This window comes from Pieris napi, chromosome 23, assembly GCF_905475465.1.
Source record: "Pieris napi chromosome 23, ilPieNapi1.2, whole genome shotgun sequence".
In the NCBI taxonomy this organism is placed as follows: Eukaryota; Metazoa; Arthropoda; class Insecta; order Lepidoptera; family Pieridae; genus Pieris; species Pieris napi.
The window spans coordinates 4,956,317-5,533,032 of record NC_062256.1 but is presented as its reverse complement, the minus strand read 5'-3'; the positions used below and the strand labels follow the sequence as shown (position 1 = coordinate 5,533,032).

Sequence of the window (576,716 nt, the reverse complement as noted above, 5' to 3'; positions counted from 1 at the left end):
TTGCCGGCCTTTTAAGAATTGTTACTACCCTAAGTCGAATTGGTTCGGAAATACTTCAGTGGGCAGCTGGTTGTGGAACGACGGACGTCGAGGTGATACGGATGGTATGTTGTATTTTGCCTTGACGTCCCATAATGAAACTCAGGTACAGGTATTAGTCCGAACAACTCCTCTGAACACTCTCCATAGTAAATGCGGTAGAAGATGCAGAGTGACCCCACATCTCTACGCAAAGCCTTGGGATCAAATGTGTCTGCGTCTGAATACAAATATAAAGCCTTAATACTAATAAGCGAATTCTTTCAGGCAAGTAATATTTAAAGGCCGATTTACATTATTATCATTAGTGTTTAGGAGAGTGCTTTAGGATAGTACTTTAGTTGAAACATGTAAACGCTACTTGCTTTAGTAAACGCTACGCTAAAGAACTTGCCTTTCACGTTGTACTAAAGCACTCTCCTAAACACTAAGATAATGTAAATCGGCCTTAAGAATATGTATGAAATCTCGCCCTTGGCCGTTTCGGTCTCGGGCTTTGATAAAGATACCTTAAAGTCATAGTTCGTTATCGCCGCGCCAATATAATTTCATGCAAGCTTATATGAATACTAAATTTCTTGTGCCTTTACAGTCTGTCATTATCCTGTCCAACAAAGAAATCGTTCACTTCCGATGTCGAGACGACTGCTGACATGGTCACGCAATCAGTTGCTATACACACTTTAGAAGCCGATGTATTATATTGAAATGTTCCGTCTGCCAAAACCAACCTAGGAGTTAAGGCACCTCTCATTCGAATTCTTTGCGAATATAACAGCATTAACACTTATCCAGCCCTGCGATTCTGTAACTCACTTTTTCTCATTCTGAAAAGGTGAGAGCTTGTAGTTTATTGTTTATTAGAATGCCAAATCATCAAATGACTGCTTTTCGACTGATTTGAGAGCGACCGCCGATGCGAAAACCGCTGTGTGAGTTCGAAAAGTGAGTTACAGAATCGCAGGGCAGAGCTTGATCAAAAATCCAAAATCCACTTTTTATCATATTTGGATACTACATTGACTAAATATTACGGCTACATTAAAAATCCATGTGTTTTACATTTCAATTTAATCAGTCGGTAAAGTGACGGATTTGATAGAAGCATGTAATATAATGCTATTATTTTTATTCAAAACCTCTTGTTTGCTTATATGCCAATTTTCATAATAACAGAATATGAAATAAAATAGTTATGACAAAAACTAACATGAATCTATTATTTTGAAATGGCTGCCCTGTAAAGTTAACTATTTGTCAGATCCGTCACTATTCTACGACTATGACGATTAATATTTAATAACCTCAAAATATCGAATGATAGTGTGTGTTAAAACTTATAAATCTGCCAGAATTTATCACATCATGTGAAAATGACGTCAACTATCCTAAATAGCTAAACTAAACATGAGATTTGCACGAGTTATTTCCTTGTCCCTGTTAAATGAAGTATAATATAAACTCTAATTTTCGAGCTACACAAAATAATAGGTATTAATTTGTCTGTTTTTATTATATATTCATTAGTTTTTGCGTCATCTTAAGAAATACGTAATTTAAACCGAGATTATCAATTAACTAAATATTCATAAAATATTAAAATATATTCTTTGTTCTTATCTGTATCGAATCATAAAATAAATAATTGTGAAATTCTTTTGAGGCTTACGCTTATCAATAAGGTAATTCTATGCTAAACGTGAATAAATAATCAAGGTTATATGTGAGAAATTATGTTGCGTAAGAAGATAAAGTGATCGTACCGACTGTTCAAATAATGCGTATTCCGTAAGTGTAATGGAGATAACATATCTATTACAAAAACGTTCTTCAAACAGCGCACACACCTGTTAAATATTTTCAGTGTGATTTGCCGATTTTTCCTGTGAAGATTGACAAAGCATGTAGAGAAAAGCGTTGTCATATATTTTTATAAATCATTTATTTATCGCCATTTTGTTTTGAAGTAGCGATGTCTTATCTTCAGTTTCTGCTACTACATAATTTGTAATAGATTATTCGTATTTAATAAAAGTAAAAACTAAATTATCAATTTTATTTAAAAAGAAAGTCTTACAACATAACATAAACTTAATTTCGGAACCTTGCCTAAAGGGGCTCCTTTTAATAATATATTTTAGTTTATATTTTAAGGTTAGTTATTATTTTTTTTGTGTTTATAAGCTAGGTTAAATTATGAATCTTTATATTTGATTGTTATAATTAAAGAAATTCATGGCGTTCTATGGATTCCTATCTCTATTTATGTATTTGGGAATAAAGGATTATTTTCAAACTAAAATAGAATAGATAATTATAGGATTTTGATGAGCAACCCCCAGGCGAGCTTAGCGCAGTGGAGTGTCACATGACAAAGCAACCCTCGGATTGATAAAAACTCGGTTTAAAAATGCACCCGTTTACGCGTTGGGTTCACATGCTTAACCTTATGAAACCTGTGCAAGGAATGTTCAACGAATTGTAGGTAATTAACAAAAAACTAACATAAAAACTGTGGAAATTGGATCATGTGAAGACGCGAAACCTTATCTTTTGATTTTACTCATAGTCATTAAGCAATATTGTTTTAATGAATTCTTGTTAAAACTTAATTCGTAATAACAACATCTTCACTTCCTATTCTAAAAACATTTAGATTTTTCGGCATCTCTGACGACACCAAAGATGATCTCATAGGTTATTTTCATATCATAACCGGCCGTCATTTTGAATATTGTGACATGTTATACCAAATACCTACTAGCGTCGTAAAAAGTGTATCGTCAAGGGGCTCGCTTGGTATGTCCCAATCGGGCCATGTGCGCTCGCTCCCACGCGTAGCCGACACACAAGTGTGCGCCAGCGCAACGACAGTCAACAAACTACGTATAACGCCACCGAATGCCGATGTGTGAGTGAACTGCTACTTCCTGGTACAACGCGAGATGCTTTATTTAAATCTTCCCTTTGTGTGCGTATATATTATTTATATCTACAAGAATATTATTACATTAACGACATGTGTGCGTCTTTTAATCTTCATTGTACTTCCTGATTATGTGCGAGTGTGTGTTGGCCACTTGTTTGAATGTTAGGGCGACTATCTCAGCGAGAGACGTGTGGCGTCCGATTACTTGCGTTTGATGGGGTTGCATTTTTGTTTTTTTCATATCGATAAATTGTATTCCTGAGTCGGGATAGCTCGGTGTCGACCTCAGTTGTAAAACAAAGAGCTCATGTTTACATTCTCACTGGCAACAGGAAACGTCAACCGTTATACGTATCAAGCATAGTGTTCTTGGTAAGAAACAATACCAGTTCCGCTGTTGTTTGCAAAACTGGCAATTTCAGGAAGTGAACGCACTTTGATCGATTCGTTTTACTTTTAAATTTCGAACAGTGTTTGCCAATTGTAATTGCGTTGCTGCGGTTTGCTTACAGATAATGCAAATCAATTTATAATATTATTCTGAAATAAAAAATTTAATGTAGATTGTCAAATGGCTTATGATATTTACGGTCCGTACTTATTTCTTAGTTTGATGCTCCTAGATGACAAATATCGTCCCTGCCTTGTACAGCTGGATATTAATTTTAATAAATATGTAATAGATGTCGATATATGTATATCGCGGACTTTTTTGTAGGTTGTGTTGTCTTCTATAAAACTCTACATCACTTTGCTCTATTGTTTATAGTTTGTTCAGCGTACGCGATTTTATTTTTACACCAAGATTGACACTATGGTAGTTGTCAAATGAATCCATAGACATAGACATAATCTCTGACGTTTTTGATAATATTCTATAGCCTATGTTTATCAGGGATAATGTAGGATTCTAATATGAAATTTTGGAGCCCCTTCAAAGCAAACAAAATACTATCCTCTTTATATTACTTTTATTCATACTTTTACTAAACTTAAACGCTCTGTTGTATCTAACCTAATATCGACAGTCTCCCTGCCCTAAGCACGACAAGTGGACAGATGCGGCTATAAGCAGTAGTTTGCACAATTCAGAATTGGGAGGGTCCCTCTCGGAGGGAGGCATATTCCACTGCAAATCCCTCCTGTCGTTCACATCTGTCGCCATCGTGGATTAGATACAAGCGTCATTAATTGATTTGTATGAAGGGGTAGTGAATAGCGATTTCTTTTATCGAACCGCGCATATGTCCGTTTCAAATTTTACTAGAAGTAATAACAGCCTTTCGATTCTGTATCTCACTTTTCGAACTCACACAGTGGTTTTGTGAGAGAAAAGTGAGTTACAGAATCGCAAGGCAGAACTCTCTTATTCACCGCTAAGTAATAATAAGGTAAGTATTAAAAAAAAAATCAGTGGCGCTACAACCTCTTTGGATCTGGGCCTCAGATTTCTGAATCTGTTTAATGATCATTTTTTAAATCTAATAGGCAAGTTGGTGATCAGCCTTCAGTTCCTGACACACGACTTTTTGGGTCTAAGACATGTCGGTTGTCACGATGTGTTCCTTCATCGTTCGAGCGAATGTTAAATGCGCACACAGAAAGAAAGTCCATTTGTGCACAGCCGGAGATCTAACCTACGACCTCAGGGATGGGAGTCGCATGCTCAAGGTCACTGCTCCAAGGTCAAGAATTAATTGTTTTAATTTTTAACTTTAAACTGAATTTGTGAGGCTCAACTCTGAGGACGTGCGGACCCAAAACAGGATTTGCACCAGTTCTTTCTATGACCGCAAAAAACACTTGGATAGAAATATGAATTGGCTAAGCCGGGTATGCCTTATGCCTATGTAACATACGTAATTTTTAATATTAAAAACTTAATTGTTTACTTAAGGAACTGAAATGATTGGTTTTAGGAAGAAATTACTAGGAAATTGTTAACGAAATACAGTAAGTAAATTTTCAAAATATATAGTGAAAAAAATCCAAATAATTTTAATACATTTTCGAATAGCCCCAAACTAATTAACAATAATCCCCCTGTGGGGCGTGGGCCCCACGACACGAGCTGATCAGTCTTTTAAGAAATAATAAAACAGATGCAGAAAACGATCTGACACTGGAAGTACCACAATTCAAGGTTTAAAGTGTTCACTACGTTCGTATGTGAAAAAAACAGGAAATATATAGTATTGTCTTTGATTAACATAACTCATAACATTAAAAGAAAAACGCTTTTTACCGGATTAAAGTTATGTAAAAAATATATTAGTATTTAGTTATGTAGGAAATATATTTTTATATATAAAATATAAGTAAATAGGGAAGTAAAAAATACTGTAACAAGTTGTAATTATCTGTGTTATGTAATCGTATTGTTTGTATTGAACATGTATTGGATATAGATGTAGCGTTTCTACAGTTTCGCAGTCCATTGGTTGTTACAATGCTGTAATCGCCGACGTAAATAATAGTATAATGCAATTACGTGGCGGTTACGCAGTGTTCTCGACAGGATCTCCACGTTGTGCGGCTTCGCACAGATTTAGATTAGCAGCATCTAAAAACGTACATACAAAGTAATTAACTAGCAAGGAACGTTTTCGAACAATTCAAATTGGGGCGCAATGCTTACAACTAACAATATATTACGCAGAATATTGTTCACAATATTGGTATCTCGCAGAACTAAAGTAGATTCTGTAACCGTTCTCCGTTATTAGTAGTCCTTACTAAAGCCAGCCTGGCTCCTTCCAGAAGCTTAGAAAATTACTGGTCACTTTGCAAGCTTCACAGAGCGATCTCACTGCTGCGAGGATTGCCGCTGAAGAAGGACTACGTGACTTATTCCTATGCGCTGAAACAGCCTCTGAACAAGGAACTGTCTGTCGCGCCAAGGACAGTGAGATATTTATTAAGGAGACAGTGGCCCGTAATTTTTCTGTTGAGGATGACACTAGCGGCTTTACTACTGGCAGTGCCATTGTGGATCGACTGCAGTCAGAGTTTTGCGACCATCGATGGTGTTGGAGTTCTGTGGACTCCACAACCCTGAGTTAAACATATCTAAATTGAAGTATGGAGAAAATAGCCTTATGAAATATTTGCTGGACTTAAAAACATCTCACCATTAGAGGTATATAGGTAGAATAAGTCGTGGTATCGTCGGTTGTCTGACATGGGCAGCAAGAAGGTCCCACCTAGCCACAGATAGCCACATAAAATTAATTGTTCTGTCTTGCCCAAATTGTATAATTTCTTTCGTTTAATTCATAACACACTATCAGGATCCTTTCTTCTCGAAGCTAGCTGGAAATCTGTGAAAGGAACTTTTTAATTCTTTGCGTTCATCCTGAGATGCGTGGGAATCGCTATCACCCCCTCATTAAAATACCGATACAGGTGTTGAATCACTTCAAACTCTTACCCTTTACAAGGTCAGGTAGAGGTTTCTTTGAGCTTTCTGTTTTCGTTATAACTTAATTCATCGGTGTTAATAGATTTTGAAATAAATTATATAAAATATGGTATCATCATTATGTATTAAATATGGTATATATTTTTTTTAAAGACAATTCACACCAATTGACCTAGTCCCATGCTAAGCTGGTGAAGCTTGTGTTATGGGTACTAGGCAACGGATATACATACATATTATAGATAGATATACAATATACATATAAATACATATTTAAACACCCAAGACCTAAGAACAACACCAAATGCTCATCACATCGATGTTCGCCTCAGCCGGGGATCGAACCCAGGACCCATGGATTCGCAGTCAGGGGTACTAACCACTAGACCAATGAGTCGTCAATTCAATTTCAAAACCACGTGTTGTGAATTTCTGACACATTTCAGAAATAAAGGAATGTTTTAGTAATAGGAAAATTTACATTGTTTACAGTGCTTATCTTTCATGCGGCATTCAAAAAATCCCGAATTGGGGTTTCAGAAAGTAGAATTATCATTGATGAATTTGAATATTAAACACTCAACAGCGTTCTGGGAAAAATAGCGCAGACATTTTTCAGAAACTGAGCACCTGTTCTCACCAGGGTGCGTCTTTGAACATGGCTGTTACTTAGAATCGCTAGGGGGTATACTCATAAAAAGTCATTTAATTTCTTATTCATTAAGTAACAGAAAGTTATTAATATGAACAACGGATAACCCATCGATTTAGTAGACACGGCTAGTGTTACTTTACCTGATCAATTGCGGTTAGTTATAAATCTCTCATCAATAACCGAACACAATTTTACATTTCTAAGATTCATTATGATATTATGTCTTATCAAAGTATTTAATGATAGGTCCCATTAGTGCAAATGTTTCCGGTAACGGTGTGTTAAGTATAAAAATGACGAGGTTTTTAGATCTCATTTTTATGTATAAACGATGTGAATACATCTCACATCACCCGTGAAACCTTTAATGTGAAAGGGTGTAGTCATTAGGAAGATTGCGAGGGCGCATGGTTCGCGTTGATACATTGTCACGCCGTCACCTCCAACCAAAACCTTTATGCTCTTGCTTAACAGGAAGTTACAAAGCAACGGGGTTAAACAAAAGTCCAACATGGAAGGTAACCATTACTGTGATTACTATCGTGTTTGCGACATCTTTTGATATCTTAAATCCTTTGTGAGGAAGATATTGTTGATGGTCTCACTCGCAATACGGAATTGTTCGTATCTAAATACGATAAATATGCTTACGAAATGACAAATTGTCGGTTCCGCGGTTTTTGTTGCGTTCCTCGTTCCTGATTACGTCAATTGTATAAAAAAAATAACCTCTGGTTATTTGTATTTAACCGAGATTTAATTATTTTTTTGGTTTTACACAAATAAGGCTTTTTTACATTCACATAAACGACGTTTCGAGATATATAACTCGATTATTAAACTATTAAATAAATAGAGTAATAACTTTTTAATATCTTAAATTTAGTAGCTAAAGAAATTGTTAACTAGACAACGCTGTTATGCATATAAACACTCTTCAATATACATCTTTGGTAAACATTAAAAATAGTTTAACAAGATACTGTTTTACAATAGTACCTATAGTTAAAGTACCGCTTAACTGGTTGTAACACAGGTCAAGCCAAGATGGTATGAGCAGGAAGTGAAGTGAGGAAAACGATCTGGCGTAACTCAAGGTCGCCAACGTGACGAGCTCTGTCCATCCAGCAAACACATACAAACAGCGCTCGTAATTACTTAAGTATTTTTAGCATTGTACACAAGATGCATTTAAGGGTCTATTAATGTTTTAATATCGAATTTTTCGTGCAAATCTTTTGACGTGATAACGTCTTTAAAATCGTTTTAGTCGGGTGACATGTTCAGAAACTTGTGTCACACCAAAACCTCACGAGCGCGATCGCAGGTATAACGAGAGAGAGACGGACCGATCTCCCGTCTCATCTCGAGCGCTGCCAGTCATTCCGTGAAACTTGTCACGCGGAATCCTCACGAGCGGAGGCTGGCATAGCGTTCGAGTGAGTGGACCGATCTTCCGTCTCGTTATCACGTAAACATCTCGATCGTAAACCTACTTTACAAACAACCAATATTTTTTTTGGAATATTGGACTTTAATTCACAAATTCAGAAAGAAACAAAACCTTTTATTCCACAGGTATGTAAACACAAGTAAGGTATATGCATTAGCTGTCCCTTGCAGAGGTAGATTCGCTCAGATATTGCTCCATCGTCACCAAATGGCGATGACGAAAGGAAGGAAGTATAGAAAAATAATTATTGACTAATGCTTAAAATGTTTAGGATAAATCACAAGAACAATACTTAAAGATGAGATCACTAATGGATAAGTCAAAGTACTAGTCCCACGCAAGCCATGTAAGTTTTCACGATTAACTGCAATATATCGAAACGTAAAATATGTTACCACAGATTTGCCCTTTCCTAGTGTAATAATTACGCAATTCAAAAAGAATTGACATTTTATGTCAGTTATAAAATTGTGGATGTCAATCAATGTGCTTGTTTATAATTTCTCTTATATTGTGAGGTACTATCTCTATTGAGTCTCTAAGATAGCTCCTGCGGATTGCAGACAGTCCGAAATGGCACCGCCAGTAGTATACCCGCGATTGAAAAGCGATTTCTAAGCCTCAACAGAATTAATCTGAAAATATTGACAAAAGGGACAATTATGGACCACTGTCCTTTAATAAACATCTCTTTGTCCTTGGCGAGACAGTTAGTCTCTTGTGCAGAGGCTGTTTTAGCGGCAGTTTCTTGCAGAAGGATCAGTCACCCACGTAGTCCTAGAATGCATGGCTGTGGCTTCCCAACGATCAGAAATCCTTAGGGCAGTGAGGTTGCTCCGTGAAGCTTCCGAAGTGCCCATGAAGCTTCTGAGAGCTTCTAGAAGGAGCTAGGCTACTATACTGTACTATACTGTACTATACTGTACTATACTGTACTATACTGTACTATACTGTACTATACTGTACTATACTGTACTATACTGTATTATACTGTACTATACTTTACTATACTGTACTATACTGTTCTATACTGTACTATACTTTACTATACTGTACTATACTGTTCTATACTGTACTATACTGTACGATACTGTACTATACTGTACTATACTGTACTATACTGTACTATACTATACTGTACTGTACTACACTGTACTATACTATACAATAGTTCCTATTTGTGAAAAGTCGTTAACGAGAAGATATTAACATCGCTATGGTATTTAAGCAACAATGTTACTAAAGACACACAAATCATATATCGGTACTATGCAATTATATGCCGGAAATGAATATACACATTTTGACTAGTCGGTTCGTTTTAAATCGTGTAACGTACAGTTGTTTAACAAACAAATAACAAATAATTGGTAAGAATTTTTATTAGCTTTAAGTTTTTATATCCTCCCCCCTATTGGGCCTCCCCCCTATTGGGCTCGGTCCTGAGCTGGCCTCCATCTCTTCGACAGACCATTTGCCCATCTTATTATGTGATGTTCCCTCATCCTTTTGCCTTCTCTTGGATACCCTTCCAATACATCTTTTGCCCATTTCTATTTTTTACATGTGGTGATTACTTCTTATCAAATAATGTTGTTAAAAATATAAAGTATGGTTGGGAATCGAGTTTGGAACTCGAGGTATTCTTTTCCAAAAATTTAGTAAGGAAACGCTTTAAAATGTTAATAGGAGTACAAACGGGTGTTTATTATATTTATTAAGGACTACACATTTGGTTTTTCCACTGCAAACAAATCTAGTGTTATAGATGAAACCATGCTACCCAATCCGAAATACAGAGCCAAGTTTGTGGGTTTAAAATACAAAAGAAAAATATCTGAACGTTTCATTAAAAATGCGGTTTAAAGATTATAATTTATCACATTCTTTGAACATCCCTTTGTATGGTGATTTTTTTGCATCGATCAATTACAACGCCCAGCCCACTTATAAAATGCATTACCAGTTTTGAGATATCTTCTACTTAACATAAAAGTGTGCAATCCGCACGCTTATTCTATTGAAGGGCAGGTAACGTTCGCTCATAATAGAAGTGAATTTCATTCGGTCTAAAATATTAACTTTCGCACAAAAGGAAACATTATATTTCCAGGATAAAGCACATCTTCACTTCCGAACAATAGGTTGAATGAAAAACGAAGTGGTAAACAGTGGTCCCCTCACTGAGATCGAGGCGCTATTGTGATCCGCAAAAACAACCTTTCTGTTTGCATCTGAAAGACCTGTGCGCCTCACTTTATGGAAAGTATAACTTGAAATTTATTTGCACATATGTGAACTAAAACACCATATACAAATATAAAGAAATTTAGACGTTTTAACATAATATTTTATCTAGTCCAGTCATTACGAGATACATACAATATTAGAATAAAAAACATGGTTACATATAAAAAAAAAACTACTGCTACTTTTTAGATTGCTACTGTGCTACTTTTTTAGATTTAAGCTTCAGACTTGTGTAACTGTTAAGTGATTATTTGTTTTTATAGGCAAGTAGGGGATCAGCCTTTTGTGCCTGATATCGATTAGGTCTCAGGCATGCCTGACACACGTCGGTTTCCTCACGATGTTTTCCTTCACCGTTCGAGCTAATATTAAATGCGCACATAGAAAGAAAGTCCATTGGGGCACAGCCGGGGATCGAACCTACGACCTCAGGTATGAGAGTCGCACGCTGAAGCTACTAGGCCAACACTGCTCTAACAGTCAACTAAACTAGTCTATTTTAACAAAAATAATCCTTCCTATTTCTGAGTGTAGTTTTATCTTTTAAATCAAAGTATAAGGCAGATTTCATTTTTACAAAGCTTTTCCGAAACCCTAGAGAACCTACCGTTCAATATTAATTCTAAAACTAACCGAGCAAACAAACTAAATATCTTTAGCACTTCCTTAGAATTACGTAAACAAGTATTTCATTTAAAATAACAAAGCCTACATATTTTCAAACCCCGAAAGATTATGTTGAAAGATATTCGTAGAAATTACCCAAACTGTACTCTAATAGGATATTACCATTCATTTTTCGAGAGCAATTGTGAAAAGAGGAAATAAAAGACTCGAGTACCTTTGTGGGAATTTCATTATTTGTAACACAAAGTGCGCTAGCTTTTTGTTTATTGTCCTATGTAGACGCCGGCGTCTTATATACAAAGAATATGGCTTAAAGATAAATACAGCGGGGATTGCAAATGGGTATTATTAATAATTGCAATAGACAAAAGATTGATGCAGTTTCGTTTTTATACGTGCAAATTTTCATAAAGCATAGTATTACTAGATAGGATAACACCAATGCCGTCCATATACACACCTATCAGATAATTATCAAAAACAGCGTAAAAGAACCTAATCAGAAACGGAAACAGAATATCTAAGATACGCGGTCTGCAAATGGGTATTATTAATAATTGCAATGAATAGTAGATTAATGTGGTTTAGTTTTTCGAAGCTTGCTGCTATCCTAAAACCTCAAAAACATGGATAATTTTTGCATTATAGACGTGCTAATTTTCGTCTTTTCTTAAACCATACATAGTATTATAGGATAACACCTTATCATAAACAACAGCGTAACAGAACCTAATCAGAAACGGAAATAGAATATCCACGAGATAATCAATTGCAATCAACGAATACTGATATTTTTTGGAGATAACTGTTTAAACGATTACAAGGCGATATATCATCCATCAGATATGAGAATGAGCGCCTCCTTTAAGTTAACATTTGCCGACGTATTGTCTGCTCGCTCCACCTCATCCCAAAGGATTCCTGATCATTATAATTCCGGGCACATTTCCATAAAAATCATTCCCGATCGTTATCTCATGAACAGGTCGGATATTTTTTCAAGTGCATCATTTATTATCTTTAGAGGAACAAAAAATGTAAGGGTCCAAAGCGCCGCGCGGTCCTTTCTAGGAATGAGTCTCGGAATTGTTTGACACTCGTCTGTGAGATATAGAGCGAGTGGACGTCGCATTTCGACGAATCCGGACTTCCACTTAGGTAAGGACAGTGAGGTGTGAATCTATAATGATTATCAACGACCACTATACTCTGTATACATATTTAAGAGTATCGAAGCGTAAAGAAAAAAGTCCCAGACAATAGATCTGATAAAAAGTGATGCACCCTTGGATAATCTAAACCGTGGAATACTGGAAGGATTGCAAAGGCTTTTCGCCAACTGAGCGACGTTAATCGATCTATAACCGTCATTGCACAATTTCCCACAGAGTCTCAAAGGTAAACTTTTGTGTTAGAACACAATGCCAGGGCAAGAGTCAGGTAGAGCGCCTCGCGCCGCGGGGGTCCGTCGCAGAAGTTTTATATTTCCGTTTCTTTGTTAGGGCCCAATTAATAATTTTCCTGACTGACCGGGCTCATTGTCACGTCACCTACTCTCTGCTCCATGCTGTCTGACAAGATTGACTCTCGTCAATTGTTCACTTTTATGAACTTCTTTTAGTCTTGAATGGAGTTACGGTTAATTCAGGATCATTACTGGCTCTATTGTACGCAATTGTCAGATATCTTTGTGTACAGTTCATGTTTGTAGTGAGAAAACAGGAATAAACAAATGACAATCAGCCAACAGCAGTAATTACATTTAACTTAAAGTTTTTGTGTTTTTTGTGTAGTTGATTTTCCGGCGGTTGTTTTCTGGCGTCGGTACTTCCTGTTTGGAAATAAATCTAATATATGCATAGTTTTTGTTGAGTCATTTACGACTTGGCGGTCTGACGATTCGCGTTACAAGAAAATATTCAAATTAACCTAAACTTATCAGTATTTTAGTTGATACAGTTAAAGACGAATACATATAAATTAATAATGTTTTGTTACGATTGTTTAATTGTATACATTACAGTTACAAGGACAGAACATTTGAGGGTCATTTATTACAAGAATATATATATAGTATTGTCTTTTATTGACATAACTTTCTCACATTTGATAATAAAACAATTTTTTACCGGGTTGAAGTTAAGACTACATACGCTTTGACCAACCGAAAGTACTTGCGACAGAAAAAAGATTCTTCCCAAGATTGGTACGCGAAGCCATTGAAATAAAAAAACACCCCAATTTCAATAGAGAAGACAGCCTAAAATTGTCAAACACCATCCATCCAATAATATCCGAATTAAAATCTCAAGACAAATAATCCGCGAAAATAGAGGACACCGTGAGCCATTTCTGCCAAAACCCTCCATATTTAAGTCGATACCAACTCCGGGGAAACAAATACAGATAATGCAAATTTTTCTACAGCTGTGATACTTTTTGACATTCAACACCTTTTGTCTTCAGTCACCGTGACCACGTACGCTGTAAAGCACGCAAAACGTCGGTTAAATTTAAAATTATGAAAAATTATTGTAAATACATAACTTCAATCCGGTAAAAAATTGTTTTATTATAGAATATATATATATTCTTTGATTTCTAACAATATGTCGTCATATAAACAGCTCTCAACCGTTCAATATATTTAAGACATCACTTAAGCTAATACGACACGACATGTTTAAAGATAATAAAAATTTATTTCCTATATTGTTTGGCGAAGTTGATCATATATTCACATATATACAAAGAATGAATATATAATTTACTTAAACAATTAAACACAGTGAAATATCATTGCAAAATTGCATCATCTGATTATTATGCTAAATTATTTAGGTATTTATTAACAAGAGCACATTCTCTGGACTTGCTCTTCATAGACTGCGTTAGTATGAATGACTCTGTGTTCAAGACATTCGGTGATATCAGAATTGATTCGGCCGGGAATCAAACCCAGGCCTTTGGGTTATTTTTCTTGCTGTCTTTTTTTGTTACGGAGACGGTTTAGTTCACATAAGAAATCGTAAATTTTCTGATATAATTTCATTGATGAAACACCGTTTTCAAAACGGAATTGCGCATTCAATTAGATTAAATATTTTCTATCGAACATACATATTTAAATTAGTAAATATATATGTAGATTTCCTCAAACATAATAATTATGAGCCATAAGGTTTTATTTCTTTATCTTGTGTATTCTTATAACCTTATAAACTAAGGGTCGATTCGACCAAACAAGAGTAAATCTTAATCTTAGAATAAATCGTCAGTTAATCGAGAGTAAATCAATTTTACGTTTTACCAACTATAAATTCTAAGAATAGTGGGCTTATTCGGGAATTGCTACTATACCGCCGTTTCGCACGGAATAACAGCTATTCCTAGAATAATTTAATGGCGTCAGTCAGTCCAATCATTTGATTTCTGTCATTTCACAAATATGTATTCTGTGTTTTAATTTCAAGTCAACGCAACGCACTAAATTAATAGTCTGGCATTGTATAATGAAACGTTTAAACAATTTATTATTTATATTAAGCTTTTATTCCGTGCGAAACGGCGGTAAAGTAGCAATTCCCGAATAAGTCCACTATTCTTAGAATTTGTTGTTGGTAAAACGTAAAATTGATTTACTCTCGATTAACTAACGATTTATTCTAAGATTAAGATTTACTCTAGTTTGGTCGAATCGACCCTAAGTATTGTTATAGCATTTCCGAGGCATTATTTTCCTTTACTTCACCCTTCTGGAATCAGTCCTTGGCTTTTATAAGATTTTATGATTTTGAGGCAATTCGGGAATGCAAATCCGATGATTTGTTTTCCCTCCGTAACAGTCCGCCGCATCCAAGAGCATAGTTCCGAGGTATAATTGCAAATCTATGCAGATCTTCAAAATATGTTTTAAATATCCATAATAGTTTTTAGTTTATTACAGTGGCGCTACAACCTCTTTAGGTCTGGGCCTCAGACTTCTGAATCTGTTTTATGATCATTTTTCAATCTAATAGGCAGATCAGCCGCCTGTGCCAGACACACGCCGTCAACTTTTTTTGGGTCTAAGACATGTCGGTTTCCTTACGATGTTTTCCTTCACCGTTTGAGCGAATGTTAAGCCGGTTGCAGACCGAAAACTAAGCTATGCCAAGGCTAAACTAAGCTATGCCAAGCAAGCTAGGCTAAGCTAAGCTGGAAATAAATAGCGTACACACCAACAGCTAAGCCAAAGGTGAGTCAGTGTTAGTGCGTACAACAAAGAACACTGGACAGCACTGGCGAAGGATGTGCAAAGGGTGTGCGGAGTAGCGGGAGGGGCTTAGCTTAGCTCGTGTAGCTGCGAATCGGCATACACAACTAACTTAGCTTCGCATATTTTAGTTAGCTCACATAGCTTAGTTAGCATAGTTTGCGGTCTGCACACAAGTATGGAAAACTGCGTCAGCTATGCGCGCTAAGCTAAACTAACTTAGCTTAGCTCTTGGTCTGCAACCCATATTAAATACGCACATAGAAAGAAAGTACATTGGTGCACAGCCGGGGATGGAACCTACGACCTCAGGGATGAGGGAACACATGCAATTATACATATTTAAATAAAACATATTAAAGGGCATGTATATGTCATCAGTGCTCAGTCCTGTAAGGACGTCTATGTAAATTAGAGTTTATATATGAAAGTTTTATTTGTATAATATTTTCCTAACATTTGTTGGCACAAAGATAGTCTGCTATGCGCGGATTGCGGAGCTATAGTGCGTGGGCGCACTTCCTGGCGCGACGATTGTATGTTATATGTCGACTGCGCCCGCGAATCATGACTGATGAATATAAATATAACACGACACGTGCGCATAATTGTTTATATTTAATTTTCCATATAATAAAGTTTAATAACGATTTAATTATAATTTTTTTATTAGTATATTATTATTTTGTGAATAAAATACCTTTTTTATAAGACCTAAGAGATTTTTATACTTAGTTTTAATAAGCTAGTACGGTTCCTGGGTCATCGGCGTGCTTTAAAAATTAGAGGATTTTAGTTTTACTCTATATTCACCACTCGCGTACATTAGAATATGAGTGATATAATGAAATGTTAATTACTATGTAACGAATGAATGCAATGTAACAGTTGAAGAGAGTGCGTCTGCGTATACTCTCGGGGCGTAACTCCGACTAAACTGAGAAAGCCTTAGATGGAATCTTTGGTTTGAAGCTCGCGTTAGACAAGCGCCCGCTTCAAATGACGGGAGTAGTTGTTAGTAGTACTTCTAAGCGCTATCTTAAATCACTCTGAGTAAGTTTCGGAATTGCCACCTAGCGCTATGAAAAACGTATTAGATTTTTACATATAGGAGTCATGATGATTATAAGAGCTTTTTGTTGGGTAGTTATCTAATATATAAAATTCTCGTGTCGCGGTGTTTGTGGTTAAACTCCTCCGAAACGGCTTGACCGATTCTCATGAAATTTTGTGTACATATTGGGTATAACTGAGAATCGGACAATATCTACTTTTCATCCCCCTAAATGTTAAGGGTAGTCCACCCCTAATTTTTATTTTTTAATTTTTAGATAAATTTTTATTTATGATACAGCATTAAAAAATACATACAACCCCTAATTTTCACCCCTCTACGATCAACCCATATTTTTTATTATAAATGATATACATGGCAAAACGTTTGCCGGATCAGCTAGTGTACCTACTATCAACCCCTATTTTTTACTATATTGTACTACTACTATTACTATTGTACCTACTACTATTGTACCTACTATTAATTTATTTATATTACCTCCTAATGTTAGAATTTCATTTAAGTCAAAAAGTATTTTTGCACTGTCACTCATCCCTCGAATCCCGAATACAATGAACCGATCTTTATCACATGACAGGTAATCCAAACACGGGTTAGAAATTTTAAATTGGTGGACGTTATCAGTTTATCACATTTCTTCGATAAAACGAGTAGGCCTGTTAATTTGATTACTCAGTGATAAGTTAATAATTGGCGTTTTAACGATCCCAATTAGGATATAATTCTTCAAACCATTTAGAAGAGTAGCTGGCCCTATATGGCTACGTAAAGCTAGAAACAGAGAAGAGTGGAAGCCCTTAGAGGAGGCCTATGTCCAAGGACAGGCTGTATAACAGAAACCAACCGGCTTGCCCATTAATTATTAGTATTTAAATTTTATAAGAAAAAATCCGCAAAAATCGAGGACACCATGAGCCATTTATGCCGAAACCATACATCTTTTAGTCGATACCAACTCCGGGGAAATAAATACAGATAACACAACTTTTTCACAGCTGTGATACTTTTTGACATTCAACACCTTTTGTCTTCAGTCACCGTGACCACGCACGCTGTAAAGCACGCGAAACGTCGGTTAAATTTAAAATTAAGAAAAATAATTGTTAATTTATAATAAAACATAACTTCAAATCCGTTAAAAAGGGGTTTTCTATGTCTAAAAGTTATGTCAATAAAAGACAATACTATTTTGTAAGGTTTTTACTTTTAGGTTTACTGTTCTATAAGTATAAGTGATGTATCTTATATTCCATAGCAAAACTTAAAATGAAATTAACATTGAAATAAAATAATATTAATATTATATGTGGACATGAGTCTCTTTCTTCTCGACACCGACTGTACGCTGTGCAGGTTTTAATCAACCTTCTTTCAAGGTCTTTAGAGCGTTTTAATCTTGATTTCCTGGAGTGATATAAGTAGTAATGTCAAGGGGGTTTATATCCATTTAAATGACTATAGACCAGTGCAGATAGCCTTTAAAATAAATAAAAAGTGAAAAAAATCACAGTAGGATGAAACCCATTAGAAAAGGAGGGGAATATGACCAAAATGAAAGGAAAAATAAATTACGGTCGATCTGAGGTCGGGAAGGGGTAGGGGGGGAGTTTTAAGGGTAAAAAACGGTTTATCTCGATTTCCGGCAAAACTAAAAGTCCTATCGAAGAAAGTTAAATGGCAAAGTTTGAGGTAATAAAAAGATCTAGAACTTTTGTATTCACACATTTTTCACATTACGTCAAAATTTATGTGAAAAATTCAAAAAACCAAGTTTTTGGTTTTTTATTTTTATCTTTAACAAAAATAATTTTTTTTTAACGAAATTTGGTGAAAACTTACCTTTCTATGTCCCAAATACACTGTAATTTATTTGATTAAAAATATTTATTTGTTCACCTTATTTTGAATTAATATCGAAAAAACATCCTAATTTTCAATCGAAAATTCTGACGTCAAAATTTCAGCTTTTTTCAAAAAGTTGGTGTTCTTTCAGTTTGTTGAAATCTCTACTTTCCTATGGTAAAAAAATATATATATCTTACCATAGTAAATCTTCTCATAAAACGCAAAAAATCGTATGCAGTAACGCCCAGACCCGTCATCCCCTTCCCTACTTCTCTATGAATCTTCTTTAAATTATAATCAGATGCCTATTTATTACTATTTTAAGATAACTTATATATACCTGAGTGACCTAAAAAAAAATTTAACCTTTAGATGGGCTAAAATTTTCGTATTTCATAGAGAAGTAAGGAAGGGGATGACAGGTCTGGGCGTTACTGCATACGATTTTTTGCGTTTTCTAAAAAGATTTACTATGGCAATATATATATATTTTTTTACCATAGGAAAGTAGAGATTTCAACGAACTGAAAGCACACCAACTTTTTGAAAAAAGCTGAAATTTTGACGTCAGAATTTTCGATTGAAAATTAGGATGTTTTTTCGATATTAATTCAAAATAAGGTGAACAAATAAATATTTTTAATCAAATAAATTACAGTGTATTTGGGACATAGAAAGGTAAGTTTTCACCAAATTTCGTTAAAAAAAAATTATTTTTGTTAAAGATAAAAATAAAAAACCAAAAACTTGGTTTTTTGAATTTTTCACATAAATTTTGACGTAATGTGAAAAATGTGTGAATACAAAAGTTCTAGATCTTTTTATTACCTCAAACTTTGCCATTTAACTTTCTTCGATAGGACTTTTAGTTTTGCCGGAAATCGAGATAAACCGTTTTTTACCCTTAAAACTCCCCCCCCCTCCCTTCCCGACCTTAGATCGACCGTAATTTATTTTTCCTTTCATTTTGATCATATTCCCCTCCTTTTCTAATGGGTTTCATCCTACTGTAATTTTATTTGGTTTCAAAAATTATCGGCACTGGTCTACTAGTACTTGCGTCAACAATGTTTATTTTTAACAAAAGTTCTCCTTACACTAGTATAAACATTTTAAGGTTTTTTTATTGTTTTTTTATTGGGTTTAGTTTTAATATAGCGTTTATCACCGATACTTTTGTCTATACTCACCGTTCGTTGATTTTCCTTGGTTTTCAATTCAACATCTAGGTAAATTTTAAAAGATATATTGTTGATGTGCATTCAAGATTTGTAATTACATATTTTCCTCCTTTTTTTAATACTTATTCTTAAGTTTATAACGCTAAAGGGTACATCACTATCGCAATTATTCACTGTTTTTGCTGATTAATATATAATTAGATGCGGTATTCACCCAGTTAGCTTTTATCTTGAGCATGGAGCCGCGACATTTTTCACGGAAAATTGCCTTCCAGCCTGCTTGCTAAGTGTCACCGACATAGCGGTACCACTTGCACTCCACTTGCGATTTTAATTGCGTCTATTGCGGTTGTTATACTATACATTTTTATATTGTTAATTTTATTAAAAATTATTGTTAGATATCTCACCAAAACACAGTCGGATTAGCTAATATAGTAAATGTTTGCCAATCATATTTTCTTCATGAACTATGGTTCTTATAATGAAGTATTGCATTACTTGTTATAATTCATTATTCATAAACAGATCTTATACAAAAAATTAAATTGTATTAAAATAAAACATGTTACAATTCTTAAAGAAATATTCTGCAAATATCTACAGGCTAATTAAAGCGATAATCACTCATTTGTAATATTTTCAGTCATTTGCTGAAACTCCTAAGCATTTTCCTCGGTCTACGATGTTAGAAGCCCAGCTTATACGTAGTTTTATTTTGATAATTGGGGCATATTTATCTCGCGAGACACGTAACACGAATGTGTATGTTTTTTATTTATGTATCTTTTTAGTACATATCTAAGAGAGAAAATGTCACTGGACAGATAGGAGAGTAGATCGAGAAAAAAACAGTTTCGTAGCATCTAGTAAACAATTTACAATCAGTTAATTATTTTATAAATACATTGAAATCTCTGATGTACAGAATATCCTAAATCCGTATCAATATTTTCCGCTATTTCTCTGAATACAGTACATGGATGAGACATGCGTTTTTCTAAGGTGTACGTCGCGTCGGATCCGGGTCAGGCGCGTCACGTAACGGGCTCGTTGATAACGGGAGGCTAGGTCGCGCAGCGGGATGAGCACCCGGAAGTGGGATTCTGAGCCTAAACTCTAAGCATTACAAATTGAATCCCGAGCCCTTTCGCAGTGTCCATGCAGCGGTGTCACTTAACATCCGATGAGGGGTCTGTTTGCCCCCTGTTTTATAAAAAGAACTAGCTGACCCGGTAAACGTTGTTTTGCCGTGTTTATTATTTCTAGGAAACATTTTTGTAGTTCAATAAAAATAACTATCTAATACTATAATAAAAAATAGGGGTTGATCGTAGAGGGGTAAAAATTAAGGCTTGTATGTATGTATGTATGCTTGTATCATAAAAAAATAAAAATAAAATTAGGGGTGGACCACCCTTAGCATTTAGGGGGATGATAAATAGATGACCGTTTCGCAGACCTAACCGATATGCACATAAAATTTCACGAAAATCGGTCGAGCCATTTCGGAGGAGTTTAATTACAAACGCCGTGACACGTGAATTTTATATATTAGAAAATAAACAGCCCTAACAGTGATACTTCTGAGTCAAAGCCGTAATTCAAATCCTCGGACAGGTTTCTAGCAATGAATTGTTCAAATGGTGGTGGAAAAGTGAGAAAGCCATCACATCTTAGACCTAAAAGGTTGTACCAGGCATAGAAAATATCCATGCACAGAAATTTGAAGCTAATATGGTGGCGCCACTAATAATAGCTGAGTGATGAAGAAGTCATAAAAGAATTAACTCTTATATTTCCATACGTAATTATCTATCTTGTTATGTTGGTTACGATACGTTATGTTATTATATCACACTGCATATTACGAGCATAATGTTCTTGGGCATAATTGTTGTATGTAAACAGCAATTACTATGAATATTTTATTTTTTTTATCTTAAAAGCTTAACGAAACATACAGACACTTAAAGAGAACACACAACGTACAAGTGTGCACAACATTTAAAGATAAACATTTTAATGATAAAAGTGACGAGAAATGATACAATAAAAATAAAATTTAAAATTTAATATATTTCCCTTGGTCCGTGGGGTCCTAGCGCTATAAGGCTTTTTGAGGAAATAGCAAAAAGGTTAGTCGACATCACAGGAGACCGAAGAGCTGGCAGCTACCTCGGACAAAGAATTAATAGCTATTAAAAGGGGTAACGCTGCCAGTATGTTCGGAACCTTGCCTAAAGGGACTCCTTTTTATAATATATGTTAGTTATTATATTTTAAGGTAATAACTAATATTGTTTTTTATTATATTAATTTATGTTAGCAGTGTTATGTTATTTTTATCTTAAAGATTAAATATATTTCTTCTTTATATTAAATTTTTTAATTACAATAGTAATGTTCTATTGCCATGTCATGTTCCCAGTTTTATAGTGTTCAGGTACGCAGAGCTATATATAACCGGGACATTACCCAGAGAGGGTGTTATGATATTTCCCATAAATCGTTAGTATAGTATAGTAGTGTTTTTTTATTTTCAGTCTCATAATCGCTTACAAACTCGCCTGCAAACTGCGAATCCCATGTTTATTCAATTATTCAAGTTCACCACATTATTAATAATGTTAATATCTACTGTATATGTTGCAAGCTTTCTAAAATATATAACAATTATTATGGTAAACATTCCATAAAATATAATACAATCAAATTATCAAAAGAACAGCGGATTAGGTATGAGATAGGCACTTGCAATGGGTTTTTTTTAAAATTGATTATTGACACCGAAAATCCAGCTCCGGATAATTACTGTTTAAAATTAAATCAGTGGCGCTACAACCTCTTTAGGTCTTGGCCTCAGATTTCGGAATCTGTTCCATGATCATGTTTAAATCTAATAGGCAAGTAGGTGATCAACCTTCAGTGCCTGACACACGCCGTCGACTTTTTGGGTCTAAGACATGTCGGTTTCCTCACGATGTTTTTCCTTCACCGTTCGAGCAAATGTTAAATGCGCACATAGAAAGAAAGTCCATTGGTGCACAGCCGGGGATCGAACCTACGACCTCAGGTATGAGAGTCGCACGCTGAAGCCACTAGGCCAACACTGCTCTCTGCATAATTACTGTTTATTCCGTTATATTTGCGAAGAATTCGAATAAGAGGTGCCTGAATTCCTAGGTTGGAATTTGGAAAACTCTGTTGATTTTAAATTTTGGGAATTAACAAGAGACGACGATGTTGAGTTCCTACCACGCAATCCCAAGGTTATTTAGAAATTACGCAAATACGCAGTAAGTTTTAATCGAGAGAATTAACGGGTAGTATTTGTTGCTTGATGATTTTAACGTTAATTTGGATATAAATCATTTAAATGTTTTTAATATGTATATCGTTTAAACCTTGTAATTAAGCGACCTTTGTTGTTGTAATACGCGTCAATAGGTAATTACGGTTTCAATACATTTTAATATATCCGCTCTGAAAGTGATAATTAAAATAAAATGTAGTAATAAAAAATAGTTTTGAATTGAATTTTATCAAGCCTTATACACTAATAAATAATATATATCTTTATTTGGTTATTAATTTTAATAAAAAGTTTAAACCTAACCTGAAATTTTACTCGGAATATTTTAACAAAAACTTATCTTAAATTTTTTTAAATCTTGAATATAATTTTAGTCTTCTTTACTCTCGAGTTTAAATTAAGTATAAGTTCTCATATGTAACTCTTTGTGTGTATTTTACTATAATGTTCAAGTCTCACATATATTAATTTTTGTAAACTTTTCCGTTATCAAGTTTGCTTGAAAGATTAATTTAGTATGACCTGTTTCACGTAACTATTATTCATATAAATTAAACACTGAATGTTGTTATTTATAAGAAAAATATTAATAAATATAATTAAAAAAAAAAAATTGGTTGTTTGTAAAGGCCCATTTGGTGATATAAGTTTTTGGGAAGTAAGGAATTAATGAAGATAACAATTTTTTCAAATTTTAAATTACATCTATCGCTTTATTCACACTTTTGATGATAAATTTCGGGTGTAAAATGACAAGTTTACTTATTCGACTATGATATACATTTTTCTTCATACATTCACGGAATGACTGGCAGCGCTCGAGATGAGACGGGAGATCGGTCCGTCTCTCTCTCGTTATACCTGCGATCGTGCTCGTGAGGTTTTGGTGTGACACAAGTTTCTGAACATGTCACCCGACTAAAACGATTTTAAAGACGTTATCACGTCAAAACTCGTTAAAAAGGGAAATATATGTAAATTTATTTCATTTATTTAATGTATTTAAAATTAATTCTTACACAATCCATGACCCTTTGCGCAATTGTACATTATGTTATCTGTGAAACTACCGGTTCCGGTTAGTTCCATGTCCGGAGTACATTTTGTATCAACAGAGATTTCCGGTTTTTCGCTGTTTCCGCTGTATAGTAAATTGTCAGTAACAAGATCTACTGTAACTTTATAATTCAGTTTATACCAGTTTGTTATTTAGTACCTATAAACCTAGTTTAATTCTTTACATCTTTGATGTAATTTGTTTTCTAAGATACGAACGACTTGGTGTTTATTTTCTTTGTTGTTATTGTTGAATGTTTAAGAAAAAACATTTTGTATATAAATATTACTATGCAACAAAGTGTTAACTTGTGATAACCCTGAGATTATGATTTCACTCCAGTGTGCAATTGTGGAGTTTTCTTGCGTAGCGTGAGAAAACCGAAATGTCTTAGAAACAAAAATGGTCGATATTCGTCAGTACCTACACCGTTATAGGGCCATTGGACTGTCATTATTTTAAATTGGGTATTTAAAATGTGGGTACAATTTATCTATGAGATGCGATGTTTGCCCTTTTTGGGCATTCCGTAGGCTCGTTTGCCCCTCTGTCCAATAATAAAAACATAGAAGTGTCAGGTTTAGTAAGCCAGTCTATCCTTTGTTTATTTATGAAATATTTAAAACTCAACTTAGAAGTGCGACTCTTATCACTGAGGTTGTCGGTTGATCCCCATCTGTACCAATGGTCTTTCTGCATATGTCCGCATTTAAGACTCTTTCGTACGGTGCAGGAAAGCATTACGAAGAAGCCGGTATGCCTCAGACCCAAAAAAGTCAACAGCGTATCACGTACAGAGGGCTGATCGCCTGTCTGTGAAGAAAATCACGTATCAGATTCAGAAATATGGGGCCCAGACGTAGAAGATCGTATTGCCACTGTTTTTTTAACATAGACGTTAGACATTTGACAATTGACAATTGACAATTTCTGACGTCATTTAGATCCCAAAAAGTCAAGGCTTGTTGAAATGAAACTTCTTTAGAATCGTTGTGATTTCAAACCGGATGCAACGGAAAAAGCGACAGTAAAAAGAGACAGACGCATAAATTCGTAGGATTTAGCGTGGGAGATGAGAAGAATTGTGCAGTGTATAAACTTAAAATTGGCGTGTATTTGATCATTTTCTGAATTAAAAACACATAGATGTGCAAAAAATTAAATAAGTAATAATCACCGAATTTCAAACTTCCATTATTTTAGTTTTTATTAAATTAAAGATTGATATTGATATTAAACTTATAAATGAAAATTTAACATAGTCCTACATTTAGTTAGTGAAAAAAGTATAATTTACATATTATTCATTATAAAAACTTTGTTTTTGATGGTTTCACATTGCACACATGAGTTTTTTTTTATTTTAAAAGCGTTAATTCAAATAGTAAAAGTTATTAAGTAATGCGTAGCTCGTGGCGTTATATTGATGGAACGGTTTCACAGGCGCGGGGCGAGGGCCGTAGAAGAAAGCAAGTTCACTGCCACGGCCGGCGGTGCGACAACCTTACTTGCTTACCTTCGCGGCGATGTCATTAAAAATCTAGCGTCGAGTAAAATGTATACATCAATTAGGTGATGGCCGTTCGCGTAAGATCACGTCTTATGAAGGCCGGAACAAAATGCTACTGTTTTAGCTACCTAATTTAAAGTCGTTAAATACAGTGTTGTCTCTTTCTATAGTTAATGGTTATGTAAGATTCCTGATGAAACAAATATTGATTGAGCTCTTCCTTACACGTATCGTAAACGATTGAATCTGAAAAACAGTAGGTACATTAGTCTAATTCTGAAAACATTAATTCCTGTTATATTTATTTTTCCTGTACTGTTCGGAAAACTTTTGACGTTGGTATAAACAAATGTTAACAGTCTGCTAGTTTCGGGCAGACTAGCAGCCGACAGAGTGGCCTTGAGTTATTGCCAGAAAATTCCGAAGCGAATGGATCGTGGACATCCTACGTGTTGCGTAAGGCTGAATCATTGGACAGTAATGCAATGAGCAAACCAAAGTCATCGCAGTCATGTGAATCAGCGCGACCGGAAGCAGCGCCATGTTGTTTCGACGCCATGTTTACTTGCGCACCGGAAGTTGCGCGCGCGCCGATCGTCTTTAAGTTTCCATCGGAACACGAGACGGAAACATTTAGTTATTTTCAGTTACGTTTTTCCGCTTGGTGATGCAGACGATGTTAATCATACGGCGGTTTGGTTTATTTTTGGCAACGCCTCGAAACATTTATAAAATTATAAATTTGAACATAGGTGCTTGCGTAATTTTCTCTTGGGAGAGATTCTTTGTATTTTTAATTTTATAATAATAATAAAGCCCGTTTTATTTCCAATCATGACATAAACAAATTATAATATATAGCTTAGACTATTTTAGTTTTTACATTTTTTTTTTTTCTTTTGCTTGTTCCTATATCCTAGCTACCTTCAGTATCGGAACTACTTCAGACTTCGGAGCCCCTTCAGGGGTAAAGGCCTCCTCCACTATAATTTTATAACAACGACTAAAAATAACAAAAAAAAATCTCTTTATAAAACTACTAGTAGACTCGGCCAAGCGTTGCTGTGGCTAAGATTTTTGTTATATTACATAGTAGTAAACTATTCAAGAGAAAAGGCAGGAGAACATCAATCCACCATGCTTTTTTGGTGGTTATGCCATTAAATTGTAGCTTATGTGAAACGTTGGTTATTTTGATAAGGATCAATACCTAGGTACGAATAAAGAGCCTTTTCTAGCGGTGGTATTTTAATAAAAAAATAATAATAAAAGGACGCTTATTGTGACGTAACTATAAAAGATAGAGACATGCTGTCGCGACATTTTTTATAGATAGTGATGTGTCCTGAACCTTGGGTTAGATTATTCAAGTTTTAGTAAGCATCCCTATTTTTTTGTGAAAATGAAACATAGCCTATATCACTCGGGAATAGTGTAGCTTGCCAACGGTGAAAGAATTTTTGAAATCGGTCCAGTAGTTTCGGAGCCTATTCATTTCAAACAAACAAAAAATCAAACCTTTCCTCTTTATAATATTAGTATAGAAATCAGTTTCACTCTTTTGTCTCTTTCCGGCTAATTGTAGTTACATTGTATTGAATAGAGAAGATAATTTAGAATTAAGTACTTTATTAATACAGTGTCAATTACGGTCATTTAGAAGTGTGGACAATAACGTTTAGATGTTCAGTTCTTGGCTCAGCTCAATTCTGCTCAGTTCTTGCTTGATTATCCAAGTGACGATGATGAGTTGAGTGATATAGGTTTGCTTATATGGTTAATACATTTCGGCGTGTGAATTGCTTGAATAACAATCGTGACCGAACGGATCTGTAATGTAAAAATGGAATCCACGATTACACGGGCCAAGTGACAATTGAATTATATAATCGCTTGCCAAAGAATTTGCGAAATTATACATGAACGGATTATTTCTAAATATAGGATTGTTATTGTTTTAACAAATTTCTTATCAATAATGATTTCAATATTTGTGTCAACATAAATGTGGATACTTGTGTTTAGCTATTTATTCAAAGGGGGAACGCTGCCAGTATCTTCGGGACCTTGCCTAAAGAGATTACTTTTATTAATATATTTTATTATTATATGTTTCCCTTTTAATACAATTAGTAAATATAGTATTATATAATATAGTAATATAGTTTTCAACTGTTTATATCCGGTAATATTATGGAATATTTAATCCTTGTTATTTATGAAAAGTCAATACAATATTTTAATTACATTATTATAATTATGTAATTATTATAATACCTATCTCTTTTCATCATAACTTAAACAATCATGACAGGAAGAGACGTACGTACTTTGAAAAAAATCATTATATTAAATACTTATATAATTTAATTATGAAAGTACATATAAATGATAACTTACGAAGGAAAATTTATACTGGTGACTTGAAAAGAAAAGATTTACATTATATTTTTACTTTCAACTATAAGTGAAATTTGTAAATAATTCTTTACTTATTAGTAGCTTATATAATATAGTGTTACTTAATATGAGATAAAATCACCATCTTATACCACACTGAAACTAGTTACTTAGTTAAATTTAATTTACAAATCAGATAGGTGTCAGTTAGTCTACGTTATTGTTATTTCCATTAGTTCGTGTTCTGCAGTACCCCTTTTGAGTAATGGTGCTTCCTGAACTTTCCATTTGGATCTGTTCTTTGCTTTCACCATCCATTTCTCTCCAGACTACTTTATGCTGTCGTCAGCCCATCACTTTTGTGGTCTACCCATGTTTCTCTCCAGGACTTGGGCAGTATAGTTGCGGAAAAACGTTTCTAAGTATTTTTCGAAAAGTTCATGCGAGAACTGTCCCGAAAAGACGCCTTTCCTAAATCGCGTGCGTACACACTAATGGTAAAATACAGTCGGGATTTAAGACTATGGCTTCCGTATGTCAAGCAAAATGAGTGGCGCTACAACCTTTAAGGTCTGGGCCTTAGATTTCTGATCATTTGTTTCATAGGTGATCAGCATTCTCTGCCTGACACACGCCTACTTTTGGATCTAAGGATCTAATTTCCTCACGATATTATCCTTCACTGTACGAGTGTTAAATGCGCACATTGACAGGCCATTCACGAATTGAACCAAACAAGTAAGATTGAAGTTCGAATTGCAAAATGATGGTCAAACATGTCATTCCTTACTATGATTTTCGTTCCTTTAACTGCACGCCGACGTTTTGATTTGAGGCAAGTTTTCCTTTACCATACGATCGAGTGTTAAAAGCACATGTAGGCAGAAAGAACTACGACCTCAGGAAGTCGCACGCTGAAGCCATTAGCCCAACACTGCTTCTATGGTTTGACAAATTCAATATAAAGTTAACATTCGGAATTTTCCCATTAGCGCTAAGTCTCACTCAGAATCCACGCGAACTATTGCTGTTCGTTTGTCTCGCTAAAACTCGAGAATGGTTGGAGCAATTGGCTTATTTTGATGATGAAATATTTGTGGAAGGTCTAAACGGTGACAACATGTATTGTATATAATAAAAATAATAAAAAAACATAAATAATGTAATTTTCCAATACAAAATAGGAATCCTTCCTTAGGTCCACGTAAATATTATCGCCGTTATGCGAATGGGAAAGAAAAAATAACGCAAATTTTCATTTTCTTCTTACCATATACCTACAGCATTCTAATATCGAATGCTTGAAGCATAAAAATATTTGTGGAAGTTTAGGGAAGGTTTAGGCTGGGGTATACAAAAACATAAATAGTTAAATTTTCCGATACAATTCGTATTTAGCTTCAAAACATTTGATGTCTTTTGTTTTTTTGAAATAAAAAATTATATATATTAATCTTCTGCTGCATATTTGTAATGTAACTCCTCCTCAAGGAGGATAATGAGATTAATAGAGGACAAATCTTTGTTTTTAATTTATGTTATTAATATTAATTACTTAAAATGTCACATGGGACATGGTGTAATGGTTGCAGCTCCTTACAAACATTTTGTAAAACAAAAAAAAATGGCGATTAAAAAGAGTGGCGGAGAGTTTATTGCCAGTTCTTCTCTCCCGTTCTACGCCCTTGATTTGAGAACTGGCAGTAAATGTAAAATTAGAAGCATTAATATGTATTTCTTAACTGATGAGTCATAAGTCTAAATTATGTTACCTATATGATTAAATGATTTTTTTGCTTAAATTTAATGCATTGAGCGATTTTGTTGAATTTTTTAATAGTTAAGTGGATTCGAAAATAGTTTGGAAACAATTAGATCATAATATTTAAGACGAGTGAGACACATCTCAAGTTAGCAATATAAAGATGACATCATACGCTCAGCAATCATAGAGAATTTGACGACGTTGATTTTAAGCCGAGAGTGGTGGAATGTTGTCGGACGGGGTCGATGTGGCGGGAGTTGGACAAAGCCTTTGGAACTGGTTTCGCTTCCTGTACGTCTCGGATGTCCTGCGGCTTCCTGCCCGCACGACGCCACGCAACGGGTTAAATGTAGCTAGGGCTGCCCTGCGATTCTGTAACTCACTTTTCAGACAGCAGTCAGAAAGCAGTCATTTTATGACCGCCGATGCGAAAACCGCTGTGTGAGTTCGAAAAGTGAGTTACACAATCGCAGGGCTGGTCAGATTTTAAATCTCAAGAGTGACCAGTGAGTAAATACGATAATAAAGGCATTGTGAGCATTGAACATTATTAACGATAGTAATATAATATAAATATATAGATAGTATGTAAGTTTTATTGATTACAATCATGTATACAGTATTTAAAATTTTCTTCACCTACAAAGTAGTAATAAAAATTATTAAGACGAAAATCAAAACTTGACTTTACTTGACCTATAATGCTGGCAGCATTTCGCTGTATTGCGATACTTATTCGTTGGGCCAGGAAATCACCAGCTCTGGGGTCACCGGTACTATCTACCAGGTGCCAACTTAAATCTTTAATAAGCGCCTGTGCACTTGAACCCCACGGCCCAAGAGTCTCTACTCCAAACGGAAGAAAAAAAATAAAATCGAAGTTGGAGGGAAGTCTTATTTGTGCCGTCTATTATTTTCTGCCTACCCTGCGGCTCTGCTTTTCTTAATATATAGTGATATATGGTAATAATATCTTTGAGATTTATGTACACGGTAAGACTTTTTACGGCTTTGAAAAAAGTTTTTTTATAAAACAAACGGGCAGCACTTAATACCGCCGCCGCTCATGGACTATGTTTTTGTGTTGTGCAATGAAGTGTGAATAATAAAAATAATTTACAGCTGGAGAAAAGTACTCTTTACGAGTATGGCTTAAATATGTCATATTTAGAAGAGATTGCGTGCGATAGAGGCAGGCAATTGCCTATTTAATTAATGAAACACAAACATCTCTAGTCGTAAAGTATTTCCGAACCAATTCGACTTAGGGTCCTTCAAGAAAGGAGCAACAGACAACGTACTTAAGAGTCTTCTAGTAATGTACAAAAATATACGAACAGTATCAAATACCAACATTCTGCCCGTTTTGCCTATATATACAGAAAATCTAATATGTATTAATGTGTGGGCCCCTTTTAAGTAAATACAAACTATAACTTATATGGAAATATATCGTTTGTTTGTGTAATGTTTATAATACCAGTAATTAAATCTTCCACATCTAACTTTATTACCATATTACCATTCTCGTCTTGAGTACCTTCTGTCATATCTAAAACTATAGAAAAATGGTTTTTGAACTTGATTAACATGCAATAGGCAATGTTGTCTTATCACACTTTGTTTTTAAATCTCCGTTAAAACTAAGTTATATTTTTTTTCGAAGTTGTAAACCCTACAACAGGACACGCACGATTGAGGACATTCTCTCATTTTGTTTTTGTTGTGCTGCGGTCAGCGTAATATAAGATGGGTCGCTCGATGTCTTAAGTCTCAACTATTATATTATTTACAAACTGATATGTGTTGTTTCATATAAACAATGACAGCCATTGTACAATCAACTTAATTCTTCCTTAAATATTTACAGTAAAAACGTAGAATACCTGATTCTAGCTTAGAAAAAAACGTTAATTACGATGCAACAACATTTGTTATCCATAGTCATTTGACGGACTTTAAATTGAATTCTTTCACACACGTTTAATTCACATATCCTTACAAATATTCACACACCCACAACCACTCATGCTTAAGTTATATTTTGTTTTGTTTAGTTTAGTCATAGTATGTCACCTCTTTGTATATTTTCTGACCGCGATGGAAGGCTGATAACCTGTTACCAAAGGACTTCTATAGTCCTTTTATAGACCTCCTCTCACTACGTGATTACCAGCAGCATATAAATCCGTAAAATGCAATATTGTGAAGAGGCAAAATGTATTATTATTATAATTCCTATACACAAAAATTGGATAAGTAGAAAATTGTGTCGGTCACTTAAAATAACAAAATGGACTGGACCTACTGGAAAGAGATGTATAGGACGACGAAAGATAGAATGGACAGATGAGGTTATAGAACTAGCGGGGACAAACTGGGTGAATGTTGCTCAAGACAAAGAGAAATGGAAAATTATGGAGGAGGGTTTTACCCTAAAAGGGGCCATACAAATATCTTTAGTCTTAGTTTTATACTACTGATGTATTTGTCTGGTAGAAATTGGTTCAAGAAGCATATACATATTAACGTTAAAATAAGTTGCTAACAAAAGTCTTGCTTTTAAAATATTATTATTAGAACATAAAAACAGATTATGGTAGCAATCATATTCATGATTTATTAAGCTATTTAGTAGTGATTTAAATAGATTCACCCAAGGTTTGGTGGAAACTTTGGACCTGTTTTGTACACAAATTATTATTGAAATTAAGCTAAATTACTATTATTTAATCGGATGAGGCCCGTTAATAATGTTTCCTGTTGTATTAAAAAATAAAAATAAATCAGTGGCGCTACAACCTCTTTAGGTCTGAATCTGTTTCATGATCATTTTAAATGTAATAGGCAAGTAGGTGATCAGCCTCCTGTGCCTGACGCACGCCGACTTTTTGGGTCTAAGACATGTCGGTTTCCTCACGATGTTTTCCTTCACCGTTCGAGCAAATGTTAAATGCGCACATAGAAAGAAAGTCGGGGATCGAATCTACGACCTCAGGTATGAGAGTCGCACGCTGAAGCCACTAGGTCAACACTGCTCACTGCCAACACTCCTGTTGTATTATTAAATATAAATTTCATTACATCCACACTATTACTAACCGTGACTACAATTATCGCAAAAATTCAAAGCACGTGCAAACAGGTAACGATTACAAAATAAAAACATTATTTATTATGAAACAGTTGTTATTGGAATTCGTTATTTATGCAAGCGAAGCAAACAAAGATCAAGTAGAGTGAACGTTTTCCTACAACGCTTAAAGAACGCTTTATTATTAGTAATATCTTTTCGTCTGTTTCATAATAAAGTGAAACGATAAAGTAAGGCGATATTTGGATTAGGATGAAACGAAACGAAACTTTGCACTAAAGATGACATTTGAATGTCAAGAATGTCTAATACATTCTTGACTAGTTTATGAATGTCAGCCTTAAAGCGGCCACTGACGATACGTCCATTAATCCGAATGGAGTAGTCGTCGTCCAAAATCGTCCCATGAATGGTAAAAAAGTATTCCATTTGGATGGACGTCAGGCAGCTCTGGATTTCCAAAAGGATTGAAATCCATGCGTCCAGGCCAAATGGACGTCATCCGTGGCCGTCCGTCAATGGCAGAAACGTGCGCCACGCCATATGGAAGCAGTCCGAATTGTCCGTGAATGGGCGAAACGGCGTCCATTTTTTTTGAAGTTTTTGTTTCAGTTTATGTTTTGATGTCGATGGTGGTGCATGTGCTGTGTATTTGTCAAGCGTTATAATTTTTTTTTATTATGTCTTTGTCCGCGCGTGACTTTGTGTTGGAAATAATAGAAAAATATAAAAGTATTTCTATTTTTAAAGAAATATATTTATATTATCAAATACATAAAAATATTTCTTTGTTAACCAATCCTTCATCCACCTTCTCTTAGGTTTTCTTTTTATTTTTAATAAAATACACACGACTGCTGCCACCAGTAAAGTATTTTTATCCATAGTATTATTTATTTCCGTTCCGTACGATTGCAAAGTTCGAAGTGACGCCATGCATCCAAATGGAAGTATTGTGAATGGTACCGTATCTCGATAAATTTCCATTTGGAGTGCATCCAAAAGGAAGTCTACTAAATGGACGTATCGTCAGTGGCCGCTTTAAGACATCGGTTTCCTCACGATGCTTCAGACAACCATAATAACCCACAAAAACATATACCCACTGGTCAAGCAAAGAATTTAAGTCTACACTTCGGAATTGAGAGTTAATTAACGATGACATGATTACAAATTTGTGATTTTTTCCACAGGAATCGACTCCCGGTGGTCTTTCCTGGGAAATACCACCTCTATTTGTGTAATAAGAAGGTATATTCCCGGCCGGTAATGCAAATTTGACAATGTCAAGAACAATTTCACTTGTTCTAAATACCAAGACAATCCAAGCCAGCAGTTATCATCTACCCACTAATTAATTGAAAAATTAATGATTAAAATATTAAATATTTGGACCATAAGTTTGACAACTAAAAAAAATAGCTATATTATGACATTCTGTTGATGTTCTTATTATATGACCTTATGAAATTAATATGACATTTGCATGCCTATTTTTATATGGCTCATTGTGCGGATTTTTATAATTGATCTATCTAAATGTACCACTTTTTGCAAAAAAAATATTTATTATTATTATTAAAATGGGCTGCGATTGCCCCTGAATCCTATAAAAAACAAATACGAAAAAAAAAACAGATCCAACGGTCCTTTACATAACAAAATATAACCACGACTTAAGGTGCCAAGAGTACCAATTCTTAATAGACCGGCAACGCATTCGCGATGTCACCTAACACCAGATGAGCCTGTCAGTTTGCTGTTCTATAAAAATAATTATATACATATAAACACACATTAAATAGAAGGTATACATATATCATATAAAAAAGAATATGATCTTAGCAGTTTAAGTTCCGTGTTTGCTAAAACAATGCGTTGGTACTTCCTCGTCCACGTTCGTTTTTCACACAAGGCTATTGTCAAGGTCTCGGGCTTTCTACAATTGCACAGCGCATATTTCGCGATGTTCTTCAAGCTTCAGAGATGTACAGATAAACATATTATGTAGGTTTTATTGCGGCTTGGTGGACGTTAAAACATTTTGGAAATATAGCCTATGTGATTGAGTATTTTAAATTAAAACGAAGTTTCATTGTTACAATTTTTTTTTTTTAATCTATGGATTTTGTTTTTTTTTGTTTTAAATTCAGAGCAGTGTTGGCCTAGTGGCTTCAGCGTGCGACTCTCATACGTGAGGTCGTAGGTTCGATCCCTGGCTGTGCACCAATGGATTTACTTTCTATGTGCGCATTTAACATTTGCTCGAACGGTGAAGGAAAACATCGTGAGGAACCCGACATGTCTTAGACCCAAAAAGTCGACGGTCACGCCACTGATTTTTTTATTAAATATCATATTAAAACAGTATTTTTTATTTCTATTTATTAATTTTTTATTTATTATTATTATGTAGGTTAAGAATATTGTAAACACTATAGACTTGTGCGTTGGAATTACATTTCTAATATTTATAACAGCTTTTATAAAAAAACAAAACCAAAAGTATGTATTAACAAAGAATTGCCATATGTAAACTATGATACTTATAAATGTTGGTGTATCTACGTACATATGTGTTTCTGTGTATGTGTTTGTTGTTTTTTTTTCATTTATAGAAAATAACTATTTATGTATCTCGCTGCTGCGTGCTCTCCACGAACATCACGTAAATAATGTAAGTTTATTGTGTTTATCTGCAAATTTATTGCAAAACTAAAAATAAATATTCTTGATTGCTCCGAGCTGTAAACGGGTATATAACGTGTTCGATTTCTGGTCATAGTATTAATTATACAGTAATTGTACTACTGCTAAGACGTATGCCGGACACCGACAAAGGCGCGCTACCTATTACTAACAGCTATTATCTAGATGATCGAAGGTAGAGAGAGACCCCCAAAGATACGTCCTTACATAGATTTAAGGGCTTTCTTAAAGAATAGGTAGAATTCACGACTCATTGGTCTAGTGGTTAGTATCTCTGACTGCGAATCCATGGGTCCCGGCTTCGATCCCTGGCTGAGACGAACATCGATGTGCTGAGCATTTGGTGTTGTGCTTAGGTCTTGGGTGTTTAAATATGTATTTATATGTCTATCTATCTATAATATGTATGTATATCCGTTGCCTAGTACCCATAACACAAGCTTCACCAGCTTAGCATGGGACTAGGTAGATTGGTGTGAATTGTCCTTTTAAAAAAAAAAAAATACAGCGACCCCCGAAGGCTCTTAAGATTTTCTTGATTGCTTTTTAGTGACAAACAATAACAAGTACCAATTAATCATGTTCAAAGTTCACGCACCATTGTTATATAAAAAAAGTGTTAAATGATTCCTGTTCTAATGATAATTAAACGTAGCATCCGCAATTGCATCACGCATGAGAAAAACAACGGACCAATGGAAAATGAATGGAAACGATGCCGGACGTCGTTCTTCACACAATTAAAGCTCCCTTCGCAATCTCATTATTGGCATTGCTGGCTTATTATCGATCCTTTGATCGCAATTGCAAAATCAAAATACACCGCAAAAATTCAGTTGGGGGTTTGAAAAGTTTCCAATGTGTATACAATGTTCTCTAAAGTCACGATGATTGTCGTTCTTAAAACGTATTTTAGAACTATGTAGTACCAAAAGGTACACTACCACAGCCTTGCGATTCTGTAACTCACTTTTCGAACTCACACAGCGGCTTTCGCAGCGGCCGTCGCGCTCAAATCAGTCGAAGCTCAAAGTGAGTTACAGAATCGCAGGGCTGGGATCAAACTTTTTAAATTTGTTTTGATTTTGATTTTAATTATTACTTTGTAGGTTAAGAAAATTGTAAATGCTATATACTTGATTGTAAATAAACAATTTTAACACTTAGAAATTCTATTACCAACCAAATAAGTAGTGTTATATGTTATTATGAGTTTGAGTTTTTGTTTATTACTTATGCACTTCTTGTACTTTACCCTCTGTAGGTGATTCTTTTTTATTGCTCCATATTAGGGTTGCCTGGAATAAATCGCTTGTTAGCGATAAGGCCGCTCGTTGCCTAATAACTTATGTAACCTGCTTTTTGATATGTATGTTTTTGTATAAGGTAACGAAGTGTAAATAAATAAATAAGTATCGCAGACCGCAGTACAGCGAGGAAATGCTACTAGCGTTAAGGGTACACTACCACAGTGACCAAACTTTTTAAATTAATTTTAATTTTATTTTTATTAATTTTTAATTATTTTTATTATTACTACGAAGGTTAAGAAAATAGTAAATACTGTATATTTGTTTGTTATGCACTGCCAGCAGCAAACCCGCTAGTGACAAAGCGACTTCTAAGCCTCAATATAATTAATCTCAAAAAAGTGATTAAGTGAATTACCACTGTCTCTATAATACACATTTCTTTGTCCTTGGCGCGTTAGACAGTCCTTCGCGCAGAGCAAACGCTTACCCACGTTGTCCTGGAACGCGTGGTTGTGGCTACCCAACGAACAGAAATCCTAGGAGCAGTGAGGTCACACCGTGAAGCCTGCGCAGGAATTTTCTGAACTTCTGGAAGGAGCTAGGCTGGCTTAAAAGTGCTGACGGCTCATTGGTCTAGTGGTTAGTACTCCTGACTGCGAATCCATGGGTCCCGGGTTCGATCCCCGGCTGAGACAAACATCGATGTGATGAGCATTTGGTGTTGTGCTTAGGTCTTGGGTGTTAAATATGTATTTATATGTCTATCTATCTATAATATGTATGTATATCCGTTACCTAATACCCATAACACAAGCTTCACCAGCTTAGCATGGGACTAGGACAATTGGTGTGAATTGTCCAATCATAAAAAAAAAAGTTTCATCTAAAAGCTTATTTAATAAATTTTAATAAAATTGTTAAATAGCCAGGACTTTACGCATAACGGACCAAATGGGCGCCTAAGTGCGGAAAATGATGGACTCATTACACTAAATACATACCTACATACATTCAAGAATTACCAAATTTTCAGTGACAATGCATTTCGCCAATGCATAGCCCATGGGCGTCGGTATCACTTCACCATCAGGTCTCTCTGTTTTTTCGTGGTTTATAAAAATCGAAAAAGCACTGAATCGTGCGATTTGCAACTGGTATATTTCATAATAACCCTGCCGTGAGTCCGTGCACTTCCTTGTATTGCAACTTACGAGCTTGTATGAGAGACGTAATGTAATTAATAACCGGTTGCAATGTTTATTGTCGAGAGGACAATCTTCGAACCTGTAAGCATTTACAAAAAAACACCGCTACGTGTGGTATAGAATTCATATTAAAACCTTTATTTGGATTTATTTTTAATTAGAAAATGTACCTTGCATAGTTGATATCGAAAGGTTGACATAGTTTAAAATTCTATATTCAAATTAAATTTATGTTTCATAAAGATATCACGTACTCATGTGTAAAAATATAGTACATGCATCTATATGTTTATTTATATATCTATCTATCTATACATAATATATAAATAAAAATAAATCGCAAAATATGTTGCTAAGCGCAAAACTCGAAGACGGCTGGACCATTTCGAGTTTTTTTACTTGTTACTTGAACACTCAAAAGAAACAGAAGAATATAAAAAAAACTAAAAACTTAATTTTATTTATTGCTAAGGAATTTTATTCTGGAAAAGTGAACAGTCTCCATTGGGTAGCATAGTAAAATATGCCATATGTTGGTATGTAGCTAATAAAAATAGTATGTAAATAAATCATATCAAGGTGAAAAGAAATTCGCGGGGGCAGCTATCATAGAAATAATTTAACGACAATTCAGAGTCAGAATTTTCACCCCCCTACGATCAACCTCTATTCTTTATTTGTTAGTTAAGAACTTATAACTTGAACTCCGAGGTTAATTTAGAGAAAAATCACAGAAAAACCTTAAAAGTTTTCATTCCGGAAAAGCGAACATTCACTGGTGTAAAAATGTTCCACGTTGGTATGTACTAAAAAGGCTAAGTAAAATCACATTAAGGAGAAACGAAGTTCGCGGGGGCAGCTATATAAAATGTAATTCAGTAAAATATATAGGCCTATTTAACCAGGTCCGTTGTCGTCACGTGAAATACCAGCGCCAGAAAGTGGTGTTGTGAAGTGTAACCATCCGACCGGAACGAGGTAAGAGCCGTGATACATTTGATTTGTAATTATAGTCATTATAAAATATCTATTTGTAACAGACACGCCGAAGTGTAAAAGAAAAACTTATTCTTTTGCGTGCCATCTTCAATTTCTAAATATGAAAAGTGAGAGTGATTTATTAATTAATTATATTATATAAAATGATGTTATAGACCACAAGCCCATGAACAAAAAATACCTGTGAAATGACCCAACCTGAATTACGCTTAGAAGGCTGTTACTATATCTGAAAATAGCTATGAGCACTATGCCGTCATTTCTGAGCGGTACATGTGAGTACGTGAGTGAATGGACTTTCTCAGGTACAATGGGGGAATTTCGACTAATTATTAATGTACGGCTTTGTTATAAGTGTATAGATGATTAAAAATAAATGTCGAAAAACCTAGTGCCGTACAAAAGTGATGGTGCCGGAAGTCGGTGCAAATTTTTAATTCGACGCCAGTTGCAGAAGCAATATAGGTCATTTATTACTGTACGGCATTTGTGTGATTCCTTTTGGACACATATACAGATACTTTACCCGTAAACGCCGTACATAATCCCAGCGGAGCGGTCGAAAGCCAAGGGTCGCAACATATGTCTGATTAGCATATAGGTGATGATGATATGAAACAACCTAAAATTAAATGATCTTGAGAGTACTTCACAAATAGATAACATTTTCCAGCATGCCGTACATTTTTTGTGGAACACATAGGTGTATGGGGTAAATTACTTTCCTCAGAAAAGAGTCATTTTCCGGTGACTTTTATCTGTACGGCAATAATACAGGTTATTAATACTTTAGACAATCTTCAATAAAAGATAAATGCCGTACACTTTCGATAGTCCGCTACCACCGCCTACCAATACAGGGCGTCCCAAAGTTATGGGAAATGAAGGGAAAGTACCTTAAATATCGTAGATAGGGTATTTTACTAAAAGAAGACTTTATGTTATTTTTAAAAGTTATTAATTCTGCATTCAAAGATTTTTTAAAAATTTCTTGCCTCGTCTGGGAATCGAACCGACTTAAATGTAAAAAAAACACCCCTACTTTTATGATGCCAATCGAAAGAATGGCCAAAAACTAATAACTCTTCTTAAGTAACATAGTATTTTAAAAGAAAGTAACAGCGTGAATATATCTTTTTAATCAAATTAAAAACATGATCTATCGTATTTGGCCTAAAAAAATCCCCTACGAGTCTGTTACTTTAGAAAAGTTATTAGGTTTTGGCCATTCTTTCGATTAGCATCATAAAAGTAGGGGTGTTTTTTTTTTAATTTAAGCCGGTTCGATTTCCAGACGAGGCAAGTAGTTTTTTAAAAATCTTTGAATGCAGAATTACTAACTTTTAAAAATAACATAAAGTCTTCTTTTAGTAAAATACCCTATCTGCGATATTTAAGGTACTTTCCCTTCATGTCTCATAACTTTGGGACGTCCTGTATTATATTTTTATTTTTGTTAAAAATATTTTTCCTTTACCTCTGCTGGTACGATAAGGCTGTAAATATACTTTACAGCATTATGGTAGTATACTCAGATATGTACAGTTATTAATGACCTTAAGGGACACCTCAAACGTCGTCGAAGTTTTTATCAGCTGTAAAGAATAATCTGGAGTAAAATGTACGGCATCTGGTTTTATTTGTTTATTTATATTTGTTACATATAAAATAACAATAATCTTTGAAAATATTACTCCCCATATTACTCTAGGAGCATTTAAAAAGTCATTTAAATTTCGGAAATTTCATATATTTTTTATCATAATATTTTTATTTGTTACCATTTATAATGAACGGCTATAATGTACAACGGTAATATTTAGTAACATTATGTAAAAAAACAAGTTGCCGTACATTATTCTCTGATCTTACAGCAGTAAGAACTTGGTAAATCCTGAAATTTCGATAAATATTTAATTACACAAATATTAACTATAATATTTGGACGGCATAATTATAAAACATTATTGTCCGTGATAAATAATATTTTGAACATGTTGCCGTACATTTTACATTGACCTTAGGGTATATGGGTGTAGGGGTAGGGTTCCGACCCTTGGCTTTCGACCGCTCCGCTGGGAATATGTACGGCGTTTACGGGTAAAGTATCTGTATATGTGTCCAAAAGGAATCACACAAATGCCGTACAGTAATAAATGACCTATATTGCTTCTGCAACTGGCGTCGAATTAAAAATTTGCACCGACTTCCGGCACCATCACTTTTGTACGGCACTAGGTTTTTCGACATTTATTTTTAATCATCTATACACTTATAACAAAGCCGTACATTAATAATTAGTCGAAATTCCCCCATTGTACCTGAGAAAGTCCATTCACTCACGTACTCACATGTACCGCTCAGAAATGACGGCATAGTGCTCAGAGCTATTTTCAGATATAGTAACAGCCTTCTAAGCGTAATTCAGGTTGGGTCATTTCACAGGTATTTTTTGTTCATGGGCTTGTGGTCTATTAATATATCTTTCTTTTTTTTGTTTTTGTGTCTAGAATGTTCTTCATCTTACTATATTTTAGAATGTCAATGTTTCGAGTACTACAATATACTATTACTGTTAGCATATTATACCTATAATATATATTTATGTTATTAAAATTATTAATGTTTTATCATATATCATTTTTCAGGAAACAAGTTTAAAACCCTTGGTATCTTAAATTAATTAACATTGTTTTTATAATAAAATAATTATACATACATATATTTTTTTTATGTAACAAGAGGCAAACAGGCTCTTGTTACATAAAAAAAGGAGGCTTATATGTTGTTAAATGACACCGCCGCCCATAGACACTCACATTACCAGAAGGCTCGCACTTGCCTTGCCGGCCTTTTAATAATTGGTACGCTCTCATATGCTCTACATTTCCTTTGTTGGTAATCATCATGTATACTTTAATTGTGGATGTAGTGCTTCTGAAAAATGGCTTGATGCCATGACCAAACGATTGCCGATTCTTTAATCAATTTTGTCATGCGTCTTATCAAAGTACTCGTAGTATTGTTTTATCGCTTACTTGTTTGTTTGGTCAAATTTTTCATACACTTTATGATGTGATACGAAATTCGCGACTTACACAAATTTTAGAACAGATTCTTATTATGATTATTATATATTTAACTTCAGCCTTGCGATTGCTTATAAAGATATAGAGATATTGTAATAGATTAGTTAAATTTCTAAAAGATAACCACACTGGACGCACTGAATTCGCAAAGCTAAAATGGCGATTTAAACTATGTTTATCACTAATTATCTACGATTCGAAGCTACTTAATACCTGATAAGCGTAAACGTTATCGAAAGATATTAGTGATTGTAGACAAATGCGTTGGATTTGTAATATCCTGTTCACGTGAACGGAAATCAATGACTTATTCATATATTAAAATGCCTTAAATTGGTTACGCATGTCCAAAGGCACCTGCTCTGTCGCCCAGTCATTTCGGAGATCCGCCAGCGGTCGAGCCGTTTTGTATACTATCGACTTTTTGGTCTAAGGCCGGTCATCACTATGTTTTCCTTCACCGTAGGAGCGAGATTTAAATAGACATAGACGGTAGAAAGTCCATTGGTGCACAGCCGGGGGTCGAAACTACGAGAGGATGAGAGTCAAAGTATGAATTAGCGATGCAACTCTGGTTCTCAATCGGTTCGTATTACGATAGCATGGTCGGCCCAAAGAGCCTTTGGGACTTCCGCTATTCAGTAGTTTACATAAATTATTGTTTTTTGAAGTGAACTTCTTTAGGCGCATGAGGGTAAAAAAAATAAATCCATAAAATTTTTTACGGAACGTCACGAAGATGTGTAGCTTTTTTGACGAAAGGGAGAGAGCGATTGGCACCGATTGAGAGAGAGTGAGAACGGTGAATTACCTTATAGAAATTAAATTTTTAAAATTAAAATTTCGTAAAGATAATTTATGAAATATTGAACTCAAATGAAAATTAAAATGCCACGTTTACTACGAAGAAACAAATTTTTATTTTTTATTTTTTATTATTTGTATTAATTTTCGACACTTAATATTTTAATGACAATTAAATTCCTAACACCCTTTTTCCCTCTAAGTCTCGGAAATCTAATGTTTTAGATTTATATAAATATGAAAAAGAGTTAAAAATTAGTTTGTCAAAGAAGTTTCACTTCTGACATGTGTACTTTGTACGCACGCACTTTTTAATAACTATAAAAAAGGACCACAACGTTCTTTGGCGCAATTAGAGGCCGGGATTCGCTTAATATTTCCATTTCCATTCGCCATTCGAAAAGAGCGTTAAGACACCTCGGGGCGTCGACTGATGCACGCGATTGTCTCCTCGTCCCGAGAGGAAAACTGTAATTTAATTGTAATCTTTATACGTGATCACGTTATAAGTTAAGAGACACGCTACCACTGCTCCATATTTACACGTTTTCTAAGATCTGTCATAATTACTATCTAGAGAATGAAATCACATTCGCTTTTAACGAAGCTAACAAACGAACTATTATAGAAAACTTCTAACGGTGATTTATTCTGAATTATTTGAGGCAAAGTCTTTAACTTGCGGCTTTTGGTCTTAAACATTTTATTTATTTATAAGTAATCTTACAACTAACATACATATTTTTTTTTATGGCTCTGGCACGATTTGTGCATTAGCCAGCGTCAAGTATAGGATTGTTTTATAATTCGTGCTTGTCTTTAGAAATTCGACCGTGTCCTCCATGTACGGTTTAGGCACTCGCCCGGTAGCGCACAACCCTCCCAAAGGCCGAGAACAAATTTAAATTAATTTAAAAACTTGCCCTCGAACCGGGAATCGAACCCGGTACCCCTCATCTAGCTGCCACTTAATAAGACCGCTAGGCTATGAGGCCCCTAACATACATATTATTAAACAAAACACTTAGACAAATTATACAAAGCCAAAACAGATTACATTGATACAATTGAACAACAGAACAACTATGTATCAGAAAACAATTAAGTACATCACTAGACAAAAAGAAAACTGAAATTTAACATTAAAGAAATGACAGTTAATACTTAATATTTCACAGAAAAAACTAAATTGTTACTGCTAAACAAAGTCAAAGTCTTCTAGTAAACTATTATTATGTATTTCATTGACTATTACAGATATACCAGCAGTATTAAGTCACCTTCTATTGGGTTTGCCATCACTGGTGTACAGATCCAAGACCTAACTTTAAGGACCCTAAAAATTGGTTCGGTAATACTTCAATTTGCAGCTGGTTTAACAATCGCCGGTAAAGGTGTGTGTTTGTCTCTTAACTTCAGATGAAAGGTCGTACGGTAATGGGAAGATTCAGAAGCGAAACTAAGGTATAAGTCAAAACCTATTGACATTGACGGGAGTGACCATAGGTAAACACGACTCTGAGTGGTTTGTCAAGAGACAGTTGACAGGAAAAACAAGGCAAAACTTTTTCCTTCTTATTTTACTTTTAGTTGGCGTCGCGATAAACGATTTATAACATTACACACGTTACTAACACATGTAATAAAATCCAATTTTGTTAGTTTTAATGGATTCCTTTATGGATATGTACATAGATTAGATTCAAATTCGAGATTTACCCCGTACTATTCTATATGTTAAATAAATAATAGTTTAAAAAAACTAAAAAACACGCTTTTAAATCACATCAAACTAAAAAGTGAAAAATAATTCCTAATTTAGGCTGAAAATGGTAATAAACAAAAAATACTGGTATTATTGTGAAAAAGCGTGGGTTGCTCGATAGACGAAAAATATGGCACAGAGCTATTATTTATTTTTTATTTTTTTCATTTTTTTTTCGGATTATTGCATTGTCATCGATCTTTGACAGGTGCGCAAAGTTTAAATTAAATCTGTCCGTTAAAAGGGGTCAAAATCGAGTCCGAAGGAGTCAGTTACATACATACATACATACATACATACATACAGGTGAAGCTAATATAAAGCGTGTAAAAAAGTAGTAATATTTGACACCCACATTTGATTTCTTCTTTTAAATGTAAATTTGATACTTCTTTTTATAGTGCTATCTCCATGATGGCGATCATCATGTCCACTTTAATAATGAATTAATGCTTTGACCAAACGATTGCCGATTCTATAACCAAGATGTGCACCTACGGCGAGGTCTCTTTGCTGTGCATGATTAGTTGAAGGAGCTTGTGAAACTGAAACTTACACAAATGAAAGAATAATATAATATATAATAAATTGAGTTTTACATATTATAAATTTCCTTTAACATATTATATAAGAAACATATGACATTCTCTCGTTACAAATAAAAACAAATAATTATAGGAAACTTTTTATAATATATGGCTTATATTCGCAGGAAAACGTATCAGACCTGATTCCTTGAACATTGACGCAATATGCAATAACAAGAAATGCAAAATTACCTATTTAAATGTTTTTAATAAAACTTATGTTTCTTCGCACACAAATTCATTCATTAATTATGTGGCTATTTTATTGGTACATTGGGCATAGAAATGCATTCAGAAACGCGCTATTGATCATGATTAGATGTCCATAGCTCCTTAGTCTTCTTGTATCCTACCTTTACAGTACGTTATTTGAAGTCTAGTGAAATCTCAATAAATCTATAAAACAACCAGCATTGAGTATTCTACCAATTTTTAAAAAGCCGGTAACGCACGATCTGGGAATGAGAGTGTCGATGGGCAATCGTCACTTAACAGCGGGTGAGCCTCCTGCCTATTTGCCCATTTAAAAAAAATGTGTGCGTGTACTAGGTTGTGTTATTTTTCGAAAAAATGATCTACTATATGCAACTTTACAGAAATTGGTTAAATAAAGTTAAATTAGATAAAGTTTAACAAAAGGCTTTTATTATAATAGACATGAAAACAAATAATACAATTATTATTTAATTTTACCTTATTACCTACTACTAAGATTATTACAGAATTTCATTTATTGTATTTGAATTATTACTATCATTGTTATCGTTATTATATATTTTTGTTATTAATGGCTTCGAATCTCTTCGGATCAACCGTGGTAGGGACAAGAAAAAGATGGCGCGTAACCGAAAAATGTGACGGTAATTTTTTTTTCCAACGCCGATAAAGAAGTTTGACTTCAAAAAGCAACATGGCGCGTAGCCGAAAATCGTGACGATTTGCTACAAAATTTCTCCCATACGTCGATAGAAAAGTTTCACTTCAAAAAGTTGTATGGATTCAGAAAGAACCTCTACGGACAGCAGATTTTTCCGTTTACCCTATATAACATTTGCACGTATGTAAAGTGTAACAACGGCAAGTTAAGATCTCTCAATTTATTGGGTCGTAAACTAGAAATTTAATTATACAACAACTTTAATTATTGTCATCTCGCTAGGATCACACCGCTAGGTCTTAGGTTACATTACTTATGGATACTAAAAGTTCAATAAACTGTTAATGTACACAGATTACACGTTGTTAAACGTTTGTTTGACGTGATAAGAATTTTTCTAGTAAATTGTAGTTCAACTGTTGCTCTCTTATACTGGCTAAAGTTTCCGAAAAATTCCTGAGGAGACCTTGAGGTCAGAGTTTATTCAGTATTATCGCTAAGTATGACTCGCGGGGTCACGTTTTTGATACATGGAAGTCATTTACGTCACCAGGAACAAGTGTTAATTGCGCACATCGAAATAAATTCCGTTGGACAAAATAGTGATTCGAACGCTCTACCTCTGGATTGAGGTCAAACCAGCTCTGCTACTAAATTACAGTAGAGGTATTTTGATGATAGCACCATACTTTAAAACTATCTTAGTTACTGGGTACAAAGTTCGTATAGATTACGCTTTTGAGGTATTTAGTGCGAATGTAAAGTTTACGGAAGGAAATGTTTTCTTTATCTTAGAATTTTTGAAGTTATACTACTTTTAGTGCGTTAGGGAAAATTTATGAGAGTAAATTTTTACGATGCGCGTGCACACCGTCACATAAAACCGACACCCTGAAGTTAGCTATAGTCAACATTTTAGTTTTTTGAAGTAATACTTCTTTTGGCGCGTTAGGGAAAAATGATGAGAGTCAATTTTTTCTATTGTTATTGTCGTTTTTTCTACAAACGTAGCAAAAGATAAAAAATTTGGAAAGATTTTTATCTTATTACGCCAAAGAAGTACAACTTCTAACGCGTGTACGTAAGAACACACACGTTTTTTTTATTCAACAGTGGGCTCACCTGCCAAAAATCCCGTTACCGGCCTTTCAAGAATTGATTCTCGAGTAAATAATAATTCCTAACATTTATTTTTCCTAACTTTCGTCAGTATTGACAATAGGTTTTCTGAAGACAAACAACCAGTGGCGGTACCACATTTTTAAGGCCTCGCCCTCAGATTGCTGTATCTGTTTCGCGATCATATTTCTATTAGGCATGTAGGTGATCAGCCTTCTGTGCCTGACACACGCCGTTGACTTTAAGTATCTAACTAAGACTTCCCGTTAAGTGTTAGATGGGCACATAGACAAGTGTTGAGAACAAAGCCGGGGAACCTACAAAGTCAGGAATGATAGTAGCACGTAACCACCATGTAAAAACTGCTCATTGTTATTATGATTATAAACCATTTTACTATATTAATAATTCATTAATAATGATATTTTTTATCAAGCTGTTTTATGTCTGTCCAGTTGACTATCAAACAATATTGTTTACACACGTAAGAGTATGAAGTTATATCGATCATCCGTTAGTGAACGTAGCTGATAAGCGTTATCAGCTGTCCCGGAAATTGAGCTTTGACGTCACTGAAATTGGTTAAGCGTTATTTGCTATTTCGGAGGAAAATTCATTATAACATAGGTCTTTCCTTGAACTTTCTGGTTAAGAATAATCGATCTTGCACACCTCGAAGACAAATGACGTTTTGTAAATATGTGTTGTATGTAATAATTTAATTATGGATAAAATGCTGTGCAGTTCTCTCGGACGTATTTTCATTCTTACCGAATATTTTTAACAAATTGCATACACTAGTCATGAGGAGTGCGGCCATATATAACAGAACAATTTGAGAAGCATACATTTTATATAATTACTGCAATTTTAAATCCAGGTTTTGATGGGATTTGAAGTATAAATTTAAAAAAAAAACATTCGTTTTCTTTTATATATATTGATGACATCAGAGGTTTAGCTGGGACAATAAAGCGAAACTGTGCCTTACAAAAATACAAAAATCTTAAAACGAAAAATATTTTTTAATAAAAATTTGAGCTATTTTATTTCAACTTATTAGATATTCTATCCTATCCTGTCTGCGTAAGTAGATGATCGGGACTTCTACTAATAATCGTGCTATGCAATAATGTAATCTCGCGTTTACAATAAATAAACATGACCAAAGGTTGTTTCACAAATCGAGGCTTTTATTACGCTTATGAATAAGACCATTACTATTTTTAACAATCAATTTTAATTGCATTTAATTTTAATTGAAACCCACTATCTATATTTTCCGGTTAAAAATATAAACACAAAACGGAAACGTAGCTAACGACAGGAAGGAAAATGAAAAGTATTTTCCTTTTCCGTTAAACAATAGTATTTATAGGTATCGTGTATTGACCTCGAGTTTTGATAAGTCCGTAAGAAGAAATTAATAGATTTGGTACATCAGTGCCTATCAGTCACTGTCTAAATGTCTATAAGAAAACTGCGTAAATTCACCACATTCACAAAAAAAAAAAAAAAACAAAACAAACATAAAAAACGGCCAGAAATCTGAAGTTAAACATAAAGCGTTTAAGCTTATAAGCGAAGTATTCCAGGCAAGCATAACAATATACATTTATATATAATAAGGGGCGAACGAGGTAGAGGCTGGATTTGACAACCGCAGATCCCTCGCAGCATCTAGGCATCAGTGTCTTCGATCCTGATATGTCACATACCACTAATAATAAAAAAAACTTGTGAGATTTTTAAACCCTATTCGTTTCTTAAAATAAATAAAATTTGTTCTGAATTTTGTTTCTTATATTTCTGATATAAGATCCAGCTTCTTTTACGAGATAAACAAATAATCAGCCTTCCGTCTCCTGAAACATGTAGAAATAATGTTCCTTGAGATGATTTCACTAAGAGTAAGTTTAAATAAAACTTTAATGGATAAAAGCGTGTTTATTACATACATAACAAATGCTGACATTTGTACATTTGCTGAAAATGTGTTTACTAGGATAAACCAAAGATGTAAGCTACTGTCTATTGTATATACAGAAAGATAGTGTCTATCTGACATACTACATTTGGGTTGAAAACGCTTAGCTTCTTTCCTATAGATTGTGTTTTTGTGTTACTATTATTATTGTACAGACTATTATTACGATTGGAAAGTTCAGCGTCAGTTTTATTTCACATAAGTAATTTTCGAACCGAAAATCGTAATAGAAAATGGAAAATAAAACCTTTCATTGGCAGGTGCAAAAACTCAAGGAAATAAACACAATAGGTATTTTCTTGTATGTACTTTATCGGTCGCGAGATAAGCTACAACCTTGGGTATTAGTCATGCAACTTGGAAATTGTAGATAAACAATAGTCACCTTCGATTTAAAAAATTGAATCAAAAATTGATTACAACTTCCTTTTATTATAATAGAGCAGTGTGGGCCTAGTGGTTTGAGCCGGTGCTTCTCAACCAAATAAGCGGGCGGGTCGGGCGTTCGAATAACGGCTATGTACCAATGGTTTCTTACTATGTGCGCAATGAACACTCGATTGCCTAGATATAAACATCGTCAGCATGTGTCAGGCGCAGAAGGCTATACAAAAACAAATGATCAAAACTATATATCTATCTTCTATATATATAAAAGAAAGTCGTGTTTGTTACAACACTTATAACTCGAGATCGGCTGGAGCGATGTTAGTTATGTCTTTTTTGATGGATTTTTCTCCACTCCGAATAGCAGAATAAGTAATAAAATATCGGATAAGTTATCGAATAACAATAAATAAATAAATTAACTTTACGAATGCACACGGCATGTGGTGACATTTGTTGACAAAACTACGCATCATTTTACGTCGAATTCGTGTCACTTCAAGAAATTCCGAACTTGAGGTAAATGAGGAGATGCATAACCAGGCTTTGATCTTGATCGAAAACATGTGTTACCTCATCAAAAAATTTTGTAAAGCAGAACATGCAGTATCGCAATATTGGCGATAGAGAGAAGAGGCCTAATGTGTAAAACTGCCATTCTTCTTTTGCAATGGCAAGCAATAAAACATTTCTCTATTTGCAAAAAAAGTTATCACCTTAATGAAATCCTAAAATAAGTTTAACTAAAGTAACAACGATATTATTATTAAGGCGGAACGAAGTTAGCCGGGTCAGCTAGTACTTGTATATAATAATGTAATAAATAATAATGTATATACTTTGTTTTTTGTATATATAGATGAAACTGTGCTTTGTTTATGTTGGAATGTGTATTTCGTTTTTGGCTTTTGTGTACAATGTAATTGTTTGGATATTGTTTAGTGAGTAGCTGTAGGAATACTGTTGAGCAAATTAAAAAAAAAACAGATACAACATTCCTAGACCAAGAATTAGAGATAACGCCACTTTTTTTAAATGTAATAGTAATCCAATGGCGCCACAATTCTGTATGGGACTAAGACTCCGTATTTGTTTCTTTGTTTATTTATTTTATAGACAAGTAGGTGATCAGCCTTCTGTGCCTAAACAGCTTACCAGCAGGTGTTAATGCACGAACTCAGGAATCAGAGAAGACGAGTTAAACCTCAAAGGCCTGCAACGCACCCACTAAAAACTGCACAGACTGCCCTTTTTGGTCGTCCCGCAAGCTCGTTTGCCCCCCCTATTTTATGAAAAAAAAACCCACTACGCCATCATAATACTCCCTTTTAATATGTAATCAATATATTTATCAGCGAATTTGATATCAGCTACAGACGAAAATTATAATTTATTTGCAATTATTGTACTTGTATATATTGATTGTATCTTTGTCCGTCTCGCTGTAGGTGACCGTGCACTTAGTGCGTTCAAGTAGTTACTTCTATTTGTTCTAAAGCAAAAAAAAAATAGTGAAACATATCAGACCTATGTCTGTTCTAGGTAGGGCATCGAAACTCGGTCCAATTTTGAAAACCCGGGTTTTCGGGTCTAAGAGTAATCAAAACCCGGGTACCCGGTTTTTTCGAGCATTTCGGTCTTTTTATTGTTTTTTTTTTAAATGCACTAATCTGCGTTTATATATCGATTTCCTACAATGAATACAAAATATAAAGGATGAGGAAGAATTGCAGTCATTTTCTTAATAATTAGGTCTTTATATAATTACCTAAAATACTAAGTAAAAAGTAGTTATGCATTTGACACATTATTTAAGACGACCTCTGACCATCTGACCACTTTAGAAAAAAAGAGAGGAACGCTCTCGCTGTCGCGTACCGCCATTCTCGAAGAGTGCTATTTCTACCCTCACAGTAAGGAAATCGTCTGATGGACAAGCTGATCCAGTTTCAGGAGCATTATTATCAGTAGCAACAGCTTGACTTAACTGTCTGTTCAGTTCCTCTTCATTTGACAAAGTAGACAACTGAATATCAATTTCCCGCAGGTCTTGGTCTGGCGCTGGCAAATTTTCAAGAGGTATATTTTATTTTTTGGTTGTGCGTTTAATCAGATTAACAATTTCGTTTAGCATTTCATTACCTGTAGGCCGATAAAACAGTTTTATCTTCATTTTGAATGTTCTCAAAATATTTACCCGGATTTGTCAAGTAGGTGCTGTAGTGTGGCTGCTTGAGTTAGTATTTTTTTTGGGTATCGTTTGCCAAATGCAGTTGCCATTTTGTTACTTAGTGGTGTCTTCATTTCATCCATTTTCTTCGATGCAAATTTTAGGGAAACATCAGCCGTAAGTAATGTTGCATCGCGTCGACATAGCGCCTCGACTACAGTTTTAATAACATCCAATATTTTTGGATCTCATCTTTATTTCTGCAGTCATCATCAGTAAATACAATATCTGTTTTTAAATCAATTAAAGCTTTTATTTTAAAAAAATCATCACCGGCAACAACCCGCACAACGCGCGACGAGCTTCGCTACACCCTCCCCTCTCCACTGCTCCACACTTCACTCTATTCATGTCCTGAGATGGACGCGCGGAACGCGAATTTAACTTGCAATTGCTTGTTTGTTGGTAGGAACGTAGCAACGAAGCTACTTTTTACGTAATAAAGAACAATTTATCAAAGCATCTTTTTATTCCATTTACTTATTATTGAATTCGAAGTGGCTTAAACTAAATAAATAACAATAACAAAATTATTTTAAAAAAACCCGAAAAACCCGAGTTTTAAAAATTAAACCCGGTTTTTTTTGTAATCCTCAGAACCGGGAAAACCCGGGTTTTTTCGGTCCGGGTAAACCCGGGCTCGATGCCCTAGTTCTAGGCATCAGTTAGCTCCTTGACTTAGTCGTATCGCGCATGGCTTATATCTTAAGATATCTTGATTCACATCACAAACAATATCACAAAGTACACAATATATGTAGATTTCCTACTTCCAAGAGCAGTTTCTATGTGTAAGATTTTTTATATAGAACAGGAGGCCGAAGGCTCATGAGATGTTAAGCGATATTACCACCCCTTGGATACTCATACTGTAAGAGTTCTCGCATGTGCGTTGCCGGCCTTCAAGAATTGGTACGATCTTTTTTCAAGTAATAGAAGTAGTTAGTAGTAGTAGAAGTCGAATTGGTACGGAAATAATTCAGTGGAATTCGGTAAAAATACAATTGTCTTGAGCAAGGCAATGGCAAAAGGCTTGAAAACCTACTGATGAAGTATAAGTACAATATTTAGGAAAAGGAAAATATACTTCATTGATGCTTAAACATAAGATTTTAGACATAAAAGATTATATTAGATTTATTTTTTATGTTTTAAAGCGATTCAAATTTACGATACTGTAAGAAAAAACATATTTTATAAGTATTTTCTAGTACAATATGGAGCCATCAATGGTTAAGTATGAAATATCTATTATAATATCCCTATTTCCATATCATGTGTTCATAGTTGACAATACAGAAGCGTTTACAGGGTGTTACAATATAAAAATGTTATTATAAATATAGCAACAATAGTTTTCTTTTGAACCTGACACTTGAAATTGATGGTTTAAGTCATCCTTATCTTTTAATAAACAACTCAGAGTATGGCTGATAGTGTGACATTCCATTAAATTTACTTTTCATAAAACTATTTCAAATATTTTAAAAATCTAATCCAAGCTATTTAGACAATCTTCAAATTATGATAATTACCTAACATTAAGTCTTAAATTAACTTTCATTTAAATAGATTGCATTTGTTTTTTAGTTCATATTCTTTAATAGCCGTCGTCGAGCCTTTGGTTGTATGTTTTTTGTTTCAAAAATCGAACCTGTGCCATTGTAATAATGTTCAAATTTAAATGCACGGTCTCGCACATTTATTATATATTTTTTGAGTTAAGTTCTGTGGCGGTTGTTCGAGGGATGTTCTAATAAATGAAACACTTTATTTGTAACTAGGTGTCAACTGGCCTAAATTTTTTAAAACATGAGCTTATAACTAACATAAAATTTGCGTTCGTGGGGTTGCGACCCTAGACTAACAAAAAACTAACTCATTTATGGGTTCTTAAATCACACATGTGTTACCTATAAAGAATATAAGTGTAGTCGACCTTTCGGATATTAGACATTATCGGAAACGAGAATGTTATATTACAATAAATGAATGTATGAAAACCTAAAGGGATAGCAAAACTGACGTTTTACAATTTATTGTCTTCAAGTGTACGATGATCGTTAACATTTGCGCTCCAAATTATGAACTGAAATATATATATATATATGTAACATAAGTAATGTTAGATGAAATGAAATGAATTGAAATGAAAACTAGTTACATAACTCGTGATAGTTTTCATTTAAAAGATCCAATGCTTGTTATCTTGCAACACTCCATATAATGATAATTTATTTATTTACACGTGCGAGGAAACACACGACTCGGACGCTATCGGATATTAAAATTACACTTTATCGGCTATTGTTAATTCGTATTACATAAAATATATAACATAGTTATACAATATACGTAATTTTGATATATTTTATGCATTTTTGAAATTAATATGTTATGTCTAAAATGGTTTATGTTAACGTAAAGTGATATTAGAAAGATTTGTATGATTATATATGGGTATAACATACACACCACATATGCTGCTCTCGTCATCCAACCAACTTAAATGCGTTCAAAGTATATGTAAAATATAAATACATATATATATAAACTACGAAATCTAAGATAACACATGTAAAAATCCTTTTCGCGCAATCGCAGTTTTTCAGCGGTAGCCCATTTAAGTGTCCCTAAAGCTAGATTAATATAATATATATTATAAACAAAAATGATTCGCAATGTATGTTGCTAAGCGCAAAACTCGAAGACGGCTGGACCAATTTGAGTACGTTTTTCCTCAGAAGACAGAAAAATAGCCCGGAAAACCTCTAAAACCCAGTTCTAATTTCGAAAAAGCGAATGGTCTCTATGGAATAGACAGCATAGCAAAATTATTCCATGTGATGGTATGTAGCTATTAAAAAGGTAGGCTTGGTAAAACAATCGTAGTTAGGCGAAACGAAATGCGCGAAAATAGTAGTATTTTGAATTTGGAACTTCAATTATTCTAAGACGGAACGGGAACATAGAGTTAGTTATTCGTGACGACATCTTGTTTAAACGGAAGGGTGACAAGTGACAACTGAGACCGCTGACCGCGCTCAATTGAGACAATTGCGAAAAGAAATCAAGCTCCTGTGGGCTAGTTGAGCTTAATTTGTAGACAGCTGTTCTACTAATTTTAAACGTGGCGTCATCTATAAGGAGGTAATTGTAATAAGAGTTTCATAATAAAATAGTGCCTTCATACATGCGTTTAGATGTTGACAACTATGATAATTTTAAAAGGAGTTTTTGAAGTTATACTTCTTTAGGCGCTTTATGAAAAATTGATGAGAGTGAAATTTTACGATGCGCGCGCACCGTTACACAAAATTATCAGTATGAAGTTGCCCACGGAAGATGCTACGGCATTGGATATAATTTAAAAACAACATTCGAATAATAATAGAATTTATGTTACACTTAATGTAAGAGAATAATAATAAATATTTATTTCTTTAGTTTTTCAAATGTAAACTGAACTTTATTGACTATAATGACTCCTTTTCCAGTCTTTGACTATTTAATTGTAATTAATTATTTGCATGAAATCAAAAACTATTTTTAATAATGCCAAAGAAGTATAACTTCTTACGCGCGTACATAAGTACACGCACCCTTTTTATGTACTGTCTTTACAAGTACCTTTGCCTTTATATATGTTTATTATTTCACAGTACAGACTGTAATAGCGGGATTTGGAGGAGGCTTTCGCCAAAAAAGTAAGATGATAGAAATATAAATGTATTTAAAGTATCTGAAATGAATGGCTGCTATTGGAACGAAGTTCCTTATCGCGCGTTGTGAAAGGGGGCTAGACGGAAAAAATTCTTACGAAAAGTTGTCACGACACTTTTTTGCTATTTGCTATTGTAATACACCGGTTCTCGTCCGATCACCGAAGTTAAGCAACGTCGGGCGAGGTCAGTACTTGGATGGGTGACCGCCTGAGAACACCTCGTGATGTTGGCTTTTTTTTTATGATACCAATTAACATATAAATTAATCGAAAGGAATTTCGTTCCATCCGGGTGTCCCTCGACACCGCTAAAGTTTTATTTATTATTATTGTCTCTGTCGTTACATAAGCGGTTTATCGGGCATAACTTTTTATTTTTTATGCAAATACATTTAACTACACATAATAATACTTGTGAACCTGGTTAATGTTAGATATCCGGTGAAACTATTAGCTAGGCAACGAGGTTTATCCACTCATTTAGGCATTAGTAATTTAATATGAAATTACTGCTAAAATTTTATTTGCAAATTTTTCGTCACTTTGTAAAAGATTTTTTATTAGTACTAAGTTTTTGTTATTTTTTTTGAAAACCTTGTCAGCGTTGACTTACATGGTTATACGCTTAAAGTCTTATGTATAACGAAATATACGAACCTAGCCTGAAGGTAAAGCTAAAACAAAGGACGAAACGTGAGCGCGTTTCGTTTCGCTGTGATTGGTCAACAGCGTATAGTCCAATCAAATGACCAAATCGACGCCCGTCAAGCTTACCAATTCTCTAATAGGCTTGCAACATGCTTGACAGTCTAGCAGTGTCCATGGGCGTTATCACAGGGAGTTTCTGTGGTATAGTGTAAAGAAAATAAGACACGCGATCCATATTACTGTGGATCTGGACATCCATAGTTGCTCACCTCTGACTTTGAGAGCGATTTTCGTTTAGTGTTTGTTTAAATTTTATTATTGTTTTGATTAATTAATTTTATTACTTCTTGTATGCTATGTTTGCCAGTAAGTGCTTGACACACTGTATTTTATTTTTCTTCTGTCAATTAGTGTATTAATCTTTTATAAATAAACTAGCCGTTTCGCGCCCGCTTTGCTGGACGAATTTTATTTTTTTTCATATTTTTATTATTCTTCTTTTTAACTTCCCGCTAAGAAAATTGAAATATTTCGAAAATCGAGTTTTTAACAGATGTTGACGTTTTGCGGTTCTAGGAAGCCTCTTTTGTTTTTATTAGCGGGAAAATTTTTCATAAAAGTAAAACAGAAATAAAAAAATGAAGGAACGTTGAAATTAAAAAAAATAAATAGCCATAAACCATCTAGGAAAAATTTCGCATCGAATGGTGGTAGTTTCATGTCGATACGATCAGTGGTTTAAGCGTGAAAGAGCCTCAAACGAACACCATTTTCTTTTTATATATATAGATAGCCAATCAAATGAATTGCGTCGTTTATTCATAATAGCTTACTTGTTATTTTCAATACATGCAGACTTCCAGCTATTTTGAATGTTTTGTATAGACGGCAGATGTTCGTATCGATGACGCTAGCATCGCTCAAAGCGGAAGGGTGGCGGTGGTTCAATTGGCACAATTGGATATAATTGTGGGCGGAATGTCCGGGCGCAGCGACTCGCTAACACGTACTTGTTATCGAATTGATTCGATTTTTAAATTATTACTTTGTGTTTTATACGGGACGTCGTCTATTAAGATACGAAGCTATCTATTAAGACTAGATAATTTTGGATATACAATGTCAAAGTTATATGGAAATTACTAAGAATTTAATAATTGTCTAATTTATTGAAAATTTCATTTGTATGTTATGGTAATTCAACGAAAATGTTTTAATTTTCCGGTTCATTTCAGTCAGTTCGATGTCATACATAATCTTTTATATCGAATTTTATTCAAGTAATAACGAGATAGATTTTATTTTTTATACGTATTGTTACGGAGACGGATTGAATGAAATGTTGTCTCGACTTTTCCACAACTTAGAGACGTTTTCAGCTAGCTAAAATGTGGTTTCTTACCGTTTTTAGGACAACATGTATTTTAAGTGCATTTAAATTCCACTGATAATTTTTTAAAATAAACCATTGAAGAGATCTGCGACGTATTCACTCCCTTGTGATATGGTTGCATTGGTTTAAAGAGCGCTACAACCAGCAGCTAATGTTAATTCCTTTGTATAAGGTCAAATTCTAGCATTGCAGCATTGAACCCAACTTAAAGCCAAATTAATATTAGATGTTCATGTACCAAGATTGTCATTTGTTGCTATCAGCCACGTCATTATCAATGTACAATTTTCTTAGTCATGTAATACTATCCACGTTTCATTTGCGATTAATTTGTAATTGTTATCGTCTTAATATTAAGCACGTCATATACTGGTTTTACACGTGATATATATATCTTATATATAAAAGTCACAATGTTAGTTACCATACTCCTCCGAAACGGCTTGACCGATTTTTATCATTTTTTTTTGCATATTCAGTAGGTCTGAGGATCTTTCAGTGAAAAGAGGTGTCCCCCCAAAAAAAAATTATTCTTTAGAATAATTGTTTTTATTGTTTTATCATACAGCATATAAAAATACATACAACCCCTAATTTTGTCCCCTCTACGGTCAACCCTTATTTTTTATTATTGTGAATTATTATTAGGTATAATAGTTATTTTTATTAGGTAAACTAAAATAATATTTCCTAGAAATAATATACATGGTAAAACGGCGTGTGCCGGATCAGTTAGTATATATATAGACAGACAATTGTTTTCGGCTCTTACTTTAAGTGTAACACAGTTTTACTAGTGATCCTTTTTTTAAATCAGTTATCTGTGCTTTAACCTACTAGACTGTCCTGAGCCCCTACTCTGTAACTTCCAATTGTGACAGCCATACTATACTGTTCCTGACTTTGTATGCACGTTCTATGTAATTCTCTTCTATATCTGTAGCTGATGTCGTATCTTGGGTTGGAGATAGTAAGGACCCTGCTGCTGCAGGCCATTTACTATTATGTGGGATTGCGGTCAAACTTCTCAATGGTTTTATTATATAAAAGTAATAAGTACTAATATAAAAAAAAACTTATCTTTGTCATCGGAATTACTGCTTCGAAGTATCAAGATATGCCATATAAAAATGTGTTTATTATTATTTAGAAAAATAATACCAAAGACTTCGGTTTCTGACACCAACGTTGTCATAGTTTAACTGATTTCCTTTACTGGACAAGTGTCAATTAAAAAAAAAATGAACTCAGATTTATGAACCGCAACACAAATGAAATATGTAGTTATTATAGTCCAGTCAAATTATGGCTAAAAACGGGTTAAATAAACATGAGCGAACACAGTTTGGGGATTTTGAGGATCGATAGGGGGGTGTATTCTGAGCATAAATTCCAATTTGAGGGGTTGTACTGAGGTCAGCTCAAGGTCATTTCGATGGAAACGCGTTTAATTCGTTATCTCGAGAATGGTTAGTATTAGGCGAAAAATTGTAGAGACCTTTTCTTTTCCTAACTAAATTTACTAACTTTTTTATAAGAAACTTTTTTTTATAACATTAATATTTTTCAAGTTATTACTCCCGCAAGGCAGAAATTTTACTTTTTTTTCAATTTTTCGTCGTTTTCTCCCCAACCATTTAATTTTATTAAATTTTACCGATCATGGAAGTGTAGATCTTTTAATTATGAACAATTTTGTTCTTAAACTTTTTTCCGTAATGCCAATACCTTCGGAGTTATAGATTACTTTACCGAGCGAAATCCGCGCCACTGTCGCAATATAAAAAGGTCAATCGATTAAACTATTTAAAAATTAGGTATTTAATTTAGGTAAATTTAAGTAAATTAACAATTAAAACTGTTTCACACATTTATTTATAGAAAAATAGGTTATAAAATTCGGAATATTAAGCACCCGAGGTCGATGGAAGTGATTCGTGAATATTCGTGGTCCTGACGGTATCGGGGCATACGTCGTCCTAAATTATCCGGAGCTGGTTTCAATGACATCGCTATCGGCTAATAATTACTGATTTATTATCATTATTAATCATATATTAAGATTAATAATTTACTGAGATCGATTGCGTGCAAATGCAAAACCAAATGCGGCAAAGCGTGCGAATGCAGAAAGGCCGGCCTCTTTTGCTCAGTGATTTGCACCAATTGCCAAGAGAACTATTGTTCGAATGTCGCGAACGTTATCGACGATGATGATCTTGACGCAATGGACGAGGATGACGTATGCCCCGATACCGTCCGGACCACGAATATTTAAATTGACCTTTTTATATTGCGACAGTGGCGCGGATTTCGCTCGGTAAAGTAATCTATAACTCCGAAGGTATTGGCATTACGGAAAAAAGTTTAAGAACAAAATTGTTCATAATTAAAAGATCTACACTTCCATGATCGGTAAAATTTAATAAAATTAAATGGTTGGGGAGAAAACGACGAAAAATTGAAAAAAAAGTAAAATTTCTGCCTTGCGGGAGTAATAACTTGAAAAATATTAATGTTATAAAAAAAAGTTTCTTATAAAAAAGTTAGTAAATTTAGTTAGGAAAAGAAAAGGTCTCTACAATTTTTCGCCTAATACTAACCATTCTCGAGATAACGAATTAAACGCGTTTCCATCGAAATGACCTTGAGCTGACCTCAGTACAACCCCTCAAATTGGAATTTATGCTCAGAATACACCCCCCTATCGATCCTCAAAATCCCCAAACTGTGTTCGCTCATGTTTATTTATTTCGTAATTTGACTGGAGTATTATGTAAATATAAATATTAGATTATATATTTTATATACGGTTTAAATTACTTTGAGTAAGATGCAATAGCTTTTTCTTCCTTAATACTAAATCAAGTGTAACAAGTCAAATCCGAATCCAGGAACTCACGATTAAGTAAACCTTTCACCTCTGTACCGTTGATAAGAAATGGCCGATATGTGTACCAGAAACTATTATTATGTAATGCGGAATTAAAACAATCTAGTGTTGTACAAATTAAAGTCTCAAATGTCAGATTTTCTTCCTACATTCTTAACTAGTGTCTTGAAGTTTCATCCCGTTTTGAGACCAGATAGATGCGCCGGCCATTATTAAATTGCGGAGTTGTTTTAAATATATTTATCCTAAGATAGAATCAAATGATAAAGAAGAATTTAAAGTTTGATGCTTATATGAATATAGTATTTATTAGTAATATTTATAAAACCAGTTGCGCCATTGTTTAATTATCATAAAAAGTTTTGGAGTTAACCCTAATAGATTTTCTTTCTTGGACGCTTTTAGGAAATATTTTATTTTTTAATTACAGTGAAAGAATTTTTATATTATTCCCATAAATTATACAGTTATTTCTTAATTAATAATATTTGTTTATATCACTCAAATTTAAAAAAAAATGAAAAAGAAGTCAAAGCCGCTTAGGCCCTTTAGTTCTGATTTAATGTACTAGATTTATGCCGATTTAAAAAAAAAAACACCTTCTACATTTCCATGCGTTTGTATTCTATTCAATCCACATTATGATGATATAGCCTACTTTTTGGTGAAACGTAATAACGAAATTGTGGTTGGTCCTTTATAATATATAAATATATACCAATGGCGCTACAACCTTTTAGGTCTGGGCCTCAGATTTCTGTATCTGATCATTTCTAATAACTCAGTAGGTGATCAATCTTCTGTGCCTGACACATCGTCGACTTTTTGGGTCTAAGGCATGCCGGTTTTCTTACGAAGTGTTCCTTCAACGAGCGAGTTTTAAATGCGCACATATACAGAAGGTGATGCAGCCGGGGCTCGAACCTACGACCCCAGGGATGAGAGTCCCACGTAGAAACCACTAGGCCAACCACTACTCTTTAACGGTTTGACCTTTACTGATTCTTTTGAGAGTGAGAGACAGAGTACCGGATTAAGTAAAATCCAAGCAAATACAGTTATAATTAAAATAAATATAAATTAAAGCAATAAACCGCATATAATATAGTATATTTTATTAAATAAGATTACATTTTGCACCAAAACATTTAGTCATTCGGAAAATGTAATCTTATCATCTGTGACGTATTGAAGCTATTTGCCAATCTATAATCTGCTTAAGGAATTATAAATTATCAACTTCCTATTTAACTCTATCATTAACCTGTGTTAACCTTGAACTATGCTTGAAACAACTGGCGGTTTTAACACAAACTTCACTATAGTCACGTATACGTCGATACGATATACATAATTTACTACTCGAGTAGTAAACTATGTATAATGTATATATATAGTACGTTGTATTCTATTAGTTTAACTATACGAATGTTCGTATGGGATTAGGTCAATTTCTATTTAATATTAATGATATTAGTATGCAATTTATTGGTCTTGCTAGATAAAAGTGATGGCTCATTGGTCTAGTGGCTAGTACCCCTGACTGCGAATCGATGGGTCCCGGGTTCGATCCCCGGCTGAGACAAACATCGATGTGATGAGCATTTGGTGTTGTGCTTAGGTCTTGGGTGTTTAAATATGTATTTATATATCTATCTTTCTATAATATGTATGTATATCCGTTGCCTAGTACCCATAACACAAGCTTCACCAGCTTAGCATGGGACTAGGTCAATTGGTGTGAATTGTCCATTGTCCAATCATAAAAAAAAAGTAATCTCATGTATATGATCTTTGTGTTTAATATTTGAGCAAATAAATATAAAAATCTTCAAATCTGGTTACATTCATACTATTTTTTTTAATAACAGTCAAATGAGGTTGGATAAGAAAAAGAAGAATATATCAGATTTGACGTTCAGTGTTTAAGTAACATTATTCTCAGGGGCCTCATAGCCTAGCGGTCTTATTAAGTGGCAGCTAGGTGGGGGGGGGGGGGGGGGGGGGGGGGGGGGGGGTGTGTGTGTACCGGGTTCGATTCCCGGTTCGAGGGCAAACTTTAAGTTATAAATTTGTTCTCGGCCTTTGGGAGGGTTGTGCGGTACCGGGCGAGTGCCTAAACCGTACATGGAGGACACGGTCGAATTTCTAAAGACAAGCACGAATTATAAAAATCCTATACTTGACGCTGGCTGCACAAATCGCGCCAGAGCCATTAAATGTAGTTTCAAACACTTTGTTATTGGAGGAAATTTTTGACAACAAATAAAGGCGATTTTGTACCACATTACTCGTACATAATATTTTAAATTCGTCATCTCATTCTAGTGTCATTTAAAAATTGAAGCAGGATGCTAAATAGTCAGTAAATAATGCATGTTCGAGTCACGAGCGTACGCAAGCGCAGGGCGACGCGGAAGTATGTTGACTTCCGCGTGCCGCCATCTTGGTTTGCGAGATTCACGCCGTGTTGGACGTCCGATAAATGTGCTAGAACTCGTTATAGCTATATGTATGTATTTGTGTCGTTATAACTTATATTACACTAATATACTTTAATGGTTATACATATTTTAACGTAAGCGACGTCTTACAAGCTTGTTTAATAACTTTATTTCCAAGGGTATGATTTTATATGAAAAAATTGTTTACCAGTATCCCTAAGGGTTTTTATAAGACCCCCATAGTGAAATTTAGGATCACAAAGATTTTGTAATATCAAGTCTGAATTAGGTCGGAACAATAATATTACCGATGTTCATTACTAAATAGATAAATACTAGCCGTTTCGCGCCCGCTTTGCTGGACGAATTAAAATAAATTTTATGTTTCATTATTTTATTTTTTTTCATATTTTTATTATTCTTCTTTTTAACTTCCCGCTAAGAAAATTGAAATATTTCGAAAATCGAGTTTTTAACAGATGTTGACGTTTAGAGGTTCTAGGAAGCCTCCCCGAATGTTTCCGCGGTGAAGTCCGTATGGATAAATTTTCATAAAAGTAAAACAGCAATAAAAAAATGAAGGAACGTTGGAATTTAATAAATAAATAGCCATAAACCATCTAGGAAAAATTGAAAAAGAATGGTGGTAGTTTCATGTCGATACGATCAGTGGTTTAGGCGTGATTGAGCCTCAAACGAAGACCATTTTCATTATATATATATAGATTTTCATTCGATATTACACGATTACATTAGAATTAACGATCACTGTAATTTAAATTAATTTATGCAATCGATGAACTAAGTGTTTAACATAAATCGTAATTCTCGCAATAGACGTGTTGGGTTCATAGTAGACATCGTAAGTCCCCACTCCCCGATAGGGTATGGGGCATGTTTATTAATAGGATAGTTACGTCTTTGTGTCTATTAATCTAGGAAATCTAACGGTAATCATGACGACATTCACCTAAGTTGAGGAACTAAATTAAGAGGTACTATGAATTAGTGTAGCTTGTAATGTCTATAATTAATTTGAGTTTATAATAAACTAGCGGCCCGCCCCGGCGTCGCACGGGTGCAATGCTGACACTAAATTCAAAGTGCTATAAGGGCAGTGTTGCCAGTTGGTCTCGGCGACGTACTAAGACTAATTTGATTTCCTCCTAGAAATCCCCTAGGATGCCTTCAAATACAAATAATTATAATTATTGTGTACTGTTATTACTGAATTTTCATGATATTTTAGAATTTGTATTTAATTTTAATCATATCGTTCTTTGACAGCTCAAACGAATATACAATTAGTAAGGTTATCCATAAGAGATAGACATATACCATCATGGAGTTTTCTGTAGACCTTTTTAATGTTAACTTAGTACATTATTTTGATAAATCTCGTAGGGTTCAGCCTGCGTTTGCAATGTAAGCGGAAAAAATGTAATAATTTACATTACATTAGAAACCTCAAAAATAACAGTATATCTCCACTATTTAATGGATGTTATTATACAATTAAACCTTCCTCTTCAATTACTCTATCTATTAAAAAAACCGCATCAAAATCCGTTGCGTAGTTTTGAAGATTTAAGCATACATAGGGATAAAGGGACAGAAAAAGCGACTTTGTTTTATACTATGTAGTGATATTTTGGGTTTTATAAAAAACCGTACATAGGGTTCGTGGATTCATCCTTAGCCACCGAACTAAATGAACTGATGTGACTGATCTATACCTAATTACCGTGATTCATGTGTCCTTTTTTAGTAAAGTATTTTTGTTCTTGTTTTAGGTTTGCCTAAATATGTATAATGTACTTTTGACTTCTTGCTTAACTTATCTAATTTTATTTTTTATGGTTGTCTGGAAGAGATCGCTCGAAAGCGACAAGGCCACCAGTTTCCCTGCCTTTCATTTAATTATGTCAATTGTATAATTGTGCAATGAAGTGTAAATAAATAAAGGTTTCATACGCCGACAGTGTTTAATACGCCAAATTCTTAGAGTTACTGAACGATGTGTCTCGTGGAGTCAGAATTAGCCACTACACTCTCTTACTCGTTAGGGAATACGAAACTGACTGAACAAAAAGAGATGACCCGCATTTAAGACCGGTCGTACAAGATCGGCTGCGCACGCGTTTATTACGTGTTGGAAGATGAGGTTATGCAGACAAATGCTCCAGTAACGGAATGCCGATGTGAATTTTCTCGTCCTAAAAGCGTGTGTTTTGCCGATTTGCACGCAACATTACGATTGTGTTGGGTAACTGATTGTGATTTTTCTAGAGTACGTCCTCGATTTGTTTCGTCACAATAATAAACAGTTTAGACTGAGATAGTGTGGCCTATGACTCTTATACAAACCGTCCCAAAGTTATGGGACATGAAGGAAAAGTACCTTATATATCGTAGATAGGGTATTTTACTGAAAGAAGACTTTGTTATTTTAAAACATTTAATTCTGAATTCAAAGATTTTCTAAAAATTACTGCCTCGTCTGGGGATCGAACCGACTTAAATGTAAAAAAATAACACCCCTACTCTAATTATGCCAATGGAAAAAATTAAACTTATAATAGTACTTTAAAAGAAAGGAACAGCGTGAAATTAATCATTTTAATCAAATTAAAAATATTATCTATCGTATTTGGTCTAAAGAAAATAAAAAACAATAAACATTACAAATATGTACTAGGAAGCTGCCTGTCTGGATACATCTAATATATAAAATTCTCGTGTCACAATGTCCGTTTCCATACTCCTCCAAAAACGCTCGATTGATTCTTATGAAATTTTTTATGCATATTCAATAAGTCTGGGAATCGGCTACTATCTATCTTTCAAACTCCTAAGTGATAAAGGGTGTCCATGCCAAAAAAAAAATGTTTTTTTTCTACGATCAACCCCTATTTTATAGTTATTTTCATTCAACTAAAAAAATGTTTCCTAGTAATAATATACATTGCAAAACAACGTTTGTCGGGTCAGCTAGTCTATAGGAAAACGTGTGATCAGCCTAACAGAAATACTTTTTTCACCAGGAATACATTTTCAGCTTAAACGCCATTTGCGTGCACTATATTCTCGGTAGACGGTCGATATCTTGTAATCATTATTCATACTATTATAGCATATTACGGGTGATTTCATAACAGTTGCTAGTCAATCTAGTCTTAGGTAATTCGTTAACTTCCGATAAAGGTAAAGATCGAATTAGAATCATAAGTTAGGTAACTCAACACGCATGCGTAACGATTTAGTAACAATATCTTGGTAAAATTATTTTATATGACCATCAAATCGCTGGGCAAATTATGCGTAAATGTTCGTACATACATGAAATTTAAGCGGATTTTTTTTCTAAATCGCCAGTTGTCCGTGCTCTTTAGATAGTGTGTTGTGGTCAGTGATGTATTGGTAAAATAAGAAGTAAGGAATATAATAGAATAGAAAGATGTTTATTTCCCTAGTTCTTATGTTACATTATGTCCACAGGTCGATGGTGTATTCGGCCTGTGAGTGTGTCAGCTACTTACAGACTACCTATGTTTGTCTCAGAGAGATAATGGTAGGGGAGCCCAAGAGGGGATTTCGGGATTTGCTAAAGCGCGGCAGATTAATATATAGGGGGATACCTTGTACCCGGTTAAGTACCTCCACAAAATATGAGGCCCATATATAAGGCCGCACGTGAAGGAGACAGGATCAGTTTAGTAAAAAAAAATTGACCATCAGAAATTCCCGAGCGCGTCAGATTAAGGTAGGGTGAGTTAATTACATCCTAAAAAGTGTATATTCCACTAATCTGACAATTTGAGAGTGACGGAAAAAAAGGGGAGGGCAACAAAGTTGTAAAAAAAAAACGTCATCTCGACATTCTCGAGCGTAGCTAATTTTTTTTTTTATTTTGAAGGAAATAATTCAAGAATAATGAAAAATATATAATCTGACGATTTCCGCAAGCCGAAATAACAAAAATTCGTCGATAAAGTTAAATGCGTGTAGCTGCGTGATGCCTACATTTCCTTAAACCGATCGGAATCTACTAAACGGCGTTCTAAATATTTCCCTCAAAATTACATTTCCTGTGAATTTGAACCGATTCGGACCGATAGATTTTGAGAAATTTTGAAAAATCTTAAAAAAATAAGAAATATTTTTTTTAAAGTGGTTTCTTTATCGATCAACTTCAAAAACTAATCCACCTTTGAGCTTAAAAAACCACGTCGATCGCCACCAAGCTGGTCAAAAGCGGTTGATTCGTTCGAGAGATATCGTACACGAAAGAAACCCGAAAAAGTGTTTTTTCGGGATTACTCTGAAATTTGTGGTTCGATCAATTAAAATTGCAAAATGACTTATGAGGATGATAAAATTGCGTCGAATGCCGCCAACCGCGTGAAAATTGCTTGATCCATTCAAAAGTTATTGCGGTTTGAAAATTCCAAAAATAGTGTTCTATGAAACTTCTATCAGACTTTCGAGCTTGGAGAGCTCAAATGCATAGAAATGTTATTTCTTTGAACTCAGCGAGCTCAAAATATCAATTTTAAGCGCCCAGGAATGGAATTAGCGGGAAGTTGCAGGGATGGCCCTTTAGGTGAACCGTTTTTCTATTTTTTTTTGTCAGATCAGGCGAATCCCTCTAGATAATCGTCAGATTATGAGACAGTACGTTTAGAACATAAAGATGAACCACATATATCTTAATCTGACGCGCTTGAGTATTTCAAAATTGCGATTTTTTTTTGCAAATTAAGAAAATGGCTGTGGGTTTGCGTCCCATCGAAATCGTCAGATTAGTGAATGAGAGCTTTTTTTTGGTGCACTTAACACTCCCTTAGAAAATCTGACGCGCTCGATAAAAATTTTTTTTTTTTAATTTTCAACCCTTAAATACAACCACCCGCATCATGCAAACGATCAGATTAACATACGTACATTATTAAAAATACGTAGGGCATAGATGCTATCAATATCTGACGCGCTCGAGGATGTCCATGCAACAGTTTTTTTTTACATATTTAACTATCTATAGCCGCTTCCCCCACCGATGAAAAGGAATTTATCATATAACATTTTTTTCTTCTTTTTATCTAAGCTTTGCATCCCAATAGGTCTCTACGACGCTCGAGTAAATCCCCATTTAGCATCGTGGGCTCCCCTACCATAAGTGTCGTGCAGTGTGTGCTATGAGCTTGTTAAATTGTAGGTACAGAATAAATTTATAATGTTGTTATAAATTTATTTAAGAAGTAAGGGAACGCATATTGGGAGCAAAAAAAGGCATATTTTCAGCAAACTACTTTTTTCCATGTAAGTTTTTATTTTTCTTATTCTTATTAACGAACACAAAAAAAGATGAAAATCAGAAAGATATTATTATTGTGTAGTACACTTGTGGTGTACTTCAAAATTTCTACTAAAAAAGTACTGAAACGCGTTCCGGTTCTGAAAAAAGGTAAGGGAAATCACAAATACACCACTGGTTGTCGTGGCTTGTGACTGGTTGGTGGCTGGTTGTAAAGAAGTACGTTAGATTAATTGTCATGGATGTTGGGTTAGTGGGAAAGACCAAGCAATAACTGCGTAATCCCTGCAACAGCACTTCCTGAAGGTGGCGCAAGCCAACGAATGTCGGCCGTCGTGCATTTCGCGTAAGTTTCGTAATTCGTTGCGTGGTACGACCGGCCGGCTCGCCTGGCCCGCAGGAAGTAAAAGTTCGAAGGTAAGAAAGTAGGTCTCCGCAATTGGCAGCGAGCCTGCATACTGATGTCTACGGTATAAATAGGCTAGTGGGCACCTGCGCCTGTCCAACAGGAGGTGAAAAATGACATACCTGCTTAACAGGTAAAGTAAAGTTATTATTTGGCTTAACCTTTCGCTATTTGTGGATAGATTGTTTAATGTTCCGCGTAACGCAACACGCACTGTATTCCAGTTTTCATTTTATTCATTTACATTTAATATGTGTCTTTTTATGCGGTATTTTATATCCGTTAACAAAAAACAGCCTCTTATTTTTTACATAGTTTGTATTGTAAGCAAATAATCATTCAAATAAATAAAATAAATCAGTGGCGCTACAACCTCTTTAGGTCTGGACTTCAGATTTCTGAATCTGTTTCATGATCATTTTTCAATCTAATAGGCAAGAAGGTGATCAGCCTCCTGTTCCTGACACCCGCCGACTTTTTGGGTCTAATTTATGTCGGTTTCTTCACGATGTTTTTCACCGTTCGAGCGAATGTTAAATGCGTACATGGAAAGAAAGTCCATTGGTGCACAACCGGGGATCGAACCTACGACCTTAGGGACGAGAGTCGCTGAAGCCACTAGGCCAACGCTGCTCTTCAGGCAAATAATAATTATAAGTATTTAAATGTTATACGAATAAAATACAACCTAACGATTGCGTACTTATGTACTGAGAGTACTTCGCTTACGAATAGCAGACCAAGAATAGAAATATCCTTCGATACCCCGTGTCGTCATCAATTGTTTTTGCCCGCAAACCGCTGACACATTTCTGCACATTTGCTGCCTGCCAAAATATTATTCCTTTAACATTCACTCGGGCATCGAAATGGGTTACCTTTTACGCGTTAGGCTAAACCACCTATTAAATAAATAAAAATAAATCAGCGGCGCTACAACCTCTTTAGGTCTTGGCCACAGATTTCTGAATCTCTTTCATGATCATTTTTAAATCTTATAGGCAAGTAGGTGATCAGCCTTCAGTGCTGACACACCGTCGACTTTTTGGGTCTAAGACATGTCGGTTTCCTCACGATGTTTTCCTTCACCGTTCGAGCAAATGTTAAATGCGCACATAGAAAGTCCATTGGTGCACAGCCGGGGAACCGACCTCAGGTATGAGAGTCGCACGCTGAAGCCACTAGGCGAACACTGCTCTCCACACCACCTTTTAGATCATCAAAAAAACTTTGCCTATGTTTATTGTAAAATGAACACTTGTTAACACTATAGACCATATGTGCGTTTGTTACGCACGTATCGCATGACATAAGAGGTGTAAGCTGGCCCAATCCGCATTATTATTCTTTATTACAGTTTGGCGCCACGAACTAGGTCACGCGTCGCAACAAGAGATGGTCTAACTAATTGTTTGCGCAATTTAAACACATGCTGGTGTTAGCAAGTTAGAGCCGGGATTGACAAAAACTGATTAAAATTTCTTTCCGGTTGTGCACAAATAATTACTTTCTAGAAGTGGACTTCTAAGCACGGCTAGAAGATAAATATTTTCCTTAAATGTCCCGTTACAAGGCGCGTCGTTCTTTTGAATTAAATTCCTAAGAGATATTATTGTGACTGTTATTACTTGGCCAGTGACACGAGATGCGCAGGCGTCATGTTATCGTCCTACTAATAGTAAATGCCAAACCTTCCTTTCATTTAAACCAAATTACGTGCTAATATGTCTTAATTAGTGTTAAAATGTTACAGGAAATAATTATCTAACGATCAATTTTTTTTGATATAATCTTTTGCAACGTTCGACAGGAAAGAATGTAATCCTGATGGTTGAAGAAATTGGGAGCTCGCCGCAATAGAGGAAGTGTTGGGTATCTGATGAGCAAGACTTACGACATCCCGACAGCCTTATGAAACCTCTATATGAAATACCGCTTGTGAAAGATGCTTAGAAATGTAATTAACAATGGGATTTAAGTTATGATTTGCTTCTCAAGCGTATTTCAGAAAGGTCTTGTTATGTAACGACCACTGTAAATTAATTATTACTCAAGAAAACGCGCGAAAACCTAATTATTATATCTCTTTTAAGTTGATATTATTGTATATACTCTGTGGATTACAGTGAGCCATAATCGTTTCTCATTCGAAGTTATGAAATCGAAAGAGACACGTAACGTCACTGAGACTTGCAACATCATGTCAAAATTGACAATTGACATCAGGGAGCTTAGTCAAGATGCCCTAACAGTAGTGTGTGTAGAAATCAGAAAACTATATTTCTATGAATATGACAGTTTGTATCGACAAATACATTAAAGCATCTTGACTAATCCCCCTGTTTCTAATAACCTAAAGAGTAAAATATCTGCGTGCGGCGGATAAAATACTGTCTTAAATAACAATCGAAAATACGTTCATAGTAAAATACTTTTTACCCCTTTCAGACTGGAATTTACAAAAATCCATCCACGGTTCAACATGAAATGCTTAATTTCAAATAACAATTTTCTTTTTTTAGGCTCTGCGTAATGAATCAATGTGGGTTTAAAAAAAAAAAAAAAAGAAGTGAAAGAGTATTGAGACTAGTAGTAGTTTAAGAATGTAGTCAGTTTAGTAATTTTGTGTCTTCTAAAGATGTTTCGAATAAATTAATAACTTAATACCATAAAAGTCAAAACAAAACACTCGCTGTGTAACTGTTGGAGAACATTGCTTGGGTACATTCTCAGAAGGAAAATACATATGCGGATCTCTAAACTAGGAAATTCGCTGACATCAAAGGAAACCGGAAACGCGGTAAGGGTTAGACCGGAGACGAGGCCCGTTTCCGGCGGAAGTGCGGCGCCAGGAAGGTGGGTAGATAGAGAAAATAAATAAATCGACGCCATATTGCCGGACGACAATCAATAATTCCGTTTTGCATGTTATATAGCTTCCACCTCCTGTTTGTTACATTTCTTTGAACATTGCAGACACAACTCCACGCGGAAAACATAAATTTCACGTAAACAAGTTGTCGTTAAGACTATTTTCCGAAAAAACAAATTCTGCCACTTAAACTTTCGTAATAAATGGAAAGTAAAATAGTTTTTAAATATTAATAGATTATGTATTAAAACTTAGTGAAGTTCCTGTAAATCACACGGTGTCGAGTTACATAAATAACTTAAAAAAGGACCAGACTTTTTAAAATTATTTTAGTTTGCTATTTATATATTTTTAATTAGGTCAACTTAATTCTTAAGAATATTATAAATACTCTACATTTGTGTGTTATTAAATAATGTATATAAATTACTTTAATGATTTTTTATTAAAATCTTTTACACAATCATTTTTAGTTATCAAAGTATTAAAGCGATCTTATCTCTAATTTATCTCTTCCCTGTTAAGAGAAAATTTAAAAATATAAATATTTAAATATAATGAAACATTTAACATGAGCCGTAATGATTATGAATGCGGAAGCGGAAATATATATATAATAAACCGAACTACGGTTTGAAAAGTAATAATAAGGATCCATAATATGTCGTTTGGTTTAAACAGAGTTTTTGCTCAAGAAAGATAATATTTTGTATTTTGACCACGCACATACTAAGATTTTGATCTTTCTCATAACTTTTCTTACTCTTTCAATTATTCGTATTCAATCGTAGTAAATATACAAACATGAAATACAATTTAAAAAATTTCATGAATGACTTGATTTTTTTTCATAGAACAGCCCTGCGATTCTGTAACTCACTTTTCGAACTCACACAGCGGTTTTCGCATCGGCGGTCGCTCTCAAATCAGTCGTAAAGCAGTCATTTTATGATTTGGCATTCTGATAAACAATAAAATACAAGCTCCCACCTTTTCAGCCTGAAAACCGCTGTGTCAGTTCGAAAAGTGAGTTACAGAATCGCAGGGCAGGAGTCAAACTGGCAGGAGGCTCATCTGATGCTAAGTGATACGGCCTGCCGCCCATGTACATCTCTCAAAGCCAGAGGGCTCGCGAGTGCCAGCCTTTTGAATTGGTGCTCTTTTATTCAACCACTTGAAGTTGAATTTGTTTGGACATACTTGAGTGGTTAACTTGGGTTCTCACAGTGGTGGTGCGTGGAAATAATAACGGTCAGTTTGACGTGGTAGTAATAACTTTGGTACACGTGGAACTTCGTATTTTGCATCGGCGTCCGATGATGTATCGCAGCTGCAGGTTTCCGAACAACTCCTCTGAACACTCTCCATGGTAAATGCGGGAGAAGGTACAGAGAAACCCCACATCTCTATACAACGCCAAGAGATCAAGCTGCTCGGAAAGTGGCTGGTTGTCGACTATTCGAATCGCTGAATACAGTTGCATACAGAATATTAAACAGCGATTTAAATATTTTAAACGTTAATGAAAAATAAATATATTATTACGTCTTTCATTTAAGTTTTTAATGTAAAATTGCCGGCCGGTCTGAAATTAATTCTTTATTAGTTGTTCTGTATGTTATGATTTTGTTAAGCCTGAGATCTAAGGCGCGTGGTTTCACTGTCGTTACTAGAATATCAAATGCAAAAAGACGTTTTCAATTCGAATTTCGATTCTAATGGTATTCTTCAGCTTACATGACTAAACTTCATTAAAATCTTTCAAGCCCCGAGTACATCTATATATCCCCAAATACATTTTGTCACTTAATTAAAAAAAGTAAAAAAAAAACTTTATTTGACTCAAAAACATTACATTTTGTACTTAAATTTAAAAGATTGTAATAGGTTACGAATCGTTGAGATACAATATTCATTTTGGTTAACCTTATACATAACATAATATAATACTTCTATGAGCACTAGCATTTAAACTAGGCCTAGCCTGTATCTTAAACGGTTAATTTGTTTGACATTAGATGTTTATTAATTTTTATGAATGTCTCTTCTCCTCTTGTGACCGTGTACATAGGTTTTAAATAATACATCAAAAAATAATTAAATATTACCATAATTCAATTCACGCGTATTATTTGCACGTACTCGTAAGTATACAAACGTACCTACGTCAGCCGTGCGATTCTGTTAATCCGTGAGTTCACCTCGCACTAATAATCCCTTCCATTTTTGGAACCTCATGGTATTCTGTTAAGCAATGACATTACGTCTTGATAAGCGGAGGGAGCTTGTAGTTTATTGTTTATCAGAATGCCAAATCGTAAAATGACTTCACGACTGATTTGAGCGCGACCGCCGCTGCGAAAACCGCTGTGAGAGTTCGAAAGTGAGTTACAGAATTGCAAGGCAGACAATAAAATTTTATTAAAGAAATCGAGCTTAGAACGTAAATTTCGTTAGGTGCCCATTTTTTAGCAAAAGAGAATCTATATGTCGCTACTAAATATAATTTACACCGATACACATCCAACCTATGTTTGAAAATTAATGTATTAATATTTTTATAATGGTTTTAAGTGCGATGTTTATGTTAACGAGGAAGGAAACAAGTTGATATTTGGCTCAAGACGTGAACAACTGGTTTTGCAAGTGGTATTCCGAAAACGAGATGGCTCTGGACTTTCCGGACCTTTTTTGCTTGTCTCTTGTATATTATATTTTGCTAACTGACTTTTTGTATATTTTCTTAAATATTTGACATACACGGAATTTCTTATGCAATGAGATTAAAATTATTTAAAATACTATTATATTTATATTTATAACAACTCAGTAAGATTAGCTTTTAAGTTTTTAGTTTGTTCTTAATATTTTTTTTGTATATAACATTTGGTTCTGCACTTCTCGCACGCATCATGTTTCTTTTTTAGTTTTTCTCTTTAACTAGGGTTGCCTGGAAGAGATCGCTTATTACCGATAAGGCCGCCCGTTGCAATCCTTATAATTTTTATGTATTGTGTTTCTTTTATTTTTATTGCAACGAAGTGTAAATAAATAAAAATCTTCCACATATATTAATAATAATAATAATAAAAGCCCTTTATTTGCTGACCTTTTTAACTTACATGCTATTCTTATTTTACATTAAAATTCTTAAATCTAATTTACATAGCGCAAATAATAATTTATTAGCAACCACTTTGGTCAGATTGTCTGTCGACATAGGCCTCCCCCAATCGTTTCCACATCTCTCTATCCTTGGCAGACCTTTTCCATCCTTTTGGTAGATCGTCCTCCCATATTTTAATTTGACCTCCTCGTTTTTTCCCGTTCCTCGGATACAACTCTATTACATCTTTAGTCCATTTTTCTTTGTTAGTCCTCATTATATGTCCCGTCCATTTAAGCTTTCTTATTTTTTGTAGCACGTCACTGACGTTTGTTCTTTTTCTTATTTTTTTAGCTGTACATCGATCCGGTAGTTTTATATTTACTATAATTATTTGAAAAATCTTCCACATATATTAAATAATTATAAAAATTATAAAAACAATAAAGTTATCCAGGTATCGTTGAACATGCTTTGAAACATGCTTTGCTTAAAAAAAATTAAAACGAATTAAAACAATTGTTATAAAATCGTCCTTAAATTATTATTATAACAACCTTGTGCCTTTTAAATAATTTGCTGTCACATCTAATTAGTCTATATAATGCGATTATGTTTCAATAAATGCTTTTTTTACTAGGAAAACCAGAGTCTAAACATGTTTTGTTTAAAAAACATAATTAAAACAATTGTTATAAAATCGTTCTTAAATTATTATTATTACATACAATCTTGTGCCTTTTAAATAATTGTCAAAGCTTATAGACCACAAGCCCATGAACAAAAAATACCTGTGAAATGACCCAACCTGAATTACGCTTAGAAGGCTGTTACTATATCTGAAAATAGCTCTGAGCACTATGCCGTCATTTCTGAGCGGTACATGTGAGTACGTGAGTGAATGGACTTTCTCAGGTACAATGGGGGAATTTCGACTATTTATTAATGTACGGCTTTGTTATAAGTGTATAGATGATTAAAAATAAATGTCGAAAAACCTAGTGCCGTACAAAAGTGATGGTGCCGGAAGTCGGTGCAAATTTTTAATTCGACGACAGTTGCAGAAGCAATATAGGTCATTTATTACTGTACGGCATTTGTGTGATTCCTTTTGGACACATATACAGATACTTTATCCGTAAACGCCGTACATATTCCCAGAGGAGCGGTCGAAAGCCAAGGGTCGCAACATATGTCTGATTAGCATATAGGTGATGATGATATGAAACAACATAAAATTAAATGATCTTGAGAGTACTTCACAAATAGATAACATTTTCCAGCATGCCGTACATTTTTTGTGGAACACATAGGTGTATGGGGTAAATTACTTTCCTCAGAAAAGAGTCATTTTCCGGTGACTTTTATCTGTACGGCAATAACACAGGTTATTAATACTTTAGACAATCTTCAATAAAAGATAAATGCCGTACACTTTCGATAGTCCGCTACCACCGCCTACCAATACAGGGCGTCCCAAAGTTATGGGAAATGAAGGGAAAGTACCTTAAATATCGTAGATAGGGTATTTTACTAAAAGAAGACTTTATGTTATTTTTAAAAGTTATTAATTCTGCATTCAAAGATTTTTTAAAAATTACTTGCCTCGTCTGGCAATCGAACCGACTTAAATGTAAAAAAAAACACCCCTACTTTTATGATGCCAATCGAAAGAATGGCCAAAAACTAATAACACTTCTTAAGTAACATAGTATTTTAAAAGAAAGGAACAGCGTGAATATATCTTTTTAATCAAATTAAAAACATTATCTATCGTATTCGGCCTAAAAAAATCCCCTACGAGTCTGTTACTTTAGAAAAGTTTTTAGGTTTTGGCCATTCTTTCGATTGGCATCATAAAAGTAGGGGTGTTTTTTTTTTAATTTAAGCCGGTTCGATTTCCAGACGAGGCAAGTAGTTTTTAAAAAATCTTTGAATGCAGAATTACTAACTTTTAAAAATAACATAAAGTCTTCTTTTAGTAAAATACCCTATCTGCGATATTTAAGGTACTTTCCCTTCATGTCTCATAACTTTGGGACGCCCTGTATTATATTTTTATTTTTGTTAAAAATATTTTTCCTTTACCTCTCTCTGCTGGTACGATAAGGCTGTAAATATACTTTACAGCCTTATGGTAGTATACTCAGATATGTACAGTTATTAATGACCTTAAGGGACACCTCAAACGTCGTCGAAGTTTTTATCAGCTGTAAAGAATAATCTGGAGTAAAATGTACGGCATCTGGTTTTTTATGTTTATTTATATTTGTTACATATAAAATAACAATAATCTTTGAAAATATTACTCCCCATATTACTCTAGGAGCATTTGAAAAGTCATCTAAATTTCGGAAATTTCATATATTTTTTATCATAATATTTTTATTTGTTACCATTTATAATGAACGGCTATAATGTACAACGGTAATATTTAGTAACATTATGTAAAAAAACAAGTTGCCGTACATTATTCTCTGATCTTACAGCAGTAAGAACTTGGTAAATCCTGAAATTTCGATAAATATTTAATTACACAAATATTAACTATAATATTTGGACGGCATAATTATAAAACATTATTGTCCGTGTTAAATAATATTTTGAACATGTTGCCGTACATTTTACAATGACCTTAGGGTATATGGGTGTAGGGGTAGGGTTCCGACCCTTGGCTTTCGACCGCTCCGCTGGAAATATGTACGGCGTTTACGGGTAAAGTATCTGTATATGTGTCCAAAAGGAATCACACAAATGCCGTACAGTAATAAATGACCTATATTGCTTCTGCAACTGTCGTCGAATTAAAAATTTGCACCGACTTCCGGCACCATCACTTTTGTACGGCACTAGGTTTTTCGACATTTATTTTTAATCATCTATACACTTATAACAAAGCCGTACATTAATAATTAGTCGAAATTCCCCCATTGTACCTGAGAAAGTCCATTCACTCACGTACTCACATGTACCGCTCAGAAATGACGGCATAGTGCTCAGAGCTATTTTCAGACATAGTAACAGCCTTCTAAGCGTAATTCAGGTTGGGTCATTTCACAGGTATTTTTTGTTCATGGGCTTGAGGTCTATTACGCAAACTAAAGATATCATCTAGACCATGACATTGGCAATGTGAATCATTACAATTCGAACTCAATTAATTTCTTGCGTAGGTATTTCTTTTTGCGAATTAAACCTTTGCAATGGCTTCCTCCTTTCAAAATGATTGAAAAAGGATGTCTTTAATTACGATAAAAGGTTTAGTTTTTATACATTTAGGGTCTGTTTTACAATGTACGGATAAGTTCTACATAAGTTCCAAATTAGCTATTTATTACTTATTGGTAGGATAAACACTATTGTTGCGTTTCACGACTGTCAGATAGCGCTATTCGTCACATAAAGTCCATCATAAGTTATAAGTCCGATGAATGTCAAATAGCACAATTTATCTTTCAAATAATTTATGTGTTGCATAGCTATTTGGTACTATATCCATACATTGTGAAACAGACCCGTAGGCTATTAACGTTGTTTTAAAAAATATTAATGAAAATGTTGTGATAAAACTCAGCAGTATTTTTTTTATATCACTTTTTAAGTATTTATTCAAAGGTTTAGAAAACGCCTGTTTAAGATGTCGCTGTAACAAACTTATAAATTTTCATTCTTCTAAAAATGATTCGTTTTTTAGTTTTTTTTACTTTACCATATTATAGTTAACTTCAGCTTTAACATAGCTCCTAGCAAAATAATTCAAACTTAAAAAAAAAACTTGCTAAAAAATTAAACCTTGCTAAAAAATACGGACATTCCTAAAACTTTTCATCCTTTATTTAACTTAAAGAGTTATGTTTTAATTTTATTAAAACATGATGTACCTATTACTATGTAATAATTATAAGACTTGATTACTAGTACCTATAATGAAGTGGCCAGATGAACTTAAATATTTTAACGATATGACTCTATGATGGTTCTAGGTTAGGGCTCTTTCAGAGCCTGTCAATAAACAAGACTTAAAAAAGATGTCTCTGGTTTACGCACACACATTTAAATAATTTCTTAAACGCGAATTTATATAATTTTTAGCTATTGCATAGATTTTATCGCGGGCTTTGAGCGTGGCGACCAAATCAAGAAATTCCGTAACGAAAATAACCTAACACACGATGACGTATAGGTGCGGCCAATACGCGTTAGAGCGGGACAGAACGCATACTGCGTATTCACATCTCTCTGACGAGAACGGTGACGTAGCGTAAGCGCTTAGTCTGGTAGAGTGCTAGATTGAATTAATACCAAAGAAAAAAATAGTGCATAAATAAACAATAAATAAATAATTATAATTGCATGAGTTGATAAAAATGCTATGCAATAGCTTTACCGTGGCAGTCCCCGAGTGCCACACGTTTTTTTTTACATATTAACGTTTCCATACACGTTAACGTCCTCAACAATCGCGGTCAGAATCTCGGCCTGATTATAGTATATGTTAAATTGTTGTGTTTATAAGTTCATAGGACACCCAGGAAGATAATGAAATCAAGAAAATAAATAGCATGTGCACACAGCGTGAACGTCCAATTGGTTGAGATTGCACGTTTCCGCTCCGGATACTTCCTTTGATAACCAAGAAGTACATCGCTTAACGGTCAATGTACTCACATTGTATCGTGAAAAACTGTCCGATCTAAAGACATTCGGTCGTGGGAATCACTCATCAATGGCGAAACTAGCCGTTTTTTGGATGCATTGTGCTTGCTAATTACTTGATCGAATATCATATACATATACTAATATAATCTTCTATCATACCTATATACTACATAATTTTGCTAGTTCAACTGAAGATAACCCGAGTAAGGGGAAATCAAGGTATGCTATTGCTAAAAACATTCAATGATCTTCAGGTTTAAACACCCTCACGGCGTTGTTTGAGCCCTTACAGATACCGGCAAACATCTTGAACAAATGTCCTTGCCTGCGCATAAGCGATTTTTAGGTATCACTTGGGGGGCGACGGGCGGTGGTGCGCGGCGGCGGGAGAGAGACATGTTGATTGTGTGATCGGTAAATCAGTTGTCACTCTTTACACAATCATCTCACAGTCATTCTTTCCCTCACTCCCTTGTTTAATGCTCAAGAAGTTTGCCGGTATCTGTACCTATGTTTAAATCCAAATTAAAGCTGTCGAAAAACGCTTTTTACCGGATTAAAGTTATGTATTATTATTATAAATTTACAACTATTTGACATAATTTTAAATTTATCCGACGTTTCGCGTGCTTTACAGCGTGCGTGGTCACGGTGACTGAAGACAAAAGATGTTGAATGTCAAAAGGTATCACAGCTGCAGAGAAAGTTGCCTTATCTGTATTTGTTTCCCCGGAGTTGGTATCGACTAAAAGATGGAGGGTTTTGGCAAAAATGGCTCACGGTGTCCTCTATTTTCGCGGATTGTTTTTCTTTTTGAGATTTTAATTTGGATATTATTGGATCCCAGGTGTTTGACAATTTTAGGCCGTCTTCTCTATTGAAATTGGGGTGTTTTTTGATTTCAATGGCTTCGCGTACCAATCTTGGGAAGAATCTTTTCTCTTTCGCAAGTACTTTCGGTTGGTCAAAGCGTATGTAGTGATTAGGCCTATCTAGTATGTGTTCACAGACTGCTGATTTTGTGTGTCGTCTATGTCTTATGTCTGCAATGTGTTCTTTGAGTCTGCTGGACATATTGCGTTTAGTTTGCCCTATGTAAGACAGGCCACAGTCGCAATCCAGTTTGTATATACCTGCATCTTGCAATGGGGTGTTACTTTTGATTGGTCTTAGGAATTGCTGAATCTTCTTGTGCGGCTTGAAAATTGTATGAATAGAAGCTCGTTTTAGGATCCGGCAAATTCTATCTGTAACTCCCTTTACATATGGCAAGTAGGCTGGCTGGCGGGGAACTGTTTGTGTCTTGTTTTTGTTTTTGTGATGTAGCCGGGGGATGCGCAGCTTGTTTCGGTGTAGCACCTGTTTGACATGCTGTAGTTCCTCCTCGAGGTGGGCATCATCACAAAGACGCTGGGCTCTCTGAAACAAACATTTACCGACAGAACAGTTGTGAAGGGTGGTGGTGGGATTCACCATTAAGGTACCTATCTGTGTGGGTTTCCTTCCTGTGTATTGTGTGACCTAGTGTGCCATCTGCTTTGCGTATAATTAAAATGTCTAAAAAGGGCAGACAGTTGTTGTTTTCTTGTTCAACAGTAAATTTAATGTTCTTGTGTATTGAATTTAAATGTGCTAGAAATGCAGATATTTTGTCATTGGGGAGTACTACAAATGTGTCATCGACATATCTCTTGTACAGTCGAGGTTTAACCGGGGCATTGGCTAGAGCTCTCTCCTCAAAGTCCTCCATGAAGATGTCAGCGACTATAGGTGACACTGGAGAACCCATGGCTACTCCATCAACCTGCACATAGAACTCATCTTTCCACATTAAGTATCCTGATGTGAGACAGTGTTTTACAATATCTACATAATCTGGTGACATGTTCTGTTCCCTAAGTCTTTTTGCAATGATATCTAGGCAGTCATTTAGTGGTAAGTTTGTAAATAGTGACTCAATGTCAAAACTCACCATGGTTTCATTGTGGAGTAATTTTAGATCTCTCAATGTTTCCACAAAATGGTAAGAGTCCTTAACATGAGCACTAGTGTGCCCCCTGAGAGGGGATAATATTGACACTAAGTGTTTGGCTAATTTGTATGTGGGTGAGTCGATATGACTGACTATGGGTCTTAAAGGATTGTTGTGTTTATGTATTTTTGGCAATCCATATTAATCCGGTAAAAAGCGTTTTTCTTTAAATGTGTAAAAGTTATGTAAATCAAAGACAATACTATTAAAGCTGTCGGTTCTCGTGATACTCCGTTTTAGGTTGTAGGCTTAACGTCCAGTCAATTTCCGACTTGGTCTGGAGTGTCGTATTTTGTTGATACTTTTCAATCTTTAAATATGTAAAAAGGCTCCAACACCCGCTTCATGGGAGTGGGTGACTAGAGAGTCGTAAAGCAATTTATCATCTATGCATATGTCTTAATTACCCGTCGAGGCCAAAAAGAAACATATTTGTACTATAACAAGGAATAAGTGGTTAGTGATAAGTTAATGTTATATTATAGGGTATATAACTACTTTTCGTCCCAAGTCGGTAATGATTATATACTAAATATAGCACACAGGCATCAGCCCTAATTCTATATTATTCACGTGTTACAAAAAGAAATAATAACGTTTAAGTCGATAAAGATTCCAATCAGAAATAAACATACTTATCGCGAAATAATCGCAGTGGACATTTTAAAACGGTTCTATATTGCACCGCTCAGACGATCCATTAATAAGGTTAGAGTAACCACGATTTATGATATTCGGAGATAATCAAATAGCTATTTAGCTGCTATTCATTATGGTGTTCGTTGCCGTGTTTTTTTTTCATATTTGAAGTATAAAACTATTTTTTTACAAATATAAACGCAATGGTTGTTACGTAAATGGGATTCTTATTTTACCCCTTATTTTTATTACCTCTTGCCTCTTGTTAATATGTTAGTTTTATTTTATAATTTGTCTCTGCACTAAAATTCAAAAGTGTACTTGGTTACCTACTTGAATAAAGATATTTTGAGTTTGAGTTTGACTAAGATATCATTTAACAATAGCCTATCTTAAGACTAATAAGTAATTAAAGCCGTACTTAATTTACTAAAAAAGATATTTAACATAATGAAAGTGTTACACTATTTACATTAAGAGGAAGACATTCTGTTATTATATCAGTAAAGTAAAAACGTTTTTAAACATATAAGGTTAATGCCCCTTGTATGTAGATATTTATATATAGAAATTTAATGATTATCACATTAATAAATACGTAAACTTTGGTTGGCGGACCTCCGTCATTCCCATTCGTGTATCTTGATACTTAAATTAAAAACTTAATTACACCTTTAGGTAAAAATTTATCGATTCGAAATCTTCTTTGATTTTGAATATGACAGTGTCAAGAAATTTTTCATTCTTTTATATATACAAAGACAGACTATAATCATAGCTGAAAAGGTTGCAAGCGTTGTGCTATTAATAGTTACCAACAAAAACTAACTACACATATACGGTTAGAAACATAAAAGGCATCAACTAAATGTAGAAGGTCTATTAAGCACTTGGCGCTACTTAAAAAAAACCCGTATAAACAAATACTCTTATCGACTAAAAAGTTGATTTTCCTATAGCAAGCTGTTCGATGATTTGCAGATGCTAAGCGATTGTTACGACATTTTGTTTCAATATGTCAAGTGAAGCTTCGCGTGGTTGCAGTTCCATACAATTTCCTTAAACTTTAACTTAAACGAAAACTTGGCGATTAAAAAGAGTGGCAGAGAGTTTCTTGGCAGTTCTCGCCCACTCTATGATTTGGTAACACTTGAAGTGGGATGTTCTCGCTGTGCAGTAGGAGAGTTGTTGATTGGAGGGATTCAGGAGGAAAAATAAGATCATAAGCAAACAATATTTCGTACAAGAGATTTACTACGAGAGTTTTCGCAAAAGTAACAGTATGAAACAGTAAATAACAATCGTTACTAAGGTCATATTAAATATGAAATATAATATATTTTGATTAATACCTGCAGCTGAGTTTCATTATCGGACGTCGAGGCAGAATACGAAATTCCATCCGTATCACCTTGACGTCCGTCGTTCCACAACTGACCGTTTTTAAGGCAGTTTCTGCCGCGCACCACTATGTCGAACCAGCTGTTCACTGAAGTATTTCTTCCTAACCATTTCAAACTTAGGGTTCTTCAAGAAAAGAGCAAACCAATTCTTAAAAGGCCGGCAACGCACATGCGAGCCCTCTGAGTGAATGTGAGTGTCTATGGGCTATCACTTAACATCAGATTATCCTCCAGTTAATGTAAATTTTGGTATTCATTCCAATATAGGCTTATGCAAGTACAATTGTTTTTATAGCATCTAAGAATATGTGCATATTTTAGTATCTCAAATTTGATTGCAATTGTAATATCATTTTGCACCTAATTTATAAAGGCTAAAGAATGTCAAATGGTCACCCTACATAAAGGAAATAGCTGAGAGTATCGAGGTGCGAGGCGGGCAGGCGTCGAGCGGAAGTGGCGGCCGTTCCCACGACACTCGTCCGTTACTTCACCTCGCTGCATGTCTTGCAGTGCGTGCCATCACTCCCCTCGTTTGCCTATTCCGGAATGGATGACCAATATTAGCTCTCCAAAGAACAAAAAAATCCTTTATGGCATTGTTTTATAAATTTTTGTATGTAAAATTCAGTATCGAATGCTTATGGTATACTACATCAAATGCTATACCATGAACCTAAAGGTGTTAATTCTCGATATCCGTACTGGAGCAGTATGGGCCTCTGATGATTTAAACTCAAAAAGTCGAGGGCATGTGGCGATTAAAGAAGGCTGATCAAGAAACAGATATAGTAATCTAAGGCCCATTGGTGTACAGCAGGGTATTGAACATACGACCTCAGAGATAAGAGGCACATGTTGAGGCCAACACTGCTGGCCTAGTGGATTCCTTTCTACTTAAATATTCATATCAGCCTTTCTAAGGGCCCTCAGAAAGCCGCTGAAGTTGATGGAGCACTTAAATAATAAAAACTTTATTCATGACAAAGGTTGAGACCAAATTCATACATCGCTACTCCACACACTACTCACTAGGGACTCAATGTGCTGTGGGTAACTAAATAACAATTCGTCAGTGGTACAAGGTACATTTTTAAAACATTTTTTTTAAAGTAAGTTTAGTGTTACAACTAATCAAACACAAGTCTTATAAGTATGTGTAAATGTGTGAATGGGTGTGTGTGTGCGCATGTATTTGAGAGTAGCCAAGAGCAGCAAGCGTGCGCTGTGTCTGTGTTAGTTTTTGGCACCTCAGAGTAATGCTAAGATACGTAGTAACTCTTCTGTGTTTGTATCTGGATAGTTTGACTATCTCAGAATCCATAGATTGGGAAATTTTATTAAACAGGGGCCCCTTAATGCAAAGAAACGTTGGCTAAACACAAACGTTTTGGCGCCGGGACTACATTTTTTTTAATGATTGGACAATTCACACCAATTGACCTAGTCCCATGCTAAGCCGGTGAAGCTTGTGTTATGGGTACTAGGCAACGGATATACATACATATTATAGATAGATAGACATTTTTAAACACCCAAGACGCACAACACCAAATGCTCATCACATCGATGTTTGTCTCAGCCGGGGATTCGCAGTCAGGGGTACTAACCACTAGACCAATGAGCCGTCATCATCCTGCATCGTCTACATCCCTGGTACCTTTAAATATCTTCCCGACACTCACCTTGGAACACAGATACACTAGTTACTTCTTTTCAGACGAATGAGTAACGTACTCACAATATGAGATTCAAAACTACGTGTTAGAGATCGAAAAAATTCCTAGTCTTTACAAAACCACCCAGCTACGAGGCAATAACCCTATTCAAAACTGAAAGCCGTGCGTCAAATATTAGGTCGGCGTCGGTTTGGCATTGTTATGATCTAGTTAAATTGATGTCGTTGTTAGTATTGAACAGTTAAACTGATCTCATTGTTTAGTCTACAATTTCGACCGCCGACAACAATGTAATTTTTAGTTCATAGTAATCATAACATGTTACGGAATGTTAAATGAAATGGTAGACTTTTCAAATAGCTATTATTTCTCGTGACTATGAAATATGAATCACAAATTTCAAAATCTGAAATAGGTTAGGTAGAGGTGGCAATAAATATTTATATATTATAAACTTATGACAGTGACCAAGATACAGTGTGAGACAACTATTATATTTTATTTATAGAAATAAGACAAGGAAGGCTTACCTGATAATAAGTGATACGTGTGCGTTGCCGGCCTTTTAAGATTTAGTACGCTCACTTAAGGACCCAAGTCGAATTCAGGAACCCTTCGACGGGTGGCTTATTCATTCTTAAAAGGCCGGCAACGCACTCGCGAGCCCTTTGGCATTGAGGGTGACCATGGGTGGCGGTATCACTTAACATCAGATGAGTATCTTGCCCTATTGCACCCTGTTCTATAAAAAAATCCATAAAGGCGTGATACCCAACAGAAACTAAAAAAAAAAACGCTCAGTTGTCAAACGGCTGAAATAGGCTATTTTGTAAACCAATTAAAATTATTTATTAGTGACCTACACAAATTGTCTACAGTCTAAACAATCAAATCAAACATTTAATTTTTTTAAGAACCCGCCAAAACGCTTCTCTAGGCAAAATGGCGTCGCAGCCGTCCTTATGGCATACCATGTCTATAAAACTTCAAGTTTTTAACGTGTCAATTATCATTCTTAAATTGCACAAATATACATATATATCTATCAAAAAATGTCTCCAATGAAATTAACCTCCAGGAGTATTAGGAATAGACAGACAAATACGTATTATAGAAGCATGCCACGTCAACGTTGTTTTGTCTAATCTGCAACCGTGTTGTGTCATGTGACATATTAAAATCATTATTTTCAATTTTATGTTTTTGACGTGACAACGTCTTATAATTCGATGGAGCCGGCTGCACGCACGAAAAAACATGACTCATGCGGCGTTACCTCGCTCTGAGGCGTTACCTCGCTCTGAGGCGTTACCTCACTCTGAGGCGTTCCATTTAAAATTGACATAATTGTATTTATGCGTACAAATAAATGTAACTTGATCAATTCAATTGTGATTTCCATTTACCTCCTTCTCTATATCCATACAAAATACCTATCAAACAAATTTTTTTTTTTTATTTTTTTTTAAAAGGCAACCATCCCATCAATATTTTATTATGACGTTGTCACGTTCAACTATCGTCAGTAAACCGACTTTACAGACAACCGATTCTTTTTTTTGAGAAATTAACCTTATAAGTTAATTTACAGATTACTCTGAAATAACACTTTAATTTTCATACTTGAACCGTCTGTTTCATTTCAAAGATAATTATGCTATAATATACGAGTTAATGTCCTGATTCAGCGGTAGATGCGTGTAGCGTAACGTCCCGAAGGAGCGGAAGTCTTGCGCGCTTCCGGAGTCACGACCCGGAGATCCGGCCGATACTTGCCACTGGCCAACCGTTTCTTTTTAAATTACACACGCCATTATGAAACCTGATTTATTACCTTATCTGTATTATGGAATAGTCAACTTCGGGGGTTTAATGACTTGGCTGAGTATTATGTGACGAGCGCGTCGAAATCTCTAGTGAGTTTATTTGCTGCATAGTATCTGGTAGTATACAATATATACATATATATATATTTTTTTCTTTATTTTACAAAAAAAAAATAGTACAATCATAACAAGTTACATTAGCAAACCGCTGTGGTTTATATTTTTATTTGTTTTTTTTGATAACGCAAAGTCGTTTGTTAAGAATTAACAGCTACTATCGGCCAAACTACTTTTTTAGTAGCTACATATGGGGTAGTTTGCTATGCTACTCTACAAATACCGATGCATTTCCGGAATAAAAACTGGTTTTTCTCTCCATAAAATCTTTCAAGGAATAAATAAACAAAAATTACTCGAATTGGTCAAGCCGTCTTCGAGTTTTGCGCTTTAAGCGACATATTTTGCGATAACTTTTTATTTTTAATATAGATTATAAATCTTCCTCTAGGGGTACTTAAATCGACTACTGAAAAACTGCGATTGCGTGAAAAGGAATATTTTATAATCTATGGTGGCTAACATATGTTTAACATGCGTAGTCTTTGACAGATAATTTCTTATTTTATTTACATTTTAGATATATTTAACACATTTATGTTGGAACTAAATTCATGTAAAATTTAGGATTTAAATTTGAAGATCTCTAAATAATCTTTATGAGCTTAATATCCTTAAGTAATAAAATGGATGAATCGGAAATAATAAATCCACTGCCTCCAATATTATGTAACAATCCTCGGCAGAAAGTTAGCGCCGAAAAGGTATTTATTGATACATAATGCAAGATTCATATTAATACCAAATGCAGAAATAATATGGCTAGAGGTTAATGATTAAAACTTGAACGATGATGGAAACATTATGAGGACATTGGGATATCATATACAAAAAACGTCGTGGGTCAGTCACAGTAGGCCGTTGTTTTGTTTATATTTTGTGTAGACAACTTATTATAAACCTAAAAATATATATTTTAAGAAAGTAGGTTTATTAATTTTTTTTTTCGTGGATGGATGTTTTGTCATTTTTATGTAGACCGCACCGATTCTGTAGATATTATATTGAAAACAAATCATACATTTCTATGTTTATGTAATTAAAAATACTATACATAATATACTATTTGTTTTTAATATAAAAATAACCAGGGGCGCTACAACCTTCCAGGTCTGGGTATTTTTTTCCTAATAGACAAGTAGGTGATCAGCTTTCTGTGGCTGACACGCCGACTAACTTTTTGAGTCAAAGGTCGATTTTCTCACGATGATTTCCTTCAGCGAGCGAGTGTTGAATGCGCATATAAGCAGGAAGTCCGTTGGCGTACCAGAGTTACACTAGAACAAACAGGCCGTTACTGCTCTCTTCTTTCAGATATCTCTAAGAACAATATATAAAGTACAGCACGACGCACCTCCGGAGTTGAAAATCACTCAAGATAAGCCACCTGAGCCTGTGCCTTTGCATCCACTGCAACTTACTTTCTCACCAGACCATTTATGCCTTGAACTTCATGAGAATACAGTCATTAGTAAATTACGGTACATATTTTAATTCAAAAGTCCACCTTCCAAAGTCCCTTGGCTAACTAAACTATATATGATTAAAACACATATGTAAAAGTGTCTAATAACGTGCTTTTTGAAAAGGACCATTCGTCTGCTAGATATTTCATAATAATAATAATTAAATAAGATTACAATTATCCATGGTACATGGTGCATGTTTAAAACAATTATTTTAAGAAAAAGTAATCTTAAATGTTACATCTAATCAAACAAAAGTCGTATAAGACCGTAAGTATGCGTGGGTGTATGAGTATTTTTTTTTAAAGACAATTCACATCAATTGACCTAGTCCCATGCTAAGCTGGTGAAGCTAGTGTTATAGGTAACGGATATACATACATATTATAGATAGATAGACATATAAATACATATTTAAACGCACAACACCAAATGTTCATCACATCGATGTTCGTCTCAGCCGGGGATCGAACCCGGGACCCATGGATTCGCAGTCAGGGGTACTAACCACTAGACCAATTAGTCGTCAAAGTCGAGTATGTGAATGGATGTGTGTGCGTATAATCTACGCTGTATTTGGGAGTATGGCTGAGAGTTCTTAAAAGCGTGCACTGTGTTTGTTAGTTTTGGGAACCTCAGAATCATGTCAAAATATGTAAGGGCTCTGCAGAATCGAAATAAAAATTGGGTAACATAATTTTTATGGATTTTGTCAGTTAATCTGGGTACTCTCTCAACAACCATAGATGGGGAGATTTTATTACAAAGCGGTTTACGTTTACGATCACTGACAACAATTATATCACAAAAATTATCAAATGCTTTAGGGTTAATACGCGATAATCGAGCACTCTTTATCTTCGATTAGCCACTCAAGACTATTGAAGTACTAGTAGATAAATTTGATGAAGACTCTCTGAATAGCAAATGCGATTTACACAAATCTAGAGTTAGCACAAATCGCTTTCGTTGCTGAGTTCGTCAAACCCCAAATTAAACACTAAAGAAACCTGAACTTACCTTTTTTTTTTTTAAATAGCCTCACGCAGAGCGATTTGTACTTACCTTGGAAATAAAAGAACAATTGTATTATTACAGGGTATGGAACCCAAGCGAACGCACCATTTACGTTAAGTTATGTGGTCTTTGGGACGATTCAGCTCGACTCGGTGCGAGCTGGTGGTGCTACCCCCGCACCAGGTTTCTTTTAGTACCAGGATTCAATGGTACCATTTATATTAAAGCCAGGCCGAGGGAATCATCGCCAATACCATTCGCGCACATTGCTCTGCAACTGGCTGCGTCTCATCTAAGGGATAATGTTGTAGGCTATTTCGTGATACCTATTTATGTGAGGTTTTCAAACTATGTACCTCCTGTGCTTTTAGGCGAGGAATAAAGCTGTTAATATATTTGTTTATTTTTTGAAACTCAATTAGCTTTGCGTGTGAGTATAAAATAAAACATTTGTCTCCATGATTGCATATTCGATGTCATTTAATGACTATAAAACTTATTGTACCGAGTAGTAGTCCCTGCTGAACGCCTATGAATTTTGCTCACACAAAGTAAACAATACTTGCTCATACGAAAAATGAAACATTGCGAGGAAACCTCGTCTAAGATATCAACAATGTGTATCAACGATTCAATGCTAGTCTATATCGTGCATGTGATATAATATGAAACATATGCAGAAATTTGAGATCAAGATCCATATGGGATAATGTTAGTACTAAATTATTATTTATATATTTAGCAAAGTTTAAGTATTTACAATATCCATAGTGCTAAATCAGCTGCATAAGCACACTACACCACATACACACCCTCACTTTCACACCACACAGCACAGCCGAATTAGGTGTTACGTATTTAATATTTTTTATTTGTTTTTTCCTTTCGTTAAAATTTTGAACCATTTTGTATATATTATGTATTCCATTATTGGCTATATTTTGAGTTTAATTGTTCTTTGTTGTATATGAAATATGTTAGCTGATAAATAATAAAACCATTAAGTCTAAAAATATCGCAAATATAAATATTACGTATTATTAGTTTTGATTATTTGCAATAGATGAGAGAGATGAGAGGCGTTTTAATCGCCTTGGTGACTTACTTGACTCTCAAGAGTGGTAATAAACTTTGAATTCACATAAGGTTTGACATTCATACGACATTGTCCGAAACAGCATTATTTTTATTGCACTTATTATATATTCCTCGTGTGTTTTATGTATTTCCGAACATGATCACAATCGTGTTAGATTACGTCATATTTTCTTAAATACCTCACCTACTGGATAGTCGACGCTCGGAATAGCAATTGTATAAATCATGAGACCCTCCGTAGGATTATTATGAAATACATAGAGCGATCAGTCGCAAAATGTTAAGGGTAATTATCTCATTTTCGTCTTCGAGAGCTTCAAATGGGGGAGCGTTCAAGTATAACGTCACGCAATTTTTGAAGATTATTGACCCCCCCCCCCCATGTAATGCGCCGTAACGTTTTTCTGTTCCCAATAGTAAAACGTTTCGTGACCACCCAGTGACTCTCTACCTAAAAGTTACCATTATGTGGTGTAAAGTACCGGGAAGTCAAGAATAATATTAACAATAACGCTTAATTCAATCCCCGCCCCGCATCGTAACGTTTTACAAAAGAATAACCCCCCCGCCCCCCAAAATTCGTTACGTAATACTTGAACGCTCCCTGGGCCATACTTCATACAGAAAATATTATTTGACAACTCCTGAAACTTGATTGATTGGCATTGTAGAGTACGGGGGTCTTAGAGTTGAGACTTAAGTATGACTCTCGTATGCCAAAAATGTATTGGATTTTGACATGGAAGTCATTCTTAGTGCTAAGTTTGATTTTGAAGCTTAGTCTTATACAAATGATTTTTTTGACTATCACAATGTGGAATGTATGAAAAGAGATTTTACTTAACATTGATATAAGACTGATTCAATAATACGAACGATGACAACCATGAGAGCAGGCTTTGCATTGACAGCTTCACGCTCCAAAACACGAAAAAAAAAAAATGTGCTTTATCATAATAAGTACGCATTACAATGTGATTTGGGAATCTAAAGTAAAAAATATTTGTTAGCCAGCTCTTTCATAACAAACTTAATACCTACTAAATTCCATAACACAAATACAAAATAACTATCTAAATACTTCAGTTTTACGACAATTTTGCGATTATAACCGTCGCTAAAGATCGGTAATAAGCCGGTTTTGTTATATTAGCTTTAATAATCTCGTCGGTGACTCAGTAAAGCCAAACGCCTTTGTTCATTTCTCGCTAGAATATCCTGTGACACACGGATCTTCCTTATGTCATAAGATTTAAGAAATCTTTTCGAATTGTGAAGCTATGTCGGCTCTATTGCGATTTAAACTGTCAGTGAACCAGTGTTGCCATGGTAACCATTCTTTTTACACGCTTTATATTAGCTTCACCTATATGTATGTATGTAAGAGACTCCTTCGGACTCGGTTTTGACCCACTTTTAACGGACAGATTTAATTCAAACTTTGCGCACCTATCAAAGATCGATGACAATGCAATAATCCGAAAAAAAAATGAAAAAAATTTAACTAAAAAATAAAAAATACATAATAGTTTAAAAAAACAGGCTATTAAAGCACATCAAACTAAAAAGTGAAAAATAAAGCTTTAAAAGCGTGTTTTTTAGTTTTTTTATACTTTTTTTTTTGTTAAAATAATATCGTGAACATAGTAACAGATTATTTAATACACGTATTAAATAAGGCAGAGTTCTTAATATATTTCAAAAATGTTAAATTGGCAATTGTTAAATAGATTTTGATGTCACAAAAGGGGAGAAACGGTTGCTGCGTTGACAATTCTTTCTTCGTAAACTTGACGTTCAACGAAACGAAGTTCTATTTAAAATACTCAAATTAAAAGTACATACTAAAGTGCTTATTGCAATCATCAAATTAATCTTTGTCATCTAATTTCTCTCTTGTTATGCTACGTTTTGTTTTGTCATGTTGCTTTATTCAGTAATGGAAATATGAAATAATAATTCATATAATTTCTGCTAAACAAAACCCCTTGATTTTGATTCTTGGCTTTGATTATCCAGTGTTGCATTCAGCTTTTCCGTTTCTCTAGGCTTGTGTTAAATTAAACAGACACAGAAAAGTGTCTGCCCGTGCCCCATTTGACGATTTACGAAGCGATAAACACGTCCATTGTATTACAAAAAGATTCAAGGTGCTATACAGCCGTTATTATTGTTGATACAAAAAATTTTAAGCTTAGGTTCTGGCGTGGGGCAAGAAATAGATTTTACGAGTGCGTGCGGCGCGATATTTACGCATGTTTACACTTCGGACATTTTATAGGCACAACGACACCGTCAATAGCGTTTTGAGATATCCTGGGACTGATCTATGCTAATATTATTATAAGATTTGTATTTGTGTACAGTGTAACGAATAAAATCAAAAGAAATTAAATTAACGTCAAAATTATAAAAAAAGGGTGCGTGTATGCGCGTAAGAAGTTATACTTCTTTGGCTTTCTTTATTTTTTTTAATTATTAAATAATTAATAATAAATATTTGACGTTAATTATTTAATAATATTTAATATTTAGTATATTATTCAATTGTTAATTGTATAATATACTCTAAATATTAATAATAATAATTATTATTATTTTATTATATTATTATTCAATTTAATAACTAGGTATGTTTCATAACCTTTTAACTAAGTAGCAATAGGTCTTTATGAAAAAGCATAGCTAAATTTCTTTGAAAAAATAATTAAAACTCCTTATCCTCTTCCGTCATTATGGTCATTCAAAATTCTTGGCATAGCTGCTAACTTCACGCATATTCTATTTCTTTTTACTTGTAGATTGTATTATTCCCATCTCGCTCGCGCACGCTCGGCGCCCGGCTGGTTTAAAAACTTCATACTGATAACTTTGTGTCACGGTGCGCGCGCATCGTAAAATTTCAATCTCACGAATTTTTCATAACGCGCCTAAAGAAGTATAACTTAAAAAAATTATAACACTGGGAAATGGGCAGGAGGCTCAGATGTTAAGTGATACTGCCACCCATGGACACACATTGCCAGATTGCCGGTTTTTTAAGAATTGGTACGCTCTTTTCTTGTAGTACCCAAAGTCGAATTGATAATAATTTCCTTAATAATAGAAGCAATTGTGGGATAGTTGAGCAGTGTGGTATAAAAGAGGACGTCGTGACAAAGAAAGGGAATGCTTCTATGGTTTGGCCATGATGAGAGACGGCTTAGGAATAGGATATACAAAGCAGCCGTGGATGAAGATCAGGTAAGCCTTGTCGTCTAAATAAGAAAACAATTTATTTATCCTTAAATCTTATATAAATTTGGTTACTGAGTAATAAAGTCAAATATAAAAATGTACGAGAGAGAAACGGCATAAAAAATGCTGCCATAGTGAATCAAATCATAGATCGATCTTTGATCTATGAGTTGATTTTGTCTTTGTCTTTGGTTAATTTTAGTCTAGTTTCCTCTACTAATCGAACGCGAAGAAGGCATAGACAATTACTTTGTGACGCGGTGGGGCTTCCGCGTGGAGATTGATGTTGATTGGAATTGATTCCATTATTAACCGGCCCTCAGTAAACACAATCGAAGGAGCACTGACCGTTTAAACCCAATTGGATTCGAAAAACCATACAGTTGGCGCCATACTTTTGATTCATACCAAAGACAAGCGCCACATAATAAGTTTTTATAAAGGTTTTTTGGCGATTGAAATAAAGATACAAAATAGCATGGATTTAAATAAAATAAATAAATAAATAAATCCATGCAAAATAGTGTGAATTAGTGTGACACTTATTATTAACTAAATTTAACTTTTAAGCTAGTTTTTCTTGAAAATTAATTTATATTAATAATTGATTTGTTAAACATACCATTAATCTATCAAGTTAGTTTAGTTTCTTGCCAGTTCTTCTCTTCCGTTCTTCGCCCTTGATTTGAGAACTGGCAGTAAATGTTAAATTAGAAGCATTTAATGTATATGTGTTAACTACATGAATCAATGATATTTGACTATGAATTTGACAAGGATCTGCTGTCTAGTCACCAGGAATAGGGGGCTCATCTGATGTTAAGTGACTCTCTCAATGCCAGAGGGCTCGGAAGTGCGTTGCCGGACTTTTAAAAGCTTAAGCTTTTTTCTTAAGTTATTATGTTCAGTACTTTCTCACAATAAACCCCAAAAATAATCAAAAAGGAGTACTATTACTACAACTGTCACAAAAGCAAACCTTTTACCAAAAAAGGCATTTACTAAGCGAAAATTCATGAAATTTATAACAATATCTTTGCATAGGAGAGAACCAAAAAGACTCGACAAGCTGGCAATGGTTGGGAAGAGTAATAGCTGACAAGTTGGGGTCGATCGCCTACCCGTTGGTCTGACCAAATTAAGACAATTATGGGTCTCAACATTCCTGATGCCCTGAGACCAACTGAGGATAGAGCTGTGTGGTAGCAAGTCGACGTATCGGTTAGGGCTTTTTAAGACAAACACGACCTTCAGTAATCTAGACTATAAAGAAGATATAAAGGGTTTTTCAACAAGAACTTTGTTTTCTAAAACAAAATAAAACAAAGAATTTAGAGGAAAATGAATAAAATTTTTATTGTATTACAAAGAGAAACGTTTGGCAATTATGAATGAAAAATGATATCTGGCAAATGTCCACCACGACCACGCTGACAGATGTTGATTCTTTCATCAAAATTTTTAATCACTTTTTGGCAAAATGGAGGGTCTATTTCGTTAATGACATCACGGATTTTGAGTTTTAAGGCTGCAATCGATTCGATTGGCTCCGTATAGACTCTGTCTTTAACATAGCCCCACAAAAAATAATCCAGTGGTGTTAAATCACACGATCTGGCTGGCCACTTAACAGCTGAATTTCGCGAAATTATGCGCTCGGGAAATTTGGTTTGCAATAAATTGATCGTTTCATTGGCTGTGTGACATGTGGCACCGTCCTGTTGAAACCACATTTCAGTGATATCCATGTCATCAATAATAGGCCAAAATTTAGTGGTTAACATCTCGCGATACCGTGATCCATTGACTGTTACCGCATTTCCAGCCTCATCTTCGAAAAAAAAACGGCCCAATCACGCCTCCAGACCACATAGTGCACCACACAGTAACACGTTGAGTATGCAAAGCCTTCTCAATAATTGCTTTAGGATTTTCAGAAGCCCAAATGCGACAATTTTGCTTGTTGACATACCCTGACAAATGAAAATGGGCTTCGTCTGAAAAAATGATTTTTTCAGAAAAACCAGCAGGTTGTTCCTGAATGAACTGAGCGAATCTGCGGCGATTTGAATGGTCGATCAGCTTTAATTCCTGCACCAGTTGAATCTTGTAAGGCTTCAAAGCCAAATCCTTTCGCAAAATTCGCCATGTTGTGCTTTTGGATAACCCCAATTGTTGAGAACGTCGTGAAATTGACAAATTTTGATCTTCTTCAACACTGTGGCTCACGGCGGCGATGTTTTCTGTTGAACGACCCGGTCGAACACGTGTTGGTGTTGGCACATTTTGTACCGAGCCTGTCGACTCAAATTTCGCGACCAAATTCTTAACAGCGGTCTCAGAAGGACGATTATGCTGGCCGAAAATATCACGAATTTTACGAAATGTAACTTTAACAGAACCACCATTTTTATAGTGGATTTGAATTATTTTAATGCGATTTTCGAGCGAAATTGAATTCATTGTAATAATTGCCAAAGCACCTGCTACGAATACCGCCAAAAACTAAATGTGAAAACTATCACGTTCTCGGTGTTGCCACAATTGAAAAACAAACTTCTTGTTGAAATACCCTTTATATTACACACTAGTTGACTCGGCCAAGCGTTGCTGTGGCTAAGATTTTTGTTATATTACATAGAGAATACCAATCCACCATGCTTTTTTGGTGGTTATGCCATTAAATTGTAGCTTATGTGAAACGTTGGTATTTATTTTGATAAGGATCAATACCTAGGTACGAATAAAGAGCCTTTTGTAGCGTTGGTATTTTAATAAAAAAAAAATTTATAAAAGGACGCTTATTGTGACGTAACTATAAAAGATAGTGATATGCTGTCGCGACATTTTTATAGATAGTGATGTGTCCTGAAAATTGAAATACATAATTTTGTTCTATCATTAATAGTTTTCGCAGCGCACGCGATTGAAGGAAGTTTTTTGTTTATTTTTTTACACCTTGAGTTATATTATTCAAGTTTTAGGAAGCATCCCTATTTTTTTTTTTTAATGAAACTTGCCTAGCCTATGTCACTTGGGAATAGTACATCTTGGTGAAAGAATTTTTGAAATCGGTCCAGTAGTTTCGGAGCCTATTCATTTCAAACAAACAAAAAATCAAATCTTTCCTCTTTATAATATTATTAGTAATTAGTATAGAAGTATAGATAAAAGAAAGTTCAATAACGTAGTTGACATAAACAATTCAGCTGTCACCAGCTTTAATTTGTGTACAAAATTAGTTATAAAATATTTCATTTAACAAAGCGTTAGATGTTATAAATGTTCATTATGATCCCACGGCTAAAATAAAATATCATATTTCCTGTCTGCTTCAGTATTCGAGTGTCTTTTTTCTGCGTTTTTTTTCAGGTCGCCGCATTTTTAAAGAACTGCGCAGCACATGTTTGTATAACATACGTGGTGTCTCTGTTGAATTTTAACTGTTTTGTCTAGTTTTGTAACTTACAGAAATTGATTGATTGCGGTAATAGAATTATAAAATGTTTGTGTCTAGTAACTATTCTATTTTCAAATTTTGGCGGGAAAGATTAGTTTTTTGTCTATGAAAAAATTACGTCAACGTCAGATATAAGAAATCTACTCCAGACTGTTTTTATTCACAATAGTATTACTCATCTATATGATAACCAAATCTCTTTAATTTGTGGTGTAATTATTTCGAATCGATGCATTCTGACTTATTTTAACATATACTATTTTCAAAGTACATAAAAAAAGTAGTAATAACCTATCAGGCCTCATTTTTATGTATCTGTTTCGTCATAATTGTTTTCTTAAAGGCAAGTAGGTATGTTCTATGTCGATTTCCTCATCATGTTTTTCTTCACCGTACAATCGAGTGTTAAATGCGTACATTAAGACATTGGTGCACAGTCGGAGTTCGAACCTGCTACCTCAAGAGAGCACTGAGAGCACTGAAGGCTCTGGGCCAACGCGAGATCAGCTTAATTCTAGATTGCTTGCAAGTATCGGCCAAGTACAGTAGCTATTGTTTTTATTTATAATCTACTTTTTGATGAACTTTAATTACTTCAAGTCTATCTTAATTAACCTTACAGTAATATCCTGGATAAACTGAACTAGCAATGTATAATGTATATCTAAATTATTTAAAACAATCTGTAGTTTTTGGTAAATAAAATTTATCACAATTTCAGTGACAGTCTACACACTAGAGCCTAGTTTATTTAAATAAATTTATTCATGAAGATAAAAATTGCTAGGGAACCGTTACGTCTTAGACATGCGATATATGATAGGCACACAAAATCAAGTCAATTAAATAATGTGATAAACGAACATACAAAGTCCTAGTGGCACTTGTAGGCGTTTTTTATTAAGATTTCACTTAAAAAAGCATTCATAAAGCTATAATACCGTTAGCAAATATGTCATACCGTATTATATTAGAATAACGATGTATTGTAACGCTTTCGCATGCACTGCTTCTCACGGCGCTGTCTGCTGACTTGTTCCGTACTTGCATAACGGCATGAAAACTCGTAATACTCCGTAACACCGCATTATATATTTAGGGCACGTGTTTGTACTGTTGTGGCGCTTATCATAATATGTAAGCGCTTCAAGGTATAACTGAAATCATTTGTTTTCATGTGACGTAAGCAATACATCCGATATCATTCTGCATGTTACTGAGAAACTAGACTAGAAAATCAGGTGTCGCGAACTGGATACACACTCTAAAGAGCTTATATTCCCAAGTAGGTGCTTGTGTGGAATTCTCATGGTATTTTAATTAAAAAAAGTAAATATATAAAGTTGCAGATGAAGCAAATAGAGTCGCTAAAGACTTAGAAGACCCAGATCGATAGAGACTCACGATGGACACGGAAACATTTACTTAGTCAAGTAAGTAAATCAATTATTATTTAATTGAATTATTATTATTAATTATTAAGTAGATAAAGAAAACAACTTATTTTTAAAGGAGTTCAAAGAGTGATATACGGTAATACAATTTTTTAAATCTAATTCCGATGAATTATAGAATAGTTATTACGTGGTTATTTTAAACTGTTTCCAATATTTCGGCATTATAGGCTCGTTACAGGTGTAATTCATATGTATTGTTATTTTGTATTTAAATTTTAAAGTTTCAGATTATGTATTATATAATTCTAGCAGTCTTTACTATAAATAGGTATATTTGTATAATAAATAATGACATAAGTTACAAATATTATAACGTAACAAGAGAATAGTAGTGAGAAGAAAAACATGTTTTCACTGATAATGGAGTTTTTTTATTAGTTTCTGTATTTATATTTATTTCTTGTGTTTCTGTGTTTTGTTCTTTTGATGTGTTAATTATACCTACCTTACAATTTTATAAATACACCTTTTTTCCATCAACACTAATTCAATGGAAAAAATATAAGACACAAAATTAATTTAACACAATCTCACCGAGATAAAACTAACCTATAAGCCTTTTACTGTAACTGAAAGTTAAAATCGACTCACTCCAGGCCTATTTATCGAACCCACCTTGGGTTCTGCGTTTAGAAGCTCTCCCGTCGCTTAAACGATTCGAATAAACCAACGATTATTTCGCACACAAAAAAGCATGACGACTCAACGACATATGAGACGGGTTTATCTAGTCAGTTGCACTTTATCTATGGCTACCACAAAAGCTCATATAAGGTTACTTCTGACTCGGGCACGAGACACACCAGATCTGCAGATACCCAAATATCTGAACAAAAGATCGTATTGCGCGCTTCTTCGGAAGCTTAGGCGCCAGCCGGCACGATATCATATTGCAGAGATAAAGATTTCTTTAATTCCTGAGCGAAATGCACGTCCGAAATGATTTTTACGCTAAATCGATCCCAAACAGAGCGTATTATTCAATGGTACGGAGTTATTTACTGTTAAATGTTTATGTATTTATATTCTAAATGAAGCTTTGGTTACAAACCTTGAGATTGACCCTGGTGAAATAATGTTTATTCGGTTTGATGAAGCCCCCATAAGCCGCCTACAGCCGCCAATTATAATTAAGACTGGTAAAGAAATTTGGTGTAGGAACTTAAACATTTCTTAGTAATCATACAGCTAACATACATATTATGAAGCAAAACACTTAGACAATATACAAATCTAAACCATATTACATAGATAAACAATATATATGAAACAGAAAGAAGTACATTAATAGACAAAATGAAAGAAAGAAAACTGAAATTGAACATTAAACTAACGACAAATAATACTTAATATTTAAAAAAAAATACTAGATTATTACTACTATTAGCTATATGAAACAATTATCAATGTTGCCGCAGTTAAGTAAGACGGTTTCATTCAATTATTTACAATATTAAAACTGCAATATTTTCTATGGTGACAAGGATAAAATTTTTATTGAAGCTTATTTATTTATTAATCCTTTTTTGTTCTTCTCCGATTACTAGAATCTCTCTTAAGGTAAAATTAATCCAATACATAAAGAAACGGATGTAAAAAGGACTAAATTATTATAACTTGAAACAGAGTACAATGACCAAAGATAATACCTATCGTCACGGAAGTAACGAACCGGATGCACGACGGATGAAAGTTCCGGTCTCTCATATCCGGCAACCTTTTCCCTTTAACATTTATATCTACCTTTTCTGAAAAATTACATGATAACATAATAAGGTTATATAAGGTATATATCCGGTCGAATTTTCGCTAGCCAGCTATTTTAATTCCTATAAAATCAAGAATACAATCGTTCTGGACCGCGTTTTCCAAAACTAATGTACATTTACTAGTTGACAGCTGACAGTTGACACTTATATAACAAAAGACAGATAAGCGTCATTAAATGATGATAAAATCGTTTTGGCAGGTGCAGAAGGCGGATTTGTTTGATAAGAAATCTTATCACAGATCATCACGTGCAATATGAATTATATAAAAAACTATAGAAGTACATTTTTTATATGATATCGTTGACTAGACTGTAAAGCAAATAAAACCTTGAGTTACGTAATTAATAAATTCGGTTTTATTTCCGTTAAAGAAGTATTAATAGTTTTTAAACTGGTTGCTATGCGGGATATTAGCGATACATATATTAAAATTATGCTGGAGTGCATTGATCTTTTATGACACCAAATGGCGCTTAAAAATATAACTGGAGAAAATAACGATTTTTGTCTTTTTATAAAGTTGTAAAAGAGCCAATATTATTTCTATTGTACAATCAAACCAGTGGCGTTCCAGCCCATAGTCTTGGCCTGAATTATCTGTCTATTTCCTGATCATTTTTTTTTAATAGTCAAGTAGGTGATCAGCCTACAGTGCCTGATACACGCCGTTGACTTTTGGTTCTAAGGCATGCCGGTTCACAATGTTTTCCTTTACCGTACGAGCGAGTGTTAAATGCGCACATAAAGAAAACTCTATTCACTATATCCACTCCATCATAGCCGAAGTTTGAACCTTCCTCAGAAATGAGAGTCGCAATCCTATTCCTATCCTAAAGTTTTTTAAGGATCTTCGCAGCGTTTTTATGATATCAATTAATAAAGTCTATTTTTATTATCAAAATTCGTCTTATTACATATTTTATAAATAAGCTGGTTTTTGTCACACGGAAGTGACAGTTAAATCCTCATTCAAGATAAACTTTGAACACTGATATTGGTTTATGTATTTAGAAACTGTATTGGAAGTTTTTCTGTACTTCAGTATATATTATAATTTAATAATAAGTATAATATTACGTACAAGTACCAAAATTATATTACGTAGTATAAATTCATGTGAGTAAACGTTAGTCTTAAGTGCTAACGGTGGTAAGTGAAGAAAAAATAGTACTCAAGAACAGAGTGTCTTCCCCTTATTAGAGACTGTAAGTAGTGTTATTGGACACTTTCTCATGTTAAATATCATTTTAAATAAATTAGATTAGTTTTGAATGACTTGTTATTATATATTATATTTGAATTAGTCTTAAGTTAAAAAAAAAACAGTGGTGCCTCAACCTCTTTAGGTCGTGGTCTCAGACTTCTGAATCTGTTTCTAAAGTTAATATAGTCATAAGTTTAGCTTGTTTTAAATTGTCTTTGTGAAGAGACAATTTATAATAAAAGAAAAAATTACATATTTTGTATATTTCCTGTATTTATTATATATTTTATTTTGTTAAACAATTTATTATTTATTGAACAGGACGTCTTTTTATTATCTATTACCTAATATATAACATTCTTTAAATATGTATTAAAGAAGTCTTAATTGATATCGAGTTGTGTGAATATTGTAGTTAAAATATAAATCAACAACATAAATTTAATCTCCTATTAACGAACTGTTACGTTTAAGTATGTAATTACTAATTAGTATCAGGTTTATATTTTTACAGCGACCGCGGGAGAGCATCTGTTATAAATAATACTCCAGACAGATATTAAGAGATGGTAAAATAGCCGGGAAGTAAATTCATGATTTGAATTAAAAATTGAATAGAAAAACGCGAAGTTGCATAGCATATTAGAATAGCTATTCTAGTTCTAGGAGCACTGTTGGCCTAGTGGCATCAGCGTGAGACTCTCATCTCTGAGATGTAAGGTTCGATCCCCGGCTGTGCACCAATGGACATTTAAACGTGACGTATGTCTATGTGCGAATTTAAACGTAAAAAACATCGTAAGAAATGGCTTAGACCCAAAAAGTCAAGGGTTTGTCAGACACAGAAGGTGGATCATCTACTTGTCTCTTACAAATGAAACAGAAATCTGAGGCCCAGACCTAAAAATTTGTAGCGCCATTGGCATATATATATATATATATATTTTTTTAATTTCTGTGTAGTATTCTTGAATGTCTATTTTATTGAATGTAAAATGTCATTTATGTTCCCACGTAATTGTTGTGCATGTTTTGTTTAACTTCTGTTCTGTATTGATTATTATTATTATTTTTAATTGCATAAATACCATACTATGGCCCAAAAAGCGTAAAGGAACCACCGAAAAGTGCCTTAATAAAAATTATTAATTAGTATCGTTCACTTTGATGGCTGGAAGTCTTCCACGGTCCGCTTCACAAGAAATTTTCTTTTGCGAACTAGCGAACTGTGGAATCGACTCCCGGTGGTGGGAGATACGCCCATATGTGTAAAAGGGCATACTCCTCCCTTGAAGGTCGGCAAAGCGACCATTAAAATTGGTATCCGTGGGTTTGCTATCCTAAAAAGCATATTACACTATTTTGAAATCGATACATTTTAATCCAATTCTCAATATTAATATTTCTTTTGATTGACGTAAAACTGTTCCATTAAGTTTTAACCATTTTGATAAAGTTTTAATATAACTAAGTTTTATTTAGAACCCAGTGTTTCTCAACCTTTTTTGTACCATTCCCCACCTAAGTCTTTATTATGCCAAAAAAAGTAATAGTGCACTTAAGAAATTTGAACGATAGGTTTTAGGAAGAAATTAATAGGAGATTATCGAAACACAGTAAGTCAATTTTCAAAACTGAACTTCAAATTCCATTTAATTAAAAAAAGGGGGCGTGTACTTATGTACGCGCGTAAGAAGTTATACTTCTTTGGCATTATTAAAAATAGTTTTTGATTGCATGCATATAATTAATTACAATTAAATAATCAAAGACTGGAAAAGGAGTCATTATAGTCAATAAAGTTCAGTTTACATTTGAAAAATTAAATAAATAAATATTTATCACTATTCTCTTACATTAAGTGTAACATAAATTCTATTATTACTCGAATGTTGTTTTTAAATTATGTCCAATGCATCTTCCGTGGGCAACTTCATTCTGTTAATTTTATGTCACGGTGCGCGCGCATCGTAAAATTTCACTCTCATCAATTTTTCATAACGCGCCTAAAGAAGTATAACTTCAAAATTTTAATATGTAGTGTAACAATTTTGTTTTTTGTTGGGAAACACTGCTCTAACCCAAACATCGATTCTAGAATCCACACATGCATTAGGACATCAAGTGAACGTTCCTGGAAGCGGTTTAATTTTGTATGATGTCAGTTCCCGGCCCACAGTTTCCGTGCTCTTCCGTGTCGGCTAATTAATATATAGCAGTTGAGTCTATTATAGCTGATTTTGAAATTAATAACTTTGAACATTCTGGTTTGGTGATTCAGGAAGTTAAAAGTTTTTATGAAAAGAATTTCATCTAGTATAAGTTAAGTAAAAAACGTATTTTTCTTTGAAAAAACCTAAGGGAGATTAAGTGACTTAGCACTAAGACTCCTGTAAAATCTATCTCATATTCGTGTTTGTATTAACAGACGCTTGAAGTCGAATTTGGGCTAAGTTTACGCCAAGTGACGAAAATCGGCGACTTGAGTTAGACTAAGCGAAACTAGCGCCACCAAGCTTTTGTCTAATAATAAATATAAAATACTTCACTGAACTAAATAAATAAATGTTTGAAGAAATTTCAGACTTTTATTGGTTCAAAGCTTGAAGTCAAGTTCAAGTGTTGTACTCAGTTTAATTTTAATAAACTTTTTATTTAATAGATTTTTCAGCGTACTTAATTACACGTTGTATATGTCCCACTAATGGCCATAGGCCTCCTTTCTTAGGCGAGAGGGAATGGTTTGTAGTCCCCACGCTAGCCCAATGCAATGGAGACTTCACAATCATCCATAGAACATAATATCTCTTGGGCAGGGGCCCTCTTGGGTCGGGGGCCCGTGGAATTTAGCCAGCCATGCCATGCCACCCTATTGTTACGCCGCTTGAAGTTATTTTCTTCTTACTCTATCCAATTGATTTCTTGCAGTAAATATGATGTTTTTACAATTACTACAAACTTTTAAATTTGTTTTTAATTTTATTGTTATTAATTTTTAATTATTTTTATTAATACTACGTAGGTTAAGAAAATTGTAAATATTGAAAATGCTGTAAATTTGTGTGTTACTGAAAATACTGTTAACATTAATGCATTTTTATCTGCGCAATAGGTGGCTGAGTTACGTAGAATATATCTAATTTTTTTAAGTCAAAAATTTCAACCGATTAAATATCATTAGAGTTTTTTGGTTGGATTTTTAATAACAAGGAACTAAAATAGCCTAATAAATAACATCGCGACAGATGTATGAACAATGCGCTACGGGACGTCAAGTTATGACGCTCATTGACTCAGTACATAGACACATTTTGATTCTGTGGGGATATCATTCAAACATTGCCTCACTCTAGGGAATTCCCTTTTGGGCAATTGCCCAAAAGTCTGGCTGGCATTGTAAGAGCAAAGTGAAAAAAACATTAATATTCGTGGGATTTTTTTGATGGTTTTATGTTAAATAGATTTCATAATTACGCTAAGGTTTTATCTCGGGGTAAAAAAGATGCGTTTTCAAATTAATCTATACTATGACTAATATCTCTATATATATAAAATTCTCGTGTCACAATGTTCGTTCCCATACTCCTTCGAAATGGCTCGACCGATTCTTATGAAATTTTTTATGCGTATTCAGTAAGTCTGAGAATCGGCTAATATCTATCTTTCAAACCCCTAAGTGGTAATGGACCCAAAAAAAATATTTTTTTTTGGATAACATTTTTATTTTTTAATTTTAAATTTTCACCCCTCTACGATCAACCCCTATTTTTATTATTGTAGATAGTTATTTTTATTGAACTAAAAAAATGTTTCCTAGAAATAATATACATGGCAAAACAAATGTTTGCCGGTCAGCTAGTATACTTATAAAACCGTCCTTTTTCCGAAATAATAATAAAAAATGTAATTAATAATTCTTAATTTGACTTTAAAGGTTTATGTATGTGTGTCTTTAAATATTTATTGAAGGCAGTGTTTTGTTTTTTGACATTAATTCGACTTTATTGTCCAATAATTAAAACTAAGAATAACATACATATTTCCTTTTAAAAAACATCTATGTGTCATCCAAATACTTTGCTCTGTAGTTCGTTATAAAAACGTTAAAAGGCTTGACTTACTCTGATTGGAACCACATGTCGACACTGAAATATGGAATAAATTAAAAAACAATCACCAGATCGTTTAAGTAAACAGAAAAAACGCTAAGCATCAGTGCAGCGGAGTCACTGCCGTAAACAGTTAGGGTAGTGCTATCGCGGAAATACAGTGTTTTGAATACAGTATTCCAAAAAACAGTAGATTTTTAAAAGGGAGGTCAAAAATAAGTTTTTATTGACGGTTTCTGTATGATGCAAAAATGCTTGCATACTCCAAGCATAATTAATTCTGTTATATTTGATTTTGTTACACTTCGCCTTACTATTTCCCTTTCCTTACTATTATTGCTTTGAAGAGCTCGCTTATTAACTATAAGGCCCCCCTTTACCACCTTAATTTTTACGTCTATTCAGGCCGAACCAAGCTCGCAAAAACATCCCGAGCTGAGCTGTAAAGGCCCGTCGGGCAACAGCGAGATTCCTTTAAAAAAAATTACCACCTTAATCATTTAAATTACCCGATTTTATATAGGTCTACTATTGCTAGTACATAAATGTTACTATCGGAGAATGGACCAAATGGTTTAGTACCAACAAAATTATGGTTATACATATAAACTTTAAATGAATGAACCATTTCACAAAATAAAACACGATTGTCATTTGTCTAATTCATTGAATTCAGTAAAACTTCTATGAATGAAATTATTACAGTCGGTATTTACGGTATATGATCAGATTACAGGTGCATCATTGGTTTTCTGTAGCTCAAAAACCAATAAGTATAACGAAATTTCGGTAGACATTTGGTAGCAAGGTTTTTGTTCCAAGGGCTTCGTATCTCGGCGTGGGAAAGTTCAGTAAGGTCAGGTGGCACATGTGTTAGTTAAAATAATATTTATAAAAATACAAATATAGGTGATCTTCGCGGGGGATTTGAGCACGCCTGGTGGTCTGTAAACATTTATCGTTATGATGAGCGTGGTTAAAAGTTGTTAATACAGTTGCGGCTTTATCGAATTACCATAGATTATATTACGCATTCGCTTATCCAGCAATTTTGTGGTGTTGCCTACTTCTATATTAAGTCTCGTTCATATTGGGTCTCCATTTAAGATGAGTATCCATTCTTTGCGCCTAATAACTAGTAATAATTTATAAAAATTGGTAATCTCTCGAAGGCACTATGGCCTAAGACGGGTAAGATTCAGAATCTAGAATTCCACAGACGTGAAAGAAGGCGTTATTTTTAGACTGGAACATAATAAAATGTATTAATTATTTATTAGATCACAACATACCTTTCGAGAAACTTTTTGTTCTTATCTTCAGTACATAATACGTGAGAAACAATTACAACGGTAGAATCAAACATTTTAAAATTAAGGGACTTGAGACTCTTCCATGAAAAGAGCGTAACAATTCTTAACAGGCCGGCAACGCACTTGCGAGCCTTCTGACCTTTCTGACCATCAGATGAGCCTCCTGAACGCTTTGTTTGTTACATCAAGGTAAAACTGATCAACTTTTTTGTATAAAGTTATTAATTTGTATAATTCTACGGTAATACTATCGTCTGTTCGTAAAGCAATTTCACGTTATTGCCAAATTGTATAATTGTTAAGGGTTCTAGAATTAATGTAGGCTATAACAGCTTCTAGAGTAGGTCGAGAGCACATCACTTTTCGTGGTCTCCAGGGCGGACACCGTACACGGCCTGGGTTCATACAGGCATTTATTCGCTCATTCAAGGTTAGGCTGGTATTCGGACGGACCCCAGAATGTCCGCGGAGACTTAATGTGGCTCATTAATCGCTAACTGTGTTCTGTAATTGTGTATGAACCTATACCTAATAGTGTAAAGTACCTATGTTTAGTAAAATGTAAGTTAAGGTGCAAATTTGTTGGCTGACTTTTATCAAATAAATAAAAACTAGCAGGAGGTGACAATGTAAAACGATAAACGAAAAGACAAAATTCTGAGTTTGCTGATCGGAACGGATGTACGACGACTCATTGGTCTAGTGGTTAGTACCCCTGACTGCGAATCCATGGTCCCGGGTTCGATCCCCGGCTGAGACGAACATTCATGTGATGAGCATTTGGTGTTGTGCTTAGGTCTTGGGTGTTTAATTATGGTATGGTATGGTATGGTATGGTATGGTATGGTATGGTATGGTATGGTATGGTATGGTATGGTATGGTATGGTATGGTATGGTATGGTATGGTATGGTATGGTATGGTATGGTATGGTATGGTATGGTATGGTATGGTATGGTATGGTATGGTATGGTATGGTATGGTATGGTATGGTATGGTATGGTATGGTATGGTATGGTATGGTATGGTATGGTATGGTATGGTATGGTATGGTATGGTATGGTATGGTATGGTATGGTATGGTATGGTATGGTATGGTATGGTATGGTATGGTATGGTATGGTATGGTATGGTATGGTATGGTATGGTATGGTATGGTATGGTATGGTATGGTATGGTATGGTATGGTATGGTATGGTATGGTATGGTATGGTATGGTATGGTATGGTATGGTATGGTATGGTATGGTATGGTATGGTATGGCATGGCATGGCATGGCATGGCATGGCATGGCATGGCATGGCATGGCATGGCATGGCATGGTATGGCATGGCATGGCATGGCATGGCATGGCATGGTATGGTATGGTATGGTATGGTATGGTATGGTATGGTATGGTATGGTATGGTATGGTATGGTATGGTATGGTATGGTATGGTATGGTATGGTATGGTATGGTATGGTATGGTATGGTATGGTATGGTATGGTATGGTATGGTATGGTATGGTATGGTATGGTATGGTATGGTATGGTATGGTATGGTATGGTATGGTATGGTATGGTATGGTATGGTATGGTATGGTATGGTATGGTATGGTATGGTATGGTATGGTATGGTATGGTATGGTATGGTATGGTATGGTATGGTATGGTATGGTATGGTATGGTATGGTATGGTATGGTATGGTATGGTATGGTATGGTATGGTATGGTATGGTATGGTATGGTATGGTATGGTATGGTATGGTATGGTATGGTATGGTATGGTATGGTATGGTATGGTATGGTATGGTATGGTATGGTATGGTATGGTATGGTATGGTATGGTATGGTATGGTATGGTATGGTATGGTATGGTATGGTATGGTATGGTATGGTATGGTATGGTATGGTATGGTTGGTGGACTCAGTTTCCGGACTTAGACTCTCACTATGTTATTATTATTAATTACTTAAGATGTCATGTGGAACATGATGTAATGATTGCCTTACAAACGTTGTGTAAAATAAACATGGCGATTAAAAAGAGTGGCGGAGAGTTTATTGCCAGTTCTTGTCTTCCGTTCTACGCCCTTGATTTGAGAACTGGCACTAAATGTAAAGTTAGAAGCATTTCATATACATTTCTTGTTTGACGTTCATCAGTGTACACTGTACATGGTGTTACCAATACGATTAAATGATTTTTGACTTTTGACTAGGTCCGTTGTGCGTAAAGTCCTGGCTAACTAAGCCAGCCTAGCTTCTTCCCGAATCACAAAAGTCTCCTGGGCACTTCGCAGGCTTCACGGAGCGACCTCACTGCTCCGAGGATTTCTGTACATAAAGTTATTTGTAGAAAAGAACGTACCATTTCCTAAGAGTCGGCAACTCACCTCCTAGCCCCCGAAGTTGCTGTCGAAATGTAGCGTTTAGCACTTGTTTCTACGTGACCCGTCTGACTCCTGTCCTACAATAAATAATAGTTCAAAAAAACTAAAAACACGCTTTTAAAGCACATCAAACTAAAAAGTGAAAAATAATTCCTAATTTAGGCTGAAAATGGTAATGAACAAAAAATACTGGTATTATTGTGAAAAAGCGTGGGGCGCTCTGTGCCATATTTTTCGTCTATAGAGCAACCCACGCTTTTTCACAATAATACCAGTATGTATATTGTATATATAATGCTTTAAAAGCGTGTTTTTTAGTTTTTTTAAACTGTTATTAATTTTTTAGTTATTTTTTTTTTTTTTCGGATTATTGCATTGTCATCTATCTTTGACAGGTGCGCAAAATTTGAATAAAAATTTCAAAACCGAGTCCGAAGGAGTCGGTTACATACATACATACATACAGGTGAAGCTAATATAAAGCGTGTAAAAAGTCAAGACGATCAAGCAACGTTTTACATTCTCCCCAGGTAAATAAACTACGACCTGTATAGACCACAAAGGGCTGTAACAATACACATTAGTTTACGCCGCCTGGTCACGATGTAGTTCAGGGCGGAACTCTAATAAATAAATGATTCTAAGATACAAAACCTTACAAAATAATAATCCCAGTGTCCAGAATACGCCCTAAAATGACTCCCGTTTGTCACTGGATTAATACCGGACTGGGTTGCTACGTGGGTGTCCATTTTACACGCATAATGCACATTTTTTTATGCGCACACGCTTCATGCTCATCGGTACAATATTGGTTTTGTGAATGAATAGATTTCGAGTAAACACGAAGTACTTACAAAGTATTTAAGAAGTAACGCGTGGATTACAAAATTTCACGGTTAAATTAAAAATAAAATAGTTTTTGTAATCGATTCTTTAAGAAGGCTATTCTGTATTATTTGGATCTTGTATATGCCGGTTTCCTCGTGATTTCTTTCTAGGCTAACATTGCTCTACCGTAAGTCTTTATTTACGTAATTTTACAAGAATATACGTAACAGCAAAAGTGTGGGTAAAAACAGGACGTAATCGCAACAAGTAGGATTTACAAGGCAACTGTGGATGGTGATATTGGATTCAGTAGGAGGGTTGGTTGGGTCACTTGGGACCAAGCAGGTACTAGAGAAGGGACCACTTAAAAGTACCCATAACTGACGAGTGCGTGGTGAATGTCAAGTGGATGAAACGAGAGTGGTATGTCTGGAACGCAGCAAGTCGAAATCCGTGGTCTCTGCCTACCCTGGAGAAAAAGCCGTAATTATAAATAAAAAAAGTGCGTGCGAACAAAGTACACATATCAGAAGTGAAACTTCTTTGGCAAACTGATTTTTAACTTTTCTTCATATTTATACAAATCTAAAACTTTAGATTTCCGAGACTTGGAGGGAAAAAGGAAGATATGTTAGGAATTTCATTAATTTAATTGTCATTAAAATATTAAGTGTCGAAAATTAATTTAATTATAAATTTAATTATTTTAATTTATTTCTTTGATAATAAAAAACACGTGGCATTTTAATTTACAATTCAACATTTGAGGTTTCAATAAATTATTTTGCATAAAATATAAAATACAAATATTTTATAAATTCTCTTTACCAAATTTTAATTTTAAAAATAGAATTTCTATAATGTAATTCACCCTTCTCACTCTTTCTCAATCGGTCACAATCGCTCTCTCCCTTTTCTTCGACAAAATCGCTGCACATCTTCGTGACGTTCCGTACAAATTTTACACTCATGCGCCTAAAGAAGTTTCACTTCAATAAAATACTTTGCGCTTCTAAAGGTGCCCTTCTAATCGTAATCTCATTAGAATATTGCTCAATACTCCCGCCATATTCGAATTAATAGTTGTCACGGAAATGAACACGCGGTAGTAACTGCCGCCAGTTGAATCTCCGACTATGATTAATACTTCCTATTATGTGTACTTGACGCCCACATAAAAATTAATGTAATATGTATTAATAAAGCTAAAAATCGTAGGATGTAGTTATTGTTGCAACCAAGATATTTCTTAATGATTGTTTAATTGTTAGGCAGTTTTTGCGTAAATCGAAAGATAACTAGTCGATTGGTTAAATCTATTACAAATCTACTGGACAGATTTAAATATTTCATCGAGGAATTCATATACCTATAAAAATTATAACATAACATATTTATATCAATAGTAGTTATTAAATAAATGTTTATTTAAGTGAAGCCTGAATATTATACTAGATCATACAATATACTAGTCTATATACATAATAAATAGACTGTTCTGTTGGGACCCAAAACTGGTTCTTCTCTCTTATATTATATTCATTTTTAACAATAATATATGAATTAATTATACTTTATATGTTGTTATTCCAAATAACTATATAATTGGGTAAGTATCTGAGGAGTATTTCGGATTAATACGTGCAGCTGAGTTTCATCATCGGACGTCGAGGCAGAATACGAAATTCCACCCGTATCACCTCGACGTCTGTCGATCCACAACTAAGCATTTTTAAGACAGTTTTGCCGTGCACCACTATGTGGTGGTAGAGATATGATAGTACTACTATTCAAAGTTATGAACTCTCTCAAAAACCGGTAACTCACCTACTAAAAATAAAGTATACAATCATATGATTATATTTTCGTTTATTCATTTTTGTTGTGCTCCCATTTCAATCGTTTTTGGTAAGATAATGTACGACGACTCATTGGTCAAGTGGTTAGTACCCCTGACTGCGAATCCATGGGTCCCGGGTTCGATCCCCGGCTGAGACGAACATCGATGTGATGAGCATTTCAAACTCAAACTCAAACTCAAAATATCTTTATTCAAGTAGGTAACCAAGTACACTTTTGAATAGTCAAGTTAAATTAATCGTAAATTTACATTTACTACCAGTTCGCAAGTCAAGGGCGTAGAGCGGGTAAGAAGAACTGGCAAGAAACTTTCCTTTTTTGGTGTTGTGCTTAGGTCTTGGGTGTTTAAATATGTTATGTATCCGAAAATCACGGTTTTTAGGTCAAGAACACCGTCATTTACGGAAATCTCTATAAAACCCTATTAATTTCATAGAATGGGCGAGGTCTCTATTCGAGCATACAACGATAAATTACATCTAAGGTAAACATGGTAATATAATCAATACCTTCACATACCTTTAACATAACCTTTAAAAGTTTATATATTTACGTTATTCTGTGTTTTTTTGTATCTCTATATAGTCTGTGTCATCCTAGAACTTTGGAATTGTCCTTGAATTCTATGGTTTACTGTTTTTTTTTTTTAATTTAGGTTACGACGTCTGGTTTTTTTGTGCCCTAGATTTCGCGGGCGTGCACTAGATTCAGCGTGAGACTCAGTAATAAATGTTGGAAGGAAGAGGTTAGCAAGATAAACCATTTTTATAATAAAAAGTACAGCTGTTTTTGAGTTTATATATTTTATCTATACTAATATTGTAGAGAAACGGTTTTAAAGTTCTTCGCCATTAAAATGCTACATTATCCAGGATGGACATATATATCACTACATAGTATTAAAAAAAGTCGCTTTCTCTGTCCCTATGTATGCTTAAATCTTTAAAACTACGCAACGGATTTTGATGCGGTTTTTTAAATAGATAGAGTGATTAAAGAGGAAGGTTTATATGTATATGTAATAACATCCATTAAGTATGGATGGAGAAATACTGTTATTTTTGAGGTTTCTAATGTGATGTAAATCGTAAATAATTACATTTTTTCCGCTTACATTGCGAACCCTACGAGATTTATCAAAATAATTTACTAAGTACCGTACACATTGAGTAGGTCTACAGAAAACTCAATGATGGTATATGTATATCTCTCATGGACACAATAACATTTTTTTGTCATTTACTTTTTACGACAAAAAATGGCTAATTTTCGAAGCGATTTTAACCAATGCAGCATTAATCCTTATCAAATTAAATACCTTAAATACATTGTTGATTTAATATAGATCTATATGGCCGTTTATAGCATATGATTTAAATGAATATTTTCGAAGATATTACAAATTTAAAAATTGCGGGACGCAGCGCGTCGGTGGCCGCGGTTCTCCCTATACTCTATAGCACTTTGAATTAAGTATCAGCATTGCATCCGTGCGATGCAGCGGCGGGTCGCTAGTTCAATATAAAAAAAGTCCAACCATAGCTGTGACAGGCTACTCACAATTTAAGGTACAAGACATGATTTTCGGGGAAACATTCGGAGCAGTAATACGTGTTTTCTGAGCACACTACATTTCCTTTGTAAGTAGGACAGTTCTTGTTTAAATCGATATACAGTTGAGTAATACATAATTACATAAACGACATTACATAATATGTAGTTACGTGCGGAGAAAGCAAGCGGCCTTGGCAGTGAAACGGCCAGCCACGCGAGCTACTTTACATCACTAGATTTCGAATTAATTCTATTCGATAATAGAGATTATGAGTCATGTTATATCTCTTTGAGTTTAGAATGTAATATTATTACGTATTTAGTGCTTGCTCCTATTTCACCATGCCTCCTGCTGATAGAGGAGTCTTTGTTTTTAATTTATTTTATTATTATTTATAAGATGTCATGTAGAACATGGTGTAATGGTTGCAGCTCCTTACAAACGTTGTGTAAAACAAAAAACTTGCGATTAAAAAGAGTGGCGGAGAGTTTATTGCCAGTTCTTCTCTTCCGTTCTACGCCCTTGATTTGAGAATTGGCAGTAAATGTAAAATTAGAAGCATTTATGTATATTTCTTTTTTGACGTTTATAAGTGTACATTGTGTTAGGGACCTATAGACCAGTGCAGATAGCCTTTAAAATAAATAAAAAGTGAAAAAAATTACAGTAGGATGAAACCCATTAGAAAAGGAGGGGAATATGATCAAAATGAAAGGAAAAATAAATTACGGTCGATCTGAGGTCGGGAAGGGGTAGGGGGGGGAGTTTTAAGGGTAAAAAACGGTTTATCTCGATTTCCGGAAAAACTAAAAGTCCTATCGAAGAAAGTTAAACGGCAAAGTTGTAGGTAATAAAAAGATCTAAAACTTTTGTATTCACACATTTTTCACATAACCTCAAAATTTATGTGAAAAATTCAAAAAACCAAGTTTTTGGTTTTTAATTTTTATCTTTAACAAAAATATTTTTTTTTTAACGAAATTTGGTGAAAACTTACCTTTCTATGTCCCAAATACGCTGTAATTTTTTTGATTAAAAATATTTATTTGTTCACCTTATTTTGAATTAATATCGAAAAAACACCCTAATTTTCAATCGAAAATTCTGACGTCAAAATTTCAGCTTTTTTCAAAAAGTTGGTGTGCTTTCAGTTCATTGAAATCTCTACTTTCCTATGGTAAAAAAATATATATATTACTATAGTAAATCTTCTCAGAAAACGCAAAAAATCGTATGCAGTAACGCCCAGACCTGTCATCCCCTTCCTTACTTCTCTATGAAATACGAAAATTTTAGCCCATCTAAAGGCTAATTTTTTTTTTAGGTCACTCAGGTATATATAAGTTATCTTAAAATAGTAATAAATAGGCATCTGATTATAATTTAAAGAAGATTCAGAGAGAAGTAGGGAAGGGGATGACAGGTCTGGGCGTTACTGCATACGATGTTTTGCTTTTTCTGAGAAGATTTACTATGGTAACATATATATATTTTTTTACCATAGGAAAGTAGAGATTTCAATGAACTGAAAGCACACAAACTTTTTGAAAAAAGCTGAAATTTTGACGTCAGAATTTTCGATTGAAAATTAGGGTGTTTTTTCGATATTAATTCAAAATAAGGTGAACAAATAAATATTTTTAATCAAAAAAATTACAGCGTATTTGGGACATAGAAAGGTAAGTTTTCACCAAATTTCGTTAAAAAAAAAATATTTTTGTTAAAGATAAAAATTAAAAACCAAAAACTTGGTATTTTGAATTTTTCACATAAATTTTGAGGTTATGTGAAAAATGTGTGAATACAAAAGTTTTAGATCTTTTTATTACCTACAACTTTGCCGTTTAACTTTCTTCGATAGGACTTTTAGTTTTTCCGGAAATCGAGATAAACCGTTTTTTACCCTTAAAACTCCCCCCCCTATCCCCTTCCCGACCTCAGATCGACCGTAATTTATTTTTCCTTTCATTTTTATCATATTCCCCTCCTTTTCTAATGGGTTTTATCCTACTGTAATTTTTTTTGGTTTCAAAAATTATCGGCACTGGTCTACTATATGAATAAATGATTTTGACTTTTGACAGAAAAACATTTAAATTTTTAAGGCAAGGCCAACCATTTTTGAAATCATATGTTTTTTTAAATGTTATTATTGATGTTTTTTAATAACCCAGAATAATGATACCGTCTGCTTAGTGAGTCTTTCCTCCAACTTTGATTTCGTGCCCTTTGGAGACTGGAGTGTGCCGTCGGTTCATGTGCACAGGCGCTAATTAAAGATTTAAGTTGGCGGCTGGTAGATAATACCGGATACCTCGCTCAACAAATAAGAATCATAAAGTAAATATATATACATACCTATAGTTTTAAATTAATTTTCTATATATCCATTTTTAAGTATTATTATTATTGCTATGTAATTGAGAGTATCACTTATATATTTGTATTTATTTTTTTGGCATAAATCAAAAACGTTTTAGGCAATCATTACGTTTTACCTTTATTAAGACCCTTAGCTTTAATATTTGTCTTACTATCAAAATTGTCTAAAAATATTTTTATTATTGTAAATTGTTTTTATTTTTGTAAACAAAATTTAGGTTTTTAGGTCACCCTTTTTTAAACCGCCACCACAGTGACGTCACTAACAGTGGTTTTATCAATTAGCAAACATCGTTTAAAACACGCAAAACATCATTTGACGTTTATTATAATAACAGTGCTGCAATTTTAATTCCGGGAAGTTTCGTCTACTATTTATTTCGTAATCGTACAGCTAACAAAAATTATATATAACATACAACAAATATACTAAAGATATAGCCAAAGATGGAATACTTAATATGTATATACATCTACTAAAGTTTCTTACAAAAAAGTGTACGCTTAATTTATTGTTCCGTTGATTTCACAGCTCGGCGCAATACTTTCATTGTCAATGAACTTGGAAAGCGGGGATGTTCAGCCGTTGTCATTAGATCTCAGAATGCACTCTCGCTTACATACACGCACGCAAATTATGCAATTAAAAAACCAACACACCTGGACATTTTAAGACGTGGTCGTGAGAGGCTTGGTAGACGTAGTGTTCCTCTGATATCTTAAGAAATCGACTTTCCTCGCCCTTAAATGGACATGACTTTTACCAATTCTTAAAAGGCCGGCAACGCACTCGCGAGCCCTCTGGCATTGAGAGTGTACATGGGCGGCGGTATCACTTAACATCAGGTGAGCCTCCTGCCCGTTTGCCCCCCGTTCTATAAAAAAAAAATAATGACTAAGAACAAAATCTGGCATAATTTAACTGAATATCTGCCCGGGGGCGGAAAAGCCGAAATAGCGTAACGAGGAAACCCACTTCATATCACGTAATGTTCCTGATGAAGACATCAATGCCGCACTTCCTACACCAATAGAACTAATCTTGTTCGGCTTGCTGAATTGGTGAATCATTGCGAGTTCACACCCTAATTTTTTTTATATACACACCCATTATATATTATATTTACAGTATACTGCTGTAGTAAGACTGTATTTTTTTTTTAAAGACAATTCACACCAATTGACAGAGTCCCATGCTAAGCTGGTGAAGATTGTGTTATGGGTACTAGGCAACGGATATACATACATATATATTATAGATAGAAAGATATATAAATACATATTTAAACACCCAAGACCTAAGCACAACACCAAATGCTCATCACATCGATGTTCGTCTCAGCCGGGGATCGAACCGGCCGGAAGCCGGGACCCATGGATTCGCAGTCAGGGGTAGGTACTAACCACTAGACCAATGAGACGTCTAAATGAAACAATGAATCGAAATAAGTAAAAATAATTAAGCGACAAACAAAGCTACAAGTTAGAACTTGTACATAAGATTGTATAAAATAAATAAATCAGTGGCGCTACAACCTCTTTAGGTCTTGGCCTCAGATTTCTGAATCTGTTTCATGATCATTTTTAAATCTAATAGGTTGGTAGGTGATCAGCCTCCAGTGATGCACGTCGACTTTTTGGGTCTAAGACATGTCGGTTTCCTCACGATGTTTCCTTCACCGTACGAGCAAATGTCAAATGCGCACATAGAAAGAAAGTCCATTGGTGCACTGCCGGGTATCGAACCTACGACCTCAGGTATGAGAGTCTCTCACATAAGATTTTATAATCATTTTTAATCAAATAATGATTAAAAAGATGAAATTGCAACACTGCAAAAAATGCATGCACTCGTTCCCTTGAGAGATTTTTGAGGGTACACGGATTAATTACCCCTTAATAAGGCTTCCGACGACACGTTACTACAGTGAGTTGTGGGAAATCGTGGGTGTACCCTTGTTTCTCGCACTTGCCGGTCCAACGGTCATGAAAACTACTTTGGGACATTCATTGAGAAAACCATGGAGTTGAATATACATATTTTAAAGGCATGTAATTTGACAGTGCCCAAACTGGCCTTTTTGTAGAACTTATGTTGTATTAGAGATATATATTTAGTGTTTTTTTTTTTAATGGCTCTGCCAGCGTCAATAGGATTTTTATCATTCGTGCTTGTCTTTAGAAATTCGACCCTGTCCTCCATGTACGGTTTAGGCACTCGCCCGGTACCGCACAACCCTCCCAAAGGCCGAGAACAAATTTAAATTAAATTAAAACTTGCCCTCGAACCGGGAATCGAACCCGGTACCCCTCACCTAGCTGCCACTTAATAAGACCACTAGGCTATGAGGCCCCCCATTTAGTGTTTTTATCAATGTAAAAATATGATAAACCTCACAGATAATTAGAATGGGACTTCCTATCTTTTACGTTTGTAAGAAGACAGTGAGGACTAGAGACTCTTGTACTGTGGGATTCAAGTCATTCAAGAGATAAATATTTAAGTTGGCGCCTGGTAGATAGTAGGGGTGGCGTCAGAGCTGTTGCTTCAGTATCGGAATACAGCGAGGAAATGCTGTCAGAAAACTTTTAAAATTAATTACTTTTAAAACTAATTTATCGATTTGAAATCGGTAGTATTGCAATTATAATATATATACAATTAAATATATATATATTATAATATATACAAGCTTTTCCTTTAAATCTTATCAATTTTAAACAACTTCCTGCTCTCAGGATACAGGCTATCAATTACAAATTACAGATTTAATATAAAAAGACCTATTCAATAATACGATATCAATGTTACTACAAGTATTGCTATACATTTATAATATATTTTAAACTAAAAATGTACTATTAAATATACTACTTGTTATGTTATTTATGACATAAATTTTTTCATTAATTACGAAAAATAATTTCGATATTGAATACACAAACTAACTACAACAATAACTATTTTCTTTATTTATTAAGGTGAAAACAGATACATCACTTTAATAGAAATAAAATATAAAGAGTAGTTTCACGCGAAACGTTAAATAAAACGAATTTTTTAAATTTCGATACATAGAAATCTCTATAGATTTTTGTTCTTAAATCAGTGCGGACAAGAAAGGCCCAGGAAGCTCGCTCCATTGGCGTCGTCGTTACGCCAGCCCCTCGATCCGGACGCCATCTGACGGGTTCTTCGTGACACTGTGTTTATTATCTAATGAATCACAATAGGCGGTATATATTAATGACAGTCAAGTTCCATTACTGCTTTATGGAGGCAACAAGTTCTTTGATAGGGGCCTAGCGGTCTTATTAAGTGGCAGCCAGGTGAGGGGTACCGGGTTCGATTCCCGGTTCGAGGGCAAGTTTTAATTTAATTTAAATTTGTTCTCGGTCTATGGGAGGGTTGTGCGGTACCGGGCGAGTGCCTAAAACCGTACATGGAGGACTTGGTCGAATTTCAATCGACAATCTCATACTTGACGCTGGCTAATGCATAAACCGTGCCAGAGCCATAAAAAAAAAAGTTCTTTGATCGCTTGGAACGCAACACAGGATTAAATGACGTCCAAATCATCTACAACCGATCAGGGGGCTTATCTAAGAGCTCATGGTAGGCCACTAGCTGTAAGAAACTAAACAAAATCAGTGGCGCTACAACCTATCTATTTCATGATCATACGTCAATCTAATAGGCAAGTAGGTGATCAGCGTCAGCAACACACGCCGTCGACTTTTTGGGTCTACAGCAAGCAGGTTTCCTCACGATGTTTTCCTTCACCGTTCGAGCGAATGTTAAATGCATAGACAGAAAGTCCATTGGTGCACAGCCGGGGATGGATCCTACGACATCAGGCATGAGGGTCGCACGCTGAAGCCACTATAGACCTGTTGGACCTACTCGCTGTTAGAAACTACACGTTGTAATATAACACTGTATGGCGATGTAATTTGTTACGTCAAATCAAAACAGGTGATTTCCGTACAAGACGAAATTACCTGCGCGGAGGCAATTAATCAAAGGCCTTGACAATCTCTTATCTTATAGGGAAATACGTTGGATATTACTTAATCCATTCACATCCGCAACATCGATGAAATAATTCCATGCATTTGTCGTGTAACATCTGTGTCTTTGTTCTTCATTATACTATAGGATAATATATGTATAGCTTTTTTACAGAACAGAGGGCAAATGGGCAGGAGGCTCACCTGATGTTAAGTGATTCCGCTGCCCATGGACACTCGCAATGCCAGAGGGTTCGCGAGTGCGTTGCCGGCCTTTTAAAAAGTTGTATTTTAGAAAAAATATTTTAAGTACAAACAAGTACGACACGAAGTATAGCCATAGCAAACGTGTTTCTACAATTGAAATTATACTGTAGAAAGTTTTTGTAGTAAATAAAAAAAAGTAATTGGTTGTATCAATTTTACGACCAAAAAGCTGAAGCTTCAAAATAACTAGAGCCAGTCGCTTTTAATATACATATATTATATTGTCTGCGTAGTGATTGTTTAGTCACATCGCGTTCTATATTATTATCTATTCCGTTGCCATAATACAAACAGTATAGGTCAAACAAAATTGTATTAAAATAAATGAAAACATATTAATTCCATTTAAATTAGCTATTTGCCTTTTAGCTAGAAACTTCTTTTCTGGCTTGTACCAATGGTCGTGTGAATGTGATAGTGAAACACGGATTTTTTAAACAAAGCGCCATTCAGCGTATACGACGGAATAATCAAGTAAAAATATGATCTATGACGACGCAACGTGTTGACCACATTGATGATAACGGTACTATATAGATATAGATAGAGAGATATAGATAATTTAGTTCCATAAGATAAATTATGCGTACGGATATTAGTTATCTTCATATTTATCTAATCAATATTCCAAGTAAATCGCATTAATTGATTGTAAAATTTAAACGTTTTCCTTAAAATCCGGAATTCGTGGTGCCTTATTTATGAGATTTATATTTTTTATTTACAGTTATTTAAGATAAAAGAACAAAATACTATAAATAACACCTTACCTCCTCATTATCTTAATATATATAAATTACGTGTCACGTTGTTTGTCCGCTATGGACTCCTAAACTAATGAACCGATATCAATCAAATTTGCACACCGTGTGTAGTTGGATCCAACTTAAAAGATAGGATAGCTTACATCTCAATTTATACCCGCAATATTATTTTATTGCAAAATAGTTGTTTATTATTTGATAGTCACAATTCTAACAGATGGCGCTGTGTTGAAAGTACCATCGTTTCACATAAGCTACAATTTAATGGCATAACCACCAAAAAAGCATGGTGGTCCCCATGACTGGTGTTCTCCTACCGTTTCCCTTGAAAAGGTTACTACTATGTAATATAACTAAAACCTTAGCCACAGCAACGCTTGGCCAGTCTGCTAGTATAGTGTATATATTAAAATTACTAAAATATAACCTTAAATTACCTAAAAAAAAATTTTTTTTTTTCTCCACATCACTATCTTTACAGGCTAACCTAATAATCAATTCAAGTTATGACTTGAATTGAATCTTAAATTAACATGTTCATAAAAGTAGTAAATTTCCGTTATTAATATCAACGTTGTTAATAACAGAAAGACGAAATAAATATAATTAATGAATAGTGGAATTAATATAAAACAAGAAATAAACTTTCCACGTACATATCGAAAAGACGGCAGTTGGCACAACTAATGAGAAGCTGAGGAAGTGAACGGACACGGCCTTGACATTTCCCGCCAACAATCGTAGCCGATACGAGGAAGTTCTTTACACTTGGATAGCTCTGAAGTCCAAATATATTGTTTAATGTATTCAGAAAGGTTGTAAGAATTCATTTCGTTCTTTATGTCGCAATTGTCTATAGAAATCTATTTTCGGGTATAGAATACATTTATCGACGTTTAGTTCCCGCGGGCCCGAAATAAATAATCATCTTTATCATAATACTAGCTGATCCGGCAAACGTCGTTTCGCCATGTATATCATTTATAATAAAAAAATAGGGGTTGATCGTAGAGGGGTGAAAGTTAGGGGTTGTATGTATTTTTTAATGCTGTATCATAAAAAAATAGAAATTAAAAATTTTGTCTAAAAAATAAAAATTAAAATTTAGGGGTGGACTACCCTTAACATCTGGCGGGCTGATTTGTGAATCTAAACCATCCCCAGATCCCCTTGAAGACACACAAAAAATTTCATCAAAATTGGTCCAGTCGTTTAGGAGGAGTTCAGTCACATACACACGCACACAAGAAATATATATATTAAGATACCGTATGAATATAGACATTGGTTTATAATCAGGAATACATAAATTTACTTGCAAAGAAGCTAAAATCTCGTTATCTAAGAAATAAAAGTTTTTATGTTAGTAATTTATGAGTTTAATAGAAATTAACAATGAACTCTACTTTGGTATTCAATTCACATCATTACGATTTCAATTATCAGTATCAATAAAACATATTACAGTTTACCGACTATAAAATTATAATACAATGACAAGTACATTTTAATACTCCTTTGGCACTTGCTACCGAATTTGTTTGTGTATGTTGCGTATTATAGCGTACCCATTTGGTGTAGGTGATTTGCGGAATACATATATCTTATTTGAAAGTGAAGTACTACTAAAATTGTTTTTTTTATATAACAGGGGGCAAACGGGCAGGATTAACCTGATGTTTAGTGATACACTCAATTTGGCAGAAGCTACGTACGCTGGTACGCTCTTTTCTTGAAGGATCTAGTTGAACTGGTTCGGAAATACTTCAGTGTGTACTATACTTCGCGGCACCTTAAAACGCTTGTCACAATCACTTATTTTGAATTAAATTTTTTAGAACACATCAAAGTGACGCGTTCAATCCATTTTTGTGCAAAAGCATGTGTTAGGATAAAGTAAAATAAAACGTTGTAGTTAATAATACTAACACTAACATATTTAAATCAAGACAACACAAAACAGCCTTTTCGCATTGGCGTTCGCTCTCAAATCAGTCGTGAAGCAGTTATTTTATGATTTGGCATACTGATAAACAATAAACTACAAGCTCCCACCATATTAGAACGGTTATTAGAATCGCAGAATCGCAAGGCAGGAGAAAGAAAAAAAATAAATTAAGGAAAGAAAAGAAAAGAATATATAATAAGAAAAGAAAAGAATTCACGTTAATTAAACAATATTAAACCATAATATTGTCTTTGATTGACATAACCTTTACACATTTAAAGAAAAAACCACGCACGCTGTAAAGCACGCGAAACGTCGGATAAATTTAAAATTATGTTAAATAATTGTAAATTTATAATAATACATAACTTTAATCCGTTAAAAACAGTTTTTTCTTTAAATATTAACACAAGTTTAGAACAATTTCGTAAACATATGAGATAAGAAATATAAATGTCTCTGGCAGATGGAAGTGTAATTCTATACTTCGAATGATGTCTCAATAACAAAATAAAAAGTCAATCAACATCTGATTCAGACTTAGTGCTTTCAAACGCAGTCTGCCATTGGAATTACAGTAGATACAGTAAACCGATTATCGTTTTAAAACTATTAAACTATATTTGGTTTATTTATTAATGCAATTAAATTTAAAACTTAATATATTGGTTATATACCCATATTTGGTTTGTCATTTCGAATACTCTAGTAATTATGCCCAAATTCGGAACAAAAAGAAACAAAATAAAAATATTTTCCCTTCTTCTTTTACTTCCAAACCTGTAATGTCCAAATCCACCCACAGATGTTTACAAAGAAATTACACGATCAATTAATATATTCATATTTTAATATTATCTTCAAAATGAAAACAAAATTGTATTTTATTTATTTATTTATACTTCATTGCCATAATACACATAATTATACATATAGAAAAAAAAACAAAAGTAAGCCGGTTACATAAGTTATTAGGCAACGGGCGGCCACATCGCTAACGAGCGATTTCTTCCAGGCAATCCTAAAATGGAACAATAGAAAAAAAAGAAACACCTAAAGAGGGTAAAGTACAAGAGATGCATAATTAACAAAAAGATACTAAAAATAACATGCAACTATAACTAAAATTAAATTAAATAAAATCTAAAGAAAAGGTATAAATAATAGTATGTATAAACAGACATGTAAAAGCTCAGCCTAAGGTTAATTGACTCACAATTAATATATAAAAGAAGTAGCTAATCACGAGGCAGAAAAAAGATTATCAAATAGGAGATTTTATTTTAATATTTTATTACAATTTACAATTAAGAATCCTTTCCCTTAGAGCAGTGTTAACAAAATACACATTTGACAATTGACAAAGTAAGTATTAACTTATACTGTTTTTTTATACTGTAATTGTGCGTAATACCGCGATAAGACAGCACTATTCCAAGTGGATAAAACGCACAATGAGCCCGCAGACCGCAACCTCTTGAATAACGGAGGAGTCGAGACGGTAAAAACCCTTTATAATGTACCTAGCTACTTCAATCATGGATAAATTTCCATGGAGGGTCTTTGCAGGTGTCAACTACCGCTTAACATAAATAAAAAGTATTATTGTTGTTGCGTAATAAATTAAATTGGAAATAGCTGCTCTTCGCGTTAATCCGCTTTAATAACCCACCCGCGCATATCATTAATACGTTGTAGACCATAAAAAATTACCAAAGTTATTTTATAACTATATATTAAGTTATTTTAAACTTCAAAACATCCCAGTGTTCAGACAAAACTCTTTTTGCGTGCCAGTGCAAATTCAGTCAACGGAAGAAATTTTAAACACCATACCGCCAGACTGCTGGCCTGTTTGTAGGAGCTTCGGCCTTGGATAAAGAAACAAAATACTATTAAATGGATATAGGAAGGAAAGTTTTTAGTTACAGTTACAAATATACAAAGCATAGACATTACGATAATAATTTCAAACTTAACCGATCTTTGGGATAGCATCAGAACATTTTCAAAAGTCATTACGTTAGTAAAAATGATAATACTAACGTATTTATTTTAATCTTATCAAGTTTCAAATCTCAAACGACCGACACGGTCAAGACATTTTGAAGACAACGAATTTTACTAATAGTGGCGCCATCTTGATTTGAATAGCCAAAACTGAAACTGTACTGATTAAACTATCGCCCAATAGATGGCACTAATTTAATAAAAAAATCTAATTCGCTAACTAATTACTTAATAAGCTAAATAGTTTAGTATTGTAAGTAAACTATTATTATATCTTTGTAATTTTTAATAAAAAATATAACAGTTATCGATTAAAACACAAGTCCAACTAAACAATTATACGCGTGCCAACACGTCCTCACGAACTTTGTGACCGGAAGTAATAATAATAATTATTCTTGTGTTCTCAGTACTAATAATTCCCATACAGAGATTTTCACATGGTCTACGTGACACGATTAGCTACGTATAGCGTCACTATTATGCTATGTTCATAAATTATCTTGGGTGCGATTGCTTTGACCGTCAAATATCGTCATTTGTATTCAAATAACGTTCTTAACAAGACAGCATAGTAAATGCTACTTACATTTGCTTATGTTTCGACCATTTCATTTTAATGACTTTCGAATTGTCTAGCGGGAATAATAAATTAATTTAACATTTGTATTGGAAACAACAAAATAGAAGACACGTGGTGTAAAACAAAAATCAGGATTTAAATATTTTATATTGAAATCAAACTTACTTTATTTGATTTTGTATATAATTTAAAGGTCACACACCGTCATGTATTCCATACTCTAGACTCTATGCTTTTCAAAAAGCCGTTAGTTAATAATCGGTTTATAGAGAGAAGAAAGGCAAAGTGTTAGCTCCAACATGCTAAATATCTGACCTGTATGGCCATCCTACTCACGTATATATGTCGCAGCCAACTAGCTTAATTAGCCGTTCAATTAACAGCCTAGCCTTTTAACTAAACGGCGCCGTTTAACTAACGGCCTGAAACATTAAGTCAGTAAGTACAAGGTAATTACTTACATAGGTAGGAAAGATTGGCGTAAATTGTTCTTTTTCATTTTATCAAACAGTACTTTCATAATCTAAATTATGATTGTGTTGAATCCTCCGAACAGCCTCACTAAGAATGATATATGTATGTATTTATATGTTGTGGTCTAATCTGGATAATGTCATTAAATGAGTTTTAATCAACGTTTGGATCACTAATACTTCTATTTCATATAGTTTATGGGACATCCCAATTGGTATTTGACATACACTCACACCGCTGGCTTTGCGACTCAAAATCCAGACAGAAGTGGCACAAGAGCGGTGTAAGTTTCTCGTTTCTTAGGCAAAGGTACGTTTAGGGTACCAGCGAATTCTGAAGTATACAATATAGATTTGTTTCTAATCGTAATCTTTCGTTATTTTTTTTAAACGAAAGACTAAGGGTCTTCATGAAAGACAATATAACCAGTCTTTAACTGATTTTTGTGAGAAATGAAGGTCTTTTTAACTGTAAATTTTTATCTTTGTTTTCGTGGGAACCGAAAACCATGACTTCCTGGCCAAAATTACATAAACATTAGCATAAGTAGTGGCAGAATACATAATATAGTTTTTTTAAGGCAGTTTCTACCGTTTACCACAACTATGTCGGATCAGCTGCCCACTTTAAGAAAAGAGCGTACCAATACTCAAAAGGCCGGCAACGCACTTGCGAGCCCTCTGCCTTTGAAAGTGGCCATGGGCGCTATCGCTTAACTTAAGGTGCGTCTCCATTACGGTCCGCCTTGTGGAACGACGGACGTCGAGATGATACGGGTGGAATTTCGTATTCTGCCTCGACGTCCGATGATAAAACTCAGCTGCAGGTAGTCCGAACAACTCCTCTGAACACTCTCCATGTTAAATGCGGTAGAAGATGCAGAGTGACCCCACATCTCTACCCAACGCCAAGGGATCAAACCGCTCGATCGTTTGGAATGGTCGTCGACGATTCGAACCGCTTTTCGTTAAATACGGTCAAGCGGAAGGAGCTGGTACTGGGGAGCTCCTGCCCAGAGGTGAGAACAGTATTCCACGTGGGGCCGAATTTGCGCTTTATACATATCAAGCGGTGGCCCGGAGTGAAGTACCGTCTTACCTTACTGAGCACACCAAGCTTTTGGAGGGAATTCTTCTTGCCCATTATTCTCCACACGAAAGTACCATTTGGATGCGGCAACTAGAATCATCTTTATATTTTATTTGCCGTTCAAAAGTGCCGTTTTAGGTGGTCTAATTGAAATAAATGATTAGACTTGACTTGACTTCCTAATTTAGCAAGTGACCGTTATTAATATGTTAAGATTAAAGTACAAATTGATCCTACACAATATTTCTACAGTAATCTTTACTAAAACAAGCGGCTATTTCGTGTTTGGATTTAAGATGTTTTTAATGTGATTTCAGTTGCCAACCTCACGTCAAATTATACAATTAAATAACCATAGTGACCGGGATCGCGGCCAGCAGGAAGCCACGCCGCCTGCCGCATACTGATACCACAGACAACATGGAACTATGTATAGACGCTCAAATCAATTTCACAGAAAAGGATAATATTTTTATTACAAACGATTTTTTCTTCGTAATTCTTCCATAACATTTATTCTAAATAAATGAATATACTTAAAAAAAACTATAAAACACGCTTTTAAAGCACATCAAACTAAAAAGTGAAAAATAATTCCTAATTTAGGCTGAAAATGGTAATGAACAAAAAATACTGGTATTATTGTGAAAAAGCGTGGGGCGCTCTGTGCCATTTCGAGCAACTGTGTTGAGCATAGTTTGAGTAGTGCTTTAAAAGCGTGTTTTTTTTAAATATATTTATTTTCCACTTTTTAGTCCTAGCAGCAATACGTGTTGTCTCAATTTAATCGTATTGCTTTGTGGACTTAAAAAAATTCAATGTTTTTTCGAGATAAACCTTTGAAATTATTATATTGTCGCTGATTCTTTATAAGTGTACAAAGTTTGAATTAAATCTGTCCGTTTAAAGTGGGTCAAAATCGAGTCCGAAGGAGTCGGTTACATACATACATACATACATACAGGTGAAGCTTTAAAGCGTGTAAAAATAGGAGTAGCCTACAAAAACTCTTAATATTTTACTTCCAAAATGTGTCTCAGTTCAGAAAAGGTCTTTAAAATATGTACAATATTTTTAATGCAAAACAATTTCTTTTTGTGAGCCATGTCTAAATGACCGGCGAAAACGCGTAAGGTGTTACTACAGTTATAAAAAAGGAGAACATCAAAGGGAATCGAATGTTCAATACTCCACAAATTGTGTCAGGCACAGAAGGCTGATCACCTATGTCTATGAAGATATTAAGTAAACAGGTACCAAGCAGGTAAAGGTGACGATACAGTTTTTTTACTTACACCAGTGCCAGACACATCAACTTTACGTTAATGAAAAAACTATTTAGTAATAAAATTATTATCTTTGCCTTCGGACAATCTTTTCATAATTTATATATAAATAAAAATGATTTGCAATGTATGTTGCTAAGCGCTTAACTCGAATCCGACTGGGCCAATTCGAGTATTTTTATTATTCATTCCCTGAAATCTGAGGAAAGTTTTTATGGAGAGATGTTAGATTTTTTTAAATTGAAAAATTTACGGTTTTATTGGGGAAAAGCGAAAAGTGTCTATGGGGTAGCATAGAAGAATATTTCATATGTTGGTATTTAGCTACTAAAGAGGTAGGTTAAGTCAAAAAAAAAATTAAGGCAAAACAAAATCGCGGGGCATCTAGTTATCTATACTTATATAACAAAGAGTTGTATGTAAGTTTGTTTGTAACGAATTGGCTCAAAAAGTACTGGACCGATTTTATAAATTCTTACACCATTTGAATGCTACACTATCACTGATTAATATAGGTTATTGTAATTGCAAGAAAAAAATAAGGATCCCTACTAAAATTACAATAATGTTACCCAAGGTGTAAAAAAATGCCTATAAAATATCTTTCATCGCATGCGCTGCGAAACGGTTGATGATGGAACAAAAAAATGTTCCACAATATTAAATAACATATGAATATCTACAAAAAATGTTTAAAAAATAAATGTCCACACGTGCGAAGCCGGGACGGCCCGCTTGTGTATAGTAATAACAATAACCTACCCAGAGTACTAATATAGCTGAAAACTAATATTCGCTAAAGGTAAGTGACCTCATTATGTCAAACGTCGAAAAACAATGGTTAACATGTCATACTAGTCGAAAATAGTTTCGCGCCACTTGGGAGTCAGCAACCATACATGAATACAGAGTCCTTACTCCTTATGCAAGGCAACACTTGGGGTCACTGACCCCTCCCTCCTCTTGACATGTCCGTATTGTCCGTGATACCGCGAAAATGGGCATTTCCACGAACACACCGGAACTGGACTCGTCGACCAAAATATATTGACGACTTTACTATTCTTAGAATACCTATATTTAAAAAGTTGTATAGGAGTTATTGAACTAACGCTTGCCGCGATTGGAGTCTTGATAATTGTATCTACGCTAATATTTCATACAAAAGCGTCTTAGTGAAGATTAGACATTCTAACGCAATTTGACTACTAACTAAACAACTTAAAACGTCGACTTTTTGATTCCAAAGTGTCAGACTTTGGAACCACAACAATTTTCAAATTTCTTATCGTTAAGCCACAGTTAAGACTATATTTAAAAAAAAACATATTTAATCTAATTAAATACAAAGTGGACGCTGTCTTATAATTTCAAGGCATTATAAAATTAATATGATAGATAAAAATTATTGAAAAGAAAATTAAAACCTATTTAAAAAGTTAAAAAAAACTTTGTTTTAATTTTGTTTTTAATAATTTTTATTATTACTTTGTACGAGTAGGTTAAGAAAATTGTAAATACAAATTATACGTATAATATAATATAATAGATTCTCTATGATTTTTAGCATCTAATTCGATGAAATTTTAATTGATTAAATCAAAATACGCCATAATAAGCACACATCTTTTAGATTAAACACTCTCATTAGGAAACTGTTACATCTATTTGTTTTGTTTTACTCATATAGTTTAAATGGTTACTAGATCAGTACCTACAACTGGGTATTAAAAATAACAAGTGAAATCGATTCCGCTTTCGTTTACAATTTGTACAGCGGAACCTATTAGCCAATATAAGGAACAGGATTATTTATCTATGTTATTGTTGAGTAACCGGGAGGCGTTGGTAACACTTGATGTAACCACGAATGCCGCAACCTTTCCGCTGACGCAACGTTCAGCTGGTCCTACAGACGTATTAAACAGTGTCAGTCGTACCGATGCGGAAATAATTACACTATTACGTAATAACTTTGAACGGCTTTCGTAAATCCGCTCGGTCATATTATATGAGATTAATATTATGGAACAACCCTTTCTGGATAATTGTTACGAATATATACGAGTCTAGACTAGCGGTAAGTCCCAATTCAAATCATATTGACACAAGGAAGTCCTGCTTTGCGCTAAGTTGCGAGTGAATCTTATAGGCCGGGAGATAGTGACACAAAATAGTAGGTCATTTGTACCAGTTGTGGCGGTGTCAGTGGCGATTCTTCAGGGGTTTTATTACGAAATGAAAAAGAAAAATGATGGTCATAGCGCTGGTAACGGTGGGGCGTGGGCGTTAGTCGAACTCGTCGGATTAATTACGACTTTCAAACGATTTGTTCCACAAAAATTCTAGTATTCCGATAGTCAATAAAATAATAAGAGGCGGCAGTGTCATGCCATACTTCTCCGGTGTGACTTACAGCCCGCCATTCTAAAGCGAATGCGTTAATTAAAAAAAGTTAAACCATTTGTACCAGGCTAATTTTTGCACAGTTAATCATCGTCGTGCAGCCATTTACGAAAATCACCATGCCATACTTTTCGGACGGTTCCAAACGGCCGTCTTACCGCCGAAAATCAGCAATTTTTTTTTGCCAAACGATTTGTACCAGCCTAATTTTTTTTTGCCACAGTCCCTGTATGATCATTAATAGAAGTCTGATAATGCCATTACCTGTGGGAGGAGGCGAAAAAAATTTTGCAGATTTTCGGCGGTACAAATGACCCACTTTTTTGTGTCACTATCTCCCGGCCTATTAACATTGAGTCTTAAATTAAGAATATGGTAACTCTACAAATGATGGAAAACGACGAGAACTTTAAAATTTAATTTACTTTAAGTGAGACAAATTAAATAATGAGTTCACAGTAGCGATATTGTGTAATTTTTGTATGTATTATATATTTTAACATATTTACTTTTTTTTCGTATTGGTTTAGTAGTGTAAGTATAGTGTATGTGTTCTGTACATAAATAAATAAATATTTAAAATGTACAGTTGTATGTATATCTAAAGCTTTAGGTTAATTATATCTCTCTTACGTTAATTTTTGTATTTTATATCGAATTGCTGTAAAGATAATAATGTAATATGTTTATATAATATAACAACATATTTTTTATCTTACATTATCTATTAACTTAGTGAATAGATAGATTCCCATTATTAAGATCTTGAATTGTAATGTATGAATATTTGTCGACACGAACTGTCATTTTCATACAAATTTAGTTATCGACCTTCTACATACACTACTGTTAAAGCATCTTGACTAAGGCCCCTCAGAATAAGACTGCTAAGTACGACAAAACAATTTTGACCTACGGGTGTCAGATACGTCAAAAATGTTTTGACCCTTAGGAAACAGTACCGACAAAGGTACTCTTTAATAGTGTTATCTATACTGCCCTGCGATTCTGTAACTCACTTTTCGAACTTACACAGCGGTTTTCACATCGGCGGTCGCTCTCAAATCAGTCGTGAAGCAGTCATTTTATGATTTGGCATTCTAATAAACAATAAACTACAAGCTCCCACCTTTTCAGAATGCCAAATCATAAAATGACTGCTTCACGACTGATTTGAAATGATTTGAAAGAACTGATTTGAAAAGTGAGTTACAGAAGCGCAGGGCTGATGTTGACTTCAATATAGCATTTTTGCACCCAATTTCAATTTAGTTTAGAGAACTGCATCGTTGCAAATTTGCATTTAAAAGTGTTATTAATAAGATTGAGTCGGATCGTAACTGTTATTGGCTATTATTAAGCGATAAGTACGATGCTGTGTTTGTAGTCACTTTGGGCTACAAACACAGCATCTGTATAAGAAGAATGACGATATAATTGAATGTAATAGTTTATCGCATCTAGTTGATATTTAAAATCATTTCAAACTAGACTTGCAACGAATATTCGGTTACTATTCGGTATTCGGACTATTCGGCTGCTTTTATTATATTCGGCCGAATACCGAAATATTTTGCTGCAATCTTAATCAAACACGGAAATTCAAATTTCCTTGCTTGCCACCATGTATACAGGTTGTCATGACGTGATATATTGTTATATTTAAGAAAAGATCCATTTCTGTTGAAACTGCATTTTTTTCTGTTGATGTGTAACATGTGACACAGTGTGAAACAATTAAATGGAAACAATCACGTATGTACAAGTTTTTGGCGCTAAAATCCAGCCGACTACTTTTGCCTAATATTCCGCTATTCGGTCAGGGGCCTCGCCGAATATTCGGTATTCGGTATACTGCCGAATATACTCGTTGCAAGTCTATTTCAAACTTATAAGGAAAAGTACTTCAATGCTCAAACGTTTAAACATTCTCCTACTAACAGAGGCATCTCACGTCCCAATTCTCGATACGAAGTAATGGTCATTATTTAAAAACAGTGCGCACACGTTGACATAATCGCGCTTCCATATTGGGCGAAAAGACATTGTTCGCTGTGTACCCGAACAATAGAGTTAACAGTAAGGTAAGGCTGCTTCTTATTCCGCTCGGATACGGACACTGAGCGACCGGTTGAAGTCAGTAAATTCCATACATTGTAATTCAGATGTCGAAATGCACGAGTCGGCATGCGGCTATGCGGATGCCGTGGGGTTTAACGCACTTTGATGTATCATATAAAATTTATTTACCTCATAATGTGTTTTAAGCACAAAACTGCTGGAGGTTCTTGCTCGACCAAGGCTAGGCTGTAGACTGTAGAGCCTCAGCGATCACGTTATCTTTTATTTAAGCAGAAAATGTATTTAAATATAAGTATTTTATATTTGCTTTTGCTTGCTATTTAATATTTGCTTTCAAACATTACAATGGACACAATGAAACAAAACAATAGGAAGAAACATAAAAATATATTACAGATTACTAGATCCATGCATCTTCCTTACAAACGCAATATATACATACAACTTTGTATTGATGCAGTTGCATGGGTTCGCCAAGCATCCGCGAATATACAATGTAAATAAAATATATAGGTGAAGGGTGATTGAGCAGTGTTGGCCTAGTGGCTTCAGCGAGCGACTCTCATACCTGAGGCCGTAGGTTCGATCCCTAGCTGTGCACCAATGGACTTTCTTTCTATGTGCGCATTTAACATTTGCTCGAACGGTGAAGGAAAACATCGTGAGGAAACCGACATGTCTTAAACCCAAAAAGTCGACGGCGTGAGTCAGGCACTGGAGGCTGATCACCTACTTGCTTATTAGATTTAGAAAAAATTATCATGAAACAGATTCAGAAATCTTAGGCCAAGACCTAAACAGTTTGTAGTGCCACTGATTTATTTTTATGAGAAGGCAAATAATTATGGAGTTGCTGAAAATGTTCAAAAAGTAAGCTTTCATCATAGTTTTATTGTAAATCCGACACAATCTGTTAAAAGGACCTTTTTAAAAGATCATAAATGGAGTCATTATAACTTGTATTTACCATTTTCATTATCACAAACGAGTAAAGCGCGCGAAACGTAGACATATCTATAAATTCATTTCGCATATGTGTGCTTGTTGTAATTGAAGTAAAAACTTGATCATATTTTGAGGAATAGGCAATGCGAGAATCAATTGTTATTAAGTAGAGTATCTATGGTAATCTAAATATTAATTGTTAGTTTTTAAGACAATGTAATCATCACTGTACATACAAATGAACGGTAAAAAGCCGTCAAGATACCTAATTATGTGATCAAATTTGACATAAAATAATGATATTAATTTTTTTTAATAAAACATCAACAAAACTCTTTTCCACGTTATTACAAGGCTGGTTAACCTATCAGCCGCAATCAGAACCTTCCATATAATTTTTATTAATATGTAATTATCTATTAAATTGTTAATAGCACTGTTCAATAAAGTTACGAAATTACCTGACATAAATAATAAAAGGAAGCATATTATATCAGTCTTTAGATTCCGATGAGAGCTATGGTAAAGCTATTTAAATGTTGACTGTTAAAAAATTAAATAAAAAAACATTATGACAAATCGTCACGCCGTCATCAAAAAGACGCTAAATTAAAAATAGGATGATATAAAGTTCTTAATAGTAGTTTAAACTTTTAAATTAAAGTGATAATGTAAATTTATTCCTTTAATGAATTAAATAAATACTGTATTTGACTTGAATTGACATTAATAACACTAAGCTAGACAGTTCTCAATTAGTATTAACTAGCAGCATTAAATAAAAACTCTTCACAACAGATTATAAAAGCAATAACGCATTTTTATTCTAGGAAGCCCGTTTCTTCCGCATATCCACCCACTTTAATCAGTAAATGTCTCGCTGCCAATAAAAGTGCGGCATTTATAGACCTGCCATATAAAACTCATAAATCTTATGCAAAAGAATGATACCGTGAACCAAAAACTTCACAGAAACTGATTTCAAAGGAGGTCGTTATTCATTCGCTTAACACAGGTGTTTGTAAAGGGCGCCTTTTCTGTTTGTTTAAAAATATATTAGATTACGTCCAAAATAATATGGTGTTTTTTTAGTTGATAGTTCGTATTAGTATCTAGATTTTTCTATTTTTTTAGGCATAATATGCCGTTAAAGTTAATTGAGTACAAAAAACTTTATTGTCCCACCGAGCTTTGAACTGGAGGCTTTCTACTGTTGGTTAACACTCTTACTAGGCACACGCTATACTTTACCAGATCAATACTTGTATTTTAATTTTGGTATTTATATATATATATATATATATATATATATATATATATATATATATATTGTGTTTGCTGAATTCTCATATACATATGTCGTTTACTAGTTATATTTCTAGACCTGGAGCCGCAACGGTTACAGTAAAATAATGCTTATTTACTAAAATGCTTCGTTTTTTTTTTCACGGTAAACTAACTAGATGATTACGGGCGAATTATAAAGACGTAATAGTGTTAACAAAAAGGGTTATTTAACTCTGCTGCGACCTCAAATCCCACGGCAGTTCTCTTTCCGCACAAGAACTATATCTATATATATATAAAAAGAAAATGGTCTTCGTTTGAGGCTCTTTCACGCTTAAACCACTGATCGTATCGACATGAAACTACAACCATTCGATGCGAATTTTTTCCTAGATGGTTTATGGCTATTTTTTTTTAATTCCAACGTTCCTTCATTTTTTTATTTCTGTTTTACTTTTATGAAAATTTATGCATACGGACTTCCTAGAACGTGAAAACGTCAACATCTGTCAAAAACTCGATTTACGAAATATTTCAATTTTCTTAGCGGGAAGTTAAAAAGAAGAATAATAAAAATATGAAAACAAATAAAATAATGAAACATAAAATTTATTTTAATTCGTCCAGCAAAGCGGGCGCGAAACGGCTAGTTTTAAATAAATCTATCCTACGGTACCCGTTCGTTGTTCCGGACAAATTTATTGTATGTGCTATGCCTTATTTCATTTGTCATTTCAATCATAATCTAGCCATTCTGCACTGATTGACGAACATTCTAATGCATAAATTCATATTTAAAATATTTGTATCACCTTTATTTACTAGTGAACAGATTGATATATAGAAAATTACGTACTTTCATGTTTTGTAGAACAAAACAATAAAACACTCACATGTTATATTGTTTTTTAAGAGATGGTTCAAATGTGACCATTGTTTTAATTTTGCCGAAAGTCCAACGAAGGATCTTCCAACTATATATTTAAGTGTCCTTTAGTAAGACTTCTGTGGAATAATGCTAGCCAAAATCAGGAAAGACTAAATGTATATATGTAATTCCTTTCGACACTATTGATAATAATTTTATTTCGTTTGTGAAAACGTAACACAGCTTTGAACTTCAAAAAAGCATCAATAGATTTAATGTAATTGGAGATCGCTAAAAAATATCGGCGCTTTCTGTTGTGATATTGACAGAAGCTTGACATGAGTTCCGTAACATGCGTTTATTGTTTACCGACACATATCGTATTCATTTGTTCTGTCAATCTAATATAATTCACACAAGTGCAAAATCTATTTTCCTATCAAATAATCACAACAGATTACAGAACCCGATTCCTATTATTGCTTTTACAAACGGACGCCGAATTTTAAGCTCTTGTCAAAGCATCGCCGCCAAAGATTACATAAGCAAAAAATCTATTGATTGTTGTTCGCTGATTTAAGTTAGTGTGAGAAACCGCTTTGAACACTTTTTTTTAAAGATTTTATGTGCTCTTTTCGTTATGAATGTAGGTATGTATACAAAATGAGAAATGATAAGAATGTTCGGTAATAATTAATTACTTTTAATAGTATATAATTTTGAGAAAGTAAATAATGATACCACTCATATTGTTAAAATTTTATTTAACTGTATCTATAAAAAGAAAATAAAAAATTAGTTGTTAATTTCATAAAACATGTTTAGAATTTAATTAATTAAATATTAAGAGCTAACACCTATGTAAAGAGATTATTATATGATAATTTATTTAAACATAATATAATCCAATGACAATTTATACAATAAAGTAAAAACTAAATATTATTCAATAATGAATTTATTAATTAATAAGGAGATTCCATCAAAAATTTCTCTCTGTACATAAAAATCTTCATAGTCTTTCTTGGCTTTGGCGCCGTTTAATATTCACGATTACATCAAAAGTTTGTTGCGGAACTGTAAAGTAATATTCTTGTAATATTAATTTAGATATTCACCTGATATTTTTGATATAGCAACGACAATTGCTTAACAAAACGTGGAATCTATGATTTCGTCGGGTAATTCAATAACACTATCACGCTAGAAGTCCGTATTAGTAGGTTAAATCTAAATTTATGGTAAATGTAGAACTTGTAGAAGTTTAGGAAAATGTAATTTGGTTTCAAAAGCTTAGTTTAAAATACTAGGTAGTACTATTATAGTAATACAGTAATATATGTACCTATTATCGAAGGTGGTACGTAAAAAGTACGATGAAAGAATATAACCATAACCAATAGGTAATAGTAATAAAAAAGTTTCTTTAAAGTCCACATATTCTATGTTTCTCAATGATTATTGTATGTGCAAATAAGTGATATATATTATCATAGCAATAAAAGCCGTTCAAATTAAAGAAATATATTAAAACTCGTTTAATATGAGACAATGAGAGGAGTTTTAAGGCTGGTTAAAATTGTGTTGAACAGTTACTAAACGCCTGATTATTTCTAAACAGTCTTTACTTATTTGGTTTACCCTATTTTGGTATCACGTTTAAATAAAATACCAAACTTAATAAAAAAGTAATTGATTCTGATTAAAGTTCAAAAAAGGAGAGGTTATCAATTCGACGTGTATTTTTTAATGTTCAAGCATAGCTCCGCCATCCCTGGATCCCGATCTAGATGGTGATGATAATGATCGAGGTGTCAAATGATTTGCAGCAAATAAGTGCCATAGACAGGATATTGTAATCGGGCTGATATTTCGACCACACTGAATATCCTTCTGTGACAATAAATTACTTAAGTACAACTTAATATCCCAAGACGCAAAATGCTATACGCAATAGTAGCTTCCAGAGCTTCAAGAATCTAAAAGAAGATCTTAGAAAAGAATCATGATAAGATTCCATACGATCTGGCGCCCGTACGTCAAAAATCTTTTGGAGTCTTGGTTCGTGCTAAATCTTGATTCTGAATCTTTCCATTAAAGCTACGATAAACCAATCAATCAAGAAAACAGTTTAGTCAATCACCTTGTCATTTTATTGTGACCAAAAAAAGTTGTTAATCTAACTAATGTTTGTAAATATTGGTTAGATTAATTGAACGAAATTTTGGTGTGTCAAGCCGCAAGCGAATAGATATTTGGCTCTAAATGTTAAATTACATGTGTATGGGTAGATGAGACAGCTTGTTGACAATCACTCCTTTCATGACTGGTCGTCGCATACAAAAAAAAATTATTCAAATCGGTTCAACCGTTTAAGAGGAGTTCAGTGACATACACACGTTCAGCAGAATTATAATTATATATATCTATATATTTTATACCTACATATTAGCTCATACAGTGTCTTCTGTCACTGTTATCTCAAACGCCATAAGGTTACATCAAAAAAGTTTGAATTGTATAGTGGTTGAGTATTATTTAATTTTCAAATTTTCCGCGAAATTTTCAAATTTTTTCTTTCATAAGAACCTTCTCCTGACAGTAACAATCACAACAAAAAAATAATTAGCGAAATCGGTCCAGCCGTTCACGCCTATGTTGTGACCTAGGGAAATAGGGATTCATTTTTTTTGTAATACCTAGCATTCCGGCCAAGCGTTGCTGTGGCTAAGGTTTTTGTTATACTACAAAGTAGCAAACTATTCAAGGGAATCGGTAGGAGAACACCAGTCTTGGGGACCACCATGCTTTTTTGGTGGTTTTGCCATAAAATTGTAGCTTAATATGCAAAACGTTGGTGCTTTTAACACAGCGCCATCTGTTAGAATTGTATCAAATAATAAACAAATATTTTTCAATAAAATAATATTGCGGGTATAAATTGAGATGTAAGCTATCCAATCTTTTAAATTAGATCAAACTGCACACGGTGTGCAAATTTGATTGATATCGGTTCGGTAGTTTAGGATCCCATAGCGGACAAACAACGTGACACGTAATTTATATATAAAAATGAATCCCTATTACACTAATGTTTGATGCTAATAATGCCTGCCTTTTCAATAAAATCGAATTAATTATAGTTTGTATACGTTTGTTAAAGTGTAAACTTTATTTAGACAATGTAGCTGCTGCCAACCTATCTACATTATAAAACGACACAACACAAAATATATTTTTATCTTCTTTTTACGCATTAGAATGGCGTTAAGGATCAAATACCAATATAATTCTTTAATTGTTATGTTAGTGCGGTTTCTTATTTTAAGTTTTCTAAACTTTAGTTTTCGGGTTTCAGCCTAATCTATAATCTATTTTAATTGTCAGTTTGCGCTGTCACATTACATATCGCTGTATTTTATGTCATAAATCATAATAATATAAATGTCACTCAATAAGTCAATAGTCTGTAGTCAAAGCGTTTTAAATTTGAAAAACTTGGACTTGACTTACGTTTTACCGAAAAAGCACAATAATAAACTTGAAAATACGGACATAGATGAACAAAATTTGATTAGTTTGTGGTGATAAAATGCAAAGTACAATAAAAGAGATATTAGACTCTTTAGGGTATGCATTTCAATGCATTTTGATTACAACGTACTATTGTATTTATAAATAAATTATTTCCTCCTATATTTCAGGTGTAATTTAGAAGTAGATACAGTATCAAACTATTTACTAAATGATCCAAATTACGGCATCAATGCTATTTCAAACAAACAAGCAAATGAATATGCACAAAGGCTGGCATTAAAAGCTTCCAACTCGAAAGTATTTTTAAAAAAATATGAAGAGCTTAGAAACCGCAAGTCAGTAAACTTTTATTGCTTGAGCTTTCCAGTTTATTATATAAAATATATTTTATTTCACAAAACTTGAATAAAAGCCAGATAAAAGTTTTCTAACTATATTAATATACATTTTTCAATAACTTTCAGTGTTGAAAATTTGTCAAACATAATAGTAATATGTTACAAATTACTGTGTGATGACAAAAAATTTAAAACATCTAAACCAAAAGTTGCTCCTAAACCAGCAATTGGAGACAATAAACATCAAATTACCAAAGATGATTTACCCCAGGTAATTGCACATTTTGTGATATAATAATTCATAATAATCTCACTTCAACATTGTAATATTTGTTTCTTTTATCATTTGCTGTATGTGCTAGCCTTCCATCCCTGACAACAATTGTTGAGTTTTGGGACTAACACATGCCAGTTCCCGCAAAATATTAAACTTCACTGCTTAAGCAAGTACTGTACTGTGCATTTAAAGTTGTTATTCATGTACAAATCTAACTTTCAGATAAAGGATAAACTCCTCAAAGCTGTTGATGAAAGTAAAAAGCTTGTCATGAAGTCATTTGAAGAAAAAGAGGTTAAGCTTATGCCAAATTGGTATAATAGTTTAGACTTGCCTAATTGGCAAAAAGAACATCCTTTTATGTCCTGGGACTTTCCAAAAGAGCCTTTACCTATTGTAGCCTCATTGGGTAAGAAATTAATATACATTTTAAATCTCAATCAAAAATAAATCAGTTTAATTGCATCATTTCAAAGCCCTTTTTTGTTTATTTCTATCAAATTGTGTTTACACTGTGATGATTAGACTGATGAGTACCTTTCTTTAAATTGTACTAGACTAGTTTATTCCAGGAACTCAGTCAACAAGAAAAGTAGTCTGTTCTTTAAGTTTATAAAGATACCTCAATTAAGATTATACTGGTTTTAAATTACCAAAATTGGTTAGTGAATATCACAAAATTGATCCAAAAAATTATCATAAATCTGTTATTGTATTGTCTCGGTGAGCAATGTTTTGTTTTGAGATACGAGGAATCACACACTACACTAACGGTTTCTCCCATCTCAGTCTGTATGCTTGTTTTCAAAGTATTTTAGTTGGGTTTGTGGTTTTTTGCTTTTTTGTTGTTTATATAAGTAAAACATTATGACATTAAGTTTTAATATAAATAAATATTTTTTAGTGTTAAGTATTGATTTTAATTTACAGATTTTTTCAAAATTATTTGTACATAAAGAACCACACATGACATATTTACATTTATTTTCAGCTGGTATACCAGTCCTCTCTCAAGAAAACATCATAATTGATGAACTTCTTTATGTATTTACTGGTGTTCCTGGAAATTACATAGTCCATAAACCAGTGAAAGAGATGTATGAACCAAGACAATTTATAATATCTGATGATTTGGACGATGCGTTGAAGCAAATAGTTCAGCAGATGTTACCAGTTGCATCAAATTACTCAATTGTGAGAAGATTTATTGAGAACTGTGATATGTGGTCTGGGCAGGTCCTCCATGCACTGGTTGCTGCTATAGAGATTCTATTAAAGGATTATTATGTGAGTAATTATTATCACATTTCTTGAAACGGATTGGATTAACTTGTATATGTAATAGATATTTAATTACCCATTATCGCCTAATCAGCCAATGTGCATTGGCAAGACATGTCTGAATTGAGAAGGCAACACACATATAAACTACATATTATGTGTGTTGCCTTCTCAATTCAGAAATGTCATAGTTACCTCTTACAGGTGTGACAGTAACTTGCAAATTGCATAATGGCACGATAATTTGTTGTTTTAGTCGTAAAAAAAGGCGCCACTGATTATTATTACTATTATCTTGGTGACTCAATAGTAATAAAATATAAAGGTGAACAGTTTATGTGCTAGTGTTACATGCTAATCTAATCTAATAAATGACTGCTGTGTAGTCACTTTACTGATGAAGGCTGTAACATTACACTATTACTGAATTAAAATTAGTTAAAGTATACCATATTAAAATGATTTTATAATTATTAATATAATTAACTAGCTGGCCTGTCGAACAACGTACCGCCTAACTGCTGCTATTCGGGACACCGGTCTAGCTAGTTAAAAAAAATAACGTTGATAATACAACAAATACATTATGTCAACCCGGAACCCCTCCACTAACACTTGAACTTTATGATATGGTATAAAAGTTCAAATTGCCTTTAAATATTATTACGAATATTTTGTATGGGAATATAGAAAAGTGTTGTTTTTAGACTTTTTCACTCAATTTTTTGAATTTTTCTCTCCGTAAGAACCATCCTCGTACTTCAAGGAATATTATTTAAAAAAATCAGACAAATCGGTCAAGCCGTTTTCATTTCATGTCGTGACAACGGAAAACGGGTTTCATTTTTATATATATAGATATAGATTTAATCGTTACATATTAAACTTGCTAAAATATGTTTTTCGATATTTCAGACTATGATAGCACAACTAGAAACAGAGCACATGACTGGTGGTTTGACCCTGCAAAAGTTATGGTATTTTGTGTTACCGACCATGCATACCATGCAAGTTCTAGCATCTATTGTGACCAACATTGGCAAGGTATGTTACCTAATCATTCTTTATTACTGCAACCTTTGATTGATTCACCTCACCATAATATATATATTTTTTTAATATTGTTCTGTTCACTTTTGACATATGTTTTGATTGCTTTGTTTTGTTCAAATGCGCTTGCCCTATCTAATTTTTTTTCTCACATTTGTTGCCTGGAAGAGATCGCTCGAAAGCGTTAAGGCCGCCAGTTATACTCCTTTTCATTTAATTACGTCAACTGTATTATATTTTTGTATGCAACGAAGTTTGAATGAATCAAATTAATAAATATATCAAATATAATATCTACCAATATTTGATATTATGTATACGTTTAAGAAATAGAAATACGTACACAATATGATAATCATAGTGGTCAAAATATTTGTTTTAGTTAATTTTATCAACTATCGATGCTTCGGTTTTTTTTAATGAGGCAAACGGGCAAGAAGCTCATCTTATGTTAAGTGATATCTCCGCCCATGGGCACTCACACTGCCACAAGGTCTTATGAAAATAGGTCTGTAGGTTAACTGAGAAATATTAGTCATTTACAGATTTTAAGCTGTATTGTTATTGTTTGGCTTAAAAACAATTGTTTTAGAGCGAACTCCGCGGTGGTGCAGTATTGACAGTACTTCATGAGAAGACGAGTACATTAATGGGTGATGCGCGTGCGCAAGAAATAGCTCTTTTCCTTACAGAACGCGCTTGCCGCCCTTACCTCGACATATTGGATAGATGGATACATAAGGGCAGTGTTAACGACCCCTTCCATGTAAGTATTTTTAGAATCATTCAGCAGCTTATAATAGATACTAAAATGTATATCTAATATATAAAATTCTCGTGTCACGAACATGTTCCCATACTCCTCCGAAACGGCTCGGCTGATTCTTATGAAATTTTTGAAGTGAAACTTCTTTATCGGGGTTGGAAAAAAATTTAGTGTAACATTTTTCGGTTACGCGTCACATGTTTCGGTTACGCGTCACATTTGACCGTTACGCGCGTCTTTTTCTCGTCCCTACCACGGTTGATTCGAAGAGATTCTAAACCATTAATAACAAAAATTTATAATAACTATAACAATGATACTAAAAATTATATTACAATTTATGAAATTTTGTAATAATCTTAGTGGTAATAAGGTAAAATGAAATAATTGTATTATTTGTATTCAAGTCTGTGATATTAAAAGCCTTTTGGGAAACATTATCTAATTTAACTTTATTTAACCAATTTCTGTAAAGTTAGTTGCATATAGATAATTTTTCGAAAAATAAGGTCATAAAGAAGTTTCACTTCTAACGTGTGTACACTAGTACACGCACATTTTTTTATGCATATTTAGTAAGTCTGAGAATCAGCTACTATCTATTTTTCAAACCCCTAAGTGATAAGGGGTATCCACCCCAAACATTTTTTTTAAATTTTTAGATAAAATGTTTTGTTTTTATATTTTTATGATACAGCATACAAAAATACATACAACAACATACAGGTCAGCTAGTATATTTATATATATATTTCCACTGACTAAAGGGCTGGACCGATTTAAATGAAATTGTTAAAGTTACAATTAAAATTTAGAATCATCACGTGGAGGTAATTGTATAATAATTATTTTTAATAGTATTATATTTACTATTAATAAATTTTTTCAGGAATTCATGATTGAAGACAACGAATTGATAAATAAAGAAGAGTTACCTTTGGACTACTCGGCTGACTATTGGGAGAAGAGATATAGCAGTCAGAGAGACAGAGTTCCAAAGTTTCTTGACAAGTTTACTGATATTATTCTACGGACTGGAAAATACCTGAATGTTATCAGCCAATGCGGTAAGATCAGGTGTTTCCATACTGAAAAATTCAAATTCAAAAATCATTTATATAGGTAACACAATGTACACTTATGATCGTCAAAAAAAATGTATATGAAATGCTTCTAACTTTACATTAGTGCCCGTTCTCAAATCAAAGGCGTAGAACGGAAGAGAAGAACTGGCAATGAACTCTCCGCCACTCTTTTTAATCGCTGTTTATTTTACACAACGTTTGTAAGGAGCTGCAACCATTATTGTTCCACATGACATTTTAAGTAATTAATAATAATAAAATTAAAAACAAAGACTTGTCCTCTATCAGCAGGAGGCATGGTGAAATAGGAGCACGCACTTACATTCTCGTGGGAACAACTCGCAAATACATAGTCGAAATTGGCTTTATTTATTCTGATAAAGTAAACACAATTCAGATGATATAAAAGATAGGATAGCTTACATCTCAATTTATACCCGCAATATTATTTTATTGCAAAATATTTGTTTATTATTTGATAGTCACAATTCTAACAGATGACGCTGTGTTGAAAGTTCCAACGTTTCACATAAGCTACAATTTAATGGCATTACCACCAAAAAAGCATGGTCCCCATGACTGGTATTCTCCTACCGTTTCCCTTGAATAGTTTACTACTATGTAATATAACAAAAACCTTAGCCACAGCAACGCTTGGCCGGTCTGCTAGTATATATATATATATATATATATATATATATATTATTCAAAGTCAAAGTCAAATCGTTTATTTCAATTAGACCATCTAAAATGGCACTTTTGAACGTCAAAAAAAATATATAAAGATGATTCTAGTTGCCCCTTCCAAAAGGTAGTTTCGTGTGGAGAAGAATGGGCAAGAAACTCCACACTTACTCTTTTAAAATAGGTTTACAATATTTTGTTACATTTGTTAAATAATTATATGTGAAGACAATGTACTCTTAGAATAAACTACTATACTAAAAAAGTTAGTATACATGTTCCTCACATATTTACAAATATCGAAACCGTAGAATATTAACATTAAAGTGTTATTAAAAAAACACAACAAAACAGTGTGTGAGATACAAAAAAAAAAAAAGACATATGTAGCATTATATAAATTAGCATTATTCAAACAGGAAAGTCAATAACAAAAACGAATACAGAAGAGATAAAATACTCTCTGCGTGAACAAAACTACGGGGCGATCATACAACGGGCGTATTCGTACGCGAGCAAATCCTTATTGGAACTACTTCTAAAGGAATACGACCTCATGGGGAGATTGAAATCTGTGAAAAATTACTTTTTGATGAGCCAAGGAGACTTTATTGTCCAGTTCATGGATGCAACAGAGCAAGAGTTGTCGAAGAAGATAGACGATATTATACCTTCGAAGCTGGAGTCGTTGCTTGGACTCTGTTTGCGGTATGTATTAAATCTATAATGTGGGTAGGCACAAAAGTTCTTGCATTCGAAATTGAGTTTCAGTGTAAACTCTTTATAACGCCGTTCGTTATAACGAAAAACGCTCTATAACGTAAAAATGATGAATTTGTTTGAATTTACACAAAACCCATATATTAATTCATCATCTACTTATCATCATCATATACTTTATAACATTCTCTATTACGAAGAAATATTTTCATATTTAGACATCAACAACATACTTAAGCGTAATTGTTTTTATAATCAGCTTACAAAACTAAACTTTTGAGGTGCCGAAATTTCTAAAAAAGACACGTGAGGTCATAAATAGCCGTATTTTTGCTATTGTTAATTGTATTAACACATGTACCATTATTCTTAGATTACAGTGCCTGAAGGTCTCAGTTACTAAACGCACCATCGTCACCTATCTATTATATATATATTATAACTAGCTGACCTTTTTTTTTTTTTTTTTTTTTTTTTACGAGGTGAAAATGCGCTTACGCAGACCCGCATCAAGGATGTCGAGCTTGACGCGGGGACTGTGGGGCTGGGTCTACACTCAAAACCCTCTGCTATTCAGAGGGGTAGCGAGACCCCACCCACTAAAAACACCTCAGCCCTTCACATGCCCTTAATATGGGCCCTCGGGGTTCGCTAGGCATTCTACCCAAGGGACCCGGGCTTATATCCGACATAGAGAGCTCATTCAAGACCTGCGGTTCCGGGCCACTCGAGGTCGAGCCCCCAGCCTTGAACTACCGGTCAGTCTACGGTCATCCCCAGACCTCTCCCTCAATCGCTCAGCTGCCTCCTTCTGCAGCATTACATGCTCACAGAAGGTGACTATTGCACTCCAGGCCTCCTCACTTCCTAGCATAGCTAAAATAATACCCGGTAAAGAGAGGTCCGACCCTATGACCGATACCAGGTCATGACGCTCCCTTGTCCAGGTGACACACTCAGCCACAGTATGCTCCGCCGTGTCGTTTGGAGCGCCGCAATGGTGGCACAACGGATGCATCTCCCTTCTAGGCACCTTATGAAGATACCGCCCAAAGCATCCATGGCCAGACAGTACCTGCGAAAGCCGAAACGTCACAGCACCCCAACGATAACTAGCTGACCTGGCTAACTTCGTTCCGCCCTACAACCTTATAATATCGTTGTTACTTTAATTTAACTTATTTTAGGATTTCATTAATGTTAAGTATTACATTAATACAACTTTTTTGCAAATACAGAAATGTTTTATTGCTTGCCATTGCGAAAGAAGAATGACAGTTTTACACATTAGACATCTTCTCTCTAGCGTCAATATGGCGATACTGCATGTTAAGCACTTTCTGATATCCAACATCTTTTGATCAGGATCAAAGCATGGTTATGCATCTCCTCATTCACCTCAAGATCGGAATTTCTTGAACTGACACGAATTCGACGTAAAATGATGCGTAGTTTTGTCAACAGATGGCACCATATGGTTTTTGCATTCGTAAAATTAATTAATTAATTAATTGTTATTCGATAACTTATCCGATATTTTATTGCTTATTCTGCTATTCGGGACGGAAACAAATCCAACAAATCAAAAACCATGGCAATCGGTCCAGCCGTTCTCGAGTTATAAGTGTTGTAACAAACACGACTTTCTTTTATATATATAGATTACTGTAATTGGTTAAGTATATATTTTTTCTCTTTCGTCCCTATAACGAACCTTCTCTATAACGAATAAAAAGCTCGAAATTCGTTATAAAGAGTTGAGTAATTAGATAACTAAAAATTGCAGGTTATCATCAGCCCGTCATGACCCATACAATGAGGATATGCGAGTTGAATTATCGCCGTATGATCTCCAGTTCCAGATGTTTAAAATATTGTCCATTGAAACTGAAGAAGAAAATGGTATGTATATAAAAAACTTCAGAGAAAATATTCCAAAATCAGGTCAGGTCTGAGACTAAAATAAAGGGTGGTGGAGTCACAGTATTATAAAAACATAAATTTAACAGCTGCCTTGCGATTCTGTAACTCACTTCGAACTCTCACACGCGCTCTAATCAGTCGTGAAGCAGTCATTTTACGATTTGGCATTCTGATAAACAATAAACTATAAGCTCCCTCCTTATCTGAATGCCAAATCCTAAAATGACTGCTTCACGACCGCTGTGAGAGTTCGAAAAGTGAGTTACAGAATCGCAAGGTTGAAGTTTAGTATTAAATTTTTAAGTATGAAATTTGACAAGATTTAAAAAACCATTGCAGATTTATTAGTGACTAGAATATATACGTACGTTATTTTAAATTTTTAAGGCTTTATAAACATAAATTTAAATTTAATTTACATAATTTTAAGAACCAAAATGATTCTCGAGGCAAAGTCTCGCACCAGTGCCTACGAAGTATGGTTGTAAACATATAAACTAGGTTAATTACGGGTAAATTATTTATCATTCTTAAATTGCACAAATAAACATATATGACGTCACTCACTCAATTTTAGTTTACTTTTAATTTGGAGAGTTCATCGGAAATAACCAATAAACTATGCGACAGTATGAAGTATTTTAGGTGTAATTTCAAAAATCCATGGTAAAATATTGTTTTTATACGTCTCAGTCACGTGACAGATGATGACGTGGTATGCTTCTAATTTATATCTATCTATCTAATTCTTATACCTACTGTCTTGTGTTAATTTTTCTGGGAGACTGATTTTGATAGAAATCTAGTATATGTGTAATTAAGGAATGATAATTAACCCGTAAATAGCTTCTTTTTACATGTTTACAGGCACTTTACAGAATGGGTTCTGGTACGTCGCCATCTTACCTAGAGAAGGGTTTTGGCGGGTTTCTAAAGTCATGAGTCTTTAATTTGTAAACAATACACATAATAAAAAAAAGGGTGCGTGTAATTATGTACGCGCGTAAGAAGTTATACTTCTTTGGCATTATTAAAAATAGTTTTTGATTGCATGCAAATAATTAATTACAATTAAATAATCAAAGACTGGGAAAGGAGTCATTATAGTCAAGTTCAGTTAACATTTGAAAAATTAAATAAATAAATATTTATTATTATTCTCTTACATTAAGTGTAACATAAATTCTAGTATTATTCGAATGTTGTTTTTAAATTATGTCCAATGCCGTAGCATCTTCCGTGCGCAACTTCATACTGATAATTTTGTGTCACGGGGCGCAAAATTTTACTCTCATCAATTTTTCATAACGCCGCTAAAGAAGTTTTCACTTCAAAAATGACAATCTGAAATGATTATTAAAATCTTGTTAAATATTTGGAAACACATTTCATAGACAAGGTATATAAAACCTTACTTGAATATTTGTTTTTATTCCAGAGTACAAGCAGAACAAGGACTGTCCTCCACTCACGGGTATAGAAACATTCTCGTTCGGTATGGAAGTGAAATGGCCGGTTTCACTCATAATTAACCACAAAGCCATCGCCTGCTATCAGATGATATTCAGACATCTCTTCTTCTGTAAACATGTGGAAAGGCTGCTTTGTCGGTAAGTTTACCTATAATCGAATAGCCTGTTTCTTAAGTTTAGAACATATGAACATGGATGTGACCATGCAAGTATTCGAGTCCGGAAAATCTATTTCTAGTAAAAGGTGTACGGTTTTACTGACCTGTAACATTTTTCATGTAACGCGCCGTAACATTTTTCTGTACCCAAGTATATTAAAACGTTCACCTAGTGACTCTTTATACCTAAAAGTTACCATTATGTGGTGTAAAGTACTGGAAAGTCGATAGTAATATTACAATAACGCGTAATTCAATCCCCGCATCGTAACGTTTTACAAAAGGACGCCCCTCCCAAAATTCGTTACGTAATACTTGAACGCTCCCCAAGTAAAAAGTTAATATGGTCCCATATAGTTGCAATATTCAAATACTTTACAATTATAACTGCAAAAAATCTTAATTAAATTATTTGTTTTGTATGCACTACTTGCCTTAAATTAATCAGATGTAGAAATATATCTGCCCCATAACGATATGGCCCATAACGAAGTGACGACACTTTAAACAAAAATAATTCCAGAGTGTGGCTGTACAACAAAGTGGTGAAGAGATTCTCAGAAGCCCGTTTGTACGCGGACGCGTTCGCTCTTCGCCAGCGTATGTTGAGTTGCGTACAACACTTGCAATACTACATGTGCATGGAAGTTATAGAGCCATCCTGGTGTCATCTTATTCAGAGCCTAGATAGTGTGAGTATTTTATTATTTACTAGCTTACCCGGCAAACGTCGTTTTGCCATGTATATTATTTCTAGGAAACATTTTTTTAGTTTAATTAGGTTATAGTTTATAGTTAATTTAGGGTTGTATGTATTTTTAACACACATTATAAAAAATAATTTAAAAAAAATTCGTCAAAAACTAAAAATAAAATGTTAGGGGTGGACAACCTTTATCACTTAGGGGTATAAAAAATAGATAGTAACCGATTCTCAGACCTACTGAATATGCATATAAAAATTGATAAAAATCGGTCAAGCTGTTTCGAAGGAGTATGGTAACATTGTGACACGAGAATTTTATATATAAGATTTATTTAATTAAAACGGCAGGCCATCATATAGCTTTTGCACCCCTCAAAAGGTGACTATTGTGGTTTATTCGATAGATATTTTTGAATATAAAAATTAAATTATAACTCAAAAGTTGTTACAATTAAATTCTAGGTTTTTTTATTTTTGAATGCAAATTCAATGCAATAAAATAGCGCATTTTAATGTAACTACGTACCATGCATGTTTCTAAAAATGATTAAGTGTTATAAAAAGGGTAATTGCTGTATACTTATTCTAAATCTCGTTGTATTTATTAAATGAAGATGTACGTATAATATTGTTGTAGAAAACTATTGGTTGTTTAATCAAAGTTAAACCAGAGCGTGAAAAATTTCAATCAAATATGTTTTTTTTTTAATTTTTAAACTAACGCACAAACGTATACGTGTAGTTTAGTTGGATAATATATAAATAATTTAAACACAACACTGTTAAAAAGAACATTTATTTTTAGCGGTTAATATCTAAAAAGGCAGCATATTTTAACATAGCAATAAATATATAATAAGTTACGAAATAATTTCTGTTACAATTAATAGTTATTTTCTAAATTTTGCAAAACTTTCTTCAGTGTGCTTTCAATGCTCTCGATCTTCCTTTCACAATGGGATAGTTTGTCTTTAATTTCGTCGAATTCTGAGATGTACGTCTTCTTACTGATAACAACTTTTGCATTTTTCACGATTTTTCTGTCTAATCTATTCGCCTGACAGCGCTCGAAACAACACTTCCCGCCTTCTATATCTTCGTAATCATCCCCATATTTACCAGGTTCTGGATGTGGAATGTCAAATCTGTTATCTTGGTTTGGTTTCACGATTATCCTGTATTTCGGCAGGAAATGTGGGAATAAACTAATTCTTGTGGCAAATGGTTTCATACATAATGTCTTCGGGGTTATAAACTGAAGGTCTTGAATATATGGAGCGAACCATGACCAGCATCGCATTGGCTTTGTATATGATTTACCTATCAAGACGCTTTCGAAGTAGGATATCAGCCTTACCCTAGATATATGCCCGACTAATTCAGCGTCTGCTCTTATCTCTTGTGTATCGCTGACTGCTAGACCATTTAACAGATTGAACAGTACAATGGGTATCATGAAAACGAAAACTATAAAGATTATGTGACTTGTAATTGGGAATGTACTGAATTTTATTGAGCTGGCATCGAACTCGCCCGTCAGCATGACGATTGTCTTAAATAAGGAACTGCCTGGATCCTTGAAGAAGTCCTCTTCCTCATCTTCTGGGGCTGGATTTGGATTTGGTGCTGTTTGTTCTTCATCTTTTACGTCCTCTCTAAATAATGAGTAAAAACTCAAAGCAAATGCGATGATTAGGATGCAGTACCAGAGTAGGAATTTGAAAAAGTTCCAGGAAACGGTTTTTAACATTACAATGTACGTGGATAAGGTTGGGAATTGGCCGATTAGAAGAACAAATTCAGCAGATGACAATAATATGGCTACAGCAGATAGCTGTTGTTTCGTTGATTCAGGGGCTGAATCATAGCATACTATCCAGGCAGTAACGAAAATGAGAGCAATTTCCATCCAATTTTCTATGCTCTGAAGGTACCGGGTTGGTGATACCAGTAACTGGAATAATTCTCGAAATATTAATAGTATTAGTCCAATGCTAGTACCGATATGAGTAAGAATATTTAAAGTTTCGATAGATTTTGGTTGGTGTCTATCAACTCCATAACCAAAAATAATATACAGCATCAAGCATAACCACAACAGGAAATAAAATGTAATGTTAGCATAGAAAAGACAGCTAATTCGTTGCCATTTTAAATACAAGAAGCTTGTTATGACAGGATGTTTTAATAACGGTCGGAGCTCTTCATTTCTGGTCATATATAGAAGTGCCTCTGTTTCTGGAGCTAAAATAGCATCAAACTCTTTATCAACATTATTGTTAGATTTGTCCATCAAAGGAATTTTAGATAATTCGTTTTCCAATGAGTTATTGGGATAAACGAGAAAGCTGTATTTGATATGTATTTCATAATCGTCATCACTTGGTCGTTCACCGTTAGTTGTTATACATTCGTCCAAATATGTTTCGAGAGTTTTAGCGCTAATGTCTGCTAATGGCGGTTCGTCAAATTTATTTCTCAGCCCTATACATGCACCATTGCGCAATAAGTCAAGTACTGTGTCTGAATCGCCGTTCCTCGCCGCGTAATGTAAAGCTGTGTTATCTTTGACATCTTTGTGGTTAACATCAGTATTGATTTTGGGATTTTTCAATAGCATATCCAAACAACTTTGGAAATCGATTTGATGGCTCTTTGATCCCGTTCGCATGCCTTTTATTGTTATTTGTAATAGAGACTCACTATTGACGGAATCAAATAAAGTTGATTCGTGATCAATAAACATTTTCAGTATACGGCTGTATCCGTTTTGACAAGCTATAGCTACAGGGCGAACTGAGTTCCCTGGACAAGTTGCGTTTGGATCAGCGCCATTGTTTAACAAAGTCAACACTACCTTTTCGAAACCTTTATCGGTCGCCTGTTGCAATAAAGTATTCATACCGTTGTTTGCTGATAAAACTGTTCGATGCTCATTATTTTTAACAAGTCGGTTAAAGTCCCGTATAAAATTATCTTCCTCGTGTCTGCTAAGATAAGAAAATAGTTTGTCAGCATCAACAATTTCAGCAGTTTCAGAGTTAGAATCAAATCTTGCGACAAGATGTGGAAACGCTTCTTGCAGGTAATAACGAGCCGTTTTCCCTCTGATATCTTTATAGGAATCTAAGTTAACTGGGTCCTTTGAATAGTCTAAGATATATGTTATTACCCTCTCAAGACCTTGCTTCGCTGCAGAGTATACAGGTGTAACCCCTCGTTGATCTGGTGCGTTCGCATTACAGCCCGCTTTCACTAATAGTTCAACCATATCTTCATACACGGCCAATTCCCGTTCGCGGTCATCATCTAAATCTTGTATTTGTTTAATAGCCATAAGGAGTGCTGTATTTCCTTTACATTTTACGTTAACATCGATTCTATCATCTTCCAAGAGTAGAGCCAATGCGTCGATGTTTCCAGTTTCAACAGCAAAATGTATCGGAGCTGCTCCATGCGTTTCATTTATGTTGTTTACTTGGACCTCGTGTTGTAATAGAAGTTTAACAAAATCCTTTTTGTTGGGCTCAGAAATTGCAAGCTCGAGGCAGGTTTTATAATCGGGATATGGGTATACGTATTCAAGATCGACAGCGCCATAGCCGACTAACTTTTTGAAGGTCGCATAGTCGTTGGTCCGTAGGGCTGTTCTCAGTTGCGTTTGGGGGTCGCCACCAAATAGAGATCCGCCACGGGATAGTCTGTTATTCATCTCGTAGTTGTCGCGTGTCATGACTCAATAGCGGGCATCTGTAAATAGAAAATATTAATTAGGTCAACCCATCGAATTAATTGAAGTTTTGGTCAAAATTGTTTACGTTATTATTCAATTAATGTCAATTATCAATTTAAAAGGTCTAACTATTGGTTTGTAAAGGGATAAATGTTTCATTTCCTCAACTTTGTTTGAAGAGTTCATGTACATTTGATTAGGCTAACTAGTGTAAACGGACGTGGGAATCAATATTTCACTGCTAATCTCTTTAAGCTAAGTATACGCGATTTGAAAGGTTTCGAAAAACCGTAGATAAACGAGAATGGGTTATTAAATAAATAAATCATTAGCGCTATAACGTTTTTATGTCTAGGCCTGAGATTTCTGTGTCTGTTTCATGATAATTTGTTATTCTAATAGGCAAGTAGGTGATCAGCTTCCTGTGCCTGACGCAGCCGTTGACTTTTTGGGTCTAAGGCAGGCCGGTTTCCTCACGTTGTTTTCTTTCACCGTTCGAGCGAATGTTAATTGCGCACATAGAAAGGAAGTCCATTGGTGCACAGCCGGTTATCGAACCTGCGACTTCAAGATGAGAGTCGCACCCTGAAGCCACTAGGCCAACACTGCTCGGTTGTTATTTTACAAAACTCTTTCAAGTTTTAAAATCGCTTATTAAATATAGTTTGTTAGTGGAAACAGAACAATTAACAGTTACGCCGTTGTGATTAAATCATACATTTTAATGAGCTCATAGTCAGACGAAAGCAGTAATGAAGGGGCAATTATTCAGAAATTCTTTATCGCACGCGCCGCTCTATGGGAGGCGAGCAATTATTTTGATTTGCACTTTTTATACGTACTTTAATTTGATACTAAAATTAAGTCTTACGAAATAAAGCAAGACCTCTGTATTAGGTCAAATATTCAATGAAGACGGCTGTTTAATAATTTTTTCGTTAATTTAATAATTTAGGTTTAGATTTCTTTTGATGAATACCGTTGTTTTGTGTCGTTCTTGCCCCGAACTCTATAAATCTAGCAGAAAATATATATTTTTCTTGTGCGTGAGTAACATTTGCTTGTGCGGTGAAGGAAAACATCGTGAGGAAACTGGCTTGTCTTAAACCAAAAGAAAGTTATCAACCAAACAGAGAATGCGTCTATACCGTATTATTTATAGCATATAGCTATTATATAATTAAAACTATTTACTATATATAATATAATATATAGGTTCGCGTATGCCTTCAATAAGATAAAGATTTTTGACATCACTTAACTACTTTAACGTCAATAGACATACCAAAACCTTTTATAGAACTTACGAAACAAAATATATCCCTTATTCATAAAAACAGCAACATACTCGTACAGTGCCACATACTTTTCTTGGTCGGCGGCTGAAATTGGTACATCCGCCATTTTGGCGCGTACAATAAATAATTTTACTATCTACCAACATCTAATAAAAATTCAACTACGTATTTATTTTTATTCCTTGCATTATTAATTACAATGGTAAAGTTTTAATTATTGAACGGTGCTGATTGCTAGGTATCTTAAAATATATATTAATAGTGCAGTAACAAAACCTATAATATCAATTGTTCCTAAGTTTGTGTCACATTTTATTTAAACCTAGAACTGTATTTTCCAGATAAGTAGTATACATTGTTTTTTTAAGACATTTCAATAAATTATTAAGTAAGCATGACTTCATATTATTCCCCATATAATCGTTAATTTTAATCCTACTTATATCCATGACAGAGACGCTCTTACCGGCCCAGAAAAGTATGTGGCACTTTATTTATCTTTTATTTCAAACAACAATTTGACAGTAGGCGACGAAAGACTACTAAAACTAATACAATTAGACTGATTAAGTTTTTATGAATAAGGTTATCTCATTTATAAATTCTACCAAAATATAAGCCTTCATTCCGAAAAGCGCGTTCCGATTTCGTTATGAATATAAAATAACCCGCACCATGTTTTTTCATGGTCGTGACACACGGCCTCACGACGCATTGTTTAAATTAAACAACATCCTCTGAAGGTGTATTCGAATGTTCTATATACTATATATATAATACCATATATATATAATTATACCAACGTATAATTATACATATACTATATATATAATACCATATATATATAATTATACCAACGTATAATTATACCAATTAATTATAAATTAATTATACCCGCAAATTTCTATAAGGTAGTAGGTAGACCTATAAAAAAAATGTTACCAAACATAATAATAATAAATACCAACTTATAAAGCTGAATTCAAGGCTAACTTCAGGAACTACTTCTAATTGAAAAATTTATAAGTGGCGTAGTTTTACCAATAATTTTATAGGCTATATAATGTGTAGTTTCAATGCAGCAGAGATAGTGGATAACAAAAAATATATTTTAGTCTTACGGCCGTAAGTACGGTGCACAATTGAGACTACGATATGACTTTTGTATGTCAAAATCCAATACATTTTCGATGTAGGGAACTTAGACTAAGGGTCTGTTTCACAATATATGGATAAAGTACCAAATAGCTATGCAACATATAAATTATTTGGAAGATAAATTGTGCTATTTGACATTCATCGGACTCATAACTTATGATGGACTTTATGTGACGAATAGCGCTATCTGACAGTCGTGAAACGCAACAATAGTGGTTATCCTACCAATAAGTAATAAATAGCTAATTTGGAACTTATGTAGAACTTATCCGTACATTGTGAAACATACCCTAAGCGTTCCTGAATACCCCAAGTCTCGTAAACGTCTTCTTTTGACTTTTAATTTTTCTCTACAATCATCTCATTACTTTCTACTGAACTTCGTATATATGTATTTAAGTTTACTAAAGATATATTTCAAATCTAGACTAGGTTCAATGCCCTTTACATAAACTCATTAACTAATTGTACTAAATTGCACCACATGATATTATTATACCAATAATTTAATAGAAGCATTCCAGAGTTTATTCAGAAGACTTAAGGTCTCGTTTAACGTCAAAAATTTATTACATTTTACGTAGAATGCGTATTAAGTTCAGTAACCGTTTATTGAAGCACCAATTTGCGTTTTAAGCATTCTCTGTTTGTGTTATTAATTCCTCGTTTATTCAAGCTAATGAAATATTTGCGGTGGCTTATGCAATGTATGAGTAAATGGTCAGTGACGGCATGTTTAAGATATCTGAACCTGATTGTTTCAACAGTATTTATATATTTTTCTACTTTATTTAGAGTCACAGTGGTTCTCTTAAAATGAAGTCATTAGAATTTTTAAGTAGATTAATTAAAAATTTTGTTTGTCTTGCGTAATAAAATAATTTTAGGAATTTTACTGACTTTAAATTCGTGTTATATATGTACACACACAAAGGAATTAACTCAAAAAATACTAAACCAATTAATGATACTTGGACTATTTCCTAAGATGATTTAAAGGAATATAATATAAACGGGAATATATCACAAATAATTTTAACATTTTCTATCTGTTCATACATACTTGTATGTATACTATTGCAAATACTAACGTAACGTAAAATTATGTATTAAAAGAATACATTTTTAAAGCAGCTAAAGTTAAATTTAAAAAAAAGTTTGGAATGTAAACACCTCAATTGGTTTATAAACAGGTGTACAATAGCAGAGCTCCATTGTAACAAATTTAGCTTCATTGAAACATGTGGGGTATCTCAATGTTATGACGTTCCAATGGGTGAACATAAAACAATACTACCATGATAAAGTTTCACCCAATACCACGAAATACCAGGTATTTTGACAATATATCTGTTTCTATAACAACCATTGTTTATATACCAGGGGATTATAGAAAAGAAAATGATGTAATATACCAGAGATAATAGAAAATAATATGAAAAAGCTATATTATTTTCTAATCGTGTAATTCTAAGAAGATAGTACGCTGTCCGTACTACCATAGATACTTTTGTTAAGTAATTGAATGGTTACTAACTTAACAAAATATGGATCAATAATTTGAAATAAGTAATAATTATTATAAACACAATGAAAATGTTCTGGTCATACTTCGCGGGGTTTTGACACAACAGTAACAAATAAACGTATCTGAACAATATTGAAATAATATAGTAGGTAGTAGATAGATTCAAATTGCCTTGTTGGGAATATAATTGGAATTGGAATCTGTAAGAAAATACGTCGACCAGTGAGTAACATAACACGGACACCCACTCACATTTCCATATAAAGAATTCTTATTATCAATTGGATTCCTTCTAAAGTTGCACTTATGCATAAGCTGTGTAAAACAATTATTTATTATTAAAACAAACAGTGGCAACCTTTTAAAGGCTGAGATTTCTGTATCGGTTTCTTGATCATTTGTTTTTTCTAATAGGAAAGTAGATGATCAGCCTTGTTGGCTTGACACACGCAGTCAACTTTTAGGGTCTAAGACTTGGCAGTTACCTCACGATGTTTTCCATTACCGTACGAGCGAGACTTAATGCGTACAGCCTGCGTTCGAATCTACAGCCTCAGGAATGAGAATCGCGCTCTAAAGCCACTAGACCAGTGTTTCCCAACGTGGGGCCGGCCCCCCACTGGGGAACAATCGAAGTCAGCTGGATAAAACACAACAGAGACATGAGACTGAAGCTAACCAAATTGGAACCTAATATAAAATCTCTGTGCGGCATCAAGCGCAAGGATCTCACTAAATTAATAAGGAAAAATCTTTATTAAAATTATTTGAAATTTCAGATTTTCATTATGTTTTGAAAATTTACTTATTGTTTCGTTATCAATTTCCTAGTGATTTCTTCCTAAAACCTATCATTTAAATTTCTTAATTCCACAATTATATTTTAGGTAGGCTAAGTTCATGGCACATGGTTCATGGCACAAAAAATGTTGGGAAACACTGCACTAGATGAACACTGCTCTACTTCTTTTTTTAATAGGCTTAAATTTTAATAAATAAACTAGAGCAGTGTTGGCCTAGTGGCTTCAGCGTGCGACTCTCATGCCTGACGTCGTAGGTTCGAACCCCGGCTGTGCACCAATGAACTTTCTTTCTATGTGCGCATTTAACATTTGCTCGAACGGTGAAGGAAAACATCGTGAGGAAACCGACATGTCTTAGACCCAAACAGTGGACGTGTCAGGCACTGGAGGCTGATCACCTACTTGCCGATTAGATTTACAAAATGATCATGAAACAGATTCAGAAATCTGAGGCCAAGACCTAAAGAGGTTGTAGCGCCACTGATTTATTTATTTAGTTTCGTCAAGTAATATGTTAATATGATACTTGTATGACAGCTAAGGAAAGTCGATTCTTCCGCTCTGCTTATGTTTTGTTCATAGGCATTCAAATTTCCATACATTAACCGTTTGTAACTTTTCTATTTCAATATTTAGATATTATTATTAACACAACAATCAAAGAGAATATTATACTACACACAATATAGATATGCATTCATTAATACGAAAAAATACTTGTCATTCATGTTTATATATTATGGTAATTAGGAATCTATAATATAAAAATGAATCGCAAAATGTGTTGGTAAGCGCATAACTCAACAACGCCTAAACGCCTTTTATAATATTCCTTGAAGTACAAGGATGGTTCTTATGGAGAGAAAAATTAAAAAAAATCGAGTGAAAAAGTCTAAAAACAACACTTCTTCTACGGGACTTTTTCTTCACACATCTTTTGTACGGCAATATAGAAATCCCGTACAAAAGATTCGTAATAATACTTAAAAGTCAATTTGAACTTTAATACCATACCATAAAGTTTAAGTGTTAGTGGCCCCTCCACTTCCGGGAAGGTAAATTTTTATTTTTTGACATAATGTATTTGTTGTCTTATCAACTTTATTTTTTTTATCTTACTAGCTAGACCGGTGTCCCGAATAGTATTATTAGTATTTAAAAAAAAATAAAGAATCGACTGTTAGGCGGTACGATGTTTGCCAGGCCAGCTAGTGTTATATAAAATTAGTAAATTTCAGTGAAAAAAATGTTATCTTCCGGCTTCAGCTTTGCGGATAAACTGATAAGATTGTTTGCGTTGATGCCACGAAGCTTAAAATTTGTTTAGAGATTATTACGAAAATCGTTTAAAACTATAAGTTCGGCTTTTGAATCGAGTAAAATCTGGTTTGTTTATTTTAAATTTATGACCTCGACGGCCGTCGTTTCACAACTGAGCGTTTGTTAGTTTCTGCCACGCTCCACCACTATGTAGAACCAGCTGCCCACTGAATTATTTTCGAACCAATTCGACTTAGGGTCCTTCAAGGAAATATCGACTAATCTAGAAATTCTTAAAAGGCCGGCAACGCACTCGCGAGCCATCTGGCATTGAGTGTCCATAGGCGGCGGTCTCACTTAACATCAGATGAGCTTCCTGACCATTATATTAAAAAAGTTGTGAGTGTATTTAGTGAACATTTTGAAGTACTTGGAACTAGCATAAAATATAATAATAATAATTATTCTGAAGATCGTTTAAAACTGTTAGTGCGGTTTTAGAATCGAGAATAATATTTGTCCATATTTAAGTAGTGAGCTTGTAAAGTTAACATGAGTGCTAGCGTCTGTAACTATCATAAAATTTATGCATAAAACTATTATAATGAATGTTTAAAATATTCATATCCACTTATGGTTTCAAATTAATCGTCCATGGACCAATTAAATATAAAATTAGTTTTTCAAATATAATATATAATCCTAGCTGACCCGGCAAACGTTGTTTTGGCATGTATATTATTTCTAGGAAACATTTTTTAGTTCAGTAAAAATAACTATCTACTATAATAAAAAATAGGGGTTGATCGTAGAGGGTTGAAAATTAGGGGTTGTATGTATTTTTGTATGCTGTATCATCAAAAAATAAAAATATTTTTTTCTCTAAAGAATAAATTTTTTTTTGGGATGGACACCCCTTATCACTTAGGGGGATGAAAGATAGATAGTAGCCGATTCTCAGACCTAGTGAATATGCATATAAAATTTGATAAAAATCGGTCAAGCCGTTTCGGAGGAGTATGGTAACTAACATTGTGACCCGAGAATTTTATATATTAGATATAATAGTGAATTTGTCACTTTTATAATCCTATTCTCGATTTCCGAAACTATATTTTGAAAAAGAGGGCATTATGAATAAAGTCACGCAATGTGTCCCACTAAGGAGTTAACGCGATATTTTGGTATTACCTCTAAGCGGAGGGAATGTTCATCTTTAGTGATTCACGAAATGGTCGGCGGAACTTATTCTTTTTTTGTTTGGAGTCGGTCGGAGAGGTCGGAGTTTTTGTTGAAGTTTGTACCGTATAACGTTAATCATTTTAAACGACTTTACTGTCACAAAATCTTAATAATTTTTAGAGTTTTGTAACTTATGGCGCGTTCTAATTATAAATGTAAACTGCTCTTTAAGTTTGATTAAACCTTGAACTCACAATGTGATGTGATTTTGTAATGTGATCATTATGTTTAGTAATAAACAATTTATTTACATCACAAAGAATATCATAAGACGAGAAAAAAGTAATTGAAGTCAGTTTCTTCCAGACTTCTGCGGTTTCATCGGTATTAATTCGGTCGTAGTGTAATTATGATTGTTTATGACTTTCTCTTTTTTAAGAGCAGGAGGCAATAGAGTAGGCAGTATTTTGAGTAAAGTGCATGGACACCTACGACAAGGTGGTTTGCGAATGCGTTGCCGATCTTTAATATATGCTCATCTCTTGAAGATTGTAACGATTAGACAATACCTGGAATGGCAGGCTTGTTCCATAAATTGGTGATGCACAGCAAGAACTGTCTTAAAAAAAGCTATGTCATGGAATGTTAGACGTATTATTTAACACAAAAAAGGTTCTAATAACCAGTTGAGCAGTGTTGGCCTAGTGGCTTCAACGTGCGACTCTCATACCTGAGATCGTAGGTTCGATCCCCGGCTGTGCACCTATAGACTTATTTTCTATGTGCGCATTTAACATTTGCTCGAACCGTAAAGGAAAACATCGTGAGGAAACCGACATGTTTTAGACCCAAAAAGTCGACGGCGTAACTTGCCTATTAGATTTAAAAATGATCATGAAACAAATTTTAAAATCTAAGGCCAAGACCTAAAAAGGTTGTAGTGCCACTGATTTATTTTATTTTTTAATAGAACCAGTAGTTCTGACGCCTTAAATCACCTTTGATTTTTATTATGTATACGTATATGATATATACGATGATACGACGACTATGACATATGATACATACGGATAAAGTATGAAAATCTATAAATCTGGTTACAAGCCTTGGTGTATGATGTATGTATCTTTATATACAAGTAGGTGATTAGCCGTCTTTGTCTTAAGGCCGATTTACATTATCTTAGTGTTTAGGAGAGTGCTTTAGGATAGTACTTTAGTTGAAACATGTAAACGCTACTTGCTTTAGTAAACGCTACGCTAAAGAACTTGCCTTTCAAGTTGTACTAAAGCACTCTCCTAAACACTAAGATAATGTAAATCGGCCTTTAAGGATTCAAATGATATTTGAGGTGCCGGTTTCCTTGCGATGCTTTACCGTATAAGCAAGTATTTAAAGCGCATATAGTAGAATTCATTGGTGCACAGCTGGGGCTAACGAAAGGTCAGGGTTAAAAGTTGAGACTACTGCTCAATTATACAGATTTATTCATCTTTTGTTAACAGATATTGTATCAGTGACTAACACCGGAAGTATGCTCTCAAAAAGAAAGCATGTTGCAATTATATAAATAATATGGAGAGATTACAATTGCCGGTACATTTCCGCTCATCTAGAGGCCTTCCGGTACAGATCTGTTGCGTGTTTTTGTTTTTTTTTATTCGCATTGGAATAAAGCATTTTTAATGTTATCTTGACAAAGGTCTTTAAATTAATCAAAAGTAATTGAATTTTTTGTTATAACCGTTTAAATAGGTACGGTACGGTAGAATTTCTGTTATTATTTTACTTGTTTTAGTACTGTTTTTAGTTTTGTACATGCCTTTGAGAGAGCAGTATTGGCTTAGTGTCAGCGCGCGACTGGGGTCGTAGGTTCGATCCCAGGCTGTGCACCAATGGACTTTCTATGTCTATGTGCGCATTTAACATTTGCTTGAACGGTAAAGGAAAACATTGTGAGGAAAACGATTTTCCTTAGACCCAAATAAAGTCGACAGCGTGTGTTAGGCACAGGAGGCTGATCACCTACTTGCTTATTAGATTGATAAATGATAATGAAAAATATTTCTGAGGCCTAAAAAATGGTTGTAGCGCCACTGATTTCAAGATCCCCTTTCACAATGATCCCGACAATATTTTTCTTATGATCGTAATTAACTTCGTACGGTGAAAATATAGCGAAGACCCTAGTATGGACGACTCCTGTCATAGTACGAAGTATGTTACCCCATCTTTATTTATCCGCCTTTCAATACTTTTTTTTTTATTAAAGACAATTCACACCAATTGGCCTAGTCCCATGCTAAGCTGGTGAAGCTTGTGTTATGGGTACTAGGCAACGGATATACATACATATTATAGATAGATAGACATATAAATACATATTTAAACACCCAAGACCTAAGCACAACACCAAATGCTCATCACATCGATGTTCGTCTCAGCCGGGGATCGAACCCGGGACCCATGGATTCGCAGTCAGGGTACTAACCACTAGACCAATGAGTAAAGTCAAACTGAGTCAAGGGTGATTAAAAAGTAATGATGAATTCGTCGAATGTTTATTTTGGCGATCGATGCAATTGCGATTGGGTTGTTACATTAAAGTACTTAATAGCCCATAAAAGCAAAATCTGGATCGGCCCTGAAGTTGTTTAAAATGGAAGCAACAATTCTAAAGCGATGCGAAATTGTAAATTTATATTTACATCGCACTTTTCAATCAACAATATTATCTTATATATAAATTACGTGTCACGTTGTTCGTCCGCTATGGACTCCTAAACTACGGAACCGATATCAATCAAATTTGCACACCGTGTGCGGTTTGATCTAACTTAAAAGATAGGATAGCTTACATCTCAATTTATACCCGCAATATTATTTTATTGCAAATTATTTGTTAATTATTTGATAGTCACAATTCTAACAGATGGCGCTATGTTGAACGTACCAACGTTTCACATAAGCTACAGTTTAATGGTCTACCACAAAAAAGCATGAAAAAGCATGTTGGCCCCCATGACTGGTGTTCTCCTACCGTTTGAATATAGTTATTCAAGGGAACTACTATGTAATATAACAAAAACCTTAGCCACAGCAACGCTTGGCCGGTCTGCTAGTGGGTATATATTTTATATCCCATTTCAATTGACAATAGCTACATACAATATTATTTAACGAGTATAAACGATTAATAGATAATTCGAAAGTCTTAAAAACTTTAGTATAATTCGTACATTTCATTCACTCTAACTAATAAGTTTTTATATAAGTAAATTAATAAGTAATAAGAATCTTTGTATGTATGTCGTAGGCACATACATCTCAAATGTCAGAAAACACTTTCACAGATCACCAAGTTGCACACAGATTACATAAGAATTTTCAAAAATCGAATGAAAAGTCATTTCAATGTAACGTTGACTCTTGGTATCTATAAATATTCGTGGACGATTTAGCGTTATTATATCATAATTATCAGGACCCTTACTCTGTAAGCAAAGCTCTTAAACTCTGCGTTTTTAAGGCAGTTGCCGCGCACCGCCACTATATGTAACCACTGAACTAATTCGACTTCGGGTCCTTCAAGAAAAGAGCGTACCAATTCTTAAAAAATAACGCACTCGCGAGCCCTCTGGTGTTGAGTGTCCATGGGCGGTGGATCAATTAACACCAGGCGAGTCTCCTGCCCGTTTGCCCCCTGTTCTATATTAAAAAAAACTTCCCATAAATATACCGACAGCGGTCAAATAATTCATACAAAAACGTCGATTCAGTTGGAAGTTACAGAGTACGGGCGCAGATTTCTATATCGGTTGAATTTGTGATGGAGAGTTTACAAATCACAAACCTACATAGTCAAACGCTTTCCATTTGCTCTTTCGTTCCGCACGGCGGACACATCTTTTTCTTCGTATGTTTTTGTTTTGCATTGTTTACGCTGTTTCAAGCATTACGCTTATGTAATGAAGAAAGTGCTCTAGGCTTTTGAGCTACTTTTAAGGTTTTTTTTTTAATATTAATTTATACCAAAATCTTTCTGAGGCTCTAGTTACTTTGATTGAAAGTGTCACCGCATAAAAGATAGATTTACATATAAAAATGGTGCCGTTCAAATGAAATTGAATGCATTGAAAGATTTAATTGATTTTAAAGAGAAAATTATAATCATTACCTACTATTTCAATAATATTACTAGATTTTAAAAAAATCTGTAATTTTATGTAAATAATCTGTAAGATCAATAAAGAATAATTGATTGACGCGATTTAACTATAAAAGTATAATTTATGTTTTAATATATATAATAATTTATTTTAGTTACAAAATTTCAATCTAATTCATACAACAATACCTTCCGTAAGTTCCTTCCTTTAGAAAGTACAACATTAAAAAAAAAAATTAATTCAAGAAGGAAATACCTAAAAAGTGTGTGACGAGTGGTTTTTAGTCACACACTTTTTAGGTATTTATTTACTTCATCTAAACTGTATTTCTTTTAAAATTTAACACTTATCCAAACACAAATAATAATAGTATGACTGTACATCATTGACATTTACCAATCTACACGTCATTCAAGCCATTGAGTCTCGTGTGTCGTAAAAATAAATAAATAATAACAAAATTCATAAGTAGTTCGCAGTCCCGTGAACCTTCAATGGGCCACGAAATAAAACCGTCGTCTTTGTATATAAGGGTGACTCTCAGTCCAGACTAAGCGCTAAATATAACTTGTTAAGAACGTATTAGACGTACGAAGTTCTTACTAATAAACTTAGTGCTAAGTTTCGACCTTGAATCTTATTCTAACCGGCCGTCCTTCACCGTATTAATGAGTATTGCAACCGAAAACCCATAGTTTAACAAATATATATTTTACTAGCTGACCCGGCAAATGTCGTTTTGCCATGTTTATCATTTATAATAAAAATAGGGGTTGATCGTAGAGGGGTGAAAATTAGGGGTTGTATGTATTTTTTAATGCTGTATCATAAAAAAATTAAAATTTAAAAAAATCTAAAAATTTAAAAAAAAAATAGGGAAGGACTACCCTTAACATTTAGGGGGATGAAAAATAGATGTTGTCCGATTCTCAGACATACCCAATATGCACACAAAATTTCATCAGAATCTATCAAGCCGTTTCGGAGGAGTTTAACTACAAACACCGCGACATGAGAATTTTATATATTAGATATAGATTTACTGATTCGGTATGTGTTTGCGTGTTGTTCCCACGAGAATGTAAGTGTGTACTCCTATTTCACCATGCCTCCTGCTGATAGAGGACAATTCTTTGTATTTAATTTATGTTATTATTATTTATTACTTAAGAATTAAGATGTCTGTGGAACATGGTGTAATGGTTGCAGCTCCTTACAAACGTTATATAAAAAAAAAACATGGCGATTAAAAAGAGTGGCGGAGAGTTTATTGCCAGTTCTTCTTTTCCGTTCTACGCCCTTGATTTGAGAACTGGCACTAAATGTAAAATTAGAAGCTATAATATGTATTTCTTTACTGACGAGTCATACAATACAATATGTTACCTATATGATTAAATGATTTTTGAATTTTGGTAAACGTTTTTTGCTATACTATGTGTAATTTTTCTTATATCGACAACTGTATTGAATATTACAGCACTTATTTCGGTATTAAGAATAAAAAATTAAAGGGAACAATTATTATAATGGCTAGCTATAGGAAATACTTTAAGATCCAATTCTAACAAATATAATACTTTAAGACAAAATTCTAACACTAAATAATTTCATAAATTTCAGAGGAGTTAGGTTACAAACGCTGTGAGATTTTTATATACTACTAGCTGACCCGGCAAACATTGTTTTGCCATGTAAATTAGGAAATTTTTTTTTAGTTCAATAAAAATAGTTATTTTTATAAATAATAAAAAATAGAGGTGTGAAAATTAGGGGTTGTATGTATGTATTTATATATGTATTTGTAAACAATTAAAAGAAATTGGGGTGGACACCCCTTATCACTTAGGGGTTTGAAAGATAGTACCCGATTCTCAGACTTACTTAATATGTATAAAAATTTCATAAGAATCAGTCGAGCCTTTTCGAACCATATTTTTTTCTTTTGTTTGGGAACGAACATTGTGACACGAGAACTTTATATATTAGATATAGATTATAAATTCAATTATTCAAATGCTTCTAACCTCGAGACCTTAAGTGACGTTTGGCACATCCATATCGGGCTGTCACAATACATGTATGGTACAGTGTTTATTGGTTATTGTGCCGGAAATTTATAATGTATTCAATAAACAAATGAGTGTATGCACTGTATTCGGTGACAATTGTTACCAGGTATTGCGATTTTGTGATTTACAAGTACCGTAAGCAACAATGCTGCATTTCCGCTGTATCGATTATAAGTTATTGTTTTGTTGGAAATTGAAGCCAGGATTCTCGTTACGCATTGCGGTCGAAGTTTTTAGTTTCTTATAACGTTACCTATACATATTTATAAAATAAATCAGTGGCGCTACAACCTCTTTAGGTCTGGGCCTCAGACTTCTGAATCTGTTTCATGATCAATTTTCAATCTAATAGGCAAGTAGGAGATCAGCCTCCTGTGCCTGACACACGCCGTCGACTTTTTGGGTCTAAGACATGTCGGTTTCCTCACGATGTTTTCCTTCACCGTTCGAGCGAATGTTAAATGCACACATAGAAAGATAGTCCATTGGTGCACAGCCGGGAATCGAACCTACGACCTCAGGTATGAGAGTCGCACACTGAAGCCACTAGGCCAACACTGTTCTAATATATTATTTATTTAAAACATTGTTTTATCTAAAATCTATGACATTATGGTGATTTGATGAAATCTTTTTTAACAGTGCAAGTAATTTATTGATAAGATATTTAAGGTTATCGCAAAGCTTTCTTGATTAAAAGCTTATTTGTCGTGCAGGTTTGATCATGTTTCAATAAAATGATTAATTTAGCATTAATTAATAAATCTGTCAAATCTATAAGACCTTGTAGCTTCAAAATTTAGATACGATTTAAAAATCTTCTGTTATTACAAATGACGGACAGACACACAGTTCACATAATGTGACCTTGTTAAGGCTGGTATGGTACACGTATAGTAATAAAATCTCAATAAAAGATACAAAATCAAAATCAAAAAAGATCTCAAAGTGAGAATTTATTACCTACGACGGACGAATATTCAATAGAAATGGACACAGATAAAAATGCGGTTTACGCGGTTAATACGATGTGGTTATATTTTAACTATTACTTTTAAACAGACAATATTTTTGGTTTAAAACAAAAAACAGGCAATCTTTTTGGTCGAAAAATCCTAGTTATTCGTTTTTTAAGTCTTAAAAACATGCCGTCACTCACTCAAAATCTCATTATTATCTAATACGTAAACAAATTGTTTTTTACGTCTACGCAGGGCGTCTTTAAATTGCAGAAACTGGTTCCGGCGGTCAGTAAGGAGTATGTACTCGCAAACCGTGAGAAAACATCGACCTATTCCTATGATTTGCAGATTGAACGTTCGATAACTTTCCAATACAGTAGAGCACATAATAACTATATTGTTGACCTCTCACCTCGGAGTACAGTAGATACTTTGATATTTCCATATGTGTGCACTTGTTCGTATGGGAATTTAAAATAGTCTTTAAAAAAATCAGTTCGAAATTAGAAGAAAGAAAACATATGTCTTTTTGTTAAGAAACGAAACTATCTCTGCTCCCACTTGGTAAATGAGCCGTCCCTTAACATACTATATATATATGTAGCTTACATACTAAGGGTATAACAGTATATGGAAAATATTGTAAGGTATCAAAGAAAAATGGATGACTGCGTGAGCTACAAAAGGCTGATCACTGTGTATAAAGATAATTTATAAATGAGACAAAGAGAATGGTTATGCTATAGCTATATACGAATATCAAATGAATACAATATTTATTAGTGTACTGTGTATTTGTGGTGACTGGTCGTACTTGAATTCGTGTATGCGGTGATATTAGTTATTTCGACTATGTGTTTGCGTTCCTACGAGAACGTAAGTGCGTGCTTCTATTTCACCATGCCTCCTGCTGATAGAGGACATGTCTTTGTTTTTAATTTATGTTATTATTATTAATTACTTAAGATGTCATGTGGAACAATAATGGTTGCAGCTCCTTACAAATGTTGTGTAAAAAAAACATGGCGATTAAAAGGAGTGGCGGAGAATTTTTTGCCAGTTCTTCTCTCCGCGCCACGCCTTTGATTTGAGAACTGGTACGAAATGTAAAGTTAGAAGCATTTCATATACATTTTTTTTTGACGATCATAAGTGTACATTGTGTTACATAGTATATGATTAAATGATTTTTGAATTTAAATATAAAATATGCCTTCAATATAAGAAAATATGACATGAAGAAAAGAGTGGCGCAACTCTTTACTGGAAAAGATTTGAAGGAGATCCTCGGCCTGAGAGTCGCTTAATTCTGAATATACGTGTGTAGCAAAATTTCATGTAAAAGGCACTTTTAAATCTATGTTGTCATTGATATCGCTAATAAGGTATGTCGATGTACATTAATCAGCCATTTGCAAGCATGAAGCTAACCAGTTACTAGAACCTGACATTGCATTTGCAATAGCTGTGCATTGTACCTATTTTTAGCTGTGCATACATTTTATTAGTTACAATGAAATTTGTTGAATAATTTAAATAATTCTACTATGTCCAATACTTATAAGAAATTGATAATTTTTAACACGAATTGCTTAAGTTATGAAACAGTTTGATAACGGCACTTGAACGAAAACAAATTGTGATGGATCAATTCTTTGTTTTCAACATATCCACATAATGTATTTTTAATCCTATTTATCACAAATTTGTTTCGTATTTAAAATTATAGTCTCATGAAGGAATAAGCTGTGTGTGTGTGAAATGTTTCTATAAATGTCAACAATTCCTAAATCGTTGATAAACAAAACACAGTCGGTTTTTAATTGTGAAATGTTTCTATAAATTGATATTGAAATTGATAAACAAAACACAGTCGATTTTTAATTGTGAAATGTTTGTATAAATTGATATTGAAATTGATAAACAAAACACAGTCGATTTTATAATTAATTGACCACTTGCCACCATTAACATGTTAATAAATTTGATATACATTATGTTTTGTTTAGGTTGACTATTGTGTGTTGTAAAGCAGACGGGATGTATCACTTTATCACTTGCGATTCCCATTTATCAGACCCGCATGTCCTGCATCACCATAATGACGTCATGACCTTGTTCAAGGGTTCAGTCGACACATGTAGTATTACAGCCATATGCTGCTTCTTAATTTTGTTTGATAATAATAAAAAGCTACATTTAATAATGCTTTGTTTGACGATGTTCCTTTTTCAAATTAGAAGTAGTAAATTCTTCGAATAGGATTAATTTTTTGCAACTGAATTGTATTAATATGTTGTTAATATGTGTTTTTCTTCTATCATATATAACTAAATATTTTTGACTTGAATATGTTTCAATATTCAACTGCAAACCGCTTACAAAGCTTTAATAAGGATAAGACCTTTGACCAACGACGTAAATTGATCAACACTCTTTAAAGGACGCTTTACTGAAATGAAATAGTCATATATTTGTGGAAAATTATTGAATTAATCCAAACCTGAATTAAAAAACACTGAAACACCACAATCACTTATTTCACTGACTTTGCTATTGGTCCGCGAATTAACTGACGGGCGCGCCACTCAAACACTACGACTGAGTGCGCGAGCGCAGTCGAATGGTAGGCGGAAACTTGCTGAGCCTGCTCTAATGGTTAACTCAATTACTGATGGTTATAATATTTGTAAAGTGGTTTTCGGAAATTATTTAATTAAATGATACAAGTGATTAAAGTTGAATTTATATCAAAGTGATTTTATTTACAGTACTTATATACAGTTTTTAGTAACTTTTTGACTCTTTCTGTCTAATTGTGTTTACGCTGTAATGAACAGAGAGAGATTATTTTTTAGTTAAGTTTAGTTTTGATATAAAGAAGTTAATAGATGTCAAAGAACGCGCTATGAGAAGCCTAGATAATCTGGGTTTAATTTTTTATAAATTAGTCATTTTCTGAGTAATGAAATGAGTTTTCTCACTACTGGTGATTATTTATATGTGTTTCATACAGTGATTAAGTAGTCGATACCACGCCGGGTAAATAATTATTTCAAAATACTTGTCATTTACGTATGCAATTTGGTTTTGCAAGTGTTTGTGGGCGGAGCGGTTTTTTCGATTTTTCGTAGGCGTTGCTCTGTAACGTCACAAGGTTATTACTCATTGTACGAGACAGAGTTTTTGTATACAAGCAATATGTATGGTGATTGAAAAGTACTTAGGCCTTGAAATAGTTCATGATAGTACTTTGAAAACGGATTGCTACGGTAAATTGCTACATAAATATCGATGAAAACAATACAAAATACTTTTTAAAGGATCGCGAAGCCCCTATGCTGGACTTGTCTTTGTCTTAGATACATTCATACTTATAGTATTAATTCGTGTTTATATCCGTTCGAGAGGGTTTGTTTAAATGATGTACTTTTTTTTAGCTACAATTGATTTATGAAGCATTTTTCTATGAAAAATAATAGTGCCATATTTTTTGTCTATCGAGCAACCCACGCTTTTTCACAATAATACCAGTATTTTTTGTTCATTACCATTTTCAGCCTAAATTAGGAATTATTTTTCACTTTTTAGTTTGATGTGCTTTAAAAACGTGTTTTTTTACTGTTTTTAAAGTATTATTTATTTTTTAGTTATTTTTTTTTCGGATTATTGCATTGTCATCGATCTTTGACAGGTGCGCAAAGTTTGAATTAAATCTGTCCGTTAAAAGTGGGTCAAAATCGAGTCCGAAGGAGTCGGTACGCTTTATATTAGCTTCATCTGTATGTTACATACATACAGATGAATTAATGAAAATGATGAATATAATTAAGATGTGCCGTAATTGTGGAGACGCGTTATTTTGTTCAAATATCAAATACGTAATATTTGTTACATTAGTTTTGTCAAAGGGATCGTGTTAACAATTTAGCCACTTAAACTTTAGATGTCTTCTTAAGTAGTTACGTCATTTTGTCATAATAAGTATATTATCTAATAGATCATTAATGACTCATACCTCTTGAATACTTGAAAACTTAAGTGGTGATTAGTAAGATAAGTTCTCAGATTTATTCTTTAAGTTTATTAAGTTGGTTGTTTCTTCGAGTCTGCAGCGCATGAGGAATGTCTACAGAGGCGCGGATTAATTTTTTTTTTTTTAATGTAATAGGAGGCAAACGGGCAGGAGGCTCACCTGATGTTAAGTGATACCGCCGCCCATGGACACTCACAATGCCAGAAGGCTCGCAAGTGCGTTGTCGGCCTTTCAAGAATTGGTACGCTTTTTTGCAACAATGTGAGGCAGCTCTGACAACATATTAGATATGATAGCCAATAGAATAGACTTCCCAACTACAGCACGAAATGCGCTGGGTTGCGGCGTTCATAAAATCTAGTAATTTTCTTTACTTACTAATTCTACTTTTCGAGAAATTTTGAAACATTAGTTTAGGACTGTCGTCGTTGGCTAAATAATGTTGCAAATGCAAATAAATATAGATAATGCAACGTTTTTCTATAACTGTAATACTTTTTGACATCCAACACCTTTTGTCTTCAGTCACCGTGACTACGCACGCTGTAAAGCACGCGAAACCGCGTCGGTAAAATTTGAAATTATGTTAAATAATTGTAAATTTGTAATAATACATAACTTTAATCCGGTTAAAAAGTTTTTTCTTTAAATGTGTAAAGATTATGTCAATAAAAGACAATACTATAAATAAAGTTTATTTATTCATTAACACTTTGACGATTCAATGGTCTAGTGGTTAGTACCCCTGACTGCGAATCCACGGGTCCCGGGTTCGATCCCCGGCTGAGACGAACATCGATGTGATGAGCATTTGGTGCTGTGCTTAGGTCTTGGGTGTTTAAATATGTATTTATATGTCTATCTATCTATAATATGTATGTATATCCGTTGCCTAGTACCCATAACACAAGCTTCACCAGCTTAGCATGGGACTAGGTCAATTGGTGTGAATAGTCTTTAAAAAAAAAAACTTCGTTGCAGAAACATAATACAATTGATATAATTAAATGATTAGGACTGCGACTGGCGGCCTTATCGCTTTCGAGCGATCTCTACCAGGCAACCACTATATTTTAGTTTATTATAGTATAAAATATTGTTTTTAAGGAAAACTAACATTTTCAAAACGAAAGGTACCTACATTTCAGAGTTGAACTTCACGTTTTTGACATATGTAAGCCAAATTTAGTCTAAGTCTCGGAATTAAGCATTCAGTTTGTTATGGAAGAGCTGGTACAGCTATTTTTTACTTAAAACGGTTCCCAAATCATACACAATGTAATACATACTTATAAGGAATAAACAATTTTCAGGTGAACAACGTAGATGAAGTTCTGGAGCGTCACAATGATTTCTTGGAGTCCTGTCTCGGTGATTGTATGCTGACGAGCCCACAGCTGCTCAAGGCGTTCACGACTCTTCTTCTTGTTTGCGTGCAATTTTGCACCTTCATCCAGGTTTTTAGAGTTGTTAATTCCTTGCATGATTCTATTTATCGTTGAGGCAATGGTTAAAGCAATTATTGGAGTCGCTTCTTAGACTGTCTTTTAATGTAGCTGTATTATCAGAAGAGCTGTTTTAATATAATCAGTCGCTTTTTATGATATTTTAATAAATTGTCTAAAATGTATTATTCTGTTATAAAGCTTAGGTTTCCTAGAAAAGCGGAGCCGTTAACTAACGGCCGTAATTTTACGGTTGTTAATAACGGCCGTCTTTACTTTTTAACATAATGCAAAAAAACATCATTTTCGCTCGTCCAAGTCACGTTTCCACTCATGGATTAATTAAATTTGGGCACCGCTACACGCAAAAAAAAAAATGTGCGTGTACTAGTGTACACACGTTAGAAGTGAAACTTCTTTATGACCTTATTTTTCGAAAAATTAACTTTAACAAAAAAAAAACTTTACAGAAATTGGTTAAATAAAGTTAAATTAGATAAAGTTTAACAAAAGGCTTTTAATATCACAGACTTGAATACAAATAATACAATTATTTCATTTTACCTTATTACCACTAAGATTATTACAGAATTTCATAAATTGTAATATAATTTTTAGTATCATTGTTATAGTTATTATAAATTTTTGTTATTAATGGTTTAGAATCTCTTCGAATCAACCGTGGTAGGGACGACAAAAAGACGCGCGTAACGGTCAAATGTGACGCGTAACCGAAACATGTGACGCGTAACCGAAAAATGTTACACTAAATTTTTTTCCAACCCCGATAAACAAGTTTCACTTCAAAAACGTTATCACCGCTATGACGGCCGTCATGCAAATGACAACACCACTATTTGACGTTACGGTGACACTCAACGTTCTCTAGAAAACCTACTCCGATGTTATTTATAGACAACGTATAGGTGACGTCACCCAACGTTACATTACAGCCGTTGGATAACGGCACCGCTTTTCTAGGAAACCTAAGGTTACAGAACTTCTATAAATTACAGTTTTGCTTTATTGACTTCTTCTTAATGCTTATTATTGCAAACTTGATATCTGTTCCGGGAAAGAAGTCATACAAGTCGCGCCATCTTTTGTTTTTGAAATATTACACAGTAAACAAACAATGTCACTGTAAAAATGTATTGAAATTGAGAATTTCAATTAATTATATACGTAATAAAAAAGTTTTTGAAGTGGAACTTCTTTATCGACGTTGGAAAAAAAATTACGTACGCGGTACGCGACACATTTTTCCGTTACGCGCCATCTATTGGATCGGATCCAATTTATTGATTAGTTGCAAGTTTGTTGTTTGTGAAGTTTGCCTACCTCTGAAAACTAACTTCAGGCTTACCGCAACATACTGTTATTTATATTTGATATTTTTTTCACGTTATATTTAAATTATGCTTTTAAATCATTATTATTTATGTGTCAAAAACCGTGTAGTGCGTTCATAAAATGTATAAAATTTATATTAATAACATAAATATATAATAACGATTAAAATGATAGTAATAATTCTATTACAATTAATGAAATTCTGTAATAATCTTAGTAGTAATAAGGTAAAATTAAATACATGTATTTGTTGTCTATAATAATAAAAGCCTTTTGTTAAATTTTATCTAATTTAACTTTATTTAACCAATTTCTGTAAAGTTGCATATAGTAGATCATTTTTCGAAAAATAAGGTCATAAAGAGGTTTCACTTCTTACGTGTGTACACTAGTACACGCACACATTTTTTTTCTTCTGTGTTTTGTTACTAAACTGTAAAAAATATACAAGTCTTAAATGGTGTGGCTGGCTACAATATAACCTATGACCTCTTTCGTGAAAAGCATTCTAATTTGTTATTCTATTGTTTACGCTATCGTAATTGGCAAAGGAGATGCACAAGTACTTCGTGGATGCAGAGCTTAACAGTATGCTCGGAACTACGTATGACAATACAGATTATATAGAGGTATACAAATTGTCATTGCGCACTGTCAGCTGTCAACGTCACTAGCACAGATCACTGTCATTTTATGACCAGTACAGTTATCTGTAATTACTACAGATGTTCATTAAAAAGTATTCATAAAGTACTAATCTCAATTTTAGATGTATATAGCTTACACTAGTTTAACATCTAATTTTTTCCTATCTATCACTAACAGATTATACACAATATCCTAGCTTTGAGTTACCATGCTGAAATATTTGTTATTCTAGAGATAAAAGATTCCTATTCGCAAATTGTTCTATTCATAATTGATATAAAATCATCAGGGTTCTTTTAAAAAAATTGTTTTACGCAGTTTTAATAATTTTCTAATAATTTTTGGTACCATTTTTTCGATGGTGTCTACAGATTTTTTTTGTAATTATAAATATAACACTCCAATTTTTTCGGCATGGCAACAATGCTTAGACATTTAAAAGTGTCTATGTAGTATTTGTGTACAAAATCATTGATGTTTCTCTTTATTTTTCATGACTTTTATTAGAACATTCCGGTAAGTTAGTTTATTGTTGTTAATTTTATTTTATTACTTCAATTAGTAGTAACAAAATAGGGTTTTATATTCAAAATACGAAGCGAGCCGTACATTTTTCGCTCTCTACTACAGTTATTGTACCAGTTCAGTACCACGTGATTCAAAGTTTGCGACATCAGATCACCAGATATTAAAATGGAAATCGATTTTTTTAATATTAAAGTTAGCTAGTTATTGGGACTGCAGTCCATGCGCGGGATACCAAAAAGGTCTGAACACTAACAGCTCTTAGGATCTGTATAGTCAAAATTATATAGAAAAATCTACGACTCGTTAAATATAGAACCCGGTTGTTAGTTGTATTACAAGTATATTTGTAATTTTCACTTGCATAGTTGTTTACATAATTTATCTATAAATGTGTAAGTTTTACGATTTATTTATTTTTCATAACTACTTCGGCAGCGAACCTTCGTTAATCAAGACGTTTTTAGTTCGGATTTTTCCATGTATAATAAAAACTGATAAGTCTGCGTTTGTTTTACTAAAACAATTGCTTTAAAAGAGGGGGGAAACGGCTGGAGATAGCAAAAAATAGAAAATTGTGGAGGAGGCTTTTACCCGTGGGGGGTCAATATAAATACAATATTTTACTTAATTACTTACTGTTAATGTCTTGCGTATATGTGTTTGTATTTCTTATAGAATAAAATAAAGCTATATTATTATTACTTTAAAATATTTGTTTGTGGTCTTTGTTAATGACACAATGAGTCGTTCATTCTCGAAACTTCGAGATATGTAAATAATGTAATAAATTCGGGGTTATAAGCGTTAATGTACTATTTTAAATGTTTCAGGAGAACACATGTGGTACAACGAGCAGTGGATCAGCGGACTCCTTCTCTCAATCCGTGTCCCGATACGGCCTTCGTTTTACGGCGGGATTACTCTCCGTACTCGCTATTATTGAGAGGATGGCCCGCGACAATAATACCAACAAACTTCTCAATATATCTGCCAGGTACTTTTCTCATGAATTTGGAATATATATGTTTATATAAGACGGATTTTAAGCTATAGGTTTATAGGATATATATAATTCAATTGTTTTTCATTATTCTGCTGATTTTATATCAATTTTTGTAACTTCGTAAAATTCATTATTAATATATTCATTTAATACTGAAATTAGTAAGTATCTCCATATCTTAAAGGTTAAAAGGCCGGTAATGCACTCGCGAGCCCTCTGGCATTCATAGAGTCCGTGGGCGGTATTCCTTAACATCAGGATATACTTCAGCCCGTTTGCTTTTGTTCTCTAAAAAACAGCGGAATATTTATTTTATTTTTGATAAAAATTGCGTACCATTACGTCCTTTTAGTCCGTTTTTGTAAATGGTTTTTTTTAATTTGGTATATTCTAGGTTGAAATTCAACACGTACTACGCGAAGCAGTTAGAAAAGTTCTGCGCTGACGGCAAGTTCCTATGTGTTGATATGCGCGCCACCTAGCGGCGGAAGACGCGCACTCGCGCGCCACGCGTCACAGCTGTGTGATGATATTTGCCATGTCAAAATTTAATTGCCATACTTTTTGTGTATCATTTTCGAATTTTATTGATGTCTAGATATTGTATTGAATCTCTGGAAAAATATTCTGGTTTTACTTTTAGGTAAAAGTACGTTTAGCACAAACTTTACGATACATTTGTTAATTAGTATACGTTAATATTGTTTTCGATAGAACGCGTCTTCCATATTAACGACGCGAATACTATTTTATATATTAGTTCCAAATATGTCCACAGAGCGCTGCTTAAAATTTAAATACAAATTGGAATTATTCGATCATGTATTGCTCACGCTAAGGGTACAATAAGTAATACTCCATTGTTTAAAATTAATTCATATACTTACATTTTATTCGCATAAAATTAATAAATACATACTATAATGACCATTGCCGTAATTCTAACATTATTTCAAAATTAAATTTGGTTTTAATTTCAAATAATGTTGGAATTTATAGTAGTCAGTGCGGCAAATCGCATTATTCAAAATTTAATTTAATTTTTTAAAATAAAATCAAAAAAAGATCCTCAAACAATTGATATTTATGTATATGGGAGCGTTTAAGTATTATGTAACGAATTTTTTTCCTTTTGTAAAACGTTAAGATGCGGGGTGGGGATTAAATTACGCGTTAAACGTTAATTACTTGGGTACTGAAAAACGTTACGGCGAGTTACATGGGGGGAGGGGGGGTCAATAATCTCCAAAAATTGCGTTTTATTTTGTGTGTGACAGCTCTAATTTTTAAAACTCAACGGCAATGTTATCCTCTGTTTCCATTAAAAGTACAAAATAAATATGTGAAATATTTTCTGTCGCAGTATTTTTGATAAATTAAATAAATACAATACTATGGAAGAACTTGAATTCAAAAATGGAACGAATTCCAAAATGTCACAAAGTTCGAAACTTGAATTTATAAATGAAATCAACTCCGAAAAGGTTCCAAAATTCTAAATTTAAATTAAAAAATGGAACTAATTAAAAAAAAACACGGTAACAAATAAAAAAAGTTTTTACACTTCTATAGTATTGTTATTTATAGCCTAAATAGAACAAATAATAATATTCGCATTAAATTACGTATAATATTTAAAATTAGAATTGAAATGTAGCGTAACATTTAATTTGAATACTCATTAGAAAAAAAAATTGATAACACCAATTTAACTTAGATGTATTTAAATTTACTGCATTTTACATATAAAACTCTAACGCGATTCCTTTAAATTTTATTCATTATTAATTAATTAATGTCGCAATATATTAAGGCTTATATTATACCAATAGTGAGTCATTTTCCATTTTAAGACTTGTATTATACATTCATGTTTAGTATAAAAATAATACGAGACGCGATTTTTCCAAAACATCGTGATAGTTACAAGTAAAATGTTTTTATAAATGAAATAAAAAATGTGGCTGCACTCAATAGTTTAGGTGTGTGTACGTTTCAGTATTTGTAACGTTGATATTCATATTTAGGGCAAATATTTACGCTTTAATCCAGTTTTTATATAGTCACGTGTTGTGAAAGTAATAGATCTTCCATAGATTATACTAGTCACATGACATTGATCAGACGATTAAAATAGTGCCATTTTAGGGTTTTTTTTAAGCTGGTCCATTCCAATTTTGACAAAATTTGGCTGTTGTATTCCATGGTATTATTTTTGTAGACTTAATAAAATTTTACTAATAATTCGATGTTTTATTTTGGTCAGCTAATTAATTACTAATTATGGTAAATATTCCGAATGGCGGCACCAGCGATTTTGAGGCTGATTTTTTTTTACAGTCGCGTTATTATCTGTAAACATCAACTAGTATTGTTATAATGGCGCATGAAAAAAATCAATTTATTTAAAAAACATTAATATACTAACCTAACATAACCGAAAAATATTAATAATAGGTTTTTTGGACAGCCCCTCCCACCTTGCGTACCAAACACACAGGCATTTTATTCAAGCCTATGTGCTTTGTTACAGCGGGTGGGGGCTGCTCTTCCTCCGCGCCAAGACAACGTGGATGTGTGCTCTGATTCGGTTTTGGGTACTTTTAGATTTTTTTTTGGCAAAAAAGGTCATGCGCCATCATAACAACACCAGTGCTGAGAACTTGCCTCAAAATCGCTGGTGCCGCGATACGGAATATTTACCAAAATTATCATTTAGTCCAGACCTTAACTGAATGCTGACACATCTTGGATATTTCGTTTCGCACGTAGCATTACACCAGCTGAATCTCTAAGGATTTGCATCGTTGCAAGTAACAAAGATACATTTTATTAAAACGAATTTATAGAAATTGAAAATAGCTTACATTATTATTCAACATATTAATACGAAAATTGCTTGCATTTTAGCTTCAAATACTTATAAGTTATAATATTCTTATAAAACAATCTCCACAGAGCAAGTCGCACCGAATGAGGGGTAACAGAGAGGAGTGGAACTGGGAACACCGGAAATGTGGCGATTGGCGCGCGGACGTGACAGACGCGGGAGTTTTTTGTTATTTATGGTGGCGTTGTGTAAAAGATTGTCTTCTGGTTGCGTATAATTTTGATTGTGGTATTTTAGTTAATTAAAAATTGTTTTGTAAGGAATAAAACTTCCTAGGTTGAGTGTTTTGTTACATTTATTATTTATCGTTTGTGATTTCTAAGATCAGAAGTGGGATCACCACGCGTTTAGACCGTTTGTTATCTAAATTTAGTACTTATTAGTGTTCAGTATTGGAGGAACCTCATCTCGGCCGTAAGTTTTATTTCTTATAAAAGCAAAATGTCTGGTCTTTCGTCTCGACTCGAGGGACAAAGGCATAGTCGCGAAAAACGGCGTTCTAGTTGTCGCGAAGCACGTCGCGATAGTGTAGATTCCCGATATACGCCGCGTGGTAGAAGTCTCTATAGTAGTTCATCAAACCGCCGGAATCGGACTTCCAGGCGTCGTGATGTATCGCACGACCCTCATAGCTCTCGTAAACGCCGCGATAGTTCACGCTATGTAGCTTTTGATAAGATTCTTAGTAGATTAGAAGTGATCGAAGCTAGACTACCTGTATCCGTAGATAGCGTGAGTCTGTCGCGTCCTGTGAACGGGAGTCATTTAGTTTCTACTCCATTGGCTGTACAGAGTTCTGCTAGTAAGCCAGGCTCAGGCATGGCTGAAGAGGTTATTGAGGGTAGTATTCCACACACACTGGATCCGAAAACCAGTGAAGCAAAGGAGGAGGGGAGCGGTATTGTTGAAGCATTGACTGCATTGTTCAAAGCAAAGTCTCACTTTTATATATCGCCTTTTGATCCAAATGTACACGACTTTGATGTTTGGTGACCGTGCCCGGCTTCTAAATAATTGGGATGATCACGAATGTTTAGGACGGATAGGTAGTTGTTTGAAAGGAGATGCGAAGTTGTGGTTAAACGATTGGGTGACAAATGATCGATCGTGGAGTAATTTTAAACTAGAATTTAGATCGTTATGTCCACGTAACGTTGACATGGCTTCTGTATTATTTGAGGTAATGAGTACAAACTCTAATAAGTTTTCTACTTATGCGGAATACGCGCGTAAATCTTTGCTACGTCTTAATATCGTTAAAGGTTTATCTGATGAGCTCAAAACCGCTATTGTTGTTAGAGGCATTAGTGATCCCCTAATAAAAGCCGCGGCCGCAAATGCTAAATTACACTCAAAAGGTTTGATTGAATTTTTATCTGTTTATATAAAACCTAAATACGATTACCGCCAATCTAACAATACCGTTCGTTCTTTTAGTAGTTCAGGTCCGTCTTACACGCGAAAACGCGAGGCATCTAGGTTTGATAATAACAAAATTACTTGTGACACCTGAAGGACATTATGAATATTTGAAAATGCCCTACGGGTTGGCCAATGCACCAATTGTTTATCAGAGAATCATTTCCAAAACTTTAAAAACATTAATAGATGCTGGCAAAGCCCTTACGTATATAGACAACGTTTTATTACTGTCAAATTCAGTAGAGGAAGGCCTTGACACGTTGAAAGAAGTTTTACAGACATTAAAAACAGCAGGGTTTTCGTTTTCTATTAATTAAAAAAAAATACCTTTTTAGATTCAGAAATTGAATACTTGGGGCGATTGATTGGTCATGGTCAGGTTAGGCCGAGTCTGGGGAAGGTCGATGCACTTATTAGATCTCCAAAACCCACAAATGTCAAGGAGGTTCGCCAGTTTCTAGGCTTAGCGGGATATTTCCGTCGCTACATATCGGGTTATGCTTCTAAGACTGCATGTATAGCAAAGTTGTTAAGAAAAGGGTTACCATTTTTGTAGGGTGCTGGGGTGCGATTATATAATTCACTGTTTGACAAATGAACCGGTTTTAGCGATATTCAATCCCCGGCTGCCTACGGAACTTCACACCGATGCAAGTGCTATTGGTCTTGGTGCTATTTTGTTACAGGAACATGCCGGTGGGAGAAAGAGGGTTGTCGGTTATTTTAGTAAGTCCACCCAGGGCGCAGAGTCGCGGTACCGCAGCTATGAGCTGGAGACGTTAGCTGTCGTACGTGCGCTCAGCACTTCCGCCACTATTTAATTGGTAATTGGTATAGCCTTTAAAATAGTGACTGATTGCAATTCATTAAAATTGACGGAGCGTAAAAAAGATCAGTTGCCTCGAGTTGCGCGCTGGTGGGTATATTTACAAGATTTTAATTTTACTTTAGATTATCGAAAAGGGGCTTAAATGCAATGTGTAATGTAATCCTCCTCTTCCCACTGCCAATGTGTCTCATATACGGAATCTGAGCAGCTAGGCGAAGATCGCTCAAACCGCTGATATGGAGACACAAGAGTTAATTTCTAGATTAAGAGACGGGCAGCTTGACGATACTAGGTATGCGATAAAAAAATGATTTGTTGTACTACAAATATACACCAACTGGGGAAGACCCGCGACTCTTGTGTCCGACCTAAAGGGTCACAGACTCAGCTTGTTGAAGGTGTTCCACGATGAACATGATCATATTGGGACTGACAGAACAACTGACTTAATATTAAGACACTTTTGGTTTCCTAGTTTGCGACAGTTTGTAAATAAGTACATAAGTCATTGTCTTGTATGTTTAGCACGTAAAAACAAAGTTCCCAGGGCTCCGAGGGCTACTTTCTGTACAGACAAAACACTGACGAGCTAAAACGAGTTTTTTCAAATGCGGTGTCATTATTTGGTACGCCGTCTACAATAGTATGTGACCGCGCTAGAATGTTGGAAAGCGCTACATTTCAAAATTGGGTCAGTGATTTGGGATGCTCGATACATTTCATCACGCCTGGTATGCACCGCGAAAATGGGCAAGCGGAGCGGTACTGCAGGACAGTTCTCAACATGCTACGTGTTGAAGTAGGCAACAAAGGTTCCCAATGGTCCGATGTGCTGTGGAGGATGCAGTTCACTATGAATATCTCCAAGCAAAGTACCACGCAGAAATTACCACTACAGTTACTGGTCGGTATTGACGCAGTTACTCCAGTCATCAGATCGTTAGTGCGAGATGTGGCATTTACTAACTCTAATCCCAATCGGGAGGCTCTTTTAACTCTTCGCAGACAACGAGCTTCGGAACTCCTTGCAACTAATCAATAGCGCCACGATGCCTACGTTAACGAGGGTCGACGGCAGCCACTCACTTTTGCTGTCGGAGACTTTGTGTTTGTGAGCAAGACTGGACAAATCACCGGCAAACTGGACTCCGGCATGCGCGGGCCGTACAAGGTTATTCGCGCGTTACCGTGCCACCGTTACGAGTTAGAGTTACTAGTTGGTTCCTATGGGAAAAAGACCCAAGCTGCAGCTGAAAATATGATGTTGTGGCAAGGCAAGTGGACGCCGGATGCGTGCTCAGTTTTTTTTGAGACTGGTGAGTGATGTCATTGGTGCTAATGTGTTTAGGCCACATAGAGAACATACAAAGGTATGGGTCTCTGTTACAAATTTTTCTGGTGCTAATGTGTTTAGGCCACTTAGAGAACATACAAAGGTATGGGTCTCAGTTACAAATTTTTGTGGTGCTAATGTGTTTAGGCCACATAGAGAACATACAAAGGTATGGGTCTCTGTTACAAATTTTTCTGGTGCTAATGTGTTTAGGCCACTTAGAGAACATGCATAATGTATGGGTCTCTGTTTTAACAAATTGTCGCTTATGAGAGCACTAGAAGCCGCTGTCGTTACAACAGTGTATGGCAAGATACTGAGTTTTATTTTTATTTGTGTTAAGTCTGAAGCTATCTAATTCTGTAATATTTGCTTTTTGATAGACCTTATCTGTGTGCGCTTGAGTGCACGCTTGCGCACATAGTACTAGTAATTGAGAAATAGAGATAAATGTCATTTTTCATCCCTCTAATCCAGGATATATGCTTCAGGCTATAACACTAAACTAGGTTAATTACTTACAAGTTCCTTCTATGTTTTAGAGACTGCATTAGACAATAATGAGCAGGTTGCAAGGGATGAAACAAATTAAGAGAGAAATGGCTCTGATGCTAGTGGTGCAAGTAATGCTGCGGTCGAGGACGCCGCACTGTCAGGAACGGCCGTCTTATAAAACAATCTCCACAGAGCAAGTCGCACCGAATGAGGGGTAACAGAGAGGAGTGGAACTGGGAACACCGGAAATGTGGCGATTGGCGCGCGGACGTGACAGACGCGGGAGTTTTTTGTTATTTATGGTGGCGTTGTGTAAAAGATTGTCTTCTGGTTGCGTATAATTTTGATTGTGGTATTTTAGTTAATTAAAAATTGTTTTGTAAGGAATAAAACTTCCTAGGTTGAGTGTTTTGTTACATTTATTATTTATCGTTTGTGATTTCTAAGAATATATTATAAACATATGAATTTTATTATTACATCGGCATATTTATTTATTTACACTTCGTTACCATAACGTACAAAATCATACATATAAAAAAACACAAAAACAGGTTACATAAGTTATTAGGCAACGGGCGGCCTTATCGCTAACAAAGCGATTTCTTCCAGGCAACCCTAATATGGAACAATAAAAAAAACACCTACAGAGGGTAAAGTACATGAAGTGATTAATTAACAAAAAAAACTTAAAATAACATGTAACTATAACTTAAATAAAGTAAAATCTAAAGAAAAATTAATATGACCTGTTAAGTAGCCAAGCTTAATCAATAATCTAGAATCATAATCATTTCATAATATCGGTCTAAAACCTACTAAAAACAGTCCTCTGTTATGTCCTAATTCCGGATCGAGTATGATTCGGTTCGGTTTTTATTAGTTGTATTTAAAAATGTAAAATCTTATAACTCTATGAACATAAAGCATGAATGCATGTGAACAAAAAACAATTATAATTTTAGAGAATTTTTTAGTACTAAAAACTAGTGTTCGAATTTTGTGCAAACATTTTTAAACAGTTTTCTGTCACAATTTCAATATCGCGCCACAATTCACAATATAGCTATATTTCGCGTGAAACGGAACGTTAACAGTGTGAAGTTTCGGTCGCCTTGCTAAACAAGCCGCCGGCCGGCGGCCGCCGCCATTTTACGCAGTGTGCCAGTGACTAGAGGTGAGTCGTACTCGGTGAAAGACAGACCAAGTCTTAGGAGTACAAGTACTTAAAAATACTAGTTACAAATACTAGTTCCACGAGTATTTAGTAATATGGGACTGTGTCACCAAAATACAGGAATTATTTAAGTACTCTTTGAATATGCTATTGTTCCACAGAGCACAGAACAATCACTGAGCATTTAATGGTGAAACTAATATAAATAAAGACCTTTTTTAAAGCAATGCAAAGATTAAAATATACAGGATGGGTATTTTTAATGTGTTCAGAATAGGAAGATTTTTTAGGGGAATGATAAATAATGGCATTTAGCTTTAACGTAAACGTTTATTCTTTATATTAATTATTATATCTAAAATTAAGAATACTCTATATTAAAATTACTTACATAAGTCAGATCAGAGTTGTCAAACTACTACATATCATATTGTAATAAGTTGACTTGACATATAGGTAATCTTTCAAATTATGTTAAAAACGAAAAAGAGTATTTTAAAAATTTAAATTGAATATATTTATGATATTGTATAAGTAAACTACACATGTATTACACATACTTATATACTGCTAATAAACACATATGATAGTATGTACCTACTTTATAAACAGTAAATTTTTTCGATGTTAGAAGTTGTGACAAATGTTAAGATGTCTTTTCACCGAAATGAAAAGCTAAATATATTTGTTATCGTTTAAATAAAATTAAATGCTCTCATTGAAAACTTACTTTCATAGTTTTGCAGGCTTAGGACTGACTTTAAAAACAAATATTTAAAAAATTAATAATACTAAGTTTACTTACTTATAAAACAGCTACTATTTCATCATATAATTAATCGTAGGTATAGTGTTCTTAAATTATAATTACACTTAAACATAATTACATAATAAATGGAGGTATATATACAGTATTTACAACTTTGTACAATATTTCTTCTAGTTAAGCTTTATTTTTTAAATTCTGTTGTAAAACAAGTAATTGTTTAATTTTCCTTACTCCAAGACGAGTCCTACGGTCACTTAAAATATTTCCTGCGGCAGAAAATAATCTTTCACAGGGCACACTCGTTGCCAGAGAATTTAATCTGTTCCGTGCAAGTATTGCCAAATGTGGGTATGAGTTCTTATTTGCTCTCCACCATTCTAAAGGCGAATGAGATTTTGGTATTACTGTATCGTCTAGGTATCGTTGCACTTCAACCACAGCTCTAGAAAATGCGGTACCACTGGGCCTAATATTTTGCATTTTTTTATAATAGTGGGCCCAAATTGTGTTTTCCGATCCGGATCCCGAAGTGGATTCTGACATATTTTGTTCTGGTACTGTTGCTTCCTCTAAAATTAAAGATGTTACTAATCCAATTACATGTTTTTTTGTTGATTCTGCTGTACTGTCGTTTTCGAAATAGAGTTTGTACCGAGGGTCCAGAAACATGCACGTTGTAAAAGTGCGGCTATATTCTAGCGAAGAAAAACGGGTTTGTAGTCCATTAAGAATATCCTGCCTCACCATTTCTACGTCATCTGGTAAAGGCTCGGAAGAATCTAATATAGCACCTAACGCCGATTTCAAAGCTATAGTTATGGGGATAACCGAACTGCCAGTCACATATCTATCGCCGCTTATCTCTTTTGTTACTTCCTCACAGGGCTTTAAAACTAGGACCAGCTTTTCTATGATAGACCAATAGTTCGCTGACAATACTGGAATATTTGTGTTCAAATTTGAAATTGCGCTATTAAGTTCCTCTTTCAATAGTAATAAGCGCTCTAACATATAGTATGTAGAGTTCCACCTGGTAGGAACATCTTGAAGAGGCCTCATTATCGGTTTACCAGCTTGTTCTAAGTAGCGTTTTAATTTTTCCCACGCAACCGTACTTTTTTTAAAATGTGAGACAACGTTTTTTGCATTTTGTATGATATTAGATATCGTACTATTATTTTCTAAAGCCTTAGAAACTACTAAATTAATGCAATGCGCATAGCAATTAAAATGTTTCCAACCCAAACATTTCTCTATAGCACATTTAATATTGGACCCATTGTCTGACACTGCTAGAATAATTTTACGTTCTAGACCCCATTCCTGAACGATGCGCGATAACTCTTCAGCTAAATCGGAAGCCCTGTGCGACGTTCCACTTAACGCACAACATTCTAAAAGAATCGATCGCAATACCATGTTACGATCAATAAAATGTCCGGTAACGCCCAAAAACCAGTCACCATTACGAGACGTCCACATATCGGTAGATAAACATATGGAAACCATTTCCATACTAAGCAATTCCTTCACCTCTGTTTTGGTGACTTCATATAAAGCAGGCAGCAGATTATTTGAAAAAAAATTTCTGGTGGGTAAAATATAATTAGGAAAAGCAAACGCAATAAGTTCCCGAAACCCCCTGTCTTCCACTATAGAAAATGGTTGTAAATCGTAAACAAATAGATTTAAAATGTGTCGATCTATATCTTTTTTAATTTTTGCGCAGTCTTGACGTAAATAGGACGTCATTAAATTCCTTGATAATATAGGTGCTGCATTAGGATATGAAACTGAGACGGGATTACCTTGCAGTTGCGTTACTGCATCAGTAACAGAAGCTGCAGCCTGCCTCTCTGTCATACCAGCAGTAGCTGAAACGCCTTGCCTGGGTACTAACTGTATAGTGCCATGTTTTCTATATATGTGTTTTGTTAAATTGGAGACTGAGGACTTGTATGATATATCTATTTTGCAATACTTGCATTGAGCTTTGTCATTGCCCTTGTCTTCAAAATGATCCCAAGCCACGCTCTTTTTTGGCGCCATAATATAATGAACAAATATATAAAATATTTACATGTATCCAAATCTCCCACCGTAGAATAGTTTATATATTTCAAAAGTTAGAACGTTATTAATTTTTTTATATTATATTCACAATATCCAGTACACACTAGGATTAAACTTTATAATAACTATTTACACTAAATTTATTTACCTACTATTGTTTAATTTTTTTATTTATTTATTTATTTATTTATTTATTTAATTATAAGTAATCTTACAGCTAACATACAAAATATTACAAAACAAACACTTATACAGTACAAAAAGCCAAAACAGATTACATAGATATACAATATTATATAAGAAAAATGTAACAAATAAGCGCATCAATAGAAAAAATATATGCAGAGAACTGAAATTTAATATTTAAAACAAAAAATAATACCAAATACAACCTAAACAAAATTCGAGTCTTCCCGCCCCTTCAAATATTTTCTCACATGTTCCTTGGTGAGGTGGAAAATATCAAATTCCTCATAATTAGTGTTATAGTTAGATAAAACCCGAAACATTGGTGAATTATGCAGGTAATTCGAGTTCGTACGAGGCACATGGAACAATTTTGAGTGTCTTGTCGCATATTTAGAAGGAATTTTAAAAGAAATTAACGACAGCAAATAGGGGCTATCGATCCGCCCATTAAGGATACCATGTAAAAAAAGCAGGTCTTGCTGACTTCGCCGACTTTCTAATGAGTCTAAATTAAAATAATTGCAAGAATGCGCATAACTATCGAAGCATTGGTATTTTTTAAAACTAAGGAATTTTACAAACTTTTTTTGTATATTTTCTATTGCTTTTTTATACTTAGTATAATATGGAGACCACATAACACTCGCATACTCCAGCACGCTTCTAACATAAGCAAAATATAAGCTTTTAATGCAATGTATGTTATTAAATGTCTTGCATGACCGCTTGACAAATCCTAGTTGCATATACGCTTTGCCTGTTATGTCATCGATATGTTGTGATAGGCCCATTTTTTCATCTAATAGTATTCCCAGGTCTTTTACTAATTTTACTTGTTTTATTGGGGTGTTATCGATTTTGTAAGTGTATTGAATTCTTTTGTTTTTACGCGAAAAAGTTATCTTATTACATTTGTTTATATTTATTGAAAGTTTATTTTGTTTATAGTATATTTCTAACCTATTAAGATCTTGTTGAATTTGATTACAGTTATCTATTGATTTTATTCTTAAGAAAATTTTTTGGTCATCCGCGAACATAAGATGTTTAGAAAAGTGAAAACAATATTTTATATCGTACAAATAAGCATTAAATAATAATGGGCCAAGTATTGAACCTTGGGGTACTCCTGATGTAATGTTAGTGAACATGCTTTTGTACCCGCATATTACTGTTGCTTGCCGTCTGTTAGTTATGTATGACTTTATCCATCATCTTTTATTCAATATCACTATTAGTACAATGCTATTATTAATTTATTATAATTATTCTAGAGCTAGAGGCTTACTCGAATTTACCAATTAATTTAAAACATTAAACAATGCGCGCCACAATTATTGCATATAAATTAACACCTAATAAATTAAACATTCTTCAGTGTGAAACTGAGAAAGAGAACTTTCTTTCCCTTTTTGTCTAAACATGTAAAATGAAAATCTGTCAATGCTTAAAGATGCTTAAAACTTTTACCGTAAGGTCTATTATTTCGTGACTAGATATTAGTATTACCTACACTAACACACATTTCGTGTTGTGGATAGAAATAGCTGCCGTAATTAGTATGGCATAAGGTAGAAATTTATTTGGCGCTTGCAAGGGTTTCACTCACACATTAGTAAAAGAACGCGACTCGCGCTTCAGAGTTTTTCGTGTTGTGGATTGAAATAGCTGCCGTATTTAGTATGGCATAAGGTAGAAATTTATTTGGCGCTTGCAAGGGTTTCACTCACACATTAGTAAAAGAACGCGACTCGCGCTTCAGAGTTTTTCGTGTTGTGGATTGAAATAGCTGCCGTAACTAGTATGGCATAAGGTAAAAATTTATTTGGCGCTTGCAAGGGTTTCACTCACACATTAGTAAAAGAACGCGTCTCGCGCTTCAGAGTTTTTCGTGTTGTGGATTGAAATAGCTGCCGTAAGTTGTGTGGCATAAGGTAGAAATTTATTTGGCGCTTGCAAGGGTTTCACTCACACATTAGTAAAAGAACGCGTCTCGCGCTTCAGAGTTTTTCGTGTTGTGGATTGAAATAGCTGCCGTAAGTTGTGTGGCATAAGGTAGAAATTTATTTGGCGCTTGCAAGGGTTTCACTCACACATTAGTAAAAGAACGCGTCTCGCGCTTCAGAGTTTTTCATGTTGTGGATTGAAATAGCTGCCGTATTTAGTATGGCATAAGGTAGAAATTTATTTGGCGCTTGCAAGGGTTTCACTCACACATTAGTAAAAGAACGCGTCTCGCGCTTCAGAGTTTTTCGTGTTGTGGATTGAAATAGCTGCCGTATTTAGTATGGCATAAGGTAGAAATTTATTTGGCGCTTGCAAGGGTTTCACTCACACATTAGTAAAAGAACGCGTCTCGCGCTTCAGAGTTTTTCATGTTGTGGATTGAAATAGCTGCCGTATTTAGTATGGCATAAGGTAGAAATTTATTTGGCGCTTGCAAGGGTTTCACTCACACATTAGTAAAAGAACGCGTCTCGCGCTTCAGAGTTTTTCGTGTTGTGGATTGAAATAGCTGCCGTAACTAGTATGGCATAAGGTAAAAATTTATTTGGCGCTTGCAAGGGTTTCACTCACACATTAGTAAAAGAACGCGTCTCGCGCTTCAGAGTTTTTCGTGTTGTGGATTGAAATAGCTGCCGTAAGTTGTGTGGCATAAGGTAGAAATTTATTTGGCGCTTGCAAGCGTTTCACTCACACATTAGTAAAAGAACGCGTCTCGCGCTTCAGAGTTTTTCATGTTGTGGATTGAAATAGCTGCCGTATTTAGTATGGCATAAGGTAGAAATTTATTTGGCGCTTGCAAGGGTTTCACTCACACATTAGTAAAAGAACGCGACTCGCGCTTCAGAGTTTTTCGTGTTGTGGATTGAAATAGCTGCCGTGAGTAGCGTCGCATAAGGTATAATTTATTTAGCGCTTGCAAGGGTTTTCGTGAAACGCCTTAGTTCTCAAATGTGGGACATAGTATTTACAAGTCTCGAGCGAAACCTAGTAATAAAACCTGTGATTTGATATACGCCTCACCTCTACCAGTGACGACTCCGCGTCTGTGTGGCAGCCACGTCTTTGTAGTGTTGAGAGAACATTCCTCTGGTAAGTATATTTTACGGTGTTTTATTTGTTATAATTATATTTATTTAACAAAAAAATTGCTCATTGTGATAATTTATAGCTGTACCTTTGTTATGAGGTAATAATATAAAAACTGATATGAGATATGAAATTTTTTACATAAAAATAACAATCGTCTGGAAATTTATAACACAGAGGGCTGTTCAATGTGACAGAGGACCGGTTTAGTTGACGTCCTTGTATTTTATTAATATTATTTATAATCTGGACTAACCTACTGGTTGCCTGTCACGCTAATTCAGGACTTTTGTCTTCTATTATTATGGATTTTGGAATATAAAATAATACGTACCTGGTAACTACCTGTTTTTAAACCCTTACGGTTTTTTTAAATATTGAAAGTATGCTTTATTGTTTTAGTATTGCTGCAATGCCACCAAAGAAGAAACCTAAAACCAAAGAAGAAATAAAAGAGCAGAAACGAATTGCAGAAAGATTAAGATATCAACGGCTAAAAAATTAGGTTCAAGAATAATTTTATTTCTCATAAGAATTGCATACATAATTCACTTACTGAGAAACAATATGTAAAACTAATATTAAAAATTAGAGCGCACAGATGTAGGTACGTATATAAAATAACAAAACAAAAATGTGTGTAGACATAATAAACTTGATCAGTCAACCAAGCAAACATAGATGTTGGAATTTGTTTTTTTTTTATTAGATGTGGCATTGATGGCATAGTCTGATATAGCAAGTTTATATTAATTATGTTAGTATTTCATGACACTATTTTATTTTTAGTTTATTGTTCTATTTACATATTTTGGGTATATACATGGTTTACAAACATTTTAAGTATTGCCTTTTATTTGTTTTTGTTTAATTTAATTACTAATGAATTAAGTGAGGGCCAGCGGCGAATCCCAAAAAAAAACAAAATGCGTTGAATTACTTTAATTAATTATTACTTTTACAATTATGAACTTAACTAAATACAATTATTTAATCGGCCCGATATTAGGTGCACGAAAAATATATTATATTATAAACTTAACTACTTGAGAATTGACCGGTCCGATATGAGGTATCCGATCAAAAGCTGCCGTCTCCGTTGTCCGTTTCCTTATATAACGTAGTTGGTTAAGAGGGGTACTGGTATTGGGTATGCGGGGCAAAGGGAGTGCAATGAATATGTAACAAATGTATAATTTTGTTTCCTTTATTGTTGTTTCTTGCGTTTCCTTAGATGTAACTATTTTGGGTATGCCCTTGATTACTTGATGTTAAGACCACTTTCTCCATTTGAGGTACGTTGCTGTAGCTCTTTTAAATTTTGAAGGTATTTCCGTTGGTATGGAGTTTGATCCGAAAATATTTTGATATGTTCCTTGTCAATCTTATTTCTAATACGTAGTATATTCTTTTCTGTGTCTTCAGATGAGAAACATACTTTTATTGCATGATTTTTCTCCGATTTATACTTTCCGAGACGAAATATTCTAGTAGGTTGAGGGCAAGCATTATGTATTATTTCAGTAATTCGCAGTATTTCTGCCTTATCGTAATCTTGCTGACTCGTTGCAGTATAATTCCAGGATTCAGGAATTCCAGCAACTATAATATTTTTGGCTCGGTGGTTTCGTTCTTCGATTTCGGTGAAGATTTCATTTTGTGAGGTAGTTGTTTGGATAGAAGATAAAGGAGGCATATTGACATCGGATTCAAGAAGCCTCACTTTCTGTTCTGTATTTTCGGCAGCAACAGATAATTTTGTGTTGGTCTTTAAATTTTTTTATTTTCCAAGATAATATTTTGCATGGTACTGCTAATATTAGCGACGTCAGCCTTTATTGCAGCAACGTTTACCGAGAGCTTATTTATACTTTTTTAGTTTGTTCACTCTTGGAGGATTTTAATAAGTCCAGCATTTCAGACATCTGCTTTTTTATTTCAGCAATATCAGACTTGGTCGCTTCATTATCGTCGGGTAATTTTCGTTTATAACGTAAAGTGATTTGCGGTGTAGCTTCTTTATGTGACTCAGACAAATTCGGATAAGATCCGCTACGTCCCGCACGCATGCCACTTCCAGGCGGTGAGCGTGGTAAGCTCATTGTAGATCTATGTACGAAATTACTTACGTGGGAGTTGCGTGTGCGCTACCGTCAGGTTCGTACGGTTAATACAGCGGTAGATATTCCGTCCTTGTTACTCAAGGCGGTGAAGAGCGGTTACCGCTTTGATGACACTTTCTTTACTTTAAGCTCGTAAACAGTAACGGTGTATGTCACTCGCGCTCGATTTTGCAAGAAGTTGTTGTAATTAGTCGCCGTAAGGTTCGTAATTGGTTAAAGAACTTTTTGAATTTATTTAAATGAATAGTAACACGTCTGCTCTGTGCGCTCGTCGGCTTACAAAAAATGACCTGTAAAAAGAGCAATTGAAGGAAAAAGAACGACGAGACCACCAAAGAAAGAAGGAAAAAGGTACAAGAAAGTCAGTTAAGGAAATGGGTCGACGTGAACACAAAGCTGTGACTAACGAATGGAGAAAGCACTGTGCTACCTATCGCGCAAAAAAAGCTTTGAAAGAAATTACAAACAATTTTGTACGACTAAATACGCCCGAATCCGAGGGTTCACCTTCTCTGACGGGACACTCTTCGGAGACTTAGGTTAGTCTGCCAGCTCCTTCCTCCACATCGACATCACCAGTGGGCGCACACCACCCCTCTACAATGGCCGATGTTAGTTTGATGCCCACTGCATACTATAGAAACTCAACTGTGCCCACCATGTACGTTTTAAGCACTCGCCCGGTACCGTAAAACCCTACCAAAGGGTATCTGTGAAGTTAGCAGAGCACGAAAAAATTAGAGTTCTGGCAGCACACTCAATAGTTCTATAGTTCCTGATAGTTCTTAGAAAGATTTGATTCGGTCGCATTATGTGTATATAATTAAATGAGGGCTTATTTTTGTGCGGTTGTTGTTGGTTTATTAAGTCATCATATTTAGACCAATTTTGTCGGGAAAGTGCGTATGTCACGTAGTGTTTTATTTCACCATTTTAGTATATAATTGCCGTTAAAGCATATTGTTTGTTGTCAAGTGTTATGGTTTTTTGAACTGAACCTAATCGTGGAACAGTTTCTTTAGTTTTGCTGTCTTCTGTGTTTAACGATTTCTGAAAAATTGGGTCTGTAAATGCACTTGTATTGATCAGTACATGAGGTCCTCTAATGTGTGTAAACAATTTCTAGCTGCTTTTTCAATAAACTGGAGACCATGAGAAATTAATAAAACTACCTATATTAATTGGTAAAAATGTATATTTTATATTGTTACTGTAAACAAGTTAAGGTGCAAACGTAGCTTGGCTCATCTCAAGAACATACTGACTTAAGTACATTTGAATTAGTGTCTAAGTTTGGTATATTTATTTCAAATTTGTTTTTATTGGTTTTAAATATTGGTATCGATTGTAAAATTTCGGCACGTTGTACGAAATGTTCTTTTAAAATTTTTATTTTCTAGTGAACGCTGTGTGCCATCAAAATTATTTTACAGTGTGAGTTTGAAGTCATTTCATAATTCTTTTTGTATGCAGCTAAACTACTTAAATTGCCTGAAAAATCGAGTCAAATGCACATGTCGATGTAAAATTTAGTATAATTCTATTTTTTTAATGCAATGGGCCGGCAATATTACCGTTCAAAAGAATCGGTAACCGCTGCCGCGTTGAATACTTTATTAGATCTCATTCGGGGCAATCATCCAAACACGTTACTTGGGATCGCTTTGCTTTAGATGAAGATGATTTCACTTCAGGAGACTTTCTTTTGTTGCTATGTAAGCCCCCCCCCCCACTCTTCTTGTTGTCTCCACTAGTCCAGATGTTTTGACGTGACATATTATCATCATTTACAAAATTGGTTGAAGTTAATTTTGTCGGAGTTTTAGTTAAATCGCTATCGTTTTCTGAATGCAGAATCGGTATTTCCGGTAAACAGTCACCGGCATTGCAACGCTCGGTTATTTTACAATGCAATCATTCTATATGCTCTAATACAAACCTATCTATTCGCATAGGAAGTTCTCCTCGAAATTCTCACATTTAAGGTCCGCAAATTCAGACTCTACAGCTGCTGACGTAGCTTTTATTTAATAATAATAATAAAGCCTTTATTCAGATAGAAAATTTTACATAATTTTAAACTTAAACTATTATCACTAGTGAGTCGGTGACAACCCATCTGTTTGCCCAACTTTGGCAAAGGCCTCCTCCTTTTTTCTCCACTCTGCTCTGTTCTGAGCTTTCCTGGGCCAAATATTCCCAGTTACGGATTTTATTTCGTCTTCCCACCTTCGAAACTGTCTACCTCGTTTTCTTTTCTTACTTCTTGGGTACCAATATATAATCTTTTTGTTCCACTTTTCTATGACCTCTTATTATGTGACCACCCCATTTCCAATCAACACAATCAATCTTCGTATCCTCGTTGTGACGTCTTCAATCTTCGTGTGGTTTCTTATGATTTTATTATTGATTCTATCGGACTTCCTGATATTTAGCATGCTTCTTTCCATCGCCGTCTGGCATATCTTCAGTTGCCTGGTTTGCATTTTAGTGAGTGCCCAAGTTTGGTAGCCGTATGTTAATACTGGAACTATGCAAGTGTTATACAGCTTTGATTTGATATTTATTTTTATTTCTGTGTTTTTCATGTTTTCGCTAAGCCCCCAGTAACATTTCCATGCTTTGCCAATTCTTGTATCAATCTCCGCTTTTATATAACCCTTTTTAAATATTGGTACCATTATAGCTGTCCAAAGACATAGACATAGACATAACATTTAGAAAGAAAAACATATGGTAATAGATATCTTATTAGATTTCTTGCGAAGTCTGGACTGTAGCACGCATTAATTGTATCACCAGTTAAACACAACTTGCCGATATTTAATGCTTTAACCTATATACTATCTCGCCACGTGTTACAACCAACCCCATGAATTTCCGTTTCTGTATCAACACAGAAATTATCGGAGTCTTCTATTATGTCTTCTAGTTCACTATCATCATCACTCTTTTCGAGTTAGAAAGCAAAACCTTTTATATGTTCATCAGGAAATTTTAATCTATTGGATGACGGTAAACATTTATTATTATCATCTTCACCAATATACTCAGTGCAACTTTTAAAATTGTGACTCTATAAAATTTGTAAGCTCGTCAAAATTAACTATTTGTGAGGTACACCATGCCTCTGTTGAGGTACGTCAAAATTTACTATGTATTTGTGAGATACAGTTTTTGTGAGTTTTTTCTTTGCCTTTCATGCTAGGCCACCGAGTTATTGAAGATAAAAGATGACATAATATATCTAGTTGTATATATGTCGATGGTAGAGATTGGTTTTTATAAGTAATGCAATTGTAGCATTTTTCTAAATCATTGAAATTTGCACATTGGCCAAATATTTGGGTAACGGCAATTAATAACGACCATCCAAAATCTGTGAAAACTACGGGTGGAAGCTACCCGATCAACAAATTGATCCGGTACTACACGACATTATAACTAAAAATATGGTACGCGGAGAACCCTGCGGAGAACATAATTTAGCTGCACCATGCATGAAGAACGGTGTCTGCACAAAAAAATACCCTCGCCGTTTCATGAATGATACCCAGACCGGAGAGGATGGGTATCCAGTTTATCGTAGGCGCGATACAGGAAATGGCGGTCGGAGCACTACGCTACAAATCAGGGGCAACATGGTGACGATAGATAATAGGTGGATTGTTCCATACTCCCCGCTACTATGTAAAGACTTTTAACGCTCATATAAACGTGGAGTATTGCCACTCTGTCCAAGCCATTAAATATATATGTAAGTATATAAATAAAGGTTCAGATCAGGCAACTTTTAGCCTTAGAAACTCACACGATGAGGTCGAAAACTATTTAAATGGCAGGTACATAAGCACATCTGAAGCTGTCTGGCGCTTATTTGAATTTCCCATTCACGAGCGGCATCCTACTATGGTGCATTTGGCCGTTCATCTAGAGAACGGTCAAAGGGTGTATTTTACACCAGGGACAGCTCATCAAGTTGTCCAAAACCCACGCAATATCACATTACTGGCATTTTTTGCTCTCTGTAATGAAGATGAATTCGCGAAAACTCTTCTGTATCATGAAGTCCCGCAATACTATACATGGGCAAATAATACATTCACTAGAAGGAGGCGTGGTGAAGATGTAGTTGGACATCCGGGGATAAAAAAAGATGCCGCTTTAGGTAGAGTCTACGGGATACATCCTTCCCAATCAGAGTGTTTTTATCTTAGGATTCTACTGCACCACGTACGCGGTCCGACCTCATTTGCATACCTTAAAACTGTAAATGGTATTGTCAAAGAGACGTATCAAGCAGCTTGCCGTGACCGAGGTTTACTTGAAAACGATGATCATTGGGGTAACACTTTAAGCGAAGCTTCGTTATCACATTGTCCAAAAAAACTAAGGGAGTTGTTCGTAGTCATACTTTTATTTTGTCAACCATCGGAACCATTGAAGTTATGGGATACTTTCAAAGATCAGTTCTGTGAAGATATTAGACATCGTATCAGACAACAAAATCAGGATATCACTTCACCCTTCACTGAAGTCATTTATAATGAAGTATTAATTGAAATAGAAAACAAACTTCTAGAACTAAACGACAAAAATTTAAGTGGATTTTGGATTACCTTCTCCCGTTCGTACCCAGAATAATACTATTGACACAATGGTACAACAGTATAACAGCAATGATCTAACAGCGTTTGTTAATGACAATGTGCCAAAATTAGTACCAGATCAAAGACATGCTTATGAGACTATTGTGGACAGCGTGAACAATAACATGGGGAGATTATTTTTTTTGGACGCACCAGGAGGCACCGGAAAGACTTTTCTCGCAAATTTGATACTTGCTAAGATACGGCAATCAGGGAAGATAGCAATTGCAGTTGCTTCGTCAGGAATTGCTGCAACTCTCTTGAACAAAGGAAAAACTGCTCACTCTACGTTTAAACTCCCGCTATCCGTATCTTTAGATCAACGGTCTAGGCGCTCTATTCGGAAAAATGGGCCTCTTGGTAAGTTGATGCAAGACGCGTCGTTGGTAATATGGGATGAATGCACCATGAGTAATAGAGCTCATGTGGAGGCCGTGGACCGTACTTTAAAAGACCTCCGAAGCTCTGCTAATGTCATGGGTGGTATCACTTTTGTATTTGCTGGAGCTTTCCGACAAACGCTTCTGCTAGTCGCTGTGCAGGGTGCTGTTTATTGTAGGCCTTACAACCATTGATCACATCGTTTTTTGTTATCACCGATGTAAATTCGGCAATAATCGTACCCTTACCAGCTCTACCATTTAGACGGAACACATCTCTGCGGCTTTATCGACTTTCACCTGAAGAGCTTTCACTGTGTTTTGAACAATCTGGAAGAGTTCGGCTTTGCTTTCCGGTTTTTCCGGCAAGGGTATATTCCGTATTTCAATACTGGATGCTTTTGATGATCGTTGCATGTCGTCTAGTTTCATTTCCAGTTGAGCAATGTGAAGCTGACTTTGCTTGTGTTCCGTCTCAAGAGCTTCCACCTTGCTCTTCATATCTTCGTATAGTCCATTGATCATAATCATCGATTTTTCAATTTCATCGTTAGAGCGTTTGATACCTTTGTTCTGTTCTTTTATCTCTATAACCTCAGCAATCAGTTTTGATAACTTTGTATCCTGGGATTTTTGCCACTCCTCAAACATACTCTTGAACTCATCTCTAAAAGAGGGAAGTCCATCGTCATCACTTGATTGGCGGAATCTTTTGTTACGTTGGGACACAAAAGTTGGAGTGGGGAAGTCAGAAGCAATTTTAGATAGATAAGAATCAGAAGATGTTTGCTGCAAATTTCTTGCAGGTGGGGTACGTCGCACCAAATTTGGTTGAGGCGAAGGTCCAACTGTCTTGGTTGCTGGTTTGATGTTGTTGCTGTCTCACAATCGCCTTTTCGCTCTGTGCGCCTGGTACTTGTTTCCGAATTTCAACCAAACTTTTTAAAATATTTTGTTTAAGAAAAGTTATTTAAATTAAACACACGTCTATTTGCTTTCGAGGTCCAGGGGGGAAGGATTGTCACAAAAATTTACAGTTTTTGTGTAAAAACTTTACAGTAAGTACGCGCCCATGTTGTTTGCGATATAGTACCTCCATTTTGTTAATAGCTTTTATTTTATTTTTATTATTCTGGATTAATTACTACCGTACAATATATAAGCAGTTGGGAGGAAGATGAAGAAAACGCCAAATATCTCACGACTCACGTACAGGTATTACAAAATTACGCAGTATTTCCAGTAAAATAAAAAGAAGCGAGATATTGAAGAGGAAGTTCCAGTCTGCTTGTGAAGCAGTTGGCGTGCCATCAAATCTGAATCCTATACTCGACTGTCCAACAACATGGAATTCCACACATGATATGATTGGATTTGGTTTAAAAGTGAGAATTGGCATTAACATATTATGCGTTTCAGTTACTGAATTGAAAGATTTTCAAATCACAGAAACTGAATGGCAAATACTCGAAAAAATACATAAGTTTTTACTTCAAACTTTTATCAACGAAACTTGGTGGAGAAAAATATGTTACATTACCGCTAGTCATTGTATCATTCAATCTATTGCTTGATAAAATTGAATCCATGGTAAAACAAATAGATGAGAAACCTAATCGAACTGCAGGGGATAAAAGGCTCATTTTAGGTTTCCAAGCAGCCCGAGATAAAATGCTTAAACATTATAAGAAGAGCAACTGGATTTACTGTAACACCTTAATTTTAGACCCAAGGCACAAAGCTCAGACTTTTGATATGACATTATGGGGGCAGCAAATTAAAGAAAGCCTGCGCAAATTTAATGAACTTTATAAAGAATATAAAAGTCTACACGTACAGCAACACTCGGTGTCTAAATCTCCAGAATTACCAAGAAATGAAAACAAAGAATGTGAGGATGAAGAATATGAAGATGTTCTGAGTATGACTTTGAGAAACTGCATGTCCCTATACGTCGTCATCTGGATCTGGATCTTGTCTTCAAGGCTTAGTTATTGATGAGTTGGAGGAGTACCTAAGTAAACCGAGAGCCGCCAGCTCAGAAGACATTTTAGAGTGGTGGAGGACGCATGAGACGGAATATCCGATTTTATCCAAGATGGCTCGTGATTTTCTTTCGATACCTGCTGAGAGATAATTTTCTAAAGCATCGTTTGTAATTATTAGAAAACATAGAAATAGATTAAGTGATGAGTTAGCCAGGTTAGTTATTCTAATACAACCATATCCACATTTAGATTTAGCCACATATCTGCCGTTCATATCATTTTTCGTAAATCATCATTTAATAAAAATCTACATACGTCTTAAGCGGAAAGCTCAGGAACTGCTCGAGCGGTCCGTTAAGGAAGGACACAAAAGTTTGATTTTAAAAATATTTAAAGACGAAGAAAAGGAAAGTACCTATTTTAAAGGAAACTTTTGTGATATTTTTGATGAGTTATATATTCAGTACAAGTCCACTATGAAGGAGGACTTTCAACACTTAACCAAACAGTCTCCTTTATTGTATACCACAATAGCGGGTGGCGACGAACAGAGGTTATTAAATGATATTAAATTACCGTCAATACAAATACCGAAGTTTGGAGGTAAATATGAAGAATGGACAACTTTTTATGACTTATTTTGCTCCTTGATTCTTTAACACCGGTGCAAAAACTACATTATCTGAAAAGTAATTTATCGGGTGATCCAGACCTATTAATACGCAACTTTTCGACTACGGAAGATGAGGCGTGGAACCAGTTAGTGTAACGCTATAATAATAAACGGTTGAATTGCTATGCAATTTTAAGAACATTATTTATACAGAAGGTTATATGTACGGAGACGTCGAGTTCAATCCAACAGTTGGTAGACACTACGTCGGTATGCTTAGAAACATTGCAAAATCTCGATGTGAAAACCGACACTTGGGATATAATTATTACCTATTTAGTTAGATCAAAGATGGACCATGAATCAATAAAGAGATGGGAACAACAACTTAGTTTGAGTTATACCGAATTACCTACGTGGACAGAACTGCGGGATTTCTATGAAACTTAATAGCCTCCCGAAACTTAATAGGTATGAAGGTTTTAATTCCATTATTTACTCATGAAAGGAACAGGAAGAAAAACTAGTGAACGCATTTTCATTTCAACAGAACTATGGCCAGGCCTTGGAATACATGCTTAGAAGAAAAACTAAATTGTTTCTTTTATTTGCAACGAAGTGTAAATAAATAAATAAAAATAAAATAAATTTCATGAACCGATAGAGGTTTAGTACTATGCAAAATGACCAATTCTTAATCGTGTACTGAACTAAAATGTATTATTCTCAATGATCGAACCTTAGATCTGGAGCTTTGGCACTGCGCTGTTCGAACCCCGTATTGCTTTAGCAATACTTGGTCAGTAATAAAGATTCAAGTTATACTATGCTCCGCACAGCATTACAGACAAAAATCGATGATAATATGATTATGTATTTATATTGTCATCAGTATTATTACTGGTCATGTCTCAAAATTAAGATCAGGATTTAAGCAGCCTGCCAGCTGGATGTTATAATTGCAAAGAATAAGGACATAGTTTTCGCATGTAAAATGTTCTAAATGTGATATGAGACATATGTTTGAAACCTGTTTTGTAAAATTAAATGAACAAAATAATAAAAACACCTATGTAGCCAAAGCCATGTGCATTAATTCTAGTATAGAACCAAGTAATTTGGAAAATAAGCCAAATTTAACTAAAGATATTAAAGTAAACGGTATGGCATTCAAAGCTTTTGTCGATTTTGGTAGTGACGTCACACTCGTGGATGATCTCACAACAAAGCTTCGTCGGCTATGAAAAATTTCAGAAACGAAATTGTGCATTCCCTAGGAGATTGCCGCATGTCATAGATGTCGATGACGTTAATGCTACAGTTTTATGTAGGATGATAAGCGATGATTTATTAGATAAACAGCCTAATATCGTCTATGAAAATGCGACTACGCTAAAATTCATTAATATAGGCAATGAGTTGCCTAGCCCTGTTATGGACCAGAAACATAAAAACTCCTTTAAGTTGAACAGCGTCCTTCAGCTTTATGGTGTAGCTACGGTAAAAGCTCAATTAAATAATTATTATAGTGGCTGTATCTTTCGAAGAACGATTTCGTAGGAGAACCTAATAATAAATACTTGTGGCCTTTACCAATTTGAATGTGGTCGAATTAATGTAGCAGTGACTCCGTCTTTAAAATATCATATTCGCTATTCAAATTTTGCTAGTTCAGAAGAAGGATGGACCAATGCGAATGTGTGTTGACTATCGTGTGTTGAATTCGGTGAATGTCAAGGAAAGGTACCCTATGCCCAGCATTAGATGAAATATAATGTCTTTCAGGTTATGTTTGTTTTATTACTGTCGACCTAGTTTCTGGCTACTACCAAGTACCTATTTCGGAAAAGAGTATACCATTTTACCTCGTTCGTAACGGCAGATGGCCAGTGTGAATTCAATAGAATGCCATTTGGTCTGGCCAATGCTCCGAAAGTTTTTCAGCAAAAATGATGAATAAACTGTTAGGATATGCTCGATTTGGAAGTGCAACTGCTTATATTGATGACGTTCATATATTAGGTCCTTACAAAAAGAGGAACAAAAAGTCGAATATTTTTAAATATAATATATTTAATTAATCAAAGTATGAACCATTGTTTTCTATGCCCTTTTGCCATCTCATAGGTAGTTCATTGATCCCTTTACTAAAAAAACCAGTCGGACGGGAATCAATAAAATCTGTGAAGGCGATTTGGACTGCCCCATCGGAGTTAAATTTTTTCCCTTGCAAGAAGTTGTCCAAATTTCGAAAAAAAATGGTAATCTGTTGGAGCAAGGTCCGGGGAGTACGGAGGATGTCTTAGACATTCCAATTGAAGCTCTTCTAATTTGGTAGCCGTCTGTTGTGCAGTGTGTGGTCTAGCGTTGTCGTGAAGTAGCAGTGGCGTGGAGCGATTGACCAGCTTAGGTTGTTTAGCCGCTAGCTTTTCCATCATGGTTTGCAATTGCTGACAATAGACATCAGCCGTAATAGTCTGGCCAGATTTGAGAAAACTGCAATGAACAATACCGGCACTAGTCCACCAAACGCTTACAAGTAACTTTTTTGGAGTTAATTTTCGCTTGGGGCAGGATTTGGCTGGCTGGCCAGGATCCAACCATTGTGCTGAGTGCTTCCGATTATCGTAAAGAATTCATTTTTCATCACAGGTAATGATTAGGTTTAAAATACCTTCATTATTGTGCCGGTTCAGTAATGTAACGCAGCAGTCGACGCGCTTTTGCCGGTTTTCTTCAGTCAATTCGTGAGGTACCCATCTTTCAAGCTTTTTAATCTTCCCAATTTGCTTCAAGTGAATTAAAACAGTTGTATGACTAACACCGCAGTCTGCAGCTAACACGGACGTGGTTTGCGATGGATCCGCTTCCACAATAGCCTTAAATACTTCATTATCAACTTGGGTCTCAGGCCGTCCACTGGGCTTGTTCTGCAGGTCGAAATTTCCAGAACGAAAACGTTGGAGCCAAAAACGAACTGTGTTTTCTTTTGCAACATGACCGCCATACACATCATTCACCCTTCGAGTCGTTTCCGCAGCACTAGTGCCACGGCGGAACTCGTACTCGTAAATAATGCGATACTTTAAGTTTTCCATTTTGTAAAATGAGTGACGCAAACAGAAAAAAACAGAAGAAAAAAACAAATGAATGACGGTCATCGAATCACAAATACATGAGTAAATAGCTGTACAAATTTTGATTTGGAATTCTTAGCCAAAGAGGAGATATTTGAGGTCAAAGTGGACAAAACGTAAAACGCCAATTTCATATGTAAGGACCTAATATTTGGTAAGGATCCTGCTTAATGCTTAGAACATATTGAGGAGGTACTTCAAATCTTGGAAGATGCAAATTTTACACTTAACTTGACAAAATGTAACTTCCTAAGAGAAAAAATTATCTTGGATATGAAATTAGTGGTAGTAAAAGGTAGTGGTTCTAGCGGTGATTACTGTCATTGCGAAAGCTTATGCAATGTAGAAGATGAGTCAATTTAAATCAAAAAGGTTACTTCTAAACCTATATCTCAATTCACGTCATCTCCACACTCGCAAAATAATAATAATCTCTTACATGGAAAATTCAAATATCTCTCAAGACTCTAACGCGGAAAATTCAAACAACACCACAGCTTCAGTAACTAATACGGACCCCCGTTCGATTGGCCGTACTGAATATGTTCCTACTGATGTTTCCCCTTATTTAATACATATTCAACGTATACAAAGTTCACCTGACGACGGGACTATTCTCCATCCTATAACATTTGGCAATTTTTTAAAGCAGAACAAATTTAATAATATTATTCCCGGAAGAGTAAAGCTTATAGGAAGAAACAGGTGCGTAGTTGGCTTCAAAAATTATAAAGACGCCAATAATTTTCTTAACTGCAATCTTTTGGAAACGAAAAAGTTAAAAGCCTTCATTCCCACTTTCAGCATAACAAGAATGGGTCTAGTTCGCGGGGTCCCTGTAGATTGGAGTGTAGAGGAAGTTCAACAAAATGTATCCGTAAATATAGGCTGCGGCAAAATACTTAAAATAAGACGTTTGAATCGCAAGGTAAAAATTAATGACTCGGTTTCTTGGAAACTCTCTGAAACAGTTGTAATAACATTTGATGGGCAAGTTTTACCAAAAAGGATTTTCATGTGCTATAATGCTCTTCCAGTAGAGATATATATTTATCCTACGATACAATGCTATAAATGCTGCCGTTATGGTCATACCAAAGTTCAATGTCGTTCTAAGACTCCAATATGTTATAACTGTGGAGGTCAACATGCAGGTGTATCATGTGACAGGTCAGATGAAGATCCTCTGTACTGTGTAATGTGTGAAGTCGAAGGGTCCCATTCAGCGATAGATAAATCATGTCCAGAATTTGTGAGACAGACAGAAATCAAAGTTAAAATGGCACAGAGCTGCATGTCTTATGTCGAAGCCAGTAAATTTTTCCTCCTGTTAAGCCTTCATACGCAGATGCATTAAGTTCAACAATTCCGGAAGTTCCAAAATCCTCATATTCTTCCGCAGCGAAGTCTGTATCTCGAAATAATTCTACCAATCCCTCATATAAAAAGACAGTATTCTTAAAACCTCGCTCTCCTCCTAAATCTCGACATGGTTATCATCGTGTTGCTCATAATAATATATTTAAAGACTTCCAAGTTCCAGAGCCTAAAAATGGCAGTGCTCTGGTTGGTCACAAAAATAAAGAGGAAGAAAAATCTGAAGTCTTAGAAATGATACTAGCATTATTAACTACTTTAACAAACTCAAACATACTGAAACCGTCCTACGTTGACTCTAATAATGAAAAAGTGAAATCAATTAATGTTATTAAAAATAATGGATTGCAAGATAATTCAATGAAATTGCAAGATAATTCAATGGAATTGCAAGAGTGTTGTTCCAATGAAATATGATTGTTATCATTTTATGACATTTATTCTTTAACACGGTTCGAATACGACTAACTATAAAAACTGAACTTACAATGTCACACATATCATATTTCATTCATGGAGGCACGCTACAGATGTTTAACTCTTGTATCATACGAGCCGAAGCCGTCGAAGATGGTGTAAATGTTGTCCTCGTGAGATGAAGGCGCCGTCATAAATTCTACAACTGGCAAACCAGAAATGATTATGTTCTACAATCAGACTAAAGGCGGTGTCGATACATTTTACCAGATGTGTTCTTCGATGCCCTGTTCTAGAAAAACTAACGGAGGGCAATGAAAATTTTACGGCATCTTAAACATAGCCTTTGTCAATTCCTATGTGATTTACAGTCACAATGTTTTATCAAAAAGATAAAAATCATTCAATCGTAGAGAGTATATGAAGAAACTGAGCAGTGAACTGACAGCACCGTGGATGAAAACTAGGTTTGAAATTCCTACTTTATAACGCTTGAGATAAAGTATTGAATATATCCTCCCACAAACTAAAGGAGAGATGTCTGAAGAAGCTGATGAGGAACCTCCAGCTAAAATTCGACGGTACTGTACAAAAAAAGATAAAGTTCAAGATGAGTTGCACAAAATGTAAAAAGACGTGTGAAGAAGAAGAAGAAGTGTGCGGAGAGCATTCACATTCAGTTATAACAATGCAATATTTCCAAAGTATTAGGAAAATGTTAACTAACTTGCTTTTAGCAAAGTATATTGGCGGAGGGCCGAAGTTAGGGAAAGAGGGAATGAGTGCGCGTAGAGCTCTCGACCGAGTCGGACGTCATTTGTGAAGCGCAGAAGCTGTTATTGCTATGCGTTGGCCGTTGAAGAACCTACTCTTCGTGAGCCATCGCAGTTGGTTTGAAGTTTGACCGCAGTAAAAGTCATCACCATTGAATTCAATATTGTTTAATCGTGAGGTTTTTTAAAAAGCTTAAAAAGGGATTGATAATTTTAATAATAGACTTTTAACGTCGTTTCTTTATTTTCAGAGAAACACAATAGTTTATTTGAATTTCATCAATTCCAAATATATAATCTTATAAAACGACATTTCTTGTAAAATTCAGAACGGAGAAACTACTATTTAAATTTATAGTAATGGGGTCAACAAATGTGATATGCATAACCTCTATTCAGACACCAGACTGTCGTGTATTTGAGGTACCAGATGAGTTAAAGCCTGTAAGTAAGCACACTGCTATATTATCTTCCAACGTATATACGAAGATCAAAAATTCACTTTAAAAATACATCAGTCACGCACAGTATGGATCCCTCTAAATACTGATTTGAAGGAAATGAAGCGGCGTCTGGAAGAAGGTCCCAATCCATACACATAGATAAAATGGGTGTGGATTGGGACCTGGATTTTTTTTTTATGCGTAGTCCAACCCATGATTCATAATATTGCGGAATATGGTCCCAATCTGTAAGCAATAAAGGCAAAAAAAAGCGTAAAAAGCGAGCAAAACCTGAAGAATGAAAGGATAAGAAACGTAAAAAACTGCGAGCTTGCGGTGAGAAATTTTGTAATCGACGATGCTTGGAGATATTTTCTCAGTCGATTTCAACAAGAGTACTATCAAACTTCAATAAGTTGGGAGAGAAAGTAACTCAAGATGCTTACTTGCAAAACTTGATAAAAGTATTACCTATAAAAAACCCTAATAAGTCTGAAGCAAGTAAACATAACCTGCCAAATTATTCATATGAAATACACATTGGCGAGATAAGACAAAGGGTGTGTCGTGAGGGTTTCGCACTCATGGTATTGGCGTTAAAAGAGTAAGAAGATTGTGCACGTTAAAAGCCCAAGGCAGGCTGCCTGAAGATAGATAGATTAACAATGTAACACAATTGTTAGAAGCTATAAAAAAGGAGGGTTTTAGACTGAAATTAACAAAATGTACATTTGCTTAGGAATCAGTAAAATATCTTGGTCATATAATAATACAATACGGGGCCAGTAAGGGATAATTTAGTATCAATAAAAGATTTCCCCATACCACAGACTCAAAAAAAATTAAGGCAATTTTTAGGTAAAATTAACTTCTATCACGAGTATATACAAATAAGTGAAGTAACTTTAGAACCTCTTCATAATTTACTTAGAAAAAAACAGAAATTTATTTGGCCTCCAGATTGTCAGAAATCTTTTGAAACCATAAAAAAATTATTGTGCTCACAGCCAATCTTCGAAATATTTGATCAAATGCCAATTATTATAAACACAGATGCATCTTTAGAAGGTATTGGGGCAGTGTTAAAGCAAACATAACCAAATGCGAAAAAACCAGAGGCATACTTCTCAATAAAATTAAATCAAGTTCAAAAGAAAAAAAAAGGTAATTTAATTTGGAATGTTTAGCTATTAAAGAAGCAATAAGATACTGGCAATATTGGCTAATAGGTAAGTCGTTTACAGTATATTCAGACTATAAGGCATTGGAAAATTTAAATATCAAGTCTAGGACAGATGAAGAATTAGGAAATTTAACATCACAGTAGGATTTTAAATTTAAATTCGCTCCGGGAAAAGAAAATATAGAAGCAGATTGTTTAAGTAGGAACCCAGTATTAGATGCAAGTGAGGATACAGATGAACAATTAAAAATTGTTAACATGATAAAGTTCATTGATATTGTCACAGATCAGGAAAATAATGAAGACAAAATTAATAAATCAACAAAAAAAACTTTTTTTTTGTCATGATATTTGGTTTGATAATAATTAATTAGTGTTGTTGCTTGTTCAAAATGGATGACTGTAGCTCGGAATCGAGTATGTCTGGGGTGGCGACCGTAAACGGTCTTTCTTCAAGGCTCCTCTGGATATCGACGGTATATCTGCTTCCAATACTGAGACAGAAGAATCAGTTTCAAGGAGGGAAACTGTGAAGAAAAAGCCGAGTTCTCATTGTGTAGGTATTGGAAAACCCAGGAAAGCATTAAAGGAGGTTAAAGAAGAAGCGGTAGAAGTTGTCTTTGAGAGACACTTACGGAGTAGCCGGAAAGAAGTCTGTGATTAAACCGGCATTTCTTCTTGATGAAGATATTGAATCTCTGGGCGCAGTAGATATACGACAGAGAGAAGAGAAAAGAACAGCTAAGCTTCTGGAGTTTGCTAATAATCCAGGGAGTCTTACGATCTGTAAAAGGCGGCAGAAGACTTGCAGGAGATGATTAAATGTTTAACGTCTCGTTCAGTGGCAGACTCGCCGCCTGCAGGTGGATAACAAACGTCTGCGAACAAATACTGCTGATCTGGAAGGATCTTTAAAGGCACTGCGAAGGGATTTCTCTGAAAGATCAGCTCTTCCTTTTTCCGAAGTTAACCCCTACCAAGAACCAAATTTTTTGAAGACGCTTATAAATGCGACCTAAGGTGGGGTCATGCGCTCGGTGGGTGCAATGATCGATGCCAAATTGGCGGGAATGGAGGACCGCTTAATACCGGCGAGTATCATTCGTCCGCCCCTTGCAGCTTCAAAAGAAAGAGAGCACGCGAGACCTGTAGGGTCCTCCGTTAATGTGCTGCCTGATGCAGGTGCCACTGATAATCCAGTTCAGGTGCTTAAGGGTCTTTGCCCTACTCCAAGTTGCTCCCTGGAACAGGATGGTGCCTGGACGTCAGCATCCTAAGCGCAAAAGTAAGATAGATAAATTGCCTACCCCTGCGGAGATGGCATTAGCAATAGCTGCAAAGGGTGAATGTGAGGTGGATTTGATAAAGGCGAGCTCTCTTGTAAGGGGCCAGGGCGGAAACAATGTAGTTTCTGTGCAATGCCCAGTCACTGCGGCTATAAAAGTTACTGAATGTCTATTGCTTGTAGGTTGGAGTTCAGCTCACATTCTGGTGATAGAAGATGGTCCTCTACGATGCTATAAATGTCTAGGTTTGTGCCATATTAGTGTGAAATGTCCGTCAGATGTGAATTGCACGTTATGTTTCCGAAATGGAAGTAATGGACGTCAAGCTGCTACATATATAGCGGCTGTAGCACTGTGCTGTCTGTGGCGATGATGGTACACCAGCGAACCACATAATTAGGGAATGAAAATGTAATCCTCCTGTTGTGAAGGCAAAGATGGCGCATTTGACTAGAGGGCTCAGCACTGTAAATCAGGCTTTGCCTCAGGAGGCTGATATTATTTCTCAATAATGGGAAGTAGGGCACATATTAACTTTCTTCAGGCGAATATAAACCACTGCGCTAGGGACCTTCTTTTGCAGACTAGGGCTGAATGGGATATTTACATTACTGTTGTCTAGGAACCATACTTTGTACCTTCACCGTCTCATTGGTTAGAAGATTTGAGTGGCCTCGTCAGTATAATTGCTCGTTCTGGTGGATATCCTCTTATTTTAAAGGATCAGGGGATAGGGTATGTTGTGGCTGTGGTATAGGGGGTTGCTGTCAAATTTTCTCCCAACAGAGAACTATCGAAGTTCTTACTTTTCTGGACCGCTTGTCTCCCAATTCAACGAAGACAATTGCCAGTGATAGTATTAGGCGACTTTAATTTTAATTTAATTGTTTAATTCAGAAAACAAGGTTCCATAACAATGTTAGTAAATTACAGCTTAATACCTTAAATCTAAGTGTTAGTATGTTTACATTAATTCATACCGGAGTCATTCCGCATGAGATAGAGGAACAGTGATTCATGTATGGGCAATCGACTCGGTCCGCGATAATGCGGAGGATACCGTTACCGCTAGCTCTCACCCTGCGCACCAAGGATGCACATCTCTTGCGTATGGTGGCGTAAAAACAATCCACCCGCGCCTCAGCAAACATCCCCGATGCGCTGCAGAATCGAGGCAGCCGCAACAGCACCCTGAACGCATTATTATATTGGATACGGAAAGCGTTGTATGACAATCGAGTATATTTCGACCATAAGGCGCTCGTATAGAATGATGTGCAGAATGCTCTAAACATGGTTACTTTCACATCAATTGAGCATCGTGCAAACCTGCGGGCGATCATGTTCGCCCTGACACACAACGCTCTCCGTTCCCTATCTATATCAGCATCGTCCCTGAGGTCGGGTGTCAAAATGTGTCCAAGATATTTAAATGTTTTTACAATTTTTAAAGGGACCCCATATAGCGACATGGGGGGTATACTGGACACACCCTTCCAACCGGCCCCAAAGACCATGACTTCACTTATATTTACATTATATTTCAAACCATGACTAGCCGCATATACCTCACAGAGCTTAAGGAGACGTCTAACCCCGCAGACCGACGCACTCAGCAGCACCATATCGTCTGCGTAGCTGATATTGTTAACGCACACACCGTCCACGTGACAGCCGACACGCTCGCTGCTAACCGTCTCAATCAAAGCGTTTATATATAAATTAAAGAGAGATGGAGAGCTCAGTCCACCTTGTCTTACTCCACACTGCATCGTATAGGGCTTAGACAAGGCACCCATCCATTTAACATTATTGATTTGGTTGCCATACCAAAACTTAAATACGTTCAGAAGTTCTTGAGGAACACTTATATCCTCTAGCTTCTTCCAAAGTAGATCGTAGCAAACCAAATCAAATGCCTTGGAAAGATCAAGGAAACAGGCATATACCGCCGTCCTCCGACGCAGATAGTATGAAACGGTGTGCTTAAGACTCAGTATAGCACCATCTGTAGACAGCTTGGGTCGAAACCCAAACTGGTTATCGTGCAAATGTAGATATGTATTTAACTGAGTATTAAGCAAACCGTCCAACACCCTTGCCATAATAGTCGCCAGCGATATAGGCCTGTAGTTTGAACCATCCGCCCAATCTCCTGTCTTGTTTTTTACAACCGGTATAACTAATGTTCGCATAAGTTCATAGGGTAGATATGAATGACTTATACACAACGAGTATAGCATGGCTAATAACTTATAAATATGAGAACCAGCGTACTGTATATGCTCGATGCTTAACCCATCATGACCAGGGGACTTTCCTCTTGACATAGAACTTATAACGCTTCTTACATGTTTGGCGCTAAATTGAGTATTAACCCTATCACCAATGGGTACAGCACTGAGTTCGTTTCGCGACGGTCTCAGCGAGGATGATATATAGAAGTTGTCTCGGAAAAAATCAGCAATTTCTTTCGAGTCACTTAACCCTCCGACGCTGACTGGGAGTCCCAACCTCGGCGTCAGCCTCTTTGTTTCTTTCCAAAACGCAACGAAATCTTTTTTATCATGACAAGTGGCTAGTTTTTCCATTTTTATTAAATCTTGATGGTTTTGACACCATTTTAGTCGTGATTTAAATATTTTTCTGCTTTCACACATAGTATTGTCTTTGATTAACATAACTCATAACATTAAAAGAAAAACGCTTTTTACCGGATTAAAGTTATGTATTATTATAAATTTACAACTATTTGACATAATTTTAAATTTATCCGACGTTTCGCGTGCTTTACAGCGTGCGTGGTCACGGTGACTGAAGACAAAAGATGTTGAATGTCAAAAAGTATCACAGCTGCAGAGAAAGATGCATTATCTGTATTTATTTCCCCGGAGTTGGTATCGACTAAAAGATGGCTTTCACACATGTCATTATGAACCCTCCCTGACTCTGGTTTCCCATGAAGTAACCAAATCCTAAACCTCAGCCTCGCTTCCGAGTGCGCCGGCTTCACATGTTTGTTCCAACCTATAATATTTTGATTTCTATCATTAATTTTATTTTTATTAGGGTATTTCCGACTAGTCACGGCTGCCTCACTAAGAGAAATAACAATATTATTATATAATATATCAATTGCACCTTGATGATTAGGTCTATCACAATAACAACCTGCGCAATCCGTAAATATCTCTGGAAAATCTATTGATTTTAACCTCTTGTTACATTCACTTTGATATAACAATATTTCTTCCTCGGATCTTTGACCCCAACGTACGTTATTGTTTACAGAGTTACTTTGTGTAGAGGACAACTTTTTACTAATAATCTTAATATTAAAATGAAGTATAAGCGGGTAATGATCTGACCACAACACATCATACATAATATACACTTTTGATATTGAATGGCGGGCCGCGTCTGTCACTAAACAATGATCGAGCCACCTCCATGATCCGTGAGCCTCACTAACAAAAGTATAAGTGTCAGAGTGCGGACCGAGCAACTCAACATCTATACATGACCACCTTTGATCATAACAATAATTTAAAAGTTCATAGTAAAATAACGAGTACGGATGCGCATTAAAATCCCCTAGTATGTAAACAGATTCTATGCCATACTCATGAACAATAGCACTCACCACACTTAGACAGTCCGTAAACACTGGCAAGTTGTCCTGCGAGTCCGTAGGCATGTACACACACACTACGATTATGGGTCGATCACTCGTTATTATTTTTATTGCACAAACTCGAGAATTATTACTCGGTAACACTACCACATTATTGAACACACTCCTCCTCCACAGCAGGGCCACCCCTCCATAGGGCCTCCCCCGCAGCATTCCCTCTGATGTGTCCATCGCTGATGTTCCCGTGTACCCGACAATGCCCAAACATGTGGTGATACTCTCACTAACGATAGAGGTAAAGCTGTAGAGGAATGGTATGCAGAATTGGGACTTTTTTGCTTAATAGAGGGAACGTTCTGTTATATCATAATAACCTTGCACCCTATCTGGCTGACACCCTAGTACCTTCTGTTTAGTCAGCATTTCCCACCGAGAAGTGATAATTAAACGATAATTAAAATATGAAATCAGTTCGGTATCGTCCTTCGTCGCGCACACACATTTGTTGGCTTTCATTTTGATAGTCTGTAAATTTGTATAATCAAATAAAAGTTCAATTTTATCGTTAAGTCATCTTTCCTTTTTTTAAAACCCAATTACTGGGATACTTCTAACATTGGTGGCAGCGTTAAGATTCTAGTTATCCTCGAAAACGAAGTTAAGTGTAAAAGTGTCCGCGACAACCAAATTCCCGTCTACTGTTACACAGGGTTGTTTCCCTTGATTTACTGTTCAGTCCAGCACCGACGGAATGTCTTCATACAATTGCAATGAAGCTAAATGTGAGTTATAAAATACCTTTTTATTCATTGTGATATTTAATCGAACTTATCGTCCCTGCATTCCAAAACACGCGATAAGCGCATCATGTTATGACTACACAAAGCGAGTCAAGTTCGCGACGTCTACAAAAAAAGAAGATAGCGAGGGCAAAATGGACTTAACTGTATTATTTAAGATTATTAAACCCTTCAATGGGTCCAGGGGGAGATTAGTCCCATTTTTAAATAATTGCCAAAATGCTCATGACTTAGACCAAGAGTCTAAACGTCCTGCTCTACTAAAGTACATATTAAGTCAGTTACAGGGTAAGGCAGTAAGTGCGTGTTCAATAAAAGAGTTTGATTCATGGGAACAACTCTCCGAGTTTCTCACCACACAATTCGGTAAAAAGAAACACTATTCGGCACTGCTGTCTGACTTGCAAAACTACATACAAAATTCGGTTAATGAGCATTACGCGTCGAATCTTGTCTTTCAAAATTATTAACGGAAATCAATTTATTACAAAAAAAGAAAAAGAGCGAATTAGCTGGCCGAATTGCAGCTATGCAGGATTTAGCCCTACACCATTTTGTTATTGGCTTAAAACCTCAAATTTCAACTATTGTCAGGTGTCGAGACCTTAAATGACGCCATAAACTTGCAATTTCCGAGGAGAAAATCATGGAAGCTTCGTAAGCTGAAGGATTACAGCTATCTAAAAAATAGCCCTAACCGACTTAACGACTATCAAGATTTCCAGAAATACTTGAATATCAAACCGAATAAACTATTACATTCTTCACAGACAAGATGGTTTTCTTAACTTCCTGTTGTGGAGATGCTCATAGATCAATTACCTGCATTGACTTTATATTTTCAAAGTGCTGTTCTGGTTGATAGATTACTTGCTGCTAACTCGATTTTGGAAAAATGTATGGCCCCTTCAACTATACTGTACTTATAATTTCTGAAATTTGCATTACCTTAGTTTCACGATCTTAATTGAAATGGGACAAGAATCTAATCTAAATCTAAATATTGCGCACTTACAAAAGAAAAAAAAATTGTCTCCAAAGAAAAAGGTGGAGCGTGCTCTAAGAATGGAAACACCTAAAATGGACCCACCTATTGTACAAGCAGTCAATAGATTAGAAACTTTGGCTCAAACTATCCGTCAATATGAATTTGATACATTCGGACTACATGTGGCAAGCCAATTACGTAGTTTGCCATTAAAAAATGCTATTGTTTGTCAAAATTTCATCAATAATTATTTGTCACAAGAAAGACTGAAAATCTTAAATACACAACATTGTCCAATTGCTAGACCTACGAGCTCACTCTCAGAGTATACTCGCTATACTTCGACTCCTGAAGCCGAAACCAAGCTTTTCGAAACCAACGTGAAACTTCGACTCCCAAAGCTTCCACTTCTGGAAGGCACTTCGAATATGAAGAAGACTATTTTGCCAGCTTTTTACTAACACAAGAAAATACTGGGCAACAATACGCAGTGAACGACGATATTCTATCTCATAGAGCAAGATCCCAGGGCCGCCAGACGTCACGTATTTTCTGACGGATGATATGTGGACGATTGAGTAGTGTTAGTATGTACTATGATCGTATGCCTACCTGCTAGCTTGGTCAAACGGCCAATTTCCAGGTATCAGGTAATCAAGGTACACAAAAACATTACTTACTTCACGTAAATTCTCATGGCTGATTTTTATATAATATGTTTTCGAGTGTATAGTTAAAAATAAATTGTCAATGCTCCCAGACACTTTCCGTCGGCCATATTGCTTGACAGACGCTTTAAGGGTCTCAAAATAATTAGTCAACTTCACGTAAATTCTGACGCTCCATTTTTATATATGTTCATCCGACAACTATTTTAAAAGCTTTGACAAGAAGACAGACCGATCCAAGGGGCCAATCATCCCCTAAACTAAATTTTAATATCTCTGTAAGTGGGAGCGCGAGAGCATTATCTACGCGCATGAGACTGAGTGAGACCGACTGCGCTGTTAAAGCCATGAAAATTACTTGAACAGATATTTTATAATTTTTAGAACTTTTGTTGACAATTAAATTATAGCAACAAAAAATAAGAAAAAAAATTGACATATAATAAATAATACTAAAATTAGCCGACATTTCAAAATTTTTTTTTTTGGCCAACAGCTAAAAGTCACTCACAAAAAAGTATTCAGTGTTCTGCGGTGTCTGTTGAGTGCAGCTGTGACTATAGTAGCAACGTGTGTAAAAAAAAATAAAAATATTTGCAGTGTTTTGAAAGATATAATGGCTTCTCTAGTAAATTGTGTTTTTTGTAAAGATTCTGATGTTAATTTAATATTGTTCACGCAAGAGACATTAAAAAGGTGTCAAGTAATTTTAAAACATAGAAAAGAACATAACCTTAAGTTTAAAGACGTTGTTTTGCCAGGTGATTCATTGGAAAGTGGTTATCACAGACAATGTTATAAATCATTTACAGGGTTAAATAAAAAATACTTTTTACCAAAAAGTAAATCAATCAACAAATCTAATTCCGAAGAAAAATCATCAAATATTACAGAAAATTCATCTGTCGAATCCTCAACGATAGTTGAATTAGACATAGCAAGTATTGAGCCAGAAGCATCTACTTCTCAGCATTCTAATTCAACAACCGATTTTTTACCTGATCCTATAACAGTACCCATCTATTTTACCTGAGTCAGTCGAAACGGTTTGTCCAAATGTACAAGATCATATTGAGCACCTGGAAAATATTGATTTACTTTCTGATAGTAATACTGAGGTTGATACTGGTGTAAGTAATACTCAAAAGAGTCTTACTTGTATATGTTACAGTTAAAACCGGTTTTCAGATAGAACGCGTTATTCCTAGTTAGAACGCGTTTTTACTAAACGCCTTTGTTAAAACTAGAATTAACTAATGCTCACAATTGAATATCAGTTAAAACTAGTTATTACTAGACAAAACGCGTTTTTTCGAAGTTAGTCAGTTAAAACTGTTCCGACCAAGGCTACTTTATTCTGATTGGTCGCGAGACATCGCCTGATTCGGCAAACGCGGGGGAATCCCTTCCCAAGCACCGTCGTCGGCGCGCTGTGCTTTCGTTCGCTCCATTCATTCATGCTTTGTTTTTATTCTGTTAAGCACGTATAGATTGATTCGAGCGCAAATAGTCATGGTAAACTTAAATGAAGGAACGCTGTGGAAAGAGGAGTTTTTAAATAGATTATTAGCGATTCGTGAACATGAAAAAAAAGAGGACCACTTTTATATTATGCCAAAAGAAACCTATGACCTTTTAGTGGACGAAATTGAAGAATCACAGTTAGCTGTTCAGGAATCTCAAAAACAGTACAGGAGACTGAAGCGATTTAAGGTAATTAATATTTGTGGAATACGTAAATTAGTGACTAGACAGGAGCCCATGAAATACTACTTGTATGTAGATGAAATTTTTGATATAATTGAAGCAGCTCATGTGGCCATTGGTCATGGTGGTCGAGATAGACTTAAAAATGAAACTTCACGAAAATATGCAAACATAACTTTAGAAATGATAAATATTTTTCTCTCTATGTGCGAAACCTGTCAGCGTAAAAAAAGTATGAAGAAAAAAGGACTCGTTTCAAAACCCATATTACATTCTGAAATGAAGAGCCGTTGTCAAGTCGATCTTATCGACATGCAAACACAGGAAGATCGAGGATTTAAGTTTATAATGGTGTATCAGGACCATTTGACAAAATTTGTTTTGTTGCGTGCACTGAAAAGTAAGAGAGCCGTAGAGGTGGCGTATCAGTTGACTGATATATTTTTAACATTTGGTGCTCCTTGCATCTTACACTCCGATAACGGGAGAGAATTTGTAAACTCTGTTTTAAATGAGCTCGTTTCATTTTGGCCCGAGTGTAAATTAGTCCATGGAAAGCCAAGGCACAGCCAAAGCCAAGGATCTGTTGAAAGGGCTAATCAAGACATAGAGAAAATGTTAGCTTCATTTACAAAAGCTTTTGGTGGATTGGATGTGATTCTTATCGGAGATTTGCGCCAATTACCCCCTGTAAAAGCCACACCGATCTTCAAGCAAATTAAAAAAAAAATTACTGGTGAATCAATTTGGCGTAAATTTCATCAATTCGAACTCAAGAAGGTAATGCGCCAAGAAAATAGACTCTTTTCTGCCATTTTGACAAAAATCGGTGATGGTTCCATTCTAACAGAAGAAGAATTAAATATGATAGAATCCAGATTTGTAACTAAAGAACACGCACAAGCAGAATGTCCGGAAGGAACTAGACTTATGTTTACAAATAATAAGGTTAACGAATACAACAGTACAGTTTTGAACAGTTTTGAAAATAAAATTGTTTCATTGGCATCGGATGTTTTCATTGGTTGTCATAATGCAGAGCAAGAAAATTTTGTAAGACAGAAGTTACATAAGATGAAACCGGACGAGACTGGTGGATTACCTTATGAACTAGTTCTAGTTCCTAACCGACCCTATATGATAACTATAAACATAGATGTAGCTGATGGTTTATCTAATGGCACTGTAGGGAAATTACTACTTATAGAAAATGATAAATATGATGAAATCACAAGACTTTGGTTCAAATTTTCAAAATCCGTTGGTCAAAAACGTGTAGCAAAATTTAGAAGCGACATTGCACGCTTGGAAATCGACAAAGACGCTGGTCCAATTTCTTTACAATCATCGTCAATACCACTCAACAAAAATAAAACTATAGTGGCAAAAAGAAAACATTTTCCGCTGATTTCGGCTTTGGCAATGACAATTCACAAATACCAAGGAGGTACTTTCGATGCTATTGTTTATGAATACAATCGTTCTCATTCAAGAGAATTGGTGTACGTTGCGTTATCAAGAGTAACTAGTATAGAAGGTTTGTTTTTAGTCACTGAAGAAAACGCAAGGATGAGCTGGAAATTTTATCATGGCAGAGTAGGAAACGCACAGGTGGAAGAGTCAGACGCAACAAAAAATCAAAAGAGGTCATCAACTCATCGGCAAGATTTATCAGTTGAATTAAAACGATTACGTGAAAATCCTTTGCAAACTATCACCAAAACACTTCTAGATTTTATTTCTAAGAATAATAGATTGTCTATTTTTTCATTCAACTGTCAAAGCTTACGTGCGCATGTAGATGATCTAGCAATTGACGCTCTTGTTAAAAAGATGAATGTGCTAATTTTATCAGAAACTCATATGGGTAACGATGAAATAATTGAGATTCCGAATTTCAACTATGTTGCGAGTTTAAGAAGAAATTATCGTCCAGCGGGAGGAGTAGCTATATATCAAAATAAGAACTCAATTCATTATTGCACAAATTATATGGATGTGCATGTGAAATACAATAGCATGTTTAAAGCTACTGTTTCTGATGTTGGTGATATTTGTATAAGTCGTTGCCACTCTGGTGATAATCAGTTCATTATTATGGTTGCTGTTTACATCTCTCCAAATAAGTCTTTGCGTGTTATACGAGACTTCTTGTGGTACGAAAATTTATTTATTTATTCTCATGACGCATCTGCATTGCTTCAAAAAAAAATTGGAAAAAGCTTTGATAAATTGCTAATGATTTTAAGTGGAGATTTCAATATAAACTTTGCAGACGATAAAAATCAATCATTAATTGAATTTTTAAATAATGAATTTGGTTTAACTATGTCAAATGATCGCAATTTTAGCACAACGAAATACAAAACTACTATTGATGCGGTCTTTATTAGACACTTAAATAGGTTCGAATCAAAACTGTTTGTTTCTTACTTCAGTTATCATAAACCAATTGTATCAGTTGTAAAAATTTGCGATGATGATTCTGATAATAACGATGGTGTAAAAGTCGTCGAAATTATGGATGGAAGTTGATTTTTCTGAGAGATAAAATTTAATGTAATATATAAATAACGATATAATATTATGAATAACAACATATAAATTGTCATATTTGTGTACGATAGCGCAATAAATAAACATTGTATATAAATGATAGTACTTTTATACTTATAATTAAACACAACGTTAATATTGAAGTTTTCACTTCTGCCGGCACTCCCGGAGTGCTATTTTTTTTTCGAGTACAGTGTGGCCACTTCAACTCCGTTATTTAGAAACTCATCTATTTGTGATGATAATAATTATGGTTCAACTAGTAGTGTTAGTAGAGGCAATACACCACAGCTTAGTAACGCTTCGAGTCAGGATTCTTCTGTATGTTCGTCAAATGAAAGTACACCGTCAGGCAGAGTTGGAAGAAAGCGTCACCGTCGTCGTGATGAGTGAAAAGACGTAAAAAGAAAATGTTTAAAAAATTTAGGGAAAGCCTATTTAAGCAGAAATGGAGTTCAAAGAGATGGAATGATTTTGAAACAACCATATCCGACTACTTGCCGACTTAAATGCTTTACAAAATTTAATGCACAAGAACGGGAGCGTATATTTTGTTCTTTTTGGCAAATTGGAGATCACTGTCGGCAATGGGATTACATCGTCAATCATACCGAAGTAGGCGACACTAAGTATCCTTCTACTTCTAGACGTAAGAAATCCATTAAGTATTGCTTGCCTCTTATTGAACCAAACTCTGACATACCTATTAGAGTGTTTGTCTGCAAAACGATGTTCCTAAACACACTTTCTGTAGGGGAGAGAACTGTTCAAACAGCATTGGCAAAATGGAGTTCAGGTGGTGGGTCTGTTACTCCTGATCGGCGTGGTGGTACCAGAACTGTTGTCATTGACGACGAAATGAAACAGAGTGTTTTTTGTTGAGAGTCAGAGTGTTGTCAGAGGCATGTCAAAACGTTCCAGCCTATTGAATCTCATTATGTGCGTAAGGACACTACTAAAATTTACTTAGAGAGTGACCTAACATTTACAAAAATGTTTTCATTATACAATGAGTGGTGTACGATTGAAAATATCACTAAAAAAGCAATGACAGTAAGACAGTATCGAGATATCATAAATCAAAATTTGAATATATCATTTCACAAACCGAAAAAAGAAAATCTGCAATAAGTGCCATATATACAATACAAACTTTAATACAATGACAGAAGAAGAAAAACAAAAACAAGAACTTCACATGCGAAACAAGACTAAAGCTAGAGAAGTGAAGGCAAATGATAAAAAGGAAGCTTTGGAAAGAAAAGGAAAAATAGTTACGGCGTGTTTTGATTTCCAAAAAATTTTAAACTGTCCCCATGGCAATGTCGGTTTATTTTATTATAAAAGAAAATTGTCAATTTATATAATTTTACTGTATTTGATCTAGCTAGTCAAGAAGGTTATTGTTACATGTGGTCCGAGATTAATGGCAAACATGGGGCGTGTGAAGTAGCAAGTTGCTTGTCTAAATTTATTGAAACTATTGTTAGTCAAGGTGCCAAAGAATTCAGGTTTTGGTCCGATAACTGTGCCGGCCAAAATAGAAACCGCATTATGTTTGCATGTTATAGCTATGTAGCAAAAAAGTATGGTATAACGATAGTTCATAGGTTGTTAGAGCGCGGGCACACACAAAATGAAGCCGCCTCAGTTCATGCTTTGATTGAGAGAAATGCAAAAAATAAACTTATATATACACCTGCACAGTGGTTTGCCTTAGTTAGATGGTCAAAAGTCAACCCCCCAAATTATAATGTAATTGAAATGAGTGTTACAGAGTTTTACAATTATAAAATTTTGCTAGACGGTAGAAATTGGGCTAAAAATACTAAAAACCAAAAAATCATGGAACAAGATTAGAGAAGTTCAGGTAGTGTCCAACGAACCCTATATTTTGAACTATCGTTATAATTTTTTTTAAAAGATTAGATCTTCCCTGTGAAATATATATATTAACAGAGGCATGGAACTCAAAAGCTGCAAATTTTCCATCTCTTCTGAGCTATGATTTGCACTATTCAAGAGTACATCGCAATCAAAATGACGGCATAGTTATGTATACTAAACAAGGATTAGATTGCTCGGTCGAAGAAATCCCACTTAATGATGCCACGTGCATTGCAGTAGTAATTGATAACCATACAGCTGTGATTGGTATCTACCGTTCACCGTCACAAAGAAGCATCGATCCTTTTTTTTCTCCTTTCCCTAGACAAATTACTTTCGCAATATAAAAATTATCGTAACCTAATTTTAGCTGGTGATTTAAACATAGATATCAAATCTTGCAACGAAGATAAAAATTCGGAAGGCTATTTAAATTTATTAGGATCACATGGGATTCTTCCAGGACATACGTACTCCACAAGAGAAAGCAACTGCATAGACAATCTAATGATAAAAACAACCTTTGAATCTTCTACAATAGTTATAGATGCTCCTATTACAGACCATTGCGCTGTATTAGGCTCAATTACTATCAAAACCAGTACAAAACAGTCTAAAAACTTCATTATAAATAAAATTAACTACGATGCTATTATGAAGGAATTACTTCAAAAAACTTCGAGGATATTACTAATCTCCAAAACCCAAATTCTACCGCAAAAGCTTTTGTTGATATTATTCAAACTTCAATATTAAACAATTCTCTTAAAATTATAACACCTAGAAGAATACTCTGGATAACTCCTGGTCTAGTTAGGTGTATGAAGAATCGGGATCTAATGCACATAAAAAGCAAAAAAGAAACCAATAATATTGTTTTAAAAATTACGTATACGAGGTATAAAAACTATTGCAATGATTTGCTAAAACGCCTTAAGCGAAATTATGAGAAAAGCCAATTAAGCAAAGATGTTAAAAATCCTAAACTAAAATGGAAGATAATAGAGATGATATGCCTACAAAGCTTCTGAAATCGCTAAAAGCAATAGTAGTTCCTGTTATGACTCATATCACAAACTCCTGCATTGAAACAGGTGTATTCCCTGAAGTATTCAAGATATCAGTCATCCATCCAATTTACAAAGAAGGAAATAGAAACTGTGTCAGTAATTACCGCCCTATATCTGTATTGCCAGCTCTGTCTAAGATAGTAGAGAAAATTTTGAACAAAAGATTAATATTGTACCTTGAAAAAGAAAATATTCTGTCAAACAATCAATTTGGCTTTAGAACGGGCAGATCTACAGCAGATGCGGTACTGGAACTTACAGAATATGTTGCCACTCACATTGACAAGCAATATCGATGTGTCGGAGTGTTTTTGGACCTTGCAAAAGCATTCGACACAGTTTCTATCTCTATTTTGCTAAGTAAGATGGAACAAGTTGGTATCAGAGGGACGTCACTGACAATATTTAAAGACTATCTAAAAAGTAGGAAACAAAGGGTAAAATTGGCAAATGACTACAGTGATGATGCTGTGTGTTGTGAGTATGGAGTGCCGCAGGGTAGCGTCTTGGGTCCAACACTTTTCTTATTGTATATCAACAACTTGTGTGATTTAGATATAAAAAGCCGGAAGATTATTCACCTTTTATTTATTATATTAATAGAAATTGAATTTTGTTTTGATATCCGACCACAAAGTATAACATCATAATTGTTTCAGATATCTTACCGGTTTTATTACCAGCCCACACTGCATTATGTTGATTGATTTTGAATTAGTCGACATGCGTGACGTAGATGGTTTGGCGTGCGTTATCGACGGCGTTCAAGAACCAGATTATAGTAGATGCTTAAATATTATAAAAGCGAATGGAGACTATGAAGAATTTAAGAAATTCTATATCATTAATAATGGAACAGAGTTTGTTGAAAAAGAAGTCATTTCTTCTCGAACGATATTTCGAAAAGTCTTCGACGACGATTTTGGATGGACAAAATGTTGCGGCAAAGACTATGATGACAGCTATCCTGATATGTGTTATATTGAAAAGTCTGAATCTCATCATATTGACGCACATTTAGGAATGACTACTTTGACTTTGAAGGAAGTCGATTTTTCTGACCATGAGTACGAAACTATCAGAGAAGTTTTACATACTGAAGAAGACATCACCATGGTGGATGAAGTTATTTATGAAGAACATGAATATAACGAAGAGACTCGGAAGATTGATCTCTTACAGGACAATTATAAGGAAAGAGTTGATAGTGAGAAGCTCACTAGACTTGAGCGCGATTTTCCTTAGAAATGTAAGAAGATAAAGAGAATACGCAGATGGGCTCCTGTTCTTATAGGAAGAGCAGTAAAGGTTGGTGAAAATGTAGCGGTTGAGAACGCTACTAGTAAAAGACTGTCTGAAAGCTCAGAATCGCAAAGAGAATTTATTTTTAATTTCTTTTGGAAAAAAATGAGTTGGGATCAGAAAAAAGTTTATGTAGCTACTCTTGTTTCAAAACAAGCCCCAAAGCGACGTACTACAGGCGATCCTAATTCTTCTAGGCGAAAGATGTCTTAAGCTTACACTTTGAGAAGTGAAGATGATACAATATTCAAAGTGTGCAAAAAGATGTTTCTTTCCACATTGGGTTTAAATGAGTTCATGTTAATATCAACTCCCAAAATTGCCATCACATTATTGCAGAAAAAACACATTAAAAACGTACCTAGAGCCAACATTCAAGAGCTCTATGAGTGACATTTATAAGGAATATGCAAAGCAATGTGCTGCTTTAAATCCACCTCAGAAGCCTTTGAGTCGCTTTACTTTTGATTTGGTTATTAAGGAAAAAAATATTGCGTTCCAGCCTCCAAAGAAAGATCGATGTGATTTATGTATCAGTTATGAAACAGGTAACGCTAAAGAAGAAGAATATCAAAAACATCAAAAACGAAACGAAAAAGGAAAAAGCGCGTGCTGAAAAGTTGAAAGATAAAAATGACGCTAAAGAAGGAATTTCTACTGTTCCCACAATGGACTTGCAAGCTGTTAAAGTTACCCCGTCTTTAAAGGCATCCGCTTTATATTATAAAACGAAACTATGCATTCACAATTTATAATATAATAAGCTGTAAAAACTCAACTGAAGCGTACGAGTGGGGTATACTGGACTAAACTGGTTTTCAGGCTATAAAAGCACGGCGCGTGGTGTGGCGCGCTCAGTACAGCTGTCTGCCATCCGATTGTGCACACGAGCCTACATTATTCCGATTTGTCAAAATCTTAATTATAAATAAAGATAACAACAAACACCAAAAGAGGGAGCCGCCTGCACCAATTCTACGCCGGCACTAAGGTGAGGAAAGTGCTGCGCCTATCCCGGCCTCCCACCAGCGGGTCTCACCGGGGGATGCGCATGCGCGGACCGAGCTAAAGTGTCCAGGCTGTGCCTGGCAGACTCCCAGCTCCCGGCATGGAGCGAAAATCCCGGCGCGACGTGTCTGGCCCGCGCGCCAAAGAACGCTCCCGCTCGCGCGGTGGAGCCGCGCCGCCGCCGCCGTCAAAAGAAACATCCGCGTCGCGTATGGCAGGCCGGCCCAGGAGTGGCTCTCGCTCGCGTAGCGATCGAGCCCCGGGACCGGGAGCCGAAGATAGTGGTTTTAAAAACATTTCTAGTGAACAGCTCTCGTCGCGGTATACGGCTCACGTATACCCCGTCGCAGCGGCCAAGGGTGCCAAGGGTTCAGGCACTCCTCGCACCAATGCCACCGGGCCTTAGCCTCTGTGAAGTGCAGGGAGGGACACCGCACCGCAGATTGCCCCCTGCCAAAGGGGGCAACGCCGAAGTGCGCCAACTGCAACGGGGCGCACCCGGCGCACCATAGCACGTGCCCTGTGCTAAAGGAGGAGGCGCGTAATAAGCGCGCAGGCACAGTGACACACACCACACAGGGCATGGGCGCCTCGAAGGCGCGCGGCGCACATGGCGCGCCTGGCGCAAGTGGCGCGCAGGGCGCGCGTGGTGCGCATGGCGCACCTGCTCCTGCACCCGCTCAGCAGAGAGACGAGCCGCGCACTCATGCGCAGGCTGATCCGCGTGCCCATGGGCAGGGCGTTTCCTATCAAAGGGATGTAGACTTCATCTCCTACCCTGCGGAGCCCCTGCGAGGTCAGCGCAGGCGCCCCAGAGGTGGGAGAGGTCGGAGGGGGTTGCAACCCCCCGCCCCCCCCGCGCGCGGAATTCTCTGCGCAAGCCGAGGCCGGCCCCAGTAGGGCCGCCGCCGACTCCGCTCCAGCCGATGGAGCCACCAGAGCCGCCGGACAGCGAGTCGCACGCCCCCACAGTGGGGGGCCCACTGGGGGGCCTGACGCCTTCCATTGAGGCGGCGATCGCTGCAGCGGTTGACAGGGCGGTCAACGAACTGATGGGCGCCCTATACCCACCCCCGTCCGATCATGCAGGACGCCGGGGGCGCAGTCGAGGCGTAAGGAAACAAAGAAAATGAACTTACGCCTCCTGCACTGGAACGCCGAAGGCCTTCGGGGAAAAGGCCACCACCTGCGCCACATCCTGCGTACTCAAGACGTTCATCTCCGAGACTCACCTGCGCGCCCCACCGACCGCCTGAGTGCTGCGGGCTACTTCGTCTACCGCGAAGAGCACCAGGCGATCAACGGGGCGCCCATACGTGGCCTGGCGGTACTGATTAGAAGGAGGGTTCCTCATCGTGCCATCCAGGCCACAAACTGTACTGGCATCCTGACGCTGGGGGTAGAGCTGGAACTGGGTGGCCAGCCCACAGAAGTGTTGGCCATCTACGCTCCCCCTGGCCCTAACTTCATCCCGGCCGAATTGGAGGCTACACTCAGCCAGAGGCCAACAATCCTCGCGGGCGACTGGAATGCCAAGCACATCAGCTGGCACTCGCACTCCAACAGCTCGCGGGGGACTCGGCTTCTGCACTACGCCGAGACTCAAGGCTACACCGTGTGCGGACCAGAAGACGCAACACACTACCCGAGAATCGACGCCCACAGGCCGGACATCATAGACTTGGTGGTACACAACCGGCCTGGCCTCCACCTGGCGCAGGAGGTACTGATGGACGAATACCAGTCGGACCACCAGCCAGTGCTGTGCATCGTCGCGGGGGCACCATTCCCGCCCGCACGCACCTGGAAGGTCACCGACTGGAACGCCTTCGAATCCATCATGGGAGACACCCCTGCACCCGGCCCACCGGACATGGCACCAGGCGCCGTTGATGACATGGCGGAGTCCATGACGCGGCAACTCCAGACGGCTCTGGCGGAAGCTACTACGACGCGTCCGCCGGAGGGTATACGCCCGGACCTCGCTTCCCACGTGCAAAGGCTGATTCAACAGAAGCGCGCTGTTATACCCTTAATATGTAGGAGTAATGGCTAACCTCTTGATTATCTAATATGCTAAGTAATCAAAAGGAAAGCATATAAGCATAGCAAGCGGGAGCAGGGTCAGTCTTTATTCGGTATCCATTAAGGTTACACCTCTGTATTCTATTACTATTTCTAAATAAAATCATTTTGTTTTTAAAAAGATTATTTTAAGTACCCGTATAACATTTAATGGTGGCAGCGGTGGGATACGAAAATCCCTCTACCCGAATACGACTCCGAAGTTCCGTATATAATTATCTCGTGTGTGTTTCAAGTGGTAATTAAACAATAGTTTTATTTGGCCTGTTAAGTGAGTGTAGTAAAGTGATACAAGTTATATATCTCCAGTGAAGTTATGCTCTTCAAGGTTACTGCGATCATCGTTGCGCTGTAAGTCCCAAACACTTATCAGAGCTCAGAGTTAGGTAGTCTAAGAGACAGTGTATTCTTTTAATTTGTGACTCGTTCATTTTTTATATCTTATTTTGTGTAAAAATTATATGTCTAAAAACTTAAAAACCGAAGACAGTAGTTCCAGCAAAATGTCAGAAATCGACTTAAACATATTACTCAGTTACTAAGTTCATTACTACATTCGATGGGTCACGAGAAAAGTTAGGCCCATTCTTAACAAATTGTCAAAATGCGATGAGTATGGCCACACCATCGCAAACCGATGTCCTTTTAAAATATATTCTGAGTAGGCTAGAAGGAAGGGCAGAATCAGCGTGTTCAATTAGAGATTTTAATAAATGGCCTCAACTTGAGGATTTCTTAAAAGCCCAGTTCGGCGATAAGAAACATTATGCATATCTTTTGGCAGACTTACAAGACTGTAAACAGTCCATGAATGAAACTATCAGCCAATATTCCCTGAAGGTAGAGTCGTGTCTTTCAAAACTACTGGCTGAAATTAATATCTCAATACCTACGAAAAAGAAAGATGAACTCGTAGGTCGCGTAGCAGCAATGCAAGATCTCGCATTAAACATTTTCACAACCGGCCTTCAGCCACGACTGTCCACTATAGTTAGATGTAAAGATCCATCGACACTTTCCGAAGCAATTGCTTTCGCAGTATCCGAGGAAAAGATATTGGGTATGACATATAAAAAACATAACAACATACCACGTCCTAATTCCAAGACCAAGATATTTTAAGTGGTCATAGGTATTTAATAATGAAATACGTTATAGAAATTTACTTTGACATTCGACTTAAGTATGAATGTAAACTTAATAATTTAGGAAATGAAACCGTAAGGAAACAGTTTAATAAGATTGATCTGTTTAAAGGTCAATAAATTAAGAAGCAATGAAAAAAGTTGTTTTTTTTATTAATGCATTTTTTTTACATAATGTCATAATTATAATCTGGACAAAAACAGTCTATGGAACAACTTTCTCCAAGGGTCGAACATCTAACTTCAATAAGTTATCGATAGTCCTCCAAAGTAAAAGGTACATCACTAGCTAATGCACACACTGACAAATAAAAATTGGTCACGCTTTATCGAGCTGCCAGTTCGTCTATACGCCAGTATATACTAAGTCTATGGTAAAATATCTTAAGTATGACTAACTATGTTATACTTCGATTTCAGAGACTTTTCAAATATCGTAAGTAAATACTTAAGATACTTTACGATGGGATAATAACATAAATGGTTCCCGTATTAGTACTTACAATACTTTACGTTGGAATTTATTCTTGTTTTTCTGTCCTATGTTTTACTTAAGATATTTTACTAGGATACGAAAAATAACTTACTATAGTATTCTTTTCAAAAGATCTCAATTAAAAGATATCTTTGATTTTTTTTTACAGAGTCGCCGCTCCCTTCTAACGCAAATATTGAGGAGATAAACCAAATGATGGATTGGTTTTCTGATTCTGAGGAAACACAATGTCAAAGTCATAGTGCTTCACCCACGGAACAAAGTAGGTAACAGTGATATTAAACCGAACCGAAACCGAAATCGTATCGTATATGCTATGTACATGCAAGCAGTGATTATCTTTCAAGTTACAATACATCATTGCTTTTTAGAAGTTGGTCACACCCAAAACGAGGGCGACAGCGTCCATGCCTTAATAGAAAAATCTGCCAAAAATAAACTAATTTACACACCATTTGAGTGGTTTTGTTTAGTACGCTGGGCTAAACAAAAAGGAAAGCCTTACATGGTTGAGGAATTATAATACACCGATTTTTTTAATTATAAAACATTATTAAAGGGAAATTGGGTTAAAAGTACTACTGGGGATTGTTAGATATTTGGCAGACTAAGTGGGCAACACTGAGCGCCAGTCTTGAATAAACGTTTTGCAGAGTGCACGTGTCTTTGATTTATCAGTGGCGACGAGGATAAAAAAAATTCACATAAATTTAAAAATTAATTAAACTGTGTTGAGAAAATTATAATGATTGGTCAAATTAGTGCATTTGACGTTAAAAACGGCAATTGGTCAGCATATATTGAACGTGTGGAGATGTATTTTGTGGCAAATAAAATTGAAGATGGCGTCAAATTACCCACGCTTATAGCGGTAATGGGGGAAGATAGCTACGACTTGCTATCTACGTTGGCCAGTCCGAAGAAACCTTCGAGTCTAACTTTCAAAGAAGTTGTGAATTTAATGGAAACGCATTTGCAGCCGAAACCTTCAATATTAGCGGAGCGTTACAGATTTCGTCAAAGAAGGCAGCAAGAAAACGAATCGATTGCCGACTACGTGGCAGACTTAAAAAAATTATCACGGTTTTGTGATTTCTCAACAACACTAGAAGATAATATTAGAGACCAATTTGTGTGCGGGCTAAAAAGTGAATCTACAAGACAGAGGCTGTTTGCCGAGGAGAATCTTTGTTATAAAAAAGCCGTGTCGCTCGCGATAAACCTTGAGGCGGCGGAACGTGACGCGGGCGTTGTGGATCGTTCACTCATTGTGGAGCAAGTAAATAAAATGCAAATACGTGAGTGTAAAGCATGTGGGGACACAAATCATCGCTGGGAAGATTGTGTCTACAAAAATTTTGTGTGCAGCCTCTGCAAAACGACAGGCCATCTCCGTCGTATGTGTACGGGACGAGAGAAGACTGGGGTACGCGGTGAGGGCGTGATGAACAGCTACGGGTACAGTGGCAGATCGCGCGGGTGGCGCGGGCGATGGCGCGGGAAGCGTGGCGGTCGATCACGTGGCGCCGGGCGCGGGGCCGGACAAGGAGCCCCCGCCGACACCTACTGGCTGCAGGGAGCCGCCGGATGCGAGGCTGGACCGGTGGCCAAAGCGGCGCCGGCGAGCGAGGTGCGCCAGCAAGAGGAAGTAGACTACACGGATGAGGAGCCGATCTATCAGATGTCCTTAGCTAAGTACAAACCGGTGTGTATTTCCTTGTTAGTGAACGATACATTGTTGAATATGGAAATAGATACTGGGTCAGCTTTATCCTGTATTAGTAAGAGTACATTTTTAAAATACTTTAACAAATTAAAGTTAAGGTCATGCAGGTTAAAATTAAAGTTTTATGACGGGGCTACCATTGAACCATTAGGATATTTAGAAATCAGTGTAAAATATGGCAACATATGTAAAGTTTTGGACCTTTATGTTATCGACAATGGCTGTACCCATTTATTAGGACGACAATGGCTCTCAGAACTGAATATAGATATTCCTAAATTTAAAATCTGCAATGTAAATAATGTGCAAGCAAGCCAATCGAATGATCAAATCAATAATATACTTTCCAGATATAAGTCGGTGTTTGACGGGACCCTGGGCAGGTACACTGGTGGTACGGTGGCGTTGAAGGTGCGTGAGGACGCAGAGCCTATATTTTGCAGAGCGAGGCGAGGCTTTCTCTATGCGAGCGCGTGTGGATGCAGAACTAGATGCCATGCTTCAGGCCGGCGTTGTGGAACCGGTGGACCACTCCGACTGGGCTACTCCGCTGGTCATTGCTTGCAAAGCAGACGGGGGAATTCGTATTTGTGCCGACTACAAGGTGACACTCAATCGAGCCTTAATGATTGATAGGTATCCGGTTCCGAGGATTGATGAATTGTTTAGCGACCTCAGTGGAAATAAATACTTCACAAAAATTGATTTATCACAGGCTTATAATCAACTTGAACTAGATTCAGAATCAAAAGCGTACACTGTAATCAATACACATAAGGGGCTTTTTAAATATAATCGCTTAGTATATGGCTTAGCTTCAAGTCCAGGAATATTTCAAAAATTTATGGCAAATTTGTTCAAAGATATTCCAGATGTGATTACGTTCTACGACGATATATTGCTAAAAAGTAGGAATTTTAAAAGTCATTTGGAAACAATAGAGAAAGTCTTTAGTATTTTGCAAAACAACGGGTTAAAAATTAAGAAAAACAAATGTAATTTTTTGGCTTCCGAAGTTAAGTACTTAGGATACATTATAGATAAAGATGGTATAAGAGTGGACCCAGACAAAGTAAAAGCAATTGTAGGTATGGTTTATCCAAAGAACGTATCTGAGTTAAAATCGTTTTTAGGAATGGTTAATTTCTATGGGAAATTCATAAAAAATTTGAGCACTCATCTGGCTCCTTTATATGAGCTATTAAAGGCAGGTAAACAGTTTATTTGGTCTAAGGAGAGTAGTTTAGCATTTAACAAAGTAAAGAAATTGTTATGTAGTGCAGAAGTTCTAGTGCATTTTGATATATCTGCAGAGTCCATAGTGACCTGTGACGCAAGTTCGTATGGCGTGGGCTGTGTGTTAGCGTCGCGCGCACGTAACGGTTCGGAGCGGGTCGTGGCCTATGCCTCGCGCTCACTCACTCCTGCGGAGAGACACTACAGCCAAATACATAAGGAAGCCCTCGCTATTATATTTGCTGTTGATAAATTCCATCAATACTTGTATGGTCGGAAGTTTACATTAAAAACAGATCATAAACCACTAGTAAGCATTTTCGGTCCGAATTCAGCAGTACCTTGTACAGCAGCGAGTAGGTTGCAAAGATGGGCTATCAAGTTATCAGCATATGATTTTAATATTGAGTATATTAAAACCGACAAAAACACAGCAGATGCACTATCGCGATTAATTACAGCACATAAAGAGATAGGTGAAGATACTTTGCCAGAGCAAACATATCTGCATTTTGCGACAGAAGCTCTTCTTCTGGACTACTCAGTTTTAAAAAAAGAAACCTTGTCTGACCCGATATTATCAAGAGTGTTAACTTATATTAGAGATGGTTGGCCGGTAGGAAATGAAATCAAAGAATTAAAACCATATTTTAATAGAAAAAATGAACTTTACACCGAACTAGGTTGTATTTTATGGGGCCATAGGTTAGTCATTCCAGCTTCATGTAGGAATAAAGTATTAGTAGAATTGCATGATACCCATATGGGTATTGTTAAAACTAAGTCGTTAGCAAGAAGCTATGTCTGGTGGCCTGGGGTAGATGAAAGTATTCAAGCAATATGTCAGTCTTGTGAAGTGTGCGGTGCGGTCGCAAATGCTCCACCTTCACACACGCCACAGGCCTGGCCATGGCCAAGTAGACCTTGGTCCAGAATTCACATAGATTTTTTGGGACCTATTTCCGGTGTAACTTACTTTATAATAGTAGATTCTTGCTCTAAATGGATTGAAGCAATCAGAATGAAAAGCACAAAGGCAGATTCTGTAATTGCTGTTCTTAGAGATAATTTTGCTCGCTTTGGTTTAGTAAAACAAGTGGTTAGTGACAACGGTCCACCTTTCACTAGTAAGGAATTTGAATTGTTCATGAAAAGAAATAAAATTGAGCATATTTTCTCAGCCCCGTATCATCCGGCTTCAAATGGAGCAGCGGAAAACGCAGTTAAGATATGTAAGAGAGTCATAAAAAAAGCGGTTAATCAAAAACTAGACCCGGACATAGCACTTTCTCGATTTTTATTAGCTTATAGAAATACGGAGCATTACACTACAGGAGAGAGTCCTGCTAAAATTCTGTTGGGCAGGGATTTACGTATGCGTTTAGATGCCTTAAAGCCTTCACGCGAGACGAGAGTTCAATCGCACCAAGCTCGCAGTGAGGAGTTTGCGGGGGGAGCGCGGCGTCAACTTACACCCGGTGACCCGGTGTGGTACCGCGACTACCGCTCTCGGGACAAGTGGCTAGCAGGCCAGCTGACGGATAGGTTAGGAACCACAGACTACAAAGTTAAATCTGTTCTCGGAACCGAAGTACAAAGACATATCGATCAATTAAGGTTTAGAAAGGTCAAAGTAGTTGATAGTAATACAGGGGACATAAATCGTCAACCTTCACATGTTAATCCAAAACCTAAGTCCCGAAGTTCATTAGCTTTTCCAACCTCAGAGAGCCCAGAACGAGACCCCGATTCTATGACAGCGTCGTCTGCCACAGCTGATATGTTGACGTCACCTAGAACGGTTCGTAATCAAAGAGCATCCCACAATGAAATGAGCAGCCCAGATGGCAATACGTCACGTCAGGAAGCTATCACCGCCGTCACCGTGCCAGCAGTGTCCACGCCCGGGGAACCGATTCAAGATAATGTAGTCTACAGGGAGTTAACGTCTGATCAGCAGACAGACAGAATTAGTAGGATTCGTAGACCCCCTCGTAGATACGGCTTCGAAGATGTTTTTTTTTTCAGGTAGCATATAAGCATATTAGATTATTTTTTTAAAATTAAACTTATTTTTTTTTTATCTTTTCACATGTATGTCAATGTAAATTGTTATATTCTTGTAACAAGTAGAGATTTAGACCATTAAATATAAATGTTGTATGTTGTAGTAGTAGGTAAATCTTTAAAATAGATTGCAGCTGTTTATTTTTAAGTTTTTTTTTTTGTCACCTTTAATAAAAGTGTTAATTTCGGTAAATAGGGAGAGAGGTAGGTAGGTATTGAGGTAGCTTACATAGAAATATACTTATTGTTTTTTTTTGTTATTTACTGTTTTCCTTATTATGTATTTCCATCATTGAGTTATTAAATTACTATTGTTATTAAGACAGCAACCTATCTACTTGTGAATTTACCTAGGTATTTGATATATCTTAAAAATCTTTAGAACACAGAGTTTATTAACTAATTAATTAGCTATGTAAGAGAGCTTAGCATTTAAGGGGGAAGGTGTTAGATATTTGGCAGACTAAGTGGGCAACACTGAGCGCCAGTCTTGAATAAACGTTTTGCAGAGTGCACGTGTCTTTGATTTATCAGGGATAAAGTGCAATGGAATAAAATAAGAGAAGTCTTTGTCAAACCTGAAGATCCTTTTAAGTTATTTTATAAATATGATTTAGCTGCCGATGATTACCATGTTTTATGTATAAAGGCGTCTACCAGGAGACAATGCATATCCAATGTAGAGGCACTGTATGAAAATAGACTGCCGATTCTTAAGGCAAAAAAAGATGACTTGATGAACATGTGCAAGTCTCAAATTATACCTAGTACTCATCATGATTTTTTCCAAAGTTTACCAGAAAGTGGCAATGACCATAATTTGGATTCTGATTCAGATTGATTTTTTTAATTTAAGTTCTTATTATATATTTCTTATTGTTCTACTGATTTTGTAATTTTAAAGACTGAACAATTATGATTTTTATTCTTACGATGAAGTAAAGAAAGTTTATTTTAGTTTCTCAAAAAGATTTTTGTTTAGTTGGTTTTAATGATATATTTTATTGCAAAATTGTGCCCGTAAGGAAGTTTTTATTTTCATTTTTAGTTTCTGAAAGAGATTTTTGTTTCGTTGATTTAAATGTCATATTTTATTGAAAGATTGTGCCCAAAATGATAGGGATTTATCATTGTTTCTACAAATATAACATTACTACTAATATTACAACCATAATAATAAGCGAAAATACAAATGATTAACTTTTTAAGTTTTTTGAGAGTGACTGATGTTTATTTGGACTTTACTTACTAGACTTTAATTGTGAAATACATTACATTTCAGTTTAAGGAAAGGAATTTCATTTCAATCATCCCTCAATATATTATATACGTCGCTCGCGATACTATACAATGACCTAGTTCTAGCATACTGTCGTAACTATACAAATTTCACATTATTATTTTGTTAGTATCCATGTAAGTTATCGTAAGTGTAATATACATTATTTAATTCTACATATAGCTCGACGTAAAGTACTACATACAATGAAGTACGATTAATATTTTCCAAAGTAAAATATCGTATGTAATTTTTAAGGAAATCTAGAAAAAAAACCAAATAATCCTTTTAAAGGTAATATTCCACTCATAAAAATGTAGCTGTATGCCAAATTTGGTTCTTAATCGAGAGTATTTGACTTCATAAACATCAATAATCTACTTGCAAATCTTTAAATAGCTGTACTGTAAAGTTGATCAAATACAGTTACGATATTCTACGTAGGAGGTGTCGACTGTCTGTGAAGATGAGCGGGAGGATATTTCTGAAAGACCCGTGAGTTTTAACGAATTTGTGGAACAGACTGCTTTGAAGGTTCCATTCGCAAAATCTCCTGAAGATATAAGTTATTTGTAACAGACTACATAATTTACGAAATTGTGTCTCAGACAAATAATTACGCACGAAATTACTTACAAACAAATCAAAGAAATATAAAACGTAAATCACGCATGAAACAGTGGAGTGATACTAGTTTTCAGGAAATGATAACATTTATGGCCGTTTTAATGGTAATGGGATTGAATAAGGTTCCTCATATAAACTTCTATTGGAGCAAGAATAAATTATACAGAAACGAATTTATTAGTTGGGCAATTAGTAGAGACCAATTTTTACAACTACTAAAATTCTGGCATGTCAGTGATATCTAGAATAACGAACTGACAAACTACATAAAATCAGAGATATATTTTCAAAGATCATTGAAAAGTTTCAGCAAATATTAAAACCAGGTAAATATGTCATTGATGAAACAATGATACCCTAGAGAGGTTAGAACCCGATTAGGTTTCCGCCAATATAAAAAAATAAGTCTCATCGGAATGTCGTATAACTCTATAAGATTTGCACTCCCGAAGGTTAAACTTACCAAATATAGGTTTAAGCAGGTAAAAAAGGCGAGAAAAAAGAAGTCGATCACAGTCAAAATGTAGTGCTGCGTTCGATGAAAAATCTAACAGGTGAACGGAGAACCGTAATAGTAGATTATTACTTCGTTGAATCTAGCAGAAAAAACTCCTATCACAAAAGACCTTTATATGTGGAACTTTAAACGTTCCACATATAAGAAAACATTTGTCAAAGACAGTTACTCTATCAAAGATAAAGAAAGGCGAGATTTTGGGAAAAATGAAGAAAAAGGGTGCGTGTACTTATGTACGCGCGTAAGAAGTTATACTTCTTTGGCATTATTAAAAATAGTTTTTGATTGCATGCAAATAATTAATTACAATTAAATAATCAAAGACTGGAAAAGGAGTCATTATAGTCAATAAAGTTCAGTTTACATTTGAAAAATATTAATAAATAAATTTTTATTAATATTTTTCAAATACAAGTACAGCTGGGTATCTCGAATTCCGAGGTGAACTTATTATAATGACTGGACTAACGAGTACACTGAACAAAATAAAAAACGTTTAACACCTACCAAAGTTAAAAATCTTACTTTAATTGATATTAATTTTTTTGAAGTTATAAGTACTTCTTTAGGCGTGTTATGAAAAATTGATGAGAGTGAAATTTTACGATGGGCACGCACCGTGACACAAAATTATCAGTATGAAGTTGCCCACTAACGAATTCTTTTTAAACCAGCCGGGCGCCGATTAAACCAGCCGGGCGCCGAGCGTGCGCGAGCGAGATGGAAATAAGACAATCTACAAGTAAAAAGAAATAGAATATGCGTGACGTTAGCAGCTATGCCAAGAATTTTGAATGACCATAATGACCTTTGTAGTACCTTTTAAACAAATAAAGGGGTTTTAATTATTTTTTCAAAGAAATTTAGCAATGCTTTTTCACAAAGCCCTATTGTTACTTAGTTAAAAGGTTATGAAACATATATTATCATTATCATTCATTTAATAGTTATTAAATTGAATGAATAATATAATAAAATAATAAATAATAATATATTTATTATTATTAATTAATAATTAAATAATATACTAAATATTAAATATTATTTACAGCTATCTACTCGTGCTTTTTTTGTTTATCTGTAAGGACCTAATATCTATCATCTTTTTCTGCCTTGATTATCGGGAAGTTGAAGGGCGTTTGGGCGTAGTGGATAAATTCACAGATCGGTACTCGACTTTCTTCCTTTTACGTGAAGATCGACGTAGGTTTGTTTGCTGCTCTGGCGTTGAAGCAGACTGACTTGAATCAGTCACTGATAAATGTTTCGATGGTGACTTACTTAGTTTTGGACGCATCCCTAAGGTTCGACTCGTATTTACCCAAACGGTGAAGAAATTATGACACGATTACCGCGTGCTCCCGAAAAAATAAGTTTTGCTTAGGATAACGACCATGTAAGTACTTTTTGATTGTTTATAAGCTTTATATACTAATTTATAAACATATTTATGTTTGTGTTTATGCTTGAATGCTGTAGGCTACGTCAAATTCTGTAATAATTTATTGACGCGTAGTAACGCGGTTGCGGTGACATTACGTTATTTAGTTGTGTCGGTAATTTACGCGGTATTGCATTACAAACAAATTTACAGGTTTTTAATTTTTATTTTTAGATACATACATTCAAGTGTCAAGTAAGCACATAATAATGGAGGATCGAAATCCAGATGAGTTTTTTTTAGAAAATGCTGACTTGAACAGTAACGTGGTAACTCTGAAAGAACTGGGTGAACGGCGTAAAATATTGCTCAAAAAGAAGAGAGAAATATTAATTAGGCTTAATTATCAAAATCAACCAAAATCGCAAACAGTCCCCATCCCTGCGTCATTACATCCAGAAAGTCAAAATCAAAATTTGACATCCGAGTTTACTACACTTACCACTGTACCAGTTTTAAATCCCGCTTTAACACAAAATGATGATGATAGTATTATTACTCCCATAAATGTGAACGTTAATGTAATAGAGCAAGATAACGGTGGCCTTGACTTTTCATCTGATGATTCAGCTGCAGATCCTTCTTTCGTTGCTCTCTCAGATATAACGAATGTAAAGCCATTATCACCAGAAAATGTGGAAGGGAAATAGAACAAACATCAAAGAGAAGGAAGTGCAAAAGGAATCCAAATAATTGGGAAAGAACGAAAAATAAGCGACAGAGAATGATGGGAAAGGAGTATAGAGGATTCAAAAAAGATGGTAATAAATATGTACAAAATGATCCAAAACCAGCAAGAACAATGGGTCCACTATGTATGTCATCGCGATGTTTCGGTGGTAAAGCTATGTATTGTTCAAAATTAACAGAAGAAGTTCGATCAAACATTTTTAAAGACTTTTGGAATATGAGTTGGCAAGAAAAGAAAATGTATGTATCTTCAATGGTGGATCTGAATCCGACAACTAGAAAAACTAAAAGCTCAAACTCAAGACGAAGTGATACCAAAATTTACTATTTAAAAGTTAACGATAAAAAGGAAAGGGTTTGTTTAAAAACATTTTTGGAAACCTTGGGTATAAAAGAATGGACAGTAAGGTATTGGCTAGGGGAGAAAAAGAACAAAAGTAATGAATCTGAACCAAGAGATACAGCAGTCACAGAACCCAAAAGAGAATTAGCTAGAAAATATTTAACTGCATTACCGAAACTGCCGTCCCATTATTGTAGGCAATCTACTTCAAAATTATATTTAGAACCCATAATCCAATCAAAAGCGCAATTGTATCGTCTATATGTAGACTATTCATTTTCGGAAAATGAACCACGTGTAGCTTCAAGAAAAGTATTTTATTTGAAGAGAATATAGGGTTGTTTCAGCCTAAAAAAGATGCATGCGGCCAGTGCTGCGCTTACAAAGCAGGTAATATATCGCATGAGCAGTATACTGAACATATTGAACGGAAAGACTTAGCCAGATCTGAAAAAACTTCTGACAAAGAAGCGGCACAGAAAGGTGCCATACATGCATTAACAGCAGATCTTCAAGCTGTAAAACTATGTCCTTTCCTCAATGCGAGTGCACTTTACTTTAAAAAAAAACTTGCCGTCCATAACTTTTCCGTCTACAATCTGGGTAATAATGGAGTCAATTGTTACTGGTTCGATGAGACGGCATGCGATTTAAAAGCCACTACATACGCTTCATTTTTTGTGGATTATTTGACCAAATTACTGGATAATGATCCGAAGGACGTTGTGATATTTACAGATGGCTGTACAGCGCAGAACAGAAATAACATTGTCTCCAATGCATTGTTGCGTTTGGCTATGGCTAAGAACATAGTTATTACTCAAAAATATCTAGAAAAGGGCCATACTCAAATGGAAGTAGATTCAGTTCATTCGGTGATTGAGAGAAAGCTGAAAAATCGGGAAATTTTTTTACCCTCACAATACGCCACGATCACGAAGGAAGCGAGAAAAGTACCAAGTCATTACGAAGTTATTACACCTGATAATACATTTTTTAAAGACTTCGGTCTTAAAGAATGCTTGATTTATGACTCAATAAGACCTGGTCGTGGGGCGGGTGATCACTGTGTCGTTGAAATAAAAGCACTCAGATATAATCCAAGTGGCACAATAGACTATAAGCTCCGCTTTGCAGATGATTTTATTCCTTTACCAAGACGGCCAAAGAAAATAGTTCCGATTGACAGTGTGCCTTCACTTTATGAATCTAGACAGCCAATATCCAAGACCAAGTATGATCACTTACAGGAGCTTAAGAGTGTCATACCCAAAGATGCATTTAATGCAGTTCCGAGGGTGACTTACTGACGGTCGGAGATTGATGCGACTGACTGGAATAAGTTACTCGTTCGGGCGTAGTGGATAAATTCACAGTTTGGTACTCGACTTTCTTCCTTTTATGTGAAGATCGACGCAGGTTTGTTTGATGCTCTGGCGTTGAAGCAGACTGACTTGAATCAGTCACTGATTCATGTTTCGATGGTGACTTACTTAGTTTTGGACGCATCCCTAGGGTTCGACTTGAGTCAGTCATTTGTTGCAGTTCTGAGGGTGACTTACTGACGGTCGGAGATTGATGCGTCTGACTGGAATAAGTTACTCGTTCGGGCGTAGTGGATAAATTCACAGATCGGTACTCGACTTTCTTTCTTTTACGTGAAGATCGACGTAGGTTTGTTTGCTTCTCTGGCGTTGAAGCAGACTGACTTGAATCAATCACTGATAAATGTTTCGATGGTGACTTACTTAGTTTTGGACGCATCCCTAAGGTTCGACTTGAGTCAGTCAATTAATGCAGTTCCGAGGGTGACTTACTGACGGTCGGAGATTGATGCGACTGACTGGAATAAGTTACTCGTTCGGGCGTAGTGGATAAATTCACAGATCGGTACTCGACTTTCTTCCTTTTACGTGAAGATCGACGTAGGTTTGTTTGCTTCTCTGGCGTTGAAGCAGACTGACTTGAATCAGTAACTTATTCATGTTTCGATGGTTACTTACTTAGTTTTGGACGCATCCCTAGGGTTCGACTTGAGTCAGTCATTTGTTGCAGTTCCGAGGGTGACTTACTGACGGTCGGAGATTGATGCGTCTGGCTGGAATAAGTTACTCGTTCGGGCGTAGTGGATAAATTCACAGTTTGGTACTCGACTTTCTTCCTTTTACGTGAAGATCGACGCAGGTTTGTTCGCTGCTCCGGCGTTGAAGCAGACTGACTTGAATCAGTCACTGATTAATGTTTCGATGGTGACTTACTTAGTTTTGGACGCATCCCTAGGGTTCGACTTGAGTCAGTCATTTGTTGCAGTTCCGAGGGTGACTTACTGACGGTCGGAGATTGATGCGACTGACTGGAATAAGTTACTCGTTCGGGCGTAGTGGATAAATTCACAGTTTGGTACTCGACTTTCTTCCTTTTACGTGAAGATCGACGCAGGTTTGTTTGCTGCTCCGGCGTTGAAGCAGACTGACTTGAATCAGTCACTGATTAATGTTTCGATGGTGACTTACTTAGTTTTGGACGCATCCCTAGGGTTCGACTTGAGTCAGTCATTTGTTGCAGTTCCGAGGGTGACTTACTGACGGTCGGAGATTGATGCGTCTGACTGGAAATAGTTACTCGTTCGGGCGTAGTGGATAAATTCACAGTTTGGTACTCGAATTTCTTCCATTTACGTGAAGATCGACGCAGGTTTGTTTGCTGCTCTGGCGTTGAAGCAGACTGACTTGAATCAGTCACTGATTCATGTTTCGATGGTGACTTACTTAGTTTTGGACGCATCCCTAGGATTCGACTTGAGTCAGTCATTTGTTGCAGTTCCGAAGGTGACTTACTGACGGTCGGAGATTGATGCGTCTGATTGGAATAAGTTACTCGTTGATGTTTTGATGGCGACTTACTAAGTAACGCAGGATGGCGAGGAGAGTCCGAAAATCGCTGTAGTATAGGACTGTACTCCTTATTTAGTGACTACTTATTTCGACCTCACTCGTGGGAACAATATGAACGAAACCAATAAAACTACAAATAATCCTAATAATTTGATCCAACAGCAACTTCACAAAAATATGTTCATCGGAAACCATAGTAACAGTCTACCATCAGTCGCAGAAAGTAAAACCAGCAATAAACAATCTCAAAAAATGAACTAGAGCCTAAAAATAATGATTTTTAGACCCATGGCAAAATGATCAAGTACCTCTTAAAAGGCAAAAAAGAAAGGAAACGAGCCCTATCTGCAGAGACAATACTAAGAAATCTAAGAACACACCCACCTTCGCAGTGCCTACGCATAACAAATTCGACATCCTCAACAGTGAAGAAACAGAAGAACCGGTCTCAGTTACAGAGTATATACCAAAACCGGAACCTATCTTTGTGACGGGAGTCATGGATGTTATAGCACTAAAAGCAACTCTAAATGAAATTGTGGACAACAAATCATACCATACATTAAGATCGGGCCATATCATTAAGTTAATGCCCAACGACATACAAACGTATAAAGCAATCCGAGAGCAGTTTATAACCAACAATATTTCACATTATACTTATAAATTAAAATGTGAAAGAGCATACAGAGTTTAAGTGCTGTGAAGCACATTATTGCAGAGGCAACACTAAACGCCTGTACTTACCTTCAGAGCTAAGTATTAATAAAATGGCTAAGATGTACAATAAACAAGCAACAGAGAATCTGCAGGTAAAACCGTTGTATTTTCGAAGCGTTTTCAATAAATGCTTTAATTTGGTCCAAGAGTTGATGTGTGCTCGACATGTCTTCAGCTTAGTGAAAGATTAAGGACTACTCTACTACTACTACTCACTGACGGTGAAAAAAGTACCCTAAGGCCAAGGCTACACGGGCGGTTCTCCCGCCGCGGAAAACCGCTTCTGAACCACACTGGACACAATTTAATATGAAGTTGTATGCTGCATACTACACTGCGCGGTTTCCCGTCGCGGCTCACAGGCGGGAGAAATACGACCGCCGCATGCAGCGTCAAACCGCCGCTGATAACCGACGCTTAAAACTACACGGACGGTTTCCCGCTATCCCGCCGTCATTCTGCGCGGGACCTTGGCGCTCGCTCGTCGTTCGTGCGCTTGCGTGGCTAGTGTCGCGTCAAAATGTTCGATACGGAGCGTTTTATTGTAGAAATACAAGATCGACCTGCTTTGTATGATGTGCAGTCGAAGGATTACGCCAATCCATTTAATTAATTATTAAATAATTAATTAATTTATTTAATAATTCTTTTAATATGAGAGCTGCAAGCGCAGTTATCATTGGCGGATCCATGTTGAAATGAACAAAAGGCAGCGATAAACCGCGACCCGTGTAGTTTGATGGTCTGCGGCAGCTTTGTCGAGCGGTTTCCCGCGGCGGGAGAAAACGTCGAGCAAAATATTTTTTTAACATGTTAAAAGAAGACAACGCTCCATCCGAATTTGGATAGAGCACTATCACAACAGTCGCAAGAGCCGGTAAGGTTTTAAAAGGTTCCGCTTTATTGTGGTTTGAGTCTTGGATACCATCAGAAGGTCGAACATGGGAAAATTTCCGTACAGACCTCACAGACTTGTATCCAGAAAAACGGAACCTGTCCGAAAAACTATCCAAGGCTATCATACAATTCCGATTCTGCAAATTCCTATTGCGAATACACTAGGGAATAGGTTAGATTGCAACGTAGTACGATAATACCATTTACTGAAGACCAATTAATCGAATTAATCTGCGGTAGCGTACTGGCCCCGGCACGAATCAATGGTGCTGACCGTTATTGCGCATGAGTACAAAATACGGTATCAGAGGGACGAAAGCGGGACGCGGGGCGGTCGCGCGCTTCGGGCGGGAGCTGCGATTGGCTTTCCAGTCGTTCTCTGCTGCCCGCGCTCATACGTCGCCCCGCTGTGGCCTCGCTTGCCTGTAAAGTACAGTTGCGCACTCAACTGTGTTTCATTCGCGTTATAATTTGTTTGGTTAAAATTTTATACATTATTAAGTTAGTACGGTTTTGTTTGAATTTTGTTATTGCGTTATTTTGTTGAATTTATTTATTAGTGTAAGGTTTTTGTTTGAATTTTTAGGTTAAAATTGTGTTAAAAACTTTTCTATCCAGTGACCAAAATGCCTAGACAATATAGTAAAGTTTTAAATAGACAGGCACGAAAGATGTTACATGATGTACATTGCTACCTCAAAGCGGAAACTGGTGGATATATTGACTCTTTAAAACAAATAAAAAGCAAAGTTAATGAAGGCACTGCTGCAAAATTAAATACAAAAATCAGTGATTTGGGGAAAATTCAACAACGGACAGCAAATGCTACGAAAACTTCTATTAATACAGTAAGAAAAATCTCCTCTGAAGCTAGTAAGTCCGACCTACTCAGTGTGTTTAGAACACCTGGCAAAAAACGCTTAAGAAAAAAACCTATCACTGACATAGATAATTTTGACCAAGGTGTTATCAAAAGATGTATACACAATTTTCACAAAGTAAACAAAGAACTACCTACTGTTGAAAAATTGAAAAAAAAACTAAAAGAAGATATATACTTCAAAGGGACAGAGCGCAGTCTTCGACGCATAGTAAAAGATTTAGGGTTCCGCTGAAAACCTAAATAATAAATAAATAAACCCACAGAAAACAACCGTAAGGTTCTTGTAGAGTAATCGAATATTCGCCTGCAAAAAATTGAGTATCTAAATAAACTAAAAAAATAAATCGAGAGGAAGCTCGGCCTATTATATACACTGATGAATCATATGTTGATTCTTCTCACTCGACACCCAAAGCGTGGACCGATGGTTCTAATATGGGCCTTAAAAAGCCTATTTCAAAAGTCCAACGTGTAGTAATTGTGCACGCTGGCTCATAAGCTGGGTTTGTCCCCAACGTACTGTTGATATTTAAAGCCCGAACAAAGTCGGGAGATTATCACGACCAGATGATTTATGATAATTATGAAAAATGGCTTAAAACGCAAATAATTTCAAACCTGTCACCCAACTCCGTTGTTGTAGTTGACAATGCCTCCTATCACAATAAACAATATCATCTAGCACCAAAATCAAACTCTAAAAAAGCAGACATGCAGACTTGGCTTACTGAGAAAGGCATATCTAAAACCCCAATTATACAGTTTGGTAAAAGCCAACAAAGAAAGGTTCAGGAAAACAGGGAATAAGGTTCCTAATAGGGTTACATGTACCTTCTGTAAAAAATCGGTCACAATGACTGAGTGTGTTGGTATAAAGCACGTCCTGATTGAGAAAAAACCAACCCTAATAAAAGTGAGCTTAATTTTTTTGACAAAGCGAATTAAAAGCTAACAGTTGTATCTATCCACGATATTCCAATTGAATCCCTAATAGACACAGGTGCTAATAGTAGCTTAATCAGACAATCCATGGCTAAACAGCTTAGATGTAATATACTACCTTGTTTCAAATACCTTACAGGAATAGGACAAGTTAAATTGGAAGTCTGAGGTAGAATAACTGTCCCTGTACGATTCGATGACATATACGTATATATTGAACTTGATTTATTTGTAGTTAATGATCAAACAATTAATTATAATCTATTAATTGGTAGAAACGCTGTTGAATACCCTGACATTGAGATAATAACAGATTGTGATGGAAGTAGAATTCGGAGGAAAACTCCTAACAATGTAGACTTACACGTGAATACCTTGCTCTAGCTAGATTATTGAAATATCCAAATGGCCGAATTAAAATCAAAATTAATTCACTAAAGTGCCCTGTAATCGATCAAATTGTTTGTCAAATTTTACATGAAAATCTGGAATGATGTCGAGTTTGACAAACAGGTTTGAACGTGAACGGCAGTGTTTGTCAAACAAGATCTCACTCGTTGTATTGACATCATGGAGGACGCTACGCTCAGTGACGATATGAGTGGCAATATTACGAACAAAGAATTTACGTTGCATTTCATATCGTGATATGCCGATGTTATGGAAAATAAAATCAAAAGATTATATGGACAAGAACAAGAGAAGCACAGCAATAAAAAAAATGACAAATTTACTGAAGATGTGTCGCCGGAACATTACGGAGGAAGACGTGAAGAAAAATTAATATTCTACGTACGAGTTTCAAGCGCGAAAACAGCTTATACAAAAAGTCTATGCTTTCTGGTTCTGGTACAGATGATCTGTATGTACCATCATTATGGTACTACAAATATTTAGAATTTCTGCAAGATCAAATGGAGGGAGAATCAGGAATTAGCACAATAATAGAACAATAGTAGTACTGTTTATTGTATTGTATTTTTTACACGTACACACGGCTACACATCAAGCTATACTTAACCAGTATAAGCTGACTTCTGATTGTACGAAAAGCATATACAATGCGAGGTCAGCTAAAACTGGTTTTGTATAGCTTGATGTATAATAACTAAACATTTAGGCCCAGAACACACGGTGAAACGCAACTGCAACTTCTAGTTACTTTTGAGTTGCATCTAAGTTTCTGCCATAGATTCCGTTGAAAGACCACACATGATTAGAAGTGGAAAAGTATCCTTTCTTGTAAAATACCACACTATCAAGCTACTCTCGCAAGACTGAGACTGATAAAGCATGGGCAGAAATTGGCAAAAAATGAAAATGACAGGTGAGTAAGCTGATTATTCTGTTTATTTAATAAAATATTTCTACACACAATAAGCCCAATGCCACTGCAATTCTGTCTGTGGTGTCAAAAAGTAATTATTTAAATATTTTCTTAAGGATAAAGGTAAGGATTGGGTCCTAGGGTCAGATCATGTGGCATTAAATAAGTAGGGCGTTGACTAATTCCGTTACCAACGTTTGTTGTGTGATACAGTATTCCTTCCTTAGATCATACAAAATTGTGCAATACACAAGCACTTTTTATTATATTATTGACCACCCCAGGGGTTCGGCAATGTATTGGTGATTCGAATATCATGAATTTTTCCGTTAACATGCCAAATGCACACTCGACACTTTTTCTAGCACGGGATAATCTATAATTGAAGATGCGTGAGGTGTTAGTGGCAGTTCTTCCTGGAAAAGGTCTCATTAAATATTTTTCCAAAGGAAAGGCTTCATCTCCATCAAAGTAAAATGGAAATGAGAAATTATTTTCATCAATTGGCAAAGGACCTGGTGCAGGAATATTAAGTGCATTTTCCTCAATAAGGCGCTTCATAGATGAAACTCTGAAAATACCTGCGTCACTATTTCTACCTGCATATCCCACTTCTATCATTGTAAAGCATCGGCACATGCCATTAAAATTACAGAATGATAATTTTTGTAATTAAAATTAGTAGATCCCGTATTTGGGATTTTTTTTATTGTTAAAATGTTTTCCGTCAATGCGGTAGCTGAAAAAATAATTTATTTTCATTTCATTTCACAGATTCCTGGTCCTACTAATGAAGACACAGTTTCTCAGGACCGTAGCTCTACTACATCTTCGCAAGCTAATACAAGCAACGACAAGCAAGCACTTACTGTAGCTACGCCTACCACTGGAAATACTGCGAGGGGTAAAAGGAGAACTAGATAAATTTTTAAAGCTGTTTCTGATCTCAAAAAGTTAAATGATGGGATAAATTCTGAGAGTGAAACCGTATATAATATGATGTGTTCGGAAGGAGTGTCGCATTACAACTAAATAATTTATCGACGGAAAATGCTTTATTGGCACAAAGTAGAATCCAGAATATTCTGACAGAATTTGGGATAAAAGAACTTAGACAAAGAACTACTTCGTCATTTTCTAATCACAGCTATCAAACGCCGTCTTTTCTATATTCAGACGCGACCAATGACTACTGTCAGTTTGATGAAACTTATGTGGATTCTCCGCCACAACTACCAACACCTGCTCCCTCTACATCGCAAACAATCTTTGCTGCAACATCTACTCCACTACCTAATGTCAACGCTTGTAGTTAATTCTTTGCAGTTATAGCTTCCCTCGTGACTGTATCTTGCCTTTGTATCAATGGAATAATATTTTCTAACAATGTGTCTAAATTTTGTACATCCATTCTAAAAAAGCATTCTGAATTCATCAGGATCTTCTACCTCTAATTCATTAAAAACAGTGTTTGTGGCGCCAAAACTAGATCTTCTCAACATCCATGGCCTTGTCCAAATGTGGCGTTGCTCCTTTTCCAGCAGTTCATTTAATTATTCTACTAATAGTGGAATGAGTAACTTTGTATATTTTCTAATTATCTTTTTACGATCCATCTTGTCCGAATTTTAGTCTCAATAGAACTGAATGATTTCAAAATGTGTGTGAACAGCTAATCGCTTACTACACTGTCTCGGCCGAGAAACATTTTACAGTCTCGCCGGTTTGCTCGGTATGTGTAATCAAGGCATTAAGAGTAATAAATCTCTAACAATACAAAATGTTCAAGAGACGTGTACTAAGCCTTGTTGATGACCTACTGAATCCATCTTCTACTACGCCTAAAAGGGCAGCAACGGGTCAATTTATTACATTAAGCAATGAAACGTCCCATCAAACAATATATTCTCCAATATCGCAGTATATAGAACATGGTAGTCCATATGAGCAACCAGTACAAACACCTATTCCCTTGGGCTTCAGCGGAATATCTACAGGAAATTCATCTAACTCTATGCAACCAGTACAAACACCTAAAAAGCTACTTTAATAAGCAAGAATCATGTGCGAAAGCTATTGAAAAGATTTTTTACTCTGAAGCAGAGGAAACAAAAACTCTTGCCTACTTTTTTTTTGTTCATAATGTGATGGGTGCTTTTGGTACATTAATAAAAGAGTCTCAGGGAAATGATATTGCCGTTACAGAAATGCATGAGTCATTGTGCCTCTTCCGCTCAAGGTTGACTCAAAGGCTAAAGGATGGGTTTTTCGGCTACCAGACGAAACAGATTTGAAATAAATTGGTTGAATCCGAACGGGCCAAAGCCATCGAAGACTTCATAATTTTTTACACAAATTGCCAACAATATTTAGACAAACGATATAATTTTTCAGATGAAAATATTTATTCTAAACTTAAATTCATAAACTTGGAAAGTGAAGTTAGTTTTAACATCATTGAAAATGCTGTAACATTAATAAAATCGTCAGGCGATATTTCGGTAGCTAACTTGTATGAAGAATTTAACTTGTTAAAATCATCCTTGGACGTATTAGTGGGGAATCGCAAAGACACCACTACCACCACCGCACAGAAATGGCACGAGCTCTTTCAACAGTTTCCAAAAAATGATACCAGGAATATGTTTAAACTAGTGGCTTTCATATTAAGTATCCCAACAACAAACTGCTTTCCTGAACGAAATGGTCAGATGCCAGAAATAAATGCTCCGTAAATTGAATGAAATCAGAATTACTCATCCAGTTCAATCTACAGCTATCCTGTGAAGAGTTCTTCATCTTTATTAAAGAGTAAAAGGAAACTCTAAAAGAAGTTATGTCTTCACAGAAATATCATGAATAAGTAATTCTTATATAAATAATTATTTTCTTATTGTAAGTTCCAATATGTAACACACACTCCACAGACTATTTTTTGAAAAATTATTTCGATTTCAGTTTTTTTTTCTGAATACGAATACGACTCAACTATTTAACGATGGCGTATATCAGATTTTTTTAATCTTAAATATTTTTTTTTTATCAAAAACATTTTCTATTGCTACTTTTGCTATCTATTGTCACGTAAACGTAAATTTAATTCAAATAAAAAAGATAACAAAGTTTAGATTTGCAAGTTGTTCTTAACAAAACAAAACTATTTAAATTATTTCATCTCACTGCATTATGAACTTGTTTCAGGTGAAATTCGGATGGCCGGCTTTGTTGCTGAACACAACTTGCCATATGCAATAACTGACCATCTGGGCAAGTTAATACAGAAGATTTGTCCAGATTCGAAAGTTGCTGAAACTATGAAGTGTTCTCGCACCAGCAGAATTCAAGCTGTCGTAAATAATGTAATCGGACAAGAAGGCTTTAATACTCTCTGCGAAGATCTACGACAGGTTAAGTTCTCACTGATAATTGACGAGTCCACCGATAGGAGTACCACCAAACATCTGTGTCTCGTAGTCAGATATGTAAGAAAAAAACAAGTAGGAGATTATTGTGACTGTATTGTGACTGCTGATGCAACTACATTACATAAAAGCATTGTAGACTTTTTTAAACAATATGACATTCAGTTTCGACAAAATCTCATAGGTTTTGCTTCTGATGGTGGAAGTGTTATGATGGGACGTCATCAATAGACGCTATTAAAAGCTGATATACCACATTTATTTATAATAAATTTTAAATAATTATATATAAATAAATGTATATGTCATTCGTTCCATTTGTGTGCGTCATACGCTTGCAACAAAATACCTCGTTTTATTGAAGAAGTTGTAAGGGAAATATATATTTATTTTTCTTCCAGTCCCAAAAGATCTGCTGAATTTAAAGAATTTCAATTATTCTGTAATTTAAAAATGCATAAATTATAACATCCTTGTCAGACGAGGTGGCTGTGAGTACACGCCGCTATATCTAGAATTTTGGAGCAATATCAAGCCTTGAAATTATTTTTCATTAATGCGTCGCTAAATGACGATATTGCAACAGCTACAAATATATTAAACAAACTAAACGATCCATTAACATTACTCTTTCTTCAATTTTTAGATTTTGTTCTACCTATTTTTAATAAATTAAATCGAGAAATGCAATCTGAATCAGCAAGAATACACATTCCCAAGTTTGTGTTAGTTTAAGAACTTTGTTCGATTGTTTTTTGGAAAAAGACTATTTAGAAAAAAATAATCTAGAAAACATTGATTATAAAAACCCACGTAATTTTCTAGCTTTAGGAGATGTTTATTACGGAGCAAACACTTTTAATACTTTGCTTACTGACAAGAGATTAACGGCTGAACAAATTAATTTGTTCCAAACGAGATGTATTCAGTTCTTTATTGAAGCGTCCGATCAAATAACACAAAGATTTGGAATCAAAAATAATCCTCTAAAGGATTTGGGAGCTTTGTCTCCAGAAAACGTAAAAAAAGGCGAACTGCCATCTATAGTTCCATTATGTAGGCAGTTCCCAAATTTAATGGACACTAATAATTACCAATGCATAGATACAGAATGGCGCTTGCTTCGCAATATGAAAGAAATTGCGTTGTTTTCTGACAAAACTGAGGAATTTTGGGCTAGCGTTAACAACATGAAATATGGCGATGGTACACTCATATTTGAAAACATCTGTTCCTTCGTCTTCAAAATATTATCTTTGCCCCACTCTTCTGCCAATGTAGAAAGAATTTTCTCTTCAATAAATCTAATGAAAACCAAAACCCGCAATAAATTATCCACATAATCTATAGTAGGGCTTCTTCACACTACACTTGTTGTAACAGAAGAAGATCAAACATGTTTTAATTTTGATATTGAAAAGAAAATGTTCGAAAAAATTGCTTCAAAGAGATGGTATGAGGATGAGGATAACTAAACCTTAATAATATGAATATATCTTTATTGTTTACTAAAGTAATAAGAGCCTAAAATGCATTTATTTTATTTTTTAAAACCTCCCGTTTTCTCCCGATTTTTGGCATAAGAATCTCCCTTTTGTTGATTTTTGACTTTTGCAACACTGCCCGGCGGCTTGTATGAAAGGAATCATGTCGGTAACATGCGCCTGCGCGTGTTACCCGCCGACATGTTGGCGGCTTGGATACGCCTGCGCTCAGCAGTGTCGCAAACTTAGTGGATATTCCACTAGATCTGGTGGTGTAGATATATGTTTTAGCGGGCGAATTTGGTTTTAGTGGCTAGTGGATTTTTCTAGTGGTTTAGTTTGTTTCATTCAGTGGTATGCTAAAGTACGGACGCGGAGCACGAAGAATTTCGTACACAGACCCCTCATCTTATGTCTTTGCCACTCGCGCATAAACATATTGCCGTTGCGCTCACACAGATGCAGTGACCGCCGTATTCAGAGATTGTAAACCTTTTAGTCATAACCATAAAGACTTGTGGTGGTGCACATGTACTTTGGTTTGTTTTGTTATAAGTAGTAGTTCTTTTTTTTAACCCTGAAATAAAAGAACATTCCGTGCTGGGATACGCTCGTGTGTAGTTTCGATTATGAGGTTAAGTTTGGTTTGTGAGTGGTGTTTGTGTGTTTGGTCGTTGAATTTATTTGCTGTTATTATTAAGTAAAATGGAACCAACCCCGTCTACGTCCTGTCCTTTCAAGGAGTTTGTGTCTCCGCGTAAGAAACGCAAAATGTCTCATTTTAGTGAGAATGAAAAAGTTATAATAATTAACGTATTTAAGTACGTAAAGGAAACGTGGCCTTCTGATAAATATGCTTCAAAAGAAGAAATGAAGGATAAAACTTCCGATATTTTAGGTATATCGAAATCGGCGGTGTACAGAGTATTAAAAGAATATACTAAAACCGACACGGTCAAGCCGGCGGCGACACCGAAGAAGCGATTATCAATCGAAGATAAGATAGACGATTTTGACATGTCCTGTATAAGACGAATTGTGCATAGTTTTTACCTAAAAGATGAACTACCAACAGCCAAAAATGTGTTACATGTTGTGAATGCCGACGAATCTGTACCTAATATGGGCTTGACGTCATTAAAAAAGGTATTGAAACATTTGAAGTTTAGATACGTGAAGAGAAGAAGGAACAACGCTTTATTGATAGAAATGACATAGCGTTATGGAGTATTAAATACTTAAAAACTATGCAAACTTACCGAGAGCAAAAACGATCAATATGCTATTTGGATGAAACTTGGGTGAATGCAGGTACAGTCATAGCACATACTTGATTAATATGCAAAAAGACACGATTCCCTTACAGTTTTTAATTATTTATATTTCTTTTCAGGACACACTGTAGGCAAAGTGTGGGACGACGCGACCGTAAAGTCACGAAAACATGCATTATTAGAGGGCTTATCAACAGGTGCCAAAAACCCAACTTCCAAAGGGAACCGGCTAATTGTACTGGACATTGGAAGTGACAGAGGATTCGTGTCGGATTCTGCACTAGTCTTCGAATGTAAAGGTACTGGAGATTATCACGAGTCAATGAATGCGAATACTTTTGAAAAGTGGTTTCAAGAAACGCTACCTTAACTTGAGCCAAATTCTATAGTAGTTATCGATAATGACAGCTACCACTCAAGACGTCAGGAGAAAACCCCAGTAACAAGCTGGAAAAAATATGACATTCAACAGTGGCTATCTTCAAAGGACATTTCTTTTGAGGACAATGACACAAAAGCTCAATTATTAGAAAAAATTAAAAATGTTAAAACTCAATATCAGTCCTACGTGATTGACTAAATGGCGAAGGCAGCTGGTGTGGAGGTATTAAGATTACCTCCTTACCACTGCGAGTTAAATCCTATAGAGTTGGTTTGGGCAGATGTCAAAGGGTATGGTAGCAAGAAACAATACTACATTTAAGATGGTTGACGTGAAAAAATTACTTCAAGAAGGATTAAATAGTATATACTATTGAAAACTCTGTATTAAGAAATCATTACGGAGATTTAAAGAATCACGGATTATCGAAAAAACACTTGCAAAATTCAAAAGCAACGGCACTTGCAACGTAACTAATATAATATAAATTACGATGTGTCAAAAATTTATATTAATATAGTTGTATTATATTATAAAAGTAAGTTGTATTATATTATAAAAGTAAGTTGTATTATATTATAAAAGTAAGTTGTATTATATTATAAATATGTTTTAGTGGTCTATATAGCCAACATCAACTTTCAAAGAATAAGTAGGCCCTTTTTAGAGTTCCGTACCCAAAGGGTGCGAACGGGGCCCTATTAATATGCCTCCTTTGGCCGTCCGTCCGTCTGTCAGCGGGCTGTTATCTCATAAACCGTAATAGGTAGAAAGTTGAAACTTTCACAGAATATGTATTTCTATTGCCGCTACAACAACGCAACGCAACAAATAATAATAATAATAAATGAAAGGGGGCTCCCATACAAAAGTGTTTATCACAAGCAATGCCATCTAGCGTTTATATGTGTAACTATAAATGACTGTTTTTATTTTACATCTGCTTGTTATAGTTTACATACCGTTTCTGTTACAGATTATAGCTACGCAACCAAATTTGCCTTTTAAACGAAAAGGCGTGGGAAAAAAGAAAGAAGAAGCTAGGCTAACATTATTTACAGCGGCAAATACAAGCCTACGTGTAGTACATCATATGGGAGAAGTGGTTAATCACATTCACATGCACAAAGAGGACGAAAAAATTCATTTACATATGACAAAATGTTCTCAAAATATAAAATATGTGCCATCACCCCATTTCGCAGAAAACTTAAAAGAAGATTTGAAAGATCAACCCTATAGTTTATTGATAGACGACCTAGTAAGTACACATTAGAAATGTTTCTACTACCAATGAATCAAGGGAGAAACTAAGGGCCTTACTTGATCTCGGATTTACAAGAAGAATAAGCTCACTACGAAATTAAATTTCTATAACACTCGAAAATTGTGGTTGCGACAATTGCTGACAGGGTTACCTGAAAAATATGTCCCCATGATATTGGCCATCGAACATTCGGGTATTCAGATGAACAGACGCTATCAAAAGTAAGTTACTTGACATGGAATCAGGAAACGGAACGAACGGAATGAACGATGAATAGAATGGCGTTTTGGCCAGTGGTTATAAAGGTTGACAAGACTTATCGATGGCCAGGAAGTCTATGGTTAGCAAAACTAATTGACTAAGGTTAGTAGGTCTGTGGAACTTTGGATTTGATGCAGTCTTTCGTGGTAGACAAATTCCAGGAGTAGGCTTAAGGCGGAAACATACTACTAAAACGCGACGCGACGTGTCGTGTCGACACCCGATGTCCATCGTGCACATTACCAACACGCGACACCACGACACGCTTGCAAATTCAGAAGACATTTAGCTGATTTATTCTTCGCGCAATGTGCCAGCAAGTTTTTACCAATTTGAGGTTCAGATTCGAGGAATGTTTGCAGCGCAATGGTGCACACCTGGATGATGTTATTTTTAAGAAATAAATTTCCCAGATGTCTATTTTAATTGAAATAAAAAATTGTGTATTGTATTTAGTTTTTTTATTATATTTTTTTCAAATTCGCAAATCTTTCTGGCCCAGCCTGTATTTTTCTAATAAACTGAATTGATTAGCAGGTTATTTGTATTAAACTAATTTGTTATTTGTTCGTCGTTCATTTCGCCAAATAAATCCAAAAATATCTAAGTATATAAATTGACATTCGTGTCAAAAACTCGAAAGACTGACGCATGACGTCATCATCACAACATCCACAACACGCCGATCCAAATCGATTGGATGTTACCGCGTGTGATCACATGGCGTGTTGTCTATGTGCATCTGACCATATTAAATATATGGGATTGATAAGTACTGACATGCGTCGGATGGCGTGGTGTAGCGTCGCGTTTTGGTAGTATGTTTCCACCTTTAATATTTTATGCTGACGATGCACTTGTGACGGCCAAGGGATGTTAATTATCAGGAGGCGAGCTTGTTATCTACTGTTGAGTGGAAGAAGTAGTTATTTGTATAGGACAACTAGGTCTTCGAGTGGCTTTACAAAAATCTGAAGTTGTATGTATCGCTAGGAGGTCACCACCTAGAAACGCATAATTGTAGATGGTGTTCAGATGGCAGTAAAGTCGACATTGGAATACCTCGGGTTGGTTTTTGACGCCCGTTGGACTTTCAAAGCTCATTTCGCAGCTTGATTCAACTGCAATGGCATTGGGTCATATAATGCCAAATATCAGTAAGCCAGGCGGGGGCTGTAGGCTCCTTTATGCTGGAGTAGTACGTGCGAAGGCTCTTTATGGGTGTCCGATATGGGCGGATAAGTTGTCATTTTACAACAGAGCTTTACTGAGGCGGCCACAGCGTATAGTTGCCATTAGAATTGCGAGGGCACACCGTAAGGCATCCTGTGATGCGTCATGCGGCATATGTCATAGCCACCACTCCGCCTTGGCACTTAGAAGCTTTGGCTTTGGGAGAAATTTTTTGGAGAAGAGCTGAAGCCAGGAGTGGTGGTTTTGACCCACCTCATGAGGTAGTCCCTTCTTTGTCCCTTTTTGAAACACTAGGTGGACCGACGGTGGGTATAGCTTTCCTATCGGCTCGTTCAGGTGGCAGAGGTGACACCCGCTTGTCATCATTGTGACTGTATAGATGATACAGTGAGGGACACAGTTGAGGAGTGTCCTGCTGGGGACGGCTTTCGCCCGGTCCTTGCCGATAGCATTGTTGGCAATCTGTCGCTTCCACTAATTATCCGAAGAATAATGGAAGCTGACAATGACGGTCCTTGGAATGCCTTCAAGGCTTTTTGTGAATCATAACTCAGAAAGAGAATGCGAAGCGTCAGCGTGAAAATAATTCAGATGCTCCGCCGGTAAGAAAATAAAGGCCGGTGCAGCGACGCCGTGCTTTCGCACGTCTGCCCAAGCATTTAATCCTCACTTTCAGCCCAGAAGTTAAATGCCACTATTATTGTCATGTGGCAGTCTTAAAGAGACACCCGAACGGAGCGGCTGTGTGTACGACGTTTGTTCAAGTGATGTGGTGTTGGTGAGCCGTAAAACACTCTAAGAAGTTTGACATGACATGTGGCGAATGTGCCGTACCTATGCCTTATATCTATATTAATGATTACATTAGTATAAATTCTCATGCACTGTATTAGAGCAAGGAGTATTAAATGGAAAATCTTTGAACTCAGGAAACATAGTTCTTATTTAGTCCCGTCCTTACATGGCGACCCTGCCAGGATAAAGACGAAAAAGGGAAAGATGCAGTAAACAAGTGTTTTTTGAAAGTCTTTTGCCATGGAAAATATTCCATTGGGGCGTAAACTAAGGTTAAGATCAAAGATTAAAGATTTAATTTTGGCTGAAATTGAAGAAAATAATATTCAGCACACTCCTGTACCGAATTTAAATACTCAACAATCAATGGGATATTAATTGCACGTCCAGGAATCATCTGAACAAAATTTAATTCAAAATATTCCCACACCAGTAGAGAATGATTCGGGTTTGATTAGTTACATAAACAATTTCAATTAATAAAATGAAGAATTGATTTTTTTCTTCGAATTTCTTAAATTACTCGTACCTACTGTTTAGTAAGTTTTTTGAATAAATACATATGTATTAGCGATAGGAATCCGCGGAGATCTATACAGATGGATAAAAAGGCAGGCGGTAGTAACCGGTAGACACAAGAGCACATTTATAAATGTGACATCCGGTGTACCTCAAGGGTCTATACTGGGTCCGTTATTGTTTAACGATTATTTATATGACAACAAACCTCTGTAATAATTATTGAGCTAAGAATATAAACAAATGAATACCTATAGTTAAACTACGAGTACATTGAATGTACGATTGTTTTGTAACACCTACCTACGTAGTGGGAGAAATATATTGTATCGTAAGAAATTAACAAATAAAATTACTAAAAAAAACAAATTAGATTACACGAAATTTACCACACAACTACTATTAATTAATAAAGAACACATAACCACAAATTCAACAACAATAAATGTAAGTGACGTCTATATTATCTAGTGCGAGCGGCGAAGAAGTGAGCCCGGCCATATCGTGCGCCGTGCTTTTATAGCCTCAAAACCAGTTCAGTCCAGTATATCCCACTCGTACGTTTCAGTTGAGTTTTTACAGCTTATTGTATGATATGAATATAAGTGCTATAAACGGTTATATTATACATACAATAAATAAGGACTTCAGTAATAAGGCAAGGAAGGATTATTTACGAACTTGGATTTCGCCTAGTTGCACCATATCATGCATAACAGCGCAGAATATCTATTAAAAGTATTCCAAAATCCTTGAAAATGAAAGGGAAAATGCTTTTAGGTATGAATGACCCATCAAAATTACAACCATGCCCAGCACAACCCCCCAATACTGGTCGCGTTGGAAAATGTTCCTTTTGTGGCAGAGCGCGCAATAAGTCCAAAAGAAAACAGTTGTTGAGGACAAATCCACTTGTTACAGGCGATCCTAATTCTTCTAGGCGAAAGATGTCTTTAGCTTACACTTTGAGAAGTAAAGATGATACAATATTCAAAGTGTGCAAAAAGATGTTTCTTTCCACATTGGGTTTAAATGAGTTCATGTTAATAAATTGGTTGAAAAATTTGTGCAAGAATTGAAGCCAAACGATCATCAAGCAAGGCGTAGATTCGTCGAATGGGCCCAAAACGAGATTGCCGTTGTTCCCGATTTTCATAAGCGAATTTTGTTTAACGATGAAGCGCACTTCTGGTTGAATGGCTACGTCAACAAACAAAACTGCCGCATTTGGAGTGAAGCTAATCCTCAAGTGTATGTCGAAACACCGTTACATCCAGAAAATCTGACTGTTTGGTGCGCTTTATGGGCTGATAGCAGCATTGGTCCATACTTCTTCAAAAACGATAATTTCCAGAACGTTACAGTCAAAGGTGATCGGTATAGAGACATGATTACTAACTTTTTCATTCCTGAATTGAACAATCATGATGTCCAAGAGCTGTGATTTCAACATGACGGCGCAACATTTCACAGTGTGAAACCCTAACCTACGAAGATATCACTACTTTGTTGCACCAGATAGAAGCTTGTCTTAATTTGAGACCCTTGTCTCAACTTAGTAGCGATCCTCACGATCCGACTCCTCTTACCCCTGGACATTTCTTCGTCGGCAAACCGCTTCTGTTAGTCAAGAATTATGAAAATTCTTCCATTTCCAATCTCAATCACTGGCAAATAATTCAAAAAATGCTTCAAGTGTTCTGGCAAAGGTGGTCACATGAATATTTGACACAATTCTTGCACCGGTATAAGTGGGCTAACGTTACGCCAGAACCAAAAATTGGTGATGTAGCATTAATCAAGGAGGACGATATGCCTCCAGCGAGATGGTTTTTGGGAGTATTCACTGAAAAGCACACAGGTTTGGATGGACTCACGAGAGTTGTTAGTTTGAAGGTGTCATAATAAAGCGCCCAATTACTAAAATATGTATTTTACCTGTTTACATTTACCTTTGTCTGAAAGAATATGGAGTTGATTTTACCTTTGTTACATGTAGTACGAACTTTTGTTTTTGTTATTTTTAGTTCGAACCTTTTTTCGTTGTTAACGTCTTTATCAATACCGAGAGTTATCTTTGATTTTTTTTTAAATTGTTTTTAATATACGTATACTAACGCAATACAAACGTGTAATCTAGTGTTAGTATAACAACATCTCCTATCATATTTGAATTGGTATTCTTTTAAAAAATCACTGTATCTTTATATGATGATAATGTATTTTTTATATGTTTTATTTTTATTGTATTACGTTTTAGTTTATGTTAGTTTAATCTTGATCACTATGACTTAACCTCACATACAGTCCACTTGTCTAACAAGTTATTTTATAGTGGGTAGGAAAATGAACATACTGTCCATGGTGGGCGGCATGTCCAAACGTAATACAATAATATTGTGTTTTAGTTATAAAATTCACCACCAGATGGCGCTGTGCGTTTTTTGCATCGCGCTATGGTTGTGTGGCACGTACGTACGTTGCTCGTACACACGTACCGAGCAAACCAGCGAGACAGTACTCTCGGTCAAGTACTCGGTACGTATAAAGCTGGGTATCGATTACGCGCTCCAAGAGGTCGAACATTTGCGCGCGCTCCAGCCGTGCGAAATGGATACCACTTTGGAACGCGCGCCAATGTTTTCGTTGGAGCGCCCGAACGCGTTCCGACGGGTGTCGGTTTTTTACCACGCATGTAAAAAAGCATGGGCACTGTTGCGAGAAAAAAGATACGAAAAGTGGACAGGCTAGTGTTCGTGAAAAAAAATGGAGGTAATAAGAAGTAAGTTTTTGTTACCGTACATGAAAGAAAGGCCGACTACATGTCCAATTCCACCAGTACCCGGTTTTAATGATTATGCACACGAGGAAGAGGTTGCTCAGTCACCTGAGGTTGAGCAACAAACGACTGACACATTTACATCTGAGGTTAGTCAACAAACAGTTGGTACATTGCCAACTATACCCTCCCCAGCTCAAACTCCAACGCACCCTCAGCCAAAGGGTAAACGAGGCCAAAAAGCAACTGATGATACACCTAGTACTGTACTAATGAAGTATATAATAAAGAGTAAAAATAATACTCCACCGCCGGACGACATCGAACAAGTTATGTCTGGAGTTGTAACTACATTGCGATCTTTTCCGCGAGAGAGGGCTATTGCAAAAGCAAAGACATTTAAAATAGTATCTGACATGGAAATAGACGTATGAGCAGGCCATCAACAAGTTCTACGGTATCCACGCCATCAACATATTTTGACACTTATCAAGACAATACTCCTATGCCAGAAACAATACAAGATTTTTACCAAGGTTTTCAGCCAGACCTTACTGACGAAAGGGTGTATCGGCACTTAGGATAGTATTCCACTTCTACAACCGACAAGGCTTCCTTAAAAACTGTATCTTGTTTGATTATCACTGATAAATAAGTTCGTGGCAAATTAAATGCAGTTTTGTATAAAAACCCCGGTTTTGAAGAGATAAAGAAAATTGACGCGTTTATCAACGGCACCGGTCAAAGTCTGCCTGAAGAGGTCTCTGCAGAAATGGCGCCAAATTTTAAGTTCTGTCCGGTAAGGTCAGTTGACGTAGAAAGGTCATTTTCAGCCTATAAATTAATATTAAGTGACAAACGTCACAAGTTTGCTCAAGAAAACTTGGAAAAATATATTATTGTTTACTATCACAAGAATTATAATAAATAAGTTTATTAATTAATTCTATGTAATAAATTATTAGTTTTATTTATTCTAATTGCATTTTTATTGTGCATATTTTATGCATATTTAGCCCTTTTTTAGTGCATATTTGCATGCATATTTTGGCATTTTGATAGTGCATATAATGAATAATCCGATGTCTAGTTATCAGCAATTCAATTTTGTTTAGTAGAATGTCAAACTGATACCGGCTCATACGAAAATATATGAAAAAATTTTTTTCATCGTCAACAAGTTCTTGAAAGAGTGTCCAGTATTCTCCTTCTAATTTTCTTTTCTTAAGCATATAAGGTACAGCCATGCGTTTTGCTCTTTTTTCAGTTTCTTTTAACAATAATGCAATTATGGACAAATCTTCAATAGAGAAGTGTTTGAACATTTTCAATAACATGCTTTCTAAAGCTATGCAGTAACTGCCAGTGAGAGCGGACGCCGATGAAGGTGTTTGTCGGTATCCGAGGTGTCTGTCACGGTACGTTTCTATAAGTTACATATAAATAAATGGTGTCTGTCGGTGTCTGTCACGGCACGTGTCTGCCACACTCAATAGCGGCCTTCACACGTACAGTTCGAACCGTATGAAACAGTCCGCGCCATTCCGATCTGTCGTCCAATCCGTCCATGTAGACGTGACAAGCGCGTGGTGGTTTGACATTTCGATGCGGCGCATTGGTGTGTACGAACGTTTGTACAGTTTTATGCGGGTGCCTCGTGTGGATGACAATTATTTCAAAATGGCAGTTTGGAGCGTGGAAGCAGTGACAGGTTTTATAAGGATATATCGGGAACATCCATGTTTATGGCAAGTTAAAAATAAGTCGGCTTATACAAACCGTAATTTAAAACAAAAAGCATACGGCGAACTCATAGAATATTGCAAAAATGTTGGTTTTACAACGGCGAACAGGGATTTTGTCACGAAAAAAATACAAAATCTAAGGGGAGCATTACGCAAGGAGTTAAAAAGTGTCTGAAACCAGAAATAAAAGCGGAAGTGCACAGGATGATATATATAAACCAAGTCTTTGGTATTATGATCAAATGTTATTTACCAAAGATCAAGAATTGCCGACTCCAAGTATTTCCAATATATAAATAGAAAAAGAAAATTCCCAATACACAAACGTCGCTTCACTGTTATTTTCTCGAACTAACTCAGTATCACCTCCACGAGATGTCTCACCATCACCACTACAGGATACTACTAATATAGCATCGCTACCAATTAATGCCGAAAATACAAATACTAAGGTAAGATAATAAATACACGTTTTTCACAGAAAACCTTTTTATTACGTATAAGTAAGTGATTATTATCATTTTAAAATTAAATTAAATGATTATTACATAAAAATTAAAGGTTTGTCCATATTAACAGCTATGATCTACCAGCGTTTATCATAGTTTCTTGCCAAGAAACCTTACCTATTGTATTGAAATATGTTTTGTATTCATCTCTACTCTATTTAGCTAAGGAAGGCACATTTCTGGCCGAATATCTGTCCAATGGAGTTAGTTCAGAGCTGTTTTGGCGCCAATCTCCGTCTAAAACAGTACTCGATTCAATATTTTCTGTGTCCACGGTTGATGCTGACATATAAAAATTACTTCTCTTTCTTAAAAAATTATGAATACTACATATTGCTATTACTATGTAACATATATTTTCTGGTTTCATGTTAATAGGTGTACGTAGTATCTGAAATCTAGAGGCAATTATGCCAAAAGTATTTTCAACAACATTACGAGCACGTGAGAGTCTGTAATTGAAGATTCGTTTTTCATGATCAAGTTCTCTTTGCGGGTAGGGGGTCAAAAGGTTTTCATTCAATGCAAAACCTTCATCACCAATGAAAACGTAATTTAAATAATGAACATTCTCGCTTCTCTCGGGTAAATTTAATTGTCCTCTTAATAATTTGTTGTAAAAGGTTGTGTATTCAATAACACCCCCATCGGACATCCTGCCATTTCTACCAACGTCAACAAAAATATACTCATAGTTTGAGTCTACCAGAGCCATTAAAACCATACTATAAAAGTTCTTATAATTGTAATATTTTGCTCCAGAATTGGCAGGAGGAATAATTCTTATATGTTTTCCGTCCAGTGCGCCTCCACAGTTAACAAAGTTCCAATTATCATGGAAACCTTTAGCAATTTCCAGCCATTCTTCTTTGCTTGTAGGAAACTGTAAAAATATTCATTTTTATTACATTTTTTTCAGGAATCAACCACTTCTCCACGGGGAACGAAGAGGAAGTCAAATATAATTGACACTCAAATTAAGTTCATTAATGTATGCACAGAAGCACTTCAAAAAAATAGCAGACAGATGACAGAATATGAAGCTCTAGGAGTGACAATTTCAAAAAAAATTGAAAAAATGGACAAAGTCCAAGCTCTATATGCAGAATCAATTATACATACAGTTATGCGCAAAGGCATTTTAAAACAACTAACAGAAACGTCAGATATATGTGATAAACAATGCAATAAAGTTGTATTTCATACTAACATTTCTCTGCCATCGCCATCGTCTACCCCACTTCAAGAAAACTCTGATATAATTTTATCTGAACCTCAACATACTCATAACACAGAAAATACAGAATCTATTCTCAAAGAATACTACCATAACTATGATGACGCTAACTTTTGAATTCATTTAAATTTGATTAAAAATGATTAAGTTAATTTTGTCTCGTATTCGTAATTAAAAAGGTAAATTAATTAAAATAGTGTTTTAATACTTACCCTCATGTAATCTTTCCTCAACGTTTCGTAAATCGCTTTACACGTTTCCGGTATTATCTTGCTTAGAGCTGATGTAGAAATTCCAGAAGAAAATTTTAAATCTTCAAATGAACGTCCAGTTGCCAGATATCTTAATGTTGCGGAAAGACGTTCTTCTGGTGTTATGCATTTTCTCATAACTGTATCTTGCTTAGTAATTCTGTGACGGATAAGTTCCAATAAGCAATCAAAATTATCGCCGTCCATCCGTAGGTAATTTTTAAAATCTTCTGGATAGTTTTCTCGTATTTCTTTTAACATGGGTAAATGTCCAAATTTTCGTCTATATTTCTTAACCCATACACGTCTCCTTTTTAGATTATTAAAACCAACCACAAAACCAGCTAACGCGATCACTAGACGTGTATCCATTTCTACTGTACCGGTTAAAACTGAAAGAAAACTTTTAAAATTGGTCGACATTCCACGCGCCATTCCATACTGCGATCTAAACTCTCGAAAAGCATTTATACGTACAGTTTTATCTGCAGGAAAGCGAAATAACTGAACTGCGGTTCAAACTGTTATTACAATTGAAGCGTAAAGTAGAAGCACAGATCAGCGCGCGGTCTAGTCTGCACAGATTTATCTGCACATTGGTGCGCAGTTCCAGAAATGCCATTCCGAACTGCACGTGTGAAGGCCGCTAATGTCTGTAGATATAAATCGACCTTCAGTCGTGGCGCGCGCGCCAGTTGGGACGGACATATCGTATTTTTTTTGTGTTTGTTGCTCTCCCAATTATGGATAACCAAAGTTGCCGTAAATTAATACAACTGTATGGTACAAAAGAACTACCGTGGAATAGCAAAAGTTCTTCGTATCATAATAAATCGCTTAGAGAAGATGCTTGGAGAGAAATCAGTAGTGAAATGGGAGTCCCTAAGCCGGAATTAAAGAAAAAAATGACTGTGCTCCTATCATCGTACCGAAAAGAAAAATGGAGAATATATATAAGCCAAATCACTGGCTCTGGTAATTATTATACAGATTTTTAAACTACAACTGTTAATTAACTCAAAATGACGGTTTTAAAGATTTAGCTGATTTTGCTTTTGAAATATTTGTAGGAAGGTTAGAACACACAAATATAAATTCACATATAAATTTTTACAAGCTTTCTATTAACTTGCAAGCTATGTATTTTTATCCGGGTGGAATCTAGCAACTTAATAATAAAGTGCCAGTGATGACACGCTTGATACGTGGAATTGGAATACAAGAAATTGAGTCGACTTCTTTAATTACGACAGTTATAGAATTTCCTGAAGTTTCATTGGAAATAGATTTATTCGTTGTTCCTTCCGGTGCATAAATGCACTCATTTTGATTGGTACCGCCGTGATGAATCAAAAGGTTTTGACATACATTCGAACTAATGGAGAACAGCGGCTTGTGAGGTCTGGTATTGAGCCGACTTTGCAGCATGTGGTCGCGGTCAACGATGAAAGTGTCAGGACCCTATTATTGACTCGGAAATTGAATACTTGGGGCGATTGATTGGTCATGGTCAGGTTAGGCCGAGTCCGGGGAAGGTCGATGCACTTATTAGATCTCCAAAACCCAGTCAAGGAGGTTTGCCAGTTTCTAAGCTTAGCGAGATATTTCCGTCGCTATATATCAGGTTATGCTTCTAAGACGGTGTATATAGCAAAGTTGTTAAAAAAGGGGAACCATTTTTATGGGGTGCTGAGCAGGATACTTCTCGCGATTATATAATTCACAGTTTGACAAATGAACCGGTTTTAGAGATATTCATTCCCCAGTTGCCTACGGAACTTCACACCGATGCAATAGCTATTGGTCTTGGTGCTATTTTATTACACGCCGGTAGGAGAAAGAGGGTTGTCGGTTATTTTTGGTTTAAAGAATGTACCTGAGACTTTCCAACGGATGATGAATAATTCAATTTTCTTTCTTGAGACGATATTATAATTTATTTAAAAAATAAACCGGACCATATTAATAGGTTTCAACAAGTTTTCGAAGCTTTACGAAAAGCTAATTTAAAGTTAAACCCAAACAAGTGTGTTTTAATGAAACAAGCAATTGAATGTTTGGGTCATGTTTTAAATAAAGATGGTTTAAAACCAAACGTCTGCAGCTTGAGACATGTCATTAGGTGCTATATTAAGTCAGGATATCATCCGGTAGCCTTAGGCCCTTCTCCCATTACGATACGCCCGCGCGACTCTAGTCTCGGAGACTAGTCGCCGCGAAGTATCTCACATACATTTATATGGACACTCTCACATTACGATACTGGTATTCTACGCGTTCGCGACTAGTCTCGCGATACCCGCCGTGTTGGTCGCTTGTGCGTCGCGTCTCGCGCGTTTCGACAAGATGGCGGCGGAGCGAAAAACAAATATTAAGTTTGTACAAGAAATTGAAAAACATGCTTGTTTATATAACTACAAACTACCTGAATACATGCGAAAAAATATAATAGACAAGACTTGGGCAGAAATTGGGAACAAATTTCAAATAACAGGTTGGTTTTTTTTGTACACATACATAGTTTATTATTATCAATGTTACATTGTATTCTGCAAACAGGATTGGTATTGCCAAGGCAATGAACCTTGCTCAGATATAAAGTAGTTTGCTAAATAATTTCGTTGATTATGTGGTGACATATTTGCCGTTATTTCTATATTATGAGGTTGTATTGTCGTTGTAACGGGAATAGTGACCGATCTGTTTTGTATAAACTCCCTTGGACTATATGGAATACCCTCACGTTTTCGAACATAGTTGTGTAAAATACACACTGCTTTTATTATATTTGATACTTTTTCTATTGTATGACATCTTATAGCAGTACTTAATACTTGAATTTTTTCAGCCATCATCCCAAAAGCACATTCAATTGTATTCCTCCCTCGGCTTAGTCTGTAGTTAAATACCCTTCTCAAGTCATTCTAGGTTCTTTGGGGATATGGTCTCATCAAGTAAGATAGAAGGGGAAATGCCTCATCCCCAATAAAATAGTATGGAAATTCATAGTTAGATTGGTCATTAAGAAGTTTGGAAGGTAAAGGAATATTATTATATGATCTTGAACTATGTGAACAAACACAGTTACCACCACCACCACCATCAACAAATAATAATAAAAAAAACGGAAGAAGCTGGAAGAAACTCAAGCCGAGCAAGACATTTCAGCTTATTTTAAATTTAAACAATCTAAAATTCTAGAAAACTGTGACAGTACTGAAAATTCAAACAAAATGTTCTTACTGAGTTTACTATCGGACGTGAACAAAATGACTGATAGTCAAAGAAGACTGTTTAAGAGAAGAGTGCTTGCATTGATAGACGATATAATGGACCAAAGTAGTGAAAATATGAATAGTCCCATCACACTTTATTCTACTCCTTCACCGATGAGATGAGTGCTGCCGAGGTAATAAGTACGCCAATTACCATAAACGAAAGTCTGAATGTAGTACAATCAAATACTGCCAGTCTTTATTATGAATCAATACCTATGTTATTATCACAGGAAGATGAAGAATAAGTAATAATTATAAAGTACTTACATATTAAAATTTAATAAACATTTAATTACCTACATATGTCACAATGAAGTATTATTAACCTTAGGTTTATCAGAATCAGAATCCTTTCTTCCGCACTGACACATTCTCTAAATTTAGTATTTCGTTGATGTATAGCTGGTTTTAATAATGTAACAAGATGCAAGTAGGTCTCTTTAGACATTCGGTAGAAAGATAAAAATTTCTTATTAACTCTACAATTTATGTTTCTTTCAATATATGGATGAATCCAGTATTTTCTACTCTTGCGTTGACGTCTTCTATTTCTATACAACAGCAAAACTGCAAGAGCTTCTTCGTCACTGGAGTCGCTCGACATAACGTCCGTCTACAAAAAACAAGTTTGCACAAATGATGAATTTAGTAATTTTTCAGTAGCATAATATGCGAGCGTCGCGGAGCGAACATGTATCCAAATAGTATTATACTCGAGTATCGTACCCTACAGGTATCGTAATGGGAGAAGGGCCTTACGCATCACGAACGCTTAGGGTGCTTACATAAAGAAACAGGTTTCCGGTACAGACAAATCTGTACGGGTCGGTACCGATCAGCGCAGGTATAATATTTCAATATAATCCTATTCACTCACTTATAAAGAAACAGGTTGTAACTTGTCGGTGCCGACTACCTGGACCGTGCCATACGGGTTTAAGCATTTACTGGTGTAGGGTGTGTTTAATAATATTAAAAATGGATTTGGATAACGAAGTTTTGATAGCCTTAGTGTTTGATAAACAATGTTTATGGGACAAAACTCATAAGTTCCACAGCAACAGAAATGTTACAGATAAGTGTTGGAAAGAGATCAGTTTGGAAATGAAACAGGATGGTGAGTACTTTCAATGATCAGTTCGATTTATTTTAATTTTGTAGTTATAAAATATTAATAATAAAGTATTACCCAATTTAATTATATAATACTTATTATATAATTAAATTGGGTAATCACTTGATTATGTTTGAAATATTGCACAAAATTATTTCTGACGTTTGTAGCAACATTACTAGGCGGACTCAGTCTTTGATTGTGCCATCTTCGTCTAACAATATTTACCGAAGTCAAGTTTCGCTCAAAACCCTCTTTATCAATAATTATATTGTGCAACAAACACATAGTTTTTACGATCTTATCAGCTAGTTGAATATCCGTTTCGATGCTTTTAGATAACAAACGCCACTTTGAGTATAATCTACCAAATGCACATTCCACTGTTTTTCTCGCTCGGGACAAGCGACTATTAAAATTTTGTTGGTCCACTGTTAAATCACGTCCCCCAAAGGGTTTCATTAAATATGTTTTTAAAGGATACGCTTCATCAGCTAAAAATACGTAAGGAACAGAGACTTGGGTATTAGGCAAATAAGCGGGCGATGGAATATCTAATTCTCTTTCATTTAGAAACTGATACAAATCTGATGCTCTAAAGGTACCGCCATCACTCTGTTTACCATAGCCCCCGACTTCTACCATTACAAATTTATAATTGGCATCGGCTACTGCTTGCAGTACCACAGAAAAATATTTTTTATAGTTGTAAAACATAGATCCAGATTTTTTTGGGCACATTACGCGCACATGTTTACCGTCTATACAACCTATGACGTGAGGGAAATTCCAAATATTATTGAAATCATTAGATATTGAATAAAATATATCTCTGGTGGGTGTAGGCATATGTATGGTATACAGTTCCTCCCATATTGCTAGAACCGTCTCTTCTATAATTTTTGTTAATGTTGTTACTCCTATACGAAAATTTTTTGAAAGCGATTTGAATGATTCTCCAGTTGCAAGATATCTGAAAATAAAAACACATTTAACTATTACACCCTGAATACAGGATGTAAAAAAAGCAAAAATTAACGCTAAATCGTGGGAGGGATGATTCTGCTCATTATTTTATGAGACAGTCAGAGGTCAAATATAATTTTGTTGTTGTAAACATCGGGTTAAATTAATTTAAAAATACTTATTTCTTGCCAGGGTTCTATATGTATAAGACCCAACCTGATAATTGGGATTTAAATAAATAATTATTTTTAAATTGATTGAACTGGAAAGAAATAAGTATTTTTAAATTTATTTACCTTGATATTTACAACAATAAAATTGTATTTGACCTCTGTAGGAAAAAGTTTTTACATATCAGTACTTTTTTGTTTCAGAAAGTAAAATAAGAAAAAGATGGAGATATCTAAGGGATCCATTTGCGGTAGAGTTAGGAAAAATTTCACCTTCTCGCTCTGGAGATGAGGCAACTACAGTATATCCCAAATGGCCATATTTTAAACCCTTACTTTTTCTCAAACCTATGGTGAAGGCGCGGCTAACCACTGGAAGTTTGACGCGACAAAGATCTCATTCAAATAGTGCTGTGAGCCTTGATAGTGAAACAGAATACACCCAAACTACAAATGACCATGATTGTTCTCTTTCACCTGGACCAAGCAACATGGAAGATAATGATGCGAGTGACCAACCAACAGTGTCTCCTGCGATGCCTGTTTCAAAAATCGCTTTGAAAAGGCCGAAGAGAACAATCAATGACAAATTATTGGACATTGAGCATCAAAAACTTAAATTTTTACAAGATAAGGAAAAATCCCGACAGAATAGAACAACAGATGCAGACAACGAACATATTTTATTTTTTAAAAGCCTCATACCACACATTGAAAAAATTCCACAGCACATGCTACTTTCTTTTAGAAACCGCATTCAAAGCGTCGTCGACGAGTTCGCGTACCAATCTTTGCAATATGGTAACCCTAGTTCGATGTCAAACTACTCTCATTTAAGTAATGTTTCCCGTAATAGTACTCCAGAGACCTGCAACGAAATAACTCTTCCACAAACTTCGAGAGACAATATTGCTGTTATAAGCAACCAATTAGCCACAGAAGAATATATTTTTCATTGTGATTAAAACTACTTACAAATAAAACATACTAGCCTACTGAATGAATAAAGGTCAAGGAATTTTTTTGAACATTGGCTGTGGACACCCCGATTATAAGCGGTATAGAAGACATTTCATTTTGAAATTATACCACCCAATACCTATATTACGCATATTTTTATACTAATAAATATTATTCATTACTTACCTAATAGTGATAACGAGTCTTTCTTCAGGTGAAATTGGTTGAACATGCCAGTTACACCATTTCTTAATTAAGCGATGTTCGATTAAATTTAATATGTATGTAGTAAAATGTTTCTTGAGTCATCCTTGTATAATCATAAAACTCCTTTTCATCGTCCTTTATATCTTTTAAGAATAAATGATAATATGTTCCATATTTAGTTCTTTTTCTGTTAATATCAGATACACTAACTGTTCTTCTCTTTCTATATTTGACGTAAGTACTTTCTAAAAGTAAAAAATCTTCGTCCGACGAACTGGAGGCCATGATTGTCACTAAGGACAGATTCACCTGTTTCTTTATGCGAGTCAACACTGTACCGATCGGTACCGACCCGTACAGATTTGTCTGTACCGGAAACCTGTTTCTTTATGTAAGCACCCTTAGTGAAGACCGCTTACCGAACAAAAATATAATACAAGGGAAAAATAAATATTAGGTTTTATATGGGCTGTAACATATTTTAGACCTTATATTTATGGTAGAAAATTCATACTAAGAACAGATCATAAGCCTTCTATCAAAATTAAAAGAGCCAAATCAAATAAAAAAAAAACAATCATATTAAATCGTTGGAAGTTGAAAATACAAGATTATGATTACAAAAGAAAGCATATTAAAGGTAAAGAGAATCACGTAACAGATGCCTGAAGTAAAATACACCACACAGGTAAAGACTTATTAGCTGAACAACACAACGTCATTAAGTAATACAATACACCGGTGTCAAGAAAACAGCGATGGAGGCATACCAATTATTAATAGTTATCCAACTAAACCGTTAAGACGTGTAGTGTTTGAAGCTCCATATAAAAAGCGAATTATGAAAGAGGTATGTGGTACTTTTATATTCCATCAAATAACGAAGAACAGTTTATTAAAGAATTTATGTTAGAGTATTTAAGTAAAGATATATACTTAATGAGAAAAATTAAATTATTAAGTCGCAGAAGTTTATACGAAATATTTTGATCACAGTAAATTTATGCCAGTTAGGTATACTAGAAATTTAATTGAAATAGATGGATGATATGGAGGAACAATTAACATTAATTAGGGAATATAATTTGTTTGAAAATATATTTGCTGGTATAGAATGTTTGTGTTACATATTCTAGATGTAAGATGTTTAAATTTTTTTTTTTATTATTTTATTTTATAAAACCTAGAGTATAGGCTTTAAATGTTGTTTCTTTTGTATTCACAGAGAAACGCAGTCGCGCCTTATTTATTCCCAGTACTCGTATAAGCGATCAATACCGTTAAATATATATTTAATATTTTTACTATGTAAACAAGATTTAAGAATACTAATGTTTTATAAGAATAGCATGCAATTTAAAAAGGTCAGCGAATAAAGGGCTTTTATTATTAAGCAAAGCCAAATCTGGATAACGATGTTATGAATAAAGCATTCATCAATAGTGTAATTAATAAAATAACTGGCGCCGCCGCCAACGCCCTATCAACAAACAAAGTCAAATGGGATGCACAAATTTCGGAGAGCCAGTTCGGGTTCAGATCTGGAGTAGGAACCGCTAGTTCAAAAATGTAGAGACTTACAGACAGACGTCAATATATTTTTTGTTGATTACAAAAAAGCCTTTGACAGTGTTAAACACGATGTACATATGTGTCATCTGCAAGAAGTCGGAATGGATGGCAGGGATGTGAGGCTAATACAAATCCTTTACTGGAACCAATCCAGCACGGTGAGAGAGGACGGTGACGAAACCGAACTAATTGCAATCTGTCGTGGAGTGAGGCAAGGTTGTATTCTGTCCCCGCTTCTATTTAATCTGTATTCAGAAGCAATTATCTCTGAAGCACTGGAAGGCAAAAGGTGGGGATCAAGATGACCACGTCTATGAGTGCTAAAAAGCGGGGCTATCAATGAACCTCGCCAAAACCAAGTGTATGGTGGTTTCCAGAATAGAAGACTTGAACCCAACAATCTCGGTGGCAGGTACTACTAAACAGAGAGTCACTAAATACAAGTACCTAGGCACATGGGTGACTGAAGCATGGGTCTGAAATTGAAGTGAAGATCCGAATAAAAATTGCTCGTGCCTGCTTCGACAAAATGAGAAAAGTACTCTGCAACAAAGACATCAGTTTACACCTCCATCTGGTCATTTGTAATGTATGGATGCGAAGCTTAGACTTTGAAGGAGACAACCATTAAGAAAATCGACGCCTTTGAAATGTGGTGCTACCGAAGAATGCTGAGGATAAACTGGGTCCACAGAGTTACGAAAGAAGAAGCTCTACGGCGCGCCAAACGATCCCGAGAACTCACTTTGACCATTAAAAAGAAGATACTACTTGGGACATGTGCTTCGACACGAACGGTACCGACTTCTTCAAGTCATCATGATGGGCAAGGACGAGGGGAAAAGACGCGCTGGCAGAAGGAGGAAGTCGTGGCTTCGCAATATCAGAGAATGGATGGGAGTGGCCAGCGTAGAACAGCTGATGCGCTTGGCGAGGAATAAGTATGTCGAGCTGACCGCCAACCTCCAGTAGTGGAGAAGCACTACAACAAGAAGAGAAGTAACACTACAAATTTAAAACAGCAATCAGAATGAAAACATCCCACTGTCTTACAGGTAGTTCATTCGAAACTAACTGGTTATATATCGCGGGCTTCAAGCCAGAGGGGCGTATAAAAAAAAATCGTTTTTTTTTTTATTACGTCAATTATTTCTAAGTTTATCGATACACCACCTCTGTTTTTTTCATATTTGTAAGTTAATTACTTTAGAAGATATTAATAAAATACTTTTAGGCGTATAACTGAAGTCAGATATTATTTTCATGCCAGAAAGACGTACCGCGGTCGTAACCACTAATAGGCCAGTCATTATAGACATTCGAAATCGAAAATTTGATAATAATTCCAAAAGTTTTCAAACTTCGGTCAAGTGAATGGTACATTGGGACGACAATAAATCTCATTTTGCAACCTTGTCCGCAGTCCGGAACATTGTTAAAATTGCAATTAAATTAATTTTTGCTGTATGGTCGTGAAAAAAATTCCAAAAGTTCTGCAAACTTGGGGAAGTTTTCGATATAATATTTCATATCACGTATAAAATTTGCAACCAACCTAAGTGTACGGAACATTTTTTGTTCACTGGATATCAGAGACAAGATGGTCCGTACTGCTTTGAAGAAAGCGCGCCGAGGAGTGGGTAATATACCTTCCCCTGATAAAAGAGGTCATCACATACCTTGCAACAAATTTAGCGAAGACAACATAAAGTTTGCTAATGATCACATAGATTCATTTCCAAAAGTGCCTTCTCATTGGTGCCGTAAAGATACAAAAAAGATTTATTTGGAGACCATTCTTAATAAAGAAAAAATGTACGAATTATATAAGCAGCAATGTTTGGAGAACCATAAGAAACCCATTGGAAAAACTTCGTATAAAGAACTAATTATAAATAAGAATATAGGTTTCCACAAACCAAGAAAGGACCAGTGTTGGTGTAACAAATATGAGCAATTAACTGAAGAAGAACAAAAGGCGAAACAAGAAGAATACGAAGAGCATGTTAACAGAAAATACTATGCACAGGAAGAAAAAACATCGGATAAAATTAAAGCAATAGAAGATAGTCGCTCGCATGTTTGTACTTTTGACTTTGAAGCAGTGCTATATTGTCCTTTGGTTTTAGGAAAACCTGTATTTTATAAACGGAAGTTAGGTAGCATGAATTTCACAATTCACAATGCAGCGACTAAACAAGGCTATTGTTATTTTTGGCCGGAATATGAAGGCAACCGTGGATCAAACGAAGTATCAACATGTCTCTATAATTACATCTCAAATCTCTCCAATGTCGATCACCTGATTTTATTTTCTGACTGCTGTCCAGGGCAGAATAGAAATTCTGTGCTTGTTGCTATGTTCAATTATATCATTACATCACCTGACAATGAGATTAGAGTCATTGACTATAAATTTCTTGAACCTGGTCACACCTACATGGAGTGCGACAACATGCACTCGACAATTGAACGAGCTTCTGAGTATGCCAAAATCTACATCCCTGATGACTGGCAAAATGTCATACGACTAGCTCGTAAAGACAATCCATATAATGTTCAAGTTATGGAACACACAGACTTTTTGGATTTCAAATCACTGCGAAGTACTATTATTCCAAATACAATGAAAGCCACTGATGGAACTGTTTTGCAATGGGCTAACGTAAGATGGTTACGATTTAATAAAAACATTCCCCATTCGTTGTTTTTTAAATATGATTACTGGGAAGAATTCAAAGAGGTAAAATTAAAGGAGAGAGTGACTAGATCGGAACATAATTCGAATCTTGCAAAACTGTACCCAGGACAAATTTTGTTAAAACAAGCAAAACATAAAGATCTGATAGAAATGTGTCGAGATGGGACGATAACCAAGAATCATAACTACTACTATGAAAAACTTCCTGTTCAGTCTGTATCAGGATCGTTGCCTCAGACTAGGCCTCGTCAAGATGATGACGAATTGGAATTATCTGCAACACGAGCCTCATATTTAAGACGTCGGTCAGGGAAAAAGAATTAATTAGTTCATTTGATAAGAACCTACATAGATGTTTGAACTTATTACTTTTGCTTGCTCAGTTGGATCTAAATAGATTAAGTCGTTTGCCTGTACCTGCTCTAAATTTAAATGAGATTGCATGCAACTAAATGGAAAGTACTTACTATTCATGTTTTTCATCTTTATAGATATTTTTATAGATGTATTTTTTTTGTTTGTTTATTTTGTTTCTATTTAGGTAAACATCTATTTTTTAATAGGTAACCAAGTTTAATACTATTCATGTTTTTCATCTTTATAGATATTTTTATAATTAGCAGTTTTTTTAGTTTGTTTATTTTGTTTCTATGTAGGTAAACAACTTTTTTTCAACAGCTTTAAGATCTCTGCAATCGTGAATGCTGAATACGACCAAAGAAACAATAATTATCTTTGTAGTACTAGAGTGTTAATTATACCTATGCTAAGTTTTTCTTTTAAAAGTTTAATGGTTCCAAGTTCCTTTTTAAATAATAATAATTTTAAACTATTTTTGTGCCTTGTTTTATTTCACTGCCATCGAAATTAACCCTAAGAAGCCCTTACGTCTGTCTTGGAACAAAACTAATTTTATATTTTTGACAAGCCAGACGGACGTGTAATCTTCAAAAATGGTAGAAATACTGCATTTAATTATATAAAAAATATTTATTTATGATATTTCACGATACTTGAACTAAGTTCAGATGTTTTTTTAAATATTTCATTGCGTAAAAAGCTTTTGTATTTTACGTCCATCCGATAAAAGCGTTTTCTGAGAAAAGAAAACATACGGTTTGCCTACAACTGTCGAGCCAAATGGAAGTAAGTGCAATATTGCAAGTTTTTAAATACTTACAAAGAAAATAATCATTTCACGTTATTAAGAAAGTACTTTAGTAGACACATGTACATTTTCAGATAAAGAGATACATTGCAAAAAAACTCATTAAGTTTTTTTTTTGTCTCCTGAAAAGTAGGGGTATTGCTTATACGCCCCTCTGGCTTGAAGGCCACGATATGCCAAAATGCCATGAAAAGCATTAATGTAATGAGAAGTTTGGCAGGTACTTTTTGGGGTTCAGATCCAAAAACTTTGAACATGCTGTATAAAAGCATAGTCAGAAGTCATTTTGACTACAGTTCCTTAGCTTATATGAATGCAAATAGTACATTACTAAGAAAACTGGATGTAATACAAAATATTGGACTGAGAGTAATAAGTGGAGCTATGCGCACCACTCCTATAAACAGTATGGAAGTAGAAAACTGTATACCTCCACTGTGCTTGCGACGCTTACAGTTGGCTGAGCGATTTTGTTTGAAGGAGCTGGCAAATGAGAACAGTGTTACCCTTGGTAGAGTCTCTTATCCTGTAGAAATAACTCAGTCAATTGAAGCAAGCAGCATCTCAATAAATACACTGATTTCAGGCTTGTTACCTGAAATTCCAACCATAATGGCATATATTAAAAACTTGACAAATAATATGCTCACAAGTAATAAGTGGCCAATTTACAATAGCCCTTATAACTCTTTACTGAACTACTTAAATATTCAATGTAATTTAGACTCTGTTAAAAATAAGTTTGACTTTTTACAATTTCTAAGTGATAAATCAGAGTTTTATATTATATATACTGATGGTTCCAAATGTGAGACTGTTAAGGCAGCATTCTATGACCCACAAATGAAATTAACTAAATGCTTGAGATTACCTATAACTTGTAGTATATTCACTGCTGAGGCTTGGGCAATATTAGCTGCTTTAACATATGTAAATAGTAATGTAAATAATGTAAATATTTTGGTTGTAAGTGATTCTAAGAGTGTTTTAACAGCATTGGGTAATTGTAGCTTAGGATATAAACAGAATTATATTGTATATAAAATTAAGGATTTACTGTACAATTTAGAAAAGCATGTAGAATTTGTATGGGTACCCTCCCACAGTGGTATAACTGGCAATGAGGTTGTGGACGAGGCGACTCGTCGGGACCATGACGATGATTTAACAGACTCTTTCAAAGTGCCTTTCACAGACTATTATTGTAAAGTTTTAATTAGTCGATACGAAAGATAGATCGGGATTTAAGGTTTTATTAATATTACAGAAATACATAGCTTTTGTATAAGACATTTTTAATCAAACTTAAATTACTTCTTAAAACGAGATTGTTGCTAAGGCAACTTCTTGTATGGCAGTAATCAGTATATACATACTTCACACCCTCTTAAGTTTTTAGAGAATATATGTATATAAATTCTTTTAACCCAATTGTAAGGAAAGTTCTTTTAATCTAGGGCCATACAATGGTTTCGTTAGCATATCGGCTAACTGTATCTCTGTGGAAACATGTTCTACTGTAAAGTCTCCATTGCTAACACATTCTCTAATGAAGAAATGTTTAAGTTTAATGTGCTTAGTACGCTTATGGTACTCATAGCGTGGATTTAGCGCGAGCTTTACAGTTGATTCATTGTCTAACTTCAATACTGGACTTTCGGTTTCTGTAAGTTGGCGAAGTAGGCAATTTAGCCACAAAATTTCTTGTGCTGATTCACTAGCTGCTATTAGCTCTGCTTCAGTAGATGAGATGGAGACAGTTGCTTGTTTCTGACTTCTCCAGCTAATTGCAGCTCCAGAAAATAAGCAAATCATTCCGGAAGTTGATTTCCCACTTGCTGGATCTCCACCATGATCTGCGTCACTATAACAAATTAAATGACCGGGAGATCTTCGTGTATAAGTTAAACCGTTTTGTTCCGTGCCTTTCAAATAACGGAAAATGCGTTTTACCAACATAATATCCTTTTTGGTAGGTGAATCAAGCTTTCTTGAAGCGACACCTACAGCATATGATATATCAGGTCTCGTGCCTACAGATAAATATGCCAAAGCACCTACTGCTTGTCTATACGGAAAGTTTATATTGATATTAACTTCCTCTTCCGTCTCAGTTTCTTTTATGATTGGTGTTGGTGCTGATTTACAATTCGACATTGCATATTTTTCTAAAACATTTCTTGTGTAAGCCTTCTGTCATAATGTAATGGTCTTGTCTTTGCATATGTCTATTTCTAATCCAAGAAAATATGAAGCAGGTTTTATTGTTATTTTAAATCTGGTTTGCAATTGCTTAATGAATTCATCACCCGCTGTGCTTGTGTTATATGCTACAAGTCCATCGTCTACGTAAAGACCAATGAAAAGTTTAGTTTGTCCTTTATTTCTAATATATAAACAAGGATCCGCTTCACTCTGCCGGAATCCTGATTTTTGTAAAAACTCAGCAATACATGAATTCCAACAACGTGGAGCTTGCTTGAGTCCATATAAGCTGCGTTTCAACTTGCAAACTCGTTTCGTGTTATCGGAATAGCCTTCAGGCTGTTTCATATAAATCTCTTCCTTTACTTCACCATATAGGAAAGCGGTTGAGACATCGAACTGCAATAATTTTAAATTTTCTTTAGCAGCAATTGCAAGTAAAGTTCGTACTGTGGTCAGACGAACTACTGGGCTAAACGTCTTATCATAATCGACACCAGGTATTTGGGAGTAACCCTTAATTATAAGTCTGGCTTTGTACCTTTCAATGGAACCATCAGGATTCATTTTAATTCAATATACCCATTTACAAGGCAGGGCTTTTCGTCCTTTAGGTAGATTATCCAGTTCCCAAGGTTGGTTGTCATTTAGTGAAGTAATTTCACTCAGCATAGCGTTTTGCCATTTTTCTTTATCAGTAGAATCCATCGCTTCTTTAAAGGTCGAAGGTTCAATAGGTTTGTGAATATTTTCAATTTCTTCCGCTGCGGCTAAGATAAAATCATCATAACGCCTAGGAGCTGTGATATTTGATCTACTTCTTAGTGACCTTATTTGAACGGAGGCGTTTTCTACATTGTCATTACTGTTTACTGCTTTTCCGACACCGTTTTTAACAGGGTCTTCAATATTAGAAGAACCAGAAAGTGAGTCGTAATCACTTTCAATATTTGTTGGTTCCTGAATATTTTGTTCCAAAATTGTATTGTTATCATTTTTCGTGTCAACATTGTTGTCATATTTATCAATGTCATCAAGCGTCATAGTAAGTTTCTTTTGTAGTGTTTGTTGTGAAGACAATTGTTGAGCTTTTGCTGTAGACTCAATTTCATTAAAAAGTGTTGAAATTCCGCACTTGTTTTCTTCGTAGTACATGCATTTCATAACTCGAATATCTTTCGAAGTAATGATTTTGTTTTTCGAAGGAATGTAGATTCTGAAAGCTTTTGACGTTTCAGAGTATCCCACAAACATCCCTGGAATTGCTTTAGGTGCAAATTTGTGACCATTAGATCCTTTTTTCAAAACAAAAGTCTTACTTCCAAATATATATAGATGATTTACACAGGGCTTTCTACCAACCCATCGTTCGAATGGTGTTCGATTTTGAATGGCATTGTTTATGTTTCTATTTGCCAAATAATTAGAAGTAGCCACTGCCTCGATCCAGAGTTTCAATGGTGCATTTGCATCTATCATCAATGCTCTTGCTTTTTCTAATAGGGTACGGTTTTTACGTTCAGCAACTCCGTTTTGGTGTGGAGTATAAGGTGCGGTAAGACGTCTTTGAATACGTGCCATTTTTAGTTATAAAGGAAACTATTCCTTTACCTTTTATCTCTGCAGTGTACTCGTCCGTCGCAAAGTTAAGTTTTCTGGATGTACTATCTATTGTTTTAAATAAGTCTCGTTGATAAGTCATATGAGACGTGCAACCACTGTCTAAAACCCATATGTTGTTTTTAAGTTTCTTACCAGACAATTATCCCTTACATGAACAAGAAGTGGATGAAACAAGGGGTTGACATAACAGGATCGGAAACTGCAGTTGATCTCTACAACATTGAGGACCTTAAGCAAGCCATAGTTAAAATGACCGATGAAAAACTAAGTGCTATACAAGGAAAGACCCAAACTTCAGATAAACCTGGTCCGAGTCCCTGTGACCAAATGGAGAAACTCGTTGACAGAGTCAATGAGTTATACCGCCTAGTATCTTCAGACATTGTGAAGCTACGGAACCAAGATATAAGGCACGTTGAAGGGCAGAGGCGTGCTTGGGTAACAAGAGATATTTTTCTCGAGTGGTTTAGAGGCCATTTTGTTCCTGAATGCAAACGCCATTTAAAAAAAAATGGGACTGCCACAAAAAGCATTGCTACTCTTAGACAATGCCCCTGGACATCCAAATGCTGAAGATTTGACAACAGAAGACGGCAACTTCTCTGTACTGTACATGCCTCCAAATTGTACGCCTTTGATCCAACCTATGGATCAAAACGTAATCCAAAATGTCAAGATAAATTACAAAAAGAAACTCCTGATTCAAATGTTCGTGCAGCAAGAAGCCGATGAGGCTTTAACCTTGCATGATGTTATAAAAAGCGTCACAATTAAAGACGCCACTTTTTCGCTAGCGCAATGTTGGGATCATGTATCATCGTCTCTTATCGAAAAATCTTGGAAGCCTCTTTGGCCTGAAAAAATAAATTCAACAGAAGATAGATCAGAAGAAAATGATGACTTCGACGTAGAAGACGATCTCCCGCTCAGTCTTTTACGTAATCGTGGTTATACAGAAGAAACCATTTCCACTTTCTTGTCCATGAGTGAAGAGGAGAATTGCACAGATCCTATAACTGATGATGAGATCATAACCCAAATAACGCAAGAGAATGACGAGTCTTTAGCTGAAGATTATTTTGCTTCAAATATCAAGAAAATTACTCATTCACAAGCCATATCATCTTTGAACACTTGCTTGGAGTGGGCTGAAGAAGATGACCTGTCCTTATCGGAAAAGATGATGCTACGTAACTTGAGGGACAAAGCTTTTTTCTGGTCCATCAACAGGACTCGCCAAACTAAAATAGATCAGTTTATGACTAAATAGACAATTTACACCTTACGTATTTTATGGTACCTAATTATTATGTAAATGTACGGTAAGCAACGAGCCGGGCTTTTTATTTGCATTACGACTGTAGTCCTTACGCTGCTTGTAATAAGAGCGTTCCTAAGGTCAATATGTAAAGCCCAGCTCGTTGCTTACTATACCTCTTAAACTATGTATATAATTAAACACTATTTTAAGAATAAAAATGTTTTTTTTTCTCCTTACATACTATAATCCGAACGCTTCGTGAGTCCGAACAGGGGTTAGTTTTTGCTAGTTCGGATTATCAAGGCTCTACTGTATATATATAGATGGTATAAATGTAATTCTATGATTCCGACTGAAGGACTCTGTATCCATGGTTATGAAATTAATTATTAAAAAAAAAATGACGAACTCATTTTTTAACAATGAAGCAACGCTAACAAGTTATCAGACGTTAAAGTTCATACGTGTCTGTCAAATTTTAACGAACGTAAGTTACGATGGCAAATGGTTTGAAACAACCCACCCTAAGTGATGAGTTAGCCAGGTTAGTTATTCTAAAACAACCATATCCACATTTAGTTTTAGCCACACAATGAAAACCTCTTAGGGTTTATATCTGCATGTTGGCGAGCCGTTCATATCATTATTCGTAAATCATCATTTAATAAAAATCTACATACGTCTTACTGTCGCCGCACACGGGCCACACGCCACAGCCACAAACGCCGCCACGAGAAGCTAGAAGCGGCTACAAAGGTAGCCGATGCGCGCGACAGCCACTTGTGGCCGGTGGTCGACACTTGCGGTCGGTGGCTGCTACTTTTTTTAACCCTTGCCTGCAGTATCATAATGGACTCTGACGAAGAAGGTTTAATTGCGCTACTTTTGATAAAAGAGCTTCGTCGTAGAAGTCGAAACCGTAGTTATTGGATACACAGAAAGACATTAAATATCCCCTCACCACGACAGGTCGGTAATCGACAACCATTGAACTATACATGATGAAGCATTTGGCCTCAGTGAAAATATGATGAGGCCATATTCTGGACAATATTTGGACTTAGACAAAAAAGTTTTCAATTTTAGGTTAAGCCGTGCCAGACGTTGCATTGAGTGTACCTTCGGCGTACTAGCAAACAAATGGAGAATAATACATCGCCTATTAAACACTTCTGTTCATTTCTCAGAAGACATTGTGAAATCTTGTTGCATTTTGCACAACTTTATTCGCAAAAGGTGAAATCATCCCTTCCATTTTCGTCACACTTTGAAAATAGTGGGACTCGAAAATATACAAAATACAGGCTGGCCAGTAACACGAGCGTCTACTGCAAGAGATACGTTAAAAGATTATTTTATGAATGAAGGAGCAATACCGTGGCAAGAAAATAGAATATAAATATATGGTTTTATATTATTTTATTAAACTTACCTTCAATGTTCTTTTCTTTGGCAGTTTTATTAGATAAATTTCCCACAAACAATTCGCAGATTTCTACCCAGGCCTTCACCGCCGACTACTACCGTCGACTCCAGGTTGACTGAGGCAAGGGAGAGAGGGGCGCGGACACGCGCGAGTGGCGTGTGGCGGCTTTTTGTGTCGGCGTTTAGTGGCCGGTGCGAGCCACAAGAAGCAAGCTTCGAAGATTTGTAGCGTGTGGCCGCCACCGGCGCTAACCGTGTGCGGCGAGTCCATATAAAATGTATGAAAATTACAGGAAATATGACAGTGGCGGCGTTTTGTGGTTGTGGCCGGTGGCCCATGTGCGGGGACCCTTAAGCGGGCCATAGACGGACCGCATGTTGCAGTCAAGACCGACTGCAATATGCGGTTTGCTCAGGAACTGCTCGAGCGGTCCGTGTTAAGGAAGGACACAAAAGTTTAATTTTAAAAATATCTAAAGACGAAGAAAAGGAAAGTACCTATTTTAAGGCCTGTTCAGACCTAAGCGGTATTCGCTACCGTCTGCGGCAGAGAAAACCCAGTGGGTATGCGGTAATATTACTGTTCAGACCTAAGCGGTATTTGCTACCGTCTGCGGCAGGGAAAACCCAGTGAGTATGCGGTAATATTACTGTTCACATGAAATATCGCTCAGGTCGCTCTAGCCGCGGTACTTGATACTAAATACCTGAGCGAAACCCGTATGTACCTCTACCCACAGTGGCAGCGAATATCGCTCAGGTTTGAATAGGCCTTTAAAGGAAACTTTTGTTATATGTTTGCTGAGTTATATATTCAGTACAAGTCCACTATGAAGGAGGACTTTCAACACTTAACCAAACAGTCTCTTTTATTGCATACCACAATAGCGGGTGGCGACGAACAGAGGTTATTAAATGATATTAAATTACCGTCAATACAAATACCGAAGTTTGGAGGTAAATATGAAGAATGAACAACTTTTTATGACTTATTTTGCTCCTTGATTCATAACAACAAGTCTTTAACACCGGTGCAAAAACTACATTATCTGAAAAGTAATTTATCGGGTGATCCAGAACTATTAATACGCAACTTTTCGACTACAGACGCAAACTACGATGAGGCGTGAAACCAGTTAGTGAAACGCTATAATAATAAACGGTTGAATTGCTATGCAATTTTAAGAACATTATTAACACAGAAGGTTATTAATGACTCGGTTTCTTGGAAACCCTCTGAAACAGTTGTAATAACATTTGATGGGCAAGTTTTACCAAAAAGGATTTTCATGTGCTATAATGCTCTTCCAGTAGAGATTTTTTTTTTTTAATGTTATAGGAGGCAAACGGGCAGGAGGCTCACCTGATGTTAAGTGATACCGCCGACCATGGACACTCACAATGCCAGGTTGCCGGCCTTTCAAGAATTGGTACGCTCTTTTCTTGAAGGACCCTCCCTAATAGACCAGTCATTATAGACATTCAAAATCGAAAATTTGATAATAATTCCAAAAGTTTTCAAACTTCGGTCAAGTGAATGGTACATTGGGACGACAATAAATCTCATTTTGCAACCTTGTCCGCAGTCCGGAACATTGTTAAAATTGCAATTAAATTAATTTTTGCTGTATGGTCGTGAAAAAAATTCCAAAAGTTCTGCAAAATTGGGGAAGTTTTCGATATAATATTTCATATCACGTAAAAAATTTGCAACCAACCTAAGTGTACGGAACATTTTTTGTTATTTATTTTATTTTCGATATATCTGTCAAATTTGCAGAACTTTTGGAACGTTTTCCTTCAGTTTAATAAAGAAAAACATTAATTTTTAATAACAAAAAATGTTCCGTACACTTAGGTTGGTTGCAAATTTTATACGTGGGTCATTCCACGTCAAATCGACCAATAGTTGGACTCGACCCCTTTCGATTTGGATAAATTTTGGTCAGAAGTTTTCTTTTATCCTATAACGAAGTTCTAACAAAGAAAATATAAAAAATTTTTTTTCAAAAGTTATGCAAAATCCAAAATTTCACTATTTTCCATATTTTTTAAATTTATGTTTCAAAAATCTCGAAAACTATTGCAATTAAAAAAATCGCTTATGGTAAATTTCAAAGGGGATACTTGGGGCTATTAAAAAAAAAAAATCCAAAAAAAAATTTTGAAAAATCTCCAATTTGTGAAATTTTGAATTTTTGAAAATTGTCAAAATTGACCGTCGACAATAAATTTTTGGCTCAAATTTTTTTGTGTACTACCTTGTACCAATCTTAAAAGATCCTGAAATTTTTGGAATTGTGTTTTTTGTTTTTTCAAAAATATGAATTTTTGAAATTTGTTAAAAAAAAAAAATTTCTTAATTTTTTTTTTTTTTATTCAGTTTGGCTAATCGCGTAATTTTGATATTTTGAACAGTTGAAATTTCATTTAGTGGCATAATGATGAGAAAAAAAACATTAATGACATTTTTTGGGATCATTTTCAAAATAAAACTCGTAAAAAAAATTGTGGCGTCCTCGTCGTCATTGGTAGCTGAAATAGAAATTACCAAAATAAATTATAAAATTAAATTATTAAAAATGTACTTACCAACTTCTACGTATAGACCGAGTCTATTGTTCTCCGCGGCAGTCGGGGGGCGAGGCACGCGCATTCCACAGCGCGCTCCGCCACCAGTACGGCCCACGATTTCTTAAGCGACACACGTGCAACTCGCTGCCGACGCCGCGGTTTATTTTTTACGAATTATATACATCGTTGAGATCATACAAGTTTTATTATTATATATATAGTGTTATATAGTGTTTATACGACAACGCAAACACTTATAAAATGATACTGACACCTGTATTATCATTTGATGTTAAAGTAGAAGAAGTGGTGACATCTGTGGCGTGACGTTTGAATCTTTACGTGTAAGATAAAGTTAACCTTTCTGATTTTTATTTCGAAGACAGTCATCATTCTAAGTGTCTAGAAATAACTCTTTCTTCAAATTCTAAACTTATAACAATTATCTTATCAAGTGTTTAATTTCAGGACATTATCTAGTTAAAATTTTGAGTGCAGAAAAAATAAGAGATTAGTGATGGAAAATAAAAAGTGTTCGATTGGATTATTTAAGAATGAAATATGCTCTGAAGAAAAATTTATTAATTGCAAAGATTTTTCTGACGAAGATCAGATTACTCTGAATTCTAGAAGTGGTACAGATGTTAGTTTTATTTGCTCTCAACATGACACATAGTATCGTATCAAATATACTTCAAATCAAAAATCTTGTGCTGATCCCTTTAAACTTCATGACAGTATAGTTCGTAAATCTTTGAGACCAGTCAGTTTAAAATTGTTCGAACAGTGTAAGATTAGGTTACCTTCCATTATACCGGGAAGTAAACTATGCATTTCGTGTACTAAAAGAGTCTATAGTGAATTACCAGAACATCAAAATGAAGTTGAAATATTTGAAAATACTGTGAATGTCGAAGAAAGTCAACTAGTTGAGAGTGTCTCTGAAGATTCCGTTTCCAAATCATCAAAACCATCTGAGAACTTGCAGTTGTCAAATGTGACAACTTCAACATCTGAAATGTGCAGCTCAACCGGTGAAACTTTTACACCTACTGAAATACATCTAGATCGCCTTAATTCTATTGCCAAAATTTTTAATTTATCTCCTGTAAAAAAAAAAGATTTAGATCGATCAAAAACATACGCTCAACGGAAATATCATGAGATGACATCGAAACTGCAATCATGCTTTGAACATCTTATGGAAAATGATTCTGACACAATTAAAAATAAACAATTGAACATTGACGATACTCCTGAATTAACCGGAAAAGAAATAATAAATCAGCTAAAAGAAAAATTTAATAACTGCAGCAAAGTGAGTGAAAAATTACAGATTTTATCTGTTTTGCCTTTAAGTTGGTCAACAGACAAAATTGTTGATGTTTTTGAAGCATCTACATACATGGTGAAAAAAGTAAAACAAAAAGTCAGTGAAGATGGCATTCTATTCACTCCACAAAGAAACAAAGGTCATTCATTATTAAAAACTACTGAAGAGAAAATTCAACAATTTTATCGAAATCAAGATGTAAGTAGAGAGTTACCAGGTAAAAAAGAATTTAAATCTGTTCATGAGAATGGTCAACGGGTTCCAAAACAAAAACGGCTGATTTTGGGTAATTTAAATGAAATTTATCAATTGTTCAAGCAGAAATACCCATTTGAAAAAGTCAGTTTTTCAAAATTTGCTAGTCTGAGACCCCCTGAATGTGTTCTAGCAGGTTCATCTGGCACTCACGTAGTTTGTGTCTGTCTCATTCACGAAAATTTTAAACTGTCATTTCATGGTGCAAAACTTGACAAATTAAAATGTAGCGATGAAAGTCAACCGTTTTCTTCATATCGAGATTGCTTGAAAATGGTTATTTGTCCTCGGCCTACGAGTGACTGCTATTTGGGAACCTGTAGTAACTGTCCTGGCTCGACCAAATTAAGAAGAACGATCGAAAATATTTGCAATGATAACTTTGTAGATGAAATAACGTATAAACAATGGACTCAAGTAGATAGATGTTCTTTGGAAACGATTGTGAAATCAACTGATGATTTCGTTGATAATTTGGTAGAATCTATTCCAAAATTCCTTCAGCATGATTTTATTGCTCGTCAACAGGCTGAATTTTTTCAAACTACGAAAAATAATCTCGAAGTTGGACAAGTACTTGTTGTTGCTGACTTCTCAGAAAATTACTCATTTTTACTTCAAAACAGTGTCCAAGGAGCTTATTGGAATAATAGTCAAGCGACAATCCATCCATTTGCTTGCTATTATAGATCCATTGATGAAAATGTCGACAATATAGTACCTCTAAATTTGATAATCATTTCAGACAACTTGACGCATAATACAACAGCAGTTTATAGTTTCCAGGAAGTACTGACATCGTTTCTGAAAAATAAAATCCCAGACATTTCTAAAATAATTTATTTTTCGGATGGTGCAGCATCTCAATATAAAAATCGGTACAATTTGCTGAACTTGCTGCATCATGAGGAAGATTTTCAAATACCAGCGGAATGGCATTATTTTGCAACTTCACATGGAAAAGGTCCAAGTGATGGTTTAGGCGGAACATTAAAACGGAAGGTTGACAGAGCCAACCTCCAATCTAAAGCTGACGACCAAATTCAAACACCTGATGAGCTATTCCAATGGGCAAAAGAAAATGTTCACGGAATCAATTGTGACTTTGTTTCAAATGAGCAGATTCAGCGTACTCAAAAAAAACTTAACCAGAGATTTAAAAATGCTCTGCCAGTACAAGGAATCCGAAATTGTCATGCCGCTATTCCCATTTCAAGTGATGTGATGAGAGTAAAAACCTCATCCTCATCTGAGGAAGGAAAGGATTTCCGGTTAAAAAATACAGATATCTACGAGTTCGTTGAAGAACCATATATTAAAAGCAGGTAAAAATCTGAAATTTCTGTTAGTACTTTATCTATTTTAAGTTTGGGTTTAAAGATTTAAGTCATATTATCATTTTTTAGGTTAAGAAAAAGAAAAGGAGCAACAACAGTAACTGAAGAATTGAAGAAAAAAAATTTTTCGTAACAGAATGTCAAGTAAACTTACACGTAAAAAGCCCTATTAAATAAATTAATAACCAATAATAAACAAATATCATTAATGTTTTTTTTCTCATCATTATGCCACTAAATGAAATTTCAACTGTTCAAAATATCAAAATTACGCGATTCGCCAAACTGATTAAAAAAAAAAATTAAGAAAATTTTTTTTTTTAACAAATTTCAAAAATTCATATTTTTGAAAAAACAAAAAACACAGTTCCAAAAATTTCAGGATCTTTTAAGATTGGTACAAGGTAGTACACAAAAAAATTTGAGCCAAAAATTTATTGTCGACGGTCAATTTTGACAATTTTCAAAAATTCAAAATTTCACAAATTGGAGATTTTTCAAAAAAAAAATTTGGAATTTTTTTTTTTTTAATAGCCCCAAGTGTCCCCTTTGAAGTTTACCATAAGCGATTTTTTTAATTGCAATAGTTTTTGAGATTTTTGAAACATAAATTTAAAAAATATGGAAAATAGTGAAATTTTGGATTTTGCATAACTTCTGACCAAAATTTATCCAAATCGAAAGGGGTCGAGTCCAACTATTGGTCGATTTGACGTGGAATGACCCACGTGATATGAAATATTATATCGAAAACTTCCCCAAGTTTGCAGAACTTTTGGACCAAAACTTATTTTTAACAATGTTCCGGACCGCAGAGCAGGTTGCAAAATTGTATAGTTTGTTTTAATCCCACTCCCGACCTTACATCAAAATTTGAAAACTTTTGGAATTATAATGCATTAATTGTCTTGACTGACTGGACTATAAGTCGAATTGGTTCGGAAATACTTCTGTGGGCAGCTGTAATTATATTATATTTATCCTACGATACAATGCTATAAATGACCATAAGGTCATACCAAAGTTCAATGTCATTCTAAGACTACAATATGTTATAACTGTGGAGGTCAACATGCAGGTGTATCATGTGACAGGTCAGATAAAGATCCTCTGTACTGTGTAATGTGTGAAGTCGAAGGGTCCCATTCAGCGATAGATAAGTCATGTCCAGAATTTGTGAGACAGACAGAAATCAAAGTTAAAATGGCTCAGAGCTGCATGTCTTATGCCGAAGCCAGTAAATATTTTTCTTCTGTTAAGCCTTCATACGCAGATGCATTAAGTTCAACAATTCCGGAAGTACCAAAACCCGTATATTCTTCCGCAGCGAAGTCTGTATCTCGTAATAATTCTACTAATGCCTCATATAAAAAGACAGTATTCTTAAAACCTCGCTCTCCTCCTAAATCTCGACATGGTTATGATCGTGTTGCTCATAATAATGTATTAAAAGACTTCCAAGTTCCAGAGCCTAAAAATGGCAGTGCTCTGGTTGGTCACAAAAATAAAGAGGAAGAAAAATATAATGACTTAGAAATGATACTAGCATTATTAACTACTTTAACAAACTCAAACATACTGAAACCGTCCCACGTTGCCTCTATTAATAAAAAAGTGAAATCAATTAATGTTAGTATAAATAATGGATAGCAAGATAATTCAATGGAATTGCAAGAGTGTTGTTCCAAAGAAATATGATTAAATATATTTGATAAATAAACATTCTCCTGTTGTTGTCGCGTTAACTGAAGGTCGATTTACATCAAACGAGCGAATGCTCATTCTATCCCCACTACATCAAATTCTTCTAGTGTAAACAGGCGTAGAGCATTCTTTCGTTGTTCTTAGTGCGTTCGCAAAGATTCTATAGAATATTCTAAGAATGCTCGTTCGCTTGATGTAAACGGCGCAAGAGCGCGCGAACAGTTGCTTAGAGCGTTCTAGCGTGTTCGGACGTGCTCGCGCCACTGAGCGGTCTTTTCAAAGCGTTCTTGTGTTCTAGCGATTGTTTACGTATCTTATCGATTAAATGATGGATTGGTCTCAAGAAAAATGTTTATTAATGAAGCCTACCGCAATTTCAGATGCCTGTGGGATCCGACGTATGAAAACTATAAAAATACAACTTACAAACAAGATGCTTGGCGGTAAATCGCAAAACAACTGGAATGTAATGTTGAAGAGTTAAAAAAAAGATGGACTCGCTTCTTGCATCTTACCGCCGGGAAAGGCAAAAAACAATGAGTACGAAGTCAGGCAGCAGTGCCGATTGTATTTATAATTCTAAATGGTTTGCATTTAAAAGCATGCACTTTTTGATGGACAAATATAAACCGAGGAAAACAATTGATTTCGACACCAGCCAAAATAAAAACATGGTAAGTAGGTAGTTATGTTTATTTATTGGGTATTCTATTATAATTTTAGGTTGGGTTATTTACGCTTTTTATAAAGTAACATATCGCTTTCATTATGCAATATTGTTTTGCCATGGCAAAATATTGGTCAAATTGAAATAGTCTGAAAATTCTTTCCGGATATTTTCACATTGCACAGTGTGTCTTCGTCCAGTGTTGGGTAATGGGAGAAATGATGATAAACGGTCCATATTTCTCCACTGGCCTGGAATGATGACGTCATCTTCAATTCTGACCATCATGCCCGGTGAATTATACAGCTTCCTAGAAGCTTTCCTTTTCATCAAATAATCATGTAGGTACACGCAGGTTATTACGATGAGAGATGCTTTATCAGGTTGTAGCAACATAGGTTTTCGCAATGCACGAAAAACTGCTGAAAGAATGCCAAATGTATTTTCTACTATTCGTCTTTCTCTAGACAAACGGTAGTTGTAAATTCGTTTTTCGGATCCCCTGGCATGAGTACCGGCTATATGTATAAGGATACGGCTTCATGATGTGTCTTTGTAATGAGAATGCATCATCTGCTACAAATACGAATGACATATTCTGTTGTCTTCCTGGAAGGCTTTGGTCATTGGGCAAATTTAATTCATTATTATGTAGTTTCTGATAGAAAGAAGTGTTTCTGAAAACTCCGCCATCTGATATTCTGCCCTGACAACCAATATCGGCGAATATAAAGTTGTAGTTAGCGTCTACTACGGCCATTTACACCACACTGAATGTGGATTTATAATTTAAAAAGTCGCTTCCGCTGTTAATAGGTATGACGATGGTGTATGACGCAGTGTTTTCCGTCTACAGCGCCAATACAGTTTGGAAAATTCCACTTCTCAATGAATTCCTGAGCGATTGATAGCCATTCTTCTTCTGTTGACGGTGTCTGAAATGAATAAGAAATTATTTTAGGGTGTATATTAATTAAACTGTTTTTTTATAGGCTGATGAGCAGGAGAATAAGCGAATTGAACAAGAAACTGCGGTGGTGGATCCTAATGCAGATACACAGTCAGATTCAACAACACATTCACAACCTGCAACTTCAGTAGGGTCAAGAAACACCACACCACAATGGCAACCATCAACATCACTGCAATCTGGCCACACAATACCAGCAAAAAAATCAAAACATGAAGACCCTCGAGTAGCCGAAGCCTACCGTATTTTAAAAGATACACATGATTCAAAGATAAGGGACAAGAGGCTTTTGGAAATCATGTTGCTTCAAAACATCGCGAATACTCAAAAAGGACGAAAGCGTATGTTCAACATTACATAAATAATATACTGTTCGACGCTGATTTGGGGAAATTTGATTATGAGTCAAATTTAGCATCAACTCCGATGTCTTCCTATTCAGACAGTTCACAAAATACTTGTCAATCAATCCCCTCCACCCTACGAAATGGAAGCTAGTTCAGAAAGTAATGTGAATTTAGGCCAATAATTACACATACCGGATGATAACGCAACTGAAGAAACCAGGGAGTCTTTGCTGCATTTTATTAAAAATTTTAAGTAACATGTATATCTTTTCTAGTTACTTTTTGTTTATTTAGGTTCTCTGATTGTTTTTTTTTTTAATAAATATCTTAAAAATAAATTGTCTTAGTTTATTTACTTACTTTCACTAATAATTACGGTCATGATAATAGGTGTGTAGGTATGTATAAAAGTAATAACTTTACTTACCTTAGCATAGTCTTGCAATGCTTCATTTATTGCAGCACATACTTCAGATATAGCATTACATATTGTCGATTTAGACATTTTAGTAAAATACATCAGGCTTCCATAGGAATCTCCAGTTGCCAAAAATCGCAAAGTCACTGCTAGTTTGTCATATGCAGGAATTGAGTCTCTACAATTCGTACTTGATTTTCGAATTTTTTCGATGGTCAGAGATAGTAAATGATCAAAATCCTCCGGCGCCATTCTACAAAAGTTTTGGAATTGTCCACTTTCTTCTTGTTTTCGCATATCCGTCATTGTTTCACCTACATTATCCAGTGTCCTTCGATGCATTAAATTTGTAACCCACCAACGTCTCTTCCTTCTTTTATTTTTGAGTTTTCGCGACAAAATAATAAATGCAGCACTTGCAATAATGATATCGCTGTCAGAGTCAGACATAACGAAACACTACCAATACTAACCACAGAATTGACACGAATGAGCAAAGAACATTCGATCTAGCTTTTGTTTACACTAAAAGATTACGAAAGAATGCTCTTGTTCTAGCTCTAGCTCTATGTTCGTTTGATGTAAATCGACCTTAACAAGATTGATTGCGCCTTATGAACCTCAAAGAAGACCACCAAAAAGATCTGCAGTATTAGCTAGAGAAAGAAAACCATCTTGTTCCTATTATTTAACAAAAAGAAACAATAGGTTCAGGTATGTAAAAAGTTTTTTAGTGACACTTTCTAAATTGGACAAAAACGATTACAGAATTTGATCATCACCGTTTTCAATGGAAATATCCCTAAAGATAAAAGGGGAGATGATAGATTATCCTATAAACGTCAAACTACAAAGGAAAATGTCCGCAAATTCATCAACAATTTACCAGCATCTGAAAGTCATTATAGCAGGCATAAAAGTAGAAGAATTTATCTGTCCAGTGAGCTTAATGCTAAAAATCTTTGGAGGTACTATGATTCTGTAGATCTAGACTTGAAAGTGTCTCGCACTATGTTCAACTCCATATTTTATAATGAATTTCATATAGGGTTCAAGCAACCAGCAACTGATGTTTGCAGCACCTGCATTCTATGGTCTAACAAAATAAAAAATGAAACAAATACTCACAATAAGGCACTCCTAATGACTGAAAAAAGAGTCCACAAATTGCTTGCTAATTGTTTCTATCAGCTTATGAATAAATATGAAGAAAACAGCCTATCATTTTGTTTTCATCTACAAAAAGTTCAAGTACTACCTAAAACACCAATACAGGACTTACTTACTACTCTCGACAGATAAGTTTGTATAACTTTTGTGTAGTTGGTGTACAAGCAAAAAACCCAATCTTTTACTCTTGGATTGAGTTGTAGTCTGGTAGAGGGGCTGTTGCGATCTGTTCTGCTTTGTACTCATTTCTGATTGAGCTAGACGACCTGACCATGTAAGAACACTCAGATTATTTTGTGATGGCTGTGGGGGCCAGAACAAAAATAGTCATTTAATTCATCTTTTAATGTACTGGCTCATGAATAGTAATAACAACATAAAGGATATTGTCATTGTTTTTACAGTTAGGGGACACAGTTTTCTTCCAGCTGATAGAGTCTTTGGAAGGTTAGAAAAAGAAATCGGACAAATACCCATTATCATAAACAAAGAAGAATACTATAAAATATTTGCAAAACATGGAAAGCACATGATCCTGGGAGAAAACTGGTTCCTCTATGATGACAAAGGTTTAGTTATTTAAAAAAAACTAACTGGTATACAGTCTCTTAAACGCATACAAGTTAAAAAAAATAAGAGTTCTCAGGGTAGAACTCTTGATTGTATAATAAAACCTTATGAACACTATAGGTTTGAGAGTAATGAAAACTTTTTGTCATTGTGTAAGAAAGCTAAAAGACATTCTACCGCACTAGAAAAACTAAATGTCCGTGATTCTATACTTAATTCTAATAAAAAAAAGATGTCTCAAATCTTTTAACTTAACAGTTTGGTGATGATTGGATGACTGTACCAGAATTAGAATGGTATAATCGTGTAATCAATGATAGTAGAAGCAATGTCAGAGAAGTTAATGAAAATAGTGAACATAGGGATGACGATAATGAATCTTGTCAGTGTTTGGAACAAGATATAGGTCAATTGAGGGTGTAGATTTAAGTATGCTGCCTGCACAGATTCGCTTTTTTTTCATTTGTAGAAGACTACATTGTACCTATTAAAATAATTTAGAAGGATTTATTAAGTAACCAACTTAGTAGTAATTAGGCTTAGTTTATAATATGTTTAAGTAAATTTCGTTTGATAAGAGAAATAAATACTTATTCATTAACTTTAATTTGTTTTTATGTTTTTAACTTTTAGTATTTATATACATAACCATACAGTCCAATCATGAAGCTATATTTACAAATGAGTCCAATTATAAAGTTATATTTAAAAATGAGTCCAATCATAAGGTTATATTTACAATTGAGTCCAACCATATTAAGGTTATATTTTATTAGGTATTGTCTGACCATAAGACAATAAATACAAGATACTTTTTTTATCTCTTAAAATTATGTGAGTAGAGGGTAAAAAATTGTACTACGGGTAACTTAGTTCCCTCCTTCAAACATAGAGAAAAAAAAACGATTACATTTATAGCTTGGTTCTTTATTTAACCATTCCATTGTTTCCTGAAATTTTACTTAACATGTAGATATAACTTTTTGGGTAGACACTACATTCTAACCACTTTACGTAAACTTCGTCTTTTCATTAATGAAAATTGTGTTTATTTTCATTAATGAATATTAATATTTGTTGTCTAGAATGTCGTTGTGTTTGTGTCTGTTGTTGTTGTCTGGAATATATATGTAAAGAAACTTGTATATTTCTTATTGTATACTAGAAATCGCTATCAGCCATCGCAGTTGGTTTGAAGTTTGACCGAAGTAAAAGTCATCACCATTGAATTCAATATTGTTTAATCGTGAGGTTATTTTAAAAAGGGATTGATAATTTTAATAATAGACTTTTAACGTCGTTTCTTTATTTTCAGAGCAACACAATAGTTTATTTGAATTTCATCAATTCCAAATTAAATAAGATATATAATCTTATAAAACGACATTTCTTGTAAAATTCAGAACGGAGAAACTACTATTTAAATTTATAGTAATGGGGTCAACAAATGTGATATGCATAACCTCTATTGAGACACCAGACTGTCGTGTATTTGAGGTACCAGATGAGTTAAAGCCTGTAAGTAAGCACACTGCTATATTATCTTCCAACGTATATACGAAGATCAAAAATTCACTTTAAAAATACATCAGTCACGCACAGTCTGGATCCCTCTAAATACTGATATGAAGGAAATGAAGCGGCGTCTGGAAGAAGGTCCCAATCCATACACATAGATAAAATGGGTGTGGACTGGGACCTGGAATATTTTTTTATGCGTAGTCCAACCCACGATTCATAATATTGCGGAATATGGTCCCAATCTGTAAGCAATAAAGGAAAAAAAATGAAAATAGATAGATTAATCTTCTAACACAATTTTTTGAAGCTATAAAAAAGTAGGGTTTTAGACTGAAATGTACGAAATGTACATTTATTCGGATTCAGTAAAATAATTGGTCAATACGGCCAGTAAGGGATAATTTAGTATCAATAAAAGATTTTCCCATACCACAGACCTAAAAATTGAAGGTATACAAGGTAAAATTAACTTCTATCACGAGTAGCACCAATAAGTGCAGTAACTTTATGTGATGGGAGGTTATGGGAACCTCTTCATAATTTACTTAGAAAAAAACAGAAATTTACTGTGCCTCCAGATTGTCAGAAATCTTTTGAAAACATAAAAAAAATATTGTGCTCACAGCCAATCTTAGAAATATTTGATGAAAATGCCAATTATTATATACACAGATGCATCTTTAGAAGGTATTGGGGCAGTGTTAAAGCAAACATAACCAAATGGAAAAAAGCCAGAGGCTCAATAAAATTAAATCAAGTTCAAAAGAAAAAAAAAGGTAATTTAATTTGGAATGTTTAGCTAATAAAGAAGCAATAATATACTGGCAATATTGGCTAATAGGTAAGTCGTTTACAGTATATTCAGACTATAAGGCATTGAAAAATTTAAATATCAAGTCTAGGACAGATGAAGAATTAGGAAATTTAACATCACAGTATGATTTTAAATTTAAATACGCTCCGGGAAAAGAAAATATAGAAGCAGATTGTTTAAGTAGGAACCCAGTATTAGATGCAAGTGAGGATACAGATGAACAATTAAAAATTGTTAACATGATAAAGTTCATTGATATTGTCACAGATCAGGAAAATAATGAAGACAAAATTAATAAATCAACAAAACAAACTTTTTTTTTGTCATGATATTTGGTTTGATAATTAATTTGTGTTGTTGCTTGTTCAAAATGGATGACTGTAGCTCGGAATCGAGTATGTCTGGGGTGGCGACCGTAAACGGTCTTTCTTCAAGGCTCCTCTGGATATCGACGGTATATCTGCTTCCAATACTAAGACAGAAGAATCAGTTTCAAGGAGAGAAACTGTGAAGAAAAAGCCGAGTTCTCATTGTGTAGGTATTGGAAAACCCAGGAAAGCATTAAAGGAGGTTAAAGAAAAAGCGGTAGAAGTTGTCTTTGAGAGGCACTTACGGAGTAGCCGGAAAGAAGTCTGTGATTAAACCGACATTTCTTCTTGATGAAGATATTGCATCTCTGGGCGCAGTAGATTTACGACAGAGAGAGGAGAAAAGAACAGCTAAGCTTCTGGAGTTTGCTAATAATCCAGGGAGTCTTACGATCTGTAAAAGGCGGCAGAAGACTTACAGGAGATGTTTAAATGTTTAACGTCTCGTTCAGTGGCAGACTCGCCGCCTGCAGGTGGATAACGAACGTCTGCGAACAAATACTGCTGATCTGGAAGGATCTTTAAAGGCACTGCGAAGGGAGTTCTCTGAAAGATCAGCTTTTCCTTTTTCCGAAGTTAACCCCTACCAAGAACCAAATTTTTTGAAGACGCTTATAAATGCGACCTAAGGTGGGGTCATGCGCTCGGTGGGTGCAATGATCGATGCCAAATTGGCGGGAATGGAGGACCGCTTATTACCGGCGAGTATCATTCATCCGCTCCTTGCAGCTTCAAAAGAAAGAGAGCACGCGAGACCTGTAGGGTCCTCCGTTAATGTGCTGCCTGATGCAGGTGCCACTGATAATCCAGTTCAGGTGCTTGAGGGTCTTTGCCCTACTCCAAGTTGCTCCCTGGAGCAGGATGGTGCCTGGACGTCAGCATCCTAAGCGCAAAAGTAAGATAGAGATGGCATTAGCAATAGCTGCAAAGGGTGAATGTGAGGTGGATTTGATAAAGGCGAGCTCGCTTGTAAGGGGCCAGGGCGGAAACAATGTAGTTTCTGTGCAATGCCCAGTCACTGCGGCTATAAAAGTTAATGTCTATTGCTTGTAGGTTTGAGTTCAGCTCACATTCTGGTGATAGAAGATGGTCCTCTACGAAGCTATAAATGTCTAGGTTTGTGCCATATTAGTGTGAAATCTCCGTCAGATGTGAATCGTACCAGTTATGTTTCCGAAATGGAAAAAATGGACGTCAAGCTGCTACATATACAGCGGCTGTAGCACTGTGCTGTCTGTGGCGATGATGGTACGCCAGCGGACCACATAATTAGGGAATGAAAATGTAATCCTCCTGTTGTGAAGGCAAAGATGGCGCATTTGACTAGAGGGCTCAGCACTGTAAATCAGGCTTTGCCTCAGGAGGCTGATATTATTTCTCAATAATGGGAAGTAGGGCACATATTAACTTTCTTCAGGCGAATATAAACCACTGCGCTAGGGACCTTCTTTTGCAGACTAGGGCTGAATGGGATATTTACATTACGGTTGTCTAGGAACCATACTTTGTACCTTCACCGTCTTATTGGTTAGAAGATTTGACTGGCCTCGTCAGTATAATTGCTCGTTCTGGTGGATATCCTCTTATTTTAAAGGATCAGGGAATAGGGTATGTTGTGGCTGTGGTATAGGGGGGTTGCTGTCTAATTTTCTCCCAACAGAGAACTATCGGAGTTCTTACTTTTCTGGACCGCTTGTCTCCCAATTCAACGAACACAATTGCCAGTGATAGTATTAGGCGACTTTAATGCCAAACATGTGGTGATACTCTCACTAACGATAGAGGTAAAGCTGTAGAGGAATGGTATGCAGAATTGGGACTTTTTTGCTTAATAGAGGGAACGTTGTGTTATATCATAACCTTGCTCCCTATCTGGCTGACACACTAGTACCTTCTGTTTAGTCAGCATTTCCCTCCGAGAGGTGAAACGATAATTAAAATATGAAATCAGTTCGGTATCGTCCTTCGTCGCGCACACACATTTGTTGGCTTTCATTTTGATAGTCTGTAAATTTGTATAATCAAATAAAAGTTCAATTTTATTGTTAAGTCATCTTTCCTTTTTTTTAAACCCAATTACTGGGATACTTCTAACATTGGTGGCAGCGTTAAGAGATTCTAGTTATCCTAGGAACGTCTCCTGTATGTGTAAAAGTGAAAAGTGAAAACGAAGTGTAAGTGTAAAAGTGTCCGCGACAACCAAATTCCCGTCTACTGTTACACAGAGTTGTTTCCCTTGATCTACTGTTCAGTCCAGCACCGACGAAATAAGTCTTCATAAAATTGCAATGAAGCTATTATATGTGAGTTATAAAATACCTTTTTATTCATTGTGATATTTAATCGAACTTATCATCTATCCCTGCATTCCAAAACACGCGATAAGCGCATCATGTTATGACTACACAAAGCTAGTCAAGTTCGCGACGTCTACAAAAAAAGAAGATAGCGAGGACAAAATGGACTTAACTGTATTATTTAAGATTATTAAACCCTTCAATGGGTCCAGGGGGAGATTAGTCCCATTTTTAAATAATTGCCAAAATGCTCATGACTTAGCCCAAGAGTCTAAACGTCCTGCTCTACTAAAGTACATATTAAGTCAGTTACAGGGTAAGGCCGTAAGTACGTGTTCAATAAAAGAGTTTGATTCATGGGAACAACTCTCCGAGTTTCTCACCACACAATTCGGTAAAAAGAAACACTATTCGGCACTGTTGTCTGACTTGCAAAACTGCATACAAAATTCGGTTAGTGAGCATTACGCGTCGAATCTTGTCTTTCAAAATTATTAACGGAAATCAATTTATTACAAAAAAAGAAAAAGAGCGAATTAGCTGGCCGAATTGAAGCTATGCACGATTTAGCCCTACACCATTTCGTTATTGGCTTAAAACCTCTAATTTCAACTATTGTCAGGTGTCGAGACCTAGAGACGTTAAATGACGCCATAAACTTTGCAATTTCCGAAGAGAAAATCATGGAAGCTTCACTGCTACACTTACGCTCCAAAATTGTTGGTATTTGGTATTCTGATACATACCATTTGACATCTCATCTCATTTAAATGTACATTTTGTACGTCAAATTAAAAGTTGCTCTTCCCTCGCTGAAATCGTCATTTACCAGTGAGTTTGCTACAATTGAGTGTCCTTTTTTCAAGAAAATATATAAAAACAGGAAGTTTATTTGTATTTTAGGGTAAGTTATTAAATAAAGTGAGTAAAGTAGCATTTTCTTACCAAAAATAAATTATCTTACCATTTAATTCAAATTTAAACTTAATTTTATATTTTTTCTTACAGATGGCTCATTCCTTTTTATTTTTATCGCTTGCTAGAGAAGCAAGAGATTTAGATAATTTATTAAGCCGTAGGCAGGGAGCAAATGTGCGGAACACAATATTAAATATACGGGAAGACGACTACGTGCGCCTCTTTCGACTCACCAGAAAGTTAGTGGATGATGTTGACGAAGATCTAGAAGGAAAACTAAAAACCACGAAAACTTTAAACACTAAAACTAAGGTTTGTAAATATTTTTAAAGTACGAAAATTTAATATATAACTATTTTTATTTCCACTGATTTTCAGATATTGTGTACTCTGTCCTTCCTCGCGAGTGGCTCATATCAAAGAATAATTTCTGCAAATATTTTTACTTTTGTTTCGCAACCCACAATGTCTCGGTCTATTCATGATGTGGTAGATGCTTTGTCCCATCCAGACATTGTAAGAAAATATTTAAGATTCCCTCAAACTTCTCAAGAGAGGCAATTGCTTAAAGAAAGGTACCTTTTATATTGATACGTAATTTAGTTTTACGCTGATCAGTAGTAACATAATGCAGCTCATAATAAGTAAAAGGTCTGGTAAGACTTCAATCGGACATCAGGCAGACATACTTCTGTGTCTGTTTCATGAATATATATTTTTTTAATAGATAAGTAGGTGATCAGACTTCAATTCTTGTCTCACTCCATTTATATGACGGCCAAAGGTTTTCTTATGTTGTCTTCACTTAATGAGCAAGTGTCAATTGCACACTCCTTGAATTAACTATATTTTATATGATACAAGCTTCAATAAGATTAAATTATATTACACACTCAGATCTTCTAACAGCTTTTTTTTAGTAGCCATAGGCGTTTTTAATCTCATGAATAAATGCACTTGTAGGCTAGTCATCTAATATGATTATTTTCAGATTTTACCAGAAGTTCAAAATTAATGGTTGCATTGGATGTGTGGATGGGACTTTCATTGCAATGATAAGACCTACAGAAGATGAGGAAAGATATTATTGCCGAAAGGGCTATCATGCAAGAAATGTTCAATTGGTGATTGCTATAAACAAAACCAGTCTTTTTTTTTTAAATATTGTGAACGAATTAAAAAAATATTTGATTTCAGATAGTAGACGCAGACTTAAATATTTTGCATGTGGATGCGTCATATGGTGGATCATTCCACGACAGTTTTATTTTTAATAATTCTGTCATAAAAGAACATTTAGAGGAAGTGAATAATTCCAATGAAACTGCATATTTGCTTGGTTGGCTATAATCTCATATTTTAAATTACCTATTATAATTTATTTAACACATAATCTTATTTTTGAATTTAATTTTAACAACCTGCTTTAATTCTATTAATTTTTTTCATATTCTTTATTACAGGTGATAGTGCTTACTGTCAACGGGCCTATATGATGGTACCAGTGCCTAATGTTTTAAATGGATCACCTGAAGCAATGTATAATAAGGTACATGCCACTGCACGTAACTCTGTTGAAAGAGTTATCGGTATATTAAAAGGACGATTTCGGTGCCTTTTAGTACATAGAGTACTTCACTATGACCCTATTACTGTGGGGAAAATTGTAATAGCCTGTTGTGTACTACACAACATATGTAATCGTGCAGGGCTGGTTGCTCCCGAGTTATCGACCGAAGATCACACAATGGAGAACAGGCTTCAGGCACAATATTATCTAAGAGATGGTAATAGTAGTGAGTTAGAGTTGGGTAGACTTGCAAGAGCTCAATTAATAAGAACAATCTGGCACAACTCAAGACCAATCTATTCGTCTATGCGTCGGGTTGTCTCTCCGTAGAATATGGCGAGGGGGCCGGTGGCTGGCCATGCGTTGTACTCGTGAACGGGTGCTACTTGTGGTAACTGGTTGTACTTGGATTCGTGTATACGGTGATGTTAGTTATTTCGACTGTGTTTGCGTGTTGTTCCCACGAGAGTGTGGGTGCGTGCTCCTATTTCACTATGCTTCCTGCTAAAAGAGGACAAGTCTTTGTTTTTAAGTTGTTATTATTAATTACTTAAGATGTCATGTGGAACATGGTGTAATGGTTGCAGCTCCAAACAAACGTTGTAAAAAAAAATGGCGATTAAAAAGAGTGGCGGAGTGTTTATTGCCAGTTCTTCTCTTCCGTTCTACGCCCTTGATTTGAGAACTAGCACTAAATGTAAAGTTAGAACCATTTCATATACATTTATTTTTTTGACGATTTGAATAAAGGGCTAATTGTGTGTGGGGACTTTAATGTCAATTTACTTTGTCATTCTAATTCAAGTGTACGCATACTTAGTCTTTTTCGTTCAAACAATTTAATAAATCAATTTCATTCACCCACAAGAATAAGGCCGTGGCCCCATGTCTACGGCACGGCACCGGCTACCGTGCAACGGCACGGCGCCGTCGCCGTGACACGGTACGACGCCGTGCCGCACCACGGTGCCGCGGGCGGTGTGCGCGGGGGGCCAATTCTCAGTCGATATTTCGCAGGTGGCGTGCGTGCATGTGTTTAATGTGTTTAAAACAAAATGGTGGAAAATATCGATGTAGATTTCTTTATTTCGTTAGTGGAGGCACGTACAGTGCTCTGGGACAAGACAAATGACAATTATAAGGACAAACATTTAAAAACAGAAGCGTGGAAAGATGTTTGCCGAAACATTTTTGAATCATTTGATGACAAGGACATTAAAGAAAAAACAAAACTGGGTGAGTACTAACATTTATTTGTTTTTAATGTTTTTATGATAATGGAGTAGGTACAGTCGTGGTCTCATCGAGATATATTTTTATGCAGAAATAGAACTTGCGCTGCTGTAATAAGATCTATAATAATGGTTGTACACCATACAGTTCCTGTGTACTTTGAGATGACGTCTCTTCCACATAGGAATTCAGTCTTGATAATAGAAGGCAGGTAGGAATTTCTTTTTTTTTCGTGACTGGTTTTGAGTTATATTTTGGTTAATTGCCAACTAAGCGCGCCAACATCGCTATTAAAATATTTAGAAAACTCGTCTCTTATATTTACTGGATTTGATAAAGAAACGTCATCTATAGTTTGTCGCAAGTCCAAAAAGGAGTCATCGATATACAGTTCTTCGGACATTTTACTTCCATCTCGAGATACAACAAAGTTGTGCAATACACAGCATGCTTTGATAATGTCTGTTGCAAAATCATATTTGACGTTTAAAGGCCTGTGAAATATACGCCATTTATTTGCAAGTATGCCAAAAGCACACTCGACATTTCGTCTGGCCCGACTCAAACGGTAATTAAAAATTCTTTTATCAATACTTAAATGTTTCCCTGAGTATGGACGCATTAGATTACTCATTAACGGTAGGCCTTCATCTGCAATAAAGACATACGGAACTGGTTTTTGAAGGCCTGGCAAAGGCTTTGAAACTGGTATGGGGAGTCGATGTTGAATTAATAATTCATATAGTTTTGTGTTCTGAAAAATTGTCGAATCACATTCTTTTCCATACGCTCCAATATCGACATACACAAATCTGTATTTAGAATCGACTAGTCCCAGCAACACGATAGAATTATAGTTTTTATAGTTGAAAAAAAGAGATCCACTGTGGGCGGGACTGTTAATGCGAATGTGCTTCCCGTCTAAGGCCCCCATGCAATTTGGGAAATTTGTTTTTTTGTCAAAGTCTTCCGCTATTTGTTCCATAAGCTCTTCGGTTATTGTCGGTATACATTCAGATAAAAGAATGTCCCAAATAGCACGACATACTTCTTGCACTATTCTGCTGATTGTACTTTTTCCTCGATAATCTGTGAATTCCATATCTCTAAATGAATTCCCTGTTGCCAAAAACCTGAAAAGAGAAAATATATTTACTAGTTTCTTAGAACAGTGTTACCACAAACTGTTTAAGCAGCTCAATTTTCGAATTGCTTTTTTGAATTTATACTTTGGCTAACACTTTGTATACCCTATGATAAATACATGTAGTCATGAAAATATTAACCTAATGTTTTATTGTTGCAGGACATGACATAATTAAAAAATGGACAAACATCAAAGACAACTACATGAAATACATGAAAAAGAAAGAGCTTGCGAACAAATCTGGAGCTGGTGCAAAGAACTTGAAAGAATATCATTTGCACAAACAACTGATGTTTTTAAAAAAAAACGCACCAAATTTAACAGACTGTAGTATATTGGAAGAAGAGTCTGAAGGTCCAAAGACAAATGAAAATACTAGGTCACGATACCGACCTTATGCTACACCTACGCGTAAAAGAAAATACGTTGAAGATGATTTTGAGAACAAAATTATCGAAACTTTAGAAATTGCACAGAACAGACATGTGTCTTTTTTTAAATCAATTTTACCATTTCTGGAAAAACTAGACGACCACCAAACATTGATCTATCAAAGTCGTGTAATGCAAATATTGACAGATTTTAATCAACCCACATATCAATACAATCAACAGTCATACAGCGGCTACCAGACAGCATATCAAAGTAGCTACCAAAGATCACAAGAAGCTACAGCGACTTATCAAACAACTCACAATCCATCATCTACAAGCGTCCGTGACCAAACTTCGCCAAATTCAACCATAGAAAACATATCTAATAATTTAAGCGATATCTTATCAAACACACAGGAGTCCGAATACGATTTTTCTTAAATCTAGTTAGATAATTTAAGAACATCGCAGGGGACCACGACTCTAGAGCGAAAAAAATCGCATTGAAACTCCTGTGATACAAATAATAAACATATTTTGATTTACTATAAGTTCGTTTTATTCTTACCTGACAGTTAAACCAAGCTTCTCAATAGGATCAACAGGTTTTCTGAACACGTATTGTTTTTGTAAACGAGGTGCTAATTTGGTAAATAGTTGTTCAAAACTTGTTATGGTCATTCTAAAATATTCAAAAAATTTCTCATTCCCACATATTTTTAGGGCTTCATATTTCCTTTTGAAATGACCTCCATCTTGGTTCATTGTAAGAATATATGGATTTACCCAAAATTTCCTCTGTTTCTGTTTTTTTTTCATTCGTCGTCTTAGTAACATCAGGAGAATAATTTCGTGATCCATATCCAGATAACCACGTCCGAGTACAACAACTGCGAAATATCGACTGAGAATTGCCCCCCGCGCACATCGCCCGCGGCACCGTGCAACGGCACGGCGTCGTACCGTGTCACGGCGACGGCGCCGTGCCGTTGCACGGTAGCCGGTGCCGTGCCGTAGACATGGGGCCACGGCCAAATTTGGTTTTTAAGATTCCTCAGTATTTATCACCTTACTAACCTAAACAAATTCAGGGTTTTAAACTGGTCTAAGTATTACTAATGAATAAAACTAATTGAATATATTATAAATAAACGATATTTTTTACAGGCGATGAAGACAAAATGAAATGGAAAAATCTACGGGACACTTATGGTAAATATTTAAAACCTACAAAAACCACTACAGGCCAAAGTGCGTTTAAATCTTACAGTCGTTACAGCAAATGGCAGTGGGCATCTTCAATGGAATTTTTAAAAGATCACATAGGATTTGCTCCAACTGATACTAATGTGGCAAGAGAAGAAGAAAGCGTATCTGATACCCAAAATATTACTGAACCCGAATCTTATAATGAAAATTCAACACAACGGTCAAGTTCAGTAGCATCATCCGAACGTTATACTTCACGTTCGGGTTCCAGAAAAAAGACTTCTGTTAACGAACATCCTGTTGATAAAGTGATTACGTACTTGAATACAAAAGCACATAAATTATCGTCGATTGAACATGTTATGCTTGGATATGCAAAAACAATAGACAGGTTTTCTGAGCGACGTAAAATTATAACAAAAATGAAAATAGCTCAAGTTATGATGGAAGCGGAATTGGAAGAAGAGCAAGAACGTAGTCTACAACGAGAAACAACACTGCGATCTTACTACACCACTGAGCCTAACACAAGCCACAATGATCGTTGTATGTCTCAACAATCATGTTATTCTCGTAGTGAGCCTAACACAAGCCAAAATGATCGTTGTATGTCTCAACAATCATGTTATTCTCGTAGTCCCCAGTCTACTAATGATTCTGAACTGCAGTCTGCTCTGCGTTGTATTCAAGATAATGCTCTATCACCTCTAGCACCTTCACTGACTGGAGAAGGTCTCGATTACGAACACGAAATAGATTACGATCAACAGAAACACTCAGAAATCAAATAAGAAGGTTTTAGGTTAAGATAAAAGTTGTGTTAATATTGTAAAAAATCAAAGTTCCTTCCTAGTTATCTAAAATAAAGATTTTCGTCAATTAATATTCAAATTTGTTTTCCTTACCTCAACGTTATTGCTAAGCGTTCTTCAGGGCATATGGGTTCTCGATATTTAGTGAATGATTTGCTGATATTTTCCTTTATCATATTTAATATTTCATCAAAGTTCTCAGTCGTCATTCTGAATGCATTAAAAAACCGATCTTCATCCAATCTTAATCTTGGATATAAAGTGTGGAATTCCCCATGAATTCGGTGTTGTCTATTGATGTCATGGATCCAAATTCTTTTCTTAACTGGTGAGTCAATTAAGGCTAATAAAAGTAAAACTTCCTCTTCATCACTATCCATCACTAAAATCAGATGCTCTGCAGAAATTACAACGTGACTGACGTGTATATTCTTTGGCGACTCAGAAATGACTAACTGGCGCAAATTTCTTACCTCTCTGAGCGAAACTCGACTACCGCGCGTAATTCTACCCACAAGGATAGCGAAATCCGTTTTCGTGTGAACAGTATTATTACCGCATACTCACTGGGTTTTCCCTGCCGCAGACGGTAGCAAATACCGGTTAGGTCTGAACAGTAATATTACCGCATACCCACTGGGTTTTCTCTGCCGCAGACGGTAGCGAATACCGCTTAGGTCTGAACAGGCCTTAAATTTCCTACTATGAATATTAACTTTAAACCTCCTAAATTTTTACCCGGACCTAGCTGGCATAAACCTAGTTTTAATCCCCAATTTAATAGTCATCAGCGCATGCCTATGCAACCAACGCGTACTCAGCAAATTTTCCGAGCACCATTGCCTAATAATAACAGTGGTTTTAGAATACCTAACAGGAACCCTCCACAGAATAATTCTGGCCCAAAGCCTATGAGTGGGGTGAGTCATTTCGTGACAAAACCACCTAGAATTTCCGGTCATGATTGGCAAAAATTTGGCAATCCTCTCCATCTATTACTTTAAGTTTAGAGAAGTTAATTTTAATGAATTTAATGATTATAATGATTATGAATATGACAATGATTATGTTGACTATAATTATTGTAATACAGACTATGACTATAATGACTATTATGGACAATACTCTTATTGTGACTCTGATAATAATCAGTACTATGAACAACAAGACTTACCACCAATAGAGGATACTCGCTATAATAATAATATTGCCTAGTACTAGTAAAGACATTGAACAGAGACATTCCAAAGGTAGAAAGTCAGGATTTTCAACAGAGCCATCGAAAATCCCTACCAGAATAGAATTAAATATACAGTCAAAAAAAGAATTACCTTATATCAAAATTAACAATCCAGCGTTAAAACTTCTTATTGATACAGGAGCAAACCAATCATTCATAAGCCCTGAAGCAGTAGACAAATATTTCAGTAATATTCCAAAAATGTACGATCCTTTTGAAGTTACTTATTCTAGATTAACAAGCGTTCATGAACATTCAATATCAATTCCTAGTTTCCCGGAATTTAATGATGTTAAAAATATAAAACTATTTATCTATAAATTTCACAATTATTTTGATGGTTTGATAGGATTACATTTATTAGAAAACTGTAGAATTGATTTTAGAGACGATATATTAATCACTGATAATGCTAAAATCCCTCTATTGCGTTATCAATGTAAAAGATACAGAACAAATAATACCAGCGAAATCATCTCGTTTAGTTGGTATACCGATACATCATGACGATGGTGATGTGTTTTAATTAATAAGTATTTGCATTATTCACGAATGCATTACTAATGTGACTGATCGGACTGGTATAGTAGAAGATGAAAATATGACAAACGAAGACAATGTATTTCCAATTGACAGACCTTTACAACTTGACTAATTTAACTTCGAAAGTTCTTATACTGAACTGGACCATCAGGGTAAACCAAGTTTTAGACAGACTTAGAACTGACCATTTAAATAGTGAAGAACGAGTAAATTTAGAAACCCTTTGTAAGCGCTACGCTGACAATTTTACATTGAAGGCGAACCATTAACCTTCACTAATAAAATCAAACATAGCATTAGAACTTATGATGAAAACCCAGTTTACACCAAAAGTTACCGATATCCTTTTGTACACCGTCAGGAAGTTAGGGAACAGATAAGTAAAATGCTCGAACAAAGTATAATACGACCTTTTGACTCTGCTTGAAGCTCACCCATTTGGGTAGTCCCAAAGAAAGCTGATGCATCTGGTAGACGAAAATGGCGACTTGTAGTGGACTTTAGGAAGTTAAATGACAAGACTATTGACGATAAATACCCTATTCCAAACATCACCAACGTTTTAGACAAATTAGGTAGATGTCAGTATTTTACGACTCTTGACCTGCCATCTGGCTTTTATCAAGTCGAGATGAATCCTGAAGACATATCGAAGACAGCATTTAATGTAGAACACGGTCATTTTGAATTTCTACGCATGCCAATGGGACTCAAAAATTCACCTTCGACATTTCAGCGTGTAATGGATAACATCCTTAAATGTTTACAAAATGAGATAATATGTCTAGTGTACCTTGATAGTTTTTGGTCTTTTTTGTTCTTTTGGTCTTGGTCATCAATATCAGTAATGATGGTATTAAACCGAACCCCGATAAAATTAGAGCCATAGAAAATTATCCTTTACCTAAAACAACAAAATAAATTAAACAATTTTTAGGACTATTAGGTTATTATAGGAAGTTCATACCTGACTTTGCACGACTAACGAAACCGATGACTAAATGTCTTAAAAAGACTAACAAATTAACTTTAGACTCTGAATATATAAAATGTTTTGAGAAATGCAAAACCTTACTAACTTACGATCTTATTTTACAATATCCCGACTTCAATAAAGAATTCATTCTGACAACAGACGTCTCCAACGTAGCTTTAGGAGCAGTACTCTCACAAGGCACAGTAGGACCTGTTAAAACGATCTGCTATGCTTCTAGAACATTAAGTGACAGTGAATCAAATTACAGTACCATTGAAAAAGAACTTTTGGCAATAGTATGGGCAACTAATTATTTTAGACTATTTGTTTGGTAGGAAATCCAAAATTATAACTGACCATAAACCACTCCAGTGGATTATGAATTTGAAGGAACCGAACTCGAGACTGACGCGATGGCGACTGAAATTGAGTGAGTTTGACTAAACAGTGATTTACAAAAAAGGAAAAAATAATACCAACGCTGACGCTTTATCCCGTGTACAAATTAATAACGAGGAAATAGAATCACTTCTTAAGGAATGTTAGTAAGTCCAGAACTACCAGGATCTACCACTGTAACAGCACATACTTCCGCTGAAAATCCTATCCTTGAAATACCCATCACAGATGAACCATTAAACTAATTCCATAGACAGGTTTGTCTGACTATAGTAGGTGACATTAAAAGAAGACCGAATGTTACTAAACCTTTTGATACCCATACGCGTACACATATACAAGTTTCAGAGTCTTCATTAGAACAAGACGTCATAAAATATGCAATTGCAAATTGCAAGTCGTAAAATCAGGGATCCTGAATTTCCAGACTACCGAAACCCAAAATTGCGCACCCGAAAACAGGACAATAACAAAGAGAAGTATTAGCAACTACAGCATCCCTCTCGAAAAATTTTAAAGGTCGGGATACTAAGCTTAAAGATGCCTACCTAAGCCACCTATTGTTTTCTGACGATTTCTCTTATCTGAAATAGGACAAGAAATCCAATATATGTTAGAATCACTTAATGATGCCAGTAAACTACTAGGTTCCCATTTGGTAATAATAAACCGAAATCAAAATTTAGTATTACGAATAATTTTATTACATACACCACACGCAGTGGCCGCGTTAGCAAAACGACCACGACGTTATTCGCAATAATTGTAATTAATGTAGGTAGTAAATTACAACAGAAATGCTGCAACGCGTAATAGCGAAAATGCGTCTACGTTGGCAGGAGTGCATACGTGCGTACATTTAATTGTTTTCTGGTTGTCTATTTGTCTTAACATTGATTTATATTTCATCTTATTTGTTTGTACTCATTATATCATTAGCATCAAGAGCTGTATAACATTTAAAAAATATATAAGTAGTAATTGTGTCAAAATTATTTTAAAAATGGGAAAGTCGTACAGAAAAGATGAAGAAATTGTTTTCGCACAGAATGGCCAGTCACTTTTCAAATGTAGAAGATCACTTAAAAAATCATTATTTTATGTCTACTGCAATTATCATACTAGTTATTTGTATTTAAATATATTTATGTTGTGGAAATTTTAAAACATGTTTAACTAAATCTATAAGGAAGGAGATGGATGACGTTATTAAAAGCCAAATACAACGAAATCTAGTGTAATTTGGGTATGTAACATTTATTTTAATAAGATTAAAAATAATACTTAATGTAGTCATCTTCAAATCGTTACATGTTATCAACGAAGATAAAATTAGTTGCGACGAAAAGGACATAGCTAAAAACAGAACACATTCCAAAAAAATACCAAGTGTTATGTAGTCAGATTCTATTGAACAAAATAGTATTTCTAGTAATGAGACGAAGGCCATAGAGAAAAACATGTTTACAAACTCATTTAAGTGATTTTGATAATGTTGAAAATTTATGTGATAACAATAGTGATAAAGATTACGATCTTTCTAATGAGGAAACAAATGATTCAGAGAGCGTTCATTCATTAAAAGATGTTGCAGGAATAGAACTTAAATTATCTTCTGAAGATAGAAATCAAGACGTATAAAATGAAACTTTAGACACGGGAGAAACACTGCACGGCTGCCAAACCAATAAAAACGGTGAAGATGAGCGCGGGAGGATATTTCTGAAAGTCCCGTGAGTTTTAAATAATTTTTGGAACAGAATGCTTTGAAGGTACCCCCATTCGCAAAATCTCCTGAAGATATATATAAGTTATTTGTAACAGACGACATGATTTACGAAATTGTGTCTCAGACAAATAATTACGCACGAAATTACTTAATAACAAATCAAAGAAATATAAAACGTAAATCACGCATGAAACAGTGGAGTGATACTAGTTTTCAGGAACTGAAAACATTTATGGCCATTTTAATGGTAATGGGATTGAATAAGGTTCCTCATATAAACTTGGCTTATAATAATAATACAACATCTGCCGCGTTTAGGCCCTCTAATCCTATAGTGTGCCGATATTGCAAGGCCCCAGGGCATACTATTGAAGGTTGTCGCAAACGAGAATACAATAATAGGAAATTTGGAAACAATCAAAATTCAAACTACAACCGCACAAACCCTACTACTTCCTTTCAAAATCGGAACCAACCGATTCATGCAATAGCTTCTTATGAAGATTATGGTGTCGATGAGACAGATAATCCTTTAAACGAATAAAGGACTCCCGACGGTGTCTCCCGAATCCGAAATTTCAACGTCCTCTATTGCTATATCCAAATGACACCGCAAATTTTATATCCTATTACAATTCCAGGGTCACACAACAGGGTAACCAGCCCCAAAATGAAGGCCACCCTCTACGTAGAATAAATTCTACTTCCAATTACAATTCCAAGGTCACACAACAGGGTAACCAGCCCCAAAATGAAACTCACCCTCTACGTAGAATAAATTCTATTTCCAATTACAATTCCAAGGTCACACAACAGGGTAACCAGCCCCAAAACGAAGACCATGCTCCTATTTCAAAGCCCCAAGTTATACAGCAGGGTAGTCAAACTCATAGTGGTAGCAACGTTAATAAATCAATTTCAAAATCCTCTGTACCACATAACCCTAATTCTAACAATGGTGCAATAAATTCCCAACAAAGGACATATGCATCTATAGTATCCGGCACTCAAGACTGACGGTCGGAGATTGATGCGTCTGACTGGAATAAGTTACTCGTTCGGGCGTAGTGGATAAAGTCACAGTTTGGTGCTCGACTTTCTTCCTTTTACGTGAAGATCGACGCAGGTTTGTTTGCTGCTCTGGCGTTGAGGCAGACTGACTTGAATCAGTCACTGATTAATGTTTCGATGGTGACTTACTTAGTTTTGGACGCATCCCTAGGGTTCGAGACTTGAGTCAGTCATTTGTTGCAGTTCCGAGGGTGACTTACTGACGGTCGGAGATTGATGCGTCTGACTGGAATAAGTTACTCGTTGATGTTTTGATGGCGACTTACTAAGTAAGGCAGGATGGCGAGGAGAGTCCGAAAATCGCTGTAGTATAGGACTGTACTCCCATGTAGCTTCGAGCTTTATTTATTTATATAATTTAGAAGGAACTCTAGCTACCATAGAAATACATACATGCATAAAAGATACACAGATACAGTAAAAAATGACAAAACAAAGTACAAATTTAACATCTGTTATTTTATGACTCATTCGTAATTTTTTAAATAAGATCTTAATTAAATAAAATATACCTATATGTACATAATATATGTTTGTGCACATAATGCACATAATTTTATCATATTACATATTTACTACATTCGTACTTGCTGTGACTTGAAATTGCTGCGTACCTCATACTTAGATACGACAACTTAGATAATCGTTCCCATGAAGAGGTCCGACGTAGGACGGCTTCATGGGAGGACACAGTCCCATACTACAGCGATTTTGGGACTCTCCTCGCCATCCTGCCTTACTTAGTAAGTCACCATCAGTTAGCCTATAAAATGTAAATTTAGACACGGGAGAAACACTGCACGGCTGCCAAACCAATAAAAACGGTGAAGATGAGCGGGAGGATATTTCTGAAAGTCCCGTGAGTTTTTAAGAATTTTTGGAACAGAATGCTTTGAAGGTACCCCCATTCGGAAAATCTCCTGAAGATATATATAAGTTATTTGTAACAGACGACATGATTTACGAAATTGTGTCTCAGACAAATAATTACGCACGAAATTACTTACAAACAAATCAAAGAAATATAAAACGTAAATCACGCATGAAACAGTGGAGTGATACTAGTTATCAGGAAATGAAAACATTTATGGCCGTTTTAATGGTAATGGGATTGAATAAGGTTCCTCATATAAACTTGGCTAATAATAATAATACAACATCTGCCGCGTTTAGGCCCTCTAATCCTATAGTGTAAGCCGATATTGCAAGGCCCCAGGGCATACTATTGAAGGTTGTCGCAAACGAGAATATAGGAAATTTGGAAACAATCAAAATTCAAACTACAACCTCACAAACCCTACTACTTCCTTTCAAAATTGGAACCAACCGATTCATGCATATTCATGCAATTCAATAAATATGGGCATATAAGCAAATATTGCCGAAGTAAGAAAAAGGAACAGAAGTCTTAGGAGAACACAGATTCTGGGTATGTTGCTGTGTTATCTGCAACACTAAACAACGACAATAATTGGTATATTGATTTTGGACAATGAATCGTAACTTGATTTACGATGAAATTACACCTCCAATTTCCACAATAAGAGTAGCTAATGACAAGAAGCTAGTTGTGAAGGCCTGTGGAAAGGTAAATCTTAATGTTGTCAATACACAAGGTCAGTTGGAAACTATCATCAAGGTACAGAATGTTCTCTATATTCCTGAGTTGGCTACGAATCTTCTCTCTGTCAGTCAGATAATAAATAGTGGCTGTCAAGTACAATTTGACAAACAAGGTTGTAGAATTTTGAATGAAACAAACAAGCAAGTTGCGGCTGCTAAAATGATAAATAATATGTACAGGCTACTTACACATAGTATTCCAGCATATTATATATCTGCAGCAAGGCTATGCGCTAAAGGATTCACACAGAAAAGCGGTATTGACTATACTGAGACATTTGCACCAGCTGTCAGGTATGACTCAATTCGCTTACTTTTATCTGTTGCTGCAGAACAGAAAATGTCAATGATACAATTTGATATTAAAACTGCATTTTTATATGGTGAGTTGAAAGAACAGATTTACATGACGCCGCCAGAGGGCCTTACTGTTCAAAAAGATATTGTATGCAAGCTCAAGAAATCATTGTATGGCTTAAAACAATCACCTAGGTGTTTTCATCCATTGGCAAAGGACCTGGTGCAGGAATATTTAGTGCATCTTCCTCAATAAGGCGCTTCATAGATTAAACTTTAAAAATACCTGCGTCACTATTTCTACCTGCATATCCCACTTCTATCATTGTAAACAGACTATCAGCATCGGCACATGCCATTAAAATTACATTACAGAATGATAATTTTTGTAAATAAAATTAGTAGATCCCGTATTTGGAATTTTTTTATTCTAAAATGTTTTCCGTCAATGCGGTCCCTGAAAAAATAATTTATTTTCATTTCATTTCACAGATTCCTGGTCCTACTAATGAAGACACAGTTTCTCAGGACCGTAGCTCTACTACATCTTCGCAAGCTAATACAAGCAACGACAAGCAAGCACTTACTGTAGCTACGCCTACCACTGGAAATACTGCGAGGGGTAAAAGGAGAACTAGAGAAATTTTTCAAGTTGTTTCTGATCTCAAAAAGTTAAATGATGGGATTAATTCTGAGAGTGAAACCGTATATAATATGATGTGTTCGGAAGGAGTGTCGCATTACAACTAAATAATTTTTCGGCGGAAAATGCTTTATTGGCACAAAGTAGAATCCAGAATATTCTGACAGAATTTGGGATAAAAGAACTTAGACAAAGAACTACTTCGTCATTTTCTAATCACAGCTATCAAACGCCGTCTTTTCTATATTCAGACGCGACCAATGACTACTGTCAGTTTGATGAAACTTATGTGGATTCTCCGCCACAACAACCAACACCAGCTCCCTCTACATCGCAAACAATCTTTGCTGCAACATCTACTCCACTACCTAATGTCAACGCTAAGCCATATTCTGTGAGCATTAATGACATTGTAGCAGCTGCGATGTTTGCAGCTATGGAAACAGATGGCAGACAACAAGTTTGATTTTTATTTTTGTCTTTTTTGTACCCTTTGTTTGAAATTAATAAAAAAGTTATAAATTCACTCAAATTTTATTTTTGAATGAAAAAAAAAGTACGTACCTTTAATTTTTTTTCCAAATAAGTAAATATTGCATCCATGACTTCCGGTATGGGTGATGATATTGCAGCCCGAGATACTCTGTAAAAAGCTTGCAAGTAACGGTAGCTCGCGCCAGTCACCAAATAGCATAACGCTACTTATAGTTAATTCTTTGCAGTTATACGAGGGGAGGTCCAAAAGTTCGTAGAATGGAGGGGATGGAGTGGGGATAGGGGCGCTCGCGCTTAGTGTCATACTAATTGGGGACTCATAATTAGTATATAAATGGAGTTTCAGCCCTATTGCGTCATTCGTTTACGAACACTCGCCTGCTAAACACGTCAATCCGGAAGAAAACTGAAACTATGGAGAAAATTGAACACCGTGCTGTCATTAAATTCCTTACCAAGCAAGGAAAGAACGCTCAGACCATTTTGAATGAAATGGAAACTGTTTACGGGGAACAGTGCCCTAGTAAATCAATGATTTACAAATGGCATGGTCTTTTTAAACATGGTCGGGAGTCGATTGAAGACGACCCCCGCTCAGGAAGGCCAGTTGAGGCCACCACATCAGACATCGTCGAAAAAGTGGAAAAAATTGTACTGGAGGACACCCGTTTGAAGAAAAAACAGTTATCTGCATTAGTTGGAGTATCAGATACCACAATTTTGCGAATGCTACATGACCACCTGGGTATGACAAAAGTCAGTGCAAGATGGGTACCGAGAATGCTCACGCCGCTTCAAAAACAGCAGCGCGTCGAAGCATCAAAACATTTTTTGGAGTTGTGTAGCGACGATCCTGGATCGATTTTGGAGCGAATTGTTACCGGCGATGAAACATGGGTTCATCACTTCGAGCCTGAGTCCAAACAAGAGTCCATGCAATGGCATAAAAAGGGGACACCACCGCCAAAGAAATTCAAAGTGTCGGAGTCGGCTGGAAAGTTGATGGCTACTGTTTTTTTGGGATTGTGAGGGGATAATACTGATTGATTATAAAGAAAAGGGCAGGACCATAACCGGAGAATACTACGCAACAATTCTAGAAAAATTAAAGGATGCCATCAAAGAAAAACGTCGGGGAAAATTGACCAAGGGTGTGTTGCTCTTGCAGCAAGACAACGCGCCGGTTCACAAGAGCAAAGTTGCAATGGCTGCTCTACACACGCATGGCTTCGAATCACTAGTCCACCCACCCTATAGTCCAGATCTGGCCCCAAGTGATTTTTATTTGTTCCCCAATTTAAAAAAAGACTTAAGGGGAAGGAAATTTTCCGACGACAATGAGGTAAAGGAGGCAATTTTGGCTCATTTTGTGGGAAAAGATAAAAAATATTTTTACGATGGTTTAGAAAAATTAATTCATAGATCTAATAAATGTATTCAGCTTAAGGGTGATTATATTAAAAAGGAAAAATAAATTTACTGTTTCATTTTTACTAAAACCCTTTCATTCCACGAACTTTTGGACCTCCCCTCGTAGCTTCCCTCATGACTGTATCTTGCCTTTGTATCAATGGAATAATATTTTCTAACAATGTGTCTAAAATTTGTACATCAATTCTTAAAAACATTCTAATAGTCTAGTCGACAAGTTGAAAATGGAACAAAATAGAGATACTACTCTTAAAATTATGTGCGATAGCTCATTGGATCCGGAATGACGTCTAGAAAAATGTGCTAAAAGCGTGTATTAGCACATAAAAAATTGCAAAAGTTATAGACCATTAAAGATGAAAAAATAATGGCATTTAGTTTTTTGCCAATATTTAATAAACTATTAATATTTAAGAAATTTCAAATAAAGATTCTGAAAGAAGAGGAAATTTCTAATAAAAAACTCCTTACTCTCAGAACTCTATCTCCATTATTTATAATGTTAATTTAACGCTGAAAATAGGTCTGCGGGTGACATTTTTAGGATTCGCGCGTGGCGTCAAAAGCGACTACGGCACATTAATTAATTTATTTAAGGTATTGAATATTTTTTTTTAAATTTGAAAAAATTATGGTGTGTTCTGAACACTATAATTAATTTATTCCCGTTGAAAATTTTACTTAAAGTTAATTTTTCAACAAGTTAAATAATTGTTAACTAACGAAATTTTCTCGAACGACCGTCTTAATTGTAAGTGAAAAAAAATGTTTAAATAATGGTCGTAAAAATATTTCGCTTCGTAGAGCCTTTCTTACACACATACTTAACAAGATCGTGCCATAAAATTTAAAAAAATATTTATACTTTGAAAATTTTTTTTTTAATCAACAATTCTATTCTTTATTAACTTACCAATTTGTTATAAACAAATATTCAACTTTTGTTTATTTTTTTTCTAAAACTTCTAAAATTAACAAAAACAACCATATATAACAAAGTATAGAAAAAATTTTTTCGTAAATTTTTTGATTATCATGAATATTACTTTTATTTAAAATTTAAAAAATTTTTTTGTTACTTTATAGAAGACTGTCAATTATGATTTTTAGGAAAAAAAAAATTTCTTAACTAATTATTTAAACAATAGAAAATTAAAAAAAACGATTATAAACAATTAAAAATTGTTATTAAGGAAAAATTTTTTTTTAAAAAATCATAAAATTTTTAATGTAATAAAGTTGTGTTAAAATTTTTTTTAAAAATATTGATTTAATAAATTTGTTTAAAAAAAATTTATCAACAAATGGCGGGAATTTTTTTTTTGCAAATCAATAAATATCTTATATTAATAAAAAAACGATTATATGATGATTTAGAAAAAAAAATTTTTTTTTAACATCATTACATGGATTTTTGAGTTTTTGTTTAAGTAAAAAAATTGTTATAAACAAAGTATAAATATTTTTTTAAATTTTATGGCACGATCTTGTTAAGTATGTGTGTAAGAAAGGCTCTACGAAGCGAAATATTTTTACGACCATTATTTAAACATTTTTTTTCACTTACAATTAAGACGGTCGTTCGAGAAAATTTCGTTAGTTAACAATTATTTAACTTGTTGAAAAATTAACTTTAAGTAAAATTTTCAACGGGAATAAATTAATTATAGTGTTCAGAACACACCATAATTTTTTCAAATTTAAAAAAAAATATTCAATACCTTAAATAAATTAATTAATGTGCCGTAGTCGCTTTTGACGCCACGCGCGAATCCTAAAAATGTCACCCGCAGACCTATTTTCAGCGTTAAATTAACATTATAAATAATGGAGATAGAGTTCTGAGAGTTTGGAGTTTTTTATTAGAAATTTCCTCTTCTTTCAGAATCTTTATTTGAAATTTCTTAAATATTAATAGTTTATTAAATATTGGCAAAAAACTAAATGCCATTATTTTTTCATCTTTAATGGTCTATAACTTTTGCAATTTTTTATGTGCTAATACACGCTTTTAGCACATTTTTCTAGACGTCATTCCGGATCCAATGAGCTATCGCACATAATTTTAAGAGTAGTATCTCTATTTTGTTCCATTTTCAACTTGTCGACTAGACTATAAATTCATCAGGATCTTCTACCTCTAATTCATTAAAAACACTGTTTGTGGCGCCAAAACTAAAACAAACTTCTCAACATCCATGGCCTTGTCCAAATGTTGCGTTGCTCCTTTTCCAGCAGTTCATTTAATTATTCTACTAAAAGTGGAATGAGTAACTTTTTATATTTTCTAATTATCTTTTTACGATCCATCTTGTCAATGATTTCAAATTGTGTGTGAACAGCTAATCGCTTACTACACTGTCTCGGCCGAGAAACATTTTACTGTCTCGCCGGTTTGCTCGGTACGTGTGATCAAGGCATTAAGAGTAATGAATCTCTAACAATACATGTTCAAGAGACGTGTACTAAGCCTTGTTGATGACATACTGAATCCATCTTCTACTACGCCTGAAAATGCAGCAACGGGTCAATTTATTACGTTAAGTAATGAAACGTCAATGAAATGAGCAACCAGTACAAACACCTATTCCCTTGGGCTTCAACGGAATATCTACAGGAAATCCATCAAACTCTATGCAACCAGTACAAACACCTAAAAAGCTACTTTAATAAGCAAGAATCATGTGCGAAAGCTTTTGAAAAGATTTTTTACTCTGAAGCAGAGGAAACAAAAACTCTAGCCTACTTTGATTTTGTTCATAATGTGATGAGTGCTTTTGATAAAAGAGCCTCAGGGAAATAATATTGCCGTTACAGAAATGCATGAGTCATTGTGCCTCTTCCGCTCAAGGTTGACTCAAAGGCTAAAGGATGGGTTTTCGGCTACCAGACGAAACAGATTTTAAATAAATTCGTTGAATCCGAACGGGCAAAGCAAAAATATTTAGACAAACGATATCATTTTTCAGATGAAAATATTTATTCTAAACTTAAATTCATAAACTTGGAAAGTGAAGTTAGTTTTAACATCATTGAAAATGCTGTAACTTTAATAAAATCGTCAGGCGATATTTCGGGGTAGCTAACTTGTATGAAGAATTTAACTTGTTAAAATCATCCTTGGACGTATTAGTGGGGAATCGCAAAGACACCACTACCACCACCGCACAGAAATGGCACCAGCTCTTTCAACAGTTTCCAAAAAATGATACCAGGAATATGTTTAAACTAGTGGCTTTCATATTAAGTATCCCAACATCAAACTGCTTTCCTGAACGAGTTTTTTTCCAGATGAATTTGAAATGGTCAGATGCCAGAAATAAATGCTTCGTAAATTTAATGAAATCAGAATTACTCATCCAGTTCAATCTACAGCTATCCTGTGAAGAGTTCTTCATCTTTATTAAAGAGTAAAAGGAAACTCTAAAAGAAGTTTAGTCTTCACAGAAATATCATGAATAAGTAATTCTTATATAAATAATTATTTTCTTATTGTAAGTTCCAATATGTAACACACACTCCACAGACTATTTTTTGAAAAATTATTTCGATTTCAGTTTTTTTTTCTGAATACGAATACGACTCAACTATTTAACGATGGCGTATATCAGATTTTTTTAATCTTAAATATTTTTTTTTTATCAAAAACATTTTCTATTGCTACAATTATTCTACTATTCAATTATTCTGTAATTTAAAAATGCATAAATTATAACATCCTTGTCAGACGAGGTGGCTGTGAGTACACGCCGCTATATCTAGAATTTTGGAGCAATATCAAGCCTTGAAATTATTTTTCATTAATGCGTCGCTAAATGACGATATTGCAACAGCTACAAATATATTAAACAAACTAAACGATCCATTAACATTACTCTTTCTTCAATTTTTAGATTTTGTTCTACCTATTTTTAATAAATTAAATCGAGAAATGCAATCTGAATCAGCAAGAATACACATTCCCAAGTTTGTGTTAGTTTAAGAACTTTGTTCGATTGTTTTTTGGAAAAAGACTATTTAGAAAAAAATAATCTAGAAAACATTGATTATAAAAACCCACGTAATTTTCTAGCTTTAGGAGATGTTTATTACGGAGCAAACACTTTTAATACTTTGCTTACTGACAAGAGATTAACGGCTGAACAAATTAATTTGTTCCAAACAAGATGTATTCAGTTCTTTATTGAAGCGTCCGATCAAATAACACAAAGATTTCCAATCAAAAATAATCCTCTAAAGGATTTGGGAGCTTTGTCTCCAGAAAGTCGGACGTCGAGGCAGAATACGAAATTCCACCCGTATCACCTCGACGTCCGCCGTTCCACAACTGAGCGTTTTTCAAGGCAGTTTCTGCCGCGCACCACCGCTATGTGGAACCAGCTGCCCACTGAAGTATTTCCGAACCAATTCGACTTAGGGTCCTTCAAGAAAAGAGCGTACCAATTCTTAAAAGGCCGGCAACGCACTCGCGAGCCCTCTGGCATTGAGTGTCCATGGGCGGCGGTATCACTTTACATCAGGTGAGCCTCCTGCCCGTTTGCCCCCTGTTCTATAAAAAAAAAAAAAAATACGTAAAAAAAGGCGAACTGCCATCTATAGTTCCATTATGTAGGCAGTTCCCAAATTTAATGGACACTAATAATTACCAATGCATAGATACAGAATGGCGCTTGCTTCGCAATATGAAAGAAATTGCGTTGTTTTCTGACAAAACTGAGGAATTTTGGGCTAGCGTTAACAACATGAAATATGGCGATGGTACGCTCATATTTGAAAACATCTGTTCCTTCGTCTTCAAAATATTATCATTGCCCCACTCTTCTGCCAATGTAGAAAGAATTTTCTCTTCAATAAATCTAATGAAAACCAAAACCCGCAATAAATTATCCACATAATCTATAGTAGGGCTTCTTCACACTAAACTTGTTGTAACAGAAGAAGATCAAACATGTTTTAATTTTGATATTGAAAAGAAAATGTTGGAAAAAATTGCTTCAAAGAGATGGTATGAGGATGAGGATAACTAAACCTTAATAATATGAATATATCTTTATTGTTTACTAAAGTAATAAGAGCCTAAAATGCATTTATTTTATTTTTTAAAACCTCCCGTTTTCTCCCGATTTTTGGCATAAGAATCTCCCTTTTGTTGATTTTTGACTTTTGCAACACTGCCCGGCGGCTTGTATGAAAGGAATCATGTCGGCAACATGCGCCTGCGCGTGTTACCCGCCGACATGTTGGCGGCTTGGATACGCCTGCGCTCAGCAGTGTCGCAAACTTAGTGGATATTCCACTAGATCTGGTGGTGTAGATAGTCAAATCGCGACGGTTATCAAAGGTTTTTTTAAAAAGGAAAACTTTATTAAGTAAATTACACTTAATATTCTTAACTTATAGTCGATATGAGACTCTTATTCTAAGTTGGTCGATGTTAGACCCTATCACTATGGTGGCCGATATTAGACTACTTTTAATATAATTATAATCTTACAGCTAAAACCCCTTACATGATAACTTTGATTCGTAGAACACAATGGAATAATAAGACTAAGCATTGATTGCATTAACGCTTACGGTGCTATTTGGGTATCTGTGTGACATTGTAACTTTTCCCTCCTTAAGCTCGAAATCATCTGAAGAACAATTTTTCGGAGGATGGTTTCGGCCTTGAAATATTATACATGTTTTTATCTTTTTGTATGCCAGAAAGGATATAAGACTTAAAATTAAAATTACATATAGAATTATTGTCCCTAAACTGACACTATTGGTTTTCACTACACTATCACTTTGATTTTCACTGTTTTGTAGGGCGTATGATAATACTTTTAAATTGGTTAAATCAACCCCATTCAGCTTAACAGGATTAATGTTGCTCTGGATACTGATCTTCAAATTTTCAGGTAAATTTACTAGCGGCAGCTTTTGAGATATAAGCTTCTCACCGTTACTGCTATGTATTCTTAAATTGTGATTTGCAATGTTATATTGGCATTTATCTTCTATGGTTAATAAGTAAGTATTTATGAGAGTGTAATGTAAAATTTCATTATCACAGGTTCTAACCAGATCAACAGGTGATTTAGAGTAGATTATCCATCGGTTAATCTGTAAAAGTTCTACTTTAATTTCTTCGAATTCTATTGGAATTTGTTTGCAAGAGACGTTGTGAGAATATTTCATCAGGTCCAGGATACAAGTGTCTTCAACAGGTACCATGGTCTGCAGCTCATCACAGAGGTATATTTCTTCTTCTATATTCTTACATGGTGTCGACAGCGATTTCGCTTTCAACCCCTTCGCAATAAGGTAAGGATACTTGGGTAATATTATTAAGGTAAGGTTTGTTTCAGGTTGGGTGATAGGTAAGGGTACAATTTTATAATAAAAATAAGTTTCTTTCTTAACTAAGGGTATTTCTAATACTAAAGTAATAACATTGTTCTTAAAATACGATTTCAATGTCATGGACTGTTCAATTCTTACAATATTTTCAGGAATTACTTTAAATATCAGCTTATCTGTTTTCTCTATGATTCTAAGTACATTAATGAGTTCATTAGTATTAATTATAGATTGATGTAATACGCCCATTCTACTGAATGCTAAAATGTTTTCAATCTCGGTCAATTTTGTGTAAATTATTTGAAAATTATGTAAGAAGGAATTATAGATATGTGTTATTTGGTTAACATGTGAAATAATTGAAATGTCTTTAATATTTTTATTAATTTTATTAATTGCATCACTTAATTGTTCGAGATTGTTTGTAATATTTATAGTAGAGTTTGCAACAAGTCTTATCATTTCGGATATAACAGTAGTTTTCTTTTCCAGAGAATGTTCACGAGATTTTACATTTTTTATTAAGTTGTCATATTTAATAGCATCATCGTAATCCAAATTTCCTGTTATCATTTTAACTAGAGATCCCAAAGGATTAATGAGTCCTCTTTTCTGTCTATTAATTGGTACAATTTCTGAATATTTGTTCAATGTGATATTTAACATATAATTAACTTGAAGCTTAACATCATTGAAGTATATTAACGAAGGGCTACTGGTATTTAACTGTAATTCTACTATTCTATTTAGTTCTATATACCTATGCATATTAAATTCTAATTCTTCCTTAATAAGTTTAATATCTAATGTCTTAATTACTATCCACTTATCATACGTAATCATAGCGGTTCCTTCTCTAAGAGGGAGAACGCCTGGATTCTTCTCAACCTTTTGAAGTTGAAGGGCCCGGATCGTTACTGCTTGGGTCACTAGCAGGACGAACCTGTGGGGGACGTTTTATGTCTTTTATTGGAACATTTTTATCTTTTGTGCTAGTTTCTACCAATACTACATTTCTTTTTATTTTACCCTTAACTTTTGCTTTTTCATACCTGGGCTTATCCTTGCTTCTACGTCGATTTATGCCTTTAATAAAAACATTATCACCTTCATTTAAATCAAAATTAGTTTCTCCTACTCTACTTTGTTGAACTTTTTCTTTCCTAGTTCCTATTTTATCGGTTAAGTATTTGTATAAGTAGTGAGTTCTTTTTGCATGATCCCTAACTAGTTGTTGAGTATATTCTTTATCAAAGTTTAAATTGAATTGATTGTTATTTTCCGTGTGACCAAATACTACTTCAAACGGAGTGAGACCTGTTACTGAATGGATTGTTTGATTGTAAGCCATTATAGCATAAGTCATCACTGATGTAGCATCTGTGAATTTATGTTCATATTTCGCAAGTCTATATATTTCTAAAATTGTGGAATGGAATCGTTCTATTAATCCCATTGAGTTTGGATTGTTAGGGGTGCCTATGTGAATGTCTATTTTATACAATGTCATTAAGTCTTTCATGAGTTTATTATTGAATTCAGAACCAGGGTCTGAACTGATTTTAGTAGGTACGCCGTAGAATGAAAAATACTTTATAAGTGCCCTGACTACTTCAGGTGTTGATCTATCTGGGATTTCAAAAGCTTGTGCTAACTTACTAAATGCGTCTAATATGGTTAAGTAATATTTTCCTTCTATGGAGAATAAATCTATAAATAATTCTTGAAAAGGTCTTGATTGAGTTTGTGTAAGTTGTAATTGAGGTTTAAATGGTCTACGATCGTATTTCATACGTTTACAAGTGTCGCATGAATTTATTAAACTGGTTACGGTTTCTTCTAAATTTGTCCAAAAATAAACTCGTTTTAAATGAGAAATTGTTTCTTTAATACCTCGGTGACAGGTTTTGCCTACGTGATACTTCATTACTATTTCCTCTTGTTCTTTTTCGTCAGTGACATTAATTACTCTTTCAGTGCATTCATAAAGCTTTACGGTTTCTTTTCTAAATAATGAAATTAATACTTGTGTGAATAATTGTCGGTGTGTTTTATTTTCGTAATAGATAAAGTATTTAATTTTGGGTCTAATATATTCTTTAAGAAATTTTTTTATTAACTCGGAATTATCTAGGGGTAAGTGAACCTCTAAAATCTTTTGCTTGGGATGTGATCGAATTTTAACTGAAAGTTCATTTTTAAACCATGGGTATATTAATATTTGGTTTGGTTTTGTATCTATAGCTTCGTAAAGTATGGGAATGCCATCAGTATCCATATCTTCAGCAGAATGTGCTGTATCTGTACTAGAGTTTATTGTTAATGTACGTGATGATGACCTGGAATTAACTCGAGATGGAATAGTCCTAGATGCTTCAGAAAAAGACATAGAGTTACTGTTATCATTTTCAGGTTCTTTACTTTGGTTGTTTTGTCCTAATCATGTTATTGAATCGGTTAATTCTTGAATATAGTCTTCAAGATTTCTATCAGAGTTATCTACATTAACTACCATTGATTGATTATCTTTATCGTTTTTACCTAAAGCATTTAATTTAATACGCGAGAGAGCATCAGCATTGGTGTTTTGCTTTCCATTCTTATGAATGACCTTAAAGTTGTATTCAGCTAATCTGAGTTTATATCTAGTCAATTTACTATTTGGTTCTTTAAGAGAATCTAGCCAAGCTAATGGTCTATGGTCTGTATAAATTGTAAATTTTGTTCCATATAGGTACGGACGAAAGTGTTTAACTGCCCATACTATCGCTAATAACTCTTTTTCTATAGTACTGTAACGTTTTTCTGTGTCATTCAAAGTTCTACTAGCATATGCTATTGGTTTATCACTGCCTACTTGGCCCTGCGAGAGTACAGCTCCAAGTGCATAGTCAGATGCGTCAGTTGTCAAAATAAAAGGCTTTGTAAAGTCGGGATATTGGAGTAATGGTGCATTAACAAGAAGTTCTTTGCATTTTTCAAATGATTTTAAATAATTTTCATTAATTACAATTTTACTGTTCTTTTTTAGACATGCTGTCATGGGTTGTGTAATCTTTGAGAAGTCTTTTATAAATTTTCGATAATAACCAATAAGTCCGAGAAAGCTCTTAATTTCTGTCGTAGTTTTTGGTACTGGGTAATTAAGTATAGCGTCTATTTTGTCGGTATTTGGTTTTAGTCCGTCAGGTGTAATTGTATGTCCTAAGTAATTTGTTTCTTTGCAAAGGAATTCCGATTTATCGAGTTGGACTTTAAGGTTGGTCTTTCTAAGTCTGTCGAATACTAGTTTTAGTTTTATTAGGTGTTCGTCGAGGCTAGATGAAAAGATAATTATATCATCTAAGTAAATTAAGCAATGTATGCCCTGCAGTCCTCTAAGAATATTGTCCATTGCTCGTTGGAATGTCGCTGGTGCGGTCTTTAACCCAAACGGCATTCGAAGGAACTCATAGTGTCCAAATTGAGTTGAAAAGGCAGTTTTAGGTTGGTCTTCTTTTTCTATTTCCAGTTGGTGATAACCACTAGCCAAATCAAGTACTGAGAAGTAACAGCTTTTACCTAGTTTGTCAAAGAGGTCAGTTATATTAGGTAATGGATATTTATCGTCTATTGTAATGTCATTCAGTCTTCTATAGTCAACAACCATCCTAAACTTCTTTTCACCACTAGCGTCGATTTTTTTTGGTACGAGGTGTACAGGTGCACACCATGGAGAATTAGATTCTTGTATTACATTATCTTTTAAAAGTTTATCTATTTGATTTCTAATTTCAACAGCTTCGGCTGGAGATTGACGATAAGGCTTTACGTAAATTGGGTCTTCATTAGTTGTACGAATTTTATGCTTAACTTGATTAGAAAAACTTAATGGTATATGCTCGCTGTAAAAAATATCTCTATATTCAAAACACAAATTAAAAATTTTAGTTCTTTCTTCCTCATTCATGTGTTCAAAACGTAATTTTGACAAATTTTGTTTCAGAATTTTATCAATGTTATAATCATGAATTGTTTGAGTATTATTTATATTAATTATTTCTTCATTGTAACTTGTAACTATTAGAGGTTTAGTGAATTTAATTTCATAGTTTTTATCAGTTGCATTCTGTATTATAGTGGTAGCATAACCGTTTTCGCATTTTACAAGAGCAGATGGTGTTCTTATACCTTTACCAAAATTAATTGAATTTAATATTGCTTGTCCATTAGGAAGATTAACAGGAACCTTAACACGAGTTTCAGATCGTGCATCAACATGAATTGCAAATGGTGGACTATAAATAATTGGTATTTCTGTGTCACGAGTTTTTAAAATTTGATTTTTCATGTCTATATTAGCGTCAAGTTGTTTTAATAGGTCTGATCCTATTAAACCGCCATAATCGCTATCCACATTATAGATATAAAATTTATGATAATCTGTACTACAAAAAGTTTTAAAGAGAGGTATATAAATTACTTCGTTATGGTGACTCTGTGCGTGTGTACTCACGACTTCGAATGGCTCATAATATTTAAATTCTGACAAATACTTATTTACTATTTCAGGACTTATAAAGGATCGTGAACTACCTGTGTCTATCATAAACTTACTATTTATTTCGGGAATTTCAATATGTGGCAATTTTAAAGTACCGTGATGATTTAATTGTATTACTTCGGTTTGTCGGTTATTGAGGCTTGTGTATGAAAATTTTCAGGTTCTGAGGTGTCAACCGCTTCTTCTGAATTTTGTTCTAATTCACAATAATTATCTGGAGTAAAATCATTCGGATCTACATTATAATATTCATAGGGATAATTATATTCGTGTGTATAAAATGTTTCATGATCGTAATCTGTGTAGTTATTCATATCGTCGTTCATGTAATTTGTATAAAATAAATTATTTGATGTTCTTGGTGTCATAAAACTTGGCTTAGCTTGAGGTGCCGTTCGCATCGATACATCGTTATCATATCTATGTACCGGTTTTGGTTGATGATTTTGTGGGATACCAAATTTAAATTGTTGTTGATTCGTTGTTTGGGGGAATTGCCTGTATCCAAATTGAGGTGGTCCACCACCAAACTTAAATTGTGAATTATTAGGATTATTAGGATTATTAGAATTATATAACCCTTGCTTTTGGTTGGTACCGAATTTAAAGTTAGAGAAATTAGGTTTAAATCCTTGAGGTTGTTGTTGTGGTTGTATTCCGAATTTGAAATTCATTGGAGGCTTATTTTGGTATTGGGGTAATTGATTAAACTTATTAAAATTATTTTGTGAAAAATTATTTCGTGATAAATTATTTTGTGGAAAATTATTTTGTGGAAAATTATTTTGTGTTAAATTATTTTTTTCATTAATATTTTGAGTATATTTTTGTCTATTAACACTCCGTGATTTATATTGGTTAAGGAAATTTACTTCTTCCATTACTACACTGAGCGCGTCTTCTAGAGTTGTACATCTATGTAATCGGACAACGCGTATCATATCTTCGGGCAAATTGAAAAGGAAAACATTTAAACATGTATGGTTATATATATTCATCTTCGCGTTCTTAATATTCTCGTCCTCTATTAAATTAATTTTTGAAAATAATGTGCTACGGACGCTTTGGATTCGATTACAAAAGCTTAAATATGACTCGCCTTGATTAATTTTAATATTTTCTAATTCAATCGAAATACATTCTTCAGTTCTAGGATCTCCGAAATGTTGGATAAGAGTTGTTCTTAGCTCCTCCCAATTATTGATGTCTTGTCTCTCGCTAATCAAGTGACTTGCCTTACCTCTAAGGCGGCTTGTTATAACATGAAATATGTATATATCTTGTGCTATATTCGGACGTTCTGGCCTAAAGGCTCTAATGACATACTCACTTTTATTTAAAAATAAATTTAATAGTTTTTGTTCCCCATCAAACTTAGGTATAATATTTAGAATATCAGTTGGAATTGTGCGTATTTCTTGCATTTTTAAGAAAAATATTTATTACAATAAAAATTAAAAATAATATAAATTTATTTTCTTTACTTACTTAATAATTCAATATAATTCTCTTTTTATTTCAATTAAAATCTTTATCAACTTAAAATAACTTAAATCTATTTTACACAATACACAGTCAAACGGAAATAAAATGGGACAGGTTGGAATGCGAAGAGGTTTACTCACATAAGTCTGCAACCCATTTCTTCTATTTATAACTGCTTCTGCTTCTTTCACTTTTTACCTTTTACCGTCGAATTACGCGATCAATAATGACTTATTTGTTTGGTCGTAAAATATCCGTTAAATGCGTAAAAACACACGCGCAACCCTATACTCAGACTGATTTTAAGTCTTCACAGGCACAGGATCACGACGGATATCCTACCGGCTGCGCCAGTCAAATCGCGACGGTTATCAAAGGTTTTTTTAAAAAGGAAAACTTTATTAAGTAAATTACACTTAATATTCTTAACTTATAGTCGATATGAGACTCTTATTCTAAGTTGGTCGATGTTAGACCCTATCACTATGGTGGCCGATATTAGACTACTTTTAATATAATTATAATCTTACAGCTAAAACCCCTTACATGATAACTTTGATTCGTAGAACACAATGGAATAATAAGACTAAGCATTGATTGCATTAACGCTTACGGTGCTATTTGGGTATCTGTGTGACATTGTAACTAGATATATGTTTTAGCGGGCGAATTTGGTTTTAGTGGCTAGTGGATTTTTCTAGTGGTTTAGTTTGTTTCATTCAGTGGTATGCTAAAGTACGGACGCGGAGCACGAAGAATTTCGTAGACAGACCCCTCATCTTATGTCTTTGCCACTCGCGCATAAACATATTGCCGTTGCGCTCACACAGATGCAGTGACCGCCGTATTCAGAGATTGTAAACCTTTTAGTCATAACCATAAAGACTTGTGGTGGTGCACATGTACTTTGGTTTGTTTTGTTATAAGTAGTAGTTCTTTTTTTTAACCCTGAAATAAAAGAACATTCCGTGCTGGGATACGCTCGTGTGTAGTTTCGATTTTGAGGTTAAGTTTGGTTTGTGAGTGGTGTTTGTGTGTTTGGTCGTTGAATTTATTTGCTGTTATTATTAATTATAACGGTAAGAAGTAAAATGGAACCAACCCCGTCTACGTCCTGTCCTTTCAAGGAGTTTGTGTCTCCGCGTAAGAAACGCAAAATGTCTCATTTTAGTGAGAATGAAAAAGTTATAATAATTAACGTATTTAAGTACGTAAAGGAAACGTGGCCTTCTGATAAATATGCTTCAAAAGAAGAAATGAAGGATAAAACTTCCGATATTTTAGGTATATCGAAATCGGCGGTGTACAGACTATTAAAAGAATATACTAAAACCGACACGGTCAAGCCGGCGGCGACACCGAAGAAGCGATTATCAATCGAAGATAAGATAGACGATTTTGACATGTCCTGTATAAGACGAATTGTGCATAGTTTTTACCTAAAAGATGAACTACCAACAGCCAAAAATGTGTTACATGTTGTGAATGCCGACGAATCTTTACCTAATATGGGCTTGACGTCATTAAAAAAGGTATTGAAACATTTGAAGTTTAGATACGTGAAGAGAAGAAGGAACAACGCTTTGATTGATAGAAATGACATAGCGTTATGGAGTATTAAATACTTCAAAACTATGCAAACTTACCGAGAGCAAAAACGATCAATATGCTATTTGGATGAAACTTGGGTGAATGCAGGTACAGTCATAGCACATACTTGATTAATATGCAAAAAGACACGCTTCCCTTACAGTTTTTAATTATTTATATTTCTTTTCAGGACACACTGTAGGCAAAGTGTGGGACGACGCGACCGTAAAGTCACGAAAACATGCATTATTAGAGGGCTTATCAACAGGTGCCAAAAACCCAACTTCCAAAGGGAACCGGCTAATTGTACTGGACATTGGAAGTGACAGAGGATTCGTGTCGGATTCTGCACTAGTCTTCGAATGTAAAGGTACTGGAGATTATCACGAGTCAATGAATGCGAATACTTTTGAAAAGTGGTTTCAAGAAACGCTACCTTAACTTGAGCCAAATTCTATAGTAGTTATGGATAATGACAGCTACCACTCAAGACGTCAGGAGAAAACCCCAGTAACAAGCTGGAAAAAATATGACATTCAACAGTGGCTATCTTCAAAGGACATTTCTTTTGAGGACAATGACACAAAAGCTCAATTATTAGAAAAAATTAAAAATGTTAAAACTCAATATCAGTCCTACGTGATTGACTAAATGGCGAAGGCAGCTGGTGTGGAGGTATTAAGATTACCTCCTTACCACTGCGAGTTAAATCCTATAGAGTTGGTTTGGGCAGATGTCAAAGGGTATGGTAGCAAGAAACAATACTACATTTAAGATGGTCGACGTGAAAAAATTACTTCAAGAAGGATTAAATAGTATATACTATTGAAAACTCTGTATTAAGAAATCATTACGGAGATTTAAAGAATCACGGATTATCGAAAAAACACTTGCAAAATTCAAAAGCAACGGCACTTGCAACGTAACTAATATAATATAAATTACGATGTGTCCAAAATTTATATTAATATAGTTGTATTATATTATAAAAGTAAGTTGTATTATATTATAAAAGTAAGTTGTATTATATTATAAATATGTTTTAGTGGTCTATATAGCCAACATCAACTTTCAAAGAATAAGTAGGCTCTTTTTAGAGTTCCGTACCCAAAGGGTGCGAACGGGGCCCTATTAATATGCCTCCTTTGGCCGTCCGTCCGTCTGTCAGCGGGCTGTTATCTCATAAACCGTAATAGGTAGAAAGTTGAAACTTTCACAGAATATGTATTTCTATTGCCGCTACAACAACGCAACGCAACAAATAATAATAATAATAAATGAAAGGGGGCTCCCATACAAAAGTGTTTATCACAAGCAATGCCATCTAGCGTTTATATGTGTAACTATAAATGACTGTTTTTATTTTACATCTGCTTGTTATAGTTTACATACCGTTTCTGTTACAGATTATAGCTACGCAACCAAATTTGCCTTTTAAACGAAAAGGCGTGGGAAAAAAGAAAGAAGAAGCTAGGCTAACATTATTTACAGCGGCAAATACAAGCCTACGTGTGGGAGACATCATATGGGAGAAGTGGTTAATCACATTCACATGCACAAAGAGGACGAAAAAATTCATTTACATATGACAAAATGTTCTCAAAATATAAAATATGTGCCATCACCCCATTTCGCAGAAAACTTAAAAGAAGATTTGAAAGATCAACCCTATAGTTTATTGATAGAAGACCTAGTAAGTACACATTAGAAATGTTTCTACTACCAATGAATCAAGGGAGAAACTAAGGGCCTTACTTGATCTCGGATTTACAAGAAGAATAAGCTCACTACGAAATTAAATTTCTATAACACTCGAAAATTGTGGTTGCGACAATTGCTGACAGGGTTACCTGAAAAATATGTCCCCATGATATTGGTCATCGAACATTCGGGTATTCAGATGAACAGACGCTATGAAAAGTAAGTTACTTGACATGGAATCAGGAAACGGAACGAACGGAATGAACGATGAATAGAATGGCGTTTTGGCCAGTGGTTATAAAGGTTGACAAGACTTATCGATGGCCAGGAAGTCTATGGTTAGCAAAACTAATTGACTAAGGTTAGTAGGTCTGTGGAACTTTGGATTTGATGCAGTCTTTCGAGGTAGACAAATTCCAGGAGTAGGCTTAATATTTTATGCTGACGATGCACTTGTGACGGCCAAGGGATGTTAATTATCAGGAGGCGAGCTTGTTATCTACTGTTGAGTGGAAGAAGTAGTTATTTGTATAAGACAACTAGGTCTTCGAGTGGCTTTACAAAAATCTGAAGTTGTATGTTTCGCTAGGAGGTCACCACCTAGAAACGCATAATTGTAGATGGTGTTCAGATGGCAGTAAAGTCGACATTGGAATACCTCGGGTTGGTTTTTGACGCCCGTTGGACTTTCAAAGCTCATTTCGCAGCTTGATTCAACTGCAATGGCATTGGGTCATATAATGCCAAATATCAGTAAGCCAGGCGGGGGCTGTAGGCTCCTTTATGCTGGAGTAGTACGTGCGAAGGCTCTTTATGGGTGTCCGATATGGGCGGATAAGTTGTGATTTTACAACAGAGCTTTACTGAGGCGGCCACAGCGTATAGTTGCCATTAGAATTGCGAGGGCACACCGTAAGGCATCCTGTGATGCGTCATGCGGCATATGTCATAGCCACCACTCCGCCTTGGCACTTAGAAGCTTTGGCTTTGGGAGAAATTTTTTGGAGAAGAGCTGAAGCCAGGAGTGGTGGTTTTGACCCACCTCAGGAGGTAGTCCCTTCTTTGTCCCTTTTTGAAACACTAGGTGGACCGACGGTGGGTATAGCTTTCCTATCGGCTCGTTCAGGTGGCAGAGGCGACACCCGCTTGTCATCATTGTGACTGTATAGATGATACAGTGAGGGACACAGTTGAGGAGTGTCCGGCTGGGGACGGCTTTCGCCCGGTCCTTGCCGATAGCATTGTTGGCAATCTGTCGCTTCCACTAATTATCCGAAGAATAATGGAAGCTGACAATGACGGTCCTTGGAATGCCTTCAAGGCTTTTTGTGAATCATAACTCAGAAAGAGAATGCGAAGCGTCAGCGTGAAAATAATTCAGATGCTCCGCCGGTAAGAAAATAAAGACCGGTGCAGCGACGCCGTGCTTTCGCACGTCTGCCCAAGCATTTAATCCTCACTTTCAGCCCAGAAGTTAAATGCCACTATTATTGTCATGTGGCAGTCTTAAAGAGACACCCGAACGGAGCGGCTGTGTGTACGACGTTTGTTCAAGTGATGTGGTGTTGGTGAGCCGTAAAACACTCTTAGAAGTTTGACATGACATGTGGCGAATGTGCCGTACCTATGCCTTATATCTATATTAATGATTATATTAGTATAAATTCTCATGCACTGTATTAGAGCAAGGAGTATTAAATGGAAAATCTTTGAACTGGAAACATAGTTCTTATTTAGTCCCGTCCTTACATGGCGACCCTGCCAGGATGCCAGGAGGACGAAAAAGGGAAAGATGCAGTAAACAAGTGTTTTTTGAAAGTCTTTTGCCATGGAAAATATTCCATTGGGGCGTAAACTAAGGTTAAGATCAAAGATAAAGATTTAATTTTGGCTGAAATTGAAGAAAATAATATTCAGCACACTCCTGTACCGAATTTAAATACTCAACAATCAATGGGATATTAATTGCACGTCCAGGAATCATCTGAACAAAATTTAATTCAAAATATTCCCACACCAGTAGAGAATGATTCGGGTTTGATTAGTTACATAAACAATTTCAATTAATAAAATGAAGAATTGATTTTTTTCTTCGAATTTCTTAAATTACTCGTACCTACTGTTTAGTAAGTTTTTTGAATAAATACATATGTATTAGCGATAGGAATCCGCGGAGATCTATACAGATGGATAAAAAGGCAGGCGGTAGTAACCGGTAGACACAAGAGCACATTTATAAATGTGACATCCGGTGTACCTCAAGGGTCTATACTGGGTCCGTTATTGTTTAACGATTATTTATATGACAACAAACCTCTGTAATAATTATTGAGCTAAGAATATAAACAAATGAATACCTATAGTTAAACTACGAGTACATTGAATGTACGATTGTTTTGTAACACCTACCTAGTGGGAGAAATATATTGTATCGTAAGAAATTAACAAATAAAATTACTAAAAAAAAACAAATTATATTACACGAAATTTACCACACAACTACTATTAATTAATAAAGAACACATAACCACAAATTCAACAACAATAAATGTAAGTGACGTCTATATTATCTAGTGCGAGCGGCGAAGAAGTGAGCCCGGCCATATCGTGCGCCGTGCTTTTATAGCCTCAAAACCAGTTCAGTCCAGTATATCCCACTCGTACGTTTCAGTTGAGTTTTTACAGCTTATTGTATGATATGAATATAAGTGCTATAAACGGTTATATTATACATACAATAAATAAGGACTTCAGTAATAAGGCAAGGAAGGATTATTTACGAACTTGGATTTCGCCTAGTTGCACCATATCATGCATAACAGCGCAGAATATCTATTAAAAGTATTCCAAAATCCTTGAAAATGCAAGGGAAAATGCTTTTAGGTATGAATGACCCATCAAAATTACAACCATGCCCAGCACAACCCCCCAATACTGGTCGCGTTGGAAAATGTTCCTTTTGTGGCAGAGCGCGCAATAAGTCCACCAGAAAACAGTGTTACATATGTAACAAGTGGATTTGTCGTCAACATCAGGTTCTACAATGTCCTGACTGCTGTAAAAATGATGAAGACCGTGTGGAGGATATGAGTGAATAAAAAAAAAGTCATAATAAATTTTGAAGTCAAAAAATTATAGATTTTTCTCAAAATTTACAAGAAGTCTGATATTATGTTCCTAATAAATGTTAACAGCACAAGTTTAGTACCAGTTTTAAATCAGGACTATTTTAGTCCACGTTTTGGAATAAGGGGGATAGAGTTACCCCCTGTAAATGTTGGTCCCTCGGGAACTGTTAATTCTTCCGAGATAAAAGGTAAAAAAAAACCCTATGTCCATTTGTATACCCTAGACAACATGTATGTATGTATGAGAAGTGAAGAGGTAACAACAAACAACACTTACGCATTTATAATATTAGTAAGGTAGATTAGGATAGAATAATGCGGGCCTTCGCTAGTTTTCAGTATAAAGCATCATTCTTGTAGTCGATGTTTATTTAAAAAAAATGGTTTTTACAGGGTCTTCGAGGATATCGTATGGTCGATCTCGCTCAGCGAGGTGTGGATAAGTCAAGCAGACAATCTCAACCTGAGACTAAATGCTCAATAAGGAAACCGAAGCTAGAAAAGAAAAATCGACCAATTACTGGTAACAATAATAATACCTGTTTGCCAATTACAAAAAGTAAGTCAAATACTCAGACTTTGACAGATTCAAGTCAAAATATTTTAAGATTATCGCATGATAGTTTATCAATAATGGTGGATGATCCGGAACTTGTAGAAATAATTTCTTCACTCAAAGATAATGAGTCTGGTATACATTGGGAGGTTGATAATGAAAACTTTAATAAAAAAACTGTTCAGATTATGGAACAGAATTAAAATAAAGCTATATCGAGCCTGGTAATAGAAGAGAATGAAACAATGGAAACTAAAACTACGCAAACACAGGTGCAACTTTCTCTTCTACCTGATAAAAATACAACAGAAAACGATTATGTCTCTGATAACAGTATGTCTATTTTAATTGGTAGCTCAGAGCTCCATAATCTGATTGACAATTTAGATGAAGACTCTTCACATATCATTCTCGATCCGAAATCCATTCCGGTATCCATACCAGCTAATGAAACAGAACTTACAAGCAACAATAATGCGACAGCTGAAGAAAGTTTATACAATGAAAAAGTAAAGAAAAGTAGAAAGAAAATAGCAGATCCATCTGAATGGAATGACATAAAAAATAAGAGAAAAAGGGAATGTGGAGAAGCTTACCAAGGATGGACAAAACAGAAAGGTATGAAAGCACAAAGAGGTGTAAATAGATCTGAGAGAAAACTAGGACCAGCATGTACTTCGAATCATTGCAATAAAACAAAAGACTGTCTGAAAGTTTCAGAATCGCAAAGAGAATTTATTTTTAATTTCTTTTGGAAAAAAATGAGTTGGGATCAGAAAAAAAGAAAAGTTTATGTAGCTGCTCTTGTTTCAAAACAAGCTACAAAGCGACGTACTACAGGCGATCCTAATTCTTCTAGGCGAAAAATGTCTTTAGCTTACACTTTGAGAAGTAAAGATGATACAATATTCAAAGTGTGCAAAAAGATGTTTCTTTCCACATTGGGTTTAAATGAGTTCATGTTAATAAATTGGTTGAAAAATTTGTGCAAGAATTGAAGCCAAACGATCATCAAGCAAGGCGTAGATTCGTCGAATGGGCCCAAAACGAGATTGCCGTTGTTCCCGATTTTCATAAGCGAATTTTGTTTAACGATGAAGCGCACTTCTGGTTGAATGGCTACGTCAACAAACAAAACTGCCGCATTTGGAGTGAAGCTAATCCTCAAGTGTATGTCGAAACACCGTTACATCCAGAAAATCTGACTGTTTGGTGCGCTTTATGGGCTGATAGCAGCATTCGTCCATACTTCTTCAAAAACGATAATTTCCAGAACGTTACAGTCAAAGGTGATCCGTATAGAGACATGATTACTAACTTTTTCATTCCTGAATTGAACAATCATGATGTCCAAGAGCTGTGATTTCAACATGACGGCGCAACATTTCACAGTGTAAAACCCTAACCTACGAAGAGATCACTACTTTGTTGCACCAGATAGAAGCTTGTCTTAATTTGAGACCCTTGTCTCAACTTAGTAGCGATCCTCAGGATCCGACTCCTCTTACCCCAGACATTTCTTCGTCAGCAAACCGCTTCTGTTAGTATCCGATAAGAATTATGAAAATTCTTCCATTTCCAATCTCAATCGCTGGCAAATAATTCAAAAAATGTTCTGGCAAAGGTGGTCACATGAATATTTGACATCACAACCACGCTAAGCTAATGTATTTTTTATGTTTTGTTTTTATTGAATTGTATGATACAAAAGAACTACTTTGGAATAGCAAAAGTTCTTCGTATCATAATAAATCGCTTAGAGAAGATGCTTGGAGAGAAATCAGTAGTGAAATGGGAGTCCCTATGCCGGAATTAAAGAAAAAAATTACTGTGCTCCTATCATCGTACAGAAGAGAAAAATGGAGAATATCTATAAGCCAAATAACTGGCTCTGGTAATTATTATAGAGATTTTTAAATTACAACTGTTAATTAACTCAAAATGACGGTTTTAAAGATTTAGCCGATAATATAGCCAATAAGATATCAAATAAAAGGGCTTGCTAAGTAGAATACGAAAAATAGAACGATATCACATTAAACTAAATGTGGCGGAAGTTCATCTTTTAGGTCACTTAAATAAAAGGTTGTTTTAGTTCTTGTAAAGTTCTTTTTCCAGTTAATTTATTAATATTTTATTGCTTGATTTAGTGTGATTTCGAATATACCGTGTTTTGTTCTTTAATAAAGTTATTTTTGGTTAAATCAATTCTTAGGTTATTTCGAATTGTTTTTTTTAAATATTTGATTATCACTTCTGGTTGCTAAAATCAGAATTGGGATCGCCACGCGTTTAGACCGTTGGCCATCTAAATTTAGTGCTTATTAGTGTTCAGTGTTCGTCTCGACTCGAGAGACAAAGGCATACTCGCGAAAATCGACGTTCTAGTTCTCGCGAAGTACGTCGCGATAGTGTAGATTCCCGTTATACGCCGTCAGGTAGAATCCGCTATAGTAGTCCACCTAACCGCCGCGATCGTCTTCCAGGCATTGTGACGTATCGTACAGCCCCCGTAGCTTTCGTAAACACAAACGAAACTTGCGTACTCGCTGCGATAGTTCACGCGATGTAGCTCTTAATAGGATTCATAGTAGATTGGAAGTGATCGAAGCTAGTCTACCTGTATCCGTAAATAGCGTGTTTCCGTCGCGTCCTGTGAATGGGAGCCATATTTTAGTAAGCCCTTTGGCTGTACAGAGTTCTGCTAGTAAGCCAGGCTCAGGCATGGCTAAAGAAGTTATTGAGGTAGTTAGGGTACGTCTTACACGCGAAAACGCGAGGCGTCTAGGCTTGATCATAACCAAATTACTTGCCATATCTGTAGAAAATTAGGTCATAAGAAATGGCATTGTCCTAAAAAGCTTAGAGCTGACCCAACGACTTCTACTCAGGGTGACAGTTTCACAAAACCATCTCCAATTGTACGAAGTTATAACCAGAATATATCAGTTAAATATTGCACATTTTGTGAGCGTAATGGACATTTAATAGATTTATGTTTCCAAAAACAGCGTTCTGACGGTAGTGAAAAAATCAATGAAGTCAATTTTTGCTTAGACTCATCCCAAACAAATTAAAGTAATATCAGCAGTACTTCAAAAAGTACCAGTCGATGTTTGGATCGGTAGTGAGTCGGATATTTCACTGATTTCAGAATCAGTACTGAGAATTGGGGCGAATGATTGGTCATGGTCAGGTTAGGCCGAGTCCGGGGAAGGTCGATGCACTTATTAGATCTCCAAAACCCACAAATGTCAAGGAGGTTCGCCAGTTTCTAAGCTTAGCGAGATATTTCCGTCGCTATATATCAGGTTATGCTTCAAAGACGGTGTGTATAGCAAAGTTGTTAAAAAAAGGGCAACCATTTTTATGGGGTGCTGAGCAGGATACTTCTCGCGATTATATAATTCACAGTTTCACAAATGAACCGGTTTTAGCGATATTCATTCCCCAGTTGCCTACGGAACTTCACACCGATGCAATTGCTATTGGTCTTGGTGCTATTTTATTACACGCCGGTAGGAGAAAGAGGGTTGTCGGTTATTTTTGGTTTAAAGAATGTACCTGAGACTTTCCAACGGATGATGAATAATTCAATTTTCTTTCTTTAGACGATATTATAATTTATTTAAAAAATAAACCGGACCATATTAATAGGTTTCAACAAGTTTTCGAAGCTTTACGAAAAGCTAATTTAAAGTTAAACCAAAACAAGTGTGTTTTAATGAAACAAGAAATTGAATGTTTAGGTCATGTTTTAAATAAAGATGGTTTAAAACCAAACGTCTGCAGCTTGAGAATGTCATTAGGTGCTATATTAAGTCAGGATATCATCCGGTAGCCTTACGCATCACGAACGCTTAGTGAAACCGAACAAAAATATAATACAAGGGAAAAATAAATATTAGGTTTTATATAGGCTGTAACATATTTTAGACCTTATATTTATGGTAGAAAATTCACACTAAGAACAGATCATAAGCCTTTAATTTGCTTATCAAAATTAAAAGAGCCAAATCAAATAAAAAAAAAAACAATCATATTAAATCGTTGGAAGTTGAAAATACAAGATTATGATTACAAAAGAAAGCATATTAAAGGTAAAGAGAATCACGTAACAGATGCCTTAAGTAAAATACACCACACAGGTAAAGACTTATTAGCTGAACAACACGACGTCATTAAGTAATACAATACACCGGTGTTAAGAAAACAGCGATGGAGGCATACCAATTATTAATAGTTATCCAACTAAACCGTTAAGACGTGTAGTGTTTGAAGCTCCATATAAAAAGCGAATTATGAAAGAGGTATGTGGTACTTTTATATTCCATCAAATAACGAAGAACAGTTTATTAAAGAATTTATGTTAGAGTATTTAAGTAAAGATATATACTTAATGAGAAAAATTAAATTATTAAGTCGCAGAAGTTTATACGAAATATTTTGATCACAGTAAATTTATGCCAGTTAGGTATACTAGAAATTTAATTGAAATAGATGATATGGAGGAACAATTAACATTAATTAGGGAATATAATTTGTTTGAAAATATATTTGCTGGTATAGATTGTTTGTGTTACATATTCTATATGTAAGATGTTTAAATTTTTTTTTTTATTATTTTTTTTTATAAAACCTAGAGTATAGGCTTTAAATGTTGTTTCTTTTGTATTCACAGAGAAACGCAGTCGCGCCTTATTTATTCCCAGTACTCGTATAAGCGATCGATACCATTATATCTATATTTAATATTTTTACTATGTAAACAAGATTTAAGAATACTAATGTTTTATAAGTATAGCATGCAAGTTAAAAAGGTCAGCGAATAAAGGGCTTTTATTATTAAGCAAAGCCAAATCTGGATAACGATGTTATGAATAAAGCATTCATCAATAGTGTAATTAATAAAATAACTGGCGCCGCCGCCAACGCCCTATCAACAAACAAAGTCAAATGGGATGCACAAATTTCGGAGAGCCAGTTCGGGTTCAGATCTGGAGTAGGAACCGCTAGTTCAAAAATGTAGAGACTTACAGACAGACTTCAATATATTTTTTGTTGATTACAAAAAAGCCTTTGACAGTGTTAAACACGATGTACATATGTGTCATCTGCAAGAAGTCGGAATGGATGGCAGGGATGTGAGGCTAATACAAATCCTTTACTGGAACCAATCCAGCACGGTGAGAGTGGACGGTGACGAAACCGAACTAATTGCAATCTGTCGTGGAGTGAGGCAAGGTTGTATTCTGTCCCCGCTTTTATTTAATCTGTATTCAGAAGCAATTATCTCTGAAGCACTGGAAGGCAAAAGGGGGGTATCAAGATCAATGGGCAAATAGTGATGATACCACTCTTATAGCAATAACACCTGAAGATCTACAGAGTATAGTTGACTAAGGATAAACTGGGTCCAAAGAGTTACGAAAGAAGAAGTTCTACGGCGCGCCAAACGATCCCGAGAACTCACTTTGACCATTAAAAAGAAGAAAATAAGTTACTTGGGACATGTGCTTCGACACGAACGGTACCGACTTCTTCAAGTCATCATGATGGGCAAGGACGAGGGGAAAAGACGCGCTGGCAGAAGGAGGAAGTCGTGGCTTCGCAATATCAGAGAATGGACGGGAGTGGCCAGCGTAGAACAGCTGATGCGCTTGGCGAGGAATAAGAAGAAGTATGTCGAGCTGACCGCCAACCTCCAGTAGTGGAGAAGCACTACAAGAAGAAGAGAAGTAACACTACAAATTTAAAACAGCAATTAGAATGAAAACATCCCACTGTCTTACAGGTAGTTCATTCGAAACTAACTGGTTATATATGTTTGATTGTTTGTTTATGAACACTTTGTTTGTATATGTAATAAGCACTAATTATTATGCATTCATATTATTAGGCTTACCTCAAGTTCATAGATATTTGAAAATGACTGCAATCCCAACCACAGTAAGTATCGCAAGGGAACCAAGAAAAAACGCTATTCTAGAAAAAACATTGGATCAATTTCTTTTGATGTTAGTTAAATTAAGAAGAAATAAACTTGATTTTAAGATGAAATTTTTTTTGGCAAAGTACTACTGCTGTTGGGAATATATTTGCTACATGGGTAAATTTTGTTTATGAATTATGGAAAATAGATTTATTTAAGCAATATCATCCAGCACCGGAGTTGCTATTTATTCTCCGAGAAAACTATGGTGTTTTTGCCTTAGGCACTATTCGAGGCAATCGCCTTCGAGGAGCAGAAAAAGTTTTACCTACTGAAAAAGCCATGAAAAAGAAAACTCGAGGAAATTTTGTAGAAGCTATATGTGATAAAAACCGCTTAGCTGTTGTTCGTTGGAATGATAATAAGGCTGTCATATTTATTAGTTCCTTTGTAGCAAGTGAGCCTATAGAAAAAGTACGCCGATATTCCAAAGACGCAAAAGCCAAAATCGATTTCCAACGTCCACAGATTGTGCGCCAATACAATAGACATATGGGAGATGTTGATCTTTCTGATATGCTCATATCACTGTACAAAACACCTTTCAAAAGCAGGAGATGGTATTTAGCGATATTTGCACAGATAATTGACATTTGTATAAATAATGCTTGGCTATTGTACCGCCAAAAGCATTCCGGCAACGTGAAATCTAAAAAACCTTTGAAATCATTTAGATATGATATTTATGACTTATTGTGCAAGGCAAACAGGTCGGCTAAAAGAAAACAGACTGAATCCGTCAAAGTAAAGAAACCGCATGCACCCCGCCCTTTGAGTCCATTAAAATACGACAATATAGGACATTTCCCTTCGACCATGGAAGAAGGACGCTGCAGGTTCTGCCAAAAGAAAACTGTCGTGTATTGCATAAAATGCAACACAAGATTATGTTTCGTGACAGGAAAAGCCCCCAGAAATTGTTTTTTAAATTTTCATACAAAATAAACTGTACTTCGGTATCAATTAGTTCTAAAATGTTCATTTCTGTATTTTTCTTTAGTAAAAAAACATAAAAATAACCGTAGTTTGGCAGTGACCGCCCCAGAAAACATATATATCTGACCATTAATTTCACAGTAATTGGCAAGGTCCGCTGTGACGGACACCAGTTTTCCCAGCAGTGGGCTATTGTAGATTTTTTTTAATTTTTCCAGAACTTTATGACATACTGCTGAAACCACAAAATTGTCAAATTCAAATATTTTGAATATTTTTATCGGTGCCAAATTAAGGGTTAACATTAGATAATCAAATAGGTATAAAGGTATTTTACAACCCGCGCCATCATGAAATTGCTACATATTCTTCGGGAGGAAATCAATTTCAAAGGAGGAAGAGAACCATTAAGGTAACAAAAATGAATTTCATTTTCTTTCAGTTTGAATATAATCTAAAAATAACAATCTTATTTTGCCTTCAGACTTATTTTGAAAGACATCGCATTCCAATTCGTGAAGTGCCAATCAAAAAGGACTATTTTAATGGAGCGACGTGACATAAAGATACACAGATTCAAGTATTTGGAGCGTATGCAAAAGAATCGAGAAGCCGATGATAAGCTAGATGTGGCTTATTTATGGTTCATGTTTAGTAAATAAAAGCTGGAAAAATAAAGATATTGCAGGCCCATCTAACAGTATTTCGACAGGGCCTAGATGGATCATTGTACATGCTGGTGGAGAAAATGGTTTTGTGCCAAACTGTTGTTTGGTGTATAGGTCGAAGAGTACATCTGCTGACTACCACCGTGATATGAACAAAGATAACTTTACAAAATGGGTTACGAAGAAGTTGATTCCCAACCTTACAAAACCTTATCTAATTGTCATGGACAACGCCAAGTACCATTATGTGCAATTAAACAAACCGCCTACACAAGCCGACCGTATTGCTGTTATAAAAGAATGGCTTCAATCAAACCAATTCAATCAAGCCAATTATCGTCGCCAAGTATCGCCTTACGACGATAATTGGCGTTAATGTCAATATTACTGTAAGCAGTGAAAAATCATAAGTCTGAACCTAAATATCAGATAGATGATATTTTAAAATCACACGGCCACGAAGTCTTGAGGCTCCCACTATATCATTGTACGTTGAGCCCCATAGAATTAATCTGGGGAGTAATTAAACAAAAAGTTGCCGTAAGTGTTATACAATCAACAGATAGAAATATTCCCGACACGTGTAAGACCGAGCTGAATTACCTACTATAGTTTGTTTGTGGATGAAGAAATAATTAACCTGATGGTAACCATGACTAACTGATACGCAAATAAAACGATGTTAGTTACAGTTTTGAGACGGTCAAGTAGACTAGTTGATTGGAAGGATTGTGATCATATCAAAATGAAGAAATTCCTTGGTCTGCTGATATGGATGGGTATAAAAAAACTGCCTAATATATCTGATTAATACTGGAGGCAAAATATATTATACAAACATCCCGTAGCTAGTTCAGTAATGAGCTGAAATCGCTTTGAATTACTGCTGCGGTGCTGGCACATTGAGGATACATATTATCATTTGTCACCTAGGTGAAAGACTTCTCCGAGTGAAACGTCACGAACGTGAAACGACTTGACAAAAAAAATCTGAATTTTAACACACCTGGCGAATATCTAACGGTGGATGAGACAATGGTTGCTTTCCGTGGCAGGATTGTTTTCATGCAATATATCTCCGGAAAGAAGCATAAATATGGGATAAAACTGTTTAAAATATGCGACGAAAATGGTTATGTACATGATCTGATAGTAAAGGGTGTCCAGCAGGAATTTTCCAACTTTATCGAAATAATAGCGGGGTGACGTAAGCAGGAGGGATATCATTCAAAGTGTACGATTTGCGGATTTGTTAGTCGCTATAAGTCACTGGTCGGGAGCGCACCGCGCGTTTGCGGTGGAGCAATATTTGAAGTGCAGTGAATCATTGGTACGTGCACGTCGCGCTTTTTGTACTCATTTTAATATTCGACGACTAAGTGATGGGCCGAACACGCAACTTATCTGGTCGTGGGTACAAAGATTAAGGCAAGAAGGCACAATGGCAAACAGACCTATTCCTGGACCATCAACGTCAGCAACAACGCCAGAACATGTGTCTCAAGTTCGAAATGAAATTATTCGAAATCCACGAAAATCAATAAGTAAGATTGCGGCCTCCACAGGAAAAAAAATCAACAGTGCATGTTATTTTGAAAAAGAAATTAAAGCTGCACCCGTACAAAATGCAAATTGTTCAGTATCTCAACGAAAATGACTATCCTTTGCGAGAATCCTTCGCAAGAACAATGCTGGGACGTTTTCGGACAGCACTTACGCTTAGAAACATTTTATTCAGTGACGAAGCACATTTTCATATTGATGGCTATGTTAACAAACAAAATATGCGATACTGGTGCCCTAACAACCCTAGAGAGCGCCATCAAAAACGTTTACATTGTTTAAAAACGACAGTTTGGTGTGCCATTTCAGCGAGCGGGGTAATTGGCCCTTATTTTTTTAACCAAGGTGAGACGGTCACTGCTCCGGTGTATTGCCGTATGATCGACGAGTTTCTGTTACCTCAATTGCAGCAGTATTCAGGGTACGACAATCGAACACAATTTCAACAGGACGGTGCCACTCCGCACACAGCTTGGGTGTCGATGGAAAGGTTAAGGGCAGTTTTTCCGAAGAAACTGATCAGCAAGTACGGAGACATTCCATGGCCGCCTCGGTCACCAGACCTCACACCTTGCGATTTCTTTTTATGGGGATACCTCAAATCAAAGGTCTACAACAACAATCCCCGGACAATTCAGGCCCTACAGGAAAACATTCGCCATGAAATTCAAAGCATTACTCCAGCGCTTTGACGTCGCGTAATCGCAAATGTAAGGGTCCGACTGCAAGAGTGCATTGAAAAAAACGGCCATCATTTGAATGATATCGTTTTTAAAAAATAAAATCCGCATTGTTATTCTGTATTTAATTGAAATAAAAACAAATTAAAACGATGTCATTTTTTTTTATATTAAATTCTAAAGTTGAAAATATTCCGCTGGACACCCTTTATATGAAGGTAAGAAAACGACGCCTGGCCAAAATTTATCTAGAGATGCGGGCCGAAGTATTGTAACCGATAATTTTTATACAAGCGTGAACTTAGCTAAGTGTCTTTTATATCGGTCTACGCATTTGCTTGGCACAGTTCGAAAAAATCCAAGAGGGTTTCCAAAAGACATTGTTTCCACAAAGTTGCAAAAAGGTGAGACGATAGCAAAAGAAAATGATGACGGAATTTTAGTTTTAAAGTGGAAAGACAAGAGGGACGTTCTCGCGTTATCAACAAAACATTCAGTTGGATTCGTAACAGTCCGAAGCAAGCGAAATAGGCGAAAAACTACTTTGAAACCATTAGTAATTGCCGAATACAACTCACACAAAAGCACGATTGATTTTTCTGATCAGATTGGTGTAACCCCACACATGAGTTCGGAAAGAACCCTTTGACTGACCATCGCAATCGACTTATACGTCGCATGTGTATACACTGCTACGAAAGTTTACGACAAGAAGGCAAAACAAGCGTAGAGGCCAAGAAACTCACAAAAAAAAACAAGTACAGTATGCCTCACTTGCCCATCGAATCCCAGTGTTTGCGCGTCTTGTTTTGCCAACAAACACAGCAAAAAGTATTTTTTTTCCTCAGTTCATGTTTTTTTCTTGTTTTTGTACTAAAATAATAAAGATTTGTCAATTTAATTTTTTGTTGTTTTTCATTTTTTCCCCGCCATACAGAAATATAATTTTTGCTCCGATTGACATGAATTTTTTTTGCAACATGTAGCTTACTGTATGCGCAAGCCAATACTATACATATCATTTTCTTTTTAGCATGCCTGTAGTACAAATATCTGTTTGAATTTAGGGGGTCACAGCGGATCCAACGGCGTACTAAAAGCATTCTTAAAACCCATTCGACTGGAACTTTGAGGACAAATCGGAAAGATAATCCTAAGGACATTGTAACCAAGAAGCTCAAAAAAGGTGAGCATATCTGGGCACGCAAAGAAAAAGTGTATGTCTCTAAGTGGAAGGATAAGCGTCCAGTACTTATGATAACGACGAACAAACACCCTTCCATTGTGGAAGTAAGTAACAGATTTGGAAAGACTACATTGAAACCAGTTGAGGTAGAAATATATATTTCGGTCAATGATGATCCGCGTGAGGGACGTCCTTTAACAGCAACTATAGAAGGTAACATAAGTGAGGAAGATAAGAGAGTGACCTATCAGCAGAAACGGGCAAGCCTAGGCATTGGTATGAGTCAAGAAATATTACACGAACATTTAGGCGTCAGGAAGGTTTGTACCAAATGGATTCCCCATACTTTAACCGACGATGGATCGCATGGACTGGTGTGGCCAAATGTTAGATAAGTTCAACGGCGGTGACTCAAATACTATATTTGACATCACAGACTGGTATGTCAATCGATGTTTGCCTGTTGTCTTGGAAAAAATTCGACAGCAGCGCCCATGAAGCAGGATCCTCCTTCATCACAATGCTTCAGCGCACTCCGCAAAACGGACTGTTGAATATTTGACTATGGCAGGTGACGAGATGATGAGTCATCCGCCATACAGTCCCGTGACCTGGCGCCCTGCGACTTTCATTTATTCCCAAGAACTATAGATAAAATTCGAGATATTCGCTTTACGAGCCCTGAAGATGTGATGAAAGCCTACAAAAATGCCATAAAAGAGACTAAGGGAGAATGGGCCCACTGCTTTGAAAAAATCTTTAATCGACTTATGAGAGGAGTGGATTTATTGGACTCATTTCTTGGAAGTACAAAATAAAATGCATACTAAAAAATGGTACCTACTAGCGTTTGTCTTACCAATTACTAGACATTGTCGCCATACATTGCTGGCACAAGACTTAGGAGAGACACAAGAGAGAAGGAGAGAGAGAAAGAGAGTAAGAGAACAGAGTAACGAGCCAACTTCGATTAAATTAAAAGATTTTAAACTGGAAATCGCTAAGATTCTTTATACAGGATGGCGAGAACTGGTTCTGCTTTCTTCCGCGCATGCACCCGTGGGTGGCGCCGGGAACCCCGTTACGCCCATGGGCTTGCGGGGAGTGTCGGGTTCGCGCCCCCCTCAACGGCGGGGCGGTCGTGGTGGCGGGCCTGGAGCGGCCCTGAGCCTCGTGGCGATGCGGAGCGTTCTCGCTCTCGCAGCGCCTTAATCGTGTTTGTCGGCTACATCGGGCGCGCGTCGGCGCGGTCGAACCACACCGGGTGAGACCCTCGGTAACCCGAGGGAGGCCCAGCGAGGAAGACCAGCGGTTGAAGTCCTCTGCGCGCTCCGAGTCGCCAGCGGGAGGTGTCCAGCCCTTTTGTTTGAGATGAGATGTTAGGTTTAGATGTCGTCATGTTCCGCGCGAAATAATTCGCGCGGGAAGGCTCTTCTTTGGTCCGGGGGTCTTGTGTGGGGAGTGTGGTAGATTAGCATTTTTTTTAAATATTAATCATACAATCAGTCTGCCACTATAAGTATATACGTTGAGTGCTTCTTGAAGTGTTAGGCGCTACTCCCAGCGGAGCCTGCCTATTCTTATTTAAACTCGGTCTGTTGGGTTGACCTGGTCAAAAATGTCTTGCCGCATTTTTAGTCGTCGAGTAGTTTCTGGTATAGTTAGCTGTCCTGCTAGCTGATTGGGGTGCTTTTGAAGTGTTAGTTTGTAGTTATACACATGTGTGATTATTTCCTCTTTTACCCTGGGCATGTTAAAAAATTCATGGACTTCTGTTGTTTTGAGAAACCATGGGGTGTTTGATATTTGCTTGAGAATGTAATTTTGAGCTCTTTGTATTATTATTATATTTGAGGCACTAGCAGATCCCCAAAGCTGCATTCCATATGTCCATATAGGTTTGAGAATGGTTTTGTATAAAAGCAACTTATTGTCAATGGATAGTTTTGAATTTCGTCCCATAAGCCAGTAGAGACTCTTGTATTTGTGGTTAATTTCGTCTCGCTTTGTTTGAATATGTTATTTACAGGTGAGTATGCGGTCTAAATGCATTCCTAAATATTGGACTGTATTTTGATGTGGTAATTGGGTGCCATTTAGAGTGACAGGGGGGCAGTCTTCCTTACGGAGCGTGAAGCATTAGATTTTATTTATACTTCATTAGAATTTTGGTTAAAGTAAAAATATGTAGAAACCGGTTATGTACATTATTTTTGATGCTATGCTGTAACTCTGGTGAAAACTTGTAGAAATATCTTGAACGAAATATTAATTGCATTGTTTTAAATTATTTCTTTATTGCTTATTATCTTATTTGTCCTCCTGAATTCATCCAGTTTACAACTCTTCTATCACACAGGAAAAACATCCAACTTCAAGTAATTTGATCTTACTAAGTACATGAGACAAAATACTTATTAAAATCTGATCATCAAAGAAGTTATGTAGAGCAACTTTGACTGAGTTGATTCACATTTTTCAAGAACAAAATATGTTTCCATTATTCACCATTCATCATAACACTTGATTTGAATAACAGGCCAAACTTTTACACAAAATGGAAGATTGCTTTGCTAATGGAGTCCACAACCTATTACCAAATAACAAATCTACCAGGTACCATTTAAGTAATAAACCCTTATTCAGTCTATCTCAATAAAAATCAATCCATGACGACTGATCACTGATATGAAGGTTGAGGCCATGAGGCTTGCACTTTTAACTCAGACTCTAAGCTTTTTAGTTTTTAGTTACGTTATATGTTTCCTGAATCCTGATTTGTAAAATGCGTGATACAGACTACAGAGTACAGACTACAGACTGAATACAGGGTTGCCAACTCCTACAAAATGTTCCCCCTAGGACCAACTTCAAATACCCCAAATAAATTTCGTTCAAAAACCCCTAAAGTTATTGATGTACACTTGGTTTAAGAGGTAATTTCAAATATGAATTAAAAAAACGTTGAAGTAGTAAAAAAATGCACATAAATACGTGAGTAGATACATTTTACATATTTATATATGTTAATCAATGACCAAATAATATTAATGATAATAACAATGAGATGAAACGATTCTTATTTTTGAAGTTGTACTTCTTTAGGCGCGTTATGAAAAATTGATGAGAGTGAAATTTTACGATGCGCGCGCACCGTGACACAAAATTAACAGAATGAAGTTGCCCACGGAAGATACTACGGCATTGGACATAATTTAAAAACAACATTCGAATAATAATAAAATTTATGTTACACTTAATGTAAGAGAATAATAATAAATATTTATTTTTTTAATTTTTTTAATGTAAACTGAACTTTATTGACTATAATGACTCCTTTTCCAGTCTTTGATTATTTAACTGTAATTAATTATTTGCATGCAATCAAAAACTATTTTTAATAATGCCAAAGAAGTATAACTGCTTACGCGCGTACATAAGTACACGCACCCTTTTTTTATTTCTTAGAATTCAGTTTTTCTTAACGTTTCTTGGCAGAATTTTTTTTGCGTTTTCGTCAATTTCTTTTAATACATTATTTTTAGGGCTTTTTGTACTTTTTCATTTTTATCTGTTCTGCTACAGTTAAACGAGACAGAATTAAAATGAAATACGAATTGCTACAATGTGCTTTTTTTTTACTTCTAACACAATATTATTAAATGTCATTGGGATAAGCTTCTAATATTTCGTCGAAGACATCGGCCTGGATATCGCGCTGTTTTGCTGTTGCTGATAATTTTGAATTATCATATTGACATATTGACGTTAAATGATTTGATCATACGGTGGAACAAATTTGACACATGAAATTATTGTTTTTCGATATTTAAGCTGTAGCCAGGCTTGGAGTTTATATTTGGTTTAATTTGTTAATTGCGTTTGAAGCTTAATATAAATTTTATAGAATCGTGTGTTTGAAGAGAAAAAATTCTTGAATGAAGTACCCCCTAAAAATCCCCCTAAATAAATGTACCCCCTAAAAAAACCCTGGATATCTTGATTACCCCTCAATTTAGAGGGAAACCCCCAAGTTGGCAACACTGACTGAATACTGATGTCTTTATTGCCTGATACTAAGGCAAACTGCAAATCTATAAAAAATTGAGAAGCCTAAAAGCGAAATGTCAAATGTTATGGTGCCAATGTGATGTCAATACTACGTTTCAATAATTAAAACTAAAAACTGGATGAATCTGTAGTATAGAGCAGAGCAGAGACTCAATCAAACTATAGAGCGGTGTTGCCAGATGGTCTCTGCAACTAACCCTAAGACTAATTTGATTTCCCTCAGAAATCCCCTAGGATGCCTCTAAATACAAAAAATTATAATTATTCTGAAGTGTTATCACCGAATTTTCATCTAATTTTAGAATTTGTATGTAATTGAAATCACATCAAAGCTCAAACGAATATACAATTAGTAATGTTTACTACACGGATCCTATTCTTACGATGTGTTTACTACTTACTACTTTAATTTAGTTCCGAAATCAGGAACGTAACATACAATAGAAAAAACTGTATTTGTCGTGTTTTTAAAAATTTCCACTAAGAAAACCCCAAAATCTAGGCGGAATACCTCTGATATGGCAACATTGCGATAGAGAATATACTAATCTTATGGCCTAAACGTCTATAGGTCTACCAGGATCTGATGGCAAATAGGGAAAAAAGAAATTGATGCTAGCAATACTGGGGAAATTGGAGTAAAACGTTTTGATACTTTTTTTTTCTTATAGCGGCTGATTCTGTGTGTGATATATGCAAATTATATAAAAATTTATCCAATGATAATTTTTGAAAATGTGGCGAATGTGGGGTTTGAAATTTAGATGAAAACTTCAATAGAGTTTATTAATTAATTAAGAACTTGAAAATGGTTTCAAATACTGCACATCCATAAAAAAGTCTTCAACGCAGTATTTATGATAAACCTTTCCTCCTGCATCTTAATTAACCGATCTTGTTCTATGAACTTATTTTCAATTTTTATTACATGTTCACAAGATTTTCGCTATTCATCGATCCCTATTTGAGAGAAAGAAACAGTGTAAAACTCATTTATCTTGTTTCTGATCAATTCTAAATCAAAACTATCCAAGTTTATTTGTGGTATAAGAAACCCCTGAAATAAACCAAAGTTTAGTATAAGTACATAATATAATACACACGAAGAATCCCATAAACCAATGTATCAAGACGTGTCATGCCTACTAACCAGTCAACGCTTGCACATGGCTCAATATCGATGATTGTGTATGTTCTGCTTCTTGTTGATCAAGTATTCTTTGATAAACATTGAAAACAATATGTCTTGCTTGCGATCGAAGAGGTTTCTTCGACATTTTCATCACTTTTTAAAGGAAATTTGAAGCCAAACCAAAAACAATTCCTCGAAATTTCAGTTGACAGATGAAATTTTTCTTTTATTGCCATATGAAAATCGCTAATTTTTAAAAAAAAGAATTGCCATCAGATTCTGGTAGACCTATAGAAACCAGGCCATAAACTCCAAAAAAAAAAATATAGTAATCTATCTTATGATTATTGTAAATTGTTATTTGTTTTATTATGATAACAAATATTATGGTTTAGAAGCGTACTAAGATGGTAAATTATGGAAGAAATAAAGTTAGTTACTTACAAAGGGATTTGCTGCACAAGTTTACGGACTTTATAAGCCGGGTTAAAAATCGTTGTACCTATTTATTATAACATTCAGTACATACGTATTTATTCAAAAGGTATACAAACTTTAATCAACGACTACCATAAGTTAATGAATAATTGAAGATTGGAACGTAATACGTACAGCAGATTGTTACTAGACTTCAGCGGTCAGCCGTAGTATCGAGTGCATTAAAAATTGTAGTCTGTAGCTGTCTTCTGTCAGTGCCAGACAGCATTCAAGTGAAGGTGACATATAATATGTCAGATATATCAAATGTATTTTTAAAATTTAATGTCAAATGGCGTCCTAGGCATATTTAGTTTTTATATGTTTGTTTCCATAAATTTTGTATTTTATTTAGCGACGATACAATTAATTATGAAGGTTAATTTAATATTGTTCTATGAACTGTAAGTTTTTTTATCAAAATGGAAGCCCATTTACACGACGTGCCTGTCCTAAGTACTTTGCAACCGATGCACATTCATCAACAACAACAAAATATAAATCAAATAAATATTCAGCATCAGCAGCAAGTAGAACCACTTCCGCCGCCTCCAGAGCACAAGCCAAAAGTAGATAAAAAGAAAAAAGAGGCTATAGATGGACAAGCACGCGAAATCATATTCAAAGTAATCAAATTCTTCGAAAGCGAAAAGCAAAATAGAGGATATGCATTTCCAGTGGAAAATGTAGTAAAACGCGCCTGTGCAGCAACTGGGCTCTCAGAAAGTACAATAAAACGAATAAAAAGGGAAGGACTGCGCGCTGAGGCGACCCAAACTAAAATGACAGGACCTAAGAAGAAACGAATGCGAAAAACCAAAGTTCAGTTAGATTACTATAAACTGTGTGCTCTGCGTGGCATAGTAAATAGTTACGCTTCAAGAAAAGAAGTACCAACGTTAGGTAAGATTCTAGCTGCTGCTAAACACGAGCTAGATTATAGAGGTGGTAAGGAATCGCTAAGATTAATATTACTTAATAAATTAGGTATTAAATTTAAAAAATGTGAAAAGAAAAAGAGTGTTAAACAAGAAGAGGTTCCTCCACAGTACCAGCCTCCACCCCCAGTAATGACACATATCCAAATGGAGCCAATGAAGCCAGAAAACCATTGTATTTATACAAATATGATGCCTCATGTTCCACCTGTGTCTTATTAACAGTATTAGTGTACATATGTTCTGTGAGTCAATATGGAATTTATTATATTAATTTGCATGCACGGCATTGTATGGTGATATAAAACATTGTAATAAGTGTAGAATCTTATTACACATTATATGTTTTCCATAGAATAGATTCTATGACAAACATACAATCAATTTAACAGTTTTTAAGTTTCACAGTAACCAGTGATTATTTCATAGATATATAATGAAGATTGGCTATGCTTATGTTATAGTTAACAAAGGTTACTTGGTAAGTAAGCCCTGTACATTGTGTTGAATATTAAACATTTAGTTGGAATAAAATATACTATGAAAACAATAATCTTAGTTGTGTGGGCACAGATTAACATACATATTTACTGAAAATATTATATTAATATAATTAATTTATATCTTAAGATACTCCTGAAAATATACTTGTAATATGAAACCTCAAGTTTGAACCATTGTAAAATATGTATCTTTAAATAGGAACTACTATTAAGTACTATCATTAATTTTAAATGTATATAATTAGAAATATGTATTAATAATGCACCTATTTTGTACTTTTGTAGAAGAAGCAATAGGTAAATGAAATTAAACAAAATTAATTTTATGCACAATCATTAGGTTACATTTGTTTTAAACTGCCTCTGTAGCATTATTACAACCAGCAAGTTCCCCAGCTTACATATTTGTGGGTTTGACGCCCCGCGGCCATGCCCACAAGAGTTGAAGTCAGTATTATCCTAAATTATGCTGAGATTATCCAGGTCAAGTATAAATCCAATATGTCAGCAAGGAATTAGATGTGTCATACGGGAGTCATACTTTGCGTATAGTCTCTTCTCTAAATTTTACTTTTCCTTTTTTACATGCCCAAGGACTAATTCTTGGAGAATGAAATTAATTTTTTGCTCTGGCAGCTTATTGCAGTTTATTTCATTATGATATTAAATTAATAAAGTATGATTGTAAAATTATTTTAATTTTACACCTTAATAACAATAAATTTTATTTATAACTTATACAAATAAGGCTGAATTAATTATAACTTTATGTATTGAGATATATTGTAAATTTATTATAAATATAGACCGTGAGTAAAACATACATTTCGACTTTTCCTTTCCTATCACTTTGATATTAATTATAATTCTTGAATATATAGTAATGTTCGGGAACCAAATTAGAATAACTAAGCAAGTAGGTAAATTTTATTAACAGATTTTCTTTGAATGAGTTATGCCCGCCTTCCACTGCGAGCGGAACGGACCCATTACGGACTACGCTGTACTCGTAACGATGCTTTTCAAACATTTTCATTTCCGTGGGAAACTCGGTCAACTCGCTAACCTCATATGAGACTCTTTCAACTTGCTCTCTCCGCTGCGTTCGTCTCCGCTTTGGTGGAAGCATATGTATGAAAATCATCGTTACGAGTATAGCGGAGTCCGTAATGGGTCCGTTCCGCTCGCGATGGAAGGCGGGCATTATGTTTTACTATGAAACGGGAAGGCATTTGAATTAAAAACAGTTTGAATGCAATATTTTATTCAACTGTAAATGATAATCGCGTCTGAGAGATGTTTGTGTTGCGACCGTTCGTGCGTCTTTCTAGCGTACGACTGTGCAAACGCCGCAGGACAGTACGAACACTTGTATGGTCGCTCACCTGTGTGCGTCCTTGTGTGATTTATTAGTGTGCGGTTTGTCTGAAAGTAATTAAAATTATTTTGTAAAAACACTATATATATATACAGTCAATAAAACAGATCCAAAGATCGATTACATTGCTTTCGTGTGCAGTAATTTAAGATATTAGAGACTATAATGTAATTATAGCGCATTTAGATCCGATAGAGTTATGTAAATGTGTAGTACTCGTGTAACCCAAACACCATTTTGGAAATAATTTAGGGTCATATTTTTATAAGAACTAAATACTTATTGAGCAGTGTTGGCCTAGTGGCTTCAGCGTGCAACTCTCATACCTTGAGATCTTAGGTTCGATCCCTGGTTGTGCACAAATGGACTTTCTTTCTTAGTGCGTATTTAACATTTACTCGAACGGTGAAGGAAAACATCGTGAGGAAACCGACACGTCTTAGACCCAAAAAGTCGACGGCGTGTGTCAGGCACTGGAGGCTGATCACCTACTTGCCTATTAGATTAAAAAATGATCACGAAACAGATTCAGAAATCTGAGGCCAAGACCTAAACAGGTTGTAGCACCACTGAATTTTTTTTTAAAAACTAAATATTGGTATCATTGGCATTGCAAGTTAAAGAGTCTCATCGTGATCCCGACTCTCGTGAGTAAAAAACCTTTTGTAGTTTGATGATTTGAGTTGTTATACAAATTCATAATATTTTAAGAGAGTCAGATCATCGGCTAAAGGTTGAAGGTAAAAATTATAAAAAAAACTTACATGAAACCCGCGTCCACAAACATCACAAATTTTATCTTTCGGCTTCGCAGTTTTTTCGTGTACAAACTTCCTGTGAGTGCGAAGTGAAAATCCGCTAATGAAATGCTAAAAACATATATAACCATTTATTGAAGTGAAACTTGTTTATCGGGGTTGGAAAAAAATTTAGTGTAACATTTTTCCGTTACGCGCCATCTTTTGAAGTGAAACTTCTTTATCGACGTATGGGAGAAATTTTGTAGCAGGTTACGCGCCATGTTGCTTTTTGAAGTCAAACTTCTTTATCGGCGTTGGAAAAAAAATTACACACATTTTTCGGTTACGCGCCATCTTTTTCTTGTCCCTACCACGGTTGATCCGAAGAGATTCGAAGCCATTAGTAACAAAAATATATAATAACGATAACAATGATAGTAATACTAATAATTCTATTACAATTAATGAAATTCTGTAATAATCTTAGTACTACATAGTAGTACAGTAATAAGTTAAAATGAAATAATTGTATTTGTATTCATGTCTATGATAATAAAAGCCTTTTGTTAAACTTTATCTAATTTAACTTTATTTAACCAATTTCTGTAAAGTTGCATATAGTAGATAGTAGTACGTGTGTACACCTAGTACACGCACACATTTTTTTAATTATTTGGTCTAATGGAATGAGCGTGCTGCCTTACTCCCTGGGTCGTTGGAACCCCGGAATCCCCCCACCAACGGAAATTTTATAGGCGCATTTGACACTCGCTCGTACGGTAGCCTTGTGTGCCTGACACACGGTGTAAATTGTCAAAAGAGCGAGTATTTTAAATTGCGCACACAGCTCAATCCATTTCTGAAAAGCTACGAGTCTCACGACCTCAGGGTTCAAAAGCGCACGCTCAAGGTCAACACTATTTACCTGCGACCAATAAATTGTCTATTTAACACAATTTTCCCTACGATTAGCACAAACAAGAAGCTTCAGCTTTATAATAGAAGATTCTACAACTCTAGGACATCAAAAGCTTACCTAATGAGTAATTACTTATATTCAAAAATCTATATCAAATTTAATTTCTAGGATAACTGACGTCATAAGGGTTTTTAGAATGACAATGCCAGCCAATTATTTCAAAATTGCTGAAGTTATGTGATAAGCTTGTGACTTACCTTACTACAAATCTCGCAGTAATGCGATGATGATCTAACATGAACCAACTTGTAATGGTTCTTCATATACGCCTTACGGGAGAATACCTTTCCACATTCCGGACATGGGATTCTGGAAGAAAGAAAAATGTATGGACAAGAAACTACTATGCTGTGATTTTTTTCAGGAATATTGTAACTGGAGATACGAACTAAAGTATGGAGCACATTCTATTGTAATATCCTTAAACATAATTTTGGTCCTTCGAGCCGGAACAAATGTAGATTATAATAAACAGGATACATACTTAATAGATTTCTTCTGAACATGCGCGGCTGCAGTCTTCAAGTGTCGTTTATATACATATTGACTTGGAAATTGTCTGTCGCACTCCACGCAGTATGACAACTCGCGCTTGACCGTTTTGTATATTAATTCTGGATGGAAGTTTCGGTAATGCACCTCTAACGAATGGTATTTGCTAAACATTCGGTTGCAGACCTGACATATTGAAGGGAAGTGAGTTTTTCTGTAAAAAAAAAAAATTTTTGTCTATATAATATAAGTTATATTTATTCAATTAATATTTCACTGCAATATAATAATAATGAAACTGAAAAAAAAGGACAAATCCTTGAGTATAACATAAGTTTGACCAAAATTATCTCCTTTAAACAACTTTTTTGTAATAGGTATAGCAAAAATTATAAGACGGAATACTCACACAATATGTTTTTCAAGAAGTCTTTTACAATGAAATACTTTTTCACAATAATCGCATATGAATTTTGTATGATACTTTGTATAATGCTCTCTAAAAAGTTGTGATGAACTAAAAAGATAAAAAGATGTTAAAAAATACCCATAATCCACATATTAAACTACATATATGACAAGGAAATACATTGAGGTTAGAAATAAGGAACTCAATAAGATATTCAAAGTGTGTCCTTATCGCATTTAAGACTAGTTGTGAACACAGCTAATGAATTTTTTTTTGGAGGAAGCTGTAACATGAAACATGATGAGGCGCCAAAATTGAATATCTATACCCAAACTAAAACCATGGCACGCCTTTACCCACAGTGCATGACCTAGGTCAACACTAAAGTTCTTGGTTTCAAAAAACACAGACATACAAAATTACCCAATGAGTCTGTTAAAAGAATCTTTATGTTTAATATATGTGATAAATAAATAAATATATGTGAAATAGTGATATTCATAGTGTTATAATATATCATATTCACTTTCCATTTTCAAAGATTCTGGGTACATTAATATAGTATGTGATAAGCTTAAACTGTCAAATAGGATGACACTGTTAGAAGCAGTTTTGTAACAGCCCATTTTGATAGTATAAAAATAAAGTATTATTGAGAGTAATCTGTACAAAATATGAGTTCAAAAAGCATTATGGAGTACAATAAATGTAAAATGATCATAAACACTTATAAGAAAATTTATAATTAAACATTAATTTTTAAATTTCTCGAAATGTGTATTTGTGAAATTTAAAATGATAATTAAAACATAAACTTGACATAATGGGGTTCTTGAAATTATGAATGTTTAATAAGAATTTAAAGCTACCTAATAGAGTTAAAATACCAATTTTAGTAGTTTTTACAGTAATAAGCAATGTTAAATGGTTTTTAAAATCTTGTCAAATAGCCCATTGCCAATACTCATCCCATTATTGTTAATAATTTATTTAGTAAAAAGCTTATATTCTCATTAATATTTTTAGTTATCAGACTATTTTTTGCTTTTATCTTTATAAAAATGAAATAATATGATTGTTAAATTTACTTTTTATACTTACTGACTTTGTATCGCACACTTTTTACATGTATACAACTTGGTGTGATTCATTAAATGGCATTTTATTTCTGTGATGTTTTGTAAATATTGTGAACAAAACATACATTTGTATAAAAGATTGTGTGTCTGCCAGTGGCTGTGTAGTTCAGTAATAGATTCACACATTTGAGAGCATTCAGAACAGTTATATGGTGGATTCGGCTGAAATACATATTTATTAAATATAATATAATTTAAACAGGACTTCATTCATAGATATAAACTGGAAACATTACATTATTTACAAAAAACAACATTTCAAGTGCTTTTAAGCAATTGTAATTAGCTATCCATATCTAAAATCCAAATAGTTATCCATCAACTTGAACATTGTTTTATGTGCCCAATTCCCCTCTGTATGCATAAAATAAATTTTATTTAGGCATGTAGTAGGTGCATAAAGGAAAGACAATACAATTTAAGAAAATTAAAAAACTATTTACCTTTAAGTGATCAATATCCATATGCCGTTTCATATCTAATAATTTTTTAAATCTATTCTTACACTCACATTTTATTCTGTATTTTGTTACACTTTTTGTAGAGCTCCTCTCTTTATCCAATATTTTCAAAATTTCATTGTTACTTACATTAACTTCATCATAATATTTCTGTGGACTTTTTAAATCTATATCAAATGGTGTAACAATCGCTCTCCTCTCAAACTTGCCACATTGTTTTTGTTTCTCTTTACTTTGAACATCTTTTCTGTTATCAATGTTACTTTCATTCTTTACATCATTCACATCACAATTATTCATGTAATCATTACTATCAAAATCATTGTCATAGTCATTATCATTAAGGGTGTCTGGAAAAACTTCTATTTCTTCTTTTATTGTATCAACAACTAGAGGTTCTGGTAAATTTAATGTCTCCTTTTCAGCTTCATCATGACTTATTATATAATCAAATTCTGGGTTGTATATTGTGCTTAATGTAGACAGTGAGATTGTTGTTGAAATCTGAAATATTATAAATTATGTATACACCAATTCTAAGTGGCTCATATCAGATGGTTAATAAAATATGTATAATGTATAAGACATTCATAAGAATTCATAAGACTAAAAATATCTTTATATGAAAGTAAATTTTTACTTATTAGTATATAAATGAATACAGTATCCACCTGTGATAAACTGAAAATAGGTTAATATAATATTGGGTTTTCTTAACAGATGAAATGTTACTTACAAATGTATTATGATCCAAACTAATGGAATTTTGTAATATATATTGTGCTTCACAAATTTTTTGCTGAAATAGACTTATTTTTCGCAACATTGATTTACATTCCCAACAAAGCTGGATACTTAAGTACTTAGGTTCCTGAAATCATATGAAACTGTAATAAAAATAAATTATAATGATGTAGATAGCCAGTGGGCTTGTCCAATGGTATCTAAGAGAGTTGTTTACTTGCTTTATAATATATATATTATGAAAAAACTTATTATCTTTTTATTACATAAAGTTTATAGAAGTTTAACAGTAATAAAAATACAGATATACATACCATATACTGTGTTTCCTTAGATAATAACATTATAAAAAGATCCTGTTTTTCAATAGAACTTGTAACTCGATCAAGGCTTAAACATCCATTGCAGACACCTTTACGAAAACTTATGTTCATCTTAACATCTGCCATTTTAAATTAGTCACATTATTTATTTAATTCACTAAACTTTAATCTATTGTTTATTTACAGTTATTGGCTGAAGCATTGTTTTGCTATATCAAAATTTGCATCGAGACTTAAATATAAAATAATTAAAGAGATTATAATACATATCGTTATTATCCTGTTTTATTGCTTAATAGAGTTTTTTTTTGATAATTTGGCAAAAAAACAAAAATACAAAACAATTCTCTTCAATAATACGCTTTCACGTTCTATCTATAAGATTTACTAGATGACATTGACAGAGGCTACAGTCAATTATCAAACATTTCTTATGTCATCATATATTTTACATCATACGTACGACGCATACTCGCCGTTTTGAGGAATGCCTTAAAAAACCAATGCAGAAGAGTGGGAACGTATTCCTTAATATATTATTAAAACATCGTGGAAAGCATGCCCAAGAAGCTGTCATTTAGGCAAGCGGAGGTCACAATCGTTATTAGATTTTTACATTATTTTGTAATTTAATTTTTTTTAAAAATGTCTTTATTGCCGACCACTTATTATCTGATTGGCCGAGTTTATCGGTTTTAAAAATTCATATAAATAATTACCAATTAGTATAAGTATACGGACTACGTCTGACAATTAACTTAAATTAACTGAAATCGACTTTAGAAAATAAATTTTCTTAGGTGCTCGATCGACTTTTGCAAAAGTATAATATCCGCTATAGGTACTTAATCTAAGCCTATTATGGATGAGGTGCCATAATAATAATAAAACGACGATTCATATAGAGATTCTTTAAATAGTTTTTGTGGATAACAAGGTACAATTATACATAAAAATAAGCTCTATCTATACTAAATATTCACAGATTTTTCTTATGTACAAGTTTTTTATGAGTATATAGAGATGCTGTTTGGCCAAACGTCGCTGAACAATAAGGGCACTTGTGGGGGCGTTCTCCAGTGTGTGTTGTAATGTGATTTTTTAACTCTGCTGTGGACTGAAAAAAATTCTATGGTCACTATATATCTTTAATCTAATTTAAGCTTTCTAAGAAAAAGAGGAACATAGCATATAACATTTAAGAAAACTTATACCTACACATTTAATATTTTTTAAAATATAACAAGTTCCAATCAGCACTATGGCTTTGAATATTTTTATTTATTTCATTTTATTTAGTTAGTAATGAATATTCGTAAAGAGATTGAACAATATTGTGTCAGCAACAAAATAATGCATGAATGAAGATTCCAGAAAACATAATCTTTAGTTTTGATACATTTAAAAACAGCGTGGCTTACAAAATTAATATGCACACAGTACATATTATGTAAAATACCTACCGAGAAACCCCGACCACAATAATCACATATTTTATTCTTTGGTGGCCGAATTTTTTCATGAACACTCTTAACATGCCGTGTAAGACATCGGTGCGTTTTGAAAACCTGTAAAAGAATACACTAATTGTTTTACAAGTGTACAAGCAATTTTAGTAAAGTCGCGTCTACAAATTTTCGCGCGTTGCGGCTGGACGGAAGAATTAGGACCAAAAGTTGTAACGACACTTTTTGCTATAGTTGTAAGCCGTACGGCGTGCGCGTGTTTCTCTGTCTGACTCTCTCTCTCTCTCTCTCTCTCTCATAGAAAGCCAACCAGTTATATTTGTTTTGATTTTGAATTAAGTACACAAATAAAGTCTATTTAAATTAAAGTTGTTAATGATAGAGCAATAGTTAAGTCTTTGTTTTGCATATCCGTGTATTGTTTGACTTCATTTACTGAAGTCATATAAATGGCGTTACGTTTATCCTTAGCATCTTAAGATTTATCTATGTTTTGGTTTTAACATGGGTGTTCAGTGATGGTGAATATTATTTGGCGGTAAAAGTAACATTCAACTAAATGAGGTTAAAATATAGTTGCCAACATTACGAAAAGCTACATTACCAAGAAAAAAAATGCATAGCATATATTAGGTAGCATGGAAAATATCAGATTTTTAAAATTAACTACTGGTTTACTATACAAAATAAAGCCAAATTATATTAAATATAAACGTGTTACTCGTTATCCAATTTATTTGCTTAGCTGTATTAAAAATTTCCCAAATTTTGCCAATTTGAACTTGCGTAAACATAGCTAAAATAATAATGATGCACATTTAATCAGGTCTCATAGAAGTTCTGTTAAACCAATTATGAAAAAAATCATCACTTGACATTTTTCGTAGTTAGATCCTGAGATGCGAGTTAGTTACTAGATTTAGACTTGTGAAAAAAATAACTGAGTCAAAGATCACTAACACCAAACAAGCTAGTTGATTTTTTAAAAGAAATATGAAAAACGCTACTACATCGAGATTGACAGTTATATAACTCACCTTTGAGCAAACATCGCATACATATTTTATTATTTTCAAATGCTCGAAGTTAATATGGTCTTCTAGATTTCGTTTCACCATGAATTTTTCGTCGCAATCGTTACATTTATATCTAAAAATTATTATTTTTGTAATACATTTTGTAATTGGTAAAGTTGTAATTGGGCAGGGCATGTAGCAAGAGCGGAGCCTGCAGCCAGTCTCAGAGCGAAGACTTTTTGTTACTTCCCTCATGCCTAGCAGTTAGAATTATTATTATATTGTGTTTGCTATCTGTCAGTTGTCATGTCAATCTGTGGTAAAAAGTCTATAATAATTAAAAAAGAATACAAGATGGCTGTTAAAGATATGACAGTTGGTGTAATAACATCAGCTATGGGGGCCTCATAGCCTAGCGGTCTTATTAAGTGGCAGCTAGGTGAGGGGTACCGGGTTCGATTCCCGGTTCGAGGGCAAGTTTTAATTTAATTTAAAATTTGTTTTCAGCCTTTGGGAGGGTTATGCGGTACCGGGCGAGTGCCTAAACCGTACATGGAGGACACGGTCGAAGTTCTAAGGCAAAGCACGAATTATAAAAAATCTAATACTTGACGCTGGCTAATGCACAAACCGTGCCAGAGTCATAAAAGAAAAAAAGCATCAGCTATGGTTGTTACTAACTCACCGCCATGCATCATCCTTGGCATGCCGCAAGTGGCGTTTTAAATGGGTAGAAAGGATTGCCTTCGACTTGAACGTCCTCTGACAGTCGTCACAGTAAAAAAACCCGGGTTTGTGAGAACGTTGATGAGCTAAAAGACTCGCTCGCTTATTGTACACCTTATCGCATTCATCGCACGGAAATGTTTCGTTTGATGTATTGTGTACCGAGCTGAAAAATTTATACAAGATGTCATGGGACCATGGTATATCCTAGCAAACATTTTATAAAACAGAATACTTGGCGATTAAAAAGAATAATTAAGGGTTTAGTAACAGTTATTGTTTTCCATTGTATGTAACACCTTTATTTGCGAACTGACAGCAAATGTACCTATATTTGAAAAAAAATATTTTAAATATATCGTGTTTTTAATTTGTATTAACAAATTAAAATACGATGTCCTAAAGCAAGTTTAGTTTTTGAAAAATAAATTACCTGACATGCACGGCAAGTGACGTATTATTCGCGAATGTTTTATCACAGAGGTTACAGAATGCTTTACGACCGTGAGTTCGTCTATGTCGACGGTGTTCTGAATATTTTCTGAAAAAAAAAAAGTATTCAAAAAGACGCCAAAGTAATTTTGTAACATCCAATAGCGATTCCGATACCAAAGGACTATCCAACGACGACAAGCACCTAAAACTTGTTCTTCCTTGTATCGCTAATTAAAAAAAAAAATAATAACTTTCCTTGGCCCTGCATTGATTTTTCCATTAGCGTTGATGACTTAAATGTCTACTTCTCATACTTACGTCGTAACAAAATTACATCTCTTACACTTATACGACTCCTTTATAATATCATGTACTTCGTTATAATGTTTTAACAATGGATATACAGCCATCGACCGTTTTCCACAAGGAATGCATTCATATCTGGAAAATAATTTAAATACAGAATATTGTTCAAAATTGAATAACAAAGGGCTACAGACAAAATCACTTTTCGACAGATTACGCTTTGTCACGTGACCATTTTCATACAAAATTTTTTGGCTTTAGTGGGTCACAAATGTCGAAAAGTTATTTTGTCTAAAGCCCCTGATAAATGGGCCCTTAACCCAAACCTTCAATGATAAAATTATCTATTTATTTAAATAAGATAATAGTAAATTTGAAATTTCGAATAACGTGACATATGCTGGGCACAATCAAGATTATAAAACTTAGGGAAAATTACCTTTTCAAGTGTCTCCTGCTATGGCCATCGTATGATAATTGTGTTGGAAATATGCAACTACATAATGAGCATTTAATTCCATTTTTGTGCTAAGAAAACATTTTTTATCAATAACAGTACAAACTATGCAATATGAATAGATAATCCAATAATATAATAGCTCTTAATCATTAAAGATCATTTCAATCAAGTTTTTGAACTATTTTGCACGGCTACATAAAAAACTATAAAAGTACTAGTAACATAAAAATATTTTATTTAACATGACTTACTGGAAAGTGACTCTTATTTAGATGTTGTTGAAGACCGTGTTCATAGTGAAATGAAACTATGCAGCCCTCACACTTATATGGCAATCTCAAATATTTTTTACTAAGCAGTTCTTCTTTTCTCTCTTTCATAACTTCATCTACTGAAATTGTTATAATTTTAATTTTGCCTTTATAATTAGCCTCTAGTTGTGTACGGGGCTTTTTAGTAACTGGTAATACGGTTTTATGACATTTACTTGTGTCTTGCAACTTTTTATCATGTAAAGGTTCTGAAGGTTCTATTTGTAAATCTTCATAGTTCTCTTCACTGTGACTTGATTCATTCTGGTCTGACAGTTCATTTTTTATTTTGGGAATATCTTCTGCTTTAATATTGACTTCTGTCAATTCATTGTGTTGATTAACTGGAAGTTGTGTATCTAGTGTTACTACATTAGATTTTTCCAGATTACACCAATTTGTATTTGATGTGTTCTGAAACCATGCCATTAAACTTTAAACCATTTTTTTCAAATTAATTTAATGGTAATTGATAATTAGTTTAATTGTTACCTATAGTGTGGTATAGTTCCAAGATATGAAGTTTAAATAATGTGTTCAAATACGCACTCATAATTAATTATAAAAACTCAAGATTACACATAAGCCGTTTCAATTAGTAATTTTTGTGCAGCTTTTTAATTTTAAATTAATAATAAAAGCATGAAAATTAACTGAGTTTGTATCTTAGTTAAACTGAAGTGTAATCTTCAAAGAATAAATACCTGTATAATTTCTAGTCCAAAGCTTGCTTCCAGCTGTTTTGTGAATTTGTAAATCCTTTTTAAAATTGAATGGCAAACACCACATACTTTAGATATCTTTGTTTTTAACTGAAAAGTAAAAAATACACTCAAAGTGAAATAGGAAATTACATACTTTCCTTTCTTACGGCTCAGTTTCCAAGCAAATGAATAGTAATACAACACGTAACATAACTAAAATACACAAACCTTAACGTCCACTAAACGTTCAATGAGGTAAGCAAAGTTACAAACAGACAAATTTGTTAAATTGTTTTGTATTCGATTGCAACAAACACATCTTTCGTAAGCATTTTCTTCGATGATTTCATGATTGGTAGTTAAATAAATCTCCATAATTTTATTTTTATTGAATATCTATTTATAGTGGTTATGGGAATATTTATGGGAAGAGCTTATATAATGATATAATACATTGAACAAATGTAAATCCGTATCCAATTTTATATGTGATATTATATTTTTAAACCTTTTATGTGCGAAACCAAAAGTCAAAACAAGGCTACACACTACACAGGCACAGACCAAGTTGCAAGTATAAAATAGACACACAAAGTCTTAACGTATGGTTAACACAACGATTCGGTTTTGATAGATACTTTCCTCATCAGTAGTCAGTAACTCAGTGCTACCAATCAAACAATGTAGTAGACTTTTTAAAGTAATTAGGGTATGCAATTATTTAGAAATAAAGGAAATTTTGGTCACAAGTTGTCAGACTAAATATTTATATTTGAAGGGAACCAAAAACCTACTGTAGGAAATTACTCACATATTTATTATGAAAAAGTAAATAATGGATTCCAGAATGTTTAAAAGTAGTAGTTTAACCTAGATTGATTAGTTTTTATGTTAAAAATAATAATAACAATACTTAATTCGCCAATATTTAGGGAAAATACACGTCAGAAAGTGGCAGCACTAGCTATCGATGCATGTCTGTGGAAATGCTTATTGCTTACAACAATAATTCATCTGTTATCACTTATCTGTAAACATAGTTCTAAAAATCAAACAACGATCCCTCCTGCGGCTGCCGCCTGAGTGATAACTGATATGTTAAAAAATACATTCTATAACGTGCCTCTATATGTATAATTTCATCAAAAATACAGTGGGGAAATTATAATAAACCGAATAAGAATACGCAAGACTTGGCCTAAAGGTCCATAAAGCAAAAAAAAAAAAACAAACGACATCAAAATGTAAATTTTAAGATGACGTAGATTGTTCATAAATCGGAATTTTATTATTCAGTACATCAGTAATCACAATCAGTTCTTCAGCTCGAGTGCAGCCTACATATGGTTCAAGAATTGTATTCAACAAATCGTCGTTACCGTAAGTTATTGTTAATTGTAACCAAGAAAGACGAGGGTAACAGTTTTGAATACCATCGCACTTTTTTGACGATACTAATTATTTAGGAGTCTCGGAGGACCTTCATTGGAACACCTCCAAGTGAGTTTTGCTCCGGAAAATGTGATCACTTCCTCACTATTCAAGTCACGATTCACAACGGACCCATCGTCCTCAAAATCATTTTCACGAGTAAAACTTGTAGACGCCATCACTATAAATCTGAAAATGATCGCGAGAAATCAGTGTTGATTATGTATGTAAAGCCAAGTTTCAAAAAATGCAAATAAAATAACGCACTTTCACGTGAAAATAAAAAAGAAACGGATTTATAAAGTAAACTTTGCACTGTAAAACTAATTACCGCTAGTCTAGCATAAACCACATTCAAAATGGCCGATTAAGTTTATAAAATTAATAGGGATGTGAAAAATAATCGATTTTTTTAAAAGTGAAAATCGATTTTTGTATTCGATTTTAATATTAAAAATAATTGAAAATTCGGCGACCAAATATTCATATACTAACTTTAACCTAACCAATCTAAATAATATTTGTTTTTGTGGACAGCTCCGATCTAAATAGTAATTGTTTATTCAAGCCTCGGCTTCTCGGCGTGCTGGTCGCCTTCGGCGACCAAATATTCATATACTAACTCTAACCTAACCAATCTAAATAATATTTTTTTTTGTGGACAGCTCCGATCTAAATAGTAATTGTTTATTCAAACCTCGGCTTCTCGGCGTCCTGGTCGCCTTCGGCGACCAAATATTCATATACTAACTCTAACCTAACCAATCTAAATAATATTTGTTTTTGTGGACAGCTCTGATCTAAATAGTAATTGTTTATTCAAGCCTCGGCTTCTCGGCGTCCTGGTCGCCTTCGGCGACCAAATATTCATATACTAACTCTAACCTAACCAATCTAAATAATATTTGTTTTTGTGGACAGCTCCGGCGCTACGGGAAATGCAGCCCCTCCACCCTTGCGTACCAAAGCACAGGCATTTTATTCAAGCCTCCTCTTCCTCCGCGCCTCCGATTATTTATATACACTCTAGGGGTAAGACAGACAAGACCACGTGGATAGTGGGGTGCTCTGATTCGGTTTTGGGTACTTTTTGGATATTAAAGTAAACACTTTATTCTAGTAAAAATTAAATAATATAGAAAGTTGCAAACAATGAAATACAAGTACTAATTAGAAAATACAGACGAGTAGGTATCGATCATTTCAAAAAATTTCGGAACCCTATAATCTATCAACACGAAATTAGGTTAATTTCAATGTTGATTATTCTATAACTTTAAATTTCAAAAATGAGGAAATAATCGATAAATAAATAAAACGATTATTAACAATCGATAAATTAAAAACACGATTTTTTTAAGTGAACGTCACATCACTTATAACCAATAGAAAAGTAGAAAATGGCGGATTGTTTACAAATTTTAATACATTACACAAAACTTTAAATTTTTTATAAAAATATTAAGACGCGTTTCCGGAGCAAAACTCACTTGGAGGTGTTCCAATGAAGGTCCCCCGGACACTCCTAGATAATTAGTATCGTCAAAAACGTGAGGTGGTATTTAACACCCAACCCAAGACGAGTTGACGACCGTTGTAGGAAAACCTATACTCGTTATGTACAGTGCTTGAATGTGCCATGATGTTAGATACTTAAAAGTCGTATGGTTAAGAAAAAATGTGATTAAATCTATTAACATAAACTTATTACATATACATATTAAATTAAATTGCAGCAAAAAAAATTTAAGCAGCTGCATAATGTACAAGTTTGCAAAGTTCAGTACAGCTTGATCTCTATTATTGTGATGTAATTCTTATGGTATCTTTTGGGTCAATATATTATAAAAATTTAGAATGGATTTAGAAAAAAATCAAGCCACAATTTTAAATATTGTCTTGAAATCTATTTTTGACTACTGTCAATATTCCATCTAGCTTTTTTATATAGGTACTCGTGTTTTCCTTGTATAATATTGTTTTTTTTTTTTAAATTCAGTGTTTGGTTTGTAATATAAGCCATCTCCTTGCCTTAAATGTATTTTATCAGACTGGTTTTATTAGTCAATACTGTATGTGTAATTGTGTCATTTGATGTGACAAATTCATTTAGAGGTAATATTCAAAGCGTGATTTGTCTTTTGGATATGGAGCTGAGAAAACGCTCATATTATGGTTCAGAAACTCTCGATGAGTTTTAAGCATCTTCCAAATGTATCTTTAATGCTTTTCCATTTCGTTGTCAGTTTTTTGCCTGTAAATATAAATATATCATGTAAAACAATTTCAATTACATTATTTTTTTTTGTTTCAGGTATTTGACTGCAGGAAAAGTTTCGAGGACCTTAGCTTGGACTTAATGCTTAGAAGGAGTACAGTAAATAGTATTGTACGAGAAACATGCCAATTAATTTGGAGAAAACTGCACTCTAGTGAAATTCCAATGCCAACGCTAAGTATGTGGCTCCTAAAGGCTGAAGATTTCTATGCAAACTCACAGTTTCCTCACTGTATTGGCGCCAAGCTCATGCAATAATTACCTTTGATTTGTTTTGTTCTGTATTCCAATCAAACCATTCGGGAAATATTTCTCGACCAACTTCACTCCAGTTGTTTCCCTTTATTGTCTTATAACGGTACGACTCGTGCCGAGAATCCCAAATGGATGGCCGCTTCTTCACTTCATAACTGAACTTTTCTGTGTCGAACATCATGGGCATCTGCAAAAACGCGCGTTTCATACGCTTAATATATTCGGAACGCTTCAATTAATCCGTTGGCATAGAACTTCATTCAACGTCGATCATAATATTCTGTGGTGGAGGTCAAGAAAAATATTTAACCACAGATTAAATAACTAAAGAGTGCTTTAGAGAAATCGTTTACACTAAAAACCGAAAATTACGCACAGAAATTCACTGATTACACAAACACAAATTACTTTAATTACAGGCACTTCAAACAGTACTTTATCACTTGTCTTCACTATATTCGCACTTTGTCACTTCGGTGTTTATCTCTTGATATCGCATTCAAAACTGAACTAATCGGTCGCGTTTCGGCTCGCTTATACTGGGTGGGGCAAATATTGGGTCTTCGAAAAAATAGGGTCCGATCACTGTGTCAACACTGATGCCACACCATACAGTAACTTTTAGTGGGTGTAATGGTGTTTCTTGAATAATGCGCGGATTATCAGTGCCCCAGAACCGAGTATTCTGCTTATTGACATGCCCTGAGAGATGGAAATGCGCTTCGTCACTCATAACCAATTTTGAAGAAAAATCATCCTCTTCAAGGTTGAGGTTTATAACGCGCTGGCTGTATTCTAGACGAGCTCGGTGGTTAATAGGCAGCAGCTGATGAGTCATTTGAGTTTTATACGCGAACATCTTTAAGTCTTTTAGCAATATACGTTGCAGGGTCCATCTGGAAATGCCCAATTGCGTGGCACGTCGCACAGTGGATCGAAACGGGCCGGTAGTGGACTTAGAATTTGAAAAAATGAAGTTTATTTTTTTTAATTTTTTATCATTGTATTGGATTTTTCTATTGATTATAAGAAACTACTACTATCATGAATTTTCAGATAACTTTTCAAAGTTAATTTTGTATGGAACAAAACAAAAAACAGTGAAAATCTCGTAATTCTCAAATTTTCTCATGGAATTGAGAATGAATATAATTTACTTTGCTCAATAACACGTATATTTGTCCTATTTTTACGCTTACTCTCGAGTCTCGATTTTCCCCGATTTGGTCGCAATTTCAACATTTTGTTCTCGATTCCTCACCACCCTAAGTGGTATCCCCCTTAGGCCTTAAAGCCTAACAAAATAAGTAAAACAAATTTAAAAAAATACAAACTAGCTGTTTTAATTTAATCAGTGTCCAGAATATCAACATTAGCTATTTCAAAATTTTCCTGATCGTCATCATCAAAGGGTTCTATCTCTGCCCGTTCAATGATCAAACTTTGTGCTTCTTTTGACAAGCTTTTATGTTTTCTATCAAATTTGTGTCGTTTCGTTGAAATGAGAGGGTCAGAGCTAGTCAATAAATTGTTTAAAATATCTTCATTTGTAGCTTTTCTGCTGCTTTCTAGAATGGTGTTGTCGGTACCTACGAAAGTGTTTATTTCTAGCTTCAGCAGCTTCTTCAGATAGCTGTCCAATTGGTAGTAGACTAAAACTTTCAATTATAGCTGCACCATGCATTAGAACTTAATGAACACTTAAAGGCATATAATACCAACTAATGGGTGTCCCAACTAGAACACAATTTTTAAATTTTAAATAAAACAGATATTTAAAAAAAATCGTGAAACTTTATTATATCGTAAAGTAGACAGAATGAGGTTATGTATGGAACAAGACATCGTGCTGATGGCCGCCACGGCTTTGCTGGCACACACGCGATCTTTTAATACAATTTTCAATGACCTTTTTGCATAAATGCTGCAGTATTTCATTAATGCAGCGTTCAATTTCCTCTTTTAACACTTGAGTCGTCGTCGGCTTATTCGCGTAAAGAAAAAAATCTGAAGGTGTTAAATCGCACGATCTAGGCGGCCAATTCTAGTCTCCAAAACATTTTCATGTTGTCTCTCCAATACCCAATTAACGAACTCCCTTCGCTGTCCATGGTCAGCTGGCTTCAGTTCCTGAGTCAATTGAACTTTGTATCCATGAAGATGCAAATCTTTCGTCAAAATTCGCTGCATAGTGGAGACACCAATTTTCTGAGCTCGGTGTCGAAATGAGGTGGATGTAGTTTGAGCGACATCATCACGTACAGCTGCGACATTTTCGGTCGATCGACCTGGTCGAAGGCGCGTTGTTGTCTTTACATCACTAACAGATCCAGTTTAGGCAAATTTATTCATTATTCTCTTTACAGTTGACTCTTTTGGAGCATTATTGTGACCCCAAATTGATCGCAATTTGCGAACTGTAGCCGCAAAACTTTCACCATTTTGGTAAAACAATTTCACAATGATAATGCGTTGTTCATTCGTGAAGCGCTCAATTTTTACTAACCTCGTACCTTCTTCTGGCAAACAATAACAATTGTTGAAATATCAAACAATGACACTTCGAATGGCGCCAAATTTAAAAATTTCGTTCTAGTTGGGACACCCTATATATACCAGTTGCATGGTGGCTTGAGCATATTCATGAAATTTGACTTCATCAATGTGGTAGCCCGATGAAATTGCCTCTAAAATGATTGCAAACCGCCTTATTAAGTTCTCGCTAACACCTGTTAACTCAGCAGTAATGTTTGCAAAAAATCTTCTAGCGTATTTCCATCATTGGTGGGGCCATGACCTTGTTTGACAACATCAATCAGAAGGCCCATTCTATTTTTAAGAGCATCCTGTATGTTTTTCTTTTTACTTTCCAGGATACACTTGGTGTCTCCCTTCACAGCCCATGTCTTTATCGTTAATCTGTAAGCTATATGCAAAATGCATTCCATCATTCGTATCCATATGTGCAAAGATGACAATCCGTATCTACGAAGATCTAAATCAGTCTGTTTTGACGCAATTAAGGATAAATTATTCATCTCGCTTGGAGTGGCTTTACGAATGTCGCATCTCTGAGATGAAGTGTCACATAAAATTGATGTTGCTTTTCCGTCTACCATAGTCAATATCAAAAAGTGTGAAATATTTATTTCCCCGACTTCTGTATCCATTAAATCAGCAATTTCTTGCTCAATGGCACTTTTTTCCTGCAATATGGTTACTTTGTTTTCTTTTACAAATTCGAAAAAGATTGGTCGACACCAATATGATGAATTCGGGGAATCATTTTGCCAGATAACTTGTTCGCCGCAAACGAATCTGATTGGTACTAAGCTTCCCATGAATATGCTTGAATCATCAAATTAACTTTCTGAATTGTCGTCGTCTGTTTGGATTGTTTGCTTGTAATTGGCTTGATTAGAAGCACCATCAAATCCCCACTTACTGATAAGTGTTAGTTCCTTATACTTACTGTTGATGATGAGTGGCAGCATTATTCTTCTTGTCGTTATATCCAGTAGAGCTTGTAACTTTATTTTGGCTGAGGTTTCTGTCACTGATAGCGTCTTTTGATGGATAGCATTCCATTTTCGCATGTTGCACTTGATAATACGATGGAAATATATTGTTGTCTTTTTCGTTAACCCTTTTTCTTAATGTACGAGGGTGGATTGATAAGTTTCCGGCCTGACTAAGAAAAACAAGGTTATTAAAAAAAAAAAATATTTCTCAACATAATCTCCTCCAAGGCTGATACATTTCTCATAGCGGTGTTCCAGTCTATTAATGCCATCTCTATAGACTGATTCGTCAAGCTCCTCAAAATAACAATTTACAGCTTCGATTACTTCTTCATTGTCCGCAAATCTCTTACTGCCAAGCCATTTTTTGAGGTTAGGGAACAGAAAATAGTCACTCGGGGCTAGGTCTGGAGAGTAAGAAAGGTGCGGCATCAATTCAAACTTTAGATCGTTGATTTTAGCCGTCGCAACGATTAACGTGTGTGCTGGTGCGTTATCGTGATGAAATAAGATTTTTTTCTTCGCCAGATGAGGTCGTTTAATTTTCACCTCGTGGCTCAAACGTTGCAATAAGTCTGCGTAGTATTGACCAGTGATAGTTTTACCCTTTTCAAGGTAATCAATGTATATAATACCTCTTGCATCCCAAAAAACAGTAGACACAGAGTGACACAGTAGTTGCGTTCTGGTCTCGACAACGACTTGCTGAAGTAGGCTATTACTTGCTCGTGCTAACCTTTTACTTGTGATAGTACACCTCCAATGCCAATTCCACTGGCATCTGTATCTACTACATATTCGTCATCTAGATCCGGGTAGCCTAGTATCGGAGTCTCACACAGTCGGTTCTTTAGCTCATTAAACGCATCTTCGCACTCTTTATCCCATGTGAATTGCCTCTTTTTTTTCGGTGAGTCTGTGAAGTGGTTTTGCAATATCCGCAAAAATTTTCACGAATCTTCGGTAGTAAGAACATAAGCCTAAGAAAGCACGGACTTCAGTTTTATCTTTAGGTAGTGGCCAATCTTTCACTGCAACTATCTTCTCAATGTCTGTTCGAACTCCGTCCTCCGATATAATGTGACCCAAGTCCCAAGTCTCTTTTGAAAAATAAACATTCACTTGGACTAAGTTTCAGGTTGGCTTTGTGCAGTCTGGTGAGCACCCTACTCTCACAGACACTCCACCAAGTCCATAAATATCGCGTATTTTTTTCCCGGCTTGCATTGCATTTTTATCTTTTTTGTAGTAAAATTTTGAAATGTATCGAATTTCTTCATTAGATTCACTCATCTTGACGGTATAAAAAATAAATAAAAATTACAGTCAAATTTTGTGGATTGTTTTCATAGACCACGCTCTTAAGATAACCCCACAAGAAAAAATCAGGTGGGTTTAAATCAGGGCTCCGAGGCGGCCACTCAATATCACCTCTTCGTGAAATCACCTTTTCGGGGAACAACTCGTGCAATGCTACTAAAGAGTTGTTAGTGGTGTGCGATGTGGCCCGTCTTGCTGGAACCATGTCAGCCGGTTGTAATGCTCACATTGTTGCAGTTGAGGACCAAAGAAATTGCGTATCATGTCGGCATAGCGTGCAGAAGTTACAGTCACCGCTTGTCCTCTGTGATTTTAAAAAAAATAAGGTCCAATAATGCATTTTGCCGACATAGCGATCCACACAGTTACTTTGGGGCTATGCAATGGGCGTTGATGTAATGTCTCTGGGTTAGTTTTTCCCCAAAATCGGCAATTTTGGCGATTGACGTATCCGTCCAAATGAAAATGTGCCTCGTCGCTAAATAAGATGTTGTTGAAATTGTTAAATCTCTCTAACATTACATTCACATAATTTAGTCTTGTAACGTAATCGTTTTCATGAAGAGCTTGCATAATCTGAATTTTGTAGGCCTTAGCACGTTCGGCCCAGCGCCGCCGTAAAAAGAGTCTCGCGTCGCGACACACTATTTTTTCATACAAATTGGAATGACGTTTCTTAACGTTGTGCTCTTCATGTATGCAAGCTTAAGTTTTGATTCGACAACAACGTTAATAGACGTCGACGTTATATAACGCTATGTCACAAAGTATTCGACTATTTACCATAACCAGGAAGAGATTCCATGGAAATAGTATCTGCATCGTTCGTATCTGTACTGTTCGTTTGTTTATGTGAAGTAGTTTTTCTTTGCCTATTGCGAATACTGGTATCGAAAACACTTTCAGAACTACTTGAGTGTAGAAAATTTTCAGAACAGGAAGAATGTGAGTAGCTAAGTGGGCTGTCGCTATCAGTATTTATAGGTTCTGGATCATAATCCTTGTCACTTCCGTATTCTCCGTCATCACTGAAGGGATCTGGAGTAACTTCCGGGACGAAGAATCTTCAAATACCTTCAGCTTTTTATTCATTTAAAACAATCGATTTTTGGTTACTTTAAAATAAATATATATTAGTTATTTATTTATGAATATTAATCAAAAATAAATATATGTATTACAATAAACTTAAATTCGGTCGAGCGATGTACGCGAACCAAGAGCTTCTCTTGATGCGGCGCAAAATGACTGAAGCTAGCCGCGTCCCTACTTCCCGTGACGTCTACCAACGTTCTGTGTGTGCGTATGTGAATATGTGCGGGTGTAACGGATTTTCGCAAAACGTTCCTAAAAACTGATTTGCGGCGATCTGCGGCGGTAAACTTTTGAAACTTCCAAGTGATGCGGCGCAAATATCTATTTAGTTGAATATCGTATTGACTCCCGACGTTAGGGAATGTAGTGTGAATAAATGGAAATTAAAAGCCGATGTGATTAAACCTTGTGTCAATTATGAATTTCTAAAATTAACGTCATGAGACGTTGCTGGACCGAACGTGTTAAGATGTAAATCAGATCGCATTATGCGGTGAATCTTCGCTCTAGGCAATGCCAATTGAGACTCACGCTTTCTGACGCTGAGTCGAGGCTGTCGGCTTACAGAATCTGTAACTAACCGAATGTTTCCCGGGGTTCTTGCTGTCCTTGGACGGCCATGATGGATATCTCCAATAGTGTTTCCAGTCGTGCTAAATGTCCGGATTAAATATAAGATTGTTGCATTGCTTGGAGTTTCGGCAATGTTACGCAATCGATAATGTAATCGAAATAACCGTCGAACACGAATAAGCGATCGATTGTTCTCAAAATACGCGCGCACGCAAAACGAGCGTTGCTCTACCGTGTATGGCATGATGGCAACTAAAAATTTTCACCCCTCCCCCACGCTTCGTTTTCCTCTCGCTCACATTTGAAATAGTTGGACCGTTTTGAGACACCCTGTATAATGCGAAAAGACTTTTTGCCCAACCTATTATATAATGTAAAAACCTTACCGTATCAAACGGCTTTTCATTTTTATTCAAAAATTTTAGCATGTGAAATACCCAAGACTTGATTTTTGGATTGTAAACATTTTCCGCTGCAGCACCAGCTCGCTTCGAATCTGTTATTTGTTTTAATAATTTTCTGTAGTTAATTTTAATGAGTTGATCTTTGCAATTAGGTACGTCTTTAGTTGTCGTGCCTGGTTTAATTTTCTTATACAATTCAAGGAGCTGCTCATACGCATTCGCCTTTTTCACTTTATTAATACAGTTTCCATTTGAGTTGTCCCATACCACAAGTAGTGTTTTTAATACAAGTGTGAATACTTTCAAATGTTTTTAATCGTTTGTTTGACATGCGGCGGGGCCGCCTCCAATATGTGCGTCCTCCTCTTTCGCTTGCAGAATGAATACTGAACTGACGCGATAAATATCGACCAGTCACAGTGTTGCACAGTGACCAGTACAATTCAACTAGGTAATTGGTTTGGTAATAAAGAAAATAAAACAAAAACTTGTTTAATTTTTTATTTTCTGATTCTTTTTTTAACTGTAAATTTTTTAATTCTAATTTATATTTTTGTTGAAGAAATTCTATTTCTAACTGATTTTTTAATTTCATATGTTCCACTTCTATCTCATATTTTTTTTGTGGTTGTCCAACTCTTGCCACAGCAATTTTTTTTAATGTCTTCAAGTGAAGTTTAATTTTTTCTGCTGATTGTGTAGCTGATAGGGTTCACATTCAGTGGTGACCTCAACACAAGTTTCCGTCAACCCAGCTTTTTCAGTCCAGTCCTGGATTGTTCCCGACTGATTTATATATTCAAATGTGGCATCTATACTGGACACTCTTGCCCTCTTTGGTCTCCAGCTTTCATCGACATTGTCATAACCAGTAGCAGCTAGAAAAGTTAACAGCCTAATAAGTTAAAATGTTGGTATGTCTTTTATTGGTTTGAATAAGATAACATGCAGGTCAATATAACACAAATGTTTGTACCCAATCTTTCATTTGCGGAGCATATTCGAACGATTACGGATGCTGCATTTAGGAGATTAGGGTTTGTCCTGCGAAATTTAGTTGGTCTGACGGACACTGCCACTAGGGTGCTATATTCATCATTAGTAAGGCGGCCTTACTAAGGCCAATTCTGGAAACCAGCTGCGTCATATGGGGACCATACGAATTACGAAAGGTATTATGGGGATATGATTGAAAGAGTGTTGTAGTTCCTGAGAAAAAACTGTGTAGATGTGTGAACAAATACCTATCACGGAATGACAACACAATTCACTTACTATTTATTATTATAAGAGAGGGACACTTGATTTGTACGAAGAAACTTCATAAAATTAACAAACCCTAAAAGTTATATAATTCTAAAATGTCGTTATGCCATCGCGTTTTTGCACACGCCTAACGCAATCTATTGCTCTAACAAAAAATTACTAATTAATTAGACAATATGTGTTGACTAGTGATAAAAGCATTAAAAAAAAATTGGGTTAAAATGTGACATGTGCCCTTTTAGTATTTAGACATTCAAATGTTATAAATACATTTACTTTTACTATGTCGGTTGTTGTTAAATAGAATTTGTATATAAACTCATAAATAGTGGGAAACTTAATTTGAATGTGTAATGTTCGAAACGCAGTATTAAATGCATATTTTTAAATCTTTTAAAACATTCAACATTTAATAGGGATGTCGGAAATGCAATAAAGTATCGATATATATTGTATCGATAATTTTTGAATATATCAATATCGATATTGATATTTTTATTTAAATATATCGATGTGATAGGAAAAAAAAATATTTGGCCTAATCTACTTCAATCATCTTACATTACTAGATAAATACTAATCAATAGACATCATTTTTAAATTTTTTAAATCAAGGACAACAATAAAAAATATTAATTATTTATTAATCAAACCAATATTTATCTGATACAGACATAAGAAAAACTCTTTGATTTACATGCTCGGCTGTAAGCCGACTTCTGTTATTGGGTACTGCGAGATTTACAGCAGATGCCACTCTCTCTGAGGAAACCGAGGACGCAGGCGATATCAAATACTTTAGAGCTATGTCGGAAAGGACTGGAGTAAAATGACGACAATCAAACCAGAATTTTGTAGGATTCTCTTTTCTGGGTATTATAGGCTGATCTAGATATTGCTTTAGTTCGCTAGGCATACCATCACTGGTTGAAAGTAAACTGGAGGTTGCTGCAGAAATATCTATCATAATTTTTTCATGTCCGGACCACAACGACGGCGAAGAATTTTCTGAATTTGGAATTATGGTAGTGGTTGTGGGTCTGAGTTCAGGCGAAAGTTGTCCTCTACGTCTATGTTCTAAACGTATTTCTTTTGATAATGCGGTTATTGTTGGGTTATAAGTGTGCAGCGGTAGTCGCGTGCAGCAGTCCAGTTTATTAATAATTGACAATATAAAAACATAACAAGACCATAGCAACGCCAACTTTTAAATAACGAACTATGACGATATAATATGTATGCAAATTACCAAAGAGTTTCCTTTAATACACCCCCTTGATTTGCATACACATTTAACAACAAATATGTACTAAATAGTCATTACAAAAATATACAGACATGCAATCTTAATCTACACCTAACATTGAGATGCAGCGGTAATGTTTCTGTCTTTGTAAAGCTTTTGTTAGCACATCCGCCGCCATCTCCTCGGTAGACACATACGATAATTGTATGTCAGTATTCTCCCTTAAAACACTTCTTATAAAATAATATTGAATATCGAAGTTTAGTTCGGGCGTGGAAGACTGGATCCTCCGATAGAAATAAGGCACCTTGATTATCGCAGTACAACACTATGTTCCCGAAATCGCGCAACCCTATCTCTTTCATAAGACTATTCAGGTAAACTGCCTCTTTTATCGCCAAATTTAAACTAATATATTCGGCTTCGCACGTTGAAGTTGCTACGCATTTCTGTTTCTGGGATTTCCATGAAATCGCAGCCCCTCCTAACAAAAAAACATACCCGGAGTATGACTTCCTATCTATAGGACAATTTGCCCAGTCAGCATCCGAATAACCAATTAAGCTCTTACCTGTTTTTCGATAAATCAGTCCATAATCGGCTGTCCTCTTAAGATAACGAAGTAATCTTTTCACCGCATTCCACTGTATCTGTCCAGGATTATCACAAAACGCTGCTAATCTTGTCACGGCGTGTGTGATATCCGGACGAGTTCCTGCTGAAAGATAAATCAAGCTTCCGATTAATTCTCTATATGGACATTCCTTCTCCAGCGGAATTTGTGAACCATCGGGTCTAAAATTCACCTCCATCGGCGTGGTCACTGTTTCTTTACAATTCTCCATGCCGAATTTTATCATCAAATCATTAATATATTTTTGTTGTGACAGTTTCGTGGCATACTCATTTTTGACAATGTCAATGCCTAAAATATATTTCGCCAGTCCATAGTCTTTTAAATCAAACTCTTTGGAAAGTTCATCTTTGAAAGATTGTATGAGACCTTTATTGCGTGAAACTATCAGTAAATCATCAACATAAACCGCTAAGTATATAGACGTATCAATGGAGTTACCGTCCAAATAGTAGAGACACGGTTCCTTCAAAGACTGTTTAAAATGCATTGACTTCAATTTATTGTCAAGTCTTTTGTTCCATTGACGTCCAGCTTGTTTCAAGCCATACAGTGATTTCTTCAATCGACATACATCTCCACCTGTCTTCAGATCATTTAACATCTTACGAGCCTGCTCTTTTAAGCTTTCGTCTCTTTCTTCTTTAATAATTCTACCTAAGCACTCTGTCAACAATTCTGGAACCTCCATATAAATTTCCTCGTCAAGATATCCATTCAGATATGCAGTATTGATATCCAACTGGTGTATCTCCATGTCTAATTCAACCGCGAGCGCTGTAAGCAGTCTTACCGTGTCTAGTCGGACGACAGGTGAAAAAGTGTTTCGGTAATCGATGCCATATCGTTGACTGTAGCCCTTGGCTACCAACCGTGCTTTCTTCTTCTCGGTTTTGTCAACGTTAAGCTTCGTTGTCAATACATATCGGCATCCTACCGCTTTTCGATTTCTCGGCTTTTGAACAATTTCCCATGTTTCATTTTTTACAAGACTTTTGACCTCAGACAATATTGCTTCCTCCCATAGAGCACGTTCAGCGCTACTTAGGGCATCCCCTAAGGAAGTTTCCACAGTCAACGCAACATCCTCAGGTAAAGTTTCTTCTGCACGGCCATTATTATCATTGGGTATCATTTTATAGACCTTCTTAGGTCGGCCAACTTGGCCTTTCTGAAGTTTTGGTCTTCCGGGACCTCTCTTATACGTTACCTCTGTATCAGCTTGCGCTATTTCACTATCTTCCTCATGACATAGAGAAGGTGAACCAAGGGGTGAATCAGTCGTCTCCACGATCATTTCTCGAGTTCCTGAATAAGATGTACTTGGTATTACGTCCACCTCTACATATTTCGGCTTCGGTGTATCAACATCAGCAGAAAATTGATCTAGCTGAAAAGGATCATGAGTAATTGCCGATTTCCTGTCATCATTAGTATCGAGCCTCGTCTTGCAGAATTTCACATCCCTAGCTATAATGGTTTTATGGTCTACTGGTATCCATACCTTATATCCCTTTTGGTTCATTGGATATCCAATAAATATTCCATTGACACTTCTGGCAGCAAATTTGTCCTTGGTTGGACTCTTGTCTAGAACATAAACTTCAGCTCCAAACTTCTGAAGATACTCAATCTTCACTGGAGAGCCAAACCACTTCTCGTACGGAATTGTACCACCCAAACTACTCGTGGGACAACGATTCCTAATATGACATGCCACCAATACAGCATCTCCCCAAAAACCTGCTGAGAGATTAGATGAAAGTAACATACACCTAGCCATTTCAACTAATGTCCTGTTCATTCGTTCTGCTACGCCATTCTGCTGTGGGGTTTGAGGTATAGTCAGTCTTCTTATTATCCCCTCTTGTTTCAGGAATTGATCAAACTTATTATTACAGTATTCTCCACCGTTATCAGTTTGTAAATACTTTATTCTCTTAGCGGTAAGGTTCTCAACATAGCTCTTGTATTCTTTGAAACATTCCAGAACACCACTCTTACTCTTCAGTAAGTAAACTTCGCACCATCTAGTACAATCGTCAATAAACGTGACAAAATATTTTGCACCACCGACAGTTTCATTTCGAATTGGCCCAACTACATCGGAATGGATGATGGACAGTTTTTCGTCACATGGTCCACTCGACTTGGAAAATGGGAAAGAAGTCATCTTACCCTGCACACAATACTTACAGTCGTATAAAATATTTATATTTGACATATCAACTTTAATGCCCACATGACCTAATACTTTTATTAAATCCTTCACATTTAAGTGACCTAAACGTTCGTGCCAGGATAGTAAATCGTTCTTAGTTTCGGAAATCGCAGAAACAGAAGCATGGCCCTCCCGCATATAATAAAGGTTGTTTTTTCGATCTGCTATGAACTTAATATTCCCTTCAGAATCGGTTACATAAGCTGAATCTTTCTTAAAAGTTACATTAAAACCTTTGCTTGTAATTTTAGATACGGAAATTAAGTTGCATCGCAAATCGGGAACATATAAAGTGTCTGATAGTTTTATCGGAACCTCCCCATTCAAACTCACAGTTCCTTTACCTTTTGCAAATGTACTCACATTGGTGGCCAAACTTAACTTACTACTGCAATTTGTCAAGGTGTCAAATTTTCCTTTCGATCTACAAAGGTGCGATGTACACCCACTATCTATGAGCCAGTTTCCTCCACATCCCGAACCAATCACTCCGTTACACTCTGAAACAGATAGAACACATGAGTTAAAATTCTCACTAGCACCTAACTCACTAAAGAGTAAAATAATAGATGCAAGATCATTATTTATATTTATGTCCATGTCTAGTAACTTTTCTTTGGCTTCAAAGAAGCTTAACAGATATTCACGCATGTCGTCCTCCTCACACATCTTGTGTAATATGAGCTGCTTTAACAGTGTCGCTTTCTTAGCGGGACCCGAAGACGCGAAGATGCTTTCTAATTTGAACCAACATTCTCGCGACGTACTCGTCCCCTTAATGTGTCGTAGCTCACCTGGACTAATTGAGAGAATAATCTCCGCTCTCGCCTTTGCATCCGCCGCTTCCCAAAGCAACGCCTCTGCTGGCTCAGCTGGCTTCTTAATGCTACCATCCACATAGCCCCACACATCGCTCTTGATCAATAGAGCATGGGCCTGGATTCGCCATGAGTCGTAATTATCACGGCTTAGTAATTCTATCCGCACACTCGCCATCGTTACTAGGTTAAGCACTCTAGTTCCCCCTTTTTTTTTTTTATTAATTTACTAGACCATGACTGGGCCCATAACCTTTGTTGGGTTATAAGTGTGCAGCGGTAGTCGCGTGCAGCAGTCCAGTTTATTAATAATTGACAATATAAAAACATAACAAGACCATAGCAACGCCAACTTTTAAATAACGAACTATGACGATATAATATGTATGCAAATTACCAAAGAGTTTCCTTTAATAGTTATTGCAGTGGAAACAGCTAGTGCTGAATTAAAATGAATACGCTTAAAGCGAGGGTCTAAAATTGTTGCTATAGCAAGATGTAAATGTCGCTCTAGTGGTTCTAGTTTGGCAATAACTAAGTTTAGCAAACTCTTCTGAACAGCAACACCAAATTCAGTGAAAGGTTTTACTTCTTCAAGTCCTTTCTGAAGTAAGTTTGCAATGGGAATCGCCAAACTAGAAGTCACGTACTGATCGCCGCTAATTTCTTCAGTAGCTTGCTTAAATGGGGTAAGCAATATTATCAGATCTAGTATGACACTTAACTCTGAAGAAGTTATCATATCAGGTGCATTCCGCCTAGTTGCTAAAATCTTAGCCACAATAGCTGATAATGTATTGAATCTTTCCAACATATCAAGACAAGAATTCCACCTTGTGCTTACTGATTGTATAAGTGTTAATACTTCTCCCTCTTTCTTTTGTCCCTCTTGTTCTGCTCGCAAATCGTCCATTGCGTTCACAGATTGTTTAAAATATGTAACAATGGCTTTGACACGATTGGCAATTTCAAGAACTGGTGCATTATCTCTTGTTGCGCCATCCACTATTAAATTCAGCAAATGCGCCATGCAAGGAATTCTTTTTCCATCTTCCAAAAATTTCTTCACTGCAGCAACCATGTTAGCACCACCATCAGTGGTAATTGATAAGATGCAATCCTTTTCTATTGTAAACTCGTCGGTAATATTTTCAAAGCATTCTTTTATATAATCAGCTGTGTGCGCCTGCAGGAAAGAAGACCAATATTAGTCCACTTTATTAAATTTATTATAATTAACTATTTATTTTATTTTTTATAATTTGATGCATTTATTTTATACTTTACTTACCTGATACATTCTTCGTGCTGTCAATGTCACCATCTCATGCTCAGGAGTGCAGTTATTAGCTGTGTTAAGAAAATGTGCTGTCACTACGATGAAACTTCGTGTCGAGTTAGTAAGAGTTAATATATCACTTGTTAAAGCAATATTATTTATCACACTTAATTTTTGTTTTAAAATGGCTTTGGTAGTGGCGTATCGTTGTTCCATGAGGCCAGTTATCTGGAATGAGAAATGAATAATAAAATAACATTTAAAAATAAAAAGGATAAGATAATAATTATTTAATATTATAGTTCGCTTACAGTAGTTCGTGATGGAATTTTATAGCGTGGACAAATGACGCTCATAAATCTTTTCAATCCTGATTTTTCTACACAAGATAGAGGCATGTTGTCTTTGCAAATCATGTAGATCAAAGCTTGATTTATTTGGCTAGTTTTATGACCCCCTGCTAAATTGAGAAAAATAATAAAATTAGAACATCCTCATAGAACTAAAATGTAAACAATACAGTAATCTAATATAAAAAAAAAATACCTTCATAGCTTGAACTTCTTTCAAACATATCTATGAGTGTAGTCTGTTTCCACAAGTCTTTACTCTGACCATCTTTGGAGGATTCAGTCTGAAAAAAATTATTGAATATTTTGTATATATTTCATTACACTTGTCGTCATAAATAGTATTAAGGTTAAGTGAAAACACCAAAATTTTAATTTATCGATATCGATACTTTTAGTAATTACACATCATTAGTTGACTGGTTATTGGTTATGAACAATTGATATTTAGATTCTAAAGCTACGTTTGATCTTTCACAAATAAAATACTTACACCAGTATCATCGTAAATCGCAATTTCAGACAATTCCATGAAGTTATAGAGCTAGTTCAGACATGGCGGAATCCGTGCGGATGCAAATCGCGCGGTTCTAAACGCAAGTGTTCAGACAGACGCGGATGTAAATGCGGAGTGCCGTAATCCGCATAGAGTGACAGCGTTCTAGTCCAATCATGGAAGTCGAAGAAGCAATATGTGTGTACTTGTTGCTCCGTAAAAAAGAAAGAAAGAAGAAACGGCAGTATTGGGTGCATCCAATATTACGTGATCGGCTCACCCATGGTCAGTTTCTGACTTTATATCCAAAATTAAGAAGTTTTGAACCAAAATTCTTTAATTATTTGAGAATGTCGATAAATTCATTTGATGAATTATTAGAAATGATCAGTGAACAAATTGCATCTAATGATACCCATATGAGGTCAAGCGTGGCCCCAGAAGAAAAACTCGTGATTACATTAAGGTAAGATATTTATTTTATACATCAGAATATATGTTTTGTACTATAGAAGACTGTGAGTCGTCAGTGCTATTGCATGATAAAGGCGATGGAGACTCTCCTGGTACGATTGTAGAATATCCTGTAAAATATCCTTGTGGGTTTGAATATTGTTGGTTTTGCCAAAATACTTCATTAGGCGTGTTCTGCTGGCTCGTGATATGAATAGGCGCTGGTAATTTCTGCCATTTCTGTATTACCTGGAGTAATTCAATTTTAGTAGCCAAACGCTTATTTTCTGGAACTTTTTTTAACTCTTTATACAATGACATACAAAAAAGCTTATCATCATCATCTTGCTTTGACATACTTTCTTGTAATTGTCTCTGTATTTTATCCCTTGATTCAATGCTATTTTCTAATATGTCAGCCAATCGCTCTTCTGAAGTAATTTTAGTCTTCTTCCTTTTATTGGGTACTGGTTGTATTTCACGTGCATTAACAAAATTATCTTGGTTTTGGTCAATGTTTTGAATTCCTTCATTTTTGGCTTCATGTATGTTTGATGTCGTTTCTTTGTTTTCTACTGTCTTCTGAAGAAAAGAAAGCCGGTCAAAATACATGTATTTTGAACCTTTACATGCACCAGAACCAGAAGGAATTGATTTGCCTTTCTTGAATTCCTTATTATAAGCATCCCGTATATTCTTCCACTTTTTTTGTAAAGTTACACCTGGAACAGAAATCAGTATTTTTAACAAAATTGTAGACTTATAAATACAGGAGCGGTCAAATATTTGAAGACACTCAAAAATTTGAAAAATTTAAAATAAAATAATTGACACTCATTATTTTAAACTAGCTGGTGCCCGCGACTTATAATTAATAAATGAAAAGTTTGCAACTTTGTTAACAAAACGATACAGATCAAGATTATATTGTTTCAGATATCTGGGTACTGGTTGTTCCTTTGGAGAACTGCATTACAACTTTCGTCTTGGCAAATCTACAATTACAGGAATTGTCCGTGAAGTATGTGAAGCTCTGTGGGAAAAAGTCGCAAAAAATGTCATGCCTGAACCCAGCGAAGATATATGGAAGAAAATAGCTACAGATTTTGAAAAATATGCAAATTTCCCCAATTGCATTGGCGCCATAGATGGCAAGCATATAAGGATTACAAAACCCAATGATTCTGGATCTTTGTATTATAATTACAAAACTTTTTTTTCCATAGTGCTGTTGGCACTTTGTGATAGTAACTATTGTTTTTCTTTCATAGATATTGGATCATATGGAAAAAGTAGTGATTCTGCAATTTTTAAAAATTCGGTATTTTATAAAAGATTAATAGAAAAGTCATTACACATACCAAAACCTAAACCAATATCTAACACAGATCCTACGCCATTGCCATACGTCATAGTTGGCGATGAAGCGTTTGGTTTATCCGAAACTGTAATGCGACCCTATGCAGGTAGAGGGCTATCATACGAAAAAAATATATTTAATTACAGGTTATCAAGAGCTCGACGTTATATTGAATGCACTTTTGGAATTCTGGCAAACAAGTGGCGCATTTTTCATAGGCCTATAAACGTTAATATAGACTTTGCCGAAGACATAATAAAGGCCTGTTGTGTGCTACACAATTTTGTTAGAACTAGAGATGGTATACAGTTTGAAGATACTTTATATACTGGGCCAATGAGTAATCTTAATACATTACATGCAGGAAGGGGTACACCGTCATCATTAAATATTAGAGACAAATATGCTAATTACTTTGTAAATGAGGGTCGTGTAGAATGGCAAGACACAAAAATATAAAAACTTGAGAGGTGTCAAGGGACACCCGGATAGAACGAAGTTGACCTCACTGGAGGCGAGTACTAGAGGCGAGTAGCGAGGCGTGGTGTTTGCGTGCGTGAGAATCGTGAGATTTTTCCCGCGCCCGATACTTACCTCCAATCACAATAACAACATTTTTATATAGTTTAGTTATTTGGGGTGGACTGTCAATTACAAAATATGTAAACTACCCTGATAAATGTAAAATTAAATACATACTGACCAAAAAGAACCTTTTTTTCCAAAGAATCCTCATTTTCTCCAAAAATATCCACCAGCTCCTGCCAAGCTCCGTTTCTAATAATTTTATTGGAATATTCTGCACATTGGATGTCCCACAAAGCAGGTCTCTTTTCCACCTCATCGATGAATAGCTCGGTGTCGAAGCGATCCATTGTCACCGTCCGATACGCGCGGCTTCCGCAGAGCAACTGAACGCGCTCTAGGTACGTCAAGTAAATAGATCCGAGCGGCAACCGCGCGAATTCATTTTCTAGCGGTTGAGTGGCGGTAGCCGCGCGGTTTGTCAATCCGCGCGGACAGGTATGAACGAATTTATAGGCGCTAATGTAAATAAGATCCGCGCGGTCTAACCGCGCGATTTGCATCCGCACGGATTCCGCCATGTCTGAACTAGCTCATATTCTATCTCAGCAGGTTTATTAGTATTGGTAATAGTTGAATTAGTAGACGAAACAGGTGAACTAGTTCTTGTTATTGGTGTAATATTCACTTCACTTGACCTTGAGTTTTTATTTTTAAGTTGCAAAAACGCATGGTGATGCTTATTTTTAAGATGTGTAGATAAATTCGTCGTATTGCCACTGGTTTTATATATTTTCCCACACACATTACATGAAACGTTTTGTCTGTCTATTTTTTTGAAAAAGTTCCATACAACACTAGACATGACTGGAATTCTCGAATTATTTTGTTCACATACGTGAATTAATTATTGATTTAATTAGTTAGATTGTTTGAGAACTATAATCAACTCAAATGCAGGCAGAAATACGCTCGCGTTGAGGTTATAATACGGATAACAGATGGACGGATAGTTGAAGCACAGACACTGACACTGAAATGACATTGACAGACAGAGTTGCCAACTTAAAATCCAACTTAAGTACCAAATTAAAACGCAGTAAATCAAGTCGACCAAAGACAAAAAAAATGTAATTTGTTAAAAAATGTTAGTATAAAAAAAGTATTCTTTTTTAGGATTTTTTAATTATAAAAAATATCGATTTTTATACCTTTTCAATACTTGTAATTTTATATCGATACATCGAAACATTAAATATCGCTCAAAAATATCGATACATTGAAAAAATAATATCGATATATCGATATTTTTTCGACGAGCCTAACATTTAAGACATTAATTATAAATCTGTCTGAAACATTGTCGATCATGTGGTCGAGACCATACATTTTGTCTTCTTCTTTAAGTAAATGAGACCCGCTGCTACTCCATTTTTCAGGTGTGATATGTTGAAGTCCTTCAAAAAGTTTTTTTACTTTGTCATTTTAAAGGTTTTGTTATTTCTTGCAACATATCCTTTAGCATGCGCCCATACAAACTCAATGGGATTTAGCTCGCAATGGTATGGGGGCAGACGTAAAACAATTATCCCATGTTGCGCTGCCATCTCGTCATCAACATACTTATCGCAATGTTCTTGTTTGTGCTGCCGTTCAATGTCTATAAGAGGAACTTTAACCATTGTTGCTTCGAATGAAATATTTTTGCTAGCCACTCTTGTATTCGATTCAGAGTTTAAACTGCAATGGACTGCTAAGTCGGGTGAGATGAGATTGGGATAAGAGTTGCACCCGGTACGACGTCTGAATGCGAACTAAATTAAGTGAATATACTAAAATATAATGAATACACTAGCAAATTTACGGTAGGATATTTTGGTGCTCAATGGTTCGTTCTGTTTCAAGATTTCAATTATTTTTTAAATTGTCGAATGTCTTCTAAACTATTCGAATCAAGATCATGACTTGAAAATGTTTAGATAGATATATTAACATTTCTAATGCCTCAAATTGTGAACTAACTTATGTTACTAGACAAGCTTTTATGGGAATAGACCTGAAAATCTTGTTTTTATTTTACAACCCTCGATAACGCTCAACCAACCCGCATTCGATAACTTTGTTCATTTATTTATTTATTTCGTAACCCTACAGCTAACATAAATTATATATAATAACAAACAGTTACACTGAAAATATAGCCAGAGATGGAATACAAAATACATTACAACAAAAAGGTTCAAAAATTTACAAAATCAAACAAACAAAAACAAATTATTCAATACATTCAACTAAATAATACCTAATTTGGCTGTGTTGTGTAATGGTGTAAAAGTGAGGGTACGTGAAGGTGTGTATGTGGGGTATGCTCACGATGCAGGTGATTTAATTTGACGATGTGTTACTTCTTTATTATGTTAGCCTTAGAGCTGATCTCATTCTTTCGTTTCGACACAAACACTTTGCATCCCATATAAACAACATCTGCTCAAGCCTTTTTTAATAATTCAATTTAAAAAAAAAACGCTATATTCACATGTGACAGATCGCAAAGTAATTTTATGTTGCATTCTGTTCACCAAAAAGAATAATATTTATTCGGTGATGATAATTCCAGCCAATGATTCCTACATGGTGATAAAGTTGTTCGACAAATTCTTGTGTTAGGAATCGTCTTACATAAATCATCTTTTAAGTTGAAAGTGGAAATTGTCAACAGGCGACGCCAAATCACTGGGTAGTTGTACAGATATCAAATTTAACTCTGATCTTAGCTGTTTTGGAGATATCAAATGAAAATCTAATTTACCACTGCAAATATCCGTCACTGTATCTAATATGAAGTCTTGTATTTTTCTGAGGTTTATAATAAGTTGTTAGTTATAAATTCTGAGGTTATATAACGCGTCGTAAATGTTCAGACATTGAAAGATCGAATTTTCCTTACATTTCAATACATTTTTATTAGTACCAGAATCCTGAGACGACAAGCTTTCATTAGATGTGAGTTGACTTTCCGGTCTTACAGGATTTCTTTCAAATTGGGAACCAGAGGAGGTGGAGTATCCCGTGTAATTATGTGATAATTATATGACTTATATAGTTTCTCCTTTGGCTTCTAGTTTCCAATATTCTGTTTTGTAAAGTCACCCTATAGTGACAACAGAAATCACTTGTCTTTACCAAGAGGAGGTGAAGGTTGTCTCGCTTTTTGCAGTTAATCGTTCAATCGCATGGTTAATGTTTCATTCAAAATATCATCGCTATCACTTTAGCGCTTTCGAGGTCCTTTTTTAACATTATATTTGTTGTTATTGTTAATTGAACTGTTGGTGGCGGACACATCTAAGACGGAGAGTTTATTTATTTATTTATTTATTGGAAACTAAACAGATACATCACTATACAGAAAAATAAAAATAAAATTGAACTCCGGGAGTGCCGGCAGAAGTGAAAACTTCAATATTAACGTTGTGTTTAATTATAAGTATAAAAGTACTATCATTTATGAGGTAGAATACAATGTTTATTTATTGCGCTATCGTACACAAATATGACAATTTATATGTTGTTATTTATAATATTATATCGTTATTTATATATTACATTAAATTTTATCTCTCAGAAAAATCAACTTCCATCCATAATTTCGACGACTTTTACACCATCGTTATTATCAGAATCATCATCGCAAATTTTTACAACTGATACAATTGGTTTATGATAACTGAAGTAAGAAACAAACAGTTTTGATTCGAACCTATTTAAGTGTCTAATAAAGACCGCATCAATAGTAGTTTTGTATTTCGTTGTGCTAAAATTGCGATCATTTGACATAGTTAAACCAAATTCATTATTTAAAAATTCAATTAATGATTGATTTTTATCGTCTGCAAAGTTTATATTGAAATCTCCACTTATTAATGCTATAAAGTATAAACATATTACAAATATTACATCTATTATGTGTCAATACAGACTAGATCGAAACCTAATCTTATTATTAAAATTATATTTATTACTATTATTATTATTCGTTTTTTTTACGTTTTACTACTCAGCTTATAGCTGGTTTTCTTGACGGCAGTTACGGGCTAAAGCCAAGTAAGAGTTTTTCATCTAGTAATTTATAAAGTACTTACTCATTTTCTTTCACTACTTCATCATCACTTTTTTCATTAATAGATTCACTTTGTTCGATTTCCATAATTTAAACAATTCACATTTACGAATACACAACAGTGTATTTACTACACAACAGTCAAGCAATCAGCTGTCACCATCCTTGGATACGCGTGGGACGCTGTATATAAACACACACGGTCATTCGCGCAAGAGCCCTGTGCCGCCTAAACAGAGCAGCACACTCGGGCACGGTAGAAAGAGTGGGAGATACTAGTTCCTCTCCCTTCCCCTCGATCTTACGCTTTTTCGATCAGCATCACGTGACCCTGACGCGAGTTTGAAAGTTTTTACCCATACAAAAAAAAGTGCTCAGCGCCGCTAAAGAAGTTTTTACTTCAATAAATGTAAAACATAAAATAAATAGACACATTGGACATATCCTCAAAAAAAGTTTCACTAATAAAAAATACAATACAAAGTAAGACAATACAAAACATGACAGCAAAATTTAACACTAAACTAGCAGCTACAAAAAAAAAACAAGGACGACACAAAGCTTAAGATATTAAGAGTTTTAACTTATTCTTAAATGAAGCAGTAGAGGAGTGCGAAAAAGGGTCGATGTTAGTGATGGAATCCAAGGTGGAACACATCCTGTGAAGAGGCTCACGGAACCCAATGTTGGTTCTGGGAGTCGGATTTCGGGATCGGGAACTGGATTAATTGCACTGGATTCATAAGTAGACCGCGAATCCAGTTACTGGACTGGAATGCTTCCTGGATTCAGTTCATTCCAGTGCCGGTTTACATTTTTCTTTTTGTTTGCAAACCCGCCATTAAAACCAAGGCCGGCGGGCCGGCGGCTTCTGTGTGTAGATAGCTTAACGACACAAACGTGGAGAAGCTATTATCGAATGACAATATGGATGCCTATTTGAAGGGCTAGTTGATCTAGTTCGTACAGTAGGAAATTAAACACTCCAATGATGACTTGATTCACTGTAATTCAGACACTGATTTAACGTCAACTGTATAACTTCAAACTTGAACAAAGGAATTGCCCGTGCGCATGTGTTACAACCACTTTTATCATCTATTCCCCACTCCGACTCGACTTTCCCACTTCGGGCAGTTATTCGAGTCAATTCGTAACAATTCACGAGGGCGCTGTTCCATGGCATGACACTCGTATCACAATATTACTTGAACGAAATACTTAGTATAATAAATTGCACTTACCATCAGATAATTGAGTTTCTTTCAAAACGTTCACCCAAGCTGCATCTTTAACGTCTCCACTCGACAACAATTGATGCTCAACTACCTTGTACTCTTAACAAACAAAGAGCCGCGCGTCATGTTGCGCGCCAGCTGGCAACGTCGCGCGCTGTTGTGCAACGTTGCTGAACTAATGAGCGTCACATGACGCGCACCAAATGTTGCCTAGTGGAAACGCGGCTTAAGGAGATAGGAGGAATAAAATTAATATTTATGAATTTATAATACTATGAAACAATTAAAGAACTTTAGTAAATAAAAAAATAGGTATGACTATTCTAATGGAAATAGCTGGATGTGAGTGTGCGTCTCACAGAGTCAATGGAAGAACAGAAAAGATCGATGTCAAACTGGGTTGAATATTGGTCTCTACACTTCGAATCATGAATGTATTTTTCCTATAGTTGGTATTAAGTGGAGGCATTTTGAAAAGAGGGCGGTGCCTGAACCATAATAAGTCAGTTCGCAAGTTGAGCTTTGCTAACATCTCCGGACAATCAACCAATCCCCTAACAATCTGTAATAAATAGCAGACATCAGAAATTTTCCTTCGATTTTCAAGGGGCAAAAAATGGTAACGTTGACAACTGTGATGATGCAGATGCATCAGAATGCTGATAAAGAGGCAACCTCACTGTAAGAGCTTTGAGTTTCGTTTCTTGGAACAGTTTCACTAATATCCACTGGAGTACTCCTTGACAAAGTGAGTGAAGTGGAGTTACTGGCAGAATCTGTTTCTGATGATGAATCACGGTATTTTGCCATTAAAGCAGTAAAACTACTATAACATATGATATCCATCTGTCTTATTTATTTGCGTGGGCAGCTCAATGTCTCTGTACTTTAATTTATATTTCACACGTACACTTAAAACTTGCTGACATTTTTTAGTTTATCAGCCACGAAAAGTATTATGTTATCGTTATGTCCTTTACGAAAAACACATTTAATTTTATCACTGGTCATTGTAACCAAATTAAAAAATAAATATTAAAATCAAACATGTAACATTATGCCCGGTTTTAATATTCCAGTCCAGTGCTGGACTGGTTCTGTAACGTCTACATTATTCCAGTTATTTAGAAGCCGATTTATACAATGATTTCAAGAAGAGATCAGTTTCGAGAACGTTTCAAACGTGCTCAATCACTCTTGCTGCAGAAGTTATTAATGAGGTTGATAAGGAACTTAAAAAAAAAGAATGGATTTGGGTGAGAAATTGGATCAGCGAAAGAGATCAGAAAGGAGGTTCAGTAATGCTTTTGCAACAACCGAAGGTAGAAGATCCCAATGAATATAGACTGGCACTGATAATGACAGCAGAAGTAGAGTATTCTGGGTCATCGCTTACTACATTTAAATAGTCCTTAGTGGTTTGTGTATCTACAGACGCTGGACTATTCAATGGCATATAAGTACTACTACTCGTACTTGGTCTTGACGTATAATTGTTACTTGGCCTTGACGAATTGTCACTGGCATGTGTGTTTGCAGAATATTTAGGACTGTCATATTTCCGTATTTCAAATCGTGTAGTCGACATTTTATCACACTCTGAATTTCTTCTTGGCCTAGGATAACCTGTTCTGTAGAAAGGGTTCTTAATTGCTTCGCAATGTGTTTCCCGAAGATGTCGAATTCATCTTCCACTGTTTCTGATTTGGATAAATCGTATTGCATATCTTTCATGCTACTGACTAATGTAGACATGCTGTAAAATTTTACTTCTTTTCTTTCGCGGTTCTGATAGACTTGGTTCTGGGTTTGTATGGATAGGGTTCCCACATTGGTCACTAGGTTGAGCATTGTCAGTATTTCCTTTATTTTGAGCATCATCAGTATTTTCCTGAAAAGAAAATATTTTTACTTTATTTTTGCAGATACCCACTGCGGAACAATGGAATGGGTTGGTAAACACTAGCACCAGATGTGGATGACTTCTTAATCTTGTCTAGTTCAAGGTAGGTATGTCGAACGAATACTTTTTATTTTGTTTTTCACATCTTCCAATGTGAATCCTTCAATTTCCATACCAATGCACAGATTTAGCAAAGCAGTTTGGCGCATAGCTTTGTTTTTATAATGTCCTGAGGTTATATCCCATAAACACGGATTTTCTCTGTATATAGTGACAAACTTTACAGTTTCGTCTTCAGATAACTCACCATTGTTAAATCCTTTTTCTTCGCAAAAAAAAAGTCCGCAAAAACAACCAACACGTGTGTACTTCGTCAGCACTGGATTCATAAGTATACCGCGAATCCACTTACTGGACTGGAATGCTTCCTGGATTCAGTTCATTCCAGTGCCGGTTTACATATTTTTTCTTTTTGTTTGTAAACCCGCCATTAAAACCAAGGCCGGCGGCTTCTGTGTGTAGACAGCTTAACGACACAAACGTGGAGAAGCTATTGTCGAATGACAATATGGATGCCTATTGGAAGGGCTAGTTGATCTAGTTCGTACAGTAGGAAATTAAACACTCCAATGATGACTTGATTCACTGTAATTCACAAACTGATTTAACGTCAACTGTATAACTTCAAACTTGAACAAAGGAATTGCCCGTGCGCATGTGTTACAACCACTTTTATCATCTATTCCCCACTCCGACTCGACTTTCCCACTTCGGGCAGTTATTCGAGTCAATTCGTTACGATTCACAAGGGCGCTGTTCCATGGCATGACACTCGTATCACAATATTACTTGAACGAAATACTTAGTATAAAAAAAAACACTAGCACTCCGGGAGTGCCGGCAGAAGTGAAAACTTCAATATTAACGTTGTGTTTAATTATAAGTATAAAAGTACTATCATTTATGAGGTAGAATACAATGTTTATTTATTGCGCTATCGTACACAAATATGACAATTTATAATATTATATCGTTATTTAAACAACAAAAAATTATATAAATTATTATTATTATTATTAGTTATTTTTGTTTATTAAAGCCAAGTAAGAGTTTTATTTTTTATTCATCTAGTAATTTATAAAGTACTTACTCATTTTCTTTCACTACTTCATCATTACTTTTTTCATTAATAGATTCACTTTGTTCGATTTCCATAATTTAAACAATTCACTTTTACGAATACACAACAGTGTATTTACTACACAACAGTCAAGCAATCAGCTGTCACCATCCTTGGATACGCGTGGGACGCTGTACACTCAGGCACGGTAGAAAGAGTGGGAGATACTAGTTCCTCTCCCTTCCCCTCGATCTTACGCTTTTTCGATCAGTATCACGTGACCCTGACGCAAGTTTGAAAGTTTTTACCCATACAAAAAAGTGCTCAGCGCCGCTAAAGAAGTTTTCACTTCAATAAATTGCACTAACCGTCGGATAATTGAGTTTCTTTCAAAACGTTCTCCCAAGCTGCATCTTTGACATCAGTAAGTTTATATGTATCTATTGATGTGTTCCACAGACATGGATATTTTTTTACTGATTCATAAATTGTTCATCCATTACGTTTTATTTAAATTAATTGTTTACGTTGAAAAATACAAACTACACAATTATTCACGATAGAATCGTGTGCTCGCGTGAACGGTACTAGCAAGATGACCGGCGCGAGCGTGGGGCTCTGCGGGTTGTTGGCGGGCGAGAGGGGGGAGGGTGACACCGCTCACTGCTGACTGCACGCTGCTCACATCTGTCGTCTCCAGTGCGCGTCGTCCGCGCACAGCTTACATCTCCGCTTCCTTCGTGCCATACAACTATTAAAAATCTCCGCACGGCGATCTCCATTGAGATGTGTCAATAACACAATTCTTATTGGTTGTTTGAAAAACATCTCCTCTCTGCTTGTCTCGTCTCTGCTTTGGTGGAGTCCCGGCCTTAACTCCCTATGATTACTATCTCTTTGATAATATTGTGCCTGAAGCCTGATCTACGTTGATTATTCTCCAGTCGATAACTCGGAAGCTAACAGCCCTGCACGATTACAAATTTTGTGTAGTACACAACAGGCTATTGCAATTTTCCCCACAGTATTAGGGTCATAATGTAGTACTCTATGTACTAACAGGCACCGAAATTGTCCTTTTATGATACCTATAACTCTTTCGACGCATTTACATGCAGTAGCATGTACTTTATTATTTGTTGCTTCAGGTGATTGATCCATTTAAAACGTTAGGCACTGGTACCATCACATATGCTCGTTGACAGTAAGCATAATCACAATAAAATATGAAAAAAAATTGAATTAAAGCAGGTTGTTAAAATTAAATAAAAAAATAAGATAATATTTAAAATATGGGATTATGACAAACAAAGTAAAAATACAGTTTCGTTAGAATTATTCAATTCCTCCAAATGTTCTTTTATGACAGAATTATTAAATATAAAATTGTCATGGAATTAACCACCATATCGCACACCCAGAACAATACTGAATTAAGTCTAAAAATCCCAAAATCGACTTATTTATTTAGGCAATTTTTTTCCGCGCATACCACTAAGACAGCCATATCTATATTTGCAAAAACAGCCAACAGATGTCGCGCTAAGTCTCTATTAGTGAATTAATAACTACCGAGTCGTACCGCGAATATGAATCTAATTCCAGTTGGGACATGTTCGTCTATGGAAGCAGCATGTAGTGACGTTACGAAACAGTGAATTATTTCGTAATAATTAAGTATTGTTAAATGCAAGTAGAAAATTACTCCGAATTATTTAGTTTTAATACAGTGTTGGTGAATTTCCTGTTTCTGCTGATTTGATAGTATTTCTAAATAATACTGTATTGGTGACGAAAGTATGTTATATTTTTTTAATTATTCCAAAATAGTACAGCGTTTTTTGATAAAGGTGAAAATTAGTTCAATAATGCACTATTGTTGGTAAATCTGAATAATGTTATAATTTCTGTAAAAATAGCAATATTTTATTTTTTAATACTAAGAAATACTACTTATTATCTAAACTAAAAGAATACTTTTGAAAATTGTTTTTTTAATTTATTTAAAAGAAGATCTAACATGTTTTTTGAGATAATGCAGTATTAATGAATGAAATTTAATATTTTATGTTATTTGGCAGATGATGAAGGGTCGGGGTCTATTGTTACTTGAAAAAGCAATTGAAGCAACCTCAAAAGAAGCTGGGTCAACTGCTCAACAAAGAAAAATAAAAATTTGTGCTGAAAATGAAGCAAATGCATCACCATCATCACTCGTGGTATCACCAGTCACATCATCAGCTATCACGGTATCACCTATTGCAGCATCAGCTCTCGAGGTATCACCTATTGTAGCTTCAAAAAAGTCTTTAACACCTGATAAGAGTAATGAAAGTGATTTTATAGATGATTCGGATACGGATCCTACTTTTTCTATCCAAAAAAGACAAAAATCCCGGCCACCTGTAATACCTAGACGAGTATCTTCGTCTTCCTGCTCAAGTACCTCTTCAGACTCCAGCTCATCGTCATCAAGCTCTAGCAGCTCGAACAGTTCATCTGATAAAGAATTCAATAGACCAGGCCCATCTGCAGCAGATACCCAAGTTGTTTCCATTGAACCTGCTCCTACAGACCCCAAGCCAAGAAGAAAACGAGTACGAAACCCTGCTGCCTGGAAATCAAAGATTGCTAAAACATTGCGCAATACAGGTAAATCTTATGTTTCTTTATCAAACCCCACAAAAAAGATCGCAGAACGTCGAATCCGTCCATCTTGTGGCGATAAATGTAAGTTAAAATGCAAAACTAAAATAAACGAAGAGGCAAGGCAGGATATTTTCGAAAAATATTGGCTTCTGGGAGATCTAGAGAGGCAAAGAGAATACATTGTCAAGCACACGCAAGAAATAAAACCAAAATATACCTTTGAATTCGGCGTATTATTTTGAAATAGATGGTGTGAAGATTAGAGTCTGCAAAGATTTTTTTAAGGCTACACTGAGCGTATGTGACAGATACATTAAGACAGCCCTTTCAAAGAAACGAGATGACGGTTTTATAGACGCTGATGCTAGTGGGAAGCATGGAAATCAGCGCAAAATAGACTCTGAAGTAAAAGATAGTGTGTGACCTAAGAGCTCAAACCACACGAGAATATATCTCATGCGAGAAATGCCTAGCAGACTTGTATCGAGATTATAAAAACCTCAGAGAGCAAAATAACTTACCCCCTGCATCAACTTCAACTTTTAGTAGGATATTCAATGAGGAATTCAACATTTCATTTTATGTTCCAAAGAAGGATCAATGTGACCTTTGCGAAAGTTATAAAAATGCCGATGGTGAAGACAAGGCTAGGTTAAGTGAAAATTATGAAAACCACCTGAAAGAAAAAGTACTGGCCAGATTGGAAAAGGAGGCTGATAAAAACAATAAAAATCTCGTTGTAGTAGTGTACCACCTCCAAGCAGTTATGCAGGTTCCTAAAGGACAAGTTTCCCTGTTTTTCTATAAATCACGTATTAACTGTCTTAACTTGACTATAAGCGACTTAAATGTAAAGGATGTTGTTTGTTTTTTCTGGGATGAAACCGAAGCGAAGCGTGGCTTAAATGAGATCGGTAGTTGTGTCCTTGCATACATTGAGTTGATTCTTGCAAAAAGTGATCCTAATAATGACGTGGATATCATATTCTATAGCGACAATTGCTGTGGGCAACAAAAAAACAAATACTTACTATCTGTCTATGCTTACGCAGTTAACAATATGCTAAGAGTTAATTCCATAACACATAAATTTTTGATCCGCGGACATTCTCAAAATGAAGGGGACAACGTCCACAGTGTAATAGAAAAACAGATTAAAAGACACTTAAAATCTGGTCCTATTTATTGCCCACAGCAATATGCTACTTTAATTCGTACTGCGAAAAAAATAGGACAGCCGTATCATGTAAAAGAACTTTTACACATTGACTTTTATGACCTTAAAGTCCTTCAGGAATCTTGGGGCAATAATTTTAATGTGGATGAGGACAATAACCAAGTCAAGTGGATTGACATTAAGCAACTTCGCGTTGAAAAGCATCTATGGGTCTCATACGACCACAAACATGTAAGACTGTTTTTTTTCATAACATAGCTGATGACACTGTAACAGTGTATAATAAAAGTGCATGCTGATTATCATACACGTCGTTATTTTATTTACCGTTTAATACATTCTATATATAGGATACATTCTTGAAATTGAAACAGATAATTCTTTGCTGAATATTTACAACCAATATATGATAGGATTACACTGCATTATTTCAGAATCAATCAGTAAGAACGGAGTAAATAGAAATATTTTTTATTTTATTGGTTCAATAGTTTTACAACAGTGAATTAACTTGAAAAGTAAGGATTTAACAGTTTATGTGAACTTTTTACAGTAATTAACTAATGCCATACTGATAAGCATTTGATTCATCACACAATATCTAAAACACCTAGGAATAACTTTTCATCTAACATGAGAGAACAGTTTTTAGTCGATACTCAAATAAGTCCTGTTTTGACTTAGTGCAGTGTTGATCTGGGGGTGCGATATGATGCACCCACATGCAAAATGTATAAGTCTGCGTCTACTGTCTGAAATCTAATATTTTTTGACGTTGACAAAATATAAAAAAGTGTGACTGGTTTTGTTTATAACAATCACCAATTGAACATTTCTAGCATGATAGCCTTTTCGGCGATAATATCTTTCTTCATCTTTTTTTTAGTCCAGTCATTATAGTGAGTTCACCTCGGAATTCGAGATACCTTTTTTGTTTGCTGCTGTAATGAGATTCTTTTAGTGGAAACGACCAAATATGTTCATCAATAGCCGTGATTGCTTCGTTTGATAAGACGTTACCTCGATTACGATGCTTTTTATTATCTTCCGGTAGTTTTCCCTCCGATTAAGAGAGGTAAGGCGAAAAATAGCCTTACCTTTTATAGTTTATAAAATTGAAAAAGCTTGACGGCATACTCGAATTTTTTCATTTCCTTTCATTGCAAAATATATGAAAGTGCTGTCACGATTTTCTGCATTCTCGCGTTTTGAACGGCGGCGATTAATAGTTGCGTATTCAATGAGTCTCATCATATATTGTCCTGTTCATTTTTCGTCCGTTATCAACCGTTTCAAACTGCTGTTTTTCTTCAGTACTGCTGAGTGCAGTTTCTGTTACAGAGACAGTCACTATTACTGTTAGGTTTAGCTGACACTCACCTACCAGTACTTGTACTCACATAAGATTGACCAAGTAGTCGCTGTGACTTCTGTTTTTCTTTTTTATACAAATGGATATTTCTAACACATCTTTTCTTCTTTTTCGGAGTCTCAGCTTCTGACTCGTTATCAGTTGAATCGTTAAAGCTACTTTCACTGGTCATATTTAAACTTTAATAGTGAAATAATTTTTATAGGTTAAGAATCTCCTCGTCACGACACTAAACGAATGCAGCCTTAAATCGAACTAAAATGGCGGGTATTAGATCGCTAATATGACGCCCCCCACCACTACGTGATGCGATTTTGTTTATCGAATAAAAACAGCCAAAAAGAAATATTATTTCTATATTCGTAAAGTTGATAGTTGGAAGAAGGGAATAAAGGAAGGATTTGTTTCCTTCATCCAACTAAATTTTTTTTCTATTGTCTTCCTTCTACAGGACATCAGAGAACACATTTGGTCTGGCGTGTCAACGCCACGTTTTGTTTGATTATAATACATAATCATATCTGGTTTGCCAGTAGTTTCGTTGATGGTAGCATTCTCATCACAGGATAACAAGTAAACCAATTTTGCCGGTTTCGGTTTGTATGAGAAGAGAGTAAGGGGTCCGTCAAAATAAAACATCGATGTCCCCACTGGCCTGGAGCTACTGTTTTTAAGCTCTTCCGGTATCTCACGTTTGTTTGATCGTATGGTTCCCACAATGGTTAACTTATAAAGTTCTTGGAGCAAGCTTTTTGCCAAAGGGATTGAGGTAAACCAATTTTCGCAGGTAATATTACGACAACTACCATGTACAGGCTTTGACATTTCCTTTACATAGAAGTCCCCGCGAGGCGAGAGGATAGGAAGACTTACTGCATCTTCTCTTTGATCAGTGTCATGTGTAAAAGTAGAACTACTGGTTCCTGGTATGTTCAAAATCGCTGTTAATGACCCGCATTCCCGTTTGAAGTGTCGGAATTCGTAATCTTTTTTGAATGTGCGGCTCGACTAATTTTTGATGCAGAGTTTTCAAGTAATCACGCCTCGATAAAGGTTTTTTATAAGCCTCCAAAGTGTAGGTTACATATATACCGCAACTATTAATAAATGCAATGTTTAGCATTCCGTAAAAAATACATAAAGACGTCGAGTTTTTCGGCTGCAAGAAGAACACATTTGGTCCAAGGTGTCACACCGCCCTTAGTTTGATTGTGGAACTCGACCTTCGTGGGCTTTTTAGTAATCTCATCATTGTCCCTTCCTCATCACAAGTCGACAATAAAAATATTGTCTTTTGGGGCTTAGGCTTGTATGACAGCAATGTCAATTCCTTGTCGTAACTAAAAATAGCTGTCCCTAGTCTTCCGGGTATGCACGTGCTGTAATTCTAAGGGTATCTCCCTTTTGTTAGCACGTAGAGTTTCCAACCAAAGTCAACTTATACGGTTATTTTAGTAAAGTTTTGGCTAGTTGTACCGAGTTAACCAGTTGTCCCTGGTTATATTTGTATTTGTAACGTGTAGAGTCCGTGTCAATTTTTTGACGAAATATTAGCCAAGTGAAGAAGGAAGATATTGTATTAATATACACTAGGTTATAAAACTAAAACTTATCACTACTATGAGTAGAATTTAACACTAAGAATTTGTGAGAGAGGAAAAACCTCACAGTTCTTGTAAACCTAAGACACTTTCTCATATTAATAAAAACATGGGGTCTTGATTAAAGCTAAAAATTATTACTAAGCTAAGAATAATCTTACACTCTATACTATGAAATTAGAAATTTAAATTAGGAAGAAAATTTGAAGAATTAAGTTATTATATTGATTTTTCCCGATACCATTGAGATAATCCACTCCTGACCTCACCAAATATTTCCTTTAACATGTTAATCCTTATCGATCTCTGGGTCTCTTTGTTAAAATCAGCTATAAAATTGGGATGTAATTCCAGCTGTTTGATAATTGCCTTGAGATCCATATTGAGGATATTTATGATAGCTTGAACCTTAATAGGAAGCTGACAAATTTGTATCAGGGGTTTAGCTTGAGGATTTAATAGGGAAGCGATCAGGTTTAAATTACTATCTAAAGATACTAATGGTAAGTAAGTGGTAAGCCGTAGGTTTTAGTAAAAGAACCTAGATAGGTCGCGGCATCCACCATATAGTTTGTAGAATTATCTACCAACAATACAATTTTCACACCATATTTATTGGGTTTATTGGGAATATAAATTCTAAAAAGGGTACCTTCCTCTGATACCCAATATCTGTTGTTTTTATTGATCTCTCGTTTACGTAAATCTTTTTCAATCATTCCAAATACTCGATCCGGCGGTATTAATGAATGACCTACTACGGGAAACACTATTTCAACAACCTATACTGTTTCCGGGGCATAATTTGTCAGCCACTTAGCTATCATTGTCACCATTAACGAGTTTTTATTTTATCCACTGCAGCCATCCGCAATCAGACGTACTGTTTTTATTTCAATACAGTCTTTTGAACGAAGTCGGTGGAATACAACAGAGTCAATTTCATTTGAACCTTTCGCCAAAGTGTCTTCAGTCCAGCAGTAAGCAAAGGTATTTTCCTTTGAAAGTTTTGTCTTAGAAGTACCTTGAATAACGGTACAGTTATAAGCAGTTGAACAGATATAAGCGGTTGGTCTATCTGGTCTTGTAACGTTTCCGATAAAGGATTTTCAGTTGTAATTCAAGGGGTATAAGCATCTTCGGGTATATAATCAGGAACAATATAAGCCAGTGGCTTTGAATCCATTTGTCATATTGGTTTGAGTTATACATTTCGGCTATGTTCGCGAGAAATTTTTATTTAATGCAACTTTGTTTAAAGTTCTCTCTGGACAATTGCACAGGTCGTTCAACACTTCTTCATCCCAGTGATTGTCGAAGGACCGATTAACTGATTTGTCTAGACTCTAGAGGTTGGAGTTCGTGTGTAGTGTTAGAAGGTAAGCAATACAGTACTACTATATTATTTTTATCTGCTTTTTCTAGACTTTCATATGTTAAATGACACTTTGCACCATTAAAGATAAGCAGACACTTACCGGGTTCTTTATGTTGAGCAAAATGTTGAATGAACTCTACGAACAAGCTACTGGTCATGCTGCCTTTGAGTGCCATGCTTACCTTTGTTCCATGTGGCAAATTTGATCCTAATTCTGATCGGTACCTAATCCCCTTAAAAAAATCAAGGGTGGTATAGCATTACCCACAACATTAAGGCTAGTTTTAGAGTCACGCTGACCATCGGCGCTGAAAATAAATTTTTGAAACTAAACCTTTTGAGTTAATAAACCTAGTGTAGTGAATATGTTATAGAACACTAAGTCTGTTAATGAACATTACCTTAGTTTTAGTTATAGTATTGTTGAAAACTAGGTCAAAATAATATTACTTATTAGCCAAGGAAAATTGAATTTCTCTAACTAGTCTCCCAAGAGCTTAAAAAATATATCAACTTCATCCTTATTAAATGCAATCGCTCTATTTAAGTAAACTCGTTCCTTCTGCTTTACGGACAGATAAATTGTTTCGCTTCATGAAGCCTTTAAGCCAGTCTTTGCCGGCCATTTTAGTAGCATTATTAAAGTTATTATGCACATTATTTTTTAATGCGTATTCTCTTTATTTCGCTTGCTGTGCACCCGTAAAATATCTTTGCTAATAGCTTGATTTGATCAGCCATGTCTTTTTCTTGAATTTGATTAAACACGGTTTTTCTGCCGCATTTTGTCATCTGCATATTGGTTTTTTTTAGCCTTTCTTGCAATGTTGAAAACGGAATAGCCGTTTCTTTTGCAGTTTTTCTAATTTGTTTTCCTGCTGCAACCAATCGAAAAGCGTGAGCTAGGGTACTTTCATTCCATTTTACTTTGAAAAAGTCCATCAGTTAGCACTCTGGAAATTATTTAAGTATTGTTTTAATGTTATAAATTAAAGACGTACCTTTTACTTTCAACGGACGAAAAATTCTAACAAAATGGCGCGAAAACTGACGACGTGCACTCCGGCTCAGCGTGTAATCGGAACTGAGCGGGTGTCGGCGGGGCGACGTCAGGAACGATCACGCTACCTTGTTTACATGTGTCTGTGCATGTAGCGAGCCGTTTTGTATGTACTAGTAAAGTGATCGGTATTATCTCCTGACTGGCAGGCTTTTTTAACGTCAGGAAATGCTTTTACGCATATCCCTGCTGAATTTTATTCCAGCAGGGATTATGTGGGACTCAGACATAATATCTTCACACCTACCCACAAAAACCTGACGGATGCCTTCGGCTCGCCAAAGGGCGGAGGCAGGTAACAGCTGAGCCCTATCCTTACCCCCGCCACAATATCAACGTGACTCCTCCCACGAACAAATCATCAGCATCTTAACTTAGGGCAACGTGCGAAAGCACGGCGTCGCTGCCCCGGTCGTCGTTTTCTTGTCGAGCGTTTTGTATGTCCTAGTAAAGTGATCGGTATTATCTCCTGACTGGCAATACCCGCTCTTACCCTATAGGCTAGATTGTAACTCATGTAAAGTCGCACTTTTTTTTTTGAACTTTATTGTAAGAAAAAAAAAATATCACCTGTTAATATAATTGTTTTATAGCTCTTGCATCTTGTCAGTAAGATATTTAGTGATAATTTAAAATTCGATTTATTGTGATATGATGCAGAACGGTATATGTCAATGATAATTATATTTGAGTTAATTTTAACTAGTAAGCAATTAGCATCCATGAACACCGGTTCCTCTATATGGGTAGGGATAAAGTCCTTAATGTACATTACCACGCCATCGTTTTGTAGTTAGTTTGTTGTAGTATGGAAAGAGCCGTGTAGTGTCGGTAAGTTATTGTTTTCCGACATTCAGTCAGTATAATGAAAATGTATTTGGCATTCTTGCAAGTCGTTTTAGGATTTACCAAAAACCTATTAAATTATCTCCAAGAAAAGCAAAAACGAGGAGGTAACTTTCAAAACGTGATTTGTCCTTCAGCTACGGAACCGAGAAAAATGCACTTTTTTATTTTGACAAAATTGAGAAAACTTTTTGTTGATTATTTTGTGCATAAAGAGGAAGTGGACTCCACTAAATGATATTATTAGGTTGTCATAGATAAATTTGGCTTGTATATTATTATTTCAACGATTTAAAAATGGACAAAACACGTTTAGCATGAACCTTGTGGACAAAACATGTTTTGAACTGAAAACACGTTAAAAAGTAGCAGTCAAAATGTGTTTCGTCCATACAATATTAAGTGGTATTTCAAGTATGGATTAATTTAATAAACAATTAATGGGTACTAAAACAAATAATAATGTTAGGCAATGTTTTATTTTAGCTTCACAATTAGTGGTATCTTAAATTCTAACACTGTTCTTCATCTAGGCAATCACATTCATTCTCTTCATTTATTTCCTCCGCAACAGTTGGAGCATTGAAAAGGAGTTCTTTGTACCAATTGAAGCGGTTGTCGTCTAGCTCTTGCCAGTTTCCAAAAACGGCCTGCAGTAATTTGTCAACATCTTTCTTCTTTTCATCAGTTAAAGATCTTCTTAGAGGCAATGTTTGTGGTTCCATTCTGCGTAACATATTATTGGTGAATGACTTCTTATTGAGACTTTTATAGGATTCATCTCCCTCGTAGATAAAGTTTTCCATTGCTCTAACTCTGACAGATCGATTACCATGGACCTCGCTGACTTTGAAAAAAATCCCCTTCATATTGCTTATATTTTTTAGGTCCTTGTAGAACTTCTTTAAATCTTTGGTGTCCTTGAGTTTCCAGTTTCCTAGTATGTACAATTGTCCCAGGTTTTTGTAAATTTCCATGTATTCCTCTTTTACAATAATAGTCGGCTTATTTCTCAACTACTATTTAATAGTAGTAATGGTATGTTGCCATCTACACAATTAACTTATGAAACAAAAAAATTACGTTCGACATGGAGAAATAGATGAGGAAAATTTTGTTAAGGGGGCTGTTATTCCAGGTACTTGGAGAAATGAGTTAATGTTGTTAGGTATTGAGCATACTCGAGCTGGAAATAGTGCTACTGAAGTAAAACAAGTAAGAGATGATTTTTGTGCAAAACAAATGTTTAGAGTATTTTGTTATGTTATACAAACGGTCGCATTGTATATGCTTTTCGTACAAGAAGAAGAAGTCAGCTTATACTGGTAATGTATAGCTTGATGAGTAGCCGTGTGTACGTGTAAAAAATACAATACAATAAACAGTACTACTATTTTTATTTACCTCTTGTTCTATTATTGTGCTAATTCCTGATTCTCCCTCCATTTGATCTTGCAGAAATTCTAAATCTTTGTAGTACCATAATGATGGTACATACAGATCATCTGTACCAGAACCAGAAAGCATAGACTTTTTGACTTTGTTGTTTTCGTACTTGAAACTCGTTCGTAGAATATTAATTTTTTTCTTCACGTCTTCCTCCGTAATGTTGCGGCGACACATCTTAATTTTAGATGGTCTTGATTAGGGCCGATTGTTGGCACTAATACTGGTGGACTCGATCGGCTCTTCGATGGGCTTAGCCGCCTCAGTTTCTGTATGTTCAGTGGGTTCAGCATCGGAGGCCTCCGTAGGCGTCGGTGGCATGTGAAACAATTGTTAATTAAGTTTAATGCCATAATTATAATGCTCGAACGTGAACTTCTTGGAATGCACTGATCTTTAAGAAAAGATAGCTGATCATAGTACCATAACTTTGGCTTATATATTTCATCAACGCCTGCCCCCGACTTCAAAGACTCCGCAACTTTATGTTCCTCCTTTTTGAAGGCTGTCCGAAACAACAAACCTCTACATGGGAGAAATGTACCAGTGCCATATTTTTTTTTGGATGATGATGCTTTTGCATTACAATCCCACATTATAAAACCTTACGTTGGTAATCACACAAAAAGATCTCCCAAAAGAGTTTTCAATTATCGTATATGTCGAGGATGAAGAGTAGTTTAAAATGTGTTTGGGCAGTTAACCAGCAAATTTCAAAATGTAATAAAGATCTTAAAGAAAGAAAATTAATTTTCATTTAGGGATTTAAAAACGTTCTCTATATCTTGGCTGCTTATACGTTCACTATAAGATCTTTCATCAAGCGCTACTGGTACCGAAGATTCAACTCCAGCAAGTTGCGGATGAGGGCTCATGTTGATGGGATATAGAGAAGGGTTTGTATTTGGCTGATTACCAGGATTTGTGGTGATAGACTGCTGATGATCCGGGCTCGTAATAGTAGAATATACAGATGATGAGCGGTTAGAAGGATATGCATTTGGCTGATCATTAAGAGAACCTGTATAGTACCCTGGATGACTACGGGAGCTAGAGGGTCTTTCGTAATCTGCATACATATCTGTCTGATATCCAATTTCGGTTTCAAAAATAATATTATTAATTCGATGTTTTACTATTGCATTTGTCGATTTATCCATTTTTCTCAGTTTTGCTGCAATATATTCTCCAAAAAGAGTGTCTTCATCGTTTTCTTGTGTTTGATTTTGTCGATCGGAAACAGATTTCATAATAATCAGAGCTTGTGAAATCATTTCATTCTTTAGATTTTTTCTGGGACGTTTAATCGTGTCATTGGCAAATGAATGAGATGAATCATTTTGCTGGGGTTGTACAATACTGCTCTCGTTACGGTGCGGCGCAAAATAACCAGAAAAATGCAGCCCGGTCTTCCCTTCCTGGCGTGTATCGGTTGGGCGTGACTTTGAGCGTTCAGCTGGCAGGGAGAAAGAATCTCTGCATTATGTGTCATGTTTTGATGAACATGATTAGTAAGTGCTTCAATATCAATTGTCTACTCGTCGATATCTACGAGTGTGAGTAGCTTAGGAGGAACGCAATGTCTGCGTTGGGTAAGCAAAGTGAATGGAGCTACCCCAGTCACACGGTGAGGAGTGCAGATTCATGCAACTGGAGTTCTTCAAGTATCGTGTGCCATTCTTCTGTTTCATAATTTTTGATCATAACTAGAGCGTTCTTTACTGTAGCTACCACACGTTCCACTTGACCATTTGCTCGGCTGATTCCTGGTGCTATAGCATGAATCTCTATTCCTGTACAATCACAGTAGATTTTAAATTCGCACAAAACTCTCTTCCCCAGTCAGTTATGATTTGTATTGGTGCACCAAACAAGTGTACAACTAAACAACTAAAACAAGTGTATAACTCGTTCGACGCATACTTCTATGAGTCACACGTGGCGCTTTGAAGAAAGCTAGACTAGTGTGGAGAGAACTTGTTATAATTTTTTTGACAAGAATACATGTATTATAAATTTAAAGTTGTTTGAAATTCATTAAGTTTGTGTTTCTATATATACGAGTATTTATGGTAGGTGCAAGGTTGCACTCAGATATATTGTAGATCATAAAAATATTTAAAAAAAAAACACAATTTCAAAAGAGTCGATATTAAACAGTTACAGTTATAAATTTAAACAAAATAAAGTGATGAAAATCCATAGAAATTATTGAAGTTGTACTTCTTTAGGCGCGTTATGAAAAATTGATGAGAGTGAAATTTTACGATTGCGCGCGCACCTATGACACAAAATTGGCAGTGTGATATAGCGTGCGCGAGCGAGATGGGAATAAGACAAACTACAAGTAAAAAGAAATAGAATATGCGTGAAGCTAACTTCACGCATATTCTAGCTTAGCAGCTTAACAAGAATTTTGAATGACCATGACAATTGACATCTGACAATGACATTTACCTTTTAAACAAATATAGGAGTTTTAATTATTGTTTAAAATTAATAATTATATACCTAGTTATTTTCATTATACAAAATATTTGTGAAATAATATAAAATATTTGTGAAAAAACTGTGCTAACCTTCCTGAGTGCTTCAATACAATTGAGGTTAACTATCCGTATGTATTATCGAGTATTATTGTTGATTAAAACTGAAACATGAACCATTATTCATTGCTTTTGTTTATTGCGTTTGTTACAGCAACTTTTTAGAAATATTCTACGACCCTATATATCAATAATTGAGAACAAAGATTTAAGCACGAATACTAATAAGGAGAAAATGAAGGCTTGGAGCGATATAACAGAGAAGTAAACATTTTAATAAGTACCTGCATCTCAAAAAAATGACCACATTATTTAATCAAAACATCAGATTTAATCTAGCAAATATAAGGACAAGAGACAAAAAACAATTGATGAATCAGTGGAAGTGCACTAAATTGAATACAAAAAAAGAGTTGTCATCTTATCGCCGTGAAACATACAACATTACTTTATTCCCCTACAGGGTAGTTAGAGATATTGTAATACCTCAAAACATCCATGTTGCACTTGTAGTACCGAAACTCTGTCCTGCCAGAAGTGAGCCCATTCCCACTTATAATGGACAGTGGGTATAATACACCTTAATACCTGAGTGCGAACCACTCACCATGATACTTAAATTAATAGATGTTATTTATATATTTCAGGTTATTTTGGAAACAATTGATATCCCAAAAGCAAATAAAGCCAACAATGACAAGGTAATAAATCAGTTTTGACATAACTTGAATACTAAAAAAGCCAAACAAAGGTGTGCACAACAGTGACAACATAACTTAACAATTTCATTATTTTGTAGGATTAAAGAAAGGTTAAAGAAAATCATGTCGAACTGAACAACAAGAATCCCCAAACAACTCCAAAGAAACCTACAAGGAAGACACCGGTATTATATTTAAATTATCTCTATCTCTAAATAGAATAAAAGAAAGTTGCTATCCAGGTCTGTAGCATGTGCTACAAATTATATTATTAACACATTTATATAATTATATTAATATAAATGTGTTAAAAAATTTATAATATGAATTATAAAAAATTTTAAGTTTTGCATGGACAGAGCTTAAATTAATATTCTCTTATTTGTTGCAGAAAGCAAGTAGTTTTGGAGAAGCCTTGTAGATGCACAACCAAGTAATGATTAATTTAAAATTACAAACCGAAATTCTGATGAAGACATTAGAGTCACTTAAAAATAAATAGTATAATGAAATAAAAATGTTTTAAAGATAAATAGTGTTTTATTTGTTTAATGTAAGAGAATAATAATAAATATTTATTTAATTAATTTTTCAAATGTAAACTGAACTTTATTGACTTTAATGACTCCTTTTCCAGTCTTTGATTATTTAATTGTAATTAATTATTTGCATGCAATCAAAAACTATTTTTAATAATGCCAAAGAAGTATAACTTCTTACGCGCGTACATAAGTACACGCACCCTTTTTTATTATTACGTAATATCCAAAACTTGCCGCAAAATGTGATCATATCGGGCGACAAGCTCTAAAAAGAACAGAAAATTTCCGTGGTATTCTTCCTGACTTAAGTCTTCTTGATGTCCTCTCAAAGCCAACTAACTCTTTGCTAGGGTAAGGCCCTTCTCCCATTACGATACTTGTAGGGTACGATACTCGAGTATAATACTAGTTGGATACATGTTCGCTACGCGACGCTCGCATATTATGCTACTGAAAAATTACTAAATTCATCATTTGTGCAAACTTGTTTTTTGTAGACGGACGTTATGTCGAGCGACTCCAGTGACGAAGAAGCTCTTGCAGTTTTTCTGTTTTATAGAAATAGAAGACGTCAACGCAAGAGTAGAAAATACTGGATTCATCCATATATTGAAAGAAACATAAATTGTAGAGTTTTTGTAGCCGCACAAGAACTACAACATGATGATAAGAAATTTTTATCTTTCTACCGAATGTCTAAAGAGACCTACTTGCATCTTGTTACATTATTAAAACCAGCTATACATCAACGAAATACTAAATTTAGAGAATGTGTCAGTGCGGAAGAAAGGATTCTGATAACCCTAAGGTAAATAATACTTCATTGTGACATATGTAGGTAATTAAATGTTTATTAAATTTTAATATGTAAGTACTTTATAATTATTACTTATTCTTCATCTTCCTGTGATAATAACATAGGTATTGATTCATAATAAAGACTGGCAGTATTTGATTGTACTACATTCAGACTTTCGTTTATGGTAATTGGCGTACTTATTACCTCGGCAGCACTCATCGGTGAAGGAGTAGAATAAAGTGTGATGGGACTATTCATATTTTCACTACTTTGGTCCATTATATCGTCTATCAATGCAAGCACTCTTCTCTTAAACAGTCTTCTTTGACTATCAGTCATTTTGTTCACGTCCGATAGTAAACTCAGTAAGAACATTTTGTTTGAATTTTCAGTACTGTCACAGTTTTCTAGAATTTTAGAATGTTTAAATTTAAAATAAGCTGAAATGTCTTGCTCGGCTTGAGTTTCTTCCAGCTTCTTCCGTTTTTTTTTATTATTTGTTGATGGTGGTGGTGGTGGTAATTGCTGTTGCGAGATTGGTTGAGTGCTTGTACTAGTAGAAGGAAGAGATGATTGCTGTTGCGAGATTGGTTGAGTGCATGTAGGTACATTTTCTGTGAACTGTGTTTGTTCACATAGTTCAAGATCAGGTGTCTGTGGTTCTATCGTCTCTTTCAAATTTCCTGATGGTTTTCCTGCTGTTTTTATGAAGGGTACAGTAAATTGCATATAGTCTGCTAAGTAGTATGGTTTTTTTCGTGCAGTACCTGCTCCACTTTTGGCTGGTTTCAAGTGGCGAACAAAAACACTACGTAGATTTTTCCACTTTTCTTTAGCTTCTGATCCTGAAAATAACCTTAATATTAATTGTTTTTCAGATATTTGGGGTCAGGTTGTACGTTTGTAAGCCTAGGATTGTATTTTGCAAGAGGAGATAATACAATTTGCAAGGTCATAGCTGAAATGACAGTTATAATATGGGAGATATTAAATGGAGACTTTATGCCATTACCAGATGTGCACCATTGGAAAGACATTGCTGCTCGTTTTGATCGCCTCTGGAATTTACCCAACTGCTTAGGGGCATGTGATGGTAAACACATCAGAATAGAAAAATTACCTGATTCAGGATCAAGTAATTTTAATTACAAATCCTACCATTCGATAGTATTAATGGCATGTTGTGATTCCGATGGATTATTTACTGTTATCGAGACTGGCTATGCGGGTAGGAACAGCGACGGTGGAATTTTCAGTGCTTCCAGGATCAAACGTTGGATAGAACATGGACATCTTAATATTCCTTTACCTTCCAAACTTCCTAATGACCAATCTAACTATGAATTTCCATTCTATTTTATTGGGGATGAGGCATTTCCCCTTCTATCTTACTTGATGAGACCATATCCCCAAAGAACCTTGAATGACTTGAGAAGGGTATTTAACTACAGACTAAGCCGAGGGAGGAATACAATTGAATGTGCTTTTGGGATGATGGCTGAAAAATTTCAAGTATTAAGTACTGCTATAAGATGTCATACAATAGAAAAAGTATCAAATATAATAAAAGCAGTGTGTATTTTACACAACTATGTTCGAAAACGTGAGGGTATTCTATATAGTCCAAGGGAGTTTATACAAAACAGATCGGTCACTATTCCCGTTACAACGACAATACAACCTCATAATATAGAAATAACGGCAAATATGTCACCACATAATCAACGAAATTATTTAGCAAACTACTTTATATCTGAGCAAGGTTCATTGCCTTGGCAATACCAATCCTGTTTGCAGAATACAATGTAACATTGATAATAATAAACTATGTAAGTGTACAAAAAAAACCAACCTGTTATTTGAAATTTGTTCCCAATTTCTGCCCAAGTCTTGTCTATTATATTTTTTCGCATGTATTCAGGTAGTTTGTAGTTATATAAACAAGCATGTTTTTCAATTTGTTGTACAAACTTAATATTTGTTTCTTGCTCCGCCGCCATCTTGTCGAAACGCGCGAGACGCGACGCACAAGCGACCAACACGGCGGGTATCGCGAGACTAGTCGCGAACGCGTAGAATACCAGTATCGTAATGTGAGAGTGTCCATATAAATGTATGTGAGATACTTCGCGGCGACTAGTCTCCGAGACTAGAGTCGCGCGGGCGTATCGTAATGGGAGAAGGGCCTAAGTATGATATCGAATAACCTTTGAAGAACCATTTTCTAAAATTATGCTTCTTTGCGAATATCACCTTCAAGTTCCTTGTCGATAATATTAGTATCGTTTTTTTTCTTCAAAATTCATACATAGCACATGCTTCCGAATGGTCTCTTGAACAACTGTATTGTTTAATTCTTTCAGATGAATGCTTCCAATCTCGAATTCCCGAACACCAAACATTATTCCTTTGTGAAGAAAATAACCAGCAGGGTTCTCAATAGGCAGCGTCTAATATTTTGGAATAACACAACCAAAAACGATTAACGATGGGCCCATAATTAGAACACGAAACGTAGTACGATTTTGAAAAATACCTAGGGTCCGTTCACACAGACCGGCTCGGAGAGCATCGGCCTGCTTTTTTCTTTTCACACAGACCGGGTCGTATACGCTTGGAATTGGCCGGAGCGGAGCCGCCAACTATTTCACATCGACCGGCTGGAAGAGATCTGAAAGCGGGTGCGGTTGGATGTGCTCGGAGCCGGTCGGATGCGCTCGGAGTCGGGTGGATACACTACAAAGGCAGTGTTCCGCGCAGTCTAAGTTTTGTTTTCGGTGTGTTAACGTGTGCTTTTCGAAACATGGATTTAGATAGCTCCGACGAAGAAATATATTTGTTAGCAAGATTACTTGAAATAGAACATAGGAAACGTAAGCGCAAGCGGAAACAAATATGGGTAAAACATATTTGGAAAAACAGACTAATCCATGGGGAGTTTCACACCATTTTCGAGGAATTGAAGAGAGATAGCCTAAAATTTTATGAGTATTATCGTATGGAATATTGGCAATTTTTGAAATTGACAGATTTGTTAAGAGTACATATAACAAAAAAGACTACAAATTATCGTTGCACCATTACAGCCGAAGAAAGGTTAACGGTAACTTTAAGGTAAATAAAAAACAATTATTTATACTAATCATGTTATTTAGATCACAAAATCACAGCCCTCCATTTATTAAGCATTGTTTACGTTAATGAAATGTAAATTACTTATACTAATCATGTTAAATAACACAAACATCTAAATAGATCACAAAATCACAGCCCTCCATTTATTAAGCATTATTTACGTTAATGAAATGTAATTAAATAGTACAGATTTGTGTGTGTTTAATTATTATTATTATAATTATTATTGTTTTTGATTGTTTATTATTTTGTATTTTGTGTGCTGGTATTGTACCCGTAAGTAGTCTGATCTGGATAGTTTTGAGGAATATAGGTTTCGTTTGACACTAGGTAAGTAGATTGATTAGTCGATGGCGGTGAATTTATAGACAAAGAATAATTCAAATCTGTACTATTTTCATACAGACTTAATTCAGCTTCATTAACAATGTTAAACACGCGCCTTTTAATTCGTGCTTGGACTTCTTTTGGGAATGTTTCCACTGTATCTGACATAGACAAAAAAAAATTACGTAATGCCTTGTCACGGGGTGTAGTATTTCTTTTTTCTTCAAGATACTCTTCGAAAACCGTAGCAACATCTTTGCTTAAGCGTGGTCTCTTTTTCGAGCCAGAAGTACTTGCAAGCGATTCAACTTCAGAATGGTCAGAACGTTTAGATGATGTCGATGGTGGTGGTATTGGTGTGCCAGGCTCTGAATCATCCGATGATAATGTTACATTAGATATTTGGTTTCGATTGCGAAAAAAATGGTATTATAAAAGAAAGTTCTTTTTCAAATTTTATCAATTTGGACGTAGTTGCACCATCGCCACTCTTGCCTTTTCGGTTATAATAGGCTTTTCTGAAGTTATCTCGCAGTTTCTTCCAACGATCCTGGCACTGCGTCACTGGAAAGAACAGAAATGAAAAATTAATAACATAACTCTTTTTTATTTTATAGTTCGTTTTGGTACGGCAGTCTTATATTTCTATTTTGTGTGTTTGTTTTATTTTTACAGATTCCTCATCACTGGTTGCAGTTTCAAAAACTTGTCATTTAATTTTCGAATGGGAATTTCTACAGTTCATTCAATTATTCATGAGACAATCAGAGTAATTTGTGATGTTTTGATGCCCATAGTTATGCAGATGCCAGATGAAGAAATGTGGGAAAAGGTTTCACGTGATTTCTTTAATATTTGGAATTTTCCTAACTGTTTGGGCGCTATAGACGGAAAGCATGTCAATATACAGGCACCAGATAATAGTGGAAGCTTATACTATAATTATAAAAACTTTTTCAGTACAGTGTTACTAGCTGTGGTCGACGCGAAATACAGTTTTTTAATTGTTGATGTCGGATCATATGGTAAAAATAGCGACGGCGGAATTTTACAGAATTCAAAATTTTGGAAAAAACTCAACACCAATAAGTTAAAGCTGCCCCCAAATAAACCTCTACCTAGTACCACTGAAAGCTTACCACATGTTTTTATAGGAGACGAGGCATTTCCTTTGAGCAATAATATATTGCGGCCGTATCCAAGAGAACAAGCAAGAACAGAATTATCAAAAAAAGTATTTAATCTGCGTTTAAGCAGGGCAAGAAAAGTCGTAGAATGTGCATTTGGAATGCTAACTCAAAGATTTGAAATTTATCAAAAACGAATGAAAATTCAGCCGAAGTACTGTGATTTAATTATATTAGCAACTACATGTTTACATAATTTTTTAATAGAAAATCGGACGCCAGGACAAGAGAATGAATTTCACAGCAATATAAATTTATTAACAGCAATAACAGACAATAATAATGAAAACAGTTCTAATAGCGACGCAGTTCTAACCACAAGGAATAAATTTAAGGATTATTTTTCATCAAGTGGTGCTTTAGATTGGCAAGATCAAGTGGCTACGCGAGTTTCTTAAGTTATATTTAATAAAAATTGTCTACTACATAAGTATATTCTAACGATCAGATACTCAAACGAGTTTTTAAAGTAAGGGCGCATTTAAACTCATGTTATTCCTATTTTGACTTTGAATCTAACACGTCGCAGCACGAGTTTAAGAAGCCCTTGCTTTAAAATTCGTTTGAGTATCTGGGGGTAGGTGTAAAACAATGAAAACCTTACTTACCACTTATTCCGAGACATTTGCTAATTTCCTCCCATGCATTGTCTTTCATTATCCGATCGCTATATGATGGCTTGGTTATGTCAAATAAACACTCATATTTTGACACGAGTATTATTAATTTTTCATCATTCATCTTTTCGTACAAGTACGCACAACTATTACGTTCAAATGTTGCTATCAAAATGGCGGTCGGCGCGGCCGCAGCGGGCACGCAATCGGAGCCGATCGGCTACGCGATAGAGAAAGAGCACGCAATCGGAGCCCATCGGCTGCGCGAGCGAGAAAGAGCACGCAATCGGAGCCGACAGGCTGCGCAAGCGAGAAAGAGCACGCAATCAGAGCCGATCGGCTGCGCGAGCGAGAAAGAGCACGCAAGCGGAGCCGGTCGGCTCCTTTTATTACTTCACACGAAGCGCGTTCAGGCATTTTTAATGACAAAAAAGGTGCAAATGCAAAAATAAACTTTACTACAATCACTCAAAACACTGTTTCCAACGTGATAAAAATCTGCTCTCCTCTCCGAGCCGGTCTGTGTGAACGGACCCCTATTGTTCTGATTGATTTCTGTTCGAATAGGTCCTGAAGGCTTTAAAGACCCCAATTTGACATTTTTCGTTATCACTTAATATATTTGTCGTTTCCCAAGTCATAAGAAGATTTGTCGTACTCATTTTCGAAAAATGTAGAGGTCGGTCGGTCGGTCGGTGTAGGTGCTGCGGTATTTCATTAATGCAGCGTCCAATTTCCTCTTTTAAGGCTTGAGTCGTCGTCGGCTTATTCGCGTAAACCATCGACATATAGCATTTATAAATCTATCTTATAGGAATGCCTTAGAAGCATTCCTATAAGATATATAGCGACTTGCCATGAAAATTAACTAGAATAAGTACATTTCTATTCAATAACATTTTTTATAAATACGCTGCGCCTGCTCAATAGCGAGACAATAAATATACGCAAATGCCGTAAGAAACGCCTTACAATAATAAATAATCGGCCTTATATAATCGCCTGTGCACTTGAAATAAGTATTACATTATTTTGGAAATGCCTTTTACGGTGAGGATATAAATTATTGGTGAGGTGTTGTCCTTCCGTATATAAATTACAGATTTCTTCACCTAAATTTATTGAAAATTATGATCTTTTTGGGAGTGACGTGGTCGTTTATTAATATTTTATGATTGCCATTAAAGCCCAGATTGGTACATGTGATAGACGATTTGGATCTGGCTAGGTCCTTGGTCTTGGCTCTTGCTGCTGCGATGAAATCTTCCTTGGGAAGTTTAGGAAGCACAATATAATTGACTTTGGTTGAGTACTTTCCCGCACTGGCACGCGAGTAACAAAGTTAATTTGATTTTTCTGAACCGTGTAGTTTATTCATCGATCAATAGAATTAAGTGTGTCGTGTATTTCTTATCAATAGTTAAGTATTATTAAGTGATCATTGCTCCTTATATAGATAGTGCTATACTGTTCTAATGTCTTCTGATTGTTAGCTTCTATGGACACACGGGATTAGAAATTCTCTATTTTAGTTTTGAATTCCCCGACGACTCCATTGATTTCACTGAAAGAGGACTTCAGCTCCGATAATTCCTTTCTAAGTGACTTGACATCTACCAATGCTTCTAAAGGAGCGAGTTTTAAGGAAACAGCAGAAATTTCTTCCAGAATAGTCGATTCTAGTGGCATCTTCACTAGAGGTGAAGTAGAGGCGTTTTTGTTTCAAAATATCTCTCATGTTAATATAGGAATGTCGGGAGTGAGGTTTCCTATTTCTGCTTCAAAAAATAAATCATTTATAAGTTTTTCTGCGACTATTTTTTCACATCTAAAGCCCCCAATTTCATCGCCACAGTTTTAGACCTAAGAACAGTGCCGGTTTGAGACCTACCAGCGCCATGGGGGAGATTTATACGGCGCCCCCTAACTGCAATTGAAACCCATATGAAAAAAGGAAAAATATATACTTAATGAAATTACCATTTATTTAAAAAAAACACTAATGGATACAGTTCTTGTTTGTTGCGATCTTTGATTAAATTTAAAACAAAATCAGGGGACATTCAGGCAAAAAAGATTTCAGACTTATGAGTTCATCACACAACTGCCGGCGAAGCAGTCGTCGCGGCGTACGAAATCGCCGCGTCTTGAGGCGTTGATTGAGCCGTCGCAAGTGGGGGTGCGGGGGGCACCGTGGTGGGCGTCATGCCCATGGGCGAGGCGGTCGTCAATATATTCGTGTCCGCCGTGTCCTGCGGCTTTGTTTGAGCCGTCACTTGATGGGGTGCGGGGGGCGCCATGGTAGGCGTCATGCCCATGGGCGCATCCGCCAGGCGACGACGACGCGGGTCTCTCTGAGACAGCGGCGCCGAGTGTGCCTGCGGTTGCCGCGGCATCGTATGTTGTGACTCGATATTTGGCGGCGTCGTCTGTGCGCAGACGCGCTTGGGCGCCGTCCCGGCGGCGTCCTCATAAAAGTCCTGCGGCGGCGGGCGGCGTAAGGAAAGATTATGCTCGCCTCGGCGAGCGCATTATGTTCGTCACTTGACAAAGGTGATGTTAGGACACCCTGCTCTAGTAGGCGCCTGCGGGTTTGTGCGAGATATTCGCACATCGCTCGTGCGAGACCGTCCGTTGCGTACCGGCCTATGAGTGTCTGCGCAACAAAAAGCGCATCCATCTCATACCCGGCCCGCGCGGATACGGGCTGCAAAGGCCGCAGGTCGCCTTCCAGGTACGCGATCAACTCTTCGGGATCGCGCCCATGGGCAGGGTTGTCATCTTGATAAAAAAGGTCTTTACTCACTGGATTTATTTGGTGAGGTTGAGGTCGGTGCGTGGTGGTGACAAGGGCGCTCTCGTCGTCCGTATACCGCGACGAGAGCTGCGGCCTTAAATCGCCTCCGTGGGCACTTAAACTTTCACTTTCACCCGAAGTCGTACGCAATGTTTTACGTTGGCCAGTTATTTCCTCCGCGGGGGAGGGGTTGTGGGGGGCCGCTGCGACGGGGTATACGTCAGCCGTATACCGCGACGAGAGCTGTTCACACGAAATGTTTTTAATTCCACTGTCTTCGGCTCCCGGTCCCGGGGCTCGATCGCTACGCGAGCGAGAGCCACTCCTGGGCCGGTCTGCCATACGCGACGCGGATGTATTTTTGGATGACGACGGCGGCGGCGGCGCGGCTCCACCGCGCGAGCGGGAGCGTTCTTTGGCGCGCGGGCCAGACTCGTCGCGACGGAATTTTCGCTCCATGGGAGCTGAGAGTCTGCCAGGCACAGCCTGGACACCTTAGTTCGGTCCGCGCATGCGCATCCCCCGGTGAGACCCGCTGGTGGGAAGCCGGGATAGGCGCAGCACTTTCCTTACCTTAGTGCCGGCGTAGTATTGGTGCAGGCGGCTCCCTCGTACGGCGTTTGTTCTTATCTTTATTTATAATAAAGATTTAGACAAATCGGATCGGATGATGTAGGCTCGTGTGCACAAACGGATGGCAGACAGCTGTCCATTGTTTTATTGCGAGATGGTAATAAATTTAACGTCTATATTTATACATGGGACAATGAGTAGTTCATTCTACTCTTGGGTGGCCAGAATGGCATTCATCACCCTTCTAGGAGTGATTTCTCATCTGATGTAAGCAGTGGAGTAACTTCCGGTAAACCGGGACTCTTGCACTTCATTGCCTAAGTAATTGGCGAAGGCGAATCCTGCTCCAAGCTTTTGGTCGTACTCTGGGATCTCGGTCATCGCGAACCAATTCATTGAGGAGGAAACTTTCCAACTCGGAGTCTGGACAATCTGTGCTAAAGATCCTGTCCCTGGCGAGAGGTCGGTGGTGACGTTAAAACCTCGTCGTGAAGCCATTGACTGGACTATTTTGACAAATATCCTGTACTCGTGATCGGTCCACTTGATTTTGAAATTCTGACCGTCAGGTTCAGTCCAAAAGTCGAAGGAAGAGCGCGTGAGTCTTACCATTCTGGGCGGGGCCGCTGGTGGTACGGCTAGCCCATCAAATTCCTCCCATTCTATTCCTAGCAAATCATTTAACGCTTGAGCTATGGTGTGCACTTCTTGATTAAGGCATACACCATCTCTTAACAGTCTCAGGAGTGGCAGTAGGTTTCTTGGCGCGTATGTTATTGCACCGGATGCTTCAGCAAATTCACCGTCAATTTCAGCAAGCACGGGAGTTATGACTTGTTTTCTATCAACAGTATTTCCAATGCATTCTAAGTAGATTGCGAGAGGATAAGGCAGCTGTTCGGCCATGTTGTTGTAGTCATTAAGCTCCTCAGTGGTATATAGCTTTCTGGACGGAAGATCTTCATCTGGTTTATCCTGATGAGCTCGCTGAGCAAAGCAGAGTTTTACTTCTGCAAGTATCTGCATTCCTTTCTTAAAGATGTTTTTATTTTCTAGCGTGTTGAGAGTGCCAAATGGTCTAGTTCCTGTTGCTTCCATGGTGTCCCAAGTGCGATCGATATATGCCGGCAACGCATTGAAGGTAATCGGCGTGATCACTGGATGGACCTCACTTGCAAGAGGAATGGAGGGGACGGAGGTAGGATCCTTAATCTTCAGTCGGGCAAAGATTCCGGCTTGAATGGCGGCATCAGTTTCTTGGTTCTTCTTTCTGCGAAACGCTTCATTGCGTCGAGCCTGAGCGCCTTTTCCGGTCTTGTGCTTACCCTTCTTCTGGTCGGGAGCCATCTCGTCGGTAGGTTGTTTGTTGTCTGGAATTAAATCCATACTGAATGATGTTAAGTGCGGCAATAACTGTCGTCAAATAAAATCGGAACAAATCAAACAATCGAAAACAGGGGTAGCCACATTCTGATCAGGCAAAAAGGATTTCAGACTTATGAGTTCATCACACAACATACACCCATCTGTATCTGATTTAGAGTCTACAGTTAATTTCAATTGGAGATCCCCACAGAGTTTGACAAGGTCAGGTTTTTCCGAAATCTGTTTTATATTGTACAAAAAATACCAATATTCCGAGTACTCATTTAACTGTTCAAATCTTTCATTGACTGAAATTAATGTACACTACATTAATTTCAAAAGACAGTTGAAAAATTCAAACTCAATTTTATTTTCCGGAGAAGCTACAGGTTCATCGCGGGCAGTTTCACCACCTTGACGTTTAACATATCGAATTCTTGTCGTGGCTCTAAATACAGGTTCAATTTCCAGTTCTTCAGCCAATTCCTTCCTGAAGCCTGTATTTCTATATTCTTCCAAGAAAGTGCAGCACTTTTCAATAGTTCTGTGCATTTACCGAGATCTGTGTCTGTTGATTGCAGAGATATTAATTTGAAAAAGTATGTCATACCAAAAGACCAATGACACTATGAAGCTAAAATCTTTTAGCTGTTCGGCTAGAGTAGTAGCCTCATGAGAGACTTAAACATCAGTTTTAAATTTATGGTTTCTAAAGATTTTATTTTATTTTCTCCCAAAATTAGCTTTTTCTCTAGTTGACTTACTTGTTTTTTATTTCAGTTTGTTCTTTCTGAATACTTGATGAGAATCCTTTTATTTCACTTTTTTTTCAGAGAGATTTTATTTCCGAGTGATATTATGTGGTTGTTTTCGTTTACGATACGTTATAGGAGTCCGTTTCCATACTTTGAAACTTTGATAAATCCGGTTGTGATCCACCATTTGCTTGTGTTGGTGATCGCATAAGACTCATTATAAATGTGCGTGTTGACTAATTAGTAAATTATACTTGGCAATTAGTAGTAGCAGGCCAAAATTAGTTTTTATTTTTTTCCCTCGAGGTGGTGAGGAGGGCCGCTATGCGCTTCGCTCGCGATTTTGTCGCTGGCGTAATAGGCAAAACAGCATAAAATTATTATTATAATGTAATGTGCTTCAATAAAGTCGCTGCTTCACCAAGTAATGAAGTTTTGCGACGTCGCTTAGTGTCGTGCAATTGTGGACGAGTGATGAAAACAAATCTTTAAAACTAGGTCATAGTTCGTACTCGCCCGAAAACAGAGGTAAATGTATAGCCGGGAGGTGAACTTTCTTATTTTGTTGGTCTTCTGGCGGCGATTGTTTACTTTTGCCAGACTCGACTGCCGCCAATATGTCTTCCAAGTCTCCTAACATACACAAGTACAAATCTTCTTGTATCATATAGTGGTACAGGTCAATAATTTTTATGGGCTTCTTTGAAGATCATCCAGTATTCTTCAATCGTTTTAATTCTAGCTTTTAAGCAGACCACTTAAGCCATTCTTTGTTTGGGGCATTTTGATAAATTGAGCTGGGTTTTCTTTAATAGTAAGGTTGTATTTTCCAGTATACTGATTGCTCTTTCGGTTTCCGTGGCCATATTTCACACGTAACAGTCGAAATCCTCACACTAAAACTTTTAAATATTGATACGTCGGCGCGAATATACCTAATTGTCTTTAAAATTGCACGAAGCTTCAACCCGGCACTCGGTCATCGCTCAGGAATGCAGTTCTTTTGTTCTCCCGGTAGCCGGTCTTCGATGCAATGTTGAAATTCTATGCGGCTCGAAGTCGACCATATGGTGAGGTCGTAAGGTCTAGTTTGGATCGTGCCGGCGGATCATTTAGAGAAAAACGTCTTTACTTCGTAAATGTATATTGACAACTAAACTTAATCGTAAAAATAATTGAGACTACATTTTAGATTTAAAATCGCAAAACAGAATCACTAGGTACATAAAGCTTCCTTCAAAAACTTTCCGGCTTCTTTCACCTCTGAATTAATCGAGGACGACTTGTCTGTCGTGTTGTATCATTTCGGGTTTGTGTGTTATCTGTATTCTCTCCACGTGTGCTAGCACAGAACACAATTACCTAAAGGAAGAACGACGACTAGGAACAGATTCTAAGATACGCGAATGTATCGCCACCTATTATCAACCCACCCAAAACTACATGTGGCGGCAATATTTGAATATCTGGCGGCAAAAATTTGAATTGCCGGCAGGTCCAGGTTCCCCAGAAATTTATTAATTTCGGAACTCAAATGATTGAGTTTTCCCATTCATTTGGGTTTCCTTACAAATGAAATGGCCTATGCATCCAAAAGAACACTAGATATTTAACAAATGATCTTGAAATAAAACAAAAACGTTTTCTCATTGAATTATTATTTATTTCACTTTTATGGATCCTTATTATTATTTGGACACGAAATCAACATAATTTTGTAATGTTCGTAGTCGTGGTCGAATTACCTAGGTAATTCAAATGAAAAGTTTCTTCTCTACAAATGAATAATTTACGTAAACCACTTTAAAAAAACGGTACCACGAAAACACTTAAGAAACGGTATTTACAATGAGAAGCATCAGGATATACACTGAAACTTGGAATAATAAAGATAATTATGCATAAATAATTATTATTTATGCATAATTATCTTCATCTTGCGTTTGAGCGCAGATGCTGATGCTTCATCTGCAAACAATCTGTTTTTTAGTATACAAAATCTTTTCACTCATATAGAGAAAACACTTTCCATGATGTGGTGAATATTTTGTGTGCCATGTTGTTCGCATTTTTTTATGCAATCAAAATTTACATTTTGGAGCACCATTTCCTTTGCAATTGTTTTTAAATTACGTTTGTGACTATTTTCTTTAAAAAATGAATTTATTAATGTCGCACACTTTTCAACACATGATATAATAGATTTATTTGCATAGTGCAAACTTTTTTTTAACTCATTGTATTCTTTATATTCTATTAATGTGTGGACTTTTTCCACATTTGTGGATACAAAAATATGCTTGCATGTCTCACAATTATTAACACTGCATATTTTTTTAATTAAAAATCCGCAGACATATGCGCATGCTTGCATTTCTGCATTGCCCTCTTCAATATTTTGTGGTACTACTGAAGACGACAATGCAAATGCACTGCACTCTGATGCCAATATGTCTGCACAATTCCTGGGTTGTGAAACTGACAATAATGACTCATAGTAATTCATTACGACATTATTGTCAGTTTCACAATTACATCCTGTGGTCCCAATATGTGCCAGTCTGCTCAAAATTGATGTTTTTAAGCCAGCCACAAACTGGCCCACAGTTGGGTTGTAATTTGAGCCACAGTTGCCCCTTATGCAGCCAAACAAATTTTCTAATGGATCTTGCTGTAACCGTCTTGTGGCCAGGCTCTTTATACCCTCGTTAGCGAATTGCTTAAACAGCCGCTCGACGCCATTAATGGTCCAAATCCAACCTTCCTGTGATGGGGGTGTTCGCAGAGACCCCATAAATTTCAATGTTTTGAAAAATATTTCATATTCCGAAATAATTTGTAGTGTGGGCTTTTCGCTGTCAAGTTTGTGGAGAAAATTTTTCCTCGCCGCAAGTCTGCTGAGTCGCTATTCAGCGCGTCAAAAAGCTTGTCCATATGTGATATCACATTTGCAGTAACAGCAGCTTCTGTACTGAGCGCGCCTGGAAATACGAAATAAAAATTGATAAATAATGTAATAGAACTAATGAGCTATCTTATGACACATTTCTTCTACACTGTTACATACCATCAGCTATCTTTGCATAAAGTCCTGCTGCCACTGTGTGGCTTAAAACTTGTGCAGCTAGTTTGACGCGCATTTTTTGTTTTGCATTTGGGTTTAGGTGATCCTTTGTCAAAGCAGGAGCGAACACAAAATTTGGGTTTTTGTTGTCGATTTCAAAGAAATCTTTGACCATTTGGCCACACCTGTAAATTAACAAAAAGTAGTTTTTAATTGAGGCAAGTACTTGGATGATAAGCATAAATAAAATATTGTAAAACTAAAGGGGATGCTAGAGGGAAGTGTTAACTGCACCACCAGCTTAAGAGCCTTTTAATTTTTAATAGAAACATTTGAATTATCTTAAAATTAAATGCTTTTAGCAGGTCGTGCAATAGGCCCTAAGTGTTACAAAATTTATCATATTTTTGTTTAAACAGTCACGTGAACATACCTTTTCCTTTCTTGTCTTCAGATGAAATGTTAGTAGTGCACTCAATGTCATATTTAAAAAAAAAGATTTCTAAAGCATTTGACAAGATATGGTGTGTCAAATAATGTCACAATCTCTTTGTTATGCACTGTTATGTATGGGCGCTCCACAGTTGCACCCAAGATTGACAGTGCTCGTCTATTTACACCATCCATGTCACAGACAGTGGCAGATATATTAATGCCTGATGCAAAACATTGCTGTAAGATCTGAAACAAAAGATATTGTTTCATATTAGTTTAAGGCATTCTAAAGGTGAATAGTAACAAAAAAATTTTTTTTTTAAAGTTAATACCTCTTTCAAAAGCACTGCAAGCCTGTCCGCTGTTGAAAAGCCACTTGAGAAGAAATGTGCGATCGGTTGTTTTACAGTTTTCCTTATGCCAGCAACCATAAAAACTAGGGCATAGGATGCCACATTGTGGGACCTTCCTTGTGCCCCATGATCTTGGTATCCATCAATGACATCTTCCTTTGGGTTATAATCAAAATGTTTCTTTAATGATATTTCATCGAACATAAGAATATAATTATTGTCTGATCGCTGCTGTGTTTTTAAAAATTGTTGGAGTACTTCCAGTACTGGCTGGGTAATACCTACAGCAAAAGGCACTCTGTTCAGCAAAGCCTTTAGGGTGCCTGGAGATGGTAAATAAAATAATCTCCTCAACAAGCGGTAACAAGTTGGTGATCTTTTAAATAGCCTCAAGGCTACAATTTTTTCCTCTTTTGTCCATCTCCTTAAAGTGATTTTTTTATTATAATTTCTTAATTGCCCTTGGAGCAAAAGAGCTAAAGTTGGTGAGATTTTCTCTGAAAGTTTTCGTAAGGAGTTGCTTTCTGTGAGGGCATTTAATTGCAGTTTGAGTTTCATATTCTTTATTCGATTCCGCAGTTGGCAAACACTGTGCATATATTTCAAGCATTTTTTATAAGTCTTGCTTTCTTTGTCAATTTTCTCAGATTCAAGAACAGCCGTTGTTGATTGGAAATTTCCAATCTCCCTCAAAGGGATTCTTTTTGATGGCCCTGCTTGAGGTTCTTGAGGGCCTGGCTGCAGATTCTCAGGCAATGTAAGCGTAGGAATGAATACAGGTCCAATCTGTAATTACAACAATAAATCAAGTCACAGTCCTCATTTACTATCGTAATGTTTTTAGGTTTATGTAGGTAGGCCTACATACTTCAAACTATTACTCACTATGTTTAAATTATAACAAATTTTAGTTAAATTAAATACAATGGTGAATAAAGTTCACAACTTACCCCATGCGGAACTGCAGTTCTTAGCAATGATTTTTTAGTGCCATCTGTAAAATCACCTTCGTGGAAGTGATTTTGGCACAGCATCCTGTGCTCAGCATACAGCTTTTTTTGAAAAGCTATTGAAGTGTGCTGTTCATCCGAGGGAAAAAGGTATTTTGCCCACAGGGTGCAGCTGAAAATAAACGGGCATAATTGTAGTAGATATCAAAGGTAAGGAGTAAGAAGCACGTAATTATTCTTGTCAAATTCAAGGCGTAGGTTCCATCGACTAGAACTTGAACTACATTGTATTTTAACCACGACAATTTAACAGTTGTAACAAAGACCAAACGTTGTTGACTGCTTTCTTGGGGAATGCAAAAAAAGTTTCAACGTTGACGTACCTATAGCGGTATAGGTTGAAATATTGTCAATCGATTTGATGTGATGTTAACTAAGAAGTTAATTAGTTTAGTACGTACCGCAAAAGATTCCGAACTCCGGGATTTGGAAAACGAAACAAAGAAACGTTTTCCTTTGCCGTGGATTTGCCACACTTCGAACACCCGCGACTGTCTTCTTTTCGGTTTTCTTTAGCGGCCGACATTTTCACAGATTTCAAGAGTCACTATCTCGTATTCACTGTGAAGCACTAGAGTCACTATCTCAAAACGGGCACAAAACATAAACGGAGGAATAAAAACTCAACTCGACGTTCGTAGTTTGGGAAAATGACGAAATAGCATGGAAAAACAAAATTTCGGGCCACAACAACACCGACAGGCGACAACACCAACCTTGATGTAAAATCGCCATGTTGGTTTTCTAGGTTCTAGGACAATGTTGCTATTAGAAAATTTATTTAAGCATGAATGTTTATATCTTGACAGTGGCAATAACTGCCCAAATAGGTATTTTATTTCTCCCATACAAAGTTGATCCCCCCTGTGTGCTAGGCTCATCTGTCTGAAAAAATAAACGTTATATTTTATTTTTATTTTTTTTTGGTTTAAGAATAACTTTATTTCTCATAAGAATTGCATACATAATTCACTTACTGAGAAACACATGTTTAAAACTAAGATTAAAATTTTATTTTATTTTAATGTTGTAATATCCATCAGATGCCATCATCTACAGAGGAGTGGCTGGAAATCAAAAAAGGATTCAGGTCCAGATTTCCTAGGGCTGTCGGTGCAATTGATTGGAAGGAAACATATAGTTTTGATACGTCCACCCAATTCCAGTTCAGAATATATTAATTACAAAAAAAACTTTTAGTATTGTGCTTATGGCATTAGTGGACAGTAATTATCAATTTATGTTTGCTGATATCGGAGGGCAAGGGTGAATAAGTGATGGGGGAATTTTTCGAAACACTGTGTTATGGGAAAAAAATCGTAACAACTTCCTCAATTTACCAGCACGTCGACCACTGACAGGCTCAATAGTTGATATACCATATGTATTTTTGGGGAGTGCATTTGCACTTACCACTTACACTACCAAAACCGAATCCAATACGGTTACAGTTTGTTAAAGGAACTAACAATCGACCATTCAGTCTCAAATTTTACACGCATGTGTGCGGGAGACATAGAATATTTGTGCTCCTTAGTGTCTGTAAAAATACAAAAAAGTGACACTAACTACAGAGAAGCAATAACTGAATCCGAAAGAGTGCTGCTAACATTGAGATATTTGTCAACAGGAGACTCCTATAGCAATAGTATTTAATATATTTTTAGAGTATCGAAACAATCTATATCAACTATAGTTCCAGAAACGTGTGATGCAATTATAAACGCCCTCAGTGATTACGTTAAGGTAAATAAAAATCATGGTAATTAAGCAATCAAATTATTTATTTATCTGCCTCATATTTAAATAACGGAGCTGTCACCAAAATTAAAGTCTGATATTTCTGTAGTAGTAGCAGGAGATATTGTGTGTTTTGCAGATTTTCACCGGAAGTTATGGTTGACGTGGGTGGTTGTGTGTAATATCCTGGTCTATACATCTGATATTTTCCCATGTCCGCTTTGTGAATAATAGTATTTAGAGCATTTTTAATTCATGTGCAACATGATTACCGAATGCTACACATCGATCATTTATGGAAGTTGAACTTTTCTCAATTATGGCAAAAGTGTCCTTCTATATATTGTCAAGAGAATCATTTTGTGCATTCGTATTTTCTTTCGCGTTGGCAATGGTTCTTATGGGGATGGCGTGGGTTCTTGTGGGGATGGCGTGGGTTCTTGTGGGGATGGATCGGGTTGTTGTGGCGATGGCGTAGGTTGTTGTGATGGTCCTGGTTGTTGAGAAGGATTGCTCTGTAAAAATAATGTTTTTTTTTATTTGCAGACACCGTCCACAGAAAAAGAATGGCTAGCAGTATCAAATGAATTTGAAATAAAATGGAACTTCCCACATGTTATAGCGGCTATGGACGGGAAACACGTAACTCTTCAAAGACCCATCAATATAAGTACTGATATAATTAACTCAGGAACTGCAAATGTGACCCAATAACGTATATAAACCATTAACATTAAAGTGCTGCAGTGTTTAAATAAATACTTCTTTTTATATAAAACGAAAGTTAAATTGATTGTCATCAGTGCAGTGAGTCATCGGTCCTCCAATCGCTACGATTGGTCAATTTAACTATGCGAACGTAACCATATATGGCAATTTCGGCGATGCAAACATCTTGAGTGTATTTCATAATCGACAATATTAATCACTTCTCAAATTTCACTGTACTCAAGTTACGCTGGTGCAACGGATAAATATAGTGTTAACACTCTTGAGGTTCATAGTTCGATCCTGAGGAAATCTTTAAAATTCAGAATATCTTTTAAAATTTATAAATTATAATTTGTAACGATTTCAAACACTTCAGATAATAAATAACAACATAAAACTTAAGGTGAAAATAAACCATGGCCGACTATAAGAAATGTGACGCCTGTCTGAAAGGTTTAGCAAACACTCCCTCATTAAATTGCTCACGCTGTAAGGCTGAATATCATCATTTTTGCATAAACTATTCACTGCCAGAGTACAATGCTATGTCTGTTGAGCTTAAATCGAAATGGATCTGCGTGCAGTGTCATAGTCGCGAACGCAAGAGAGGCGATAATTCAAATACCCCTAAATATGTCCGTAGTAATAATAGCGTTGCCCTGGAATCACCTCAGCTGGAGTTCGTCACACAGCGCACGAAGGTTCGTACTGGAAAAAATTGCTCTGGCACATCGCCCAGCAGCATACGGGATATCATTCGAGAAGAATTCGAATTATTATTTACGCACAAAATTCACCCTGAAATATTAGAGGTTCGTAACGCCGTATCTTCCCTCGAGGCGTCGATGACTTACTTTAACGCAGAGCTCGAGAAAGTGAAGGCCGAGCAGAGCAAACTAAGATAATCGGAGTACTAAAATCTTTAACTTGAAATATTCTGTTAGACAAGTACGATTGTAGGATCCAATAGAATGTGTGTGGCCATAAGGATTTTATTTTAAACAAAGGACTCTTATGCCACACTCTGTCAAAGGCTTGTTGTACGTCAAGAAATACAGTTGAGCAGTATTCTCTCCTTTCGAGGGAGTTTCTTATTTTTCTACATCCTCTGTGGACTTGTTCTATTGTGGCATGTTCTTGCCTAAAGCCAAACGATGATCTGGTATGATAGGTTTTTATTTTATTATGTTCAGCGTTCGCTGTGTAGTAGAGATTTCTCAAATAATTTGGACATAATAGGCAGCAGGCTAATGGGTCTATATGATGTGATTTCGTGAATCGGTTTTCCAGGTGTGTGGATCATAGTCACTTGTGATACCTTCCATAAGTCTGGGTAGTATCCAGCTCTTAGGATTGCACTTTGCATGGTGATTCTTCGAGGACCTTTTTGTCTATTAAGTCATAGCCCGGTGCTTTATTATTGTCCATAGATTTGATGTTGCGATTAATTTCTCGTGTGACTAGTTATAATATATATATTATATAATATATATATTATAAGCAGAAATCGCAGTAGGTAGTTTCGATCCCCACCCGCCTTCTATAAAAGAAAGGCCTCAGTGTGCCACGGGCTCGATTGACTCTGCGCCCGACTGCCGACCTGTGCGGACGTCTGCTCCTGCCAACGTGCCATCCTGCTGCCATCTCGCTCACTCGCTGTGAGTCATCGCCGCTTGCCGCTGTACAGTGCGCACGCGCTGTCCGACTGCTGCCCTTGCTGCCCGCTGCCCTCTCATTGGTCGCTTCGCGTCTTCGGTGATTGGACATCGTGTTGAAGGCTGCAATTTATGAGCGCGGGTTTACCTGCGGCCGTCCGATAGCCACCTAACGGTGCCAAACGGTTATCGAACGGTTAACGCCTTGTGCGGGTGTTTTGTCCGGGGTGCATACACCGTGCCTTTTTCAAGGCGCGAATCAGCCCCTCCGCTTCCTCCAAGTCCTGTGCGCAGCCGGGCCTCCTAGTAGGCACTTATTAGGGAGTAGGAACTCCAACTACTCTCTTGAAACCGGCTTCAATCAGGTCCACTGTTGGACGGGTCCTGTCACATCCGCAGGGGCTCTATTTACCCAAACTCCTGCGGGCTGGTTAGGTCTGTGACAAACCTCACCTCCGCTATCACCAGCGGAGACACATACATATTAGGGCAAACCACAGCTTAGGTACTCACACGTTAGACGTAGGTACACACTCGCCGCCAAACTGTCTTGCTTCCCGCATACAGGATGGCGTCCGAGGCTCAACCCCCCGTAGATGTAAGATTATTCTTAAACTTTTTAAGAAATAGATATCCGGATATCATTACGGAATTTTACGAGTCACAATGTGAGGACTCACCACGCTCGCCGTCCCCGTCGCCGTTTAGGACGATGGAAAATGCCTCCGCGAAGGCACCGCGAATTAATAATAATAAAACCTCACCCGACCAATCCCGCCCTCGCTCGCGCTCGCGCTCACCACTCTCCGAAGTGGAAAGCGTAAGCGATGAGGAGGCGGAAAATCTTGCGCGTCCATTGTCGGCAATGTCGGCCCAATCCGCTCCGGCGGAAACGGTTGACGAAGCCGTTTTATCATCTTCCTCGGAATCCGACGGATTCCAAACCGTCGGACGTAAGAAAAAACGTTCGGCTAACGGCGGCCCACCCGCGAAAAGGCCTACACAGCCGATAAACCCTCCGAAGAGGGATTTAAGTTCGTTGTTAACGGACAAACCTGCGCCCTCCGCCCCCGCGGATCGCATTAAAACCCCTCCGCCCGTTTATGTTAGGGACAAAGGCGTATGGCCCACCCTTTCCAAGCTTCTCGACACTAAGTCGATTAGTTACAAAGCCCGAACGTTGAGGGACAATTTGTGCATACAGGTGTCTACACCTGAGCACCATCGGTTTCTGACCTCACACCTTCGTTCCGAAGGTATCGGTGGTCACACTTTCCCCTTACCCGAGGAGCGCGTCCTTAGGGTAGTCATTAAGGGCATCCCGAAGGAAATAGACTCCGGGGTCGTCCAATCAGATCTGACCGAGCAGGGATACCCCGTAAGGGATGTATTCCGTATGCTAAACCGCACCACCAAAGAAGAGTACGATATGGTACTCGTAGTCTTAGACCCTACTCCGAGCGGGAAAAAGATTTTTAACCTTCGGGAGTGTTGTAAGCTCTCGGGGTTGAGGGTTGAAACTCCCCTCAAACATTCGTTCACACGGCAGTGTCATCGCTGCCAACTCTACGGGCACGCAGCCCGTAACTGCTTTGCAAGGGCGCGGTGCGTCAAGTGTCTAGGCGACCATGGCACATCGGACTGTAAGCGTACTCTTCCGTGCGCTGAGCCGCCGGCATGTGTGCTTTGCGGGCAACATGGGCACCCTGCGAATTATCGCGGTTGTCCTAGAGCACCCAAGGCGCATAAGCCGCCGTCTAGGCGCATGGTGGGTCGCGACGCGGCCCGTCGTGGCACGGGAGCAAAGCCCTCATACGTGCCGGCCCCGCCTCCCGAATTTAGTCCATGGGCCAAGTCCTCCGTTACGGAGGGCCCTCCCCAACTCACGGCAGAAGCCTTCCCGCCTCTGCCATCAAAATCGGCAACCGCAGCGCCTTCCCAGGTCCCTGCGCCAAACCCTATCTTTAAAGAGAGGCCCACATTAAATGCGAGCCCTCCCACTAAAGCCCTCAGCCCTCCCGTGAAGGCAACTGAGGAGTCAGGCAGCGTCCGCGACGCTTTTAATCTTGCGTTCAGCGTAATAGACGCTATAGACTTAGACGCACTCGTCGCATTCGCGGAGGCCTTTAAGTCCGCTAAAACTGCGTCCACCAAGGTGGAGGTAATAACCGAGCACGCCCTGCTCCTTAAGTCTGTGCGGCAATTTGTGGAATCCGGCACACCGCAATAGTTACGACCATATTACCCCTTCCCGACATAAAAGGCTCTTAGGAGGCCCAGGTACACATACACACTAACGGATTCGGATGATCCAATTATCGTAGCTAACACATTAAATTAAAAGCCGCCCGCGCGGCCAATAATAACAATCAAGTATTCAGACACAGATTAGGGTTAAAAACCGCCTTCACCGGGGAAGGCGAGGACCTCTACTTCGCACTTCGCTCACTCCAGTGAGCTTCCGTCCTGACCTTCAGGCGATTGACCACCCCGCGACGGCCCAAGCCGAGGTTAGAGTCTCACAGGAGACGCCCTTGCGCTAGTCGCGGGAAAAACGCCATTCTGGCCGAGCTACGCTCGCCAACCAGCCCGAGCTGAGCTGTAAAGGCCCCAAAGGCCAACAGCGAGATTCCTTACAAAAAAAAAAAAAAAAAACCACGGGCTCAGTTGTTGCTCGGACGTTAACAAGAAAGGATGTTGCTTTGGAGGCGGCATACTGTGAGTTCGTTCTGTGTTATTTTTATTCGGTGGTTTTTGTGTAATTGTTTTAAGGTTAACGGTTGTTTTGAAAATACCCAAAGTCGTGTTGTTTTGATTGTATAAGATTAATTTTAAGGTAGATTTAGTGTGATTTCGAATATACCGTGTTTTGTTCTTTAATAAAGTAATTTTTGGTTAAATCACTTCTTAGGTTATTTCGAATTGTTTTTTTTTATTTAATTATCACTTCTGGTTGCTAAATATATATATATAAGACAATAGTCTGTATTTCAATAGCAAGCAAGAGGCTAAATAAAACTTCTATTTGTTTCTCTGTAAGTAAAGAATGCAATTTTATTTATCGAGTAGGTTACACACTGATACAATCCTTACAAGACTAAGGGTGCTTACATAAAGAAACAGGTTTCCGGTACAGACAAATCTGTACGGGTCGGTACCGATCAGCGCAGGTATAATATTTCAATATAATCCTATTCACTCACTTATAAAGAAACAGGTTGTAACTTGTCGGTGCCGACTACCTGGACCGTGCCATACGGGTTTAAGCATTTACTGGTGTAGGGTGTGTTTAATAATATTAAAAATGGATTTGGATAACGAAGTTTTGATAGCCTTAGTGTTTGATAAACAATGTTTATGGGACAAAACTCATAAGTTCCACAGCAACAGAAATGTTACAGATAAGTGTTGGAAAGAGATCAGTTTGGAAATGAAACAGGATGGTGAGTACTTTCAATGATCAGTTCGATTTATTTTAATTTTGTAGTTATAAAATATTAATAATAAAGTATTACCCAATTTAATTATATAATAAGTGATTATGTTTGAAATATTGCACAAAATTATTTCTGACGTTTGTAGCAACATTACTAGGCGGACTCAGTCTTTGATTGTGCCATCTTCGTCTAACAATATTTACCGAAGTCAAGTTTCGCTCAAAACCCTCTTTATCAATAATTATATTGTGCAACAAACACATAGTTTTTACGATCTTATCAGCTAGTTGAATATCCGTTTCGATGCTTTTAGATAACAAACGCCACTTTGAGTATAATCTACCAAATGCACATTCCACTGTTTTTCTCGCTCGGGACAAGCGACTATTAAAATTTTGTTGGTCCACTGTTAAATCACGTCCCCCAAAGGGTTTCATTAAATATGTTTTTAAAGGATACGCTTCATCAGCTAAAAATACGTAAGGAACAGAGACTTGGGTATTAGGCAAATAAGCGGGCGATGGAATATCTAATTCTCTTTCATTTAGAAACTGATACAAATCTGATGCTCTAAAGGTACCGCCATCACTCTGTTTACCATAGCCCCCGACTTCTACCATTACAAATTTATAATTGGCATCGGCTACTGCTTGCAGTACCACAGAAAAATATTTTTTATAGTTGTAAAACATAGATCCAGATTTTTTTGGGCACATTACGCGCACATGTTTACCGTCTATACAACCTATGACGTGAGGGAAATTCCAAATATTATTGAAATCATTAGATATTGAATAAAATATATCTCTGGTGGGTGTAGGCATATGTATGGTATACAGTTCCTCCCATATTGCTAGAACCGTCTCTTCTATAATTTTTGTTAATGTTGTTACTCCTATACGAAAATTTTTTGAAAGCGATTTGAATGATTCTCCAGTTGCAAGATATCTGAAAATAAAAACACATTTAACTATTACACCCTGAATACAGGATGTAAAAAAAGCAAAAATTAACGCTAAATCGTGGGAGGGATGATTCTGCTCATTATTTTATGAGACAGTCAGAGGTCAAATATAATTTTGTTGTTGTAAACATCGGGTTAAATTAATTTAAAAATACTTATTTCTTGCCAGGGTTCTATATGTATAAGACCCAACCTGATAATTGGGATTTAAATAAATAATTATTTTTAAATTGATTGAACTGGAAAGAAATAAGTATTTTTAAATTTATTTACCTTGATATTTACAACAATAAAATTGTATTTGACCTCTGTAGGAAAAAGTTTTTACATATCAGTACTTTTTTGTTTCAGAAAGTAAAATAAGAAAAAGATGGAGATATCTAAGGGATCAATTTGCGGTAGAGTTAGGAAAAATTTCACCTTCTCGCTCTGGAGATGAGGCAACTACAGTATATCCCAAATGGCCATATTTTAAACCCTTACTTTTTCTCAAACCTATGGTGAAGGCGCGGCTAACCACTGGAAGTTTGACGCGACAAAGATCTCATTCAAATAGTGCTGTGAGCCTTGATAGTGAAACAGAATACACCCAAACTACAAATGACCATGATTGTTCTCTTTCACCTGGACCAAGCAACATGGAAGATAATGATGCGAGTGACCAACCAACAGTGTCTCCTGCGATGCCTGTTTCAAAAATCGCTTTGAAAAGGCCGAAGAGAACAATCAATGACAAATTATTGGACATTGAGCATCAAAAACTTAAATTTTTACAAGATAAGGAAAAATCCCGACAGAATAGAACAACAGATGCAGACAACGAACATATTTTATTTTTTAAAAGCCTCATACCACACATTGAAAAAATTCCACAGCACATGCTACTTTCTTTTAGAAACCGCATTCAAAGCGTCGTCGACGAGTTCGCGTACCAATCTTTGCAATATGGTAACCCTAGTTCGATGTCAAACTACTCTCATTTAAGTAATGTTTCCCGTAATAGTACTCCAGAGACCTGCAACGAAATAACTCTTCCACAAACTTCGAGTGACAATATTGCTGTTATAAGCAACCAATTAGCCACAGAAGAATATGAAGAATCCACCTGCAACCGACTAGCTGCAGACGAATGCAATCAATCTAATAGCCACCGAGTATCTACAGAAGAAAATAATGAATCTACTCAGAATGAACAATCTCTTGCCGAATTTTATAGCAGATACCAATTATTGTGAAATCTTCAATTTGATTTTGGCCCATGGGGTGCCAAAACCAAGGTCTATAGCTATAACTTAAACACAGCATTTTTAATAAGTTTGTTTGCTTTAAATTACCCATTTGGAGTTTTACTTTAATTATAATTAAGTACTTATTATTAATTTAATTTGAAGTTGACATGTAAGTCATGTAACGTACTGTATGTTTTGCCTCTCGCTGATTTTGGCTAATAAATAACATTCACTTAATTGAAATTGTATTTCGGATATTTTTCACTGTGATTAAAACTACTTACAAATAAAACATACTAGCCTACTGAATGAATAAAGGTCAAGGAATTTTTTTGAACATTGGCTGTGGACACCCCGATTATAAGCGGTATAGAAGACATTTCATTTTGAAATTATACCACCCAGTACCTATATTACGCATATTTTTATACTAATAAATATTATTCATTACTTACCTAATAGTGATAACGAGTCTTTCTTCAGGTGAAATTGGTTGAACATGCCAGTTACACCATTTCTTAATTAAGCGATGTTCGATTAAATTTAATATGTAGTAAAATGTTTCTTGAGTCATCCTTGTATAATCATAAAACTCCTTTTCATCGTCCTTTATATCTTTTAAGAATAAATGATAATATGTTCCATATTTAGTTCTTTTTCTGTTAATATCAGATAGACTAACTGTTCTTCTCTTTCTATATTTGACGTAAGTACTTTCTAAAAGTAAAAAATCTTCGTCCGACGAACTGGAGGCCATGATTGTCACTAAGGACAGATTCACCTGTTTCTTTATGCGAGTCAACACTGTACCGATCGGTACCGACCCGTACAGATTTGTCTGTACCGGAAACCTGTTTCTTTATGTAAGCACCCTAACACAATCTTACCTGTAAGTAAAGAAACGACAATAAAAGTTCATTGTTATCACCTCTCGATGCATATAGCTTAACTAAGTATTAAATTAATTAACAAATAAGATTAAAATACAATTCAACAATCTCAGCATATTTGTCCTTTACATCTTTGACAATGTCAGCTAGCTTGACGTGACACGACGCAGCTCACTCACGAACTAACAGTGCGCGCGAATATTCAAATTAAAGAGATCATTCTCTTTACATATATATATAGATTTACAGATACGGGATCGGACCAAGCTACATTTGGCGTCAGAAACCCAAATGATGAAGTGGAAAACTACGGGAATGGCCGTTACATCAGTGCATCTGAAGCTGCTTGGCGAATATTCGAATTCCCGATCCACGAGCGCCATCCTACAGTCTTACAGTTAGCTGTCCACTTAGAAAATGGGCAAAGGGTGTATTTCACCGCAGAAACGGCTGAACAAGTGGCCCGAAATCCACGCAAAACAACTTTGCTTGCTTTCTTTGAGCTCTGTAATTGAAGATGAATTCGCAAAGACACTGCTATACCACGAAGTCCCGCAATATTTCACATTGGCCAATAATAAGTTTACAAGAAGGAAGCGTGGTGAGAACGTAGTTGGCCATCAAGGAATAAAAAACGATGCAGCTTTAGGAAGAGTCTATGGTGTTCATCCTTCTCAATCTGAGTGTTTTTATCTTAGGATGTTGATGCATCACGTACGCGGTCCAACTTCATTCCAGCACTTGAAAACTGTGGACGGAGTTCTCAAAGAGACCTATCAAGCTGCTTGCCGTGCTAGAGGTTTGCTAGAAAACGATGACCATTGGGAAAATACTCTACGAGAAGCATCGCTTTTGCAATGTCCAATACAACTAAGAGAGTTGTTTGTGGTCGTACTTTTATTTTGTCAGCCATCGGAGCCATTCAAATTGTGGGACAGTTTCAAAGATGATTTGTGTGGAGATGTTAGACACAGAATCAGACAGGAAAATCAAGACTTCGCGTTACCATACAATGAGAATATTTATAAAAAAGGTTTGATACCAATAGAAAATAGATTGTTGCAATTAAATGACAAAAGTCTAAGTGATTTTGGATTACCTTCTTCAGTTCGTACACAAAACAATGTTGCAGATACAATGGCACATCACTACAATACAAATGATTTGACCCCTTTCATCAATGAAAACCTACCAAAATTAGTCCCAGATCAAAAACATGCTTTTGAGACTATAGTCGACAGCGTGAATGATGTAATTGATATAAATGACAAACGAAAAATATTTTTCTTCGATGCGCCAGGCGGAACAGGAAAGACGTTTCTTGCTAATTTGATACTTGCTAAGGTCAGAGAATCAGGGAAAATACCAATAGCAGTTGCTTCCTCCGGAATTGCTGCAACTCTCTTGAGAGGTGGCAAAACTGCTCATTCTACTTTTAAACTTCCGCTATCTGTAAATCTTGAGCAACAATCTACATCCGCAAAAACGGGCCTCTAGGTAAATTACTACAAGACATCTCATTAGTTATGTTGGACGAATGCATGATGAGCCATAGAGCACATATAGGGGTCGTGAACAGAACCTTAGAAGAGTGATGAGTGAGTGGGAAACAACTGCTAAAACTTGGGGACCAAATTTAAGCGGATATAGTGACATTATTTTGGATGAATCTCTAGACCAAATACTCCATAATTTGGAAAATTTAATAAATGCAGTATACCCTGATATCGAGAATTTGCACGAAAAGACCAATCCAATCGAACTAAACTTAAAACAATGATAGGGACAATAGAATAGAAAGATGTTTACTTCCCTAGTTCTTATGTTACATTATGTCCCCAGGTCGATGGTGTATTCGGCCTGTGGGTGTGTCAGCTTACAGCTAATTATAATTTAACTTATAATTATAATTAGCTGTAAGGATTTCATGTTGGAGCTGAAGCTGGTGTAATATTTGTTTCATGGTTGTTTGTATCTCTTGCTCTAGCGGTTTCATGCTGTTTTTGTTTTTTGTGTGTTCATTTAGTTGCGTTGTTGGCTGTTACTGTGATTGTGATTGGGGCGTTTGTTTGGGCAGCGGTGGAAATTGTGAAGTTGAGGTTATGTTCATACACGAAACGTTTTCCCGTCGGTATTTCAGTGCTGCGTATCTGCATTCTGCTGCATCTCTCTTTTTCCTTTCTTTTACTTCGTGTTGTGCCAGTTGACGGTTCACTGCCTTCTGGAACTTTTCGCATTTGGCTTGGTTGGCCCCATGGCCTGTTTTTTTGCATGCTGTGCATATTTCTATATCTATGCCTTCTTCGTTTTGAATTATGAAGGTGGGGTGTTTCTTCTCACCGTGACACGCCGATGTCGCATGCGTGAAGAGGAAACATTTCTTACATTGTACTACTCTCCTGGGGTCGTCTTTGTATTCTTGAGGTTTCATGCGTTTCATGCTGAAGGCTCCAAAGTACCCATGCTTTGTTGTCTTCATAAGCGTGGCGATTTCATCGTATGTGTGGGCACGATCAATGATAAATAATTGTAGGTTACCCTTAATTGTTCTCATTTTGATCGGTCTCACACCAATGCATATTTCTTTAAGGCATGCCCCATTCGTCTCATCGTAGATGTTCGTGTTGAGCACAACCTTTGTCTGATGGGTCTGCTAGGCTTTGGGGACGCGTGCTACGAAGCCGAGCCGTCCTCAAGTTTACTTAACTCTTCTATAATTATTTTCCTTGTGTCCGCGGTGTAAACGCGGATTGTGATGGTCCTCTTGTTACCAGCCATAGCGTATCTTGCTCCATGCTCTGTGGTTATTTTTCTAATTTTGTTAAGGTATTCCGGATCGTTGATGCGCAACGATACTATTTTGTTCACTGTACCGCATTCACAGGTCACGTTCTCTTCACTTTCAAGTCCTATAATTGGCATGTACTTAACATTTAACTGCCCGTTGCACTTGCGGCAGTCTGTTAGAAGAAGTCTGCGTAAGAAGCCTCTAAAATCAAAAGATGGTCAGCTTATCGTAACATCAGAAGGGCAACTACGACGCTGGCGTGAGCACTTTAAGGAAACCTTTCGTCCCACAGCATTGTCCACACCTGGTGCCCCGCAAGACACATCTCCTGCACCCAGGCTACATAACATCGATGTCGAACCACCTAAACGGGATGAAGTGGCGAGAGCAGTCATGGGTCTTAAGACTGGAAAAGCACCAGGTCTTGACTTAATAGCTGCAGAAATGTTAAAAGCGGACTTGGCTACCACCGTCGACACGGTGACACCTTTGATTCGCAAAATCTGGACCAGCGAGAGGCTTCCGGAGGACTGGAACAGGGGCCTGTTATAACTGTGCCCAAAAAAGGGTGATCTTAGCCAATGCATGCTCCTTCACATAGAACAAGCTGGCTTCCGGTCTAATAACGGTCTAATACTGACCAAATCAATACTCTTCGTATCATTCTCGAACAGGCATCAGAATGGCAGAGGGAGATTTATCTTACATTTGTTGACTTCTAAATAGCTTTCGATACGCTGAGATGGAGCAGCATGTGGTCGCGACTCTCTAACATTGGTGTCCCGCCAAAGATAATAAACCTAGTAAAGGTCAGCTACAGAACTATTCTTGTAGTGACTCAGGATGACCTCGTCTCAGACGATATTCAAGTGCACGCGGGCGTCCGACAAGGCTGCTTACTTTTGCCACTACTTTTTCTGGTTGTTCTCGACGGGATTATGCATCGCACACATCAGAACAAGTGCCGCGAAATAGAGTGGGGATTAACCAACATCTTGGAAGATCTGGATTATGCCGATGACCTATGTCTGCTAAGTCACACGCACCGCGACATACAATCTAAGTTGGACGACCTGGAACGCTAGGCGGGATTTGCGGGACTCAAAATCAACAACCGGAAAACGAAAGAAATGCGTGTTGGGAGTTGGGAACCGCACCCCATGATGGGTGTAGAGGACGTAGAAAGCGTTCAAAAGTTTGTTTACCTCGGAAGCGTCGTGTCTTAAACTGAAAGCGTGGCCGTCCCAAGCAAACCTGAAATTAGTCATAATACGAGTATAAACGAAAGAAATGCAACAAATAAAGGAAAAAATCGTTTATGTCGAAGAAAAGACTGGTCGAGTAATAAAGCTAAAAAAAACTAGAAATTCAAAACTAGAATAAAGCACGGTCATCACCACACTGTAGATAATTCTATAAAACAAGGGGTTAAAGATCATATTAGCTCAATACCAAGGATGGAGAGCCATTATATTAGAAAAAATACAACACGAAAATTTATAAAAGGTGGTAAGAAACTTGCAGACTTATAAAGACTATAAAAACCTTTGTGAAGCAAAACAGCAACCTTACGCTAATAAGACAATGAATTCCCGAATCTTTAACAAAAACACAATTTTTTTTACGCCTAAGAAAGACCGCTGTGAACTTTGAACAAGTTATGAAATTACCGAAGGTAGTGCAAAGAAAAAAAATCAAGAAGAGATAGATAAAGAACGTGATAAAGGAAATATCAGTCAAGATTTTTTTTGTCAAGGCATATGACTTACAAGCTATCTTGCAGCTACCTCGTGGAAACACCTCAATCGATACAGCGATCAAAGAATACTACTTGAAAGATAGTATAGTATTTAATTATTTGCGAGCATAACAGTGGAACTTGCAAATAGTTATAATAAAAGTTATATATTATATAATATTGTTTTTATAATAATTTAAACATGGATATTGAAGCGGTAAGTAATATTTATCATAAAATTATGTAATAGATAATAACGTTTCAATTCACATAAACGCTACACATTTATTTTCTATCAAGTTCTTGTACTTTGCACTTTTCCATTTAGTCTAAAGGTAAACCTTTATCAAAGGACGAGACAAAAGCGTTGCTTGCCTTTATTGAGAAGAGCAAAATAATTAATAATAAAACATCCAACGCTACCAACAACAAGCTGTGGAATTGTATAACTGAAAATTTTTACGCCACAGTAGCTATAACTCGGCGTACCCCGCAGCAATTGCGATTAAAGTTGGAAAATTTGAAAAAAAATTCTCGCAAGCGAAGCACTAAAATCAGAATGAATATCATCAAGGTTAGTTGTAGTTGGGAAATGTTAACTGTAGTATTTGAATAAACACAGCACATAGTATATATTGTAGAAATTTTGTCTTTTTTAGACAAGAGGTGGAGCACCGGAGTACATACCCCCAGATGAGAACCTTGACCACGTGTCCTCATTACTAGGAAGTACAGCGAATGGGTTTACAGCTGAGTTTGGGGGTGACGCAGAACCAGCTGAGTTCATCAGTGACACCGGGGCTTTGCATGTACTTAATAAGGTTGTGGGAATAGAAGTATATTGTGGAAATTTCGTATTTTTTAGACAAGAGGTGGAGCACCGGAGTACATACCCCCAGATGAGAACCTTGACCACGTGTCCTCATTACTAGGAAGTACAGCGAATGGGTTTACAGCTGAGTTTGGGGGTGACGCAGAACCAGCTGAGTTCATCAGTTACACCGAGGCTTTGCATGTACTTAATAAGGTTGTGGGAATAGAGGGTTGTCCGGTAGAGGTGCCAGCTTTCTCAATAGACATTACTACATTGTCTATACATAATGCTGATGATGTGGTGATGGAACCAATTGTGGTGGTAGAAAATGTTGGTGCGAGTACACTAGCTCATACTCCAGATAAATCAAAGAGATTTACATTTAACACTCCTAGAGCTAGTAGTAACTATTATTTGTGAAGTTTTTTAAATATTTAATTTTTTTCACATTTTAATATTTATCATGTTTTACAGGTAAACAAAATAAAACACCAGACGAGGGACGTACAGAAAAAAACTTAGCCATAGCAAAATATTATTCAACGAAACAAAAAAATACTTGATGCTAAGTTAAATAATATTTTGGTACAAAATAAGAAATTAGAGTTAGAGATCAAGAAGCTCGAGTCTTGATATTTAGGTATTTTATTCTACAGGGTGGGCCATATAAGAGTTGGCGATTTAATTCTTCAATTTCTCGGAAACGCGTGGCGCGGGGCAGCTGCGGCATATGTTGTTAGCTGCCCCGCTTCCTGGAAATTTAGTCGCCATGGAGCCGTACACGGGAGCGCAGCGTGCATTTTGTGTCCGAGCGTATTACGAAAACAATAAATCTGTGATTACTGCACGACGTTTGTATCGACATGACGTGTTCATGTTTACGCGATTTAAGTGAAGTTCCAAGCGCCAATGTGATACGGAAATGGATCAGAATGTTCGAAACAACCGGCTCAACAGTACCAATTACGCCTAGTGGTCGCCCAGTTTCTGCAAGATCAGCCGACATTGTGGAGCGAGTTCATGTTTCAGTTCAGCGAAATCCGCAACAGTCAACACGTAAGAGAAGTCAGTCTGGACATCAAAAGAACGACTTTGCGACGAATTATGAAGCGTGATTTTCATTTGAAGGCTTATAAGATTCAGGTAGTCCAAGAATTAAAACCAGATGATGCCAATAACCGCCTTAATTTTGTCAATTTGATGCTCGACCGGTTCAACAATTTCAACAACAAGATGTTTAGTGATGAGGCCAATTTTCACCTTAATGGCCATGTGAACAAGCAAAATTGTCGGTTCTGGTCCGAGACTAATCCCCGACGCTTGCATGAACGTCCACTTCACAGCCCTAAGCTTGTTGTGTGGGCTGGGATATCGTCAACCGGTATTATTGGGCCATACTTTTTTGAGGACGAAAGGGGCAAACGAGGGCAAGCGATGACGGTTAGAGCTAACAATTATTGCAACATGATAAAAGACTTTTTGGTGCCAGCTTTGCAAGAACTTCAAGGCAATACCTCGGGGATGTGGTTTCAACAGGATGGGGCCACATGTCATATGGCTAGGGTATCCATAGAGCTACTGAAAAATGTGTTTCCCGGAAAACTCATTTCGAAAAGGGGGGATATTGAATGGCAACCACGTAGCCCCGATCTCTCTCCATGCGATTATTTTCTATGGGGCTACCTCAAATCGGTATTCTACGAAAATAATCCGACCAATTTGGAGCAGCTGAAGACGAATATTATTCGGGAAAGTAGCAAAATACCGAAAACAACTTTTAAACGAGTTTTCCAAAATTTGCGACTTCGGTTCCTAGAGTGCCAAGCAGCCGAGGGAGGTCATTTGGACAACACTATTTTTAGGTCTTAAAATTCCTGTGTTTCTAGTTTTTAAAAATACAAATATATTTTTGTTATGTCTCGTAGTTCTTTTTTACTTGAATATTGAAACGCCAACACCCTTATGGCCCACCCTGTATTTAGTTCTTAGTTTAATATTAATGTTTTTTATATCTTTTTTCATTTCAAACTTAATATACATAGTTATTCATACTACAATAGGGAAAGATCCCCAAATCAGTGATCTGCGGAACGCCTTACGCACAGGACATATCCTTATGGTAGGGGAGCCCAAGAGGGGATTTCGGGATTTACTAAAGCGCGGCAGATTAATATATAGGGGGATACCTTGTACCCGGTTAAGTACCTCCACAAAATATGAGGCCCATATATAAGGCCGCGCGTGAAGGAGACAGGATCAGATTAGTAAAAAAAAATTGACCATCAGAAATTCCCGAGCGCGTCAGATTAAGGTAGGGTGAGTTAATTACATCCTAAAAAGTGTATATTCCACTAATCTGACAATTTGAGAGTGACGGAAAAAAAGGGGAGGGCAACAAAGTTGTAAAAAAAAAACGTCATCTCGACATTCTCGAGCGTAGCTAATTTTTTTTTTATTTTGAAGGAAATAATTCAAGAATAATGAAAAATATATAATCTGACGATTTCCGCAAGCCGCAAGCAACAAAAATTCGTCGATAAAGTTAAATGCGTGCAGCTGCGTGATGCCTACATTTCCTTAAACCGATCGGAATCTACTAAACGGCGTTCTAAATATTTCCCTCAAAATTACATTTCCTGTGAATTTGAACCGATTCGGACCGATAGATTTTGAGAAATATTGAAAAATCTTAAAAAAATAAGAAATATTTTTTTTAAAAGTGGTTTCTTTATCGATCAACTTCAAAAACTAATCCGCTTTTGAGCTTGAAAAACCACGTCGATCACCACCAAGCTGGTCAAAAGCGGTTGATTCGTTCGAGAGATATCGTGAACGAAAGAAACCCGAAAAAGTGTTTTTTCGGGATTACTCCGAAATTTGTGGTTCGATCAATTAAAATTGCAAAATTACTTACGAGGATGATAAAACTGCGTCGAATGCCACCCACCGCGTGAAAATTGCTTGATCCATTCAAAAGTAATTGCGGTTTGAAAATTCCAAAAATAGTGTTCTATGAAACTTCTATCAGACTTTCGAGCTGGGAGAGCTCAAATGCATCGAAATGTTATTTCTTTGAACTCAGCGAGCTCAAAATATCAATTTTAAGCGCCCAGGAATGGAATTAGCGGGAAGTTGCAGGGATGGCCCTTTAGGTGAACCGTTTTTCTAAATTTTTTTTGTCAGATCAGGCGAATCCCTCTAGATAATCGTCAGATTATGAGACAGTACGTTTAGAACATAAAGATGAACCACATATATCTTAATCTGACGCGCTTGAGTATTTCAAAATTGCGATTTTTTTTTGCAAATTAAGAAAATGGCTGTGGGTTTGCGTCCCATCGAAATCGTCAGATTAGTGAATGAGAGCTTTTTTTTGGTGCACTTAACACTCCCTTAGAAAATCTGACGCGCTCGATAATTTTTTTTTTTTTTTCATTTTCAACCCTTAAATACAACCACCCGCATCATGCAAACGATCAGATTAACATACGTACATTATTAAAAATACGTAGGGCATAGATGCTATCAATATCTGACGCGCTCGAGGATGTCCATGCAACAGTTTTTTTTTACATATTTAACTATCTATAGCCGCTTCCCCCACCGTTGAAAAGGAATTTATCATATAACATTTTTTTCTTCTTTTTATCTAAGCTTTGCATCCCAATAGGTCTCTACGACGCTCGAGTAAATCCCCATTTAGCATCGTGGGCTCCCCTACCATTATGTAGAAAAATTCGTATCGCGAAATTAAATATCTATAAGTTAAGGAACTGTTATTAACCTACGTTAATTGGTATATTTAAATATCAAAGTTAAGTGTTTTCGTATTACTCGATCCTTAATGTAAAAGTGATTTGAATTGTGAAGTGAATTGAACCTTATTCTTAAACTTTTTTCTTTGTTCTAACTTTGATATCTGATAAAACATACAACAGGACAGCAATGTCGAAATGTGGGGAATGCAATGAAGGCCTCCTTGATGGGGCAGTTTTCTCATCATGTAAACAGACTTTCCACTACAATTGTATAGGAATAACAGAGGGATGATATCGAAAACTGGGTGATAGAAAATCTACTTGGCGATGCCCTAAGTGTAAATCAGGTGGACAAATGAATATACCGACACTTTCTCCAATGCAAGAACCATCACGTAAGTTGTAAGAAGAGATAAAAACCCTGTCATCCGGAATGACAGCCTTCGAAGAATTAGTAAGCCAGATAAAGTTAATGAGAGATGAGTTTTCTGGGCTAAAATCCTCAGTCGTAGACAAAATATAGAGGATAGGCTTTTGGATGTGGAAAAAACCAAATAACTAATTAATAATTTACAAAGCAGAGTTGATGTCTTAGAATGTGAAAAGGATGCGGTTGAGCAATGGAATAGAATGAACAACGTTGAGTTAAAGGGAGTACAACAGACGGCAAATGAAAACCTGCTTGATTTAATAGTAAGCATAGGATCTAAATTAAATTATGCTGTGACAAAACAGCAGTTAAATTTTATAGCCCGCACACCATCGAGGGATTCTAATCATCCGAAGCCGATTGTCGCGTGTTTCAACAGCAGGTATGTTAAGAAGAACTTTGTGGCGGCAGTCAGATCATTTAACAGGGAGAGTTCCCTTTCCGGCAACCTATTAGGACAGAGGCTCTGCCAAAATATTTGCAAATGATCACCTGACTTCTCGCAACAAGATTTTTTTAAATAAGACAAAGCAGTTAGCCAAGGAAATGGACTGGCGGTATGTTTGGATCAAGCACTGCAAGATTCAAGTGCGAAGAATTGATTCATCGCCAGTTCTCACAATATAGTCAGCCAAAGATCTTCAGAAAATAACGAAAGGTGTGACTTTATTTTCGCACGGGAGTTATCGATAGCAATTTGAGTAATTCTCACGTGGATCTTCCCTCATGCAGAACTCGTAAACTTATTTACATCTTTAAGACTTATAGCAGACAATAGAATTATTAAAGTAGTACATCAGGCTTTATGTCAGTAAATTTTAAGCTATTGTATCACTGTGTGGGGAGGTACTTATAAAACCAATCTACTAAAACTTGAAAAAGCCCCAAGACCAGTGTTTAAAGTAAGTCACTCCTTACCGTTTCTTTTTCCCACTAAAGAGCTTTATGCCCTAGCCGATGTGTTAACAATACTTCAATTATTTATTCTCAACACAGATTTAAAACAACATTATACGACCCCGATTTAAATATAAACAAGCGGATTAAACATAAATTTTGCTGTCGTATTACACAATAGACAACTTCTTTCTCGCAAAGATTATTTGGTTTCCTAGGCTGTTACCTATATAATAAATTAAATGAAAAAATTAAGATTTACCCACTATCTAAATATGAATGTAAAAAAACGGTTACTACTTGGCTGAAGACGTTGAGTTCTGATGAAGCAGAAGATTTAATAACTGTTACTTTGTAACACACCCACTCGCCCATACAAACACACACGCACACCCAAGCACGCGCGCACACACACACACACAAACACACACCTAATTTATTTTTACGAATCCGTTCGCAATATTTTCTTTTAGCACTTAACTACCTGACAATGGTAGAGGGCTCTTCTACCCTACCGATGATAAAAGAGTGCGTTTTCTCATACTATTGCACGGAGAATGAATTTAATAAAGACAGCACAAGTCTTGTGCGAAAACAAAACCATTTGCTACGAAGAATTTGATAAGGACCTAATAACATTCAAACAAAGGCAAAATTCTTCAACCAGTTATGAATCCAAAGGCATTAAGAAAAATAAAAAAATAATATTAAAAAAAATAACAACTAAAGGTTTAAGGGAAAATCTTAAGGATAACGAAGGTATCATTCACATCGATTTTAGTGAAAACTATGCTTTAAAATATGAGTCTGAAGTTCAGGCTTTTTATTTTGGGGGAAGTAGGTAAGAGCTGTCACTACAAACTGCTGTCGTCTATTTCATAAGGAAGGTAAGTTCACTAACAAATCATTTTGCACAGTAACTGAAAATCTACGTCATGAGTCTGCAGCGGTATGGGGTCATCTTATACTGCTACTAGAATTTGTTAAATTAGCTAATAACAATATTACTACTCTTCACATTTTATCTGATTGCCCAAGTAGCCAATATAGAAATATGTTTTATGTCATCAGTAAATCAAATTGGTATTTCGATGGATTAAAACGCATTACTTGGAACTATGGAGTCGCGGGTAGGCGCGGTAAGAACTAATATCGTGTCATGTTTGTTTGCGTTTTAAAAATATAAATATCAATCCAATCTGATTAAAAAGTAGAAAAAGTTAAGCAGAAGTGCGTAATAAAGCAGTGGAAGTGTTAGTTCTTTGAAAAGGTCTTTGAAACAGCACACACACACACACACATCATTCTAATAGGAGTCTTCAATCAAAGTTGGAGTCCCCAGTGAAAACGAATATCTAGCTATGAAACAATACGGAAACGGCGCAAGAAACGATAGAGGTCAGAGACTTGTAAACTTCGCGATAGAACATGAATTAACAATTATAAATACCTGTTTCAAGAAAAAATAAACCCGCAGATGTACTTGGCGATCATCAGGTGGACAGTACAAGAACGAGAAATTGCAATTACTTTTATGTTATATATGTGTTTTATCGGAAAACACATAATATATAAATAAAACACATGTTTCTATTTCCTTTTTTATTTTGGTGTGTATACCAATAATTACACTGCTTATATTATCATAACCAAAAAGTGTAAGATTACCTACCTATGTGATTTATATAGACTGTTATTTGCCAAAGTTCATTAATACTAAGACTGACGCTATAATTTAAGTAAATTTTTTTTTGAATTTGAATTCGTTTAAATTATTTTTTATTTAATAAAAAGTAATAATATCTCTTCTAAATTTAATACTGTGTCGGAAATTGTGTTTTTTAAATAATTAAATAAATAACAGCACTGCCTTTTGTGTTTTACTAATTACCATTCCTATAATATAATTACCATTCTGAAATTCTCTTTACCATTTGTTTAATTTTTCATTACCGTTTGTACAATAATTTCAGATCCAAATTGTGACGTATATCTATCTATCCGTACCAGTCGTGAATAAATTGACAAGCCGACATGTATGAAAATTACGATTCCACCGAAATTAGCAAAATGCATATGGATGGCTTATTTGTATGGGCATTACTCCCATATAAATTAGGCCATATGGGGATGAATAAGTCGATAGGTTCACTTATTTTTGATACACTGCAGCTGTGAATAATTTAATAACTGACATCTAGATATATTTAAAAACAATATTGGAAATAAATTTAACAAATAAACATACCATGTTATGACCAGCACCTATTCGAATAAAGAAACTTAACACCAGGCCAAACTCCAGCACAGCAAAGATACTTATAAAACCTAAAAGAAGAGTTGCTCCGACGTCAAACTAATGACGAAACAGACCTAACCATAAAATATACAAACGGAACACCAGCAATAATAAAAACTTCATCAAAAAACTTATAATCAAAGAGGCAATAGCAAATGTAAACATTAACACATATAAAGTGCTCAACAGCTACAATGTATGTATGTCCCATTTCTCAAATTACAAGTCTTGAACCAATTTTTGTTTTTTGAGCCGTTGATATTTGAATAAAAAATATTGAAATACCTTAAATAAAACAGTAAAAGATAAAATAGCTCAACCATCTTTCAGATTAGCCAAAGTTCAAAATTCATTTATGGGGTACTGTGTGAAATGTTACAATAAAATAAAAAAGAAGTTAAAAGAAAATTTAAATGTTTTATTAAAAGTACACTTTGTAAACAAGCATATTACAAATTAGATGATTATATTCAAGATAAGAATGCTTGGAAACATGCTGGTTCTGCTCCATAGGACAATCATAGAGCCTGGACAAAATCAAATTGGTTGCTGATTTTTTGCTTTAGCATATTTTTGTTATTATTATTATTTTTTTATTATTATTTATAATGCTACAAATGTAATTTTTTTTTTTTGTATCTCACACACTGTTTTGTTGTTTTTTTAATATTTTCATTACTCTTTAATGTTAATATTCTACGGTTTCGATATTTGTAAATATGTGAGGAACATGTATACTAACTTTTTTAGTATAGTAGTTTATGCTAAGAGTACATTGTCTTCACATATAATTATTTAACAAATGTAACAAAATATTGTAAACCTATTTTAAAAGAGTAAGTGTGGAATTTCTTGCCCATTCTTCTCCACACGAAACTACCTTTTGGAAGGGGCAACTAGAATCTTCTTTATATATATTTTTTTTTTTGACGTTCAAAAGTGCCATTTTAGATGGTCTAATTGAAATAAATTATTTGACTTTGACTTTGACAGTAAGCATCTATGTAAATCACAATTATATATTTACTATAAAAATTTGATTAAAAAATCAATACGTGAATGCTGTCCTGATAACATTTCAAAATCGCACTTAAGTCAAATTTTGTATTGGCATTTGGCGCTATACGTTAACCTAGTGAAACGGAACGCAATCAGTGCAAATAGCCCAGTCATATTAGGTAAAAAAAGGGGTCAACCTCGGAATGAAAGATAATAAGCTACAAATTGGTATAGACCTTTGTTTTGTCGTTCTAAATGTTGTCTCAAAAGTCACAAATGATACCGTGTCCGCGTCTTAAGATATTGAAGGTTTATTCTATTTATAGCCGGGACAGATGTTCTATTGTATTCAAGGCCACTTTCTCTTTTAAGGGACCACTTTGTATTCGTCAAGATTATTCGTTAGTTTGAAATTGTATCTTCGCAACGACGGACGTACGGTTTTAAGAGCTATGGCTGATTTGTGTTTTATATGTGATAAGTCACTTTCAGAGGGTGTTTCTGTGAATGTTGTACGTGGTTTACAAACTTTAAAAACTGCAAGTATTGAAAGAAATGATGGACATATAGACTATTTCAATACTTTAAGTTCTGTGAATGTGCATTCCGAGTGTCGAAAAGTGTACACTAGTAAAAATGCTATTGTTGCATCGAAACGACGCACAGAAGAGGGTGAACCTTCAACGCCAAGTGCACCTCGTAAAAAAAGAAACGAAGTGTTTGATTTTAAAAAATTGTGCTTATTTTGTGGCCAAGAAGCTAATGAAGTAGCGGAAAGGAAAAAAAGGGAGAAGTACAGACGGACAATAAGTAATGTAAGCACTCTAGCGTTTAAAGAGAACGTAATTAAAAGAGCAGAAGAATGCAACGATTTCTTAGGAGAATTAGTAAAGGAATGTATACTTTACGAGTATGATTTGATCGCTGCTGAAGCAAAGTATCATACTATTTGCTATACCAACTTTTTAACTCGAGTACCATCTGCTGATAAGAAGCCGCGCCAAGATGATCAAGTCACTCAAGCAATGAAGGAGATTTTTTGTTATATAGAAAATAATGAAGATTCTCAATTTACGTTGAAAGAACTTAAAGATGTCCTTACGGAGTACATACCCGACGATAAGACGATTATTACAAAACTACAACAAAAGTATTTAACTGACATAATAATGACAAAAAAATTGGAGCATTTACAATTATATCTTTCCGTGATACACAGGTTAATGTACTATCAAAAGCTTGGTACGAAAATAAAAAAAGCACCCCTGCAGAAGAACGTTTACGTATTGTAGAAGCTGCTGCGGCAATTATTAGGGAAGATATTAGATCTTCTGTAGTCGAAACTAAGACGTATCCACCTCCAAATAAAATGCTAGATGGTATTAATGAAGAAATACCAAAAACATTATTACATTTTTTAGAAGAAATTATATTAAAGAATAGAAAAGGACAAGTAGATCATTTAAAAACGAAATGCACATCTATCAGTCACGCAATAATGGCTTCGATACGAGAACGATCATTTTCATCACAGCTACTATTAGGCCTTTCTGTATTTCTTCACAGAAGATATGGATCTAAGAAATTATTGGATGTTTTATCAACTTTGGGATTTGCTGCTCCATATAGTAGTGCTGTACAGTATGAAGTTTCAGCAGTTTACCATCCACAGCCTCGTATTTTACCATCAGAGTCAGGTGCATTGCAATATGTTGGAGACAATGCAGATATTAATGTCAGTACTCTTGACGGTAATAATACTCTTCACGTTATGGGAATGATAAAAATAGTTACTCCGAAAGATGCTGTTATTTATGATGATCGTATAAAAAAATGTACAACTACACCAAGTCCAAAAGAGTTGGCAGCAATATCACATGTATCTCTTTTAGCATATGAAAAGCCAGTTGTACCAGGGTACAGCAAGATTCAAGTCCAAAATCTACATGACGATCAAGTACTAATTGAAAAAAATTTAATGCTGTTGATTTTTTGTGGTTATACGGAAAATGGAAGAATCTTTCACAGTTGCCAGGGTGGAATGGCTATCTTCAACAACTTACGAAAAATAATAAGAATTTTTCAACTTCTCAAGTTATATTTCTACCTTTCATTGATCATCCGGCTAGTCATTTAGATACAATTTATACCACTTTACATTGTGCTATAAATATTGCCAAGTCACATCAACAAAAGACGTGCATAATTACATTTGATCAACCCCTGTACTCCAAAGCACGTGAAATGATTGCCGCGTCAGATGCAAACTCAGACTTGTCTAAAACAGTTGTCAAACTAGGAGGATTTCATATGCTTATGTCTTTTCTTGGATGCATAGGATATATAATGGACGGTAGTGGTCTTAAGGAAGCTTTAAGTACAATATATGCTACAAATTCGGTCGACAAAATGTTGAATGGTCACGCTTATGCAATACACATGTACAATGTATGGCCTCTGATAATAGTATCAGAGGCCATACATTATTACGACTTGCATTATCAATGAAGATTTTTGAAGAGATGAAGATTGAAGGTTGTATTTTAGATGAGTTAATTGAACAGATAACTAGTCGCGATGTTTCCTACGAAGATGTTGAAGGATGTAAAAGCAGCTCCAACTCTTTTATTGATCAATTTCAGGATAAACTGAATGAATTAAAAGCTCGAGGTCCCACAGCACAGTTATGGGCGCAGTATTTTGAAATGGTATCAATAGCTCTAGATTTCATTCGTGCTGAAAGACTGGGACTTTTTAAAGAACATCTGGATGCAGTGCGGAAAATGTTGCCGTATTTTCATGCTGGTGGTCATTTCCTATATGCGAAATCAGCTCATTTATATCTTCAAGATATGATAAAACTGGAGGAGACAATGGATGAACAGAGTTTTCAGAACTTTAAAAACGGATTCTTTACTGTAAAACGAACAGAAAAATTTAATTCTGGTACATGGACAGACATGGTAATCGAGCAAAGTCTTATGAAATCTATGAAGACAGAAGGAGGAGTCTATGGAAATGACCAAATTAATTGTTATAGAGCCCATGAACTCGGATTGCAATCTATGGAAAAGATAATTGGTTTGAACTTTAATGAGATAAAGTTAAAACGCGTCGATAAGGTTTTGCCGCTTTCAGCCGTTAACAAATCTGTCAATATTAATGATTGTAAAGTCTCTGTAGATCCGTTGTTACTTTTCCAGAGAATAACTGTAAGCAAAAAATTTGAAAGTAATCTACAAGAATATCTTCAATATGAACTAAGCCCGTATCCGACATCTTTATTTGATAGTAATGGCATGAGAAAAACCACGAAAGCGACGTTATATGACAATATGATACCTGTCGACATCGAGCTTGATGAAAATAATGTAACATACATCATCGACGGTGGATTTCTTCTGCATCGCGTCGTATGGAGCAAAGACGATACTTTCTCCATTATTTTAGATAAATACATTCAATATTTACAAACACATTATGGTTCAGAAATTGTTGTTGTATTTGACGGATATTCGGACAATAGTAAAAATATTAAAGCAATGGAACAACAAAGAAGAACTGCTGCACTTTCTAAATCGTATGAAGTTTGTTTTGACGAAACAATGATTGTGCCAATCAGCCAAGAGAAATTTTTATCAAATCGGTCTAATAAAACAAAATTTATCTACATGCTTGTCGAAAAATTAAAAACTATTGATATCACAACAAAACAAGCCAGAGATGATGCTGATGTTCTCATCATCGAGACAGCTATTGCATTATCAGAACATCAAAAGACTGCCGTCATCATAGGAGAAGATATTGATTTGCTCGTTATTCTAATTGGGCGTACTGAATCACATCAATAGGAAATTTTCTTTAAAAAAGTTGGGAAAGGCAATGTTAAGACGCAAATATACTCTTCCAAAAGTTTTGATCAATATCCGCGTACTAAAAAACACATTCTATTTTTACACGCATTTAGTGGCTGTGACACGACTTCTGCGCTATTTAAAAAAGGAAAAAAAAAACTGTTACTAAAGCATTGGAGAAAATTCCCAATTTGGATAAACTGGTGGAAGTATTTCAACAAGAAAACTGCCCGGTACAAACATTATTTGAAAATGGAGTGCGCATCTTGTTGGCATTATATAATGCTCCAAAATCTGAGGACAACATTGATCATTTTCGCTACACGCAATTCATTAAATTAACGAAACTAAATAAACCTGTACAATTGTCAACACTTCCACCAACAAGTGTAGCAGCTCATCAACATATAAATCGCGTCTACTACCAGATTCAAACGTGGTTAGGGAATGACTTAGAACCTCAAGAATGGGGCTGGATGCTTGAAAATGGAATCCTGGAGCCCATAAGAACGTTATTACCTCCAGCACCAACCGAACTACTAAATATAATATTTTGCAATTGCAAAAATGGTTGTGGTTCCCGCTGTGGATGCCGAAAATCAGGGCTACTATGTTCTTTAGCTTGTGGCCAGTGCAATGGACAAGCTTGCCTGAACGCTGCACAATATCCAAGTAATCCCGATGAAGAAAACGCATACGATCCTGAAATTCTGGAGGGTTTGGAGATGAATATGACCGATAATGGGGATGATGACAATGAATTGAACGTTTTCGAGCGACAACAAGAAGAAGACGACGAAGAAGATGAAAATAACTAGCTTCTATTCACAATTTTATTATAATTAAAACCAATAAAAATTCTTATGATATTTAAACTGACATTTCAACAAATGTATAGTATGGCATATTTAATGATAAATAAAGATATGCATAAAATATATCCCCTTATTGTCTTTTTAACTGAAAATATATATTCCAGAATTAATAATATACTATAGTTGAATAGTTAAATATAAATAATTAAGTTACTGATTTTAATAAAATATCAACAATTAAAAATTAGTACATAAATAATGGCCATTGTTTAATAATTATAATAATTTAATAAATAATAGACTTGATATAACGTACTGATAACCGTAACTCACGCTTGACCTTGCATAGGACCATATATGACTGTGCGCTGCGCACTCTTCGCGCTCTACCTCAAAAACGGTTGACCGTATTTTGACGAAAATTGTAGAGAATTTTATACTCTACAACTTTTATAATAAGTACAAATATCATTTAAGCAATAGAAAGCGAGATATTCACGAAAAACCCATTTTTATGACCTTTGACCTTCAATATCTTAAGACGCGGACACGGTATCATTTGTGACTTTTGAGACAACATTTAGAACGACAAAACAAAGGTCTATACCAATTTGTAGCTTATTATCTTTCATTCCGAGGTGAAACCCCTAAAATGACTGGGCTAAAAGTTCAATTGGGTGTATAGATCATCGAGCAGTCGCCATTTTTTTAGTGTCACCACTAAGTCTTTCAGTGAACAACGAGTCTCGGCCGTTACAAAAAACAGTCCACTGATAAGCCATTTTTTTACTATTTTAAGAGTTACAAATATTTGTTTACATATAATTGATTATTAAGTATGTAGCCACATTTTATTTCGTGAATGTGATAAGTGTAAAAAATGATGTTTTATTAAACTAACAGGAACAAAAATGACAGTACCCTGGCCGACAGTCCCCTGTCAATTCATAGCACGGAGCACTGTTTTATAACGCAGGGGACTGTTTTCTGTGGGTTTTCTCAAGTCTGAGATGCCAGTTTGCGCATCTATGATCAAAATCATTAACAATTTTATTGTCTCTTCCTTAGGAAGTATCTCAATATGCCACCCACAAAGAAACCAGCCAAAACACGAGAAGAAATAATAGAACAAAAGCGTATAGCAGAACGTTTGATGAGAACACTTAAATGGGAACATTTAAAACCTATTTTCAAAACTTTACCCACGCATGTTACTGGCATTTATTTTGTGAGCGACGGACCAGTAACACAATATCGAAACAAAGCGACGTTTTATATTTTAGCTTCAAAGCTTCATGTAGAGGTTCAAAATATGAAGACGTTTTCCTGGTTCTTTAGAGAGAGTGGCCGTGGAAAGAGGACCGCAGATGGTGTTGGCACTACATGCAAAAGAACTGCAGATGGCATTGTTGCTACAATAAATACTCACAATAAGGCACTCCTAATGACTGAAAAAAGAGTCCACAAATTGCGTGCGAATTGTTTCTATGAGCTTATGAATAAATATGAAGAAAACAGCCTATCAATTTGTTTTGATCTACAAAAAGTTCAAGTACTACCTAAAACACCAATACAGGACGCTTACTACTCTCGACAGATAAGTTTGTATAACTTTTGTGTAGTTGATGTACAGGCAAAAAACCCAATCTTTTACTCTTGGATTGAGTTGCATTCTGGTAGAGGAGCTGTTGAGATCTGTTCCGCTTTGTACTCAGTTCTTATTGAGCTAGACATACCTGACCATGTAAGAACACTCACATTATTTCGTGATGGCTGTGGGGGCCAGAACAAAAATAGTCATTTAATTCATCTTTTAATGTCCAGTACATCAACTACACAACTCATGAATAGTAATAACAACATAAAGGATATTGTCATTGTTTTTCCAGTTAGGGGACACAGTTTTCTTCCAGCTGATAAGGTCTTTGGAAGGTTAGAAAAAGAAATCAGACAAATACCCATTATCATAAACAAAGAAGAATACTATAAAATATGGAAAGTACATGATCCTGGGAGAAAACTGGTTCCTCTATGATGTCAAAGGTTTAGAGAGTTATTATAAAAAACTAACTGGTATACAGTCTCTTAAACGCATACAATTTAAAAAAATTAAGAGTTCTCAGGGTAGAACTCTTGATTGTAAAATAAAACCTTATGAACACTATAGGTTTGAGAGTAATAAAAACTTTTTGTCATTGTGTAAGAAAGCTAAAAGACATTCTACCGCACTAGAAAAACTAAATGTCGGTGATTCTATATTTAATTCTAATAAAAAAAAAGATGTCTCTAATTTTTTAACTAAACAGTTTGGTGATGATTGGATGACTGTACCAGAATTAGAATGGTATAATCGTGTAATCAATGATAGTAGAAGCAATGTCAGAGAAGTTAATGAAAATAGTGAACATAGGGATGACGATAATGAATCTTGTCAGTGTTTGGAACAAGATATAGGTCAATTGAGGGTGTAGATTTAAGTATGCTGCTTGTGCAGATTCGCTTTTTTTTTTCATTTTTAGAAGAATACATTGTACCTATTAAAATAATTTAGAAGGATTTATTAAGTAACCAACTTAGTAGTAATTAGGCTTAGTTTATAATATGTTTAAGTAAATTTCGTTTGATAAGAGAAATAAATACTTATTCATTAATTTTATTTTTTTAACTTTTAGTATTTATATACATAACCATACAGTCCAATCATAAAGCTATATTTACAAATGAGTCCAATTATAAAGTTATATTTACAAATGAGTCTATATAAATATAATGAATGAATAACTTAGTTCCCTCCTTCAAACATAGAGAAAAAAAAAAGGGTGCGTGTACTTATGTACGCGCGTAAGAAGTTATACTTCTTTGGCTTTCTTTTTTTTTTAATATAATTAATATTTAACGTAAGCAATTTAATAATATTTAATATTTAGTATATTATTCAATTATTAATTAATATTAATAACAATTATTATTATTATTTATTATTTTATTATATTATTAATTCAATTTAATAATTTGGTATGTTTCATAACCTTTTAACTAAGTAACAATAGGTCTTTGTGAAAAAACATTGCTAAATTTCTTTGAAAAAATAATTAAAACTCCTTTATTTGTTTAAAAGGTAAATGACGTCATTATGGTCATTCAAAATTCTTGGCTAACTTCAAGCATATTCAATTTCTTTTTACTTGTAGATTGTCTTATTCCCATCTCGCTCGCGCACGCTATAATCACACTGACAACTTTGTGTCACGGTGCGCGCGCAATCGTAAAATTTCACTCTCATAAATTTTTCATAACGCGCCTAAAGAAGTATAACTTCAAAAACAATTACATTTATAGCTTGGTTCTTTATTTCACTATTCTATTGTTTACTGAAATTTTACTTAACATTTTTGGGTAGACACTCCTCAATTGTTAGTTTGGATTCATTTATAGATGCTGTGCAAAAGCTATGTCCTGCTATTACAATCTTTGCAATTGACGATGCTGCAATTAAATATATGACTAACGATATTCAGAATGATGCCAAGTACCTGAAAGGTTTCAATGGCACTCTTAAAATACATCAGAATAAGGGTAAAATATCATGTCCTTTGGGACTACTATAAAGCACTGAAAATCTTATAATGAAAAGTTTAAGCAGCTGTGAAGATGAATGCCAACATTTTAACCTAGTGGTTATCAACTACCAAACGGCAAAACTGCGCTTCGAGGACGTCGTCACAGACTCGGAAGACGAAACCAGGCCAGACGATTTCTCCGTTGATAATAACATTATTCCAGAAACCGAAATTTCACGACCGTGTGAAAATTTTATTACTAATTTTGACATTACTTAAGGGCCTAGTACAAGCATCCAACAGCAATACAAAAATGGTGATAACGTTTTAGTTAGGTGTAATTTCAGAAACACTGAATATCGTTATGCTGTTATTAATAAAAAAGACGATTCGGATGGAGAACTAACAGTAATTTTTATGAAAATTTGTGATGATAAGGCCCAACTTCAGAATGGATGAAGATGATATTTCTGGTGTCTGTTTTGACCAAATACGGCAGACATTACCACAGCCAGATCCTTCTCTAAAAGGGAGAAGATTATTTTCCAATATCCGTTTGTGTTTTTGAGAAATAATAATTTTAAAGATTGAGATTTTAACAAACATTCTCAACATCTAACAAAATTTTCTTAGGACAGGCATGTATGGGCGAGTTTCCAAAAAGAAGAGAAACACCCATACCTCGCGCGGTAAGAGCTGCCATGCGAATGTACTAATACTACTACTATGACATATGCTTTTCAAGGTAATTTTGAGAGTTGACACCGACACCGTTGATTTTTATGAAGGTGCAGTCAATAACAATCCTTCGGAGAATATTGTACGTAACCCAATAGATACAGTAGCAGAATGTAATATTATGTAATATATGCGTAGAAATAACTGATGGCTTGACTGATCGTACAGTTACTAATACAAAAAAAGGAAGATCAAGGAAAGAAAGGGAAGAGTGTAAGAAGCAGAGGAATACTGGTCAAAGTACGTTACTGAAAAAGGTAATCAAATACCTGAGAGACACTTAAGGTCACTAAGCAATTGTAGACTGAAATGTATGGAACGGTTTTATGAAAGTGAAAGGAAACAATACTTTGAGGAATATTGGGCTTTGGGAAGCAGAGACAGAAGAACAATGTTTATTGCTAGCCTTTTAACCATATTACCAAAGAAAACACAGACAACTGACAGTAGGACTCTAAACAGAGATTGTTTCTGTAAATATAAACTACTGATAAATAAATTAAAATTTGGGGTTGGGTTTGGATCTATGCTTCTACGGTTCCCAGCACGACATGATTGCATTGCATGGTAGCATAGGTGCAGACCCACCCTACCACATCCTTCTGATGGGCAGGGAGGCGTGGTTTTTGGGGGTAGCACAAGTCGCTATGATCCCCTCAAAGCAAGTTTGGTGGACTAACCTTCTCGAGGTTGCCGACCCTGTTCTTGGTCTAATACCCTATGTATTAGACGTAACTAAAACCACCAAGCGAACTATTGCAGGGATGGAGAGGTCATGTCCTTGCGAGTTCATTGTCCGAAAAGAAAGGACGGTGGACAGTGAATGACCTCCCGCGTGTTTGTGCCGTGCGCGGGGACCCGTACGGGGGAATGAAGGAATCCATTAACATTGGTCCTTCGAGCACGGATAATAATTGAAATCAATATCAAGAAGAAAAAAGGATTTGTACAGGAGTGTGTCGTGAGTCAGATCCGACCATGGATATGTCGGCCCTGAAAACTGCAATTCAGGAGCCCACTTTCAAAATGGTCTTAAGCAGCTCTAAAAGGCGACGGCACAGGAAAGCAGGAACAGCAGAAGCTGGATACCTGGCGCTCCGAAGCTACCTGTGAAACCTGGAACTGCCCCCGCTGTAACCACAGTAGAGAGAGGCGGGAAAAGGACACCGAAGCCAAAAAGGTCTACTGCCGCGCCCGAGCCTGGTGGCTCTGGGTGCGGTAAGGGACCTAGAGTGCTTAACAAAAGCTCAAAAACAAACCAAGTAACGAAGGGCCAGAAGCGCGATCGGCCGAAGGAAACCGTGACACCGACTGGGGAGAGTAAAAGGGATAAACCCAACAAACCCCAGACCACGCAGGGACCTCGGCCAGTTACGCGGAAGCGGCAGCATCGTACGAGCTTTGTGTTGCCGTGATGACTGAGCCTTTCGTGGACATGACACAAGAACAGGCGGATAACATCCGCCTACAAATCGAGGGTAAGATTCAAGATTCAAGCTCTTGGCGGATCTTGAAGCTGATCGGCGGATCAGGCTGTCAGGCGGATCTGACAACCGAACCTAACGACATCAGGTTCCGGGGTAAAGCCCATTTCTCGGATGGTGTCCTCAAAACTTGGTGCGAGGACGCTTACACACCGAGTTGGCTGACCGGAACTTGTGATGTCATCACAAATCCCGTACCTGACACCAGATTGGTGGTTCGGCCTCAATCGGCGATTCCGAATAAAATTCCGTGTCTACTACATGTACCAGAATTCAGTGGTAACACGGAAACACTGAGGAAACTGATTACGATGCAGAACCGCCACCTCAATATCAGATCTTGGACCCTGACGTTGGAACGAAGAACACAGGACCCGACAGGCGTATCTCTCTTCTTTCGTGTGCCGGAGTTTGAGATCTCTAAGATCAAAGAACACGAACGGCGTATATACTACCTGATGGGGAACATCTACATCCGCATTCTGGATAGAGATGAACCCTCAAAGGTGGCCAACGCCCCACCAACTGCTGCCAGCACATCGGGGGTGGTGTCGTCGAGGCCAAGGCTGCCCACGTCTATGACGGGGGTAGATGCGGTCGCCGAGACACACGTTCCTATGGAGGTAGCTCGACAACCACCTTCACCGGTTCAACTAACCTCGGATGATGAGTTGTTTCAGGAGACTGGGGCGAGTGAACTCAGTGACAGCTGTCTGCGCTCCTCCCCCTCACCGAACTGACCTTATCCAGGCCAACCTCCAGCACAGTCAAACAGCGTCGGCTTCCCTACGCAGACTGTTGGAGACCAACCCGAAGACCATCGCTGCGATCCAGGAGCCGTGGATCAGGAATGGCAAGATATGTGGCCTGGGTAGCACCGGTGGTAAACTTTTACTGGATACCTCCGTAAGTATTGGGTTACTTGCATTATCATACCTGTACCAGCATTTCTAATAATAAAACGAACTCTGTTCAAGGGTCCTTACAGCTATTAGGTTACCTAGAAACGAGCAACCAGACATCGTCTTGGCGTCCACCTACTTACCAGGTAACGTGGACGTGCCCACTCCAGAACTCGGCCTTCTGCCTGACTACTGTGAGAGGGAGAAACTGGAGCTCATCATCGCACTCCAATGCGCACCATACGTTATGGGGTAATGCTAATATCAACGCTCGAGGTGAGGATATGCTTAATTTTATACTTAGCAATAATCTTATCTTAGCATTGACTCAAGTCAAGTCAAATCATTTAGTTCAATTAGACCACCTAAAATGGCACTAACTACAACACTACATCCATAGGTTATTGGAACATAACTACTAAGTTTCTTATTATGAGGTGTGTAAGTGTTAATGTAATACTAAAAAAATGGACGGCAACTGATACCATAGCCAACAAATTACAGAAGAACTTCACTTGTCAAGAGACTAGTAAAACATCATAAGTAGCACATTTAAATTCAATACACAAGAACATTAAATTTACTGTTGAACAAGAAAACAACAACTGTCTGCCCTTTTTAGACATTTTAATTATACGCAAAGCAGATGGCACACTAGGTCACACAATACACAGGAAGGCAACCCACACAGATAGGTACCTCAATGGTGAATCCCACCACCACCCTTCACAACTGCTTTCTGTCGGTAAATGTTTGTTTCAGAGAGCCCAACGTCTTTGTGATGATGCCCACCTCGAGGAGGAACTACAGCATGTCAAACAGGTGCTACACCGAAACAAGCTGCGCATCCCCCGGCTACATCACAAAAACAAAAACAAGACACAAACAGTTCCCCGCCAACCAGCCTACTTGCCATATGTAAAGGGAGTTACAGATAGAATTAGCCGGATCCTAAAACGAGCTTCTATTCATACAATTTTCAAGCCGCACAAGAAGATTCAGCAATTCCTAAGACCAATCAAAAGTAACACCCCATTGCAAGATGCAGGTATATACAAACTGGATTGCGACTGTGGCCTGTCTTACATAGGGCAAACTAAACGCAATATGTCCAGCAGACTCAAAGAACACATTGCAGACATAAGACATAGACGACACACAAAATCAGCAGTCTGTGAACACATACTAGATAGGCCTAATCACTACATACGCTTTGACCAACCGAAAATACTTGCGAAAGAGAAAAGATTCTTCCCAAGATTGGTACGCGAAGCCATTGAAATCAAAAAACACCCCAATTTCAACAGAGAAGACGGCCTAAAATTGTCAAACACCTGGGATCCAATAATATCCAAATTAAAATCTCAAAAAGAAAAACAATCCGCGAAAATAGAGGACACCGTGAGCCATTTTTGCCAAAACCCTCCATCTTTTAGTCGATACCAACTCCGGGGAAATAAATACAGATAATGCAACTTTCTCTGCAGCTGTGATACTTTTTGACATTCAACATCTTTTGTCTTCAGTCACCGTGACCACGCACGCTGTAAAGCACGCGAAACGTCGGATAAATTTAAAATTATGTCAAATAGTTGTAAATTTATAATAATACATAACTTTAATCCGGTAAAAAGCATTTTTCTTTTAATCATAAGTACCATTAAAATAGAGAAAATTTTCATTTGTGTAGTGCAATTGCAATTTTATATAATTACATGCGTTCTATATTCAAATTACTGCTCCTAATTTGTAAAATGCTATTCGTATACTTAAATACTATTTTTAAAGAAAATGTGTGTTACTTTCCTGGGAATATTTATGGCAATCACCTTTTGAAGTATACCGTAATATCTTAGATAAGATGTCTCAGTTGTTCTCATATCATTAGACCCTAACAAGGCTTAGGAGTCTTCGAGACTGATCGAAGCTCGGTCAAGCGCGAGAGATAATGCCTTAACCCTCCAGTGTAAGTACCCTCTTTTGTCACTATAGTACAAGTCGCATAAATATTCCTGCTGGCTACGGTAAGTGGTACCTAATTTGGCTGTGTTGTGGGATGGTGTAAAAGTGAGCGTAGGTACGTGAAGGTGTATATGTAGGGTATGCTCATGATGCAGGTGATTTCGCACTATGGATATTCTTAATACTCTTTTTAACCATATTCCGTTATAGCTTAAACAAGTTAATGCTTAAATATTGGTGGTTGTATGTCCGGACTGCGCAATACAAAACTGAGTTTTTTGCATAGTTAGTGTTGATGTGAGGAACATGATATACATAAAGATATATAAGATCACAATAGTTATAAAATAAATGTGAAAATAATTTAGATCCTACTTGTACTAATTACTTAATATTTTGTCAGCCTACTAAGAGGATTTTATTTATTCAATCTGTATTTATTTTTCTTGATTAATCAAAGACATTTTAGCCTAGTGTATGTTTCCCAACGGTTTTGTGCCATGCCTAAAGTGACCATTTATTCTTTGACTCAAAACGGGACATTGGTTTAATTTAGGTCAAATAATAAGTAGTCAATGAAAAAAAACCACGTAAAAGGTTATTTATTTAGAAAGTTTAAAAGTTACAAATCACAAAATATAGTTACCCAAAATGTTTAGTTATATTTATATTTGTGACGATTTCAAATAAGAATGAAACTCTTGGCATGTTTTTTTTTTATATTCTGCTGCTTACATTTTCGCGCGGTTTCTGAAAACGGGACAATTTTGCGTCCCAAAGTTTATTTTGGGGACACCGGGACTCGTAATTGGAAAACGGGACAGTCCCGTTCATAACGGGACGTCTGGTCACGTTAGCCTACCTAAAATTCTTATGTGCCCCCCTTTGTAACATACATATTTTACAAGTACTGTGGGGCGTGGGCCCCATGTTGGGAAACACTAGCCTAGTGGCATGCGATTCACCACCTCAGGTCGTAAGTTTGACCCCCGGCTGGACCTCAATGGTTTTACTATGTGCGCTCTTAACACTCGCTCGTACGGTGGTGGAAAATATAGTGCGGAAACCGGCATTCCTTTCACCCACTTGTTTCTTGTCTGGTATTCATTATATTTATTAAAGATATGGATTAATAAACTTGTTAAAAGGAGATAATTGTATAGAATTTCACATGAGTTATTTGCGTAGCTTATACACAGTTAAAATAATGATGCTTGACAATTTACAACAATTCAAAGTAATAACAAATAAACATGGACGACAATTAGTATGTCCGAAATCCCCGAATGTTTACACTTCGAGGCGCAAATTTTTAGTTTTTTTTAGAGATTTTAACAGCAACAACAACAAAAACTGGATTAATCATTTGATTTAATTAAGAGATACCGTTTCATACGTATTATTTATAGTATTCAAGAATACGTACGCTTAGTCGAACTTTAAATTTAAGTTATGAAAGTCAAACAACGGCTCGTTTACAGGAATACGTAAACATGTATTCAATGGTATGTGCACGCTACGAAACTTTACCATGCATTATCATTCCATAATGTGAAATAGGTACAATGCCATACCACGCTATTGTTATTAAATGTAACCCGCTTTATAAGTGTACAACTTCTAACTCTTATTTAAACATCAGTCTAGTGTTCTTAGTTTATTTAGACCAGTGATTCCCAAAATGGTCTATATCGACCCCTAGGGGTCTGTGACAACCTGCAAGGGGTCTACGTCAGCGAAAAAAAATTTGGGGGTCCATGAAATGAAAATGGGGGTCTACGGTAGTGCATCTCAACACATACACTGATAATACCTATTTACTTATATCATACTATCTTATAATATCAAAACATAAACATTATTTATAGAAGTACCTACATATCAGATATTTTTTTTTATTATGAGTAGTTTTAATTGAAATTCAATTAATAAATGTATAAATTAACATGTGTTTTTACTTTAAGTTTTTAACACTAAACTACACTACAGTTAGAAATTTACAGAAAATCAATATCAGGTAAGTAGGGGGTCTACCCAACATGGAAAAACATGGCTAGGGGTCTACGACACAAAAAAGTTTGGGGAACTCTGATTTAGACACTGTGGAATAATACCAATCTATTAACAAGTTCGATAATCTCTTCTCAAGGAATACATTTCGACTCAGCCCTGAGAAGCAGTGTCGAGCATTCAACGCATACAAGGTCTAAGTAACCTACAACTTCGTTCAGTCTACGCAAATATTGTTACATACATACGGAGAAAGGACAACATCGTATATTGTTCCGCGCCTTGTTAATTGTTTACCCTCAAATCTTAAAATAACACCCGAAAACTGTAAGGGTATCTTTTAGCCAACCTGGGATGTAGGTATATGCATAAATTTAAGAATATTAGGTATAATGAATTGAGGTCAAATGATTTTTTTCTCTCTATTTGTTGTAATGTTTTCGTTTCGCTTTTTTTATATATTAATAATTGTATTTCATTTTACCTCTAGCCCTTCAGGCTTTAACCCCTTAGTGATTTTTGGGGTTTTCTGCACTTCCAGTTTATAACTATAAGCAATAATGAATTTAAAAAAGTCGAGCTTTGTTAATATTAGCAGCGTTTTGTGGTCGAATATGAAACTAAACGGAAGCATCGTTCGAAAATAAAAAGTTCATAAATTATCTGTTTTGTCAATAACTTACGTAAACACGTCGAATTGTAATCCTCTCCCTTCGGGTTGACAAATGATTAAAAAAAGTATGTTAGTGTGTGTGTAAAGTGTTATTTATTTTTAAATTTCTGGCAAATATTTTTAAATGTACACACCAGTTTTATTATATTCACGCGTTTAAGTGTATAGCGCGGCCTTTGGTACAATTAAGTTTAAATGTAAATGAAAAAAAAAATGTTACAATTAACGCGTTTCATAAAGTATTGTTAGTCCGGTCAATATAGAGATTTAAAATAACATATATTGCCGGAGACCTGGGGAGGAATTGTAACTCTTAGGAAAAAGTCATGACACCATTTTTGAAGAGAATTTTAGAATCTACAACTTAGGTTTAAGGTTTTTTTTTGATAAAACTTACCGTATTCGAGAAATTCCAAAAACTCAAATTTTGACCTTTGGCCCCGAATAACTTTTGTAGCACATTGAATCAATGGGGACTTTTAAAACTTTATTTGTTATGTAAACCCCAGATAAACCAATATTTGGCTCCGGGAATTTTTGTTATTTGACCACTATTACGTGTAAATTGACCGGACTATGTATATACCATATACTATATATATTTGTACGTTACATAATCGTAATTTGAATTTGAGTTCCGATGAATCGATACAAATTTGGAGCGTCTTCTGTAATAGATTTAGGCACTGTAATGGAAGCAAACCGCAAAGTTGGTCTTGCGGCTGACAAGCCTACACCTGGGCAAGGTGACGTGCTCTTAGCAAACCTGTTACTGGAATTAACATGAACTTTATGCGCTCCACAAGTTCCGACGAAGAATATAGTACTTCCTATAACGCGAATATAAGATCGATCTAAAGCCCTGTTTTGCTTCTAAGCAAGCAAAGGGTACAAGACCTATTTCGTAACCACTATAAAATTGTTTCTTGAAAAAAAAAAAATTGTCGTCCCATCATATCCCGTGGTCATTATTGCGTTTATTGGCCACTTTCATATCTACAAATTTAAGCAATAGCTATTTTTTTGTGAATTATTATCATTACATTAACTAAAACTAGTAGATATAAATTATGAAAACATTTCTTGATCTCAGATATCTTAAAAACCAGTGAATTTGGCAAATCTTTTTTCAGTTGTCTTCTTTAATATTTGCAATCATATTATACTGACGAAAACATAATGGTTAGTAAACTAGTATGTTGCATTATCTGTATTTATTTCCCCGGAGTTGGTATCGACTAAAATTAAATAATAAAAAAAAAACTATGGAAGATTTTATAAACATATATAGAAGCAATTTTTAAATACCCAGTTTTATAGTCTACAAAAACAAGTTTTCACTATTTGAAATAATTTCTAGCCGAACTTCCAATAAAGTCTTAATTATTCACAGTCGATATCATGTCCAGTCGTGATGTATTACTAACACTATGTGAGCAGAGTTTGATCAATTTCTTTAGATTAGATTGTTTTGCAGTGAGCCTCGAGGAGACTTTGGAGGAATTGCATAATTGCACAATGTTATGGGTTCCCCACTGTATTATTAATCTTTCTATTGTTACTTACCTAATTCCTATTTCTTTACCTTATATAAGTTTAACCATTTGTTTACGTAGTGGTAAGTTATGATTAATTACTTAATGACATTGTTTGTTCCCTTAATGTATCCCTACTCCTACCCAAACCTTTAAATATCAAATCCCGATCTTTTCAAAATGACTTCTATTCCATATTCCAACTTCAACGCTAGTTTATTGTAAACATAATTTTATATAAAGTCTTTAAAAAACAAGTTTTAGTCACTGCCTCATAACAAACTTGGCGCAGTCGGTAGGATTTAGGTACTTGTGTAGTAAGACGACACAAACGTACAAAGGACTAGCACCGCCTAGTACTAGCCTTAGGCTTTTAATAGTTTTCGCCGATACTATGCTCTTGTTGTTCGTGTTACTGTGGTAAGTGGCATTTTACTTGTGGCTCATTCTTTTTCCAATTTTTCCACATTTTGTGTGTTTTATATACCTATGTTATCGTGTATTACTATATTTTATATTTCATCTAATAACATTATTATCTCTCATTCAGGTCTCGCCGCGTCGTCAACCTGTCAACATCGTATTACGCAGCTCCTGTGTTTTTTAATCTAATTATATGGTTGTATACGCGCGATTGTAGTGAAAAGTGTATGTGATTGGAGAAAACTTTTAACTTGTGCTAGAACTATTGGAAACATAGCTATTTGTTGTGTAACACTCAAAAAATTAGTAATTTAAAAGTGCTGTAAAAGACCTACCCTCAAAAAACAAAGAAAAAAAAAAATATTGACATTAAAAAGTCCCATCATGTCTCAATGTTTTAAGTGTCTTGCTAAAATGGACGAGAAAAATGTCAAAGTAACTTGCAAAGGGTGTTGCCGACTCATTTGTAACAAATGCAACGGTCTTTCTGCGACCGAACTGCGTGTCTTTGGACTTCAGACGCACAAACTATCGTATCTTTGTAATGACTGTGAGACCGGTTTAAGACAAGTTCCAGAGTTGCGTAGATTGGTTACTGAGCTCCAACAAGAGGTCGAGGTTCTGAAGACCACTCAACCGTCCATTGTCAACTTGGATACTGTTATAAATGAAATAGAGGAGAGAAAGAAGCGCAGTTGCAATGTTATTGTGTTTGGTATACCGGAATTAAAATCATGTTCTTCAGAGGAAAGAAAGGATTACGACAAAGCTAAGATAGCTGACGTCTTCAATCCAATACCAATCTCTGACCCCAAGATAGTGCATGTGTTTCGCTTAGGTAAACCGGCAGTCGTTAACCCCTCACAGCCACGTCCGATAAAAGTCGTCTTCGAGAATAAACGCGTCGCTACCGATATTTTAAAAAACAAGAGTAAAATTGGTAAACCCGTTAGAGTTTATTCAGATATGACCCCGTACCAAAGAGATCAGCTAAAAGGTCTGCGAGACGAACTTGCCCTAAGGATCGAAAAGGGTGAAAAAGATCTCACTATAAAATATGTTAACAACATACCAAAAATTACAACAATTACAAAAAACTAGCTTTACCTCATATAACCGAACTTAATATTTTATACACTAACTTAGCATCCATAACGGCAAAATTCGATCTTTTTCTTATTGAAGTTCAAACGCACAAACCTTCTTTGATAATGATAACTGAAACTCATTTACACAGTAAATTGACTGATAGTCTAATTATTATACCTCATTATACCCTATATAGACTAGATAGAGCGAATAGACCCGGAGGTGGAGTTCTGATATATGCCGCATATGAAACGAATAACATAAAAATTTATACCAAAGTAAATAAAAACTACCACGATCCACGTGTTGAGGCTCTATGGCTAGATGTCGAATATAAAGGAATAAAAATTCTGTTAGCTTGTGTGTACCGCCCTCCATCCTGCACTATGCAAGAATCCGACCAAGTCCTTTTTGATACAATCGATAAAGCGTCCTTTGAGAACACGGTACTTATAATAGGTGATTTCAATTTACCACACTTAAAATGGCCTCTTAACCAAGTAAAAAAACTAGACAAAGTAAGTGAATCTTTCTTTAATATGTTCTCTAACAGCAATTTAAATCAATTCGTAAACCAAATCACAAGAAAAAGAAACGACGAGGAGTCAACGTTAGACCTTGTACCTTTACAATGACGATACTCTTATAAGTGAGGTACGTTATTATCCTCCAGTTGGAAGAAGTGACCATTTGGTACTCACGGTCTCTCTACAAATTATTGGTACTGAAGTTAAGTCTAAAAAAGAGACCCAATATGATTTCTATAAAGCTGATTACATTAGTTTAAATAACCAACTTGATTCATTGATTATTCAAGGGTGCTCATCAGATGATCTGTGGATCAACTTTAAAGATCAAATCCAACACGCAATTAAAAAATCTATACCTCTTAAAACTAAAAGCAAGAATAAAAACCTACAAAAGCCGTGGATAAATCACGAAATATTACATCTAACTAAGAAGAAAAAAGAACTATGGCGTTTATACAGAATAGCCAGGACTGATAGCATGTACAAAAGATACAGATATATAAATAATTAAACTTACAAGAAAACGACGAAGTGAATTTGAATCAAATGTCATTGATACCTCCTCAAAATCTTTTTATGCATACATTAGAAAACAATTCAGCTCTAAAACAGGAATTCCATCGGTTTTAAAAAATGAGGTAGATGAACTTGTTGTTTAGCCATCAATGATAGCGGAAATGTTTGCTGATAACTTTGAGTTAAATTACTTCCCAGAACCTGATGGACCAATACCGAACATCAAACTTTCCAGGACTGAAGCTTCCTTTGATGCTTTCTAGATTACGAGTGAAATGGTTTTAAAATCCCTAGATACATTTGACGACACAACAGCGTCAGGACCAGACGGCATTCCATCCATACTATTAAAAAAATGTGGCAAATCACTCGCAGATAACATAGCCAAAATTATGAATGCATCGCTAAACACAGGCCTTGTACCGTCCGATTGGAAATCTGCTGATGTTGTGCCAATATTTAAGAAAGGTAACAAATTATCAGCCTCCAACTATCGACCTATAAGTCTTACGTGTATATTATCCAAATGTATGGAGAAGATTATAGCTGAGAAATTAAGGAAATTCCTTTTCGATGAAAATATAATACCCTGCGAACAGCATGGATTTGTACCAGGACGCAACTAACCTTCTCATGTGCCTGAATCAATGGGTAAGAAGTTTCGACCGGGGTGATCCTATAGATATAATCTACCTAGATTTTGAAAAAGCTTTTGACCGTGTCCCAGTTCGCCGACTTTTATGCAAGTTAGAGCACTTAGGGATCCGAGGAAAAATATTAGCTTGGATTACGAATTACCTTACGGAAAGATGTTTTCGAGTTCGCATTGGAGATGTACTGTCCTTGCCTCGACAAGTACTGAGTGGCATTCCTCAAGGATCAGTACTTGGCCCTTTACTTTTTATTCTTTACATGACCGATCTGAAGAACTCACTACAGATTTCACATTCGATCTTTGCCGACGACATAAAATTTTTTGGAAATCCACTCTCCCAATCTCAAGCAATACAGGGTGGTTTGGATGATATTTTTGATTGGACCAAGCAGTGGCTTCTGTCACTAAATGTTAATAAGTGCACAATATTGCACATAGGAAAGAAAAATCCGCACATTACTTATCGCCTAGGTCAACAGCAGTTAATTCCAGTATTCACGCAAAAAGACTTGGGTGTTACCATCAGTTGTGATTTGAAGTGGGAATGTCACATTATGAATATAGTGAAAAAGGCTAATTCCATGCTCTATTTAGTGAGAAAATCATTCAAATGCCTGTCACCAAGAACACTCTTAAAGATATATAAATGTTACATTAGACAACTATTAGAGTATGTCTACAGCATTTGGGATCCTTATTTCATAAAGGATATTAGTTTGGTTGAAAGGGTTCAAAGAAACGCCACGAAAATGATCAGGTCATTCAGGAAGAAATCTTATAATGAGCGTCTGAAAGCACTTGACCTTACTGATTTAGGAAGTAGGAGATTACGAGGAAATCTCATTGAAACCTATAAAATCCTCACTGGCCACTATAATGTTCCAGGAATTGAGAAGCTCTTCATTTTAAGTGAAAATACGCATTTGAGGGGTAGTTCTTTAAAACTTAAGACCACTCAACACAACACAAATTCCCTAAAGAACTTTCTCCCAAACCGTGTAGTGGCCGACTGGAATAGGCTTCCGGAAAGTGTGATCAGTGCACCATCTGTGAACACCTTTAAAAATAGACTGGACAAGTTTCTCCAAATCCCATAATACACGCGCATCAGCTTATTAAAAGCTGCCAGTGTGTTAATTAAATAATAATAATAATATCTAATTACACACGCATTCTACATTTTTATTCATCATCATGTCAATAAAAACCGAAAGCATCATGAAGGCATCACCAGTTAATATTAAAACTCTTATCAATCTAATTCCTATATTCGACACAAACAATCATGACAAAATATACGTTAGGTTCTGTCTTAATAAAAATAAAATAAATAAAATAAATAAAATAAAATAGCCTTTATTGCTGAACTTATTTTTACAGTAATTTTTCTTACAAATACGTTTATAACTTTTAACAGTTTCTTTTCTTTTCATAAATCCGGTATCGGTAAACGGTCGTTTCTACATTTCAGCTTGTCTTTCGACATAGGCCTCCTCTAAAGATTTCCACTCTGTTCTATTTTTCGCTATGCGCGTCCATATTGGGCCCGCCACTTTTTTGATGTCGTCCTCCCATCTTCTAGTCTGTCTGCCTCTGTTTCTTTTACTATCTCGTGGTTGCCATTCTGTTATTATTCTCGTCCATTTCTCCTTCTTCTCTCTTATCATATGTCCAGCCCACCTCCACTTTAAGCACCTGTATGTTGTGTATGCATTCTTAAATTTTGTTTTGTTTTTGATACATTTTAGTTTAACTCGGTCTTTTCTTTTAATTCCTATTGTGCTTCTCTCCATTCCATTCTGACAAACTTTTATTTTCCTTGCTTGTTCTTCTGTCAATGCCCATGTTTGGCACCCATATAGTAAGCATGGTAAGATACACATATTGTATATTCTCCTCTTGTTCCTCATAGACATATCCTGGTTCTTCATGACTTCACTGAGTGACCAATATCTCTTCCAAGTATTAGTTATTCTTCTTTCTATTTCTTTTTGCATACATTCCTCAGTAGATATTAACTGTCCCAAATACACATACTCCTTTACATACTCTATTTCTTCATCATTTACTGTTATGGACTCTGTTTGTGAGGAGTTAGACATTACTTTTGTTTTCGTTAAGTTCATTGACAGGCCTGCCTTCTTACTTTCTTCCGCTAACTGTTGCAACATTTCCTTTAGGGTTTTCGGGTTTTCCGAAAATAAGATTAGGTCGTCTGCAAAGCGTAGGTGACTCAGATTTTCGCCATTTATATTTAGTCCTTTATTCGTCCAATCCAGATTTCTGAATATCATTTCCAGAACTGCTGCAAATATTTTTGGTGAAATTGGGTCTCCCTGGCGTACACCTCTCTCAACCGGAAATTCTTCGCCTATAGATTCTAGTTTTACTTGTGCGGTGCTTTTTGTGTATACGTTTTTCAGTATCCGTATGTATTTTGCATGTACGCCTTGATCTTTTAATGCGTCCCAGATAAATCTATGTTCAAGTGTGTCGAATGCTTTGTTGAAATCCACGAACCCTATGTAGTAAATTTTGTTATATTCTTTAAATTTCTGGAGTATTTGTCTAAGGGCGTGTATGTGGTCTATTGTTGAAAAATGTCTACGGAATCCAGCTTGTTCTTTGGGTTGATTTTCTTCAAGTGTGTTTGTGATTCTAGATAATATTATTTTTGAAAACACTTTGTAAATATTGGACATTAAACTGATTGGTCTGTAATTTGCTATATCTCCTTTGTCACCTTTTTTATGTAGTAGTATAATTGTAGATTTTGTCCAATCCTCTGGAATGTTTTCCGTTTTGATAATTTCATTAAATATATCTGTAAGTCTTGGAGCGATTACTGGTAACGTTGCTTTTAGAAGTTCGTTTGTAACAAGATCAGATCCAGGGGCTTTATCGAGTTTTTGTGTATTTATTGCTTTTATGGTTTCTTCCTTCATTATTTCCGGTATATATTCTTCATTAGTTATTTCGTCGTTTTCTTTTATAGTGTCTTTCTCTTTTTGACTTCGGTATAAGTTTCGGTAGAATTCTGTAGCGATTTTTAATATTTCGAGTCTTTTACCTGTATTATTGCCATCTTTCTTTCTCATACTTGGTATCCAGTCCTTTTTGTAGTTTAACTCCTTCAATGCCTTTTTTATTCCTCCTGTCTTTTCTATGTAACTTTTCATTGTATTAGATCTTTTAGTTTTTCTTTCTTTCCTAAGTTGTTCACTGATCTTTTTGCTTACTTCTGTTACTCTTTGGCGGTTTCCTTTAATTTCCTTTTGTCGTAAAAGTTCTTTTCGTTCTTGTAATAATTGTTTGATTGTAAGTGAGACTTCTTTCTTGATACTTTTGTTTGTTTTTCTGGTTACTGTTTTTAGTTGATTTAGTAATAGGTTGTATTTTTCTTGTATCGATGGATATTCTTTCTTCTCTAATTCCGCGGCATCTAGAGATGTTTGAAGATTATTAAGTAATAGTTTAGGGTCACCTGAGTATTGTACCGCTAATTGTTTATTTTGAAATCGTCTTGTTTTCTTGAACATTCCTGACATCGCAACTCGAACCATCCTATGGTCTGTGTGGAAGTTTAAATTGTTTATGATCGAAATGTTCTTGAAGGCTTTTCTATTATTAGACATAATAAAATCGATTTCATTCCTATATTGTCCATTGGGTGAGATCCATGTCCATTTTTTTGATGGTTTCCTTTTATAAAAACTGTTTAGAATACTTAATCTGTTTTCCAGTGCAAAGTTTACTAGTCTTGTTCCGTTTTTGCTTCTATTTCCATACCCATAGTTTCCTATGGTATTTTCTTCCCCACTATTTTGAATCCCAATTTGTCCATTAAAGTCTCCCATCACGATGACGTTTTTGTGTGCGTTATCAATAGCGTTTTGGAGATTTTCATAGAATTCCTCAATTGTTTTTACGTCCTCTTTTTTATCAGATTCAGTTGGTGAATATGCCTGTATAATAGACCATCTCTCTTCTTTATCTCCGTTCACGGGCAGTTTTATATTAAGGATTGCAATACGTTCCGAGAATCCACTAAGTTCTTCTATGTTGTTGACTAGATTTGCTTTCACCATGAATCCAACTCCATACAGCCCGGGCGTCTCCCCTTTATAATGTAGTACGTATTTGCCATGGTTTTCTATACCTTCTCCAAATCTGCGCATTTCGCTAATACCTATAATATCCCACTTTAACTCTTCTATTGCCAGCTCTAGTTCTTGGAGTTTTTCAGGTGTTCTAAGAGATCGACAGTTAATAGTTGCTATGTGGATGTCATTTACTTTGTTTTTCATGTTAGTGTTATTTTTCATGTTAGTGTTATTTTTTTCCTTTAGAGGGTCGTGGTCATTTTTCCCCACGATGACCAGTCGGCTTGGGGAAGCCGCGCGACCTAGCCGCGGCGGCCAGTGAATTCTGGACTTTATATGGCAATCGCTATAGCCCCTACGCACTTAGCGGCCAGCGACCAGCGGCCACCGTTGGCCGCGGCGTCCAATTTGATGCCACGCGACCAGCGACCAATCGTGGCCGTCGAGAACATCACTTCTGTATTAAAATTCATCAGTGCTACCGCATCGGCCGCGGCGACCAGACGTGTAGCTAGCTACAGAGTGATTATTTTACAATGGCCAATTTCGACACGGAAAGGTTCATAATTGAAGTTGAAAATAGAAGAGGTTTATGGGATTTAGCATCAAATGATTACTCCAATAAAGATGTTAAGCGGCAGTTGTGGCTTGAAGTGGTCGATATATTTGGCGGTGAATCCATGGAAGATAAAGAAAAGGCAGAACTTGGTTAGTATTTTATTTTATTATGCCTAAGTAAATTAATAATGCGATGAACTACAATAAACGCAGCAGGTGCTGTAGTAGCATTCGACACGTATATGTGACATGAGTGATTTTTTTTTAAAGTTGTTCCGTTCATTCAAAATCTAAGAAATTTTAGCAAATAGGTAATTGTCAAAAGTATAACTTTTTTATTTCTACTATTTTTCGCTTTGCACATGAGTTTTGACAATTATTTGCTAAAATTTCCCAGGTTTTCGTAATGATTGGAATAACTTTTTAAAAAGATTACTCATACCGCATGTGCGTTCGACGCCATTTTGTTTACGGCGCGCAATGGCGGCTCGCGGCGAGCACCCATATATTTACAAATTGTGCCAGGGCAAGCGACCATCGGTACTGAAGTAGTTTGCGAATATATCTCGATATTCGGTTGATGTTCTATTTGCTCTATTAGGTAAACATGCAGGTATTTCTAATAAAGCCTCTGGTACAGTTAACGTGTCCTTGAAATCATATCCGTCTCTTTCTCGCACAAAATTATGAAGCACACATAGAGCTTTTATAATCACAACTGCAAATTCTTTCTTGACGTTTAGGGGTCGGTGAAGAATCTGCCATTTATTGGCTAATATTCCAAATGTACATTCAATATAGCGGCGGGCACGGGATAGTCGATAATTAAAATTAGTCTTTACATTATTCAAGTTTCTCCCAGCATACGGTCGCATCATATGTTCCGATAGTGAAAACGCCTCATCACCCACTAAAACGAACGGCATTGATTGGCCATTTTCTTTGATGGGGTTATTGCTCGGAATATCGAGATCATTATTTAAAAGCCTATGATAAAATACAGAGTCTTTGTAAATTGACGAATCACTGCATTTGCCGTATGCTCCAATATCTACGTAAAGAAATTTATAATTTACATCACATATTGCAAGTAACACGATTGAAAAATAATTCTTGTAATTGTAATAAAGAGATCCCGAATGTTGTGGTTTGATAACTCTAATGTGCTTGCCGTCGATGGCTCCGATGCAATTAGGAAATTGGGCGTATTTTTGAAAACCTTCAGCCGTTTGAATCCACTTATCTCTGGTCAATTGTGGCATCACAATTGGTTTTAATATCTCCCATATTGCTTCACAAACATCAAATACTATTTCCGATACTGTAGGAAGCCCTATACGGTATTCATGACTTATATGAGATAAAGAACACCCAGTAGCCAAATACCTGAAAATAAAATTCACATTAATAAACATAATATTAGTTTTGTAATATGTACTACATTTATTTATTGATTTACAGGCATTACTCTCCAAAAAAGATGGAAAAACCTTAGAGACTGTTTCACAAGAGAGCTGCGCCGTCTTAAAGATGTCAAAAGTGGTTCTGCTGCAAAACGTAAATCACAATACACCTATTTCAACCAATTACTGTTTTTGAAATCAGTGCTGGACACAAACGCAACAGAAAATAGTCTCGAAGAGGCAAGTCAAGAAAATGAAAGTGCAAGATCTTCTGATCTTGAGACTCAACAGTCTGCATCAAAGTCGCTTAGAACAAAAAGGAAGAAAAAAATACCAAACGAAGAATCCGATACAGACCCTCTAATTTCAGTTCTGCATAAGACCATAGCGACTACACAGAATGATTCAAATTGTGACAGACTGTTTCTTTTATCCCTCCTCGAAAGATTTCAAACAATCCCTGCTGCAATGAAGACCAAAGCGAAAATGGAAATCATGGAAATTATAGAAAAATACCAACCGAACTGTACACCTACAAATCGACCGAGTTATTCAGGTTATTCTACTACCAACAGGATATCAGATGATTCAAATTACAGCGATACTCATACTCATTATTCTGATATTTCTCAAAATTCAGAAATGATAGACCTATTTCCCAATTTGAATGATTAATTGTTCACAATTGCCATTTTTTAAGTTATGAAAATACAAATAATTTGATTATCTACTTCAGTTTTTTAATATTTAAAAACATGTTATAAGCAAGCCCTTTTCCTCTCCTTTTCAAAGTCGTAAAGTAGAATACTACTGAACAATAGTTCATAAATTTTTTAAAGTGGCAAAACCTTGGTCAATGAATTATACAGGTTGTTGTGAAAAACGCAACAGTGGTGGTTTAGGGTGATTCAGAATCAAGTCTTGTATAATTCAAATTTACAAAAAAATCCGTTTAGCAGTTTAAGTAAAAAAAAGGCCCTATCACATTATTTTTATTTTTCCTGTACACAATACTCCATTCCGAAACATCCTTTAAAATATATCACGTATTTTTTAAACATTCTGTATTTAAAAAAGAAAAAGCTTACCTTATTGTTATTACTAATTTTTCTTCTGCTGGAATGCATTTCCGATAGTTGTTACCAGTTCCAGTAATTTTTGGTTTTATTGTATCCAGTAACAGGTTAAAAGTATTCGTTGACATTCTCATGTAATTAAAGAATCTCTTCTCATACATTTTTAAATCCAAAAAATAAGTATAATATAATCCTTTAGTCTTTCTCTCGCAAAGTAATGGATGCACCCAAAACTGTCTTTTACGTGAAATCTTCCGTTTTCGTTTTCGTAGTAAATACACAAGCACAGTTAGCGTGATTATCTTCTGCACGTCCATCTTGACACATCCTTGGAAGTCGACTGCAAATTTTTCGGCCGTCCACATGTCGCGCTTGCCTACGCACCGGCGACCATGGCCGCGGCGGCCTGGCCGCGTCTATGGTCGCCAGTGCGTAGGCAGCCTAATAAGTTAGATTCGAAATGGGAAGGTCCTTATCTTATTGTCAGAATAGGATTCAATGAAAATTAATCAGAAAGAATGGAAGAAACCAAATAGTGCATGCAAATCGTTTAAGACCATTGCACGAATCATGAATCATTTAGAATAAGTATCATTATTAGATTTATTTTTACTATATTTTACAAACCAATTTTATTTATATTTCAGTTTACCAATTGCTATGGCATTTCCCATTACTATATCCGACGGAGAGGAGAATACTCATACTAATTATATACATTCGTTTTATACACTAATGGATAATCCTTATTTTACTTTTATCATATGTTCTATAATAAAAAAAATTATATAATTATAAAGAAAATAATTACAAATGGGTTTAATTTTAATTCTAAAGAAGTCGTAGTCTATAATAAAAATATATTCAAGAATTTGACTACGATTTATATTTCTTTCAATATCATATTTTACAAAGTAGTTATTTCCATATTTCAGGTGCTCCACAACCTTTGTTGTCGGGGATACCCACATACAAAATATACCTTCTAATTCAGGACAAAAAAAAAAGTGACAACATCAAAAATTTTATTTATAAGAATTTAGAAATATATATTAATGATTATAAATGGAATATGTTGCGAAATTGCATGGAAGTAAACAAATTCAATAAAAATTTAAATTACAAAAAAACATGAGATGGGAAAAATTTGTGTTGTGCAAAGTTTGTGAAATGGACCAATGAATAGTGGCCAGTCGAGCATCGTTTCCTCCTAAACCTCAACTCTTCTGTTTTTCTCTGTGCTCCCGTTTTTGCAGGTGTTTGTGCTCCTTATTTTGCCTACGCGGTTGCTAAGGCAACGTCCAATTATTTTTATTCAGGACTATATTATGAAGGAGTTGGTGAAATTCTAGTATCGGAAAGCTCTTGCAAACTCATTATTTATTCTCTAAAACGATTAGTAAATAATTATAATTCTATAATCAAACAAAATTCGAATTTACCTAACGTCGTTACTACTAGTTCTTTTATTAAATTAAGTATTTTAAATATAGACTCAAGGTTGGATGAATTTCAATATTACACAAGCAACAAGCGTTTCAAGCGCGAACTTAGACGGTCTAAGCTCAGTACTAAAATGGCTCATTGGTACACCAGACGTAAAAGATACCGAATACGTGAATGTATAGATCTCTTAGAAAAGCAACAAATTTCTACGAATTATATTTTAAAACAACAACTTTTAAAAATTCTTTCTTCAACTATTACTAACTTTAACAATACTATTTAAAAAATTTCATACGATAAACATATGATCAACGAAAATTAATTCCTATATTAATTCAACGAATACTTTACTCTTTAATCTTAGTGTATCTGAAAAGATCTCAACAGTTTCAATACAAATTTTAGAACTCGTCACGTCTCTATAAAAACAAATCGATGATATTGTTGCAAGCATTTTATTTATTAAATCGGGAGCAGTTCATCCTTCGGTCATATCTTCAGTAAATCTTTATAAAGAATTATTAGCATCAAAAGTCATGCTAGAACATCAGGTAACCACCTAGTAGCAACCGTGACTCTTTGAAACATTCACAAAATTCTAAACTCTGCTACACTTACATCATACATTTACATGAACAAAATCTACTATATAAAAATAAGTCGAGTTTTCCTTCCAGAACGCACGAACCGATTTCCACGGTTTTGCATTCGTTGGAAAGTCTCGGTCCGTGAGGTTTATAGCAAAGAAAATTCAGGAAAAAATTCACAGAAAAGCGGGAAAATCTTTTTTCACATACAGCGCCATCTCTGATACATAGCATGTACTACAAACCAATATTTTAAGTAGATGGCGCCGGTGCGTGATACATTGTTTGACAGCTACTCATTGTTCTCTGCTCAGTTAATTTCATGTGACAAACCGGTATTGTGTTCACTGTGAAATTGTGAAAAAATGCTAAAAAAAATTAGTTATTCGTTTTCTAACATTTCAATTGGAAACCATCAAATCAATCACGTGTATTGTGCAAATTTTTATTCAATTTCAACAGCAGGCATTTGTCTTTAAGGTGGTAAGTTGAACTGTGTAAATTATGTGGATCGTGCATTTGAGGTTAAATTCACCACTCTGTCCATAGTCCAAAATGCCTAGAGGACGACGTGCGAACATCGGCCGCCGCACAAGACATGCAAGCCAGCAACAAGTGTATTCAAAGAACTTAAGCGAAGAAAGACAAAATATAATAAGAGAAAATGCCCGATTGAGACAACGCGTGAGCACACAAAGATCATTGGCATCATACAATCGCTTGGCATTCCAATATGATCCCACTGCGAACTACAGTGATGATGAAAATTTAGATATTGGACCAATGACGACTATATGCCGATATTGCAATGCGTTAAAGTTCAAAAGAGAAACGGCTGGATTGTGCTGCGCAAGTGGAAAAGTCAAACTGGATCCATTACTTACACCACCACAGCCACTGAAACCATTGTTCGATGGAAGTGATCCCGATTCCAGCTATTTTCTTCAACACATCCTTGAATACAATAATTGCTTTCGCATGACTTCCTTTGGAGCTAATATCATTCGAGAAGGCGGCTTCATGCCCACTTGCAAGGTAAAAGATACAACACACATAACCAATCACTCACAACAACACAATGAATTTGTAACTACATATACACCACACACTACACATCACACGATCAGAAGTTACACCGTATTCTTCAACAAATGATTGTTTGCAATTACAGGTACAAGGACAAATATATCATTTGCATGGTTCAATGGTGCCAACACCAGCTGAACCGCATTAATTTCTGCAAATATATTTCATTTTGTCGATGGTGGATCAGCTGAATGTGCGGTGCAATATACAGGAACACGACAGTTAAAGAGACGAATTATTGAACAGTTGCAAGCATTTTTTCACGCTAATAATGCTGTGGTAAAAATGTTCAAAACAGCATTGGAACTAACTTCGCATGAAGCAATTTCACATAAACCAAAATGACGTCTTAAAATTACGAAAAGTATGTTTATTTATTGTAAAAATCTATTTAAAAGGTTGGTTTGGCTGCCCAAATGCGATCAAAGCTCCAAACCAAGGCCTTAACTTTTTAAAAGACTTGATAAAGTTCAAAGACATTGATTCGAAAATGTCACAAATAACTTCCCAAAAATTTGCAAAACATTTATGGTATCTTTCAGAAGAACTTACAGCGTTTGCTTTTTTTTTAATAGTTCTGTGTCGATTGATATGAAATTAAAGATGGTCGAATCATTGAGAACGAAAGAAAGCGCGAGTCAAAAAAAAATGCATTGAAATTGATTGTAAGAATTTAGATTTAATGTGTACGAAAGAGATTAGTGATTTTGTAACAAAAAGATCTTTTATATTATTCGAACAACTTAAGTCATCGAGTGATTTTCTCAATTTGAGCCCAACAGAATGGCCAAATGATCCAAATTACTTATCTTGTTTATCGGTATTAAAAAATATCAAAGTAGTAAACGATGTTGCTGTGAGAGGGGTTGCTCTAGTTGAGGAATTTAATAAGTTCTACTAAAGATGAAGAGCAAAAACAATATCTATGGAAAGTTGTCCAGCAACATCGTAAATCATATCCAAATTGCAACAAGCAGAATTTTTTAACTTTAACAGTCAAGAAGAGTAAATATATTGAAAAAAGATTAATGTTACATTAAAACAGTTTTTAATTGAAAATTATAAAATAAATTTACTAATCAGGTAATAAAAAAGAATGTTGTTTTATTTCAAGTTTTTACATCAAGTTCTAGAGCTCTTAATAGAGCCAACATAATATATAGATATACCATACCACATGCAGATAATAAGCTCTTGCTCAATTAGTTACAATGTCACACATATACCCAGAACGCACCATAAGCGTTAATACAATCACTACGACGAATGCTTAGTTTTATTATTCTGTCATGTACGACGAATGCTTAGTTATCATCTTTTTAGCAGTAAAGGCTGATTTACACGGGGTAAGTAGACAAGTCAGTCGCAGCGCCAATGTCGGCGCCGCGACTGACTTTAACTGTTTACATGAAGTAAGTAGTAGTGGTGCGTTTCTCACGATGAGCACACGTGTGTGAAGTCAGTGGGAAAAATGAAATCGCGAAAACAACTGAAACGACGATTTAATTATTTGTTGAAAAATTTAGCCACCAGATCTGGTGGATTTTTGTATTTTTTCGAGCTCTAAATAATATGTAGCCCTTATGGCTTTAATTTTATTTTTTACTTCAGTAGAAGTGAGCCCTTCGATTTGCATTTGTTGAGCCATATTTTGCAACGCTGTTGACCGTATTTCTTTATTGCGGTAATTTAGGGATTTAATATCCCAAAGGCACTCGTTTTCGCCATATAATTGCACCAATTTTAAGGTTTCGTCTTCGCTAAGCTTCATTTTTATCGCCAGCGAAAAAAACGTGGTCACTCTACAACGCAGCGACAGTGACTAACCACGCACTGACTTGTCTGTTTACACGGGGTTTATTTGGCTGGCGCGGGGGTGCGCGGGTGGCGGGGGGCGCCAACTGACGTTAAAATATTCGTGTCCGAATATTCAAGTCAGCGCTGACTTCAAGCCACTGTACTGACTTCAAATCAGTTTACACAGGGTTTTTTTCGGGTCAGCACTGACTTGCCTCGAATTTGAAGTCAGTTACTGACCCTGTGTAAATCAGCTCTTAGAATAGAATTATATTCAAGTCAGTCTAATATCGACCACCGTAGTAATAGGGTCTTGCATCGACCACCATAGAATTAGAGTCTAACAACGACTATAGTTAAGAATACTAATTGTAATATTCCTTAATTTTAATTGTAATATAGTGTTATATTGATTTTAGCGTGGAAGAAGAGCAGATGACACTGGGTGCAAAAATGGTATTAACCCTTTGCAAGACAATTCATACTCCAGGATGTGTTGTTTATTTCGATAACTATTTCACAACGCTCGACTTGATCTGGTATCTACGTGAACACAGGGGGATTTTCAGCCTCGGAACCATAAGGCAAAACCGACTCAAAGTTTGCAAGGGACTATTAAGTGACAAAGAACTTAAGAAAAGAGGAAGAGGTTCATTTAGCCAAGTTGTAGACAACGACAGAAAGATAGCTATTGTCAAATGGTACGACAATAAAGTCGTAACTTTGGCCTGTTCTTATGCAGATGCTTACCCAGTTCACGAAATCAAGAGATGGAGCAAAGAGCAGAAAAAGAAACTTGGTGTCACGTGTCCGCAGTTAGTTCGACATTACAAACAACATATGGGAGGCGTTGACTTGTGCGACATGTTGATAGCTCTGTATCGAACATCTTTCAAGAGCCGTCGTTGGTAGGGTAAACTTCCAGTCATTGGACGCTACCAGTCATTGGACAGAACACAATAAAATCTTAAAAATTAAGGTTGCTCTAAAAATTGCAACATTGGAATTAATTTCTTTCTAATCTCTGCTTTTTGACAATACTCTATAGTTCAAAACATTTTTAATAGATGGCAGTTGTAGTTAATTTTTGTTTACTTTTGGTGCCCTAGCAGTCGGCGGTGTTTCTAGAGAAGCAGTTAATTTTCTTTTCGTGAGTCCCATATGCTTAGCCGTTTACACAGTAAAGCATTATCGTATTTACCATAGAATTTATAGGAATTGGTGACCTTAAAACATAATTTTTAGGTTATAATGTACTGTCCAACGATTAAATTTTTTTAATGTTAAAATCTAATTAATGGACAGGTGTCCAATAACTGTGTTTTTGAAATTGAAATAAATTTAAGCTATTATAGACTCTCATACCCCTTGCTTTTTAAGTAAAAACAACAATTTTTTATATTATTGCTTATAGACATTTGCTACTAGTCTTTGGACAGGGTGTCCAACGACTCATATTAATGTGTCCAATAACTCGATGGCTGCAGGTAATCTTGGATAGCGGTGTTAAGAAGATAAAAAAATTCCTAAGGGGAAAAAGAAAGACTATGATCCTAATACTTTAAATCTAGCACTTAATGAAATAAGAGAAACTGGTAAAATTCGAGAAATAGCGCGAAAATACAATATTCCCAAGTCTACACATTAAACACACATTCCTTACATTTCAAACTCAAAAACCCAACCCATAGAACATCATTTGGTCCACCTCCCGTTCTGACTGAAGAAGAGGAGCGTACTTTAGAGGTTTGGATAAAGGAAGTTATGAAGAAGGGATTCCCTTTAAAAATTGATGACTTAAAACAAAGTGTTTTCAAGTTTTTAACCGAAAATCCACGACCCAATAAGTTTATAAATAATAATCCTGGAGATGGATGGGTAAGAGGATTTTTAAGACGACATCCAGCCATCGTATTCCGTACCAGTGAAGGCGTAACAAAATCTAGTGCATGTGTTTCGGAATCTGACATCAGGAAATGGTTCTCTGAAATTCATGACTACTTGTCGCAAAACAACCTGATAAATATTTTTAATGAGCCATCTAGGATCTATAATGGTGACGAAAGTGGATTCCAATTATGTCCAAGAACGGGTAAAGTGCTAGCAGAGAAAGGAACCTAAAATGTGTATAAAGTTGATGAAGGTAATGCTAAGGAGTCAGTAACAGTAATGTTCACTTTTTCCGCTGATGGTACCGCGTGTCCACCTATGGTTGTTTACAACTATCAAAGAATTCCTCAAAAAATTGCGGACGGAGTTCCCAAAGAATGGGGAATAGGTAGAAGTGAAAATGGATGGATGACATCCGAACTATTCTTCGAATATATAGCAAATATATTTCACCCTCACCTGATTGCCAAAGGCGTGCAATTTCCTGTAATATATTTTTTAGATGGACATAAAACTCATCTTACTTATGGTGTAAGTAAGCTGTGCAAAGAGTTGGGAATCGAAGTAATAGCATTGTATCCTAATGCTACTAGAATCCTGCAACCGGCCGACGTAGCCGTATTTAGGCCAGTTAAGGCTGCTTGGAAAGACGCTGTAAAGTTATGGCATTTAGAAAACAACGGCGAATCAATTACAAAAGTGAATTTTGCATGTGTTCTGGAACTAGCATTACAAAAGTCAATAAAACCAGATACTCTCATTAATGGGTTTCGTTGTTGTGGTTTAGTACCATTCGATCCTAACGCAGTAGACTATTCGAAGTGCCTCGGTGGAATAAACAATAATAATTCAGGTACAGATGTTCTGTCTGTTCAGCAACAACCTGAAACAAATTCTTCAAATGTTATTACTTTGGCGAAATTTAAAGAATTGGTTGGACCTTCTATTATGTCAAAATTGTATGCTTATGATAATAACCCTGTAGATGACGAAAACGTGAATATTTTGTACCGTCTCTACTAATTATTTGACGTTTACTGCTCTCAGTCATCATCCGCACAAAATAATTTAACCAGGTGTGCAGAAAATATACCTTTGGAGAATATAGATTCGCCTTTGACCATTCAGCCCATTGAAGAAATAGAAATGAATAACGAAAGTCGATGTGATAAAGATATGACACAGAAGCAAATATTTGGTGCACCTGGAAATAACGAAGTAAATGTCTTACAGTGTATATTTTCTAAGAATGATGATTTGAATGAAGATCTTCTTATATCCGATGTTTTTCCTGAAACTTCAGAAAACATGACTCCAGCCAAACAAATTATTAATTCTAATAATATTTCTGTAAGCTCAGGACAAGTGAATGTTCAACAACTAGAGACTAGTCCTGCTTTTAAAGTTGTTTCAAACAGCCTTTTGGGGAATTTTTTGACTTTGCCAAAAACACCCGAAAGGAAAGGTAAAAGTAACACAGTGAGAATGCCATTTGCAATAACATCTGCCAAATATAGAGAAATGTTTAAAGAACAAATGGCAAAAAAAGAATTAGAAACAAAAGCAAAGGAGGAAAAAAAGAAGAAAAAGGAAGAAACTAAACTACAAAAAGAAAAGGAAAAGATAGAGAAAACAAAAAGGAATGTTAACAAAAACTCTCAAGTTGTTTCAACAAATGCGTGCAAGGTATGCTGTAAGTCGACTAAGACATCAAATCGGGTGGTATGTGATATGTGTTCGGCGATATTCCACGTAAAATGTATACCATCTAAGCATCAACAGCACGTCCCCGAAGATTTAAGAATTGATCTTTTTATATGCCATGTTTGCTATAAAGAAGATAATAATGACGACACTCTTGATCTCAGCTCTGAAAGGAATAGCGAAGATAGTGGTGATGATGCACAAAAATTATATGATATGATTGTCGAACATAAGAAAAAAAAAATATTACTAAGTCTGCTTGAGAAGGTATTGTTTTATTTTGAAGTAAATTTTATAATTTCATTTTATTTTATGTTTAAAGCTTTAAATACATATATAGAAGTATACCTAAGATTTGGTAAGACAGAATAACATAGTTTTGTTACCAAATGTGATTAAAAAATTAATTCTAAGATATAAAAATGTATGTTCTAATTGATTATTTTCTAATAAATGTAATTACGAACAGTTTATACTTTATTTATTTCCTTTAAGAACAGATATCATTGACTATTTTGGTATTTAAAAAGTTTATTACAGTGCTGTCCATTAACTAGTTGATGCTGTCCAACATTAAAAATTCTGTCCAATGACTATATATTTTGTAACTTTTTTTTTAACAGGATTTTTTTCGCGTGTTTGATCTTAAATGCTGTTTTTAAGAATGTATTACACAAAGTTACTTATTAAACTAATAAAATAACAATAATATTACCAGGGATTTTTGTAAATGTGTTCATAAACAATTTAAAGCCTTGAAATGCTCGTTAATTGTCCAATGACTGGAAGTTTACCCTATATGAACATCTTTGGGCAAATGTTAGATATAGCGGTTAACAATGCTTGGCTACTTTACAGGAGAAAATGCAACATGAATAGCCAAAAAAACATAAGCCTGAAAAAGTTTAGACAGAGGTTGGCAATTGAATTGAGGCAAAATAGAAGATCAATTGAGAGGGAACCACCAAGCCCTTTGCCGAAAAAAGCGCTGATCCAAAACCCAAGTGCACCAAGGCCCCCAGTTTCTGTGCGATATAATGGCTACCACCACTGGTCTGAGTATACGACATATGGACGTTGCAAGTTCTGTAAGCACAATAAAACGAACATACATTGTTCCAAAAGCAAGCAGAGGTTGTGCTTAGTGACCAAACGAAATTGCTTTTATAATTTTCACAATAAGTAAAGGAGGGCAACCAAAAACAAGTGATAGTTGGCATAGTTTAAGCTAAATTGATCTTTTTGATATTTTTTTTAAAACAAGAGCGCTGATTATTTTTTAATAAGTAAAATGTTGATTGTTATGAATATTTTATAGATACGTCATTATTATGTTCAAAACATAAGTGAGTTGTTCATACTTATAAGTTTTTGGAGTTCCTATTAGTGTTTTAAGCGTAAGCAATGTAACTATGAGACTGATTTGCTAAAATATAATGACTATTTTCCTACGGAATCACTTGTTTCTTTCATTCTTTCTCTTTGACAATGGGAAGTATACTACACGCGGTTGGAGTGCATTAGTTTCTTATGAACATGATAATGTCCAGTATAGTGGACCTAAGTTTTTCAAGAAACTGAAATAGGTACATTTTTTCAGGATTTTTTTCGCGTGTTCCCAACAAGCTAAGAATCGAAATCAGTCTGTCTTCTGTCGAATTAAGGGTTAATAAAGTTTACTTTTTAAAAAACCTTTTAAATACCGTCGCGATTTGACTAGTTAAACAACATTGCTACATACATAGCATGACCAGACGTCCCGTTTTGAACGGGACTGTCCCTTTTTAGAGTTACGAGTCCCGGTGTCCCCGAAATGAACTCTGGGACGCAAAATTGTCCCGTTTTCTGAAACCGTGCAAAGATTTGGCGTGGCGTTGCGCCGGCCTTCCGTCCGGCGGCGGCCAGACGCTAAGTAACTAATTTTAGAGTAACAAGTATTCATGAACATTCAATATTAATTCTTAGTTTTTCTGAATTTAATGATATTAAAAATATAAAACTATTTATCTATAAATTTCATAATTATTTTGATGGTTTAATAGGATTAGATTTGTTAGACATAATTAATAATTGATTTTAGAGAAGATATATTAATCACTGAAAATGCAAAAATTCCTTTATTACGTTATCAATGTAAAAGATATACAGAACAAATAATACCAGCGAAATCATCTCGTTTAGTTGGTATACCGATACACCATGATGATGGTGACGTATTTATACCAGAACAATTAATAGGTAATTGCATTATTCACGAATGTATTACTAATGTGCTATGTGACTGATCAGACTGGTATAGTAGAAGTTGCAAAGATGACAAACGAAGATACTGTAACTCCAGTTGACAGACCTTTACAACTCGACTTATTTAACTTTGAAAGTTCTGATTCTCAACCAGACTCAGACAGGGTAAACCAAGTTTAAGACAGACTTGGAACTGACCATTTGAGTAGTAAAGAACGAGTAAATTTAGAAACCCTTTGTAAGCGCTACGCTGACATATTTTACATTGAAGGCGAATCATTAACTTTCACTAATAGAATCAAACATAGCATTGGAACTCATGATGAAAACCCAGTTTACACCAAAAGTTACCGATATCCCTTTGTACACCGACAGGAAGTTATAGAACAGATTAGTAAAATGCTCGAACAAGGTATAATACGACCTTCTGACTCTGCTTGGAGCTCACCCATTTGGGAAGTCTCAAAGAACAATACAGGGTAGACAAAAATGGGGACTTGTAGTGGACTTTAGAAAGTTAAATGACAAGACCATTGACGATAAATACCCAATTCCAAACATCACCGACGTGATGAGATGTCAGTATTTTACGACCCTTGACCATGAATCTGTCTTTTATTCATAGATATACGTAGATTTCTACGCATGCCAATTCACCTTCGACATTTCAGCGTGTAATGGATATCATCCTTAATTAAGGGTTTACAAAATAAGATATGACTAGTGTATATCTTGATGACATCATAGTTTTTAGTACATCTTTGCAAGAGCATAAAACCAATTTAAAAAAAGTATTTAACAGATTGAGAGAGTCCAATTTCAAGATTTAGATGGACAAATCAGAATTTTTGGAACTTGAAACCGCTTACCTTGGTCATATAATCAGTAATGAAGGTATTAAACCGAACCCCGATAAAATTAGAGCCATAGAAAATTATCCTTTACCTAAAACAATGAAAGAAATAAAACAATTTCTAGGACTATTAGGTTATTATGGGAAGTTCATACCAGACTTTGCACGACTGACGAAACCAATGCCTAAATGTCTTAAAAAGACTAACGAAATAACTTTAGACTCTGAATATATAAAATGTTTTGAGAAATGCAAAACCTTACTAACTAACGATCTTATTTTACAATATCCCGACTTCAATAAAGAATTCATTCTGACAACAGACGTAGCTTTAGGAGCAGTACTTTCACAAGGCACAGTAGGTCCTGTTAAAGCGATCTGCTATGCTTCTAGAAGATTAAGTGACAGTGAATCATATTACAGTGCCATTGAAAAAGAACTTTTGGCAATAGTATGGGCAACTAATGAATAATGTAATATCTATAATTGAATTGATCCAGTTTTGTTTTTTGTTATCTGTAATTTTTCTTCCTATATATATATGTCTATGGTTTTAACTTCCTTCCGCTTTTATCGCGTAAGATTGTAACTAGTGCTCAAAAAAAGTGGTGTAATAATAATTGAGAAATAGGTGTTTTTTCTACGCCTGACCTCACCTGGAAAAAAATAATCTAGTCCACGCTCTGCAGCTAGAATAACCGTGTGTGTTGGGTAACGATTCATACTAGTGCCCTACATTATTTTAGACCCTATTTGTTTGGTAGGAAATTCAAAATTATAACTGACCATAAACGACTCCAGTGGATTATGAATTTAAAGGAACCGAATTCGAGACTGACACGATGGCGACTGAAATTGAGTGAATTTGACTATAAAGTGATTTATAAAAAAGCAAAGTATAATATTAACGCTGACGCTTTATCCCGTGTATAAATTAATAACGAGGAAATATACAGTAGAGCCTCGATAATCCGTACTCAGGCTAATCCGAACGTCGCTATAATCCGAACTGCATACCCCACCCCACTTCCTCGCCTTCGCCTCGCTGCTATGTTGTTTATTAATTAGTCTGCAGTTACGACTGCCACGTTGCGCGTCCATTCCACGTTTTTCTGCTCTGTACTCGTGCGCGGCGTGTTTTTTGAGGTTATAAAGATGGTTCCAACACCAAAACGCAAACATAAAACTTTGACTATAGCCGAAAAGTGCACCATACTAGACAGTTTAAAGGACGGAGTGTCGGCAACTTCTCTTGCTTGTAAGTATGGCGTTGGAAAATCAACAATTACAGACCTCAAGAAAAATGAGCAAAAATTGAGATCTTTTATAGCTAAAACTGAGAAAAGACCAGGGTTCAGAAAACCTCTAAAATTACCAGAGAATCCAGTGCTAGAAGAAGCACTGTTCACATGGTTTTTAGAACAAAGACGACGCCACATTCCATTGTCTGGTGAGGTCGTAATGGAAAAAGCGAGATTCTTCCATAAAAAACTAACAGGTTCGGATTTTTCTGCAAGTAGAGGATGGCTTGATAATTTTAAAAAACGTCATGGCATACGTCAGCTGAAAGTGTCAGGTGAGAAAGTCTCTAGCAATACGGAAGCTGTTCAACCATTCCAAGAAAAATTCCTAAACGAGATAAAAGAAAAGAACCTTTGCCCTGAACAAATTTACAATGCCGACGAATCAGGATTGTTTTGGAAGGTTCTGCCGGACAAAACTTTAGCCTCTTCTGCTGAAACTAGCGCTCCTGGGTCAAGAGTGTCTAAAGAGCGAATAACTTTTATGCCTTGCGCAAACTCTACAGGGAATCACAAATTACCATTGCTAGTTGTGGGGAAGGCAAAAAAGCCAAGATCTTTTGGATCTGTAAAATTACCAGTGCATTATGAAGGGCAGAGGCGTGCTTGGGTAACCAGAGATATTTTTCTCGAGTGGTTTAGAGGCCATTTTGTTCCTGAAGTCAAACGCCATTTAAAAAAAATGGGACTGCCACAAAAAGCATTGCTACTCTTAGACAATGCCCCTGGACATCCAAATGCTGAAGATTTGACAACAGAAGACGGCAACTTCTCTGTACTGTACATGCCTCCAAATTGTACGCCTTTGATCCAACCTATGGATCAAAACGTAATCCAAAATGTCAAGATAAATTACAAAAAGAAACTCCTGATTCAAATGTTCGTGCAGCAAGAAGCCGATAAGGCTTAAACCTTGCATGATGTTATAAAAAGCGTCACAATTAAAGACGCCATTTTTTCGCTAGCGCAATGTTGGGATCATGTATCATCGTCTCTTATCGAAAAATCTTGGAAGCCTCTTTGGCCTGAAAAAATAAATTCAACAGAAGATAGATCAGAAGAAAATGATGACTTCGACGTAGAAGACGATCTCCCGCTCAGTCTTTTACGTAATCGTGGTTATACAGAAGAAACCATTTCCACTTTCTTGTCCATGAGTGAAGAGGAGAATTGCACAGATCCTATAACTGATGATGAGATCATAACCCAAATAACGCAAGAGAATGACGAGTCTTTAGTTGAAGATTATTTTGCTTCAAATGTCAAGAAAATTACTCATTCACAAGCCATATCATCTTTGAACACTTGCTTGGAGTGGGCTGAAGAAAATGACCTGTCCTTATCGGAAAAGATGATGCTACGTAACTTGAGGGACAAAGCTTTTTTCTGGTCCATCAACAGGACTCGCCAAACTAAAATAGATCAGTTTATGACTATGTAAATAGACAATTTACACCTTACGTATTTTATGGTACCTAATTATTATGTAAATGTACGGTAAGCAACGAGCCGGGCTTTTTATTTGCATTACGACTGTAGTCCTTACGCTGCTTGTAATAAGAGCGTTCCCAAGGTCAATATGTAAAGCCCAGCTCGTTGCTTACTGTACCTCTTAAACTATGTATATAATTAAACACTATTTTAAGAATAAAAATGTTTTTTTTTCTCCTTACATACTATAATCCGAACGCTTCGTGAGTCCGAACAGGGGTTAGTTCGGATTATCAAGGCTCTACTGTAATCACTTCTTAAAGAATGTGGTATAGATGTCTCAGTAAGACCTGAACCACCAGGATCTACTACTGTAACAGCACATACATCCGCTGAAAATCCTATTCTTGAAATACCCATCACAGATGAACCACTGAACATTTCATAGACAGGTTTGCTTGACTATAGAAGGTGACATTAAAAGAAGACCGAATGAAACTAACCTTTTGATTGACACACGTACACATATGCAAGTTTCAAAGTCTTCATAAATGCAGTAAAAGAATACGTCAATCCTAAAATAAAGACTTCACCATTAGGTATGTACTCAATAATTCCAATTTTACAAAATAACTTTAAATGTCATTCTAGGCATCTGGTTTTAGTAAAAACCGAGTTAGAAAAGTGTAAATCGTTAGTAAAATATTTGTAGTTATATCGGCTGAGTCTTATTCTAGCCAACTAAGGATTTATTTTTCTTGTGGTTGGATCTATTATGCTAGGACCACCCAAGGTAGAAGACACCTCTCCTAAAAAATCGGACGAATCCATAGAACCAAAAGGTCAACCTAAATCATCCCGGCAACCATCTCCATCCTCCAGAAGTACTAGATCTAAATCCAAAACTACTGAGATGGATATTAATGCCCTTCTTAAATTTATTAAGCCTTACGATAGTGGTAGAGAAAATCTTAACGCTTTTATTATTAAATGCACTAATGCTATGGACCTGGCGTCAGATGTTCAAAAACCAATGCTATTTAAGTACATTATTAATTCCTTAAGAGGGAACGCCTGCTACTACATGTGCAATAAAAGAATTTAATGACTGGTCCCAATTGAAAGAATTCTTAAAAACCCAATTTAGTGAACATGAAAACTACACAAATTTTCTACTGAGGTAAGTAAACCAAAAGTAAACGAACCGGTGAGTCAATTTTAATTGCATGTCGAAACTTCTTTATTTAATTTGTTAACAGAAATTTCTGAAATTTTATTCAAATTTACCCACAAAAGGAGATACCAGTCCGTATTGCCTCTACGGAGGAGATGGCCCTCTATCACTTCCTCATGGGCCTATTACCTAGACTTTCAAACTTAGTTTAAATAGCGCAGTAAATTTAGCGACGTCTGAAGAAAATATCCAGAATAGCCAATTCGGCAAACGCAATACCAGTCAAAGTCACCCTAATAATAAATCTAGGTCCCAAAATACACAAAATTCATCCGATGGAAAACCTAACTCAGAGAAACTAAGAGACAACTAAGAGAAACCTGTATTTTCAAGTGCCAAAAAAACTTTTCCGAAGAACAACGCCGTGAAATACTGAAAGATTACTGGAATTTAGGAGAGATCGAGAAGCAATGGAGTTTCATTGCTGTATCCGTTGAAGAAGCCATTCCAGTAAATCGTTATGTCAAACTCGATGATGAAGGACAGGTTATTAAACCAAAGCGAACTAATTATGTTTTTAATTTGATTTCGAAGGGGAAGAAATATAGAGTATGCAAGGTGTTTTTCAAAAATACGCTTTGTATCAATAATCGCCCAATAACAACTGCATTAAGCAAGAAAAATAAGGAAACAAATATTTCATTGATGACAGATAACCGTGGACGACATGGAAAGTAACCAAAAATTGACAATAATATTAAGGAGGGGCCAAGCAGTTCATAGATTCAATACCCAAAATTGAATCTCACTATAAACGAGCCCATTCAAGAAGAACGAACCTTCATTGATTAAAGCAAAAACATTGCTGATCTGCACCATGATTATGTCGAAATCTGTAAGGAAAAGAAAGTTCCTTTCATCAACTATGTAATGTTTTACCGTATTTTTACTTAAGAGCACAACATATCTTTTTTTACCCCAAAAAAAGATATGTGTGACATATGCGAAGCGTTTAAAAATTCATCACCCGAAGAAAAAGAAGCCAAAAAGGACGCTTATGAAAAACATCATGAAGAGAAGAGACTTTACGAAAAAGACAAGAAAAACGAAGAACTGACAGTATGCGTATATTACTTGCAAGCAGTATTTCAGTGTCCAAAAAGTGAGATATCCGTCTTTTACTACAAATCAAAATTGAATGTACTCAATCTCACACTATATGACGTCCAGAAGAATACTGTAGAATGTTATGTATGGGATAAAGCAAATGCAAGCAGAGGTGTGAACGAAATAGGTACGTGTGTATTTAAGTATCTCGCAACTTAAGCATATGCAGGAAGTATGTTTGTCCACACAAACGGAATTGAAGGAACTCAAAATGCAACAAGAAAAAAGGGTGCAGAGCATCGCAGTGTCACATCATGAGCGTGAATATATCTGTGCGTGCTGTGCTTCGCAAAGTGTTGGTATAAATACAAAACAAAACGAAGATAAGTTAGCATATGCCTAAGTTATTTGTAATAACATCAAAAAAAGGTAGCAAGACTACCCACACAAATCTCAATAAAAAAAAGGCCAGGAAACCGGCGTTGGTAAGCGCAGTGGCAGGCGATTTGAGAGTTAGTAACCAAACTACGACCAAAGCTAGTCCGATTCCCAGTGCTTCGCAAACGGTACTCAATGATAGAAATCCTGAGATACTTCGTGGAAGAAATGTGGAATCATTAGAAACACGGGCTACTCAAAGAAAGAAGCACCTTCATATCTGGCGATTAAGTTTAGATACTACAGAGGAAAAACTGACATCGTATATAAAAGGAATATGTGGCATGGAAGTGGACGTTAAGGTTATTAAAATTAAGTCCTCATACCTCTATAGCAGACTGTATGGCGTCTATCCCTACTAACCCTTAATGTACCCAACATTTTTTGTCTTAGGGATGGTGGGGTACAATAAATTTTAAACCAGACGGGACTTACAGTTGGCCTACTACGTACTAAAAGTCTTGAGGGGTGTAGTGTGCAACCGAAGTGTACTCCAAGAACTGGGTTTCTTATGACCACGTGTAATTATTATTTTTGCTGCATAAAAATTATTTGATTAATAGGCTAAACTTTCCAATATGGACGATCGATTTGAATGTCCATATTAATTTTGTTTAACCCTTAATTGGTCGCGTGGGGTGTCATACACCCCAGAGCGGGTTCCCAGGCGCACAACTTTTTAAATTTTGAAATTAGCGCGCTGCTCTTCTAGGTAGCTTCGTAAACACGTAAAACGTACATGATTCCGTTGCGAGCGGCGCTCGGTTGTGGACGGTTGGGCTCGGAGAGTGTGTTTGGGGTGCACGACACCCCAGGTGACTGTTTGTGTGGTCTAAATTCCGAGTAAGTAAATAGTTGTTAATTTTATGTGCAACCTGATGGACCATTCAAACTACCCTCTGATACCAAAAGTCTAGTAAAACGATTGATAGAACTTATTTCCGGGACTGGAAGAAATGTTACCATGGACAACTGGTTCACTAGTGTCCCACTGACCAAATCGCTTTTAGATGAACATACGCTTACCATGGTGGGCACACTGAGAAAAAACAAGCCCGAAATACCAAAGTGTTTCTTACCGGAAAAAAAGACGAGAGACGACTTCTAGCATATTTGGTTTCCAAAAAGATATGACTTTGTGCACATATGTGCCGAAACCAAGAAAAGCAGTTCTGCTTTTATCGACAATGCATCACGATGATAATGTTGAGGGTGAGAAAAGAAAGCCCGAAATTATTCATTTTTATAATAAAATGAAAGGGGGAGTTGATACAAATGTGCGCCACTTATAATGTAGGAAGACGTACCAAAAGATGGCCGATGGTGATATTTTTTCATATTTTCAATATCACAGGTATCAATTCCTATGTAATATACAAATCTAAAATTGACTCCAATATATCCCGAAGACTATTTATAAAGCTACTGGCTGTTGATTTAGTCAAACCTCACCAAATATCAAGAGCCAGCATACCCACACTACCAAGACCGCTGCAAAAACGACTAAAAAGACAACATGAAATTCAGGACCAAGAATCTATTTCTGAAGCAGGTCGATCGCAATCATACAAAAGGTGCCATGTATGTCCAAGAAGTAAGGACAGGAAAACAAAGACTGAATGTTTTAAATGCCATAAACATGTGTGAAATGACCATATGAATATAGTCTGTAAAAATTGCAACGATTAAAACTAGGATTTGTAAAAAATATTTTTCATATTCAAAAAATAAGTTGATTATATTAAAAATATGTTTAAAAGTTGATTAATATGTAAGTTAAAATGTTCTAATTAATACAAGTGTGATTTTGCATGTATTTCGTATTTTATTTTATTTCCTAATTCTGGGGTGCTAAGCACCCCACGCGACCGCTTATGCAACTTTGTAGGCGCGCCCAATTAAGGGTTAATAGCGTTCAGTCTTCGTTTGTCACCCGTTGCCCTTGCAGCTGACTTTTGACTACCATGGCGTACTAAGCAGCAATTATAATCTCTTTATAATACCTTTTTTTTTATTCAGATTCATGTGGAACTGGAGAAAAATCTTTTGAAAATTGGGTACACACGACCAGTGTGTTCAGTTTGCGGAGGAGAGGGGTCTCATACCAGTTCAAAAAATCTGCACTTACCACCGAAAGACAATGATTTTCACAAAAGAGTCAGGGCAAGTTGGGAAATTTAGATACAGGAAAAGCAACTGCCGCACAAAAACAGTCTCTCGTGCGGCAGGGACTTGGTTTGAAAATGCACACTTGTCCCTGACTTTAATCTTTCAAATCATGTACGCATTTAGTGAGGGCCTATCATACCACCAAACTAGGAAGGAGGTAGCCGGTGATGTCGGCCTGGTAGTTTCAGACAGAACTGTGGCTGACTGGTTTAGTTATTGCCGGGAAACAATAGTAATATATGAATTAGAAAATCAAAGGGCCCAAGGGAAGACAGGGGGCGCTAATTAAGTCGTTCAAATAGATGAAACTAAATTTGGAAGAAGAAAGTATAACCGGGGGAGACATATTGAAGGTCATTGGGTGATTGGCATTATAGAAGATGACGACAATGACGATCTGCGGCTTGAGGTGTGTCCCGATAATGAAAGGTCTGCGGAAAAACATGTTTAGGAAGGCTCCATCATTCACACAGATTGTTGGAGAGCATATCTGAGCTTTCCTGAGCATGGTTATATTCATAAAAAAGTTAATCATAGCGATCCAATTGACAAATTTGTGGCACCAGACGGGACACACACGCAGCGTATTGAGCCAGTGGAGAGGACTAAAACAACAATTTAGACAACAGCAAAACAAGAATAACTTTACTGATTGGTTGTGCGAGTTCTCATGGAGACGAAAATTTTTTACAACCCATTTAGATGCATTTGAAGAACTGATAAGTGCAATTAAATATGTATATAAAATAGAATATAGCTGACTCATTTTTAGTTCCACCTTAGTACTTTATTGCGACAGGGCGATTGCAAAGGAATATAATGTAAAAAGGCACTATGAAACGCAGCATTCTACTTTTACCAAGTTTACAGGCGAATTAAGAAAGCAAAAATTGTTGTCTTTAAAACGGGAGCTTATTGGTCAGCAAGCTATGTTTACAAAACCTATTCAAGTTTCAGAAACAGTTACAGAAGTTAGTTATGAAATTTCTCGAACGATAGCAAAGCGAAGTCGCCCCGCCCCTTCAATGATGGGAATTTTGTAAAAGAATGCATAGAAATTGCCGCTAAGAAAATGTGTCCAGAAGCACAAAAAAGCTTTAGAAAATTCAACTGAATCGTATGACTATCTAAAGACGAATTGTCTTTGTCAGTTAATATTGCGGAACAATTAAATGAAAAAACTAAGATCATAGAATTTTTTCCATCAGCACTCGACGAATCCGCTGATATTAGTTCCACAGCTCAACTTCTCATATTCATACGAGGTGTTACTCAAGATTTTGAAGTCTTAGAAGAGTTATTAGGAATGTGTTCGTTGAAAGGTCAAACCAGAGGAGTTGATATACTCAATGTACTTTTGGATGAGTGTTCAAAAACTGATTTGGACTTATCAAAACTATCGGGAGTTGCGACTGACGGTGCTCCTTCGATGATTGGTGTCAATTCTGGGCTAGTTACTTTGCTGAAAAAGCATCTGCAAGAAAAAAACATAAACGCTGAATTATACACCAAGAAGCCCTTTGTTCTAAGAAAATTGAATTTCAAAATGTCATGAAAGTGATAGTTTCTGTAAATTTCATAAAATCACGAGGACTCAATCATAGGCAATTCAAACAATTCCTTGATGACATCGAAAGCGAATATGGAGATTTACTGTATTATACAGAAGTGAGGTGGCTAAGTCGTGGATTGACACTGGAACGATTTCTAAATTTAATAGAAGAAATTGGAATATTTCTGGCGGAAAAGCAAAGGGATGTCCCGGGACTTAAAAATCCTGATTGGTGTGATTTGGCTTTTTTAGTTGACATTACGAATCATTTGAATATCTTGAACACACAGCTTCAAGGCAAAAATCAACTGATATCCCAGCTCTACGCTCATGTATCATCCTTTCAATGCAAGCTGACACTTTTCAGATCGCAACTGAATTCTGGAAATTACAATCATTTTCATAATTATAAGAAAATGGCTGAAAAATTCAACAAAACTGCGATTCATTTTAGATAAATAATTATATGTCCTTTACAGTCTCCAAAATGTATCTGTACAAATATAAATAAGTTGAGGCATTCATAACAGCTAGCTCCTGTATGTTCAGCGGGACCTTTTCAGGCTTCTCATAAATTTATAAAAGTTCACCCGACAGCACAAGGCGCTGAATGTTGAAGGACGAACACTCGAAGAAGAGATGATGTAGAGATTGAACACTTGACAATGATCACAGCATGGCGAACTAACCATTTCGAGACGATGGAGATGGTATTAACCAAACTATTATACCAAGCACCCTTGTTTTCTTTTTCTATGCAGTGATATAAATATTAATCCCATGCTTCACACATACGCCGTTTTAAAAGACTAACTGCATCTGTGTGGGGCACAGACACATCAATATCAGAACAGGGTATTAAGTTTTCCATTTCAACAATTTTTTTGGAAACAGAATCTGCTTTTTCATACCTACTACATCAATATGTGATGGTACCAAAACAAAACGAACAACCATGTTTAACTGTGACAATTCAACCTATAGTTCTTTTAACTGATAAATTATATAATTAGTATAAGTTTTTTAAAACACTCATACTATCACTTACTATGATCCAATATTTATGTTCTGAATAACAATTTTTAATATATTTCATAGCATTTAAAATAGCAACAGCTTCAGCTGTAAAAATACTAGTAGTATTAGAAATTCTCCTACCAATAGCTATATTTGAAGAGGGCTCATAAAAAGTAAAAGACACGGCTGAATTACTCTTGGAACCATCTGTATACACCATTTTATGATCTGACCACTGTGACAACAATGTATAAACTTCCTTTTTTGAGGGCAAATCCTTTTTCTTATTTATAATTATGTCCATTGCTGGAAATTTACTATCTAAAGTTCCTTCATAGCAAGGTAAAATGTGTTTAGATTGATAAATATTAATATTTTAAATAAAATCTATAAAATTTGGAAGATCTTGCGACATAGAAAGGTTTTAAACCTATGCAAGTAGGGGAGTGCAAAAAATTTATTAAGAGACTATTATTAGATATACTGTATAATTTCAAAAGAAACCTTTCTTTCAAGTAATTGAATCGAATAGCTAGTAGTGGAACATTACATTCAATCTGTAATGCATTTACAGGAATACTTCTGAATTCCCCAGTTATTACACGCAAACACTTATTTTGCAAAATATTTAAACTATTTACAAGTTTAGAATCTGCAGCAAAACAGTAAAAACCATATTCAAAGTGACTACGAACTAAAGATTTATACAACAATAACAAAATTTTAGGGTCTGCACCCCAATATGTACCACTCATGGATTTCAATATATTGTAGGCTTTATAAGCCCTATCAATTAGGTGTTTTATATAAATATTCCAGGTCAAATTATATGAAAAAATCACTCCCAAAAATTTCACCTCAAGTGTAATAGACAACATGCAATTGTTATACATCACAGCAGGAATACTAAGATTCTGTTTACCAAATATAACAACTTTAGATTTAAGAAGATTAATACAAAGATCAAGGCAACAGAAGGCAATATTTATACGAATTCTTTCGATGCATAAACAACTAAATCATCTGCAAACTGTAGGTTTTTAACCTGAGACCCTAAAATTAAATTTAAACAACGAATATACAATATGAACATCAAAGGTGATAAGATACCACCTTGACAAACTCTATTTGTCAACAGTCTAGGGCCATGAAGATGTTTATGAAATTTAATGAATACTTCTCTGCTATTGAGAAATTTTTTAACCCAGTTTATAATTTTTCCATAAATACCTATCCGACAACTCATTACACAAAACATCTATATTTACACTATTAAAAGCACCAGCAATATCAAAAAATACAGCAACCAAATTTTCATTTTTGGACAAGGAATTATGTATATCAAACTGTAATTGGCAAACTTTCCCTAGAAGAACGGTTCCTACGAATTACGAAAACCAAACTGATTAGATGGCAAAATACTATATTTTTCTATATAGAACACTAAACGTTATTTTCAAACAAATTTCAAGAAGATAATCACAAATCGCAATGGCTGACGCAGGCCAAGAAAGGGAAAGAAAAAAAAAATCACAAATGGCAATAGCGGTTGACACTTGACAGATATCGTACTTTGATTTGACGGCTGACACTTGTTGATTTTTTATTTTTGTTTTAGGCGTAGATAGAGTATAGAACTAGATGAGCTTCTAAAATGACAATAATAACTAAAGAGAGAAGGCATTAACGTGAAATACTTAAGTGCAAGCGAAACAGAGTATCAGTTTTTCCGTCTCTATTTGCGTATCGGGTTTTATTTGTTTACCTCCGGGCACTTGGAGGTAAACAAAATGTCACCAATTTGCCACATTGCCACAATGTTGTCATAAATCCGTGAAACCCAAGTCAAACCCATATTAATTTAAGACTTTATCCTTATAAGAGGTGTATTTATAGCGTAAGTCATGGTGAATTGTTACATAATTGGCTGTAAAAGCTATAGTGAACGTAAAGAACCAAACATAACCTTTCATCGGTAAGTAGCTTATTTTGTCACGACTTTATTCAAGAATTATTCATTCGAATGTGTATTTTGGTCAATAATAAGCAATCTTCAATGAAAAAATAAAAAAAAATGTAAATAATAAAACTGTAAATACGACTTATGTCAATCATTCGCTATCGCACACGTTGTACGCTAATGCCTGGTCTATACCATAGTCCGTCTACGGTTTTAGGCCATAAGATTCTTTATAGTAGACCCTATGTATACAGGGAAAATTTAAGGTTCCTGTGGATATTTAACCTCTACTTGGTCTGGGATAAGTGTTGCCAACTTTGAAACCTATCAGATGGTAGAATGCTTCTAAAAATGCGATAAATTTTCCGAAATTATGTTGTAATTTATATTTGAAATACGGTAGAATTACCTTCTTTTTGAAGTTGTACTTCTTTAGGCGCGTTATGAAAAATTGATGAGAGTGAAATTTTACGATTGCGCGCGCACCTATGACACAAAATTGGCAGTGTGATATAGCGTGCGCGAGCGAGATGGGAATAAGACAAACTACAAGTAAAAAGAAATAGAATATGCGTGAAGCTAACTTCACGCATGTTCTAGCTTAGCAGCTTAACAAGAATTTTGAATGACCATGACAATTGACATCTGACAATGACATTTACCTTTTAAACAAATATAGGAGTTTTAATTATTGTTTGAATATGGGGGTCGGCTCGCGTTAGCTTTGGTTGACGCACGTGTTAGTGAGATTTCCGTGTTTTTCTCGGAGTTTCTGTGATTTTCCTAAGCTGAAATAGTTGTTATTGTGCTATTTAGATAAAACTAACCCTATTGGTGCTGGTAAAGTATAAAATTTAAATTAATATAGTTGCTGCAGTTTTAGTAATATGGATCTAGATCCTGACCCCGAGCCTCCTGACCCGGGAACCTCTTCTACGTCTCGCACACGACAAGGAGAGGAGAGAAATGAACCATCCTTTAAAAAAACTATTACGGATCCCGCTCAGGCGAACCCGTCTATACAACACCTTTATGTCCACCCCTCCTTCTCCGATGGACCTAGGTCTTACTCTAATGAAGATAAAGGTCCGTTCATTGTCCAAGTCTCCCGTGAAGTAGAAGACCCATCTTCCGGAGCCTCTTTACGTGCTATAACATTCGGCCAGTTTATGCATAAGCACAAAATTAATTCTATCATACACGATGGTGTAAAAAATATAGGCCGTAATAAAATCACCGTTGAGTTCTCTTCTGCTGAAGCTGCCAACAACTTTCTGGTCAACCCGGTTCTTAGTATGTGCAAGTTTAAAGCTATTATCCCCACTTACAACATTACCAGAATGGGGTTGGTCAGAGGTGTACCGGTGGACTGGTCAATGGACGAACTCGTGATTTCATTAGAGCTTCCTCCTGGATGTGGTGAAGTATTAAAATCAAGGCGACTGAACCGAAAAACAGTCACTGAAGGTGTCACCACCTGGGTGCCTACCCAATCTGTCGTCCTTACCTTCAGGGGGCAAATGCTCCCTGCCAAGGTTTACTCCTACCACACTTCCCTCCCTGTCGAAACCTACCAACTCCCAACCATACAGTGCCTGAACTGCTGCCGTTTTGGACATGTCAAATCGATTTGCCGATCTAAGCCAAGATGTTACAGGTGTGCTCAGCCCCATACAGGTGATACGTGTGAAGTCACTTTAGAAAAATCCACATGTTTACATTGCTCAGGCAAACATTTTGCTTCTGACAAGGGCTGTCCAGAATTTACTCGACAGCAATCCATAAAAATGGTGATGTCCCAGGACAACATCTCATACGTTGAAGCAGCAATTAAGTTTCCTCCTGTCCGACGTTCATATGCTGAGATGACAAAAGAAATGTTTACCCCTCCTGCCTATTCTCTAAAATCTACTCAAAAAGCCCAAACTCCTACCAATGCCTCCTATCGCCAAACAATTTATCGCTCCCCTCGTCCCCAAGCTCCTCTAGCAAAGGGGTACGATAGAACAGCTCATCAGACTATTGTTGGTGAGTGCTCCTCATCCCTCCCAAATGGTTGTGCTCTCAACAATAATGTTGACACCCTTCCCTCTCAGGGAAAAATGTTAGAATTTATTTCTGAATTTCTTCTAAGTATTGTCGCTCCATGTAGCGAAATCCCCCTACCGCCCAACGTTGCCAAAAACCTATCCCAACTTTTTAAATTACTACAAAACGGACCCAATAACCCTAATTCAATGGAATAGTAAAAGCTTACGTTCAAAAAAACATGAATTAATTTCCCTCATAAACCTCCATAAACCCACGATTGTTGCCATCTCGGAGACATGGCTGAGACCTGGTTCCCGATTTCGGGTGCCTGGCTTTTCCTGTCTGCGGGATGACAGGAATGATGGGTATGCGGGCAGTGCTGTCTTTGTACGGCATTCCCTCCCATTCTCCCAAATTCCTCTCCCTACCCACAGCGATCAGATTAATGCTGTTGCTGTTCGTACCTTAGACATTTCTTTTGTATCTTTGTATATTCCTCACCCTTCTCCTTCTCTTCTTCCTGAGATACAATCAATTTTATCATCCCTTCCCAGCCCTATCATAGCCATGGGTGACTTTAACACCCATCACACTATGTGGGGGTGCCATGCTAGTGATAGGTTTGCTCCACTGCTGATTGACTTACTCGACGATGTCAATCTCTGCATCCTCAATGATGGCTCTCCAACTCGCAGGGTATACCCTAATCAGAATCTCAAATCTGCAGTGGATCTCACCCTCTGTTCCCCTAACCTAGCCTCGCAACTAACTTGGAACGCCCTTGAGTTCACCTATGGCAGTGATCATTTTCCTGTAATTATTTCATTAAATAACAAATCCTTACCCCCCTCTTACCACAACCCCCTTTTAAAATATAAACTCAAAAAAGCAAACTGGAAAGATTATGCCCAATCCGTTGATTGCATGGTAGACACTCTGCCTGATTTGGAATGCGAAGAAAATGTCTTGTCGTGCTATGATCTTTTTTTAAATTCTCTCATATCTTCGGCCGATTCCCAGATCCCCAAAAAGCACTCTCCTAAAAATCAGCTGCTTTCCTCTCCCTGGTGGGATGATGAATGCAGCGATTTGTTTGGTAAGAGAATGGCTGCAGAGAAATCCTACTCAGCCAGTATGTCACAGGAGAACTTTATTAATTACCAGAAGCTTGATGCTAAAATTAAAAGGTTGGTGTCCAGGAAGAAAAGATGTAGTTGGATACAATTTTGCGAATCCCTTAGCCCTCGTTCTCCATCCTCTATTGTGTGGTCTAATGTGAGGAGATTCCGTCGTTCCCTGAACCATGTTAATCCTTCTTCAAATAACCCTTCTGACTGGCTAAACAACTTTGCGGATAAACTGGCTCCACCTTTCGCTCCCTATGTGGACTCATTTCTAAGTTCTACGCCAGCTCCGGCTAACAATGAAATGGATGCTCCCTTTTCTTTCTCTGAGCTTCAAATCGCTCTTAATTGTCTCAAAGATTCAACTCCAGGGGAAGATGGCGTTCCATATTCCTTCCTGACTAGACTAAATGACAAAGCTAAACTTTACTATCTAAAAATAATCAACAAAATTTTTGAAACTGGTATTATACCGACATCTTGGACATCTCAAATAGTCATTCCCATTCTCAAACCTGGAAAAAACCCTTCAGATTCAAATTCTTATCGTCCCATAGCTTTGTCATCTACTTTAGCTAAAGTAACGGAACACCTTCTTAAAAACCGACTGGAATGGTTAATGGAAAGTAGAAATATTCTCCCCTCATCCCAATTTGGGTTCCGGAAGGGTATGAGTACCACAGACAGCCTCAGTATACTGACAACAGACATTCGCCTAGCCTTTACAAAAGGAGAGTACCTTGTGGGTGTGTTTCTTGATATTGCTTCTGCATATGACAGTGTCCTACTTCCAGCGCTCAGGCAGAAACTGCTTAAGCTGAGTGTTTCTTCGAGGATGGTACATCTCATATGTAATCTGCTATTTACCAGATCTATTTTGATAAAGCATCAGAATACCTCTCTTCCCCCCAGACTAGTCTGGAAAGGTCTCCCTCAAGGCTCAGTTCTCAGCCCTTTGCTCTATAGCATTTATACCCATGACCTCGAACTGTCTGTTACCAGTTTTTGCAATATTTTACAATATGCTGATGATATTGTCCTCTATCACAGCTCAAGCAGTATAGGGGAAGTATCCTGTCGTATCAATTCTGCTTTGTATTATCTAGGCCAGTGGTTGTCTGACCACGGCTTGTCCCTGTCAGTGGGCAAATCTCAGGCAGTGGTGTTTACAAGGAAGAGATACATTCCCACTCTACTCATTTCATTTGAAAATCAAGCAATCAACCTGACAGATAAAGCAAAATTTTTAGGTATTTATTTAGACAACCGGCTGAACGGAATTGCCCATTCTGAACACATTATCAAAAAATGCGAAAAAGGTATTAACGTACTAAGAGCAGTAGCGGGAGTTTGGTGGGGCGCTCACCCCTATTCTTTAAAGTTATTGTATAATGCCTTAGTACGTAGTCATATGGATTACTGTATGTTTGTTCTGGATCCCTTTAACAAATCAGCTGCTGAGAAACTAAACAAAATTCAATATAGGTGCCTTAGAATCATTCTAGGTGCAATGAAATCCTCCCCCACTAATGCTTTGCAGGTTGAGTGTGTTGATCCTCCTCTACACATCCGCCGGCAGTATTTATGTGACCGCTTTGTTAGCAAGATGTTACAGCTATCATCCCACCCTCTTTGGCATCGATTATCCCAACTATCACATTCTCCTTGTACCCGCAACTCCTCTTCCTATCTGCTAGATAGTTATCTAAAGTTCACCAGCCTCCCTAACCCCCTGATATCTTTTCCAATAAATCCCCTGTATTCTACTTCTTATAAAGCCCTGGTATACAAACCTCCCATCATCACAGACCTTGGTCTGATCAAAGGAGCCCCAGATACCAACATCAAATTACAAAGCTATATTAATCAAAATTGGCCAAATCATCTTCTTATTTACACTGACGCATCAAAGCTGTCTCCAGACGGCTGTGTTGGTGCTGCCTGTTGGGTTCCTCGGTATAGAATTATCCTGAAATTTAAATGTCCTCCCGAATCTTCAGTGTTCACAGGAGAGGCTACTGCTCTATTGGAGGCAATCCTGTTTGCACACTCCCATAACATACAACAGACAGCTATTTTGACAGACTCTTTTAGTTGTTTAATGTCCATTAAAGAAAACCCATTTCGCAGCAAATCACGTTTTCCCATTATTCTAAAAATCAGGGAGACTCTGCTCTCTTGTAATCAAAAAGGATTGTCTATCATACTAGTTTGGATTCCTAGCCACTCAGGTATCCCTGGAAACGAGACTGCTGATTCATGTGCCAAATCAGCTGTTGAGTCAGGTTCTCTAGATCATTTTGAAAATTCAGCACAGGATCTTTGTACTCTTGCAAAGACATATCTGGACAGAACCTGGAAGACATTTTGGAATGACTCCAAATCGGTTAAGGGTAAGTTTTATGCTTCCATCCAACCAAACATACCAAGACAACCCTGGTTTTGTCATTATCGGAATGCAAATCGCTGGATTACATCCACAATCTCACGTCTTCGTCTTGGTCATGCTTGCACCCCTGTTCATCTAGCCAAGCTCCGGATAAGGGATCACTCTATCTGTGAGTGTGGCTTGGATGAAGGCACTGTATCTCACATTCTATTTAATTGTCCCAAACTAACCTATCCTCTCTATGACGTTCTTCCCCGTAAAGTCCCCCGTCCTTTAAGTGTTAAATGTTTGTGTTTAGTCCATATTGTAGATTTTTATGTAAATATATAGAAAGCAATAAAATTAAAGTGTAATATATATATAAAAATTATTATAAAGAGGAAACAGTATTTAATAATGGTATTATTACTCACTCATATTTGTGTTGTCTGTGCAGTCTTAAAACTAACAATCGAATTGCAACTATTTTGTTTTTGTTTAGGTGCATATTCAAAATTAACTTAATTATTATTTTCACCGATCAATCTCCATCGTGCCTTCTCCATCTACACGACACTGGCGAAGTACCTTGTGCCCAGTTGGCACATATAAAAGCCATTAAAAAAAAAAAAAAAATATTGTTTAAAATTAATAATTATATAGAGTCCTTTTCATGAAAGAAGTCCCGCGGAGATTTTTGGAACTAAATTTGACAGGTCGGCCATGTTGTCGTTCGTCGATGTTATCAAGTTCGTTTGTTGTGGTAGATTTTTGTGAGTTTTTAACTAGCTTAGTGCATTTTAAAGATTGTTGATAATGCCAAAAGTTGTATAAAATTCGGCTCGAGAAATGATATTGAAGGTGATAGAGTTCTGTGAAGCGGTACAAAAGAATCAAGGTGTTTTAATACCACTAAACAATGTTTAGACGAGAGTAGCCGCCATAACAGGTATTTTTTAGAGTTGCCACATAATAATTTTTTGCTGTATTTATGGGACTTTTATGATATAAATTCATTTTGCGACAAATTTGAACAAATACATAACGAATGGAACTGAAATAAAAACATATATTACATAGTACATAAGCATTATAAACTTAATTAATTGCAGGTGTGTCAGAGAGAACTGTAACAAAAATTACAAAAGAAGGTATAACAGCGGCGAGTACTTCGAAGAAAATTGTCAACCCGGGGAAGAGTCGCCCGCATCCGAAATAGTATCAATATAAAAGAACATTTATATCTACGGCTGGTGATACTGAAACAGAATCATATTCTGTTCCCATCCACTCTTCAGACAGTGATGTTCCTATGGCCCCTGATCACAATTATTCAATGAAACTCTGAATAAAAAATTGTAATGCTTTTCTTTACCCTATTTTCTCATCTGTTCCCTGTAAGTAGGTAGAACACCGCTAATATAAGTAAATAAAAATATACTTTTTATATAGAAATATTGTTTCATCGAAGTATGCAGAAAATAGTATTATTTGATAAATTACATCTGCTAAATGTAAATAAAATAGGTAAATTTTTTACTCATACATGGCAACATTACGTCATGCGATTGCAGCGCCGCGTCTGGGGGACTTCTTTCATGAAAAGGACTATACCTAGTTATTTTCATTATACAAAATATTTGTGAAATAATATAAAATATTTGTGAAAAAACTGTGCTAACCTTCCTGAGTGCTTCAATACAATTGAGGTTAACTATCCGTATGTATTATCGAGTATTATTGTTGATTAAAACTGAAACATGAACCATTATTCATTGCTTTTGTTTATTGCGTTTGTTACAGCAACTTTTTAGAAATATTCTACGACCCTATATATCAATAATTGAGAACAAAGATTTAAGCACGAATACTAATAAGGAGAAAATGAAGGCTTGGAGCGATATAACAGAGAAGTAAACATTTTAATAAGTACCTGCATCTCAAAAAAATGACCACATTATTTAATCAAAACATCAGATTTAATCTAGCAAATATAAGGACAAGAGACAAAAAACAATTGATGAATCAGTGGAAGTGCACTAAATTGAATACAAAAAAAGAGTTGTCATCTTATCGCCGTGAAACATCAAAAACTGGAGGTGGAACAAAGCCACCATCACCTTCTCGAGACACAATGGTTTGAAGTAGATTTCAATGAATTTGATTGTGATGGTGTCGAGGTAGGAATGTTAATTATAAATATGATGTATGGTGATGTTCAAGGTTCAACCTTTCAAGCATAGGCATATGCTTACAACATTACTTTATTCCCCTACAGGGTAGTTAGAGATATTGTAATACCTCAAAACATCCATGTTGCACTTGTAGTACCGAAAATCTGTCCTGCCAGAAGTGAGCCCATTCCCACTTATAATGGACAGTGGGTATAATACACCTTAATACCTGAGTGCGAACCACTCACCATGATACTTAAATTAATAGATGTTATTTATATATTTCAGGTTATTACAAATAAAATCATTTTGGAAACAATTGATATCCCAAAACCAAATAAAGCCAACAATGACAAGGTAATAAATCAGTTTTGACATAACTTGAATACTAAAAAAGCCAAACAAAGGTGTGCACAACAGTGACAACATAACTTAACAATTTCATTATTTTGTAGGATTAAAGAAAGGTTAAAGAAAATCATGTCGAACTGAACAACAAGAATCCCCAAACAACTCCAAAGAAACCTACAAGGAAGACACCGGTATTATATTTAAATTATCTCTATCTCTAAATAGAATAAAAGAAAGTTGCTATCCAGGTCTGTAGCATGTGCTACAAATTATATTATTAACACATTTATATAATTATATTAATATAAATGTGTTAAAAAATTTATAATATGAATTATAAAAAATTTTAAGTTTTGCATGGACAGAGCTTAAATTAATATTCTCTTATTTGTTGCAGAAAGCAAGTAGTTTTGGAGAAGCCTCGTAGATGCACAACCAAGTAATGATTAATTTAAAATTACAAACCGAAATTCTGATGAAGACATTAGAGTCACTTAAAAATAAATATTATAATGAAATAAAAATGTTTTAAAGATAAATAGTGTTTTGTTTGTTTAATGTAAGAGAATAATAATAAATATTTATTTAATTAATTTTTCAAATGTAAACTGAACTTTATTGACTTTAATGACTCCTTTTCCAGTCTTTGATTATTTAATTGTAATTAATTATTTGCATGCAATCAAAAACTATTTTTAATAATGCCAAAGAAGTATAACTTCTTACGCGCGTACATAAGTACACGCACCCTTTTTTTTATTTTTGTAGTATGTTAAGAGAATGGCCCTTGCTGTGCCAAGGTCCATTCTAAATCATTCGTGGCCGTAGATGACCGTGAGCGATTGCTGGTGTCACCGTGGTGTGTAGGGGGTATACTTACTCTTCAAAATCAGGCAACCGTGCCGTGGGAGGGTATGCGTAACGCATTTCCCCACGAAAAACAAAACCCCCATCATTGTATTGTATCCATCACAGCCGAAACCTATTATGTTTTCCGAAGGGATCTCATACTTTTGAAATGTATCTAACAGTATTAAAAAGTTTTTCGCTATTAACAAAATGATCGGTTGTGTTTTCATCGAATAATACAACCACGATTAATGGGTATTACGGTGTATTTTGCTACCTAATTATAATTGTACGGTATGTGGTAGATCTTTGCTGTAAAGTAGGGCTGCCAGATGTACCAATTTAAAGCCAGGAGCACTGTTTGTGAGGTCGAAATGGTTTCAGAATATGGAGTTTTAAAGTTATACTCTTCAAGGCAAAGGCAGCCAGTCATTTTAAATAAAAACTTGCCACTTTTATGTTCTACGATCTTTTCATCTCAATATTTCCTTGGAATACGATTTTTGAAGTTAGAGCTGATTTACACAGGGTCAGTAACTGACTACAAATTCGAGGCAAGTCAGTGCTGACCCGAAAAAAACCCTGTGTAAATTGATTTGAAGTATATAGTGATACTGTACTGACAGTGGCTTGAAGTCAGCGCTGACTTAAATATTCGGACACGAATATTTTAAAGTCAGTTGGCGCCCCCGCCACCCGCGCACCCCCGCGCCAGTCAAATAAACCCCGTGTAAACAGACAAGTCAGTGCGTGGTTAGTCACTGCCGCTGCGTTGTAGAGTGACCACATTTTTTTCGCTGGCGACAAAAATGAAGCTTAGAGAAGACGAAACCTTAAAATTGGTGCAATTATATGGCCAGTTTGTACTCCGCAGGATCTTCAAATCGCAATTGCTTCAGCAACAAAGCAGAGCCACCAGTGTCGTTTCTATCGTCAATCCATTTTCTTACCCATTGTCGTTTATCTAATTTTCTACCATTTCTATTAACTCATTCAACAGCTAAATTGATAAATTTTTCAACAAATAATTAAATCGTCGATTCAGTTGTTTTCGCGAATTCATTTTTCCCACTGACTTCACACACGTGTGCTCATCGTGAGAAACGCACCACTACTATAGGTCTACCAGAATCTGATGGCAAAAATTTTTTTTAAAAATTAGCGATTTTCATATGGCAATAAAAGAAAAATTTCATCTGTCAACTGAAATTTCGAGGAATTGTTTTTGGTTTGGCTTCAAATTTCCTTTAAAAAGTGATGAAAATGTCGAAGAAACCTCTTCGATCGCAAGCAAGACATTGTTTTCAATGTTTATCAAAGAATACTTGATCAACAAGATGCAGAACATACACAATCATCGATATTGAGCCATGTGCAAGCGTTGACTGGTTAGTAGGAATGACACGTCTTGATACTTTGGTTTATGGGATTTTTCGTGTGTATTATAATATTATGTACTTATACTAAACTTTGGTGTATTTCAGGGGTTTCTTATACTACAAATAAACTTGGATAGTTTTGATTTAGAATTGATCAGAAAAAAGATAAATGAGTTTTACACTGTTTCTTTCTCTCAAATAGGGATCGATGAATAGCGAAAATCTTGTGAACATGTAATAAAAATTGAAAATCAATTCATAGAACAAGATCGGTTAATTGAGATGCAGGAGGAAAGGTTTATTATAAATACTGCGTTGAAGACTTTTTTTATGGATGTGCAGTATTTGGAACCATTTTCAAGTTCTTAATTAATTAATAAACTCATGAACAGAGTAATTTGAGTTTTCATCTAAATTTCTAACCCCACATTCGCCACATTTTCAAAAATTATCATTGGATAAATTTTTATATATTTTGCATGTATCACACACAGAATCAGCCGCTATAAGGAAAAAAGTATCAAAACGTTTTACTCCAATTTCCCCAGTATTGCTAGCGTCAATTTCTTTTTTCCCTTTTTGCCATCAGATCCTGGTAGACCTATACTTACTTCATGTAAACAGTTAAAGTCAGTCGCGGCGCCGACATTGGCGCTGCGACTGACTTGTCTACTGACCCTGTGTAAATCAGCCATTATACTTCTTTAGGCGCGTTATGAAAAATTGATGAGAGTGACATTTTACGATGCGCGCGCACCGTGACTAGGGCATCGAGCCCGGGTTTACCCGGACCGAAAAAACCCGGGTTTTCCCGGTTCTGAGGCTTTCAAAAAACCCGGGTTTAATTTTTAAAACTCGGGTTTTTCGGGTTTTTTTTAATACTTTTGTTATTCTTATTTATTATGTTTAAGCCACTTCGAATGCAATAATAAGTAAATGGAATAAAAGGACGCTTTGATAAATTATTATTTAAAACGTAAAAAGTAGCTTGGTTGCTACGTTCCTACCAATAAAACAAGCCTTGCAAGTTAAATTCGCGTTCCGCCCGTCCATCTCAAGACGTGATTCATAGAATGAAATGTGGATCAGTGGAGAGGGGAGGGTGTAGCGAAGCTCGTCGCGCGTTGTGCGGGGTGTTGCAGGTGATAATTTTTTTTAGTTAAAAGCTTTAATTGATTTAAAAACAGCTATTGTATTTACTGATGATGACTGGAGAAATAAAGATGAGAATCAAAAAATATTGGATGTTATTAAAACTGTCGTCGAGGTGCTATGTCGACGCGATTAAACATTACTTACAGCTGATGTTTCCCTAAAATTTGCATTGAAGAAAATGGATGAAATGAAGACACCACTAAGTAACAAAATGGCAACTGCATCGAACAAACGATACACCAAAAAAATACTAACTCAAGCAACACTACAGTACTTGACAAATCCGGGTAAATATTTTGAGAACATTCAAAATGAAGATAAAACTGTTTTTATCGGCCTACAGGTAATGAAATGCTAAACAAAATTGTTAATCTGATTAGACGCACAACCAAAAAACTAAATATACCTCTTGAAAATATGCCAGCGCCAGACCAAGACCTGCGAGAAATTGACATTCTACTGTCTACTTCGACAAATGAAGAGGAACTGAACACACAGTTAAGTCAAGCTGTTGCTACTGATAATAATGCTCCTGAAACTGGATCAGCTTGTCCATCAGACGATTAGCTTACTACTGTGAGGGTAGAAATAGCACTCTTCGAGAATGGCGGTACGCGAGAGCGAGAGCGTTCTTCTCTTTTTTTATAAAGTGGTCAGATTGTCAGAGGTTATGTCTTAGCTTTGTTGTTTAAATAATGTGTCAAATTCATAACTACTTTTTACTTAGTATTTTAGTTAATTATATAAAGACCTAATTATTAAGCAAACGACTGCAATTTAAATTATAGTAGAATACAGGACTGGAACTATTCGTTACGTAATTGTTAATGCGAAGAAGAGCTTTATTAATATTAAAATTAATTGTGATACTACAAAAATGTCTTATGAAGAATTTATTTTTAATAACTTTTAAATACAATAAGTGAATGTTACCAAAATAATTCATTTAATGTTTAAACTAATCTCTGCAAGTCTGTGGTTTAAAAAATACTAGATTACTCACTAAGTTTTAAGATATTCTGAAGAAAAAATAAATCTTTATCACTTTTTTAAAAATTAAAACTGTTTTTGTTATTTATAAAGTACTGTTTCATTTATTTAAATTCTTCCTCATCCTTTATATTTTGTATTAATTGTAGGAAATCGATATATAAACGCAGATTAGTGCATTTTTTTTAAAAATCCATAAAAAGACCGAAATGCTCGAAAAAACCGGTCTACCCGGTTTTGATTACTCTTAGACCCGAAAACCCGGGTTTTCAAAATTGAACCGAGTTTCGATGCCCTAACCGTGACACAAAATTATCAGAATGAAGTTGGCCCATAAACGAATTGTTTTTAAACCAGCCGGGCGCCGAGCGTGCGCGAGCGAGATGGGAATAACACAATCTACAAGTAAAAAGAAATAGAATATGCGTGAAGTTAGCAGCTATGCCAAGAATTTTGAATGACCATAATGACCTTTGTAGTACCTTTTAAACAAATAAAGGAGTTTTAAGTATTTTTTTCAAAGAAATTTAGCCATGCTTTTTCACAAAGACCTATTGTTACTTGGTGAAAAGGTTATGAAACATACCTAGTTATTAAATTCAATGAATAATATTATAAAATAGGTAATAAATAATAATAATTATTATTAATATATTATATTAATAAATATTTGAATAATATATTAAATATTATAAAATTATTTACGTTAAATATTTATTATAAATTATTAAAAATTTAAAAAAGCCAAAGAAGTGTAACTTCTTACGCGCGTACATAAGTACGTACACGCACCCTTTTTTGTTTAAGTATCGCATTATTATAATGTACAAGCTGCCCCCGCGAACTTCGTTTCGCCTTAATATTATATTTAACTTAGCCTACCCATTTTAGTAGCTACATACCAACATATGGAAATTTTGCTATGCTACCCTATTTTTTTGTAGTTACGTTTGTTGTAGTACGATCATGCGTTTTTTTCATCTGGCAGCCCTGCTGTAAAGTGATCGCAGATTCTGTAATCTGTCTGTTCTCAGTGTAGTCAGTACCTATACTACATCTGTGGAGTGTGGTGTATTGTGTATTTATATTAATATTATGCTAGGTTATAGCCAAATGCCAATAGTGTCGGTTGTATACTCTTTTCCACCGAGTATAGTAATAACTTGGTTATATTTTATATAGACGAAAATGGACCCATTAGAAGACGAGATATGTTATGGATGTCTAAATTCTGAAAGAAAATTATCTAACCTACACGATTTTAGTCTCAAGGAATGTTTTAAACTTATTTTACAAAAAGCAACAGTGAGTATAATATGGATTCCAGAAAATGTAATTGAATCATATTACTTGTAATAGCTGACTGAGATCTTAAGTAACTAAGTTCTAAGGCGTGTAAAGACTATTTAAACGACTTACCGAAACTGACTTCTTTTATTTCAGGTTTCTATGGAATCTATCCAATTATGTTTTGAATGTGTGGCTATACTCATAAAGATTAAGAGATTTCAAGCAAGAGTAATAAGTTCAGAAAATCTTTGGAAGTCTATGAAGAAGGTAACATTTTATTTATTTTGTTTATATTTAACTAATGCTTACAGTAATTACTATAAAAACTGCGTAATTATAATAAAAACTGAATGTAGGTGACTTTCTCACCTGATGATTGTACTGTAACGTTCCAATCTTCAAAGAGTTTCCAATTAACTAATGGCTAAGAATGATATTTTTACATACATTATGAGTGGGGGGAATATTACAAAATTATCAAATTTTGCAAGAAAAGGCATAGAAACCCCTTTATTAAAAAAAAACCGTCTAAATGCACTCTCTTTAACTGCAATATTCTTTTTTTTTGGCAAATTGTGTTTACACTATATCAGACGAGATGAGTACTTTAGTTACAATGGTGCATTGACATTGTTCAATTGTTTTTGAATACACAAGTATAGAAAGTTTTATCTATGTTATTAATTACTGATTTTAAACTATTTATAATTTTAGAATAGATTACAATCACAAACCAGCTTACAAAAAAATAATCTCTTTAATTTTTCATTATTACAACACACAAGTGCAGAGAATTGTGAAATAATACAAACATCACTTAACATAAAAAAAGAAAATGATGATTTAGACGAGATAGATAAGGATGACTTCAAACAAGAGATTGAAGACTTTAGTACAGAAGCAGATATAATAGATGAAGACTTAAAACTAGATTTATTGAAAGATTTGACTCAGAAAGAGATTTATACTGAGGTGAAATTAAGTAGAGAAGAAATTGAAAAAGAAAGGGAGGAAATAAAAATAAGTGATGCTTATGTCAATGCTATGCTAAAGTGTGAATTGTGTATAACTACATTTACAAATAATGAAGATCTAAAAGAACATATCAGTGATAAACATGGTGAAGTAAGTAATTTTTATATAATTCAATCCCATCCAATCTAATAGCCCATATATTTCAATCAGTGATCAGCCCTCCGTGATAACATTAAACATATTTCAAGTCCTTCAAATTATTGTTGTGCTCTCTGTATTTCACACTCGAAAATATGTATTCTGCGTACTGAAGCTTTTTTTAACAAGACATGCCGATAGTCTGAAGGCTAATTTGAATGTAACGACACCCATCCATAGACCACCCATGGACACTCCCGCTGGTGTACTTTAATGTGATAGCTGCAGTAAAACAAATTAAATTTTATAAAATATGTTCAAGTCTTACTGCAGTAAAGTTCGTGGGGAGGAGTAATCAAACAATTGGATGCTCGAATAATACTGTCTCTATATTTGAGTAAATGTTCCTTTTATACGAGATACAGATCTTTAGAGATTATGTAGAAGTGTCACCACATTGCAGTAATATAATGTATAAGTGTTTTGTAAAGTTCTTTTTTACTGTAAGAACCACAACTCTTGACTTAGAAGTTCAAGGCGCGTTTTGATAAGGGCGTACGCATTTGTGAACCTTCTGGAAGTGTGAGTGTAAAAGAGCGGCAGCATCACTTCACATTAGATGAGCCTTTTACCTGTTTGTCCCCTGTTTTATAAAAAAAGAAACAGTTCATCCTAGATTAAGAAAACTTTTAGTTTTCACAGCAGTTATGATTACAAAATAGACATAATTGTTTTTTTTTCCAGAAAACAAAATACATCTGTACAATATGCAAGTGTACATTCAATTCTGCGATATCTTTTAAGTACCACACAGATAGACATAAAAAACGTTATCAGTGCACGGTCTGTAACATAAGATTTTTATACAGAAGGGATGTCATCAAACATTTTAATCTTGTACACTGTCATGGGTGAGTTTTATTCAGTATTTTAACAAGCTATATGACATACTACACATAATACACATTTGAGGGGTAGTTCTTTATAACTTAAGACCACTCAACACAACACAAATTCCCTAAAGAACTTTCTCCCAAACCGAGTAGTGGGCGACTGGAATAGGCTTCCGGAAAGTGTGATCAGTGCACCATGTGTGAACCTACCTTTAAAAATAGATTGGATAAGTTTTTTTTTTTGTTTCTCCAAATCTCATAATACACGCGCATCAGCTTATTAATAGCTGCCAGTGTGTTAAGTAAATAATAATAATATATTTGAAACATCTCAAAGTCATTACGTTGTGCTACTCACTAGTTTTATTGTTTCAAACATTAAGAGAAAAGGTAGAAAATACATTATAAAAAATAATTTTCCAATTGATTGTTATCATTTTTCTATACTTGTATGTTGTACTACCAGAAACATTTACAATATGTTCCCAAGTGCAACTATACATGGCAATATTATACATAGTGTATAAGTAGTTGTGTTGGTGTTGCATAGCTTCCTTCATTTCCCCTCGTCTTTGGCTCTGGGCCTCTGATTTCTGTATCTGTTTCATGATCATTTGTCAATCTAATAGGCAAGTAGGTGATCAGCCTCCTGTGATTGACAGGCCGACGATTTTTTGGGTTTAAGAAAAGCCGGTTTTCTCAGTATATTATCCTTCGTTCGAGAGAATGTTAAATGCGCACATGGTAAAATAGTCCATTGGTGCACAGCCGGGGATCGAACCTACGACCTCAGGGATGAGAGTCGCACGCTAAAGCCACTAGGCCGAACTGCTCGTAAATATTTACAATTTAATTTAACATGACACTATAATATGTATAATTGCAATTGTTTCTTACATCTTTTATATATTTTAATGTAATCATAATTTATTTGTAACTAAAGTTTTTCTTTTTATTTCAGAGTAGAAAATATAACTTATGAGAATGGTACACAAGAGAGACTAGAGCCACCACCAGATATGTAAATATCTTTTGTTAAATTTTTGTACATACACTCAATTACACACAAAACTAACTCAGAATGGAAAGTTTGAAATGTCATTAGTTTATATCTTAAAAACTACTACTATCTAATATATAAAATTCTCGTGTCGCGGTGTTTGTAGTTAAACTCCTCCGAAACGGCTTGACCGATTCTCATGAAATTTTGTGTGCATATTAGGTATGTCTGAGAATCCGACAACATCTATTTTTCATCCCCCTAAATGTTAAGGGTAGTCCACCGCAATTTTTTTTTAATGATACAAGTGATACAACATTAAAAAATACATACAACCCCTAATTTTCACCCCTCCACGATCAACCAAAGCGACGTCTGCCGGATCAGCTAGTACTAAGTATAAAATTTAGTTTTAGTTTTGTTCATAAGTCTTATGTAATATACAGTTTTTTATTAAATATTTCCCTTCAAGATCCTTTGCCCCACGGAACTAGAAATAAGAAACCTGTTATTTTTTAATTCTGTTGGCCTTTTGTTAATCTAAACATTTCTTAAGTTTGATTTGCTCCATTATTTTCCGCCGGTCTCCTTACATATAGGTCGGTTTTCGAAAGCTGGCGCGTTCACAGTACTCACACTAATGCAATTTCACTATACAGTATGTTTAAAAATAATACTTTTTTGCTAAGCTATATATTTTAGTCTACTCTGGTTTTAGTAAGGTTGAGTGGGTTGTAAATAAATAAAAATGTGTCAAATACATACAAATATTATGTGCATACGAGGGTGGATCCAAAAGTTCTAAGCCCGACCAAGAACGTATAAGAGTAGTTTGTGTAAATAATTTTTAATTTTTCGACATAAGCTCCATCTAGATCAACACACTTCACTTTTACTTCACCAACTATTCTTTCAATACTCCTCCTAGAAACCCCAATCGCATCTGATGTCAAATTAAATATAACATTTTTTCATTAAACTGTTTTTATTAAGATGCTTAAAATAATTAAAAACATTGTGCACCATTTCACGAGATTGCCCTGGTAATGTTTGAAAAAAGATCAACAAGTATAAAATAATAATAATATAAAACAGTAAAGATCAACATAAACAGTAGCAAAAGAAAAACAATAACTGTCTCTTTTATACTCATAGGCTTGACCGAGCGCGAGAGAGACGGACAGTCTTTTCGTGATGTATTTGTGATTGTATTTCAGTTTGACATCACGTCTCGCGCTTATTCACAGACACTTCACAAGCACAAAATGTAAATGTGTTGAAGCCGCCAGCTTTAGATAACATACCTATACTACCGTAATATTATTTTATGTTTGGACAATTCACACCAATTGACCTAGTCCCATGCTAAGCTGGTGAAGCTTGTGTTATGGGTACTAGGCAACGGATATACATAAATATTATAGATAGATACACATATAAATACATATTTAAACACCCAAGACCTAAGCACAACACCAAATGCTCATCACATCGATGTTTGTCTCAGCCGGGGTTCGAACCCGGGACCCAAGGATTCGCAGTCAGGGGTACTAACCACTAGACCAATGAGCCGTCAAACTGAACAACTTTAAGTGGGTTAAAAGATAAATTTTACCCTTACAGCGATAAACAAGATCGATTTTCGTGTGACGTGTGTGAGAAGTCGTTTAGATGGAAGGCGTCTTTACGGAAACATATGGAAGGGCATCGCATTGCGAGTGGACAAAAGCGGAAGCCATACTGTGAGCCATGCAAGTACGTATTTTGTCTAAAGTCTGCCTTGCTATTCTGTAACTCACACAGCGGTTATCGCAGCGGCGGTAGCGCTCAAATCAGTCGTGAAGCAACCATTTTACGATTTGGCATTCTGATAATGAGGGAGCTTGTAGTTTATTGTTTATCATAAAAAAAACACCATCACTTTGTGGAACCAGCTGCCCACTGAAGTATTTCCGAACCAACTCGACTTAGGGTCCTCCAAGAAAAGAGCGTACCAATTCTGAAAAGGCCGGCAACGCACTCGCAAGCCCTCTGGCATTGAGAGTGTCCATGGGCGGCGGTATCACTTAACATTAGATGAGACCCTTGCCATGTTCTATAAAAAAAAAATACAGATTTTTCTTCTTTCCATTTAACGACGTTTCTTGAGTGTCGTTATAAAGAGTTTACACTGTATATTGAAAAATTTACAACTTAAATATTGTTATTTAATACTTTAATTTTACTTTAACAATGTTTGAGGAATTGTCGTAGTTTGTTTTACTTAAACCTATACAAAATATACAGATGGTTCTGGATTCGATTTCCGTGTATCAGCGTGTGGAAGGCCCAATTACTGGCCTATTGGTGAGATTCAGTGTCTATCAAATCCATGATACAAAATGGTTTGTTTCAGAATACACTTCGCAACCACAGCAAATCTTAAGAAACATGTCCGGATGAGCTCCAAGCATCAAATACAATTGAAATTAAGGTTAGATAGGCCGACCTTTGGGTCTAAACTCTAAGGCATAGCGGTTGGTCATGATGGTTTCCTTTACCCTGTAGTGAGTGTTAAATGCGCACATAGAAAGTAAAGTCCCTTGGTGGGGGGTGGGGGGAGCTCAAGTTCTTATTAACCCCCCCCCCCTCCCATGTAACGCGCCGTAACGTTTTTCTGTACCCAATAGTAAAACGTTTCGTGGTGGTCATAATGACTCTTTATACCATAAAGTTATCATTATGTGATGTAAAGTACTGGAAAGTCGAAAGTAATATTAACAAAAACAATAATTCAATCCACGCCCCGCGTCGTAACGTTTTACTAAATTAAAAAAAATTCGTTACGTAATACTTGAAGTTTGAACGCTCCCCAAGTGCGCGACAAGATTAGATAATATTTAGAAATAAAAGGGATAAAAAACTAATAATTGTTTCAGAAAACTCAAAGATTCCAACGAAGACAAGACAGATGTGATAAAAGAAATACGCACTTCGGTGAATAGTGCGCGTGAGACGTATTCGTGCTCGCAGTGTGATAAGAAGTTTCAATGGCACGGGAATCTAATGCGGCATATGAATAGTCACAGGGCAAAGTTAGTATCTAGACTCAAACCTAAGAACGTGCGTTTGGACCTTAGCTGTATATATATATATACTAGCAAACTCGGCGAACTCCGTTTCGTCACCAGATGGCTTCGTTTTTTGTAACATTTCGTTTGGTGATCCCGCTTTTCTGTTGAAATTTTTCCTGAATTTTCTTTGCTATAAACCTCACGGAGCCCGAGACCTTTACAACGAATGCAAAACCGTGGAAATCGGTTCGTGCGTTCTGGAGTTATAGCGTCAGGAAGGAAAACCCGACTTATTTTTATATAGTACACATATATATATATATATATATATATATATATATGTATAAACAGTGTATACTCTTTATAACGTCATTCGTTATAACGGAAAACCTTATATAACGTCGAAATAGTTATATTTGTTTGGTTTAACACAAAACCCATTCATAATTGACTCTTTAAACGCAACAGATATTCTCTATAACGAAGAAATATTTTCATATTTAGACATCAACGACATACATAAGTGTAATTGTTTTTTATAATCAGCTTACAAAACTAAGCTATTGAGGTGCCGAAATTTTTAAGAAAGACACCTGAGGTCATAAACAGCCTCTGTCTGGTCTCGCCTTTGTTATTGTTGATTGCATTACCACGTGTGCCATTATTCTTAGATTACATTTCCTGTAGGACATTTTGGTCTCAGTTACTAAACGCACCACCGTCACCTATCGTGTATTATCAGTCGTAAACAAATTTTGAAACTGTCAAGATGGCCAGTAAAAGAAAAGAGATATATATATATAACGATATGTGTAGAATAATTAACCTATTGATATTAATAATAGTAGAAATTTTTGTAATTGGTTAAATTTGTGTTTTTTTATTAACTTTTTTATAATTATTATATAAATTCATATAACGAAAATAAAAAATAAATAAATGCTCGGTCTCTTGAAATTCGTTATAAAGAGTTTACACTGTATTTAATTGTATTTCGTAACAGACTATTATTTATATTGGCTAGGACAAAAAATATAAAGCTATATAAATATAATATACAGGCTTGGATTGTCAAGCAAGAATGAAATTAAATATTCCATAAAAATCACAAACAGTATATGACACAAGACACTAACAGTTAGTAATTAAAATATAATTCTGGATCTATTTATATGGACCCTCCACGGCTAAAAGCCTCCTCCAAGGAAGCCATTTTATTTTTATCTTTTGCTGTCTTTAGCTATCTTCGCCCATTGTCATCGCAATTTCATATCCATCCAAGGTCAGCCTCTTGATCAGTCTCTCGTATCTGGTGACCATTTCCATTTTCTTTGAAGGCAGAAAGCTAAACAGTGTAGTTCTTTTTCGGATATCTTCTTTCCGCACAGAGTATACCACACAAATATAATTTTAGGGCATCTGGTGAACTAGTGTGTATGCCGTGCAATCGTTCTTTCTCTTCAATAGCAACGTATCAACAGCATATGAAAATCAGCAAGAAGCACGTCTCGGAGAATGATTTTAAGTAAGACTGTTTTTATTATAAAAATTAGTGTAAAATATTGATTATGTTTTGAAAGAAAGAAAGGAAATTATTCGGTCATAAAACATTTATTTCAGAATTATAATCTCTTATAGCAAAAAAATAGCTCAATTTATGAGAAAACTTATATTTATTCATATAGAAAATGCCAAACAATTATTATATAAGCGGCCCCTTAAGTGGCACACTGGCATAAATAAATAAATCAAATTATCATTTATTTCGGTCAAGTTCCTATTCCTTACTCACAAATATAAAAATAAACGTATTTGTACTTATGTACACGCGTTAGAAGTTATACTTCTTTGGCGTAATAATTTTCTTTAACTTAACTAACTTTAAAGTGTCAACGTCCCTCTAAAGTTTAGAGGGACGTTTACACTTAACACGTTTCCCTCTTCGAATTAAATTTTGCCTGTCATTGCATTTGAATGGTGACTTCCAATCGAAACGATATAATATGTACTAATCATGATATTTTACTATAAAAACTATGTTTTTAGTTTAAATAAAGACAAATCTGAAAAACTCTACGCCATGACAGACAATACGACTTGTCGATAAACAGAGCCGCGTGCGTGCATCAGCCTTTGCCTGACGCACGCCGTCGACTTTTTGGGTCTAAGGCAAGCCGGTTTCCTCACGATGTTTTCCTTCACCATTCGACTAAATGTTAAATGCGCACATAGACAGTCCATTGGTGCACCGGGGATCGAGTCGCACGCTTAAGCCACTAGGAATTTAGGTACAATAAAAAGTTATTCACAGGTACATGTGCAGTGATTGCGGGAAACGTTTCGCGGATAAGACTCGCCTAAAGGATCATATAGATTGGGAGCATTTGAAGAATTTCAAGCACACCTGTAGCGATTGTCAAAAAGTGAGTACATGTAACGATCAGCAACACTGATTTTTAATGGCCTTATACTGTCTTGAAGTGTACTAAACAAATTATTAACAATAAAATAGAAATATTAAAAAACAGCTTCCAAACTATCGCGAAAAGAAGCTGTTATATGATTTTTTTTTAATGGCTCTGGCACGATTTGTGCATTAACCAGCGTCACGTATAGGATTTTTTATAATTCGTGCTTGTCTTTATAAATTCGACCGAGTCCTCCATGTACGGTTTAAGCACTCGCCCGGTACCGCACAACCCTCCCAAAGGCCGAGAACAAATTTAAATTAAATTAAAACTTGCCCTCGAACCGGGAAACGAACCCGGTACCCCTCACCTAGCTGCCACTTAATAAGACCGCTACGCTATGAGGCCCCCCTGTTATATGTTTACGAATAATATTGTTATGTGTGTAATAGTTTATCTAAATTATAATTTACGTAAAATTTCAGGCCTTTAAAACCCGTACATCGTTATATCTTCACAAGCAAGTGGTTCATCAGAGGGACACAAGTGAACACCTATGCGATACGTGTGGAAAACATTTTCCAGTGAGTTTTTATACATATTTTTACACTTATAAATATAAACATGTATTTTAATCAAACACCAGAGGAGCGAGTTTGGTTATCTTGAAGCCGCCCACAATTAATTTAAGTATAATAAACTACGAGGATATGCAATTTTTTAATAGATTACTATTAAAACTATCACCGTGTTTCATTAATTTAAGAGAACCGGTGGTACGTGGTCAGTGCGCCACGTACCACCGGTTCATGTGCATCAAATACAAAGCCACCAAGGCTTTGTATGATTTATGTAATGGCCGTGGATTTAGGTCAGATGACGTCACACGTTTGCTTAGTTAAATTTAATTCAGGTTATTTATGACGTTCATAAAACAATATATATTTCAGAATCATTCCAAATTACGTATACACATCCGTGCGGTTCACTCGTCGGTAGCGGCCTATAAATGTTCGAGTTGTGGAGCAAAATTCGCGTGGCACTCGTGTTTGTCTAGACATATGCGGAGGCTGCATAAGAAACATGTCTAGATGAAATTTAATTTATGGTATCAAAGTTCAAAAATATTTTGATGGTCTAACCCACTTTATATTATTTTCGAGACCTGTCGACCGTTGTTAATTAAAGAAACACTTTCCAAGTATACAACAAACTTTTATTCCAGATATAATTGAAGTCTAAAGGCCAATTCTGTTATTTAGATATATACAAAAAAAAGTAAACAATTCAAAGAAATAATTATTTCTTTGTACTTTAATTAACTTTCACGTCTTAAATTACAACGTTGTTAAAGTTGTAAAAAAAATAGAGCCTCAAGAAAGTAAAAACTACAAAATAAACATTGTCTATTTTTTACGTTTTTTATAACGTAACGTAAGTGAACGTATGAGTAATATTGCATGTGCACTAAGTACCTTAGAAAGATAATAAAAAAGTTCACAGCTATTAATTAAATGTTCATGGAATGCTTTATTTTCTGTGGCCCACACCCACCTTAGCATTTCCTAAATTAAATCTATAAATATTTCTTTGCAATATTTTATTTAAGATAAGAGTTGCACAGAAAAATTAAAATAATACGTATAACAGTCACTTATATACAAATAAAACCAAAATAAAATGGCTGAAAAATGTATAGTGAGTAAGGAGACGGGCTTCGTCCCCAACTCCGAGATGTTTGCTGGATGAGTGGTGACAACGGTAGCCACCTGATTTAACTGATCGATTGATATTTGATCAGTTATCGACCGGTGCACATACGGCAATCTGACCCATTTAGGCGGTCAAAAATCATAGATGTAAAAAAAATTGTGCATATGTGCTAATTAACCCTTTACCGCATGGATTTTTTTAATTCTTTGGAAAAAATATATGTCACAATAGGGTATAGTAGAAAACGTAGAAGTCCATTTAAAAAAGATAAATAGGTAAAAGTAATTGTTCCAAATATGGAACGTTATATTAGTAAGACGTTCCATATTTGGTACAACATGCGGTGTGATTCTTCTACATTATATATAGCTACATAAAGGTGATCATCAAAACCTATCTCCTATACCCGTCAATGGTGGGAGATGGAAGATGTGGTCTGTGTGTAAAAATAAATGAAACAATGTGAAACTATGCATAAATATTTAATTACATAAAATTATGTGTTTGTTTTTAAAACAGTTGCGATCTTTGTTGAAACAAAGATAACAACCACACTTTTCGCACATCACTTGGGATTTCTGCTTGCATCCTTCCATTTTGGTGGTCAGTTTTCCAATTAGGCCGGTGGTTAAACCCGTCTCCAGCTATTTCAATTGACGGCAGTTCTATTCGTCGTCGCGATCGTCCCTTTTTAATTGCCTCAACATCTTCATTCAGTGGTCGTCCTCGTTTTCGTGTAGTCGGAGTGTGTACTTTAGAGTCTCTGTGCATCAATACGTCTGCTATAACTAATTTGAAGTCAAGCAATGGAATCTATCTTCACCTTTCTTTTTCATGACTCTCCTCCATAGTAGCCAACTATTTATACAACAGAGATCAATGAAATGGAAGAACAGGCGGTGGTACCATTTTTTCAAGTCATTTGCGGATTTACAAACTGCGGATTTACAGTCAATCGGTTTCTAACACTGTTTTTGCGAAGCTTCATAGTAGAAAACACCTGTTCACAGATGTAAGAAGAGGAATACATCGAAATTATCTTCTGAGCGTGAGATTTCAGGCTTGGAAAAGTTGTTTTTGACAGGGCCTTGTAGAACTCAATCTTCGAAACATTGAGAAATAGTTGTTTCAATTCAGTGTTACATTGCAACTCAATTAGTTCGAGCTGCAGTTCTGGTTTAACTGATTCATAATCCAAATTAAATGGCATGCTTAAAATCTCCAGGTCCTGTTCGATAACTTTGAAGTCTTGGAATCTTCGTTCATATTCTTCATGAAGGCATTTTACGTGTTTCTCATAGCTCTTAACTTTGTCTTATGTAACTGCAATGGATTTTAACCTTGGAAAATGAGTGAAGTCTTTCTTGAGTAGTTGTTTGGAAAATAGATTTAACTGCAGTTTGAAAACCCTGATATGACCCCAAGTATCATGAATCAATTGATTTCTTCCCTGGAGTTTAAGGTTCAATTTATTGATGTGGCTAAAAATATCTGTAAAAAATGCAAAGTCTGAAAGCCATAACATATCTTTCAAATGATCACACTCGTCCATTCCTTTTTCTTCCATAAAAGAGATAATTTCGTCTTTTAGATCCCAAACTCGGTCAAAAACCCGCCCTTCACTGAGCCACCTTACTTTGGTGTAGTAAAGTACGTCAGAATATTCTGACTGCAATGAGTAAAGGAAACTCTTGAAATTGCCTATGGTTGAGTGCTCGCGAACGAATGCTATTAACATTTTTAATAAAAACATCAAGCACCTGTTTCATTTCTAGAGCAGATTTACACAGAGTTTCTTGATGGATGATACAATGAAGAAACACCACTTCGTTCCCAAGAAATGATTCATTAAAATTTTGCCTACAAAACCAGATTTTGCCCCTGTCATATTTGGTGCTCCGTCAGTAGTAATGTTACAAATAGTGGTCAGAGGTACTTTCAAAGATGTGATAGTTTCTTGAAATTCTTCAAAAATGTCTGATCCTTTTGTTCCGATCGTTCCCTTTAATGAACGCATGGAGGCTAATTCTTCAGTAACACCAAAGTTGTCATCTATACCTCTTATAAATATCAGTAACTGAGCTGTGTCAGTTATGTCGGTGCTTTTATCCAACGCAAAAGAACAGAATTTAAACGTGCTTATCTTTGATTCTAGCTGTGTTACAAACTGCTTGTTAATAGCTTCAATTCTAGACGTAATTGTTTTTCGGGACAAACTTACTGCTTCAAAATCTCTTGTTTGTTCAGGACACAAAATATCACTTACTTGAAGTAAACAAGTTTTTACAAATTCGCCATCTGAAAATGTTTTGCTACTTTTAGCAATATTGTATGCTACAACATAGCTGGCACGTGTAGCAAGCTTTTGAGAGCTGTTCTGCTTTTTAAAAATATTTTGCTGACCTGATATTTGCTTACGTTTTTCTTCAGTCATCTTTTCATAAGTGGCGTTGTTATGTTTTGTCATGAAATGTCGAGAGAGGTTAAATTCCTTGAATACGGCTACAGCTTCATTAGGCATACAGGTTTATCCTTAATAGGTGTAAAAAAGTAGTCACTGACTAGTTAGTTCAGTAACGTTTTCTTCATTTTTCAGTGTAAGTACATTCAGTTCTGCGACATAAATTTTGGATTTCCCGTGGAACTTATGGGTTTTGTTGTCATTTTTAATATTATTGTCTTCCACTGTTGGAGGGTTGTGGCCTATGTAGTACGGTACACAAACCTAAGCGTTATATTCAAACTATTGAGCAACTTGAAAATGGTACTCGGCGAGTGCCCACAGCGGTGCAACGCAATAACAGCTATTAAGTTTTTTTCAATGTCCACTTCATCGTGAAAGATTACGGAAAGTGATTGTTTTTTGTTTTAAAACAATAGTCAAACATTCAAAAATATAATGCAATTTAAAAAAAAAATGTTCGAAATTTAAAAAAATTGTGACAGTGACAGAACTTTGGGACCAACTACGTAGTTCGTGTTTTATTGGTCCTTAACCCTTTTTTCCTAGTCGCCGGGCACTACTTGTTTCCCATTTGTCCCAATTTTTAGTTCCAATTCTAATGCCATTAATTTCGTTGTTAAAGAAAGAAATAATTAATTCCAGAAGATCAGTGTCAGCTTTTTCTTTTATGTCTGCGAAAGTTTTTTTAAATGGGTATATAATGTGTCAATTATGGGAATGAAAGTAAAAAAAAAATTAAAAATGACACGAAACTTTTGCTACTTCCTATCCTTCAAAAAAAGTGATGCGTGTCCTCTCAGACTGAAAGTTTAATACATCATTCTTGTCTTTGGAATCGAAATGATTGCGTGAGTAATCGCTAGATAGTGTACTGGTGTACTATAAGGATGCGTTCGGAAATATAATTAAAACCTTCTGATAAGATTACTGATTTGTGAAAAAAGTGTAATGTGCCCGACAAAATTTTTCATAATAAATGTGTGAGAGAAATTGTCGGTACTTCGGGGCCTCCTGAGAATGGGGGCCATGGGCACGGGCCCCGTGTGCCCTTATGATGAAGGCGGTATTGATCAATTTTGAGTTCAGTTGTTCGTCCTTCCCTTGGTAAATTTGAAACTTCTTTATATCCCCCTTTATATGCCCCTCTGGTCAGAATGACACCACAAGTTGTACCCCCTTTTTATGGACTTCATAGGTAGATATTGTTTCAGGGCATGATGTTTATACGTATAGTCCTTTTCAAGAAAGAAGTCCCCCAGACGCAGCGCTGTACTCGTGTGACATAATATTGCCATTTATGAGTAATAAATTTACCTACTTTACATTTGGCTTATGTAATTTATCAAATAATTCTATTTCCTGCATACTTCGATGAAACAATATTTCTGTTATGTTAAAAGTATATTTTTATTTGCTTATATAAGCGGTTTTCTACCTATTTACAGGGAAAAGATGAGAAAATAGGGTAAAGAAAAGCATTACAATTTTTTATTCAGAGTTTTATTGAATAATTGTGATCAGCGGCCATAGGAACATTACTGTCTGAAGAGTGGATGTAAACAGAATCAGATTCTGTCTCAGTATCACTAGCCGTAGATATAATTATTGTTTTTTATATTGTTTTTCGGATGCCAATTTTTTTCGAAGTACTCGCCAATGTTATACCTTCTTTTGTTATTCTTGTTACAATTTTCTCTGACACACCTGCAATAAAATAATGAACAATTAAAAATAATAATAACTTTAAGCTTATAATGCTTATTAGATATACATGTTTTAATTTCAGTTACCTAGTTTAATCACGTTATGTATTAGTTCAATTTTGTCGCGTTTTGCGCGTAGTATTTGTGGTATTAAAACACCTTGATTCTTTTGTTCCGCTTCACAGAATTCTTTCACCTTAAATATCGTTTCTCGAGCCGAACTTTATACAACTTTTGGTTTTGTAAACAATCTTTAAAATGCACTAAGCTAGTTAAAAACTCACAAAAATCTACCACGACAAACGAAATTGATAACATCGACGAATGACAACATGGCCGACCTGTCAAATTTAGTTCCAAAAATCACCGCGGGACATCTTTCATGAAAAGGACTCTATAAGATTTATCTCCAAGAGTTACCTTAGAAGGCTGCAAGTTTGATATTTGTTCCTCAATCGCTTCGTAATGGAGTTTTAATGATTCCTTCGTCCCCTTCTCAATCTGCAAACGAATGATGCGACTGTATCTTGATGAAGACGGACTTGGGTTTTGCCAGAAAATCTGCTATCCATTAGTTGTGACCTCTGACATTTGTAAGGGGACTATGGTACATAAGATAATGTTCGTGTGTCCATACAATGAGTTGTTGGCAAAAAATTGTGGAGTGTCCACCACTCCCGTCAAGACCCCATATGTAAAAAAACTCCAATGGGTGAGTTTTTTTGTGATCTTGGTGTAACAGAAGTACATCTTGCTGCGCATAAGCAAGTCTTTGAATTGTATGTAGTCCGGTCAATTTAGACAAAAAAATAGTGGTTAAATAACAAGAATTCCCACGGAGTTAAATTTTGGTGGAGAGTTGGGGTTCAGCATTACAAATAAAGTTTTAAAAATCCCCATAGATCCCATGTATGCTAAAAAAGCTTGCTGAATCATGTTTTGAAACTCTTTCCTGACCATCTCTTAACGATGCGGTGCAATGGGGCGTGGCCTGCAGTGAAGGGGCGGTCCAATTGTTTTAATGCATTGATGGTTTTGGTTTATCTTCAAAATTGTATTTGAACTCTATCCTGTCAAAATTATTCGCATTCACTGTAACCTCTCTCAGAAGTGTCCAATTTACTTTTTCGTTGTTATTGTCTTTAATCCAATTTTTATTTACCAGCAGATATTTGAAATCTTAGATTTCTGAGGTGGTTATCTCTTTGACTTCATATGGGTCCCCTTCAACTTTGACGAGCGAACGAGGCAATACCATTCTTCAGGCACATACACAATTTTGCGCTCACTAGCGCCCTCGATAGTTGAATGGACACTATCCCCTTCATTTTGTGTGCGGCCCTTTTCCCATAAATCGATGTGTAATCGTGACTCCAAATTCTTTGCTGCAAGCAAGTAGAGAGACAAAACTATTCGGTTCCTATTCTGACCCGCACAGTTGTCAGACCAGAATTTAAAGAGTTTTACTCCTCTTAACGCGTGTTTTTTTTATATATTCATAGAGGCAACTAGATACCTCATTTGCCCTGCGTTTAGCTATAGCTTCATGCCACATAAAACACGGACCTTTTTTGGTAGCTAAATTATATACCGTAAAGTTAAAGGTTGACAATTTTCTTTTATAGTAAAATACGCTTTCATCACCGTGTGGTGTTATCAATGCTTTTTCGAAATCAAAAGTAGTAATATAAAGGATGTCCAGCGGAATATTTTCAACTTTAGAATTTAATATAAAAAAAACTACATCGTTTTTATTTATTTTTATTTCAATTAAATACAGAATAACAATGCGGATTTTATTTTTTTAAAACGATATCATTCAAATGATTGCCGTTTTTTTCAATGCACTCTTGCAGTCGGACCCTTACATTTGCGATTACGCGACGGCAAAGCGCTGGAGTAATGCTTTGAATTTCATGGCGAATGTTTTCTGTTACAAACTATTTTAGAGTAGGAATTTAGTAAAGAGAAATAAATAAAACAGCTGAGTTAGACAATGATGCGAACCGCTCTATTTCTTGGAACAGACAGGGGCGATACAATTATTATAACAGACTACATTGACAGATACAGACTACATAATGTTAAGTGGTTGCGTTCAGTTTAACATCCTCCCTTGAACGCAAACCCATAGCAATGAGGAAGTGCTGGTGTTTGGGCTTCGGTAGGGCTTTGGTGAGGCAGTCAGCAACCATCGAATCAGTGCCCACATATTCAATCTTGACATCACCACATTCAACTTTGTTCCTCAGATAGTGGTGACGAACATCAATGTTAAACACATTGATGAACTCCTAGCATGATAACTGTAAGTACCTGTAAGTTTAATAGCACTTTGATTATCACAGTACAAAGTAATAGGTGTAACCTTTAAAGAAGGCCACAGTTCACAGTGCAACTGTCTCAGCCACATAGCTTCTTGAGTAGCAGCTGAGAGCGCCATATACTCCGCCTCAGTAGTTGACAAGGCAACAGTTTGCTGCCTTTTTGAATTCCAAGATATCGCTGCACCCTGGAAATGAAAAATGTACCCAGTACATGATTTTCTGTCTTCAGTACAGGAAGCCCAATCAGAGTCTGAGTATCCAGTGATTTCTTCATCAACATTACTTTTGTATACAAGCTGTAGATACTTTGTACCTTGTAATATCGAAATAACCTCTTAACAGCATTCCAATGCTCTTCTCTATGAGAACTATTATATCGACATAATGTATGCACTGCATAGCATATATCTGGCCTAGTTCCTTGTGAGATGTATAATAAGCAGCCAGTGGCTTCCTGGTAAGGTATACTTTCAAATTTTTCAGAATTTGAAAACTTGATATTCGGTTCCATTGGAGTTCCTACTGAGTTACATTGTTCCATACTAAAACGTCTTAATGTATTTTCTATGTACCTAGTTTGATCAATGGCTATTCCTTTTGAACTGTATGAAATACAAAGTCCAATATAACAAGAAGCAATTCCAAGCTCATTCATTTTGAAATTATTCTTCAACTATAATAGCAACCCTTCCATAAGGGAGTTTTAACAGAGTCCATGTATTATTTTCCAATAATGAATTGTATTCATCGTCCATGGCGCTTATCCATTTTTGTGAATTTTTACATTGCAAGGCTTGCTCCAATGTTTCAGGATCTGGCTCAATAGATTTCTCAATTTCATTCTGACAGAGGAAGGTAGGCATAGCTCTGTGTTTTCTAGGCCTTAAATTAATTCTGTTTATACGCGATTCACTCCTGGATATAGAATGCATAATCATCATCACTTGCACAGACTGCACTATCAATTTCCTTTAAAGTCATGTCAGTAGTATCATCTAAATTATCTTCATTTATAACTACTTGCGATTCAGTAAGTGGTAGAAAAGCAAAATCTTTATTTAGACTTTCTTCTAGGAACATTACATCTCTGCTTCTCATTACTTTTCCTTCAGTTTTGTCAAACAATCTATAACCCTTGGACTCTAGACAATAACCTACAAATATAAGCTCTTTTGACTTACAGTCCCATTTTAACCTCTTCTCCTTTGGCACATGCATCATAGCTCTGCAACCAAACACTTTAATGTTACTGATATTAGGTTTAATGCCGGACCATAATTCCTCAGGAGTTTTATATTGTAAAGACTTTGTTGGTGAGCGATTGATAACATATGCAGCGGTGGCTACTGCCTCAGCCCAAAACTTCTTAGGTAGGCCAGAATTAATAAGCATACATTTAGCACGTTCTGTTAAAGTTCGGTTCATCCTCTCACTCATGCCGTTCTGTTCGGCGGTATAGGGTATAGTGAGTTGACGTTTGATACCAGAATCCCTACAAACCTTATCAAATGCTTCATTGACATACTCCTTTCCATTGTCAGATCTTAGTGTTTTAATTTTAGCATTTAATTGATTCTCTACTAGTAGCTTAAAATCTTTAAACTTTTCGAGTACTTGTGATTTAGAGCTGATAAAGTAAACAAATACCTTTCTAGACCAATCGTCGACAAAAGTGACATAATATCTGGCACCACCGAGAGACTTTTCCTCCATTGGCCCACATACGTCTGAATGCACCAACTCCAGGAGGGCGGAAGCCCTTGTGCCAGCATGTTTGAATGGTTGCCTTGTTTGCTTACCTTTTAAGCAAGTATTACATACCACATGCTCCTCTCTACTTGATTCTATATCTGCTCCTTCTGTAGACTCATTAAGTTTCTGAAGATCATTATAATTTAGATGACCCATCCTTTGATGCCATAGATGTACAGATGACATCAAAGCATAAGTTTCATTATGAACCACATATAAATTGTTCTTTATATATCCAGTGAGAATTAATTTAGACTCTTTATAAACATTACATGTATTCTTGCTAAATTTTACTTGACAGTTATTCTGTGTCATTTGGCGGACTGACAGAAGATTAACAGCCAAATCTGGCACATATAAAACATTTTTTACTTGTATTGTACCAATTTTTAATTCACTTTCACCATCATATGTTTCTATATTTACTATACCACAGCCTTTTACTGTTAATATTTTGTTGTCTGCAACTTTAATGTTTGTTACTAAAGCAGGTCCGTAGTCATAAAGCCAATCTCTCTTGTTTGTCATGTGCATTGCAGCTCCTGAATCAATGTACCAGCATCCACTCTCTAGGCCTGGTGAGGCTGGAAACGCTGCAACATAGCTAGAAGAAGTATTAATAGTTTCAGACTTATTCTTTTGATTTGAGCTGTTTGAGGCACAAAATTTGGCTAAATGACCATGCCTATTGCACCTAAAGCACCTGGAACCTTTACTATTTGCTTTAGAACCTGAACATTTACTATTCTTTGCCTTGCCTTTGTGGAAATTTGAAAAAAAAACAGATGAGTTGTCCGGAGACTTTACATCCTGTAAACTCTTTGTTTTAACTAAATCAGCAGTGATGGACACACCTGAGCTTTCCATAGCCATAATCATAGGCCTATATGACTCTGGTAACCCGGCTAATAATAATGTGCCGAGCCACTCATCATCTACAATGAATTTTATATTACGAAGCTTGTGTGCACATGTGATGATTTTGTTGACATAGTTCTCAACACTACCACAACTTTCCAGATCTGTAGTAATTAGTTCTCGCAGAAGACCTACCTTCCTCAACAAGCCGGAGTCATCAAAAGCCTTTCTCAGGTTATCCCATACCTCCTTAGCCGTGGTGGCATCCTGGATATGAACATAGTTCATAGGGTCAACTAGAAGGACTATTTTTGACCTTGCCTTCGTATCTTCGGTCTTCGTAAAAGCCATGCCCGATGTCTCGACACATTTCCACAAATCTTCATGCTCTAAAAAGGTTTTCACCGCAAAACTCCATGTAGGATAATTATCACGGCCCGCCAAACGATCAATTTGAGCAAAACGGGGGTCCGCCATTGTAAGCTGAAAAATTAATATGACGTCGCGACGTATCACGAAATCAATTTGCATCAACGTGATGCCTTTCACTTTATTAATCCTACTTCCCTATTTCTATCCGGGCGTCTGGGCCCATAACCTGTTACAAACTATTTTAGAGTAGGAATTTAGTAAAGAGAAATAAATAAAACAGCTGAGTTAGACAATGATGCGCGCTCTATTTCTTGGAACAGACAGGGGCAATACAATTATTATAACAGACTACATTGACAGATACAGACTACATAATGTTCAGTGGTTGCGTTCAGTTTAACATTTTCCTGTAGGGCCTGAATTTTCCGGGGATTGTTGTTGTAGACCTTTGATTTGAGGTATCCCCATAAAAAGAAATCGCAAGGTGTGAGGTCTGGTGACCGAGGCGGCCATGGAATGTCTCCGTACTTGCTGATCAGTTTATTCGGAAAAACTGTCCTTAACCTTTCCATCGACACCCTAGCTGTGTGCGGAGTGGCACCGTCCTGTTGAAATTGTGTTCGGTTGTTGTACCCTGAATACTGCTGCAATTTCGGTAACAGAAACTCGTCGATCATACGGCAATACACCGGAGCAGTGACCGTCTCACCTTGGTTAAAAAAATAAGGGCCAATTACCCCGCTCGCTGAAATGGCACACCAAACTGTCGTTTTTAAACAATGTAAACGTTTTTGATGGCGCTCTCTAGGGTTGTTAGGGCACCAGTATCGCATATTTTATTTGTTAACATAGCCATCAATATGAAAATGTGCTTCGTCACTGACTAAAATGTTTCTAAGCGTAAATTCTCGCAAAGGATAGTCATTTTCGTTGAGATACTGAACAATTTGCATTTTGTACGGGTGCAGCTTTAATTTCTTTTTCAAAATAACATGCACTGTTGATTTTTTTATTCCTGTGGAGGCCGCAATCTTCCTTATTGGTTTTCGTGGATTTCGAATAATTTCATTTCGAACTTGAGACACATGTTCTGGCGTTGTTGCTGACGTTGATGATCCAGGAAGAGGTCTGTTTACCATTGTGCCTTCTTGTCTGAATCTTTGTACCCACGACCAGATAAGTTGCGTGCTCGGCCCATCACTTAGTCGTCGAATATTAAAATGAGTACAAAAAGCGCGACGTGCACGTACCAATGATTCACTGCACTTCAAATATTGCTCCACCGCAAACGCGCGGTGCGCTCCCGACCAGTGACTCGTAGCGACTAACAAATCCGCAAATCGTACACTTTGAATGATATCCCTCCTGCTTACGTCACCCCGCTATTCTTTCGATAATCGCAATTTAAAGTTGAAAAATTCCTGCTGGACACCCTTTATCATTTCTCGAGCCGAACTTTATACAACTTTTGGTTTTGTAAAAAAATATCTTTATTATTGAACATGAGATACATTCACCCACCGTATCTTCTATAAACTTAAAAACACAGCAGGAAATTTCATTTGCACCTCTCTTTGCTGTCTGTTGATGCCATGAAAAACAATAACCATGGCGAGATTCCAGACTGAATATCGTGAAATTATACAAAGAATGTTTCTGTTTATAATAAAAAGTACTCACGTTCTCGTGAGGCACATTGAGACACTTTTGAAGATCAAATGCTGAATTGTATGGATTTCATTTTTTTAACGCTGATTCTTTATCTTTTGTTTTAAATTTCTAGCTTTATCTTTTTCTTTTAAATGCTCTTTATGCTTTTCTTTATCTGTCTGTGTAACTTGCTTGTTTTTTCATAAATGTGACATTGTTCGCAAACATGTTTATTGGGTTTATGAAAACGTATATTGATATTTTTATTAATGATACGGTAGTCGCTTTAGAAGATTTATTAGAATTGTTAGAATCGCACCATTCGTAACTCGAACGTTTTTGAAAAGGATAAAGAGCTCCAGATATTATTTACTTGATTTTTGGCGAGGGTAAGAGTCACACTCTACAGTAGAAAATGCTTCAACGCGATCGTATGCCTTTGTATCGTTTTACTCTTTTCGCAGCAATTTCCCAGTTTCTATCTTCTTTTCGCAAGTTTTCTTAGTATGACATCATTTTCGGACAATTTTACTGTCCTCTTACCGCGGAATTTTAGTCAGAAAGTCAGTGCTGACTTTCGATCGAGCTATTAGACGGTCTTGGACTGTTAGTCAATGTGTTTGCACTCGCATCGGATGCATTGAGCAGTTGCAAGAACTCCCTAATAATTTCTTGATGCGTCAGTAGCATGGTTTTGCGTAATTTTCTATTAGTAGTTGAATGTTGTTTCTGATACAAAACAGTAGGGTTTGTTACCGATGCACAAATCAAAACATCTAAAGCGATTTTTTTGTACCATGCCAGAGACTTTCTTCTAGGGTCATAATAACTAGAAAGCTGGTCAGATTCATCTATGCCCTTTTTTCGCTCATTGTAATAGAGCAGGGCTTTCGGCTTTAATTTATGTTGATATCCCGAAGACATTTGTATACCAGCGTCATGGCTTGTAGAAATTGTGTTTCTTCTGACGAGCAATCACCTTTTTTTAGGGCCCATTTTTTTCATAGCTGGAATATCTTCTATTAGTTTGGATTTTAATTATTTAATGGTGCTGTATAACAACAACTTTTTTCACAATTGAGGGGTTATTTGGAAAAACAGTCAATGAAAAATTTGCTCAATTTTACAGGAGACATAAAATAAGGTTTACAATACATATATAATCAAATAATTTTTAGTATACTTACTAATTTATTGTAAATACTATGACATGCAATGGTTTGTGCTATGTTTTAATGCCAAAAGTTTTCCTGAAGTTCAGTAAAATTGAAATTTATGTTTGACATTGGTTAGTTTTCAAATAAAATCAGACAAAAATTTTGATACAAAGGCTTTTATTTTCTTAAAGTAGACAATGCTTATACAAAGTAAAAATTACTCATCACATCCTTAACTATTATCGTCATCCTCTATTTCTACATTGTCATCATCATTAATATGACCATCAGAGACTGCTGCATCTGGTGCAAATTGCAGGAAGAAATCTCTGTTTTCTTGTTTTTCTTAACTCATTTTAATTACTCCAATATTATTGCCAGCATTTTCTGGTAAAAAACACCAATGTCATTTGACTTGGGCCGTTCTTCCGAAAATGCATTAGACTTTGGTAGTTTTTCCCAATAGCATTGAATTTTGTTCTTTCAACTCACTTCTGATATAAGTTGTTTTGTCTAAAATCAGATTTTGGATGTTGTGAGGAAAGTATGAAGCTAACCATAGACATCAAAATCTTATTTTATTTTTGACACTGGCTGTTTTTCCAAATAACCCCTCAATTTTTACAGCCTTTTTTTCACCTCTTATTAATCTTTCCTCCGTTGCAGATTGCCATTGAAAATAATTTGTTGATTCCTCATTCCTCACTAAAAGTCATTGGTATTTCTTTACATTTATCACATAGGCATAAAGTCATAAGATGTTTCCTCACAGCTAACGTCTTTAATTAATTTATAAACGTTTCTAAAGTTTACTTGATTTACTCTGAATAATTTGTTGACGATGAATGCAAAATTTTCATCGCGGAAGTGATCGCTTCCATATGAAGACGATAGAGGCAACCAGTTTAATATAGCAGCAAGTGAGGGCACTACACAGGGTAAGGTCTCGTGCACTAACACCCTCATGGGGGTGTCTTTCTAGAAGGACAAACAGAGTTTAGATAGCATAAATTATTATCATATAAGATGTCTGAGGTTCTAGTCCCATAATGATCAGACTTCAAACTTCCCCACATAGAATGTTGTTTGAAATCTCCCATGTCTAAAATAGGTCGCGGGAGTGAAGATAGAATGCTACGAATATCGTTAGACTTCAGTGGAAGTGTGAGGTATATATCTTATCGTGAAATTGTAAATACCGTTAGGTTATAATATATTTCGCGAGATTTTGAACCTCAACGCTTTACTGCTTACAATTCAACGTATTATTAAACGTAAACATCCCGTCGTGGTTGTTGCTGTAGCTGATTGTCGGCTCTCGATGTTGATGAGATGAGTTGATATCGATATATGGTTGTTGTAGCTTTCAAGGGCACTTGAATACGGTTGAGTTGTTTGCAGATATATTTATATATTCTTTTTCTTAGGATTTAATTTTTCCGATACCTCCAGAGTTCGTGTATATAATACCTCCTCTTGCGTGTATGAAGTGGTGTTTGCTTTTTATATTAATGGGCACTTGTACTTTAGAGACGAACCGAGGATTATTTAAAATCCCTTCGCGCTGCCACCAATTGTTATAACTGTACTTGAATAAGGCTTTTTAAAAAAAACAATTTTTAATTCGGAGCAACCGTCTTGAATTAGAAGTAGGAAACAACTAACTGGGTTTGAGCGGAATGTTTATTATATAGGAAGCAAAGAGTTTACGTTGTCGAAAAGAGAGAATGAAGTCAGCTCTAAGGCTAACAGAATAAGGGTGTAACAGTACGTACGTATTCGGTAGATTGTAATCTATCGAAGTGAAACCGTCAAATTCCAATCTTAAAATTGTCAACTGTCCGAAGGCTGTCCCTGATTTGTCAGCTTTTTATAGTAGACTGTTCTGTGTCGAAAAAGTTCAAACACGGGTATCAGTCAAATAAAATGAATGCACTTCCAGAATTATGACATCAAGTATTTATTCATTACTTAGTCAATAATTACGTAAAAATATGAAAGTAAATAGCACCAATAAAAATGTTCATTTATTGATGCACGGCAACGAGCTGTGGCACCTGGAGTTACAAAGAACAGAACCTGGAGTTTCTTCGAAATGCATTGTCCATTTTTATTTTTTTGCAATTGCATTGTTTCATTCCTTGCCCGCCAAATGATGAAGACATTGAAGCGACAGTTATCAACGGTAATGTAACCTGAAATAAAATTGAGGTGAATCTCAATTTTCCAAGCCAGCAAATATAAAATATATTGCTAAAATGTATTTTAAGGTAACATTAAAATGCGGCGGCTGCACCCATGATGATATGGAAAACTGTTTTCACTGGAACTCCATCATAATGGGTACAATATTTTTGAACGATTTACCTCTTTTACAAACGTTGCCATAATTTATTACCTCAGATACATAAGGGTCCCTTATTATGTATCTGAGGTTTAATGGCAATTCCATTATTTTTATCCTTTTTTAAAAATAATCTTTTAGATGCATTAAATTGTTGAAGTTCCAAGATCCAGGTAAGCTCGTTTTTAACGCTTGATTTTCTATCATGAAATTGAAAGTCTCTGCTAGTCTGAGAACAGTTCCGTATTTTTTCTTGATGTGACGTGGAGCTTTTGTTTTTAGCCAATATGCTAACATTCCCAAAACGTTTGAGTTTTTATTTTGCCCTCCACAACCGTCGCAAAATAATTTAACATGATAGTTAGTTTCTTTAAAATTCTTATTCATTAGCTGATGAAATACCGTCGAAGCAATCTGATTAGATCCTTTATTTGCAGCGGTTTCTGTTAATTCTTAGTGTAAATAAATGTGTTTTAACAGTTTTAAGCCCCGCGAGACGGTTCTTGACATACTACTAAGTTATACGTATACAATTGGCGGCTAAAGTAGGCACTCTGGTCTGGCACTTTTGGTAAAACCAAATTCTTTTGACAGTCTAAAATTATTCCGTGGTCATCTTGTGTTTTCTGACTTGTGTAAAAGCATTTGGCCTTTAGCTTGTGAATACAAAGCTGAGCTAATTGCAGCTGTTTCTTTGATGTGTCGCGTTCTGCTTTAATAACTTCTTTTAATTGAATGCATTTAGAACATGCGTCTGTAGCGGGAGATGTAAAACTCAAATTAAATTGCTTGTTAAAAATACGCCGGGAAAATTCATAATTCACCGGCATATTCTGACCCTCATCGTTGTAAAACTTATGTTATTTTTTTATATTCAGATCGCTGCTTAGATATTGCACAATAGATCTACCTCTTACATAATGCTATTACAAAGATTCAAGTCCCTATATATTTATTTATTTATTATTATTTATTAGCCTTATATCAGAATACAAAATATATACATTATAACTGTTATTTCCTTAATCTATGATAACGATTCTGTGTGCCTACGGGCAAAGGCCTCCCCCATTGTCCTCCATTCTTTCTTATTGTAAACCAATCTTGTCCAGGTCTTAGATTTTCCTGCCATTTCCACGATTTCATCGGCCCACCTCTTAAATTGCCTACCTTTGTTTCTTTTATGGCCTCTTGGTTGCCATAGTGTAACGATTTTGCTCCATTTTTCCGCTCCTCTTATGGTATGTCCAGCCCATTTCCATTTTAGTAATTTTGTTTTATGCACAACGTCAGCAAACCCTGTTTTATCTCTTAATTTTTTGTTACTAATTTTATCAATTCTTCTTTTCTTTATTATGCTTCTTTCCATGGCTCTCTGGGTTACACTTAATCTTTCGCATTGTGCTTTGGTAAGTGCCCATGTTTGACAGCCGTATGTAAGAATTGGTAGGATGCATATGTTGAAAAGTTTTCTCTTGATGTGCATGCTTGTTTGACTATTTTTCATAACTTCTTTTAGGGACCAATATCTCTTCCATGCATTTCCAATTCTTCTGTCTATTTCCTTTGTAGTTGAGTCATGGTTGGATATCAGTTGACCTAAATAAAGATATTCTGATACATAATCTATTGTGTTGTCATCTATTTTTATTACTCTGTCATTCCTGCCATTGGTCATTGCTTTAGTTTTTTGGACGTTCATTAAGAGTCCAACTTCTTTGCTAGCTGTATTCAGTTCTATGAGCATATTTTGTAATTCTTCTGCCGTATTTGCAAATACCACTATGTCGTCCGCGAATCTCAGATGGGTCAGTTTCTCGCCATTTATATTTAAGCCATATTCTGTCCAATCTAACTTTCGGAATATTTCCTCTAGAACAGCTGTAAACAGTTTGGGCGATAGTGGGTCGCCCTGTCTTACTCCTCTGAGGATATTTATGTCGCAGCCTTCCTTTTCCATTTTGATCTTTGCTGTGGTACCTGTGTAGATGTTCTTAATTATCCTTATGTATTTGTGCTCCACACCCTGCTTTCGCAAAGCTTCCCAAATTTTTGAGTGATCCAGTGAATCAAATGCCTTGCAGTAGTCTACAAAGCAACAGTAAAATTGGATGTTATATTCTTTGCACTTTTCAGCTATCTGTCTAGCAACGTGCATGTGATCCACTGTCGAGTAGTCGTTTCTGAAGCCTGCCTGCTCCCTGGGTTGATTTTCGTCCAAAGTTTTACTGATACGGCTTAAAATAATTTTTGAAAATACTTTATATAAGTTGGACATTAGGCTTATGGGCCTATAATTGCCAATGTCATCTCTGTTACCTTTTTTATGCAGTAGTTTAATAGACGATACAGTCCAGTGTTTTGGAATACTTTCCGTTTCCAGGATAGTATTGAAGAGTTTAGTCAGGAATGGTGTAATTATATGCTTTGTTTCAAGTAGCACTTCATTTGAAATATTATCAGGACCTTGTGCTTTGTCTCTCTTCAGTGCGCTGATTGCTTTTTCGACTTCGCGTATCATAATGGATGGTACTTTATCTGAGTCAAGTAGTTCAATGTGTTCAATTGTTGATCTTTTTGAGTACAGTTCTCTGTAATAATCTGTGGCAATACTTATAATATCTGGTCTTTTAGTTTTGTCTTTACCAGATAAATCTTTGAATTTGGGTATCCATTGCACCTTTTCTTGTAGTAGTTTTATGGCTTTTTTAGTTCCTCCAGTTTTTTCAATTAGGTTTTCCAAAGTTCGTAGTCTATATAATTTCCTGTCCTTTCGCATACTCATTCTTAGATCTTTGCTTAGTTGAGCAATGACTTTTCTAACTTCTACTGTTTTAGGGGAAGTTTGTATAATTTTTTCCCTTTTTTCCATTATTCGTTTTGTCTTTTCTGACAGTATATCTTTTCCTTTTCCATGTACTTCTTTTTTCGTACTAAATTTACCAAGAATATCTGAGAATTTGCTGTAGATTTTCAGTGTATTCAGCTCTGATAGATCTCCTTCTATGTTCTTCAATTCTACTTCCAGTTGTTTGGCTGTTAGTTGTGGTCCTTTATTTTTCGTTGTTTCTTTTTGGTGGTTAGTGAATTTTCTAGTACATTTTATTGTTGTAGATTTAAGCTGGGTTCGCACCATTCGATGGTTAGTGTTAAAATTTAAATTTGAAATGACTTGACAATCTTCGAATGATCTGGCACGATTGGTAAGTATATAGTCAATCTCATTTTTATAGCGCCCGTCAGGGGATGACCATGTCCATCTTCTGTTTTGTTTTTTCTTGTATAGTGAATTTAAAATGACTAAGTGTTGTTCGAAAGCTAAATCTATTAGTTTCTGTCCATTTCTTGATCTTTTTCCTTGGTAGTGAGGTCCCATTATGATTTCTTCGCCGTCTTTCCTAGTCCCTATTTGAGCATTAAAATCTCCCATCAGGATTAAATTTGTTGAACCTAATTCGGTTAAAGTGTTGTTTAGTTTTTTATAGAAGGATTCAATGGTGCTGTCAGAAGATTGCTCTGTAGGCGAGTATACTTGTACTATGGTCCATTCCTTTTTAAATAAAGGTAGCATGATTTTTAGGACTGCTATACGCTCTGAAACCCCTTGAAACTCAAGGATATTGTTTTCTAATTCTTTATGTATCATGAAACCGACGCCATATTGTCCTGGTGTCTCTCCCTTAGAACATAGGACAAAATCGCCATAGTCTTCTATTTTATCGCCCATGCGTCTAACTTCACTGATTCCTATTATACTCCACTTTATTCTCTCCAGTGCCATTGTCAATTCTAGCAGACTATCTTCTGTTCTCAGTGTGCGTACATTAAAGGTTGCTATATAAATCTGGTTCTTTTGTTGGTATTCTTTTGGGGGGGTGTGGTCTAATTCCCCACGGGGACCAGCCGGGTTGGGGAATGCTTCTTTTGTTTGATTTTGTTTATTTGATTGATTTTGTTTATTTGTTTGATTTTGTTTATTTGTTTGATTTTGTTTATTTGTTTGGTTTTGTTTATTTGTTTGATTTTGTTTATTTGTTTGATTTTGTCTATTTGTTTGATTTTGTTTATTTGTTATGTAAATATTGTTGTTATTTTTGTTTTGATTTTCTATTGTTGGGTTGGGTCTCCTGTTGTTGTCGGCGTCTGTTGAGCGTTTTTTGATGCTGAAGGTGAAGGTAGTGACAGTGATCTGCCACGTGCTACGTAATCTAGCATGCAAGTTTTATTAATCTTCTTTGGGCCCGCAGTACGTGTGTAAGTTGGAGATTTGCTTGGGGAGTTAGTGGAGTCTCTTTTTCTCTTATCTCTTTTGTCCTCTTTCGGTTCTTTCACGACTATTTTATCCTTGAAAAAGTAACAAATTTTTCCCATTGCTCGTTCCTCCTTTAGTTGAGGCAGAAGTTGTTTCCTCTTTTCCAAGGTTTCCTTGCTAAGGTCCTCCTTAATATAGATATCAGAATCTAATTTCTTTTTGTTCCTAAGTACTTCGTTTCTTCTCCAGTTTGTTGTAAACATTACAAGGATAGGACGCGGTTTGTTGCCTTTTTTTTCTCCTAGTCGATAAGCTTTATTTATTTCATTCGAGTTAAGATGAAGGTTCATGTTTTCTTCAAGTACTTTTTTTATGACTTCGATTGGAGACTCCATGCGCTGTTCCTCTTTTATACCAAAGAAGATTATGTTGTTTCCCTTCCTGTATTCTTCCATGGACTTAATTTTGTCATGTAAGATTTTTACTTCAGTCTTCAGGCTTTTGTTTTCTTCCACCAGTCCCTATATATATATATATATATATATATATATATATGATTTTACTGATATTGTGCGATCAGAATACAGATTGGACTTTCTTTCGGCATTACCATTGTGATTAAATGTTGTTTACAATTTCTTTGTATTATGTCCCTAGAGATTCCTAGGACTGTGGTCATTGCTTTTTGACACACCTTCATTAATTTGACGCGACATCTTCCAAACAAATTTTCATGCTTTGGTATAAAATAACCTATAGTCAGGGATTTTCTTGAAGAGAGACTGCAAATGGTTTGTAACTATTCAATAAAAAAGTGACTTAGTTTTTACAAACCACTTGCTATTATTACTCCGGTTTCGTGGATGGTCCTGGTTAATTAGATTTAGTTTGTGAAAGGTACTGAATTATAGAAATGATGCGATCCTTTATTTTTATTTCTGACAAATCATTGTATTTTTTGAGACAACCTGTAGTACAGGAAGGAATGTGCTGTAATCTTGGATAAGCTCTGCGTGCGCTTTTTGATCATACTCCTTACTAGCATTCCTGAGACGAGCTTTGGGTTTCAAGAATACTGTTATCCTATGTGACTGTGTAGGACTCTTAGAAGGGCTTGTTAAGTTATAGGGGCTGGAATAAGTAATAGTTGGATCAAAAGGGCCGTTGAAGCAGAAGCAACAACGTCAGCATAAGATTTCGAAACTGGTGGATGGACTTTACTGGCTTCTGAATAAGATATAGAGTTTCTAGCCATTGTTTCTTACATAGTTTTTTACCTAGCGTACTCCGGGCGCTTATTGACTAATAATAATAATAAATAAAATATTTATTTGTTTTCTCTCACACAAAAAAAAAAAAAAAATACAGACACAAAATACAAATTTCAGCATTAACAGGCAAAATCTGTGTGAGAGACTGGCGACTGTACTAGGATACCTGTATTACAGATTGCCAGTCCCTCCGCATCCGGACCGAATGGAATTTAAGTAGGTACATCAATTTGATCGAGAAACTATTACAAATATTACAAATATACTCACATTTAAGTGGGTGTATGTGATGGTGCATGTATGGTTTAGTGTATGTAAGTGTTAATGTATGTATGTGTTAGTGAATTTATGACTTAGTGTATATATGTCTTAGTGAAGCATATATGAGCATGGGTGATAGTGTACCTATGTACTCGTATACATAACGTGTTAGTGTTAGGTATTAGCTGAGGACTACTAACAACTTCTCAGTCCCCTCGTAGTCTAGATTTTTAAGCCATTTGACTGTAGCTTTTTTACACTCATATTTAGTAAGCGGATATATGTTGATCAACCTGTTTATCTTGTTATATAGGTGACAGCCCATAAAACCAAAAAACCTTCTTGAGAAAGCTGTGGACCAACGGGTATCTGAGGTGCAGACTTTATATTTGCATCGTTTGTTGTCATTCAAAGAAGGATCATAGCGAGTTATGGAGTGTTGTTTGAGCACAGTGTTCAGTATAAATAGTTGACGAACACTCAACACGTCAGATAAAAGATATAGATCTTTGGTAGGGTAAAAAAATGGTTTAGAATAACTTACTTTCAATAACGCACGCTGAGCCCTCTCCAGTTTTATAAGATTAGTTTTACAAGCCCCTCCCCAGACAGTAACACAATAGCTTAAAACGGATTGGCAGAGGGATTGATAAACCATTTTAATTATCGATTTTTCAGCAATATTACGGAGATTCTTAAAGGTGAAGATAAGTTTCCGAGTTCGCGATAGTAGCAGGTCAATGTGGTAGTTAAACTTTAGCGTGCTATCAACAACGACACCTAGATACTTAGTATTGTTGGCAACAAAGATCTTTTGACAGTCACAAGAATCAGTATCAGAACATACATGAGCAGTTAAACCAAGGTTAGTACTAGAACCAGGAGTTTTTATATAGAACGGTATACATTTAGTTTTATTGACATTGATAGTTAGGGCATTCATTCTGAGCCATTTGTTAACAACGTCGAATCCTCTTTGAGCAATGTCGACAGAATCTTTCCAGCTATCACCATGAAACACAAGTGCAGTATCATCTGCAAATGTTATTATTTTACCATTTTGTAACTGGAGGTCACAAAGATCATTGATAAATGCCAGAAACAGTGTCGGACCTAAAACACTACCCTGTGGCACACCATAGCGTATCGGCAAATCGTCACTAACAATGTTGCCCACCCTTACTCTTTGCTGTCTATCACTCAAGTAGCTTTCAAATAGTTTAAGCTGCAAACCACGAATACCCAAAGCCTCCAATTTATCCAGCAGAATAGGACCAGCGACCGCGTCAAAAGCTTTTGCAATGTCCAAAAATACAGCTAAAATTTTATTTTTCTTATCTAGTTTTGTAACAATATGATCAGTTAATTGATGAACTGCGTCGCTTGTTGATGAACCCGGTCTGAATCCAAACTGTGAGCTGGAGAGTAGGTTATTACTTTCTAAATAATCGATGAGGCGTTTGTTTATCAATTTCTCAATGATTTTGGATAGCGTAGATAGTTTAGAAATAGGTCGGTAGTTACCGACACAATCTCTATTACCACCTTTATAAACCGGAATTACTTCAGCTAGCTTGAATAGGTTCGGAAAGATCCCTGTAGAAAGAATCAAATTAAATATATATGTAAGTGGAGGGACTAAGATTTCATGATAACGTTTGAGAAAGGCTCCAGAAATATTATCTCTGCCCGCAGCACCGTCCTTCTTCAGTTGCAAGATAAGAGATTGAACTTCAACTTCATCAGTAGGTAGCATGACGAATGAGGACAGTGTAGGATTGATTGATGGTTTTTTATAAGAGCTATTAGAATATGCTTTTTCGGCAATATCTTTCCCGATAGAAACGAAATATTTATTAATGTTGTTGACTGAGACCATCGGGTCCAGTGGAGAGACCAATTCAAGTGCAGTGCTAGTTGTATTGTTAGAGTAGGTTAGTTGTTTGATAGTGTCCCAGAGAACTTTTGTATTAGTCTTAGCAGCTTTAAGTAGGCGGTTTCTCTCATAAGTATTTTTAATATTTTTTAAAAGTGAGTTGCAAAAATTTCTATACCTCTTGTAAGTTAACGTTAATATTTCGTTACTAGGATTTTTTCTTGATTTTTGATGTAGTTTGTCACGATGCTTTACACATCTTAGTAGACCTGCAGTCATCCAAGGCCTCTTGATCCTTTTACGATTTGGGATGGTTAAAGTTTTCGTATTTGCTTTAATTACAGTGTCAAGCGCAGTCAGAAGAAATGCTGTTGCCTCATTGGGATCAGTCATTTTATATACAAGGCTTAGGTTTAAGTTCTTCATAGCATCGTCCAAAGACGGGTAATCAATCTTTTTCAGAGAAGAGTATTTGTCAGTCATAGTGCTACGTTCAAGTTTCAGAATTAAAGTGTCGTGATCCGTGACTGAGGTTTCAGCAACATAACAAAAGACGCGATAAGAACATTTTAGTATTACATGGTCAAGACAAGTCCTGCCATGAGTTGGAAATATGTGGGCTGGCAATAAACCATGAGAAGCCAACATATTCAAATACGTTGAAGAATTAACATCCTTATTGTTATCCAATATATCAATATTGATATCACCTATCAGAACTTTATGAGTACTACTAATCTCAGAAAGAAGTTTGTCAAGAGATGCCAAAAACCGTTGAACATCTTTGTAAACAGGTGGTCTATATACTGCAATTAGTGTTACATTATCCTCAAGGTTAATCAGTAAACAGTTGGCATCACAAAGGTCAGGCTCGGATATAACTAATTTCAAATGTTTTTTGTAAAATACTACAACTCCTTCATTCTGTGTGAAGTTTTTCTCGGTTAGAGCAGAGTTGTATCCCTCAAGAGATGGTAAGTTACGATTATTATGCAGCCAACATTCCGTTAAGATTATTAAGTCCCAATCAGTCCTGGATCTAAACAATAAGGTTTGAAAATCAGAAAAGTTACGATTTATACTACGAATGTTTTGATGGATAATTTTTAGACACTTATTCGGGCAGTTCATAAGTCTCTGGCAGTCCTCTATGTCACAAAGAGAAGATTGTGCAACATCAAGTTTATCGATATCATTTATAATTGCATTAGTTTTATCGAATTTTATTTATTGAGTCCGCAACTATGGTAAGACAAAAAGGCACGCGGTACAGCACAACCCTACGAGGATTCCACAATCCCGGGGACAACGCCACACAAATGAGACCAACACAATACACATACACACGGCACGAAGACAGACTGAGATTGTTGTTAACAGTTACATTCTTTCTATGAGTACACTTTGTATATATTGAGTGCAAGTGATGTATAATTTCAGTGAGTGTGTGAATATAGGTTAAAATAAGTGTAAGAGCAAATACAAATTCAAACGAAAATACATTATAGACTAAACGAGAACTTAACATGAAAAAATTGACTAAGGTAATTTTATTACTAGCAAGACTAAAGTAAATCAATAGAAATAAATAACAATATACAGTTAATTGGCAATATAGGTTAATGAGAAAGCAGTTACATGCAATGAGTCATGATTCCTTTGCCAGCTGAGATAAGCATTTTTCTGATTGGATTAAAATCGGTCTACCAGTCGAATCCTTACGCAAAAGTATTCTTCCATTTGAATGCCAGCACGAGTAGTTATGTTTCTTGGCAAATTGACGGGTTTCAAACATAAGTTTTCTTTGAGATGGACCTAGATGTTCGTCAATGTAAAGTGGAGTCTTTATTCCTGGCAAACCGATAGTATGAGTATTGAGCTTCTCAGAAACCGGCCTTCCTTTGTTAAAGTTTCGCAGCTTAGTCAATAAATCATTTTTAGCATTAACACTCGTAAATTCAACAACAACAGGTCTTGATACTCCTGGTCTACCCGGCAGCCGATACAAGTCACGTACATCACTCCTATTTATATCGACATCCACAGCTTTGCCGATGACAGAAAGGGTCGAGAGTAAGTTGTCAAACTTTTCGTTTTCAGAAATCGGGATATTGCGAATCTCCAGAGTTGCATCTCTTGTACGAAACTGTATATCCTGGATATGCGATTCTAAGTTTTTTATGGCATTTTTATTATTTTTTTGGTTAGTTTCAATTTCCTTTACTCTGTCATTGGTCTCCTCCTGAAACTTGTTAATAAATTCTATTCCTTTTTCTATTTCTGAGTTAGACTTCTTTATTTCCTGGAATTCAGTTTTTATATTGGATAATTCAGAAAATAATTTGTTTAAGGTGTCATTTAGAGTGGACTTCCATTCACGTAGGTTTCGTTCTTGATCCTCTCTCCATTCAGAAAGCATTTTCAGGACATCCGCTCTTAAGTCGCTACTTTCGGAACTAGAATGAGCATTCGGGGAAGAGGTCTCCATTCGTTGTCGCTTGGAGCGCGTTGTTATATTGGTGTCACCCTTGGCAATACAGCCCGCACTCGTCATCGGAGACTTCGAAAGATCAGACTCCGATCGGGAACAAGACATCACAGAAGTGTTACGAGGGGGTGAGTGTTGGATATTGGGCATATCTTCAATGAACCCAGAGTTCAATATCGCAAAGCAACAATAGACAATCGCACCAGTTGATCGTAGCAGGTATAACAGCTTTGTAGTAACGTAGCAAATCACAAGCGTCGTAGTCTAACTTACGTCATTAGCCGAATGTGATGTAGAATTTCGACTCGCCGGCACTCAACCGTTTGGTGTAATGGCAAACAACAGCGCTCACCTCACAGCTTATCCAAGAAGAGGCACGGGTTCAAAACCACAAAAATCCAAATAGTTCAATTTAGTATTTTAATTTAAGATTTTAAATTTAAATTTCTCACAAAACTCAACACAGTGGACACGTCCAAGCGCTTCCGCGGTCCGGAGGGGATAGGGACTGTTGCGAAATGGGAACCAGAACATAAGATACACACAGCATCATCTCTTTTAGTCTTGCAGCTTATACCTGAATGGTTGTCATCACATTTGTAACACCTTGGATTACCTCTGCATTGCATTTTGGTGTGACCAAAACGGCAGCAATTAAAGTATTGGAGCGTGGGGTAAACTCTACAGATAGGGAGTTTAAACATATAAAGACCCTGGGAGAACATCCCATCAAAGGTTAAAACTACGGTCTCAGTTGGAATGAACTTGGGCGTCTCGCCGTCATATACCTTTTGTTCAATCTCCGAACTTTCAAAATGCTCAATATTTTTCATAATATCTTTCTCGTCCCAGTCATATGGAACACCTCTCACTATTGTCATGCGGGTGATAGTGAAGCCGGAATAAATGCTTTTGTTTCAAATTGTAAAGACAACCCGTTCCTTTCAATTTTTTTGATGCTTCCCTCTACAATCAATGCTTTTTATAAAAATCTTTTTTTAAGGAAAAATGCAAATTGTACTTTGTGAAAAGATCCGGTTTGGTTTCGGTTGTAAGATTTTGAACATGGACAACATAAGGCGTAGGGACTGAGGCCTGGTAAAGCAACCTAGTAGCGCGAGGGTTACTTGTGATATTGTTAGGGGGCGTCCATAAATTACGTGAGGTGTTTAAGGGGGGGAGGGGGTCGAGTCAAATCTCATTTAATCTTACGTTGGAGAGAGGGGGGGTCTCGGCAAATATCACGCATTTTTTTTTCTAATTAAAAAAAAATTTGGAAAACGGTTGACCCTAAAGGCCATCTCTGCAACTTCCCGCTAACTCCATACCTAAACGCTCAACATTTCACTTATTTTGTTTTAGTTGTAAATAAAGCACGAAGCAATTTTTTTTTTCTTTTTACAATAACAATCCAACGCGTTTACGTAAGAAACCTACATTTTGAAAAATCTCACGTGAGATTGGGGGATGGGGGAGGGGGTTGAATAAAATCTCACGACATCTCACCAGGGGGGGGGGGGAGGTACAGAAAATTAAAAAAAACACCTCACGTAATTTATGGACGCCCCCTTAGAGTGAACAGCCTCATTATGGAGGATTTCAGTGCTTTTATCATCAGACTCGAGCACTTTAGGAATAACATTATCCTTTAAATGATAAGGGGAAAGTTGGCAATCTGATATATAACCCGTATGTCTGTGATTCCTTCTCTTCTTTTGGTTTCTAGCTGAGATTCTCTTTCTTTTAACCGATTTCGTGCTTTCCGAACAGTTCTATAATTGAACCTTCCGTTTCCATTCCCGACGCATCGATTGTGACTACATGAGACACCTGAAGGGATGTTCCTCCAGGGTCTTCGGGCTTCAACATGGACGTCAAGAGAAAAATCCTATTTACATATAATTACGTACAATGAAATGACTTACCATGCGAAGAAAACAAACTAAAACTATAAATAATCAATATTAACTACTAATATATACAGTTTACAACTTAACTGATCCTGTAAGAACAAATTGATTTAATTTTCCAAAGTTTAGCGAAAAAAAGGACGCCCGCCTAATTCAACATTTCAAAACGCTTTTTTCGATGAAAGGTTAAAATGTTTTTTATTTAATTATTTATTTACACTTCGTTACCATAATTTACAAAATCATACATATAAAAAACAAAAAAAAAGCAGGTTACATAAGGTATTAGGCAACGGGCGGCCTTATCGCTAACAAGTGATTTCTTCCAGGCAAAGCTAATATGGAACAATAAAAAAGAAACACCTACAGCGGGTAAAGTAAAAGAAGTGAATTATATTTCACCCGCCGCTGCACTCCAAAAAAACCAATTTATTACGAACTAATTTATTATAAAATTACAAATTAATATACTGCTCTTAAGCTCGATGCTTATTAGAATGAATTATTAAAATTAAGTACGATATCGAAGCGACACCGGTGGCCTCCTTCATCAGCAGAAATTGTATATTGTTAGGTGCAGGGCTGGCTCATAACTCCTCCTCCCGCAGATCTGCAACTATTTGAGGACGTTGAGGGAAAATGTTGCGGATGGATGAATGATGAATTCCTTGTTGCCCTTGAGTTTCAGCATTCTGGGTCTGGTTCTGATCTGTTCTGTTGTTGTTCTGTTGATGTTTTGCGTTCGTATGGCATGCTTAATATTTTCTTCAGTGTTGTAGCTCAACAGGCTTTTTATGTCAACAATGGGGGTCCTTGTTCTCTACATCTTTTATTTCCAGATGTTCTCTCTTTCCTTCCAGCCTTTTCTTAATCTTGTTCTTTTCTTCGATGCTTCTGAAGACTACTTTGCCGTCTTTAATCTTTCGAAACTCGATCTATTTTTATGCCTACTTCTTTGGCATTCACTACCTCTCTTATTCTGTTCAGCATCCGGTCGCTCGTCTCTTGATCATTTGTTGGAGAGATGATCATCGAGTGCAATTCTGCTCCTCTGTTTATCATACTTTCTCGTCCTACTGCTTCTATCTTTTGTTCCTTTTGTTTCCTGCAGCTATTACACTGGCATTTTTAGCTTCTACTTTCTGCTCGATCTTCCTGTCTCTTTCCCCAATTTTCTCCATCTGCTATTCTACCGTTCCTGCTATTTCTTTCATCAGGATTTTGTTATCCTCTCTATCTCTATTTAAACGTTGATAAATTCTAAAATATTGATAATTTTAGTGTCGGAAAACAGTTAAATTGTTGCGGTAATTAATAATGCTTACACCATTAAATTAGTTAAAGGCACAATAATCAACAAGAGATCAATCAATCACATAGTACTTAGTACTTTTTTTTTATTTAAATATATTTATTCACAAAAAAGTTACACCTTAAATCAAACCATGCCCCGCAAAACTGCTTACGCAGTTTGACTGCAGGTGACTCGCCTTAAATAAACATAACTTCTAAATCACTAAATTACTAACACTGCTACTACAACTAATACTTACGCTTTAATTAAAATTATAAGGTAACTAAAAAAATACCTTCATACAAAAAAAAACAAAACTTGACTTTACTTAAAGTTATCTAATAGTAATTAAAGTCTTCTTACACAATTATGGCACCCAGTTTTATAGTACTTAGAAATTCAAAATAGAAACATTGCTATCACCCTTCATAAACATAGAATCACAAATTCTCTTAATAAATACTAATAAAAACACTATCATTTTAAATGTAGCAATTAAATATTTCTAAAAAATACAATTAAAAAAAATTGTACTAAATCAGTCTTATTACAACGATTCGTAAAATGGCTTGTATGGTATCTAGGCATGAGGTTTTTATTGACCAAATCCATGAGATCAGCTTTTTTTTCTCTCTGCTAGTCCAGGTTTTTTAAAATAGACCTTGTGCAAATCTAAATTAATGCTTTGGCTATTATGATTTCTCTTTTTTTCACCACTATAGTATTTTTCACCACCACTTTCCTGAATAATTCATCAGCGTATGATTCTTTGAAAAATATGGCATCGGGATCAGAGCTTTGAACTTTTATCATCTTCAGTCCAGCCAGTTTCACAGTATTATTGTCTTCATCTTTCATTATTGCAAAGTTCATTTGAGTGCATAGACTTTTCCAAACAAAAAAAATATCGAAGCACATTTCATTAACATGAAATGGTTTGGTCCCCTTTTAATTGGTTGTTTATGTTAGAAATGGTGAGTGTGTCCGTAGTATGTAGAGTGCAGTTCGGCTGTATTGTTACAAGGTAACTGCCCTGTAGATTCAGATATTCTCTTCGTTTACATGACAGGAATATTTTAGTTAAATTTGAAAACGCAACGCAGTAATGTTGGTTGTCTAATTTTTCCATGGCAGGCTTGGCGAGTGTCAACATGGTAGGTATGCAGGAATTTGATACTTGTTGGCTGATGACAGGGTCTGCTATGCAGTCGGGTGAACGTTTTATGTGATGATTAAGTGTCTCTTCACAGACAGAACCTGATTCGTTGACTTTGGGCATTCAGCCTCTATGTACACATAATTATCGTTATTGGTGCTATATAAGGAAAGGTAGGTATAATAACGTGTTGGTAATGATTTGGTAAGATGGATAATTTAAATAGGGTAAAAGTGTTCGGGGATATTATAGGAAATAATAACACTATAACTATTCTATTATTACTAAAATATGACCCAGTGCGAATTACGCTATAGTATTCGCGGAGTTCTAAATATAATAATTGTTCCGGTTTATAAACGGAACTTAAAGTACCTAACATACTACGTAACATACCTATATCTAACATAACATGGTGCGCTGTAGCAGTGCGCGTAAAAGCTTAACTATATTCAATATTTCTTAAAAGATATCGTATTTGCTTCACTGTTCCATTTCTTTTCTTATATTGTTTTTTACCGGAAGCAATGCGACTATTTATATCGTCTTCATAAAAGTTTTCTACCAATTTTTGGACATTAAAACTCTCATTTTTTGTATTTTTTTTCTTGAGTCTTTGTCTAAGGCACACTTTACGAAGATATGTGGAAACTTTAAAATGTTTGAATTTCTTCCCATCAATTAAATTTGTAATTTCTTTTCTACTTGTAGTTGTCGCAAATTTTTGTGTTATTTGTTCACTTAAAAGTTCGTCAAATCATTGCTTTTTGTCTTTTTCCTTATTCTCAGTAGTTTCAATCTCATTGCTTGTTTTTCTAGATAGTTTAAATATTGTTGTATTGTTGTCACAATAGTGTTGTCCCAATGTTCAACATGTATGTAATCCTAAATTATTTAAACCCTGTAAGGTATCATTCGTAGTATCAAACAGCGTCTTTAGTGCTTTACACGATTCATGTACATAGCTGATTGATTTAATAACCGATCTAATAAACAATTCACCAAATATTTCTTATTGTTAAATCTATCGTTTAATAAAGTCCAGGACTGATCATAATTCGCTGCAGATAAAGTAACATGTCGCAATATTTGTTCGGCTTCTCCAGTAAGAAGCCCCTTGAAATAATGAAATTTTTCTATTTTGTCTAAAGATGTGTTGTTATGGATTAAGGATTCGAATAGGTCTTTAAGGGTTTGCCAATCTGAATAATTTCCCGAAAATACAGGAATACAAATTTTATTCACCTTTACGAGACTGATTATTCATACAAGGATTATCAATAACATTGTCAGGGTTGGGCAACACATCCAATAAACTTAGTTTATACTTTAAGTATGTGTCCTCCAACTCTTCATATACATTTAAATCTTCTTCTTCAATTGTGCTATCAAAATTTTCTAAAATCCTGTTATAATTATTAGTTACTATTTTCCAATCACTTTCTAACATTTCTAATTTCGTTTTAATATAGGAAACTTTGGCCAGTCTATCTTTTGGAGATTTCAGTGCAGGCCACTTATGAGAGAGCCCGATTCAGAAACTCACAGAAAGGAGATTCAGAAACTCCTTCAGGAACGCCAGCCGCTTCACCGCAAACTTTTCCTGCCACAAAATTTTGACAAGCACGAAAACGTCGTACCCAAGACGACGATCACTTAAAATTTTCCTTACCCATAAGACGAGCAAAGTCATTGGCTTTTTGTTGCAGAATCGGACCACTTATTGGGACGTTGTTTGCCCTCTGATGTTTAAACCATGTTAATAAAGCATCTTCTATAACTTTATGTTCACTTTTCCTCGCTCGTTTAAGTTTTAAAGAGTTTTTTTCGAAAAGAACTTTTATTTTATCTCTATTCTTCCAAATCGTTAATATCGTAGAGTGCGAAACTCCACACACATTCCTTTGCAATTTCCCTATTCGACTCGCCATTTTCTTATCTACATATGAATAATTCTATCCAAGCTCCCTGGTGAGTCCGCGAGTAAAATGAATAAAAATTTCTTCGATAGCTCAATACTCATTTAATCTACATATTATATTAACTGACAATATAAAACTTACAATATACTTTGAAAGCGCGTTTTAAATAACAGCTAGCGCCATCTAGATACACTCGTGCAAAACTTTATACACTACATAATATATTCAACACCATATGACATGAGATTTTTCGTCAATTGAAATCACTTTTCTCTTTTTTTGCGACATGATAACGCATAAATACACGGTCTAATCAAAACCAACACTTATAAATCAAGCTGTCGCTCACGCAGTCATTTAGCGCACTAAACAATTGGTGTGAAATATGCAAGTATGCAAATATGCAATTTTGATTTCTTATATTAGGAACAAAAATGATGAAATAATGGATACAATTAATTTAGGCAAAGCGTACACGATCAGGAAGTAGGACCGCGATAAAATATTTTTTTATTGTATATGTAGTCTTGAGTATTGGCGCCCTGTGGTAACATTTCTAGATGGCAGTAAATTTAAGTGTTGGTTTCGCCTTACAAAATTCTTGAGATTTAGATATTCAAGACTTCCCTATCTCGCAACTGTACGAGTTCAAGAATAATATTTGGTGTAATTTTTTTGGCTTAAGCCAAACCAGCCTTCGAAAAAAGGGACAGAGGAAGCCGGTATGCACAAATACTGGAAGGCCATTCGATGAAGGATAGGAAAAATATGTTTACACTTAGCCCAAAATTGTAGCGGGTTTTTTTTTTCTATCTAGGTAGGGCAAATCTAAATATTGTTTTAAAACTATTTAAGCGGATGATGTTGGAATTTGCTGTGGGACCGTTTCAATGAGTTTTCTGTAAAAAAAATTCCAGATTTCATCATCATGGCCATCTGTTAAAGTTTGCGCCGTAGAAACAATCTGCAACCGATTCTCTTCTTCAACTGTTGGGTGTTGAACCAGGTATTGAGCAAATTCCTCAAGGATAAATTTAACCGCATCAGCATTGCTCTCTTCACCAAAACCTTTTGTTTTAACGTGGATCCAGTAAGGTGGCCTTTGCTGATGTTCTGTTGGACTCATAAACACTTAATCTTTTATCAATGACCAGCAGCGACCGCTGAACATGCCTTCCAGCTTCGGTTTTTGGAGTCTTATTGTGAAGCGAATTTTGTAGACCTCTGACTATTGGTATAGTATACGATAGCGTCGGATACGATTCGCCCGGACGTTACTTTTTCCATGGGCTGTAAAAAAGCAACACAGTTTTCTATTATATTAATGTTCTCAACAATCTCTGCAACATATAAAAACTTGGAATCCACTTTCCATTTCTCTCAGTGCATTGGACGATTTTATGCTTTGCTTAAAATAAGTGACAATGGCGCGACTTTTTGTTAAGACCTCTAACGCTGCGACATTTTTTAAAAGTGGGAATGCGTCATTTTCTGTTTAAATGCAGTCTTTGACGGCTAAATTTATAGTGTGTGCAACACAGAAATGATTTTATTTATTTTAAAAATTACTTTTTCTTTCTTCATAAAAACTTCTTCATGCTCGATGCATTATCGGTCACAATTGTAACTATTTTTGTCGAAAATATTCCATTCTGTTCCATTCCATTTTGAGTTTGAGTTGTTAGGGCAATATGTTCTACATCTTATAATTTTTGTTTGATTTCAGAACTGCATATGTTATATTTTTCTTCCAGAATTTGAATTAAATTTTTTCTAGATGGCAATACATAAGCAGGATTTTTTTTTTGAAAATTTTATAAAACCCTCGTTTTCAACAATTTGTAGGGGTTGCATATCTATTGTTATTAGGTCTAGTAAGGCTTCATCACCAACTTTTTGGTTTATTTTACAACTAGCAGTTAAGCGCATCTGTCCCGCCCGCTTATCTGAGAAGGCTCAGGAGCTGAACCGCCAACGGTATTATTCTCCTCCCGATTCTTCAACACACAAACACCGGACACACTATGAATTGGCAAGTCAATTCTCGAAACCTCACACTCACTACTACTTGCACATTCGTCTCTGGGTAAATTTGCGCCAACGGTTTGACTGTATTGAATTGCATGTTTCTTTTTTAAGTCGTTTACTAAAGTTAAAGTAGTGGTATTTTCACTATACATATACTGTATTTATACTGACAGGAACATTATTTGCAAACTAGGGTCAATGTACTAATAGTTGACCGGTTAAGCGCTTTTTACTCCTTCGAAATGTACAGCAGACTTGGTTTAATACTTACATCAAATTTAAATATAGTAAATGATTGTGTGAACTTTAGTGTGTTTAGAGATATAAATATTACTATTTAACTGAAACCATTTTTCAGAATATCAAAAAATAAAATAAAAATACATAAATGCGCCACTAGTTGACCAGCAAACTCCAAAGTCTGACCGTGAATGTACCATAAGTTGACCATACAGTGAAATGTAAATAAAACGAAATTTACAAAGAAAATTATTATTTTTAATAATCAAATTTAAATTAACAAATCCTTGAGAAGAAAATCAACATAATATTACATGTTTTAAACAGTAAATGGAAGGTATTTGTCCATTTCCTTTACGACATAAAAACCTCTCTTGTTAGAGAGCACAGGTGCATCTATTACTTCCACTACATCTTTTTGATGGTACCAGATTTTATCAGGCTTTTCTAGCCATTTAAATGTATTTGCCACGGAAAAGCTCATAGTGCTTATTTCAAAAAATTGTTCGTCGACATTTTCAACAAGCCCAGGAAAATATTGTCCTTCATATATGAGGATGACATAATTTCCTTTACATATTCCTTTTTTCTTCGCAGATAAAACGCTTAACAATTCTTCTTCGGAATCTAGTTCAGATCCTACTGTTGGTATATTTTCATTTTCTTTGTTTATTTTTCTTGTATCAATTATGTTACTATCGTCTGATTCACTATCACTCCGTATAATGAGACTGTTTTTTTTTCTTTTTCATTCTTTTGCCTTGGACTTTACATTTTTTTATATCTATTTCTGAGTCACAGGAGAGCGAGCGTATCACTGCTCTCTTTACTTTTGGTTTCTTTACTTGACTTTTACTTATTTTCTCCTCATTTCGCTCTCTTTTTCTGTTTTCTATATATTCTAACTTCTTTTGCTTTTCTTCTTCTTTTTTTTTCAAAGTAATCTATGAAATATTTTGATGTCACCGCAAGTGACAGGCGTTCCTTAGTTTTTTTCTTTATTGGTGAGTCTGATGGCCACAAAATATGGTTACCAAAAGCAGGGCTTATTAGTTTTTGTTTTTTGGGCTGAAATAGTTTATTTTTAGAAGTGTTAACTGTGTTGCTTCCTTGTTGATTTGTTGCAATCTCTGCCTCTGGAGTAATTGCAGATGTCTGCCGATTCACTGGAGCGTCAGACGGATTTTGAAAAGGTGAAGTAGGCATATTAACAGGTATGTCATCTACAACGGCCACAGGTGCAGTATCTTTGGAACAATCGCAAGCTTCTGGAGTGGGTGTTGAAATTGATGCTTCCTGCGCTAGAAGCTGATCTAATTTATTTTCTGAAATGGATACCGAGTTGCTACCTTGATCAGTCACAACAATCATCTCCATCTCTAGAGATGTTGTAGATGTTCGTCTACTTACTTGAGCGCTTACCGACGGTTGTAAGAGTGATGGGGACATATTAGTAGGTAATTCATACTCTGTGTTCACAAGCGCAACAGAACAGCTACTACTACCTTCTGGAATAGATGCTTCACGAAGAGAAGAAGATGTGGAAGAAAGGTAATGTTGATGAAGTTTTTTCCAGACGTAAAATAGTTCCTTAGCCGATTCGTCACCTTCCCATTGTTCATCTTTTATGGCTCGTCTAAATTGTTCTGTTCGACCTTTTCGCATAAAAGATTCTAGCAACAGAATTGTTTCTACTCCTCCTGTCTCTGCAAGTGTTGGTGCATTACGCACTTCATGGTCCATACATTTGGTATAATCAACTGCAGAAGGGTCAAAAGGGTAGATTCCACATCTTTTAAATCCATTGGAAATGATTGCAGGCGTAACTTTCTCTTTGAATACTTTTAAAAGGAGTGGAGTATCTGATTCGTGTAAAGAATTTTGACCCACGTTTTGATATATTATACCAACAGTGTCGTGTAACGTGTCCTTCCCATTTTTTGTTTCCACAAACCGATCAAAATTATCCTACGCAACTCCAGTGCAGAGATTCGGATTTATTTTAATTGCTTCAGGACACATAGTTGATTTTCGCATAGAGTAATAAGTAGCTTCAGTCTCCAACTCCTCTATCCCTGGATAACTAATACAATGACCATATCTGTGGATGATGTCGATTATATTACGACTGCTTGTTAAGCTTTTTAAAGCCATTCCGAGCTTAATATGCTTTGACGTTTTACATTTACCATTCAAGATAGCATAGACAGCATCCTGGCTCAAGGATTTAACTAGTCGAACACACTTAAAATTGTTTCTCCTTTTGCTGTTACTTCCTGCAATAAGAGTACAATAAAATTGGGATAAGTCTTCTGGCACTGAAACTTCGCCGTTTTTAAGATCCTGAACAGATAAATTATTTGGCAATTTTTTTTTCTCAATTTGTAGTACTGATTTCCTCAATATCAAAGCAGCTTTATTAAGAATGTCCTGATCCCTCAAATTGTCTACTAACTCTTCATCAATAACAGAAACATGTTTCGGAGCAAGTACCTTCTTATTATGACATATTAAGAACTTAATCTCCTTTGTAAATACTTTGCTTATTTTATCTTCTTTTTATTTTATTAAGTTATGAGGAGTGAAATTCCCCATAACTTCTTTAGAGTTTTCTACTTCTTCGTTAAATAGCTCTATGTAGTTCCTGTGGAGAAATGTCAGAAAGTAACATCGACCTTTTTCTACTACATTTTGTTGTATAAAATTACAAACTTCATCAAAAACTGCTTGATGGTGTTTACGAAGATCATGCCAAGATGTTTGAGTTTTATTTTTCTTTGACGATATTTTATAGGAATATTCCATTTGACATTTTTTATGATAGTATATTGTTGAATCCGTTACATCTTGCACTTTCTCAATTAATTCTGCCAAGTCTTGAACATTTAATTTCATTAAAAAATCATTTTTACCGCACTTATGCAATGGTAGTCGTTTCAATTTATGTCTTTTAGTCATTTGATCACAATATATACATCTCTGGGTTTTGTCAATTATCATATCATTTTCAATTGAAACATCATGAGAAGAGGAATTAACATCACATTCAAATGTCGCACAAGGTTCCTCAGAAATACATGACACCGGTTCAACTGATTCTAATTCAACACTAGGTTCAACACTTTGCTCAGGTATTACAATAGTTTCAGACATAGTACTAACTGGAGTAGAGTCTGATACTACATCTGAATCTGGAACTATAGAATTATTTTGTTGACTTGAGGTCAATTGTATGCATTGATGATTATCAGTACCAAGATTACTTGGTAGGCTTGATGTCGATGTAACTGATGTATTTTCAACATTACTCGATAATTTTTTTTTTTTGGCAATTTTTGGATTTTCTGGAGTGGCAGAATAATACCTTTTTGGCAAAGCAGTAAAATTCTTATAGCATTCTCGATGGTAACCATAGTCATACAAATCTTCTGGAAAAACTAAGTCTTTAAATTTTAGGTTATGGAGTGCTCGCTGTTTTAATACTTGTTTACATTTTTTAAATGTTTCTTCGGTAAATAATTTTAATTTATCATGATGTTGTTTACAAAATATACACTTTGATTTTTCTTCTTCCATGGTTTTCACTATTACATATAACAATATCGGTCACTAATTACACGATATAAACAACAAAAACATGTGCTCTTATACACCCGAACTGCACTGGAAACTATAGGTTGCGCGCGCAAAAAGCACGTATACACTGTAAAGTGGAGCAGAGAGTGAGTTTAAGAAGAGGAACCGAGTTGTTGTGAACGTCTCACTCGCTCTGCAATACATGCGCATAGTGCTCTTTCGCTCGCACTCCCGGCTGAATAACTTTGTGTTTAGGGGGTTTTGTGTTTAGGGGATGTTTGGTCACTCGAATTTGTCTAACTGATGAAATATAACTTTGTAGTAGTTACTTGAATAATATATTTAAAAGTCAGACATGAAAAAATAAGTAAAGTTCATTAATTTTTTGTCGAGCTTTAAAGCGTCTGACAAAAGCTCTGGTCCATGAAAAGTGTCTGACACTTTATAATTCTAGTTTAGAATAATATTCTACAAAATATATATAAAATTCAGCCATACAAATTTAAGTTAGATAACTCATATTTTTAGTTACCTTTCTCACCTGGTACCTGCCCAGGTGTCACAGGGCAAGCTCCACAAGTAGGCAGGTATTTAAAGTATACTAGACGATACTAATTCGTGAAGGTTTCATCCATGTGAAAATAAGTTATGTCAGAAAAGTTACAGTCACTCTTTGTGTTATAAACCATAAAAAAATGTTACAATACAATATCTGTTATATAAAAATACATCTGCATGGTTCTATTTTCACTACTTCACAGGGTTTTGCCTCTTTAATGTCGTGAGTCTACAAGCTCAGGTAGTATATAATTCATATAAAACTCTACCACCATCGTTCCATCGTTTCCTTCGAAAATGTTTCGTCTTTCTTTATTTCTATGACCCTCATTGCTTCTCCCTCCCCCAAATGCCGATAATACATTTTTCACCGCCACTAATCATAAGCTGGCCTTGAACTTGGAAAAACCAATTGCTGTTTTTATTTATTACAGTTTGATTCGTTTTCTTATTGTGTTTGTAAATTTGTGTTTTGTTTGTTTTGATGGCTTCGTGCATTCCAACTTTACCCGGAGCTACTGGACTCTCGACTTTCACTATTGCGTCCGTCCCAATAAGTCCATCGGGACTAACTCTAAGAAAAGGATACTTGTTATCCACAAATAGTCCACAGGGTTCAATAACAATATTATTTGTGCTGACAGTTGCTCTAACGCAATTTTCTCATTCTTTATACCATAGACGTTATATGTGAAATGTTGTATTTATGTAAAACGTCTTTTACTAAATTCTTTGATCTTTAATTTTCTTTTAATCCCTCTACCAAAAATTCGAAACAGTCAGCATTTTTTTCTTAATTCCGACCTAGGACTCGCGATCTCTTAATCATAGATCATAATATAAAATATTTGTTTTGGCATGTTAAAATAACTAAATAACTTTTTGGGTACAACAAACTCTTAAACATTAACTTATGGTAGTTCAATCAGACTCTTCGCTGTCAGTATGACTTTTAACAGTTTTTTAGAAGCTCACATGTAAATTTTTCTATATTTAACCAGTCTTTGTGCTTCTTTTCATTAAACTTTAGTTTTTCACTCGCAACATCTCTTTTAACTTGCATTTCAGTTTCACGAACATCGATTGCTTTCTTCTTTAACTCCATTTCTTTCTCTTTCATTTTTAAATATCTTGTCATATTTTCATCGCTTGCCTTCTGGTTTTCTTGAACTTTATCTATAATTTCCATACTTTGAATTCGTTGCTGGTTTCTTGCAGTTTTTTTAACGTCTGCAACCGGTGTTGTTTTCGGTTTTGGAGACTCATCAACTAGTGGTAGATTCTTTTCGCTGGGTGGATCATCTATTTTAAATTTTTTACTCTTACTAATGTGCTTTGATCCGGTTATGTCATGTTTTCTTTTTTTTTTCATCAGTCGTAAGTATCGAAGAAGAAAGTGTACGTGGAGTGGAAACGTTTTTCTCTTTATGAAAAATTACTTTGAATTGCTCATAATATTCAAAAGTAATACGAGCTCTTCCATCTTATTGTTGTTGACAATACACTCCTTATATTTGTTATATAAGCGATTAAATTTCCATTTAACCTGATCTGCTGTAACCTGTACAACCGTAAATTAATGCTTATAATTTATAATGAAGACTAATCAACACACTATCAAGAGTTTAATACACCTTCAGCATTAATGATATTAAGTACTTTTACCGGTATCCATAAATCTTTTAACCCTTCTGATATTTTCTTCCACGCCCTTGATTTCTTGCCGACATCCATAAACATCTGTACATTTGCTTCGTATATGCTAAGCATTGCCATCGTGGATTTCTTTGTCCTCACAGCATCTGAAATATTAAGAAACACAACATACAATTATAATTTTATTAAATCTTCAAAATCTAATGTACAGTCTATAAATTATTGTTTATGATCTCCAAAAGCATGCATCACTGAGTTTGAAACTACCACCTTTCGCATGCTCATACTTTTTTGGTCCGTCAATTGCTTCCTGTGGTCTTTACTGTATTTCAGATCTTTTGTGATAGCACGTAATTTTTACACATATTTCTTAACAAGTGGTTACGACGTTGTATTTTCTGTAACACTGATTAGGATACGGATTGGCTATCAAAATGAGGCATCTCCGTCTGCTGCTAACCTGGATTGATCCATCATAGTTTTTGTAGCAAACATGTTGTTTTGCCTATACTCCTTTTTTTGCTTTCGCACACATACTAAACAGTATTTGTTATTAAATCGACATACAGAACCTCTTAAAGAAAACACTTTTTTAACGGATTGAAGCTATGTATTATTATAAATTCATAATTGACTGAAGACAAAATGTGTTGAATGTCAAAGATACAGAACCTCTCCAAATTTTCTTCCTATTATGTCTGCTGCTCCAGAAAGTGCTTTGTAGTTATCGCCATATGATCTAGCAGACCAACAACAATCGGCACGAACGTCTACTAAAGGAATGCCATTTTTTACTCAGCCTTCTATAATAGAAGCTGTTCCAAGTATTTGAATATTTTCAAATATCATACGCTGCGGTTGCATTATTTCGACGCTCAGAGATACGCTTGTTCATCGAAGAGAGAGATACCTTTTCTAATACTACTGCCACTTGAACTGAATAATTGTGAAAGGAAAGTTTCTATTCTAAGTGCATATTGGCTGAAGGGTTCATTGGTTAATTGATTACACTCTTGCAAGTCTGTGAGTAAATGTGTGTAATGTTTTCTTTCGCTAAATTGAGTTTTAAGAAATTCTTTAAGTTGGGGCCAGATTGAAAATTCTTTTATGGAACATGCTGTGTCTGCTTTTACCTCTAATTGACATAAGATCAATTTAAATAAAATTTCCTTTTGATTTTCTGAAGCTAATTCGTAAGCATTGTTACAGTTTGATAGGAATGAATTTAATTTGTTTCTGGAACCATCGAATGGTTTAATGAATTTAAGTAGAATTGATTACTCTAATTCAGTTTTATTTTGTAATGTTGTAGGTGAAGGTTTCCTTTTTTGATCTGGTGATAGGCCCAATAGGGGGAAGAAGAGCGTTTTCATTTTCTGTGTCAGTGATGCAGACTTCGGGTTTGGTACCACCCGGGCTTAGTGTTCGGCCTTCCATTTTTTACGTTATATATAACAGGTATACACAAAATATAATAACCACAGAACTTACAAAAACAAAATAGAAAAAATAACAATTTAAGATAAATGTGACTAAAGACTTACAGAATATTTAATATCTTGAGAATGGATAATGTAAACATCCCGTCGAGGTTGTTGCTGTAGCTGACTGTCGGCTCTCGATGTTGATAAGATGAGTTGATATCAATTAATGGTTGTTGTAGCTTTTAAGGGTACGAGGGGTGATCCAAAAGTAATGATAATCAATATGAAATAAGGATATTTTAAGTAAAAAAAAAATTTATTTCTCTACATAGTCTCCTAGCAAGTCAATATATTTAGTCCATCTTTTTTCTAAACCCATAATTCCCTTTGAAAAAACTTCTTTGTCTTGACCCTCGAAAAACACCTCTACAGCAGTCATCACCTCGCTATCGTCGTCAAATCGAGTGTTCGAGAAATTGGAATTCCGTTTCTTGAATGGCAGCCATCGCAACGGCGGCTTTGTGAGACGGTGCGTTGTCTTGGTGGAACAACACTCCAGCTCTGAGTTTGCCTCGTCTTTTTTGTTTGATGGCCTCCCGCAATCTTCTTATTTGGTCTGCGTAGTAAGAGCCTGTAATAGTGGCTCCTTTTTCCAAGTATTCCACCATTATAATTCCTTCGGCGTCCCAAAAAACGGACGCCATAACCTTTCCTGCCGAACTTGACACCTTGAATTTCTTCGGCGTCGGGAAGAGGCTCGTTTCCAATTCCTTGACTGTTGTTTAGTTTCCGGATCAAAATGATGGATCGATGGTCACGAAACGAAACAAAAAAATTTCCTGATCCGTCTGGAACTTTTCGAGATTCGCCCTCGAAATGTCTACTCGATTTTTCTTTTGCTCGTCGGTTAACTTTCTCGGCACCCAACGCGCAGAGATCTTTTTCATATGCAGCTCGTTTGCAAAGATTCTTTGAACACTGCCATATGAGATCCCTGTGATCTCAGCTACATGCCTTATGGTCACTCTTCGATCTGCTAATACGACATCTTCGACTTTTGTAACGTTTTCCGCATTGAGGGACGTGGATGAGCGTCCCTCCGAGGGACTCCCTCGCGATGTTCATCTTCTGTGGATGTTCTACCCAGCTTGAACTCCTTTGCCCAGCGAGCAACTGTGGAATATGGAGGAGCAGAGTCCCCCAATGTTTCCACAAGGTCGCTGTATTTTTTTCAAACAGAAGTACTTTATGACAGCTCTGATTTAGTTTTTCTCCATTTTGATGTTTACTTTCCGTCTGTTAGTATTCAAATGAACGTACCTCCCGGAAATCGTGGCCTATTTATATGATTTTTTTATGCTGAACTAGTGGATATATGAGGAAGCCTTGTGCCTTTGTAGGGCACCATCATTTCATCGACACTGTATTTTTTTTTCTTCCACAAGCTGTAAACAGTTATTGCGAACACATTCCAAAATTGGTCTAACTTTGAAATACCGGTCGTCATTTGTGTCTGTGTTGTCTACAAAATGAAGATATCGTCGTATTTTTTCATATTTTTTTAAAGTCATTATATTAGCCACAAGGGGATATCTTAAAGCATTACTCCAATAGTCTCTGTAACTTGGCATTTGTACTACACCCATAAGCAAAGTTATGGCGATAAAATCTCTAATGTCATCAGTAGTAATGTTGATACTCCGGGCTGCTCCACTTTGAACTGAATACAAATTAGTGTTATCTGTAATTAACTTGAAAATATTTTCTGGAAAAAAGGCGTTAAAGTAATCTAAGGCATCTTTTCCATTACACGGTTGTTCAAACGTACGGTGTGTAAGCCGTACGGTTGAAAAAACGTGCTAGCTTGTACATGATACGGCAAAATCACCGCGCGAGACATTGGTAAGTACTGGCTAGTAGCGCTTTTTACTCGGGCTGTGTAGGACGTGCTGCGTCATGAATTTTCTTACGAAAAAAAAGATTATAGTTGCTTATTACATATATAGGAAAAAGAAAATAGAAAAAAAAAGGGAAGTAAGGTTTTGGATACATCCGATTTTAGAAAAAAGGGAGGAATATGGCGCGTTTCATACACTTGTCAAGAATCAATTGAGAGAAGATGAAGACAAGTTTTACAATTATTTTAGAATGCAGAAAACTACATTCGACAACTTGCTCCAAAAATTATCCCAGGAACTAAAACATCAAGATACTTTTATGCGAGAGAGTATATCGCCCGCAGAAAGATTGGCTGTAACTCTGAGGTAAGTAGGTACAAAATTAAATGACATATTTTAGTTTAAAATTGTTTATTGCACACAAACAAAATTATTACATGTAATTGAATTTTAATAATTATTAATTTAAGAACAAGTAAATCAAAAAATACACTACGCTGAAAATGCTACTCAAGTGCGGTACTAAAATCGAATTCGTCTTCAATAGAAACTTGAGAATCTGCCGAGATACTTTCCGCATTTACACTATGTACAGATAATTGTGATTCGGGTCGGTAGTGGATTGGCTCTAAACCAGAACCGTGTCCAAAATCATGAGAAGACGTCTGTGGACGACTTATTCCATAGCTCGATCTAGCAGCTGTAGAATATCCATATGTTGACGATTGCGCATTTGAGGATGCTGTACCACTTAAATATCCTTGATGGCCTTGATCCCATTGGTTTCTTGATGTAGGTATATACTGAGTACACTGTCTTTGTTGAATATTTTTAATTATTGAAATTACTTGAAACTGAAAGTCTATCATATTTTCATCACTGAACTTGTCAACTGTATCAGCGATTCCCATAAAAAAGTTCATACTACGGCTTTTCTTTTTCTCATCTCGTTCTGCTGAATCCATAAACTTCATAAACCTAATGTCAACTTCACTTAGTTCATTTTTTCTTTTTTTTTTAGCCCTTTGCGTCTCACTCCGTTCAGTGTATCCCGAGCTTGATTGATTCGGGACTGCACTATCAAAATTTTCATTACTGAGGCTAGAATCATGAACATGTTCAGTCATGTTAGAATCGGTCTTGCGATGCTCAACATTTTTTTTTAGGAACATCATTTCATCATAGAACATATATTTTCTTATTTTTTTTGCTGAAGAACCAGACTTACATTCATTAATTTTTTTGTCATATTTTATCCAGCTATCTTTCATATTGGTCCACTTCTTCATCACCATTTGCCCTGAAAATAAATAAATAATAATTATTAAATTCAAAATTTATGAAAACCCCCGACCTAAACTGAATCGACCCCGACCTAAAATGGGGTTTTAGTATTTGAACCTGAACCGTTTTGTTTTATATTTCAGGTATCTAGCAACAGGAGATACCTTTACTGACCTATACTACAGCTATAGAATTGGAATAAAAACCATAAGTTGCATCGTACGTGAAGTATGCCACTACATTTGGTTAGAACTGTATAAAGAATATATGAAAATGCCATCTAAAGAAGACTGGCTACACATTGCAAGCAAATTTCAAGAATCTTCCAACTTCCCGCTGTGCTTAGGAGCGGTCGATGGAAAACACATCAGACTTATTAAGCCAATTGATAGTGGCTCGATGTTTTTAAATTACAAACATTTTTTTTCTATAGTTTTGATGGCAGTAGTAGATAGCGATTACAACTTTATATTTGTTGACGTTGGCGCCTACGGAAAGGAGTGTGATTCCAGTGTGTTTAAAGAGACCCCATTTTGGAAAAATTTAACAAACAACGGATTAAATCTACCCGGTGCAACACGTTTGCCTGGAATTGACTACGATTTGCCATATGTGTTCGTTGCGGACGAAGCCTTTGCTTTGCATTATCACTTGCTTCGTCCATTTGGTGGTCATCAGCTTGATCAATTAAAACGTACATTTAACTACAGACTCACAAGAGCGCGAAGATTTGTTGAATGTGCGTTTGGCATTTTATCCAATAAATGGCGAATTTTTCACCGGCCAATGAATGTGTCCATCGATTTGGCAGTTGATATTGTGAAAACATGTTGTGTTTTGCAAAATTTTATACATAAGCAGGAAAACTTTCAGTTTCACAATGCGAGTGAAAATGAGTCCACCCTTGATTCAGAATCGGAACTAATCCAGTTACCTATCACGAATGCAGTTCGCGGAAGTTTGGCGGCTAATGAAGTTCGCAACAGATTTGCACAATATTTTGTATCTAACGAAGGTCGCCTCTCCTATCAAAACAACTATGCATAAGTAAAAAGTTAATAATTAAATATCTGTAACTTACCAAACTTGTTTTTCTCATCACCACTTAAATCTTCAAATGTGGGCTGGAAATGAATAAATATTTCTTTCCAGGAATCATATTTAAGCCGCTTATTTTTATAATCGTCGATGGTCTTATCCCATATTACAGGCCTTTCTTGAATCAACGTAATTAATAATTCTTGATTTATGTTCATTTTATAATAAAATCGCGAAACAGCGTATATAAGCGGTCACGAATCCGTGCGTACGTCCGGCACCGTCGACACACCCCGATAGACTGCCATACAACACTGGTGAAAATCACGCCGTGCGTAGACGCGGCGCGCCGAGGGGCAGTCACGGCGCACGCGGCCGCGGCGCCGTGCCTTGGCGCCACCGTGCATGTCGACAAGCTCATATAGTGATCCATACCACACTGACGACCGTGCCTACACGCGGCGAATTAACCGTAGATTTTCACGGCGAGAAACCGTGTAATGGAAAAGAGGCCTAAGGGTGACTTTACGGTTGCTTCGACTGGTGGTACATACGACGGTAATTCGATGATAGCTGAATGCTGAAATTTATTGCGTTTCCACTTAAATATTAAGGGTTTCCTTACAAACTTCTTTACTCGTTTTGAGACAACTCTAGACACTGCGTTTGTCTTTCTTTTAGAACGAGTTGTTGCAGCCGGGGAATTAATAAGTGGAGATAGCACTAATGAAACTGAATTCAATAGAGGTAATTGCTCCTGTGGCCTACCACTGGGAAACATTTTGTTTATTACGGGTGACAATGGAACGGTTTCTTCATCTGACAATACTATTGGTGCATGAGGAGATGGTATGTTTTCTATGTCTTCGTCATCGGAAGTCAAAATATTCATACGGTCCAAGGAAGAGGGATAAGACTGTGGATCCGAACTGCAATAGGTTACATCATCATCATCATAATTTCTTTTTTGAAGGAGATTCTCATCGTCAGAGCCACTGCTATCCGACGACGGTGCCTTTTCTGGTGGTACTAGCGCCATTATAGCTCTCGTACGTTGCCATTTTGGTTTTATCTGGAGCAAACAAAATCAAACCATACCAAACCACACCCAAAGCAACGCAAAAAAATAAACATGCTAAACCGTTCACCACACATAACCAATAATATAGCATACAAGGTTATATAATATAGTATACAAGGTTTAAAACATTCAAGAAACAAAAAAAACTTATTGCAGAGTATTACGCTAGTAAACGGGCAGTGTAGATCGTGAACAACGTCTAAAACATCAAGTACCTTGCTGCATGTCTCGCAGTGTTGTTCACCAACAACACACCTATTTCGAATACTATAAAACGTTATTGAAAAGATAAAATAATCATATTAACACTTAAAAACATTTAGTAGGTATACTAGTTTATAAAATCAGTGTGACTTAATCATTTAAATCAGTTAATACTCACAAAAAAATATATATTTACCTTTAATCCGGACGCTGCAAACATTTGCGATGCCATCTTGCAAACGAATGTTAGAAAGAGCGCATAAAGTGACAGTTTGATATTTTTTTCAAATTGCGTTCTGTTTCACCAAAGCCGTGAACATTTTAACAAAACAAACAAAACAAAAACAAAAATTTCTTTATTAAGTAAATAGTCTTAAATCTATATTTTAGTACATCCCTTTTAAGTTCAAGAACCTGTGTTAGGGATGAACGCTCTTTCCTATATGTTAATACTTAATCTACTTAACAAAGCAAAACAGTAAAGGTACTTAAATAGTTAATTAATTATATTACATACTTGAAAAACCAAATTACTGACGATTGTTGATATTAACCCTTAATTGGGCGCGTGGGGTGCTTAGCACCCCAGAATTAGGAAATAAAATAAAATACGAAATACATGCAAAATCACACTTGTATTAATTAGAACATTTTAACTTACATATTAATCAACTTTTAAACATATTTTTAATATAATCAACTTATTTTTTGAATATGAAAAATATTTTTTACAAATCCTAGTAGACTTTTGGTATCAGAGGGTAGTTTGAATGGTCCATCAGGTTGCACTCCAACGTAAACTTCAAATCTTTGGAGATAGTATGTTGCGGAGTCCACGAGAGCAAAATGTTTGATCCCATATTTGGTGGGTTTGCTAGGCATATACACGACGCCACAGAATCTTCCTCGGAACGCAGGTAACTGCTCATCAATAGTAACATTCTCAGACATACTATAACATTTTTGAAAATTGTCATTCATCAAATTGCAGAAGTCCCTGATAGCCGCCAGTTTATCAAGTGATTGTCTCACTTCCCTTGTTGTTCGGCTATCAAACCGTAAACTCCTGAGAATAAAAAGTAATCTTTTGCAACTCATTGTGTTCGAGAAAAATTCGATTCCGGTGCCATCAGCAGCCCATAAATCTTGATAATTCAAATGCGATGATCGAAGCACTCCCGACATATAAAGGAGTCCAAAGAATGCGAGTAACTCTTTGTAAGAAACAACTTTGCAATCAAGTTCTCTCTGGAAGTTGTTTTGAATGGATATTATATATTCGTTCGTGTAAGTCAAAATAAGATCTACGGTTTCCCTTGAAAATATACTCAAAAATGCATCGCTCAAAGTCATTATATCTCCAGCGGGTCCTTTGGGTCCAGCAGTTTCTGTCACAATATTAGAATGTTGAGTTCTTACCATGGAGCGTGGTGGATGTTTGTACCATTTTGTTAGTCTATTTTTTCCGAGGTAAAATGATTTATCATTACTTTGAGAGGAGCTGGCTAAATTTTGTAAAGGGACCTCATCCTCACTACTCCACTGATCATTCGATTCGTTTTCGCTTTGCTCCGATTCGGTGACATGGTCACTTACTATTACGTCATGATCTTGCTCATTTTCAGATGCACTATCGATAGCCTCTTCTTCTTCTTCTAAAAACTGTATAATTTCCGGATCTTTTAGTCCACGTGGCATTTTTGATTTTACTGGAAACCAAAAACAAAAATATCACAACATAACCTCAAATTATTATAATTGAACACTTTTAACATTCATCACTTGCAAAATACAATGTTTTAAAACGGAAATAATAAAATTAACAACTATTTACTTACTCGGAATTTAGACCACACAAACAGTCACCTGGGGTGTCGTGCACCCCAAACACACTCTCCGAGCCCAACCGTCCACAACCGAGCGCCGCTCGCAACTGAATCATGTACGTTTTACGTGTTTACGAAGCTACCTAGAAGAGCAGCGCGCTAAATTCAAATTTTAAAAATTTGTGCGCCTGGGAACCCGCTCTGGGGTGTATGACACCCCACGCGACCAATTAAGGGTTAAATCGTAATAACTAAACAAGTGAGGTAGATTGAAATCAATCACACCATCGTCTTTCTTTTGATTATGTGAGTGAGACATGAGTGTAACTGTAGTGCAACTCAGACGAGTGTAGTCCGTATGTCGTGACCAGTGCAGGTTAGTACAGCGTAGCATGTCTCTTATCAGCCGGATGATGCGACCACATAAAGTATAGAATACTTTAAATAATTATAATAATTTTATGCGGGAAGTAACCTAACTGAATCGAATGGCTACGATATTATAATACTACATAAGACCGAATTAATATTGAACAATATACATAATAAAATAAGGTATGAACAATATACACAATAATATGTAAGAACGAATAATTAGCACAAGCTTTTTTTAAGAATCATCTTCACGAGTATATCAAATATAATATATACATGTCATGGTCACATATTATATAATACATATTATAATAAAGATTATATTAACTGCATAAAGTGTACCTATAGATAACGATAGGTCGGAATAAAAATATTTAGTATAAATACTTACTTAGTTTATAATAACATGATTTTAAAGGGATAGACCTTTTTTTTTTTAATTTTTATTATAGAGTAGTTTTTTTTTAGTACTCATGTAAGATAAAATTATTTTTATTGAACTTTGTAATTTGGATTGATTTTTGATATATATCTATTTATTCAACTTCTACACATAGATCTTCAGTTTGTTGATAATTTAATGTTTTTAGCC

At 35.6% G+C, this 576,716-nt stretch overlaps 22 protein-coding genes, 4 long non-coding RNA genes and 1 pseudogene across 37 annotated transcripts; 12 read left to right on the top strand and 15 right to left on the bottom strand.

Moving 5' to 3' along the window:
• The first annotated feature begins 139,643 nt into the window (after positions 1 to 139,643).
• LOC125061232 (gamma-tubulin complex component 2-like) lies at positions 139,644 to 178,414 on the top strand. 3 transcript variants are annotated; one of them, XM_047666551.1, is made up of 17 exons: positions 139,644 to 139,824; positions 139,899 to 140,066; positions 140,196 to 140,340; positions 140,569 to 140,755; positions 141,338 to 141,633; positions 142,543 to 142,671; positions 143,270 to 143,443; positions 144,333 to 144,510; positions 145,632 to 145,920; positions 147,719 to 147,834; positions 149,294 to 149,465; positions 150,009 to 150,177; positions 173,706 to 173,849; positions 175,742 to 175,819; positions 176,346 to 176,354; positions 177,197 to 177,360; positions 177,764 to 178,414. In XM_047666551.1, the coding sequence occupies exons 1-17, from the start codon at positions 139,787 to 139,789 to the stop codon at positions 177,849 to 177,851; spliced, it is 2,544 nt and encodes an 847-aa protein (XP_047522507.1). In that variant the 5' UTR covers positions 139,644 to 139,786; the 3' UTR covers positions 177,852 to 178,414. The 3 variants fall into 3 exon arrangements, with proteins under 3 accessions (XP_047522507.1, XP_047522508.1, XP_047522509.1); XM_047666552.1 differs by lacking the exon at positions 176,346 to 176,354; XM_047666553.1 differs by lacking the exons at positions 175,742 to 175,819; positions 176,346 to 176,354 and having other exon boundaries at positions 139,645 to 139,824.
• LOC125061231 (transient receptor potential cation channel protein painless) lies at positions 150,972 to 170,995 on the bottom strand. Its single transcript, XM_047666549.1, has 2 exons — positions 170,860 to 170,995; positions 150,972 to 153,941 (listed from the first exon to the last, which is right to left on the bottom strand). The coding sequence occupies exon 2, from the start codon at positions 153,922 to 153,924 to the stop codon at positions 151,075 to 151,077; it is 2,850 nt and encodes a 949-aa protein (XP_047522505.1). The 5' UTR covers positions 153,925 to 153,941; positions 170,860 to 170,995; the 3' UTR covers positions 150,972 to 151,074.
• Positions 178,415 to 184,339: 5,925 nt separating the features above from the next.
• Positions 184,340 to 527,651, top strand: LOC125061450 (zinc finger protein 43-like). Of its 2 annotated transcripts, XM_047666913.1 has the most exons (13): positions 184,340 to 184,738; positions 517,592 to 517,741; positions 517,853 to 517,966; positions 518,414 to 518,824; positions 519,557 to 519,723; positions 520,667 to 520,726; positions 522,329 to 522,460; positions 523,101 to 523,178; positions 523,624 to 523,779; positions 525,173 to 525,283; positions 526,070 to 526,181; positions 526,652 to 526,750; positions 527,117 to 527,651. In XM_047666913.1, exons 2-13 carry the CDS (start codon positions 517,598 to 517,600, stop codon positions 527,255 to 527,257), a joined length of 1,725 nt encoding a protein of 574 aa, XP_047522869.1. In that variant the 5' UTR covers positions 184,340 to 184,738; positions 517,592 to 517,597; the 3' UTR covers positions 527,258 to 527,651. The 2 variants fall into 2 exon arrangements, with proteins under 2 accessions (XP_047522869.1, XP_047522870.1); XM_047666914.1 differs by lacking the exon at positions 184,340 to 184,738 and having other exon boundaries at positions 517,533 to 517,714; positions 527,117 to 527,645.
• LOC125061464 lies at positions 229,955 to 231,534 on the top strand. Its single transcript, XM_047666935.1, has 2 exons — positions 229,955 to 231,062; positions 231,434 to 231,534. Exons 1-2 carry the CDS (start codon positions 230,103 to 230,105, stop codon positions 231,437 to 231,439), a joined length of 966 nt encoding a protein of 321 aa, XP_047522891.1. The 5' UTR covers positions 229,955 to 230,102; the 3' UTR covers positions 231,440 to 231,534.
• Positions 231,631 to 234,899, top strand: LOC125061449 (uncharacterized protein K02A2.6-like). The gene is made up of 2 exons (XM_047666912.1): positions 231,631 to 232,722; positions 233,482 to 234,899. Exons 1-2 carry the CDS (start codon positions 231,709 to 231,711, stop codon positions 234,349 to 234,351), a joined length of 1,884 nt encoding a protein of 627 aa, XP_047522868.1. The 5' UTR covers positions 231,631 to 231,708; the 3' UTR covers positions 234,352 to 234,899.
• On the bottom strand, positions 262,540 to 267,452 carry LOC125061456 (protein ALP1-like). 2 transcript variants are annotated; one of them, XM_047666925.1, is made up of 3 exons: positions 264,543 to 267,452; positions 264,027 to 264,457; positions 262,540 to 263,460 (listed from the first exon to the last, which is right to left on the bottom strand). In XM_047666925.1, exons 2-3 carry the CDS (start codon positions 264,435 to 264,437, stop codon positions 262,732 to 262,734), a joined length of 1,140 nt encoding a protein of 379 aa, XP_047522881.1. In that variant the 5' UTR covers positions 264,438 to 264,457; positions 264,543 to 267,452; the 3' UTR covers positions 262,540 to 262,731. The 2 variants fall into 2 exon arrangements, with proteins under 2 accessions (XP_047522881.1, XP_047522880.1); XM_047666924.1 differs by having other exon boundaries at positions 264,027 to 267,452.
• Positions 289,963 to 298,679, bottom strand: LOC125061471. Its single transcript, XR_007119048.1, has 2 exons — positions 292,330 to 298,679; positions 289,963 to 291,520 (listed from the first exon to the last, which is right to left on the bottom strand). It is a non-coding gene; the product is annotated as an uncharacterized LOC125061471 (long non-coding RNA).
• LOC125061460 (putative nuclease HARBI1) lies at positions 299,757 to 302,067 on the top strand. Of its 3 annotated transcripts, none has more exons than XM_047666931.1 (6): positions 299,757 to 299,964; positions 300,069 to 300,290; positions 300,357 to 300,553; positions 300,970 to 301,102; positions 301,176 to 301,317; positions 301,442 to 302,067. In XM_047666931.1, exons 2-6 carry the CDS (start codon positions 300,069 to 300,071, stop codon positions 301,876 to 301,878), a joined length of 1,131 nt encoding a protein of 376 aa, XP_047522887.1. In that variant the 5' UTR covers positions 299,757 to 299,964; the 3' UTR covers positions 301,879 to 302,067. The 3 variants fall into 3 exon arrangements, with proteins under 3 accessions (XP_047522887.1, XP_047522886.1, XP_047522888.1); XM_047666930.1 differs by having other exon boundaries at positions 299,757 to 299,981; XM_047666932.1 differs by lacking the exon at positions 301,176 to 301,317 and having other exon boundaries at positions 299,757 to 299,981.
• LOC125061457 (protein ALP1-like) lies at positions 302,782 to 305,237 on the bottom strand. Its single transcript, XM_047666927.1, has 2 exons — positions 304,871 to 305,237; positions 302,782 to 303,914 (listed from the first exon to the last, which is right to left on the bottom strand). Exons 1-2 carry the CDS (start codon positions 305,161 to 305,163, stop codon positions 303,029 to 303,031), a joined length of 1,179 nt encoding a protein of 392 aa, XP_047522883.1. The 5' UTR covers positions 305,164 to 305,237; the 3' UTR covers positions 302,782 to 303,028.
• Positions 322,089 to 325,549, bottom strand: LOC125061448. Its single transcript, XM_047666910.1, has 2 exons — positions 324,171 to 325,549; positions 322,089 to 324,061 (listed from the first exon to the last, which is right to left on the bottom strand). Exons 1-2 carry the CDS (start codon positions 325,505 to 325,507, stop codon positions 322,321 to 322,323), a joined length of 3,078 nt encoding a protein of 1,025 aa, XP_047522866.1. The 5' UTR covers positions 325,508 to 325,549; the 3' UTR covers positions 322,089 to 322,320.
• On the top strand, positions 353,128 to 354,015 carry LOC125061467. Its single transcript, XM_047666938.1, has one exon. It carries the CDS (start codon positions 353,249 to 353,251, stop codon positions 353,984 to 353,986), a length of 738 nt encoding a protein of 245 aa, XP_047522894.1. The 5' UTR covers positions 353,128 to 353,248; the 3' UTR covers positions 353,987 to 354,015.
• LOC125061451 (PR domain zinc finger protein 5-like) lies at positions 355,515 to 361,327 on the bottom strand. Of its 2 annotated transcripts, XM_047666915.1 has the most exons (9): positions 360,924 to 361,327; positions 360,602 to 360,736; positions 359,848 to 360,369; positions 359,367 to 359,566; positions 358,266 to 358,373; positions 357,849 to 358,070; positions 357,562 to 357,673; positions 356,410 to 356,514; positions 355,515 to 355,692 (listed from the first exon to the last, which is right to left on the bottom strand). In XM_047666915.1, the coding sequence occupies exons 1-9, from the start codon at positions 361,056 to 361,058 to the stop codon at positions 355,534 to 355,536; spliced, it is 1,698 nt and encodes a 565-aa protein (XP_047522871.1). In that variant the 5' UTR covers positions 361,059 to 361,327; the 3' UTR covers positions 355,515 to 355,533. The 2 variants fall into 2 exon arrangements, with proteins under 2 accessions (XP_047522871.1, XP_047522872.1); XM_047666916.1 differs by lacking the exons at positions 360,602 to 360,736; positions 360,924 to 361,327 and having other exon boundaries at positions 359,916 to 360,046.
• LOC125061452 (zinc finger protein 813-like) lies at positions 361,829 to 366,935 on the bottom strand. 3 transcript variants are annotated; one of them, XM_047666918.1, is made up of 10 exons: positions 366,585 to 366,933; positions 366,357 to 366,464; positions 365,593 to 366,066; positions 365,321 to 365,409; positions 364,894 to 365,016; positions 364,574 to 364,681; positions 364,100 to 364,306; positions 363,436 to 363,547; positions 362,396 to 362,500; positions 361,829 to 362,049 (listed from the first exon to the last, which is right to left on the bottom strand). In XM_047666918.1, the coding sequence occupies exons 1-10, from the start codon at positions 366,729 to 366,731 to the stop codon at positions 361,912 to 361,914; spliced, it is 1,611 nt and encodes a 536-aa protein (XP_047522874.1). In that variant the 5' UTR covers positions 366,732 to 366,933; the 3' UTR covers positions 361,829 to 361,911. The 3 variants fall into 3 exon arrangements, with proteins under 3 accessions (XP_047522874.1, XP_047522875.1, XP_047522876.1); XM_047666919.1 differs by lacking the exon at positions 366,585 to 366,933 and having other exon boundaries at positions 365,593 to 365,996; XM_047666920.1 differs by lacking the exons at positions 361,829 to 362,049; positions 362,396 to 362,500; positions 363,436 to 363,547; positions 364,100 to 364,306 and having other exon boundaries at positions 364,919 to 365,016; positions 366,585 to 366,935.
• LOC125061468 lies at positions 367,772 to 368,256 on the bottom strand. Its single transcript, XR_007119045.1, has 2 exons — positions 368,055 to 368,256; positions 367,772 to 367,976 (listed from the first exon to the last, which is right to left on the bottom strand). It is a non-coding gene; the product is annotated as an uncharacterized LOC125061468 (long non-coding RNA).
• On the bottom strand, positions 384,880 to 385,586 carry LOC125061469. The gene is made up of 4 exons (XR_007119046.1): positions 385,541 to 385,586; positions 385,244 to 385,331; positions 385,009 to 385,157; positions 384,880 to 384,925 (listed from the first exon to the last, which is right to left on the bottom strand). It is a non-coding gene; the product is annotated as an uncharacterized LOC125061469 (long non-coding RNA).
• On the top strand, positions 385,593 to 387,825 carry LOC125061458 (protein ALP1-like). Its single transcript, XM_047666928.1, has 2 exons — positions 385,593 to 386,009; positions 386,933 to 387,825. Exons 1-2 carry the CDS (start codon positions 385,720 to 385,722, stop codon positions 387,813 to 387,815), a joined length of 1,173 nt encoding a protein of 390 aa, XP_047522884.1. The 5' UTR covers positions 385,593 to 385,719; the 3' UTR covers positions 387,816 to 387,825.
• LOC125061461 lies at positions 386,000 to 388,475 on the bottom strand. The gene is made up of 2 exons (XM_047666933.1): positions 388,060 to 388,475; positions 386,000 to 386,718 (listed from the first exon to the last, which is right to left on the bottom strand). The coding sequence occupies exons 1-2, from the start codon at positions 388,460 to 388,462 to the stop codon at positions 386,024 to 386,026; spliced, it is 1,098 nt and encodes a 365-aa protein (XP_047522889.1). The 5' UTR covers positions 388,463 to 388,475; the 3' UTR covers positions 386,000 to 386,023.
• On the top strand, positions 411,934 to 414,570 carry LOC125061453 (protein ALP1-like). The gene is made up of 2 exons (XM_047666921.1): positions 411,934 to 412,388; positions 413,258 to 414,570. Exons 1-2 carry the CDS (start codon positions 412,087 to 412,089, stop codon positions 414,186 to 414,188), a joined length of 1,233 nt encoding a protein of 410 aa, XP_047522877.1. The 5' UTR covers positions 411,934 to 412,086; the 3' UTR covers positions 414,189 to 414,570.
• LOC125061470 lies at positions 413,138 to 414,333 on the bottom strand. The gene is made up of 2 exons (XR_007119047.1): positions 414,232 to 414,333; positions 413,138 to 413,224 (listed from the first exon to the last, which is right to left on the bottom strand). It is a non-coding gene; the product is annotated as an uncharacterized LOC125061470 (long non-coding RNA).
• Positions 415,183 to 417,739, top strand: LOC125061455 (protein ANTAGONIST OF LIKE HETEROCHROMATIN PROTEIN 1-like). Its single transcript, XM_047666923.1, has 2 exons — positions 415,183 to 415,493; positions 416,517 to 417,739. Exons 1-2 carry the CDS (start codon positions 415,183 to 415,185, stop codon positions 417,424 to 417,426), a joined length of 1,221 nt encoding a protein of 406 aa, XP_047522879.1. The 3' UTR covers positions 417,427 to 417,739.
• LOC125061466 lies at positions 415,509 to 418,186 on the bottom strand (annotated as a pseudogene).
• Positions 435,132 to 438,607, bottom strand: LOC125061459. The gene is made up of 2 exons (XM_047666929.1): positions 438,189 to 438,607; positions 435,132 to 436,488 (listed from the first exon to the last, which is right to left on the bottom strand). The coding sequence occupies exons 1-2, from the start codon at positions 438,488 to 438,490 to the stop codon at positions 435,624 to 435,626; spliced, it is 1,167 nt and encodes a 388-aa protein (XP_047522885.1). The 5' UTR covers positions 438,491 to 438,607; the 3' UTR covers positions 435,132 to 435,623.
• LOC125061463 lies at positions 435,408 to 437,981 on the top strand. The gene is made up of 2 exons (XM_047666934.1): positions 435,408 to 435,546; positions 436,856 to 437,981. The coding sequence occupies exons 1-2, from the start codon at positions 435,408 to 435,410 to the stop codon at positions 437,737 to 437,739; spliced, it is 1,023 nt and encodes a 340-aa protein (XP_047522890.1). The 3' UTR covers positions 437,740 to 437,981.
• On the top strand, positions 477,499 to 480,247 carry LOC125061465. The gene is made up of 2 exons (XM_047666937.1): positions 477,499 to 477,903; positions 479,215 to 480,247. Exons 1-2 carry the CDS (start codon positions 477,732 to 477,734, stop codon positions 479,829 to 479,831), a joined length of 789 nt encoding a protein of 262 aa, XP_047522893.1. The 5' UTR covers positions 477,499 to 477,731; the 3' UTR covers positions 479,832 to 480,247.
• LOC125061454 (protein ALP1-like) lies at positions 478,074 to 480,597 on the bottom strand. The gene is made up of 2 exons (XM_047666922.1): positions 480,245 to 480,597; positions 478,074 to 479,139 (listed from the first exon to the last, which is right to left on the bottom strand). Exons 1-2 carry the CDS (start codon positions 480,595 to 480,597, stop codon positions 478,263 to 478,265), a joined length of 1,230 nt encoding a protein of 409 aa, XP_047522878.1. The 3' UTR covers positions 478,074 to 478,262.
• Positions 527,652 to 570,200: 42,549 nt separating the features above from the next.
• On the top strand, positions 570,201 to 572,680 carry LOC125061515 (protein ANTAGONIST OF LIKE HETEROCHROMATIN PROTEIN 1-like). Of its 3 annotated transcripts, XM_047666993.1 has the most exons (3): positions 570,228 to 570,320; positions 570,425 to 570,682; positions 571,744 to 572,680. In XM_047666993.1, exons 1-3 carry the CDS (start codon positions 570,289 to 570,291, stop codon positions 572,645 to 572,647), a joined length of 1,194 nt encoding a protein of 397 aa, XP_047522949.1. In that variant the 5' UTR covers positions 570,228 to 570,288; the 3' UTR covers positions 572,648 to 572,680. The 3 variants fall into 3 exon arrangements, 2 of the variants coding, with proteins under 2 accessions (XP_047522949.1, XP_047522948.1); XR_007119052.1 differs by lacking the exon at positions 571,744 to 572,680 and adding an exon at positions 570,787 to 570,902 and having other exon boundaries at positions 570,201 to 570,682; XM_047666992.1 differs by lacking the exon at positions 570,228 to 570,320 and having other exon boundaries at positions 570,375 to 570,682.
• Positions 570,823 to 573,154, bottom strand: LOC125061516. The gene is made up of 2 exons (XM_047666994.1): positions 572,682 to 573,154; positions 570,823 to 571,616 (listed from the first exon to the last, which is right to left on the bottom strand). The coding sequence occupies exons 1-2, from the start codon at positions 572,854 to 572,856 to the stop codon at positions 570,823 to 570,825; spliced, it is 969 nt and encodes a 322-aa protein (XP_047522950.1). The 5' UTR covers positions 572,857 to 573,154.
• Positions 573,155 to 576,716: the final 3,562 nt, after the last annotated feature.

Excerpts from the sequence above, each read along its gene's own strand:
- LOC125061232 (XM_047666551.1), top strand. The coding sequence starts at position 139,787 with ATGCAAAGTACAATAAAAGAGATATTAGACTCTTTAGG. Across the intron at positions 140,341-140,568 it reads CCAAAGATGATTTACCCCAG|ATAAAGGATAAACTCCTCAA; the intron begins GTAATTGCACAT and ends TCTAACTTTCAG. Across the intron at positions 143,444-144,332 it reads GTGTTAACGACCCCTTCCAT|GAATTCATGATTGAAGACAA; the intron begins GTAAGTATTTTT and ends AAATTTTTTCAG.
- LOC125061231 (XM_047666549.1), bottom strand. The coding sequence starts at position 153,924 with ATGACACGCGACAACTACGAGATGAATAACAGACTATCCCGTGGCGGA.
- LOC125061464 (XM_047666935.1), top strand. The coding sequence starts at position 230,103 with ATGATTGGTCAAATTAGTGCATTTGACGTTAAAAACGGCAATTGGTCA.
- LOC125061449 (XM_047666912.1), top strand. The coding sequence starts at position 231,709 with ATGATTGATAGGTATCCGGTTCCGAGGATTGATGAATTGTTTAGCGAC. Across the intron at positions 232,723-233,481 it reads TATCAGCATATGATTTTAAT|ATTGAGCATATTTTCTCAGC; the intron begins ATTGAGTATATT and ends AAAAGAAATAAA.
- LOC125061456 (XM_047666924.1), bottom strand. The coding sequence starts at position 264,500 with ATGGCGCGTGGAATGTCGACCAATTTTAAAAGTTTTCTTTCAGTTTTA. Across the intron at positions 263,461-264,026 it reads TGAGGAAAGATTACATGAGG|TTTCCTACAAGCAAAGAAGA; the intron begins GTAAGTATTAAA and ends ATATTTTTACAG.
- LOC125061460 (XM_047666931.1), top strand. The coding sequence starts at position 300,069 with ATGGCTCATTCCTTTTTATTTTTATCGCTTGCTAGAGAAGCAAGAGAT. Across the intron at positions 300,291-300,356 it reads CTTTAAACACTAAAACTAAG|ATATTGTGTACTCTGTCCTT; the intron begins GTTTGTAAATAT and ends ACTGATTTTCAG. Across the intron at positions 301,103-301,175 it reads ATGCAAGAAATGTTCAATTG|ATAGTAGACGCAGACTTAAA; the intron begins GTGATTGCTATA and ends ATTTGATTTCAG.
- LOC125061457 (XM_047666927.1), bottom strand. The coding sequence starts at position 305,163 with ATGGATCACGAAATTATTCTCCTGATGTTACTAAGACGACGAATGAAA. Across the intron at positions 303,915-304,870 it reads AAGCTTGGTTTAACTGTCAG|GTTTTTGGCAACAGGGAATT; the intron begins GTAAGAATAAAA and ends TTCTCTTTTCAG.
- LOC125061448 (XM_047666910.1), bottom strand. The coding sequence starts at position 325,507 with ATGTCTTTTTCTGAAGCATCTAGGACTATTCCATCTCGAGTTAATTCC. Across the intron at positions 324,062-324,170 it reads AGAAGCAAGGATAAGCCCAG|GTTCGTCCTGCTAGTGACCC; the intron begins GTATGAAAAAGC and ends CGTCCCCCACAG.
- LOC125061467 (XM_047666938.1), top strand. The coding sequence starts at position 353,249 with ATGGAAGCCCATTTACACGACGTGCCTGTCCTAAGTACTTTGCAACCG.
- LOC125061451 (XM_047666915.1), bottom strand. The coding sequence starts at position 361,058 with ATGGCAGATGTTAAGATGAACATAAGTTTTCGTAAAGGTGTCTGCAAT. Across the intron at positions 358,374-359,366 it reads AAGTGTGCGATACAAAGTCA|TTCATCACAACTTTTTAGAG; the intron begins GTAAGTATAAAA and ends TTATCTTTTTAG. Across the intron at positions 358,071-358,265 it reads CTTCTTGAAAAACATATTGT|AAAAACTCACTTCCCTTCAA; the intron begins GTGAGTATTCCG and ends TTTTTTTTACAG.
- LOC125061452 (XM_047666918.1), bottom strand. The coding sequence starts at position 366,731 with ATGGAGATTTATTTAACTACCAATCATGAAATCATCGAAGAAAATGCT. Across the intron at positions 365,410-365,592 it reads TAAATAAGAGTCACTTTCCA|CACAAAAATGGAATTAAATG; the intron begins GTAAGTCATGTT and ends ATGTTTTCTTAG. Across the intron at positions 363,548-364,099 it reads GCCAAGGATGATGCATGGCG|ATATAAATGTAACGATTGCG; the intron begins GTGAGTTAGTAA and ends AATAATTTTTAG.
- LOC125061458 (XM_047666928.1), top strand. The coding sequence starts at position 385,720 with ATGGAAGTCGAAGAAGCAATATGTGTGTACTTGTTGCTCCGTAAAAAA. Across the intron at positions 386,010-386,932 it reads AAACTCGTGATTACATTAAG|ATATCTGGGTACTGGTTGTT; the intron begins GTAAGATATTTA and ends ATATTGTTTCAG.
- LOC125061461 (XM_047666933.1), bottom strand. The coding sequence starts at position 388,462 with ATGGCGGAATCCGTGCGGATGCAAATCGCGCGGTTAGACCGCGCGGAT. Across the intron at positions 386,719-388,059 it reads GGAAAAAAAGGTTCTTTTTG|GTGTAACTTTACAAAAAAAG; the intron begins GTCAGTATGTAT and ends TTTCTGTTCCAG.
- LOC125061453 (XM_047666921.1), top strand. The coding sequence starts at position 412,087 with ATGTCGAGCGACTCCAGTGACGAAGAAGCTCTTGCAGTTTTTCTGTTT. Across the intron at positions 412,389-413,257 it reads AGGATTCTGATAACCCTAAG|ATATTTGGGGTCAGGTTGTA; the intron begins GTAAATAATACT and ends ATTGTTTTTCAG.
- LOC125061455 (XM_047666923.1), top strand. The coding sequence starts at position 415,183 with ATGGATTTAGATAGCTCCGACGAAGAAATATATTTGTTAGCAAGATTA. Across the intron at positions 415,494-416,516 it reads AGGTTAACGGTAACTTTAAG|ATTCCTCATCACTGGTTGCA; the intron begins GTAAATAAAAAA and ends TTATTTTTACAG.
- LOC125061463 (XM_047666934.1), top strand. The coding sequence starts at position 435,408 with ATGGATTTGGATAACGAAGTTTTGATAGCCTTAGTGTTTGATAAACAA. Across the intron at positions 435,547-436,855 it reads TTTGGAAATGAAACAGGATG|AAAGTAAAATAAGAAAAAGA; the intron begins GTGAGTACTTTC and ends TTTTTGTTTCAG.
- LOC125061459 (XM_047666929.1), bottom strand. The coding sequence starts at position 438,490 with ATGGCCTCCAGTTCGTCGGACGAAGATTTTTTACTTTTAGAAAGTACT. Across the intron at positions 436,489-438,188 it reads AGACTCGTTATCACTATTAG|ATATCTTGCAACTGGAGAAT; the intron begins GTAAGTAATGAA and ends TTTTATTTTCAG.
- LOC125061465 (XM_047666937.1), top strand. The coding sequence starts at position 477,732 with ATGGCCAATTTCGACACGGAAAGGTTCATAATTGAAGTTGAAAATAGA. Across the intron at positions 477,904-479,214 it reads TAAAGAAAAGGCAGAACTTG|GCATTACTCTCCAAAAAAGA; the intron begins GTTAGTATTTTA and ends ATTGATTTACAG.
- LOC125061454 (XM_047666922.1), bottom strand. The coding sequence starts at position 480,597 with ATGTGGACGGCCGAAAAATTTGCAGTCGACTTCCAAGGATGTGTCAAG. Across the intron at positions 479,140-480,244 it reads AAATTAGTAATAACAATAAG|GTATTTGGCTACTGGGTGTT; the intron begins GTAAGCTTTTTC and ends TTTTATTTTCAG.
- LOC125061450 (XM_047666913.1), top strand. The coding sequence starts at position 517,598 with ATGGACCCATTAGAAGACGAGATATGTTATGGATGTCTAAATTCTGAA. Across the intron at positions 517,967-518,413 it reads TTTGGAAGTCTATGAAGAAG|AATAGATTACAATCACAAAC; the intron begins GTAACATTTTAT and ends TTATAATTTTAG. Across the intron at positions 518,825-519,556 it reads TCAGTGATAAACATGGTGAA|AAAACAAAATACATCTGTAC; the intron begins GTAAGTAATTTT and ends TTTTTTTTCCAG.
- LOC125061515 (XM_047666992.1), top strand. The coding sequence starts at position 570,375 with ATGAATTTTCTTACGAAAAAAAAGATTATAGTTGCTTATTACATATAT. Across the intron at positions 570,683-571,743 it reads AGATTGGCTGTAACTCTGAG|GTATCTAGCAACAGGAGATA; the intron begins GTAAGTAGGTAC and ends TTTATATTTCAG.
- LOC125061516 (XM_047666994.1), bottom strand. The coding sequence starts at position 572,856 with ATGAACATAAATCAAGAATTATTAATTACGTTGATTCAAGAAAGGCCT. Across the intron at positions 571,617-572,681 it reads TGATGAGAAAAACAAGTTTG|GGCAAATGGTGATGAAGAAG; the intron begins GTAAGTTACAGA and ends ATTTATTTTCAG.